Source organism: Eptesicus fuscus, chromosome 4, assembly GCF_027574615.1.
Source record: "Eptesicus fuscus isolate TK198812 chromosome 4, DD_ASM_mEF_20220401, whole genome shotgun sequence".
NCBI classification, from domain to species: Eukaryota; Metazoa; Chordata; class Mammalia; order Chiroptera; family Vespertilionidae; genus Eptesicus; species Eptesicus fuscus.
The window spans coordinates 41,938,543-42,515,258 of record NC_072476.1 but is presented as its reverse complement, the minus strand read 5'-3'; the positions used below and the strand labels follow the sequence as shown (position 1 = coordinate 42,515,258).

Here is a 576,716-nt window from a genome sequence, read left to right as displayed (position 1 = left end):
CCACTGAGGTTTCTACTGACAATCTAGGGGCGGACTATGCACAGCAAATAGGCCAGGGGGCAGAGCCAGCCCTGCAACAACCCACAACTCTCACTCACCTGAGCCACTGGAGGCTAATGCCATAGACTGTCACAGCTAATGGAAGCAGGCACAATGGAACCCACATACTTTTCAGGCAAATGTGTTACCCATTGGAGAGGCTGTGGAGTTAGCATAAGAATAGAAAGCAATGCCAAGGAAGTGGTATGGACTGAATGTTTAAGCCCCACCCCCAATTCATATGTTGAAGTCTAGTGCCCTATGTGATGATATTAGGAGTTGAGGCCTTGGGGTGATCAGATCATGAGAGAGGAGCCCCTTATAATGAACTGAAGAGACCAGAGTTGTGCCTTCTGCCCCGTGAGCACACAGCAGGAAGACAGCATCGATGAGCCAGGAAGCAGGTTCTCACCAGACACCAAATCTGCTGGCACATTGATGTGGGACAACTCAGCCTCCAGAACTGTGTGAAATAAATTTCTGTTCTTCATAAGCCATCCAGTCTAAGGTCACTTGTTATAGTAGCCCGAACTGATGAAGACAGGAGTACATCTTCAATGATGGAATTGTAGATCCTAGTGATCAGCAGAGAATCTAGTAACCTCAGTTAGTGTTTGTCAAATTACACCAGGTAGGTAACCAGCAAATAGGGCCTATGTGTAAGGCCAGAGCTGAATGAAAGATCCGGGGGGGAGGGGAGGGTGAAAGGGAGGGAGAAGCAGGCAAATCATATTAGAAGAAATCTGTCTTCCTGGACTTAGCATCCATCTTTTTGATATCCACACAGGGTCCTAGAACCAATTCCCCAGGGATACCAAGGGACAACTTACATTTTGGGGAAGTCAAAAATTATATGTGGATATTTGACTGCTCAAGGGTCAGCACTCCACCCCCTCCACTGTTCAAGTGTCAACCATACCTAATACAAGACCTGAATTTGGGGCATATGTCTTCATTTCATATAGCATCCCTGTGAAAAAATTAAGCAAGGAAATAAGTTTATATATTTAAGTTTTTAAAACAATAGACTAGTGAACATTTACTATATTGGTATTTCTAGTTCCACAGTGACACAGACCTTTTACCATACTCGTGGTAGCCATTTTAACTAAGAGCAACCTGACAGGAGAAAAAACTATGCACATAGATCAGTCAGCAAAGTTATTCCAACCAACATGTATAACCAGGAAAAATTAGGTGTCTAGGGGTACTAAACCAATGTTCTGACACGGTATTACAATGCTATCCCCTTGGTGAAAATTTCTTAGCTGGCTCAAAGCCTGTATCTATACATTTTTTAAAAACCTGAATAAGCAATGATAATAATTTTGCAGCCTGAGCATGTGGTCTTAAAATTCATTGAGAAGTGCAGTCCCTATGTGTAGCAGTCACTATTCTCCAATAGCAATTTCTCCTGTCCTCCTTAATAACAGAACCCTAGTGTTGTTCAGGCAGCTGTGTCCAGTCCCATGGGATGAGCAATGATCCATCTGAAATTAATCAGTGCAACCCCATTTCTCGAGACCAGTGATTGGCCTACAAATGAGCATGTACTTCTGATCAAACAGATATAAAGAAAGTATTTTTTCTTCTGTGATACAGGAAAAAAGCAAGGACAAAGACCTCTTGCCCCTGTCTTCCATTCCTGTTTTTGTGTGAGGATGTGCTGCCTAGAGCCATCTTGCACACATGAGGTAACAAGTCTGTGAAAGAACCAATACACTGAGGTTGGCAATGTAGACCGATGAAAAGCAACTATTTTAAACCTTTACCAACTCATTCCTCCCCATTAATGTGCAGCTCACTCTGCTTTACAAGACTCTCAATTTCTCAGAAATAATCACAGAGTCCCTGACATTCACTCTCATCATTTTCTTTATTTGTTGTAGTCATTGAGTTGTTCACCAAATACCCCAACTATCCACCTTTCTAGCATTTTTTACTCTCAATCTCTCTGATCCCCTAGTAATTGGAGAGTGGTTAATGAGTTCTTACCAATAATTCCTATGGAGACATGACATGTGTTTCTCTGGGGTCAGAGAATTTAATTGCAAATAGGAGACCTGCCAGAGATCTCTTCCCCTCAGCATACAAACCAACAATATCTGAGCTCCATCAAAGTTACTGTGATGAGCAAAGAAAAGTAGAAATGTGGTAGTGTGAGAATTAAGTTCTTTTTTAAAGAGACTAAGATTTTAGAGTTGTTTGTTATTGAAGCATATCCTAGTCAATTCTCACTGAAACATCTTTCCTCCTACATCACAAAATATGCTATCACTCCTGCCATTTCAGATGTATCCTTCCCTTTGCTCTCTCTCAGTAAACCTGTTCCATTGATCACCCTCTCTCTCTTTCTCTATTTTCAACCTTTCCTTCATTCCATTCAGGAAAAAAAATTCTAACAGTATTCCTATATTTTCAATTTTTTAAAAATTTTCCTTTATCAAGTTTTTATACTTCTTTAGCTTCCATTATTTCCTGCCTGAAATAATCTACATGTTGTGTTCATTTATATTCCTCCCATTCTACTGAAAGCATTCTTCCCAAAATGATATATGCAATTCAGTAGCTCAATTAAATAGATCCTGTGCTGGATGTGCTGGTCAATTTATTCTACTGCACAAACTTCTTCTGACTTAAAGTAGCCAATCCACACCCCTTCTAATTGAACCTGCTGTGCCACAGCCCACAGACTCTGTCAAGTAGACCTGGATATTCTCTCTACAATGAAGTTCACCCAGGCAACTCCCCAGACCAGTCACAACTGATTAAACAGAAGATATCTGATCTAAAGGCAGTCAACCCATAGAATGGCCAAAAATTTGTGATTTGTGTGTACAGGCTCAAAAAGGAGAGCTTGACATGAATTTGAACTAAGATCAAAGAAAAGTTGGCAGTTGGTGAGGAGGCAATGAATCTAGGAGGTCACTGTGGCCATATGCTAGTTTAAGAAACCACAGAGAAAGGTGTTGACTGGGAATAGATAACTAAGCAGCTGCTCTGAGGTGACCACTGGGAAAGGGACGAGAGTATAGCTTTGGCTCCAGGTGGCCTTTCAGATCTCAGCAGCCAGTCCTTTTGTTGTCCAGTTGTGTATGGATTTTATTCTTGGATTTATTTGAAACTCCATAAAGTACCCTTAAAATAAACCCCAATTACGGTCACTTGAGTGGACTTCTTCCTAGCAAAAGATCCTTTTCAAATCCTTATTATATTTTGCCTCCTTATAACATTTTACACTATTGACCACTTCCTGTGTTTTGAAAGTTTCTCCCTCCTAGCTTCTCTGACTGAATGGAGGTTCCCTCTGCTCTGTCTCCTACCTCTCATTTCTTCTCAGACTCCTTTGAGTGCTGCTCTCCTGCTGCCAATCCTTTAAATGTTAAGATGCCTCAGCCCATTCTCCCCAGGAGCATTCCTCACTCCCATGTCCTCAGCTCCACTCCAGCTGGAAACTCTCAGGGCTTTTATAATTCTGTCCAACTAGCCTGCCTTTTTGGAATATCACATTTGCATTTACTAACATAATCATTCAGTTACCAGTCATATGACTTTACATTTTTCATTTCGAAGGGTAGTTTATAACATTATAGGGAATGTTGTTGAACAAATTCTCAACACTAGTAATACATTAATGTGCAATGACAATTTTTCAACAAACATCAGATAAAGACACTTCAGTAGAAGAATCTAGAGCTTAATATAATATAACTTGGCTGAATCTTTTGTTTAAATTTGTTCAGAAAGCTTTGGTTATATGCCAGAATATTGGAATTTTAATTTTTATGAAGAAAATATTATAAATCAAGGCAATGACTGAAGTCAACAATAAGTTTGGAGGGGGGTCACTACATATACAGGGTGGAGCAAAAGTAGGTTTACAGTTGTTTGAGAAAATACATGCAGGTTATGAATATTAAAATAGCTTTATTAACTTCATGTTTCGTGTATTCACAACTGTAAACCTACTTTTGCCCTGCCCTGTATATAAGATCAACATGACAAGGAGTTTGTCAGGAATGGATTCGTACTAGAATTTTAAGGAAATTTAAGATCAAAATATCCCATTATCTCATTTTATAGATGAAGAACTAGAGAATTAGGCAGTCCCCTTGGCGATCCCCCATATCTGTCTCTTGCTTCAACAGTGTTTGAATGGAACAGACTCAGGGACACCCCTTCTTCCCACCTCCGACCACCCTCCAACCTCTTTTCTGGTCACCACCTTCAGAACCACCTTAGCCAGCCTCAGCCTCCCAAGACCAGCCAACACCAGGGGTGTGTGTGTGTGTGTGTGTGTGTGTGTGTGTGAGTGTGTGTGTGTGTGTTGTTGTTGTTGTTGTTGTTGTTTGTTTATTTGTTTTACCTTAGCTCGGTGGAGGCTGCCATCAGGTAACCTGCCTCTGCGGGCCTCCTCTCTCTGAGCTTTATTTCAACATGTGGCTCTGGAGGGTGTGGGGCACTTCTTCCTCCAGTTGGTTGAGAAGTGCAAGGGTGCTGAGTGTCTCTGAACGATACAAAACCAGCGCACTGGCCACATTCTCTTCCAGGACGTGCTGACACTTTCCCAAGGTGAGTGGGGCAAAACTCACAGAAGCTGCCATCACCTTGGAGAGGAACCCGAACCAGGCCCTTTTGGATCTGCATGCCCTAAGTTCTACCTCTGCAGACCCTCAGCTCTGTGACTTCCTGGAAAACCACATCCTGGATGAGGAGGTGAAACTCATTAAGAAGATGGGTCACACCTGACTCACCTCTGCAGCCTGTCTAGCCCCCAGGCAGGGCTGGATGACTATCTCCTGGAAAAGTTCATCCTCAAGAACAATGAGGAGCCTTTGGAGTCCAGAGCCTTTTAAGAGGCCCCTCTGCATTCCCCTGGTGTCTGGCTTTTGCAGCCTCTCCCTGAAAGTCTAGGCATCCTTTTAACCACCCTGGAGCCTCTCCCATGCATTGGACCAAATGAAAACAATACAGCTTTTTGCAGAAAAAAATAATAATAAAAGAACTGGAGAACATGATTTGCCCAAGTGACACAGTTAACTCATGGCAAAGTTGGACAGTCATTAAAATCATCTGACTCCTTGCCAGTACACTATGATTGATTAACTGCTCTCACACTTATCAAGAGAAAAATGGCAAGAAAAATATTGAGGACTGAAGAAGAGCTAGTCAGGAGGGCATTTATCCTCTCAATAAAATGACCCTCTATTACAGCACTTTCTTCCCTTTAGGCTACTGCATATGGAAGTGGGTGCTCTGAGAGATGGGGTGTGAGAAAGGCTAAATAGTGTCTTTTTGATGAGCTTGGGAGGACTCAAACTTCTCTCTCTGGAGTAGTTAAGACAGCTGCAGAGATGTAGCAAAGCTTCGATCCAAGAACTTGAGGTCCCAGCGTCATGAAATCACCCTACGAAGAGAAATAAGGTGAGCTTTAAATCAAGTTTGGTAATCTAGTCTGAGTATGAAATATATTAAAATTAGAAAATAGTGGTGATGGATAAAATGTAAGTGAAAAATACACCAAATTATTTCATCAGAAAAATGCTCTAAAGGACTGTATTAAAACTATATTGAGGCTATTTTTTTCAATGTTTCCTATGTTCAACTGTTTTTTTTAAAGGTATATAAGTGAATATGTATGCGTGTATATGTGAGAGTACATATGTATATCTCTATGTATTTATGTGTGCATATTCTATCTAATAAAGAGGGAATGTGCTAATTGACCCTCATGCTGTCACAAAGATGGCAGCATCCACAGCCAATAAGGAGGGAATATGCTAATTGACTGCCCTTCCCTAAAAGATGGTGGTGCCCACAGACACAAGATGGTGGCGCCCAGACCCCTCAGCCCCACCAGGGTGGCAGGCGCGTGGCAAGGCACGCCTGCCTCCGGAGTCCCCCAGTCCCCTCAGCCCCCCAGCCACTCAGGGTTGGCACAAGATGCAGGCAAGCCTTGGATTGCGGCTGCCCAGCCACCCAGGGCTGCCCAAGGCTCAGGTAACCAGGGCCGGCTGAGGCTTTCACTGCCAGCAGTGGCAGCAGCAGAGGTGTGATGGGGCGTCACCTTCCCCTGATCGCCTCCAGCTCCTGGGGGATCCCGGACTGTGAGAGGGGGCAGGCCGGGCTGAGGGACCCCCACATGCAGTGCATGAATTTTCATGCACTGGGCCTCTAGTTCTATATATAAATGTATTTACTAATTAAAAGAGAGAAAGAAGGGAAGCTACTGTTACAGCTTTAACAGAAAGCCTCATCTGAATTGGGAAAAAGTAAATCCAGGGGATTGATCCAACACCAGGCATCTGCCACTTAGTGATAGCATATCAGGATTGTGAGTTTAGCTTTTCTAAAGGGTAAAATGAATCTTTTAAAAGCACATGAGACTGGTCAGCATGGCTCAGTGGATAGAGCGTCAGCCTGCAGACTAAAGGGTCCCAGGTTCGATTCCTGGCACATGCCCAGATTACGTGCACATGATCCCAAGTGTGGGGCATGCAGGAGGCAGCCAATTGGTGATTCTCTCCCATCATTGATGTTTCTATCTCTCTTCCCCTCTCCCTTCCTCTTTGAAATCAATAAAAATATATATATATTTTTTAAAGGCACATGAAATGAGAACCAAGATGGTGATGTAGGCAAATGCCTGTACTTGCTGCCTCCCACAACATCAAAATTACAGCTGGAATACATAACAACCATCATCCAGAACCACCAGAAAGCTGGTGAATGGAAGTCCTACAACTAGAGAAGAAAACACACTGAGACTGATAGGAGGTGAATAGGCGGGGAACTGGCCACCCACATGTGCCACTTTTTTAATCAGGAGGGAGATATTCTCTGCAGTAGCTTCCCAGAGGAGCAAGGGATCCCAGCCCCATACCAGAGTCCCAGCCCAGGGTCCCAGAGCTGGGAAAAGAAGTCCTTGAAACTACAAGCTGTAAAAACCAGAAGGGATTGGGAGTCATGACACAGAGTCTGCTGGAGACCCAATTGTTCCTCTTAAAAGGCCGCACACAAACTGAACTTATAAGGTTCTGCTTCCTCTAAGCTCCAGCACCAGGGCAAGGCTCTGGGGAAAACTGGCACATATGTGGAGGAACTGGATTGTCTGGCATTGAAGCAGAAACTTGGGGCTGGCTTTCTCCCAGATGGAGGTGCTTGCAGGAGTCATTGTTCCTGTGCTGGGACCTCCCCAGTCACAGGGCTGACTGGCAGCCATTTATGTTTGCTCCACCCTGAGAATTCCCTGAGACCCCGCCTCATCTAATTTACAACCCCACCCAAGCTGTGTGCAGCAGCTTTTGCATATGAATGGCCTGTCCTTACTCAGGCTAAAATCTCTCAAACATGCTTCAGCTGGGTCAAGGAACCCCAAACCTATCAATAAAATGTTCAAGACCCGACACCAGCACCAGCCTGCCTTGCTTCACAGCTGGGCCTTGTCTGGGCACTTCCAAACCTGATACATAGAGGAGGAATCTTCAGATCTCTCTGTAGCTCCTACTGGGTGGCCCCAGGCTTTGGTTGACTTTACACCTCCCTGGAGACCTAAGAGCCAGTGTACCTAGTGGTTAACATCAGATCATAACAGATTACAACTCTACACATCCATAAGCAACACACTCAAGGGGCAGACTCAGTGAGCACCAAAGCCCCACTAAAGAAAGTTCTGCTCCATAAGGGTACCTCCTGCACAGCAGTTTTCCCACTGTAGTGGCAGCTGGTTCTCACAGCCAATTGCCTGGAGGTCAATTCCTCCAAGTGATACCAATAGCAATCAAGTTGCAACTACAACAAGACTGTGCACACAGCCCACGGTGCACCTAGAATTCCCAGCTCAGGTGACTGGGGAGGCTGAGCCATACAGCCTTTTAACACCTACTACACAAGGCCACTCTACCAACTCAAGGAGACATAGCAGCCCTACCTAATACATAAAAACAAACACAGGGAAGCAGCCAAAATGCAGAGACAAAGAAACATGTCACAAATGAAAGAAAGCAAACTACTGGATATAGAGTTCAAAACCACAGTTATAAGGTTCCTCAAGAATCTTCTAGAAACCTCCCCAGGACTTAATGAGCATTTCAAGGATCTTAGTGAGAATGCCAAAAAATGGTAAAGGGCCAGTCAGAAATTAAGCATACACTGACTGAAATAAAGAATAATATACAGAATTCAACAGTAGTTTAGAAGATCCCAAGAATCAAATCAATGATTTGAAATATGAGGAAGCAAAAAACACCCAACCAGAAGAGCAAAAAGAAAAAATAATCAAAAGATATGAAGATAGTGTAAGGAGCCTCTGGGACAACTTCAAGCATACCAACATTCACATTATGGGGGTGCCAGAAGAAGAGAGAGAGTGAGATATTGAAAACCTATTTGAAGATATAAAGACAGAAAACTTCCCCTAACTAGTGAAAGAAATAGAGTTACAAGTCCAGGAAGCACAGAGAACTCCAAACAAAAGGAACTGAAAGAGGACCACAGCAAGACACATCATAATTAAAATGCCAAGGGCTAAAGACAAAGAGAGAATCTTAAAAGCAGCAAGAGAAAAGCAGTTTATTACCTACAAGGGAGTGCCCATACAACTGTTAGCTGATTTCTCAAAAGAAATTATGCAGGCCAGAAGGGATTGGCAAGAAAAAGTAAAAGTGATGAATAGCATGGATCTAGAATCAAGATTACTCTACCCAACAAAGCTTTAGAATTGAAGGTCAGATAAAGAGCTTCACAGACAAGAAAAAGCTAAAGGAGTTCATCACCACTAAGCAGTATTATATGAAACATTGAAGGTTATTCTTTAAGATGAGGAAGAAGAAAAAGATCAAAATATGAACAAAATGGCAACAAATACATACCTATCAACAATTTAATATAAAAATCAAAGGAATAAGAAATGTAATGAACAGAATAAACTGTTGAATAAAATAGAATCGGGGCATGGAAATGTAACAGACTGATGATTCTCAGAGGGATGGGGAGTGGAGGGGCAGGAAGAGATTAAACTAAGATCTTATATGTATACTAGAGGTCTGGTGCATGAAATTCATGCACAGTTAGGGTCCCTAGGCCTGGCCGGTGATCAGGGCCAATCAGGTTCCCCTACCTCCCCACCTCCCTACCTCCTCTTACCCTCGCCACCTGTGCTCACCACCACCATGCAGTTCCCCGCCGCCCCCCCCCCCGACTCCCCACTTTCCCATCTCCCTGCCTCCTCCTTCCCTTGCTCCCTCAATGCCCCACTGCCACCGCTGGTTGCCTGCCATGTTCTGCGCTGCCCCTTGGTGGTCAGCACACGTCATAGCAAGTGTTCAAACTCCCATTCTCCCGGTCAAACTCCCGAGGGGACACTATGCATATTAGTCTTTTATATATATAGATATGCATTACCTATGGACACAGATAATAGGGTGGCCAAGGCCTGGGGCAGGGTGGGAACCAGGTAGAGGGGGGATATGGGGAGCAAAAAAATAAATAAAATAAAAAAATAGGGACATCTGTAATAATCTCAACAATAAAGATTAAAATATCCTATATAATATGCTAAGTGTCCAGTCGTCCAGTTGGCCGTTCAACCAATCAAAGCGTAATATGCTAATGATATGCTAAGGCCTCTCAACTGCTCACTATGATGTGCACTGACCACCAGGGGGCAGACAGTTGACCAGTCGACCAGTGGCTATGACGTGCATTGACCACCAGGGGGAAGACGCTCCGACCGGTAGGTTAGCTTGCTGCTGGGGTCCAGCCGATTGAAACTGAGTGAGACAGGCCGGACATGTCCTGGAGCCCTCCTGAGGTCCCTCTCCAGCTGGCCAATCTCCCGTTTCCCTCCCTGGCCTCGATTGTGCACTGGTGGGGTCCCTTGGCCTGACCTGCTCCCTCTCGCAATCTGGGCTGAGGGACACCCCTGAGTGCACAAATTTCATGCACCAGGCCTCTAGTATATATAAAATAACAATAAAAATAAAAGCACATGAAATATTTTGAGGTTATGAAACACTATATATTTTTACTAGATGCCCAGTGCACGAATTCATGCACCAGTGGCATCCTTCAGCCTGGCCTGTGGGATCGGGCTGAAACTAGCTCTCTGACATACCCCAAGGGGTCCCAGATTGCAAGACAGTGCATGCCAGGCCGAGGAGTCCCACCAGTGCATAATCGGAGCCAGGGAGGGACGCAGGAGGTTGACCAGCTGAGGAGGGACCACGGAAGGGCTCAAGGGCGTGTCCGGCCCATCTCACTCAGTCCCAATTGGCCAGACCCCAACAGCAAGCTAACCTACAGGTCAGAGCGCCTGCCCCTTGGTGGTCAGTGTACGTCATAGTGACTGGTCAACTGGTCAAATGTCTGCCCCCTGGTTGTCAGTGCATGTCATAGCAACTGGTCGACCAGTCGACTGTCTGCCCCCTGGTGGTCAGTGCATGTCATAGAGAGCAGTTGAGAGGCCTTAGCATATCATTAATGTATTATGCTTTGATTGGTTGAACAAACAACTGGACGACCAGACACTTGGCATATTAGGCTGTTGTTATATAGGATATATAGTTATATATAGAATTAAAACCTGGCAAGGCTACTCTAACACTGAAAAAAAGGATGATGCAGCAATGACATGCATGGACTCTGGCTTGCACATTTTGTGGTCAGCCCCGATTCTGACACTTCTAACTGTGTGACAAAGCCAATTACTTAACTTCTCTCTGCTTCAGTTTTTCCACCCATAAGATGGGGAAAATGGTGCTACTGCCTCAGAAGGATTATGTTATGTACTACTTTTTATAATCAGGGCAAAAAAATGTAGCTGCCCATACAACAGCAAGATGCCTTTCACCTGTATGAAAAGTATGGTCACTGGTGCTTACAGCGTCCCGGATTGCGAGAGGGATGTCCGACTGCCAGTTTAGGCCCAACATCCCCCGAGGAGTTCCAGATTGCGAGAGGGCGCAGGACAGGCTGAGGGACCCCTCCAGGCACAAATTTCATGCACTGGGCCTCTAGTATAGTTATACAAACACACATACATACACACAATGTGACAAAAACAAAATCTGTAGGTTCTAATTGAATTTTGCATATATTATGCCAAGAGAAAACATCCTGATTTCTCAGGGAAAGACAAAATAACCAAAAAAATGAGGGAGCTGTTTGCTGTAGCTTTGAGTCAATGGCTACGTTGAATCCAAAATTCTGGAAACATTTTGAACGCCTACTCTGTGCAATCAGTCTATGTCAGATCATTTATATCCGGAGATACCCACATCCAGGGTAAACTCAACACCTCTCTTTAGAACAGCAGTGCCACAGACGAACATGTCACATGCTTTAGCAGCTAATTTTTTTTACTGTTCAGGCATAGATTAAAATGCCCTTTTATGGCAATGTGCAGAGTCAGCCTGTAAACCTTAGACTCTCCTACATATTGTTAGTCCTCAAACTCAGCTCTCAGTCCCAAGGCAAAACGCCTTAACCCAGAGTCACCTCCTCCCAACCAATGGGAGATCCTCATTTCTAGCCTTTCTTGCTCCACAAATTCCTTGAACACTCTCCCTGACTTGGCCCTGTTCACCTCTGGACATATTAAATAATGGCTTTCCAGATCTCCCCTTTTTCAGCCCTCATTCCCTATTTTCCATTATCCAAAATGGCCAGGGACCCTAAACCTTGCCCTACATCTTAACACTTTTTGGTGATTTTATGTTTTCTTATAACACCTAATTGTCTACTCCTCAGGCCCCTCCCCTCAGAGCCACCTGCTGACACCAACACTCCAAATCCACCAGATCCATCTCCACAGGAGCTGCCAAGTCATCCTCGCTCTGAACAGTCACTGACCTACATTAAAGCCAATACACAGATAATCACTCTCAGCCTACCGGAGGGAAGTGTCCTCAGTCTGCACACATTTCAGGAAGTGTTCTGCAACAGAAAAAAAATTCAAAGGCCAACAGAAATGAATCTCTCTCCTTGGAGACTGTCACCAACCCCACATTCACCATGGTCCTTAGCCTCAGGAAAGTAAAAAATTCATTCACATGTTGCTATTTTAATGTCTTTACCTTTTGTCAGTGTGCTGCTCTGTTTATAAGCTGCTAAATGTTTAGGATCAGATATCCGCTCCTCAAATCTGCTACTTTTGGCACAGTTTTCGGTAATACCTAAGGGTACTGTTTTAGACAATTGCAGGAATTCTCTATGTAAGCTTACAAAGGGCCATTCTCTTTAAAGGCCCTGGATTGCACTCTCTCATTTGGTACATTGTCACAAGTACAGACAGATTCGCCTCTCTCTATGTTTAATGTAGCCACGAAACAAAAGTATGTTGTGTCCCTTCACGCTGAGACTCCTACTAAATCACTCTCTAGTATATTACACTTATTAATGGATTGTGTTTATTGTCTGTCCACCAGCTAGAAGGTAAGCACCAATGAGGGCAAGGATTTGTCTTTGCTCTCTGACTAATCCCAGTAGCCTGCAACAGTTCCTGGCACAAAGTATAAGTTCAACTTATTTATTAAATGTATTAATTAATTACTGTCCTGCTATAAAAGTTGGCATGCTGAAACAAGATATACATTTTCAGTGGAGGAATACCTTTTGGGCTTTGAGTGAAAATGAAAAGGAAATCACGAACATTCCATCCATTCATAATGGTATGAACTACCCCATGAGGGGTAAGAAACATAATATTTCTTTGTGTTCCAAAATGAATCAAATCTGACTCAATAATCCCTAAAAACAAGTTTTTGAGAAATCCAATAAAAGTCATCTTCTTGGATTACCTCTCCTTCCACTCTTTCAAACAAGAAATACAGAACCATGAGCTTCAGAAAAATGGGACAGGGGCTACACTTCTGTTTTAGTCACCCATGTTTTGAATCTATGGTAAAGAAAATGGCTCCACCCATAGATCTCTCTTTATCTCATGTTCAGCCATGGGGATCCTCACTGAAGCTCCCAAGACTTGTGCATTGTGCATCTAGTGCCCCGTCTACATCGGCACCCACACAACCATCTCCATGGCGGATTCCTGCATCCACAAAGGCATTGCTTGTCAGTGAGATCAGATCTCCACTACTAAATGAAACTATAAACCCCAGTTTATTTTCCAGCCCTCAAGTATCCATCCAAAATCCCAGAATTCCTTTCATTTTACCTTAAATCCTTCCCCTTCTCATCTATCTCTCATAATGTTGTTTCGTGGTTTATCCTTATAGATGGATAGACCCCAGGCCTTAGGAACACAGGAAAACCTGGTCTGTTGTTTTCAGGGAAGAAATAAAATTCAGGCTTTGGGACATTCCTAGAGTGGTGGAGTGGGGGGTTCAGCTAGGATTGTGACATAAACCCAAAACAACAAGGACCTTAAAAAGACAAAATTTTATTTTACCTCCCTTAAAAGAAGTTCTGAGATATCTCCCATAGATATGAAGGCTTCTACCCTAATACTTCACCAGCAATAGCATGCCATCCATGACCTAAGGTGACTGTCCATATTTAACCATGTGGGAGAGGGTAAATGGTGCATGTCAGATGTCTTTTAAGATTCCCCAGAGCTGCCATAATCTTTCATTGCATCTCATTGGCCAGTACATAGTCATACAGTCAGACTCATTATGCAAGAAGCTGGAAAATGTAGCCTTTATCCCATATGGCCAGATTGGATACAGAGAGGACAACCAGCAGTTTATGCTGCAGAGGGCGAGCATTCATTCTGCTCTTTCATGATGAACTGGCAGCAGTGAAAAACAGAGCTCAGAGTTTTCTCAATAGATCACCAAGCTTATTGAAATATTAATAAATAATTCCTTTATTCTTCAGGTTTAAGAGCCACTAAAGTCTCAACTGCCACTTGCCCCTCACTTTGAATCAAGGTTAAAGGGAAAGAGACAAAGTCATTTGTCATCAGAACCTTCTTCTCAGAACTTCTTTTGTGATTTGACTTGGTCTCAGATAAATGAATAGATAGTCACAAGATATGCAATACTGAAAGAAAGGGGTGCAAGACAAGCAAAATCTAAAATCAAGGCTAATTTCAATTCTATTAAGGTTAGAAATGAGGCATTAAAGTAATAAAGTAGGTGCTATTATCCAGTCCCCACCTCCAATCCCACCAAATTATAAATGTGAAGATTTAGCATTATTATTTTATAGTCCCAGAATCTTCTGTATAGCCAGCACTCAATGGATCTCTATTGCACTGAGTCGGAAATGGATACTGAACAACACATGCATCAGACCTTAGTGAAAAGAATCCCTGGCCATTTTGGCTCAGTGGTTAGAATGACAGAAAAGAGCACTGCACCTAAGGTCAGCAGGTCTAGGTTCTACAACCGTCTTCACTAGTTATTACTTATTTGACCTCTATCTCCCCATGTACAAAATGGGGAGTATAACTCTGCCCCTTCCCTCCTGCTCTGGGTTATAATAACAAATGAATATTAATTGCAAAATGCTGTCCATACTATCATTTTTTATATTGTTCTTACTACCAGTAAGTAATTCAGATCAAGAAATATCTGCAACTTGAGGAATAATAAAAACAAAAAGACATAAAGGATGAAGAGCCATATTCTAAGGCATTGGATGACCTCTCAGTAAAGCTTCCCATAGTAATAAAGATGACAACCAGAAGCAGAAACCACAAATCACCCAGGAAATGACCTTCGAGGAAGCATCTAGACTCCCTCTGCCTTCGCTCAGGGCCTCTGACTGGGTTCATGTCCTTCTCCTGCAACTCCAGTGATCTAGATAAAGACAATGAGCAGAAATGTGCTCAGACATCCTTGAAAGGCCCAGGAGTCATCAGGAAATAAGCACTCTGTCTTAAGAGGATGTTCCAACCACTGTTCAAACTGACCACACACATCCCCATGTTGAATGTTCTTTGGATTCTCAGTGTGGTTGGAATTAAAATTCAGATCCTATCACCTATTTCTTACCTTAGGAACTCAGTAAGTTCTATAACTTTTAAATCAATTGTTAGAAATGTTGTACTTAGTTTGTAGCACACTTATGACCAAGTATCTAGGTACTTTGGCATTTATGGCATATATTTGGGTAAAGCATTACCTTGATTTTATCTTCTTAATTTATTTTTCTCTTTTTTCCAATTTTCTCCTTTATTATCATATATTACTGGTTAGTATATTTTAGCCACTTTATTATTGTGGAGTGAGGAAAGATACAAATAATAAGTCAACAATAAAACCAAAGTATCATTGGGAGTTACTTTAATTTATTTACTTTTTCTAATTTGTTGTTGTTATTGTTGTTGTTAATCCTCACCTGAGGATATTTTTCCATTGATTTTTAGAGATGGTGGAAGGAAGAGAGAGAGACAGAAAGAGAGAATCATGAGAGAGAAACATCAATTGGTTGCCTCCCACAAGTCAAGGCCAGGTATTGAGCCTGACCGGAATCTAACCTGGGACCCTTCAGTCCACAGGCTGAAGCTCTATCCACTGAGCCAAACCAGTTAGGGAAGAAGTTACTTTAATCTAAAAATATAGCTTTCCATCTGGCCACAGCCATAGGTAAACTAAGATGGGCACTTACAGGTACATCCAGGACCTATGGAGGAAGAAGCAGTCAGATGTAATGCGCTTCCTTCTCAGGGTGCACTGCTGGGATACAAGGCCTAGCAAGGTTATGTCATATATTGGGTCTGTGTGTTGTTGAAGAGTGAGCTGGACACCACGGTGGGGCTCTGACAGTCCTGAATTCTTACTGGGTTGGTGAAGATTCCACGTATAAATTCTTTGAGATTATACTCATTGATCCTTTCCATAAGGCTATCACACAAAATCCTGAAACCCAATAGATCACCAAACCAGTCTACAAGCACAGGGAGATGTGAGGGCTGACATCTGGAGGCCACAAGAGCCGTGGCCCTGGGAAGGGCCACAAGTTCCACCACACTATTGGTGGTTCTTACCGTGCAGCTTGGAGAAGGCGCAATACTCTTCAGCTCCACCGTTAACCACTAATATAAGTAATGTTTGTAAAATTCTTACCTAATAAACAATCTAGGACAGTAAAAATAAAATAAATAAATAAAAATATAATGACTATTATAGATGTAGCTATGTTAGTCTTGTATAGAAATAGATATAGATACATACATACATAGATATAGATAGATAGATAGATAGATAGATAGATAGATAGATAATAGATAGATAGCAATGTTTGCAGACTATTATGAAGGAAACAAGGAATGTAAAACCTAGTTGAGTTTCTACTCTGATAAATAGGTAGTAAGAATTTAGCATTTGTAGAAAAGAAAGACATATTTACCTACTTATTGGTTTAAAGTTTTTCATAAAACTAAAATATTTTTATTCATTTCCTTTAAACTATAAGCAAGAAAAATTATATTCCAAGGTAATTTTGTAAAATGATGAATTTGAGGAAATAGAAAGAATTTTCATTTCTTACAGTAAGTTTGTCACTATTATTAAAACTAGGGGAAATATTTAAAATAGTCTCAAAACAACTACTTTTAGGAAAACAAGTACTTTTTTTAAGTTTATACTTTCCATCACCATTTATCCCCTCTATACGATTAGGAAAACAAGTACTTTAACTTAAGCTTCTTAAATGGCAAAAAGCATTTATTTTCCGTGTACTTCACACTAAATAATATCAGTGCTTTCTTGACTTTGATTTTAAAATACCTAAAAGAGTATAAAGATGGCATAATGATTAAGACTATAGACACAAATCTCTACTTAACCTTCTTCTGCCTGTGTGACCACATGAAAGACCCTAATCATGCTTTACCTCTAGGTTGTATGAGGATTCAATGAGTTACCATGTAGGAAATGCTTAGAACAGTGCATGGTATACAGAAAGCAGTAGTTGCTGCTTGCTATTATTATTGTTATTGTCATTTGTCATCATCTCCATCATCTGAAAGATGTATAAACTGTCTTTGCTGGTGTTTCTCCCAAGTGCCACCAGAAACTCAACATGCCCCAGGTAAATCATTTAGTTTAAGTGATAATGACTGAAGTGGAATAAAATAAAATAAAAATAAAATAAATAAAAATATAATGACTATTATAGATGTAGCTGTTAGTGAGTATAGAAATCAACATCCTATCTGCATTATCAAAGAGGCAAGGCATGCCTTCCTTTGTATTCAAAAGACTGAAGGACATATGTAAAACTTTAGGCAATAAAATAATAATAATAATAATAAATAAAACAAAAGGCTGAAGGAAAGAATTAATGATCCCAAGTTCATATGAAGGAGTCTGACTGGCCTATGAGCCAGGGTGCCCTTAGAAGCGGGAGAGAAACCCACTTCCTAACCTGTTTCACACTCTCAGCACCAGTGACACAAAAAGGCTTTTTGGCTAAGCCTTCCCTGACTACAGCTCAAGTCTCTGAGCACTAAGGTGGTTTTCAGGAACCTTCCATCCAACTTCTAAATGCCAAAGTCTTCTCTACAATGAAGCCCTGTCCAGCCCCTCGGGAATCATCCATCAGTCTTCGCTCCTTCTGGGCCTGTTGGCAATTCAAAATCAAAAAATAAACAAAAATCAGCATTAGACAAACCACAGTCCTCGACTCCTCAGTTCTGCCACTAGATAACCAACGGCTTTTTCGAGTTCCTCACACTTTCTTAGCCCATTTCCTTAGCTGAAAAGTGGAGGAGATTAATTGGAGACTTGTTCACACCTGTGCAGTGACAAAGCACCTGGGTTACCTCGCTCTGATGGTCCTGAGCAGAAATCTCCCACTTCACACTCTCTTCTGCTACAGGACCCCAATCGAACTGAAAATCCTTGTATATCACCCAGAATCCACATTTCACAATGACAGCCATGAATATATTCCCAGTATTATCAAGAGTCAAATGTTTCTGATGTCAATTCTCTTGCTGTTCCTTCCAGGAGTCTGAATTCCTTCAGCTCATAGCTTATAGGGGAATATAAGGAAAAAGCAGGTAATTTTCCCAACCTTCATTGTTGAGCATGAGTAATTTTTGAACTTGAATGGTACACCCTGATGAAATACAAGCTAACACATTTTATCTGTATATAGGAAGGCTAATTAGAACAGGCCATTATAAAGGATATAATTTATATATGAAAAAAATCTATTCACATAATGTCCTGGGAAAGGAAAGGGTAGACATCAGTAACAGAGGCAAAGATTACTAACTGTGCCATCGGCTTCCTTTCATCTCCATGGGTAATGTTACAATGGCTTGCTTTTCTGTTTCCTCTGCTGAATGTAAATGCAGTTTAATAAGCTCATTGAGTGTCTACTCTATGAAAGGCCATGGAAATTCAAAAACGGGTACGTTATGCTCTCAGCCTTCAAGGGGCTTCTGGTCCAGGTTAACAGATGTAATAAAAGGAATTTGATTTAGGATGACAGGAAAGTTCTTGAGTTGGATAGTGGTAGTGGCTGCACAACAGTGTGAATATAATTAATGTCACTGAACTGTACACTTAAAAATAGCTAAGATAGTTAATTTTATGGTATGTATATTTTACCACACACACACACACACACACACACACACACACACACACAAGAAAAGAAATAGAGATTCTCTCCTCCCCTTCTGGCAGAGGTAGAATAAATCAAAATAAATCCACTGGCACCAACACGATTGCTTGAGCAAGAGCAGAGCATGAAGTCGGTGTGCGGGGCTTTCCTCTTAAAAAGCTGTCAGGCCCAGGCAGTTGGCAAAGACTCAGATGTGTCGCAGCACCATCGTGGGTCTTGTGTTGTTCCTGGAGGGCAAAGTCAAAGTCATACCAGCAGGGAAATGTCCTTTCTGGGAGATGTACATGACTACATTATCTCAGGGAAAATTAGTGATTTTAAAAACTATGTTCCCTTTATAGGTGACCCAGCAAACAGCAGCTGTGCTCCTGCTCACTAGAAAAACAGGGCCCCGTCAAACAAGGCCCCCATGTGTGGTTGAGTGGTCTGTTATCACAATCTTGAAATTCTTTTTTTTTAATATTTATTGTTGGAAGTATTATAGATGTCCCCTTTTTCCTCAGTTGACCCCTTCTAGTCCACCCCACCCCCACCCCAGGCCTTCACCACCCTATTGTCTGTGTCCATGGGTTATGCATATATGCATACAAGTTCCAAGAGGTATCACTTATTCTAGGCTCAGGAAATGAGGCAGGTCACCAGTCATCCAGAGCCCGTGTGAAAGGCAGTAAAGAAGGGCAATGCTCAAGAACAGAGTCTAAGACATTTCTCACATTGTACCGAACTGTACAAAAGAAACCCAGGGAGAGAATTCGATCATGGAAAGGAGTACAGTCATCCTATCAGACTAAGAGACCCAACAATGGGGTTTCGTGAGAGTGTGTGTGTGTGTGTGTGTGTGTGTGTGTGTGTGTGTGTGTGGCACAGGTCATAAGCTTGAAATGCCTTCCCTTGAGGATTACAAGACAACTTCTGAGTTCACTAGAACTTTGACCTCTATAAAATCTTTCTTACACTACTCAAATAGAACTAGAGTCATAGAAGCATCAAACAGACTATCCAACCTATGAGGGAAGGCGGGGGAGAGGGGGAGAGTGGAGTGGGTAGAGACCCACCAAAGGACTTGTATGCATGCATATGAGCATAACCAATGGACACAGACAGTAGGGGGGTGAGGGCATGTGTTGGGGCGTGGGGGTGGCCAGGAGAGGTCAATGGGGGGAAAAAGAGACTTATGTAATACTTTAAACAATAATTTTTTTAAAAAAAGCTTATCTATTGATATTAGAGTGAGTCATGAGGGTCTAGTGGCAGCTGATGGGACAAGGACTGGAACAGGCAGCTTGGCTTTGTCCCTTTCATTCTGAGCGCCAGTGGAGAAAAGCATTGGTACCAAGCTCTCTATCACCTCTCACCCTGGGCTTGCAGGAGGCTTTCTGAAGTAACAGTCTCCCACAATGTAGGAAGCACCCAAGAAGCCCCAAACTTGACCCGTAAGAAAACCAAAGGGCCCAAAGACGCCCAGTGTTGTGTTGCAAAATAGATTACCATATTTTGTATGTCATTATGAGATAAATATTATCTCCTTCTCTACTGTTTGAAATTTTTATCATGGATATATAAAACTGACTTATTGAGGACTGTCAACTCATTAAAATATAAACCTGATATTTTTTGCCAGTAACTATTCCTAGATGTTTTATATAAGTAATGCTTTCCTTAATATCATCTTGACCCAATTCCATAAGCTTTCAGACATTCTGACTTATATAAACAATATCCTTTCATTTTCCAAGACTCAGCACCATTTATTTTAAAAACTTCAGTATTATATTTGATTCAAATCTCTTCTCTCTACCCTTCCCCACCCCAAGCACAGGTTACAGCTTTGACTGGACTGACCTGAAATGGAGGGGATGGGGCCATATGGTCTGATTTTTTGCTTCTCTCCTCTACCCTTCCTCTACCCACTGCTGCTTCCTTCCCTGTCAGGGTAGAACTAAATACCAGATACAAACAAAAAATACCAGTCACAGTCCTGCTTGTGGTAGGTGGTAATTGCTGTTCTTACACTCTGTATGGCTAGAGTGTACATATGGTGGCTCCAACACAATCCACTGGTAAAAAGTTCACTCCTGCCCTGGCCAGTGTGGCTCAGTTGATTGGAATGTCATCCCATACACCAAAAGGCCAGTCAGGGGATGTTATCTAAGTTGCAGGTTTGATCCCTGGTTGGGGTGTGTGTGGGAGGCAACCGATTGATGTTTCTCTCTCACATCAATGTTTCTCTCTTCTCTTCTTTTTCTCCCTCTCTCTCTCTTCCCCCCCTCCTCTCTCCCTCTCTCCCTTCCTCTCTCTCTAAAATCAATGAAAACATATCTTTGGGTGAGGATTTTAAAAATAAAAATAAAACAATTTTAAAAAGCTCACTTCCCCCATCTGATTATCCCCAGTTCTCTGGCAAAGCAACCAAAAATAAAAATGAAAATTACAGTAACCTGCCCTGGCCAGTGTGGCTCAGTTGGTTGAAATGTTGTCTCATGCACCAAAAGGTCACAAGTTCAATTCAATTCCCAGTCAGATCACATGCCCAGGTTGTGGGTTCGATCCTCAGTTAGATACAACTAATCAATGTTTCTCTCTCTCTCTCTCTCTCTCTCTCTCTCTCTCTCTCTCTCTCTCTCTCTCTCTTTCTCTCTCTCTCCCCTTCCCTCTCCCTTCCTCTTCCTCCAAAATATCAATAAAAACATCTTTTTAAAAAGTTTTTAAAATGACAGTCACCCTTTTCATAGGTTTATCTTTTTTTTCTAAACAGGAATTCTTTTGGGATCTCCACTTGGCCTTCAGCAAAGAAAGCATGTCCTCCACAGACACGTGATTGGGGGAAAGCCTTTCTTCTTGTGTTGACTGTGTGGAGGGAAGGTGGTTGGTGTAGAGCTTGTTTCAGAATTTGTTTCTATATTACACCTGAGGGGAGATAGCTGAACCACCTGTTGGCTTTGCTCTCAACCAATAATGTGGGATTTAGCATCCTCCTGAGACAATTTGGAGCTTGTGTCGCTGCCTATTGTATTACCTTTATTATAAATAAAATAATAATAATATATGACCTGTGCAGTAATATCAGAGTTATACAGAGATGACATTTTCTAACACGGGGGAGGGGCACTTCACCAAGCCCACAAGAGGAAGGGTCAAGGACAGTATGCTAGAGGAGAGAAGGTCTTACCTGGGTCATAACTGGAAAGCAGAAGTAATCCTGCTGGAAATCCTGATGGATCAAGATTTCTCAACCTTAGCAGGCCTGACATTTAGGCCAGATAATTCCTTGTTGTGGGAGGCTGTTCATGCATCCCTGGCCTCTACCAACTAGATGAAAGTAGCACCCCTCCCCAAAGTATGACAACCAAAAATATCTTTAGACATTGAAAACCATCTCTCCGAGAGGCACAATCACTTCTGGTTGAAAATCACTGAAGCAGACTCTTATAGGTAGAGGGGAAATCATGACCAAAAGGTCAAGGTATGAAAGAGCATGACATTTCTGAAAACTACAAGTAGTTCTATGTTACCGAAGTATAAAGAGCAATGCAGGGAGTGGTGGGCGGTGGGAATGGAGAAGCGTGGGAGCGGGAATGAGGACTGGTACAGCATGCAGAGGTAAAGGAATGTCACCTCTCTGGTAATGATGAATCTCAGAATGAGAATGACATATGGGATTTCAGTTCCAGACAGATGGTAAAAGGACAGAAGAAGAAGAAGACTTTAGGCAGTCGGATCACACAGGAGCTATGTCAGAAGTCAAGACATCAGATGATGAAAAGCACCTGTAGGAGGAGCAGCAGGGGGTTCAGGAACAGGTTGGAATGTATGCAGGAAGCCTGGATGGGTGGCAGTGCAGCAGATGATAAGAGCATACAGAAGGGTAGGCGATCACATTCCATGACTGAGAAGAACAAAGAAATTTTGCATGTGTTGAATTGTGGATTTCTTCTTTCTGCTCTTGTTGGTTAATTTAAGATCTTAGCCTATACCAGTGGTCAGCAAACTGCGGCTCTGTTGACTAATGAGTTTGCCGACCACTGGTATAGGGGCTTAATCACAAGGAACAACAACAGCCTGTAATTATTGGAATTGAGAGTCTAGGTCAGTGGTCGGCAAACTCATTAGTCAACAGAGCGGCAAACCGCAGCTCACAAGCCGCAGTTTGCCGACCACTGGCCTACACAAATCTATTTCATCTTGACAGTTTCCTGGTTTTTCCAAAGATGAAATGTTTGAGATGACAAGTAACTAGAATGCTTGTATTTTGATCCTTACATCTTAGGTAACTTGTCTAACACACAAAGCATCACAAACAACACAGTCATGCTTTGTCCATAGGTTAGATTACCTCATTTCAAATACCACTCTGACATGACTCCAACATTGAATCAATTAGCAGTGAAAAGTTGTCATGGTTTTGATATTATCTCTGGCAAACTACTAGAAAGAAAACATGAGAGAGGCCAAGGTACTATAAAGAGAAGAAGAGAGCTCCTAACAAAGAATTTGATTCAAATGACTTTGTCCCAGGTTGGTACTTTACCTTAGAAGTGACTATGCCTACAACTTTGATTGGATGCATTACGAGTGAACTCCAATGGAAACACTTCTGAAAAGAGAAAACTACGTAGTAACAGTATGTATGCAAAACCAAAGCAATGTTTGTTGTAGAATTGATGAACAAACATCATAAGCATCAGCATTGTTAATGTAATATATGAAGTGAATTTTTTAAATATATTTTTATTGATTTCAGAGGGGAAGGGAGAGAGAGAGAGATAGAAACATAAATGGTGAGAGAGAATCATTGATAGGCTGCCTTCTGTACACCCCCTACTGGGAATTGAGCCCAAAACACAGGCATGTGCCCTGACCGGGATTCGAACCTTGACCTCCTGATTCATAGGTCAATGCTCAACCACTGAGCCATGCCGGCCAGGCCTGAAGTCAATTTTTTAAAAAGATTTGGCTCCTAAATCAATTTTTCATGGTAAGCAACCTAGGAAGTTAAGATCCCCTTATTAGCCTCTTTTTTTGTTCTTCTCAGTGGCCCAGATCATTTAAACAGAAAAGCAGCAGCTGAACTACACAAAAAGCTCCTGAGAAGCAGTAGCTAAGGGAGGGCAGGAAACCAGGAAAATGCAGCTCTAGTGACATAAATCTTAAGGCAAATTCAAAGTCTGGCGTATGTGACTACAACAGTGCCCCCAAATGACACAGAAAGGCATTTGCCTGATCTCTTAAGTATATATTTTGCACATTATTGTTACAAGAATGTAAAAAGGATTCTATTTCCTGCTTGATATATTCTTTCCTAATGTCTTGCAGATTTGGAGCATCTCCAAAAAATACATAATAATGTGAGAGGAGGAAGGAGGAGGGGTGAAAGGGGAAGAAAGGTTAAGAGCAGTTTGCACCTCTCTATGCCCCACACTTGTTTAATGGGCTATAATCAGTACCACTACTGATTTGGTTTTAGCAATGGTGTCAATACTAGGACAGCTGATTTCTGGATGAATGTTATAAAGGGGAAGGATAAGGGTGTAATTTACTAGGCATCCCTTGGTTAATGGCATCTGAATTTCTTTCTTGGTTGCCCAATGCAGACTGCTTCACTTCTCTAAGTAGCATCATAGTCGTCATCAGTCCAGTGGGAATAACGCAGCCAGCACTATTCTGTGAGTAGAGGCTATATCTGATGCCTACTTTGACTGCTTTAGAAATACCTCGAGCATTGCCACTCAAAGATAGCCCACAGACCAGTAGCATCAACATCATCCAGAAGTCTGTAAAATGTTCTGAATGACAAACTCCACCCTAGATTTGCTGAATGAGTCAAAAACTGCATTTTAACAATGTATTCAAGTGAAGTGCATGGCTTCATGCCCTCTAAGTAGCACTGCCCTAAAACCATGCTGCTGATTTAACAACCTGCTAGTCCTAGTCAACTACTAGGTAAGTACAGACTTTGGCCATAAGCACTTAAAACTTTCATAGTCATTTGACATTGTACTCACATCTAAGCACACGAACAGTGAACACATGTCTTTCAAGAGCAGTGGACAAATGTGGGGGTTCAGCACTTGTGTGGGGAATGACATGTGGCACAAGCTTCTACCAGTCATGAGCAAGCGAGTCCCACATCATCCTCATGGGTTTTAAAAAAGAAAAGAAAGACTAGTACTTCGTCACAGAGTCTGAAAAGCACTACCCTAGAACAAGGGCCAGGAAACCTTTTCTGTTAAGATAGCTAATATCTGAAGCTATATAGGTCATAAAGTCTCTGTAGCAACTACCTGACTGTCATTATAAAGCAAAAGCAGCAAAGGTGATGTGTAAGCAAATGAGCATGCTGTGTTCCAATAAAACTTTGTTTACTTACAAAAACAGGGGATGGCCAGATTCGGCCCGCAGGCTGTCCTGTGCCAGCTCCTATTTTAAAGGATGACTATTGGCCAAATATGATGCCACCAGCAGATCATGCTGAATCCACTTGACCCAATACAACCCTCACTTCTGAAAATTGAAGAGGAGAAGAAACAAATGGCCTCTGTCTCCTACTTTTGTCAGTGATTTACCTACTTGCAGTGGCCACAGAAACAGAAACTGCTCCTGCCCTTTTGTTCCAATAACAGTGTGAAATCTGTGAGGGCAAGGCCAAACACATCTGGACAATCCTCAGCTACCTGCCTAGCAAAACAAGACATTCAAAAGGGAATGTCCACATCAGAAAGGGAAAAGCTAAGTCTCCTTCCTATAGTTCAGGGATCTCCAAACAGTGGCCCATTGGTGAATGGCATCTCCCAAATCCAGCCTGCCACCTGTTTTTGTAAATAAAGTTTTATTGGAATAAAGCCATGCCCACTCAATTACATATTGTCTATGCTGCTTTAAGCTACAACGGCAGAGTGGAGCAGCTGCAGCTGAGACCTTACAACCCACAAAGCCTAAAATATTTCCTATTTGGATCTTTACAGGAAAATCTGCAGCCTCTGCTGGAGTTGTTCCCATGACTGGCAGCCCCTTGCAGCAGGGATAAGAGGACAGGCTTCTACGTCGCCAGCAATAGGACTGATGTCAACTACTTTGTCTGGAAAAATCTTCCTCCGCTGAGCAAGTGCTCACAGTCAAGGAGGCTTCTTCCTGAGTTTCTCCCAAGTTTCTTGGTGGCTTTCAAGTTCCTTTTAAGTTAGTTCTTATACCATTAAAATATACAGACAGAGTTACTTATTCATGAGGCTGTCTATTGGTCATGTAAAGGCCGCATTAACTTGGTGCCTTTACTAAAGAGGATATTATGAGAAAAAATTTGACAGGATGGACAATAACAACCTTGCATCTAGATCCCCGGAACACTCCCTAAATGGGAAAACAGTTGCTAAACAAATGGGTTCTCTTAGTTCCCAGAGAATTGGGGACTGTTTTTGTCAAAACTTCAAAGAACAGAAAGCATCATAAATACATGGAGCAAACTTCAACAAACAAAACCTTCCGGCCTTTGAATTCACTGTAAGTAACTCCCCTAACACGGCAGGAAAGTGGGCTGCGGTGGTGTGGGTAAAAGCAGAAATGCACACAAAAGCCTCTGTGTAACTCGGTGTTAACAAAACACAGTTGTTTCACTTTTGGCCAGTTGGAAAGAGGCAAGTGCTGCAGCAGTTACCGAATGGTCTGCAGCCGCACTTTATAAATACTGCTAGTGCCACCCTCTGGTCATCTGTTTCCATTGCATGCCACTAGTCACATGCTGGCCTCATTTTTCCCAGGCAAGTGAATAATGCCTATTGTAGAATCTTGGACTCCTAAGGAAAGAGATTTGCAGAGGTCTCTACATGTCTTTACATATTACAAGATCCCAGACCAAGTTGCCTTTGGATTGACTTTTAATGCTGCAAATGCATCTTTGAGACCATAGTTTAGCCACATTGCAAAGACCAGGATCACCTCTAATACTACTTTTTGGCTCCAAAAGCTTGAGAATTATCTGTCAGCAAGAGGAATATGACTGTACTGCTAAGCTTCCACTCACAGCTCCCTCCATGCCCCAAAAATAGCCAGGCAAAGGGCTGTCGTTGGAGAAGACAAGAGGTACATTACTATTTTGAGTCACTTCCCCCGATAAAGAGGAAAGGAACTCTTAGGTTTGGGACCAGGCTTCTTTAGCCAGGCTGCCATGCTCCCCATGAGAGTATTTTAGGGGTCAAAAACTGATTGGAAAAGTAGTTGCTCTTCTGTTTTGTAAGTCTTGCTGCAGAAATTAAATTAAGTAAATAGGGAAAGCACACAGAACCTGCTGGGAAAAGCCCACCTACACAACCACGAGAATAGAACCGGCCCTGCTCCGCACAGACGGGAGCGCTCTGCCTTTCCGGCCTTCTTCCCCGTCACACTCTGGATACGGAACAGAGCAGGATCTGGCTTAGAGGCTTCTCGGAGGAGGGTCAGGAAAGGAAGGCTTAAAGCGTGACAGAGGGTAAGGCCCAGTGGGACAGGCACAAGGGCCTGCAGGGAAAGTCAGAGTTTTGCTGTCTCTCCCTTGACAGAGATATGGGCCTTGGCCTGCTTGTGCTAAATCCTTTGGCTTCTGATTTGAAAAACATTTGGCTTCCTGCAAAGTAAAAACTATTAGAGGCTTTTTCTTAATCCATCTTGCACATCCTCAGAGTTGACGTCAATAAGCCACAGAGGGAGTTTCTACCAGTCCTCCGTGGGCCGAGGAATGATGGCAAAGACACAGGGCCCATGCGCCCCAGCATCCTCAGGGGGGCGGGGGAGGAAGGATGTTCACAGGGATCTTCTGGGCACTGTCAGGAAGAGAGAGAAACACATCCCTCTGAGTAAAAAAGGCATTTGTCTCCAAGAAAAACGGTCCTGCTGGGGGGAAATGTCAAACTTAATGAAGCTAACCAATAGTAAAGGAAACAAGCTATCTCTTCAGAATGTTAGAAAAACAGTGTGTTTAGAAGATGTTATGATTTACAATTACAGCTGCCATTTATTGATGGACATTGTTCTTTAACCAGGCATTTATGCCCCTGTTTTACAGATGATGAAACCAAGGTTCAAGAAAGTTCAGTCACGTTACCCAGGTCAACAGGGAGTAGGTAGAAATAAACCCAGCTCTGTCTCCAAGCCTGTGTTCTGTGTACTCTGCCCCTGCTTCCATGATTCCAGACGTTGGTTTGCTCTCACGAAATACAGCCTGCACATGAGCACATTTCTGAAAACGAAGACCTGAGACATGGATTTCCACAATGGGGTCGACAATCTGCAAAAGCTTTCCTATGGAAAACTCAGCTGAAATGGACCAGGAGTTCCGGGCTGGCTTCCGCCATAGCTCTTCTGCAGCCAGAGCCACGGCAGCTGTTCCAACTCTTGCCAAGTCAGCAGCCTAAATGTACTGCCCATCTCAGTCCCACACAGTTCATTGCACTTATCATCTTTTGTCCCCTTTGAGGGTGAGAAATGGGGCTATGATTTATAGCAGGTAGATGTTTTATACTGAGCCCTGACTGGGAGTTTCACCAGCTACAGGCTCCTACAGCCAATACCAACAGGACACCAAAGGACCAGGAAAGATAAGGAACATCTCCACAGTAACCAGAGAAGAACCAGACAAGGACAGCTTCTCTACACCGACTTCCTGGAGGCCCCCTCGCTGATACCCACATGGCACCTTAGAGAGCAGGAAGTAGAAGGGCAAATCTTTGAAAGAGCAGAATTATCTCCTTTTGGGTAAGAAGTTCAAATCTTGAATTTGAATAAATATTTTGTCTGAAAGACACTGAGCTAACCTAGCAGAGACTATTTAAAAACAAAAGAGAACAATTTACCAAGAACTCTTGTAGATTTGGTTTTCTTGCTTCCAAGTGGAATATGGGATTGAGGACAAGATGAGATCACTTATGGAAAATAAAGCATACTATTTATTTTTCACATTTAAGGTGTAATGTATAAATATTGCTCCATGTGTGCTGTGTGTGTAAACTTTATATCAAATAGGCTGATTTTTTTTGACATGGTGAAGATGTGCGAGGATTTCAGGAAGGCATTTTTCACAAAGGCTCCACAGTATCCTTGCAGACAAGATAGAGAAATGTGGGCTGGATGATAAAACACTTATGTGAACTCTCATGCCGCCTATATTTTGTTCCTTTTGGGACACCAAATTTCCAAGGAGATATTGACAAAGTGAATTTTCCTTTAAGAAAATGACTAGAATGACAAATAATTTGGTAATCCTATCCTAGCAGGGATGGAATATTTTATTTTAGAAAAATGAAGACTCCAGGTGAAGCGGGGAGGGAGGGGGTCAGCGTCTGTGATTGAGTAGAGTGAGTACTCTTTTGGTGGCAACCAAAGTTCAAATCATGAATCTTCCTTTACTACAAAATGCCTTGTGTCACCCCCATGCACTTGCCATGCTCTGTACCATAACTCCATTGTTTGCAACAGTATCTACAGGGCAGGCGGGCAATGCAGGGCACCAGGAGACAGAGCCAGAGCTAGAGAGAAAGGGAGAGCAAAACTAGGAAGCCTGGGAGAAGAATCAGCAGCCCCAGGGAGGTGTTTACATTTACAAAGTAAGTCCATATTCTAGATATGGCATTTCTGGAGCAATTGCAGATGCAAGGCAACAGGGTTCTGTCACAAAGAAGCAGAGGGAATGTGGCTTCAGAATAGTCAAATGCGGTAGAGATGGCAGGAGGACCAAATCTGGGGTAGGGCTGTATCCAAGGAAAGCCCTTCCAATACTGGTGGGGAGCTTTGCAAATAGGGTGGAACCCTGGATGTGGAAAGCAATCCCCTCCCAGCCTGGGTATGAAGGAGAGTTTTTTATAAGCTCTACTGAAGGAGCAAGACATGGAGAAAACCCAGAAAGAATTTGTCTGCCCCAGAGGAGATACTGAAAGTCACCCCTTCTTAGACCTACTGGACCATAGCCTGAAATTCCACTTTAGGATGATCATTCCTTTAACTTAAATGTAAGTGGTCCTTAAGTGTTTCTTACCAAAATGCCAGCATCCTTGGGAGAAATAATATACTAAGCATTACATTACATCAATACTTTCATGAGGCTTAATTCCAGTAGTGGTACTCGTTTCCAGTAGTGGCAGCTAACTGGGACCCAGACTCCAAGATTAGGAATCTACTTTGTTTAGTTTAGATGATTTGGTTTTGAACCCTAAAGCAGGGCTGATGCACTGCCTGGGGCTGGAGGGCCTTGCCAGGCAGAGCAGGGAGGAACCCGACTGCCTGCCCATGGCCTGAGGGCCCTGCATATCTGGAGGTACAGCAGGTGGAGAATGAGGCTCAGAAATCAGGAGAAGGGCAACAAAGCGTCCCTGAGGCAAACCTCATCCACATCATAGTTCAGCTGAGGGCCAGGCCAACCTATGGCTGCTTTATTTCACATCTCTGCCAACAGCAAAGTAAGCATATGTTCATTCCATAAGTTTCTCCAATCATTTGAAAAAATTATTCTGAAAAGAATAGCTGAACGAAAACCACTTGTTCAAAAAGGATGACATCACCAAGATTAGATTGTCTGATCTAAGGTCCTTCAAACTAAAAATGAGACATTTGCCTTGTGAAATGCAAAGACCTCATCGCTCCTCACCTTTTCCTTGATGCCCAGAACCCAGAAAATAAGAGGGAGAGGAGAGACACCCAAGAAGTCAAATGGAACCCTCCACAGTCTGTGCTTTAAACACATTCATGTGGATGGTGTGCGAGCCATCTCAGTTGTCCTCATCTTAGAAACAGAAAGTAAGAGGGAAGGTGGGAAAACTCCTAAAAGCAGGTACACTGATTGTTGAAGAAGTGACAGTTACTAGAAATAGAGAAATAACATAAAACTAAGAAAGCTTAACAACCTGGGTCATCTGCACAGAGGGAAAGAGTACTAGTTGCCTTAAAATTTTGAGGACATTGGAATGTTAAACTTCACAATTAAGGCAGAGTTATTTAAAATAGGGGGAGGAGGAATGGAATTAAATGACTTTAGGAATGCTTACCTCCAATTAAGCTTCACAACCTTATTAGCTACATTCTACATTGGTGTCCTTCTAGTAACTAAAATTATTTAACACCTTAAGTACATCCCTAGGCATAACAGAGTTAATTAACATTGGAAAGGCACTAAATTCTCAAGTCTTGGACTGATGAGAGGCACGTAATTATTGGTAAGATGCTGTGCTGGGGGGGAAATGTGGAAAAGATTAGTATGTCACAAAAATTCAGATGTGAGTGGGACTCCAGTCTCTCTCAAAAACCTTGAAGACAGATAATTTATTATAGAAATAACATAATTTGTATTAGATTCCACATGGATTAGAGATTCACCAAGCTGACCTATTCCCACAGTCCCTCACTTCTGAAACCAGAGGTGGGAGTGAAAGTATGGAGGCTCCTAACTAAATCAGGTGGTCAGACCATCAGGTAAGAATCTTCTCATCCCAATTCACTTGCTTAACTCTCACTCTGACTTGGGTACATACCTATTGGTACTACTCCTATAGAGAGTAATCTACCATCCATTTAAAAAGAGCTCACCCACCCCACCCACTATGTTCACATCAAAAAGACACACTAGCTGATGGAGCGCCATTGTGAGAGGTTCACTGGGAATCCAAGATCTGAAAGGGGAGGAGGCAGAATATAAAGTGCATTTCCCACCTAGTCCACTCCATCTCAGCAAACCTTTTTAGAAAAGCTTATATGCAAAGAACATGAAATATTAGTTTCATATGAGTCAGCAGGGAAATTTGACAATCAAGTACTGAGAGCAGTACATTTTATGGACCCAGGTAGGGCTTTTAAAAAATATTATTTCTTTTTCTAATAAACTATTTAAGAAGACAAGAAAACTATGTTTTTAAGTAAGATAAATTTTGGTACGTGTGGTAGACATTTATCATTGCCTTTCCAGCTTCCAGTAAGCCTCCTTATGCCCTTAATCTTCATTTGAGACCTTGTCCCTTGCTCTCTCAATCCACTGGACGTTCAGGGTTCCACAGGCCCCAGGGGACGTCAATGACCCAGGCCTAAGCCAACCAGTGCATAGTATTTCCCTACCTCACAGTCAAGGTTCAGAGCAAGCATGGGGTCCAAATCAGTTCAATCAGAGTGAATCCCATAAGCTGTGTAGGACCGACTGGAAACGATGCTGAGGGTGATGAGCTGACCATGGAGGGAAGACAATCTAGAGGAGCAGAAACGAGAGATGGAAAGAAATGGAGTCTTGGTGATATCATCCTCAAACAGCCCTACTTACACCTTTCACTTTTGATATGCATTAAATTCTTTTCCTCTCGCATTTGTGTTGGTTTTCTGTTAGCTACCACTAAAATCAATGACTGTAATGATTTCAAATGAGATGCTACTATATGGAAACAAATATTTATATAGCCAATATAATTATGCGTCAGTTACTTTCCACTTTTATCTCTAGATCCTTTATGCTAAACCTCAGGAATTATGAATTCTTTCTGAACATATTGATTCTGTTAATAACCTGGTTATTATTTAACAGGAAAGGAGTAAGGGAAAACTAGATAATACACGCATGCCATTTATAGAGCTTTGCAAGGAAGCTGCAGTTTAACACTCTCCAAGTCTATTATTCCCCACAAATCAATGGGGTTAAGGTCTGGACAAAGGCAGTTTAGACACATGCCCAGTAACATCTGGGTAACGTGGAAAGGAGAGTACCTTTCAGTCACACTTGGAAGCAAGTCAGTGGCCAGAATAGGTGTGGCCACTGCAAGCTCGGGAAGATTTGATATTTCAACTCCTGAATGTGAGAGTTTCCTCTCTTGTGCCCTTGCCCTCTTGGCCCTCTTGCTCTCTTGGGACTCAGGACCCACACAATGGACTGATGGACTGAATCTAGCCTGATGCTCCATGGGACTCAACTCCACCATGGAAAGGAAACTCTGGACACTGGCCCGTACTACTTTGGGTTCTGCTGGAGCCCCAGCTACATATTTTCCAGGACTGGTTTAAGGACAATAGTAAAACTTTGCAACCCAAGGAATATAATTCCATGCTAATAAAAACCATTCATTCTCCTGTTCAAGTCTTAGAAAATTCCTTCTCTGAAGATATTGCAAGAGCCACCCCACTCCCACTAGCAACGGAGGAATCCCCCAACCCAACCCTCCAGCAACAAAATAACTCCTAGTTTTTGCAGCTATGATCTAAAGCATGTAGAAATATGTCTCCTTGACTTCTTATAACCCTAAAATCAGGATTCTTTTTTTCTCACTGAATTTTTCTTAAATTTTTTTCAGTAACATTTTTCTTAAATTTTCCTTAACTTTTTTTCACTGAGCTCTACTATAAAACATTCCCTCTAGATTAAAAAACTTTCCCTGAAAATTGCAATAACTAAAAACAGTGGGTTTGAAATAGTAGATTCATAAATTATTCTTAGGGATGTATCACAAGGGGAGTTGGCCTATATAACATTAAGTTGTGTATAAAATATATAAAGATAATTGAAAATGTGAGTAGGGCCCCAATTCAAAACAAGGAAAAAAAACCAAAAACCCGATTGAAACAGTCAAGTGAATTTCAGACATGTGAGTCTGAAAACAAAGGGTTACTCTAAATTGACCACGTATTAAGTTGCCAGCTTCAAACCCAAGTCATGCCGCATCAACCTCAGAGCCCGTGTGGACAATGGGCAAGGTTAGCCTAATTCCCCTTGGTTCAGCCCACGTTGGCTCTGTCTCTCAATACAGCAGTGTTTCGTTTTGTATGGTTCCTCATTGAGGTGCTGACCTCACACTCTGCTCCCCAGAGGTATGGACAGTAGCTGGAGCTGAGGAAATGTCATGCAGCAGTTTTGTGCAAAAGAAAATTAAGAAATTTGCACGATACATGTGGAGCCATTGTTCCTATCTAAGCTTATTAGCTGTTTTCCTGGGAGAGCACAAAAGAGTTCCCATCACGTGAGGGGAAACCTGAGGGGCCTCCTGGAGGACCCTTCACTGCAGGCCTCATTTCATTCCAAGGGAGTTCAGTGGAGGCCTATTGAAAGGAGGCCACAGGTATTGACCTTTCTTCCCTGTCTCTCAATTTGTTTTATAAAGAAGAGAACATGCCAATGCTCTCCTCATTCTTGAGCCCTCAATGCATTCATCCTGCAGATTTTTTTTATGGAAGGGTAGACTTTTATTTAAAACAACAAAAGAAAATGTTATTGGAATAGACTTAAGCTTTAGCCACAGATAAACTGATTTCTTACTTTAGGTACACTGGGTTACACCCACCCAGTCTTGTCATTTTAAAAAAATTTATTGGGGTGACACTGGTTAATAAAATGATATAGGTTTCAGGTGTATAATTCTAATACATCATCTGAATATTGTATTGTGTGCTCACCACCCGAAGGCAAGTCTCCGTCCATCACCATTTATCCCTAGTCTTATCATTTCTTACAAGTCAGAACAGAGTGGTGGTGGCATTCGTGGCCTAACATGTCCTTAAATATCACCCACGTCTAATAATACTGCAACAACATTCACATAAAGAATTGTATAAGGGGATACAATTTCCTCAGCTCCAGCTACTGTCCATACCTCTGGAGAGCAGAGTGTGAGGTCAGCACTTCAATGAGGAACTATACAAAACGAAACACTGCTGTATTGAGAGACAGAGAACATGGAATAATAGTTTACAAATGCCATTATTTGGTTATTAGGCTAATGTATGTAAAAGTAAGGTCTGAATAACCCAAAAGAGTAGATGTCTCAAAATTTATCTTGAAAATATGGTTAAATATGTATGGTAATTAACCTCAAATCATGTGTATGTTTTCATTCATAAATATTAATTAAATGCATATTTTATGCCAAGCACTGTGCTGGGTGCTAAGAGTACACATAAATGAAAAGGAATATCTGCCTTCAAAGGTTTCTCCCTATAGAAAGGAAAATAAGAAGATACACATGGTTCTATAAAGTTTAAATTATATAGAATATGAAGGAAAATGAACATATATTAAAGTGCAAGTGTGAACAGAATGGGTCACATGGCTAACTTCCAAGATGCTTCTCAGAACGGCCTGCCTTGGTAAATTTCCACTTACCTGGCCTGGTCTGCTCACTGAAGAACTAAGAAATCTGACTGTCAGCGTGTTGAGCATAAATCTGTCTCTGGGACATTAACATATATTAACTGAATTTACCAACACGAATGCATAATCAGGAATTTTAATTCTAATTAACTAGTTTAGAATGAAATTTTCATTATTTGCCTCCCAAAAAAAGTTTTTTTTTGTTTTTTTTTTTTTTATTTGTTATATAATAGGTTGTTTTTATTTTTTTTTATTTTAATGAATCTTTATTGTTTAGATTACAATTGTTTCTCCTTTTTCCTCACATATCTCCCCACCACCCAGTTCCTACCCCCCCTCTTCTCTTACCTCCCCCCGTGCTGTCCTTATCCATAGGTGTATGATTTTTGTCCAGTCTCTTCCCATACTCCCCACACAGACACCCCTTTCCCCCTGAGAATTATCAATCCACTCCCATTCTATGCCTCTGATTCTATTAAGTTCACCAGTTTATTCTGTTCCTCAGATTTTTAATTCACTTGACTTTTAGATTCACTTGTTGATATATATGTATTTGTTGTTCATAATTTCTATCTTTCTTCTTCTTTTTCCTCTTTTTAAAGAATACCTTTCAGCATTTCATATAATGCTGGTTTGGTGGTGATGAACTCCTTTAGCTTTTTCTTATCTGTGAAGCTCTTTATCTGCCCTCCAGACTGCTCCAAAACCGCCCAAGCAAAGGAGGAGAAAACTAGCCCTTGCTGTAGCTCCTGCTGGGGAACACACAGTACACAAGGGTACACCAAGAGTGTCCACCTCAAGTAACTGGGAGGCTGACCCGTTGAACCAATAGGACACCTAGTAGACAAAATTACCCTACCAACTCAGGGAAGCAGAGAATATGAGAAGGCAAGGAAACAGATCACAAACCAAAGAAATGGAGGAGAATAAGCGACTGGACATAGAGTTCAAAACCACGGTTATAAGGTTTTTCAAGAATTTCATGGAAAAGGCCGATAAATTCAATGAGACCCTTGAGGATATGAAAAAGGACCAACTAGAAATTAAACATACACTGACTGAGATAAAAAATATTATACAGAGACCCAAAAGCAGACTAGAGGATTGCAAGAATCAACTCAAAGATTTGGAATACAAAGAGGCCAAGGACACTCCTCCAGAGAAGCATGAAGAGAAGAGAATTCAGAAAGTTGAAGATAGTGTAAGAAGTCTCTGGGACAACTTCAAGCGAACCAACATCAGAATTATGGGGGTACCAGAAGAAGAGAGAGAGCAAGATGCTGAAAACCTATTTGAAGAAATAATGAACGAAAACTTCCCCCACCTGATGAAAGAAATAGACTTACGAGTCCAGGAAGCGCACAGAACCCCAAACAAAAGGGATCCAAAGAGGACCACACCAAGACACATCATAATTAAAATGCCAAGAGCAAAAGACAAAGAGAGAATCTTACGAGCAGCAAGAGAAAAACAGTTAGTTACCTACAAGGGAGCTCCCATACGATTATCAGCTAATTTCTCAACAGAAACCATGCAGGCCAGACGGGAGTGGCAAGAAATATTCAAAGTGATGAATAGCAAGAACCTACAACCAAGACTACTCTACCCAGCAAAAAAAGTTTATAAAAACAAACTCCTCCCTTGCTTCAGCTGTTAAAACCTACTTTGAAAAAGAAAAGAAACTTTCATTTCCTTGAGAATTATGGACAGAGGGCTTAAGATGACACAGCCAGCTCATTCTGCTTCCAAAGACAGATCTACATACACATTCTCAGTTATTCTCACAAGAATGTTTAGATGAGTATAGAGAACTTAGTTGAATGCAACACATTTGATGACTGCAGGCTGTGAAAGCACAAAGAATCTATCTCCACACTACTGAAACTGGCTGGGGATACCTGAATAGTTAAGGTAACAGTCACCCTACTCCTGGCCAAGCAATGGCATGCTTTCCCCGGTGATCAACCTACACTCATATTAACTCATCTTTTTAAAGTTTTAATGTATCTAATTTTAATGATGCACATATTTTTCTGACTGCAGACAAGTTAAGGACAAAATTAAAATTACCTGTAATCATCTCCTAGCTTTTAGAATGCATTTTCTCTCCACTCTTTACTACAGTTTCATAGATGGATAGATGGATGGATGGATGGATGGATGGATGGATGGATGGATGGATGGATGGATGGATAGATAATCATATACATATGTGTATATGTATCCTATGGTAAGCTGACATGTTTCATATCAGCATGGTGTCATACTCAAAGATATTTCAGTGCAGCATCTAGAATAATTGAAAAGTAATTTAACGTCTTCAATAGTCTTTTGCAAAAAAAAAAAAGACAAAGCAGAAATATATTAAACAATAATTCTTTTAAACCCTTTTATTTTATTTCATCTCTCAATGCTGCAAGTCTATAATTCTCTCCCACCTCCAAAAATTATTTACCTCCTTCAAAACTCACTCATTCTTTTGAAATGAGCAAGTTTTCTTGCTCTTTCCATTTTCTTCTTGGTCCTTTCCCAGTGTAAAGCTGACTCTCACCCCATCAGCATCAGCACTGTTCAGCTTCTATTTCCCCATTTATCTGTAAGCAGAATGAGCCCAGTGCCAAGCACACTGTGATATCTGAACACACAAACATATACACACTCATGAACATCTGTACATATAGGGTTTTATAAAATTGAATTAATCCTCAGCATAACTTTGGGTCACATTTTACATTGTAAACAATTTCCCAAGTCAATAATTTCTTCCTATAGACTACTTCTTTTCTCTCTCTCTCTCTCTCTCTCTCTCTCTCTCTCTCTCTCTCTTTCTCTCTCTCTTTATTAAGGTATTACATAAATGTCCTCATCCCCCCATTGCCCTCCCACTCATGACCTCACCTCTCTGGTGTCTGTGTCCCTTGGTTAGGCTTATATTCATGCATACAAGTCCTTTGGTTGATCTCTCCCCCTTACCCCCACCCTCCCCTACCTTCCCTCTGAGGTTTGATGGTCTGATTGATGCTTCTCTGTATAGACTACTTCTTATTGGTTGCATAATATTCCGTTACACAACTGTTCCATAATTTCATCATTTCCCAATTTGGATTTTTCCCTTTTCTCTACATAAATGAGGCATCAATAAACAACTTTGCACAAAATCATCTTTGATTATTCCCTTAGAATGATTTTCTAGAAGTGAAGTCACTGGAATTGACTGAATATGAACTTTTTAAAGTCTCAATACAGACTGCCGAATTGCTTTACAGAAAAACTACAATTTCAATGTCAATCCCACAGCATGTAAAAGCGGCCTTCTCCCTGAACCCTACTAGCACAGAGTATTGGGGATTTAGGACATTTATCTTTTCAAATTGGTATTTGAAAAAATTAATACCTTTAGTAAGGACTGACTTATGTATTAAGTCTTACAGGTTATACAGTTAGTGTTTCCAAGGTGATCCTATGTCCTCTATTTCAAAATTGATGCCTTATTTTTGGAACAAGGTGAAGTATAAATGAATACATTCTCCAAGTTCTGCCTGAGCATCTCACTGTTGATTCCAAGAGGGATAATTTGAGACTATCCCATGCGCAACAGAAATGCATAAGAAAGCTCTGAGGAGGACACTAAAGGCCTTTTAAATGGAGAAAAATGATCAAAAGGAGTTCTGAACAGAAGTTATTTACAGTTAGACAATGGAGGTAAGTATACATGCTAGATTATTACATTAGTGGCCCCCAATGAAGCATGGATCCTGGTATCCAGGCCCTCATATAGTCCTTTCCCACACTAACTCTGAGCTTGACATGACTTGCTTTGGCCAAGGGAATATTAGCAAATACGACACCATGGAGGCTTATAGCACCTGTCCATTAGGACTTGCCCACCAACATGTGAAGAAGCCCAGATGAAAGAGGACAAAGAGAGAATCGTCAATAATCCCTACGGTTCCAGTTGAGGCAACAAATACATGAGTAAGGCCAAATTTGACCCTTTATCTCAGTCAAACTGCAAGTCAGGAACAACCGTATGAGTGAGCTCAAGTGAGAACAAGGGGGAAAATGTGCAAATTTATGGTGCCTTCATCCATAAATCTAGAGAGTTTATGCAGCAATTGATAACTGATCCAACACATTCTAGGCATAAGAAATAACACTCATTCAACATTTATTGAGCATTCACAGTCCTGAAGGAATGACGCATGAGTGAATAAAAAATAACTATATAGTGTGACAAGGGCTGTAATATTTGATAGGTAGTGGCACAAAGGAAGGAGTTCTCTACTTTGCTTTTCACATATAAGTGAAATCATATGGTACATATTTTTCTTTCACAGGAAAGAAAAACACATGAACTTTGTCTTGAAAAATGTCCAGGCAGACTAAGAAGAAAGATTCTAATAGGTAGAAGAAACAATGAGATGCAGAGATGAGAAATAAAACAAGATGTTCAGGGACCTGCATATGGCTTTATCCAGTAGGAGTACAAGTAGTTGGTAGAGAGAAGCAAAAGATGTTCTTCAGACTCAGGTGAGTTTTTTGTTGTTGTTGTTCTTTTTCTAGTTCTATGTAATGCAAAGTTAGAGTGTTTATTTTAGATTTTTCTTGTTTCTTGAGGTAGGCCTGTAATGCTATTAATTTTAGGACTACTTTCACTGTGTCCCATAGATTTTTGGTTGTTGTGTTCTCATTTTCACCTGTTTCAAGGAATATTTGTATTTATTCCTTGATCTCATTGTTAACCCACTCATTGTTTGGTAACATGTTATTTAGCTTCCATGTCTTTGTTTTTCAGTGTCTTTTTTTCTTGTAATTGATTTCTAGTTTCATACCATTATAATCATGCTTGATATGATTTCATTTTTCTTAAGTTTATTGAGACTTGTCTTGTAACCTAACATGTGTTTTATCCTAGAAAAATGTTCTATGTGCACTTGAAAAGAATGTATATTCTGCCCTAGCTGGTTTGGCTCAGTGGATAGAGAGTTGGTCTGGGGACTGAAGGGTCCCGGGTTCGATTCTGGTCAAGGGTACATGCCTGGGTTGCAGGCTCCATCCCCAGTAGGGGGAGTGCAAGAGGCAGCCAATCAATGATTCTCTCTCATCATTGATGTTTCTCTCTATCCCTCTTCCTTCCTCTTTGAAATCAATAAAAATATATTTTAAAAAAAGAATGTATACTCTGCTTCTTTGGGGTGAAATGCTCTGAAGATATCAATTAAATCCATCTAATCTAGTGTGGCATGTAAGACTGCCAACAAAATCCCCACTGATATTCACAGCCAGAGATTATGTGGATACCTCTTCCCAGCTCTGGTGCTCTGTACTAGGGAGCCTGGTTTTTCAGGGGGAAGCTTTACAGCTGAGATATTTCTCCAGAATCTCAGCCATTGCCTGTGGGAGCCAGGCTAGTCCTTTTCCATCTTCCTACCAGTCTTGATGTGACTTCTTCTGTAAATCCTTGGTTGTAAGACTTCTCTTCAGCTAGTCTTCAGTTGGTTATTCAGGTTGACTGCTCTATGTTTTAGTTGTAATTTCAGTTTTGTCCTGGGAGGAAGTGCATATAACATCCACCTATTCTGCCACCATCTTGGATCTCTGTCACTAAGATTTTTGGTACAAAGAAACTGAGAGTAAAATAAAAGAGCATCAGCTAATCTTTGGCTGACAAAAGTAATTTATTTATTGAGTCTCAAACATGAAGGCAAAATTTTATACTAATAAGAATATGATGCAAAAAAATTTTTTTAAATAGCCCTGGCCAGTGTTGCTCAGTGGTTAGTGTCAGCCTATGCACTGAAGGGTTGCAAGTTTGCTTCCTGCACCCTGGTGGGGGGGGAGTTTGGGAGGCAGCCAATCTATGTGTCTCTCTTACCTCTCTCTCTCTCTCTCTCTTTCTCTCTCTCTCCCTCCCCCTCCTCCCCTCCCTTTCACTTTCTCAAAATCAATGGAAAAAAATAACCTCTGGTAAGGATTAACACCAAAAGAAAATTAAAGAGCCCTAGACGGTTTTAGGCCTGTGGACTGAAGGGTCCCAGGTTCGATTCCGGTCAAGAGCATATGCCAGAGTTGCAGGCTTGATCCCCAGTAGGGGGCATGCAGGAGGCAGCCAATCAATGATTCTCTCTCATTGATGTTTCTATCTCTCTCTCCCCTCCTTTCCTCTCTGAAATCAATAAAAATATATTTAAAAATAAATAAAAGGACTTAGAAAAAGTCCTTTATTCTCTTTAAAAAATTAGAGAATAAAGTAATGAAAAAATAAAATTTTAATTTGTAAATATCTACACTGGTGTTGGCTGTTCAACAATTTACTGTATGTGTAAAAGCTATAACTTATTTGTTCTTGGAAAATGTGCTAGGCACCAAGCTTTGCACATGGTCCTCCACACATACACACCCTAAGAACAATGGGCTCAGAATAGATGGAGCCCTTTTTAATCTCATCTGTTGTTGATATTTATAGAGGAGTCTCCCTCTTGCTCCAGATAAGGAATGACATACCATGCAACAAAATTAGTGAGGGTCAATAGAACAAGAGTCAGCAGTTAATTGATTGCAAAAGGAAAGCTTCAGTGAAAGGAGCCAGACCCCCTGTTTTCTCAGGATAATCAAATGCCTAACTCATGTAGACTCATAAAATTGACTTGTTTTTTTAAATTGATCTAGTTGACTGATGTTTGGATATTACATAAACCTTATGTGTCCTCAAGATAAGACTATACTGCACTATACTACTAAAGCCAGAAATCTAATTATTTCATTCCACATGAAAACAGCTCAGTGAAATGGATGGATATCTTTCCCACTAAGACAAGGCCTTGTTTTGAAAGGGTCAAGGAGCTGTGTAAGCCTACTGAGAAACACCTTCTGTAAGTCATGCCAGTGAGACAATTCTGCTATAAAAAGTAAAGAAGTTATAACTACAAACGCATGATATATGTAACTATTACTCTGAATTCTGTTTTGCTTATTCAAAACTGACTCGTGTAGTATTTTATACCTTTATATCACATTTTAAATCTATAGAATATTAGCCAGAGGCAGGACTTTAGAATTTTAGTAGCCTAATTAATCACCCAAAAGAGAAACCTCATGTACAATATCGCTAGAGATTAGACATAAATGTGTATAATGAAAGGAAAGGAGAAAAATAATTATTCAAGTAAAAATAAAATCTCAAAGTAGCACAATTCATTTTTGAGCAATTCTAAGAAAACGCTCCTATAAATTGGAGCTAAATAGGATTCTTGAAATTTCCACCCAATGTCACCTTCTGGAAATGCATGTGATTAATCTAGTACGTTTTGCTTTTGTGTGCATACAAAGCTATATAACTGAACTTTGTTAGATTTTGCTTTTGCAAAATTTTTAGTATTTATTATTTAATGAAACCTCAGTTTAACTTCCATATTTATATACAAATACTTTTCAAGATTTTAACTGTACATATGTAAAATGACTAGTTGCTAAATGTATTTTATCCAGTATCTCTATCAGTAAATATTTTAGTGCAACTTCAAATATATACGTATAAATTATATGCATGTTTTCTTTACTATTATATAAGTATAAGATATATCAATATAAATTTAATAAGATCATCTGCAAAAATAAAGAGTTCTATTCCACCCATTAAACATAGTGGATTATATATACACATTTACTACTACTCTCTTCGCAACCTGAAAAAAAAACTGACAGTAAAAGATTTACAGATGACAAAACTGACATCTTGCAAGTAATAGGGGTGAGGGTAGGGGACTGAGAGAAGTAAAGTGACTAGAAAGGTCCAACTCACAACACTGATTTCAGAAGGACTTGGAAACTAGAAACACTGTGTAGAAGTCTTAGTGGAAACATGAGGATTGGTTGAAAAAACCCATCTGCACTCTATTTGGTTAAATGACTCCCCTCACTCCAACCTATACATTCTAGCAGAAGACAGTAAGCTTACTTTAGAAAGCTTTATATGGTAGAGCAAAGCACTTTACTGAAGGTGAGACCTCCAGACGCCTTCCTTTATTCAGCAACCAGAATACTAGAAGTCAAGTTTACTCCATCCATGCATGAGACTGGAAATTCCTCTGAGGAAATGAAACTGCTAAAAGAATAGCTACACTATTTGGCTATTCCAGAGTTAAAAAGCATGTTCATTGTCTTACTACCCTATTCTGAAGCTCACCAACAGATAAGCCTCAAACCTACAAATGCAAATTTCATTAAGCTTTTTAGTGTCTCATTCTTTAACATAAACAAAGAGCTAAGGATAAACAGAAATTTGCAGCAGGGCGACATAAGAAAAAACAAACAAACAAACAAAAATAGAAACTAAAACTAACAGAGTAGAAATGGCACTCAGAAAAAAAAAAGAGCACAACTTTCAAAAATTAAAAAGGCAAACGAACTAAAAGAGCAATCTATAATCAGAGCTCTAAGAGAAGATATTATAACCATGAAACAAGAATAATGGGTTATAATCAAAGAAGAGTCGTAGAAAAAGGAAAACATGTTGGAAATAAAAATGTCAGCCAAAATTAAAATAGTTCAACACAAAGACTGGAAGATAAAGATAACAAAATACAACAGAAAGTAGAACTAAAAAATAATGATATAGAAAATAGGAAAGAAATCAGAAAACAAAAATTAATGTGGAAGTTCACATATATAATTAATGGGAGTTCCATAAAAAGAGAACAGAGAAAAGAAAGGGAACTAAAACAAATACAAGAAAAAAGTTTTCAAAACTGAAGGGGTATCCAGATTATAAGGAACCACCAAGTGTTCTGCACAATAAATGAAGACAGAGTAACAATAAGGCATAACAATAAGGCACATCATCCTAAAATTTAGGATCACTGGAGGAAAAATGAGCATTTATACAAGTTTCCAGAGAGAAACAAAGAATTAGGAATCAACATGGCATTAGATTTCTTGATAGCATCTCTGAAAGTTTAAAGTAGATGAAACAATGCATTATAAAGAAAAAAAATTGCCCTGGTTGGTTTGGCTCAGTGGATAGAGCATTGGCCTATGGACTGAAGGGTCCCGTGTTCCATTCAGGTCATGGACACACACCTTGGTTGCAGGCTCCTCCCTGACCCTGGTTGGAGCGTGTCAGGAGGCAACCAGTCAATGTGTCTCTCTCACATCGATGTTTCTCTGTCTCTCCCTCTCTTTTCCACTCTCTCTAAAAAGCAATAGAAAAATATCCTTGGGTGAGGATTTAAAAACTAATAATAATAAATATTTAAAAAAGAGAATAAATCTCATTTTAAAAAAATTAACTATAATACTATCCTCATCAAAACTATCAATCAAGGCATTTTCAGACATGCAAGTTCTTCCACAGCTTCTCTCCCACATGCCTTTTATCAGAAGCCATTGAGAATGGGATCCACCAAAGTGAGGGAGAAAAGCAAGAAAAAGGAAGACATTAAATACAACAAAGTAGGAAACGAACAAAGAAAAGAGGCAAAGAGAATTCTAAAATGGTGAAGAAAAGCCAGAGGAAAATAGCTACACCTCATATCTAGAAGGCAACCAGTCCACTGCCTTAATAATGTAAACACTGAATATTGAACAAAATTTTTATGTAATCATACTGAGACAATGGTATTAAGGCAAGAGTATGAGTATAAGTAGAATATAGAACACAATCCTTATCTTTCATAATAGAAGTAAACAGATAATGTCTATAATAGAATAATCAAATAGAAATATAGGGGTAAATGGCAAAGGCTGTAGCCTTTGGGGAAAAGAAATGAGGGTAGTAATGGGTATAACTGAAAAATACTATTTTTCTGTTATAAACTTTTTTTAATTTTTAAGCTTTGTAAATGTATTTCATTCTTACAGAGAAAAATTAATAGTTGTAATTTTTTCTTCCTGGAAGTGAGAAGATTGTGGATTCTGAGGATGCACATTCCATTTTGGAAACCATTTTATACAACAAAATCTTACTTCAATAGCAAGGCTTCCTAGTAACTACGTAAGTGAGGAGGGAGTCACAGGACAAAATGTAGAATTCAAAGAGAATGCTCTAGCCTTCTCAAATAATCCTTTAATGACATTTCATGTAGAACCCAGTAGTCTGCCCAGACTGTCAGTTCTAGGGATCCGGAAGCCCGGTTTCCTTTCCCTGTGCAAAGCAGAGATTCTGGTTTCACAATATTCATAAATACTCCACCTGGAGCACTAGTTAAAAATGTTGACTCTGTAGTCTGCACGACTATGGGTTTCTTTTTAGTGGAAAGTGTGGCATTGACACCCAGGAATCTGTATTTTCACAACTGCTACAGGTGATTTAATGTCATTGATGCCCAGATCTTTAGAAAGATCATCGGGCTGGCCAGTTGGCTCAGTGGTTGAGCGTCGACCTATGAACCAGGAGGTCACAGTTAGATTCCCAGTCAGGGCACTTGCCTGGATTTTGGGCTCAGTCCCCAGTGTGGGGCATGCAGGAGGCTATTGATCAATGATTCTCTGTCATCATTGATGTTTCTATCTCTCTACTCTCCCTCCCCCTTCCTTTCTAAAATCAGTAAAAATATATTATAAAAAAAAAAAAAAAAGATCACCAGTGTGTTCTTCTTAAGGGTAGGGTTTGGCAAAATTATTTTGTAAAGGGCCAAAGAGTTAATATTTTAGGCTCCACGAACCATACAGTCTCTATTGCAAATACTCGTTTCCATTATGTAGTGTGAAAGCAGCAATAGACAATCTTACCTAATAATAGACAAACATGTAAGTTGACTGTACCTCCGCTATGCCACCAGCCAATCAGGAGTGATATGCAAATTAACCCAACAAAATGGCGGTTAATTTGCATACACTGGCACCGAGTGACGGGGGCGGGTGGGACACTTGCATCATCGCCATGGTGACGACGTAGGCACTCAGTCCCACCCCTGGTCTCTCAGGGCCTCTGGGCAGCATGGGAAGGCAGGGCTGGAGCAGAAAGAGGCGGCTCTGGGGCCTGAGCAGAAAGGGGCTGGGCCAGAGTAGAAAGGTGGTGCCAGCAGCCAGGGAAAGGAAAGCCCATTCTAGCACGAATCTTCGTGCATCAGGCTTCTAGTATGTAAATAAATGAATGTGGCTATATGCCAATAAAAATGTAATTATGGAAACTGAAATTTTGATTTTATACAATTTTTATGTTACTACTCCTCTTTTGATTACTTCCACTTAAAAATGTAAAAATTGCCCTAACCGGTTTTGCTCAGTGGATAGAGCATTGGCCTGCAGACTGAAAGGTCCCAGGTTCGATTCCAGTCAAGGGCATGTACCTTGATTGCGGGCACATCCCCAGTAGGAGGTGTGCAGGAGGCAGCTGATCGATGTTTCTCTCTCATCGAGGTTTCTAACTCTCTATCCCTCTCCCTTCCTCTCTGTAAAAAATCAATAAAATATATATTTTTTAAATGTAAAAAATCATTCTTAATTGCAGGGTCTTGCAAAAATAAGTGGGAGGCCTGATTTGGCCCTCGACAGTAGTTTGCTGACCCTTGCTTTAGGGCATTGCACAACTACTGAATAAGCAGCAACCCCAAGAGGAGTGCATGGGGAGAAGGACGCTCCAGAAACCAGACTTAGAAGATATCTGTGATTTGACATACATCAGCCAAAGAAACTGAGCAAAATTGGTGCAGCAATTTAGGAGACTTGAACTCTTCCTCCTTTGAACTATCTTTATGCCCCTCTTCTCTCCTGCTCCCTCCAGTTTGTAAACCAGTGAACACTTTTGTTTTTTTCTCAGTTATGTATGTTTGGTCTGTGTATTTTATCAGGAGCTCCAAAGATACAGTAAGGAAAACCCCCACACCTAGAAAGGTGATCCTAATATAGATCACAGGATATATGATCCAGAGCACCCATTCTGCCCAGAGAGAATCAGCATGAGTCAGCCTGCTCCAGGCTCCATCCATAGGATTTCCTTTGTATGATATAATTGCTAATGTAACAGTCAAGTACCTCAAGTACTCTTAGGAGCTCCTCTTTGGCTAGTCCTGAGAGTTCCACTCTCTCAGTTTTGTTCAGATGGAGCTGACCGCAGTACTCTAATGCAATGACTAACCATTAGCTGTTCCATCTCCAGCACTCAGCTGGAGACAGTCACAATACAAAGTCAAGGGGAGTAGTTGAGGAGTGAACAGCAAGGCTTAAATTTAGGCATAAAACCCTTAACCAATAAATTTAGCCTTTCCTTCAAAAGGCAACATTTTAAAATTCCACATATTGCAGAGACCAACGTTTCTCTTTGATCTTCCTGATTTTTGAGCAAATCAGTCTGAGAGCAGAATACTTGGTATTATGGTATAGATTTTTCATTATTTTCCTACTTAAAAGGAGTGGGAAGATCATAACTGACATGTTTGAGTTGCTGCCACAGAATCTGTTGCAGAATTCCTATCAGAATTTTTAAATCTGGCAATCAGGAGCCTGGCTTCTAGTAAAATTTTCTGGATTATTTTTTCAAATGCAAGGGCAAATAAGTTGAAGGAGGAGCAAGAAGTTGATGCAAGAACCATATCTTGTAAAATACTGCGATTTTGCATGGCTGATTGTGGGATCCTAGCAATAATGCATAATGAGAATTTGATTTGTGAATTAGGAAACTCAGGTTTCAGATTTTGATCATCTGAGAAAATGTTTTGCAGAAAGAAGAGATTAGAGACCTATGAGCCATTTCTTACTTCACTTACTCTATGCAATCCTAAAATTTGGGGGTGGGGGGGGGATAGGTGGGAGGAGAGATTAACCAAAGAACTTATACGTATATATACATGACCCATGGACACAGACAATAGTGCAATGAAGGCCTGGGGAGAAGATGCAGGGTGGAGTGGGTCAATGGAGAACAAAAATAGAACATCTGTAATACATTCAACAATACATTTTTTTAAAAGAATATCTAAAAAAAGTAGTTGTCAAATATATGATGTTCATTAATAAACAATTATTTTAGGATTCTTCATACATCACTCAATTTTCTTTTCCATATTAAAAGGATATATCTGAGGCCTCTTTATTCTATAAATTAATTTCAGAAACGTTTATCTATGTGTTTCTTCATAGATATTTTTGGCTATGTCTGCTTATTCACAAATATCTAGATAATTAGTGAAAAAGATCTTACCATTAGCCTGAAAAATATGTTCACTTCCATTGGTATATGTTATATAGTTCTATACTTACAACCAGAAAGCAGTTTTTTCTTCCCTCATGTTTTGAGGAAACTCTGTATTCACCTCAAGTAATGCTGGTACAACTCCAGACAACAAGCACTCAAGCTCCTTCTGGCTCTATTTTGAAAGAGATCATTTTGACAGTTCTAATTGTGGCACACAGAAATGCCAGGCATGCAGCTGAACTTGCATTTCAAAGACTATCCTTCAGGACAGGATTTATTAAATATTAAATATGAGCATTAAGAATATCATACATTTTACATAGAATACTTTGGTCCCAACATTATTTCCTCACTGAAATCACTACTCAGTCCAATCCCTGGCCACTGTCTTACCTGAATTGTGGACTAGGCAAGGCATTTTCCTATAAAAATCAGCAAGTTAACTAGAGCAACCTCTCGGCAGGAAGGCACTGTCAACATATATTACAATCCTTTTTCTGAGTTATATTCAGATGATGATAAAGTGAAGTAGGTTAAGAAAGGAAAATTAATTTTCTTTATAAGAATCATCTAATGAAGCTTTTATTCACTTCTGACAGGGATTCACCACATGTTGAGAGCAACATCCTGGGCTCAAGAGGAAAAATCATATTCCATTCTTCATTCAAAAAAGAAGTGGATGTGACATGATTTCTAAAGTGGTAAATTAAGGAATTAGTGACTAGATCACAAGAATTGAGACAAATATTTTAATCAAACAAGTATATTTAAAATATCACTGTTGTATGCTTCCTTATAAAGATCCAGACAGGATTAAAGGATTTACTAAAGCCTACTGATGCCAACTCTGTGATTAAAAGTATCCTATTTTTTTTCTGGCAGACATTTAAACTACAAAAAGAGAATTAACTGAACAGTCAGGTTGTACAATTGGCTTTTTTTCCTTTAAGAACATGATGTTTTTAGGAACAAGTATTTATTTGAAAATATCCTAACACTATCAAATTTTCCTATCTAGAATCCAAAATGTTGGAAAATCCAAGTAGCTAGATTTTTTTTTTTTTACTTACTAAAGACAATACCTGACCCCTACTAGGTGATAAACTTATATTTATTTAATGAATAATAAATAAAAAGGATTAGAAAATGAAGAAAGTCAAGGTCTACATAGTATTTCTTTTTCCATCCTCTTCCTTTTAACCTTATCTTTATAGTATTTAAAATACCTGGTGCTGCCCTGGCTGGTGTGGCTCAGTTGGTTAGAGCATCATCCCATGCACCAAAAGGTTCAGTTCAATTCCTGGCCAGGACACATACCTAGAGTATGAGTTCAATCCCCGGTGGGGTCACATATGGGAGGAAACGGATTGATGTTTTTATTATATATCTATGTTTCTCTCTCTCCTCATCCTCTCTCTAAAATCAGTAAAACATATCCTTGGATTAGCTTTTAAAAAAAAAATGCCTGGTACTTCTTATAAAATGCAAGCAGTTGGGTCTTGCTTCACCCATCATCACTAATCATCAGGGAAATGCAGATCAAAACCACAAGATATTACCTCACACCTATCAGAATGGCTATCAAGAAGACAAGAGATTAAGTATTGTCAAGGATGTTCAGAAAAGGGAACCCTTATACACTGTAGGTGGAATTGTAAAATGGGACAGCCATTAAGAAAAACAGCATAGCAGTTCCTCGAAAAAAAATTCAAAATTGAAATACCATATGAGCCAGCAACCCCACTCCTGTGCATATATTTGAAAAAAAAAAAAAAGAGAAAGAAATCCGAATCTGGAAGAGATATCTGCACCTGCATGTTAATTGCAGTATTATTAACAATAGCCAAGATATGGAAACAACCTACATGTCCTTCAATTGATGGAATAAAGAAAATGTGGAAAATGTATACAATGGAATATTATTCAGCCATAAATAAGAAGTACTAGTAAATCCTGCCATTTGCAACAACATAAATGAATCCAAAGGGCATTTATGCTAAGTGAGCCAGAAAAAAGAAAGATAACTTATATGTGGAATCTAAAAAAAAACAAAAAAAACAAACAAAACAAAAAATGCCAATGTCAAAGAAACAAAATAGCGTGGTGGTTGCCAGGGATAGGAGTAGGGGGAAATAGGGTGATATAGATCAAAGGGCACAAATTATCAGTTACAAAAAGAGTTTCTACCAGTCCTCCCTGGGCCAACAAAGGAGGCAAGAATAAGCAACGTGTAAAAGGGCAGGCTCTTCAACAAATGATGCTGGGAAAACTGAAGAGCCACACAGAAAAGAATAAAACTGGACCACTATCTTACACCATATACAAAAATTAACTCAAAATGGATTAAAGACTTGAATGTAAGACCTGAGACCATAAAAATCCTAGAAGAAAACATCAGTCTTTACAATAATTTTTTTAATCTGACAACAAAAGCAAAATAAACAAGTAGGACTACATCAAACTAAGAAGTTTCTGCACAGCAAAGAAAACCATCGACAAAACGAAAGGCAACCTACTGAATGGGGAAAACATCTGCAAAGCATATATATTATTAGAAGCTAATATCTAAAATATATAGAGAATTAATATAACGCCATAGCAAAAATAAACAATTTGATTTACAAATGGGTAGAGCATCTGATTAGACATTTTCCCAAAGGAGACATACAGATGGACAACAGGTACATGAGAAGGTCCTCAACATCTCCAACCATCAGAGAAATTCAAATCAAAACTACCATAAGCCCGAGCTGGTTTGGCTCAGTGGACAGCAGACTGAAGGGTCCCGCCTGGTCAAGGGCATATGCCCTGGGTTGTGGGCTTGATCCCCAGTAGGGGGCGTGCAGGAGGCAGCCAATCAATGGTTCTCTCCTATCATTGATGTTTCTATCTCTCTCCCTCTCCCTTCCTCTCTAAAATCAATAAAAACATTTTTTAAAAAAAGAATGTTCCACTTTAAAAACAAAACAAAACATCATAAGATACACCTCACACCTGTCAGAATGGCTATTATTTAAAAGATAAGAAATAAGTGTTGGTGAGGAAAAGGGAATACTTGTGCACTCTTGGTGAGAATAAAATTGGTGCAGCCACTGTGGAAAACAGTGCAGAGGTTCCTCAAAGAATTATAAGTAGAACTACCATAGGATCCAATAATTCCACTTCTGGGTATTCATCTGAAGAAAATGAAAACAATAACTCAAAAAGATATATGCACCCCCATGTTTATCGGAGCATTATTTACAATAGCCAACATATGGAAACAAGTGTCCATCAATCTAACCTAATAATACCCAAACATGCAAACTGACCGCACCTTCGCTATGCCCACAGCCAATCAGAGCGAACAAGATGGCGGTTAATTTGCATATGCGGGTGCTGAGCAGCCTGAGTCCTGTAAACGTCCTCTGGACCCAGGCTGCTCAGAGCCTGTAGGCCTGCGCTTAGGTCCTGAGCGGCCTGGGTCCCATAAACATCCTCCGGACCCAGGCGGGATCGCTTGGGTCCTGAGCCGCGGGGACCCCAGAACGCCCCCTGGCCACTGGGAGCCTTGGTGGGCGGGAACATTCCCGCGTCGCCATAGCGACGCGGGAATGTTCCCGCCCCCAAACACTTGCAGCAGTCTGGGGTCTGGGACCTAAGTCACTCAGAGCCTGTAGGCCCGCGCTTAGGTCCTGAGTGGCAGGGGCCCCAGAAGCCCCCTGGCCACTGGGAGCCTTGGCTGGGCGGGAACATTCCCGTGTCGCTATGGCGACACAGGAATGTTCCCGCCCCCAAACACATGCAGCAGTCTGGGGTCTGGGAAACATCCTTCAGACCCAAGCCTCTCAGATCGTGTAGGCCTGCGCTTATGTCCTGAGCAGCCTGGGTCCCATAAACATCCTCGGGACCCAGGCCGATCAGAGCCTGTAGGCCTGCACTTAGGTCCTGAGGGGCAGGGTCCCAGAATGCCCCCTGGCCACTTGGAGCCTAAGGATGCAGGCGCCAAGGGGCTGGGTCCTGCAAACATCCTCAGGACCCAGGCCAGTCCGAGCCTGTAGGCCCCTTGCTTAGGTCCTGAGTGGCAGGGTTCCCAGAACGCCCCCTGGCCACTTTGAGCCTATAGGTGCAGGAGCCAAGGGGCGCGGGGCGGGGCGAGGTGGAAACATCCCCTGTCACCATAGTGCCCCCAGCCACTTGGGAATGCTCCAGCACCAAGAGGCAGTTTGGTTCCACGCCCCCAGCCTGGCGCACATGATGGGGGGCTGGCTGCTGGCCTCTGGGGTGTGTGGAGACCCTTGGGGGCCACCACTGTGTGCGGCCCAGGGGTCCCTGCATGCCCCCCCAGCCTGGCGCCCATGGTCAGGGCTCATACAGGAGGCAACCAATCAAAGTGTCCCTCTCACATTGATGTTTCTCTCTGTCTCTCCCTCCCTAAAGAAAGTTGTCATTGTTTCTTGGTGAAGGGACTGGAGTCCGTGTTGATGAAAACACCTTCGTGGCTGTGGTGACTGGTAGTGGCTGCAGCAGTGGGGTGATGGGGCTGGTGCCTTCCCCTGATCAGCCCGGTTGCCTCCCACAAAGGAGAGTGGGGAGCGGGCCTAAGCCATCAGTAGGACATCCCCTGAGGGCACCCAGTATGTGAGAGGGGGCAGGTTGGGCTGAGGGACCCCCCAACCCCAGTGCACGAATATCGTGCACCGGGCCCCTAGTAGATAGATAAAGAAAATACTATATATATCCAAATGGAATATTAATCAGCCATGAAAAGAATAAAATCTTGCCATTTGTGACATGGATAAGCCTTGAGGGCATTATGTTAAGTCAGATAAAGACAAATTCCACATGACATCATTCATATTTGGAATCATAAAACCAAGTTAATAGATACAGAGAATGGTAGTTGCCACAGATGAAGTTTTGTGGGTTTTTTTTGGGGGGGTGAGGGGGTTAGGGGCAAAATGGGTGAAGAGGATCAAAAGGTAAAAACGTCCAGTTAGAACATAAATAAGTCATGGGGATATAATGTCCAGTTTGATGATTTTCTATATATATAAAGAGCCAGGGTCCATAATGTCCAAAATGACCAAAGGCTCGACTGAACACCAGAAGTCAATCCTGCAGTCAGTGGTGGGTCACCATGGCTGCAGGACTGACTTCTGCCACACTGACCCAGCACTGACTGCCATGGGGACTGTGATCAGACCCTGCTTTTCTCTCCGGGCCTGATTGCAGCACCCTCGACAGTCAGTGCTGGTTTGCTGAGGTCGCCAGGACTAACTTCCGCCACGCTGACCTAGCACTGATCAGACCCTGCTTTTCTCTACGGGCCTCTGTTCAGGCCTGATCGCAGCCCCCTCTGCCGCACTGCAGGCGCCTCAGTGACCCAGCATTGACTGCCGGGGCTGCAATCAGGCCCGGACAGAGGCCGGGAGAGAAAAGCAGGGTCTGATCACAGCCCCTGTGGCAATCAGTGCTGGGTCGATGTGGCAGAAGTCAGTCCTGCAGTCAGTGAACATAAGGTCAATTAATATTAAGTGAACACAGGGTCAATTAATATCTCTTTGAGATGAGCTGAGAATATAAAGTACAGTGTAGAGCAATTACTTATATTATTTCACCTAAAACTCTTTTCAACTAAAATATTTTCCTTTATTTAAAATGTATCTTTATTGTTGAAAGTATTACAGATGTCCCTTTCTTTTAGTTTTTTTTTTTTTTCTTTCCCATTGATCTCCTCCACCCTGCATCCGCACCTTCCAGGCCTTCGCCAGACTATTGTCTGTGTCCATGGGCTATTCCTATCTAATACATAAAAATCTAGAAAGATTTAGAGAAAATAAAATAAAAGATATGCCAGGTAAATATTAACAGAAGAGCTGAAGTTGCTGCATGAATACTGGATACAGGCTTGAAGCCAAAACACAACTCATGAGATAGTTAGTCATTGTAACATAACAAAAGGTTCCTTTCACTAAAGAGATAAGGTGGTTCCCAATACTTATCCACATAATAGAACAGTGTGGGGGTTCAGAATGAGCCTCACCAAGATGTGTCTCAGTGGTATGCAGAGTTTTGAGCTAAGGGCAATTTTAGCTTCAGGCTCAAGTGAAAATTCTGCCCCTCCCTTTAACTACCTAAAAAAAATTGAATTAGAGGCCTTGCCCATAATAAGACATTATCCTATATAATAAAAGGCTAATATGCAAATCGACCAAACAGCAGAACAACTGGTCACTATGACATGCATTGACCACCAGGGGGCAGATGCTCAATGTAGGAGCTGTCCCCTGGTGGTCAGTGTGCTCCCACAGGGGGAGCACCGCTCAGCCAGAAGCCAGGCTCATGGCTGGCTAGCACAGCAGCAGTGGTGGAAGCCTCTCCCGCCTCCATGGGAGCACTAAGGATGTCTGACTGATGGCTCCTGGACTGCGAGAGGGTGCAGTCCAGGCTGAGGGACACCCCCCTCCGAGTGCACGAATTTCATGCACCAGGCCTCTAGTCTATATATATAAAAGCCTAATATGCAATGTGTCCCCTCGGGAATTCGATCACTTGCTGTGATGTGCACTAATCACCAGGGGTTGACACAGAACAAAGGAAGGCCCAGGCTGGCAGCCCGCAGCTGCTAGGGACCCTACCCGTGCATGAATTTCGTGCACTGGGCCTCTAGTAGTTAATAATACTGTACTGAATATTTCAAAACTGCGAAGAAAGTAAACCTTAGGCCCAGCCAGCATGGCTCAATAGTTGAGCATCGACCTGTGAACCAGGTGGTCATGGTTCAATTCCCAGTCAGGGCACATGCCCAGATTGCTGGCTTGATCCCAGTGTGGGGCATACAGGAGGCAGCTGATCATTGATTCCCTCTCATCACTGATGTTTCTAACTTTCTCTCCCTCTCCCTTCCTCTCTTAAATCAATTAAAATATATTTTTTTAAAAAAAGTAAGTAAACCTTAGTTCTTATCACAAGAAAAAACTTGTATGGTGATGAACATTAACAAGATGTATTGTAGTGACCATTTTACAATATACAAATATCAAATCATTATGTTATACTCCTAAAACTAGTATTATGTCAATTATACCATAATAAAAAAATTTATGGGCATTAATAGAACATTTAATCACATTAACTGAGTTCAAATTTAATCCCTAAAAATACTTAGTTTCCTTATTCTTTATACTATTATATGAAATAAATAAGTTCAATCTAAACTACTTGATTATCATTATTTTTGTTACTTATTTTAAACTATAAAGTCCATGTATACTATTGCAAATTGATGGAGGTGTCATCTATTACAGGTCTATACCTAATTATCTATAAAACAGTAATGGAAACATGACTATCCCAATCAGGTACAAGGATTTCCTTCCATTTTAAAAAAGTACTTCTAACCCAGCTTAACAACTAATCCCATTTCAATTATGGACTTGAAAAAATGTATTAGAGGCACATTTTTAAAAGCAAATACAGCATGGAATCTTGCTTTTTACTGAGTCAGTTTAATTTTGCTTCTTTATTTGCTTTCATGGCTATATGATTTATGTCCTTCTTCTGGACAACTTTAGTATGCAACCCTCATTCTTTAAACAACCAAAAAACCCCACAGACTTAAGTTGTATGAAAACTTAAGATGGCACAGACAACAGGGGGGTGGGGGCATGAATGGGAGGTGGGGGTAATAGGGGAATAAGGACACATATGTAATACCTTAATCAATAAAGAAATTTAAAAAAAAAAACTTAAGATGGTACTGTCAACTGAAGACACCATAAATAGCACCATAAGAACATTTGTGCTAAATTTTAACACTGTTCATTAACAGTTCCATCTTCCTGAGTTTGCGTTTGTTCTTTGGCATCGGCTTAGGATATAATCCATTTTTCAGAAGGTGTTCCTTGCTGAGGCGAATTTGAGCACCATGCTGAAGCTGGAAGGAACATAAAGCTCGAAGAGGGCGAAGCAAAGTCTGTTAAGATAAAAAAAAAAAATACTAAAAATGTGTCTGTGACAAGTTATGATATTCTATCTAGATTTTTCCTTCAGAAACAAGCATTATTATCTTAATTATCATTATTATTATTATTAGCTTTTAACTATGAAGAGCAACAAGTATTCTAATAAATATATGGGATTTCTAAACAAGTAATTTATTTAAATTCATACCTTACATACCACTAAGTAACTCCAGTAAAAAGACACAAATTGATTTTCCATATAGGTGATAAAGTTTGAATTTAGTTTTATACATTAAGATATTCAAACACCACAAAAGTGTTGCCATTATAATTTAATCTGTAACAAACAGACAACAAGAGACCTTTAGATAATAAAGATGAGTTGATTCATTTTCAATAACAGAAAGACACAAGCTTCCTGCTACCTAATAACAATTAGCTGATGGCAGTGATGGATAAGTGGTTGACTAAAGCACACTAATACATGGACCACATGCCAGTCAGACACCAGGTTTTGGTGCATTCGAAATAATCCTAACTGTATACATACCAGTCCAAATTTAAATACCTACAAGGCCAGCCATTTAACATATGCATGTGAATTGGGTGGATCCATTGGATAACAGAGAGTGGTGGAGGTTGTAAACAACTGGAGCATATACTTTTCCTAAAGTTATGCAAATTTTTAAAAATTTTAAGTAAAAACACTATACCAGTGCTTTATACCATCCAGAGATTTCAGTGTTTTAAACATATTTTGAGTCAGATTCTTTCCTTAAGCCTGAGATCCCTGATCTTATTCTTTTAAATAATAATAGCAACACTTGATTTGAGCAGTTAAAAAAAAAAGGAACAAAAAAAACTCACAGATTTAACTATAAAAATTTTAAAATGTCTGTGTGAAAAATTATTCCCTCACATATACAACACAAGTGGTAGAAAGGGCTTCTTAATAGCTTTAATGTACAAGGAACTCTTATAAATTTTAGCAGTCACTAGTAGTTGCTTCTTCATATCCATTCTTTTCTTCCTTATTAATCCTCTGTACACCATAAGCATCTATAGATGCTTTAAAAAATCATTTTTCGTGAAAATTTTCAACTGAAAATATTCAAGAATACCCGAATTGTGAGTAATATATTTATTTTTATAATATTCATTGAAAATTGATTTTTTTATTAAATTCAAAATATCGTGGACGCGTGGCAGTTAACTGGTTAAAAAAATTAAAAATTGTATTGAAGGTGGCAATGTGTACAGCTAGTGATATGACACTGGGTAATGACACAGTCTATCCAATAAGATGTAAGTGGAAGTCTCTGGGTGGGGCTCCCAGGGATTCTCTTTAAAACGGAACAGACCTAGCAGACAGAGGCTTTTGCTCTTTCTTCTGGACTGGAATATGATTGTTAGAGATGGAATAACCACCTTGTGACTACAGGGCAAAAAACATGAAGATTGAACCAAATATATATATATGATAATGAACAGAAAAGCAGAAAAAAAAAACCTGGGTCTCTGATGCATTGCCAGCCCTGGACTGCTCACCTCAGCATTTATTTAGAGGAGAAAAGAAATTGCTATATTGTTCAACCACTGCAGTAAGTGCTCCATAAGACAAACATCCTGGAAAAGCTCTGCATGACACTTGTAAATAGTCCCTTAGATTTGTATATGTATAAAATCCTAATATGCAAATAGACCGAATGGCAGAACAACTGACCAAGCGGTTGGTATAACATACACTGACCACCAGGGGGAGCACGCGAACCATGGCGGGTGTTGGCAGCAGGCAGTAGAGCAGGGAACATGGTGGGCGTCGGCCACGGCGGGATGGTGGAGCAGCTGAGCAGGGGCACCAGACCAAGGTGGAGTGCCAGTAACTCATTGGGGCAAGCCTCTGAAAATTCTTTGCTCCCGTGCGCCATGGGTGCGCCATGGTTTCGCCCTGCACTCGCACCCGCTGCCGGTGCCTGGCGCCAGCCCCAATCACTTGGCGCCATGAGCGGGTGTGAATGGCGGCTGCTGGCCCCGATCGCCCCTCAGGGCTTCTCCACCTCCCCTTGCTCCTGAGGGGCGATCGGGGCCAGCAGCCACCTCTTGCACCCGCTGTCAGTATTAGCCCCGCTAGCACCCACTGTCTGCGTCGGAGCTGCCGCTTGCACCCACTGCTGGCACAGGCCCTGCTTGTACCCACAGCCGGCGTTGGAGCCGCGACTTACACCCGCTGCTGGCACCCGGTGCCAGTCCCAATTGCTCGGCGATGTCAGCAGGTGTGAGTGGTGGCTGCCGACCCTGATTGCCCATGAGGGCTTCTCCACCTCCCCCTGCTCCTGAGGGGTGATCAGGGAAGCAGCCACTACTCGTATCTGCTGCTGGCGCCGACCCCAATCGCTCTGTGCTGTCAGTGGGTGAGAGCAGCGGGGCTGGTGCCGTCAGCGCGTGGGAGCAGCAGTGGTGGAAGCGCGTGGGAAAGGCAGTGGTGGAAGCAGGGCTGCTGGTAGAGAGGGGACCAGAGGCTGCAGCAGGAGGGGCCAGGCAGGGGCACGGAGGATGGGCCAAGACCCACCCCTGTGCCTTTCAAGGTGCACAAATTCATGCACTGGGCCCCTAGTGTTCTTATAATTTCTTTTAACATCTTCATTTCTTCAAACAAGACAGGAAATTTGGAGATGAATATATATATATTACTTTACAGAGTCAATACAGTGGACTGATTGGATTTTGCATCACTGTACTTAGGAAACATATCAAGGACTATGTACAGACTGAGACAACTGAAGGTTCTATTGCAATTTTATGGAATTTATTAAATTCTGCATAGACAGGAGAATACTATATTCCTCTGGTTAAGAGACTAACTTTTACCTCCTGAACATAAGCGTCTATTAATTTTCTGAGGTGATTAAGAGAATGAATTTTGGAGATAGAGAGACCTGAATTAGATCCCCACTCCATCTCTGTGCCAGTCACTAGAACTAGTCACAAATGTTCCAGTCCTCCCTGGTACATGATCAAACTGCATTTTCTAGTCCCCTTTGAAGTTAGGTGGCGACATAAGTTGCTTTGGTTAACAGAATGTGAGCACAAATAATGCATGCCACCTCTGGGCAAAAGCTTTAAAGGCAGTATATGATTGACCACCTCCCTTTATTCCTTCCTTGAAGAAAATAGAATGACATGTCTAGATAGTGCCTTCATCAGCCTGGTTCCCTAAGTGACTGCAATGAGCAGAGATCCCCTGGCAATCACAATGGATAGGCAGTGTGAGAGAGACATACACCGTTGTTGTATTATGCCATTCTAATATTGGGTTTTTAAGTTACTGGAGCCTAATTCAGCCTATTTTTTAATTGAATTTATTGGGGTGACATTAAATAATAAAATTATATGTTTCAGGTATAAAATTCTATAGTACATCATCTACATAATTTATTGTGTGTTCACCATCCCAAGTCAAATCTCCTTCCATCACCATTTATCCCCCTTATCTTCTTTTACCTCTCCCCCTACTATCCTTGCCTTTTGGTAATCACTATGTTTTTGTCTGTGTTTATGAGGTGTTGTTATTTTGTGGGGGCTTTTTGCTTAATCCCTTTTCCTTTTTCACCCAACCCTGCAACCTCGCTCCCCTCTAACAATTAACAGTCTGTTCTCTATCTTATGAGTCTGTTTCTATTTTGTTAGTTTATTTTGTTCATTAGATTCCATATATGAGAGAAATCATATGATACTTATCTTTCTCTGATTAGCTTACTTCACTTAGCACAATGCTCTCCAGGTCCACCAATGCTGTCAGAAAGGTAAGATTTCCTTTGTTTTTACAGCTGCATAGTATTCCATTGTGTAAATGTGTCACAGCTTTTTTATCCACTCATCTACTGATGGACACTTGGGCTGCTTTCAAATGTTGGCTATTGTAAATAATGTTGCAATAGACATAGGGGTGCATATACTCTTTCGAATCAGTGTTTCAGATTTCTTCAGATATACATTATATGCATTATATCTGAGGCACTCAGATATCAGGAACAAAGAAAATCTACTTATAAAATAAACAAGATAGTTTCTAAAAGGTTACTTGGGGGGAAATCAGTGTTTTGTAAATCCTTTTGTCTATAGGTACAACGTGAGTTTTCAAGGGGCCATTATTACCAACTGCTGCTGCTGAGTGTAGCTAAGGCACTTAGGCTACAGCACATAGCTTGGCCACATCTGGTTATAAAAGTTCATAAGGTCAAACTTCACAAGCAGAGGGGGTTCTATAATAAAAAAGATTCCCAAGCTCAAGATTTCCAATGTATGAAACCCTGGTAAATACTATTGCAGCTGATGAAAACCACTAACTTTTAGTTCAAATTTTTTGTCAATCCTATCAGAGGGACAAGGAAGGGCAAACGATTAATTATTTTGAGTGCCTGATGTCAGGCAATTACACTTTATCCCATTTAATTCTCACAACACTATGAGGTAACTAATGTTCTTATATTACAGATAAGAAAATAAGCATTAAGAGATTACATGAATTGCCCACTGGCAAAAAATGATGATAAACGATGAAGTTTTAATTCAAACCTGCTTCAAAGCTCCTATCATGCTAGACTTCCAAGTGTTTGAAAAACTACTCAAGAGTAAAGGATACGGATAAATCAACAGACTAAGAAAGCTATTATTTTGAGGAGCCCTACCTCTATAGAATGAAGCAGGCTGAAAAATTACTACTCTCCCCCATCATGTTAAGGTTCTATAACGATGCCATTAATTAAAGGTTATGAGTGGGGGGAAGGGTTGGCAAAGGAAAAAGAGAAAACACCTTTATGTTTCTCAGAAGAATGTACCAATTTTTTTATTATAGCTAGATCTGAACAGGCTGGACTTGGGGTGCCCCCACTAAGAAAGCTACATTTTTGCCATCTTCAGTAATAAGCAACTTGGGATGTTTCATTTTGCATTTCTTCTGCTCATACTTTAACCAACCATCTTATTAATACCTCCCAGATCACACGTCTGATTGTCAAACATCCTTTTCCTACTACTGCTGACAAAAGCAAAGAGAATGAGACTATTACTTTGGGATTTTATTTTCAATTTTATTCATAGATAACAATAACAAAAACTGAAGGATCATGTCATCATTCTATATCTTAAACTTTGTTGTTAAGATATTATACTCAGAACATAAGATAGGTTTCCTGCTCTCATGGTACATTAATTAATACCAGAATAATCTACCTTATAAAACCAGGAAAGGGGGCAGCAGTGGCAGCATTAGTAGTAGTACTAATATAAACCCCATCCTGAACCCCAGCCCTATTATTTTACAACTATTATTATTAAACCACCACCACTACCAACATTAAAGCTTCTGTTTGGGATTGCAGTGAAGATCAAATTCCAATTGTGAGAGTAAGAGATATACCTCCATAAAGGATTCTTTTTAGAACCCAAAAGAAGGAGAGGAAAGTAAGTTTTATTGTTTTTCATAATCTTCAGCCAAGGATATGTTTCTATTGATTTTAGAGAAAGGGAAGAGGTAGAGAGAAAGAGAAGGAGAGAGAGAGAGAGAGAGAGAGAGAGAGAGAGAGAGAGAGAGAGAGAGAGGAAGAAAGACAAAGGGAAAGACAGAAACATCAATGTGAGAGAGAAACATCATCAGTTGACTGGGGATCAAACCAACCTATGTGCCCTGACCTGGAATCAAATCAACACTCTTTTGGTATACGAGAAGATGCTCTGACCAACTGAGCCAGCTGGTCAGGGCAAAAAAAAAGAAAGTTTTAAATCTATACACAAAGAATATTATATTTTCCCTTCAAGATTTGAACTTTTAATGGGTCCTTGGTCTAATGGTGACTGATCCAACCAACTAAGCCACACTGGCCAGGGCCACAAACTTCTATCACAGATACATTCTACTTGTCACTTGAGCTACAAATTTAACAAGCTATGTATTTCTAACTTTTCTAGAAAAAATCTAATCAAACTCCTATTTTCAAAAACTATATAATCTTTCAAAGACATACCTACCTCTTGTATGTAATTATTTTTCTCTAAGATGGAAAGAGCAACAGCTGCACACTCCAGTGTAGACAGGCACCTATTAGTTGGTTGTGCCCGAATTACGTACTGACTAGAAATGCTAGTTTTTAACTGCACCTGAAACCAAAAACAGAATAGAATGTAATTTGTTTTAAATTTAAAACTATAAAGTCTGTGTTTTAAATACTAATTAATTTCCTTCTGAAATTGCCAGTTTAGAAAAATTAAATGTATCAGTATTATATATCCTATTTAATAAAAGAGTAACATGCAAATTAACCATCACTCCGCTACACCCACAAGCCACACCAAGCCACACCCACCAGCCAATCAGAGCGAGTATGCAAATTAACCCCAACCAAGATGACTGCAGCCACAGAGAGCAGGAGGGAGGCTTGGGTTTCCCTGGCAATGGAGGAAGCCAAGCTTTTCACACACCCTGGCAGGCCCAGGCCTCTACTCAAGGGTACAAAGTTTCAATTATAGAAGGTAAATAAATTCCAACAGAAATGGCGGCAGCCACGGAGCTGGAAAGAGCAGGAGGCTAGGGTTGCCCCCGGTGATGGAGGAAGACAAGCTTCTGCAGCCCTGGCTGGCCTAGGCCTCCACTCCAGGCTACAAAGTTTCAATTATAGAAGATACATAAATTCCAATGGAAATGGCTGCCGCCATGGAGCGAGCAGGAGGCCTGGCTCTGCTCCAGGCTACAAAGTTTCAATTGTAGAAGATAAATAAATTCCAGATACCAGGGCCTCCGTTTGGGTCACCAGGGGGCATGGCTGGCCTGCAAACCACCACAGGCCCCTCGCCCAGGCTGCTCCATGCCCCAAGGGAACCCCCACCCTGATCTGGGACACCCTTAAGGGCAAACCAGCTGGCCCCCACCCATGCACCAGGCCTCTATCCTGTCTAATAAAAGAGTAATATGCAGATTGACCATCACTCCAACACACAAGATGGCTGCCCCCAGGTGGTCAAAGATCCTGCCCCCATGTGGACACAAGATGGCCACCCCAAGATGGCCAGCAGGGGAGGGCAGTTGGGAGGCACCAGGCCTGCAAGGGAGGGCAGTTGAGAGGGACCAGGCCTGCAAGGGAGGGCAGTTGGGGGCGATCAACCCTGCAGGGGAGGGCAGTTAGGGGTGACCAGGCCGGCAGAGGAGGGAAGTTGGGGGCAAACAGGCTGGCAGGGGAGCAGTTAGACATCAATCAGGCTGGCATGGGAGTGGTTAGGGGGTGATCAGTCTGGCAGGCAGAAGTGGTTAGGGGCAATCAGGAAGGCAGGCAGGCAAGCAGTTGGGAGCCAGCAGTCCTGGATTGTGAGAGGGATGTCCAACTGCCCGTTTAGGGGATCGGGCCTAAACAGGCAGTTGGACGTCCCTCGAGGAATCACAGATTGGAGATAGTGCAGGCTGGGCTGAGGGACACCCCTCCCCCCCCCCCCGTGCATGAATTTCATGCACCGGGCCTCTAGTGTGTGTGTGTGTGTGTGTGTGTGTGTGTGTGTGTGTGTGTGTGTGTTTGTGTGTATGTGTATATATATATATATATATATACACACATATATATATATCCTTATGTTAGTTATTTTCAAATAGTATAAGAGGATACCAGAATACATATATACAAATTCCTACAAATCAAAAATAAGTAGACTAATAACCCCCTCTCAATGGGCAAAAAGTGCATAGATACTTCACAAAGAAGAAATAAGCATGGCAAATAGGTATGTGTAAAAGGGCTCAGCATGATTTAATGTAAATTAAGATCACAATGATATAACATTTCATACTTACCAGAACAGTTAAAATAAAAAAGACTAACAGCACCAGGGGAGGATATGGAGCAAATGAAACTCTCTAACACTGTAGTGGCACTGAAAATGGTGTAATCACTTTGGAGAATTTATTTCATGATTTATCCTCCCATTATTTCTTAATATAAACTGATAGATGTATGTCCATATGGGTGTGAAATGTGTATAAATATAGACATATACATATGTATGTATGTATCCTCTCTTTTTAGATAAAAGGTGACATACTATACATATTTTATCCATGAACATAATATTTTAACTGAGACCTAATGACTGAGACAGAATTAGATATAAAAAGGCAATAAAAATTTGAATGTCAACACATTTGGCCTTTAGATTCCTATTTTAATTAAATGAACAAATAATTTTACACTCACAAAGCCATATTCCTAGCCCACACTCTGATCAGAATCACATTTAAACATGTGTGGATAGATGAGAATTTCAGCTTTTACTCTTAAACTACGTAAGCATGGGGATTGAAGGTAGTGGTGTCTAAGTATTAATACAAAGCAACTTATTAAAATTAGGTGTTCTCTCTTATTTTCTTTTTTTAAATATATTTTTATTGATTTCAGAGAGGAAGGGAGAGGGAGAGAGAGAGAGAAACATTAATGAGAGAGAATAATTGATCAGCTGCCTCCTGCATGTCCCACACTACAGATTAAGCCTGCAACTTGGACATATGCCCTGACCGGGAATGAAACTGTGACCTCCTGGTTCATAGGCTGATGCTCAAACCACTGAGCCATGCCAGCTGGGCTCTCTTATTTTCTAATATCTCTAAAGTCCTATGAGTCTCTCATTACTTTACACCATTAAAACCCATCCATGGCATCTTGTCCCTCAATCCTTTTCCTCCTTTGTTTCTCATGCAGTCCCCCCATAATATAGTTCTATTAGAATTGCTTTTTGTTCAAAGAATTCTCTTTTACAACTTGTTTCCTTTCTTTCTTCAGAAAGAGGAAGAGAGGAGAAGAGGGGGAAAGAAGAAAGGAAGAGGGGAAGGGGAGGAGAGGGAGAGAGAAAGGAAAGGAAGGAGGGAGGAAAGCACAGTGGGTATCATCAAGATTCACTACATAATGTATTTGGTTTTGGGATACATCTTTTAAAGCTTATTTGTTTTAAAGCAATAATGTTTTAGATATGATCATAGTTAGATTATTTTACATTTCTACCAATAGACAAAATGAAAATTAGATGCAGGGAAGGAAAGAGATGGAGGAAAAAATTGAAAAACATATACAGTGATGAAAGAAAACCTATGATTAAATAACTGTAAGAATAATTCATGATGTTGATTAACTGTAATTACTAATGGCTTTAATATTTCATCAGGTCAAATAGTAGAACAGAGTACAGACAACTACTGTTTCAATACTCAATTTCAAGTCATCACTGAAGGAATTATAATAGACAGCTGATTATAACAAAATCTTTATGAAACATGCAAAATTCACAGTAAGTTTTGTTTATTGGAATGAATTTGATTTTTAAAAGACATTTCTCATTTCAGGGAAGTTTTTTTAATTTTTACTGTGACCCACATAGTTATATGAAAACTCAGAATTTGACATTTATCATGTGTTACACTTCAGAATATCCTACACTAATCATCTCTCCGGGAATTATCCAGTAACTGGATATATTAGAAGAGTATATAACTCAGATCTGTCATATTATTAATATGCACTAGATCTGTCATATTATTAATATGCACTAGATGCCCAATGCATGAAATTTGTGCAAGGGGCTCAGCCCTCGCAGCCTCGCCTGCCTCGGCTGGCCCTCACAGCCCTGACTGCCTCAGCTGGCCCTCGCAGCCCTGGCTTCATCCGGAAGGTCATCGGAAGGTCGTCCGGACGGTTGTTCTGCTGTTCGGTCTAATAAGCATATTAACTCTTTATTATATAGGATGTTATTAGAATATGCTAATATGACATTCTCCAAGCTCCTCTTTATTGTGCTATTTCACCTACATCACATATTTGATTCAATGAGTAAATAAGCAAGTGCAAAAAGAAACAATGTGGATCTATATTTTTGAGAAGTCAAAGGCATCATAACAAATAATTTGTCAAAGATTGTTTTATCTTCTTAAGTAAATGTACAAGAAAATTCAAGGCAAAATTATTCAAAGAAAAAAAATTAACATATGATAACATCTTGGAATATAGAAAGAGGATTTATTGAAAGACCAGGATTATTATATCAAACCTGACAATAATTAATCAATCTCAGTCAAGTCATTCAGTTTCTCAGTTCCTCCTCACCTATAAAAATCAGACCACTGACCTGCACTATAGTCACAGCTGGTCCCTGCAGCAGAATCAGCGTGTGGGTCAATCCCTCCCAGTGACCTGCCAACAGCAATCAAGGTTCAACTACAAGGGCGGCACACCTAGAGCACCCAGCTCAAGTGACTGGGTAGACTGTGATCCTACAGGACACCTACTACAGGAGGCTACTCTACCAAGTCCAGGAGACATAGCATCTCACCTAATACATAGAAACAAACACAGGGAAGCAGCCAGAATGAAGAGACCAAAAATGGGTCCCAAATGAAAGAACAGGACAAATTTCCAAAAAAGGAACTAAATGAAATGGAGACCCTTACTGAATTACATGTATATTCTTTCCATCTTTGTTGTGCAGCAAAGTGGAAAAAAAAAACTGCATATAGGCATACATGCAAACATAGTATTTGTCTATTATTTAAGGAACAATAATCAGCCAATATTTGACCCTGAATTTACTATCTTATCAGCCTAACAAAATGGCAGGGATATAAATAGCTGCTGATTGAAGAATACATCTTTAAACTCAAATATATAATAACCATTCTGTGTGAGAGCTGAAAAGGTAGTAAAGAGAAATATAACATGCATTATATTTTGTGGTGTTGTGGAATTTAATTTTATTGACAACTGTCCATTTAAGTGTAAGTCAACATATTGAGATGTTAGATAATACTTATATTTGTTCTGTTAACTACTTTCTTAGACTATTTAAGAGAGCTAGTGAAATCCAAAAAGTGAACTGATATTTTTTAAATGAATCCATTCAAGCACAACATAAAGTCCTGTGTAATCGCCATTAATGATATAATATGTTCCACTCAGAAGATAGTAAAATTCTGTCAACTTTTTAGACTGGAAACATGAATAAGTGTTTTTTGATAAATGAATGTTTTTAATGACACATTTAAAGCTGAATAATTACCACTCCCAAAAATGATGATGCACTAATAACTGCAATGAAGAATAAAAAGAATATGGGAAAAGAATATGAAATGAAGAATTCTTATCAAATGGCAGGGATTTCTTTTCTATTCAGGAGGAAAAATATTCTGATTTCAAATTAAAAGTGAATTTTCCCAAAGCTTATTCATCTTTGCAAGTGATTTAAATGAAAATTCTATTAAATTGTTAATCAAAACCAGTGACATGTTAATGCCACACTTCTTTGTGGAAAGGCATTAATTATAATAAAAGTATCGCTATTATAATATAAAATATTTAACAATTTGTGGTTTATTATTATATTGTTTTCACAAGCTGCTTAATGAAAGCTCCTCCTGTAGTTTTTAACTTACTATTATCTTATTAAGACTCTCATCACTTCAACCCATGAAAAGCTGTTTGTGTGTATTTAATTTATTGGCAATATCTAGAACCTAATTTCATCTATATTAATTAGTTCTCTTTCTACTAAACAAGGCCAACATTCTAAGCCAGAGACACAAGCAACCACACAAAATCTTTGAAACTACTATCATGAATTTTATCAATTTTTTTAAATTGATTTTTCAGTTACAGTTGATATAGCATAGCATTTATTTTTAAATAACTTTATCTCCAATGACAGTACTCAATTTCAAGTCACCATCATTTCTAGCCTGAATGTTTGCAAAGGCCTATCTGAATAATCTTGCTTCTGCTTGTCTTCTTATATCATTCTCGTTGTGTCACCCAAGTGATCCTTTAAAAAACAAACGAGTGTAACTATGAAATCTAACAAATAAATAATAAATAGGCAGTGTTTGGAACAAGAGGCATAAAACGCTGGTCTTCACTCAGAGGAAATATACAGGGCTTTGCAAGGATGGATTACAGGTTTCTAAATGTTGAGGGAAGCACTGTTTTATCAAGAAAGTAACCTGATATTTCCTCCTAATGTTCAATGGAATATATGGAATTAAAGGCTTTATAGGGCTGCATCATTATATTTGATCATAAAGGAAAAACTGAAGTCATAATAAAATATTTTAAAACACAAACTCTCTCTACTTTCCTGACAATTTTGCTGTGAACCTAAAATTGCTCTTTAAAACAACAACAAAAAAAAAAATAATTGAAATATTAAAAAATCCAAATAAATAAGTTTGTATGAAAAGAAACTTCAGTTTCTTATTCTACTGCCGCACTTTGTAAAATCTGGGGTATTTAAAAAATTAAATCCCAAGTAGAATAAATTTTGCTGTGAACCTAAAATTGCTCTTTAAAACAACAACAAAAACTGATCACATTATCACTCAGATTAAAATCCTTAGCTTGCCACTAAGCTAAATCCTGAACATGGTCTATAAATCTTCCACCTCATCAATACTACTCTCTCCATACTTCCATCACTATATATCAGCCAGACTATGTATGAAATTTTCTCTACCCTTCTCTTTTTGCTAACTACTACTTATCCTTTGGTTTTCAAATACTAGAGAGGTCTTTGTGAACCCCAACTTCAATCAAATCCCCATTTTAAGCACCCTTATAAAATTTACTTTAATTTATAATTATATACTGATCTAACTGGCTGTGTATTTCCCATGATGTAAGCTCCATTAGGACATGGACTGTCTGCCTGTTTTACTCACCACTGTATTCTGGTGTCAAGAACAGTGCCCAACACCCAGTGGCTGGTGTTCAATAATTATTGGTTAAGTTAATGAACACTGATCACAGCCATTAGAAAACAAGCTACAGTAGGTCCTTGGGTTACGTCGGAGATCCGTTCCTACTGCGCGACGTAACACAATTTTCACCGTAAGTTGGAACCCACCTACATCACTCACATGGAGCACATACACAGCAGTAATGAAGTGAAACAGTAAAAAAAAAATTTAAAAGAAAGATAACAATTCCTGACCTTCACTTGTAGTAAATAAATAATAAAAAACATAAAGCACATATGTACATGTTGAAATGACGGAACTTTTTTTTTAATAAATAAATGGGAGATGGCGACGTAACCACGTAACCACGAAACGACGTATGTCGAGTACGATGTAACCCGAGGACTGCCTATTTACCTATGAATTCAAACCCAGCAGTTAACACTTAAATTGAGGAGGGTGGGTGACTTTACTGGGGAAGCAGATGTAAAAATGAGAAGTGGACAAAGGATCTGTATAAAGAGGTTAGGGATTAGTGTCTAAATTTAAGCTTATGAAGCTGATAAAATACTACTTTAGTTGATTATCAATTTTACATTAAAAGGCTGGAATTGAGAAATATATACTAGTCATAATTTACCTCTTTTGAGGGACGTTAGTAAGTTTATATAGCAGGGAGAGCCCACTGATGGCACACAAATCCTACAAGAACTAGAAATTCAGCCAAAAATAGTACATCTGCATTTAAGCTAAGGCATCTATAAAAAGTACATAGACTTTATGAATCAAATACGAACTCCGCTTAATTATAAAATATGAAGTGTTTATCCTATCCTTTTCTAAGAATATTAAAAGGATTACTTTATTTTATTCTATGCAATGCTAACATTGTTCTCTACGATGCAAAATCTGAAAATCTTCTATCTAAATATTTTCAGCAATTTCTCTAGGGATACAAAAAAGAAATCAACTAGAGCAAAACTCAGCATGTTATTGAAATCTACATCAAGAACATAAATAAATTATCTTTTCCAGACATTATGCTTTAATTCAAAGTGACATTTTCAGAGCACTCATTTGGAGAAAAAAATTATAAAGGAATAAATATCATGCAATGTTTTAAACTGTACAGTCATATAAAGAAATTAAATGTCACAAAAACTTTTCAACAATAAAATAAAAATGTGTATATATATATACATAAAATAACATATTTTATGTATATATATACACACACATATACACACACACATTTTTATTTTACCATAAAAATGGAGATGCCAGAAAGTTTCTAAATTGTCAACCCAAGAAATATATATAAAGTTAGTATCATGGAAGGTAGTGTTTCAAGATCAATTATATCATTCATGTTTATAAAACATTTAATGTTCTATATAAAGTTAGAGTTTTTAAAAAGATTTTAAAATAATCAGAGACTGTCTTAATAACCACAGAATTTATATTTTGTTCTTTAAAATTAAAATATTTATCATTTTTACTCTTTCTTTTCATAATATATTAATATTTAGCTATAGGTTCTAAAAAATATCTAAAGATGTGAAGTATCATGAAGACAGAGGACACTTGCTGCACAACTTATAAAATAAACTTTTACTTAAAGTGTGTGGTTTTGGAATTAATAATACTGCATAGGAGAGGATAATTAAGTACTATTGCTGTAACAATATAGTATATATTAGTTACCTTTTGATCATTCAAAGGTCAACTTTGGTTTTAAATTTACCTATATATTATACCAGTGGAGAATTTGCTGACCCAAATTTGGACTTACTAAAATTCTGATGAAAGATAAAGAGGCTTATCTGGAAGTCTGAAATGAGAGTAAATACTGGGCCTAGTGATTTACAAAAACAAATATCTTTAGCATTAAGTCTGACATGACAACTTAATAAGATAGTGTATAACGCAAGGTTACCATCTGTGTTAGCAAAATAATTGAACAATTTTACATTTGTGCTTTTACTTCCTATATTCACCAGTGTCTTTTCTAGATATAATTTCATGTTAATTATAAAATACCTAAAAAATACAGAAATGAATAACATAAAAAGTAAAGTGACCTGTAATGTCACCACCCAGAGACAATGACTATTTACTAATGGTATTTATTCTTCTAATACTTTAGTTTTTAATATGTAATTATAAAAATATTTATATCTATAAAATAAAATATGTAATATTTGCGTTATGAAGTATAAGACTAACACTGACATCCCTGAATCTTCTAACTATTTAAGAAACAGAATATAACCAAAATGACTGACATCTCAGGCTACTCCCCACCCCCCCCAATGGCTCTATACACACACAAATATAAATAGATAGAGATAAGTATATAGATAGATCCATACATCCAATTTCACTTAAGAATGTCCTTAGTAAAACAGTAAAAGTTCTCCTAATAAACTTGACCTCCTCTAAAATAACCACTTAATATGTTCCATTTTAGAACAATCAGGCACACAAGTTATGAATCTAAAAACTATTCAATTGTCACTTGCCTTTTAAAAAAATCCCTCCCACTTAAAATTAATTATTTGTGTAACATCAGACAAGTTATTTAAACTTCCTGAGACTTAGTCTCCTTATATGAAAATATGTGACAGAACCAGCACCCTTAGTTATAAAATTTTACTATTCTTTAAAAAATAATAATCATCAAAAGCACCCAAGCCAAACTGTTTCTACAATGACAGCATAATAGTGATAACAAAAATTATATATAAACTATAGGCCCAATGCAAGAATTCGTGCATGGGTGGGGTTGGCTGATCAGTCTAATTTGCAGGGCCCCAGTCAGAAAAGTAAAAAGGGTTAAAGACAATATTATTTCAGCTATATTACAGTTGTATTGAAATTATAAGGTTTAAAAAGCTGAATGTTTCTCTGAAGTATTTCTTACAACTGTATGTGCATCCACAATTATTCTAAAATCAAAAGAAATGTACCCTTGAAACTTAAGTGATTTTATTAACCAATATTACCCCAATAAATAATAAATAAAATGTGTAATAACATTCAATCTTCTAAATATCTGTGTCAGAATATAAGGATGGAGCCTAATAAAGTTGATCCAAGGGCATATTAAAGTGAGTCACAGAGATTTCCAGTTAATTTGAGTCTTATTAACTGACACTCAGTTTAGCCATGTGCTTGGATCAGGTTTTGACAGTCTAGGAAGCCTAAGGGTGATCAATTAAGACTGTGTTCACATCTAATTGTACAGATCTATACTTTCACAGCTCAGATTGTTTAATGTGTTTACCCAGCCACAGGAGATGGTTTCCTGCACATATCCAGATCAATATACTACTTTAGCCTTATGTATATAAAAGATTGGGCCCGAGAGGAATGGCTAAACCTCTAGACATTTTAATGTGGCTCTTACTGACTTGACATTACCATCTGCAACTGTGCACATCCTAGCAATAATTTTTGAAGTCTGGATTTCATTGCCAATTACTCTAGCTATGTGGACTTTTGTCTGCTTCACTTAGATTATTTTTTAGTACTTTACTGAGGTAAAACTGATATAGAATAAACTGCACAGAATTAAAGCACATGTCATATGTATACATGTGTATATATCTGTGAAACCAACACCACAATCAAGATAAACATAACTAACACCCTGTAATCCTGTAATCTCTTCTCATCCCTCCCTTTCTCCCCACCCAATCCCATCCAGGCAAGCAAAAATCTTGTTTATGACAGTATAGATTAATCTGAATTTCCTAGAATTTTATGTAAATGGAATCATACAGTTATCTGGCTTCTTTCACCCAGCATAATTAATTTTGGATTCATCCGTGTTGTAGTGTGTATCAAGAGTTCATTGCTTTTTACTGCTCAGTAGTTTTCCATTATATGGATATACCACACATTTTTTTAACTATACCCCTATTTATAGACATTTTGGCTGTTCCTAGTTTGGTGCTATTACAAGTTTAACTGCTATAAACATTCACGTATAAGTTTTTGTATGGACATTAACTTTCATTTCCCTTTGGTAAATACCTAGTTGTGGAATGGCTGGATCCCATGTTAGACGTATGTTTAACTTCTTAAGAAACTGACAAACTATTTTCCAAGGTGGCTATCTCATTGTACATTGCCACTAGGAGTGTACTAGCATTTTCAGTCACTCTAGAGCAGGCGTCCTCAAACTACGGCCCGCGGGCCACATGCGGGTGTTTTTGCCGTTTTGTTTTTTTACTTCAAAATAAGATATGTGCAGTGTGCATAGGAATTTGTTCATAGTTTTTTTTAAACTATAGTCCGGCCCTCCAACAGTCTGAGGGACAGTGAACTGGCCCCCTGTTTAAAATGTTTAAGGACCCCTGCTCTAGAGCTTTGTCAATACATGTGTAGATAGTCTTTTTTAATTTTATCCATTCTAATAGGTGTGTAACAATATCACACTGTGTTTTTACTTTCATCTCTCTAATAATTTTAAGCATCTTTTCATATGCATATTTGACATTCACTTATCTTTGACAAAGTGTTCAAAACTTTTGACCATTTTAAAATTGAGATGGTTTTCTTATTTTTTTAATTCATTTTTTTATTGATTAAGGTATTACATATGTGTCCTTATCCCCCCACTTCCCCCACCCCATTCCCGTTCATGCCCTCACCCCCCCTGGTGTCTATGTCCATTGGTTATGCTTATACTAGAGGCCCGGTGCACGAAATTCGTGCGGGGGGGGGGGGTGTCCCTCAGCCTGGCCTGCATCCTCTCCAATCTGGGATCCCTCGAGGGATGTCCGACTGCCAGTTTAGGCACGATCCCACCCTTCGCAATCCAGGACTGCTGGCTCCTAACCACTCACCTGCCTGCATGCTTGATCACCCCTAACCATTCTGCCTGCCGGCCTGATTGCCCCCAACTGCACCTACCTGCTGGCCTGCTTGCCCCCAACTGCCCCCTCCACTGGCCTGCTCACCCCCAACAGCTCCCCCCCGCCAGCCTGCTTGCCCCCACCTGCCCCTCCGCCCCCCCCGCCAGCCTGATCACCCCTAACTGCCTCTGCCTCGGCCCTGCCACCATGGCTCTGTCCAGAAGGATGTCTGGAAGGTCTCATGGTCTAAGTAGCATATTACGCTTTTATTAGTATAGATAGGATATGACATACCGCTATAACTATAACATATCTACCAGTATTACTCTATGAGAATACGTACTTCATGCGATAGGAAGGCATCTAATACATTACATTGTATATGTTGTAAGTAGTAGGAAATACTGTATTCATAGCAATAATATACACCCTGTGACTTTCCTTCCTGATTTGGGAATGGTTCCCCAGTTCTTTGAACGTTTCCTGGCCCCTAATGTATTTTTATTTTGTCATTCAGTGTAACTTTATTTACTGTTTATTGCACATGATTTGAGGTCTATAATTTATAACCACCAAAGATTCAAAGGACTATTTTTTCCATGAAGTTTAACATTAACATTAGTAAATTCATGTATTCATGTGTTTTTATTGTAAATATCTGAATTATTCACATTGTCATAGATCCTGAACTCATAAGTATGGACCATGCACAGGCTGGCAGCAAGCCAGGAAGCCACTCTGCAAGCAAACAGATACTCTGCATAAGGAGAAAAGTCATAACACAACATTTAATGTCCAACCTGAGTCACCTCAGAATGTTACATATATTGACTTCTTAATTCATATAGTATCGGGAACTCAACTGCTTGGTTGGTGACGGGGTTGACCTAGTTTCGGGAGGATTATTCCTAAAATAATTAAGGAAAGGGGGGCTCAATCTTTCTTCTTGGTTGCTTGCTCCTCCCCAGCACCTTCATCTTTCTTCTCGTCCTCAGTTTCTTGGGCATCTTCTCCTTCACCTTTACTTCCTTCTTCCTCCTTTGCATCCTCAAATTCTTCCTTGGCACCTTCTTCCTCTTCCTCTCCTTCCTGTTCCTCTCCTTCCTGTTCCTCTCCTTCCTCTTCCTCAGCCTCTTCCTTCTCCTTCTCCTCCTCTTCAGCTTCTCCTTCAGAGGGGGGTTCATCCTTAGCTTCCTCAGCTTTTGCAGCCTCAATGGTCTCCTCCACCTCTATCTGCTCCTCCTGGACATGGCTGGTGTATTAAGAAGGGAAGGAGCTAGCAGACATCAAATAGGAGCTGGTCTGTAAACCACCGTAGGCAGATCGGCCAAAGACCTGGGAACTCTGGGAGTAGCCACTGGCTATGCTTCCCACGCTGGTGAAACTGAGCCGGGTCTCCTCACCTTCCAAGAGTTTCCTGTAATCTGCAATGTCAATGACCAAAGCCATCTTCACATTGAGGAGATCCTGGAATTCTTTCAAATATCATGCCATTTCACTCTTTGTAGATCTCAACTCATTTTCTAATTTGTTGATTGTGTCCTGCATAGCACTAACGTTGGCGTTCTGCTTATCCTCCAGCTCTTGCAGCTGCTTTCCCAGTGCTTCGTTCATGCCCCAGGCCTGCTTTGATCTCCAGGGTCTTGGCCTTGAGCAGGCGGCGGCCTTTCCGACCCTCGTCCTTGGCGCGCACACCGCATAGGTGTTCTTGGCAGTGCTCTCAGTCAGCACGGTGAAGCGGCTCTTGAACCATTCTTCGGCATTCTGCATGTTCTTGGCAGCCAGCTTCTCGTACTGGGCGCAGATGTCCTTGAGCATGGCGGAGAGGTCGGACTTGGAGAACACGTCCATCTCCACGGAGATCTGAGCTTACTGGATCTGCACCTTCAGCTCCGTGATCTCCTCTTTGTGCACCTTCTTCAGAAAGGCGATTTCCTCCATCAGGCTGTTGATGCGCTTTTCGAGCTCAGTGCCTCGTCTGCACCTTTGAACGCCTCCAGCAGCCGGCCCTCCGCGTCCTGGCGGTTCAGCACCTCTTCCTTGTAGCACGCCTGCAGGTTGTTACCAGCCCCTTCTGAGCCCCAATGCCTCCTAACGGGGTCCCAAGGCTGCACCCCCGATCCCACTGCCCTCTTCTCACCAGGGACAGGGTGCGGTGGGGCGGGGCACAGGCATCCCATTTTCATTAAAATGTTCAACCCGGACCTGCTCCAGCGGTGTCTGCAGGCGGCCTGGAGACAGACAGTGATCCCGGAGGTGCTGGCTGCCCCTGCCAGAGCTCAGCCACGATGGATGGTCCGGGGTGAGACAGCCCCGCCAGGCCTCGTGGCTGCGACTTGGACCCGCTTAACCAGGAACCTGGCGCTGGGCCAGCGGCAGCAATGCTTCCTCCCCAGCCTGTGCTGGAGCAGGTCCCTGAAGTTTCAGCACCGAACTCCGAGGGCCGGCCTCCAGGCAGCAGAGGCCCTGAGCCTACTGACTCTCCCTCGATCCCACCAAGGCTTGCTTCTCACACTTGCTTCTCACACTTGCTGAAAACCTTCTCTGTCCACTTGCCATAGTAATCAGTTTGGGCTGAAAGTACTGGGGACTCCAGCAGGCCTGAGAGGACTGGGCGCCGCCATCTTCTGGCTATGGGCACCGCCATTTTGTGTCGGAGTGATGGTTAATTTGCATATTACCCTTTTATTAGATAGGATGCATGCATACAAGTCCTTTGGTTGACCTCTACACCTAACCCCCACCCTCCCCTAACTTTTTGAAAAATTTTTATATATTCCAAACACAAGTCCTTTCTCAAATCTATTCTTTGCAAATACTTTCTCTCAGTCTGTGGCTTGCCTTTTCATTCTCTCAACAGTGTCTTTGAAGAGCAGAAGCTTCTAATTTTAATGAGAGTCCAAGTCAATTTATTCTTTTATGAATGATGCTCTTGGTAAAATCTAGACAAACCCAAGATTTAAAAAAAAAATTCCTCCCAGGGCTCTGATCCTTCCCTCACAAGTACCACCTACAAATAACAACAACAAAAAAACCCACCTCAAAGAAAGATGCGTAAACAAAAAAGGAAACCAGCACAGGATCCTACATAGCTATTACCAGAAAATTAAGGTGAAAAATGAACAGGAAAAACAAATGTGAAGGGAAGAATAATTTAACATCAAGCAATAAATTACAGTATATCCAGAAACAAAATACAAGGCAGCTAAAAATGAATGAGGAAGCTGTGTATATACAGATACAGAACAGGCCCTAAAATGCATTGTTAAATGAAATGCCAAGTGTCTATGCTATCTGCAAGGACTAAAGCAGGGCTGGCTCATTGTTTCACAAATTTTACATGGTGGAAGTACACTCCAATCTGGTAAAGAGACAAGGATGAGAGTAAAAAGATCAGAGATAGAGGTTTGTATTCATTACCACTCAGAGATTTAATCTCTAGATTTTTAAAATGGTGGGAAGATAGCATAGATACTTGTTAAATGAAACGAGCACAGTATCTACCATATATCTAAGGAAGAATATATATACATATTTAGTTGCATATAAATAAAATAAATCTGAAAAAATACAGAAAAATCTTGATACATTGGTCACCTCTTTGTACATGGGAATATAGGTAGTAGGAAAACTTTCCACTATATACTCTTGTATCTTTTGAATTTTCATCCACATGAACATATTACTTTTATAAAGTATTACATCCCAAACAATAAATGTTAATTATAGTCTTTTCAACAATTATTTAATTATTGTGATGCAAGAAAGTGATTAAATCATTGCTTTCTCAGATGCACCCTTTAAAAAAAATAATTCAGGAAAATATGAAGAACTTCACTCAATTTTCTATTAAAATTTAAAATACCCTAGCTTTAGAAATATATACTTCATTCTGTTACTCTTTGGTAATAATGTGATGCGAAATATAATCTATTAATAAAGAAAAAGCTAAAGTAAATAGCCAAGTCCCAGTTCAGTTACCCAACAAAAATAATTAAATACTGTTATACACATTATCAATAAATAATACTTGGTAGATACTCACTATAAGCCAGGATCTATGCTAACTGCTTTGCGATATATTATCTCATTTAAACCTCACAAGCACCTATTAAGTAAATGCTGTCATTATTTCCACATTCCCAATGAGGAATCTAAGAGCAGAAAGGTAACTTGCCATGTCAAATAGCCAGAAAGTTGTAGAGACAGATATAAAGCCAGCAGTCTCAGCTCAGGACCTGAGCTAAGACACATTTTGCCATACACCCTATCATGCACATTTCATTACACCAAGTACACTAAAGTTCTAAGCAGACAATCTTCTATATACTCCTCAGTAATTCACATTTATAAACTTACAGTTTTTAGACTTTGAATTATTTCATTTAAATTTCTATTTAGCATTGAAAACTGGTGGACCTTACTTTTAGACAGAATGCTATCCTAAGAATACAAATTAAAGCAAGTCACCCAAGTGTAAAAATCCTGATTTCACAAGCTTTCAATTTCACAAGCTAATTATATGAATTACTCTTTAATTCAGAAATCAAATACATACATAGGTAAAAAAATATTTTAAAAATGCATACAGCTCATTATTAAGCAGATAAAAATAGAGCAAAATGTGTAGAGGGCTAAATGTGAAATTTTGCAGGGTGAAAAACTCTTACATATTTATATAACAACTAGAGACCCGGTGCATGAAATTCGTGCAGAGGCCGAGGGGGGGGGGTGTCGCTCAGCCTAGCCTGAACCCTCTCGTAATCCAGGACCCCTCGGGTAGGGTCCCTAGGCCTGGCCAGCAATCTGGGCCTATCGGGGCTTTCCTTCCCCCAGCTGCCGGCAGCTGGCCCCGCCCCCGCCGCTGCCACTGCTTGGCATCTGTGTGGCGCTGCCCCCTCTCCACCGCCATTGGTCGCCTCCCTCTGTAGGTGACAGTCATAGGGTGCGATCGCTTGGCTGGCCTGGGTCTTCCTCTACAGAGCAATCGCTGGCTGGTCCCACACACCTGCCACAGCATTGCTGGTCAGTGGCCTGTACCTCCCTCTGGGGGGCGATTGATCACAGAGTCCCCCCCTGCCACATCGATCACCAATTGTGGGGCCATGGCTGGGCCCCCCGACCAATTGCATCACATCTGCCTCGGCTGGCCTGGCACCAGGGCGTGTCATAGCGTGGTCGTCTGGAAGGTCCTCCGGCTATTCGGTCGTTTGGTCGATTTGCATATTACGCTTTTATTATTATAGATTTTATCAATAATGAGATTTCATCAGTAACCTCTAGATGAAATAAAATGTTTTTAAATATGGCTTCTTTCTTCTGACTTTTCCATTTTTATTCAAGATGTTTTCTAAACTTATAAAAAATTATCCTAAATTTTAAAATTATTTTCATTATTAGTAAGCTATTGGAAAGTCAAGTATTTTCAGCCATCTGTTCCCACTCCACAATCCTTTGTAAACAGAGGCAGTTTTACCCACCAAGCCCTATACTTGAGACACATAATCATGCCAGTTGCCAAACTATACCAAGCATGCCTGCGATGCAAATAACCCGTCTTTCTCTGAAATAACTATGCCCACTGAGCTGAATTAATGTAGTACTTCTCCAGGATTACCTCTGCCAACTGACAGCTGTTGTAAGAAAGTTTATAGAGTAGTGGTTCTCAACCTTTCTAATGCCGTGACCCTTTAATACAGTTCCTCATGTTGTGGTGATTCCCAACCATAAAATTATTTTTGTTGCTACTTCATAACTGTAATTTTGCTACTGTTAATGAATTGTAATGTAAATATCTGTGTTTTCCGATGGTCGGAGGCTCTACAGCAGCGGTGCTCAACCTGTGGGTTGCGACCCACAGGTTAAGAACCGCTAGCAGGGTCGCCTAAGACCATCGGAAAACACAGATATTTACATTACAATTCATAACAGTAGCAAAATTACAGTTATGAAGTAGCAACGAAAATAATTTTATAGTTGGGGGTCACCACAACATGAGGAACTGTATTAAAGGGTCGCGGCATTAGAAAGGTTGAGAACCACTGTTATAGAGTATATACTGCCACTCACAGTATGTATGTACTCCCAATTGTGGCAATGCAAAATAGTTCTGAATAATGTACTCCTCTGAAAGAATGCAAGCAATTAGAGACAAAGACCATCAGTATCATAATACAGCTTACTAGAAGTTACAGTAATTAATATATACAAACACAAATTCATTTCATGTTAGTAGATGCTTGCACATATGACTACAACCCAGTAGAATTCATTGGATCAGGTATTAATATTTAATAAATAGTATGCATTATAAACCTGCCCTACCAGGTGGCTCAGTTGGTTGGAACATCGTCCTGTACACCAAAAGGTGGCTGGTTCGATTCCAGTCAGGGCCTGTACCTAGGTTGCTGGTTCGATCTGGGGCATATATGGGAGGCAACTGATCAATGTTTTTTTCTCTCTCTCTCTCTTGCTCTCACTTCCTCTCTCTCTAAAAATAAAAAACATATCCTCAGTTGAAGATTTAAAAAAATGTATTATAAGCTTTCTCACAGAGTTGTTGAAGTGACCAGGATAACCAAGAAATTACTAGTGATTGAATTAAAGACCAAACTACCCTTAACTAAAACTTCTCTTAACCTCAAGCATCCAGAAAATGCCCACAAACTTTTATGCAAGATAATACAATAATCTAGCTCAATACTGTCTAGTGAGAATATATTTCAACCTATATATGTAACAGTAAATGTTCTAATAGATACATTTTAAAAGTAAAACAAAAAAGGTGAAATTAATTTTAATATATCTTATTTAACCCAAAAGAGCCAAAATAAAAAATTATTGTATTACTATTAAAATAATAACTATTATTATAAAATCTATAATAATAAAAGCATAATATGCTAATTAGACCAGACAACCTTCCGGACAAAGCCAGGGCTGAGAGGGAAGCCCGGGTCCCAGAGGGAAGCCAGTGCCAGCAGCCGGGGGAAGGAAAGCCTATTCTTGCACGATTTTTGTGCATTGGGACTCTAGTTATTTTATAATAGTATAAAAATTATTGAGATTTTATATTCTTTTCTTAAAACTAAGTGTTTGAAAGCCATTGTGTATTTTATATATACAGAACATATATAAAATTTAGTTGGCTAAATTTTAATCATAAATACTTAATCGGTATTTAGATTTTATCAATAAGAGTTTAAAACATAGTTCACACATCTAAGTTGTTCCAACATACTTCAAAGTTTTCCAATAATACATTCATATATCACATAAATACATTCCTTCAATATTTACATTCACATTGACTAAATTGGTTCATCTTTTTAAAATCACTGCTTTAACTCAGAAGCAAAAGCATATCACTTTAAAATCCATGACTGTGTAGTAAGTAAATTCACTAAATCTTATGTCAACTCAGTTTTACTAATGTCAAATTCAAAGGGTTACTTCATAAATTGAAAAGTAATTTCAAATTTATCAATGTCAACAAAGCAATCCTCAAGTTTTTCTTGCAATTTCCTTTCCTGGAGCTTCAAATTCGCCTGCATAAACTACAATAATGGTGAAAAAATTTTAATCACAATGCCATTTTTGTTGTTGTTTTTGTTTGTTGAACATTTGGTAAACATTTTAACTTGGAGTTAACAATACATATATTTTTTTGTAAAATTCTTCTACTATGCAACCAACAAGAATTAGCATATAACAATTGATTAAGTTCACTGTCCTCTATTTCTTTCAATTGTTCCACCATTAGCCAGTCGTAAGTCATAGCATTTGTCCATACTATATACATAATTATTTTTTACAACTGAATACATGATACTTTTCAGAGACACTACTTTAGAAAACTAAGGTACAAATATATTCAATATGTAGTATATGCTTAAATGGAGCAATAAATAAAAATATTTCTTATGTGAAAATTCTAAAAATTCTGAATTTTTGAGTTACCATAGCTGGGATACTATCCACATGAAATAAATGAATTTTTTCATATGTAGCTGAAATTCTTTGAAGGATTTGAAAGAATCAAAAAATATCTATACCTTGAGTTCAATATTTTAGGTTACAAATTGACAACTTTTCTTTCTACATTTGAGCTTACCCAAAATATTTTTTCCCAAATTATTAATTGGGGCTGTATCTCTTTTATCACATGACATCTAAAGCTAAATAAAAGTATCTGCAATTTTTCTTAATTTGAATTAGCTGATCGTTGATATCCTAGGAAAGATTTTATAGTCTATGAGCAATTATAAGGCAGCTAAATTGAAAATCTTTCAACTTTTGTAAAATATCTTTTTCTAACAAAATTTCCACAACAGAAATAAATTATTTTACCATATCACCATTTAAAAATGACTTACATATGCCCATGTAGGTTTTTAAAAACTTAAAGAAATATATTTAATCCACAGGCAGCAAAATCTCAGACATATGCCGAAGCAATATCTTCACTGGTACAGCTTCTAGGGCAATGGAAACTAAAGAGAAAATAAACAAATGGGACTACAACAAAATAAAAAGCTTCTGCACAGCAAAAGAAACCATCAACAAAACAACAAGAAAGCCCACTGCATGAAAGAACATATTTGCCAATGTTATCAGCGATAAGGGTTTAATCTCCAACATTTACAGGGAACCATACTACTTAACAAAAGGAAGATAAACAATCCAATAAAAAAACAGGCAAGGGACCTAAATAGATACTTTTTGAAAGAGGACATAAGGAAGGCCAAGAGACATGAAAACATGCTCAAAGTCACTAATCACTCAAGAGATGCAAATCAAAATGACAATGCAGTACCAGCTCACACCTGACAGAATGGCGATCATCAACAAATCAACAAATGACAAGTGCTGGCGAGGATGCAGAGAAAAAGGAACCCTCGTGCACTGCTGGTGGGAATGCAGACTGGTGCAGCCACTGTGGAAAACAGTATGGTGTTTCCTCAAAAAACTAAAAATGGAACTCCCATTTGACCCAGTGATCCCACTTCTAGGAATATATCCCAAGAAATTAGAAACACCAATCAGAAAGGATATATGCACCCCTATGTTCATAGCAGCACAATTCACCATAGCTAAGATTTGGAACAGCCTAAGTGCCCATCAGCAGATGAGTGGATTAAAAAAATGTGGTACATCTATACTCTGGTTTCTCTTCAGATCGCATAGATCTTTCGCCTTTTACTAAAAAATGTGGTACATCTACACAATGGAATACTATGCTGCTGTTAAAAAGAAAGAATTCTTACCATTTGCAACAGCATGGGCGGAACTTGGAGAGCATTATGCTAAGTGAAATAAGCCAGTCAGAGAAAGATAAATATCACATGAGCTCACTCATCTGTGGAATATAATGAACAACATAAACTGATGAACAAAAACAGATCCAGAGACAGAGAAGCATCCATCAGACCATCAAACCTCAGAGGGAAGGTAGGGGAGGGTTGGGGTAAGGGGGAAGAGATCAACCAAAGGACTTGTATGCATGCATATAAGCCTAACCAATGGACACAGACACCAGGGGGATGAGGGCATGAATGGAGGGGTGGGGGAAATGGGGGGATAAGGACACATATGTAATACCTTAATCAATAAAGAAAAAAAGAACAAAAGAAAATGTACTGCAAATAATAAGTTAAGTTAGAAACATCTCTGGTCAATATACAAAATTGAATTGTATTTCTATATATTAGCCACAAACAATTAGAAATTTAAATCAACAAAATATGAATCATTATAATAGCATCAAAAATATTAAATACTCAGAGATAGATTTAACAACTTTGTTGAAAAAGCTGTTAAGAAAAAGCCACTCTCATACAGCACTGCCCCTTAAGCCATGCTGCTTGATTTCCAACATAGCACTCCACTAAAACACTATTACTAAAACCATCAATGAACATCATGTCACTAAAACTAATAGATGTTTTCCCGTCCTCGTTTTAATTGATCTCACAGGAGCATTCAACTCTAGTAACGCTCTCTTCTTCCTTTGTTCCCAAGATACCAGACTCCCCTAGTTATCCTTCTACCTAGCTAGCTTCATGTTCTCTGTCTCCTTTGTGGTTCTCCCCTGGCTATTAAATACTCAAGTTCTTCAAGGCCCAAACTTAAATACTCTTTTCTTTTTACTCTATATTTTCCTACTAGATAACATCATCCATAGCCTCATTTAACTTACCACCTACCTAGAAATGACCCACAAATGTATACCTTAGGCTCTGAACCATTCATGAAAATTGTTACTTTAAAAACATTCTGAATTCTTTTTTTTTTTTAATCCTCACCCGAGGATATTTTTCCATTAATTTTTAGAAAGAGTGGAAGTGAGAGGGATAAGACAAAGATAAATATCGATGTGAGAGAAACACATCGATTGGTTGCCTCCTGCACGAGCCCCAACCACATCCCCAGCCTGGGAGGAGCCTGCAACCAAGGTACATGACCTTGACAGGATCAATCCCGGGACCTTTCGGTACTCAGGCAGACGAGCCAAACTGGCTAGACACAGTCTGAATTCTTTTTTTTTTTTAATATATTTTTATTGATTTTTTACAGAGAGAAAGAGAGAGGGACAGAGAGCCAGAAACATCGATGAGAGAGAAACATTGATCAGCTGCCTCCTGCACACCCCCCACTGGGGATGCGCCCGCAACCAAGGCACATGCCCCTGACCGGAATCGAACCCGGGACCCTTGAGTCCGCAGGCCGACGCTCTATCCACTGAGCCAAACCGGCTTTGGCAGTCTGAATTCTTAATTTCATTTTAATTTCAAAGACATATATGAAAAAATGGTAAGTGAAAAGAATCTAAATCTAATTAACAGTTTAGGATTATTCTAAGGAAGAATGGAAGTCCTTACTATGGTTTCAATTTCAATATATGCTAATGAGGAAGGTGAGTATAAGTAAGCCCATACTGTAGGACTGCCCAAAAAAGAAGGTGACCAACAACCAAACTACCATGTTGTTAGTGGTACTGAAAAGGTGATAAATAGCCAGAAGAACTCCAACTAGTAAGTGAGACAAGGTCAGAAGAGTCAGGTGGGTGGTACCATCATGATCCTATCTTTGGGACAAGATTCCAGCCAGTAGGTGGAGCTTTTGTGATCCAATTTCTAAGAGCAAGAACTAGAAAAGTGTAGATTTAAGGCAGAGTTTAGTCCTACTGGGGGAAACAAAAAGTTAAATCAAAAATCAAGACTGAAATTCTAGGGCACTCTAAATGAGGAAAAGCAGAGGGGAGGCTCACGGTGACCATTAATGTTCAGGATTCACACTGAGTATCCAAACATCTAGCTTAGAACATCAAATTTCCAAAACCTGAGGCAAGTGGAGTGGCCAATATCCTGCTGGCCATATATATATAATACATACTAAATTATTTTCTACCATGCAATATCCCATAGAGAAGTCATTTATTGTTAATACTGAAAAATAATTATTGAATATAAATAAATTAGGATTGAATAACATTCACATGGGAGTTCTGAAGGAACTCAAATATGAAAATATCAAACTACAAGCTAAAAGATATAATAGCCACTGAGAGAATTCAATAATTTTTCAGTTATTCCTAAAAGAAGGCTCCAGGGGATCTCTAGGAACTATAAACCAGTGAGTAAACAAAAAGCATTTCTCATCACAGGTTGAAAAATTTTCCATATTAAAAAATAATTTCTAGTCATAAAATTTTATGCAAAGGGAATTCATGCTTCCATAGTTCTTCTGGAGAACAAACGTTATGGTGCATCTGAGCCTATCACACTGCATGTAGATCAGATTTTTTTCATTTTCAAAATGAAAATCTGGAAATGATTAAAGATAAAGACAACCAGAATAATCACTCTCTAAAAAGGATACAATAAAAACATTAACTATCTTCTTAGAAAAATAAAGCCAAGAGAAGATGTTACATGTTAATAAAATCATACATATGCAAATATAATTAAATTTATAATAAAGATTGTTAAAACTTCTAGTGCCAACAGTTTATATATTTTCTCCAGGACATTTTTCCTGTATTTTCTGGGTAGCCACAAACAATCAACAACTTATGATCTCCCTTTAAAATGCAAAATCAAAACACTGACAAAAGATGGGAGGATTCCAAATATGTAAGTAAATACCTTACACCATAAGTATGCTTGAAAACTTAATACTATCACATGTTAAAGTATGTTAAAGATAATCTATATATATAAAGAGGTAATATGCTAATTAGTCCTAATAGTGTCCCAGTCATGACCAGTCAACAGGCAGGAGCTGCTGGGCGGGGACAGGGGCGGGGACTTGCGCCACCAGGACATGAGGCTGCTGCCAGGGGTGGGCCCACTGGCGGAGCATGCGCAGGCACACAGCACGGCCTGGCCCGGAGGGGGACATCAGGACAGGCGGAGGAGGACACCCCCACCAGGAAGCGCTTGCAGGCCCGCGGTGCCACCCGGCCCAGAAGGGGGGCATCAGGACTGGGGCAGGGCCTCAGCAGAGAGCTCTCAGCACTCCTGCACCAGGCTCTGAAGGCACAGAGAGGAAGGGAGAGCCTATAGGCAGTTAGGGGGTTTAGGTCAAGAAGGGAGAGCAGTTAGGGCCATCAGGCTGGCAGGGGAGCAGTTAGGGGCCTCAAGCAGGCAGGCAGGTGACCACTTAGGAGCCAGTGGTTCTGGATTGCAAGAGGGATATCAGATTGGAGAGGGTGCAGGCCACCCCTCATGCACAAATTTCATGCACTGGGCCACTAATAAAACAATAAAAATAATGAAGCACGGGGGGAGGAGGTTGATGACAAATATGTGATACCTTAATCAATAAAGTAATTTAAAAAAATAATAATGAAGCAGCATTAAAACAATCAAATTTGGGGAAAACAATATCACAATCCTAAACAGTTCCATTTTTAATAATTTGATTTTTACTGAGAATCAAATTAAAACACAGAGTACAGAATGCCTCTGTTGATATTTTTTCTAAAGCTTACTATGTGGCCAAATTACACTTTAATGTAGTTGAAGAAAATGCTATATATTGGTGTACAATATATTGGGGTATACCATGTAAATTTTAACAAGGGAGATCTGTTGTATCTAGTTAAGTATTAAATAGGCTATAGGTGGTGTCTAAAACCTGTCAACATAATTTAGATAAGTTCTTTAAGTGTGTCCTAACTGTGCAAAAAGTAGATTATCAAACTTATGTCTGTATATCACATAATAACATCTTTTCTCACTTTATACTGTATCAATATATTATCACTCTGTCTAGTGATCCTCTGAGAAACAAAATAATTTATAAAAATATAATTATTTAACTTGATGAAGTACTGAATGATGGAGAGCTTCAAATGTGCCATTTGAAATATCAGTTATCAAATGCTTAAAGGCAAAAAAATACATATTTCCTTTGTGTTGAATAGTACCTAAAACATCTAGAGACCCAATAAATACTTATAGAATGAGTGAAATGTAGGCATGAACATCTGTGAGAATGTATAGCTAAAATTATAAAGCACATAAATATATAACAACTATAATCCATTATACTTAAAAATAGATCAAATACTATATCATACACTGGTAAGAGTACCCAGATTTCTATAAAACAAAAAATAGCATTTTGAGGCGGAATTGAGTATTTACAGTTAAATTTATAATTATATCCAAACATTTTTCATAATTTTTCCTTAACATAATTGTCTCAATGAATCGTATTCACACTTGAATATACAGTTTTAAAATGTTTCTGATCAAGGCAGAGGGTAAAAACAAGAATTACATTTTTGCAATCATAATCACCTTTGCAAGCACCCTTTTGGGAAGAGTAGATTTAATACCTACTATAACTCATAAATCTATAATATTTTTGAGCTATTTTCTATCGTGTTTACACAAATGACTGCCATATGGATCCTAAGATTAGAACTGAATGCAAAGTCATTAATGATATCAAAGGACCAGATGCTCTAAACTTATAAATCACTAAAAAGTTGACATCCTTTTATTCTACATAGATTTCTGTATTACTGTATGACCTCTCTATATATCTGAGATATCCTTTGGGTGTGTCTATACATTAAATCATATCATAAAACCAACCTAAGAGAAATCTTTAGGGCTTTATGTAAAGTGAAATAAATCAGACAAAGAAAGACAAATGCAATAAAATATCACTTATATTGGGAATCTAAAATCAAAACAAAACAAAAAAATGAGCTCACTGATACAGAAAACAGTTTGGTGGTTAAAAGAGGTGGGGAGTAGGAGGTAGGCAAAATGGATGAAGGTGGTAAAGGGACAAACTTTGCTTTAAGATAATTAAGTCCTAGGGATCTAAGAATGGTGATTATCAATATCCTATATAATAAAAGAGTAATATGCAAATTGATCCTAACAGCGAAACTATCAGGAACCACTGGTCACTATGATGCACACTGACCACCAAGGGGAAGATGCTCAACGCAGAAGCTGCCCCCTGGTGGTCAATGCACTTCCACAGTTGGAGCATCACTCAGCCAGAAGCCGGCTCATGGCTGGCAGGCGTAGTGGTGGTGGCGGGGAGCGAGCCTAAGACGTTTGAACATCCACTGAGGCTCCCGGGCTGCCAGAGGGATGTCTGACTGCCAGCTTAGGCCTGGTCCCCAGGAGAGCAGGCCTAAGCCAGCAGGTGACATCCCCTGAGGGGTCCCAGACTGCGAGAGAGTGCAGGCCAGGCTGAGGGACCCCTTTGAGTGCATGAATTTTTGTGCACCGGGCTTCTAGTATATCCTACCTAATAATAGACAAATATGCAAATTGACCGTACCTTCACTATGCCCACGATTGGCCAGGAAGCGCGGGGGGGGCGGGACTTGGGGTGGCAGGGGTGGCCGAATGGGCCGGCGGGACACTGAGCTCCCGTCGCCAGTGGCGGCTCGAGCTCAGCGTCTGTGCCATGGCTGTGCTGCGGCACAGAAGGGGCCTCTGGGGCAGCGAGCTCACATCCCACCGCGGACCATCAAAAGTGGGGGAGCTGGGTGCCTGTCCACTCAGGCACCAGGTCTTTCAGAAGCCTCCACCGAGCCGGAGGCTTCTGAAAGGCCTGGCGCACCAGCAGACAGGCACCCAGCTCCCCCGTGATCGAAAGCGAAAGCGTGTAGGGGACCCTACACGTGCATGATTCAATCATGCACTGGGCCTCTAGTATATATATAAAAGCCTAAGTGACCGTTCGAACAGTAGCTATGATGTACACTAACCACTAGGGGGCAGAAGCTCAACGAATAGGCATGGAAACATGAAACAGACTGATGAATCTCAGAGGAAAGGGAGGAGAGTGGGAAGACAATAAACCAAGATCTTATATGCATACTAGAGGACTGGTGCATGAAACCAGTGGTCCCTTGGCCTGGCCTGCACAGATCAGGCTAAAACTGGCCCAGTGCATGGATTCATGCACTGGTGGGGTCCCTTGGCCTGGCCTGGGGGATCAGGCATATTTTCTTACAATCCTTTGTATTTCTGTGGTGTCTGTGGTTACTTCTCCACTTTCATGTCTGATTTTATTTATTTGGGTCCTCTCTCTCTTTTTCTTGATGAGTCTGGCTAATGGTGTATCAATTTTGTTTATCCTTTCAAAGAATCAACTCTTGGTTTCATTGATTTTTTATATATTTTTTTAGTCTCTATGTTATTTATTTCTGCTCTAATCTTTATTATTTCCTTCCTTCTACTTACTCTGAACTTTTCTTGCTATTTCTTTCTAGTTCTTTAAGTTGTAGGGTTAAATAGTTTATTGCTGATTTTTCTTGTTTTTTGAGGTAGGCCTGTAGTGCTATGAACTTCCCTCTCAGGACTGCTATTGCTGTGTCCCAGAGATTTTGGGTTGTTGTGTATTCATTTTCATTTATTTCCAGGAAGTTTTTTATTTCTTTCTTGATCTCATTGGTAACCCATTCATTGTTTAATAACATGCTATTTAGCCTCCATGTATTTGAATGTTTTGGGGTGTTTTTACTGTAGTTGATTTCTTTCATTCCACTGTGATCTGAGAAGATGCTTAATAGGATTTCAACCTCCATGAATTTGTAGAGACTTGTTTTGTGTCCTCACATGTGGTCTATCTTTGTGAATGATCTATGTGCACTGGAGAAGAATGTATATTCTGCTGCGTTGGGGTGAAATGTTCTATAAATGTCAGTTAAATCCATCTGATCCAGTGTGTCCATTAGAGTCACTGTTTCCTTGTTAAGTTTTTGTCTGGAAGTTCTGTCCAGAGAAGTCAAGGGGTGTTAAAGTCCCCTACTATGACTGTATTGTTGTCAATCTCTCCACTAAAGTCCTCTAGAAGTTTTTCAATATATTTAGGTGCACCTATATTGGATGCATAAATGTTTACTGAGGTTATATCCTCTTGTTGGATGGTTCCCTTTAGTATTATGTAGTGACCTTTGTTGTTTCTTGTGATTGCCTTCATTTTGAAATCTATTTTGTTAGATATGAGTATTGCTACTCCAGCTTTTTTCTTTTCTATTTGCATGGAAAATTTTTTCCATCCCTTCACTTTCATTTGTGTGTGTCTTTTGTTTTGAGGTGGGTCTCTTGTAGACAGCATATATTTGGCTTGTTTTTGTATCCATTCAGCTACCCTACACCTTTTGATTGGAGCATTTAATCCATTTACACTTAGGGTTATTATTGAGAGGTACTTATTTATAGCCATTTTAATTCTGTATGGCTAGGTTTCTCTCTCTGTTTCTTCTTCTCAGCAATCCCTTAAAGAAACCCCTTTAGCATTTCTTGTAATGCTGGCTTGGTGGTGATGAACTCCTTTAGCCTTTTTTGTCTGGGAAGCTCTTTATTTGGCCATCTATTTTGAACTATAGCCTTGCTGGATATAGTAATCTTGGTCTCAGATCCTTGCTTTCCATTACCTTGAGTACTTCATGCAATTCCCTTCTGGCCTATAGAGTTTCTGATGAGAAATCAGGTGTCAGCCTTATGGAAACTCATTTGTAAGTAACAGTTTTCTTTTTTCTTGCTGCCTTTAAGATTCTCTTTGTCTTTAATTTTTGGCATTTTAATTATGATATGGGTCTGGACGTGGGTCTGTTTGGGCTCTTCTTGTTTGGGCTTCTCTGTGCCTCCTAAACTTGTGTAACGTTTTTCTTTAACAGGTTAGGGAAGTTTTCTACCATTATTTCTTCAAACATGTTCTCTATCCCTTCCTCCCTCTCTGCCTCTTCTGGCACACCTGCTATTCTAATATTGTTACATTTCACATTGTCCCACAGCTCCCTTAAGCTGTCCTCCTGTTTTTTAATTGTTTTCTTCTTTTTGTTCTAATTGAGTGATACTTTCAACTCTGTCTTCTGATTCACTGATTCAATCCACAGCTTCCCCTAATCTGCTGTGTACTTCTTCCAATGTGTTCTTTATTTGTGTTATGTCATTCTTTATCTCAGACTGCTTTTTTCATAGTTACTATATCTTTTTTCATAACGTTGAGCATTTTTAACATCATTACTCTGAACTCAGTTTCAGATAAATTCTTATCTCTGCTTCATTTCTCTCTTCTGGAGAATTCTCTAGTTCTTTCATTGGGGGTTGTTTCTTTGTTTCCTCATTTTGGTTGTCTGTTTGGGTTTGTGACAATGTATTAGGTAGATCCTCTACACCTCTGGATCTCTAGTGCAGGACAGTGTTAAAGGCTGTTTCTGACTAACTGGATCAGGCAAAAACTCAAAGCCTCCAGAGACCGCCTTTGTCTATAGACTCTGGGACTTGAATTACCCCAAGGCAATCATCCTCAGGTGTATGGAGAGTTTTTTCAACAGGGTGGGGCAGTTGCTTCTGCCTGGAGGGTAACTGTTACTTTTAATCTCTTCAGTGGCCTCAGGGCAAGGTATTTTCCTATATGGTGTGTCAACTGTTTTCCCCCCAGGCAAGGCAAATGTCTATGTGGGAAAGATGTCCTCCACTGCGTGAGGGAATGACTCAGCCCAGGAAACTTGGGGTGTCTGCCTTCTGAGCTCTATCCTCTGAGTCACCAGTCCTGGGTTCTGCTCTCACAACTTCAGTCCACTTCATCCTCCCTCTGCCAGTGCACAAGGTGGGTGGCTCCATAGGGAATTTTGTGTGTTGGCCCTTTAAGACTGTGCCGGAACTTTCAGCTGCCACTCCCTGGAGACAGCACCCCACTGCTTTTCACAGCTAGATGTTATGTGGGTACCCTCTTCAGTTTGGTGCTCTCTGCTGGGGAGCCCAGCTTTGGGATTAGATCCTAGAGTTCTCAGTGGCACCCCCCCACAGCTGAGATTATCTCTCTGGGACTTCAGTTGCCGTCTGTGGGTGCCTGGCCAGCCCTTTCGCACCTCTGCCCCTCCTACCAGTCCCTATTCGGTCTCCACCTTCAGTCCTTGGATAACAGGGTTCTCTCCTGTGAGTTTTCCATTGATTATTCAGGAAGGCTTTCTGTATTTCAGTTGTAATTCCAGCTTTTTCCTGGGAGCATGTCTGTGCAGCATCCACCTACTCTGCTGCCATTTTTAATCTTACTTTATTACATTTTTGAAAGTTTCTAAGAGAGTAGACAAAATTTCTCCATCACAAAAAAAATTATAACTATGTATGGTGATGAATGTTAAATAGACTTATTTTGGAGGTTATTTTGTAATACACACAAACATCGAATCATTATGCTATACACCTAAAACCAATATAATGTTATATGTCAATTATACCTCAATGAAAAGAATAAAAGGATGATAATTTTGAATTTTTCAATAAATTAGATATATAACTTAAACCAGTCTGTCATAGCTCTATGTAGACACAAGAAAAAGTTTTCATGAAAATCTCTTAGCCAGTGAGTGTTCCCAACAGTGTTCTGCTTTTGAAGTGAGAAATTAAGCTTTAGGGGAAGTTTTAAAGGCAGTAGAACAGGAAATACAAATATCATTGAAAACGAGTTTATGAAGAAAGCCAGGAGCCTCCACAAACATTTCCATATTCACTTTGGATTTATTCCTAGCAAATGTCAAGAGTCTCCTGTATAAAATTCCTCTGAGGGAAGAGATTCACTGCCAAATGATCTGGCTGTATTAGAAATCCAGATTAAATGGAGGCCAAGTTAATGGGTTTGCATTACAATTATTTCATTCCTTAATTAGGTAAGTATGAAGTTCACAAATAATTATGTATTTGGAAAAAAAAACCTATATATATTTTCTGTAAAGAAAGCAATATTTGGATTTTAACATGTTAAGCACCAGCCTGTTTTGTCTCCGGACAAAAAGTATAGTGTCAGTCACTGGAGACTGACATGGGGCTTAACGTGTTAATTCTTATTTGTGTTTTCTTTCTGCCATTTTCTCTCATGCATATGGAGCAAAATTTTTATACTACTACAGAAATTGAATAGATCAACTAAACTAAAAGTAACAGCTAAGGCAAATTTATACAAAAAGCAGGTATATGGATATATGTATATTGAGGGGGTAGTTAAAAATGACTAATTAAATTAAGAAATAAAACCTAGTTAACTTAAACTATATTATTTATAGATTTGGAAAACTTAGACAAGAACTGACCTAGATTTTCCTTTTATACTTTTACTTTTTACTTGGTGAACAAGACTATAAGAGAGAATTATTATAATATTTATATAGAACACTAAGTTTGAATGAACCAAGAGATGTATAAAACAAGCATGTTTTTACAAGTTAATAACTGATGTGTCATAGACGGTAGCTATCTGTGAAGTTTTTGGTCTGCCAATCCATGCTTTTAAGTCATCCTCTGACAACAGCAGCCCATGTCCTTTGAGGAATTTCTTCCTGATTCTTGTAGTCCTGCTGTCAATGAGACCACCATCTACCCAACCCCAACAAAAAGACCTTCAGGATTCTACCCTGAAAAGAAGAAATCATCTTTCTATTAAGTAAATAAAACCCAAAGTAGACTAATCTGCTGCTTCCCACAGATATCCTCCAATAGCAGGGAAGGAGTCCATTCATGATACAAGAAAATCAAACCAAACCTCAAAAACAGAAAGCTTCATAAGAACCAGATCCAGCCAAGCCCAAAACCATTCCTACCTATCCTGAACTTCTGTTACATGTCCTATATACTTATTTTTCTGAGTTAACTTGAGCTGGATTTCTGTCATTGTCCAGGAAAGAGGCATGTTACTTATAATTTATTTGTATCCATTTATTAAAGCAAAGAAAGTCTATTATATAATAAAATATATTTTCCAGAAAAGCTAAGGAATAGGGTTACTAATTAGCTAAAGATCATCACAAATAAGTGGGAAATTTTTCAATAATTCAAAACTATATTAAAAATAAGCAAACCTTTTTAGTTTTATAAAAGGTAGATCAGAACTTACTATACAAACATTATAATGATCAATTTCATTTTATAAATATCAAATGATATGTCTACAGTTACTTTTAAAAACCAATCCCTTTTTCAATTCAATTTACCTGTGTGTGTGTGTGTGTGTGTGTGTATCTTTTTAGAAAGAATAAATATACTTTTTTTTTTTTTTTGCAACAACTTCTAGAAACAAGCCATATTCACATATTTGGACTGAATATTATATGACACTCTAAAAAGCCATACATATTAACACTTCTAAGATGGCCCATATTTCCCACATATATTAAGATGAAACTGTCTCAAGATATATAACATGTTTTTTTATAAATTGTGTTGGGTTTTACATTACTATTTTCTTTGCTTCAGATAAAAAAAAAATATTTAGAAAAAGAGAGTCTTACTGGGATATAGCTAGCAAAATTTCAAGAAGTAAAATTTGGATATCTATTCCTTACTTTCAAAAGTTTCAGAAAAACATAATTATACAGAGAGAGAAAGGAGGGAGGGAGGGAAGAGGGGAGAAGGCAAATGTGGCATAATTAGAAGCCTGATGCACGAAAATTCGTGCAAGAGTAGGCAGGCCTTCCTTCCCCCTCTGCCAGCACCGGCTTCGCTCCAGCACCCGAGACCCGGGCTGGCTTCCCGCCAGCCCAGCTTCATCAGCAAGGACTTCCGGTCTTATTAGCATATTACCCTTTTATTATTATAGATGTTACCACTTGATGGTATTTGAGGAAATTTTGTATTATTCTTGAAACTTTTCTATAAGTTTTAAATTATTTCAACATAAACATTTATAACGTAGTATCTATTGTTATGTGATTATTAGGGTAAATTATGATTTTTATAGATACATTTATTTTCTATTTTGTGAACTTTTCTTCCTATCTACAGCCCATTTTTTAAAAATATTTTTTATTTATTTCAGAGAGGAAGGGAAAGGGAGAGAGAAATAGAAACATCAATGATGAGAGCAAATCATTGGCTGCCCCTGCACAACCCCCACTGGGGATTGAGCCTACAATCCGGGCATGTGCCCTGACTGGGAATCAAACCATGACTTCCTGGTTCATAGGTCGACACTCAATCACTGAGCACACTGGCTGGGCCATAGCCCATTTTTTAATTGAGATATTATCCTTACCTATTCATTTCTAAGAACACTGTCTAAGCTTCTGGTGTCTTTATCTGATTCATAGCAGTCCAGAAAGCCATTTGCTTTTGGCCTTTAATTTAGGGTGATATTTTCCCCCATGCAGTCATATCTACCTGATGTTTCTTTTTAAGTATTTTCTTTTATTTTATAGTTGTAAGATATCTGTTTTAAGGTTTTAAAATATCCATTTATATTTGGTTCTAACATAGAAAAACAAAAAGAGGAGAAGGTGATAAAAATGTATGGTATAGTAAGACTGGGGTAATTATTTAGTTTACCTTTTTCCTTTTCTGCTATTCAATTTAAAGAAGAAAAATTATTTTGGTAATTATATTTTTAAATAGCTTTTAATCTTTTTTTATGTGCTTCATTCCTGCAGTAGTCATATAGTCAACACAAAATGACAGAGATGCAGACGTGGCATATCCATTCAAAATAGAAAAAAATTTCAAATATTTGCACTAAAAATTTTTCTGATGTTAACACTTTCGTTAAACTTTCCTTGTATAGTGGGCAATAACTAAAAGCAATCCATAATAATAAAAGCATAATATGCTAATTAGACCGACATCCTTCCAGATGAAACCAGGGCTGCAAGAGAAGCCTGGGTCCCAGGTGCCAGAAGGAAGCCCGGGTCCTGGATGCCAGAGGGAAGCTGGTGCTGGCAGCCGGGGGAAGGAAGGCCAACTCTTCCATGAATTTCATGCATCGGGCCTCTACTGTGAACATAAAATTTTACCTGAAATGTACCATAATCTGACAGTATCCATGTCTTTTATGAATTGGTTCTTGTGCAACTGGGGGGATATTTTAGAAGTTAGATTAACCTATAGAAGCTACTATTCTATATAATAAATACCCAGCGACCGAAATGGCGGAACAACCAGAACGACCAACATGAGCAGAATGACCGCGGCCCCTCACCCCTGCCATCCCCACCCCCAGTGGGTCCCCCCAAACAGCATGCAGCCCCTCACCCCGGCCGGCCCCGCCCCCCCAGCAGTGACCCCCACCCTGATCGGGGGCCCCAATCAGAGCAGGCTGGCCGGCCCCCACCCAGGCACTGGGCCTCTATCCTATATAACAAAAGACTAATATGCAAATCAACCGAATGGCAGAACAACTGGTCACTATGATGTTCACTGACCACCAGGGGGCAGACGCTCAATGCAGGAGCTGCGCCCTGGTGGTCAATGCGCTCTCACAGGGAGAACGCTGCTCATCTAGAAGCCAGGCTCATGGCTGGCAAGTACAAAAGCAGTGGCAGGAGCCTCTCCTGCCTCTGCAGCAGCGCTAAGGATGTCCAACTGCCGGCTTAGGCCCACTCCCCGTGGGAAGCAGGCCTAAGCCGTCAGTCAGACATCCCCAAAGGGCTCCCAGACTATGAGAGGGAGCAGGCTGGGCTGAGGGGACCCCCCTCCTGAGTGCACAAATTTCATGCACCTGGCCTCTAGTCCTATATAATAAAAGCCTAATATGCTAAGTGTCCAGTCATCCGGTCGGTCATTCAAGCAATCAAAGCGTAACTTGCTAATGATATGCTAAGGCCACTCAACCACTTGCTATGACGTGCACTGACCACCAGGGGGTAGATGCTCTGACTGGTAGGACTGGAGTCCGGCCGATTGGGACTAAATGAGATGGGCTGGACATGCTCTGGAGCCCTCCCACGGTCCCTCCCTGGCTGGCCAACCTTCCGGGTTCTTCCCTGGCCCCAATCGTGCAACAGTGGGGCTCCTCGGCCTGGCCTGCGCCCTCTCACAATCCAGCTGAGAGCTTCCCCCCGCCCTGAGTGCACTAATTTTGTGCATTGGGCCTTTAGCATATAAATATCTTAGGTAGAAATTTTCCATTTTAGAAGCAGTATATCACTTTGGTTAAGATCACAGGCTTTGGATCTAAACTAGATAGGTTCAAATTGCAGTTCTGCTGTGAAATAGTTAAGCAAACTATTTAACATGTCTGTGCCTCAGTTTCCTCTAAGATGATGATAATACTTAACCTCATAGGGTTTGGAGAAAGTTAAAACAAGCTAATACAGGTAAAGTACTTGGAAGTGAGACTGGCCCATTCAAAGCACTCACCACATTAACTATTCTTGAGACTTAAAACTTATTGATACTCCATGGGTAGAAAGCAAAACAAATTACAAATTATATCAATGCTCTAAATATAAGAACACGTAAACCCAAAGTTGTAGGATACAATGAAAGTTATACTAAGAAGAAATATTGCAGCCTCCTTTCCCTTTATTATAAAGAAGAAACACAAACCTTAACAAAGAAATGTAGTACTCTTAGTACAAATCTTAACAATCAGAAAAAATAAGCTGAAAAGGGCAAAAGAAACTGATCAAGATACAAGCCCAAATTAATGAAATGAGAATAAAGTGTAACAGCTATTAAAACAATCTAAAGTCTAATACTTTTTAAAGTGCAATAAAACAGATAAACCTCTTTTGAGTCTGATCATGGAAAAAAATATGTGTATGTTGGTTTACATATGATTAGAAGGAAGAAAGGAATATTTTAAAGTTAATATAAGTAATAAAGAATATATAAAAAGCCCTAGCCAGTTTGGCTCCAATGAATAGAGCATCGGCCTGTGGAACGATGGGTCCTGGATTTGATTCTGGCCAAGGGCATGTACCTCTCTTGCAGGCTCCTCCCCAGCTCAGGCCCTGGTCGGGGCTTGTGTGAGAGGCAACCAATCGATGTGTTTCTCTCACATCGATATTTCTGTCTTTCCTTCTCTCTTCCACTCTCCCTAAAATTAATGGAAAAATATCCTTGTGTAAGGATTTTTTTTAAAAAAGTCATGATAAGCAAGTATCAACATAAAAAAATAAAATAAAGAATACATAAAGGCATATGGCAACCAATTTAACTCAAGGGAAAGAAATAATTCCCTAGAAAAGATAAAAGTGATTAAAAACTAACCAAATAGAATTAGAAAGCTTGAATAATACCTATAAAAGAGTTTGAGAGAATTTAAAACAGGACAAGGTTTTGTCAATGAGTTCTAACTAATTTTTATAGAGCAAGGAATTCTAATATTATTTAAACTATCCCAGACCACAGAAAAATACTAAAATCTCTCCTATTTATTTGGTGACGTTAACATCATCCTAGTATACTGACAATAAAAGTACAAAAAACACATAAATAATAATTCAATGTCATAAAATAAAACATAAGCTTCAGCAATATGTAAAAAGGATTACATAATATGACCAAGTAGAGTTCATTCCTGAAACACGACAATGGTTCAATAGTAGGATATGTATCATCATCATTAATTACATCAACAAATTGAAGGAAAAATCATATGCTTATAATAAATACAAAAAAGTCTTTCATAAAAATTCAGTCATTCCTAATAAGAACACAGTAACTTAGGTACCAAATAAAAGTATTTAAACATAATAATTCTTAGTAAAAACATTAATACATACAGAACTAATCCTTAGACTTTTCTAATTAAATGTCTGAGAAACGCTTAATATAGCTAAACTATGATAGTTAGGCAGTGAGAATTGAGAAAGAAAGACAAATTTGAAATTTTCTACACATATATCTCAAACCTATGCCCCTCCACACACACACACACACACACACACACACACACATAGAAGCATGCACATATTTATGTATACATTCACCTATACAAAAACCATAAAATTATATGTATCCCTTTACAAATAACATATATAACATACATAATAATACATTTGTCCTTATTCTATGTTTACCTGTTTGGGCAGTCGGAACAAGGAATTCTTATAGAAAATGTCCTTAGCCTGGCTCCATGTACCATCGATGATGATGATTGTGGAAGGATAAGTAGGAGAATCTAATATAAACTCTTCCAAATTATCAGCTTCAGCACCTGGATATAATATTAATGTACCAGACTTCCGACAAACAGCTGAAAGTTCAGGATCTCTAAAAAAAATGGTTTTTAATCTTTATTACCTTGTGGGGTAACATAAAGTTTTATTATTCTTATTGAACTTCATTCCAAAATATATATCAAAGCATTTTGGGACTGAAGATGTATAATAAGATAGCCTCCATCTACTCTACAGGAAACAAAACAAGCTTGAGGAGAAAGGAGACAAATTAAAGAGTCAATTAAAGACAATAAATGGCTGCCGAAACCGGTTTGGCTCAGTGGATAGAGCATCGGTCTGCGGACTGAAAGGTCCCAGGTTCGATTCGGTCAAGGGCACGTACATTGGTTGTGGGCACATCCCCAGTAGGGGATGTGCAGGAGGCAGCTGATCGAGGTTTCTCTCTCATCGATATTTCTAGCTCTCTATCCCTCTCCCTTCCTCTCTGTAAAAAATCAATAAAATATATTATAAAAAAAAAGAAGACAATAAATAGGCATCTACAAAAATGTATGGCCAATTTCAAGCCAGTAAAAGGCATCTACAAAAATGTATGGCCAATTTCATATTTGACAATGTTCTTTGAGATTGGGATCAAGGTAAAGATGTTGGCTTTCACCACTCCTAATAATGTTGTATTGAAGGTCCCAATTATTGCAATAAGGAAAGAAAAAAAAAAAGGCATAAAAAATTTGAAAGGAGTATAAACAACCTTATTTGCATATGCTAATTGCAACTTACACAGAAAGTCCTAGAGAATCTACAAAACAATTTCTACAACTAACAAATGAACTTACAAAGTCACTGGATATAGGGTTGATATGCAGAACCCAATTGTTTAAAAAAACACACAAAAGAAACCCCAAAAGTTTTCTTATACAATAGAGGCAAAAAGTTAAAAATACGTATTTTTAACTTCTATTTATAAAGGATACCAAAAGTAATGCCTCATAATCATTCCCCTATGCTTATATCACATACTCTAGGAAAAGTTTAAATTAATATTACTAGAGTAATATTAAATCAATAATCTTAATGAGCTTTAAAATCCATCAGTGAATAATAATTTACTGAGTAAGCACTATATTAGGCACCAGGGAAAGAACTGAACTACTTAATATAATGGGCTCAAAATGGGATAAGCTGTTTGTAAAAGTGTCAAGATTCTCATCCCCAAGCACATTCATAGAGGGGGTTATATAGCCAAAATGTCAGAGATGGCCCAAGTAGTTTCCATTTCTACCACCACAGGTGCTCATCACTTTTGCAATAAAATAACCTAGATCCAAGCTGAGAGATTATGTAGGACCCTATTCCACCTATATATCCACATCCACCCAAGAATTATAGAGGAACTATCATAAAGAGCCTCTGTGTGAAAGAAGTGTCACAGTGTAAATGATGTTGCTGCTCCCCATGTGATAAGCTCTGGATCTTGCTTCCATTCCCAGCAAAACGGCAAAATTCCCAATAGCAGCACCACGCACAGAGCAAATTTCTCCTCTGTGTGCAAGGCTATGCAAAAAATACAACACAAACTTCTATATGAGAAAAGTGTGCCTAACCAACAGTTTCAGAGAAAAGAAAAATATTATTATATAAAGTTCTATTATGATGTTATTTTCATTATATGAAGCTAAATTATAAAGGAAGCTAAAATAATAAAGGAAAAAGTTTGGCCAATTCCCTGGGCTTCATGCTAGTACAAGTCTTACTTAGCATTTTTCTAAGTGATCTGAAAATTAAATCTCCATATTTTCATGAGAAATTAAATTTTCCATCAAAAGATATATTTAATTGTGTAGACAGGATCAAAGTAATTTGAAGGCTTTGTGAATGGGCAGAAAAGCAACACAGATGATTCAAAGGTATAAAAAGACTTGTAGAAAATTTAAATATACTGTATATAGCATATAACATATATTTATAATGGTTTGTGTAATACAAAGTAAAATAAGATCCAAGAACATTATAGATCTGTCAATAAGATATCAACTAATGGTAGCTGCACATAAAAATATTGGGCCTCATCAAAAAGAACATTTTTTTAAATATATATATTTTTTTTATTTCAGAGAGGAAGGGAGAGGGATAAAGAGATAGAAACATCAATGAGAGAGAAACATCATCGATCAGCTATCTCCTGCACACCTTCTACTGGGGACTGAGCCCTCAACCCAAGCATGTGCCCTGACCAGGAATTGAACCATGATACCCTGGTTCATAGGTCGATGCTCAAACACTGATCAACATCTGCCAGGCAAAAAATAACAGTTTAAATATGACAGGAGATTGTGTTTTATACTTTAAAAAAAATAGATGATGTGCCTATAACTAGGATACTAAATATAGTTCTAGTCACTGTATGTTAGAAAAGCCTTAATGAGCTAGAAATGGATAAATATGTGTTTACTTATATAAATGTATCTCATATATAATGTAAAAAAATAAAAATATGGAACTAAATACAACTACCTTACCATCTAAACAAAAATGAAATAAACAGTAAATATATGTCTTTTGGCTCAATATATATTAGTATGCAATTTGGATAATGTTATCATTCCTTTGTTTATTCCACTTTGGTCTGCTTTAGGGAAGTGTTTTTGTTTATGTTTTGCTTTATATTGTATTATTTTGAGAGAAAAGGCAGAACTTAAATTTTTTTTCCACTTCCAATGTACCACATTCTGGGTCTAAAGGGTAAGTTTAAAGAAGTAATTTTTAAAGATCTATGGAGAAAAATCATTTTAAGTTGCCCTAAAAGTTAATTTACCTTTCTTCACTAAAACGACGACCAATCTTGACTTTACACTTGTCCTGGGGGAGGCATGCTGCTAGTAGAGGAACTGTCCGCAACACTTTGCTTTCCTTTAATTAAAAAATTAATTAAACTGTAGATTTTTACTTAGACAAACACACTTTTAAAACTTTATAATGAACATTTGATTCATAACATTATACAGAATTTTCACAAGTCTTTTACTGCAGACCACAGTTTAATAAAAAGAACTACCATTTTTCTGCTTTATCAGTAGAAAATCTACTACAAGTATACATTTTTATTCTACTTGGGTATATTTAAAGGTTTATTGATCAAAACAAGATAATATTAAATCATAGTTAAAATTATGAAAAATATAAATTTGTGTTTAACTAAATTGAATAATTTATTCTGACAAACTTTTTATTCCATTAGTAATTACCTAAAGATAACTGCCTATGCTCAGAAAGCAAGGAAGATTTCAAAAAACAAAACCACGGAGGATATCAATGACACATAGAAGCCAATCTTAAGAGCTCCCAATGGTCAAAATGGAACAGTATGAGCAAAATAAGTTAACATAGTATTTTCATTATAACCCAAAGTATAAAATAAGAGTCGAGATTTATATAAGTAAATAAATGGGAGAAAAGAAACAGGAGAATTCCAACTAATAATGTAAATACTTGTCACTGCAGGAGGTAGACCTTAATCTCTCCCTCCCACTTGAGTATGTGCTGAATTTATGGCCTTATTTCCAAAGAATAATGAGTATAGAAATGGAAGAAAAATATCTTTTAAAGTGGAAAAATCTGGTGACCATATTTGTAAATCCCATTAACTATCACAAGTGGTTTTTTTAATGTTCTAGCATCTCACACTAAAAAACCATTCTTGTTGTCACAGGAATTCTATCCTTAATCCCAGTAGAGCCAGGTGATTAGCTGTTCTGCATTAGCCTGCATTTATCTTGGTGATTTTGATCTATAGTGCTCAGTCATTCTCTGGCTCCTCAGGTCCAACTGGGAATGTCATGTTTGATCGAATATATAACAGAGCCCCTCTCTAATCAGTGTACCTACATACAACCCAATATTATCTTTATCAATTTACATAATCCTGCTTATATAAATTCTTGCGGTGAATAATTTGATTATTTTTGTGTATGTGAAATAATGAAATATTATTTATTTTACTCTGGGGATATCATTTACCTAGCAAATTAATACACAAAACAGTAATGTTACATATGAATTTACTAAAATAATTAAAAATAAATAAATTTATAATTATTTGTTAACACAAATAAAAAGTATTGTATTTCCCCTCACCCCCACTAGAGCTATGCTGGACCAGAGCTGCAGACACAAGCCTCTCTTCCGCAGGATGGGGTTTGTTAAAGTTGTCAAAAATAAGGCCTACTTCAAGAGATACCAAGTAATATTTAGAAGATGATGAGAGAGTAAAACTGATTCCTGGAAATACTCGGTAATCTAGGATAAAAATAAATACAACACACCCAAATACAGGATGACAGTTCGGGTAATGAACAGACATCACTTGTCAGACTGCTTATGCCCATCTGAAAGAAGATATGATAGTTGTGTAGCTTATGCTAATAAACTCCCAAAGTATGGGGTGCAGGTTGGCCTGACAAATTATGCTGCAGCACATTGTACAGGCCTGCTGCTGGCCCGCAGGCTTCCCATAGGTTTTGCCTGGACAGGATCTGTGAGGGCTAAATGCAGGTGTCAGAGACGAACACAATGTGGAAAGCACTGATGGTAAACCTGGTGCCTTCTCCTGCTATTTGAGTGCAGGGCTTGCCAGAACTACTACTAGAAATGAAGTTTTTGGGTCCCTAAAGGGAGCTGTGGAAGGAGACTGGTCTAGCCCTCACAGTTCCAAATGATTCCCTGGTTATGATTCAGAAAGCAAGGAATTCAATGCAGAAACACATCAGGAGCACATCATGGGTCAGAACATTGCAGAATATATGCATTACCTAATGGAAGAAGATGAAGATGCTTACAAGAAACAATTCTCTCAGTATATAAAAAAACAACATAACTCCAGACATGATGGAGGAGAAATATAAGAAAGCTCATGCTGCTATATGAGAGAAACCAGTCTATGAGAAGAAGCCTAAGAAAGAAGTTAAAAATAAGAAGTGGAACCGTCTCAAAATGTCTCTTGCCCAGAAGAAAGATCAGGTAGCTCAGAAGAAGGCAAGCTTCCTCAGAGCTCAGGAACGGGCTGCTGAGAGCTAATAAACCAAGTCATAATTTTCTATAAAGATTTTTCAGATACAGACAATAATATACTTATTGATTAAACAGCAAAACAAAAGTACTGTCGTAACAGTATTCACCATTCTTCACCACCACACACACACACACACACACACACACACACACACATATACCCATTAGGGACATTTTTGTGTGTACTTTCTCTCCTGGGTTCCTGAATTATTAAAATAATAATTAATTATTATTGAAAAATAAATTTAGAGATGCTGAGAGTAGCTAAATTCATCTACCTAATAAAAGGTAGGAAAAGAAAATAGGAGATTAAGTATTTGCTGGGATTTTTTCAAGAACATGTAGCAAGCTGGAGTTCTAAGGAAACATGAAAACAGCAATTTGGAGCAGTTAATAATATAAATGCAACTAAGAGGAGACAGGTGAGAGAGGGCATTTTAGGACATTTTACAGTGTTTCATACTGTTTTCTTACCTCTAGTCTAGACCATCACTAGGAGACTCTGACACACACTAAAATCACTTTTCAAACTTTTAACATATATGTCAAATTAAAAAGTGCCAAAAATTTATAATGTTCTCCAATTACTTCCCTATACCACTTCCAGAGGTAATCACTTTGTTTTAGTTATATCTTTTAGTATTGATCTCCATATTTCTAAATAATGCGTGTTTTGCTATGTTTTGCTTTGTCATATTAATAATTTATCAATTATCTACAAACTACCATTATCATCATAGTAGCTAACTTTAATGTACATAATTCAAAATGCATTTTATAAATATATTACTATTCACAATAAACCAGTAAAGAAGTATATCTTTTAACATAAGACCATTTTACTAATGACAAATGTGAAAAGAGGGAGGTTAATTAACTTGCCCAGGGTTACAGAGTTTACAGTTATGGATTTAAACTCAAACAATCTGGCTCCTGAGCCCTTACTCTTAACTACTTGCCCTTTATAACTACAGCATCTCATAACAAATGAGGATTCAGCTTTCTGACATCACCCCTTACCCTCACGTCTAATTTTTTTTTTTTAATCTTCACCCGAGGACATGTTTTGTTTTGTCTTATGCTCTTAATTGATTTTAGGAAAAGGAAGGGAAAGAGAAAGAGAGAAACATTGATGCAAGAGAGAAACATCCATCGGCTACTTCCCATATGTGCCCTCCCATATGTGCCCCGACAGGGGATTGAACCTGCAACCTGAGTATGTGCCCTGACCAATAATCGAGCCTGCCACCTTTCGGTGTAAGGATGACACTTCAACCAACTGAGCCACACTTTCCAGAGTTTCTAATATTTTTAGTTAAGTCAATAAACCGTGTTTATATCATTATGGCTACATATCCATTGTCACAAATGGCCAAGCAGTTTAACATTTCTTTCTTGGAAAGCTTTTTTGAGAGACTGTCTTGTTTTCATTCTTAAGTAATTTTCTACAATATATATACCTACTCTTTGAAATGCTCCATCATATCTCCTCCATATCATCCATGCCACTAAGTCTCCTTTTCCCAAAGCCACCTCCTAGCACGTATCCAAATGGTTTTCAATCACTTTTTAGAGGGAGTCATCAAATTGGTATATTCTTTTATTGAAAATAGTGTACTGAGATTGAGCACAAGCAGCTTAGTGTTATTGAGATAAATTAAGATTGGAAAATACCTCGGGCAATAAGGAAAACAATATGGATGTACTTATATACACATAAAATACATCTGGAGCACACAATTATGGACTGATTACCTAAATTGTGAATTAACAGTGAAAAGAAGAAAGGAAGGTAGGAAGAAGGGAGGGAAGGAGAGAGGATTTGAAAACATTAAAGTTGCCACAAATCAATGAAAACACCTACATTTTAAAAGCCATCTATGTCTGGAAGCACATAATGATAAAAAGATACCATACTGTGTATACTGTAAAATGATAATAGCATTCACCATCTAAAGTTAAGCTTTAGTCAAAACTGTTATGGTCAGTAAGCTATCATTTTATGTAAATTTGAGCTGCACACTGTTGTAAGTTTAAATGTAACAAAAAATGCTAGTGACCAAACTGTCATAGTCCTGAGCAAAATATGCTATTGCTAACACTGAAAAAAAGGTTGCCCAATAAATGGAATATTTAACAATTTGTAATTAAAGAATAAATGTTTCATCATTTGGAAAAGGAAAAAGACAGATTAATATCTTTTATATCTTTGTTAAAGTCTTCAATTGGTATAGGCTTAGGAAATTTTTTTAAAAATTAGTCCTTCAAAAGCCTGGTTCAATCTATGTTGTCCTGAGTTCCTAAATGCTGTAACAGTTTATACTGAACCCATCTGGTAACTTACAATGACTAGTTTTGTTTTAATATAATTTTTGGTTGTCTAGTACCGCCTTCCCTTCCCTCTTTGTTACTACAGTTAATCAAGAGTTACAAAAAAAAGTTACAAACACATAAACATGCGTACACTTTCTAATATAGGAGAGTATTAATTAGAAACTCTTTTTGTTTTGAAACATTGCAGAATATATGTATTACCTAATGGAATTACCTCTGAAACTCTTTTTGTTATATAAAATATACATATTTGTTCTATTCATTGAAAAACAAAAATATTATTTTATACATTCATTTTGTGACACTAAAATGCAGAGAATGGTCTCCAGTCAGGATGACAGAGTAGGTAAAGGCAGTACTCACCTCCTTTCACAACCACATCAAACTTACAACTACACTACAAAACAACTGACAAGAACCACCTGAACAGAAGTTCAATTACTAAGCTGAAGAGAAGTTCAATTACTAAGGATACACAGAAGAATCCACATTGAGACTAGTAGGAGGGGCAGACACAACCATGTGTAGTGGTTAAATATCAAGAGGCATATCTCAGCTGCAGAGGTCCCCTTGAGGAGTGAGGGGTCCCAGCCCCATATCAGCCCCAGCCCAGGGTTCCATTGCCAGGAAGAGAAGTCCCTATAACTTCTGTCTGTGAAAAAAAGCAGAGATTGTAGCTGAGTGAGATGGGGAGCTAAAGAAGTCTCAAATGTTCCTCTTAAAGGACCCTCATGGGAACTTACTGGCTGACAGATTCACCCTGAGCTCCAGTGCTGGGGCAGCATCTTGAAAGGTACCAGGGACATAGGAAAAGGAAATGAATTGTCTGAATTCAGGGTGAGGGCTGGAGGGGCAGCTTTCTCACAGACAGAAATGCTGCCATAAGCCATTGTTCCTTTGTTGAGCCCTACACCCACTCAGCCTGCAGATGCAGGTGGGCACCATATCTGAATCTCCTAACATAGTTCACCCCATCTCATCCAACCTGTGGGCCCAACCAAACCTCTTCCAGTGGTTTTTCCATATAGACAGCCTCTCCTGGCTCATGCTGTAGACTTTCCTAAAATATTTCAAAGGTTCACAAACCCAAAACAAGCAGCATGTGGCCACCCAGCCTCAGTTCACAGCTTAGCCTCTCCCAGGCACCTCCAAACCCAACACAAGTGGTAACCATCTGCAGATCACTTTGTATTTCATACCAGGTGGCCCTAGGCAGGGCACATGCAGTAGCTAACCTTGGACCACATGTCCCAAGAAAGTCCAGAACCAACACACTCCGTGGCCAGTTTCAGACTACACCAGAGCACCATCACAAATGACACACGCAAGTGGCAGACTCAGCAGGCACCAGAGCCTGGGTAAAGTGAATCCTGCTCTGTAGGGTCAGACCCTACAGAACAGCTCCTCCACTATAGTTACAGCCAATCCTCACAGCCAATCAATCTGAGGATCAATCACTACCATTGAGGTGCCAACACCATAAAGGCTCAATACAACAGAAGGGTACACACAACCCACACAAGGGACAAACCTAGAGCGCCTGGCTCAGGTAACCAGGGAGACTGTGCCACTGGGCTCCATGGGACATCTACTACATAAAGCCACTCTACCAAGCCTGGAAGACATAGCAGCTCTAGCTAAAACCTAGAAACAAACACAGGGAGGCTGCCAAAATGAGGAGACAAAGGAACATGTTCCAAGTGAAAGAACAGAACAAAACTCCAGGGGAAAAAAACCTAAACAAAATGAAGACAAACAATCTACCAAAGCAGAGTTTACAAAACTGGTTATAAAGATGCTCAATAATCTCAGTGAGAATTCAACAAAGACATAAGAACAAAAAAATGGATAAAGAAAACATAAAAAAGAACCAATCATAAATAAAGAGTAACTGAAATGAAGAATAAATTATTGGGAATCAAAAATAGAATAAATGAAGCAAAGGATCAAATCAGCAATTTGGAAGATAAGCAGAAAACACCCAATCAGAAGAGCAAAAAAACAAACAAACAAACCAATAATCCAAAAAAATAAGGATAGTTTAAGGGGTCTCTGGGACAACATCAAGCATACCAACATTAGCATCATAGGGGTACCAGAAGGAGAAGAGTGAGAGCAAGAAATTGAAAACCTATTGGAAGAGTTAATGACGAAAATCTTCCCTAACCTGGCAAAGGAAACAGACAAGCCCAGGAAGTGCAGAGAATATCAAACAACATGAACCCAAAGAGGTCCACATCAAGACACATTCTAATTAAAATGCCAAAGGTAAAAGACAAAGAGAGGCTCTTAAAAGCAGCAAAACAAAAGCAGTTAGTTACCTACAAGAGATTTCCCATAAGACTATCAGCTGATTTCTCAACAGAAACTTTGCAGGCCAGAAGGGATTGGCAAGAAAAATAAAAGTGATAAAAAGCAAGAACCTACACCCAAGATTACTCTATCCAGCAAAGCTATCATTTAGAATCCAAGAACAGTTAAAGAGCTTCCCAGACAAGAAAAAGCTAAAGGAATTCATCACCACCAAACCAATATTACATGAAATGTTAAACCAGTGGTCAGCAAACTGCGGCTCGCGAGCTACATGCAGCTCTTTGGCCCCTTGAGTGTGGCTCTTCCACAAAATACCACGGCCTGGGCGAGTCTATTCTGAAGAAGTGGCGTTAGAAGAAGTTTAACCTTTTGCACTCGGATGTCGAGATTAAAATTACTCTTTGAATGTATCAGTAATTTGAAATATAAAAAAATCCAAATAAATAAGTTTGTATGAAAAGAAACTCCAGTTTTTTATTCTACTGCTGCGCTTTGTAAAATCTGGGGTATTTAAAAAATTAAATCCCTAGTAGAATAAAGGAATCGAGAAAAAAGCAAGCGAGTGCAAAGGGATAAGTTTAAAATATTTGGCTCTCAAAAGAAATTTCAATCGTTGTACTGCTGATATTTGGCTCTGTTGATTAATGAGTTTGCCGACCACTGTGTTAAACGGTCTTCTTTAAGAAGTAAAAATATACTTAAAATATCCTATATAATAAAAGTGTAATATGCAAATTGACCGAAAGGCTGAACAACGGAATGACCATCCAGACGACCATCTGGATGACCATCCAGGACCACACTATGACATCACTGGTGCCGGGCCAGCCAAGGCAGGTACAATGCGATTGGTTGGGGGCCCGGCCATCGTGGGGCCTCCCTCTGCGAGAAAAGCCCAGGTCCTGGATGCCGGTGGCCAGAGGGAAGGAAGGCCTACTCTTGCATGAATTTCATGCATCGGGCCTCTAGTTAATAATAAAATGGCAATAACCACAACAATTACTTTAAATGTAAATGGATTAAATTCTTTAATCAAAAGACAATGGGCAGCTGAATGGATAAGAAAACAAAACCCCATATGGTGCCTCTAAGAGATTCACTTCAGATCAAATGACATACAAAGACTTAAAGTAAAGGGATGGAAAAAGATATTTCATGAAAATGGAAACAAACAAACAAAAAGAGCTGGGTAGCAATATTTATACCAGACAAATTAGACTTTAAAACAAAGACTAGCCCTGATCAGGTGGCTCAGTTGGTTGGAGTGTTGTCCCATACACCAAAAAGGGTTGTAGGTTTTGCCAGAAGCTAATTCCAGCAGGTCATAAATGCAAGAAGTTCATCAAAAGGTTGGTGGACCTTGAGCCTTCAGCAAGGGCTGGAAAATACATATTATTGCCTGTTGGAAATGGCTAAGGGCATTTCCCCAAACCTGAAAAGGATGCATAAATGATTGCTTGCTGCCAGACAGCTGAGGACATTTTAATCTACATGTTATTGCCTCCTACTGGCCAAACACCTGAACAGCCATAGGCAATTCCCCCAATCTGACAATGGATTCTGTATACCAAACCTTACCCTTTGATATGTATATCTACCTTGCTTTAGGACTATTTGTATTAATAAAAAGCAAGGGGTCCAGAGAGACAAGAGGACTTGGTTTCTTTAGCTAAGTCTCCTCTGGCCCCCCAAAATGCCTTCCAAATTTATGTTTCATCTCTAGACTCTTTAATAATTTACATGCAGCCCTTCTCCAGATTCCTGAACCCTTCTAGATGCTGGACAAGCCCCCCGGCAGGGTTTGATCCCCAGTCAGGGCACATACAAGAGGCAACTGATCAATGTTTCCCTCTAACATTGATGTTTCTCTCTCTCTCTCTTTCCCCCTCCTCTCTCAAAAATTAATAAACATATCACCAGGTGAGGATAAATAAATTTTTTTAAAGGCTATATAATAAGAGACAAAGAAGGACCCAGAAATTCTACTTCTAGGTATTTATCTGAAAAAAAAAAAAAAAGCACTAAATTGAAAAGACATATACATCTATATGTTTATTGTGGCATTACTTACAACAGCCAAGATATGGAAGCAACCTCAATGTCCATCAATAGATGAATAGATAAAGGAGATGTGGTTCATATACACAATGAATGGAATATGACTCAGCCATAAAAAAGGACTTCTTTCCCTGGCTGGTTACTCAGTGGTTAGAGTAACAGCCCATGGACCAAAGGGTCAGGGGCTCAATACCCGGTAAAGGGCATATTGGTTGCAGGTTTGATCATGCCCCAGGCATGTGGGAGGCAACCAATTATTATATCTCTCTCACTTCGATGTTTCTCTCTCTCTCCCTTTTTCTCTCCCTCTCTTTTGCTCCTTCCTCCCTTCCACTCTCTCTAAAAATCAACAGAAAAAATATCTTCGTGTGAGGGTTTAAAAAAAAAAGAACATCTTACCATCTGCAAAACACAGACGAACCTAGAGCAGGAGTAGGGAAGTCCTACCGCAGGCTATATAAGGCCCGCAAAATCATAAGGTCTGGTCCTGCCAAGGCATTAAGGGTGAGCTAATTCAATGTTTGACCAAATATTTTTAAGTTGATAATTTTGTATGGCCCGCAAATGATATTATGAATATTCAAATGGCACTTGGCAGGAAAAAGGTTCCCCACCCCTGACCCATAGGATATTGTGATGAGTGAAATTTCAGACAGAGAAAAACAAATGCCATATGATTCCACTTATATGTGGAATCTAAAAAACAAAATACACGAACAAACAAAACAAAAACAAACATAGATACAGAGAACATTTTGACGACTGCCAGATGGAGGGGGGTTAGGGAGATAGATGAAAAGGGGGAAGGGATTAAGAAGTACAAATTGGTAGTTACAAAATAGTCATGGGGATGTAAAGCATAGCATAGGGAATATGGCCAATAATATTGTAATAACTATGTATGGTGTCAGATGTTTACTAGGTTTATTGGGGTGATTACTTCATAAGTTAAATAAATGTCACTATATTGTATAAGTGAAACTAATATAAAATTGTATGTCGACTTTAACTGAAAAATCAAAATTAAGAAATAAAAACAAAAAATAAAATAATATGCTGAGAGGTACTTCTATTTTAACAAGACATCAATGAATATAAGCTATGATCAAAATTTAAATAGCAATGATTTTCCTAACTCTTTACTCACAAAAATCTCATTTTTTTCTTCACACAATATTGTTGAAGTTCTAAATTTCTATACTATTCAATGACACAGTTTTTATGAAATAACATTATTTTCTCCATCTCCAAAGCATACAACATCATACTACCATATAATATATAAAAGAAACTATTTTTTCCCAAAGAGAAAGCATTTATCATCGATTTATTTCCAGAAATGCTAAGCAGCTGGGAAGAATGAATATGTTCATCTGTGTGTTTCCTCTTGTATACTAATATTCTATTTGAAATTGTGCATTTTATGAAGTCTTACTCACCTCTGCCGGATGCTGAATTATGTACAAGTAGGTAGAGATGTGCAGAGGATGCACTGGTAGAAACGGACATAAACACACTTTCTGAGGCCGGCTAAAGGGCATAAAGAAAAAGAAAGCCTGTAAATGTTTAAAATAAAATATGACAATAACCTAAAACTTGAACATAATCCAACTTTTTTATTTTTTAATCCTCACTGGAGGATTTTTTTTTTTCATTGATTCTAGAGAGAGAGAGGGAAAGTGAGAGAGAGAGAGAGAAACATCAATGTGAGAGAGAAACACCCAACCAGGCATCAAACCCAAAACCTAGATATGTGCCCTGTCTGAAAATCTAACCCATAACAACTTAAATATCTGTACACAGGATGAGGCTCCAACCACTGAGCACACTGGCCAAGACTAAAGTTGCATTCTTTTAAAATGAAACACCAAGAATGAATTTAATCACTCAGACTTTACATATGAGAATTTGAAAAAAAGATTCTAGTAAATTCTTTACCATCTATATAGATCAAAGTTCCTCAAAAAAATCTTGTCTTAGATATCTATAGTTGAACAATACTCATAAATCAGCAGCATAGTCTTTTTATACATGAAGCAACACTTCTACTAACTTGCATTCCAAGTCAAGAAGATCTCATATCAAAGAGAAACTTGGCAACTTTTCTATATCACCTGGAAGTTGGAGGGAATAATGTGATGATAAAGTATTAGAACAGAATTACCACCTAAAAGAGAGTTCTAATCAAATTTAGACATCAATCAACACAGAGAGCTTAATAAATGTGAGAAACCCAAACAGCAGCCACCAATTATATTTGGCTAGAATTATATCCAAATATCATAGGCAGAGCGTCTGCCTATTTTCCCTTTTGTTGTTGTTTACTTTGTTGTTTTTGTTTTACTTACTTTTTAGTCTTTACTACTACTGTCTCAGTAACACTTATACTCATTACAAAATGCATAAGGAATAAAAAGGTACACTTCCGATCTGAGCCCTCTAACTTAGAGCGTTCTCTTCTCTAGGGGTATTCAATGACCAGTTATTTGTGTGTCCTTCCAAAGGAATTGTAGAAACATACATGGATATTTTACCATTAAACCCTACATTTGATATGTGTGTTTACCAGTATATCAGTGTATCATGAAAGTAAATTTTCACAACAAATCACTATTACAGGCAGGTGTTACATGCCATTACAATAGTGTACAAGTGAATGTGATATTAAAGGGAATTCCAACAGCATACTAACTACTACAAAACTAACCACTATCAACTCCTTCAGTAATCTTGCTTATGCAGAGGTACAGCCTGAGGTAAGAAATGTTTATGCCAATAAACATAGAGTGTGAGTAAATTGATTTAATTATATCTACCATCTCATTCTGCAAGAAACTGTCAAACCTATGCTCCTGCAGAAGAAATTATCTACATGATCATCTTAGGCAGAGTTATAAACATATTTTACAACATGACCCCACTCCCCTCTCCACCATCAAAACTAAAATGGATTATTAACCAAAGGAAAACCAATATACTTGCTTTCCAATGACATACAAAATGATTTGGTATGATTACTCTGCCCTACACTAGATTCTCTCCCAGGAATGTGAGATTTTAGGAATGGACTCATTCTGTGGTCACAAGAAGAGTAAACAAAAGTAAACACAGAAAGGAACAGAGAATGATTGAATAAACTAGGTATAGTGACAAACATATCAAGGGCGACAATTAGAAAGAATTCTCCATTCAGTAGAATAAAAAATTATGCACATTTCACTTCTAAAACTTTAAGCTTCTGACTTAATTTATTTATTATTTCTGTAATCCTCACCCAAGAATCTTATTGATTTTAGAGAGGAAGGGAGGGGGGGAGGGCATGGTGGGAGGGAAGGAAAGAGAGAGAGAGAAGCACCAATGTGAGAGAGAAACACCGATTAGTATGCTACCCAACCAGGGATGGAACCCACAGCCTAGCTATATGACCTGATGGGAAATCAAACCCACAATCATTCAGTGAACAGGACAATGCTCCAACCAACTGAGCCACCCAGCCAGGGCTAAGTATCTAACTCTTTTATATGTAACTCTGCATATGACTGAAATGCACAGATGTCAGTAACATAATTTTATAAAATGTAATTTCAGATCAGATGAAGCCATTTTAAAAATTCAGAATTTAATAACAATTTAAATATCTAAGAATACAAAAGAATGCTCCCCCCCCCCAAAAAAAATAAAATAAAAACAAACAGCACAACTGTCCTATGCAGGAAACATCCACGTATCAATAGAGCCAAAGAACTGCAAATTCCAATCAAGTAAACACGCTGGGAGGAAGCTGCAGATTTCTGTGAGAAGCAGAAAACTAGGTAAACATACCCTGAAAATAACATCTCTAGCTCATGATATATACAATGATTATAAAAGTCCTTAATATGACAGAATAGTGCAAAGACTGCCCTGATATTGGTAGCTCTTGGTTTCATGTCTGACCAAAAGCTCTGTTCAGAAGAGAGAAAAACAAAAACAAAAAACAACTCAGTTACTTGAGATGGTAATTTCCTTACTAGAAGTCATTTTGAACTTTAGGAATATTTGGAATTAAGTAGTTTGGAGAGTTCCACTTCTAGGTTGACAGGGAAAGTTGCTTCACAGACCCACTTGCCAGAGAAGCAAGCAAAAACTATTTTTAAAAACAACCATTTAAAGTCTAGAAATTGCCCTGAGAACATATTTGAATAAAGAAATATTATTCAAGAATATCTACTAAAATTTGGTAAAGGAGAAACCAGACTCGAAAGGGTTCTAGTTGCCCACCACTACCAGAGATGAGGTTGAATCTTTGTGGTGCGTTTATTAATCAGGTAGCTGGCAATCTGAGAGAGCAGCAGGTATAACACTCTGAAGAGACCACTCTGACCCTTCATTTCAAACAAGCTCATAGAGGGTTAGTGGATGGGAAAAAATCTAAGGTTAGTGAGTTCCTACCCTAGGGTCTGCCTTCTTTCATTGTCCTTGCAGAGTAGCCCCTGGAAAGCTGTCTCCCTTCAGATAGATTCTGTCCTTGATCTGAGCTCCTGGCTGTCTCATCCCCAGGGTCTGTTCTTCTTATAATAAGTCGCTCAGTTTCCCAGGGTCTGTAAGAAAATCTCTTCACAGTGAGTAGCTATTAAACAACTATGATTCTATTTCCATTTCATACCCCTCCCCTATCCCAGGGACAGTTTATAGCATCTGGGCCATAACCCATTTCCTACCTTGCCCCAGCTCAGGTTGGCAGAAGCTCCATTCCAAGAAGGTGTGGCCAAGAGAACAGAGCTCCCCCTCAGCTCTTAATCAAAGTTTACTGTATGTCACAGAAAAAGGCAGGTCATGGACTCCAAGTTAAAGAGGCTAAATTCCTGGGGAGGGTGGCTAAGAGCACAGAGGCTCCCTTTCTCCTCCCAGTCTCCAGCTGTGAAACAGAAGCTTTACCACAGTGCAGCAGGCTGAGATTGCTGTGGCCCCACTCCCCTCACACCCCGCTCCCCACTTTGCTCATCTGACACCTCAAGGAGCAAGCCAGAGGCTACTGCCCAGCCCTGTGCCCAGAACAGTGGCTCAGAGAGTTTGCCCTGGAGGACAGGCAGAATATAAGAGCTCTGAAGTTCTCCCAAGAGTAACTGACTTTATTTGAAACAGTGTGAGGAAATTCAAGCCTAAGGGTACCTTAAAAACATTAACTCCTCTAAACTAAGAGCAACAAGCTAAGTCATAGGCCATCTGGTTCATCAGGGGACTAAAAAAGAAACAACAGGAAAAGAGATCGCTAAGAAGAGCACAGCTGCAGTAGAACAAATCTCAAAGAGTAAGCACAAAAACTACCCCTACCAGAATTTAATGTCAGACTGCTGAGCAATTTATGCCCTAGGGCAGTGGTCTGCAAACTGCGGCTCTCGAGCCACATGCGGCTCTTTGGCCCCTTGAGTGTGGCTCTTCCACAAAATACCACGGCCTGGCGAGTCTATTTTGAAGAAGTGGCGTTAGAAGAAGTTTAAGTTAAAAATTTGGCTCTCAAAAGAAATTTCAATCGTTGTACTGTTGATATTTGGCTCTGTTGACTAATGAGTTTGCCGACCACTGCCCGGACTACATCAAAATGCAGAACAGTCAGCTGGTAATTAGTGAAGTCTAATGGGCAGGATTAATAGCAAAAGAAGGCAGCTTTCCCAGAGAAAGATCTGGAAAAGAGACACTGAAAGAGAACCCTGGAATAGTGATTCGCACAATTCAGCTAATAAAACAAAAACCTCCAAATTGTACATTTTAAAAGGATAAATATCATGGCATGTGAATCATCTATATATATAAAAAGCCAGTGTCCAGAGACCAGAACACCATGGCCCCTCGCCCATGCTGGCCCCACCCCCCGGGAGCGGTTAAGGGTGCCCCTAGGCAATGTGATAGGGTGAGGGTTTGATGGTGGAAAGTCAAACAGGGGGGAAGGTCTTAAGGGTCTGCGGGGTTGGGGTGGTCTGCCCGAGGTAGGTTTGCAGTGTGCTGGGGAAGGAAGAGGAAGATCCGATTGGAAAACGGCTCAGCACAGTACCTTTCTCATTGTGAACCAGGGCGGTGCCAGCAGGGGACTGAATGGGCGGTTGTTTCATGAGTGCGCTTGGGACCGACGTGCTCATGGCAGCAGCAGTGCTCCCAAAACTTCAATGATCCCAATGTCAAAGAACAGAAAAATCCTCTCCAACTAGAGGCCCTGGACGTTGCAATGCGACTGAAGGAAACACCACTTGAGGAGCTAGAAAAACTGGAAGTACGCGACCAAGGATTGTGGGATTGTGGAGGATGCCTGGGCGCCTACGGCTAGAACGTGAGGCTGTTACTGCACATGTACATAGTCAGCGCTATAGTCCTCAGTCTTGCAGGAAATTATTTGTTTGTTACCTTGGTTTGAAGTGGCGGACAAGAGCCACGAGTATGACCAGCTCTACAAGGAGTACACACGCACCTCCTCCCAAGAACTGCAGATGAAGCGCACCACAATCGAAGCCTTCAATGAAACCAGCAAGATCTTTGAAGAGCAGGGCCAGACTCAAGAGAAGTGCAGCAAGGAGTATCTGGAGCGCTTCCGGTGTGAGGGCAATGAAAAAGAGATGCAGAGGATCCTGCTGAACTCAGAATGGCTCAAGTCTCGCATCGCTGAGATCCACGAGAGCCACAGGAGCTGCAGACACAGGCCTTGGACAACCGAGATAAGCACATGAATAGCCTGAAGCCAGACCTCATGCAGCAAAGCCAGACCTCATTGCAGCTGCGCAAGATCCGAGACCAGTACCTGGTATGGCTCACCCAGAAAGGCGCCCGGCAGAAGAAAATCGATTGTTTGGGAATCAAAAATGAGCCTGAAGACCAGTATGCACTGATGGAGGATGAGGATGACCTCCCCCACCATGAGGAATGAACCTGGTATGTGGGCAAGATCAACCACATGCAGGCTGAGGAAATGCTGAACGGCCAGCGGGATGGCTCTTCCTCATCCGTGAGAGCAGCCAGCGGGGCTGCTATGGCTGCTCTGTGGTGGAGGACGGGCAATACCAAGCACTGTGTCATCTACCGCATGGCCACTGGCTTGGGTTTTGTGGAGCCCTACAACCTGTACGGGTCTCTGAAGGAGCTGGTGCTGCATTACCAGCACACCTCCCTCGTGCAACACAACGATGCACTTACCATCACACTGGCACATCCCGGCGAGCCGGGCCCCCCTTCCTCCTCCCCGCTCCCCCCCACAGCCAGCTGACTCATACAGAGCAGGACTCTGTCTCTGTGAATCTTTCTGTCTGTCTGTCTCTCTTTTGTGAATCTTTCTCTGTCTCAATCTCTCTTGCTTTCTCTGAGTCTCTCTCTTCCTGTCACTCTTTCTATCCCCATCTCTGTCCTGTCTCTCTTAGACTCTGTACCACTAAGTCTCTGTTAGAGGAGCATACCTCCTCCACCCCATGCCCCCTTTGCCCATGGGTACTGCCCTCCCCTGGCTTTGGCTGCCCCCACCAGTTCCTACAGTTCTCCCAAACTCCCCTGGCCTGTATCTGCCATGTTTACAAAGGCCCCTGGGGTGCTCAGCCCCAGCCTGGTGCCCTGATTTTTAAGCCACAGACCTAAGGTCAGGGCAGGAAGAAAGCAGGAAGGAACTTCGCTGGGCCACTTCCAAGAACCTCAGCTGTGACATTTGGGGCCGGGCGGTCCCGCCCCACAGACCCAACTTCCCCTCCAAACCCTGAAGTGAAACCCGTACCAGTTACCCCCACATGGAGCTGCTGCCCAGAAGCCCTCCTCCCCCAAAAGCAAAATTATTAAAAATAACCTCAAGAGCTGGGCCCTATCTGACCCCAGGCTTCCCAGGAGCCGAGGCTGCTGCAGGTCCTGCTGGGCCAACCGAGATGCACCGCTGCCCACAGCACCTCCGCTCGATGCAGTTTCAAGGCTTCTCCTTGATCATGTTGGGTTCTGATTTTGTTTCCTTGACTGTAAACCCATTTTCTCCTTTTTAGGGATAAGAACCCCGGTTTTAATATATCTTTTATTGATTTTTTACAGAGAAGAAGGGAGAGGGATAGAGAGTTAGAAACATCGATGAGAGAGAAACATTGATCAGCTGCCTCCTGCACACCTCCTACGGTGGATGCGCCTGCAACCAAGGTACATGCCCTTGACCGGAATTGAACCTGGGACCTTTCAGTCCACAGGCCGATGCTCTAGCCACTGAGCCAAACCGGTTAGGGCAACCTCGGTTTTCTGTGCTGCCATGGACCCCCCTCCTGCCTGCCCAGCTAGGTTGGCAGGTGGGTTTTGTATGGTATGTTGATACTGATGTGGATGTAAAACATTGAACTCAAAAAAAAGAAAGAAAGAAAGTAAGAAAGGAAAATGGGATAGTGACGAATAAGAAACTTTGGGGACAGTGAAGGGCAGTTTGTCCAGACTGTTGAGAGCTAAGAATTAGAGTTTAATTAGGATAGAAATCCTGCTGATAGCACCTAATGCCTGAAATCTGAGCACTCTACTTTTAGGTTTTCCAATTCAAGTTTTTGGAGACTGCCTATTAAAACATTCCTGGTTGGAAAGTGTTTGTATAGAAGCCCATAAGTATTAAATATTTGCTGTGTTTACCATGCTTAGCTCTCTGTAAGGAATATGGAATAATGTTAAATGCCTCATGTTCTCAAGAAGCTTAACTTTTAAAATAAAAAATAAAGAAGAAATATAAATATTAAAAATAAAAAAAGAAGAAGCTTGAGTTTTAGGGGCGATCAGGCAGGCAGGTGAGTGGTTAGGAGCCAGCGGTCCCAGACTGTGAGAGAGATCTCCCAGATTGCGAGAGGGTGCAGGCCAGGCAGACAGACCCTCCACCCCCGTGCATGAATTTCGTGCACCGGGCCTTTAGTCTATATATATATAAAAGCCAAGCAACTGAAACAATGGAACGACTAGAATGACTGATCACTATGACGTGCACTGCGGCAGCCAACCGGCCCAATCAGGGCCCCGATAGCACCCCCCCCCCAACCTCCTGCAGCCCCTCCCCCTTGTTGGCCTGGTCCTCGATCGGGCCCCCCACTCCAACTTGGGGCATGGCCAGCCAGCCAACCTCCTGTGGCTCCTCCCCCCAGCTGGCCCAGCCCCTTCCCCCAGCCAGCCCCCCACACCACAATCAGGGGCGGGGCTGAGCGGCCAATCTCCTGCACCCCTCCCCGGCTGGCTTCACCCTCAATCAGCCCCCTCATCCCGATCTGGGGCAGGGCTGGCCAACCTCCCATGCCCCCTCCCCCCAATCAGCCCAGCCCCAATGGGCCCCCATTGAGGGCAGGCCAGTAGGACCCCCACCCATGCACGAATTTGTGCACTAGGCCTCTGATATCTTAATAAAGCTGTTATTTTAAAAAACAAAAAATGCAATGGAAAAAGAATATTAACACATTAAGCACCCAGTCAGTCACCGGTGACTGCCACTATTCTTTCCATCCGGAAGACAAAACAGGCTGGGCGCTTAATGTGTTAAATGTACTTAGTAAGAAAGAGGCATTTTTATCACAATTTGGCATTATGTTATCTCAAGATGGGTTTCTTCCCTACATTGTAAGCTACATGAGAGCAAGAACTTGGTCTATTTTTTTCACTTTTATATCCCAGCCTCTAGCACAGTAAGCTATCATTAAATACATGCTGAATGCATGAAAGAATACCCGGATGCCTTTCTCCTCCTACATAATTTCTTCTCCTACCCCTTCATTTTCTTACATATCAAATATTGATCTCTCCTTCACTTCTTCTCTAGTACTTACACAATTAGTTTCTATTATAAATGAAATTCAGAGACTCAGATCTTCCTTTGTTATAATTTGTGATCATTCTAGTAAGTGAGAGCATAAGAGGAAAAAATATTTACTGAACAAAATAGCCTATATAATAAAAGCCTAATATGCTAAGTGTCCAGTCGTCCGGTCAGCCGTTCAACTAATCAAAGCGTAATATGCTAATGATATGCTAAGGCCACTCAACCGCTCATTATGATGTGCATTGACCACCAGGGGACAGACAGTCAACCGGTCGACCACTCGCTATGACGTGCACTGACCAACAGGGGGCAGACGCTCTGACCGGTAGGTTAGCTTGCTGCTGGGGTCTGACCGATCAGAACTGAGCAAGACGGGCCAGACACGCCCTGGAGCCCTCCCGTGGTCCCTCCCCATTAGGGGGCAAACGCAGCAAACTGAGCAGTAAGGAGCAGCGAGCAGGTGGACAGTAAGGAGCGAGGGATCCTGGACTGTGAGAGGGTTCAGGCCAGACTGAGGGACTCCCCCACATCTCCCCTGAGTGCAAGGATTTCATGCACCAGGCCTCTAGTTTACTAATAAACAAACAGCTAAACACTTTATGTGTAGACACTGTAACTGTGATTTAGGTTAAAACTACTTGTTTTTGGCTTATGCTATGACATGCTCATAAAATATCATCACCTATTTATTTTAAAGCATGTCTCCTTTGTTAACCTAAGTCTTGTTACCTTTACCTCAAATTTAAAAAAACTATAGCTCTTTTGAACATTTTGCATTATAATTGATCAACTTTATATCTTAGCAAGTTACTTTACAATATGAATTTGTGCTTATTTGTTTATACTTTAACAGCAATTTTCCTCATACTTTTCTCCTCCACAATAGTCTGCATACACTGTGCTGGTGATTAGCTGTCCGAATGTTAAACCACCTCTTGCCAAACTAGTGGATAAGTGTATAGTAATTGCTCTCCTCATTCTAAAATCTTTTCCCAAAGAACAAGAATTCTTCCTATATCCAAACTTAACTCTTAAAGATTTAAATATTTCAAATTGATACTAGATTAAAAAATTATAAATTCCAAAAAATTTTTATTCAAATATATACTGTTCACTTATGGGCCAGATATTAGGTACTTGTGGCAACAAAACAAAGATTCCTGCTCTCATGGAGCTTTTTTGTTTTCGATATGCCAGAAAATTCCTTCCTTCCTTTGAACTATTGTGGTTGACAGGAAAAAAAAAATACCAGAAAACTACACATCAAAACATTATTTACACATAATGAACATTCATTTTAAAATAAAAATCAAACTACTTCTAGAATCTGTACAGATATAAGAAAGAAAAATTAATATGTGAGGAAATATCAACTAGTCAATTGGGTATAGGTTATTAAGGGTATAGGGAATAACTTATTAAGATATGTCCCTGACAATGTCATTGTCTTGCTATGTGAGCTCGAGCATGTCACAGGTTTTCCAATTTCCTCCTTCATAAAGCTGGTAATAAAGTACCAGGAAAGTTCTGGGGAATAACTACTGAATGAATCATAAGCAAATGTTATAAAATTATAATCATTTACAAATATTAATTTTCAGCTAATGTATAACAGAATGACCAAAGTAAGGGCTGTTTTTCCCTCTTCCACATGTATTAATGCATTGCCAATGTATTATAAATACTGTTTTCCATCATTGTGGTTTATCTTCTTTAAATATATACAACCCACTTAATGTTAATTATATTCTTAAAATATAAGTAAAATTTTTGAATAATTTCCCTGAGGAAATTTTATAAAATCTGTGGGGGTTTTTTCTTTTCTCATTAAGGATTATGGGAATAAATATGTAGGACTCCTGTCAGTCTAAGATTGACTGGCTTCTGAAGTGAATGCTCTAATACAAGAGTAATCTGTCACTCTGGGCATGCTATCTCTGCCAGCCTGTAGGCAAATGAAATTGTAGTTGGCACATGACCAGAGATGCTAGAACCTATAAAAAACATTTTTCAAAAATTTAATTAAATGCCTTAGATAATATCCAACAAAACTACTTTTCTCCTAATTTTAAACAAGAAAATCTCACAGAGGAAAACACGTAAAGATTAGTGAATAGATTTACAAGAATTAATATTTTAAAAGGATTTCTTTTACCCATTTTTTTAAAAAAGCAAATGCAAAACACAGAAAAATAGTGCACCTCAGATTTCCCAATACTCAACAAGATTTTTATAGTCCCAAAAGAGTGAAAAAGCAAAGAACAAAGAGTTTCATAGCCTTCAATAGATTACTTGAATAGACACTATTACACATAAAAATGCCAACAACTTCGTAATTTTAAAACAAGCTTTGAAAAACTAAATACCACAGTGCCCTCTACTGTCATTTTAAAGGAATATAATCTGTATAATAAACTAGTTTTTAAATTTGTGAAACCAATTAAAAAAGAAACAGCTCTGCCCTGGCCAGTCAAGGACGCCTACCTCTGTTACAGGATCTATCCCTGGTCCCAGCCCCAGTCTGGGCACATTTGGGACACAATCAATTAATGTGTCTCTTTCATGTAGATGTTTCTTTCTTCCTCTCTCTCTCCCGCGCCCCCCACTCCTCTCCCTCCCTCACTCCTCCCTCCTTTTCACTATCTCTAAAAATCAATGGGAAAAATATCCTCAGGTGAGGATTAACAAAACAAAAAAAGAAAAAAATAATCCATTCTAAATAATAAAAAAAGAAACAGCTCTTCTTTATTAATATTATAGTAAACTTCTACCTCATAAAGAGAAAAAAAATAACTTGTATGTCGGATTGCTTCAAATATAAATAACAATAATATTCTCATACTCCCAAAAGTTGTTTTTATCACTATACTATTATTTTATAACTGCCTTCAGGAGTAGAGGAAGGATAAGCTTAAAAAATAAAATCATGTTATAGGAAAGGAAGCAACTCTATAAAGAGAATAAATATCTTTAAATGAGATTTCAGAGACCTGTGCTCCAGAGGTCTAAAGCACTCCCCAACCCCTCCCCTTTGACAAATTTGCCTTTCTGACTGAAAAGTGAGATGCCACTAATACAAATGAGAAGCTGACCATAGGCAGGTAAAGGATTCAAGAGATAAAAGCTCTATCTTAAAAAAAAAAAAAAAAAAGACAATTAAAATTGCTTCTCCCCCACTACCCCCTCAAAAATGTGCTCATCCCAAAGTAACTAAAAGTAGTCATAGACAAAGAAAAATGAAAAGAATTGATGGATTATAAGACAAACACTTCCCTCAAAGTATTTATTACATGCAACAAGGGAAAAAAGCAGCCATACTATTCATTTCAGTATAATTCATTATTATTTGGTATACTAATAAAAATATGAAAGCTAAAGCAGCTATACTCCTTAGTAGTCATCTGACCTTGAGAGTCTATAAAAAGGAATAACTATTTAATTCACAAAGTTGTCTTAAATACTGAATAAAAATATAGATGTAAAAGCACTTATAACCTATGAACTCTTTAAGTAATGACAAATTTTAGACTATACTATTTCTGAATATGTTTTCTCACTACTAAGTACTAACAGAACTATGAATTATTAATTTGGGGCAGATATACTTTAAAGAATTAATATGCTTTGATGTTTTTGAAGAAAACTTCTATCAGAGGTTAATAACTAACTCTTTATTTTTCTTGGGGAATATAAATCAAACATTTAGAAAGCTCTAATGTGATTTTTAAAATTGGTCACTCCTCTTTAGAGACTTAATTAAGATTATGAAAAAAAATTCCCTTTTGACATATATCATCTTTGCTCAACTTTGAACATATGATTAGCTTACAAAGCAATCTGTAAATCAGTTAGCTTTCCACATATATTACTAATGAACTACTTCAAAGAGTAAACATATTTTCTATACTAACAGAAAAGAGAACATTACCTTAATAATTTTCTCTTAGGAATATGATACTTTTGAAATGCACAAAAAATTAAACTTGCAGATTATCTAAGTTTTTACCCTAAAAATTATCATTAATAACCTAGTTGATTTTAATTTTTTAATCCTCACCTGAGGATATGTTTGTTTCTTTATTGACTTTAGAGAGAGAGGGAGAGAAAGGGGGAGAGTGAGAGAGAAACATGGAGTGATCACTTGCCTTCCATATGTGCCCCCAATTGGGGACTGAATTTGAAACCTGGCTTTGTGCCCTAACCAGGAATTAAAAACCATGACCTTCCAGTGTATGAGACAATGCTCCAAACAATTGTGCCCCACTGGCCAGAGCTAACCTAGTTGATTTTAAATTTACCAAAACAGTTTGTTTTCTAATTCTAATTAGATACCAATTCAACAATCTTTATTTCAAACTGCCTTGGGGGAGAGATTTAAAATGGCGGCAGAGTAAGTGGATGTTACACAGACATGCTCCCAGGACCAAACTGATATTACAACTAAAATATAGAAAAACTTCCTGAATAATCAACAAAAGATTTGCTAGAGAGAACCCTAATAACCAAGGACCGAAAGTGTAGACCACATAGAGATTGGCGGGGGGGGGGGGGGGGGGAACAAGGGGGGGCAGAGGTACAAAAGGGCTGGCTGGGCTCCAGCAGACAACAACTGAAGTTCCAGAGAGATATCTCAGCTGTGGGGGGTTGTCACTGAGAACTCTGGAGTCTAATCCCCAAGCTTCCTCCCCCACCCCCACGGCAGAAAGCACAAGAACTGAGAAGGGTACCCACATAACATCTGCTGTGAAAAGCAGCAAGGTTGCTGTCTGCCAGGGAAGATACAGTTGAAAATTGAGGCACCCTCTTCAAGGGCCAACACACAAAATTCCTTGTTGAGCCACCACCTTGTGCTCTGGCAGAGGGAGGGCAGAGTGGACTGGAGCTGTGTGAGCAGAAGCCACAACTGGGGGCTCTGGGATTAGAGCTCAGAAGACAGACACCCCGGTTTCCTATGCTGAGTCATTCCCTCATGCTGTGGAGGTCATCTTTCTCACACAAACATTTGCTATACAGGCGACCTTGCCTGGGGGGAAGACAGTTGATCCACCCTATCAGAATACATCTTGCCTCATGGTGTGGAGTTGCTCAGGCCCATTAAGAGACTGAGAATAACAATTAGCCTCCAAACAGAAGCAATTGTTCCACCCTGTTGAAAAAAAAAACCTCTTGAAAATCCTATCAGTCTGTAGACAAAGTCAGTCTCTGGAGACTTTGAGTCTTTGCCTAATCTAATTAGTCAGAAGCAACATTTGACACTGTCCTGCACTAGAGATTGAGAGGCATAGCAGATCTACCTAACACATAGTCACAAACCCAAACAGGCAGCCAAAATGAGGAGGCTAGGAAACAACCCCCAAATGAAAGAACAAGAGAATTCTCCAGAAGAAGATATAAATGGATAAAATAAATTTATCTGATACAGAGTTCAAAATAATGATGATAAAGATGCTCAACAACATGAGAAAGATATGAAAACAGAAATAAATAATGACATAGCACAAATAAAGAACACATTGGAAGGAATACACAGCAGATTAGGAGAAGCTAAGGATCGAATCAGTGAATTAGAAGACAGGGCTGAAAAAAAATCACTCAACCAGAGAATCAAAAAGAAAAAAAAAAACAGGAGGGAACTGTGGGAAAATGTGAAACATAACAATATTCAAATAGCAGGTGTGCCAGAAAGGGAGAAAGGGATAGAGAACATTTTTGAAGAAATAATGGCAGAAAACTTCCCTAACCTGGTAAAGGAAAAAGTCACACAAGTCCAGGAGGCACAGAGAACCCCAAGCAAGAAGAACCCAAACAGGCCCAGATCCAGACACGTCATAATTAAAATGCCAAAAATTAAAGACAAAGAGAGAATCTTAAAGGCAGCAAGAGAAAAGAAAACTGTTATCTACAAAGGAGCTCCAATAAATCTGACACCTGATTTCTCATCAGAAACTCTACAGGCCAGAAGATTTTCTGGCATAGCATGAAGTACACAAGGAATATCCATCAAGGTTATCATTCAGAACAGATGGTCAAATAAAGAGCTTCCCAGACAAAAAAGGCTAAAGGAGTACATTACCACCAAGCCAGCATTACAAGAAATGCTAAAGGGACTGCTATAAGGAGAAGAAGAAACAAAGAGAGAAACCTAGCCTTACAGAATTAAAATGGCTATAAATAAGTACCTATCAATAATAACCCTAAATGTAAACAGATTAAATGTTCCAATCAAAAGGCATGGGTATCTGAATGGATATAAAAATATGACCCTGCCGAAACCGGTTTGGCTCAGTGGATAGAGCGTCGGTCTGCGGACTGAAAGGTCCCAGGTTCGATTCCGGTCAAGGGCATGTACATTGGTTGCGGGCACATCCCCCGTGGGGGGTGTGCAGGAGGCAGCTGGTCGATGTTTCTCTCTCATCGATGTTTCTAACTCTCTATCCTTCTCCCTTCCTCTCTGTAAAAATCAATAAAATATATTAAAAATATGACCCAACTATATGCTGTCTACAAGAGACCCACCTCAAAACAAAAGACACACACTGGATGAAAGTGAAAGGATGGAAAAAATTTTTCTCTGCAAATGGAAAAGAAAAAAAACCTGGAGTAGCAATACTCATATCCCACAAAATAGACTTCAAAATGAAGGCCATCACAAGAGACAACAAAGGTCACTACATAATACTAAAGGGATCGATCCAACAAGAGGATATAACCCTGGTAAACATATATGCACCCAATATAGAAGCATGTAAATATATTTTAAAAAACACAAACTTCTAGAGGACTTTAAGGGAGAGACAGACATAGTACGAGACTTTAACACCCCGCTGACTTCACTCAATAGATCTTCCAGACAAAAAAAAACTTAACAAGGAAACAGTGACTCTAAAGGACACACTGGATCAGATGGATTTAATTGACATTTATAGAACATTTCACCCCAAAGCTGCAGAATATACATTCTTCTCAAGCACACTTGGATCATTCACAAAGATAGACCACGTGTTAGGACACAAAACAAGTCTCTACAAGTTCAAGAAAATTGAAATCCTATCAAGCATCTTCTTAGATCACAGTGGAATGAAAGAAATCAACTACAGTAAAGACACCCAAAAACATTCAAATACATGGAGGCTAGTTATTGTTTAGAGAAATAAATAATATTTTAAATATATGGCCAAAAAATTGTGACTTAGTGATCACTCAAATCTAAAAATGATTTTAGTTTTTAAAACTATTTTAAGCATAAATGTTCACACAGAAAACTAATAAAACCCTAACGGCCTAATAAAAAAAATATAAAGAGCCATCAATTAGTTTATATTATATTGATAACACCTAATAGTCTTCATATTTCTAGAACTGTATTCTAAACAATTAAAACAAACAAAATGTATAGCATACCAACAGGGAGAAGAGCTTTTAAAAGGTAGAAAAATTTGCCGAAACCGGTTTGGCTCAGTGGGTAGAGCATCGGCCTGCGGACTCAAGGGTCCCAGGTTCGATTCCGGTCAAGGGCATGTACCTTGGTTGCGGGCACATCCCCAGTAGGGAGTGTGCAAGAGGCAACTGATCGGTGTTTCTCTCTCATCGATGTTTCTAACTCTCTATCCCTCTCTCTTCCTCTCTGTAAAAAATCAATAAAATATATTTTAAAAAAAAAAAGGTAGAAAAATTTACTAGAAAAAGCTAAATGCAGAAATATTGGCATGAATCATGACCCAAAAATATTAACAAAATGTAACTGAAAACAAGCTAAAATCCAGCAAGTCATTTTTATTTTTCAAAAGCAGATCAGATTAGGGAGTATGAAAGATGAAAATGGAGAGTAAAGAGGATTTTTAGGGTATGAAAAGTTTGCACATATTTTAAGTTTGGACAAATTTTAATAATATATATCTACTATGATACTATAATAGTGGCTATATATTACTAAAATTTGTCCAAACTTAAAATATGCACAAAACCAAGAATAAACCTAATGTAAACTATAAACTTTGAGTGATAATGATGTGTCAATGTAGTTCATGAACAGTAAAAATGTGCCACTCTGGTGGGGAATTCTGATAATGAAGGAAATTATGCATGGGTGGGCAGGAGCAAGGGTTATATGGGATATCTCCATACCTTCCACTTCAATTTCTAAAAGTACTCTTTAAAAAATAAAGTCTATTGCCCTGGATGATATGGCTAGGTTGGTTAGGCCAGTGGTCGGCAAACTGCGGCTCGAGAGCCACATGTGGCTCACGAGCCACGGTTTGCCGTTCTGTTGACTAATGAGTTTGCCAACCACTGGTAGACTAAATGTTACCGTGTAGTTGGAAGCTATGAGGATTAGGCAATTGTGGCATATTGTGTGCAAAGAGGTAATGGGTAGTATATGACAGTGGTCGGCAAACTCATTAGTCAACAGAGCGTCAAACCAGTTTGCCGACCACTGGGGTAGGCCATCCCGTGCACCAAAAAGTTGCCTGTTCGATTCCCAGTCAGGGCACATGCCTGGATTGCAGACTTGATACCTGATAGGGAGCAGCAGGATGCAGCAAATCAATGTCTTGCTCTCACAAAGATGTTTCTCTCTCTCTCTCTCCCCCTCTCCCTTGCTCGCTCGCTCACTCTCTCTCTAAAAATCAATAAAAAAATATTTTTTTTAAAGTAAAGTCTATTAAAGGGGTAAGCAGATCAGAAAAGCTATAACCCTTTGCTAACAGAGACTATTTTTTTAAAGTATATACAGCACTTATAATTAGCAGTTTTAAATAGACTGAAAACTACATAATAAAGCTCACATGATACTTTAGCCCTGGATTTATATTTGAAACACTTTTCTTTTAGCATTTTTAAGTGTTATCACCTAACACCCTTAGACAGCTTGTTTAAATAAATTATATTCAAAACCCCTCCTGTTCATATAAATAGTGCCTTCTAGACACAAATTATCCATCCTCCTCAAAAGTCTATTAAGGTTCTACTGTACATAGTACACTTAGAAAATACAAAAAGTTCCTTACACTCAAGATCCCTTCTTCTGAGGTCTTTCAATCCAGTCCTGGTAAAAGAACAAAATATCCAAAGTAGGATACCCCAAGCATTCAAGTAGTTCAGATCTTCAGCCAGTCTGACCTATTCTCCTTTTAGGAATGCTTTTCTCCTGGCTGGATCCTTCTCATCTTTCAATTTTCAATATAAATGCTATCTCCTCAGAAATCTTAAGAGTGATGGGAAAGAAAGGCTTAATGGCAGTAATACTTGTAATTGTTAACACCTTTATGCCTAAGTTACAGTCATCTCACAAATAAAAACAAAACAAAATGAATTAGAGGACAGAAACAACCATCCCCCCTTCTATTTTTATCATAGCAACCTATTCCTTTTCTTCATTGCTGGGTGCTTTTCAAAACTGTAATTATATATTTGGTTTATTGTTTACTGGTTTATTATCTGTATCCAATACCAGACTTAACACTCCATATGGACACAGACTCCACTGTATTACCAGTGATCAGCAGAGCACTCAATAAACAATGGTTAAAGGAATGCATAGGTCTGGTATACAGGAGAAGGGTATGGGCTAGAGCCGTGGTCGGCAAACTGCGGCTCACAAGCCACATGCGGCTCTTTGGCCCCTTGAGTGTGGCTCTTCCACAAAATACCACTGCCTGGGCGAGTCTATTTTGAAGAAGTGGCGTTAGAAGTTTAAGTTTAAAATATTTGGCTCTCAAAAGAAATTTCAATCGTTGTACTGTTGATATTTGGCTCTGTTGACTAATGAGTTTGCCAACCACTGGGCTAGAGCAACAATTTTCAATCGGTGTGCCACAAGAATTTTTAAAACATGCAATACCTGACTGAGCTCCTTTCCCTGAGATGTTAAATTTAAAAAATGACAACAGCCCGGAGCCCACACTTGGCTGCGCAGCAGGGCTGCTGACTTCTCAGCGGTCTGAGGAGTTGGCTGCGGGCTAGCCGGACTCCTGGCCATGGTGCGGGACACAGCGGTCACCCTGAAGCTTTTGTCTTTCCGCAGCTCCGCTCGGTGCAGAGGAACGGGTCTAGGTTTCGAGAGGAGATGCCCAAGGATTCCACCCTGAATGAGAAACAGGAGCCTGGACATTCACTTCTGGACCACACTGAGTATTTACAGCAGATCATGGGTCTCAGAAGAAAAGTCCTATAGAAGGACAGAGGAGAAACCAAGATGGCAGTATAGGTAAACACCTGAACTTGCCGCCTCGCACAACACCTTCAAAACTACAACTAAAAGACAAAACGGACATCATCCAGAACCACAGGAAGGCTGGGTAAGTGGAAATTCTACAACTAGAAGGAAAGAGAAAAGCACACTGAGACTCAGAGGAGCTACGGAAGTAAAGTGCAGAGGTATGGACGCGCGCACGCAGAGAGGGCTGGCAACTGAGTAGGCGGCTGGCTTTTTCAATCCGCAGGGAGACACAAGCTCCCGACTGCTCTGAACTCCAGTTCCGGGCGAGACTCTGGGGACCCAGACTCATACGGGGAGAAAATGGACTGTCTGGAAGCAGGTGGAACTCGAGGGCGGCTTTCTCTCAGAGGTGCTTGCAGCGATTACTGCGGGACACTGAGACCCGGGGGCCTCTTAGGGCAGGGCTGACAGGAAGCCATTGCTGTTTTCTCTGCCCTGAGACTCAGCCCCACCCAAGCTGTGCGCAGAGGCTTTTGCATATGAATGGCCTGGTCCTTTGAAATCCAAACTTACCTACTGCAACTGAGTCAAAGAGACCCAGAACATCCAAAAGAAGGCCCAAGGCCCCACAGCAGCTTGCATTGCTTCACAGCTGGGCCTCACCTGGGCACCTCCAAAACCCAAACAAAGAAGAGGAATCTGCAGATCTCTCTGTAGCTCCTGTTGGGTGGCCTGAGGCAGAGGCTAAATTAGCACCTCCTTGGAGATCCAAGAGCCAGTGTACCCAGGGGTCAGAGTGGGACCATCTAGATTACAATTCCTCAGATCCATAAGGGACACACTCAGGGAGCAGACTCAGTGAGCACCGAAGTCCCACTGAAGCAAGTCTTGCCTCATAAGGGTGTCTCCAGCACAGAAGTTCTCCCATCGTAGACACAGCTGATCCACACAGCCAATTGGCCTGGAGGTCAATTCCTCACAGTGATACCAACAACAATCAAGGCTGAACTACAACAAGACTGTGCACACAGCCCACAAAGGGGTGCACCAAGAGTGTCCACCTCAGGTAACTGGGGAGGCTGAGCTATGGGGCCCTATAGGACACCTAGCATACAAAGCCACTCTATCAACTCAGGGAAGCAGCCAAAATGTGGAGACAAAGAAACAGGTCACAAATGAAAGAAATGGAGGAAAGCAAACTACTGGATATAGAGTTCAAAACGACAGTTATAAGGTTTTTCAAGAATTTTCTAGATAAAGCCAATAAATTTAGTGAGACCCTCGAGGATATGAAAAAGGACCAACTAGAAATTAAGCATACACTGACTGAAATAAAAAATACTATACAGAGATCCAACAGAAGACTAGAGGATCGCAAGAATCAAGTCAAAGATTTGAAATACAAAGAAGCAAAAACACCCAACTAGAAAAGCAAAAAGAAAAAAGAATCCAAAAATATGAAGATAGTGTAAGGAGCCTATGGGACAACTTCAAGCGTACCAACATCAGAATTATGGGTGTGCCAGAAAAAGAGAGAGAGCAAGATACTGAAAACCTATTTGAAGAAATAATGACAGAAAACTTCCCCCACCTGGTGAAAGAAATAGACTTACAAGTCCAGTAAGCACACAGAACCCCAAACAAAAGGAATACAAAGAGGACCACACCAAGACACATCATAATTAAAATGCCAAGGGCAAAAGACAAAGAGAGAATATTAAAAGCAGCAAGAGAAAAACAGTTACCCACAAGGGAGTACCCATACAACTGTCAGCTGATTTCTCAACAGAAACTATGCAGGCCACACAGGAGTGGCAAGAAATATTCAAAGTGATGAACAGCAAGAACCTACAACCAAGATTACTCCACCCAGCAAAGCTATCATTCAGAATTGAAGGTCAGATAAAGAGCTTCACAGGTAAGAAAAAGCTAAAGGAGTTCATCACCGCCAAACCAGTATTATATGAAATGCTAAAAGGTATTCTGTAAGAAGAGGAAAAAGAAGAAAAAGGTAAAGATAAAAATTATGAACAACAAATACATATCTATCAACAAGTGAATCTAAAAAAAAAGTGAATAAAAAATCTGATGAACAGAATAATCTGGTGAATATAATAGAATCAAGGGCATAGAAAGGGAGTGGACTGACAACCCTCGGGGGGGAAGGGGTGTGGGGGGTTGTGTGAAGAGACTGGACAAAAATCATACACCTATGGATGAGGACAGTGGGGGGTGGGGGGGGTAAGGGCATGGGGTGGGGTGGGGTGGGAACCGGATGGAGGGGAGCTATGGGGGCGGAAAAAGAGGAACAACTGTAATAATCTGAACAATAAAAATTTTAAAAAATAAAATAAAAAATAACAACAGCTAACACAATAGCTGCCCAGTGTGAATGAATCAAAATTATACCTATTTTTTTTTTCAGATGAGCAAAATATATAAAATCTTTTTTGGTGTGCTGCAGAATTTTAGTAATTAGTTGATGTGTGCCATGGGATCAAAAACGTTGAAAATTGCTGGGCTAGAGATATTGGAGTAGAGGTAATAACTTACCCATGAAAACTGGTCACATCACTTGTGGGAAGCGTGTGGTGTTTGAAGAGAATTTAGAATCATGACCTGAAGTGCAACATTTAGAGTTAAAGCAGAACAGGCAAAGAAGACTAGGGCAGAGAAGTCAGATAAACCAAAGGGAAGCCACAGAAAAAGTGTTCCAAGAAGTGAGTATTGCCCTAGTTGGTTTGGCTCATTGGCCTGTGGACCAAAGGGTCTCAGGTTCTACTCCAGTCAAGGGCATGTACCTTGGTTGCAGGCTCCTCCTGGCCTGGGCCCTGGTGTGTGCAGGAGGCAACCAATCGATGTGTTTCTCTCACATCAATATTGCTCTCTGTCTTTTATTCTCTCTTCCACTCTCTCAAAAAGTCAATGGAAAAATATCTTCAGGTGACGATTTAAAATAAATAAAAATAAAGTGACTGTACCATTTGAAAAAATAAAAAGTGGTACATTATTATTATTAAAAAAAAAGTGAGTATTCAACGGCAGAATGCTGCCAAAAAGTCTAGTAAAAAGTGAACAGAAAAGGATCCATGGGATTTCACCTCACGGATATTACTGGTGACTTTAGTGAGAGCCAGTTCAGGACAGTATACATCTGGTGACGAAGTGTAGTGTGATTCTAAGTGAGCAAGCAGAGGCACTATCTAATAGTTAAATTGTGAAGGGCGACAGTGAGATAGGTGATAGATGGAGACCTTCAGCAACCAAGGAAAATGATCCAGAACCTCCAGGACGTAAAGAGAATCGTGTATCTCGATAGCAAAAAGTTCAAACAAGCAGGGAAAGCAGTCCTCACAATCCTCCCGTTACCAGCACAATGGAGTACTCCTGAAAAGCACCTGAACAACTGCGCACGTTGTGAGCATTCAGTCATGTTAGCTGGTGGTGCTGCTGCTTGTTTAGTCAATAATCTCGTCATTGGGCTGTGAGAGACCACGTCTGTTTTATCCATGCCTGCATCCCCAGGACCTAGCACGGTGCCTGGCACACAGTGGGTGCTCAATAAATATTTCTGAGGGAATTTATAATTCTGAATATAATCTTAACGCCTCTAATAGCCACTTGGGTTGTTTCTGTCCTCCAATGCATTTTTTTCTCTTTTTTTTTAAATATATTTTATTGATTTTTTACAGAGGGGAAGGAAGAGGGATAGAGAGTTAGAAACATCAATGAGAGAGAAACACCGATCAGCTGCCTCTTGCACAACCCCTACTGGGGATGTGCCCGCAACCAAGGTACGTGCCCTTGACCGGAATCGAACCCGGGACCTTTCAGTCCGCAGGCCGATGCTCTATCCACTGAGCCAAACCGGTTAGGGCACCAATGCATTTTTTTGTTGTTTTTATGTGTGAGATGACTGTCACTTATGCATAAAGGTGTTCACGATTACAAGTATGACTGCCCTTAAGCCTTTCTTTCCCATCACTCTCTAAGTTTCTGGACAGCAGAACTGAAGTCTGCTTCTCACGTGACGCGCTCCGGGTCTTGCGGGAAGTAAGGCTACAGAATACCGAACCTGGATAAGCGGCTTCTTACTAAAGAGCAGTGACAAGGAGGCACCCAGATTGCGAGGTCAGCCGGCGGGCCCGCACCCTAAGAGCTGCGATGCCTGAGCCAGCGCTCCGCGCCCCTCGGGGAGCGCCCCGCAGCCTCCCGGGAAGCCGCCCCGCCCCGCCCCGCCTCCTCCCCGCTCCTCCCCGTCCCCCCGCCCGTCACCTGCACCGGCTGCACTCGGGCCTCCGCTCAGCCGGCTCCACCGGCAGCTCCCACAGCCCGTCCGCACTGGCGTCCACGTCCTCCTCGCCCAGGGCCGCCGCCGGCGCCTCGCCGCTCTCCCGCCGCTCCTCCTCCTTCGGCGTCTGGGACTGCGAGGCCGGCGGCTGCGCGCCCGGGTCCCGGGCTGTTCGCGCCTCTTTCTGCGGGTCCATGGCAGGGACGCAGCTCCGGCTGTCACACTGAGTCCCCGCTGCCGCCAGGGGGCGCCACACGCTAGAGAACCCGGCTCGCGCCGCGCGCCGCCACGCACGCACGCCACGTCCGGGGGCGGGCCTCCGAAGTTTACGCCCCCATGGTCCCGCCCCTCAGCGGAGAAGGAACGAGCCCATTGGTCAATGTCCAGTGCGACCTTTCACCTAGAACCAGACTGGGAAGGGTGGGGTGGCCTGGGGAGCTGTGAAGTTAGGTTAGCGTCGTCGCTGGGGCAGGTAAAGGAATGCCCTCTGAAAACACCGCAGGTAGCAAACCCCAGTGAACCGTCCTTAAGGTCACTTCTCTAAAAGTGAAAGTAAGATGGAATTCAGCCTTGTCCGCCTTAGCATGGCCCTTGAAGAATTTGCTGGGTGAGTGTTCACAGCAGTTGCAGCAGCTGATGCACGTGATAGCTAAAGGCCCACCCAGGAGATGTACTGACTGAAAATTGGATTCACTCTTGCCTGATTCATGCGAATTTCTTACTCTAGAAAGGCAGGGACCTGTGTCCTGTATCTTGTACTTGGTATTTCTCCCAGCATCAAGCGTACAGTAGACACCAAGTATTTGTTAAATGAGGTTTTAAATTTTCCAAGGCCCCTAAGATCAGGAGGCAATAGGAGGGTTGGGATTTTATGGATGAGAGAAGCGGGGAGGGCGAGGAGCCATAGAAAGAAAACTACCTTGCCCAAGTTTTTACAGCTCCTGGGTAACAGCAGTAGAGCCCGCAGTTGTTTAAAAGCCAAAATGAAGTCCACCTTAGACTGAAAGCGGAAATTCTACTTGCCCAAAATGATACTGCTTCTTTTTATTAATACTTTATGTTACTTCCACCAATAAAGTAGATTTACCACTAACAGTAATAGAGCAATATTGTATTTCTTAAAGTGTTTATTTCACTATTCGGTTTTCAGTAATATAAAGTCAAGTTTGTGAATAGAATTGAGGGCTGTTTTCAACTATCTTGTATTCTCTTCCCCTGCAAACAGCAGCCATCATTTCTTTTGGACTACGACTGTAAGGGAGGGATAAGAAAAGGCTGAAGCATGCACCGGTAATGGATGTAGGATAGGAGAAAGAACTGGCACTTATGCCAGCTGGAATTGGAAGATAATCAAAACCCAAAGACTGTAGAAAAGGAGATGAATCAAAAAAATAAATATTGGCTGTAGATTTAGGTTGGAGAACCAAGTCTTTAACTACTAAAATCAAATGCTTACATGTGACAACCTTTACACTCTCATTTCCAGTTTCAAGATGTGAAATGTTCCCTTAAGTCATTTATGGTTCCTTTGGATTCCCAATTATGAGGTGTGTGAAGGCAGGTGAGTCCTGACAAACCTACTTATACTTGACAAACCTACTTATGACTTAACAACCCATGTCAAATCACTGGTTCTACCCTTGAAAGTATTCAAAATGCAACCATTTATCACTTCTTCTGCGCTGGTTCAAGTCCCATCATCTCTTGCCTAGGATTTTACCATAGGATCATAAGTGCTCCCTTGGTCATCCTTGTTTCTGAATAACCTATTTCCCAGAGGTTGATCAGAATCAAAGAACCGAATTGGGAGAGAGAGAAAAAAAAGTTGTTTCCCCGTATGGAAAGCAAGAAATTCACCCAATATCCAGCTTTATGAAGCCTGACTGTAAAAGCCTGAGGAAATGTATTACCCATCCAGCTGGCTGCTACTTTATGTGAGATTACTAGCCTGAGACAGACCCTGGTATAAGAATAAAGACCATCATTGACCCAACCTCTGGGAAATGCCAAGATACCAAGATGGGGAGCAAAAGTCCTTTAAGGGATACAACCAATTTGTCAGTGCAGGAATGTGGTTATTTACTTGCTGGCTATCAACAGAGGGCTGTTCCCATCTTCTAGAGGGCACCCACGTTCCTTGACTTGTAGGGAAGGCAAACGGTTTTCTTTATTAAACCTCTTAGAGTTCCTTTTGGCTGGGTTTGAGATTTAAATTGACATAATACAAATCAACAGAAGAAAAGCATACGCATTTACTTAACAAGCTTTTCATGACTTAGGAGCTTTCATGAGGTACAAAGACCCAAAGAAATTGTGAAACCAATTCACTTTTATATTAGAACAAAGAGAAGCAATTGTGAAAAAGTGACTCAGCTATGTGGGCAGGCTTAAGGAAGATAAAAATTATTTTAACAAGGTCTGTTTATATAGAATTCTCTTTATCCCAACTTCCTGCCCTTGATTAGAGTGTATTTTTCTTATGGTATAGGGAGGGCATCTTTCATATAGGTATTTCATCCCCTGCTTTTAAAGAAAATTTAAGTATTTTTCTTATATTTGCTGTTTTTCAAGAGCCTTAAAGACAAAATAGTCAATATGCCAGAGCAACATATATTTGGGGTAGCATATTCTAAACTCCTTCTGGCTCATGATCCCCATGCTACATCATCAAAGCCAGTATCGGCAGGTTGAGTCCCTCTCATGATTCCAATCTCTTCTGCCTCTTCCTAATAGTCACATCTCTCTGACTTCCTTTTCTATTTCCATTTCCACCCAAGTAACCCAGCATAATCTCCCTATTTTGTTAACTGCTTAGCAACCTAATTCCATCTGCAATCTTAATTCCCTTTTGTTGTGTAAAGTAACACAGTCATAGACATAATACCAGGGCATGCAGATCATGAATGCCCAAATCTTGCCTTCCACTTTTGCACATCTAAAGTTAAGGTTGCAAATTCATATAAACTTCATATGAAAAAAATGTAAATATATATGCCAAAAATATTATTGATATTTATATCAAGGTGCTGGTATTGGAGGTCTCTCAGGGAGTGTGTTTTCCTTTATCTTACAAATGTTCTGCACAATGGCCATGTGAACCTCATTTTTAGAAGAAGAATGTGGAACATTAACAACTAGACATCAAAACCTAAAATGTTCTAAAATGTCAAGTAATATAAGGGGAAGGTGGCTTCCGTGGGCTACCTTTTCTTAAAAATATATTTCTGATCTTTTTTTTAAACATTTAAAAAAATATTTTGTCTTAGTAAGAGATATCATCCTGTATGCTATTGGTTTGTGAAACGCCTACTCTGAGCCTATTGATTTCAGAGAGGATGGGAGAGGGAGAGAGACAGAAACATCAATGGGTGAGAGAGAATCATTGATCGGCTGCCTCCTACACACCCCTTACTGGGGACTGAGCCTGCAATCAGGCATGTACCCTTGACCAGAATCGAACTTCGGACCCTTCAGTCCACAGGCCAACGCTCTATCCACTGAGCCAAACTGGCTAGGGCTTTCTGATCTTTTTAAAAATATATATATTTTATTGATATTTTACAGAGAGGAAGGGAGAAGGATAGAGAGTTAGAAATATCGATGAGAGGGAAACATCGATCAGCTGCCTCCTGCACACCCCCAACTGGGGATGTGCCTGCAACCAAGGTACATGCCCTTGACCGGAATCGAACCTGGGACCCTTCAGTCCACAGGTTGACGCGCTATCCACCAAGCCAAACCAGTCAGGGCTCTGATTTTTTTTTTTATGTAAATTGGTAGTGAGTCCAGGGAGCTTCATATGTATTGCATGTTCCTTAAGTACATCTATAATGGTTATTTTGACATAAATTGTTCTTAAATGACCTAATTGACGATGAAGATGTGATGGTGTCTTCCTCAACCCCTAAGGCCTGGACCTTTTGCTGCTCCCTCTAACTCCAGTGAAGAGGTTGAGATTCTTTTTCTCAGGGCAGGGCCTTCCTTCATAATTCATGCCTTTCACCCAGCTTCTCTCCCAGGTCACCTGCACCATCTCTCCATTTGTTATACCATTGGTTCAATGCCTTTTTTTTCCTTAAGTTTCCTGACACCAACTCTATATAAAAATGTCCTTAATTTTTCCTGCCTGGGTTTCCTCAGGGATCTATTCTAATTTTTGTATTTCCTGGCTGTGCAGTTTTGCTTTCATCTTTTCTTAAGTCTAGGTTTAATTAACTTGGAAATTTATTGTCCCTTATCTACACATAATTTTGAACTTCTGCTCACAGGCTTATTTTTTAAAGTTTCTTCTTTGCTTAGATTTGTTTGTTTTACAAGTTAGTATTGCAACAGGAGACATTTTTACATTTTGACGTGAATATCCTTACCGAGAGTTAAATAATGAAAATATAAAACTACAATTCAAACAACTGGCAAATGTTTAAATTTAACTATTTGAATGAAACAAAAATGTAACTCTATTATTAGAAACAACTAATTTTGGAGCAGGAAGGGAGCTTAAAGATCATCTGACACAGTACTTCTCCACCCTGGTTTACATTGGAATCACCTGATGGGCCCCACCGGCAGCCAATGTAAATAAGAGAAAAATCTTTCAGGTAGTCTTGTAAAAAAATAAAATAAAATAATAATAATAGATGGAGCCACTTTAAAATGGAGCCAGAGCTGCCATGCCAGAGTCGCTGCCCTGCACGTCTTATGCCTCAAATCTTTGAAAATGTTAAATTAGGGCAAAATCACCTTTGGACTGGGCCTGAAACAACATTGTGTCCCAAAGAAGTATTTGCAAAGATAATAAGAAAGCAGATGTTATGACTATAAGACTGATGACTCACAGACTGAAAATTGTTTAGAATTAGTATCACTATGTTAGCTTTTCTGTACTCATAGAAAGGCCTTCCTCTGCTGATGTAATTGTCCTTCTTCCCTTTCTCATAAACACCCCTTGCTTTTTTCTCTTTATCAGAACATTTTGTGGGCTTCTATCTAAATCAGTGCTTCCTGAATAGATATTCTTTTTGATCTCAAATAAATGCTTGTTGTCCCTTACTTTGAAATACATTTTATTTTTAGGTTAACAATCTCCAACAAAGCAATTTCTTTTTTTGTGCCTCCCAGATAACTATTCTCTGTTATTTTTAAAACAATTTAATAATGTTTATAGGCTCTATTTACTGGCCATAAATACAACTGTAATTTTGGCATTTATATAACACTAGAGGCCCAGTGCACGACATTCGTACACTGGGGGTAGGGAGGGTCCCTCAGCCAAGCCAGCACCCTCTCGCAGTCCGGGACCTTCAGGGGATGTCTGACTGCCGACTTAGGCCCAATCCCGGCAGTTGGACATCGCATGAGGGGTCCTTAGTGCTGCCACGGAGGTGAGAGTGGCTCCTGCCACCACCACTGCGCTTGCCAGCCATAAGCCTGGCTTCTGGCTGAGCAGCACTCCCCCTGTAGGAGTGCATTGACCACCAGGGGGCAGCTCCTGCGTTGAGCGTCTGCCCCCTGGTGGTCAGTACATGTCATAGTGACTGGTTGTCCCACCATTCAGTAGATTTGCATATTAGCCTTTTATTATATAGGAGGGGATGGATCAGTAACACATATTACATTCCTGATTCCTATAGGTACACACTACAATGAGAGACATTACTGTTGAGAAGGAGAAAAAGCTTTATTTCCTCAAATAGTATATAAATTTACGTTTTGTTTTGTTTTGTTTTGGGCATCAAAATTATGCTCAGAGATTGATTAGTCCTTGCCAGCAATTTATTTAGCAAAGGCTCATAGTAGGCGTTTCACAAACCAATAGCATACAGGATAATATCTCTTAGTAAGACAAATTAAAAAGCAACATTCTGCCCTAGCTGGTTTGGCTCAGTGGATAGAGCATCAGCCTGTGGACTGAAGGGTCCCAGGTTCGATTCTGGCCAAGGGCACATGCCCAGGGTTGCCAGCTTGATCCCCAGTAGGGGCATGCAGAAGGCAGCCCATCAATGATTCTCTTTCATCTATGATGTTTCTATCTCTCTCTCCCCTCTCCCTTCCTCTCTAAAATCAATAAAAATATATTTAAAAAACAACAACAACAACATTCCAAGCAAATGGCAAATTAACAACACTATTGTTCCAAGCAAGGGTCCCTTGTTTCAGTACCCTGCCTCTCCATGGAGGGTTCCCTGTCCCCCTGCCTTGCCCCCTCCATGTAGGGCCTTCTATTTCTCTGCCCTGTCCCCTCATTCATAGGCTTCTTGGAGGCCTGTGCTCGCATCTCCAGTCTTTATCTCTCCTTCCTCCAGGGAAGACAGGAGACCCTCCATGGAGAAGGAAGGGCAGGGGACACAGGATCCTCCATGGAAAAGGCAGGGTAGGGGACATGGGATCCTCCATGGAGGGGACAGGGTCCTCTCTCCCCCTGCCCTGCTCCCACCATGGATGGTCCCTTTTCCCCTCTGCCTTGCCCCTTCCATAGAGGTTCTTCTGCTCCTCTGCCCTGTCCCCACCTCTCCTCCCCCCCAGGCCTCTGCAGGGTGTGTGCTAGGGTCTTCATCTCTCCTGCCTTCAGGCTGTGTGCCCACTCTCTGTACCTGAAGCACATTCCTCACCCTCTTCATCTGTCTAAATCCTACCTGTGCTTTCAAGACCCATCTCAAGCCACAAGAAAAGATGAAATAAGGCAATATGCAACAACATGAGACTATTATGCTAAGAGAAATAAGTCAGTTGTAAAAAAGCTTAAGAATCACATGATTTCACTCATGTGTGTGATATAAAATTGAAACTCATAGACACAGAAAACAGTATGGTGGTTACCTGTGGGAAGGGGCGTAGATGGTAGTAAAGGATAAAGGAGCCAAATATATAATAACAGAAAGATTATTTGACTTTGGGTGGTAGGCACACAATAAAATATACAAATTATATATCATAGAAATTTACACTTGAAACCTATATTAACCAATGCCACCCCAATAAATTTAAGAAAAATAAAAATACACATCTCAAATATCATATCCAATGTAAAATTGCAGAGTCATCTTTAAAAAATGTAAATTCCCTTGCCGAAACCGGTTTGGCTCAGTGGATAGAGCGTCAACCTGTGGACTGAAGGGTCCCAGGTTCGATTCCGGTCAAGGGCATGTACCTTGGTTGCAGGCACATCCCCAGTAGGAGGTGTGCAGGAGGCAGCTGATCGATATTTCCCTCTCATCGATGTTTCTAACTCTCTATCCCTCTCTCTTCCTCTCTGTAAAAAATCAATAAAATATATTTAAAAATAAAACAAAAAACATTATTAAAAAATAAATAAATAAATAAATAAATAAATAAATAAAGTAAATTCCCATGTAATGTTACAGTAGGAAGACAGCTGTCTACAAGTAGAAAGCAGACCTTCACCAGACACTGGATCTGCCAATGCTTTTATCCTGGACTTCTCTATCTCCAGGACTGTGAAAAAACAAATATATATATATATATATATATATATATATATATATACTCACACACATATATATATCAGATCATGTCCTTCTCATGCCTAAAAGCCTTAATGGATCTAATAGCATTTTCAACCCACCCGAGGGCTCTTTATCTGCCCTCTGCCCTCCCCTGCACCCCAGCCAGCCTGGATCACCATGCCTTAGGGGAAAAAGGCTGGGGGAAGTGCTTCCTGGGCAGCCAATGAACATATATCTGATGGAACATCTGAATAGAACTACAGTTCTATTAGGAAAGAAATGGAGGGAGGCATCTGCTAGGGTCAGCCACACACAAAGGGACTAAACTTTCATGACACAGTGACAGGATTGCAGCTGCATGACCTAATCATGCTTTTGCTCCTCTGCCCAATCCGCGAAGACCCATGAATTGCCCACAGCAGGAAGCAGCTCCCAGGCCTCTGAAAACCCACGGACTCACTGTAGAGTCCTTGAGCTCACATGGCTGATCTCAGACTATGGGTTCCATGTACCTTAAGTCTAAAGATGTGGTCTGTTTCAACCATTTAATTCCACTCTTACAATGAAAGCCAGGTAGTGGGCATACAATGCAATATACAGATTATTGTACCCAGGAGTTAGAAATGTGAACAGGTGCAACTGCTATGGAAAGCAGGTTCCTCAAGAAAAAAAACAACAAAAACACAGAACTACCATGTGATCCAGCAATCCCATTTCTGGATATTTACTCAAAGAACTGAAGGCAGGGTCTTGAAGAGATATATGCACACCCATGTTCACATCAGTGTTATTCACAACAGCTAAACATTGAAGCAACTCAGGTATTCCAGTGATGGATGAATGAATAAACACAAGGTGGGTCCACCAATACAATATTATTTCTTTTTAAAAGGAAAGACATTGTTAGAGATCTAAGATGGTGGCCACCTTATCAAGAGTGGGAACCAAAGCAGATCTACCTAATAAATAAAAACAAAGAAACACCCACAATGGGAAGACAAAGAAACATGCTCCAAATGAAAGAACAGAAGAAATCACCAGGAAAAAAAAAAAAGTTAAATGAAGTAGAGGCAAGCAATCTGCCAGATGTAGAGATTAAAGCAGTGGATATATGGATGCTCAAGGAACTTAGAAAAAGAATGGATGAAATCAGTGAGAATGTAAACAAAGAGATAGCATGAAAAAGGATAGAAACTATAAAAAAGAACCAATCAGAAATTAACAATAAAATATCTGAAATGAAGAATACTCTAGAAGGAATAAACTGTTGATTGGATTAAGCAGAGGATCAAATAAGCAATTTCAAAGACAGAGTAGCAGAAAACACTCATTCAGTACAGAAAAAAAAAATTAAAAAATGAGGATAGTTTAAGGGGCCTTTGGAACATGAAGCATAACAACATCCACATCATAGAGGTAACAGAAGAAAAACAAATAGATCAAGGAATTGAGAACCTATTTGAAGAAATAATTGAAAATTTCCCTATCCTGGTGAAGGAAAAAGACACACCAGTCTGGGAAGCACAGAGTGCCCCAAAGCAGATGAACTCAAAGAGGCCCACACCAAGACACGTCATAATTAAAATGACAAAGGTTAAAAACAAAGAATCTTAAAATTGGCAAGAGAGAGTTACCTACCAGGGAGCACCTATAATTCTAATAGCTGATTTCTCAACAGAAACATTTCAGGAGAGAAGGGTTTAGAACAAATTATTCAAAGTGATAAAAAGCAATAAACTAAAACCAACACTACTCTACCCAGCAAGACCATCATTTAAAATTGAAAAAAAAAATAGCTTTCCAATCAATAAAAGACTAAAAATATTTGTCACCACCAAATCAGTAATACAGTGCCTGTTAAAGGATCTTCTTGAAGAAGAAGAAAAAACAACACAAACACAGTTAAAAGAATAAAATGGCAATAAATACTAACCTATCAATAATCACTTTAAATGCTCCAATCAAAAGACATAGGGTAGCTGAATGGATAAGGAAATAAGACCGATATGTATGCTGTCTACAAGAAACCCACATCAAAATAATAGATTCAGACTAAAAGGAAAGGGATAAAAAAAGATATTTTATGCAAATGGAAATAAAGAAAATGGCTGAGGTAGCAATATTTATATCTGACAAAACTCAAGGACATGTGATGATCAGAGGGAAGGTGGCACCATTGTAGGGAGGCTATACTTTTAAATGATCTGCAGATCACAACTGTAGAAATGATGCTTACGTTCTGTCAAAGGTAAGGGATGATTAATAATTTTTCTCTGTGTACTTGGCATAATGGTGCTCAAAATTTGATGATAATTGTACCTTATCTCTACATGCTCTCTTCTTCCAGAGATAGCTCTATTCTGCAGGAGGTTAAACCAAGATGAGAGACGAAAAGTGACTCATCAAAAGTCCAACATTTACTCAGAGGTTAAGCCCGGGAGATTCTAATTGCCCATCAAAGACTGTGTCTGTTAAGGTAATAATGTCAAGCTGTCATAATGGACTTGGCAATGTCTGAACCCAGTGAAGTCTATTTGTGTTCCATGTTGTGGGCCTGGGAACCACTGTGGCTCTTCCTCTCCACACAGTGACTCAGGGACCCTGGGCTTTCAGACAGGTGGCTTCACTAAGTGCCCTGGAGGCCTGTTGACCCTCCACATTCAGCTGACAATGAGCACAGAACAATGGCGTGCAGGACCAACAGACATATCAGGAAGGCAGAGGAGGAGCTATGCAAAGCTGGTCCCACCTACTGCCAATCCTGAGCCACAGGGCGAGAGAGGCTCACAAATGCAGAATAGTGTGAACACCATGCCTCTCAAAACCCAGGACTGCACACTCACCCTCTGTTCCCGTATGTGTGCCGCCAACTCCACCCATCTTTTTCAGGAAGAATACCCAGAGAGAAAAACAAAAAGTACCTCATACCAACCAACAGAGCACTTCAAAGGTCTATGAGAAAAGACACTGTTCATTTATTTCTGAAGGAAGTCTACTTGCTGTCCAGGCTCACTTTCTTCCTTCCCTTTCTTCTTAAAACACAAAAAACATAACACATCATTCTGGAGCCACCAAGGTGGAGCAGGTCCACAGCCAGCCATCCCCTCACTGATGATCACCACGACCTGGGGACAGAATAGAAAAGGCTGGAAACTGCGGACTCTGGAAAGGAAGCAGCCACAGGCAGACTGGGCAGGAAGTCAGAACCTGACGAATGCCCTAGCTGGTTGGGCTTAGCAGATAGAGCGTAGACCTGTGGGCTGGGGGAGGGGGGGTCTCCGATTCCATTCTGATCAGGGGCGCATGCCCAGGTTGCGGGCTCGATCCCCAGTGTGGGGAGTGCAGGAGGTAGCCGATCCATGATTCTCTCTCATCATTGATGTTTCAATCTCTCCCTCTCCCTTCCTCTCTGAATTCAGTAAAAATATATAGAACCTGACAAATGAGCAGCATAGAGGTGAGCTGATTGGTTTTCCTTCCTGATCACGGCAGGACTGGAATGACACAGAGAGGACTGGACAAAGGGCTGTCCAGAGCCAGACTGGGGTACTGCCCGGGAACATTCCCTCTTCTCCTCTCCTGGCCCTGTTCCTACCATGAAGCTGCAACTAGGACAGGGATTAAGCTCCTAAAATGTCACGGAAAACTGGTTTCTGGCGGGGGCCTGGGAAAATGGGCCCCTGTGGTCCACAATTTTGGGGGAATCCTGATTATTTTTTCTCTTTTTTTTTATTTCCACTTTGCCCTGACAATCACCCAGTTATGTGAAGCTTTAGCACAGTGCATGGTGAGGAGAGGAATCTCAAATTCTGAGAGAAACCAGAACTTCTAGCCGGAGGACCAGGGAAGGTGGCAGAGGCTCAGGAGAAGAGGCATCTATGGTGAGCTGGGCCTGCAGGGAGCACACCCTGGACTCCAGCGCAGGCTCTGTGCCACCTGGGCCGAAGTCACCCCCACAGACGCTGAGACAGAACTGCGGTCTGAACTTACTAGTAATGTTCTCACAGACTTAAACAGTGATCTCTCAACCTCAGCCTTTCAGTGCTGGGAAGACAGACTATGGAACCCGGTCCAGTAAAGGCAGCACATCTATCGCTAGCTTTATTCAAAGTTTGGAAGTATTTCTCCTTCCAAATTTGAACAGGCACAGAGGTCAAGTGGAAGAAGGCCAGAGATCCGGAGTGTCTGCAGACTGCCATGCTTTTAGTTCCAAGAACAAGTTTATTTCTGCAAATAAATCTATTATTATTTTGCATTTTCAGTTTTTCCTATGTTTTCTATGTTAAAGACTAAATTTCTTGTCTCAAATGTAAACATAAGCAAATGAAGATCAGCTCTCAGCCCTGGGTGTGGATGGAGGAAGGAGGTGCTAATTTAGCATGAGTTCCAGCAAGAGCATAGGCCCAGCCAGACCTCTGGCCTGGGGAAACCATGATAAAAAAACATTTTTAATAGTTATTATAATTGACTTGATTTCTCAAAATATGTTATTTGTTTCATTGAGAGATATAAATAAGCTAAATAATCACTAATTCTTCACCATTTATTAATTGTGTGGTACTAGGAAACTTATCTTAATTTCCCTGAACCTATTTTCTTCTGGTAAAAAGAGAATAATGATACATATAGAACTCACTTATTTTTAAGTATAACTATCAGTATTAATGACGGATATAGGTCATGAGAAATTTCATCAATGTCTATAAACATCTAGTACAGTGTGATTCTTTGGGCTAGTCTTAAACTGCACTCATGCCTCTTCTAAAATAAAAATAAATCATCCATCATATACCCATATAACAGCATTTTCACTAAATAGGGGCTTTGTGTAAAACATGTCTCCAAAATGTAAAATGTAAGATTTCCCAAGTGTGACTGCCACAATGCATCCACTCAAGCATTCTAACATCTGATATTCTAACATTTTTATATTTAGTTTTGTTTAACTTCCTCATTTTTTTTTTGGCAATAGTCACATCTGCTTCAGCAATTTTAAACTTCCTTCTGCAAAAGGTGTTTAAAAACATGCATGTTTCTTATATAATACAAACATTATCTCTTTGGAAACTTTAAAAAAATGCAGTAAATATGGTAAGAAATTGAATTATAACCATAAGAGAATTTATGTCAGGCATATTTTGCTCAGAGGTTTTGGCTCAAGGTACTTATGTAGCAAAAACAGTGACTTACAGTAATAAACATCTCTAGCTGAATCATCAGTGGAAACAGCAACTCAGGAAATATAAATTCTGATCTTAGCTCTTTCTAATATATACGTAATTTTATAATTTAATAATATCAAGGCATTCATTTTACTGTAAGTAAACTCAGTTTTGTACAATATGAAATTGGGGAAACAATAAATATCTACTTAACCATGTTGTAAAAAAACAAAAGGAAGAAGCTTTATGGTATCAGAGGAAGAGAACTAGCCCCGGAGTTAGAAGATCTAGCTTTTAAGCATAGCCTTGTCACTTAAAATAGTCATTTTAATTTAAACAAGCTACCTCATTTCCAGAGGCTGTCATTTTTCCTTATTCATCAAATAGAGATAATAATATGTATATTATTTACCTTGCAAGGCTGTGGGGAAGAACAAAATGGAATAATGTTGGTAAAAAGACTTTATAAATTGTAAAGTGCTATATACACGCGTTATAATTTTAGAAATAACACCAGGGCTTTGTTATATTTCTGGTACCAGAGGCTGCAGTTCTTCCACAGTGTCTTGGGAAAAGAATTTCAGGGACACTCATGTAAGAAGAGATTTAAACGATAGTGGCAGATTTGTTAGAACAAAGAGAGAGAGTACACTCTTGGAGGGACAGAGAGTGGGCGGCTTTATGGTACTGGCTGCAGGGACTCAAGAAAAGAGTGTTACAGAGGCAAAAGAGGAGTGCTCTGCCACTACTGCTGCACCTCAGGTTGCAAGTCTTGCAGGGACCCTTAGAGTTGAGGAGAAAATAAGGCAAAAAGTACCTGCCCAAGAGAAAGAAGGGCACAGATGTGCCCCAAGGAGGATGTGTGAACTGGGTTCCTGGCTTTTCCCAGGCTTCTGTTTGTGCCCTCCTCTCACCCTCATTTAATCTCTTTCCTAGCTTTCCCGAGGTCTTGTGCCATTCTCCAATCGGATCCTTTTCCCAGATTTTCCCAGGATAGTCTCTTCCCCCTTTATGGTCACCATTTTGGCTTCTGTGCATGCTTCATAGTTTTGTTTCATTATTTGGCTCCTACTGTATATGCACTTAGTAAAAAGAATCCCTCTGCTTCATCTTGGCTTCTACTATGCATGCACTTAGTGAAAGGAATTTCCCCTTGCCATTTTGTGACACCGTCCCCGCCCCCAAGCCTGTTACCCCTTGGAGTAAGCTGTAAGGCTGTCTTTCCTGCCTTATTGACTAGAGGGGATGTTGTCCAAAATGATGCTGGTTACTCCCCAGGGTGACTATGAAACTTTATTTCTTGACTTAATCAGGCATAACCAGATGTCTGCCTCCTTTCTCTTTTGTTAATAACTAACTGCCTACTCTGACAGTTCCATCTGGTTTGGCATGGAATCCGAATGTTGTTCTATTTTAAACTATTTGAAGGGTTATGTCAGTAACAAGGCTGCATATGTTTATCTTTACAGGAATTTTGAGGTAGGAATTATAATAAAATTAAAAGGATATTTATTTTGGAATTCTATTGCTGTTAAGTCACATATACGTGCTATTTCCTTTTATTAATTTATCTTTATTGTTGAAAATATTACAGATGACCCCCTTATATATGCTATTTCAATGAATTACATTTGTTTTGAGAAATATCACTTTTCTCTGTTTATATGTTCTCCACTAGAGGTCTGGTGCATGAATTCGTGCACCAGTGGGGTCCCTCAGCCTGGCCTGCGGGATCAGGCTGAAACCGGCTCTGTCATCCCCCAAGGGGTCCCAGATTACAAGAGGGCACAGGCCAGGCCAAGGGACCCCATTGGTGCATGATCAGGGCCAGGGAGGAATGCGGGAGGTTGGCCAGCCGGGAAGGCTCCAGGGCATGTCCAGACCGTCTTGCTCAGTCCTGATCGGCTGGACCCCAACAGCAAGCTAACCTACCGGTCGGAGCGTCTGCCCCCTGGTAGTCAGTGCACGTCATAGCGACTGGTAGACCGGTCGACTCTCTGTCCCCTGGTGGTCAGTGCATATCATAGCAAGCAGTTGAGTGGCCTTAGCATATCATTAGCATATTATGCTTTGATTGGTAGAATGGCTGACCAGCCAACCGGACACTTAGCATATTAGGCTTTTATTATATAGGATTCCTTTTACCACCAGTCATGTCACATGAACAATAAGCTAAAAACGGATATAGAAGCACCAATGGTCACCTTCATGTTCCAGACCTCTTGGAAGACTACAATACAATCAAATGAATTTGAAATGCATTCATGGAGCTAGCTGTAGTAAAAACTACACATAGCATAGTGATGGCGCATTTTATTTGCTGCCCCTTCTTAAATCAGGTAACCTCCAGGTATTTCTAGGGTACAATCAAATCTCTGTGTGTGTGTGTGTGTGTGTGTGTGTGTGTGTGTGTGTGTGTGTGTGTGTTTAATCAAAAGCACATCATCCTGGTCAATTTGGCTCAGTGGACAGAGTGTCAGTCTGCAGAACTAAGGGTCCTGGGTTCAATTATGGTCAAGGGCATGTATCTTGGTTGCAGATTCCTCACCGGCCTGGGCACTAGTAGGGGCTGGTGAAGGAGGCAACTAATTTATGTGTTCTCTCACATCAATATTTCTCTCTGTCTTTCCCTCTCTCTAAAAATCAATGGAAAGCCCTAGCTGGTTTGGCTCAGTGAATAGAGCGTCGGCCTGTGGATTGAAGGGTCCCAGGTTCAATTTCGGTCAAGGGCACATTGCCTGGGTTGCGGGCTTGATCTCCAGTAGGGGGCATGCAGAAGGCAGGCAGCCGATCAATGATTTTCTCTCATCATTGATGTTTCTATCTCTCTCTTCCTCTCCCTTCCTCTCTGAAATGTATATATATATCACCAATGGGAAAACATCCTCCAGTGAGAATTAAAAAATAATAGTAATAAATAAAATTTGTAAAAAGCCACTTAATATTACATTAATTTCAAATCTGTATTTCAATCCCTGTCTTCTCTTTAATATTTCAGATTCTTATAAGCAACCACCTACTTGATATCTCTACATAATTCCAATGTTGGTATTTGAAGTAGGGCATGGACAAAATAGAATTCTTGGCATGCTTTTGGTACTACTTTCTACCAAATATGTTCATCACCCCAGTCTTCCCTATCTCAATTAATCACTCAGTTAGTCCAACTAAAAAAATATGTACATGTCCCATGATTCTTTTTTGCATTAGCTATATGTCTAAACCATCAATCAATCTTTTGACTACTTTAAAATACATCATTAATCTGGGGCATTTCTTTTCATCTTTTTGTTATCATTCTAATTCAAGCCACTTTCCTCTCTCTCTCTCTCTCTCTCTCTCTCTCTCTCTCTCTCTCTCTCTCTCTCTCTCTCTTCCCTCCTCACACTTTTTGAACCATCTAAAAGTAAGCTACAGACATAATGTCTCATTACCCCTAAATACTTGTATATAATTCCCCAATACAGGGATATTTTCTAATACGACCACATACAACTTTTAACAGGGAAATTAACATAGATTTAATTCTATTATCTAAGCTATAGAACTTATTTAGATCTCCCCAACTGTCTAAATAAAAGATATCCACTTTTAACTGTTCTAAGTCTACAGAAGAAGCATGAGTAGTGTGCTCTGCCCAGCGTGGGATGATTGATCAATAGATAACACTATTATAGCCATACTTATCCTAATTATTTATAGTCTACCTTTAAGAAAAATAAATGAAAGGAAATAGGGAATTTGCTCTATCTAGCACTGCCTTGCTTTCAGATCTTTCATTAGCAACTTAATATGTCTGGTCCTCAGTTTCCTTAGCTATAAAATAAGAAGGTTATAGAAGATTGCTTCTGAGGAGCATAGTGGTTCTAGAATCCCATAATTTTATGACAATGGTTTCTGCTTCCATATTTTAGTATTAGGATGATTCTAGTGCCATTTTGAGGCTCCTTGTTAATAGATAAGTTCACTGTGTCAAGGATAGGCTACTGAAAGTCACCGTTTTTTTGAGCTCAAGGTCCTTGCAGGTTACTATAGGAGTTCACATGAAGGGTTGTTGCTTTGAGGGAAATAGATGAAAAAAATCTGTCCTCTCTCTGTGTTCAAGGATTTTGACTCTGTATACTCATTATGTAACTTCAACTTTAAAAAAAATTGCTTAACATTTACTTTTGCAATATTTTCTCTCACCTATATATTTAAGTATTGAAGAGCAAAAGATAGATGCTAGGATGCTTTTTAGCAAAGTTCATATATTCCCCTACATAGTACTTATATTCAAAACACAGATACATTTTAAAGGAGAGCCAGGGTAGGAGCATATGTCTTTTCATTTTTAGATAAAGTGAGGAATTGGCAACAGATGACATGTTAGACCAGCAATTTTCAAACAGTGTGCCAGCAAGAATTTTAAAAACATGCAAATATTTGACTATTTACTCAGGAGCACTGACCTCTTTTTCCTGAGATTGTCAAATTAAAAAATGACTATAGCCAACACAACAATAGCTGTCCAGTTTAAATGAATAAAAGTTATACTTACTTTTGGTCATATCAGCAAAAAAATATATATTTTTTGGTGTGCCACAGAATTTTAGAAATTAGTTTATGGGTGCCATGAAATGAAAAAGGTTGACAATCGCTGTGTTAAACCAAAATGCTGTCTGGGCCTCAAAGCTGGGGAAGTGTTTGTTCCTCAAAGAATTTCAAGGTTGAGATTTTTATCCCCTTAGATAGTTTAACATATGGGATGAAATCCATAGCCTAGACCAGAAAGTGCACCCAGTTCTATGCCCATGTCAATTAAGGATTCACTTCTGCATTCCATGCAGCATATTAGGAATTTGTGGGATTTGGGAAAGCATTTCATATTAGTTTGAGAAATAATTGGAGGGGGTAAGAGTCAGGATAGGTGAAACAAGGAAGGAGAAGTCAGGAAGGAAGAAGAAGCAAGCAAGCATCAGTGGAAGTAAGGAAGAAGGGAGAAAGGCCAGAAAAAATCAGGAAGGCAAATAAAAAATGTATTAAGCATGTACTAGGTACCAAAGGTACTCAATCTTGTTATAGACATAATCTTATTTAGTACTCACACACTCTCTTATTTTTTCTTTTAATCTTTATTGTTGAAAATATTACATAGGTCCTCCTTTTTCCCCCCTTACTCACGCGCTTCTTAAGTACAGAGAGTTAAGTTTTTACTAAAGGTCACAGGGGCACAAAGCAACAAAATCACAATGTAAAGCCAGATCTGTGATTTAAAAGTCACTCTCAAAGGTGATTTTCTTTTACACATATATATACTAGAGCCCAGTGCATGAAATTTGTGCATGGGGGGGGGGGGGGCGGCGGGAGGGTGGCCTCAGCCCAGCCTGCACCCTCTCCAATCCAGGACCCTCGGGGGATGTCCAACTGCCCCCCCCTCCGCCGGCCTGACAGCCCCTCACTGCCCCCCTGCCGGCCTGGTCGCCCCCAACTGCCCACCCTGCCAGCCTGGTCGCCCCATGCAGCCTGCTGTTCAGTTGTTTAGTCATCCCTCACTAACCCCCCTGCCGGCCTGGTCGCCCCATGCAGCCTGCTGTTTGGTCGTTACTGTTACTGTGACAGCATCCAGGACAATTTGCATATTCTTCTATTATTAGTATAGATATATATTTTATTGATTTCAGAGAGGAAGGGAGAGGGAGAGATAGAAACATCATTGATGAGAGGGAATCAAATCATTGATCGGCTGCCTCCTACTGGGGATTGAGCCTACAACCCGAGCTTGTGCCCTTGATTGGAACTGAACCTGGGACCCTTCTGATGTTCTATTCACTGAGCCAAACTGGCTAGGGCTCAAAGGAGATTTTTAATCTGTGCAGCAAAAGTGTACACATGAGAGCTAACTCAGTAGTGTTTCCTGCATGGGTTGAATGATTAGATAAATTTAACTTTCAAAATAGTCCTATGAGATAATTATTGTTTTTTCCTTTTTTCACAGATAAGGAAACAAAAGGTCAAAAAGTTAAATATCACACTGAAATCCAAGGGCTTTTGCAAACATCAGCAAATCCCTTGAGTGTATAGCACAGGCAAAAGGGTCCCCCATTCTCTGGGCATCTTGAAACGAGGTGAGCTCAGTAGGGTCAAGTGTGTGCACCTGGATGCATAACAGGGCAGTGCTTCAAGAGAGGGATCCTATGCCTTGTTGCTCTCTTTTTTATAGGTAAAGGACATAAAGTCTGGGCTTGGGCACTAAGTGGTCTGAGCTAGAGGCCAGTTATTTGTAAACAATAGTTGTTAGCTCCTGTGGGAAGTTGGTTTGGGGTGCAACTCTTCCCATTGAGGAGAAAGAAAATAAGTGGTGCCACACATTGTTTGAGACATAGCCTCTTCCACTGGTAAGGGGAGAGGGAGGAGTTCCCTGAAGCTAGTTCATCCAGGCAACCCAGAGAGAATTCCTAGAGTCATTCATTGAACAATCCATCTTTACTCATTCACGAAAAATAGTAGCAGAACCAGGACTTGAATTCATGTCTTTTGATTTCAAAACCCAGGTGGAAATTGGAAAGCTTTCTCTAATGAGTGAATACAACAGCCAAATCTAATGGTTATGGTAAACTCAGGTTTGTTTCACATGACTCATTTGGGATTTCAGGTGTTCAAATGGCAGGTTATAGTCAAATAGGCAAATGCCACCATCCTGGTTCCAGGTGATGGATCTACTCAGCATCCCAGACATAGCTAAGGACTTGAGAGAGAAGATGTCTCCAACTGAAAGAGAAAGGGTACCTCAGAGACTGACAAAGCAAGTCATAGGAAACCTTTTCCATTAAACTCATTGGTTGAATTAAAGGACACCTTCATAAATAATTGTACTCTCTGTCCTTCACCAAAAAGGCTCTTTATGAAGAAAATTTCTATACAAACAAATACAGAAGATCAAAGGGAATTTCTACTTTAAGAAGTTTGAATCTTTCCCACTAATTTATAGTATCATTTTTGTGCCTACAATGAAGTACATAGACTTTATGTAAAGAGTCCTACTGTGAATACTTTTGTGAATGACTACCCCATGATTTTAAAATTTTTTCAGTTCATTTTTAAACTATAACTAATTTTTAATACAGGTTTCCTTATGCTAGGCTTACCATTTTCTCCATTATGTTTTTGTGTTATCTTTATAGCAGATTTAAAGCAAAGACTTGCATTTTTCTTTATTCTCTAAAATGTTGAGAGATGTTTCCTTATGTGAAAAACCATTGTTATTAAACTGATTCTGATCTGAGAATGCTCCTGTTTTTATTTCTTTTTTTTTCATAAAACTGAACCAGAGATGACAAGCAAACAAGAGGCTTCCTTTCCTATATCAAACTTTTTTTTTTTTTTTCAAATCGCTCAGTTAATGAAATATTATCTCCTTTTTGCCTGAGATCAAAATCAGGACTGCATTGCTTATTTATTCCTACATTTGCTCCTTGGCAGCATGGAATTGTGGGTCAAATGACACATTGATAATGTACATGATTCATAAAGATCATTTACAGATAGAATATTCACCCTATAGATAGAGTTACTTTTTCTGTTTTCCTATGTTTTATTTCCTTCCTTCTTTGCTTTGCTTCCCTTTCCCCCTTCTTCCCTTTAGCTATACAGCTTATAATTTAACTCATAAATAAACCTAATGTTAATAGTAAAGTTCTATTTTATGATAAAAATGGGAGAATTGAATGTTAAAGTATAAATATGAGAAAGCAAACTGTTACTGAATTTGTATATATTTTACATTCTACATACAGCCTATTAGACTGTTAATGTAATGTTGTGCTTTGAACCTGTATATAGCTAGTTTTTGTAAGACGATTTCTTAGTACTTTGGATCAGTCGGGTAGGTGGGTCGGGTGTAACTTACATTAGTTTTCCCCAGAAGAAGATTCTGAGATAAAAAATTTGAGTGCAGATAGTTTACTTGGGAGATGAATCTCAGCAGAGGAATGGAAAAGTGAGACAAGAAAGGGAAAAAATAAAGTTAGCTTTTATAAAGCAGATTGTAGCTTCGGGCAACTGAGACTCAGTCCTGTTGGATAACCCTGGCAAGTAAGTAGAATTTCTCTTCCTTTTTGGACAATATCCTTCAGGAACTCTTATCTGCTCTAAACTGAACATATTTTGCATTTTTATTTAACGAGGAGGTTGCCTGAGAAGTCGCTTTCCCTTAGTTCAAGAAAGCAGGATAAAATAAGCTTTTCTTCACTTTTGTAAAATAAACATGAAACTAAATATGAAAACTCAATATTGAATAAATAAGAGGGTTGTGGTAATAGTAGGAGAAGCATTAAGTAAAAAAAAAAAAAGTAATCCTTCGTTTACAAAACAGAGTGAGGTCATCTGATTCAAATAGTGACAGATAAGATCATTTAACTGGACCTTTTCACTGAGGACAGCTATAACTCTTCAAGAAATACAAAAGGTTAGCAGCTCCCTCCCACTCCCAGTTAAAAAAAATGAATGAGAAAATGTATATAATGTACATAGATCTAGTAAGTTTTCAAATATTGGCAGTTATTATTGTTAATGAGCCATTCTGGATATCTGGATAACTGAATTTTTCTATTTTATGAACCTAGAATTCCTTAATATAATCTGATTTGACAAAAATATTTTCAATACATTTAAAATATCTGCTTTCAAACAGAAAATACAGAATAAAACTTAACATTTTATTGATGAATTGGGATCATCATTATGAATTATTTTAAGTTCAATAAATGGGGAAAGGAATTTACACTCAAATGGCTGTAGTTCTAGGCAATTTATATCCATCATAAGATTTAATCCTCATAATAGCTCTTAGAAGTAGACAATATTATCCCTATCTTATAAAAGAAGCTGAATTGCAGAGAAGTTAATTTCTCTAATGTTAAGTCACTGCTAATTGATGAGGCCTGTTTGATTTGAAAGCCCATGTTCTAATAACCACTCCAGACAACCACATGATAAATCTCTCAGAATGAATAATGTATGTGAGGCTATTTGCTCTTATATTAAATGGCCCAAACCATGTACTTTTTAGGTTTGTGTGTCTTGTTTTTCTCCTCTATAGACTTGGGTAGCAGTCACTATTGATTACCTAGGCTACTTTGCTCTGTAGTCATCTTTCTCTATAGCTCATTTGTTCCTTGCTAAGAGAACCCTGCTTGTTCGAGAACCCTGCTTGTTCAGATCTAGCGTAGCCCTGTGATTTAAGGGAGGTTAGATGTCCTCCTCAAGCCCCAGCAATATTGATTGGTGCCAGTTATTGCCATTCCACTCCCCTTGACAATAACTGGTTTATGTGTGGGCATGTGAAGCAATTTTGGCCAGACACATGACAAGCAGCCTACTAGGGGTTTTCCAGCAGAAGTTTCTCCTAGCTGATAATAATAGGCCCATGGGAGAAAATTACTCCTCTTCTTCAACTGGATGATATAGCATCTTATATCATCTTGTGGTCAGAAGGGACAAGCCTCAGAGCATGAACCAACATGCTGAAGATGACAGAATGAAAAACAGAAAAACCTCAGTCTTTAATGATACCATCAAAATTAATACATTGTGCATTCCTAGAAGGTATAGCCTGGGTCATGCAACTGGTGTTTCTGTTTTGTTTGTTTTGATCTCCTGTATGCCATGCAATGCGCTGAACATCATGTAATACCCCACATGCCTTCTTTCTAATAGGTGAAAAACATTTGAAAAATAAAACCCAAGTTAAGAAGTTAACAAAATGCTTAAAAGAGCCTTTCATCCTTTTCTTTGTTTTTGCTGTTATTTAGAAAATAGTCCTATCTCAGACTATTCTACTCTTTAAAAAAAAGTTGCCTGGCTGGCATGGCTCAGTGGTTGAGCATCAACCTACGAACCCAGTCATGGTTCCATTGCCGGTCAGGGCACATGCCCGGGTTGCAGGCTTGATGCCAAGTGTGGGGTGTGCAGGAGGCAGCCAATCAATGATTCTCATCACTGATGTTTCTATCTCTCTCTCCTCCTTTCTTCTCTGAAATCAATAAAAATATATTTTAATAAATAAATAAACAAATAAATAAATAAATAAATAAGTGTTAGGTCTGACTGCCTCATTATTATAGAAAAAACATCAAGGAATGAAATGAAGTGCCAGATTGGTGTTCATTATTATGCCAATTTTGTGAAATACTGAGAAACCATTCACTTATCCTTAAGAGTAAGTCACACAGGAGGCAGGTGGCAAAAATGTTCATCATGACTCAATCTCCCCTGCAGGTCTGCCTTTGTGGTACACCAGAGGTACCACTATGATCAAGTCTGATTGGCCAAGCTATCTTAAGCATTTTAGAAGCAGGATAATTACCACTGCTGATCATATTGCTTTTGTTATTTCCTCTTTTTCCACTTTTCTTGGAGGCTTAAAGGGTTCTTTTGTCTAAAAGTATATTAATATGAAACATTGTGAGAGCTTTCTTCCCGGGCTGTAATAGTTTGAGATCTGCCCATGGGTGAAGTAGAAGGACCTTCCCATTCTTTCAATCTATGCCTCCCTTATACATTGGCATAGGTACTCAATAAATTATGTATGAGTGAACAAATGGGTGTGCTGGTGTAAAATAAATGTAATCGCTTCTCAGCCTTTTGGCTATCTGAGGACATTATATTAAACTAGAGGCCCGATGCACGAAAGTCGTGCATGGATAGGGTCCCTAGGCCTGGCCAGCGATCAGGGCTGATCTGTGGGGCGACTGGCGGGGTGACTGGGGGGAGGGGGGCCCTGCTGGCACCCGCCTTGGCTGGCCTGGGGTCTGCGGGCTGGGGGCAGCTCCTGCGTTGAACGTCTGCCCCCTGGTGGTCAGTGCACATCGGTTGTTCCACCAGTCGTTCTGCCATCCTGTCATTTTGCATATTAGGGTTTTATTATATAGGATGTATTTTTGGAATAGGGAGATGGAATAGGAGCTTGCATCGTCCACTCCACGCATCAATCCGGTATTGTAGTACCTCCTGGAATAGTGCAGCAAAAAAAAAAAAAAAAAAAAAAGTAAATAATTTTTTTCAAAGTATATCTTTATTGATTTCAGAGAGGAAGGGAGAAGGAGAGAAAGAGACAGAAACCATCAATGATGAGAGTGAATCATTGATCAGCTGCCTCCTGCACTCTCCCTACTGGGGGTTGAACCTGCAACCTGGGCATGTGCCCTTGACCTGAATTGAACCCAGGGCCCTTCAGTCTGCATGCTGATGCTCTATCCACTGAGCCAAACCAGCTAGGGTGTAAATAAATTTTTGACTAATGTAGTCATTCATTCATTCTCCTTGCTGTTGAAAAGCTTATTATATAGTCACTAGAGGCCTGGTGCATGAAATTCATGTACTTGGGGGATCCCTCAGCCTGGCCTGCACCCTCTTGCAGTCCACGATCCCTCTCACAGTCTGGGGCTCTCACAGTCTGGGACCCCTCGCTCCTTACCACCCACCTGCAGCCATGAACCCAGCTTCTGGCTGAGCAGTGCTCCCCCTGTGGGAGAGCACTGACCACCAGGGGGCAGCTCCTGCGTTGAGCATCTGCCCCCTGGTGGTTAGTGTGCATCATAGCGACCAGTCGTTCTGCCAGCCATTCCGCTGTTCAGTCGATTTGCATATTAGGATTTTATTATATAGGATAACAGAGTAAATAAATCATTTCAAGGAGGAATTATAGGTATTATACTAGAAGTATACACAAGGTACTGTGGAAGCACAGAAGAATGACTTTTTGAAGCTGTGTATTTCAAGCACAGAGACCAGCATGTACATTGTCTATTGTGACTGGAATGGAGAGCTAATTAAGAGCTAATCTTCACACCTATCCTCTCCTTCCAGCATTATTCCCAGAACCACTATCTTGTTTATGTCGATCTTTGTGCCTTTCAATTTAGCTCTGGGAGCAAAATCAGAAAGGTCATGAAGTAGAAAGAGGACAGATAGGCAAATAATGAGCCTTGAGTGAGCTGAAATGTTGACTTAATTCATGGGGTAAAGAAAATATATGGGAATAAATGAGTAAAGAGTATGTGAACCAGTTGGCAATGGGAGGAGAAGCAAATAGACACCTTGAAACAGTTGCAAAGAAAATAAAGCATATTAAGAGATAGCCTATATTTATACTAGACTTGAATTCCTGTGCTATCACTATTTTCCTTATTGATAATTATCATCTTAAGAAAGTTGTTCTGAATGAATTTCTATTCTTTACAATTCAAAGACTTGTAATTAAAACCAATCCCTCCACTTGGCATTCTCTCTGTTACTGTTGAGTAGGATTCTTCATTTTCCCATGTCATTTTCATTTCTGTCTTTCATCTTTTATATAATTTACCTTAGATGAAATTTGTTTTCTTCTCTCCAATTAATTATTCAGCAGACATTTTGAACCCCAACAAAGGTTCCTGACACTTGGCTAGATGCTGGGGCTGCAGAGATAACTCACACACAGCCTTGTCTTCACTCACTCAGTTCTTTGAGGTCTTTACCCAAAAGGCACCTACCATCTCTAAAATTTCAATCCCTACCTCTGACATTTTATATACTCCTCCTTGCCTTTTGTTTTTCAGTTTCATCACCTTCTAATATATTCTCTAGTTCACTAATTTTTCTTGTTTATTTTCTATTTTTTTCTCTTAGGAGCTGAATTTTTGTATATTCACTGATAATATAAACTGAAATAAATGTTTAACAATGCTTTTCCTTACTAAGTGTGATTTACTCTGATATTTTCTGTTATTTCTTTTGTTAAAAATGCAGGTCTTGCCCTAACTGGTTTGTTTCAGTGGATAGAATGTTGGCCTGTGGCCTGAAGGGTCCCACATTGGATTCCGGCCAAGGACACATGCCCAGATTGCAAGCATGTGATTGCCAATAGGGAGCATGCGGGAGGCAGCCAATCAATGATTCTCCCTCATCATTGATGTTTCTATCTCTCCCTCTCCCTTCCTCTCCGATATATATGCTAGAGGCCCAGTGCATGAAATCGTGCATGGGGGGGGGGTGTCCCTCAGCCCAGCCTACACCCTCTCCAATACAGGATCATTCTTGCAATCCAGAACCACTGGCTCCTAACTGCTCACTTGCCTGCCTGCCTAATGCCCCTAACTGCTCCCCTGCTGGCCTGATGGCCCTAACTGCTCTCCCCTGCCGGCCTGATCCCCCTAACTGCCTAACTGCTCTCCCCTGCCGGCCTGATTGCCCTAACTGCCTAACTGCTCTCCCCTGCTGGCCTGATCCCACTACCTGCCTATCTGGCTCCCCTCCTGGCCTGATCCCCCTAACTGCCTATATGGCTCCCCTCCTGGCCTGATCCCCCTAACTGCCTATCTGCTCTCCCTTCCTCTCCACACCCTTCAGACCCCCAGCAAAGGCTTGCTGAGAGCTCTCGCCATGGCCCCGCCCACATCCTGATTGGTCATTACGTGACAGCGTCCCGGCCAATTTGCATATTCCTCTAGTGTGTATATGTGTGTGTGTGTGTGTGTGTGTGTGTGTGTGTGTGTGTGTGTATGCAGTTCTTAAGCCATACACTGATTTCATGACCTACTCGTGAATCATGATCCAGTTTATATAACACTGACTTCATGTGTATGTGTATGTTCTCACTGGACCTTGGATGTTTCAACTTAGAAGACCTGTTGTTTGTCTCATAGCATTCTCTCTCTAACTCTCTCTCCCTCCCTCCTTCTCTCCCCTGCCATACTGTGAGTCCCATGAGGGATCAGGGCCACCTTACTCACTGCTATACTTCTAGCACCTAGCATAGTAACAAGACAGGTTCAAGTCATGTGCAAGCAGAAGTTAAAAGGAGCAGAAACTGTAAGCAGAAGTTAGTCACCAGGCAGATAATGAGGAGAAATACAAAGGGAAGTAGAAACTATGACCCATGAGAGAAAGACAGAGCGATAGTTCCAGTTCTAATTTCAAAAGTATCTTTATAGCAATCTTCTTTACCTTCTTTCTTAATTAGGGTGAGTTTTTTATTTTTTTAAACTAATGTTACATAAATAGCATTTGAATGAAATCTTGATCAATCAGAGTAAACAATTCAAATACTTCAGTAAAACAAATATTTTTAAATAACTTCTAACTTTAAGATAGGTGTTGATGAATAAATGGAAAAATTACTTTAAGGCCTGGAGATGGGGAAGGCAGGAAAGTATGTTTGCTCCAATCAGCCCTCATATCCTTGAGGCACAGGGAATATCCTCGAAAGATTTGGGGCCTACATAAGAGAATTGCTGGAGAAAGGGCTCCTTCTAGCACACCCTCACAAATCAAATAGTATTGACACCCCAAATTCATTATTTTTTTTTCTATATATTTTATTGATTTTTTACAGAGAGGAAGGGAGAGGGATAGAGAGTTAGAAACATTGATCAGCTGCCTCCTGCACACCCCCCACTGGGGATGTGCCCGCAACCAAGGTACATGCCCTTAACCGGAATCGAACCTGGGGCCTTTCAGTCCGCAGGCCGATGCTCTATCCACTGAGCCAAACCGGTTTCGGCCCAAATTCATTATTTTTGAAAACTGCTTTATAAGGTGGAAAATTGATTAAAATGAATTTATTTTTTTATTTTATTGTTTAAGGTATTACAAATAGTAGTACATATATCTCTCCCCCCCCCCCCGCTCTGCCATTAACCTCCTCCGGACCTCCCCTATCCCCCAGCACTTGCCCTCATCCCCACCCCCTCCCCCCGTGTCTTGTGTCTATTGGTTGTGCTTATATGCATGTATACAAGTCCTTCGGTTGATCTCTTATCCCCCCAACCCTCCCCTGCCTTCCCGCTGTAGTTTGACATTCTCTTTGATGCTTCTTTATTTTTGATTCAGAGATAATTAGGACTAAGGAAAACTCTCTAAAACCTTAATCCTCTTTACTTTATAAAGATTTCTTAAAAGTAGACCATTTGCTTAAAGTCACATACCTAGGTAGTCACAAAACTAAGATTAACCACCAAGACAGGTAATTCTTGGCTCAATGTATTTTGTGGGACATCTTATTGCCTCTCCATTTCAGAAAATCAAAATCCATGTCTGTTAATTCTACTTCCCACTTAGAAATCAATTCCCTTTACCTGAGGAAAAACAATATCTTACTTCTTCTTAAGAGTGTTAAATTTGGCTAGTTGATGCTTTTACATGACATCTGATTTAGTTATGATAAAAGTGTAAAGAAAATACAAATTATTACTACAATTAAAATTTCCCAAAATTACACAAGAGAGAAAGTATTTTAAAATATTTAGCACTTACATAATATTTTTTACTTTAAAAATGTTTACAGTAAAAAATACTATGAGCATGTCTACTCCAACAAACTGGTCAACCTAGAAGAAATGGACATATTCCTAAAAAAATACAACCTTCCAAAACTCAGCCAGGAGGAATAAAAAAATCTGAATGGGCCGATAACTATGGAGGAAATTGAAGTAGTAACCAAAAATCTTCCTGGACCAGACGGCTTCACAGGGGAGTTTTATAAAACATTCAAAGAAGAAATAAAACCTATCTTCCTCAGATTATTCCAAAAAATTCAAGAGGAAGGAGCATTTCCAAGCTCTTTCTACGATGCTAGCATTACCCTAAAGACAATACAAAGAAAGAGAATTACAGGCCAATATCCAGTATTAAAATTATACTTACTATGTTTTAATCTTTATTTGATTGAGAAAATCTTGAGGTTCTTACCCACATCATTATCAATCTTAATTGTAATTATTGCAGCTATAAAATTTATAAAAACAAAATAGAATTCATACTGATCTCATGAAAATCTCTTATAATATAAAATGCAGGAAAAATAGTTATTTGGATCCTCTCTAACAGCTTGGAGATAAATAAGAGTTTATTATAATTGTCAATTCTCCTAATTAGCAAGAATTATAATTTTTATAAGCTGTCAGCTATGCCTGATGAGCTTGGAGCATCTTATAGTGCCAGAAACTAAGAAAATGCTAAACCAAACAAACAAGAAACAACAGTGTGGCATGTCAAAGTAGCATAGGAGTCAACGAAAGAACTCACAATGGTTAAAGATGGAACAATTTAAGCCATAAAATAAAGTAGTGTAAGATTATAAACCAACATGTAAAATACAAATCCATGTGTCCATGCGTTCACAATTGAGTAAATAAATAAATAAATAAATAAATAAATAAATAAATGGGGGAGAAGAGAGAAATCTCCCATGCAAAAGAATTAACAAATAATTTACATAGCTATTCCACCCTCAAGTAGAAGGAACATAACTCCTGACTTAGGAGTTATGGGAACTCTTTAAGTGTGGCCTGTGCATAGTGACTTATTTCCAAAGAGTGCAGTATAGAAAAGAGGGGGAAAGAATAACTTTGTAGTAGAGAAACCTGAGTAATACTACATCAGCCAGGAGATCAAGGTCAACATTAACAGTAATACATCAAGTAGATATAAATAACCTAATATGATGATGAAACTTGTACTTTATCTGTATGGTTATCTCCCAAAACTCCACAGCCCAGACTAATCATGAGGAAAAAAATAAATAAATAAAGCCCAACAAAGGAACATCTTACAAACTACTTGACTAGAATTCCTCAAACAGTCAGAGTCATCAAAACTAAGAAAGTATCTTAAGAGAGTGTCACAGCCAAGAGGAGTAGGGACATATAATGACTAAATACAATGTGGTATTTTACTGACATCCTGGGACAAAAACAAGACATTAGGTAAAATTATGAAGTCTGAGTAAATCATGGACTTTAGTTAATAATAATGTATCAAAAATAACAATAATAATGTATAAATATTCATTAATTAATTTTAACAATAGTAATGTAAGATATTAATAATAGGGGAAACTAGATGTTCAGTATATGGGAACTCTTTGAGCTATCGTCTCAGTTTTTCTGTAAATCTAAAACTGCTCTAAAAATAAAGTCTAATATTTAAAAAGTTGTCAGTTATTCAAAGAGAAGCATATTTTTTAATATATCACATCATGTTTCTGTTTAATAAAAGTAATTTTAGGAGACTGACATTTGTTAATCTTAAAAATATTATGCTGCAGACAGGTTTAATTCTACTTAACCAAAGTGGAATAAGCAACTAATTTAATTAACTTAATTTATGGTGGGATCTGGATATTGTGTGGATTTTTAAACTTAATTAGGAAAAAAATTTAAATTAAATCCAGTACTGAATGTTATTGTTTCTTTCGGTTTATTCTATTTAACCTAATGACCAGAAGCTATAAAACTTGTAAATGAGATATTTCATTTGGAGGGGAGTTAGGTTCCACCCTCCCCCACACACATAAATAAGTTACCTAGAATTGATCTACTAATGAACTAAAACATCTGCTTGAAGTTTTATAAAACCATATTTTAAAATAAGACTCTCTAACCTTGTAATTTTCTAGCACCTTTTATATGAGCATTCAAGCATTTCACAAGCACCTTATGGTACATTTAGAGTGACATTTCCTAAATGAAAGAAGCAGATGAGTCAAATGCTTACACCAGATTCTCCATGAGTCAGAGGTGCAACTGTTCCATTGAGTCATTAGCTGTCAGTCCTAAAGTAATTTTCAGAAGAATTATTTAAACATAAACCATTTGAAAACATAATGAGATGAGCGAGCCATTTTCCTATTTGTTTTCAACATTGGGTTATTTGAGATGAAATTTGGGGAGATTCAAATATCAAAATATACTGCTAAACTGAATACAAAGGTATTTTTCTCACCTTTTAAAATTATATATTAATATCTGTTGCATGTATGTTCACTTTAGGTGCAAATAGTAGCCTAAACCACTTAGAGCTTAAATCCTATTCCAAGGCCCTTTCTTTCTGTTATTCTGCCCATATATGAAGTATATTAGACAACTCAATAGCTCTCTGGTAATTCTGTCATTACTATCTCAATATCCTAGCTTCTAACATAAGCACCTTATAAATAATGTAACAACACTGTAGCAGAAAACATAATTGTGCAATTTTTGAATGCCATAAACCAAGAATTTATGACTTCAGAGTTTTAACTTCCCTTCCTATAGTGATAAAGTTTCTTATGAGAATACATACAACAAATAAAATGCCAATGTTTTGTATACAATTCTGAATTTTTATTAAAATTAGTTCTCACTAGCCCTAGCTGGTTTGGCTCAGTGGCTAGAACGTCAGTCTGCAGATTGAAGGGTCCCAGGTTTGATTCCAGTCAGGGGCACATATCTTGGTTGCAGGCTTAATGAGGAGGCAACCAATCGATGTGTCTCTCTCACATCAATGTTTCTCTGTCTCTCCCCCTCCCTTCTATTCTCTCTAAAAATTAATGGAAAAAATATCCTCAGGTGAGAACTAACAAAATAAAATTAGTTCTCATTTATACACAAACATAGTTTGGGCCTAGATAAGCTTGGTTTCAATCTATGATGTCTTGCCTATGCTAGTAAGAGACTATTTTAGGCAACCCATTTAAAGCAATATGGTTTTCTTTTATATACATACTAGAGGCACAATGCATGAAATTCATGCAAGAGTAGGTCTTCCTTCCCCCAGCTGCTGGCACCGGCTTCCCTCTGGCACCCGGGACCCAGGCTTCCCTCGCAGCCCTGGCTTTTTCCGGAAGGACGGAAGGACATCTGAAAGGACGTCCAGTCTAATTAGCATATTATACTTTTACTAGGGGCCCGGTGCACGAAATTCATGCACTGAGGAGGGGTCCCTCAGCCCAGCCTGCCCCCTGTCACATACTGGGATGAGAAAGAATCATTGATTGGTTGCCTCCTGCATGTCCCACACTGGGGATCGAGCCCGCAACCTAGGCATGTGCCCTGTCCAGGAGTCAAACCATGACCTCCTGGTTCATAGTTTGACACTCAACCATTGAGCCTCCCTGGCCGGGCTAAAGCAATATAGCTTTTTAAATTAATAGTAAGTAGAAAAGTACTTGATCTGAAGCACACTGGGGAAAATATCTTAACACAGATGATCCAATAATTCTTGAATTGCTTGACATTGTCACAGGAATCTCTAACCTTGTTGATGGAAGCCTGAGGGCAATGAGAATTGTTGTGTCAAGCAAACTGCAGATTCTAATCCAATTCCTGGTTGCCTAGTTACAGTACTTTATAATGAAAACACTGTTATTAGTATGAGTTTTGTTAGTCTAAATTAATAAAACTAATAAAATAAACGAATATACTAATAAACCCTGGGACCTTGCCCTAAGTATATAATGTAGTTTAGTATAAGGTAAGGCCTTTCAGAATCCTAGCGAAGTAGAATTAATGCTAAGAAATACCCAAAAGCCCTAATTAGAAAGTCATGTTATTGTGGATCCATAACGTGTACTCTGAGGATAATACCGTGCCTTATTTCTTCATTATAAACATCTTCAGCCAAAACCGGTTTGGCTCAGTGGATAGAGCGTCGGCCTGTGGACTCAAGGGTTTCAGGTTCGATTCTGGTCAAGGGCATGTACCTTGGTTGCGGGCACATCCCCAGTAGGGGGTGTGCAAGAGGCAGCTGATCGATGTTTCTCTCTCATCGATGTTTCTAACTCTCTATCCCTCTCTCTTCCTCTCTGTGGAAAATCAATACAAAAAAAAAAAAAAAAAAAAAAAAACATCCTTCAAGGGCCCTAAATTGAGGACTTCTTAGGGATGGAACCACACACCTTCATGGTCTCCTCATAAATAATTTTCTCTAGAGGAGTCTAAGACAGTCCTGCATCATCAAGAAAAGTTCAATTTCACTAAATATCTATTTAATTTAAGTCCCTGTTACCTGGCCCACCGCCCTTGCTCTGCTCATGTCTGTCTAACTGCCTACCACACTTCCTTCTAGCAGGACATTAGCCTAGGCAGGGGGGGTTCTAAGAACTATCTGACGGACAGATACAAAAATAACCAAACAAATCACATACAGCTAATAAATGATAAGTGCCATAAACAAAGAGCTACAGATATACACAGATGTGCAGATGTTGGTGTATTCTGACTTGACCACAACCTAGTGCCATGAGTCCCAGTGTTGCCACAGCAACGGAAGATAAAGTTTGGACTAAGGGCTGTGGTAAGGGAAAGGGAATTTAATAAACAACCTAGTGTACGTATATCAATGGGTAAACACAATTCTGCTTCCCCTTGGGAATTAATGGCATTTTTTTCTGCTAAAATATTTTGTTAATTTACTACAGTATTACAATTTTTAAAAGTGTTTATCTGTTTAAGTATTAAGGCAGTGCTTTGAATATTTGAGAGCAACTCATAATGTAAAACTACTATTTTGCTTTGGAATTCGTTTGAGCAAGAGTGGAGCTAAAGGTTTACCTTCCTTTTTACATTTTGTTTAGGCTAGTATTAATTTCAATTTATTAAAACAGTAATGAACTTTAAGCAGAGTAAATTGGATGAGGGAAAATGCCAACTAAAATTTTGCTAGATTTAGCCCACAGAGAAGGTAATCCAAACTCCAATATATGCAATACATTTAAATACAAAGAAATAATGTTATATTATTTTCCTATTACTCTTTAAAAATGTTTCCCCAAGCCCTTCATACTTTTTTAACTACTGCCAACTGGCCATGACTCCTTTTAGCTACTTCGAACAGATTCAGATCAAGACTGGGTTAGATACAGCAAGACCTTGTGATGACATAAACAACCTCCCTCAACTAAACTGACCTGAAATAGTAAGGTAAAACAAAGCACAAACTCTTAGAGACTGAGATGTAATGTCCTAGAGGAAAGGAAAAACATTCAATGTACTCACAGAAGCACTTATCTAACAGTGTCCCAGGCAGAGGCTTTTTCTAAAATTATTTATGTGTATCTAAATCTACAACGAGAAGCCCCAATTCTGGATACATTTAAATTGGGACATAGCTAAACCCAGGAATATTAGTGTCACTTATTTTCCTTGTTATTTTATTTAAAATAGCAATAACAGCCCTGGCCAGGTCATTCAGTTGGTTAGTGTTGTCCTGATATGCTAAGGCTGTGAGTTCGATCCCTGTCCAGGCACATACAAGAATCAACCAATGAGTGCATACATAAGTGGAACAACAAATTGATTTTTTTTTCTCTATCTCTCCGCCTTCCTCTCTTATCCCTCTAAAATTAAAAATAAATAAAATAGTAATAACAACCAGTAACATTTATTATTAATGGCATAATATTCTATTTGTCAGAAACCATACTAGTCACTTTCCTTGCATTATCTCATCTAAATCTCACAACTCTGTGAAGAAAGTACTATTTTTAACCATTTTACAGATGGGAAAACCAAGGTAGAGACATATAGCAAGTGTCATGATGGACATAAAAGCCCATGCACTTATTCTCCATGCAATACTAACTTTTGGAATTTTAGCACTGAGGAGAAAAGAATGGGTATTAGTTATGTGACTATGGCATCATTCACTTTGATAGCTTGATGGTAACTGCTCATATAAACTACTTCAATTTAAGACAATTTCCAATTTGCGGGTGGACCACATTCCAATTAGGCATACAGTTTTGGCTGTAGAACTAATAGTTACTATTAATTTAGCCTTAGTATGGTCCAAGTGCTGGCCTAATTCATGAGGTAGGTGCTATTTTTGTCATCCCTACTAAAGCCCTGAGTGGTTAAGGTTACACTGCTAGAGAGCACCAGGATTCAAACACAGGCAGACTGGCTCAAAGGCTCTAAGTCACTGCTCTATGCAGCTGTTCAACTAAAAGCCTAAAAAAACAATAATGAATCCTATGTCTTGGAAAGTGAGGGTCACAGCAGAATGCTTTAGAGGACCCAGGAGTTCCATCGCTTTTACAGCAAACATTTCCTCCTTTGCTGCTCTTTGCGGAAGCTACATTTTATGTCAGAATTAGGCATCGGAGGGGAGGGCAATGGCCATAGTTACTAGTGTTCAAGTGGCCTAGAGACCCACAATATAAGCTCCCACAGCAGAGCTGGGCATTAACCACCCACTTTCTAATGGAGCAGTTAGAAAATAAGGTTCACTGAAGGCTTACTATTTACTGTTTAGGAATAAACATAAAACTCTTCAGAGAAGATAAATTTTTTCTCTAATTGCCTGTCAGTTAAGAAGTATCTGTCCCTCCTATCTTACTGAATCTATAACCTTGGGTAGAGTCAGTATTCTGTGCTTTTTCATCTTTGAAATGTCTTATTAATGCCTGAGTGGAAGGCACATTATTAATACAAAATATTAATTATACTTATCTTCAGGATTATAAACTACTACAGATTTTAATGAGTGACCTATATTAACATTTATTTAGTGTCTCACAATTTTATTTACAAAGAGTTGCAATGTCATTTTCAGTCCTTAGTTGCAGAAACGGTTTGGCACAGTAACTTACTTAAAGTTACATAGCATTTTGGTAGTAGATATGACAAGTTTGGATTAGTCTTTATCCAAATTCAAAGTGCTTATGCCATTCATGATCTAATAATAGCAAAAATGTGTTGAGTACTTACTAAGCACTGTGCTAGGTGCATAACCCAATTCTCACAACAGCCTTACGAGGCAGCTGTTATTATTCCCATTTTACAGATGAGAAAATAGTCTCAGAGAGGTTAAGTCAGTTACCCAGATTGCATGCTCATTAAGTGGCAAAAAAATTAGGATCCAAACCCTGATCTCTCTGTCTTCTAGAATTTTGTTCCCATCTACACTCTGGAGAATGGGAGTATTCATGTAAAGTATTCAACTTACCTAAATTTTTTTAATGTGAGCGGGTGGGGGTAAAGGTTGCACAAATGATGGCAATGTGCTGTGAACAAGGAAGTGTTATTATTAGCTTAATTCTCTAAAGCTGAGGTCACAAAAGAAAAAAAGGAAACAAGGATAAGACATGTTTCTGTGTCTATCATTAGGGTCCACATTGCATATGTTCTAAATAAAAACCTCTTGGGTAAGGGCACTGAATTGTGCCTCAGCTGGTTTACTGTAATACTTCTCTCCATGTGCAAAGTTTACTAACAACAATGCTGCTTAACAATAATAATTAGGAAACCATTGGGTTTAGGTTATAAATGGATACTACAAAAATTGAAATGATACTTGTGAGTACACATATACAGATATAGGAATATACACAGACACATATATAAATGTATATTTGTTATTCAGATATAAGAATATTGTCCATGTCTATAAATGGCTTTGTACACTTGAGTATTTGAACATGACTGCTTTTACCAATTAAATAACATCTGGTTAATAGTAAACACATTTGCACAAATTTACGCTTATCCAGAATGAGATTTCAAAAATTTGTAGCAACTGGATTAGGGTAGGAGAAAGAGTATCAGTAGACTTGAATATGTGGCATAACTCTTTTCTCAAAGCTAAATCTTAGGGCAGTTAAAAAAAACAAGTAAGACTATCAGGATCAAGACATCTACAATAGTAAAAATAGAACCTTTTTGGGTAAAACACAATTAGTCAAGAATTATACTTTTACCAAATTGCCTTCTTTCCTCTAAATTGCTTTATTTGAAACAGGGATTAAGGTAGACACATTTTCCAATATAAATGTATCATCTCTTATTTGTCACCTAGCTACTCTAGCGACCCAAATTGTTTGCAAGTCCCTGGACTGGCCAAGCTCTTTCATAACCTTTCCTGGGGCTGCTTACTTTGCCTGGAGAGCACTTCTTTTCTCTTCTCACCCTGAGCTTCCACAGACTTACCTAAGGGGTACCTTCCTCTAAGAAACTGTTCCATATGCATTGCTATTCGCCATGGCTGTTTCAGCAGGGACCCATACCTCCGTGTTTCGCTTCTCTACATATTGCCTCGCAGTCTGAACGAAAAACTGTTCTTCTGTTTTTCTAAGTTTTTTGTTTGTTTGTTTGTGTGTTTTTGTTGTTGTTTGTTTTTTTTTTTACTTTTTTAGGGATCCAAGGCCTAAGAATTAGGTTACATTTTCCATAATATCAGCACTTTTCTTCATCCACTAGTATCATATTTAGATATGTAGTGTTTTACTTAAAACCTCTTTGAGAAGTATAGAGATGATAAATGTGACCCAATTCAAAATTAAGATAGAAAGAAAAATAAATACTATTATTAGGAGTGGTTGTTAGAAACATTCATCTAACTTGTTTGAGATGGAAACATCCAGGCTCTTGGCCCGCAGGCATCTACTCTGGAGGTGACACAGGAGAATTCCAGGAACAGCCAGTACTATAAGAAAATGATAGTCCTCCCAAAGTCAGTGGAATTCAAAACACAAAGCTATCTTAATCAGATTTATTTTCATAACATATTTTCATATGCTCATGTTTTGGTTTTTGAAGTTCTGTCTACTATTCAAGTATGCTATTTCTCCTCAAATTTTAGTCCTCAGCCCTAGCTGGTTTGGCTCAGTGCATAGAGTGTTGGCCTGCGAACCAAAGGGTCCTGGGTTCGAATCCCGTCAAGGGCACGTACCTGGGTTGAAGGCTCCTCCCTGGCCTAGGCCCTGGTCAGGGTATATGCAGGAGGCCACCAATTGATGTCTTTCTCTCACATCAATATTTCTCTCTGTCTTTCCCTCTCTCTTCCACTCTCTCTAAAAATTAATGGAAAAATATCCTCGAGTGAGAATTAAAAAAAAATTTAGTCCTCAGTTTTTAAGCCTTACCTTAGTTTAAATGAAATCTGCTCATATCAGAAGTTCCTCAAGCACATATTTTTGTTTTATTATACTTTTTCTGAGTGAATTATGTGGCAAACAATTACATAATTTCCAGTCCCCTCTTTTTTAAAAAAATATATTTTATTGATTTTTTTTACAGAGAGGAAGGGAGAAGGATAGAGAGTTAGAAACATCAATGAGAGAGAAACATCGATCAGCTGCCTCCTGCACACCCCCCACTGGGGACATGCCCGCAACCAAGGTACATGCCCTTGGCCAGAATCAAACCTGGGACCCCTCAGTCCACAAGCAGATGCTCCATCTACTGAGCCAAACCGGTTAGGGCCCCTCTTTTCTTGCACTTGTTCCTCTAAAGCTTTGTAAAGTCAGTTATTCATTTCCCCAGCCTCCCAGAAAGCTAGGGGTTTGCAATATGAACAATTTTAGACCATTGAGATATGATAGGAAGTTTGTTTGGTAGCTTTCTTGGAAGACTTTCCTTCTTAGTTTTTTTGTTTGTTTTTTTGTTGTTTGTTTGTTTGTTTGTTTGTTTTTTAAGTAGAAGGTGAGGAGAATGCCTTTTTCTTCCCCATCCTTCCTGTATGTTTTCTGGTGAGGAAATTTTTGGAGCTGCTATGTGTATGCTCTTGTGTGCCCATCAAGAGACAGTCCACATTTTGTTGCTGCAAACATCCTGGTACTATCTGTGTTGTATGATCAATTATATATCACCATTATTTAAGTCATTGCTAGTTGCATATAAATATCCTAAAAAAATCTTATATAAATATTATTTGTGCATTAGAATATTTTGTTTAGACATCATGTTTATTTGGAGATATATGGTTATGCTCCATTTGTTTCTTCCCTGCAATGACCACTATGAAGTTGAACAGATTCTAAGGAAATCTTTAGAAGAATCTAATAGCTCAATGAGAAAGGAAGAGAGGAACATATAGGCAATTGAATCACTCAATATAGAAATATCATTAAAAGGACCCATAACCAGGAACTGCCATGCTAATATAAATGTTATTTTTAATGTAACTTTTAAAGTCAATACTTCTCTTTCCCTTTTTTAAAAAATATTTTTTATTGACTTCACAGAGCGAGGCAGGAGAGAGAGCAATAGAAACATCAATGATGAGAATCATTGATCGGCTGCCTCCTGCAAGTCCCACACTGGGGATTGAGCCCGCAACCTGGACATGTGACCTTCTGGTTTATAGGTCCATACTCAACCACTGAGCTACGCCAGCTGGTCTAAAGTCAATACTTTTCTAATTTTATCCCATCTCCTTACCTGTGCTCCCTTTTTAAAACAGCTTTATTGAAACATAATGCACATACTATAAAATCCACACTCCTTTGACAAGGTTTTGTATCCTACTTTGCAGAGAGGGTAGATTATCAAGTTTAGCCTTTCTTACTCCACCTCCACCCCTTCTAGCCAAAGGTCTCAATTTCCAAGTCCAAACCCTCCACCCTTGATTCCTTATTCCTTGGTCTTAACTCTATCAAGAATATTTACTGTCTTTCCATTTGTGTAAGGAGCTAGCTCTTAGATGGGTGTTTCCAAAGGAGGAATAAGCAGTAGGGTGTGACACAATGGGGTTAGCTAAGCAGTGTGGTCAGACAGCAAGATTGCTGACTAGACTGAGGAAGCAGGGCTTGGCAAGTTTAGGAGACAATAGGCTTTAAAATCTCTGTTAAAGGTAGCAATCAAGGTCAGAGAAGCAAACTAATTAGACTCTTCAAGACAGTGGTCCAAAGTCATTGCTAGAAGGAACTTGTATTTGACTGAAGCTTAGGGGGTTGGTGTCCTTTTTATCTATTGTAGTCTAGGTAGTTCTAGTCAGCACCTCTCCCAGCCAGAGCCTTCTAGATATTAGGGAACTTGCAAAACTTCCTAACCCTTAAAAAAAGAGAGAGAGAGAGATTTTAAAGAAGAAGTATGGAAAGAGAAAGAAAGAAAGAAAGAAAGAAAGAAAGAAAGAAAGAAGGAAGGAAGGAAGGAAGGAAGGAAGGAAGGAAGGAAGGAAGGAAGGAAGGAAGGAAGGGAAGGAAGGAAGGAAGGAAGGAAGGAAGGAAGGAAGGAAGGAAGGAAGGAAGGAAGGAAGGAAGGAAGGAAGAAGATATTTGTGTTTATTCAAAAACTCTCAGGATCTAAGTCAGCTTTAAGGCTTGGCTGGAAGATTGAGTCCCTCATGGTGGACTAAGTCTTCAGAGCCTTGTAATTTTCTCCACAGTTATCCTCTTTTTAGGACCCAGCTTGAGAAAAGGACAATGAATAAGTACCAAGGCAAAGACAATGCTAGCTAATGCCTCCTTGTGCCCTTTTTATACATTCCTAAAAGTCACCAGTGACCTCCTAAATCCCTAATCCAATGCTCTCTTTCTCCTTGGACTTTAATTCTTTTTACCCTCTGAGCAGCATAGTTGTTTTCCCTACTCCCCCCAAGAAACATACTTTTTAAGGCCCCTCTATGGTTCCCCTGTTAATCAGCAGCCTGTGTCCTTTCCTACTTTCTATGAGAAACTTTCAAAATTTTATCTCCCTTCTTTTACAGGATAAAAACTTTCTAGAAAGAACAGTAAGCAAACAAACATATCATGTTAGACACCAAAACCTCATTATCTATAATAAAAAGTTATAAACATGTAAAAGTATCATCCAATACATTTTTTGTATTTCATTTTTGAAAACCACAAACAAGGATGAGGTTCATTTTTCTCAGAAATATGTACAACAGAAATGACCTTTTCATATGCAACAACAAAGGTTTTGATTTTTTAACTACCTCTAGTTCTGAAGATTCAGAAAACAAAAGACCCTATTTACTGAACATCTGTTAACGAAAAAACCATTGAAACCTGTAAAGAATTTTAGTGAGTTTATTTGAGCCAAAATGTCGACATATGCCGGGAAGCAGTACCTCAATGAATTGAGATAATGCTCCGAAGAAATGGTGGGTTCCATCTGTATTTATACATTGCCATCAGAGGAGGGACATAGGTGAGCTACATGAAATTCATTGGTGACGGATTAAGGAGGTGGGATAAAGTCAAACGGTGGGAAACCCCTGGGATTGGATAAAAAGTAAAATTATGGACACATACTTAGGTGGGTACAGGAACAATTAACATGATAATGAAGGAATTTGAAGTATCTGTCCTGGCGCCCACCACATTTGGTTGTGCCCCAGGGGCTCCAGCAAAAGAAGGAAGTTACAAGTTAACCAGACATCTCACAGACATCTCACAGATATGTTATCTTAGAGGCAAAAAGGCAAATGGGCTCAGGAAAGATCTAAGTTGATCTTTGTCAGGGAAGATATCGGACTAGGACATGACTACCCACTATAACCTGTTTGTAGTTAAATATTTAATTTTCAAACCATCCTTTGTGGTTATTTCAGGTCTCTGAGTTTGCAAGACTGCCACATAGGCCTCCCCTGAGCTTGTCAGGTTAGCATGTGGCTCCTTCCGTTCACACATCCATTATTGGTTCAAATAGATGCGTTTTAATAAAAGCACTATTTACAACCTGGAGCTCTCTCTCTATGGATGCTTTTGATCCAGGAACTACAATCAAAAGCCTCTGCACCAAGAGACTATGGCAGTGTTCTTCCAGAACACAGAGAACAGTATTGTGGCCACTTGAATTTCCAGCAATTTCAGCAACAGAAATAAGGGTTTTTAGAAAACCCTGCTTACTGAATTTCCTTCTTTAAAAGCTTCTCCTTTTCTTTCCTCTGTTATATGGAAAATAAAAAAATCAGCACGTGAAATCAGACTAATTCATCCAGTTCTCAACGTGCTTTCTTCTACTTGTTTAGACCCCTGTTTTCTGTGGAATTAATTTTCTACCTGGTGTCTCTACTTTTATTTTTAAAAACCATATTAGCAGCAATTTAGTCCAGTTAAGTCAAGTTATGCATAAAGCATTTTCCTTGCCTTTATCCCATATCTGATGCTGTTCTTTCTGCTAATTCATGTGCTTTTATTTTCCAGAGTCAGAAAAATTGGAATTCTCATGCTGGTTGGAGTATAAGTTACCATGTATTAATCTTGTGATCCAAAATGACAGAAACAATTAAAACTCAAACTAACTTAAGCTAAAGAAAAAGGAAATGGAGGAGAAGGGAAAGAGGAGAAGGAGGAAGAAATGCAAAAAGAAAATAAGCAGGAGGGGGAAGATTTGGGCTCATATAATTGAGTAGGATAGGCATTACACACATCTGGACCAAGGGTTCAAGTGAGGTTGTCATGGCATCCTCCTACTCATTATCAAAAATAAACTTAGCTTGCCCCACCGGTGGTGTGGCTCAGTGGTTGAGCATCAACCTATGAACCAGGAGGTCACCATTTGATTCCCAGTCAGGCACATGCCTGGGTTGCAGGTTTCATCCCCAGTAGGGGGCATGCAGGAGGCAGTCGATCAATGATTCTCTCTCATTATTGATGTTCCTATCTCTCTCCCTCTCCCTTCCTCTCTGAAATCAATAAAGGTATGTGTGTGTGTGTGTGTGTGTGTGTGTGTATATATATATATATATATATATATATATATATATATATATATATGGTATCATAATAATAAAAGGCCAAGAGGCATCACGACCGAATAACAGGTCACCATGAGGTGCATGGAGCACCTCTTGGGCCCTCCCCTACGGCCCACAGGCTCTGATGGCAGCAAGGCGGCCGGCGGGTGGGCAGGTGGGTGGGCATGGCTGTGAGCACAGCAGGCGGGTGGGCAGGGTGCGTGCGGGTGGGTGGGGCTGCACGATTTCATGCACTGGGCCTCTAGTATATATATATAATAAACTTAGCTCTATTTTACTCTCTTCATTTTTTCCTAAAACACAGAGATGGTGGTCCTTTCTTTCAAAAATGCAAAAGTTCACAGCACGTTACAGCAGAAATATCCCAGAGAAGAACTCTGATTGACCCAATCAGGGTCATCCCTGAGTCAAGTACTGTGGCCAGGGAACCTAAAGAGAAGCAGCATGGTCTAGCGGTTAAGAGCATGTACTCTGGTGGGATTTTGTAGATTACATGTGAGTTACCACTGTCATTCTCCTAAATTGGTATAGGGCCCTGGAGCCTAAACATTGACTAGTGAAGGGCAGCCCAACTGATGGTTGTTCATTTCTCTTCTCACCTACCACTCTCTAGCAGCCATTGCCATTCTTGTAGGCAAAGAGAGAGAGAAAAAAGGATATATTCTCAATCCACTTCTTTCTAAATTTGAGATTATTTGTGAGAATTCTTATGGTTAGTTTTTAACTTTTGAGGATTGCTTCTAGGAGATGCAAGTAGAGCTGTAGTAAACCTCAGCAGAGTCTTCTGCTTGGTAGTTGGCCATCACTTCCTTCAGTTTATCTCACAAGGTTGTGGTTCTTTCCTAATGTGGTCCTTACTATCAACATTTTGCTGTTTTTAAATATGTATATTTGTTATTTAGTTTTATGTTGGTGAACAAATGTGTGACTCACTTCATTCTCACATCTTTATGCTTCAGCTTATTTATGTTGCATAATTAAAGGAATCACTCAAGTAACTTACCTAGACATAGATTGCATCAAGGGCACTTGCTATTGTTTTCTAGGCAGAAAAGAGGTCAGCAGTTTATTTCAGTGGAAAATTTTATGTTCTGCCTCATTAGTTGTTCTGTAATATATTCATGAGAGAGTGCAAGCATAGTTCCTGATAAGCTTTGTTTATAATCGAATTGAGTAAAAAACTTCTTTCCCCCTGCTCACACCTTTTGTGTTATCTGCTTTCAGAATATACCAGTCTTTTGAAATTATTCCCCATGCTTGAGAAGCATTCTCAAGATTTCTGTAAATTAATTTACCTGCCCTATCTCTTCTGACCTTTTCAGCTAGAGGGAAGTGGTAAGTTCTGATGATTTCCCAAGCCAGACTTCCCCTCCCACTTTTTAAGATTCTATTTTTTTTTTTTTTTTTAAGTTTTAGGTTCACAGCAAAACTAAGAGGAAGGAACAGAGATTTCCAAAATGCCCCTGCCCTCACTCATGCATAGCCTCTCCATTACCAACATCCCTCACCCAAATGATACATGTGTTATGACGGATAAACCTACGACATATCTCAATCACCCAAAATGATTCTCTTGGTGCTGTACATTCTATAGGTTTGGACAAATGTATAATGGCATGTACCCATCTTTATAGTATTATACAGAGTATTTTCACTGCCATTTTAAAAGGCTCTATGCTTCACCTTTTTATCCATCACCCCCAATGCCTGACAATCAATGATCTTTTTACTGTCTCCATAGTTTTGCTTTTTTACAGAATGCCATGTAGTTAAAATCATACAGTGTATAGCCTTTTTAGATTAGCTTCTTTCACTTAGTATTATTCATTTAAGGTCTCTACATGACTCATCATGGCTTAATAGCTGATTTCTTTTAGCACTGAATAATAATCCATTGTCTAGATGTATCAGTTTATTTACCCATTCACCTATTGAAGGACATCTTGGTTGTTTCCAAGTTTTGGCAATTATAATAAAGCTGTTGTAAACATCTGTGTACAGTTTTTTGTGTGGATATTACCTTTATAGGGTTGTTGATATTTAAATAAGATAAAACACCAATTACAGTGTACAGTGGATATTTAATAAATAGTAGCTTTTATAAAAAAGGGCCCTTTAAATGCTTAAAGGTGGAGAACCCTCCAGCTGAGCAAGTGTGAGCCAAGAGTATTTAATGGCAATCTTCAAATTTCAGAGGTATTGGGATTAATTTTTCTATAGTAACATTTTAAATCATATCTAGGATCCTGAATAATTTCTGAAATATCTATTAAACCCTACAACATTCCTGATTGATTCTGCTGTATAGTAAGCTTGCTGTAGGCAGTATAGGCAGGTTTCTGAGGCAGTTAATGTCTTAGTTGCAGAGACCCTCATATTATTTTTATGAGATAACTTTGAAATACTGCCGGAAACCGAACATTGTCACTTGGTAGTTATGTGAAAAGGGAACCTGGGAAGGCTGGTCAACCTTGAAGCTAAAGGTCAGAGCAAACCACTCCCTATCTAATTGAGACAATGGTAACTGAGGCAACTTCCCCACCAAATAATCATGTAAATCCTTATTGATAAGATCATCTGTCTGTTACTGGAATTACCTGCCTAAGGGCAATGGGTGTATCTCAGAACTCTAATAAAAGGGATAGAGCAAAGGCCAGAGCTTGGCAGTCCTCCCACTAGAGGTGGGCTCCCGCCTGGCCCCACATTTTCCCAAATTGATTCTTTTCTAGCTTCTCTTCATTTTGATTTCGGCCTTCTCCAGAAACCGGACCCGAACGGGATCTCTGAAACACGCGGGACGTGACAAGGGATCCACACGAAATACTTGTGTGAAATTCCAGCAACACAGTCCCTTTGATTCAGCCTTAGTTATGGATTAGGGACTCTCTTTACTTCTAACCTCCCTCATTTATTGGATGTTGGCAACGGGGACTGAAGCTTCTATTGGTGGGTCCTGAAGAAGACGCCCTCGGAGGATAGGGTTTATATTGATGAGTTTAGGTGAGGGTGGCAGGGAGGAGGGTAATCACAAGGATGTCAGGAGATGAGAAAGAGGCATGATTACTTTTACATCTGAGCTGGCTTCAGATGGGCTTCTCTTTCCCCACTAGGATCTCAGAGTTTAGCCTGTTGCTTTCTTTTTACATTGTCACCACCCTTGAACCTTTAATAAAAGTCTCCCTTCCCCTTTAAGACTAGCACTGAAGAAAGCCTAACTTCTCTTTGGCCTGCCAGTCCCAGAAACTGCAGCACTTTGGTTTTCTAAGAGTTTTTGCGGCTAGTAATAATGCAAAATATACAGAATTTTACTTTTAAAGAAAGACTTCCTTTTTTTTTTTTTAAGCTACCCTTCCTCTTTCATTTCTTAGAAATAAAACTAAAGAAACTAAAAAAAAATCTAAAGGAAAAATCACATAGCCTTTGAGCATTCAAAGGAAAGAATGATAAAATTCAGTTACATACAGTTCAGGGAATAATTAGATTCAAGAATTCCCTGAGATTTTTGTGTGTGTTAAGGGATGGATTTGTGTCCCTGGGCAGAAAAGTACAGGGAGGGGGAGATAAAAGGCAGGCATGTACAATTTATCTTCTCTTCAATTTCCTTGCCTTACTAATTTTGCCACAAGGTCAAGTTGCATAAGAAGTCAGGATTGGATTTAGAATTGGATAGGCCCTTGTTAAGAAGAGGTGATCTATGAGGAGCAGCAGCTTGGAGGCAAAGGAATTATGGCCACCTCTCTGGGACAATTCTTTCAAGGAAATTTACATATACACTGAGTGGCCAGATTATTATGATCTCTGACCGCATATTAATCTGGCCACTCAATGTATATCCTATATATTAAAAGGCTAATATGCAAATTGTCCCCTTGACCAGGAGTTCGACCAGCAGGCAGGCCGGCCAACTGTGCATGTCCCCTCCCCCTGACCAGGCTGGCTGGATCCCACCCATGCATGAATTCATGCACCGGGCCTGTAATATATGCGCGCGCGTGTGCGTGCGCGCGCGCACACACACACACACACACACTAGAGGCCTGGTGCATGAAACTTGTGCACGGGGGGGCAGGAGGGTGGAGTGTCCCTCAGCCCAGCCTGCACCCTCTGCAATCTGGGATCCCTCTCACAATCCAGGACTGCTGGCTCCCAACTGCTCGCCTGCCTGCCTTCCTGATTGCCCCTAACCGTTTCTGCCTGCCAGCCTGATCACCCCCTAACCACTCCCCTGCCAGTCTGATTGATGTCTAACTGCTCCCCTGCCAGCCTATTTGCCCCCAACTTCCCTCCTCTGCAGGCCTGGTCACCCCTAACTGCCCTCCCCTGCAGGCTTGATCACCCCCAACTGCCCTCCCTTGCAGAACTGGTCCCTCCCAACTGCCCTCCCCTGCTGGCCATCTTGGGGTGGCCATCTTGTGTCCACATGGGGGCAGAATCTTTGACCACATGGGGGCAGCCATCTTGTGTGTTGGAGTGATAGTCAATTTGCATATTACTCTTTTATTAGATAGGATAGAGGCCTGGTACAGGGGTGGGGGCCAGCTGGTTTGCCCTGAAGGGTGTCCCGGATCAGGGTGGGGGTTCCCTTGGGGTGTGGGGCAGCCTGGGTGAGGGGCCTGTGGTGGTTTGCAGGCCGGCCATGCCCCCCCCCCCCCCCCCTGGCGACCCAAGTGGAGGCCCTGGTATCTGGGATTTATTTATCTTCTATAACTGAAACTTTGTAGCCTGGAGCGGAGCTAAGCCTTCTGCTCGCTTCGTGGTGGCAGCCATTTCTGTTGGGATTTATTTATGTTCTATAATTGAAACTTTGTAGCCTTAAGCGGAGGCCTGGGCCACCCATGATGTGCGGAAAGCTTGGCTTCCTCCATCGCCAGGGAAACCCAAGCCTCCCTCCTGCTCTCTCCATGGCTGCAGCCATCTTGGTTGGGTTAATTTGCATACTCACTCCTGATTGGCTTGGGCGTGGTTTGTGGGTGTAGCGGAGTGATGGTTAATTTGCATATTACTCTTTTATTAGATAGGATAGATATATACTGAGTGGCCAGATTATTATGCGTTCAGAGAGTATAATAATCTGGCCACTCAGTATATACTAGAGGCCAAGTGCACAAAATTCATGCACGGGGAGTGGGGGGAGGTCCCTCAGCCCGACCTGTACCCTCTGCAATATGGGAACCCTGTGGGATTAGGCCCAAACTGGGAGTTGGACATACCTCTCTTAATCCAGGACCTCTGGCTCCTAACTGCTCACCTGCCTGCCTCCCCTAACAACTCTGCCTGCCTGCCTGATCCCCCTAACTTCCCTCCCCTGCTGGCCTGGTCGCCCCTATTAACTTTTTTTTTAATCTTATCCCCTTCACACACAATTGTATTTGACTTCCTTATTGGCTTCTCCCTCTCACACAATTTTTCTCTCTCCTTTATGTAACACTTTTTCCTACTGATTCATCATTTATAAACTTTTCTTATTTCCTACTTCTGTTCCATCAGCCTTCTTCCCATTTTTGTCCTACCCTCCCTCTCTCCCCACATTCCTTCTTTCATCTTTACCCCTGCCCTCCCTCCCCTTTCCCTTCCTTCCCACCTTAATTTTTTTTCTTCACTTCCTCCCTCAGACCTGCTTTGCTCCCTTCCCCATTTCTTCCTTCTTCCCATTCTCCTTTTAAGCTCTACCAGCTCCCCTTTAAAACTTTTCTTCCCTCCCTCTTTCTTTCTTTTTCATACTCCCTTTCCCATACATTCTTCTCTACTTACTTCCACTGTTTTAATATCTATCTACCTGCCTAATTATTCACTATCATTTATCTTTTTTCTTTTCTGACTCCTACTTTTAAAATCTGTCCCCAGTACACAACTATACTTGATTTTCATTATAGCTCCTATAGTTCACTCATACATCCTCTTTCCTTCAACTCTGCTGTCTACTAACTCCTTTATAAAGTTCTTCCCTCCCTCTTTCTTTCTTCCCCATCCTCCCCCCTCCCCCCTCACTCTTCTACTCTTTTTACAGCCTAATTAAAAATTCTATGCTTTCGTTCTGTCTTAGTACTGACTTCTTTCCTCTCTGGGACCTGTAGCTGCCTCTGTTTGGGCACTAGGGCCCCTTTCGCACCAGCTTTGAGGGGCCAAGAGATGATGCAGCTGTGTCTTGCCTATGGTGGCCTGAACCTCCCCCCACCAATTGGGGGAGGGTCCATCGCGGGGACTGCTGCGTTACTTTTCTCCTATTGCATGCCAAAGGGGGGGGGGAGGGGATGCAGAGGCCTTTCCCATGCCCCTGCATGCCAGCTCTCACACCTCGAGCTGCTCTCCATTTGCTCCTGTCCTGAATTTGCAGGCTGGGTCGAGACCCAGCTTGTCCTTGGGGGACATTCTGCTCAGGATGCAAGCCCCTGTCCCGGTCGGACCAGGCAGATGAATGGATGAACGACTGGAGAAAGCCGCGGCGGCTTCCCTGTGGTGTGAGGGTCGCTTGTGGTCTCCATAGTGGCGGGGCTGGGTCCGTGCGGCAGGAGGAGGTTTCGAGGTTGTGCGCTTGGGAGGATTGACTGGCGTCCTGGGTATCATGGGGCCACCCTGAGTGTCTGTGGCGGTGGGATCCCTGCGTTGTTCACCCGGTGGCCCATCCAGGTCTGGTGCTTGTGTAATCATTAACATTAAATGTTTTTCTAATTAAGCTGTCATGCAGTAGAACAACAATACTGCATAGCAAAGACTTGCACTGCTCATAAAGCAGTAGAGGATCCTTCATACAGGTCAGGAATCAGCAAACTTTTCTTCAAAGGGCCAAAGAGTAAATACTTTTGGCTTTTCAGGCTATATGGTCTCTGTTGAAAATACTTGGTTCTGCTAATACAGTATGAAAGCAGCCATAGACACTATGCATGTCTGTGTTCCAATAAAATTTTATTAATAGACATGTGAATTTCATATACTTTTCATGTATCTTGAAATATTATTCTTCTATTAGAGGCCCGGTGCATGAAATTTGTGCATGGGGCAGGGGGGGTCCCTCAGCCTGGCATGCACCCTCTCCAATCTGGGACCGCTCAGGGGATGTCCCACTGCCAGTTTAGGCATGAACCCACAGGGATCGGGCCTAAACTGGCAGTGGGACATCCCTCTCACAATCCAGGACCTCTGGCTCCTAACCGCTTCTGCCTGCCGGCCCAATCACCCCCAACTGCCCTCCTCTGCCAGCCTGATCGCCCACAACTGTCCTCCCCTGCCACAACCTGCCTCCTCTGCTGGGCCCCCGCCTCTGCTGTGCGCATGGCCATCTTGTGATGACGTTGCACGTGAGGGTGTGACGCCACCTAGGCTTTTATTAGTATACATTGATATTTTTCAAACATTTAAAAATGTAAAAACCATTCTTAGCTCAAAGGCTGTATAAAACTAGACAGTAGGCTGGAGTTGCAGTGGAAGAAATAGATAAGTTATAGCATTTAGTTGTTTCATTGAAATAGTTAATTCTGCTATATATCAAAGATAGATGGTTTAATGGGCAATTTAATAAAGTAGTAGAGTATTTCTGATAAATAACAGGTGTCAAAATTCATGACAGAGACTTTAACTAAGACAAGAATCAGGAGGGCCTATGGAAAGAGTTCTCACACCCTTCATCCCTATGGAAAGCCCTGTGGGAAGAAACCAATGTTTACAACAGAGCTCTATGGTTACAACAGCCCCTCCCCTTAACTTCTTTTTCCTCTCTGTTAAGAACTTCCTTCTTAAACAACAAGAAGGCCTACTGCATGGGAGAACATATTTGCAAATGGCATCACTGATAAAGGTTTAATCTCCAACATCTACAGGCAGCTTATACAACTTAATAAAAGGAAGATAAATGATCCAATAAAAAAATGGCAGCAGACCTAAATAGAATCTTTTCAAAAGAAGACAGAAGGAAGGCCAAGAGACACATGAAAACATGCTCAACGTCATTAATTATCCGAGAGATGCAAATCAAAACAACAATGCGGTACCATCTCACACCTGTCAGAATGGCTATCATCAACAAATCAACAAACGACAAGTGTTGGCGAGGATGCGGAGAAAAAGGAACCCTCGTGCACTGCTGGTGGGAATGCAGACTGGTGCAGCCACTGTGGAGAACAGTATGGAGTTTCCTCAAAAAACTGAAAATGGAACTCCCATTTGACCTAGTAATCCCACTCCTGGGAATATATCCGAAGAAACTAGAAACACCAATCAGAAAGGATGTATGCACCCCTATGTTCATAGCAGCACAATTCACCATAGCTAAGATTTGGAAACAGCCTAGGTGCCCGTCAGCAGATGACTGGATCAGAAAACTGTGGTACATCTACACAATGGAATACTATGCTGCCATAAAAAAGAAGGAATTCTCATCATTTGCAGCAACCTGGATGGAATTGGAGAACATTATGTTAAGTGAAATAAGCCAGTCAATGAAAGAAAAATACCACATGATCTCACTCATTTGTGGATAATAAAGAACATTATAAACTTGAACAAAAAGGTAGATACAGAGACAGTAAAGCATCAAACAGACTGTCAAATTATAGGGGGAAAGTTAGGGAGAGGTGGGGGAGATAAGAGATCAATCAAAGGACTTGTATGCATGCATATAAGCATAACCAACGGATGCAAAACTCTGGGGGGTGAGGGCATATTTGGGAGTGGGGTGGGGGGTGGCAATGGTAAGATATGTACACATATAATACCTTAATAAAAAAAATTGGAAAAAAAAAAAAAGAACTTCCTTCTTGCTCTCTTCTGTGTGACCCACCAAGGCTGTATGTACTGGATTGTAATCCTTTCTTTTTCTTGAATAAATTATTTTTGCCAGTGGAATTTGTAGTCAACTCTTTGTTGACAGTAGACATAGGCAAAAGAATATTGCTTAAAAAAATGTCCTTGCTTTCCACTAGCTTTTGTAGTTTCATAATTTTAGGTACAGACTGGCATGGCCTCAAGAGCATTTGAGGCACTCTTAAACATCCCCAGAAAGTTTGATTCAGACTGGCATTTGACACTATTTGGAAACCTTAGAAAGAGTAAGTATATCTCAAAATGTTAGGTTTATATAAGAGTAATACTCATAAAGTAGCTAACATTCATTGACTTCTGACAATGTACTAAACACTGTTCTCATTTATTCCTCATAATTGTATTTTAAAAATTTACTACTATCTTCACTTTATAGATAAGTAAATCACAGAGAGATTAAATAATTTGTCTGAGTAGTTAGGCCAGGATTCAAAGTCAGGTACCCAATCTTGAGGCTAAAGGAATTTAATAAAAACTAACAGATGTACAGAGTGCAGGAGTGTAAAAGACAATCAAAATGTTGTTGATAATCAGGTTAAACTTGTTAATTTTACAGATAAGGAAAATGATTCTTAAAACTAACAAGACTTTCCAAGGTCACACAGAAAGATCAGAGGTAGATCTGAGATTTCCTAACTACTAGATCATGTAGTTTCTTTTATTCTGCTATATACTGCATGCCTTTCAAAGCCAAAAACTGGGCAGAATGGAATGAGTAAAAAGCTTCAGAGCCAGACACAAAATTTATGTAGGCCATAGAAAATTCTTGATTTAGGGACTAAAATAAATACAATTTGGTTCAATAATTAAAATACAAATTAAACTGTAAGCATGTTTGAACTCAATAGTTTTTCTTAAATGACAAATTAAGTTTTAAGTGCCTCATTTTTATGAAGAGACTGGGATAAATAATGGGATTCACTTACATCTTTCAAATTAAAAAAGGGAGATGGCTCTTAAACTTTTTTTTTTTAAGAGAGTGAAAGGGAAGAGGACAGACAGAGAGACACATTGGTTGCTTCCCACTTGAGCCCCAACTAGGGCTGGGGATTGAACCTGCAACCGAGGTATGTGCTCTTGACCTTCTTAGAATCAAAGGTGGGACCCTTCAATCTGCAGGCTGACGCTCTATCCACTGAACCAAACCGGCTAGGGCAGACTCGTTTTTTAAGTAACTTTTTACTTCAAAACAAAGTAAGTGTACATTGCGAAAAAGTTAAGGAAAGCAAAATGAAATAAAATTAGTAGTACTCCTTCCATCTAAGTATCAGTATTGTGTGTATTTTTCCACAACAACAGTGTATAAAACTAAATTGAGTAATTTTTAAAAACTACTCTTTAGGCGGAGAGTTCCTGTTCACATTCATTCATTTAACACTTACTGAACTGCAGTTTATAAACTGGAACTGGCACTGTGCTAGAAGATACTTGCGGATACTGAGGCAAGCAGGACACAGTCTGTCCCTAGGAGACTCACAGTATATGAGAGGAGACATATAAACAAATGTTTGTCAACAATAACACAAAACTTGTGTCAAAATACAAGGAGAGTTGGAATTTCACAGTTGTTAACTATGATACCAATCATTTTGGAATTCTTAGGTTTTTCCAAAACAAATGCTCACCGCAGGGCTGGCGCAGGATTATTACAGACGCATGTTTAAGGTGGACTTAGGTGAAAACATCCTAGTACTTGGCAAATGTTTAAACCTTTCACAATAATCCTGTTTGGCGAGTAGGAAATGCAGGCACTATTACGCTGCGACAGAGACGCTTCCAGAGTCACATTTAACTTGGGAGTTCTCAAGAGCCGCCCAGGGGAGCGGTGCTTCTTGGGACTCGTAGTCTCTATCGTGACCGAGGACTCTGCAACTCCATTTCTAATGCACTTCTCCCTTTTAAACTTTCTGGCGCAACAGTCAGACTAAGCCCTCAGCTAAAGAATAACTTGAAAACTGTCACTTCGTTCTAGGCTCGTTATATTTCTACCAGGCTCCTTAGGTTCCACACTCAAATGGGCCCAGTGACTCTCAAGCCTCCGAGAGATCGGCCGGTCCTCAGTGGTGGGCGGAGCCCTGGGTGTGTCCGCAGTGGTGGGCGGGGCCCTAGGTTGACTGGAGCTCGGGATTGGCCAGCATCTGACGAGAAGAGGCGTTTCCATATCCACTTGCTGATCTGTATACTGTACTGTGGTAAAGAAGTGAGTCCTTTACCGCTGTCCTCCGATACGCCGCGGGAAATCTCGCGACATTTCGACCTAGCGACGCAGAGTGAGCGGCCAAGGCCTACAGGGGTGGCGGACCCGGGAGCCGGGAAGGAACTGGTTAGGCAGGGAGGGCGAGCGGGTGCCGCCTACGCGACCACGCGAACCACCCACCCAGACCCCAGAAGTGTGTGGACAGGCGGCCTTCCTGGCCGCTGAGTCGCAGCCCCCGAGTCGACGAGCTTCACCTGGGCCCGAGCGGGCTGTGTGACAGGTGCGCGGACCAGCGCGGCGCTCCGCCCGCCCGCCCGCCCGGCCCGCCCCCTCTAGACCTCGCCCGCCGGGCTCGGAATGAGCTGCGGGCCCCAGCTGCGCGGCTCCAGCTCCGGGCGCCCGTCGCTGCCTCTGAGCGGCCGCCGCCCCTGAGGGAAGCAGGCAGGGAAGCCGCCGCTGACCCCGGGCATGAGCCGGCCGCGGTGTCCGTTGCTGGACTAAGGCTCCGACATGAACTTGCACCAGGTGCTGACCGGGGCTGTGAACCCCGGCGACCACTGCTTCTCCGTGGGCAGCGTCGGCGACCAGCGCTTCACGGTGAGTAAGGGAGGCGCCCGCGTCGCCCGCCGTGGGTCCGCGTCCCTGAGTCCGCCGGTCTCGGCCTGGAATGACGGGCAGAGCCGAGAACGCGCCTCCTACCCCCCCTCCGGGGGGTCCCCGGGTCCTCTCGGGGGGCCCCCGGCCCCAGGCCCGGGCGCACCTGGCCTTGAGAGGGAAGGAGGTAAAAACCTGTCTGTCGGTCCTTAGGTGCTTACTGTACAGAGCCTGCGCTCCGGAGGATGTTCTGTAGGGTATGTTAGGGGTTTAGTCTGAAGTCCTTGGGCTGGGGTGGTTTGGCAGAGTCGTTTAAACAAAAATTGTGTACTGTGTCTTGTGTGTGTGTGTGTGTGGGGGGGGCTTTTTATTATCCTACTCCATAGGCTTAACATGGTCCAGTTGAGAAATAGTTGGGATTGATTTCACTTCTTATTCTAAGTTAAGGCCAAGTAGCCTTGTAGTTAGAATGAGTGGGTGTCTTCAAATAGTGACTAATTGTTAACAGCTAGAGCTGGTTAAACATATAGTGAAAACAGTGCTTCTCACTTATTCTTCTGAAGTATCACTAGAAAGTAAAAAAATATTTTGTATAAATAATTTACTCCTGACGCCCTTTGAATTCCCGTATGTGACAGTTTAGCAATCCTGGGAAACTTACTTAGTTTAGATTGTTGACATTGATTGCCAAAGGTTGTATTCCTGTTTTTCAGTAAAACCCCTTTTTGCCGTGTAGCAGTAATCCAAGGTTAAGGTGTACTGAAAGTGATTTATTTGTCATTAGTCTTATCCAACTATTGGAAGTAAGAGGACTCCAGATTTTTGCCTACTTACTAGGAGTATAGTGGAAATTTCTGCCTTAATAATAGTTTTTGTAATAACTTCAAATTAAAAGTCAGTATTCACATGATACCCTATATCTAAACATATTTACAATGCTGATGATTTCTGCTACAACTTGTGTGACTATGACTTAGTTGTGATTAGAAGTAAAACTAAAGTTTACATAAATAAGTGAAACAAAGTAAAGAGTTGATAGATATCCATGATTTCTTCCTATCTACTTTTGACCTTTTTTTGTGGTCTTTGACAGTCAGAATAAATAATAGTCATTATTTTACATGGTGCAGGCATTTAATTCCTGAGTTGTGTTTTTACATCTGTGCCAACCAATACTTGGCTTTAAAATAGAGTCTGTACCTCCCCTGTAGAATAACACATGCACACCTTAGCTTGCACTTGACCCTAGCATTTTTAGAGATTCTAGTTCTAAATGTTAACCCAGAATACTCAGAAGAGTGAGCTCTGAGGGTTTCAGTGAGCAACTGTAGTTGGACATTGCTCTCTGCTCTTGCTATGTAGAGGGAGAGAATAAACAGCATTTACTCAAGGAGGTTTTCCTAGCAGGAGATTATAGGATAGTAACATTGCATTCTCTGCTATCTCCTAAAGTTATATGAGTGCTTCCTCCTATGAAAAGTCTAAGAACTTTTTCTAAGAAGGCATTAAGATTCTATGTAAGCACGCTTTAAGACTCTGTATAATCGCCGGGCTGGCGTGGCTCAGTGGTTAAGCGCCTACCTTAGGAACCAGGAGGTCACGGTTCGATTCCCAGTCAGAGCACATGCCCGGGTTGTGGGCTTGATTCCCAGTAGGGGACATGCAGGAGGCAACGAATCAATGATTCTCTCTCATCATTGATGTTTCTATCTCACTCCTTCTCCCTTCCTCTCTGAAATCAGTTATTTAAAAAAAAAAATCTATGTAATCTACTTCAAAGCATATACAATATGCTGGCTTATTTATATACCTAGATGATCCATCTAAAGTGTATATAAAACCTTGATGAATGCCCCCATGTTATTTTAAAGGAGAGGTAAGTGAGTGTGCCAAAGCTTATATAGTCATTCCACACCATCATGTAGCTTCTTGGTCCCGCCTGCTGCATTTTAAAGTCCATTTCAATAGAACAGGCTGTAATCTCCAGATCTCAGGAAACATTGCAATAAATACAGTAAAAATACTTTTTTTGTTTGTTTGTTTTTTTGTTTAGTGTAAAGAGACCCAGTTTTGGTGAAAGTTTAAGGATTACTAATCATATGTTTCCTTTGCAGCCAGTCTATCCCTGACTTTTTAACATTAAGTTGATTTGTTATAAACTAAATTTCTTGCCCTTGGTTTCCTGGATATTGTATATATCTTAAATTTACTTTTCTTGAAATCACTCATTTTTCTTTCATGTTAAAAGCAGAATCTATTTATTGTTTACTCCTTGAATTTTATTTTTAATCTCTTTTGATTTGGAATTTTTTTTTTTAAATAGGAAAATAGCAAACACTAATGGTTCATGGTATGTGCAGACTAAAAAAAATTCTCTAAATTCTAGTTTTATTTGAGTTAAGGACATGAGATTTCCTCTTGCAGGCCCCTGTGAAGAATTTCTATTCCTCTTGGTATGGTATGCTTTCTCTGAAGACAGTACTGTGTTTGTAATTCCCTACTTTGAATGTTTGCAGATAACTCACATGTTCTTGTTTCAAAAGATTACAGGAGATGAGATCCTATTTTCACAATAAAGTGTGACAGGTTTTACTTGGTAAATTGAAATGAAATTGAATGCATGTTTTCTTGGAGTTTCCTTTTTAAAATATGCCATTATTAAATATAGTTAGTATATCCAAGAATTAGATACTTTTTTACTACTTAAACTGGCAACAAACTATTTTGACTTTGCTCTTAGTATGAAAGCTTCTAGTAGGCAGTGACCATATCTCATACTTTCAAAGCATTTATTTGCACTTTCAGTGTATCATTAACCAGTGTTGCTTTGTGTATGTCTTCTATGGTTTCATTGTATCTAGAATAGGCATTGAAGTACTGATGAGACCTAATACTAGAGTCATTACCTGGATTTGACTTCCAGCCCAGTCTCTTATAGTTAGTTGTATATCCAGGGCAAGTTCTTTTACACTTTTTGAATTTCTCTCCCCGCTCCCCCCACCCCATTTTGTAGTTTATTCATACTTACTAGTAGTGTTGAAACTGTTTTGAATGAAATGGAAAGATAGAGGTAATTTCCAAGATTGTCTTAATACTTTACTTTCTGTGTCTAGTATGGAATTTATATACCTTAGTTCTGAAAGTAAACATGTTATATAGGTCCAGGCTCCCTGTTGGATGAGAAAAACCAGTGTTCCCAGCCAAGGGGACTCAGATTCGAAGTCAAGAAACTGACTGCAACTGTCTGGCTGTTGGTAGAGAATTGAGGCTTAATTAGCATTCTCCTTTCTCAACTTTCTGTCATAGTAAGCATCCTTTAGTTTAACTTTTTCTTTTGTTCACTCTAGAGCAGAGATTTTAAACCTATTTCATCTCAGGGCACACATAAACTAATCAGTAAAATTTGGCAACACACCAAAAAATATATTTTTTGCTGTCTAACAAAAAAAAAATAGATGTAATTTTGATTGCTTTACCAAAACAAAACAAAACAAATAATGCTAATTTTCTACCCATCTTCACCAAGGTGACTTTTTAAAGAACCAGGTGCCTATAATACTTGTATATAAGGATTTCTGGTACCAAGAATTAACCAATCAGACACAACCTTATTATGAGATGTGACCAATAAGATACAACTTTATTATATGACCTACGTAAAGTATCTATGATTCAAGACAGGCATTCACACCTGTCTCTTGTTGTTGTGTTGGCTGTCATTTTTTTAAAAAAATTCTTTATTGTTTAAAGTATTACATATGTCTCCTTTTCCCCCATTGACCTCTCCCCGGCCCTTCCCATCCCCCAGCACATGCCCTCACCCCCCTTGTATCTGTGTCCATTGGTTATGCTCATATGCATGCATATAAGTCCTTCGGTTGATCTCTTACTCCCCCCTCCCCCCACCTTCCTCTACCTTCCCTCTGAGGCTTGACGATCTGTTTGATGCTTCTCTGTCTCTGGATCTATTTTTGTTCATCTGTTTATGTTGTTCATTATATTCCACAAATGAGTGAGATCATGTGATATTTATCTTTCTCCGACTGGCTTATTTCGCTTAGCATAATGCTTTTCAGGTCCATCCATGCTGTTGCGAATGGTAAGAGTTCCTTCTTTTTTACAGCAGCGTAGTATTCCATTTTGTAGATGTACCACAGGTTTCTTAATCCACTCATCTGTTGATGGGCACTTAGGCTGTTCCCAAATCTTAGCTATTGTAAATTGTGCTGCTATGAACATAGGGGTGCATATATCCTTTCTGATTTCTTGGGATATATTTCTAGAAGTGGGATTACTGGGTCAAATGGGAGTTCCATTTTTAATTTTTTTCAGGAAACTCCATACTGTTTTCCACAGTGGCTGCACCAGTCTGCATTCCCACCTGATGTCATTTTTTTATTTGACAATCTAAGGAAAAGAGGTTTACGCAGCACACCAGTTTAAAATCACTGCTCTAGAGAATCCTTTAAGGTGGGAGAATGGAAAGATTCTTTTTTGGAGGGGCTATGTGAGTCTTTGTATGTGGAGAAGATACAGGAGGGGAAAGTTTGACATGTTTGCACCTGGAGAAAGAGATTTTTGTGGTACTCATGCCATTGTGAGTTCTAAATTAGACTTTGTTTTAAAAATTGGGCCTGTTTTCAAATACTGTGTTTCAAATAGTATTTAAGTGCCTTTAAGATTATTGAAATAATACTAATTCTTAACATTGTTTTTAAAAGCGAGAACAATGTTAATTACAACATACCAAAAGTAAGTCATTTAACCAGAAAATATACTAGGAAGAAATTCTTTGGGATTGTTTTGGTGAAAACAAAACAGTAAACACAGGAAATCTAAGTGTTTTACAGGATTTACAAGAATCACAGGATTTCCAAATTAAAATACCAATTGTTACAGCCTTGGATAATTTTTGAAATTTAGAATATTTAGAATATTATAGTAGGTTGTCTGCCAAAATTTAAAGTTAAAAGTCAGGTTTTAATTATATGCTTGATAGCAGACATGAACTCATGTGTGCTATTTTGTTTAGTCTCAAAGAGAGTAAACCTAATGTCATTTGTGCCTAATAAAAATTTTCATTTGTCAATTTAATTTTTATTTTAGTCATATATTGTTTTGATTACAATCAGAAACAGGTAGAGTACCAATTTAGTATATGCATATTAATTTTGAAGAGCAAGTAGCATGACAGTTTGTTTGATAAAGCAGTATTGCTTCTATGGTTTTGATAGCCTTTCAGAATATAATCAGGGCACTCTGAAATGAATTTTTGAGAATAATTTGTTAGAAAAATCTGTAAAACTCATTTTAAATTTTATTCTAGAAATATTATGTGTTGTGTTACATCTTAAGTTTTTATTTAAAATCAGGTAGATGGATTATTAAAGAATTTAGTGGCAGAGAACCAAGATAGCAGCATAGGTAAATGTTGGTGCTAGCGACCTCCCACATCCACATCAAAATTACAACTAAAATACAGAACAACCATCATTCAGAACCGCCTGAAGTCTGGCTGAATGGAAGTCAGACAATTATAGCAATAAAGAAGAAAGTACTTTGAAACTGGTAGGAGGGGCGGAGGTGAGGAACAGGCTTGTCCAACACCCACGTGTGGTGTTTGTTTTTTTAATTGAGAGGGATATTTCTGCTGTGGAGGTCTCCCCTGAGAAGCAGGGGTCCCAGCCCCACACCAGACCCCCAGCCTATGGTTCCAGAGCTTGGAAGAGAAGTCCCTGTAACTTTGGGCTATAAAAACCAGTGGGGATTTTGACTGAGTGGCATGGAGGCTGCTGGAGACCCAGGCATTTCCTCTTAAAGGGCCAGTGCATGAACATGGTCCTGCTTCCTCTGAGCTTCAACGCTGGGCACTGGGTGGCAGCTTTGGGGAATCCAGGAAGATATGGGGAGGAACTGGATTGTATGGCATCGGGATAGGAACTCAGGGACGGCTTTCTGCCAGATAGGAGTGCTCCCAGGGATCATCGTTCCTGTTCAGGGACCACCCCTGTCGCAGAGCTAACTGGCAGCCATATCTGAGTTTCCACCAGCATGGCCCTGGTCATTCCCTGAGACCTTGCTCTGTCCAATTTGCAGCCTCAATCTATTTGCAACAGCTTTTCCATAGGAATGTCCTGGCTCAGGCTTCAGACTTTCCTAAAATCTCTCAAACAAGCTACAGTCGGTGACAGCATACCCCAAACCTATCAACAAAAGGCCCAAGACCGGGCACTAGCACCAGCCTGCCTTGCTTCACAGCTGGGCCTCACCTGGGCACTTCCAAACCTAATACAAGTAGCAACCACCTGCAGATCTCTCTATAGCTTCTTCCAGGAGGCCCTAGAGCCAGTGCACCCAGTGGACAGTCTGGTATAAATACCAGACTGCAAACTCTACACATCCACAAGCGACACACTCAAGGGGAAGACTCAGTGAGCACCAAAGTCCCACTAAAGCAAGTCCTGGTCCATAGGGGTGTCTCCTGCACAGCAGCTCTTCCACTGAAGTTGTAGCTGGTCCTCACAGCCAATAGACCTGGAGGTCAATTCCTTCCAGTGGCACTAACAGCTAGCAAGGCTCAACTATAAGACTGCACACAGCCCACACAGGGGTGCACCTAGAGTACCCAGCTCAGGTGACTAGGGAGGCTGAGCTACTGGGCCCAACAGGACACCTACTACACAAGGCCACTCTTCCATTCCAGGAGACATAGCAGCTTTATCTAATACATATAAACAGACACAGTAAAGCAACCAAAATGTGGAGACAGAGAAGCATGTCACAAATGAAAGAAATGGAAGCAAGCAAACTACTGGATACAGAGTTCAAAACAATGGTTATAAGGTTGCTCAAGGATCTTAGTGAGAGCTTCAAGGGACTTAGTGAGACATTCAAGGATCTTAGTGAGAAAGTCAGACATGAAAAAGGACCAATCAGAAATTAAGCATACACTACCTGAAATAAAGAATAATTTATAGGGATTCAATAGTAGAGTAGAATATGCCAAGAATCTCTATATATAAAGAGGTAATATGCAAATTAGGCCAGGACACCGTAATGAGTCATGAACGGACAGGAGGAGGTTGCATTGCGTGCGCAGTTGAGGCCTGGAGCATAGACAGAGACAGAGACTAGGAGGTCTTCCCGAGCTGGCATGGTGGCTTGGGTGGCCCTTGAGTGGACACAGGCAGAGGGGCCGGGGGATGCTGCAAGTCAGGCGCGGGTCCTGGCCCCCCGCGGTGCTGGTCCGGCCTGACACCAGCGGCTGGTGCTGCACAAGTCAGGTGTGGGTCCCGGCCGCCTGTGGCACCTGTCCGGCCTGACTCCCTCAGCAGCTGGCACTGCACAAGTCAGGCCCAGGTCCTGGCCACCCGCGGCACCAGAGAAGCAGGGTTTCAGGTAAGGGGATGCAGCATTCCACTGCTATCTTGAGTTTGTGGTTTCCAAGGAAACAGCCAGAAGGGATGATAAACCCTCCGAAAACGGCCACCAGCTCAGCCGGCGCCTATCTAAGCAGGGGCTTCATTTAAATTGAGCCTTTCCCACAGTGAATGCCCCCAACCTCCCTGGATCAGGCAGGTTCCTGTGGAGTGCAATCTCCACGCAATACGGGGCCCCAGTTTTGTTCAGGCGATCTCATGCACATTAGCTTGGGGCAGCAGGGAAGGAAGGGAAAAGGCATCAATGGCATCACGACCACAACCGGTCACCAGGAGGTGTATGGAGCACCTCTCGGCCTGGTGCCCAGCGGGGTGCGTCCTCGCACGGTGGGAGGCAGGGTGCCTCCTTGTGTGATTTTAATTGCGTGCTGAGCCTCTAGTTAAATCAATAATTTGGAATATGAGGAAGCAAAAAATACCCAGTCAGAAGAGCAAAAAGAAAAAAGAATGAAAAAATATGAAGACAGTGTAAGGAGCCTCTGGGACAACTTCAAGCATACCAACATTCGCATTATGGTGGTTCCAGAAGGAGAAGAGAGAATGCAAGAAAAAAATGACAGAAAACTTCTCCTATCTGTTGAAAGAAATAGACTTACAAGTCCGGGAAGTGCAGAAAGTCCCAAACAAGAGGAACCCCGAAAGACCCACACCAAGACATATCATTATTAAAATGCCAAGGGTTCAAGACAAAGAGAGAATCTTAAGAGCTACAAGAGAAAAGCAATTATCTACAAGAGAGTGCCCATATGACTGTCAGCTGAGTTTTCAACAGAAACTTTGCAGGCCAGAATGAAGTGGCAAGAAATATTCAAAGTGATGAATAGCAAGAACATACAACCAAGATTACTCTACCAAGCAAAGCTATCATTTAGAATTGAAGGTCAGATAAAGAGCTTCATAGGTAGAAAAAGCTAAAGGAATTTACCATCACCAAACCAGTATTACATGAAATATTGAAGGGTATTCCTTAAGAAGAGTATGATGATGAAGAAGAAGATTAAGATAAAAAATTGAACAATAAGATAGCAATAAATACATATCTATCAACAATTGGCCTAACCTGCGTGGCTCAGTGGTTGAGCATCGACCTCTGAACCAGGAGGTTAGAGTTCAATTCCTGGTCAGGGCACATGCCCAAGTTGCAGGCTCGATCCCCAGTCTGGGACGTGCAGGAGGCAGCCGATCAGTGATTCTTTCTCATTGATGTTTCTATCTCTCCCTCTCCCTTCCTCTCTGAAGTCAATAAAGGTATACTAAAAAACAACCACAACAAAAAAACACACCAAAAAACAGTTGAATCTAAAAATCAAAATAAATGAACAAGAAATCTAATGAACAAAATAAACTGATGAATAAAATAGAACCAGAGGCATGGAAATGTGGAATAGACTGATGAATCTCAGAGGGAATAGGGGAGGGTGGTGGGAAGAGATGAACCAAAGATCTTATATGCATACTAGAGGCCTGGTGTATGAAATTCGTGCATGGGGGGAGGTGTCCCCTCAGCCCATCTTGCACCCTCCCCAATCTGGGACCCCTCGGGGGATATCCAGCTGCCGGTTTAGGCCCTATCCACAGGAATGGGCCTAAACCGGCAGTTGGACATCCCTCTCACAATCTGGGACCACTGGCTCCTAACTGCTCACTTGCCTGCCTGCCTGATCGCAACTAACTGCCCCCCTGACAGGCATAGTCACCCCCAACTGCCTCCACCCTGCCGGCCTGGTTGCCCTCAACTGCCCCCTCATCGGCCTGGTCGCCCCTTAGTGCCCCCCCTGCAATCCTGGTCGCCTTACTGCACCCCCTGCCGGCGTGGTCGCCCCTCACTGCTCCCCCCCCGCCGGTCTGGTTGCCCCCAACTGGGCCTGGTAGTCCCACACAGCCTGCTGCTTAGTTGTTTGGTCAACCCTCACTAACCCCCCCGCCGGCCTGGTCGCCCCACACGGCCTGTTAGGTTGTCCGTTTGGTTGTTTCAGATGTGATGGTCTCTTAGCCTTTTATATATATAGATATGCATTACCTATGGACACAGACAATAGAGTAGTAAAGGCCTGGAGTGGGGTGGGAACTGAGTGGAGGGGGCAGGGGGAAAAAGAAAGAGACATCTGTAATACTCCAACAATAAAGATTAAAAATAAAAGAATTTAGTGGGGGATAGGTAATCATGCACAGCCCATTTTAATTTATTTTTTTACTTTTTAAAAATATATTTTTTATTGACTTCAGAGAGGAAGGGAGAGGGAGAGAGAGAGAGAAACATCAATGGTGAGAGAGAATCATTGATTGGCTGCCTCCTGCACGCCCCCTACTGGGGATCGAGCCAGCAACTTGGCCATGTACCCTTGACTGGAATAGAACCCGGGACCCTTCAGTCCGCAGGCTGACACTCTATCCACTGAGCGAAACCGACTAGGGCCCCATTTTAAATTATAAGTTGTTTTCCCTATTGTGTATATGTGTACTTTTTTATTACCTCATCTTGTGGTATAAACTCTAGAGACTTAAATTAATTTTAATAATTATTAAGATATCTGTAGCAGGATATGTCCATTTCAAGTGATTTTTGGATGATACCTCCTCATTTGGATTATCTGTACAGATTCCTCTTGATTAGAATGAAGGTATGCATTCTTGGGCAAAATTATGTGTAAATGATGTTGCGTCCTTTTTTGAGTATCACATTTGGAGACACATGATATCTATCATTGGTGATATTAATTTTGATAACCCCTCAAGTAATTGCCCAATGTTCCCACTGCAAAACTGCCCCCCTCCCACATACATATACTTGCAATATATGCAGTGTGTGAACACTACTTTATGACTATAATCCTCAACCTCATCAAAATTTCCCCCTTGATTGAGCATCCATTAATGATGATTCTTACCTGGTCTTTTTTTTTTTTTTTAAAGTGCTATCTTTCTGGTATAACAAGGTATTCTGGGTTCTCATTATAGCTACCCTGCACCATCCCTATAATTAACCCCCCTCTCCCATTTTTTAGAGCCCTTGTATATTTTGTTTTTAAAAATATATATTTTTATTGATTTCAGAGGGGAAGGGAGAGGAAGAGAGAGATACACATCAATGATGAGAGAGAATCATTGATCGGCTGCCTCCTGCATGTCCTCATCTGGGGATTGAGCCCACAACCTGGGCATGTGCCCTTGACTGGAATTGAACCTGGGACCCTTCAGTCTGCAGGCCGATGCTCTATCCACTGAGCCAAACCGGCCGGGGCTGCTCTTTCTTATACAATGAGATTTGTGGCTCATTTCTATACTACATCTAAAATAGTTTTACTAGTAGAATCCATACCACTACAATTAAAATTTACAAAAAGTTCACAATTTGTTTGTATTTTTTCATCCTACCCTGCCTGAGAGTAATAGAATATACAGTATATTTGTATTGGTCTCTGTGCCGCCTCTATTTCTCTCCTCCTGTTTCTGGCACAGAGCTTCTAAATTAGGTGATAAGAACACTAGGAACATCTTTTGTTCTAATGAGGCAACTGGGTGGGCTCCTAGATGGTTACTGGATAGTGTCTGGTCCTCAGAAAGGCCAAATCATTATTAGAAGCTTGGGATTTTCAACTCTACCTAGAGAGGAGAGGGGGGCTGAAAATGCAGTTAATAAATGTTCATGCCTACATGAGGCAACCTCCATAAAATTCCAAAAGTATAGCATTCGGGGAGCTTTCCTTTTGGAGAAAACCTCCATGTACCAGGAGGGTGATGCACCCCAACTCCACAGGGACTGTGGAGCCCCTGCACTAGGGACCTTCCCAGACCACCCCCTGTGTTTCTCTTCATCTGGCTGTTCATCTGTACCTTATCGGCTAATAAACATAACTGTTTCTCTGAGTTCTGTGAACCGTTCTAGCAAATAATCAAATCCAAGGAGGAGGAGGTCATGGGAACCTCTGATTTGTAGCTAAATTGGACAGAAATTGTGGATAATCTGGGATCCTAGTACTTGTGATTAGCATCTGAAGTAGAGGGCGGTCTCATCCAAGACTGAGCCCTTCTTAACCTTTGGAATCTAATGTTATCTCTAGGTAGTGTCAGAATTGAATTAAACTGTAGGAATTGCTTGGTGTGTTCCTTCACACAATACTCAAAAGTTTGTGAATTTGGTAGTAGTCTGAGAGTAAAGAAGAAACACTGGAGGAAGACGAGGTTTTTTTTTTCCTTCTAGCTGCCCTAGACAAAATATACGGTGAAATTCTGTGTTCATAAGTTACTTAGTTTGTTCCTGCCTTTCTTTAGGTGTGGCTATAGTATTCACTTGAAATGCAGTTCATTTGTTTCACTTGCCTTCCCCCTCCCCCCATTCAGATTGAATTAAAATTTTAAGATGTATGACATTAATATATTCTCAAAAATCATAATTATATTGTGCAGAAGCATGGGACTTGGTTGGAAAGTCTGTAAGGAGGATTCTCCAAAAGGTCAGGGGCCTCTTAGGGGGACCTTGCCGAAGACGGAAGCCCCTGCCTTGACTTTTCCAAACAAATCCGAGCCCCCGGGTGTTTTGCTGGAATCTCTATGTTTAGTTTTTAGACCTGACCTTGTAGAAGCATGAGCTTCCTCAAGGATACTTACTCTGCTTATTGTATCTAGAGGTTAATTTTAGTTGAAGCTGTTGTTACAATAAAAGCCTAATGAGGCAGGCCATGGAGGCTGTTTTGGTGCCTCCTGCCAACCAGCCCCTTAGCCTCTCTTTCACAGAAACGTGTGTCAGAGTAATCTATTCAGCTGTAGCTCAGGGTCTGCTGGTCAGCCCCGGCACTATATAATAAGTTATACTACGAAGTGCCATTCTTTCCTGTATCCCTTCCACGCCATCCTTTCCCACCTACTTTTTTTGGTAACAAACTTTATTGTTTTCTACTTTTATCTTTCCTGTGTTTCTGTTCTTAATATCTGTTCTTAATAAACAGAAACATGTATGTTTTCTTTTTTTAACCTTTTTTTCTTTTTTATTATTTTTATTTATTTATTTTGGAAATATGTATGTTTTCTTATTTAACTTGTTTCTTACACAAAAAATAACATACTATATATGCTTTTTTGTACTTCAGTGTTTTTCCCCCAACTTAATACTGTACTAACCCCTAGAAAACACACCATTGTCAATTCATAGATACCTTCCTCATTCTTTTTACAACTGTATAATGTTCCAGTGTGAGTATATATCATAGTTTATTCAACCGGTATTTTGTGCATAGCAGGATTTTTTAGCAGACAGTTACAATTTTTTTGTGAGTGATTAAGAAATAGAACTAAATGCAAATATGGTTTGAGTTTTTTATTCATCCTACATCTAATTACAAATCAAATAAACTGTAAGCATTTAAATTCTGTAGTCAAGAAAACCAGAGAATCTTTATTATAAGCCTCAAGCATAATAATCAACTTGTGAAATGTGGAGTGCAGCTGGTTATATCCAGGTTTTTTTTTATTGCCAAGCGAGGACTGAGTGAGAGCTATTCTAGATGAAGATCAATAATTTTCATTGGATTTAAAGTTTATCAAAATTAGAGACAGCTTTGCATCTTGTGGTATTCTCACTAAGGAAAAGTCAAATGACAATATAAATGACAAAAGTCAAGTGATAATATAGCAGAGGCAAAAGAACAGGGCTAATCCAGAATGGAAAAATCTTAGAATGATTTAGGGTTAATGGTATTATAAGTTGGCATCTTCCTCTCTATAGGGCTAAGTATATTTATGAGATAATTTTATATTTTCCAAGTCTGCAAATGTTTAATATTTGTTATATTAAACAGTAATTTGGTGAGGTACTTCAGGATTAATGTAGACTTCTGGAAAATTTAGAATGATGATTATTGACAAAAATAGTTGCAACACAATTATCTGAAAGTAGATAATTTCAGGTATAACAAAAGGAAAGCAAAATTATGAAGACTTTTAATATGTAACAAGGAGGGAGTCTAAGTTGTAAACATTCAGAATTTGAAACAATTTTTTGGGAAACCAGGGACAATTAGTATTTTATCCAAATTTAATATTGAAAAATCAGTTTTTAAAATATTAAGTATTTAAAACATTATGAATGAAAATTTTTCCTGAAATAAGTTAGTTTTTGGAACTTACTCTTGCTAATAGTCTCATGACAAGCCTTATGATCCTATTGTGGATATTTGTATAGGTGAGCAGACTATCATGAGATTTTTTTGTTTGCTTACTGAGCTAATTTTTTCCACTATGTGACACTAGTGGAACCAGACTTGATTATCCCTAATTTCTTTTTGGAAAATTCCAGGCAAGCATGATTAACTAGGAAAGACCCTGTGTTGCCATGGAAATAACATAGATCAAGAATCAAGAGATCAGGGTTCTCAAATCCACTCTGCCACTAAGATGTTATGTTAACCTACTTAGGCATCCTTTTCTTGTCTGTAATCTGAGCAGATTTATTTGTATCTTCTCTCAAGTCCATTTTCTAATATTTTTTGTTAGCTTGTGAATAGGACCATTTTGGGTTTGGTAGGAATTAAAGTCATAAAGTAGTGTGTAATAGATATTTCATTGTCAGTGTTACACTGCATGCTGACTTTAAATATGTGAGTTTTAAATTTTAGGATGTGAAAATTTAATATTCAGATATTAAATTTTAGGATGGCCAAGTAATTAAAGAAACTACCGTGCTCTGGGAAGGTGTGGAAAAGACCACAAAAAGAATTCTGGTTGGAAAAGTTCTGCTTATTATAAAATTCAAAAAGAGCTATTTGCCAAACAAGCCTTAAATTAAACCCTTTTTATTTTGTTTGGTTATGGTGATTCTCTTTGTAAAATTAAGTACTTAATTTATTACATAGATTATTTATAAAGCAGGACCTTCAGTTAGAATTGGGTGTGATAAACTTGAACCCTACCTTTTTGTCTTGAAACTTAATGTCTAGTAATAGAAAGGAATAATAAGAAACATATTTACAAACTATGGTATATGCTACAAAGAAAAATAAATAATAATGTGATGGAAAGGAATGAGAGAGAAAGAGAGAAGGGTGGAAGAAAGGTGGGGAGCAGGTAGGTGAGGAACTGAGATCTGAACGTTGAAAAGAAGCTAGCTAGACAAAGACTAGGCAGATGAAAGGTAGATAAAACACTTTGAGATGGAAAAGATTGATATGCCTAAGGAACCGAAAGAAGGGCAATATAAGGCCAGGAGCTAATTGAGGTAAGGAAAGAACCTTGAGATGTAGAGAATTAGGGGGACAATCATTTAGGGTAGGTGTGGGGAACTGTTGGGTCCTAATCATTTGGTCTGGCCCTGCCAAGGCAACTGCAGGTGGGACTTGAAATTCAATATATCTCGGAGCTTTTTTCATAACAACATAATTTTTAGGTTGATAACTTTGTACGGCCCACGAATGATGTTATAATATCCAAAAGGTCCTTGGCAGAAAAAAGGTTCCCATCTCTGATTCAGTGTATTGACCATGGTAAGGAGTTAGGATTTTATTCCAAGAAAATATTGAAGGGGTTTAAGCAGGGAAAATTATTTGGTGTAAAAGATCACTTTTGTCTTTGTGTGGAAAGAAATTAGAGGGAAGCAAGAATGGAAGCAGTCAGACTATTAACAATAGTGCAGGAAAGAGATGGGCTTAGATAAGGGTGGTGGCATTCATTGGAGAAGATAGGACTGATTGAATTTGCTGATGGTACTGTATATGAGAGGAAAGGAAATATTCTTAAATAGTACAGATTTCTTAAAAAGAATTTAAAAGTAATCTGTTAAAATGTATTATTTAATACCAGTATTTTACTTGATAAATATTTTCTTGATAATTTTATTGTTTTTCTTTTCTTTCCTTTTTTTAGGCTTATGCATCTGGATGTGACATTGTTATACTGGGAAGTGATTTTGAAAGATTACAAATAATCCCAGGAGCTAAACATGGAAATATTCAAATAGGATGTGTAGACTGTTCAATGCAACAAGGCAAGGTTTGTAATCTTGTGATAATATGAAATTAGTTTTGAATATGGTTTATGCCAGGGTAGTCTGAAGTATATTTCCTATTGAATTAGAGACTTGCTTTGTTTCAAGTGCAATGTAGCTATAAATTTCTTTTGGCTGTCTAAGATGCACTGTAGAGAACAAAATCCCTGGCTCTCTCAAATGTATCTTTGAGATTTTCAAGAATTCCATTCTTATATAAATTTGAAATAAAGCATAATCTCTCTATGTTGACAAATTTATTTACTTATTTTTAATCCTCATTAGAGGATATTTTTCCATTGATTTTTAGAGAGAGTGGAAGAGAGGGGGAAAGACAGAAATATCGATGTGAGAGAAACACATCGGTTGGTTGCCTTCTGCATGTGCCCCGACCAGGGCCCTGGCCAGGCAGGAGCCTGCAACCTAGGTATGGCACGTGCCCTTGACCGGAATTGAACCTGGGACTCTTTGTCTGCAGGCTGACATTCTATCCACTGAGCCAAACCAGCTAGGGCGACAAAGAACTTTAATACTTATTACCTCTACTAGAGGCCCAGTGCATGATTGAATCATGCACGTGTAGGGTCCCCTACACGCTTTTGCTTTCGATCACGGGGGAGCTGGGTGCCTGACTGCTGGTGCCTGAGCGGACAGGCACCCAGCTCCCACGCTTTTGCTTTTGATCGCTGGTGTACCAGGCCTTTCAGAAGCCTCCAGCGCGGCGGAGGCTTCTGAAAGGCCTGGTGCCTGAGTGGACAGGCACCGAGCTCCCACGCTTTTGCTTTAGATTGCGGGGCAGCTGGGTGCCTGTCCGCTGGTGCACCAGGCCTTTCAGAAGCCTCCAGCGTGGCGGAGGCTTCTGAAAGGCCTGATGCCTGAGCGGACAGGCACCCAGCTCCCCCGATCTTGATGGTCCGCAGTGGGACATGAGCTCGCTGCCCCAGAGGCCCCGTCTGTGCCGCAGCACAGCCATGGCACAGACGCTGAGCTCGAGATGCCGCTGGCGACGCAAGCTCAGCGTCCCACCGGCCCAATCAGCCACCCCGAGTCCCGCCCCCCCGCGCCTCCTGGCCAATCGCGGGCATAGCGAAGGTACAGTCAATTTGCATATTTGTCTATTATTAGGTAGGATAACAGGTCTAAAACTTACTTGATTAAAAATTGATTGGATTGAGGCACAGGAATGACAATAATCTTCCAACTATTTACAAATAAACTACTGAAGAGAAATCATTTGTTAGATTCATACTTTGTCTGCAAACAGGTAGTTATCTTCTTGTACTAAAATTATGATAAACTCTTATAAAGTGTATAATTTTTTGTTTATTTATTGCAAGTCTATAAGAAAAATGAAATTTTTATTTTGCCTATGAAAAGTAAAAAGTAACTTTGAAAGTAAAACAGCAACAACAAAAGAAGAGGCATGTGATGCTATATTAGGTTAAATACAGTTCTATATAGTACCAGAATTTGAAGTCATAATTAATAGGCAGCATAGTATATAGCAGTGGTCGGCAAACTCATTAGTCAGCAGAGCCAAATATCAATAGTACAACGATTGAAATTTCTTTTGAGAGCCAAATTTTTTAAACTTAAACTTCTAACACCACTTCTTTAAAATAGACTCGCCCAGGCCGTGTATTTTGTGGAAGAGCCACAGTCAAGGGGCCAAAGAGCCGCATGTGTCTCCCGTGCCGCAGTTTGCCGACCACGGGTATATAGCATAATATATCACCATATAGGCATAGGTGGCCAGTCCTAGGTATGGTTGCCTCCTGGCTAGACTGGGATGAACTTTACAAATTTATTTATTTTTTGCTAGGTATTTAAATACTTTGTTTGAATATATGGTTCCACCAGAACATTTTGTGTGAGGAACCAAAGTGGACCCAGTCCTTTAAAACAATCAAATCATTTCTGATAGACCTGCCAGTCTGAAAAGTTACTTTTTGGGACCTAGTGTGAAGATACTCATGGTAAAGGAATTTCAACTCTTGCAATCTTTACCTATTTGTTAGACTACTCTTCTTGTTGTTAATCCTGTGTTTCCTTCCCTTCAGTATAGTTACAAGTGTCTCTCATCTTTCTTTTGTTCACTCCTTTTATTCTCATTGTACTACAAAAATGATCTTTATTATGGAATGCTAATATTTATTGAGATTTTTTCTTTTTTTTCTTCTTGTTTGTGTGATCTCCTAGCTCTGTCGTTCTGTAATCTTCGTTATTGTATAAAAACTGACTGATACCTAGATAAACATAGGGCTGATTAATATCAGAAATTAATTTTAATAACTTCCAATATGTGATAAGCTAGATTACATGATGGCTCAAGTTAGAATGAAGAGGTCATTTTGTTTTATAATGATTCTAAGTAAAGGCAATTTTTTTTACTAGTATCAATGTAATCAAATGATTACTTAAGCTATCAGGAAGAAAATTTTGTAGGTTCTAGTTTCTGGGGACCTCTGTTTGTCTTTAAGAAGGAAATGCTGCTTGATACCATAGGCACCAGTATTTTATCATTACTGTTTTTTCTTTGTAGTACTGCCAGATTAATTTTCCTGAGAAAATTCATCTGCATTTATCTTGTTATTCATTTGCTTAAAAACATTCTTAGCTTACCAGTACCTTGCGAAAGTTCTAAATGTTCACCTTGTCATGGGACCCTGTACAGCCGGCTTAAACCTGCCTTTTGGCTTCATGTTTGTTATTCTATTGTAAGGGACACTCTTCTAGCTTGGCTGGTGGTCAGTTACCTCCAAACATACATTGCTGCCTCTTTTGGTCTTTACACTTGTGTTCATATTATGACTTATTTATAGAAATTGAATATTTACTATCTTTTGAAGAGACACTACTCACACTTCAAAGGTCCAAACAAAATACTGCCTCTAAGACTGACTCAGTGCAGATGATTTCTCTATCAGAAGAACTCCTTAGAACACTTAGAAATATCCATTTACAGGTGTTTTTTCCCCCCATATATATGTTACATCTTCATACTTTCCCCCTTCACTAGATTATGTTTTCTTATTTTTATCCCTGATTCATTTTATATATCTATCTATTTCTTTTCTGATATTTCAGTGTTCTTCATTTGTGACTCACTCAAACTTTAGTAATAGTTACTTCCATAATATAAAATAGAGCCAGGAAGGGTTATGCTTTATTGACTTAAAGAGTAAATTTTAAATATACTCAAATAAAGTGGAATATTTGAAAAGTACCCTCTTCAGAGAGTTCACAAAGAAACATATTTAAGTTTTATTTTTTAAAATTTACATTCACAGAATTGTGAGCTTTGAGGATAGGTAACTTAAAAACTGATTTTTAAGTCACGTGAAATTTTATACTTCACAAGGAATACATCAATACATATTCTTCTGTTGAGGAAGGGAATTAATATTTACTATCCATTAGAAGCCTGGTGTATGGATTTGTGTACTGGTGGGGAGCGTGGCCTGCAGGAATCAGCCCGCTGTGGGAGCGCTGCTCATCCCCATCAGCCAAGCAGTGCTCCCACTGTGTGAGCACACTGACCACCAGGGGGCAGCTCCTGCATTGTTTTGTTCGATCAGTTTCTGGGCTTTTATATATATACTAGAGGTCTGTTGCATGAAATTCCTGCACGGGAGCGGGGGGGGGGGGTGGGTGTCCCTCAGCCCGGCCTGCACCCTCTCCAATCTGGGATGCCTTGGGGGATGCCTGACAGCTGTCCCACAGGGATCGGGCCTAAACCGACAGTCAGACATCCCTCTCACAATCCGGGACTGTTGGCTCCTAACTGCTCGCCTGCCTGCCTGCCTGATCGCCCCTAACCACCTCTGCCTGCCTGCCTGATCGCCCCTAACTGCCTCTGTCTGCTGACTTGATCACCCCCTAACCATTCCTCTGCCGGCCTGATCGCCGCCTAATTGCTCTCCTGCTGGCCCGATCGCCACCAACTGCCCTCCCCTGCCGGCCTGATCGCCCCCAACTGCCCTCCCCTGCCGGCCTGATCACCCCCTAACTGCTCTCCCCTGCCCCCCTATCACTCTCTAACTGCTTGCTCCTCTGCACTGGCCTGATCTTGCCCCTAGCTGCTTGCTCCCCTGCGCTGGCCTGATTGCCCCTAACTGCTTGCTCCCTTGATGGCCTGATCGACCCTAACTGCTTGCTCCCCTGACGGCCTGATCGCCCTTAACCGCCTCTGCCTTGGCCCTTGCCACCATGGCTTTGTCCGGAAGGAAGTCGGATGTCGGGAAGATGTCCGGTTGAACCGGTCTAATTAGCATATTACCCTTTTATTAGTATAGACTAGAGGCCCGATGCATGAAATTCATGCAAGAGTAGGCCTTCCTTCCTCCAGCTGCTGGCACCAGCTTCCCTCTGGCACCTGGGACCTGGGCTTCCCTTGCAGCCCCGGCTTTGTCTGGAAGGACGTCTGGTCTAATTAGCATATTATGCTTTTATTATTATAGATTATTATAGATAGATAGATACTAGATGTTTTACAAATGTTATTTCAGTCCTCAAAATACTTCTATTAGGAAGATAATATACATGTTATAAATATGGATAGAGAAACTAAGGTTAAGAGAGATTAACTTACTAGTTACACAGTAAGTGACAGTATGTAGTGGGATTCTGATCTAGATATGGTAGTCTCTAAAACTCACATTCTTAAGTATTGGTGCATGAAATTGCACATGTGGGTATATTTTAAGTTACATTATTCATTTCTTTTGTTCTTTTGATTCATAAGTAAGTGAACATATCCATAATTTATCTTTTCATTTTTCTTTTTAAAAGATTGCAGCATCCTATGGAAATGTTATCTCTGTTTTTGAACCAGTTATTCTACCGAAGCAAAAGAAAAATTTGGTCAGTAATTTATCATTTTCCTTTTAGGAATTGAAATGTCTTACGTATTAACCTTTTGCACTCGGATGTCGAGATTAAATGTATCAATAATATGAAATATAAAAAAAATCCAAATAAATAAGTTTGTATGAAAAGTAACTCTAGTTTTTTATTCTACTGCCGCACTTTGTAAAATCTGGGGTATTTAAAAAATTAAATCCTGAGTAGAATAAAGGAATCGAGAAAAAAGCAAGCGAGTGCAAAGGGTTAAAAGATGTTATTTTTAAGAGTACAAAATCAAATAAATCAGTATAAATTTATGCTATAATTAAATGCCACTTTCATGTTACAAAAATGTTTAAAACTTTCGTTGAAATAGAATTAAATTGTGCCAATGAATTGTCTTGACATATTTTTATTTTTTTCCTTTTGACATTTTTTATTCTGTTTTGAAGAGTCAATAGCTTAAAGTTTGGCAGTTAAAGTTATTGCTAGTGCAGACACTGTTGTCCAGTCATATGTGGCACTTTATTCTTTGCTTTTGTGATCTAATTTTGTGTAGTTTTTCTGCCTTATGTATTTTGTTCTTAAAGTTACATGTTTTTTTTTTGTGTATGTTTTTGTTATATATATATATTTTTTATTGTTTAAAGTATTACAAGTAGTAGTACATATGTTAAAGTTAAATGTTTTGTTTTTTTAAATATATTTTATTGATTTTTTACAGAGAGGAAGGGAGAGGGATAGAGAGTTAGAAACATCGATGAGAGAGAAACATTGATCAGCTGCCTCCTGCACACCCCCCACTGGGGATGTGCCCACAACCAAGGTACATGCCCTTGACTGGAATCGAACCCGGGACCCTTGAGTCCGCAGGCCGATGCTCTATCCACTGAGCCAAACCGGTTAGGGCATAAAGTTACATGTTTTAATTGCAGTCTTAACATACCTCCAGGACTTATTTTCTTGCACTTATTATATCATGTAACATAATTGTTAACAGGCCAGTGAATTTTTTAAATAAAGAAACTATATTAAGAAATAGTTCTGAAAGCTGGTTAAAATTATAGTTTATAAATATTGAGGTTATGTAGTAGATATCTTTAATGCTTTTAAATATGACAGACAAACCAGGTGATTTTACCCATCTCCACTGAAAATTAAACTAATGATTTAAACCATATGAAAGGAGATCAGGATAGTGTGGTCCAAAGAGCATTTATTAGGAGTCAGAGAAACTGTGGTTTCTTTGCTGCTTTTTAGCTATTAAATCCTAAGCAAGGAGCTTTATGAGACTCTTCACTCAATTCTGAAATTGATTACCATCCATTTTTCATGGGCTATTGTAAGGATGACATGATTTCAGAGATTGTGTAGAAATCTGTTAAATGTAAAGAATTAAACAGTATTTTAATAACAGACATACCTTTATATATCTTTTATTAGTTTTCATTTTCACTTTGCTCATTAGTATCTTGCATATTTCCTCTGACTTAGTTTTGTAGTTATCATTTCTTTCTTTATAAATAAGCAGCAGAGGCCCCAAAGAAATGTGACTTGACCAACGAAACATCTATTAAGCCACAGAACTAAGAGTAAAATCAGCTTTATTGATTCCTAGATGAGAGCATTCTTTTCTCTACCTTGTGTTAATAAAAAATATTTTCTCTGGATTGATACCCATTTTTAAATTCAATGGAAGGAGAGTCCACAATTCTCCCCTGATTTTTATTTGTGTTAATACATTAATGAAGCCAATATTAGAAGCTCTTATAGCCTTATGAATTAGTAATTGATAGTACTAAAAATAAATTTTAAAGGTGGTCACTCCACTCAGAACAATGTATTTCGAATAATACTCAATATATTTATTAAATGAAATAACTGACTTTTAACATTTGTATGTTATATTAAAAGTTCGATATTAGTAAGGGTAGAGTTGAGATTTTCAGTTTTTGCCCATTTTCTCTTGATATATGATTGTTTAATATAACAGTGTCAAAAACTCATTAAAAACAAGCTGATTTATTGGTAGGTAGCACTGACTTTCCAGAGAGGGTAAAGAAAGCTTGATGAATAAGGGGAAAACCGGATCAAATGGAAAAAAATCAAGACTTGGAAGGCACATAAAATCTGTTATTCCAGAATATAGTCTCAGAGAATGTTTAGATCCTCATAAAAAATATATTGTTTCCATTTCTTTATACATTCTGGAATATTCTTTTAAGATGTTAGTTTTTCATAAGAGGTACTCTTCAGAATCACTAGTTCTGATGTATCCAGACCCCACCCTGGGGATTTCTAAATTTGTAGGTGTGGGGTTGTGTCTAGGCATTTGTATGTCGAGTTCTAGAGAGGGTTCTCATGTATACCGTGATTGAGAACCATTCCTGCAAGGCAATGTTTTATAAAAGCATATTCTGCAGGCCACCTGTATCAAAATCTTCTGGGTTGTTCGTTTAAAGTGCAGATTCCTGTGCCCCGTCTTGGACTTTTTGATCGTGAACCTTTGGACATGGGTCTTGGAAATTTGAATTTTTAATAAGCATCCAGCCTATTCTTGTATTAAAGTTTGGAACTAATTCATTAAGAAAGTTTTTATAGGTCTCAAACTATTAGAGGTTAGTGAAGTCAACTTAGTAGGCCACAACCTGAATGTAAAAGAAGATTAAATGGAATAGAAAATGTTAGAGTGCATCACATGTAATAAAGGTAGATTACTTAAGATTGCATTTTTGTGTATGCTTTGTGTATTTTGGGTCACAGTGCAACATGTATTTCTTAGGTTTTCAGGTAAAAAAGTTGAAAACTATTTCTTTAAGGAATATAAAGACTTAAACTATACATTATAATGCAAGCGTTACATCTCTTATTCTGAATTTTTACGCATACCATATCGTCTCAGATGAGGATAAAACATTAAAAAACAAAGCCTCAAGTAGTAGAGACACAGACTTATTTAAAATTGAATCTTTGTAACAATATTAATAATTAAGTAATAATTATCATTTTAAAAGTCTGAGGTCAATAAGAATGTTGTCCAAAGTGGTATATATTCATTGGTTGTTTAAATATACTAAAGAAAGGCTTTTGAACCTCTAGGACTGGATATTCTCTCACTGATCTCCAACACATATTGTTTATTTTTCTTTTTAAAAATATTTCTTGATTTGAGAGGAAGGGAGAAATAGAAAATCAATGATCAGAATCATTGCTCAGCTGCCTCCTGCACGCCCCCTATTCGGGATCGACGAAAACTGGGCATGTGCCCTGACCAGAAATCAAAAGATGACCTCCTGGTTGATAGGTTGATGCTTCCTTATTTTTCTTGACAGAATTGAACATTTTGTTTTTAAAAATGACTGCATGTATTAGTAACAGTAATGATAATATATACTCTTGTCAGAGAAAAGATACCAATAATAATTGGATAAATGACTTTTTTTTATTTTAGGAATTATATAGTCAGTGGCAGAAAAATGGTCAGTTTTTTCTGGAATCAATAGCGCACAATATAACTTGGGATCCAGCAGGTAAGAACACAAATAGGATTAACTGAAATGAAATATCACTTGCCTACGCTATTGCTTTTATTATTTTCATGTATTTCATTTCTGCTTTGTGTGAGATTGCAGGGAACACAAAAATAATAAAACAGATTGCACTCTTTTAGAACTTATGATGAAATGAAGATGCCAGCTATAGGAGGAATACTTGTTTTGGGAAGGTGACATTAATTCTCTGTAAAGAGTCCAAGTTTGCTTGAAGAGGAGCCTTTTGACCTGAGAGTAGATAGATTTAACAATGAAGGTGGGGGTAGATTTAGGTGGGAAAAAGAAGTGAATTCTAAGAAGAGTTAATGTACAAATGTACTAGTTAAATATTTCTGTATTTAAAAACCATCCCAAATTCATTTTTACCAACCTACCACAATGAGCAAAGGCACAAAGAAAGATAGTGTAAGATAGATTCTAATAGTGGTTAGTACTTCATTGAGGCTGGCGTGAATCTGGAGATGAGATAAGATTGCAGCATATTATAGAAGGCCTTTAAAGTCATGGTAAGGGATTCAAATTTAATTCTTGTTAATTGTCTAAAAGGTATTATAGGTCTTTGAAAGTGGCTAGTGATAAGTGATTTGCAAGAGTTTCCTGGTAGCAGTGAGTTAGAAGGATTTAGAGACAAGAGGAATAGGAGGACAAATGTTATTTATAATTATCTTTGGAAAGTATGCCTTTATAGTAGTCTGAATGAGAAACAAGAACTTGTTTCAGTGCCTTTAACATAGTAGGTATCAATTAATATTCAATGAATAATGAAAGGAGTACATGGATATGAAATGCATTTAGGCAATATAGTTGACATTACTTGACAACTGGATTTCACATGCCTTTGAAGATATGACCACAAGAAGAAGAGTAATATGCAAGAGTTAGAGAGAATAGAATATAGGTTTTGTTTGGATATGTGGAATTTGAGATGCTTGCATGTCTTACATCAATATCTAATACAGTGGTTCTCAACCTTTCTCATGCCGTGACCCTTTAATACAGTTCCTCATGTTGTGGTGACCACCAACCATAAAATTATTTTCGTTGCTACTTCATAACTGTAATTTTGCTACTGTTATGAATCGTAATATAAGTATCTGTGTTTTCCGATGGCCTTAGGCGACCTTGCTAGCGGTTCTCAACCTGTGGGTCGTGACCCACAGGTTGAGAACCGCTGCTGTAGAGCCTCAGACCATCAGAAAATCGTAATGTAAATATCTGTGTTTTCCGACCCACAGGTTGAGAACCGCTAGCAGGGTCGCCTAAGACCATCGGAAAACACAGATATTTATATTACGATTCATTAACAGTAGCAAAATTACAGTTATGAAGTAGCAACGAAAATACCGTATTTTCCGGCGTATAAGACGACTTTTTAACCCAGGAAAATCTTCTATACGCCCAGTCAGCTTATACGCCGGAAAATACAGTAATTTTATGGTTGGGAGTCACCACAACATGAGGAACTGTATTAAAGGGTCGCGGCATTAGAAAGGTTGAGAACCATTGATCTAATAGATAGAAAGTTGAATCTAGAAAAAAGGTTTTCAACCGTTTTCATTTCATGGCACACATAAACTAATTACTAAAATTCTGTGGCACACCAAAAAAATATTTTTTGTCACTCTGACAAAAAATAGGTATAATTTTGATTCATTCACCGTAAGCGGCTTTTGTCGTGTTGGCTGTTGTCATTTTCTAATTTGACAATCTAAGGGAAAAGAGGTCAGTGCTCCTGACTAAATAGTCAGGTAGTGCATGTTTTAAACATTCATGCAGCACACTAGTGTGCCTTTTGTGGAACACTGGTTGAAAATTGAAAATCCCTGATCTAGAATATAAGAAAGAAGTTATCTTTGGAACATAGAAACAGAAGTAATCAGTTTAGATAGATAAAATAGTTTAATTTTAATATAGTAGATGAAATAGCTGAGAAAAAAAAGTTAATTTAGAACACAAGTTTCAGAACATTTGGAAATGATTTAGTAAGGGAAGAGGTTATCTTTGAGATTTTAAAAAAATCTTGGCCCCGCCCCTGCCCTCTGCCTGGGTTCAAACCTCCTTCTAGCAGGACTTTCTTTGTGAAGCCTCTGAGGGCAGCAAAGCTATGCCCTACAGACCAGGCACGCCCTCATGTTCAGGGTATGTCCTTGCGTACACTACTCTGTGGCCCCTCCTCTCTATTGGTGTTCACACTCATTCTGCTGACTTCACGTCTGTCCCTTGTGACCATGTCCCTGCTTTTAACTCTAGTAATTCCTGTGCCCGAGTTTACTCCTCCCGCAATCTCTGTGCTAGGCCAAGGCCACACACCTACCCACAGTGCCGGCACCTGTGCTCCTTCCCACGGTTCCAGGCTCTGCCCCTCTGATCCAAGTCCTGGAGTCCTGTCCCGCGTGGCCAGCATGCCATGGGACAGCCCCAAGTCCTGGAGTGCTGCCCTGATGCCCTGCCTCCGGGTAAGTGGGGCCACGGAAACCCTGGCAGAAGCCGAACGAAGTAGATGCCAGGACCCCTGTGGGGCCGCAGGAACCCCGGCAGAATCCCTGCGCCAGTAGCTCTCTATAGGGCCTGGCTGCTCCTCGCCCGCTGCCAGAGGCTCTCCGTGGCCCAGAGGCATTCCGCCAGGCCGCTCACACTGCCTGCTCTCAGCAGCTGTTACCCTCCCCTCCCCCCCCCCCCCCCCCCGGACTGGGAGACTCCAGCGGGGCTGAGAGGACTGGGCACTGCCACCTTGTGGTGATGGATGCCACCATCTTTGTGACGGAGTGATGGTTAATTTGCATATTACCCTTTTATTAGATAGGATGTATCTTCTCTCACAAATGTTCTATTTGGATGATAAATTATAGAGTTACTGTATATGGCACTATAGTCTATTGTATTTATTTGTTTGCATGGTTTATTGTTTTGATTAGACAAGGGATGAGATTCTATTTTAGTTAGTATTTATCTTTAAGGACCCATCATATATTAAGCTCTGAATACATGTTCACATATTTGACAAGGTTTGTGATCATAAACAGGTTATTTAGCAGATCGAGAAAGGTTTAACTAACTTGTAAATTAAGATAAAATTTATTTCACGAATAGGTTTCTTGTTTTTTTCTTTTTTTGTTTTGTTAATCCTCACCTGAGGCTATTTTTTCCATTGATTTTTAGAGAGTGGAAGGAAGAGGGAGAGACAGAGAGAGACACACACACTCATCAATTGGTTGCCTCCTGTACACCGACTGGGGCTGGGGATCAAACCTGCAACTGAGGTTTGTGCCCTTGACAGAAATTGAACTCTTGACCCTTCAGTCTGCTGGCCAATGTTCTAACCACTGAGAAGACTGGCCAGGGCTCACAAAATAGTTTTTTAATGATCACATATGGCAATATATATGAAAGTATTTGGTAAGTGATAAAGTCCTATAGAAATATTGTTAGCAAGTGAACTGTGTACTTACAGTATCAGATTAACTGCAATAAAAATATTTAAAATATATATACTTTTAGTAATGATGTATGAGTTGCTTGGAATTTTTGTGGCCATGGTCTGTTAGTACTAATGTTTTAGAGCAGTGGTTGGCAAACTCATTAGTCAACAGAGCCAAATATCAACAGTACAATGATTGAAATTTCTTTTGAGAGCCGAAAACTGACTTCTGTGCATGGGCCACAAAGTTTCAATCGCACTGTACGTGCGCACCCGCACATGGTATTTTGTGGAAGAGCCACACTCAAGGGGCCAAAGAGCCGCATGTGGCTCGCGAGCCACAGTTTGCTGACCACTGTTTTAGAGGATAGAGTTAATGTTAAATTCCTCTAAAATCATCATTACAGAGTAGTATTAATAGATGATGACTTATTTTTTAACATATCTCATAGTGACTTGACAGCAGCTCATGACCATTATCATTTTTAACTGTGATTGAGTTAAAATTTATATAAAAGTTTATTATTTTTCTTTTTACTATTAAAAACTTTAAAGTTTAGAATTTGGTTGAGAAATAGATTACAGCTATACTAAATATTTGGGAGCTGTTAGTATAATTATTACTTTTGCAAATGAACTTTGTAATTATTTATAAAATTATTTTTAATATTTTACGTGAAATACTAGTATTTTGGTTTTGTTCAGTATTTCTATATTTATGTACCAGGTATTTGGATCTAAAGAAAATTTTTTCAGTTGATGTTAGTAAATTGACTATAATGCTCTTGTGTTGTCTTGAAATCCACTATTGCACCTTGCTTAAATCATAAGATTTTCTGTCTTAGGCTTCTTATGTCTCCCCCCGCCCCAACCCCAATTTTAATATCCATACCTCTGCCCTTTATGTTTAAATCAATATATTTTATACCATACCTTACCTACTTTTATGTCATTCCATACTTAGGATTAATTATTTTGCATTCTTTATTAAATTCGTAATCCTTCATTGGGGATGTAATGTACAGCACTGACTATAGTTAATAATACTGTATTGTACTGTATTGTATATTTGTAAGTTGCAAAGAGAGTATATCTTTAAAGTTCTCATCATAAGGAAAAAAGTTGTAACCATGTGTGGTGGTGGGTATTAGCTAGATTTATTGTGGTGATCATTTTTCAACATAAGCAAATATTGAATCATGTTATACACTTGAAACTAATAATGTTATATGATAATTATTATATCTCCAAAAAAGAAAAGAAAACTTGTGTCTGTTATTAAGTTAAACAGTGGAATAGTAATCATATTTATTTATTTTCAAATATATTTTTATTGATTTCAGAGAGGAAGGGAGAGGGAGAGAGAGAGAGAAACATCAGTGATGAGAGAGAATCATTGACTGGCTGCCTGCTGCATGCCCCCTACTGGAGATCGAGCCCACAACCCGGGCATTTGCCCTTGACTAGAATTGAACCCAGGACCTTTCATTCCCCAGGCCGACGCTCTTATCTACAAAACCAAACCAGCTAGACTTCAGTGCCATATAGATCATATTTAAATGGATTGTCTCATTAGTACTTTCTGGACTGTTTTTATCTGCCTGTGAGACTTTCCCCCTAGTTGCTATTATTTATTGAGCTTTTTCTAAGTGCCTAGCCTATGCTAAATACATTATACATATTATAGCTAATCCTTACTATAACACTATACATATTTTTAATTTTATAGATGAGAAAATTGAGGCTCAAAAGCTTCCCAACTTGATCAAATTCACATGGTTAATTAAGTGCCTTAGTTGGGAATTAAGACACAAGGATTTCTAAAGTCTATGTGCCACAGACCTACTTTCCTTTCAAAATAAAATGCTGTTTCCAGAGAGACACCAATCTGTAGTTCCTAGTTGCTAAGGTGAATGCTTTATTTATTGTAAGCTTTTTTGCAAAAATTACATCACCTCCCCTATCTTTGTTTGGATTATGGCACAATCTTCTACTCAGTTATCCAAGTCATAAAGTTGAAATCTATCCCTGAAACCTATTGTATGTTCCTGTTTTTTATTGGTGTTAAGCCTTGAAAATTCTACTTTTGAAATGGCTTTCAAGTCCTTGTCTTTAATATTTGATTCAGGTCCTTGTGATTTCCCATCAGTATTATTACAGTATGTTAACCAGGTTTCTCTGTCCTATGTTTTCCCTAATCTTATCTATCACTAGAGTTATTTTGTAAAATGGATCTTTACCCTTCTTTGTGTACTGGAATCTTTGATAGTATGGTGGAAATTACTGATTATCTCTCTAGAAAAATGTACATACTATACATATAACTTGCATATCTCAATGAAGGGAGGTTCCCAGACCTTTTCAAGTCTCTCTGTTGATACCCCTTCCCCCAGTTGAGACCCATTGTTCTAAAATACAGATCCATTTATGTGAACTCCCTCCTCCCACTTAAAAATCTTTAACTTCCAAGATCTATAACAAACTCCAAACTCCTTATGAACATCAAAAATGTTTCATAACCCTAACCGGTTTGGCTCAGTGGATAGAGCGTCGGCCTGCGGACTCAAGAGTCTGAGGTTCAATTCCAGTCAAGGGCAATGTACCTTGGTTTCCGGCACATCCCCAGTAGGGGGTGTGCAGGAGGCAGCTGATTGATGTTTCTCTCTCATCGATGTTTCTAACTCTCTATCCCTCTCCCTTCCTCTCTGTAAGAAATCAATAAAATATATATTTTTTAAAAGTTTCATAATCTGACCTCAGATTTTTTTCCACCCTTATTTATTTTTACAGATTTACTATACAACTTATTTCTTATCCATCTCAGATTACAAGCCATTCTTGGGAATGTATTTGAATTTGAATGTCTTCATGCCTCTGTTCATATTTCTCTACTGGAATATAAACTCATTATAAAAAAGGATAGTATTATATGCTTAATGCCTGGCACAATGCCTAGTACAAAGAAGATGCTCATTAAATATTTGTTGAATGAGAGAGCATAAAAATCTTATTCCTAAGCTGCTTTAACAAAATGAAAATATAACTTTACTCCCCCTCCCCCAATCTCTTTTTGTTATTTGACTTTTTTTTTGAAGTTATTTTATCTTTATAGTGTTATATGAAACTGTTGAGTATGTAACTTAACTCACTAACTAAATACCTAAATAATAAATGCTGAATAATATATATATACATATATATATTATTATTTTTATTTATTTTTTTTTAGGCAATCGTCTTTTAACTGGTTCTAGCTGTTTACAACTCTGGTCCAATGCTATCTTGGAGAAGCCAACTGAAGATGAAAATCCAGATAAAACAGGTCTTAACTTGGGGGATTGGAGATGCATTTGGCATTACAAGTAAGCAATTAATTAGGGGATTAAACTGACAAACCTCTGCCATGTGGTTTTATTATAGATGCATTTTAGTTTGTGTAAAACCATACTAGCATAAAATGTATTGACTTTTTTTTTATTGTGACATGCTTTTTTTTTTATAAACAGAGGATTCACCATTTCCCATGTTCTACAGACTTTTTTTTTTAAACTTCTTGAATAAAACATTTATGAAAAGACCTAAGAAATGTGTAAGGCCTACATGAAGATCATTCAATAGAACTTGCTAAATTATACAAAAGGAGACAGAGATACTTTTAATGCTTTTGAATGAAAATTTTTCTGTTGTGAACAGGTATATTTTTTCCAAAGTAATCTATATATTGGACATAATTTTTGACAAAATCCCATTGGAATTTCTACTTTTGAGCATAGTGCTGAAGTTTATTTAAAAGGTCAAATATGGGAAAATTCTGAGAGAAAAAAAGAACAAAGATATTAGCATAGCAAAATGAATTCTAAAGCTACAACTGATCAAGCAGTTCTTTTTAAACCTCCATGTATAACTGGGCCTTATCCTGAACCCTAATCTGTCTGTTCTTATGACAAAGATATAAGAACAGACAGATTAGGGTTCAGGATTAGGCCCAGTTATACATTGATATAAGAACAGCAGATTAGGGTTCAGGATTAGGCCCAGTTATACATGGAGGTTTAATATTTAAGGTGGCATTTTACATAAGTGGGACAAACTTGTTAGCTTTATGGAAGAGAAATGAAGTTAGAGTCTGTTTCATATATGGCACCAAAATAAAGGTCAAAGGAAGAACAAATTGAATTTCTATACAATGAAACAAATATTAGAAGAAAACATAGGTGAATTTTTTTATATTTCAGAGCTACAATGTCCAGTATGTTAGCAACTAATCACATATCACTGTTGAGCACTTGAAATGTAGCTAGCCTGAAATGAGATGTGCTATAGATATAAAATACATACTAGATTTCAAAAACTTAGCACAAAGAAAAAAATTAAGTTATCCTATCGATTTTTATTGATTACATGGTGAAATAATAATATTTTTGATATACCATTTTAAATAAAATATAATTAATTTCACCTGTTTCTTTTTTAAATGTAGCTACTGGGAAATTTTATGTCACATATATGGCTAACATTTGTCATTTATGTTCTATTGCTATGGGATGAAAAGTGTTGCTCTAGAGTCAGGTAAAGACTTTCTAAGTATGATACCAAAACTTGAAACTGAAAGGAAAGGAAAGGAAAAGAAAGGAAAAAATTGATTGTTTTTACTGTAGCAATAAAATATTTCTGTAGCCCTGGCCAGTGGTGCTAAGTGGTTAGAGCGTTGCCAGTGAATATCTCAGGTTCGATTCCTGGTCAAGGGCACATACCTGGGTTGCAGGTTTGATCCTCAGCTAGGTTTGGGCATGTGTGAGATATCTCTCACATAAATTTTTTTCTCTCTCTCTCTTTCTCTCCTCCTCCCTTCCTTACTTCCACACTCTCTAAAAAAATCAATGGAAAAAATATCTTCGGATGAGGATTAAAAAAATTTTTTTTGTAAATAAGAAGGACCCTAAGGAAGAGAAATAAAAACTTGAGAGAGAAAATATTTGCAATTTTGGGTTAATCCTTTTTTTAAAATGAGGTCTTAAAAATTAATTAGAAAAGAACAGATATCTTAATAGTGAACAGAAATGGACAATGAGGAGAAAAATTTTAAACAGCAATACTTATGAGTAATAAACCTATTAATGGTTGATTGATCTCACTTGAAATCAAGAAATGTGAAATATCCATAAAGAGGATGAATAATAGCTATTACTAGTGGGTGTTTGGAGAAACAGCTACTTTTTTATACTGTTAAGAAGGGAGTGCAATTAGTATTATCTTTCTAGATAGCAATTTGGAAGTATGAATTAGCAGGCTTAATTTTTTTTCGTACATTTAATAGCAATTTAAAATTTTATTCATTAATTCAACAAATATTTGTTGAGTGCTTATCATGTTCCAGGAAGTGTAAAGTGCTTGGAATATAGCAGTGAACAGATCGGGGGAGATAGATAATAACCAGTAAACTGGTATGACAGGATGTTAAATGCCATTCTTCCTGAGTCACTTTTATTTGCAGCAATAATAAGATATATATGAGATACCAAAATGAGAGTAATGCAGACCTCCTATATATAGAATTTACCAAGGAGATTTCAAAGGAGCTGGTTCCATGTATTTTGTACCCTGCAGCTAGATCATGGGTATTAAAAATGCTTACCATGTGAAAGGGAATAGGATTTTGCAAAGAGAGTTCTTTGGAAAGAGCTATGGTGTTGTTTTGGGCTCTTTTCTTTAGAAAATTTGGAAGCGGGGAGCAGCAAAGTGTACTGTTGCCTTTATTGCAGATCTAGTAAGGGATTTCCATTGGGTTAAACTGAGAATGTATTATGTGCTTTATTTATTTGCGAGAGGGGAATAATTTTAAGTTAAATCAAGATTGTACAGTAATAACTTGGGCTAGACCAGTGGTCGGCAAACTCATTAGTCAACAGAGCCAAATATCAACAGTACAACGAATGAAATTTCTTTTGAGAGCCAGATTTTTAAAACTTAAACTTCTTCTAATGCCACTTCTTCAAAATAGACTCGCCCAGGCCGTGGTATTTTGTGGAAAAGCCACACTCAAGGGGCCAAAGAGCTGCATGTGGCTCGCGAGCCGCAGTTTGCAGACCACGGGGGTAGACATACTAATTTATTTGAGGTGGTTTATTAAGTAAGCAGAAAAACCATGAAACTAGAAACTGCAAGTTTTGATTACACTAACTATACTTAACTAATAGATCACCATAATTTACTAGATATAAGAAAAAAATTTAAAACATGCTACACATGTAGATGAAGATCAGTAAGTACGATAGAGAAAAAGTAAGTAGGGTAAGGGGAAGAGGAGTAGAGGTGACATTTGAGTATAGACCTGGAAGAAGTGAGGCAGTAAGCCATGTGGGCATATCTGTGGGAGAAGAATGTTGTAGGCAGAGGGAACATCCAGTGCAAAAACTGCTGCTTAGCTTGTGGCTGAAGTAAAGTAAACCAGGCGAAGAGTGATAGGGGAAATGATCAAAGTCAGGAGCCCATTTATAGGTTATTGTGAGGCTTTTGCCTTTTCTGAGTGAGTTGGGAGGCTGTTAGTGTTTTGAGCAGAGGGAGTGTTGAGATCTGATTCCCTTTTAAAAGACTGTTTTAGCTGCTCTTTTGAGAAAAGACTAGTGGAGACAAGGTCACAATCATGGATACCAGGCATTTTTAATAATTTGTCTTAAGGACATCCTTAGGGCTAACCAGATTCATAAAAAATGCATGTGCAAGAATGTTCATCACACCACTTTTTTTTTTTAAAGTAGCAAAATGAGAAAACAGCAGTGAATTGTCAAATTATTTAAAATCATTGCAGATATCTCACTTGGGAAGATTACAAATGGCGTCAGAGTAAGTGGATGCTGCATGGACACGCTCCCAGGACCAAACTGGAATTACAACTAAAATACAGAAAAATTTCCTGAGTAATCAACTGAAGACTTGCTAAAATCATTGCATATATGTGTAATAGAATACCATACCAGTAAATTAATGCAGATCTACACATATTGATACACAAAACTTTTCATAACATTTTAAAATAAATGTTGCAAATAAAATTGTAAATATGACCTCGGTTTTCATCCCCTCTTCTACATCCTCCTATAGGAAGTAGATAGGGAGAGTGGACAGAAGCATCTGGAATTCAGTGTATTAAAATGTTAAGAGTGGTTTTGCATGGAATCGGTGTTGTGGTATCTTTGAAACTATAGATGATTTCATTTTCTTATCCGTCTGTATCAATATTTTCTATTATGTATTTATTGCATTTAAAACGAGGAAAAAGTTATTTGTGCTGAGTTATGACAGAAGTCATCTTTAGCCTGCTTTACAAATAATTTTAGGATGAATTTATCTAAGCATGAACTTGGGTAAGAAAAGGAAAGTGAAGATTGTGAGAGGTGTCTTGAGATCAGCATATGTGGGTAGCCAGAAGGGAAGGCAATGAAGGGAAATGAGCCAAAGCTCCTTGGAGAAGAAAAACTAGTACTTACCAAGTATACAGGTGAAGCTGGCAGGCTGAGTTTATGATGGCCATTAACCCACACATAATCTTTAATTAGTCAAATGCTGCCTTTAGGCAGAATTCATCTTAAAATACTGATTTGTCCCTGAAAATGTATTGTGGAATATAGATTATCTGTGGCTCTGGATATTAGATTCCAGATTTAAAATAACATCATTCTTTCTCTCACATTCTGAGGTAATGAGAGCTATGACTCTGGTCTTAAGTTTTATTTATTTTTTAATACCCGAGGATATATTTATTGATTTTTTAATTTAATTTTTTTATTTTTTTTTTTTTTTAGAAAGAAGGGAAGGAGGAGAGAGAGAGAAACATTGATGTGAGAGAGAAACATTGATCCATGGCCTCCCATATGCTCCCCGACTGGGGATTGAACCCAAAACCTATGTATGTGCCCTGACCAAGAATTGAACCTGAAACTTTTTGGTGTACTGGACAATGCTCCAACCAACTGAACCACACTGGCCAGGGCTGGTCTTAAGTTTTAAAGAATGACAAGTCATTTCTTATATAATTCTTATGCATGGATATTTAGACATAAAAATAATCTTTATATTTAATGTAAAGTTTTATATTTTAAAATTTATTTTATATTTAAGAGTTATACTAAAAGTGAGTGTGTAACTTATGTTATTAGAAATTTTTATTATTTGAAGAAATTGCTGAGTATAGTTTAGTGGAGTAATACTGCATTATTTCTTATTTTTCCTTGAAAATTGTTCTTTATCTGTTTAATTTACAGAACTGCTTCTCAAATTCATTTAATGAAATTTTCACCAGATGGAGAATTTTTTGCCACCACTGGGAAGGTAATTTATAAAACTGCTATTGACAAATTATGTGTATGGTTTATTTTGAAACTTCATAAAAACATTAATCAGCTTTACTCTTATTTAAGTTGAAAATATTTTCTGTTTAAAATGTTAAATAGCAAAAATTGGCTCAATATTACTGTGTTAAAAGGTAGTATAGTATAATTGAAACAGCACAGACTTAAAGGTAATCTGGTTATAAATCTACCATTTACCAATTTTTTGATATTGAGTAATTAGTTAATCTCTGAGCCTTGGTTTTCTCATGTGTAAACTGAGGATAATAATACCTACTTCAGGTCATTCATCATAGGATTAATTTAGACAGTATATGTAAAGTGACTGGCATAGTGTCCTGCATGTAGTATACTGTCTATAAACTGTTGCTACTATTTATATTATCTTTAAGCTGACAGATATATAAGCTGTATTTAAGCTATAAGAATTTGCAGACTTTCTAGGACATTTGTAATCATTTTCTTTGTGATTATCTATTGATTTCAGAACAATGTATTTATTTGAAATGATTTTATTTTTAATTATTGGTTTACAGAGCAGTTAATGCACAATTGAAGTTATTGTTCTGAAGTTATTCTCATTGCTCAAAGCCTTCTGCAAATTAAGAATGTGAGATACTCGAAATCTTCCGTGGGTTTTAAAAAAATATGTTTTTATTGATTTCCAGAGAGATGAAGGGAGAGGGAGAGATGGAAACATCAATCGATTGGCTGCCTCCTGCACGCTTCCTACGGGGAATTGAGCCCACAACACCAGGCATGTGCCCTAACTGGGAATCTAACCGTGACCTCCTGGGTCATGGGTTGAGGCTCAACCACTGAGCCACATTGACTGGGCCTCAGTGAGGTTTTCTTAGAAGTGGAGCTGTTTATTCAGGTTGACATTACAGGTGGGAATGTAATTATAGCTTAAGAGTAAAACCTGGTACATTTTAATCTCCCTTGTTCTTCCCTTACATCCCAAGTTAGGAGATGCAATTTTGATTTTACTTAGATTATTTAATATAGTAGTGGTTGTTAACTACTTATTATCTTCAACATTTTCTTTGAACATTCATATGATAGTTCATGAAAACTGTCCTTTGTTTTCCGATATTATCAGTCTTTTTAAGTTTGCCAGTAGTAATGTTTTCTTATTTGATACTTGGCTAAATGGAAAAAGTACCCTTAACTTTATCTTTCAGTTTCCTGAATGACTCTGTTTTTCATAGTCTATAGTAACTAGAATTTTTCTTGAACCAACCCTTGCTAAATATACACATTCACACACCTTAATTCTCAAAGCAGTTAGGGAATGCTAATAGAAAAGTGTCAAAATCAGAGATTTTCTACTCAGTTCATCCATGTACAACCCTTTTCTCCATTCTTAAGTTGCTGTGATTGAGGAGAAAACCTTCTTATGCTATTTCACTTAATCTTTAATTCTGATGTGGATGTTTTTCTGTTTGTTTTTTCTCTTAGGATGACTGTCTTTTAAAGGTATGGTATAATGTAGAAAACTGGCGGACAACTGTTACGTCTCCAGATAAAAGTTCAGAAAAACAATCCCAAGGAGAAATTGACTTTTCTTTTGTATATCTGGCCCATCCTCGAGCTGTAAATGGATTTTCCTGGCGTAAAACAAGTAAATATATGCCTAGGTCAGTGGATTAGTAATATTTCCTATGTATTAAGAGAACATCATCTTTGTGATTTTGACTACTTTTCTTATTTTGAGAATCCATAGGTATAGGACTTTTACCTATGAAGATTCAAGTAATATTACATGGTCCCTGGCTTGTAGCCCTCTGGCCATGAGGCAGTTAAGAGGAGAGCCATGTGAAAGGATAATATACTTCCATATTAGATGTTTTTAAGTGACAGAGTTGTGCATCTTTTTCTTCTCTGTGTTATGTATCTAATTCTTTTATCCCATAATCATTCTTCATATTGTTTGCATGGAACTTTTCACATTTTACTCCCTTCTACTTTCTATGTGTATTTCCTCTGGTTAAAAAAAATAACCTCCCTCCCCCAGTTTTATTGAGAGGACATACCATGAGGCCTAAACCACTTCTTTCTTTTTTTTTTTTTTAATCCTCACCCAAGGATATTTTTCTATTGATTTTTAGAGAGAGTGGAAGAAAGAGGGAAAGACAGAGAGAAACATTGATGTGAGAGAAACACATTGATTGGCTGCCTCCTGCATGAGCCCCGATCAGGGCAGGGGGCAGGGAGGAGCCTGCAACTGAGTATGTGTTCTTGACCGGAATTGAACCCGGAACCCTTTGGTCCACCGGCTGAGGCTCTATCCACTGAGCCAAACCGGCTAGGGCTAAAATATTTCTTTAATTATGTCCAATGTCTTTGAGGAAAAGATAATGGATTATACATCATGATATCCTGAACTAGGTGTTAGTTTAACCTATACATGCATGCACAAGCCCATCTATTAGCACTTTCTTTCCTGTAGTACTTGCAGGACTTGATACCCCATTGCATTTTTGCCTTTCCTTAGTAAGTTATAGATACCTGTTACTTGAGTATAGGTAGAAATCCCCTTTTGTTCTACATGGCCATTTTCAATTTTGCCACACCGTGGAGTAGTACAGTTTTTCCCTTATCTTTTTGTCACTTGAGATATCCTTAGCTGATCTATGGTCCTGTGCCTGGATCATTTGTTGACTTCAGTTTTGTTCTACTGAGCCAGCAGAGTATACCTAGATTTAAAATAAAATTTATATTGAGACTATTTTTTTAGAGCAGTTTAAGGTTCACAGCAAAATTGTGGGGAAGGTATAGAGATTTCTCGTGTACCCTTTGCTCCCACACATAGCTTCCTTTGATGTCAACATCCTCCAAATTTGTTAGATTTATGAACCTATTTCAACACATTATTATCACCTAAATTCCATACTCTACATTACAGTTCACTCTTGGTGTTTTACATTTTATGAATTTGGAAAAATGTATAATAACATGTATTCATTAATGTTATACCTAGATTTTTGAGGTATTTTCTAATGTAATAGTTATTACTGTTTCTACCCCAGCCTTCCAATATAGGAATACATAAGAGTAGGACACTTTAGGAACAGTCATGGTTCTGTTGTTAGGAGGATGTGTCAGAGTCTTTGGGTTAAGGAAGAGTGCTGTAGACAACCTATATCATTAGCAAAAGCACCCTCATCTGAGCTTCACTTTGAGAACTATTGCTCTAGTACCTCTGAGACCATTGCCCACATATATAAAAATGTGTTTAGAATAGAATGAGCTGTGGCATATGTTAACTCTTCTTTTAAAATTTGTAAATGACCCCAGTAAAAATAGATATCATCGCAAACTGTGAACTTTTTTTTTAAATTTCAGAGTGAGGAAGGAAGAGGGAGAGAGGGATAGAAACATCAATGATGAGAGAGAATCATTAATTGGCTGCTTCCTGCAGCCCCCCCACTGGGGATTTAGCCTGTAACCTGGGCATATGCCCTGACTAGGAATTTAACCTTGACCTCCTGGTTCATGGGTCAACGCTCAATCACTGAATCATACCTTTTAGAAATATCTGAAGATTACATCATTTCAGAGGCTGAATTCTTCTGCTATATCCCAAATTTTCATTCACAGATCTTAGACTACCAGCGTACTGAAAAAGAGGTTTATGTAGTATGGTGTCTTTTAAGAGAAGACAGTCACATCTGCTCCTGAGCAAGTTCACTCAATGTTGGCAAAAATGATCACAGTGGAGACAGAGGCAGATGCCTTACACTGGGCCATTACAAATGCCTGATAATAGCAATAAGGCATACCAGTTTTTTTGTTTGTTTGTTTGTTTTAACTGCCTGGGTTCATTTTATCTCTTACCAACTAAATTTTGAAGCACAGGGAACTGTGATATGGAACTAGAATTTTGTTAGTTATGGCATCTTTTAGAGGTCTCCAGAATTTTACTTTTGGATCCATGTGATTTAAGAATCAGCTTATCTCCCTGCGCTCTCTCAGTTTTCACTTTTAAAAAAATTTTATTTTATTTTATTGTTTACAGTATTACAAATAGTAGTACGTATTTCTCCTTTTTTCCCCCATTGACCTCCCCCTGGCCTCCCTTCCCCTCCCGCCCCCTGTTCCCGCACATGCCTTCCCATCCCTAGTGTCTTGCGTCCATTGATTATGCTTATATGCATGCATACTTTGTTTTACCAATTGGCTACTGCCTGCAGGTATATAGTGGGAAGGCTGACCCTTTCACAGGAGAAACAGATTCCATCAAAGACCATTGTTTTTTTAATATGGCATCTTCACTGAGCAAGTGATATAGGTGGTTTGTTTTTCACATAAAATTAAGATGCTCAACCAGCCCTAGCCTGTTTCCCAGTGGTTAGAGCAACAGTCCGAAGGGTCAAGAGTTCTGCAGTTGCAGGTTTGATCCCCAGCCCTGGTCAGAGCGTATGTAGGAGGCAACTAATCGATGTGTCTCTCTCACATTGATATTTCTCTCTCTTTCTCTCTCTCTCCTCCCCACCCCCCCAAAAAAAAATCAATGGAAAAATACTGGGTGTGGATTAAATTAAGAAAAAGAGATGCTTGACCAAATGGTAATACATTATGCAAGGGACTGCTGGTTTGAGAAAGAATAATTGAGAAGTGTTTGAATACGCATCTTTACTAATTAAAAACTGATGAATGTAGGACAGGTTGGGAGATTTGTTTATATCCTCCAGAAACCTCCAAAAGTTTGTTTAGATGACAGTTTCAAACTATCTTAGTCTGTTCCTACATCAAAATAGGATGGGTGTCACAGACATTTACCCATCACATGGTTGCCTTCTATAAGGTTATACCTTTTTTTTAATCTTCAATGATATGCCATTGAAGAAAAATAAGATACCCAGATGAAGATGTGAGGAAGGAAGGTATTGCCAGAGAAATGCCTCAAGTAGATCAGAATATTTCTTACATGCCAGCTGTTTACACTGACTGTATGTAGGCCTAGTATCCTAAGGAAAGTCAGCTGGGACACCCACATTCCAGGGTCAAAGCCCTCTACATGCTTCTGAGTTGTGCACCTTTCTTTCTTACTTTGTTGCCCTTGCCTAAATTCTTATACTTCTTACTAGAGGCCCGGTGCACGAAATTCATGCACGGGTGGGGGGGGGTGTCCCTCAGCCCAGCCTGCACCCTCTCTAATCTGGGACCCCTCGAGGGAAGTCGGACATCCCTCTCACAATCCAAGACTACTGGCTCCCAACTGCTCACCTGCCTGCCTTCCTGATTGCCCCTAACTGCTTCTGCCTGCCAGCCTGATCACCCCCTAATCACTTCCCTGCCAGCTTGATTGATGCCTAACTGCTCCCCTGCCAGCCTGATTGCCCCTAACTGCCCTCCTCTGCAGGCCTGGTCACCCCTAACTGCCCTCCCCTGCAGGCCCAGTCGCCCCCAACTTCCCTCCTCTGCCAGCCTGGTCACCCCTAACTGCCCTCCCCTGCTGGCCTGATCGCCCACAACTGCCCTTCCTTGCAGGCCTGGTCCCTCCCAACTGCCCTCCCCTGCTGGCCATCTTGTGTCAGCCATCTTGTGTCCACATGGGGCAGCCATCTTGTGTGTTGGAGTGACAGTCAATTTGCATATTAGTCTTTTATTAGATAGGATAGAGGCCTGGTGCACAGGTGGGGGCTGGCTGGTTTGCCCTGAAGGGTGACCCAGATCAGGGTGGGGGTTCCCGTGGGGCGGCCTGGGCAAGGTGCCTGTGGTGGTTTGCTGGCTGGCCACACCCCCCGGCGACCCAAGCGGAGGTCCTGGTATCTGGATTTATTTATCTTCTATAATTGAAACTTTGTAGCCTTGAGCAAGGGCCAGGGCCGGCCAGGAAGCTTGTCTTCCTCCATCGCCAGGGGGCAACCCAAGCCTCCTGCTCTCTCCAGCTCTGTGGCTGCTGCCATTTTTGTTGTGATTTATTTATCTTCTATAATTGAAACTTTGTAGCCTTGAGCGGAGGCCAGGGCCGGCCAGGGCCGGAGGGATGCTTGGCTTCCTCCATTGCCGGGGAAACCCAAGCCTCCTGCTCGCTCCATGGCCACATCCATCTTGGTTGGGTTAATTTGCATACTTGCTCCTGAGTGGCTGGTGGGCGTAGTGGAGGTATGGTCGATTTGCATGTTTCTCTTTTATTAGTGTAGATGATTGTTGTCTATTCAGCCCTTTAGTCTTCTACCTTCTGCTCTTCCATGATAAGCCTTTCCATTCTGCCCTTTACTAATGGGCACTGTGAACCTTGAACTTCTATATATTTCCTTTTGATGTATTTTCTTCTGTTTCTGTTTTCTTACTTTTAGTTTCATTGCCACTGCCTGTGTGTGTGAATGTACTAGAGAAAACCAAGAGGGAAGGGGGAGTAGGAAAAGGGCAGAGTGGACTAGAGAAAAAGGAGGGAGAAAAAAATGGAGGAGGGAGAGGCATGAGGATAGAGAAAGGAGAAACAAACAGGGCTTGGAAAGGAAAGAGGGAAGGGCTCTAAGAAGCGGAGAGAAGTGAAGGGATAGGAGGAAGAGAGGGTAGCCTGGAGAGGAGGAGAGGCTGAGAATTGAGGGAGAGAAGCCCAGGGAGTAGCTGGATAAGGAAGAAAAGGGAGTAGACAAGGGAAGGAAGGGGGAGGAAGGAGAACAGTGAGAGAATAGAGGAGGAAAACTGAAGGAAAGAGCAATCAGAATAAAACATGCTGTCCTCCCTTTTCTTCCCCTTTGCTATTCTTTTTTTAATCAGGTTTAACAAAGTGACTGCAACAGACTATTTTTATTTCCTTTTTTAAAATTTGACTTAATGAATTACTTAATAGAAGCCTTCTACTGATTGCTCGTTTTACAATCAAATATATTTAAATATGTATTTTAATAAAACTATAATACTACAGGATATTGTGCCTTCTTTTTTTCTAAATTTGCTGAGTGTCCTGATAGGAGGTAGTCTTTGTGAATAGAATTTCAACTTGAACTCTTAATGCTTATGGATCTTATTAATATATGTGCAGTTGGTTTTGATTTTATTTTGTGGGGTGGCAAGATGGTCAGTTCACTGAAAATCACGAATGACTAAGGAAGTAGGTGGCTGTACTTATTATATCATGAATTTTCTATTCTTTCTATTCACTAATTTGGCATATGTGTTAGGCAAGGAGAGAATAAGTGTACTAGTTAATGTAGCCTGTTAGGGACCAGTGTACATGTGCCTGTACAGGAAGTAAAAGTGAAGCATTATGAAATAATTCAAGTAACCATCCACTGAATAAATCAGAAAATTTTAATAGATGTGGGTGTTTTGTGTGTTTTTTTTTTTAAATATTAACCGAGGGATTGTGGCATGATCTCAGTCTTTATTTTTCAGCAGTAAGAAAAATCTTAGATGACTGAGACAAGAACTACCTAATTCTAGGCAGAAAAGAAATAAGTTAGCAAGCATTTGATGCGGTGAAACCACAAAGCCACTCAATTGTATTGGTTTTGATGAAATGCATTGTATAAACGTATATTGACATTTTCTTCATCAGTACCTTAGTTCTGTGCATTATAGAAATACTGTAGAATGTGATACTATGTAAAATTTATATTTTTGTCTCTAATATGTTTTTATTCCTTAGGGCTTCTGTATGCAATGTACTGTTGACTTGCTGCAAAGATAATGTGTGTCGTCTTTGGGTAGAGACATTTTTACCAAATGACTGCTTACTTTATGGAGGTGACAGCAAGCATTGGACCGAGCCACTTAATTTAACAAATAAGTTCGAGAGAAATGCTTCCAGTAAAGAACGAGTTCAAAACACTTTAGATGTGAGTGTTTTTGTTAGATGTTATTTCCTACAAGTTTTAAAACTTTTTGCCTTTTTTATAACATTTATCCTAATTAATATTCTAAGTCACGTGGATAGTTATAAAAAATACATATGTCTTAAGACTATCTCAAAAGTTTTTAGTTTTATTTGGTTTAAAAAGTGTTCTTAAGGATTTTATCTAGAGCAAAAAATTACTTATAATTATGAAAGTAAATCTTAGGTTAACCGATAACAAAGGGATGCTTGCACTTGTCTTAGCTAAAATAACATAAATAAATTAAAATCTGAGAAAGCAAAGGTGGGATTATAAGAATGTTTTACTTATTATTTCTTTAGAGCTTGGGGTGTTTTGTCCTGTCTTAATTACAGGAATGATTAGAGGAGTTTGTCAGATTCTGTTCTACAGTTGTTATCTTTAGAACCCATCAGAACTTGGGAGTATTTATTTTACTAAGTGGTGTAGAAAGTAAAAGTCAATTTTTGATGTTTGTACTAATTGAACACTGACTAGTATTACAGATTCTTTTTATTATTTTCTTCATATTGAAAACAGGAAGTGATCTAAAAATGATTTATCTTTGAATGCTTTGTATGATTATGGAACAACTATTTTTCAAATTAGTATAGTATTCGAATGGCTCAGAATATTATGAAATATATAATTCATGGAGACTCAACAACTAAAAATCTGAAGATTCTTGTCTACTTTTAGACCTTGGGTTCTAGATAAACTATTTTATCATCTGAAAGATGAGAATAAAAATATTTTCAATGTCTGCCATATGGGTAAAATGAGATAATCTCTGAAAGTGCTTTGTAAATTATGAAATAAAACCCTAATTTATTATGGTGATATTACCTAATGCTTTCTGGTCATAGGGAGTAAGCTGTGGATACAAAGGAAACAGTGTACATAGAAACATCATTGTCTACAGACACATTATTGTAAACTTTTTCTTTTAAGTTCAGGAAAATACTTATCAGAAAATAAACCAAGTAAAAATTGCAATGTATTATGTAATAGTTAAGAGGCAATTTAAGCTCCAAGCTTCTTCAGGTTTCAAATTAGCTGTTCACATCTACTGAAAAATATTTATGTACAAATGTACATATAAACTCATCTGAAATAGAATATCTGTAATGTCTAACAGTCATTATGTAACCTAGACATATATCCTATGTCAATATGGACATTAGTTTTGCTTTGTTTATTCACACAGGTAAATCTGAGACATTTTCGTAGAGGTCGAAGGAGATCCCTTGCACTTGTAGCACATACCGGATACCTGCCACATCAGCAGGATCCTCATCACGTCCACAGGAACACTCCACTGCATGCCAATGCACTTTGCCACTTTCATATTGCAGCCAGCATCAACCCAGCCACGGGTAATAAAGCACTTTTCAAAATGTTTTTGGAATCGAGTATATTGATTTTGATAACAAATAAGTTATAATTTTAGTTATAATTAGGTAAAAAAATTGGAGGTGACTTTCTTAGTTAATTTTTCATTATAGCTAACTCACTGATTATACAAAATGAGATTTTTGTTAATGTGTTTTTCTCCTGAAGGCTATGATTTGGCTTGCCATTTAAGATCTTGATAAGCCATTGAGATTCTTTAGTAGTTTATTCAAATTTGAGATTTGAGTTAATACTTAACACAGAAGTAAACATCACAGAGTGGTATTTTATAATTATTTATAGTTGTTAAAATAAAACCAATGTGTTTAGTACTTGATCTTTGAAACCTGTTCAGCAATAGAGCAGAAATAGGTAGAAGATATAAATGGAAGAATTAAGAAACTTATTTCTATAATCAAATATTTACTATTGGATTGAAGATTAGAATATCTGGATCTGTCTATAAATTTGAAGAATTTAAGTGCTTATCATTTTTAAATGCAAGTTTAGAAACCAACTGATCACAGCTGGGGCATTTAAAGTAGAGCCTTAGAATACTACTGGGAAAAATTAAAAATAATATTTGCATATGATAAATACCATCTACAGAAAGTGAAAAGTGAAAGCCTTTTTTCACCTCTATTCAACCTAGTTTTTCTTCCTAGAAGATAACCACTATTGATAACTTTATATATTTTGGGATATTCTTAAGCATAAATTTAGCATCATCTGTTTTCATATAGCACACTGGATTTGCTGAATTGTATTCTTCAAAGAAACATAGCAGTAAATATTAGTTACTTGAATAAAAGTGAGAAGTGCTCTGATTAGAGAAGTTAACATATAGAGATACCAGCCCTAAAAGAATCCATGAACCAAGAAAATGTTAAGTGGAGAGTACTGAATTATTTTTATTTAAAAATTATATAGGCTTTGGAAATATCATTACCTCTATCATTGAGACATTTCTAAGGTCAGTAGAATCATTTTGAGTGTCTGCTGAGCAAAAGACAATATTTTGAAAATATACTGGCAGAAAGATTAAATTCTCACTTTAATGAAAAGGCTAAGAAATTACAGAAAAGGAAAACCTTAGTTCCCATGTAGCATCTCCTTGATGACTACCTTCCCATAAGGAAAGTTCTAAAACCTTTCTTAGATTGAACCAAAGGAAAATCCCTACATATAGAGCAAATCAAAGCAAAATAATATTATTAGCAGGGGGAATAGACCCTATGGGAAATTCCTTTCCTGAAATTTAATCTATTGGAATTAACCTTTCTGGATGCTTTATTTCTTATTTAAAGCCCCACTTTCAGATTTCGCTACACTTATTTGCCCATCAATAGAAATGGAAACAGGAGAGGAGCCCCTAAGAGCATGTTCTCTTCATTCTAGTACTTATATCCTTTCCATGAAGATTTCTTATAAAAATGACTTTAATCAAATTCTTTAAGTAAGGTCAGGAGACAAAAAAATGTGAGGTGGTTTTTGTTTTGTTTTGTGTTGTTTTTTTTTTTAGCCAGAATGCTTCTGCTAAAATTCAGTATTAGCCCCTCCTTGTGTACTTTAACAATCAGGCATGCAGTCTATTAGAGACATTGCTGGTTTCTTTTGATTTGATTGTAAGTCAAAAATCAGAAAATCTCACCCATTAGTATTCTTGGGGCATTTTCTTTATCCCTGGCATTAGTGCGTATCTACCTAGGAACAATAGAATTGGTAGTTCAGTCCCCCTAGGCTTTTATTGAGTGTTTAGTCTGTACCAGTATAGGAATTGAAGATAGTGGTAGGAACTGGCGAAACAAAACAGGTCTGATCCTTGCTCTCATGAAGCATAGAATCAGTTTACATTCCCTGAATCCATTTCATCCTTTACTCTTTATCAGCATGAGCAAGATTTAGATGTGATTTAATATGATAGACAAATTTTTCTTTACCTTTATTAATTAGGGATTATGATTTGTCATAACTTAGGTTGAATTTGTACTTCAATATACTTACTTTAGCAATTAAATAAAAAATAATACCAAGGAACAATTATTTTTTTAGCTGAATTAGTTTGTCTTGAAAGCCTTTTTTGAACATAAGAAGGGAACCTGAATTTCACTTTCCAACTTCAGTCCTGATGCTAATAAATAAGTACTGTCTATCTTAGAACTAGATGGGTGGGCCATTAAAATGTTAATATGTCTGTCTATTAAGTAAGAAAGAAAGTTGTTGCTATTCAGATAACTTATTAGTTCCTTTGACATCATGATGATGGCGTTTGCATGGTAGATCAGGTTAAAATGTTTCTTATCAAAGTGTATGTATAAATGAAGACATTCTTATTAAGATGTCTATAAATTATAGACATTTCTTGATGAGATTATTTTTAGAACTAAAGAAAATTATGCATATAAAAATAAAGTATGCTATATGACCTAGAATACATAATTTTACCTCCTTTATAATAGGTATATTAAATTTACCATTTGTCTGTTATCATCTTACCTAATAATAGACAAACATGTTAATTGACCATACCTCTGCTATGCCCATAGCCAATCAGGAGTGAGTATGCAAATTTACCCAATAAAGATGGTGGGTTAATTTGCATATGCAGGCCGCGGAGCGGCTGGGAGGGGCGGGACCCCTGCTATGAGGGGGAGAGGGGTGGCAGAGGGAGCTACAGGATCCGTGCTGCGGCAGGGAGCGAGGACTTGCAGGCTTCCGGGCAGCCAGGAGGGAAGCCAGGGGAAGGAATATCGTGTAGTGGGCCTCTAATTAATAATAATTGTGGTAAACATTATGTTAGGAGTCTTATTTATAGGTTAAATAAAATGTATTACAGTCAATAAAAAAATAGGAGACCTGGATGTTTGTATGCTAGAATGATAGAAATTTTAATTTTGTTGCTTTTGTTGCTCTTTACAGATATTCCACTTCTTCCTTCTATTACATCTCTAAGTCTAAGTGAAAATGAAGAGAAGAGTGGACCTTTTGTGGTACACTGGCTAAACAATAAAGAGTTACATTTTACTTTGTCCATGGAAGTCTTTCTACAGCAACTTAGAAAAAGTTTTGAACAACCATCTTCTGAGGCCAGTGTGGAAGACTCTAATCAAGCAGATGTAAAATCAGATGAAGGTAAAGCTTTAAAGAAGGATAAAAAATGTAAAGTTTTGTTCAAAATAGTAAAGATTTTTATATTAAGAAACACTAGCTACTGTCAGAAATAAACTTCAGAATTGCAATGACATAAATTTGGACTAGCTCATTTAATAATTTAGTGTAAATGTTCCTTTTCCACGTAGCTTTTTTCCACATGGTGATATAGGGACTCAGGATTCTCCATACTTAGGCAACGGTCAACTCTTAGGGCCTTGCCGCTTAATCCCGGGACTATCTGTGGACTAGCAGCATGGCCATTACCTGGGAGCTTCTTAGAAATGCACAATCTCAGATTCTACTAGAGCTACTAAACAAGAATCCATAGTTTTAACGAAATCCCCAAGTGATTTGTATATATATTAAAGTTTGGGAAGCATTACACTAGGGCCTTAAACTCTTCTGCATTTAGCCTAGTCAGGTAGGGAGAGAGGGAGAGGAAAAGGTAAAGCTGTTTCTCAACTTTGACTCAGAACTGGCACATATCACTTTCTCATTTCAGTGGAAAGCACTAGTCATGGGGTCCATGTAGCCATCCTATGTTAAGGACTAAAAAGCCCAATTTGTAGTGACCAGCTAGCTATCTGCTACAGTTTGTGGTTCATAAATATTTTTGTTTTTAAAAAGTTTTGTTTTAATTATAAGATTGTACATGCTCATTAGGGAAAAAAATAAAATGGTGTAGATAGGTATAAAGTTTACATATTGTTTAGTGAGTGTCCTTCTACATTTATTCTTTTCTATCTTCCTACATATTTACATAGGCAGTTTTTTTAAAAGTACTATGGAAGTTCATTTTTAAAGAAAATTAGTGTTTTGCAACTTGCTTTTTAAATTCAGTATGGGAACTTTTCCATCTCACTTTTTAAAAACATTTTCTGAGTATGCCATGTCAAGAGAAAACTTTAGCATTTCCTCTATTGATGGACATTTAAATTAATTTGAGTAGTTTTTCACTATACTGGTAAAGGTACAGTGACACATCTTTTCATCTTTGTGTGAATTTTTCTGTAACATAGATTCCTATATGTGGAATTGCTAGAGTGTAAACATTTTTACCAGTTTATACTCCCTCTAAGTATCTCCGTATATCTTTTTTTCACATCCTTGCCACCACTGGATCTTTTCATTATATTACTTTTGCCAGTCAATATGGGGAAAATAGTATATTGTATTACTTGGCATTTTCTTGAAGCAAATTGAACAGAATTATTTTGCTCTTCATGCCCTTTTCCTGATTTTCTATTGAATTATTTTTCTTTTTCTTAATGATTTGTATGTCTTGACCAGTTTTTAAAATCTGGCCAACAGTCTAACATTTTTGAGAGTCTCTTAAATGGAAATAGAGTCCGAGGTATTTGAAATAGAGGTCAGAATATACATATTTACCTAGATTAAGTTGGTATACCAGTTTATTTTTAATTACCTATGTGTTGAAGAAAATCTGGAAATTGGGTACTATAAATGTATTCCTTTAAAATAGTTTCTTTAAAATGTCATGCCAGTTTTAAGTGCATGCTCTTAGAGCAGCGGTCACCAACCGGTGGTCTGTGGACCACTAGTGGTCCATGAGGTCCAAAAGGTTGGCGACCGCTGACCTAGAGGATAGCTAGTATAGCAGACTCAGGTTTTGATAAATACAATATTATGAAAAGGTGCAAATTCCATTCTAATACTATATTTTAAAAATTTAGCCCAGAATTATAGCCCCAGTTCCAACTCCCTCATTTTACCATGAGCAAAACTAAAATCCAGAGAATTGGTGTGTCTCACTTCTGAGTAGTTAATTGTGGTATATCTGGGTTTAGAAACCAGTTTATCTATTTTCCAGTCCAATAATAGCCCTTCTACCAATAATCCAGTGATTTTTAAAGGAGAGCCCATTTCTTGTTTATGAAAACTATTATGTTTTTAATCTTGAATGCATTTTTAAAGATATCTTTTAGCCCTAGCCAGTTTGGCTCAGTGGATAGAGTGTCAGCCTGCGGACTAAAGGGTCCCAGGTTCGATATTGGCCATGGGCACATGCCCGGGTTGCGGGCTTGATCCTCAGTAGGGGGCGTGCAGGAGGCAGCCAATCAATGATTCTCTCATCATTGATATTTCTCTCTCTCCCTCTCCCTTCCTCTCTGAAATCAACAAAGAAATATATTTTTAAAAAGATACCTTTTAATTTATAGTAATAGCTTGATTGTATTTACTTGGTTCTTGAATTCTTCTGCTTATAGAAATGGATGATGGTGTTGATGATCTGAAAATAAATCATGAAAAAAAGGAATTGAGTAGTGATAAAATGGTACCAAACTCAGGTTTTGTACCATTACCATCAGCTGCCATTGATCATCAGATTGAAGTACTTCTGTCTGAGTGGAGTAAAAATGCAGATATGCTATTCAGTATTCATCCCATGGATGGCTCTTTGCTGGTTTGGCATGTGGATTGGCTGGATGAATACCAGCCTGGTATGTTTCGCCAAGTACAGGTACTATTTTTAAGATCTCTGGAAAGTTACTTGTTAAATGTAGATACAGTTTTGTAATACCTCTTTATATAATTCCATGCATTCTAATGATCACTTTCTTAATTCTAGGTGTCCTTTGTTTCCAGAATTCCTGTAGCTTTTCCCACAGGTGATGCGAACTCTCTCTGTAAAAGCATAGTGATGTACGCCTGTACCAAGAATATTGACTTGGCTCTTCAGCAAGGGAAACAAAAGCCTTCTAGTCTCACACGTTCCACATCAATGCTTATCTCTTCTGGTTACAGTAAATCAACTAATAATTTAAAATTAAGTATTTTTACCCCTAATGTTATGATGATTTCAAAGCATGCTGATGGCTCTCTGAATCAGTGGCTAGTCAGTTTTGCTGAGGAATCTGCTTTTTCTACAGTTCTCAGTATTTCACACAAATCTAGATATTGTGGTCATCGCTTTCATCTTAATGATTTAGCTTGCCATTCAGTATTACCATTATTGTTGACAACATCACACCATAATGCATTAAGGACACCAGATGTTGATAACCAAAAACAACCTCATGATCCTGTAAATACTGAAGATTTGGCACAACAGGATAAAAGCACCAGTGATGTGGCATTTCAGGATCCCAATGCAGTTTATAGTGAGCTAATTCTTTGGAGGGTCGATCCAGTTGGGCCATTGTCTTTTTCTGGAGGTGTTTCTGAGCTTGCCCGGATTAATTCTCTTCATGTTTCTGCATTTTCCAATGTGGCATGGCTGCCCACTCTGATACCCAGTTACTGTCTAGGTAAGCATTCTGATTTTTAATATATTTAGATTTTCTGACGTTATTGCTTAAGGATTAAATTTTAAATACTTTGTAGGTGCATACTGCAACTCTCCTAGTGCTTGCTTCGTAGCAAGTGATGGACAGTATCTGAGATTATATGAAGTAGTTGTTGATGCCAAGAAACTTCTCTGTGAGCTTTCGAATCCTGAAATTTCTGTAAGTAAATGGCTTTTAAAACTAAACATTTTTTTAGATACTTAATTTATACTTATTGGATATGTAAAGTCTAGTGTTCTACAATATGTGTTTCTGCAATACTTCTTACTCAGAGATAAATGGACACTAATGGAAGTTATGTTAGTATAATGTGGAAGTTATGTTGGTTCATATGCAATTATTTTCTAGGCAAGGTGAGCTGGAATAACGAGTGGAATTTTAATCTCAACCAACAAAGAAAATAGCTTTCAGCTTGGTTGCAGTACAGGATGGAGTCCTTTCAGCACCTTTGCAAAGCTTTTGTCTATGATAAACAGCACTTCTTCCTGTGCCCAATTAATAGCAACCCATCATCTGCATTATTTCAGCACCTCCAGCAAGCCAGTATTTTCATGTTTTTGCTTTTGAGATTTTAAAATATTCCCGACCCCTAGCTGGTTTGGCTCAGTGGATAGAGTGTTGGCCTATGGACTGAAAAGTCCCAGGTTCGATTCTGGTCAAGGGCACATGCTTGGGTTGCGGGCTTGATCCCCAATAGGGGGCGTACAGGAGGCAGTCAATCAGTGATTCTCTGTCATCATTAATGTTTCTATCTTTCCCTCTCCCTCTCTGAAATCAATAAAAATATATATAAAAAAAATATTCCCTGAGGTAATCTTCAGCTTTACTGAGATTCCTATTTAGGAGATTCAAGCTGTCTCCTCAACTGCCAATTAATGTTTTTGTTAATGCCCTGGTTACAGAATTGCATAGGTATCAGTGGTCTCCTCCAATCCTGTTTTTTTCCTAAGTTATTTTTATTTTTAATGCATGGTTTTGCAGAACAGAAGTTTTTTCAAGCCACATATATAGCATTATTGTAGAAACACATATTTATTGAGGGCCTTATATTTTTCAGGAATTGTTTTATATTTCCTTTTTATTGAATTTATAAATAATACACGTTTCAGGTGCACGATTCTGCAACACATCATCTGTACACTGTATTGTGTATTCACCATCCCAGGTCAAATTTCTGTCCATCACCATTTATCTCCCCTGTACCCTTCTCCTTCTTCCACTCCCTGCCCCTCGGCAATCACCACGCTTTTGTCAGTGTCTGTGAATTCTTTCTCTTTTCTTTTTCCTATTTTGCTCAGTCCCTCCACACCTCTCACACCCTACCCACAACTCCCCCCATCTCCCAGACAGCTGTCAGCCTATTCTCTATCTAGAGTTTGTCTCTGTTTTGCTTATTAGTTCATTTTGTTCATTAGATCCCCCATATAAGTGAAATCATAGGGTACTTGTCTTTCTCCAACTGGCTTATTTACATAGCATAATGCTCTTCAGGTCCATCCATGCTGTCACAAAGGGTAAAATTTCCTTCTTTTTTACTTTCAAGTAGTATTCTATAGTGTAGATGTACCACAGCTTTTTTTATCCACTGATGTACTGAAGGACGCTTGGGCTGCTTCCAAATCTTGGTTATTGAAAATAACACTGTAGTGAACATAAGGGTGCATATATGCTTTTGAATTAGTGCTTTGGATTTCTTCAGATAAATTCCCAGGGTAGAATTCCTGAGTCATAAGGCAGTTCCATTTTTAAATTTTTGAGGTAACTATACTTTCCACAGTGGTGCACCAATCTGCATACCCACCAACAGTGCACCAGGGTTCCCCTTTCTCCTCATTCTAGCCAGCACTTGTTCGTTGATCTATTGATGATAGCCATTCTGACAGGTGTGAGGTGATATCTCATTGTGGTTTTAATTTGCATTTCTCTAATGATTAGTGACTTCCTTGACAATCTTTTCATTATGTATGTCCTCTTTGGAGAGTCTCTATTTAGGTCCTCTGCCTATTTTTTTAATTGGATTATTTGTTTTTTTTGTATTGAGTTGTATAAATTCTTTATAAATTTTGGACATTTACCCCTTATCAGATGTGTCATTGACAAATATGTTCTCCCATTCAGTAGATTGTCTGTTCATTTTATTGGTGGTTTCCTTTGCTGTGCAGAACTTTCTAGTTTGATCTAGTCCTATTTATTTTTTCTTTTGTTTCCCTTGCCTTAGGAGATATATTAGGAAAAATATTGCTAGGAGAAATGTCCCAGATTTTATTACCTATGTTTTCTTCTAGGGTTTTATGGTTTTGAGTCTAACATTTAAGTCTTTAATCCATTTTGAGTTTATTCTTATCTATGGTGGTCTAGTTTAATTTTTTAAAGTATATTTTTATTGATTTCAGAGAGGAAGAGAGAGAGAAATCCAAACATTAGTAATGAGAAAGAATTATTGATGGGCTGCCTCCTGCGTCCCTACTGGGGATCTAGATCTAGCCCACAACTTGGGCATGTGCCCTGATCTGGAATCAAACCTGGGACGTCTTGGTCCCTGGAACTATGCTCAGTTCACTGAGCTATACTAGCCAGGATAGTTTAATATTTTTGTATGTATCTGTTCAACATTCCCCATACCATTTATTGAGTAGACTATCTTTACCCCATTGTATGTGTTTGCCTCCTTTGTCAAATATTAATTGACCTTAAGGGGTAGGTTTATTTCTGTTCCATTGATCTAGATGTCTGTTTTTATGACAGTACCATGCTGTTTTGATTACTGTGGCCTCATAGTAGAGTTTGATATCAAGTAATGTGATTCCTCCAACTTCGTTGTCTTTCTCAAGATTGCTGTTGCTATTCGGGGTCTTTTGTGGAATTATTTAAATTTTTGGAGTACGAGGTGTACCAGTCAATAATGCTGGATTTTTTTGTAATAAAAGAAAACACAATAATTTCAAGAGAAACATCGAAAGTGCTTTACTCAAAAGTAATTTCCATTGCTAGCTACACATTTCCCCATCTTTCAGGTAATTTGTGGATACCGTCCCGATAGAACTTGTCTTGTTTTGAGGCAAACCATTCAGAGACCCAATTTTCCACTTCTTCGTATGTTTTGAAGTGCTGCTCAGAAAGTGCATGTACCATCGATCAGAACAAGTGGTAATTTGAAGGAGCAAGGTCTGGTGAATACAGCGGGTGGGTTAATACTTCCCAGGCAAGATCTTTTAACGTGTCTTTAACTGGTTTTGAAGTGTGTGATGGTGCATCATCATGAAGCAAAATTACTTTGTCATGTCTTCTGGAACATTCTGGTCGTTTCACGATCAAAGCGTGGTTCAAATTGGTTATTTGTTGTCAGTAGCGAGCGATCAGTATTAACGGTTTCACCTGGTTTTAGAAGCTCATAATACACCACACCTTCCTGATCCCACCAAACGCAGAGCATTGTCTTCTTTCCTAAGAGATTTGGCCTTGCAGTCAATGTTGATGGTTGACCTGGATCAACCCATGATTTTGTGCGTTTGGGATTCTCAAAATAAATCCACTTTTCATCGCCAGTCTCATTTCGATGCGAAAAAGACTTTCTTTCATGCCATTGAAGCAACATTTTACTGATGACTTTTCGGTTTTCCATTTGTCTTTCATTCAGTTGATGTGGCACCCATTTTCCTTCCTTTAAAATTTTCCCCATTGCTTGTAAACAATCGGAAATTGTTTGCTGAGCAACGTTTAATCTTTCTGCAAGTTGTTTTTGAGTTTGACATGCATCTTCATCCAATAATGCTTGTAATTGTTGGTCTTCAAACTTTTTCAGTTGACCTGGATGTTCTTTGTCTTTCACATCGAAATCATCACTTCTAAAGCATTTAAACCAGCGTTCACAAGTATCTTGAATGGAGCATGTTCACCATAAGCTCCCCAAAGTATTCAGCAGCACTTTGTTTTCTTCAAAATAATGAATTAAAACTTCCTGCAAATGCTCTTTTTTTGGCACGAAATTCGACATTTTTAAGTGTAAAAATATCTATGATGTTAACACTTTCAGCAAATTTGACATATGAAGTTTTGAAGCTTGTTGTCAATACAACAAAATAGCATACGTATCAAATCGCATATATATCAACATATGTGTAACTCTATATATTGAAAAAAAAATCCGCATTATTAACCGGTACACCTAGTATTTGGTATTTAAAGGAGCAACAAGGATTTCACTGTGGCTGGAGCAGACCAGAGTAAATGAGGTGGCAGGTGAGTTGTCAAGGATGAGTCAGAAAGTTAGCCTGGCCATACCATTTGAGGCTTCATTGGTGATTGTGATAAGTTTGGCTTTTTCTCTGAATAATATAGAACCCATTGAAGAAAATGCCAGAGTGTGATATGATCTCAGGTTTTTTGTTACTTTAAATTCTCACCTGAGGATATTCTATCTCCTCTCCACCCTCCATTGCATTTTAGAGGGAATGGAAAGGAGGGAGGATGGGGGGAGAGAAAGAAGCGTCAATGTGAGAGAGACACATCAATTGGTTGCCTCCCTCATGAGCCCTAACCAGGGCTGGGGATCGAACCTGTAACCCAGGTACATGCCCTTGACAAGGAATTGAACCCATGACTTTTCGGTGTGCGCTGGCCGACACTCTAACCACTAAGAACACAGGCCAGGGCTGATCTTGGTTTTTTAAAGGATCATTGTGATTGCTACATAGATTAGAAAAGGGACACAGAAGTGAAATCAGACCTATTCAAGAAGGTAATCCAGGAGAGAGTCAAACGGCCTTAGAATGGTTGCAAGTGATAGTTATAAATACGATAAGAATTGGTTCAATCTGGATGTGTTTTGAACATCAAATAGCTAGGGTTGGAATGGACATGGCGTTTGTGTGAGAAAAAGAGAATGACTCCCAACCTTTGTGGCTAAGCATTAGTAAAAATAGAATTGCCTCAAGTTGAGTTGTGAAGAATGTATAAGTAGCAGATTTAAAAAAAAATAAATATAAAAATAAATATATATATATATTATTGATTTCAGAGAGGAAGGAAGAGGGAGAGAGAGAGAAACATCAATGATGAGAATCATTGATCAGGTGACTCCTGCATGACCCTACTGGGGATCAAGCCTTCAATGGCTTTGGACATGTTAATTTTGAGATGCCTGTTTGACATCTAAGAGATCCAGTAGGCTAGTCTCTGGAATTTAGATGAGAGGCTGGTCTGAAGAGATAAAATAGTAGTTGTTAGAATCTAAATTTAAAATTGTGGAGCTGAATAAGTCACTAAGGGAGAGAATAGAGTTGGAAATTAGAGTGATAGAAGGATTAAACCCTGGGGCAATCAATTGTTAGAAGTGGGATGGTATGAGTGCAGTGTATAATGGAAGGCAATTGGAGAAAATTACTTCAAGGTGGAGGGAGTGATCACCAGGATTAAATGCTGCTGATAAATCAAGTATGATGAAGATTGAATTGAACAATATGACTTTGACTATAGCAGTCAGGACATAAGTGGCTCGATAAACAATATGTCAACTTGTTTCTTTAGCTGCATTCTTTTTACCTCAAAATTAGTGCTTAAAAAGCATTGATTCTTAGAACAGTTCCATGAAATTGATGTCAGTCTTTCACATTTATAGATATAAAGTACTTTTTTCCCCTTACAATTACCAAGCTTTGCTTTCATTTGTCTAAGCACAGAGCTGTAATTCTTATTCATTCCTATGTAATTCCCTAGTAAGGTAAGAGTCCTAGGATGTTTATAATGAAAGCGACTTGTGAACTTATTTGGCCACACTTAAACGTATTTATTATTGATTATTATGCCTAAAATTTCATGTTTTTGCTATTAATTATTTTTAAGTGTTTAATAAAGGAGATATATATTTTTGTTTATTTCCATTTTTTAAAAAACAGAAATACGTTGGTGAAGTGTTTAACATCGTAAGTCAACAATCAACAGCCAGGCCAGGATGCATTATCGCATTAGATCCTATTACAAAACTTGTAAGTATGTTTTTTTGTGGCCATTTAGCATTAGGTAAATAACATACATGTCAACTTACATTACTATTTATTTACATTCAGCAAGGCCGGAAAACACAGCTGCTTCATGTTTTTCAAGAAGACTTCATTTTGAATAATCTTGAGAAGAAAAATATGGGAAAAGACAGAATATTATCTGATGAAGGTAAAGACCAATTTTTTATGTAATGAGAAATGTTCTATAGAGTATGTTAGGCAGTTAATAAAGATAAATTGATATCATATCTCATACTATTTGAAGTTAAAATTTTCTTGTGTAGGTTGTAGCATTATTTATCATAAATATCAGTATCTTTTTAATTTTAATCAGGAAATATAAACAAATTGAAAGGGTTTGTCAATTATGTTTTCTAAAAAGCATAATATAAATGTATTTTGTCATTAATGCATGAGTGCTCTTTAATAGGTCTGCTCCTACCCTAACAATTTGGATAATGTAGACACCTATAATTTTAAGCAATAGCTTAACACTTCAAGTTATAATTTAAAGACCAAATGTCTTGCCAAAACCGGTTTGGCTCAGTGGATAGAGCGTCGGTCTGCGGACTGAAAGGTCCCAGGTTCGACTCCGGTCAAGGGCATGTACCTTGGTTGTGGTCACATCCCCAGTGGGGGGTGTGCAGGAGGCAGCTAATCGATGTTTCTCTCTCATCGATGTTTCTAACTCTCTATCTCTCTCCCTTCCTCTCTGTTAAAAATCAATAAAATATATTTAAAAAAATAAAAAAAATAAAATAAAGACCAAATGTCTTAATTAAGACCCTTTAAATTAAATAGTTTTGAAAATTATTTAAACACCTCCACTCAATATTAACTGTTTATTTGCATAAAGGAAAACAGAGCAAAATAAAGCTAAAATCTCTTGGTCATCAGTTTCAATTTTCAGAGCCAAACCAAACACAAAAATGACCTTTCTTATAAAGCAACCATGCAGTGGGTACCTGCTGTTTTAAAAGTTAGTTATAAGCCTCAAGGAATATTAATGACTACATTTTTATTTGTTCCAGATTTTTTTTTTTACTTCTATTGTACTTGTTTCTTTATTCCACCTTTTTACCATTTTTCTTTGAGAAGTACTTCTTTGAGTTCTGTACTTTTATGTCTGACTAGAGGCCTGGTGCACGAATTCGTGCACAGTGGGGTCCCTTGGCCTGGCTGGCGACGATCGAGGCTATGGGGGCCATCCGGCTGGGGAGAGACCAAGGGTGGGCTCCAGGGCATATCTAGCCCATCTGGCCCGTCTGGTCCATCTTGCCCAGTCCTGATTGGCTGGACCCCAGCAGCAAGCTAACCTTCTGATTAGAGCGTCTGCCCCCTGATGGTCAGTGCGCATCATAGTGACTAGTGGAATGGTTGAATGAACGGTCCAATGAACGGTTGGACACTTAGCATATTACGCTTTTATTATATAGGATTTCTTATCACTGCTTTCATGAACTGTGCAAAAACACAGTGCTTTTGTAACCTCTAAATATAATGATGATAGGATGCTAAAAAATGAGAAATAAAGATGTCAGTTACAGGATAAAGGGTTATTTATTTTCAATAAAATGTTCTGTACTTTTTCTTTTTTATATTAAAGTATTAGTAAGAATGCTAATATTGTTAACAATTCCTCTCATTAAAACTTTCTTGTTAGTAAAATTTATCAGAAATAGATTTATTTCTGTTATTTTTTACTTTGTTATAATCCTGTATCCTTCCTTCCCTTTCTCTTAATTCTTGTAATTTAAATGCCCAACTCACCCAGAACACATTACCAAAGTTTCCTTTTCATTTAGTCTCTTAAGATATTATGGTTATCTTACTTTTCTGGTGTTCCTTTGTAACTTTTTTTCTATACAAATTTAAAAGGACAAAAGGGTTGTTTTCTGATATTTTTAATGCTCTATGATTTATATAGTTTCTGTAATGTAATTTTCTAGATATAATTTTGTGCACGATGAAAATAAGGAAAACTTGGGTTAAAATCTAGCATTTTTAAGTTTGTTCTTTTCAGGCAATAATAAATTACTGATTTTATGATATACTAGAGGCCCAGTGCATGTGTAGGGTCCCCTACACGCTTTCGCTTTCAATCACGGGGGAGCTGGGTGCCTGTCCGCTGGTGCACCAGGCCTTTCAGAAGCCTCCGGCATGGCAGAGGCTTCTGAAAGGCCTGGTGCCTGAGCTGACAGGCACCCAGCTCCCACGCTTTTGCTTTCGACCGCAGGGGAGCTGGGTATCTGTACGCTGGTGCACCAGGCCTTTCAGAAGCCTCTGGCGCGGCGGAGGCTTCTGAAAGGCCTGGTGCCTGAGCGGACAGGCACCCAGCTCCCACGCTTTTGCTTTCGATCGCGGGGGAGCTGGGTGCCTGTCTGCTGGTGCACCAGGCCTTTCAGAAGCCTCCGCCCCGCCGGAGGCTTCTGAAAGGCCTGGTGCCTGAGCGGACAGGCACCCAGCTTCCCTGCTTTTGATGGTCCACGGTGGGACATGAGCTTGCTGCCCCAGAGGCCCCTTCTGTGCCGCAGCACAGCCATGGCGCAGACGCTGAGCTCGAGCTGCCGCTGGCGACGCGAGCTCAGCGTCCTGCCGGCCCAATCAGCCACCCCGGCCACCCCGAGTCCACCCCCCCGCGCCTCCTGGCCAATCGTGGGCATAGTGAAGGTACGGTCAATTTGCATATTTGTCTATTATTAGGTAGGATTTTAGATAGGTGCATTTTTTAAGTTTATTTTAAGCAACTTATGTGCTGCTTAAATTATGCAGTTTTGACTAAGAAAAATTTTCCTGAATAATATGTTGGATAATGAATACTGATATATTGGTCCTTAGATAAACATCATTAACAGGTCATTTCATTATGGTCTTATTTCAAAATATATTTGACAACACAATTTTCATCATGATATGTTGACTTAAAGTACCTATCACATAGTTCTTATCTGCTCAGAAATTTCTTACTTAATATGGTCTAATCTGTGTGAACATTGTGTTGGTGATGACTGTATTATGTGATTTTTTAAAGACTGTCAGTTCAAAAATGAAACTTAAGTATAGTATACTTGTTAAAATTTTAAATTAATACAAATTCATGTGGTAAAGTTGATTCTGTTCTATAATTGCATTTTGTATTTGGAGCTGTAGATAAGAGTTTTGATTTTTAAAAAATCAGTTATTTTGCCTGGCAAGCATAGCTCCATGGTTGAGCACTGACCTATGAACCAGGAGGTCACAGGTTCGATTCCCAGACAGGGCACATGCCTGGGTTGTGGGCTCAATCCACAGTGTGTGTGATGTAGGAGGCAGCTAATCAGTGATTCTCTCTCATCATTGATGTTTCTGTCTCTATTTCCCTTTCCTTTCCTCTCTGAAATCAATAAAATATATTTCTTTAAAAAATCAGTTATTTTAAGTTAGTATATTTAATAAGTTATCTCACTTATCCATGTTGATATTGAAAAATATAATTAATATCCATAGGCAGCTCACCTAATGGATTTTCTGAAAAATTCTACCTAATTGTAATAGAGTGCACTCAAGACAACCGCTCATTGTTACACATGTGGAATTTACATTTAAAGTCCATTCCTGTCTCATTGGGTGAGTCTTTTTGTTTTAACTTTAAGTAGGCTTAAATTAACAAAGTACATATGGTTAGACAGTTCAGTGCATATTTTTAAAGCTGTTCTTATTGAATAGTGATAATATAGTTTATTCAGTTAATTAAAAATGCAAAATGATTTTCTTATTTTCTTGTTAATAAAGAATCATATTAATATGTTTATTACTTTGAAAGTCTTATAAGGCAGTTTTGGATTATGAAATGTAGCAATTTATAATATTTATAGGGTTTTTACACCCCTGGTTTTTACTTCTTTCCTTATGTTTTATAGATGAAAATATAGATACAAAAATACCTGAAGCAGTTTGGCAGCCAGAAGAACATTATTCATCTTCTCCAGAGAAAATCCTGTCTCCTTTTTCACAGAAGTATCAGGCTTGCAGAGCAAATCTCCAGAGTACCAGCAAATTGACTCTGTCTTCAGAAATGGTTTATAGCCAAGAGTTGCTTTTGCCACAAGGAGTTGAGATAATAAGTGTTAAGCCATCAGCAGGTTTGTAAATTTCGTGAAAAAAGACTATGTAAACTTTGTAATCCATGAGTGCTTATTAGGTAATTAAAAATATGTGCAACTACCACTTTTTAAATTTACATAGAAACATAAATGAAAAGATTGTCTATAAGTACCCTAAATTTGATAGCTTCAATTTCTCATTGTTTTCAGATTGCTTTGACAAATTTATTAGTCAGTTGTAGTCTTAAATATTGATTTCTAAAATAAATTCTTGTTATCCTTTTGTGAAGACAAAGTGAAAGTTTCTAGGGTAGAGATAGTAATGCCCCTTATTCACCAACGTTGATAATATTGGTAGTGCTGCCTGGAGCCATGTGCTGTGAAGGATTATGAGTATGTGGTTCCTGATTCATATTTAGTATCTTTATCTTAGGGCAGTGGTTCTCAAAAGGTGGTCCCCAGACTACCAGCATCACCATTACCAGGGAACTTATTGGAAATAAAAATTCTTGGGCTGTACCCTAGAATTATTGAATCACAAACTCTTGGGGTCTGTGTTAACCAGCCTTCTAGATAATTCTAATGCACACAAAAAATAAAGAACTGCTATTCTAGGGTATCAAGAAAACTAAGACAAAATTTATCTTCTTATCACTTAATTCTTTCATTTTCATAGTCATAGTGTGGATTTTGGTCTTTTCTACTTCCCTCTTTTTTTTTTTTGACTGATTACTTTGAATGCTTTTCAGTTGCCATGTTATCAGATACCTAATTTTTTTCTAATTTAAATTAGCAGATATAGGTATTAACAGTGTTCTGATAATATCTGCATTCTACTTCTTTGTATATTTTAATAAAAGAGGCATCAGTACAAGGAAAGTGAACTTTTGAAAAAGAATGACTCTTACATTGAAACTTTTAAGAGCTATTATCTTTAGTCAGTATGATCTTCACTACTGAATTCCAATTGAAATAATATGGCAAATGTAAGAGAAACTGAGGATATTTCTGAAAACAACCCTCTTATGTAACTTTGGTCCAAGTTGAGTTTGGAAGAAAAAAAGAAGTTCTAGGAAAAAAGAAGAAATTTATTTTGTTTGGCAAAACTAATGTATGGTACAGTAATAACCCTAGATACACTATGTTTGTTCCTATATGTGCATACTTTTTCACTGAAAGGAAGCACTTTACCACTTCTCTTTGGATTATTCAAATTGCCAGCATTACTACTATTAGACTTTTGGGACTATTATTTAGTAAAATAAGGGTTACCTGAACACAAGCACTGAGATACCGCAATAGTTGCTCTGATTACTAAGTGACCATCAGCCTGATAGCACAATGTAGATACATTAGACAAAGGGATGACTCATGTTTTAGGCAGGACAAAGCTGGGCAGTGCAAGATTTCATCAGACTACTCAGGATGGTGTTTAATTTAAAACTTACAAATTGTTTATTTCTGGAATTTTCAATTTAATATTTTCAGATCTCATTTGCTCGTTGGCATTTGAAACCACTGAAAGTGAACTGTAAATGAGGGGAGACTACTGTAAAAGTTTTTTTCCTAGCCTTAAGAATTTTTTTTAGTCAAGACTATTAGAAAACATAGTATATTCCTTGAGGACTTAAAAAAATTGCAGTTATGTTGAAATGGGCTTTTAAAATATGATAAATGTTCTAATTATAAGAAATGTTATATAGGACAGGGGTTGGCAAACTATGGGTCATCTACCTGTTTTGTAAATAAGTTTGAGTGGAACATAGCCACATTTATTTGTATATGGCTTTTGTTCTATAGTGGCACAGTTGAGTAGTTGCGGCAGAGACTTATGGCTAGCAAAGGCCAAAATAGTTATTACTATCTGTCCCTTTAAGAAAAAATTTGCTAAATCCTGGCTTAGGAAATTAAGAGTATATGATTACAGTAAACCAAAAAAAATGTTAGGTCCCACTTAGAAATCTTCTCAGCATTAGTTATATCAAATACTCTTTAATCGTTGAGTGCCCATTTAGTATTTAGTAAGCATGGCCCACTCCTCACAAAATGGAATTGAAAAATATCAGAGAGATGTGACCAATGAATGTTGACAAGTTTTTAAAACTGCATTGATATCTTTAAAATAAGATTTATAGCCCGGCCAGTGTAACTCAATGGTTGAATGTCGACCTATGAACTAGGAGGTCATGGTTCAATTTCTGGTCAGGATACATGCCTAGGTAGTAAGCTCAATCCCCAGTAGGGGGCATGCAGGTGGCAGCCCATCAATGATTTTTTCTCATTGATGTTTCTATCTCTCTCCCCTCTCCCTTCCTTTCTGAAATCAATAAAAAATATATTTTTAAAAATTATAAAATGAGATTTACAATAATATGTAAAACTAGTAAAGAGTTGTGAAAAGAATATTGGCTTGAGAACCAGGACTTAAATTCGGGTTTTCTAATTCTACCTTAATCTAGCTATTTGATTTACGCATAAGATACTTAACATATTTGGTCAAGGGTCTTTACCTATAAAATGCAGGAATTGAACTAAATTGTCTCAGAGTTCTTTCAGATTTGGTAATATTGTCCTTCTTGCATACTTTTTGTTGTCATTGAAGGCTTTTTACTGATTTTATTGACCCTTAAACTAAATATTGACTGTTATGTTGTTAACAATAGTTCATACAAAAGACTAAAACCTTTAGTACATGAAAATAGAATATTTAACCAAATTTGACATTTTGTTAATGGATTATTTTTATTTTAGGTCATCTGAGTTCTTCTTCCATATATCCCATATGCAGTGCTCCCTATTTATTGGCAACTTCATGCTCAGATGAGAAAGTAAGATTCTGGAGATGCAAAGTAACATATGGAGAAGCTGCCACATCAAATAATGGAAAAATGGATCTTGTATACACTTGGGAGGAATGGCCATTACTTATTGAAGATGGACTTCAGAGCAATAGTAGTATTACTGTACCTGGTAGGCCTGTAGAAGTGAGCTGTGCACACACAAATCGTTTAGCAGTAGCATATAAGCAGCCTGCATCAAATAGTAGACCTTCTCAGGACTTTGTTATGCATGTAAGCATTTTTGAATGTGAGTCTACAGGAGGTTCATGTTGGGTCCTTGAACAGACAATTCATTTAGATGAGTTAAATACGGTGTTGGATTCTGGCATTAGCATTGATAGCAATTTAGTGGCCTATAATAAGCAGGAGGTATATTTATCCAGTAAAGAGAGTATAACATCAAACATAAAGCATTTAGTTCACTTAGATTGGATATCTAGGGAAGATGGTTCTCATATCTTGACTGTAGGAATTGGATCAAAACTTTTTATGTATGGACTCCTGGATGGCAAGGTACAAGAACAGACTAGTAAGGAAAGCCTGGCACTTCCTCTCTGGGAGAGTACTAAAGTTGTGCCTCTTTCTAAGTTTGTACTGTTACGAAGTGTGGATTTGGTTTCTTCTGTAGAAGGCTCTCCACCTTTTCCTGTTTCTTTATCATGGGTCCGGGATGGCATCCTGGTGGTAGGAATGGATTGTGAGATGCATGTATATTCCCAGTGGCAGCCATCTTCTAAGCAAGAACCTGTTATAACAGATTCATACAATGGGAGCACTCCATCTATAATAAGTTTAATAAAACAGAGTAACTCATCAAGTTCTGGATTACATCCTCCAAAGAAAACTCTGACTCGATCTATGACCAGTCTTGCACAGAAAATCTGTGGAAAGAAAACTGCATTTGATCCTTCTGTGGACATGGAAGATTCAGGTCTTTTTGAAGCAGCTCATGTTCTTTCCCCAACTTTACCTCAGTACCATCCATTGCAGCTTTTGGAACTCATGGATCTGGGCAAAGTTCGAAGAGCAAAGGCCATCTTGTCACATCTTGTCAAGTGCATTGCTGGAGAAGTTGTGGCCCTGAATGAAACTGAATCTTGTCATGAGCGCCGCCTTAGGTCTCTCACCATCAGTGCCAGTGGAAGCACCACCAGAGACCCTCAGACATTCAACAAGAGTGAAAATACAGATTACACAGAAATAGATTCTGTTCCTCCACTTCCTTTATATGCCTTACTTGCGGCAGATGATGATAGCTGTTACTCATCTTTGGAGAAATCTAGTAATCAGAGTACCTTGAATAACTCAAACCAGTTATCAAAAGAAAATTATGATGAGCTTTTTCAGATTTCAGCTCTAATGACTGATAGTAATGTGTTAGAGACAGATGAAGAAAATACAAAGCCCAGGGTTATTGACCTTTCACAATATAGTCCAACTTACTTTGGTCCTGAGCATGCTCAGGTTCTTTCTGGCCACTTACTTTATTCTAGTTTACCAGGACTCAGCAGGATGGAGCAGATGTCTTTGATGGCGTTAGCAGATACAATTGCAACTACCAGCACTGATATTGGAGAAAGCAGAGACAGAAGCCAAGGTAAAACTAAATTGGGTACAGGATAAAAAGAAAAACTAGTGATATTTTTACCTAATTTCACAGAAAATCTAAAAAGTATTTTATAAAAATGATGCTCACAATGGTTTTTAATCATCAATGCTGACTTCACAATAGTTTTTACTTGAAAATATGCTATTTATCCCATAAATCGTGCTCTGAAATAGAATTTGAAATAGAAATTATAATACAAAAATTCGTTTTGTCAGTCATTTGAAATTTTTACCTAATAGTTTGCTTAATAATGTTAAAGACCCACCTGAATCCTTTGAGTTTAGGAAAAGTTAACATTCTTATTAAATAATTACTTTAGATAATGCAAATGTGATTTCTATTTTTTTTTCATGTTGTGATAATTTGCTATTATTTAGCTTTTAATATATTGAGGTTTCTTTAAAAATTTGCATTAATGTATACTCCTACCTAGAATAACAAAAATAAGCATAATAAAATTAGGTTTATTCCTCATCCAGAGATCTTTTTTTTTTCTTTTTAATTTCCTGAGTTACAAATCAATTTGAATGTAGAATTTCCATCAAATTTCAAAGATTGAAGTAAACCAGTGGTCGGCAAACTGCAGCTCGCGAGCCACATGCAGCTCTTTGGCCCCTTGAGTGTGGCTCTTCCACAAAATACCACGGCTTGGGCGAGTCTATTTTGAAGAAGTGGCTTTAGAAGAAGTTTAAGTTTAAAAAATTTGGCTCTCAAAAGCAATTTCAGTCGCTGTACTGTTGATATTTGGCTCTGTTGACTAATGAGTTTGCCGACCACTGAAGTAAACAAATGAAGCCAGGTGCACCAGATAGAGATCAGTAGGCTACACCCCTTGAACTCTCCTTGAAAGGGAAATATGGGATAAACTTAAGAAAATAATAATAATTAAAAGTTAAAGAAAAAATGTTGGCCATGAATCATGACACTTTTACTTTAAGAAGTATTGCTAGTAGATACTATTTTTAATATAAACATATTATAGGTATTTTATGTTTTTAATTATTTGATGTAAAAAGCAGGCCTTCCCACTGTATAACTATTTCAGTGTTAGCAGAACATTATTAGGGTGAGTGTATGACTTGAATCAATATGGGAAATATTGTAACATATACCACAGAGAAGGTTAAACTATTTTAAAATTTAGTTAAATTATAAGATTCAGATCAGAAGAGGTCTGATTATAAGAAATGTCACAGACCCTGAGTCAGTTTATTCTCTTATTATTTATTATAAGATTCAGATCAGAGGAGGTCTGATTATAAGAAATGTCACAGACCCTGAGTCAATTTATTCTCTTCTTTATTATTTTTCACAGTATTTAACTATCCTTCTTTCTGTAGTATATAATTGTATAGGAAAAAATAAATATTTAGACTGATAACTGTTTTCAGTTTCAGAATGTTTAATCTCTGTATTTAGTGCTGTGACATATGCTGCTTGTCAGAATTATTAGCATTTACTTGTGTTTTGCTGATGAAATGTTGTTTTACAAATAAAAATAAGTAAATGCTTTTTTCCTTTTTTATAGGTGGAGAAACTCTTGACGAATGTGGGTTAAAATTTCTTTTGGCTGTTCGACAACATACTTTTCTTACAACTTCCCTTCCAGCTTATCGAGCTCAACTCCTTCACCAAGGTGATTTTGGTAGTAATCTGTTAAAAGGAAGTAAGGCAAGAAGAGGAAAAGAAAGGCTTCAGAAATTTGCTTTTGCTCAGACATGATAATGCTGACAAATTTGACACATGCTAAGTTTTCTTAATTTATTTTAAAAATGTATATTTTCACTTAATTTCTTTACTTAAGGTACCGGAAATTTTCTTCCTTTTTTTTTCTTTTCTTTTTTCTTTTTTTGTTAATCCTCACCAGAGGATATTTTTTTCCATTGATTTTTAGAGAGAGTGGAAGGGAGGGAGAGAGGGGCAAAGAGAAAAACATTGGTGTGAGAAAGACACATAGATTAAGTGTCTCTCACATGCACCCCGTCCGGGGCCTAGGATCAAACCTATACATGCCCTTGTCCAAGAATCTAACTGGTGACTCTATGGTGTGTGGGCCAACACTTTAACCACTGAGACAGTATTGGAATATTTTTGGTAGGTGGAAAGAATTAATGAAGAAATAGAAACATGTAGCAATTGGGCAATTAGATATTCTGTGTTATGTTTTAAGCACATCATACATTAAAGGCCATTTAGCATTTCATTCTCTTTAATTTCTTTTCTAGATTATCTTTTTCTTCCTTTTGAAATTTTAGAGAAAAAAATTGAATAACATTTTTGTTACAGAAAAATATACATATTCAAATTTTAATTTTTTTTTTAAAAGAAGAGTACCCCCAAAATTACTGTTAACATCAATGTGTATTTTAGATATTAGTTTAAGAACATTTCAGATACTATTAATATACTATTAGTCAGGACTTTCAGAGTAACAATACTTTACTTAAGTTTAAGGTACCTTAAGCAAAACAGGATATTTATTAGCTCAGTGCCAAGGAAGTACAAGAGATAAAGCTGGCTTCCAGCATTATTGACAACAGGTTAGCCTCTGTTAATTGGTCTCTGTCTCTTGCTCTCTCTTTTCCTTTCTGTCCTTGTTTCTTTTTGCTTCCTTCTTCCCCATTTTTGGGGAAAGTAAAGCTTAAAATTCTAAGTCAAATTCTTTAATTATTTATGAAAAATTATTGAACTTGGTTGAGAGATAATAGAAATCCTATATAATAAAAGGTAATACGCAAATTGACCCTAAGGATGGAATGACTGGAATGACTGGTCGCTATGACGCCCACTGACCACCAGGGGACAGACGCTCAATGCAGGAGTCACTTCCACAGGGGGAGCACTGCTCAGCCAGAAATCCCCCGGGGAGCGGGCCTAAGCTGGCAGGTGGACATCCCCTGAAGGGTCCCAGACTGCAAGAGGGTGCAGGCCGGACTGAGGGGACCCTCCCCGAGTGCACAAATTTTCATGCAACAGACCTCTAGTGTAAAAATAATTTAGAATAATAGTCCATTCACAGTATAAGTATTGTTTTTTTTTTAATTTATATTTCTTTTCATTCCATAGACTTGGATATAATGAGAATTTTAAATTCTTTGGCACTGGATATTAGGTTAAACATTCCAGTGCATATATTTCAAAGCCACATCTTATAATTAATCATCTTCACCCAGTAATACTAAACAAAATGTACTGAGAAGAAGAAATAGAAACTGAACAATAAACACCCCATGTGGTGCAAATAAGTTGAGAGAATTGCTAATGTAAATGGTGCAGTATAAATATAAAAGTACCTTCCTAATATAGTGACATCTATAATAATAAAAGCGTAATATGCTAATTAGACCGGACATCATTCTGGACGACCTTCTGGACAAAGCTGAGGCTGCGAGGGAAGCCTCGTTCCCAGGTGCCTGCCTGCGGCCAGAGGGAAGCCTGGGTCCCGAGTGCCAGAGTGCAGCCGATGCTGGCAGCTGGGGGAAGGAAGGCCTACTCTTGCACGAATTTCATGCATTGGGCCCCTAGTGGGATAATAATAGTTATTATGTGCCAGGTATTATTCTAAATGCTTTAACATTATTAATTTAATCATCACAACAATGTATTATGGTAGGTTCCATGATTATTCACATTTTTAAATGAGAAAATTGAGGAATCAGGAGACCAAGAAACTTGCTCAAAGTTATGTAGCTAGTTAGGGATGGACTTGGAATTTAATGCATGCTTTCTGATTCCAGAGTCTTCATAATCTTTTTTTTTTTTTTAATCCTCATCCAAGGATATGTTTGCTTGTTTGTTTTTATTTTAGAGAGAAAGGGAGAGAGAGAGAGAGAGAGAGGGAAAGAGAGGGAGAGAAAGAGAGAGAGAAACATCATTGTGAGAAAGAAATATCAATCCATTGCCTCCTATACGTGCCCTGACCAGTAATCAAACCCAAAGCCTAGGTATGTGCCCTGACTGGGAATTGAACCCGCAACCCTTTGGTGCACAGGACAGTACTCCTACCAACTGAACCACCCAGCTAGGACTTTTCTTTTAAATGTCAAATAAAGTTTATTATGTATAATGTATAAGGGGCTGATAAAAACATAAAAAATCAGTACCTTTTTCTGGACAGATAAATAGCCAAAAATAGATAAATAACAAAAGAAATACAAAGAATAAAGACACGCTAGGGGAAATTCTCTATTTCACTAATAATGAAGGAAACTCAATTTAACACAATGATGAGGTAACAATTCACTGTACTATAAAAAGTAAAATTCAATGTAAGCATAATATGGGTAAACAAATACTTGAATATTGGTTATAGTACTGAAAATTAAGAAAACCTCTTAAAAAGCAACATGGGAATATATATGTTAATCCCACTTTGGGAAGAAAAAAAAGAAAGATTTTTAAAGCTCTTTTTTTTATATCTGTACTACCTATTGTGAAAAACTACATATAAGTCAAATGCCCCAAATAGAGAGAATAAGTCATTATGAAAACATTGCTATATTAATATGGTAAAATATTGAATTGCTAATAAAAATAACAACTTTATGAACAATGTGTATTAATGGGAAAAACACAAATTAAATAGTATGAAAACTTTTTGATAGGAGTCTTTACTGTCTTAAATTCTGTTCACCAGGATATAATGTTTATTTGATGCTTTTCCCCCCCATAGAATTAAATTCACAAAACAAATGTTGACCAAAGGAAAATGAGAATCAGCTTTGAAGAAGAATCATATCAGTATAGAAAAATACTTTGTGTTTCTCATTTTCTAAGAAAAAGTCATAGGGAATAGCTAGAGAACAAAAATACTCAGCACAGTGGCATTTGCCATAAGCATTTTTTCTTATCTTTTTAAAAACACGTATTTTAATTATAAAAAATATATGCTCATTATAGAAAATATAGAAGTGATAGAATTGTTTAGAGAAGCAAGAAAAAAAATAACTCATATTTTCTCTAGCCCTAAAACTTAATTGTAACTTTTTGAGTCTCATACAAAATTTAGACATTTTTATTGCAAATATGGAACACATTTCTGATAATCATTGTATAATTGTGTTTATATTTCTTACCAACATTGTTTTGAAATTTCTTTAGGCCTGTCTACTAGTCATTTTGCCTGGGCATTTCACTCAGTAGCAGAAGAAGAACTGCTGAACATGTTGCCAACAATGCAGAAAGACAATCCTACTTGGTCTGAACTGAGAGCTATGGGTGTGGGATGGTGGGTCCGGAATATTTGCATTTTACGCAAATGCATAGAAAAGGTAAGTATTTTATGTTGGTATGAAAATTATATTTTGGATGTTCTTTTAAATTACTCTGTATTTTTTTGAAGCAGTGAGATGATTTTACATAGTCTTTATATTTGAAAATACATTAATATAATATTTTAAAGTTTCTATTCTTATTCTTAAATTGCTAGTTGATACACTTGTTCAGTATATGTGTCAGATTTTTACAAAATACACATACTTTTTAGAAAAAATAAAATAGTACAGAAAAGATTGTAATGAAAAGTATAGTCCTGTTCTCATCTCTCTGTATCCTTGGAGGCCATCACCATAAATTATTTTTGTAATTGTTAAATACATATGTGTGTGTGTGTTTAAAAATCTGTTGAACATTTAAACAGGTTAATGTATATTAATGTATAATAATCTGTATATTAATCTTGTATATGAGGGAAACTGTTCACTTAAAAATGATTTCTGTGAAATATTGAACAATATATTCTAATTATAGGTAGCCAAAGCAGCCTTTTATAGAAAGAACGATCCTTTAGATGCTGCCATTTTCTACCTTGCAATGAAAAAGAAAGCAGTGATTTGGGGATTATATAGGTAGGTGAGAAAACTGTACCTTAAAATGAAAAACTGTTCACAAAGTAAATGTATGAAATAAAGATTTGTTGTTCTGGTTAGTGTGATTCATGTAGATTTTTAGTTATTTTTATAGTTAAGGAGAGATTTCATAGGGAAGAATCCCAGATGTTTTCCAGAGCAGATCTTTTTCTTTTTTTAAATATATTCTTATTGATTTCAGAGAGGAATGGAGAGGGGGAGAGAGAGAGAGAAACATCAATGATGAGAGAGAATCATTGATAGGCTGTCTCCTGCACTCCCACACTGGGTATTGAGCTGGCACCCGGGGCATGTGCCTTGACCAGGAATCGAACTGCGACCTCCTAGTTCATAAGTTTACGCTCAACCACTGAGCCAGGCTGTTTGGGCAGAACAGAAGAACTTGATAGGACACTTTAGTTTGTTTTTAGGTTTTATCAGGCCAGAAAAATATTTGCTTATTTTAAGAACTTCTTATGATATTCCTATAGAACAAAAAACTAAAGCTGGGAAGATAAATTGGTAGAATCTGGAACAAGCATCTACTCTGTGCTCTATAAGAGCCCATGGACCAGGCAATCCCTCTCAACTGCCCTCCTCTTGTGAGCCAGACCCCATAATTGAGTTTGGGTCACTTAGAATTTTTCTTTTATTTGTCCTCAGCAACACTTGGTGAACATGATCACCATTTGTTTTGGGTTCTGTTTAGCATAAACAATATGAACAGCAACCTTTGGGGAAAAATCATGGTACCAGTCAGTTTTGTAAGAGACTAGATCCTTTGGTATTGTTTTGAATCAGGACAGAGTCTTTAGGTTTTGATCCTCAAAGTAAAGGTGATTGATTGATGAGGTTTAAATGGTGAAGTAGCACAGAAGTTAATATAAATTATATATTTCACATAGATTTTAAAATAATTTCTCATTATGCTGCTAATGCAGTTTTTTAAAATCATTTGAAAGCATTTTTTCAATAATCTGAGATATTTTTGAGAAACTAAATGTTTATCATAAATGTTCTTTGCTCAGAAAAGAAGATGTATAGTTACTTTTAAATTGTCAAATGTTTCTTGCCAGTCTTAACTTTTAAGTGGCTAACTTTATAAAATCAATTCTGATGCTGAAACATTGTATTCCAAAATTTTTATACTTTTTTTCTCTTATAGATCCCAAAAAGATACCAAGATGACACAGTTTTTTGGACACAATTTTGAAGATGAGAGATGGCGTAAAGCAGCTTTAAAAAATGCTTTTTCTTTGTTAGGCAAACAGAGATTTGAACATTCTGCAGCATTTTTTCTTTTAGCTGGTTGCCTCAGAGATGCAATTGAGGTAATGAATGAAACCATTTTAAAAATAGCATTGTCATCTATAAGCTCTTTATCTAGGGCTAAAATTTTAATATTTTTATTTCAACTTAAGTCTAGTGGAAATAACACAAGGCTAAGTACCTAAAGTCATTGATAATGTTTTATAGTGACTTTTAAAATTTTGTCATTTAGCTTGAATAATGTTTATACGGAATTAAGATTAGCCAGGTCATGTTGGTTGGTAGAGATAGGTAGTTGATCTGACTCATAAGAATATTCATGAACAGGTTAAAAAAAAAGTTTCTTCTAACAATTAAAACATATTTTAACCTAAAACATATTTCGCTCTGTCTCAATTGATGAACCTTCGCAAATTTTTGACAGATTCTTTCTCAGTAAACCTTAAAAATTTATGAATACTTAAGATATAACATTTCTATCTTAAATTGCCCTTTTGCTCAGAGTTTCATACAAGGAAACAACTTTTTTTTTTTAATTTTGAAAACATTATAGTCTGCTAATGTGGATGGGGAACAGTAAAAGTTCAAGAATAAAACAAAATACATCATTTGATTTGATGTATTAAGAATTATTCAATATTTCCTTATTAGGCCAATTCTTTTTGCAAACATATTTAGTATTGGCAGATACTAAAATTTGTAAGCTATTAACATAAAAGTTGACAAGTAGACTTGCCAAAGCAAGCAGTATATTTTTTTTAATCATCCTTGTTCACCGATTTCAGATATTAATAAAGCCTTGTGTTCATCTAGTTAATAGTGAGTCAGTTGAGTTTATCTTAAGTGAAAGGTACTCCTGCTTATTTATAAACAATATTTCTTTTTTTTTTTTACAAGGTATGTCTTGAGAAACTGAATGATATTCAGTTGGCTCTTGTAATAGCAAGGCTATATGAGTCTGAATTTGATAAATCTGCAACATATAAGTCTATTTTGTGTAAAAAAATTTTGGGAATTCTTTCTCCTATCAATGAACTCAATTCATTGAACATCAATATGCATTATGATCCTTTTCTTCGGAGTATGGCATATTGGATTTTGGAAGATTATGGTAGTGCACTGGAAACATTAATAAAGCAACCTGTCAGAGAGGATGATGGTAAGCTGCACTTTTACGTTGTTAAGATTTAAGAGTTTTATTAGTATTTGCTGGATATAGAACACACTGTTAGATATTAATGGTAATACAAAGCAAGTTGAAGACATGGTCTAAGACTTTATGGTTCAGTTGGGGACACAGTTATGCATACTTTGGATTTTCTGTTTTTATGAAATCATTGTATTCAATATAAATGTATAAACATTTGAATGTAAATGTTTTGAAGAAAATACTGATATAAACTCAGTTTATCTGAGGTGGAAGTTAGCAAATTAATCAGTTTTATAATTTGTATAGTAGAACTGTATTTATTTTTTAAAAAAATTGAGCCCTGGTCGGTTTGACTCAGTGGATAGAGCATTGGCCTGTGGACTGAAGGGTCCCAGGTTCAATTCAGGCCAAGGGCACGTGCCTGGGTTGTGGGCTCAATCCCCAGTGGGGGGCATGCAGGAGGCAGCCTATCAATGATTCTCTCTCATCCTTGATGTTTCTATTTCTCTCTTCCTCTTTTTCTCTGAAATCAATAAAAGGCATATTGTTAAAAAGAAGTTGACGTACATGGTGTGATTAAAATTGCTAATTTTTTGACTGTCTTGTTCATAAGATGAGTGAGGTACATTTTTTTTAATGTTCCTTTTTGAATCTAATTCTGCCTTTTGTTTTAGAAATCCTTTCTGCTAAAACTTTTCTAGAGGTTAGTATAATGTGGAATTATTTATATAATTTTCTATAAAAATGATGGTATATGCTCTTCAAATATTTTTCCATAGTTAGAATTGAATTGTATATGATAGCTGGTATAATAGGTGTCATATCACTTGGAGTACTAATTGGAAAAGGTTCTAGTTCATAGCTTTTTGTATAGCATCATTTAATTACGAAATGTCATATGTCTTATTATGAAAAAGTCATATTAGTCTGTTGTTTCCAAACTGGCCTCTGTATAATGAAGGGTTAGAAATAAAAGGTCTTTTCCAGTCACCTATTTTATTTTATTTTTTTAAAATATATTTTTATTGATTTTAGAGAGGAAGGGAGAGGGGAGAGGGAGATAGAAAGAAACATCAATGATGAGAGAGAATGATTGATCAGCTGCCTCCTGCACGCCACCTACCGGGATTCGAGCCCACAGCCTGGGCATGTGCCCTTAACTGGAATTGAATCTGAGACCCTTCAGTCTGTAAGCTGAGGCTCTAGCCACTGAGCCAAACCAGCTAGGGCCAGTCACTTATTTTATACCTATACATATTCTTGTCAAAAATGTATTTTGATTTGGGATTAATATATGATCACATACTTTTAGCGCCAATTAAACCTGCATTCTAGGGGCAGGAGACAGGGGTGGGCTAGAAGGGGTCAATGCGGGGGAAAGGGTGACATATCTAATATTTTCAACAATAAAGATTTAAAAACACAAAAACCTGTGTTCTAGAAAAAAAAAAATTAAAGGATAATAGTGGCTTGGACCAAGATGGTAGGAGTGGAGGTGGAGAGAAGTGGTTGGATTTGGAAAATAATGTTAAGGTTGACTAGGAAGGACAGGATTTGCCATGGGATGTGAAGGGAATGAGAATCAAGGATAATTCCTAGGTTTTTAGCTTGAGCAATAGATAAATGATATGGAGAAGACTGGGAGCAGATTTTTGGGGAGTGTTGCTTTAGCTAGAGAAGACTTCTCTAATAAGATCAACTTTGAGCAGAGACCTAGTTGAAATGAGAGAGTAGATATCTAGGTAGGGTAGTTTAGACCAAAGCAAGCATGTCAAACTCAAAGGCTAACATGGGCCAAATAAGCAAGGTTTAAGTTTATGTGGGCCGCAAAAAACAAAAGGTTCAATTTTCATAGAAACATAGGTTTATTTCGATAGAGACATGCTGAATACAAAGGGCTGAAATAAATGAGTAATTTTAACATAAAATAATAGAACATTTTAATAAAAATTAATATTTTTTCTTGAACATTAACTTACCAGACACTGAATAACTGCACATATTAATAAGCGTAATGCAAATAAGTCTATTTTTCTTGTTCTCCGAAAGTGAAATATTTCCTGTTGCATACACCAAACAAGTCAATACAAGACTAATGACATGGCAGTTGGCTGCTAAAATATTCGCTGCTAGTATTAGTGGAGAGAAATGGTGTGCCTATGCGTAAGGTGCATAAGGGAAATGAATGCAATACGATTATAGCAGTCAGTCATTAGCAAACGTTATAGTTCATTACTAATAATTAGGTATAACAGGATATTGTAAAAATTAAGTTACAAAATTTTTATTAGAATGTTTCTTACATACCGTTATATTGGCTGGACCACAAAAATATTCGTTGTGGGTTGCCTGTGGCATGTGAGTTTGACATGCTTAGGCCAAAGGCTCACTAAAGGCCCTGAGGCAACAGTATATACATGGAAATGGAAATGTAATGTAGGCCTTTGGATATAATAGTCTATATTTACAGGGAGAATTTGGGACAAGTGATAGAGATGTGCAAGTTATTAGCATTTAGATAGTATTTAAAGCCATGTGACTATATGAGTTTACACAATGAGTGTAGATAGGAAAAAAGTCAAGCATCGAACTCTAGAATGCTCACAGGTAGAGAAAATGAGGAAGATCTAGCAAAGCAGACTGGAAAGGATTATCTAGGAAAGTATGAGAAAAAGAACTAGGTGTAAGTGGAAGTTTTAAATTACCTTAGATTGTTACCTAAAAGTATGTGAATTCAGTTTAACCTTTGTTTTTCTACCATGTTAGAACAAATTTGATTACAAATGTGTTCTTTTTAAAAAGTATATAGTTTTATTGATTTCAGAGAGGAAGAGAGAGTTAGAAACAACAGTGATGAGAGAGAATCATTGATCAGCTGCCTCCTGCATGCCCCACACTGGAGATTGAGCCCACAACCCAGGCATGTGCCATGACCATAGGTCAAGGCTTAACCACTGAGTCACGCTGGCTGGGATACAAATGTGTTTTTGTCTGTTCAATACTATGTATTAGTATGGTGTGTTAATAAAATTTTGTAAAAGGTAGATAAAGGGGCCATAGTAGAGAAAAATGCTACAATACAACTCTTGAAGAATTTTTCTTGGCTCATAAAATGAATTTACTTCCAGATCAAGTCACGATGTCAGCCTGTAATCCTGCAGTTTTTAACTTCTACAATTATCTAAGAACACATCCTCTTTTGTTGAGACGTCATTTTGGATCATCTGATGCATTTTCCACACATATGAATTTAACAGGAAAAAGTGGACTGGCAGGAACAATTAATTTAAGTGAAAGAAGATTATTTTTTACTACTGCCTGTGCTCATTTAAAAGCTGGCTGCCCCATGTTGGCTTTGGAAGTATTATCAAAGTTACCAAAAGTCATTAAGAAGAAAAAACCTTTTAGTAGAACATCTAATTTTATGGATACTAGTAAAGACTGTTCTCCAACTTCTCCATTAAAATTGGATGCCAGGGAAGATAAGTCTTCTGCTATTGATTGGTCACAGTCACTTATGAATGGTTTTGGATCTTCTTCAGAGGGTTCCTCAGAGAAGCAGTCAAACTCCACTCTTTCTTTTGATTGGAGCCAACCAAGTGTTGTATTTCAGGATGACTCTTTAGAATTAAAATGGGACAGTGATAATGATGAAGAAAATGAGGATCTCCCTATTTCAATGAAAGAACTAAAACCTTCAAAGGAAAAAATAGGAAAAAAAATAGATGAAACGAGTTCTAATTACACAGAATCTCTCAGCATGTTAGATGAAAATGACATTTTAAGTCCATCAGAAGATATAATAGCAGTTCAGTTAAAATTTAGAGCATGTTTAAAGATTCTCACAGGAGAACTTCGTACTTTATCTACTGGCTATGAAATAGATGGTGGAAAATTGCGTTACCAACTATATCATTGGCTTGAAAAGGAGATGATAGCTCTCCAGAAGACTTGTAACTATTGTTCAGATGATGAAGAATTACAGTCTGCATTTGGTGCAAATGGAGATGAATTGGAAATAAATGAAGATGCTGAAGATTTGCTTCATGAAAAAAAAGTGAAACAACTGAGAGAAAATTTTCAGGAAAAAAGACAATGGCTTTTGAAATATCAGTCACTGTTGAGAATGTTTCTTAGTTACTGCATACTTCATGGATCCCATGGTGGGGGTCTTGCTTCTGTGAGAATGGAATTGATTTTGCTTTTACAAGAATCTCAGCAGGTATGTAACTTATATGATAGCCAGTAAAATAGCACATGTATGAAAAAGTTTTTGATCATTGCTTTTAAATATTAAAATTGTTAATTTTCTTTATTATGGTAGCTTTAAGGAATGCTCATTTTTGCATGGTATTTCATTGTGAATTTGCGGACTTATGCATGTATTGCAGTTTAAAGACAATTTGATATTAGGTTCTATGATATGCTGAATTCAAATGCCACATTCTTATATGAATTCCCATATGAGGTGATGAATTTCTTATGAAAAGAGGGTATTGTTCCATCATTTTTCAGTATAATTGCTGGAATGATGACCTCCTCCAGTCCCTTCTAACTCTATAAAAAGTTTGTTAAACTTTTAAGTTTTAGTTGTTTTGAAGTTTTCCAAAGAAACCCCTGAATTACATAAATAATGGGTTATATCTATAAATGGTTGGTTAACCTTTCTTTCCTTTGTTTTTAAGGAAACATCAGAACCAATATTTCCTAGCTCTCTGTCAGAGCAAACTTCAGTACCTCTCCTCTTTGCTTGTACAGCCAGTGCCAAAACAGTAGTTGCCAATCCATTATTGCACCTTAGTAATCTAACACATGATATTCTACATGCCATAATAAACTTTGATTCACCACCCCATCCAGATATTCAAAGCAATAAAGTAAGTATGCTTGGTTTCAGTCTTTTAATTATACTACAATAAAACTAAAAGATAAGTGTTAGGGTTTTAAAAAACAATTTTAAACATCAGACTATACATAGTGATTATTTCATTACCAAGTTTATAAAAGAAAACTTCTGGTTGTAGGCCAGGTTCATCTTACTTGTGTTATTTATACCCACTAGAGTATTTTAATTTTTAATCCAATGCTAGTTACTAAGTCTTATTTAGCCATTTTATTAAGATAAGAGTAATTTGTATATATGCAGATATGTGAGTGATTTCTCTAGCAGTACACTTAGTCAAAAAGCTGATTGTTTTTTAGATATAGAGACTTAATATTATGGTGTGAAGTTACTAATATCTATGTAAAGGTTTTCTTTGTTAATATGAAAAGATTACGTATTTTCAGGACAATGTGAAGTATTTTGTCCCAGTCAATCCTCTAGGGTAGGCAGTGATTCATGATTTCAGCTATAGCAGTATCACCTGAGTGCTTGTTAAACGTTTGGATTGTTAAATTCACTCCAAACTTAACTGAATCAGTCTGTGAGAGTCTCAAGAATATGCAAAATTAATCATATAGTTATGTAAATCAGTCATATCTTCCAATCTACCACCCTTCATTTTATCTGCCATGAACATCACATTTCATCTTTATCCTCCAAATATAATGAAATCTTTTAAAGTGTGACCAAGTTTGACTATTTTTGTATCTGTCTCTTCCCCCCCCCCCCCCCCCCCCCTTCGTAGTCTGTCATTTGGTTCTCGGCCACCTCATAGGCTGTGATATCATACCAGTTCCATTTTCTGCTATGCCTTATGGTGGCTTCTCCTACAGTTTTACCCTCTTGGATAACCTTAACCCTTGTAATTTAATTTTACCACTTCTTTTCCTGTACTAGTCTGTAGTATAAATGTCGATATTGTGTACTGTGTAGTTAGGAATTTACTTCCCTTTAGATCATGCTCATTTTGACCAAACACCATTCTATATTTAACTTTAATAATAAGCTACTCCTGGTGTATCAGTTAACTTTGTCTGCTTAAGAATCCTGAAATAGCCTAAAATAACCATCATTTATTTTGCTCATGATTCTGTGGATTGACTCATCAATTCTTCTGGTTTGGGCCAGCTGGATTGATCTCTGGATACTTCAATTTGTCTTTGGTTAGCTGGTGGGTTGACTGGATTCTGGATGATCTAGGATGACTTCAGATTTCTGTTGGTAAGCAGAGTGTTTGCAGGGCTGACAGGAATCTGGGTCATATATTTCTCATCTTCCAACAGGCAAGCATAGCGCATTATTCTGGGTTCTCTAGATAAATAGGACCAATAAGGGGTGTGTGTGCGTGTGCAAAAAGTTTATTATAAGCAATTGGCTCATATGATTATGGAGGCTGATAAGTCCAAAGGTGTGCAATTGGCAAGCTGGAGACCCAGGATAGCTGATCATGTAGTTCCAGTCCTAGTCTGAAGTCCTGAGAACCAGGATAGCTGGTAATGTAAATTCCAGTTGAAAGCTACCAGGCTTGAGACCCTAGAAGAGCCAGCATTTCAGTTCTAATTCAAAGTCAAGGCCTGAGCCGGTTTGGCTCAGTGGATAGAGTGTTGGCCTGTGGACCGAAGGGTCCAGGTTTCAATTCTGGTCAAGGGCATGTACCTCGGTTGCAGGCTCCTGCTGGCCCAGGCCCTGGTAGGGACACGTGCAGAGGCAACCAATCGACGTGTTTCTCTCACATTGATATTTCTCTTTGTCTTTCCCTCTCCCACTCTCTCTAAAAATGGAAAAATATCCTAGGGTGAGGATTAAAATAATAATACTAAATAAATAAAATTAAAAAGTCAGGAAAGACTCAAGACTCACCTCAATGCAACCAGGCAGAATTCCCTTATTCTCCACATTTTTTTGTTCTATTCAGGGTTCCTCAAACTTTTTAAACAGGGGGCCAGTTCACTGTCCCTCAGACAGTTGGAGGGCCGGACTATAGTTTAAAAAAACTATAAACAAATTCCTATGCACACTGCACATATCTTATTTTGAAGTAAAAAAAAACAAAACGGCAAAAACACCCGCATGTGGCCTGCGGGCCGTAGTTTGAGGACGCCTGATTCAGGTCTTTCAGTTGATTGGATGAGGCCTTCCCATATCTGCTTTGCTTAGTGTTCCAATTCAAGTGATAATCTCCCCAAATCACCCTAACAGATGCACCTAGAATAATGTTTGACTAAATATCTGGGTACCTGAAGATCTGGTCATGTTCACATATAAAATTAATAATCACATCTAGGTTATTTCATATCATGGTAGCAGGAGTTCTTTGTTGTTGTTTTTTTCAAAGTATATTTTTTATTGATTTCAGACAGGAAGAGAGAGGGAGAGAGAGATAGAAACATCAATGATGAGAGAGGATCATTGATTGGCTGCCTCCTGCACGCCCCACACTGGGGATCGAGCCTGCAACCTGGGCATGTGCCCTGATGGGGAATTGAACCATGACCTCCTGGTTAATAAGTCAATGTTCAACCACTAGCCTTGACGGCTGGGCTGGTTGTAGGAGTTTTAAAAGCAGCAAGAATTTGCAAGGCCTTTTGAGGACTAGCTTCAGAATTCACACATGACTTCTGTTGTATCCTCTTGGTCCAAGCAAGTTAGAAGGCCTGTCCAGATTCAATAAGTGCGGAAATGGGCTCCATCTTTTGATTGGAGAAGCTGGAAAATATTCTATCATTTTCAGTGTTCCATACATGGTCTTTGCTGTCTTAATTTTATATGATGATATTCATGATTTTAATTCATACTATATGTCTTGCTGATAATTGAAGTAGAAATAGCAATGAGATTTTACTCTATCATTCCATTTTTTATCAACATAAAAGACTGTCATACCTTCTTAATTAGATCAAGAACTTAGTCTTTTAATAGCTGTCTAGTCTGTTTTCTTACCTAGGTTACACTTCTCCATCCTCAGATGTACTTCTGTTATTTCTCATCATGCCATGTTTAGAACCTCTTGCCCAATACAAATGTTTCCCTTTAATTACTGTGGTTCATACCTTCTTTCTCTTAAATTTCACTTTCTTTAAATTGTTTGCTTTCTGTAGTAACTAGAATATGTGGTAGCATATTCTTCAATGGCCTGTCCATAGGTAAACTGTCTTTTATCAGGCTCTGCTTTTTTATATTTTGATTGAGGAAGAAGCAGGTTGAACCCTAAAGGGTTTGCTTTTAATACGTGTTTCATGCACTACTGAATAGCTGGCATCTGTTCCCATTTGCTCTTAAAATAAAATATAGGTAGCAGGTATGTGTTTTATAATTTCTACCAAAGGCCTCAGTATTTTTTCTTTATCTGTAGTGAGGTCTCAGAAGGTAAAGATGAGTGTTTAGGAGAAAAAACAAATAAGTGCAGAAACGGGCTCCAAATAGTTTATAAGGGCAAAATCATTTTTTCATCTTTTAAAAAAGCTAATTATGTTAGGCCTTGAAAAAAGTTAGATTGCATACTTAAAGTAATTTTGGTGGTTTTTTTTTTTGCAGGTGTATGTAATGCATACTTTAGCAGCCTCACTTTCTGCTTGTATATATCAGTGCCTTTGTGGTAATCATAACTACAGGTAAATATCTTTGTGAAATTTTAAAATGTTTGCAGCAAACTGATGAGTTTTCAGAATATGTATGCTCTTGCTTTGAAAAAACTGTATACAGCAGTATACTTTAAATAATGCAAAAAGCATATGGTTGAAGTGTTGAGTCCTTTTTTTTTTCATCTTTGAAATTTTAACTTGTGCCTTTATGGCAAATGAATCTCAAGTAAACCCTTGTCAACATAACTTATTTTATAACCTTTTATTGATCAGTGCCTAATGCCAGACATCATATACACTGAAATAAGTTCTCCTTTCTTAAGGTTAATGTAGTTTGTTACTAATAAATGTGAACTAATAATGATATATAGTATGGCATAGTACTTAAATGATAAGTACTATAATATGATGGGTAGTACAGAGGAGGGAGTGACTGACTTGGAGTCAAGAAAAATTTTACAGAGGAATTGATGCTTATTTTGTTGATGATTTTTCCCTTTAAGTCCTAAGTTTTCACTATAATTCATCTAGGCTTTAAAAAAATATTGTTTAACACTCAGGGGTCTTTCTATATCTTTTTTTAGTTCTTCTTTTCCTTCCCTATTAGACAGATATTAGAATTTGTGGGTCCCTCTTATTTTTCTTTTATCTTTCATTTGTTTCTTACCTTTATTTCTTTTTGCTGCTTTTCAGGAGAAATCCTAGCTTCATTTTCTAGACACTAATTCATTCTTCAGCAACATCTTATCATTTATTAAGTCTAAGTGTTTCATGTTTAAGACCTCTGTTGATTTTAATAGCCACATTTTTGACTTATTGCCTTTATTTCATGATTTTTGTTTAACCTGTCTGAAGATAAAGCACTTTTCTTAATGTTCTGATAACTCTGCTTCCTCAGGTGCAGGTCTTCCACTGAGTTTTTTGTCTCTTTCATGATGTCAGCCTTCCTTGGTGCTGATATTTTATAGTCTGTTTATGTTATGTGAAAAATTATGTGAATTTTCCCATGGGTAATCTTAGCTTACTACTCTGGTTATGTATTTCTAGGTTTGCTTTAACTTGATTTTTTTTTTTTTACTCTGATCCTCCAAGAGTTCATTTTCTTGTTATTAAGTATAACTTTACTTTCACCAACATATTTTTATCTTTCTTATAACAATCTGCTGTAATGGGATTTTTTTGTTGTTACTCTGCCATCCTGCACTTTGAAATTAAAGCAAGAGAAACTATTTACAAATGCATCAAAATGCTATCATTAATAAGACTTACTAATCAGAATAGGTCTAAACTATTAAATGTTCTTCATAAATATCATATTTCTTTACTTAATGCACAATACAGATATTTGACAAGTTAGCAAAATTTTATGTATTTTAAAAAATCTTAAGTTTTCTGTTATATTTCATAGTCTGTGTCAAGTTTCAAGTTATTTTTTTCATTCATCTGTTTAGTTTAAAGTGCCATTTACTTGGGGAAGCTTACCCTGAATTCCCAAATTATGTGAAATTCTCATGTCTTTTGCTTTCATGGCACTGTATTGTATAGATTTTGTCTTTAAAAACATTGTGGTGAAATTATTTGTGTCTGATTTCCCCACTAGGCTATAAATTTCATAGGAGACACAGACCACGTTTTTTATTATATGCCTGGAACTTGGTGCATATACTTCATGTAATCTATCCTGATGTAGGATAGACTAGCTATTAAATATTAAATTAAACCTAAATTGACTTCGTTTTCAGCCACATAACCTTGTTTTAAAGTGTAATGTATAAGCTTGCTACTTGTGGTCAATAATAATTCAATTTTTTGATTTGTACATATTCTATGTCTTTCACTAAATAAATAAACTTACAACCTATCACATGTTTTAATTTAGAAAATTTGCATATTTATAATTAAAGGACACTTTAATATAGCACTTGACTATAGAATATAGTGTAGATGTAATAGTAGTATAACTGATAAACAAAAATTTGTATTTAAGGTACCCTAGAAGTTAGATCTAAAACATGGATTATTATATTTGAAATTCATTTTAGATCATTGTATATTATTTTATCATATTGTTTTTATTATTGTGGGTCATTGTAGAGTACTATTACTTAAATGTTTTCTTCTCTCAGCTCATTTCAAACAAATCAGTTTACTGGAATGGTGTATCAGACAGTACTGCTTCCCCATCGACATTCTTTGAAAACAGGAAGCTTAGATGAAGCAATAACCCCCACTACATCACCAGCTCAGTGGCCAGGTATAAATAATTTATATGTGTTTGAGTTTTTCTTAGCTTGAATTTAATCAGATGAGGAAAATGTAGGTTTGGTTGGGTTTTGCTATATGATAATCATTATTAAATATTGTTAGAATTGATACCAGTTCAGCATTCACCACTCATTACAAATTATGCAGTTACTTAATTTTAGTATTTACTTCATCATCATATTAAAGTAACTCAAATGATTTGTTATATTACTTTTTATAATTTTGCAGATAAATATTCATCATAGCAACTATATTTTATCAGATTTGTTTTTTTTATTTTCTAATATATTTTTATTGATTTCAGAGAGAAAGGGAGAGGGCGAGAGAGATAGAAACATCAATGATGAGAGAATCATTGATTGGCTGTCTCCTGCATGCCTTCTATTGGGGATCGAGCCCTCATACTGGGCATGTGCCCTGACTGGAAATCGAACCATGACCTCCAGGTTCATAGGTCGATGCTTAACCACTAAGCCACACCAACTGGACTGTTTTTTTGTTTTTTTCAGTCCTCACCCAAGGAGTGAGGTTATTTTTTCATTGACTTTTTTTAGAGAGATGGAAGGGATGGGAGAAGGGGAGAAAGAGAGGAGAGAGAGCAACATTGATGTGAGAGAGACACATCGATTGGTTGCCTCCTGCATGCACCCCTGGGTGGGAGGGGGTGTGTGGAATTGAACATGAAACCCAGTGTATGCCCTTGACCTGAGAATTGAACCTGAAAATCTAACCTGTGACCCTCCAGTGAGCAGGTCTACACTCTGACCACTGAGCTCTGCCAGCCAGTGCTTATCTATCATATTTGAATCAGATTACAGAGTTTCTCTAAATTGAACAAAAGTTCAGAATTATGCATTAACCCATAGTGACCTCTACTCATCTATGAATTTAGAGAAGAAAATATTTTAATCCTGATGTAATAAAGTTTTTTTAAAAATTAGAAAATGTAGTTAATTTCTTCTTATTAAAATTTATTGTCAGTTGTATGTGTTTGTTGTTTGTTCTAGGAATAACTTCTCTAATTCGACTTTTGAATTCTTCTGGTGAGGAAGCCCACTCAGGGCTTACAATTTTGCTCTGTGAAATTCTCACAGCAGTGTATCTTAGTCTCTTCATCCATGGCTTGGCAACACATTCTAGTAATGAACTATTTCGGATTGTGGCACATCCTCTAAATGAAAAAATGTGGTCTGCTGTATTTGGTGGAGGTGCACGTGTTTCCAGCAAAGAACAGACACACTCAAAAGCATTACCCGGTTAGTTTTTAATTTGTTTTATGTGTTGTTGTTCATTAAAAACTGAGGCTTCATTTATTTATCAGAATGGTAACTTTGTCAAATGTAAATACATTTCAATTTATTTATGGAAAGATTTTGATACAGACCATGTTCTTAAATTCTGACCCAAGAGTTATATGGTGAAAATGCAGTATGAAGTTACTGGTGAAATTTCAGACTTTAAGATACTCATGTACCAGTGATTAGGACTATCTAATGTAATTTTCTTTAATCTTTTACTATTGAAATTTTCATTTGTTGAAATAATACATAATGTTGGTTTTTGTTCTATTCCAAATACAGATTCTCTCTTCTTTCTTTGGCAGGAAGGCACTTTGCTATGCCTAGCCCCCACCAGGTAGTGGTATTCTCCATGGAATGTGTGGGCTTTTCCAAAGCTCTTTCAGCCATCAGTTCTCATAGCCCTCCCAGTCTTGCAGGCAAGATACTAGCTTTAGAAATAGGCTTTTACAGTCCAGCTTGCTTTGTGTTGTTTTGGAGGGGTTTGGGGTACAGTGGGCCAGTTTTGTTTTGTTTGGCACTTATTATAGAAAATTGAAAATTTATTTTAAGCAAGCCATATTTTTGATTTAAAAAATGATTAGTATATTAGACAATCATTTCTGCATTTTTATTCTTTTTCAAATTCTTTATTTTGATGTTTTGTATCCCTTCCACTTTAACATATATTTAAATGTGTAGAAATAAAGAAATGTCACCGCTAATCATGCCTAATCAAACTATGGCTTGAAATAATAGGAAAAAATTTCAAATGACGCTGCTTCATGTTTTGCATATTATGATTCTGGACATTATGGGTTTTGGATTTCTAAGTGTTCCATAATACCATGAAAAGTAAATATTTTAAACAATTGTTTCCTCTTTTCTAAACTTTCTAATATTGAAACTATATTTATTCAAAGATAGAAGCACTATGCTTTCTTGACCTGAAAAGAATCTTCATAATGCTTCTGCCTTTTTAAAAAGTTTTTTTTTTGGTAATTTATTAGCCCATATGTGATAATATTGCTTTTAAATTAAAAAATATTCTAATCTTCATAACTTCTCTTTTATAATTTTTAAAGAATAATTTCCCTGTTTTATTTTACTTTTTGATATGGATAAAAAAAGGAAAAGACTAACTTAAAAGTCTAACAGGGAGTAAAATTTATAGCTCTGTTGAGATTAGTATTAAATAAATAATTGGTAGATTAATTTTTGCACTGTTTTTAGTGTGTTGTAAGAGAAGAGCATTGTTAAGATTGATCTTATTAATGTGAAATGTTAAAAAGGGATAAATTTTTGCTATGGAATATCCATATACCTGTAAAAATTAAAAATGCATTCTTACTGGCTAGGTGTTAGGTCTCAGTTCCAACTATTTTTGCTGAACATAGATATATAAAAAACCTTTCTCATAGCCCAGGTCATTCTTTGTTTAGCTATTCAGATTTAATTGTTTCTAGACAGAAATATCATTCTATAAATTATCTTTCAAGTACACCCCATCATAAATACTGTCATAAGTTATATCCCACCACTGGCAGGCAAATAATATAGAATACTTAAAACATGGTTCACTTAGTGGTAGGGCTGGTTGTAGCCACATTTAGGCTATGTGATGCTCATCTGTTTTTGAGAACCCACAAACTATTCTGAATACAACAATAACTAAAGCAGCATTTACAGAAGACATGAATTATATGATTCATCAGTTTGCTAACCAGAAAATAGGGGTACTCACTGAATAGTGAAGCCAAGGCCTAATGGCTCCAAAGCTGATCTAGTTTGAGAAGGAGTGGGTAGAAAAAGAAAGAAAGAAGTAGAAAAACAGAGATAAAGGGGGAAGAAGTAAAAACAGTAGATAGTAATTAGAAGCAGCAGTCCAGTGAAGCAGATCAACTGACAGTAGGAGAGAGAAAATCTGAGAACAGAAATTCAACCAAAACAAGAAACAAGTATGAGTGGCTTTCAATATAAGGCAGAGTTCTGAAATCTCTGTTTTTGAAGGCAATATTATGTTGTTCTGAAAACTCACTAACTGAAGCAGCACAGCAGCCTGATACATTTTAGGTTGTAAGTAAGCAGTCATGCAGGTTTGAATTACTGTTAAACATAATTATAATGTCCCAAGTGTCTAATTGCACATACATTCAGTATACATTGTTGACCAAGCGTATAAAATAATGTGTTTTAGAAAAATTGTTCTGAGTGCAGCAAAAATTAATATATTTTTAAATTTTTACTATATAAATTTGGCGAAAGGAAAACTGACAAGTCTATGGAGTATTTCATTTTCCTGACAGCTTAATCAGTGTCAAAGTATGGTATATTCAAAATGAAATAAATGCTTGGAACCCCTAAAAATCTGTGTTTTAAAAAGTGTTTTCATAAACTTAGTACTATGACAGTAATTTAAAAGTCACAATTTTCTTGTTCTGGTATAAATCTTCATTTTAATTTTCTTTGAAATAATGGTCTCATAAACTAAATTATATTTCTCTCTACATGTTTATTATACAGTCAGTGTACTAATTCTTTTATTGACTTAAAAATTGAATTATGACTTAAACTTTGTAATATAAGAAAATGATAGATGACTTTTATTAGATGTTAGCTTGGCAGGCAAAATTCTTAACAAACATGTTAATGTATATCAGTAATGTATTTTTAAAATAAGTTTAATTTGCTTTGCAGACTTCAATTATATGTTAATGAAGTATTTATTATTTTCTAATTAATTAAAATTATAGTGCAGGTATATGTTCATGGTGTTCTGAATTATTTTGTTATTAAGGTTAATTTTCAAAGTAGACCATCAACTGAGCAATAGAAATTTTTAAAAATTAAGTTTTTTTCTGGTAACAGTTAGAAATCCATACTTTTGCTTTTCATTGCATATTTTATAGCAAATAAAAATATTTAAAGTTTTTTTGTATTTTGTTATAATATTTGCAATTATAAGAATTGTGAATTGTTTATCTCGATAAATTTACAGTAATGATTTTAATGTCTCAAAATTGAGAATGAAATATAAAATGAGTATTTGCAGTAAGCATGTTATTTTTTTCATTTTTACCACAAGACTGCTAATGATGTTCTGGATATTTTAAAGTATATTTTTGGCATTTGGTTATTTATATTAAATACAGATCAGAAAATATAGATGTTTTGCTTTTTCCCATTTTATTTGTATAAAATAAAAGTTGTGTATTCAGTATTTAATGTCTGTACATCAGTATATTTACAATCCTATCTAATAAAAAGGGAATATGCTAATTGACTGCCACACCCTCACAAAGATGGCGGCACCCAAAGCCAATGAGGAGGGAATATGCTAATTGACTGCCACACCCTCAAATATGGCAGAGCCCAGTCCCCTCAGCCCCACTGGGGCAGCAAGCACATGGCACGGCACGGCCCACCCTGTACGCCTGCCTCCGCAGTCCCCCAGTCCCCTCAGCCCCCCAGCTGCCCAGGGCCAGCCCAAGGTGCAGGCAAGCCTTGGATGGTGGCTGCCCAGCCGCCCAGGGCCACTCGAGGTTCAGGTAACCAGGGCCAGCCAAGGCTCGTGCTGCTGGCAGAGGCAGCAGCAGAGGTGTGGTGGGGGCGTTGCCTTTCCCTGATCACCAGGTTGTCTCCCGCCCTGTGGACTCCCGGACTGTGAGAGGGGGCAGGACAGCCTTAGGGACCCCCCTCCAGTGCATGAATTTTCATGCACCAGGCCTCTAGTATAAAATAAAATCAGCTATTGAAAACAGTTGAATATGCCAAACACTTGTAATTATCTGCTGCACTGCAAAATAACTAGTTTTACTGGAAAAGGGAATATATTTTTTGGTTAGAATCCTTGGACAGACTTTTCATTGAGGGTCATATGGTATAAATTTTAAAGTTTTTAAAGCATTAGATTTATTTCATAACTAATGGGAAAGGCAAATACTTAGATAATAAAGGTAGAGAAAACATAGAAGATTAAAAAAACACTAAGTCATGCACGTGTAAAATTTTTCAGATAAATATTTTTTTATGAAACATCTCAGCTCTTACCTAGACTCCCTCACTTTTACTGAGATTAAGCATGTGATCTCTATGTCTAATCCCATTTTCTAATATATTTCTGGCGGTCCTAAGTACTGCACCAAAATAGCTTTAATGTATTTTCTTTATTATAAACCTATAATGTGGTCAAAAACACATAAAATATACTATCTAAACTATTTGTGTACAGTTCAGTAGTAATAAGTACTTTCACATTGCTGTGAAACAAATCTCCAGAACTTTTTCATTTTACAAATTTGAAACTTTATACCCATTAAACAAAAACTTCCCCTTTTCCCTTTCACCATCCCCTGGTAACCACCACTCTACTTTCTGTTTCCATAAATTTGACTACTTTAGTTACTTCATATAGGGGAGTCTTATAATATTTGCCTTTTTGTGACTGTCTTTTTTCACTTAGCATAATGTCCTCAAGGTTCATCTGTGTTTTAACATGTGGCAGGATTTTCTTCTTTTGTACACCTGAATAATATTCCATTGTATAGACAGGGTGGTGCAAAAGTAGGTTTACATTTGTGAGTACATGAAACACAGAGTTTATTCTTGTTATGAATTATTATATTATTTTGCATACGAACAACTATAAACCTACTTTACCCCACCATGTATATACTCCATTCAAATTTTTAATAAGTCTGTTGAGTTTGAGCTGAAATCCTACAGACAGAACCATATTTTAGCCAGCAGGGTGATTGAAAAGGAGCACTTGAGGGCAGTTATCTCCAGATTTTTTAAATTGCATAACCCTCTCCTTGAAACATGCTTGAGCAAAACCCCAAGATATGTACATTATTTATCTATAAATAACATGTACTGTTGTCGATCCAGATATTAAACAGTGACAATTTTTATTTTCTTCTTCCCTTCTCTTGACTTCTGCCTGCCCTTTTCCTTCTTCCTTCCCCTTGTGCCTTCTTCTTTCCCTCAACTCCCTTCTCTTTCTTCTACACCACTCCTCTCTTCTTTTCTCTCTTCCCTTCTTACCCTTTTCTCTTCTTTGCTTTCTCCTTCCCCACTTGTACTTATTAAAAAAATAAACCTGAATATTTTCCTTCCACATTTCAATGAACCATTTTGACACCAACTGCATTGGAGACTACCTTGCTCTGTGGTTTGGAGACACAGATCACTGCTTTCTGTTAAGACATTCATCAGTTCATTTTTATGGACATTTATGAAGCAGGTTCAAGGTACTGTGTGAAGTATTGGTCCTAGGAAGATCTTGAGAGTCAATAGTCTTTGTAAAATCTGATAATATCACCTGCCAGACTTTATCTTATCATTAATTTTATTCTTTGAAGATTAAGAAGTACCTTAAATTCACTGCTTATTTAATCTCCTGATTTTGTCTTTTCCTTTTATGAACATTTGAAGTTTACTTGTAAAATCATGTTTTATATAGAATTTTGAGAATTTGTTTTATACTTAATTTATGTTCACATACATTTGTAGTACTCACACCCCAAATGATAAAGGAGAATGAATATATTCCTCTTAGGAGACCTCTTAGACTGAATTACCTTGCTGAAGGGAGGAAATATATTTTATTTTAAATTTATATGACTTTTATCTTCTCCATATCTGTTGCTTTCAACATAAAATGTTTTAAATCATCAACTAAGTTATTTAACTCCACCTCCCCTCCAAAAAATTAATTTGGAGCTAAATTTGAAGGTCCAGGATATATGCCTCCTGAAGCTTTATGCACACTCTGGCATACTCATGAATAGCCTTATGGATAGGGGTGCCTTAGATTGAGAAGTGGAGAATGATATGGTTCTGCTGGTTAATTTGAGGTCAGTTTTTGAAAGAAATAACATTTAAGTCTAGGTTCAGAATATTAATTTTGCTGTTTCTGATTTAATTTTTTTAATCCTCACCTGAGGATATTTTTCCATTGATTTTTAGAGAGAGGGAATGACAGAGAGAAATATCGATGTGAGAGAAACACATCAATTGGTTGCCTCTGCACGCATCCAACAAGGGTCCAGGCTGGGGAAGAGCCTGAAACCGAAGTATGTGCTCTTTTTTTTTCTTTATTGATTGAGGTATCACATATGTGTCCTTATTCCCCCATTGCCCTCCCATCCCCCCACTCATGCCCTCACCCTCCTGGTGTCTGTGTCCATTGGTTAGGTTTATATGCATGTGTACAAGGGGGAGATCAACCGAAGTATGTTCTCTTGACCGCAATCAAACCCAGGGCTCTTTAGTCCGCAGGCCAGTACTCTATCCACTAAGCCACACCGGCTAGAGCTGATTTTATTTAAAATAATAACCAGGAAAAGTGTTAACTTATTAGCCTTCCTTATGTTTTAATTTTGATGAAAGCAGTATAAGTATGTGGTAAAATTCAGCAGTACAGAAGAACTTAACAATAAAAAAACATTCTTTCTCACTTCTTTGTATCTCCCATGTCCATTCCTTATATGTAGCCTCAACCATTCTCCATTTTTGTTTCAAATTCTTTTGCATGTTACTTCCATAATTCTAAGGAAAACACTGCAGAATGTGTTAAGGATGAAGATAGGGCTTCTTGTATGTTCAGTCCAGTCTGGTCATGGAAGCCCACTTTTCAAAAGTACATTCTGTGAATCCAAAGCAACTAAGAAATTTATTTTTTGAATTCATAAGTTCTGTATCTAAAGTTCTTTTTTACTTCTCCCTAATACTAATTTTTTTCTTCTATTACTAGTAAAGTAGCCATTTACCCCGTTAATAATGGAACAATAGCATTAGTTTTTAAACAAGGAATGGCAGAAGTTTTTGATATTTATTTATTAGCATTTTCAAAAAGAAGCAGTGAATACTCAATAGCCAAATAGTTTCTATTGCTGCCCTTAAGTTTCATAACCACTCTAACCCAACGTGATTTAAATATAAAATTATTTTAGGTCCTGCTGCAAATTGAGGGTGAAGAGGGAGCATCTACCCTAATGACAAGTTATAGACCATTTGTTTGCTAGGAGGCATCATTCAGGTTATTTTTTTATAGCATTTCAGATAGTATAACATTCAGTAATGTGAACATGTTTGTCATGTTCCCCCCTATTGTCTTTGTTTATTAATAGTATTTTGATAAATAGTTCTATACTTCTGGGATTGAGTCTGTAATTTTAAATATTTCCCCCGAGTATGGTTAATCTCTTATTTTCATGTCATCTGTCTGGGTTCACAGACTATAACTTAAAATGTTTTCTCATTTTAAAAACCCTCTTATGTTTTGTTTTTTAAAAAATCTACATTTTTATGACGTTTATTAATTTAGCATTGTTTGAAAATTTTATTTTCCAGAGATCTCCAAAGCTTTTATGAAGCCATCTAATAATTTAAAAACAAAGGCAAAATAATAATGTTAAAGTTAAATTATAAATTTATGTTAAACCGTAGCAATTATTTGAAAAGTAAAAAAAATACGTTTATATCCTGAATATTTTACCTAATGAGAATTTGGATAAATCACTGTTTAAGTTTTAGAATATATGTAAATGTATGCAACAGGTATATTGGAAAGGTGATTGTTAATTATCAATTACTAATAAGAACAGAGAAAAATTATACATTTAATTTAATAGTTCCCTTTAAAGCCTTTTGAAAGATTATGTAATAATCATACCACTTTTTAGCCATGTCTTAGAATATTAATTTTATTTAACTTAATTTCCTTTTTCTAAAATAACTAAATTTTTCTGTTAAACTGAGCTTGGCTGTTGCTTGATATAATGCATGAGCATGCTGTTTATGCAAGCCAAGTAGCTTCAGACAATAAGACAAAATTTATTACAGCACAATTATTGCATTCATTTGGGAGGTAAATACATGCTCACTGGAACCATTGAAGGAGAATATTGAAGTGCCTTAATGTGGTGTGGTGTTTGCCTATCAGATCATGCCTGTGTCTAGGAGATCCTTGATTCTTCACTGGTGATTTGTATATGTGACTTAGTGTTCATTAAAGATTTGCATAACTTGCTTTTCTATGCTAATTCCCTTAATATTCTAAGGTAAAATACTAAAAGAATACTAACTGTTAAGTGTTTTGAAGTTAAAACAATAGAGATTACATATTCTACCTCTTTGTTATTTCATTGACTAGAAAATTACATTTCAAACCATTTCTAAACGTCTGAGTCAGTTTAATTAAATAGTTATGTGTTTGAATTTTTTAATTTTCATTGAAAATGTAGTTTTATATGTAGATAAAAGGCCAGTGATTACTGAAGAATCTCCTGAGTTGTTGCCTTTAATTAACATTGACATCCCATGATATTCTTTTTTGTTACCATGATGTTCTTAAAAAAAAACAAAACAACAATGTAGATAATTTCCTATCATGTGGGGCCTCATTTACAAGCAGATATTACATCCTACCACCTACATATACAATGCATGAGTCAACAGAGAGTGAGATAAATTCAAGGTAGTTTTTGTCTCACTTCCTCTATCAATTTTCTTACCTTACTATCATAATAAGAATCTCAGTTTTGTGTGTGTACTTATTTATAGTTAGCCTTAGGTCTTATACAATGAAAGTAATACTTACTTAATAATACTTTACTTTGTTCTTATTAGTTTCTTCTCTAGTGGAAGAAGGAGAGAAACAGAACACACGTTTTAGGCCATCAAAAGTGTCTGGCAGAGAATCTACCCCAGCAACCTCTTCCTCACCGCCAGTAAGTCAGGAGTCGTTGACAGTCAAAGAGAAGTTCATCCCACCTGAGCTCAGTATCTGGGACTATTTCATAGCCAAGGTAATAAAAGTGCTGTCCAGAACAATATTTGCGCAGTTAAGTGGAAATGAAAGTGTTTACAATAAGTGTAATTGTTGGTGCTTCCAAATGTTTTCCTACTGTGGTTTAGAAAATTTTCATTTTATCAGGCTACATTCCCCCCAGAAAACAAATATTTTCCAACCAGTTTTTAAGGCAGTTCCTTGCTAAGTTATGATTTTTTACATTTATATGAAGTTCTTATTAAGATGAAAAGATAAATTAGTTAACACCTTAATACCAATGTACTTGGTAGTAATTAAGGAATCAAGACCGTCAGAAGTTAAACTGCCATCCATATTCTCATTTTTTTTTCTATATTACAGGCAGTCCTGCATTGGTTGATATACACAAATTTTCATCTGTTTAATTAAATAACATTAGCCCTTCAACAACATGATTCAAGTTTAAGTTAACACAGTATATTAAATGTGAGTAATTACATCAAGTACAAAGTTCCCTGCTAGCTTTTCAGTTCACGAATTATAATGAAAATAACAGATGCACCTCATGATCAGTGACTAATCATAGCAGTTCTTTCAAAGTGTGCTGTTGATTGGTCATTTAGTATCTATTGTTCAGTTCATACACAGACAGGAAAAGGGGTTGTGTCCTGCCTCCTTGTCTCCCATTATAACCCCAAGTGACATTTTATAAAATTGGATAATTAGAAGAGGGAATTGGCTAACATTGATGAAAGGGCAACAAAAAGTATGAAAAGTGATAGTACTAGAAGTGAAAATTAAAATCAAATGTAAAGTTATATAAAAATTACTAGTTAACTTTGGAATTATTGACTTTACTGTTATTTATGAGACTCTAGATCTGCAGCTAGAGAAATCTAGTTAAGGCCAACTTAGCAACATAAATGAGGAAAATGTGACAAAAGGATGAAGATGTTCCAGAGATAGTGAAATGAGCAATAAACAAACAAACAAACAAAAAAAACACCTTCCTGTTAAAGGAACTCTGGGTAATATTTCACAACATTGAAAGCACAAAGCATAAAATGTTGGAAGCTGATACAGCCTTAGATAGGATTATGACAGTTTGTCAAGATTAGAAAAGATGCTTTATACTGTTAGAAGGCAAGTACTCAATAAATTTTTTTTCAAAAATATAAAGTACTTTAATTCTCAATGTTTCTAACACTTTGCAGTGTATAAAATAAATATTATTTTTAGTATTTTTTATTTTCCTAGCTGACCCTAAGAGTTTGTTTTGACAAATATTTTTAATAGTCACAGAATCTTGTAATTTTCCATTGATTATTGAGATTGCTTTGCATGGCTCCAGCTTGCTTAGACATTTTTACATTCCTGCAATACATGCCACGCAAGAACTGCCTGTATATATCTTCTGTGATCAGACAAATTCCTTATATCCTTAGCTTCTTCGTGTTCTCCTTATTTCCTTGTATTAATTGACATCTCGCTTATTTTCTCTTGACACCAGTCCCCCTGGCCTGTTAAGCAGCCATTTTTATTTTTCTCTTTTATGCTTCATTGTAAAGAAGGACATTTGCACAGTCAGTTATTCATTGAATGTCTTTGTTTCATCTTCATTTTTGAAGCATAGATTGCTGGATATAGGGTTCTTGATTAATATATTCTTCTTATACCTGGATCTTCTTGTTAAATTTCTGATTGGTCTACTCTTGCCCCAATCTGTATCACAGCCTCAGGGTAGATGAGATGTTAGCCTTCCCTAAATGTTTACTTCTGAGATATCTGTTGTTTTTGACAGTGCCACTGAGTATGGAATTTTTATTAAAGTCAGCCTCCCTTGGCCAAGAAGCAGAGCTCTTAGTCCTCACAGACTGCTCTTCTGGCCGTGATAGAACAATTGTACCACAGAGTGGCAGGGGTGGGGATGAGGGTAACCCCTGGCTAAAATGCCAGATTCTGACTGTTTTACCAGAGATTCAGTAGGTATTTCTTATATATTTTTGATGTGTTATATGCATTTGGTCACTTTCCAATATCTTTAAATGATTGTTTTTCACAATTTCATGCAATTTTATTATTGCTGTTTGGGAAGAGGATTTACCAAACCTCTTTACTCAGCTGTTCCAGAAGTTCTGTCCTCCCTGCTATGTTTCTTTATTAGGCTTCCCTAGACCCAAGATTGTATATCAAACATCTCACATCTCTTTCATTCTCATTCTTAATTGATGACCTCATCTCTTAAGTCTTTAAAAAATAGAATTAGACAAAACTTTTTTATCATCCTGTCATGAAGCTGTAACTGGATTTCCTTTCATCTTCTTTTTTCCTCCTGTTATTATGAAGAGTCCTTCCTATCAAAGACTCCATTTCTATTCTGAATCCCATGTTTGCTTTTTTTCTATACTCTTTGCCTTCAGTTCTCTCCTCTCTATTGCCTCCTTCCATCAGGGCAGAAATGTGCTCTCCTGTTTCCCATTCCAAATCCTGCTTTAATCCCCCAAATTTTTTAGCTATTCCATTTCTCTGCTTTCTATTTTTTTAAATATGCTTTTATTGATTTCAGAGAGGAAGGAACAGGCAGAAATAGAAAAACATCAGTGGTGAGAGAGAATTATTGATCGGCTGGGGATTGAGCCTGCAACCTGGGCATGTGCCCTGACTGGGAATAAAACTGTGACCTCCTGGTTCACAGGTTGACGCTCAACCACTGAGCCATACTGGCCAGACTCTGCTTTCTATTCTTATTCAACTTTTTCTAAACTGTATGCAGTAGTTGTCCTTATCTGTGGGGAATATGTTCCAAGACCCCAGTGGAAGGCTGAATCCAGAGAAGGTACCAGCCCCTTACTACACACACACATACACACACACAGTTGAAATTTTCACGCACAACTGTAGTCAGCCAGCTGCATACGTGAATTGCCAATCACGGATCAAAAATACAGTTGACCCTTGAACAACACAGGCTTGAACTATGTGAATCTAGTAAAAATCTGCGTGTAAGCAAATCCATGTTGTTCAAGGCGCAATTGTATATATTTTGTTATTTTCTACACATACATACCTAGGATAAAGATTAATTTATAAATTAGGCATTGTAAGAGATTAACAACAATAACTAATAATAAAATAGAACAATTATAATTACAATAAACTCTAATAGGAATGTAACTGTGGTACCTCTCTCAAAATATCTAATAACTGTACTCACCCTTCTTGTGATGATGTGAGATGATACAATGCTTACTTGATGGGATAATGTGAGATGAATTGTAGGCATTGTGACATAGTATTAGGCTACTATAAGGTAATTTGAACATAAGCACTGCCATACCACAATGTCTATCTGAAAACCAAAATGGCTACTTAGTGATATTGGGCAGGTAGCATTTATAGCATGGACACACTGAACAAAGGGTTGATACACATCTTGGGTGGTACAGAGCAGGGCAATGCAAGATTTCATCATGCTAGTCAGAACAGCACGCATTTTAAAACTTAGGAATTCTTTATTTTTTAAATTTTCTATTTCATATTTTCAAACTGAAGTTGATCACAGGTAATTGAAGCCACAGGAAGTGAAACCACTTGAAAGGAGGAGGCTACATTTTCTTTTTATTATCTTAGATCCCTTTCATATTTACCTATTGTATGATATCTGACACAACTACCCTGCTGAAACTGCTGTTCTTGAGATTCAGGTGGCACACATGTTGTCAAATATAACTGAAACTTCTTGATCATCATCTTATTTTACCTCATAGCAATATTCAGCACATCTGACCATTTCCTTCTTTTTGAAATACTTCACTCTTATTCTCTGATGCCGCTTTCTCCTATTTTCCCCCCCTAACCTTACTAATAATTCCTTCATAGTATCTTTTCTTGTCCTTTTTCTACCTGACCTGTGAATCTTGATCTTCAAGATTTGGGTTTTGTTATTTTCTCCAATACCACCTCTCTTAACAATCAAAGTCCTCTTGTTTTAGTAAGCAGCATCTTTATCTTTATAGTTGCTCAAGCCAGAAATCCTATTTTTCCTCTATTTCTCTTGCTCTCCAGATTTATTAGCAAATTTGTCAATGCTTTCCCCTAAATACACTATAAATCTGTTATTTCTCTTCATCTCCATCACTAACACTTGTGTGCAGACTGCCAGTCTTGCCTAAGTTACTGATGTGTCCATTTCTACTCTTGCCATTTGACTTTTCTTTCATGAGTGAGTGGTGTTGGTAATGTTATTAAGACATAAATCTTATTACCTGTCCTCTACTTAAAACTAATTGGTGACACTCCATTACACTCTATAAATGCAAGTTGTACTTAGCTTTCTACTATTTACCTATTTTTTTTCCATTAAATTATAAGCTCTGTGACAGCAATGATTATGTACATATCTTAAACATTTTTATATCAAGTACTAGAGGCCTGGTGCACAACATTCGTGCATTGGGTGTGGAGGTATCCCTCAGCCCGGCCTGTGCCCTCTAACAGTCTGGGACCCCTTGGGGGATGTCCTCCGAGGGGTCCTTAGCGCTGCAGTGGAGGCAGGAGAGGCTCTCGCCACCACCACTGCGCTCGCCAGCCATGAGCCCAGCTTCTGGCTGAGCGGTGCTCCCACTGTGGGAGTGCACTGACCACCAGGGGTTAGCTCCTGCGTTGAGTGTCTGCCCCCTGGTGGTCAGTGCATATCTTAGCGACTGGTTGTTCTGCTGTTCAGTCAATTTGCATATTAGCCTTTTATTGTATAGGATGCTTTTTTTTTAACACAGTAAGATACCTGATAAAATTTTGTTGAATGGATGAATAAGTAAGGAAATTGTGTAAAGTGATGTCAAAGGCATAGAATATCAAGCAAAAAGAAGCAGCTCTGGCTGGTTTTTCTCAATGGTTAGAGCATTGGCCATGGGTTCGATTCACAGTCAAGGGCAAGTACCTCAGTTGCAAATTCCCCAGCCCTGGTAGAGGCACATTCAGGAGACAACCAATCAATGTATCTCTCTCACATTGATTTCTCTCTCTCTCTCTCTCTCTCTCTCTCTCTCTCTCTCCCCCCCCCCCTTCTTCCTCCCTTCCACTCTCTAGAAATCAATGGAAAACATCAAATGCTGGTTTTACTTCTTATAACAAAATATCTGAAAATGGGATAAATTGCTAATATTGGACTATGTAATTCAAAGTATTAAATCAGATAGTTCATGGTCAATTCTGTAACTTTTTTATTTTAGCCTTTTTTACCCCCTTCCCTAAGTAGAGAATATGATTCAGAGGAGAGTGTGGACAGTGATGATGATGATGATTATGATGATGATAATGATGTTTCAGCTTCAGATTTTCATCTCCAAGAGCATTCTAATTCAAATTCATACAGGTATGGGATACTTAATGTTAAGCTTTTTAAAAAAAATGATGTCATATATGATATTTTTGAAAATAGTACATGTGAAACTAGTGGCTTAGGACTTACTAGGTGTACCAGTTAATAATGCGGATTTTATAATCAAAGAAAACATAATTTCAAGAGAAACATCAAAAGTGCTTTATTCAAAGTAACATCCATCACTAGCTATACATTTCCCCCATCTTTCAGGTAATTTGTGGGTACTGTCCCAATAGAACTTTTCTTGTTTTGAGGCAAACCATTCAGAGATCCAATTTTCCACTTCTTCGTATGTTTTTAAGTGCTGCTCAGACAGTGCATATGCCATCGATCGGAACAAGTGGTAATCGAAGGAGCAAGGTCTGGTGAATACGGCAGGTGGATTAATATTTCTCAGGCAAGATCTTTTAATGTGTCTTTAACTGGTTTTGAAGTGTGTGATGGTGAAAAATTACTTTGCCGTGTCTTCTGGAACATTCTGGTCGTTTCATGATCAAAGCATGGTTCAAATTGGTTATTTGTTGTCAGTAGTGATCGGTATTAACGGTTTCACCTGATTTTAGAAGCTCATAATATACCACATCTTCCTGATCCCACCAAACGCAGAGCATTGTCTTCTTTCCGAAGCGATTTGGCCTTGCAGTCGATGTTGATGGTTGACCTGGATCAACCCATGATTTTGTGCGTTTGGGATTCTCAAAATCCACTTTTCATTGCCAGTCACAATTCAATGCGAAAAAGACTTTCTTTCATGCCATTGAAGCAACATTTTACTGATGACTTTTCGGTTTTCCATTTGTCTTTTGTTCAGTTGATGTGGCACCCATTTTCCTTCCTTTAATATCTTTCCCATTGCTTGTAAATGATTGGAAATTGTTTACTGAGCAACATTTAATCTTTCTGCAAGTTGTTTTTGAGTTTGGCACACATCTTCATCCAATAATGCTTGTAATTGTTGGTCTTCAAACTTTTTCAGTTGACCTGGATGTTCTTTGTCTTTCACATCGAAATCATTACTTTTAAAGCGTTTAAACCAGCGTTCACAAGTATCTTGAGATGGAGCATATTCACATAAGCTTCCCGAAGTATACGATAACTTTTTCTTCAAAATAAAGTAATGAATTAAAACTTCCCGCAAATGCTGTTTTTTGGCACGAAATTCAACATTTTTAAGTGTAAAAATAACTATGATGTTAACACCTTCAGAAAATTGACATATGAAGTTTTGAAGCTTGTCAATACAACAAAATAACATACGTATCAAATCGCATATTTATCAACATGTGTAACTCCATCTATTGAAAAAAAATCTGCATTATTAACTGGTACACCTCGTATAACATTTAATTTAGATTTCTTTAATTGAAATTGGTAAATTCCTTCTCTTAATAATTCCATAGATGACCTATACTTTTATTTAGTCCTCAGAAATGTTGCTATCAGATTATTCTTTATCCTTTGTTCCCTAATATAAATAAATCCCACTGTTTTATCCTAGAAAATCTAATGTCTTTTAGTGAACACTAGTATGCTAACATGTCAGTGATCATTGTTTTAAAAATGATTTCCATATATGATAAGAATCATAAATGTTCAAAACATTCACCCTCAATGAGTATTATTCTTATATGTAGGAGTGCTGGTATACTTGTTATCTTGCTTTTATTTCCTGTTTATCTAATTTTTTAATATATGAAATATTAACATGGCTCAAAAATCAAATTGTGTAACTCAGCAACAAAAGCTCAACCCAATTAAAAATCAGCAAATGATTAGAATAGACATTTTCCCAAAAAAGTTATACAAATGACCAATGAAGTACTCCTTTATTGAAAAGCACATGAAAAAAATGCTCACTCTAGCTAATCAGTAGGGAAATGGAAGTCAAAATCACTATGAAAGATGATCTCACACCCACTGAGATGGCTACTATAGGAAAAAAACACATCCAGAAAATAAAAGTGTTTGCAAGGGTACATAGAAACTGGAATCCTATGCAATGTTGGTGGGAAAGTAAAATGGTGCAACCATCATGGAAAACAGTATGACAGTTCCTCAAAAATTAAAAATAGAATTATCATATGATCCATCAATTTGACTCCTGGGTATATACCCAAAAGAATACAAAGCAGGTTATTAAACAGGTATTTGTACACCCGTGTTCATAACAACATTATTCATAATAGCCAGTGGGGTAGAAGCAACCTGAGTATCTATCAACAGGTGAATGCATAAACAAAATGTGATATAGATGTACAATTGAATATTATTCAACCTTTAAAAGTACAGAAATTCTGATACATGTTACTATGACATGGATGTATCTCAACAACATTATGCTAAGCAAATTAAACCACAAAAAGAAAAATACTGTATAATTCCACTTATCTCATATGAAATATTAACATGGGTAATCAAATTCATAGACAGAAAATAGAATGGTGGTTCCAGGAGCTAGGAGAAGTTGGAAATGGAGAATTGTTGCTCAGTGGATATAGAGTTTCAGTTTTACAAGATGAGGAGGATTCTGGAAATAGATGGTTGCACAACAATATAAATAAGTATTTAATGCGACTGAACTGTATGCTTGATAATAGTTAAGATGATAAATTTATGATTTATTTTACCACAGCTTAAAGAAATAAAAAGCCATTACTCTAAGAAATAAATGTGTCACTTGAAATAAAAGAGTAGCTGAGCCGAAACCGGTTTGGCTCAGTGGATAGAGCGTCGGCCTGCGGACTCAAGGGTCCCGGGTTCGATTCCGGTCAAGGGCATGTACCTTGGTTGCGGGCACATCCCCAGTGGGGGGTGTGCAAGAGGCAGCTGATCGATGTTTCTCTCTCATCGATGTTTCTAACTCTCTATCCCTCTCTCCTCTCTGTAAAAAATCAATAAAATATATTTTAAAAAAAAAAGAGTAGCTGAAATATTTTTAAATAAAAACATAAAACTATAAAAATGTGAAATCAGAAGTCTCACCATTTCTCTCTTCCAGCTAATTTCTCTTCTACAACCTCCAGTTTCTGGCTTATTTTTTTGTTTGCAGAATTTAGCATGTGTGTGTACATGTGAAATCTTGTATTTCCCCTTTAGGTAGCATACTATATGTAGTGTTCTATAACTTTTTATTTGTCAATATATACTGGAGTTCACACCATATTAACACTTAGAGATCCTTCTTCATTCTTTAACACATTAAGGCCCTGTCAGTTACCAGTGACTGACACTATACTTTCCCTCTGGAAGACAAAACAGGCTGGGCACTTAACGTATTCAAAATGGCTACCCTAATATTCTGTTTTTCAAAACTTTAGATATTTAACCAGTACTCTCTTGATGGATAATTTGATTGTTTCTAGTCTTTTGCTATTGTAGATAATGCAGACTTGAGTACTACATGCATATGTGTTTTGTTTTTGTTTTTGTGGAAGTATATAATCAGGATAAATTACTAGTAGTGGAATTGTTGGGTCAGAGAGTGGTGTACTCTTCTAAATCCCTGAGTGAAAATTAACAGATCTATTGTTGCTTTATTTTTAGTTGGTCATTGATGCGCTTGGCAATGGTGCAATTGGTACTCAACAACTTGAAGACTTTCTATCCGTTTGCAGGTCATGATCTTGCAGGTAAAAAATATTTTATTTTATTTATTTGTTTTTTAAAATATGTTTTTATTCTTTTTTTAGAGAGAGGAAGAGAGAGAGAGAGAAACATTGATGAGAGATCAACATCGATTGGCTGCCTCCTGCATGCCCCCTTCTGGGGATCAAGCCTGCAACCTAAGCATGTGCCCTCACTGGAAATCAAACTGGTAACCTCTTGGTGCATGGTCTGACGCTCAACCACTGAGCCACACCAGCTGGGCTAAAAAATATTTTAACATGAATTAATATTGCCATTGCTTTTGATTTACTGTTTTGTATTTTTTCAAATAATGGAGAAAAAGTTAAATAACTTCCTATTGTAGAAGATAGGTTTCTGTTAACTAAACCAACCATATATAGATATGTCTGTCACCTTGTTAGTGCTCTTAGGAGTTCAGGAAAGCAGAGAATTTGAACCTGATGTGATTGACTTTATTGAGACTGTATTTATATCTGAGTGATTGACTTTATTGAGACTGTATTTATAGCATAGCTGAGATATTGGGAGATTTAATAGTGGTAGACACATAGAAAACTAAGTAAATGCGAAAAGTTAGTGATTAACTCCAAGTGAGGAAACGTAGTATAGGAAAGAAAGAGGCATGTTAGGATACCAAGTGGTTCATCTGTGATCTGTATTTAATCCTATCTAATAAAAGAGTAATATGTAAATTGACTGTACCTCCACTCTACCCACAAGCCACGCCCCAACCAATTAGGAGTGAATATGCAAATAAACCCAACCAAGATGGCTGCAGCCACAGATAGCAGCAGGGAGGTTTGGGTTTCCCCGGCAATGGAGGAAGCCAAGCTTTCCGCCTGCCCTTGCCAGCCTAGGCCTCCACTCAAGGCTGCAACGTTTCAATGATAGAAGATAAATAAATCCAAACATAGATGGCGGCAGCCATGGAGCTGGAAAGAGCAGGAGGCTAGGGTTGCCCCCAGCGATGGAGGAAGCCAAGCTTCTGAAGCTCTGGCCTGCCTTGGCCTCCGCTCCAGGCTACAAAGTTTCAATTATAGAAGATACATAAATCCCAACAGAAATGGCTGCTGCCACGGAGCAAGCAGGTGTCTTGGCTCCACTCCAGGCTACAAAGTTTCAATTGTAGAAGATAAATAAATCCCAGGCCTCCACTTGGGTTGCCGGGGAGCATGGCTGGCCTGCAAACCACCACAGGCCCCTTGCCCAGGCCGACCCACGCCCCAAGGGAACCCCCACCCTGATCTAGGACACCCTTCAGGGCAAACCAGCTGGCCCCCACCCATGCACCAGGCCTCTATCCTATATAATAAAAGAGTAATATGCAGATTGACCATCACTCCAACACATAATATGGCTGCCCCCATTTGATCAAAGATCCTGCCCCTATGTGGACACAAGATGGCCACCGCAAGATGGCCAGTAGGGGAGGGCAGTTGGGAGGGACCAGGCCTGCAAGGGAGGGCAGTTTGGGGCGATCAAACCTGCAGGGGAGGGCAGTTAGGGGTGACCAGGCCAGCTGAGGGGGGAAGTTGGGGGTGACCGGGCCTGCAGGGAAGGGCAGTTGCGGGGGGACCCAGGCCTGCAGTGGAGAGCAGTTGGGGGGGGACCCAGTCCTGCAGTGGGGAGCAGTTGGGGGGGACCAGGCCTGCAAGGGAGGGCAGTTAGTGGTGACCAGGCCTGCAGGGGAGGGCAGTTAGGGTTGACCAGGCCTGCAGGGGAGGGCAGTTAGGGGTGATCAGGCCTGCAGGGGAGGACAGTTAGGGGCAAACAGGCTGGCAGGGGAGCAGTTAGGCATCAATCAGGCTGGCAGGGAAGTGGTTAGGGGGTGATCAGGCTGGCAGGCAGAAGTGGTTAGGGGCAATCAGGAAGGCAGGCAGGCGAGCAGTTGGCAGCCAGCAGTCCTGGATTGTGAGAGGGATGTCGGACTGCCCGTTTAGGCCCGGTCCTACTGGGCCTAAATGGGCAGTCGGACATTCTGGATTGTGAGAGGGATGGGGCAATCAGGAAGGCAGGCAGGTGAGTAGTTTGGAGCCAGCAGTCCTGGATTTTGAGAGGGATGTCCGACTGCCCGTTTAGGCCCGATCCTACCAGGATCCCAGATTGGAGAGGCTGCAGGCTGGGCTGAGGGACACCCCCCTCCATGCACGAATTTCATGCACCGGACCTCTAGGTAGTTTTATAATATTCAGGTAAATTTTTTTATGTGAAATTAAAGTCAAAAGCAGTAATTGACATAGCAGTCATTTAAGTCACATCATAAATATTATTCCAAGTAGTAGTTGTAAATCTTTGATGTAATTTTGACTTAGATTGCCCATTTTTTGTTGTTGTCCTTGGCCACCTAATTATGTTGAAATGTTACACAGATTTATGATATCCTTTTTTAAAATACTTTTTTTTTATTGCTTTTAGAGAGGAAGGGAGAGGGAGAGAGAGATAGAAACATCAATGATGAAAATCATTGATCAGTTGCCTCTTGCATGCTCCCTAATAGGGATCAAGCCTGTAACCTGGGCATGTGTGCTGACCAGGAATCGAACGCTGGCCTTCCAGTTCAGAGATTGATGCTCAACCATTTAGCTACACCAGCCGAGTGGTACCCTTTTATTTATATTCTAGAATTCTATGCCCTCCTCTTTCACATCACCTCTGACAAAATGGGTGTTAATATCTCAGTCATTCTTACAGTTGAATATAGCATTTTACTACAGAAGATAAATGCGGGTCAATTTTATTTTCTCATTTTAGAGCTTCCTGTTAGTTCACCACTTTGTCACGCAGTTCTAAAAACTCTTCAATGTTGGGAGCAAGTTCTTCTCCGACGACTTGAAGTCCATGGTGGGCCCCCTCAAAACTATATTGCAAGTTATACTTCTGAAGAGAGTTTGTCTGCAGGTCCTGCAATTCTCCGCCACAAAGCTTTGCTGGAACCTACAAATACTCCTTTCAAGTAGGTTTTCCTATGGATATTGTTTTTAAGTATGAGTTTTACTAAATCAAGAGTGGTTTCAGGTAGTATTTGAAGAAAAAATATTTAAGTCCATTTATGTATAATATGCTCTTCTAGGGTCATCTCTGTGTCTCTGTGTGATGCATATTATAGTCCTGAGGTTAGCAAACTTTTCCTGCAAAGGTCCAAATAAGTAAACATTTTAGGCTTTGGGGACCTTACAGTTCTTATGGCAAATATTCAGTCTTGCCATTGTATAGTGAAAGCAACTATGAACTGTAAGTAGTAAGTGAATGGGCATGGCTGTTACATAATAAACTTTATTTTTAAAAATGGAAGGCAGGCTTGTAGTTTACTGGCACCCACTCTCGAGCAGTGCTATTTAAAATAGCCAGCAAACTGGATTGCTGTTTGTGAGGTGTAAAAGGTAAATCAGTGCACTGCTTGCTTCATCAAAGTCTTGCTATAGTGACTTAATGATAGTTCATTTACATTTTTTTCTTAAGCTCTTACCTCTTTGCACATCAGTAACAGACTTCATGGACTGGTATGTGTTCACAGACAACACTTTTAGTAGCTCTGCTTGTAGATCTCTTCTAGGTGAGGGGTCAGCAGTCTGCAGCCTATGGGCCAAATTCATCCTTCCTCCTGTATTGTAAATAAAGTTTTATTGGACCACAGCCACACCCTTTCATTTTAATATCATCTCTGCCTCTTTCCCACTTCATTGGCAGAGCTGAGTAATAGTATGAAAGACCATGTGGCCTACAGAGTCTAAAATATTTACCATCCAGTCCTTTAAGAAAAGACTACTAGTACTGATTGCAGCCCAAGATGATTTGGTCTGATTCTAGTTAATTATTATTATAAACACTTATATAACACTAAGTAGATATAGTCAAGTTAATCAGAATTTTAAGTGTATAATTAAATATATTGTTTCTCTGTAGATCCAAACACCACCTGGCACTGTCTGTGAAAAGACTTTGGCAGTACTTGGTGAAGCAAGAAGAAATTCAGGAAACCTTTATCAGAAATATATTTACAAAGAAAAGGTGCCTAAATGAGGTTCGTATTAGTTAAAACCTGCTTACTGTTTTATTGTGAAATCAATAAAATATATTAAATAATAAAATAAAACTAATTTTTATATCATAAAGATATCCTATGCAGTTAATGTATAGAAAGTAATTGAATAGGAAAGAGAGAGGGTCAGTATTTTCTTAAATCTGTTTTATTTAAAGTAACTAATTCAGATGTATTTGGGACTTTTCTCCCCAAAAGATATTGGTTAAGATTCTGTATCTTTGTTTCCTGTTTTAAGCTGTCATGATCACCATTAAGAGACAAAGTAGAAAGTTCCCGTGATTTTCATGTGACAGTTAAAAGAAGTTTATCTTAGAAGTTTAATTGAAATTAGGTTTATATACTGAAAACATTTCAAATATGTACGTTCAAATATGTTTTTTTTTACTCTGTTGATTACGCTTCTTAATGAAATTTTGCAAACTCTAATTTATAGGTTGATTATACCTCGATGTTATCATTATAACGATTCTTCTCAGTTCAGTGCTGGTAAAAACTTTCAATTTGTTGTTATGGGAAACTTGTACCTGAATGTAAATTAACATTTTGTTTCCTTCATTGAGACAATTTTGCTATTAAAAAATGTAGGGTAAATAAACAGTGGATTTAGTGATTTAGTTAATTCCTTATCTTCTTATGGACTGGTAAAGTGTTCAAGACTGGCAACTGGTCTGTGATCCACTGAACTAGTCAAAGCAAGTTTTTGAAGTGGAAGGAAAAAAGGATGATATTTCAGTTGGATAAATTAGGAAATAGAATGGCTTCTTAATAGACAAGCTAGCAAAAAGCAAGATGACATCTAACCTCATTGAAAAAAGGAAAATTATATATAATTCATTGTCTCTCAGTCTAAGCACTAATTTATTAGAGGCAATTGTACATCCTGTTAATTAGTATTTGCCTGTTTATGTAAATATATCTAAATTAGCCAGGCCAAGAAACAATATTTAGTGTTTTTGCTAATTTAGAAGACTTGACCTTAGTATAATATTGAAATCTGAGCAAATAATAAATCCAATAGATACAATACAAATGTAAGTATTTCTATATAACCTTAAGTAAGCTATATCTTAAATATTTAGCATATGAAGTACTATTAAAACAGTTTAAGCAAATTTTTGGATGAATAAAATTAAAAGTGGATTTACTAGATAAGAGTGTCAGACTAATTAGCGTATGTTTACAGATGAGGTAATGTTTCTTATTTTAAATATATGTTTGCCTAAAATAATTTATTACAACTTAAAGTATTCTAATAATAGTGTATAAAGCACTGTTGATTGCTCTGAATAAAAAGCATGTTTAATGTGCTTGTTACTTCTTCAGTTTCTCTGATGTACCTTGTTATATGAATATGCAAATTGGGCAAAATAACTTCAAGTACAAAATCGTTTTTTAAAAAACATTGTCATGTTTGATTACTATAACTGTAAAAATAAAAACATTTCTCTACCTCTGATACATTTAGTGTATTTGTGAAATAAAATAGTTCTCAAAACAAACAAAACAAATGACTATTGTACCACTAGATTGTCCAATAGAATCAGGGGATAGAACCATTAAGGAGATAGACTAACATAAGGAAGCCAGAGTGAGTAAGGAAAGATCGCAGATAAATAAATAAAGTTATTTTTGTATTATAACCATTTTAATCAAAAGCAGTAATATGAATGCTGGAATAAAAGCTTTATCTCTATCAGTAAGCTAAATATTTTCTATGTATTTTAATGTGTGTTTTTTTTTTTTAATCTGCAAAATGAGTATAATACCTTTCACTTTGCTGTGCTTTAACCAGTATATTTAACTTATTTAAAAACTTGGCATGATTAATGGTAGTTATTAGATGGCAGATAATGGAGAATATTTTGGAAGTGCTACTGTTCTTTATTCCTTTATGTTTTTGAAAATGAAATTTTCTTTACCTGATGTTAAAATTCTGTTGTATCCTCAGATCTTTCCTTTCCTATATAATGTAGTTTTTAGTGCTACATGCATTTTTAAAACAGAAGGTCTTCCCTATTTGTATTTATTTGGAAATTAAGTGCAGATAGCTACAAATAGACTACATCTAAATCATTCCTGACCCTCCCCCCAAAAAAAAAAAAAAAATTCTTGGCACCCTGATTCCTTTTTCTGTTTACTTTCGTTTTCTGAGAAAAACTAAAGGTCTTGAACCAGCTCTTTCTTTAACTAGTGTTAATATCCCCTTTTAAGGAGCATGTGTGCCTAAAACCTATATGATTTTGTTAACCACTGTCACCCCAATAAATTCAACTAAAGAAAATGAGAGAGAAAAAGAGACTCTACACCTTTAAATAACAACATTATTAGGATAGTATTAGTATGTTGTTGGATACACATATACTAAATTAATAAAAAGTAAGTATACTTTTATTATTTCACACAAAAATATCATGTATGCCTCTAAGCAGTTTGTTGAGTATTTCTGCCTCAATCAAGACAAAGTGAGAATTAGAGATCTAGAAATAAAAATTTTTTAATCGTGATGTTTTCCTGAAGAGTGAGGAGACAAGAAATAGTACTGTATAAGAGAACAATTTGACTTTAATTTTCAGTTGATAGTACTCTGGCGCCATTAGCTCTGAAATTTGTAATATAAAGTGCTTGGGCTATAATTTTGCTTTAATATCAACATTTCAAAGTTAAGTGAGTAAAAATTTCTCAGGAGGTTGAATAAAATTTATAGTGGTTGTTAATGAATTTTGAGGGATTAAGTTTTCCCTAACCCCTAATTCTGCACCCACACACATGCTTCTTTTAAGATAAATGAAATTTTAAAAATAATAACTCAGTCCAATATTACTAAATTTGGCGAAAAATATAATTAAAAAAATATCCCTAGTATTTTGCATGTTACATTGCATCTTACTCTTTGTCATGTGATTATTCTTTCTTGATGAAGTCATTAGAGGACAACTGTGAAACCATCAAAAATTCTATGATGGCGGAGCCAAACATCAATAAGGTACAAAGCATCATTCAACTGAAATTAGAAATTGCATTCTTTAACAAGAAAAACAAAATGTTTCCATTTAACTTTGGACTGGACTTTGTTTCCAGTGCAGTTAAATTACTGTTCCCTCCGTTTATTCTTTTATTTTAACAACTTAAATATTGCAATCATAACATTGTTTCTGTTTATTAATAAGAGAATGCAATTTTAAAGGGAGTTGAATGTATCCTGTTTTGGCTACAGATTTTTTCATAGTAAATACAATTAAAGTTCTTAATAAATTGTAATTAGCCATTATAGAAGTATAGTAGCATTGTTCTATTTTTGCAAATATCACTTTTTTAAGTTAAAATTCTTTCTTCTTATATTAATTTCTTAAAATATATCGGATACTATTATACATTATATCATTTATTTTACTGGTAATAATAGGATACAGCATATTTTATATATAATAAGAACTCAGTAATACTTGAGAACACGGCACAAATGCTGAGAATGTGTACAACCATAAAATAACTCCCAAATGTTCTGTGATCACACATTCAAATAGGACTTTTATTAGGTTGATATATGATTCATGTGTTTCATATTTTTATTTTAAGACCATGTCATCAGAGTAATTTTTAGGGAAAACATTTTTCAAAAGATTTTTTTAAGGCTGTGAATTCTTTCTCAAAGGAATCTTTTTGTAAAATAGAAATAATTCTATACAGTTAATAAGAAAGACTGATTTGATGTGAAGTGTATATTATAACTACAAACTTGGCAAAATAAATATATGCAGTACACACTTAACTTTGAGAATTTCTAATGGTCTTTTGGTGTTTTGAGAGATTATTATTCAAACTTTTAATCAGTTAACAATATTCCTTGCCTTGCAGTAATCATTAATTACTACAGTCTATACATTATCATGAATCCTTTTTTTTTTTTTTTAATCCTCACCCAAGGATATTTTTCGATTGATTTTTAGAGAGAACGGAAGTTAGAGGGAAAGACAGAAATATCGATGTGAGAGAAACACATCGATTGGTTGCCTTCTGTACGCGTCCCTACCAGGGTCTGGGCCGGGGAGGAGCCTGCAATTGTGTTATGTGCCCTTAACCGGAATCAAACCCGGGACCCTTTGCTCTGCAGACTGATGCTCTATCTATTGAGCCAAACAGGCTATGTCATGAATCCTTAGCCAAAGATTTTTTTTGACACTGTTTATAAAATGTTAATCAGAATGTTATATTACTATAGTTGTTACACTACATCAAAAGTCAGTCATTGTGTTTGTTTAACATCATAATTTTTTTGGCCAGTTTTTCAAGCCACATGGGACAGTTTTAACAGCTTTATTAGCTATACCTGACCTACAGTAACTACACATATTTATTAGAATGTGATGAATTTTTACATAAGTTTACATGGGTGAAGCCATTAGCACAATCAAGATAATAAATATATCCATTACCCCCCAAACTAATCTCTCCCTTGCTTTTCCCTCCCCTCTCTGCCCTTTTCCTCCCCAGGTAACTACTAATTTTCTTCCTGATATTGTAGACTAGAGCCCCAGTGCACGAAATTTGTGCACGGGGAGTGGGGGGCGGTCCCTCAGCCTGGCCTGCACCCTCTCCAATCCGGGATCCCTCTCACAATCTGGAACCACTGGCTCCTAACTGCTCACCTGCCTGCCTGCCTGCCTGATGCCCTTACTGCTCACCTGCTGGCCTGATCACCCTAACTGCCTAACTGCTCTCCCCTGCTGGCCTGATCCCCCTAACTGCCTATCTGCTCTCTGCTGCCGGCCTGAGACCCCTAACTGCCTATCTGCTCTCCCTTCCTCTCCATGCCCTTCGGACCCCTGGCACAGGCGTGCTGAGAGCTCTCTGCCGTGTCCCCACCACCATTCTGATTGGTAATTATGTGACAGCGTCCTGTCCAATTTGCATATTCCTCTATTATTAGTATAGACTAGAAGCCTGGTGCATGGATTTGTGCACCGGGGGGGTCCTTCAGCTTGGCCTGTGGATCAGGCTGAAACTGGCTCTCCAACATCCCCCAAGGGGTCCCGAATTGCAAGAGGGTGGTTCTTGGGTGATGCACCCCAGAATCGGGCTCCCTCCTCTCCAGTTCCGGGTGCATCACCTGAGGACCGCAGCTGCCAAGTCACCACAGCTCAGCAGCTCCTGCATTGAGTGTCTGCCCCTGGTGATCAGTGCATTTCATAGCTATTGGTCAGATAGTCTGCCCCCTGGTGGTCATTGCACATCATAGCCACCAGTCAGATGGTCGCTTAGACTTTTATATATATAGATTAGTTTGCATTTTCTGCAATTTTTGTAAATGTGATTGTACAATAAATCTTTTTTTTTTCTATGCGCTTTCTCAGCATATTTATTTTGAGATTCCTTCATATTGTGTATTTCAGTATTTTGTTTCTTTTTATTGTTGGTGCATTCATTGTATGGCTATCCCAAAATTTGTTTCTCCATTGACTTGTTGATGAACACTTAAGCCTTTTCCATTTTTGAGCTATTTCAAATAAGAGTGTTTAGAATATTCAAACAAAAGTCTCTTTGGTTGGAAATATTCTCTCATTTCTCTTGTGTAAATGCCTAAGAGTGGGGTGGCTAGACTATATTGTGGGCGTATGATTAACTTTTTGAGCAACTGCTCAAGTATTTTCCAAGGTGGTAGAAACATTTTACATTTCCAGCAGCAATGCATGAAATCCCAGTTGCTTCACATTCTTATCAACACTTGGTATGGTCAGCCTTTATTTTAGCCATTGTAGTAAGTGTGTAGTGGTAGTTCATTATAGTTTTAACTAGAGGCCTGGTGCATGGATTTGTGCACCAGTGGGGTCCCTTGGCATGGCCTGTGGAGATCAGGCCAAAACCGGCAGTCCAACATCCCCCACGGGATGTAGTAGTGCACAAAGTGGCAGGTGGCTGGGGAGGAGCCTGAGCCTGAGCCAGGCACTGTCCCGCTCCCCCTCATCCCAGCTCTGCTGCACTTGCTGCTGCTGCTCGGTAGGCTCGCTGCTGCTCTGCTGCGGTTGGCTCGCTGCCGCTCCACTCTGGTCTCTGCACATCCATGCTAAGGCGATACCAACTTGCCCATGACGGAGAAGTGGCCACAGGCTCATGCCCAGTCAGTCCTATGCTAGTACCGATGCTGGTCCCAATGGGGGAGAGGCCTGCAGGGGGAGTATCTACGGGAGAGGCTTGTGCCGCAGCAGCTGTGCTCGCCAGCTTGAGCCTGGTGTCTGGCGCCTGTCAGTCAGCTGAGTGGTGCTCCCACTGTGGGAGTGCACTGACCACCAGGGGTTAGCTCCTGCATTGAGCATCTGTCCCCTGGTGGTCAGTGCGCATCATAGCAAACGGTTGCTTAGACTTTTCTATATATAGATTTCCATTGAGAATCTAATCATGTGCTTAATTTCCACTTGTATAACTTTTGGGTTGAACATGTTAAAGGTGGATCGAGTCAGTTATGGGAGGTTACTAGGAAAAACACAGTAAAATAAGGATAAGGATATTATACAGATTTAAGTTTTTGTCTTCTGCATTGATAAGAGTTTCTAGAGACAAGGTCATTAACCTCTTTCTGGAACAGCTAGGGAGAAAGCCTTGCTAATGCAGATTTCCCTTACAAATATAAATGTCTTTTATAAAGGATAATTTCTACTTGTTTTCAGAGCTCCTCTGAAGTCGTCTGTTTTTTAATCAGCCTAAAATAATTTTTATGCCAGAGAGACATATTTTGAGATGGCAAGTTCTATTCCCCTATAGTTTCTAGGCAACCAGCCTGTGTAGCACATTACTATACTGCAGACTGTAGACAATTATAATGTACTAGAGGCCTGGTGCATGAAATTCATGCATGGGGGGGTGTCCCTCAGCCCAGCCTGCACCCTCTCCAATCTGGGACTCCTAGAGGGATGTCCGACTGCCTGTTTAGGCCCGATCCTACTGGCCTAAACAGGCAGTCGGACATCCCTCTCACAATCCAGGACTGCTGGCTCCCAACTGCTCGCCTGCCTGCCTTCCTGATTGCCCCTAACCGCTTCTGCCTGCCAGCCTGATCACCCCCTAACCACTTCCCTGCCAGCCTGATTGATGCCTAACTGCTCCCCTGCCAGCCTGTTTGCCCCTAACTGCCCTCCCCTGCAGGCCTGGTCCCCCCCCAACTGCTCTCCCCTGCAGGCCTGGTCCCCCCCAACTGCTCTCCTCTGCCAGCCTGGTCACCCCTAACTGCCCTCCCCTGCAGGCTTGATCATCCCCAACTGTCCTCCCTTGCAGGCCTGGTCCCTCCCAGCTGCCCTCCCCTGCAGGCCTGGTCCCCCCCGACTGCTCTCCTCTGCCAGCCTGGTCACCCCTAACTGCCCTTCCCTGCAGGCTTGATCGCCCCAAACTGCCCTCCTTTGCAGGCCTGGTCTCTCCCAGTTGCCCTCCCCTGCTGGCCTGATTGCCCACAATTGCCCTCCCTTGCAGGCCTGGTCCCTCCCAACTGCCCTCCCCTGCTGGCCATCTTGTGGTGGCCATTTTGTGTCCACATGGGGGCAGGATCTTTGACCACATAGGGGCAGCCATTTGTGTGTTGGAGTGACAGTCAATTTGTGTATTACTCTTTTATTAGATAGGAGGATAGAGGTGTGGTGCATGGGTGGGGCCAGCTGGTTTTCCCTGAAGGGTGTCCCAGATCAGGGTGGGGGTTCCCTTGGGGCATGGGGCAGCCTGGGCGAGGGGCCTGTGGTGGTTTGCAGGCCGGCCACGCCCCCTGGCGACTCAAGCGGAGGCCCTGGTATCTGGGATTTATTTATCTTCTATAATTGAAACTTTGTAGCCTGGAGTGGAGGCCAAGGCAGGCCAGGGCTGCAGAAGCTTGGCTTCTTCCATCGCCGGGGTCAACTCAAGCCTCCTGCTCTCTCCAGCTCCATGGCTGCCACCATTTTTGTTGGCATTTATTTATCTTCTATAATGGAAACTTTGTAGCCTTGAGTGGAGGCCTGGGCCCCGCCAGGGTGTGAGGAAAGCTTGGCTTCCTCCATTGCCGGGGGCAACTCAAGCCTCCTGCTCTCTCCAGCTAGGTGGCTGTCACCATTTTTGTTGGGATTTATTTTATCTTCCATAATTGAAACTTCGTAGTCTTGAGTGGAGGCCTGGGCCTGCCAGGGTTTGCGGAAAGCTTGGCTTTCTCCATTGCCGGGGAAACCCAAGCCTCCTGCTCGCTCTGTGGCCGCAGCCATCTTGGTTGGGGTTTATTTGCATACTTGCTCCTGATTGGCTGGTGGGCGTGTCTTGTGGGTGTAGTGGAGGTACAGTCAATTTGCATATTACTCTTTTATTAGATAGGATTGGCAGTGTTACAAGGGCTACAAAGTTGTAGGTGATAGGAATTTTTCAGCTCTATTATAATCATATTGGATCACAGTTGTATATGCTCTGTCCTTGACCAAACATTGTTATGTGGTGCATAATTGTGTTGAGATAATAAAATGACTTTCTTTTCTTTTTTTTAGTCTATTAATATGACTAAATAGATTGATGGATTTATTTGATTTTAAACCAACCTTGCATTCCTCGCGTAAGCCCCTATTTATGGTCATTAGGAGTTCTTTTTTACATATTGTTAGATTTGATTTGTTAAAAATTTTGTTCAGAATTTTTGCATCTGTGTTCATGAGGGATATTGCTTTGTAATTTTCTTACATTTTTTTTTTGGGGGGGTGTTCTTTGGTTTTGTTTCATTGGTTGGTTTTAAACTAATCCTAGCTTCATAGAGTTGAGAAGTCTCTCCTCTTTAATTTTTTGGAAGAGTTAGTGTTATTTGTTTCTTATGTGTTTGGTAGAATTCACCAGAGAAATCATCTGGGCCTGGAGTTTTTTTAGCTTCAAATTCAATTTCTTTAACAGATATAGGGCAGTTCAGATTATTTTTATTTATTTATTTTTAAAAATATATTTTATTGATTTTTTACAGAGAGGAAGGGAGAGGGTTAGAGAGTCAGAAACATTGATGAGAGAAAAACATCAGTCGGCCGCCTCCCTCACAACCCCACCAGGGATGTGCCCGTAACCAAGGTACATGCCCTTGACCGGAACCGAACCTAGGACCCTCCAGTCCACAGGCCGATGCTCTATCCACTGAGCCAAACCGGTCAGGGCAGATTTTTATTTTTTTAGTATACTTTGGTAGTATATGTACTTTAAGAAATTTGTCACATCACTTGTCAAATATATTGGTATAAAGTTATTAATATTTTATTATCCTTTAATATACAGTAGAATCTATGGTAAAGTCACTTCTTATTCCTCTGCTACTTCCCACACCTGAATTGTCCCATTTTTCCCCCATCCTTGAAGTGTTGGGCACCCCAGAACTTACTTTTTAACCTTCTCTGTCCCCTATCTTTATTTTCTCTTTGGGTTATCTAATGGCTTAAATATCATCCATAGTTTTGATGTCTTAAATCTCAGTAGCCCCATTTATTTCCTAAACTCCAGACTAGCATACATAATCTAATAGCTATCTCTCCCCGAATGTCAAAACAGAATTTTATGTCTGCCCCTAATCCCAACCCAAACCAACTCTTTCCTTCACTTTTGTCTCAGTAAATGGTACCTTCACTCACCCTGTTACCCAGTCTGAAAACAAGGAGTCATCCTTGCTTCATCATTTTTACTCATATTGCACTCTCAATATATTAACATTTATCCCAATTCCAACCACTTATCATAACACCATTCCTATTACCCTAATCAGATCCACCATTACCTCTTTTTTAAAAAAAAATTAAATTCTTTTATTGTTTATTACATAAGTCTCCTTTTCCTCCCATTGACCTCTCCCTGGCCACTCCCACCCCCCAGCACATGCCCTCACCCCCCTAACTGTTTGTGTCTATTGGTCCACCATTACTTCTTATTTAGTTACTGTAGCAGGCTCATAAGTGGTTTCCTGGGAACCGTTCAAACAACTTTATGTTTTGTCTCACAGCACCCAGAACTATGGCTTTCTAGTCTTAAAATAAAATCTGAATCTCTTATTATGGATTCTGAGGCCCTGTCCAAACTGAACCCTGCCTACTTCTCCAGTCTCATCTCCTGACATTTATAAGTGTTCTCAAAATTAAATATGCATAAGCTCTTGAGATGCTAAACATCATTCTTACACTGCTCCCCCGCCCCCCACCAGTTGACTTTCATTCAGGTCATCTTGCGTCCAGACTATTAAGAAACAATGTTTTAGTAAATCTAGATAATAAGAGGACAGGAGTGTATTCCTACATTGAAGAAGCTTTTTTGAATTTCATGCCTGCAAGATCTTTCATCCCCATATCTGTAAAATTTGAAGAAGCTCTGCAGGTGAAACTGTCATGTCCATCCCAACTACCTAACCATTATTAGCAAATAGTATATCCCTCTATTTAATGGAAATATAATTTTCTCTATTTTTAATTTCTTCAAAACCCAGTAGCAGACACTTAGTGTGTTTTAGATATCAGGCAGAGTGGTGGCTATGTTGGCATTTTATCATAAAACAAACAAAAAAAACTACCTTATTCTTGACATTCTTATTGGTTGCTGGGCTTCTTATAGCAAAGCTAAGTGTTTTCTTAGAAAAGAAGTTAGCCTTCAAAGAAACCAAAATGTTTAGCAAACACAAATTGTTTTATGTTTGTAATCAAATTGCATTTTAGATTAGAATATATTTCACATCTTTACATTCAGTGACATGAGTTGTTTGCATAGGGCTATTTTGATTTGGTTATTTATAATTCTCTTTCAACTTTGGAATTATATAGTCACCTCAGTAGCTATTTTAAAAAATACTGCTAACTACTCAGTTCTACGGACAATGGTTGGGTATTGGAGATGTCTTATCTAAATTTTTCAGAAAGTAAATTTGTTACATTATAATTTCAAATTAATAACTTCTGTGCTTCACAGTAAGTTGTGTAACATTTTATAGTAATTCATTTTAAAGATTGAAGGTTAGGGAGGTTAAAATAAAATAAAATTATCCTACATTATGCAACATTCCCAACTCTTAATAATTTCCTCCTTTTTACCCAGAGGTATTAAGATATATTTATGTAAATATTTTAGAATATGTTGATTTTATTTTATTAAATGACTAATTTTTTTTGTTTTCAATTTAAATCATTTAAAATTTTAAATTAACAGTTACCATACAATATTATATTAGTTTCAGGTGCATACCTGCGTGATTAGACATTATATAGCTTACTAAGTGATCATCCTGATAAATCTAGTCTCTACCCATCTAGCATCATAGTTATTACAATATTATTGACTATATTCCCTATGCTGTACTTTATAGATCCCCAGGACTATTCCATAACAACCAATTTGTGCTTATTAATCCCTTCACCTTTTCCACTCATCCTCCTAAACCCTCTCCCATCTGGCAACCGTCAGATAAATATGTATTTATTGCCATTTTATTGCTCACTTTTTAATCTTTTTTTTTTCTTCTTAAAGAAGACCCTTTAACATTTCATATAATACTGGTTTGATGATGAACTTCAGATTTCCTTTGTGAAGCTCTTTTTGTCCTTCCATTCTAAGTAATAGCTTTGCTGGGTAGAGTAATCTTGCTTGTAGGTCTTTGCTTTTTATCACTTTGAATATTTGTTGCCACTCCCTTCTAGCCTGCAAAGTTTCTGCTGAGAAATCAGCTGAGAGTCATATAGGAACTCCATTGTAGGTAACTAACTGCTTTTCTCTTGCTGCTTTTAAGATTCTCTGTTTGTTTTTAACCTTTTGCATTTTAATTATAATGTGTCTTTGGTGTGGGCTTCTTTGGGTTCATTTTGCTTGGGATTCTCCTTGCTTACTGATCTTATATGTCTATTTCCTTCCCCAAGTTAGGGAAGTTTTCTGTCATTAGTTTTCAAGTAAGTTTTCAATTTCTTGCTTTCTTCTTCTTCTGGCACCCCCATGATGCAAACGTTGATTTGCCCAATGTTACCCCACTATCCTCATTTTTTTTTATTCTTTTTTCTTTTTGCTGTTCTGATAGTGATTTTTTACTTCCTTATATTGCAAATCGCTGATTTTATTCTTGGCCTTACCTATCTACTGTTGATTTCCTATAAATTATTCTTGATTTCCGTTAGTGAATCCTTCATTTCTAGCTAGTCCTTTTTTATGATGTTGAGGTCCTTACTAAGTTCCTTGAACATCTTTATAAGTAGTGTTTTGAACTCTGCATCTGACAGATTGCTTATCTCCATTTTGGTTATTAGTTCTTTTCCTGGAGTTTTGTTCTGTTCTTTCATTTCGAATGTGTTTCTTTGTCTCCACATTTTGGCAGCCTCCTTGTGTTTGTTTCTTTGTATTAGGTAGAGCTGCTATGTCTCCCAGGCTTGGTAGAGTGGCCTATTGTAGTGGGTGTCCTGTAGGATCCAGTGGCACAGCCTCCCGGATCACCCGAGCTGTGTACTCCAGTTGTGCAAACCCTCCTTCTATGGGCTGTGTAGACCCTTCTCTTCTAATTGAGCATTGATTGCTGTTAGCACCTCAATGGGAGGGATTTCCTCCTTAGGCCAATCTGCTGCAAGGACTAGCTGCCATCACTGACCACTGTGGATGATCAGCTGTGCAGGGGCTCTCCCCACAGAGCAGGACTTATTTCAGCAAGGCTGTTGTACCCATGTAGTCTGCACCTTGAGTGTGTTGCTGTGGAGGTGGTTGGGTGATGTTTTGATGTGGTCTGAAGCTGTCCACCGGGTGCATTGCCTCTGAGTCCTCCTGGGAGATACAGGCCCGCACTTAGAAATCAGGCCAGAAGTTAGGCTGCTGCACCCCCACAGCCATTGAAGACAAACTTTATATGGCCAAGGTTGGTCTAGGACCAGCTCTGGCCCCCGCAGATAAGGTGGGACCAGAACCCCAACCCACTACAAATTAGCCCCAGCTGCATCCACCCAACTCCACAGGACTGTAACTGTTAATTTTATACAGTACTCTCTTCCAAGTTCCAAGGTGTTGTATATACTTCTGAGGTAAGTATTAGGTCAAATATATGTCTCTCATCTAAAGTACATTGAATTACGGTTTACTCAGCTACTAAAATGATTATTGACTTGGGCAAATTAACTGTGCCTTTCAGGGTTTCATGTTTTTCTTCCATAAATTAAATGTTATTTTAGACCAGCAGTCAGTAAACTATATTCAGCAGGCCATATCCAACTGGATCTTCTAAGAATGGCCTTTGTATTGTCATAAAGATGGTTTGAAAAAGAATATGCATTCCCTGATCAGCGAGGCTCAGTTGGTTGGAGGGTTGTCCCATTCACTGAAGGGTTGCTGGTTCCATTCCCAAATCAGGACAGGTGCCCAGATTTTGAATTTCCTGCTTGATCCCCTGTAGGGATTGTTCAAGAGGTAGCCAATCAATGTTTCACTCTCACTCTCTCCCTTTGCCTTCCTCTCTCACTAAAAAAATAAAAGTAAAAAATCAGAATATTTTAAAAAAATAAAAGAAGAATATGCAGAAGTGACACTTTGTGGTCCACAAAACCAAAACTATTTACCATCTGACTTTTATCAAAGGATTATAATACTAAGAAATGTGGTAAATAAATCTACTTTAATAATTAAAATGTCTTGATCCTTTAAAGTGAATTCATTATAGGTTGGGAGCATAAGCAGTTAACGAAGTTGTATGTTATATCAACTATTTTATATGTGAAAAAGCAAATTTGAAATAATTTAAATTCCCCTTGTCAAATAAATTTTGTTTTAGAGATAATGAGCATGGAAAATAGTACCTTTGTATTTGAAATATCTAAAGAGTTTCTGAAAATAATTTATGCAAATATTAAATGACATATTGGCATATATTCTTTCTATTACTAAACTTACTGTATTTTTATATTTTCTTTTTCTCCATTTAGATAGAAGCAGATTTGGGATATCCTGGAGGTAAAGCAAGAATTATTCATAAGGAATCTGATATCATTACTGCCTTTGCTGTTAATAAAGTAAGTACACAGATATTTTTCTTTCTTCAGGTACTAACTACTCATAGTTGGAGAATGTTTCCTGTTCTGATCATTTATTCAGTATCAGTATTTCTTTTTCCCAAAGTTACTTCCCACTCCTAAAATTGCAATCTCAGTAAATTTTTTTATTTTATAAAATGATTATATTGTTTGATAATTTACTTTTTTATTATGAATATATAGCAGATAAAATAATATTTTATTACTATGCAGAGGGAAGTATCAAGTATTTATGTATGTGATAACCTTTAGAATTTATACAACACATTATAAGGGTTAATCCAAATAAAAGGTCCTTATATGAATATGTTGAATGTGGTTCTTAGTATTATATCAAAGTTAAACTTATGTAACTCATAGAAATTTACGCTCTTTGACTTACAGCTGTAATAGCTGCCCAACTAGTGTGTTTTCTTTGTATTCTTCCGCCTTCTACTCAACATCTTCTTTTATGTACAGTGTTCAAAGTTGAAATTTGTCTTAATTATTTTCCCCTTCTGTCTTCTCTAATTGCTTTACTGCAGAGTTTATGGTGACTTCTAGATACTTTTATTTCCTTTTATTTTTCATTAACTTAAAGGATTTTTTTTCATGTATTTCTAATTTAAAAACAAATTTTAAATATTATTCAAATGTATATCCTATGGCATTCATTCAGTAATCATTTCACCAAAAAGTTCTCCATCTTCCTTTGCTATGTCTCTCTCTTCTTTGATTTCTCCTGTATAGTTCTTTTGTCATTCTGTCCTCATCTCTTCCTGTCCCTTTGTCTCATTTCCCTCATAGATATCTTTCTCTGAACAATGACTAGTTCTGTCAAGACAGGCAGGTTTGGAAGTAGCCCTTACTTACCCAGGCAGTTCTCATGATTATTGTCTATATCCAATAAGTACTAGTACCTTCCTTCCCCTGAAGAAAATAATGACTTTAAATGTTCTGTGCTATAAAACCAAGTAGCATTTGTGCTTTTGGGGGAGAGATTTATATAAGCAACTAGTAATGAGCAATCATCCACATATACAAAGTCTGCCATTTACTAGGTAAGAGTGTACTTGTTTAACATTTATTTCTCCAGATTTGTTAAATTAGTAACTGAGAAATAATACCTTTTGCTTTACATTGCATTATTTAAAAATGCCAGTGAGCCCTGGCTGGTATGGCTCAGTTGGTTGGAGTTTCATCCCATACAACAAAAAATGGCAGGTTGGATTGCTGGTCAGGGCACATACCCAGTTTGCGGGTTCAATCCCCAGTCAGGCTTGTACAGAAGGCAAGCAATTGATATTTCTCTCACACATCGATATTTTCCTCTCTTTAAAAATTAATAAAAAAATAAAATGAAAATGCTGACGAGATTGAACTTTTGCCATTTGTTTAGTTGTGAATTATCTGTGTCAAAGACTGAAAGATGAGATATTCTTCTGCATTTAAGCTAAAAGTTAGCTTTCACAATTTAATGGATTCTGTTAGAAGACATGACTCCTGGACCAGAGACAAATGACAGTTTATTTCTAGTAGCAAAAGCAGTAGCCAGAGTACCACTATCTTTATACTGGTTCCTGAACTATAATTGCAAAGCAACAGGGTGAGGGCCAGATGATACCTGCACACAAAGTGCTTTGCATTGCAGGAGAGGAACACTGAGTTTAAGGAACCCCAAATCTTTTCTAATATTAGTAAGTATACCTGCCCTTTGATCTGGCAGGAGAGATTGTAGCTATATAGAGATCCCAGAGATAATACTGTGGAACAAAGGGCAGTGACTCATAAGATATACAGAAGAAACTCAGGAAGAATGGTTTCCCAGCCATCTAGTTATATCCTTTTACCATTTATCTCTAGGGTCTCAGTTTTTTTCTAATTAGTTTGTATTTGCATTTTACATAATGATGGAAATATTAATCCTTCTTTCATTTTGTCATCAATATCTTTCCATTTTCTGCTTTGTAGGCGTACATTTTTAAATCATAGATGTTTAAAATTGTATATCATTTAATCTGATCAACTTTTCTTTATGATCTTTTTTTTTTTGCCATACTTCCCCCAGCCTTTCTCTACCCTTATACTTTTTCTTTATGATCCTTTTCCAAATTCCATTTTTTCCCCCCTAAGATTGAAAGGCTTTAGGTAAAGTGGTATTATCTTACTTGAATAATTCACCACTCTTTCTTTACTTTGGTGTTCCTTATCTTTCTCTACCTTACAGGGCTTCTATCTTCTTCATCATCTCCCTCCCAGTTTCTAAACTATGCAAACCTTAGGGAGATTGTATCATTGTTATAAACTGGCAAGATAGTGCTAGTAGAAGAAGTAAAGTAGAAAACATCCATTACCACTTATAGCTGGCTTTCTCTTGGATGCTCTTGAATTCTTAGAACATGAACATATCTCAAAACTCAAGCTGATGATTATTACACTCAAAATTTAATTATTAAAATTAATTTAAAATAGTCATTTGTGAGAATTCAGTATATTCTATATCTTAAAGTTATCATTTCTTGAGGCTATTTTGTAGTTTTCATGTTCAAAAGTAGCCCATATACATGTTGTACTTTATTATTGAAAAATTACCATATGATTTATTTTTCAGGCAAATAGAAACTGCGTAGCAATTGCTTCAAGCCATGATGTTCAAGAACTGGATGTTTCTGGAATTCTGGCTACACAGATCTATACTTGGGTGGATGATGATATAGAAATGGAAACCAAAGGGTACCCTTATACTTTGTTTTTATTCAGTAACATTGCAATTTGAATGATGATTCCACAGAACTATAATTTTCAAAAGATTTTTTAAAGGAATATTCCTAGATTATAAGTGGAAGCTGCTAAAGAGTAAAGACCATGTGTTAGGAGCTTAAAAGAAGGTAATTGAGGGTTAAAAGAGAATAAGTGAAGGGATTTGAAATTATTTACATATGAAGTTATTGCCTATTAGTAAGGAGTTAAAAGTTGAAGACAATTTATTTTAAAGGGAAACAAAGATGTCTGTTAGAGCTTTCAGGTATAAAAGAATAAACAAATGGGTTTCTTTCATCCTGGTTGATATTTCTTTGTAGGTCAGAAGATTTCTTGGTTATACGTGCTCATGATGATTTAACAACTGTGCAAGGTACAACCCCATATACACATAGCAATCCTGGCACTCCAATCAACATGCCATGGCTTGGTAGTACACAGACTGGCAGAGGAGCATCCGTGGTATGTAGAGTTAAAAATATTTGTATATAAATATCCTATTTTTTTTCTCTAGTTTGATAGATACAAGATCATTTAACCAATATGATCTAAAAATTCTCAACTTTTTAGTAAGTCATATTTGCTGCAAATTGTAAATTTTGGTTATGAAGAATATGTTTCATATTAAAAGATAAAATATATTTTAAATAAATAATTTAAAATACAAAGACTTTTTAAAAAAATATGTTTTTATTTATTTTAGAGAAGAAGGGAAAGGGAGAGAGAGGGGGAGAGAGAGAGAGAGAGAGAGAGAGAAAGAATCATATATATGAAAGTGAAACATTGATTGGCTACTTCCTGTGTGACCCCTACTGGAGATCAGGCCACAACCTGGGCATATGTCCTGATCAGGAATTGATGCCCAGCCAACTGAGCCACACCGACCAGGGCCAAAGAGCTGTATTTTATTTTATTTTATTATTACTTTAAAATATATTTTTATTGATTTCAGAGAGGAAGGGGGAGGGAGAGAGAGATAGAATCATCAATGATGAGAAAGAATCATTGATGGGCTACCCCCTGCACGCCCCACACTGGGGATCGAGCCTGCAACCCAGGCATGTGCCCTGACCGGGAATTGAACCATGACCTCCTGGTTCATAGGTAGATGCTCAACCACTGAGCCATGCCAGCCAGGAAAAGAGCTGTATTTTAAGTAATAATTATTTGGAACTTATTGGTCCAAATCAGCAAGGTGTGGTCTTTTCTACCCACCACCTGTTTTTGTACACTGAGAATGGTGTTTACATTTTTCAATGGTTGAAAAAAATCAAAAGAAAAATGGTATTTCATGACACATAAAATTATATGGAATTCAAATTTCAGTATCTATAAATAAAGTTTTATTGGAATATAGCCATAGTCATTTGTTCATATTTTGCCTGTGAATGCTTTCATGCTGTAATGGCAGAATTGAGTATCTGGGACAGAAACCATATGCCCATAAAACCCAAAACATTTATTATCTGGTCCTTTAGAAAAAAGTTTGCTAAACCCTAGTTTCATTTTTTTGCAACAGCTATGCCCGTATTAAGTATGACATTTTTTTAATGCTGAAGCAAATATATATTCTTTTTTTGAACAAATGATAACAATATAATTGTTTTAAATTTAAGCAAAGTATAAAATGCAGATGAACTGAAACAATTTTTTCTGTAGTAATGGAAGATCTTCTTGAGCCCTGATTACCAAAGATGTGGTCTGTGTTTAAACCTCCATGAGATTCCTTTATTGATAGTTAGGATATAGAAATTGATACACAGACTTGAAGAAAACCAGCCCCTTAGTTCTCTCAGTGGCTTTCTAGGTGGCAGAGTTTTTCAGTTTCCTATGTCCTGTAAAGTTCTTTGTCAAAAAAAATTGTTTTGCCGAAACCGGTTTGGCTCAGTGGATAGAGCGTCAGTCTTCGGACTGAAGGGTCCCAGGTTCGATTCTGGTCAAGGGCATGTACATTGGTTTCGGGCACATCCCCAGTAGGGGGTGTGCAGGAGGCAGTTGGTCGATGTTTCTCTCTCATCGATGTTTCTAGCTCTCTATCCCTCTCCCTTCCTCTCTGTAAAAATTCAATAAAATATATTTTTTAAAAATTGTTTTCACTAATTGGTAAAGGGTAATTATTTAAATAAAGGCTTAACCATCTTTAATAATACCTGAAAATATTTTATGTTTAATGCAGTTTCTTTATTGCTCATATCATCTTATTCTTTGAGATGTCTGTTGTAGCTGTTACAATTACGCCTACATATCATTCTTCAGATGATGCTTGATATCCACAAAGGTCAAATGATTTAATTCAGGTCACTGTGTCAAATTTTGTTTTGTTAATCCTCACCTGAGGATATTTTAGAGCGTGGGGGGAAGAGTAAGAGAGGAACATCTATGTGAGAGAGATACATCAATTGGTTGCCTCCTGTACGAGCCCCGACTTGCCCTGGGGATTGAACCTGAAACCCAAGTACGTGCCCTTCACCAGGAATTGAACCTGTAAGCCTTTGGTGCATGGGCCGATGCTCTAATCACTGAACTATACCGGCCAGGTCTCACTATCTCAAATCTGCGGTAGAGCTTGTATTAGAGCCCTCTGTTCCCCTTAGCTTATTGATTTCAGGTGGGAGCATTTTAAAATTAAGTTGAAGGGTTCCCTTTTCTCAGCATTCTCATCCTCGCCAGCACTTGTCATTTGTTGATTTGTTGATGAGTGCCATTCTGACTGGTGTGAGATGGTAGCTCATTGTCATTTTAATTTGCATCTCTCGGATGATTTGTGACCTTGAGCATGTTTTCATATGACTCTTGGCCTTCCTTATGTCCTCTTTCTATTTAGGTCCATTGCCCATTTTTTGATTGGGTTGTTTATCTTCCTTTTGTTAAGTAAGTTGTATGAGTTCCCTGTAAATGCTGGAGATTAAACCCTTATCAGAGATAACATTGGCAAATATGCTCTCCCATGTAGCAGCTTTCTTGTTGTTTTGCTGATGGTTTCTTTGCTGTGCAGAAGCTTTTAATTTTGATGTAGTCCCATTTGTTTATTTTCTCTTTAGTTTCCATTGCCCTAGGAGCTGTATCGGTGAAGATACTGCTTCGACATATGTCTGAGATTTTGCTGCCTTTGGATTCCTCTAAGATTTTTATGGTTTCCCATCTTACGTTTAAGTCCTTTATCCATTTTGAGTTTATTTTTGTGTATGGTGTAAGTTGGTGGTCTAGTTTCATTTTTTTGCATGTATCTGTCCAATTTTCCCAACACCATTTATTGAAGAGACTGTCATGACTCCATTGTATGCTCTGGCCTTCTTTGTCAAATATTAACTGAGCATAGTAGTTTGGGTCGATTTCTGGGTTCTCTATTCTGTTCCATTGGTCTATATCTGTTCTTGTGCCAGGCAGTTTTGAGAACAGTGGCTTTGTAATACAGCTTGATATCTGGTATTGAGATCCCTCCTACTTTGTTCTTTCTCAGGATTGCTGCAGCTATTCTGGGTCTTTTTTTATTCCAGATGAATTTTTGGAGAGTTTGTTCTAGATCTGTTAAATATGCTGTTGATATTTTAATGGGGAGTGCATTAAATCTATAGATTGCTTTGGGTAGTATGGACATTTTAATGATGTTGATTCTACCAATCCATGAACACAGTATGTTCTTCCATCTGTTTACGTCTTCCTCTATCTCTTTTTTCAGTGTCCTGTAGTTTTCTGAGTACAGGTCTTTTACCTCCTTAGTTAAGTTTATTCCTAGGTATCTTAATTATTTTGGTGCAATGGTAAATGGGATTGTTGTGTTTTTTTTTTAATCTCTCTTTCTGTAAGTTCACTACTGGTGTATAAAAATGCCATAGATTTCTTGGCATTAATTTTGTATCCTGCTACATTGCCGAATTCATTTATTAAATCTAATAATTTTTTATGGAGTCTTTTTGGCTTTCTATGTACAGTATCATGTCATCTGCAAATAATAACAGTTTTACTTCTTCTTTTCCAATTTGGATGCCTTTTATTTCTTCTTGTCTGATCGCTGTGGCTAGCACTCCCAGTACTATGTTGAGCAGGAGTGGTGAAAGCGGGCATCCCTGTCTTGTTCCTGTTCTTAGGGGAAATGGTTTTAGTTTTTGCCTATTGAGTATGATGTTGGCTGTAGGTTTGTCATATAAAGCTTTTATTATGTGAACCCTCGTGCGCTACTGGTGGGAATGCAGACTGGTGCAGCCACTGTGGAGAACAGTATGGAGTTTCATCAAAAAAAACTAAAAATGGAACTCCCATTTGACTCAGTGATCCCACTTCTAGGAATATATCCCAAGAAAGTAGATACACCAATCAGAAAGCATATATGCACCCCTATGTTCATAGCAGCACAATTTATAATAGCTAAGATTTGGAAACAGCCTAAGCGCCCATCAGCAGTTGAGTGCATTAAAAAACCGTGGTACATCTACACTATGGAATACTACGCTGCTGTAAAAAGGAAGGAACTCCTACCATTTGCAACAGCATGGATGGAGCTGGAAAGCATTATGCTAAGCGAAGTAAGTCAGTCAGTCAGAGAATTATATCACATAATCTCACTCATTTGTGGATTATAATGAACAACATAAACTGATGAACAAAAACAGATCCAGTGACAGAGAAGCATTGATCAGATGCTCAAACCTCAGAGGGAAGGTAGGGGAGGGTGGGGGTAAGGAGGAGAGATCAACCAAAGCACTTGTGTGTATGTATATAAGCCTAACCAATGGACACAGACACCAGGGGGGTGAGAGCATGAATGGGGGGCAGGCGGGGGCAATGGGAGGATAAGGACACATATATAATATCTTAATCAATAAAAAAAAATTAAATTGAAGAATTTGAAAAGCATTATAGTAATTATTGAAATGCATGGCTTGGTCATTAATAGTTATTTTTTTCCCAATTGATGGATATATTAAAATTCATTTATTAAATCTGATACTATCATCTCTTATAGGAGACCATAAAGGTAATATACAAAATATATGAAAAGAAGTAATAGGCACTTTTTTCCAACTCCAGTTTCAGAGAATATGCAATACAGTTCTTCCTGTAACAGCTTTCTGTGCTGATCCCTTTGCTTCCACATTGCTCCCTCTATTCTGTACACAGCAACCAGAGTTGCTGTTTTCTAAAGCATCATTCAGGTTGTCACTTCCCTGCTTAATACTTTCAGATTTTCCAGTAAAACTTGAAAAAGCAAAACAAAAAAACCCCCCACAAAAAACATGTCCTTATTAACATGGCCTCTAAGGCCCTATGTGATTTAACCCCTGCTGACCTCTGGCAGCCTCATCACCCTTCATTACACACCTGATTATCTTTGCTCCAGTTATAGTGGCCTTTTTTCTGTCACTGGAACACATTAAGCTCATTACCATTTCAGAGCCTGTGCCTTGCATTCTGCTTGAAATGCTCTTTCAGATCTTAACCCAAATTCCCATAGATTTCCCTTGCTTACCTCTTGAAGGCATCTGCCCCTCCCTACTTTACACCCCCAGTCGCTCTATGTCATATTATTTCATTTTATCATCCTTGTAGCTTTTATCAGTTTTGAACTTATCTGTTATTTGGATATTTTTTTTATACCCTCTAATCTCTTTGAGGGGTTACTTTATCCCTGCCTTATACATTGATGATCTCTAACTAAAATGGCATTTAATATATAGTAGGTGCTCAGAAAATATTTTATACTCCAAAGCATTATAATACATAATTTACCATTGTAATTCCTTATAGGACTTAATTTTCTTCCTATCTAAAGAAGGATATATTTTTAGTTGGGGTCATTGTGACTTGCAAACATAAATACGATTGTTCCACTCCATCCTAAAGAAAAAGACACTTATATAATGTTATTTTTTATATGGATCTTCTAAAATAATTAATGATGTTTTTTTCCCTTATAATGTTTTACATATGCTTTCTGAAACTTAAATCTGTGTTTGTATATTTTTTATACTTATTTTCCTTTGATATTTTCATCAGAAAATATCATGTAGTTAGAAAAAAAGGTAAATGAAGAACAGAAATCTTTAGGCATTTCTTTAATTAAGGGGAACATGAGATTTAAACATGAAGTTTACTAAACAAAAGTTTAACATTTATTGGGTTTTCATTTTTTGTGGGGAATTGATAAAATATTTTCTTAAGCCCATTACTTTATTGAATTATGAATACTAATGAAAAAGAACATTTGTTTTAACCAACTTCTGCTTTATTGAATTATCATCTGTATCTATATATACCTGTTAGTGTTTCTATCCCTCACCAGTTCTTCTGGATAATCTCTTCCCTCCCTATCAGATCCCCATATCCCTCACTACTTTAGGCTAATTGAACAATTTAAAATTCAGAACAACAAAAAGGCTACATGATAGTGATATACAAATTAGGGTAATATGTAACTGTAGTTATGGTGCTGTGTAAATAGGAAATGTTCTATAAATTAAAATTATCTCTAATTTTACATATATATTTTATTTTTATTTGACAGGCTTTGTAAATCATTCAAAACATGATTTACAAATGGGTTAGTAAACAGTTCCAAATTATCAATTAAAAATTTATATGATTTTCTGTTTACCTTTTTTTTCTTTCACATGCTTCTGCCTGTCTTTTTAACCTTATAACTATTCAGGATTATTCCAATAAGTTTAATGGGATCAGAAAAGAATTGACAAGAAAGGAGGTAAGACTAAATACTCAAGGTGACTTTGTTCCTAGAACCTAGTCAATGATGCAGAAAATGTATGTACACTGAAATGTAAGAGGGCTGAGCTATTAAACTCAATTTGTTACCATATTTAGTGTTTTTACCGCTAATCATAGCAATTATGGAATCACATATAAATAAATAAATAAATACATAAATAAATAAATTTTATTTGAAAATGTCCTGTCACAAGTAAAATTTTTAATGCTATTGTAACTAAAAAAAATTTTTTTCTTTATTAACAGATGATTAAGAAAGCCATTAATAATGTCAGAAGAATGACTTCTCACCCTACTCTTCCTTACTGTAAGTTGATAATAATTAGCGATTATTCTAAGGAATTAAAGTTTAAGTCAAAAGATAGTCAACATTTATTTTACTTTTTTTGTAAAGAATGTTTGCTAGCAAATAAGATCTTCATTTCAAAATTGGATAAAAACAGAAAACAATTTTTTTAATTAATAGGGAAGCCTAACTTAATATAGTAAATTTTTAGCATTTTGACTACATATTTTTAAGTTAGCACATTTTATTTTTTAATATTTTTGGACTCTTTACACAGTGTTAAGTTGTAGTTGATAAGTATTGTTTAAACAATAGGATTACTTCCATCTTTTCTTACATAAACCAGAAGCATATCGTGGTCATTTATTGCTCATCATAATCAGTTTGTATTTTAGTACTATTTGGTCAGTTTGTCTTTTATTGGACACACTAATAGTAAGTATAGGAAGTAGTTATTATAATATTCTTCTAAGGCAGGGTATGTTTATTTTGAGTTAATCTCTATGAATCTCAAAAGTTTTTCTTTAATGAAGAATTTTATTAATGGGGAATTTATTAGAAGTATTGTAGCAGAGAAAAATAATAGAGACAATTTTTAAATTAATTGGTGGGTTGGAATCAACATTCATATTGACATGTGAGTATTCCAAATTTTTTAAATACAATTTTTAAGTTGTCCTACCACACAGTAACAAAAATAGAGCATGTTATTAAGAGATGTTCATGTCCCTCCGATTTAATAACCTATAAAAATTCTACCTTCTTTTTTGAGATTTATTCTGATAAAATACAATTGATAAAACCAGTGTTCTTTTCAACTTAATTATCATAAGCATCTCTTATCAAAATCGTACACCAGAGTCCAATAAAAGGATTCAAGAGAACCATATATTTAAAATGAAGAGAGTACTTTCTGTTACTTAAGCTAGAGGAATATAATAATACTAGAGGCCCAGTGCATGAAATTTGTGCATGGGGGGAGGGTGTCCCTCAGCCCGCCCTGCACTCTCTCCAATCCAGGACCCCTCAGGGGATGTCCGACTGCTGGTTTAGGCCCGATCCCATAGATATCCCTCTTGCAATCCAGGACCACTGGCTCCTAACCACTCACCTGCCTGCCTGCCTAATGCCCCCAACTGCCCTCCCCTGCCAGCCTGGTTGCCCTCAATGGCCCTCCCCCGCCAGCCTGGTCGCCCCCAACTGCCCTTCCCTGCCAGCCTGGTCGCCCCCAACTGCCCTCCCCTGCAGGCCAGTTCGCCCCAACTGCCCTCCCCTGCTGGCCTGGTTGGCCCCAGCTGCCCTTCCCTGCCGGCCTGATCTCGCCCCTAACTGCTCTCCCCTGCTGGCCTGATTGCCCCTAACTGCCTCTACCTCGGCCCCCACCACTATGGTTTTGTCCGGAAAGAAGTCAGATGGCTGGAAGATAGCCAGTCAACCCATTCTAATTAGCATATTAACCTTTTATTAGTATAGATAAAAAATTAGTCTGTTTTTACTACCTTGAATTTATTCAACACTAGAAGTATGTTTTTTATCCACAAGTCTAATGTGAAGTGAAAACTAATAATCAGTAATGAAGCATAGAGAGCAACTAGTCAAATGTGTTATAAACAAAGCCTAAATAATATTACTCCCACAGCAAGAAACATTTGGGATTGCTTAAAAAATCTATCTTGATTCTGTACGGTAGGGTTTGGAAGTGTCCTGAAATATTGAAAGGACTTCATTTCTTCTCAATCTCCATAGTCATCTCTGTCCCAACAGATGACTAGTTTATAGGAAATATTCTTTACCTCAATCCCATAAATTTAAATAAAGAGATCCCTAGTTTCAAAGGCAGTTAATGGACTTATTTTCAAAGTCATTAGGTAACATTAGATCACTTCTGTCTTGGAATAAGAACTAACTTTCTTCAGAGAAGTACCATAACTGGCAGATAAAAGACCTGAAAATTTTAAAGCTCATTAAATTAATCACTGGATTTTTTTCAGTATATCTTTTCATGTCATGATCAAGTGCACAGGTAGTAATTTAGTTCAGCAATAAACACTATTTATGTAGTGAAAACGTTATGAGATAGGATTTTTCAAAATTTTACTCCAAATTTCAGATACCTCATAATAGCTTCTTGCCTTGGAGTAGATCTTGAAAAAATTTTAGTCACTAGAAACCAATATTTTTTTACTTCTACCCTAGAGAAATTTTTTAGAAGTAAGGCTAACAGATTTGAATAAAATAGAAATGAAAGTCTTAAGAGAACTTGCTTTTTAAAATTATGAACTTATTGAGGTTTTTACCACTGTAGTTAATCCATTTCTTACCTGTTTGATATAATACTATTCAATTGCTAATGAGGGATATTTACTCAGACAACTTGGTTATAGGAACCTTTAATCTTGCCCTTTAAAATCTTAGGCTAGAGACTAAAAAGGCAATTCCATTTACCATCACACCAAAAAAATTAAGATACCTAGGAATAAACTTAACTAAGGAGGTAAAAGACCTATACACGGAAAACTACAGGACACTGAAAAAAGAGATAGAGGAAGACGTAAACAGATGGAAGAACATACCATGTTCATGGATTGGTAGAATCAACATCATTAAAATGTCCATACTACCCAAAGCAATCTATAGATTCAATGCACTCCCCATTAAAATACCAATGGCATATTTCACAGACCTTAAAAGAACTCTCCAAAAATTCATCTGGAATAAAAAAAGACCCAGAATAGCCACAGCAATCCTGAGAAAGAAGAATAAAGTAGGAGGGATCTCAATACCAGATTTCAAGCTGTATTACAAAGCCACTGTTCTCAAAACAGCCTGGTACTGGCACAAGAACAGACATATAGATCAGTGGAACAGAATAGAGAATCCAGATATTGACCCAAACCACTATGCTCAATTAATATTTGACAAAGGAGGCATGAACATACAATGGAGTCAAGACAGTCTCTTCAATAAATGGTGTTGGGAAAATTGGACAGATACATGCAAAAAAATGAAGCTTGATCACCAACTTATGCCATACACAAAAATAAACTCAAAATGGATACAGGACTTAAACATAAGACGGGAAACCATAAAAATACTAGAGCAATCCACAGGCAGCAAAATCTCAGACATATGCCAAAAGAAATTCTTCACTGACACTGCCCCTAGGGCAATGGAAGCTAAAGAGAAAATTAACAAATGGGACTACATCAAAATAAAAAGCTTTTTCACAGCAAAAGAAACCATCAACAAAACAACAAGAAGGCCTACTGCATGGGAGAACATATTTGCAAATGGCATCACTGATAAAGGTTTGATCTCCAACATCTACAGGCAGCTTATACAACTTAATAAAAGGAAGATAAATGATCCAATAAAGAAATGGGCAACAGACCTAAATAGAAGCTTTTCAAAAGAAGACAGAAGGAAGGCCAAGAGACACATGAAAACATGCTCAACGTCACTAATTATCCGAGAGATGCAAATCAAAACAACAATGTGGTACCATCTCACACCTGTCAGAATGGCTATCATCAACAAATCAACAAACGACAAGTGTTGGCGAGGATGCGGAGAAAAAGGAACCCTCGTGCACTGCTGGTGGGAATGCAGACTGGTGCAGCCACTGTGGAGAACAGTATGGAGTTTCCTCAAAAAACTGAAAATGGAACTCCCATTTGACCCAGTAATCCCACTCCTGGGAATATATCCGAAGAAACTAGAAACACCAATCAGAAAGGATATATGCACCCCTATGTTCATAGCAGCACAATTCACCATAGCTAAGATTTGGAAACAGCCTAGGTGCCCGTCAGCAGATGACTGGATCAGAAAACTGTGGTACATCTACACAATGGAATACTATGCTGCCATAAAAAAGAAGGAATTCTCATCATTTGCAGCAACCTGGATGGAATTGGAGAACATTATATTAAGTGAAATAAGCCAGTCAATGAAAGAAAAATACCACATGATCTCACTCATTTATGGATAATGAAGAACATTATAAACTTGAACAAAAAGACAGATACAGAGACAGTAAAGCATCAAACAGACTGTCAAATTTCAGGGGGAAAGTTAGGGAGAGGTGGGGGAGATAGATCAATCAAGGACTTGTATGCATGCATATAAGCATAACCAACGGATGCAAAACTCTGGGGGGTGAGGGCATATATGGGAGTGGGGTGGGGGGTGGCAATGGTAAGATATGTACACATATAATACCTTAATAAAAAAAAATTGAAAAGAAAAATAAAATAAAATAAAAAATAAAATCTTAGGCTACAAAGGCTTTAAGAGACTATTTCATTTTATATGTCAGATACTAATAATGAAGGATTTTTCTCAAGTAAATAAAACCAGAAATAATAATAGGAAATTTTGAGTGGTTTTTAAACGCAAGTAGCCCAATTTATTTTTCTGAATAAGCTTAAGCAAGACTGTTAGGGTAGAGGGAAAATAACTTTTATCCCAATCTCAAGAATTCTCCCCACCCTTCCACCCCAGCCCAGTGTTAAAACATTTCAAAACAATTTAAGTCCATTTACTTTAAATACTTGGTAAGGAATAAGGAATCTTGACTAATATATGACTAGCAATGTGGTAGGTCTTTATTTACATTAATAAAATTTCTCATGACTTCTATTACCTCATTAACACTGATAATTATACTTAATATAAATTGACACCTATATGTATCATTATTCTCCTTTTATGGGAAGGAAATAGGCTCAGGGAGATTAAAATAAATTTCTTAGTCTCACAAAATTAGTAAGTGATGAAGAATTAGAAATTATTTAACTTATTCATATTTCTCAATGAAACAACATTTTGAGATATCAAGTAATTGGAATAACTACTAGAAATGTTTTTTATCATGACATTCAAGGCCTTCTACAATCTTCCCCCCCCCCCCCAGAGGAAAGTGTATAAACTTCTTAAAATATATATATATTTTTATTGATTTCAGAGAAGAAGGGAGTGGGAGTGAGAGATAGAAACATCGATGATGAGAGAAAATCATTGATCGACTGCCTCCTACATGCCCCCTACTGCGGGTCAAGCCCACAACCTGGGCATGTGCCCTTGACCGGAATTGAACCTGGAACCATTCAGTCCACAGGCCGATGCTCTATTACTGAGGCAAACCAGCTAGGGCAAAAATGTATAAACTTAAACATTAGTAGTGTTACTGTTAAGAATTGGCTCTTTAGTAATCCCAAGAATTTAAGTGGTTATAAAAGCTATTTATTAAAGGTATTAAAACATCATTGAGATCATTTCAAAAGGAAATAAAATTTTAGAGTTCTTTAATTGCTTCTGTTGTTTTGTATGAGCATATGTTTCTCAGTCAAAAGTACATCTTATTACTATCTGTTTTTAAGATGAAGTATTCAAGTGAAATTTCATACAAAGGTAAATTCATATAAATTGGCTATGCTTCATTTCTTAGGTGTTTCTTACATAAATATTTTCACATTGGATTAAAAAAATAAATTTTTCCAAAGATTCCTGAAATAAATTTGCAATTTGTGCCCTTTTATAATGCAGATCTGACAGGAGCTCAGGATGGAAGTGTCAGAATGTTTGAATGGGGCCATTCTCAACAGATAACCTGCTTTCGATCTGGCGGCAATTCAAGAGTTACAAGAATGAGATTTAACTACCAGGGAAATAAGGTAGTATATAAAAATACAAATGGGAAAATGGCTTGGTTATGTTGGAGGTTTATAAATATTACTAATTTGGGTTTCTGAAGAGTATAGCTCAGTGAGCTAATAGTAAAGCATTAACCTATATGAATTTTTTAAAAAAAAATCTCTCCAAGAATGCTTATATTTGGTTCTTCTTGGAAAGACATTGTATATATGTCTATTAAAATTCACTTAAATGATGCTCAAGGACCAAATGCTGCTAGGACCACCTTCTGTTACACATTTTTGATTAAACATTTGATTATATATTTTTGTTTATCCTCTGGAACCTACTTAAAGTGTGGTCAAGTACCAGGTAGCAAGTAACATCTGGGAACATCTTAGAGTGCAAATTATTGACTCTACTTCAGACCTACTGAATCACCATCTGCATTTTAACCACATACTCTGATGATATGTACACACATTGAAGTTTTGAGAAGCACTTCTCTAGAACAGGATATCGACAAACTATAGTCCAGTCACCTGTTTTGTAAATAAAGTTTTATTGGAACACAGATACTCCATTCATTATTTGTTTTCTATGATTACTTTTCTACTCTAACAGCAGAGTTCAAGAGAACAAAGACTTTATAGCTGGCAAGCCGAAAATAATTACTGTAGGGTCTTTAAAGAAAAGTTTGTTGCCCAGTCAGTGTTGCCCAGTGGTTGAGAGTCAACCCATGAACCAGAAGATTATGGTTCGATTCCCAGTCAGGGTACGTATCCGGGTTGCAGGCTCGATCCCCAGTAGAGGGTGTGCAGGAGGCAGCCGATCGATGTCTCTCATTGATGTTTTTATCTCTCTATCCCTCTCCCTTCCTCTCTCTCTAAAGATCATGAACCAGGAGGAAGGAAGGGCCTACCAAGTACTAGAAATATTGAGAAACAACACGTTCCTAGACACATCCTGATTATTTAATTTTTGTTTTATTATTAATTCAAGGATAAAGAGAGCTTCTAGGAAGGAAAAGAGGTAACAATAGTTACTTGGAGCCTCTCCACCACCCCCTCCAAAATTAATGGCATTGGCCCCCTTCAAAATAGAGGTTACAAATAAACAGTAGAACAATATTCACAGAATTCTGATGGACAAGTAATGAGAACTATGAGTTTAATGTCTATCCAAACTATTAATTCAGATTGGACAGCAAAATAAACACATTTTTAAGTATGCAGAGACTTGTTACTTTCTATATACCCTTTCTGAAAAACATACCTAAATCTACTCCAAAAAACTTAAGAGAAATAACAAAAAGGATAGCCCCTAGAAAAATATCTATAACAAATATAGTAAGAGTTGGTTTATATCTAATATTAGCCCTATCAATCAAATTTTTAGAAGATAATAGAGAGGTAGACAAAGGATATGTACAATCAATTTATTAAATTATGCATGGCCAATAACCCTTATTAATAATTGAAGTAATGCAGTGTTGACTAATGTGTAAGAAAAGTAGGAGTGTAAATTGGTATTATCTCTTATGATTTAATTTTGTCTTTACTTACGAATTTTAGATAATGTCCTTTGTCAAAGCTTTCCTGTTTCTAAATATCTATCCTACATAAATACTCAAAGGCATATGTACAAGAATGTTCAAAGTAACACTTTTTATGTGGGCAAAATTAGAAACTGTCCATAGGGAAAAGTTTTAAAAACTTATAACTATATAGTATAATGCTACACAGCACAAGAATAAGGTTGATTTATATATACCAACGTGGAAAGATGGTTATAAGTTAAAAACATAATTGTGGAATTGTGTACTTATTATGATCCTAACTTAAAAAAATTATGTATGTGTGAATATTTGAATATTTATAGAAGAAATCTCGAAGGGAACCCATAAAATTGTTGTTAATTGTTAGGCCTGGAAATGGGAGAGGGCAGTAATCCAAAGTAGACATTTGTTTTATTTTATATACTTTTTATAAATATGCATTATTTTTATAATATAAAGGAAAAATTGCCAGCAGCCTTACTCATCCTTCAAGATCTGTATCATATAATCCCTTTCTGGATTATTTGACATCTTCCCAGTCAAATTGCCCTGAGTTCCCATAGTGGAATTCTTTTACTGTGATAATCTTTTTTTCATTGTATTTTCTACTGTTATTTACATGTTTTCCTTATTGTATATTTCTGGAAGTTATCATTTTGTCTTTTTCAAAATGAAGTTTTCTACCTTATACATGCTAAAACTTTATCACATAGTTTAATGTATAAATCCAGCATCCTGTTTTTGGAGTACTTATAAAGAATATATAGACTATGCTGTTGGTTAGCATAATAAAATGGGTGTCTGATGTTTATTTTTTTAATGTCTAACCTTGAAATTTTTAAAACAGTACCTAAATGTTTTTCTGGATGCATAGGTGAAGTGAAAAGTTAAACAATTTTTAATCAAATGTTTAAGAGTCAAAATATGGGATTCAAAGTAAGGGTATGGGTAAATGTGTGCTTCTGTATTGTATTAAACACTTAAATATTTTTTCTCTAAGTTTGGAATAGTTGATGCTGATGGATATTTAAGTTTGTATCAAACAAACTGGAAATGTTGTCCAGTCACTGGAAGCATGCCTAAGCCATACCTGGTAAGCCAAATATTCCCAGCTTCAAAATTTTATGAATTTTTCTTTTAAAGACACCAAGAATATATATTTGAGGCAAGAAATATTAAAGCCAAAAAATAAAATCTGTCTAGTCCTATGTATTCAACAGTTTACTATAAGCTCCTGTCCTTGTATTATATGAAAATTACTCTATCAGGCATAAAAAGCTCTGGTAACTTGTAAAATTAACCTGTTTATAACCAACATGGCACCTCCAGAGACCAATGCAAACTGTGAGTTACTCAAACCCTTCTCTAGCCTCACTAAGCTACAGTGGGTATTACACCTAAAAAGAATGATCAAAAGCCCAGTGCAACTGGTTGCCTTTCTGCATTATTCCTCATGAACAAAGTAGAAAGTGTATTATATAGCTGGTACTATTATTTTCTTGCTCATCTCTTTAAAAAAAATTGATACATTTCAATTCAGGATCACACAGGCTTAATGAATTTTCTACATCTTCACAAGCACTGAATTTATATATAACATATTCTTTAGTGAAGCCCTTTATAGGACTAAGCAATATCTATCAAGAAAATATTAATAATATGGGTTAAGATTCTGATAATTCACCTAAGGTTAAATGCTCGAATATAGTACTAATCTAAATGAAAGCAAACAAAGGAGAGTTGATGAGATACCTTTATTTTTCCTCATATTTTTATTAAGCCAACAGATTCAAATATACAAGTTTATGTTCCTTAAGGAACTGTTTTTGTGTGATTTTTTTAATTTCTAAAGAGATAAATTGGATTAAAATGTTCATTATTGACTTTGGGGGAATAAAATAGATTTGTTCATTTTAAGGACATATCCTCTAGCCCAGCTCCAATAGTGATCAGGGGGGAATGGGGAAAAAAATCAGACTCAGAGGAAAAAAATCTTCATTTGATGATTTTGACATACTTTAAAAAATCATTTTTTAGCCCTGCCTGCGTAGCTGAGTGATTTGAGTGTCAACCTATGAACCAGGAGGTCACAGTTTGATTCCTGGTCAGGGCACATCCCCGGGTTGTGGGCTTTATTCCCAGTGTGGGGCATGCAGGAGGCAGCTGATCAATGATTTTCTCTCATCATTGATGTTTCTATTTCTCTCCCTTTCCCTTCCTCTCTGAAATCAATAAAAATATTTTTAAAGTCATTTTTTTATTGAAGAGAAACATCTGAACAAACATAACCTGGAAGTCTTTATAATTAACTAAAACTCTCATAATATTTTAAGTTATTATTTGAAGGAATATTGAAAGACACTGTAAATTTTTAAATTTTGTTAATATTAGTAATATGTTTTTGTTCATATACATGAAAAATTATTTAAAGCTTTAAATATTTCTGAAAATAAATAATTTTGCCTGAGAATCTAGTATCCTAGTTTCTGTCTTCTAAGACAAAAATGTTTTACAAATATTCCAAGGGAAATATTTAGAGTTTAAACTCCTTTTGTTTCCCTTTGAACTATTGGTTGAACAAAAGCAAAGGGCCTCATAAAGGGTCATGACATATCCAGCTTATTTAAATGGTTCAGGAATAGGTGTGTGTATGTGTGCATGGGTGTAAGTATATGAAAGAAGGAGAGGCAAAGCAAATGTGGTAAATGTTAAAAATTGGTGAATCTGGGTAAAGTGTGTATGAGGATTCTGTGTTTTACCCCTGAAACTTATCTAAAGCTCAGGGGTCAGGGCGGGAGGGGAGGGAATGCAGAGTTTAAGTAAGCCACAAATTACATGATCAGTTTTTGATTAATGCATCTACCAGGTTATGAAACTGTTAATAATATTAACATTTGCTGTTTATAACTATTACAGACTTGGCAGTGTCATAACAAAACAGCCAATGACTTTGTCTTCATTAGTTCCTCCTCTCTAATAGCTACAGCTGGTCTTTCAACTGACAATAGGTAAGAGATTATAACAGAAATTGAAGTGCATAGGAAATAGCTGAACTTTATTTCTAATTGCTTTATGTCTTACATCTCAAGAATATTTTTATAATCATGCTTTTAAATATATTTATTATAAAAATTCTTATTTTGGGCATTTTAATATTCTAGTTGTAAATTTAAGGGTATTCTGTTGCCATTAAAAACAAATCCAGGTAGCATAGCGTAAAGGGAGTCGAATACATGTTGATGAAAGGAGACTTCATTTTGGGTGGTGAATACACAAATCATAAAATTGTACACTTGAAACCTATATAATTTTAATAAGCAATGTTGCTTCAATATAATAAAATTCAAAAATTTTTTGAAAAAAATCTATTCCATTTGTATTGTTAATATTCTAATGTTAAGATTTGAGTGTAACAAGGTTTGGTTGTTGATGGAATTAATTTTTTTTCCATATGATTCCCTGTGTTAAGAAAGCTTGAGGCAAAAAAACCAAAAACACATTTAGTTATTGGCCATGCTATTTAGTTAATGCTCACTGTGGCTCTATTAGATAGATCAGTGATTTTCAACCTTTTTCATCTCATGGCATACATTAACTAAGTATTAAAATTCAGCAGCACACCTAAAATATATTAATTTTTGCCCAGCTGACAAAAAATAGGTATAATTTTGATTGACATAAAAATTATTATTATCTCCATATTTTCTCCAAAGTGACTTTTTAAAAAAATCAGGTGTCTACACTTGTATATAAGGATTTCTGATACCAAGAATTAATCAATCAGATGCAACCTTTTTATGCAACATGACCAATGAGATTCAGCTCTATTATATGACCTATCTATTTATGGTTCAAGACAGGGCATTCACACCAGATGGCTATTGTTGTGTTGGCTGTTGTCATTTTTTTTATTTGACAATCTAAGGCATTAGAGGTCAGTATCCCTGAATAAATAGTTGGGTATTTCATGTTTTAAAAATTCTTCCAACTGACCAGTTGAAATCACTGACTGTTTCACAAAAAGAAACTTAAGACTTGTTAATTGTACATTAGCTAATAAGTGATAGCCTGTCTCCATCCCCTCAAAAATCTTTAAATATGTCTTACCCTGCCTCCATCTCCACCCCCCACCCCACTTTTGACTTCCTTCATACAACTGAGTTATGAGATCAAGGCCAACTGAGGCTGCTGAGCTTTTATATTTAGGGGTATGGCCTCATTTTGCCCTAGAAATGGGACGGTAGGAATATGGAGTTTTTAACCCATCTTCCATAAAAATTCTTACATATATTGGTGCCTCCTTTGCAACTCATGGAAAGGCATAAAAGCTGCTCCCATTCATAGTAGAAATAAATTTTCTTTGTACTTCAGAAAATTCAGTGTATCCTATTTGTGAATGGCAGTCTGTTAGAGAATCAGTGAATATAAAAAGTAACTTCCCTATTCAGGCTTCATATAGTAGTATTTGTAAATACATGTTAATATGAAATTACTCAATTTTATGAGTTAATAGTTTTCAAATTTTGTTTAAAATTAATCATACATAAATATATTGGTTACTTGTATTTGATGTGTTTATAAATTTAAGAACTTTCTGAGAGATTAAGGTTTAAATGTTATGTTACTATATGAGACATACTTTTTATTCTGTCAACTTTGTCACTCAAGAGTTAATTTTTTTTTTTTCCAGAAACATATGTTTGTGGGATACTCTTGTAGCATCTGCCAATAGTTTAGTTCATGGTAAGTTTTGAAAGTATTTTATAAATATTGAAAGTCAAGAAATTCATAAACTAAAAATTATTTTTAAATGAATAAGGTTTTTTAAATAGCATATTTATTAGCCCATGAGGTTTATTTTGCCCTTGGTGACACAGTTTAAAAGCAGAAATAATGCAGTATGCATAATTAAACCTTCACTATACCTTGATGAGGGACAGTAGACAGATAATATAAAAATCATTTGTCTTTACTTTGGATCTCATGGTTATAAGTCATCATTGTGAACATCAATTACTGCATAACATTTTGTTCCCACTCACCATTCCTATTTAACTAACATTGTACTGGAAGTCCTAACTAATGCAGTAAGAGAAAAGCAAATAAAAGGTGTACAGATTGGAAGAGTAGAAAAAAAATGCTTTTATTCACAGATGGAACAATTATCTCTGTAGAAAATCCCTAAGAATCTACAGAAATTACTTCCAGGAACTAATGTGTGAGTATAGCAGAGTACAGAATACATGATCAATACTAAAGTCAGTTGCTTTCCTATATACCAACAATTGGCATTTGAAATTTTAAAAATACTACAATTTATAATATAATCCAAAATAATGAAATATTGAGGCATAAATCTAACAAAATATGTATAGCATCTATTGGAGAAAAATACATAAAAGATAAAAGAAATCAAAGCTCTAAGTAAATAGATATTCCATATCCACAGATTAGAATACTCGATATTAAGTTGTCAGTTCCAACGTCATAGATTCAATCCTATCTAATCAAAATCCCAGCAAGCCATTTTGCACATATCAACAAACTGGTTCTAAAGTTTGTAGAGAGAGGCAACAGATCTAGAATACTAAATACTAAAGAAAAACAAACTTGGAGGACTCACATTACCTGATTTTAGATCTTACTATAAAGCTACAGTAATTAAGATATTGTGATATTGGCTTAAGAATAGACATTTATCATAGAACAGGATACAGACATACCTCAGAGATGTTACAGGTTCAGTTTTGGACCCCCACAATAAAGTGAATATTGCAATATAGGCATACATCATTTTATTGCACTTCCCTTTTTTGCACTTCACAGATGTTGCATTTTTTTTACAAATTGAAGGCAAGATCTTCTACTAGCACAAAGATTACTACTTTATTGCTATATTATTTTTATTGCAGTGGTCTGGAACTCAACGGCAGTATCTCTGAGGTATGCCGGTAAAGCGAGTCATACAAGTTTTTTGGTTTCCCATTGCCTATAAAAGTTGTGATTACACTATACATACTGTAGTCTTTTAGTAACAATTGCTCTGGCATGTGATGCTGTTTGATAGCATTTTACCCACAGTTGAACCTGCTTCTGCTTAGTCAACTAAGTTTATGTAATATTCTAAATCCTTTGTTGTCATTTCAACAATCTTCACAGCATTTTCACCACGAGTAGATTCCATCTTTCTTTGCTTATCCATAAGAAGCAACTCATCATTTACCAAGTTTTAGCAATTTGGTCACATCTCCAAACTCCACTTCTAATTCTGGTTCTCTTGTTATTTCCGTCACTTCTGCAGTTACTTTCTTCACTGAACTCTTGAACCCCTCAAAGTCATCCAGAAGAGTTGGAATCAACATCTTCTAAACTCCTGTTAATGTTGATATTTTGACCTCTTCCCATAAATCTCAAATGTTCTTAATGGCATCTAGAATGGTGAATCCCTTCCAAAAGGTTTTCAATTTACTTTGCCCAGATCCTTATGGCATCTATAGCCTTAGGAAACATATTTCTTCTTTTTTTTTTAAATATGTTTTTGAGAGGAAAGGAGAGGCATAGAGAGGATGGAACATCGTCAATTATACGCCCCCTAATGGGGATCAACCCTGCAAGCTGAGCATGTTCCCTGATCAGGAATCAAACCCAAGACCTCTTGGTTTCTGGGTTGATGCTCAACTGCTGAGCCACACTGGCTGGGCAAAATGTATTTCTTTTTTTTTTTTTTTTTTTTTTAATTTCTTTATTGATTAAGGTGTCACATATTTGTCCTCATCCCCCCATTCCCATCCCACCCCTCTCCCCACACATGCCCCAATCCCCTGTTGAACTTAACCGTTGGATAGGCTTATATGCATGCATACAGGTCCTTTGGTTGAACTCTCCCCCTCCCCCCACCCTCCCCCTACCCTCCCCTATCCTCCCTCTGAGGCCCGATAGTCCGATCGATGCCTCCTTGCTTCTGGCAAAATGTATTTCTTAAACAATAAAAATTGAAATTACTTACTGACCCATGTTTTGTTAGCAGGCATGAAAATATTAATCTTGTACATCTCCATCAGAGCTCTTGGGTGACCACATGCATTGTTAATGAGCAGTAATAATTTAAAAATTTTTTTTTTTTCTGTGCAGTAGGTCTCAACAGTGTGCTTAAAATAGTCAGTAAAGCATGTTATAAACAGATATGCTGTCATCCGGGCTTTGTTGGTTCTTTTTTGTTGTTGTTAATCCTCGCCTGAGGATATTTTTCCATTGATTTTTAGAGAGTGAAAGGAAGGGGGAGATACAAAATGAGATAGAGAAACATCAGTGTGAGAGAGACCCATCAATTGGTTGCCTCCTGCATGTGCCCTGACCAGGGCCAGGGATCAAGCCAAGGTACATGCCCTTGATTGAAATCGAACTTGGGAACATTCTATCCATTGAGCCAAACTAGCTAGGGCATGTTGGTTTTTTATATAGAGCACAGGCAGAGTTGATTTAGCATAATACTTAAGGGCTCTAGGATTTTTGGAGTGTAAGTAAGCATTAGCTTCGACTTAAAAGTTCCCAGCTGCATTAGCCCCCAATAAAGAAAGTCAGCCCATCCTTTAACACTTTGAAGTCAAGCTTGACTTCTTTCTAGCTATGAAAGTCCTAGATGGTATCTTCTTCCAATATAAGGCTGTTTCATCTACACTGAAACTCTCACTTCATTATCTTAGTTGGATCTTCTAGATAACTTGCTGTAGCTTCTTCATCAGCACTTGCTGTTTAACCTTGCACATTTTAAGTTTTGGAGACAGATTCTTTCTTTAAACCTCATGAACCAAACTCTGTTAACTTCCAACTTGTCTTCTGTAGCTTCCTCACCTCTCTGCCTATAGAATTGAAGAGAGGTAGAGCCTTGCTCTGGCTTAGTCTTTGACTTAAGGAAATATTATGACTGGTTTGACCTATCTGGACCACTGAAACTTTCTCCATCCTATCTAATAATAGACAAATATGCAAATTGACCATACCTCCGACACACCCACAAGCCACGCCCACCATCCAATCAGAGAGAGTATGCCAATTAACCCAAACCAAGATGGCTACAACCACAGAGAGCAAGGTTTCCTAGGTAACAGAGGAAGCCAAGCTTTCGGCCAGCCGTTGCAGGCCTAAGCCTCCCCTCAAGCTACAAAGTTTCAATTATAGACGGTAAACAAATTCAAACAAATGGCAGCAGAATGGAGCTTGAGAGAGCAGGCCAGGGTTGCCGCTGGCAACAGGGGAAGCAAAGCTTTCCGCACACCCTGGCTGGGCCCACCCGCTTAAGGCAACAAAGTTTCAATTATAAACCCAACACAAATGGCTGCGGGCATCGGAGGGAGCCCCAGGCTTGGCTCTGCTCCAGGCTACAAAGTTTCAATTATAGAAAGAAAATAAATTCCAGATACCAGGGCCTCCGCTTGCGTTGCCAGGGGGCGTGGCCCGCCTGCAAACCACCACAGGCCCCTTGCTCAGGCCGCCCCACGCCCCAAGGGAACCCCACCCTGATCAGGGACACCCTTCAGGGCAAACCAGCTGGCCCCCACCCCTGTACCAGGCCTCTATCCTATCTAATAAAAGAGTACTATGCAGATTGATCATCACTGCAACACACAATATAGCTGCCCCCATGTGGTCAAAGATCCTGCCCCCATGTGGACACAAGATGGCCACCACAAGATGGCCAGCAGGAGAGGGCAGTTGGCAGGCACCCGGCCTGCAAGGGAGGGCAGTTGTGAGGGACCAGGCCTGCAAGGGAGGGCAGTTGAGAGGGACCAGGCTTGCAAGGGAGGGCAGTTGGAGGTGATCAACCCTGCAGGAGAGGGCAGTTAGGGGTAACCAGGCTGGCAGAGGAGGGAAGTTGGGGGCAAACAGGCTGGCAGCAGAGTGGTTAGGGGGTGATCAGGCTGGCAGGCAGAAGTGGTTAGGGGCAATCAGGAAGGCAGGCAGGCAAGCAGTTGGGAGCCAGCGGTCCTGGATTGTGAGAGGGATGTCCGACTGCCCGTTTAGGCCCGATCCCTGGGATCGGGCCTAAACGGGCAGTCGGACATCCCTTGAAGGGTCCCAGATTGGAGAGGGTACAGGCTGGGCTGAGGGACAACCCCCCTCCGTGCACGAATTTCGTGCACCGGGCCTCTAGTATCAGTAATAAAGCTGTTTTGCTTTCCTATCATTCATGTGTTCACTGGAGTAGCACTTTTAATTTTCTTCAAGAACTTTTCCTTTGCGTTCATATCTTGGCTCACTAGTGCAGGGAGTCTAGCTTTCTGCCTATCTCGGCTTTTGACATGCCTTTCTCACTAAGTTTAATCATTTCTAACTGTTGATTTAAAGTAAGATATGTGACACTCTTCCTTTCACTTGAACACTTAGAGGCCATTGTAGGGTTATTGATTGATCTTATTTCAATATTGCTGTGTCTCAGGAAATAGGGAGACCTGAGGAGAGGGAAACAGATGGGGAACAGCCAGTCAGAACACACTCAACATTTATTAAGTGTGCCATCTTATGGGCATGGTTCACAGCACCCCAAAAAAATTATAATAGTAACATCAAAAATCACTGACCACAGATCATCCTAACAAACATAATAATAATGAAAAAGTTTGAAATATTGAGAGAATTATCAAAATGTGACAGAGACGCAAAGTGAGCAAATGCTGTTAGAAAAACAGCGCTAACAGACTTGCTGTATACAGGGTTGCCACAAGTAATACAGTGTCTGTGAAGTACAAGAAAGTGAAACAATAAAGCAAGGTATGCTTGTAAGTAGCCCAGTAATAGACTCACATGTAAATAGTGGATTGATTGTTAATAAAGACACATAGACAATTAAATGGAGACAGATAGTTTTCCAACAAATAGTGCTATAATAATTGGATGCTGATATGCAGAAAAATTAACCTCACCCTTTTCATGAAAATTAACTCAAAATGGATCATAGAGTTATACATAAAATACAAGCTAAAAAATTCCTAGAACAAAATGTAGGAGAAAATCTAGGTGTTCTTGGGTTTGGTGATGACTTTTTAGATACAAAACCAAAAGTATAACCCATGAAAGGAATAATATATTCAAGATTTTTTAAATTATTCACTTATCAACATTTGAATAGCAAATAAGTATACGAAATGGTGTTCAGCATCAATAGTTATCAGGGAAATGCAAATTAAATTCACATAAGATACTACTCTATACACTGAAATGGCCAAAATTAAAGATTCTAGGATACCAAGTGTTGGTGAGGATATGGAAATGCCAGAACACTCATGATTTTGTTGATAGAGGTATGAAATGGCACAACCACTTTAGAAAACTGTTTGGTAGTTTCTAATAAAGTTAAACATACACTTAATATGACCCAGCAGTATATATACATACATACATACATACATATATATATATATATATATATATATCTTCACTAATAAAAGAGAAATATGCAAATCGACTGTACCTCCATGATGCCCATCAGCCAATCAGGAGTAAGTATGCAAATTAACCCAACAAAGATGGAGGGTTAATTTGCATACACAGATGCAGAGCAGCCGGGCAGGGTGGGATGCCTGCTATGAGGGGGTAGGCAGGGGGTGGAAGGAGCTACAGGAGCCGCATTCTGGCCGGGAGCGAGGACTTTCAGGCTTCCGGGCGGCCAGGAGCAAAGCCAGGGAAAGGAAGGCATATTCTTGCATGAATCTTCATGCAACGTGTGTCTAGTGTGTGTGTGTGTGTATGTATATATATATCTCCAAGAGAAATGAAAACACATCCACAAAAACACATGTTCTAACATTTCACCTTGGCCAAAAGCCATAAGTCTGTTTCTTATACTATTAAGTGATTTTTACTTTTTTTTTCTTTCAGCTTTTATTTGCCATGATAGTGGAGCCACTGTTTTAGCATATGCTCCAAAACATCAGCTACTAATATCATGTGGCAGAAAAGGATTTACATGTGTCTTTGACCTTCAGCAACGACAACAAAGGCAGCTTTTCCAGAGCCATGATTCTCCTGTTAAAGCTGTTGCTATTGATCCAACTGAAGAGTACTTTGTTACAGGATCTGCTGAAGGCAGCATAAAGGTAAACATAATAATGCTACATATCTACAAAAAGAAATCTTCAGAAACCTTAGGTGTTTAATCGTAATTGATGATGTTAGTCTCTTTAAATAATATACGTATATATTAACAATTCCTTTGTAGTCAACCACATTAACTGCTATTTAATAAATCTTTTAACAAATGAAGTAATGATTAACTTGAAAATTTTCTATTTTTCAGATATGCTTAATTAATGCATATAAAAGAACTAGATTTTTCCATGGATATAAATACATTTCAAATGTTAAAATTAGTCTTGACTGCATGTTAAGCATTACTGAATTCTATTTCAGGTACCACGAAGTATACTGACATTTCCTTATGCCATTTTTATTTATTTATTTATAGCTTTAGCATGCAACTACTCAGTGCCTGGCTCTGTAATTCTGAATGTACCTGGATAAGTCCTGCCTATAACAGTCCTTCTCAAACCCCACTGTGTTTAAAACCTAGAAGTTTTTTAAAATGTTAAGCAGCTTATTAAAATTGTACCCCACTCCAAAAATTCTATTGTTAGGTCCCACCCCAAAAATATTTAGTAAGTCCAGGGTTCAGGAATGTGAATTTTTATAACACATACCTAGTGATTTTGATGGAGAGTCTTCTGGCCACACTTGGAAACATCTGCAGAAATAAGTTAGTTTAGAGTAGTCCCTAAATTATTCTAATGGTCAGCAATCTACTGGGGGAGTTTGATTTCTTAGAATCCATTAATTTAAATGCTAGAGAATTTATTTAGTGCAAATAAATTGGACTACTTTGTTAGCACTGGCATATTATTTTAAAAATACTTAGCAAGAAAAAATTAATTATATTTGAATTGCCCTCAGCTTAGGCAGTTTATACTGTATTTTAGATTAGTTCTTTTGTTTGTACTCAGTTTTATTATTTAATTGAGTAAAAAAATAGATTTGAAAATAAACAATGTAGTATATTCAGTTTAACAAGTATGTCTAGAATGGTAGAAACTTATTTCTTAAAGAAAAGTAAGATTTTTATTAATGAGATCTAAAAATGAATAAATAAATAAATAAATAAATAAATAAATAAATAAATAAATAAATAAATAAATTGGTTTCCCTAAATTTAAAACAATGTCCTGAAAGTATTTAGGTTCCACATAAGTGAAGATGCTTATAAATTACTTTAGGGACAGACACATTTATTTGGAAAGGGATAAAAATAGGAAGTTTCTATTTAGTAAATTAATTATTCTGAAGTTATATTAATTAACCTTATCTTGCAGTTGGAACATAGATTTGCCTTATGTGAGGGCCTCTAGGTACCTAGTGCTTTTCAGTGGTTCTGATCCCCTGGGGGTATTTTACATTATAGAGACAAGATTACTTCACTATAGAACTACACAGCAAAAGCTTTGTTGAGAGATAGGAAATTTTGATGGTAGTCCTTACAATATTGCAAGTTTTTGTAGAATTGTACACTTAACATCCTTGTACCTAAGTTTTCTCATCTCCAATGCAAGGTTAAAAATACCTTCCTCTCTTACTGGATGGATTTTGAAGAATGTAATAATATCAAAGTGAGTTACTTCCTATTCAGAACTTAGGCCTACACAGGCTTTTCTCCATCATTGTTTTAGAAATTCCTTATTTGCACAGGAAGACAGGCTAAATATTATATTTATACTTTTTAGGTAATCATCAACCCCAAGTTTTATTTTGTTCTTAATATCTTTCAGATTTGGAATCTCTCTACCTTTAGTCTTCTTCACACTTTTATCAGTGAACATGCTCGGCAATCCATTTTCAGAAATATCGGAACGGGAGTGATGCAAATTGAGACAGGGCCAGCAAATCACATTTTTTCATGTGGAGCTGATGGAACAATGAAAATGAGGATACTGCCGGATCAGTTTAGCCCATTAAATGAAGTATTGAAACATGATGTGAAATTTATGTTGTAACATTTTGACAATAAGATCTATAATTTATTACCTATTCCATAGAAGTGGCCAACACATATAATGTACATTGATTACTCTCAATGCCACAAATAAGCTAATGCTTTCTTGTTTCCATATTTATTTTATGGAGCTTTGCCCTTGATGCACTGATGCCTTAAAAATTAACAAGGTCATTCAGAATTAGACTCTGTTGCCCAAACTAGAATGTATAAGTAATGCTGTAATATTACATATTTATAGTGTGTTATAGTGAGGATGTCACAGTGTCAAATGAGTTTTGTTTTCTTATGGTTGACAAAGTCTTCTGCAGATACCTCTGCATGAATTTCTTCCACAGTAAAATACCTTTTATATAAAGGCAGTTGCATATCCATCATCACTTAATTCACCATACTCTTAGTTCCTTTTTCAAACTTATACATCTCAAACTTTTCTTCTCTTAACTAATGATAGATTGATATTTGAGTAAGAATCAAAAAAATAATGTACATCTCCATTAAAACTATTATTGGGACTTAAGTGATAAATGAGCCAAGTGGCTCATTATGTAAATTTTCAAGTTTCCCTACTGGAGCCCAAGTGTGGGTATGTATGTATGTGTGTGCGTGTGTGTGCGTGCGTGCGCGTGTGTGTGTGTGTGTGTGTGTGTGTGTGTGTGTGGTTGTGTGTATATATGTAATATACCTTGCACATCTTATTTGAACTTACTTTGTGTATATATGAGAAAAATACAAGTCTTTTCATGTGTTTTTGCGCCATAATAACTACTACCACCAGAATAACAACTTTTTTTGCAGCTATTTGTTTTCATGTTCTTTTTAAAAAATTTTTTGAATTCCCATCGGATTTTCACATAAATTTCAGGAAGACTTCCTGGATTATTATTTTAAAGATTACATTAAGTCAAATATGTCTTAGCAGGCAATAATAATTCTGTGTTCATATGTATGAGACACTTAAAAGTAAGTTTATAAATTTATGAAAGGATTTTTTGAGCATCAAACATTTTAGTTAAATTTTATTTTTTAGGTGCTTTTAGTCTCAAAATTTCTGAAAACCTTATAGCAGTGTTTTTAAAAACAAATGTGAAAACAGTCAAATTAAATATATAGTATTTACAAGTGTAAAATACCTGCCAGATCTACCATTAATAGAAAATAAACTGAACCTTATATTTTATTATTTTTGCCAAAATATTATTTTATTATAAAATATGACCAAAATATTAAAAATGCAGTGCTTTTAACTTAGATGTGCTAACTCTATTTCTCTCTGTTTTGCTATAACTTTTCTGATTCAAAATTATAGAAAACTTGATAAATACTTGATTTTAACCAAGGAGAGAGGCAGGTGGAACTAAGTGTTTGAGGGACAATTATATGCTATTGAGCTTAAATATATTTTGTTAATAGGGACTATAAGAACATTTTTATGTAACAAAGTATGAACAGCTATTATCTTGGAAATTAAAGAGTGAAATAAAACAAAGAAATGAAGGGCTGGTAAAATGAATTTTGTAATATCCTCAGGATACTTTTATCTTAAAAGTATATTGTTAAAGATTTTGTAAATTGTATTCATAATTTTAAATGTGTTGAGCAAGTTGCAGTGAAAATACTGTCATTATGTAGAGAGTTTATGTGCACATAATAACCTGTACCATAAATTGTGCAGTAACAACACGTGACTGTTGCCATGGAGGAATCTGTGACAGCATTGCAAACAATACCATTGTTTGATGTAGTTAAGCTTAAATTATTTTTTAGTAATTTCTTCAAAAATCAAGACTCAAAAGGCTTTAAACACTTTTAATAAGAGAAAATTTATTATTATGCTTAGAAAAAAGGCATTGTGGGTGAACTATTATGCATTTTAATGGAGGGTTTATATGAATAATAAATTATGTAAGCCCATATGTAATTACATCCAGAGTCATAATATTTTAAATAAACAATCATGCAGTGACTTTTTTTTTTTTAGCATGCTATTGTTGTAAGTAATATTTATGAGACTTTAGTTGACTTAAAGTATATGTCACATTTTAAAATGGAGAATTTCTGTATTTGAATTTGGTTAATGTAGGAAGGATTGAATACTTTCCCCAGTATTCCTGTTCTTCCTTTTCTACATCCTTTTAACTTAATAGGTAAGCATTATTCAAAAAAGATGAGAATAAAAATAGTAGGAATGCATATCTAAGAATAAAGTGATGTACATATATGTAAAATTTCATTCACATTAATGAAGTGAATACATCAAAATACATTTTTTTAATTGTGCATTTTCTGAGAATGTGGCTTTATAATGATGGGATAATTCACAACATTTCAAGCCTCGTTTCTGAAATGTTGGTATTTTCTTATGTAGAATCATGGGACAGTCAATGCCATCCTCCTTTCTTGCTCTCTGTCTTGCCCAAATTCATTTCTTCTTTTTTTTATAATTACTTAAAAAAATAACATTATGGAAATTTCTCACACTAGTCTCAACAATCAGAACACAATACAAAGATACCCATTTAAAATCCTTATACAACCTTAGAGGTCTGATCTTACTAAACAAAACTTAAATCTCATATGGCAGAGAGCCACAGCCAAAGTTAAAAGAACAGGTGACTAGAAGAAATATTTGTGTAGTAACTGAAAAAATATTAATGTATCTGTATATAAAGAGAACTTTAAAATGATAGATTATTGGAGAAATTGGCAAATAACTTAGAGAATAGGACATTGAAAAAGCAAGCATGAAGTATGGTTAAAAAAATGTTTCTATCAGATTGGTTTAAAGTCAAAACAGTGATGTCAATATTGGTGAAGATGTAAGGAGATGGGCACACTAATACATTGCTGGCAGAATTAAACTGCTACAAAGTTACCTATACATATTGAGCAATCCTACTTTTGAGAATCTTATATAATATCCTATCTAATAAAGAGGTAATATGCAAATTGACTATCACTCCAACACACAAGATGGATGCCCCCATGTGGTCAAAGATGGCCAGCCCCATGTGGACACAAGATGGCCAGCCAAGGAGAGCAGTTGTGGGCGATCAGGCCAACAGGGGAGGGCAGTTGAGGGCAACCAGGCCAGCAGGGGAGGGCAGTTGGGAGAGACAAGGCCAGCAGGGGAGGGCAGTTGGGAGGGACCAGGCCTGCAGGGGAGGGCAGTTAGAGGCGATCAGGCCGGCAGGGGAGGGCAGTTAGGGGCGACCAGGCCAGCAAGGGAGGGCAGTTAGGGCAATCAGGTTGGCAGGGGAGCAGTTAGGCATTGATCAAGCTGGCAGGGGAGTGGTCAGGGGGTGATCAGGCTGGCAGGCCAAAGCGGTTAGAGACAATCAGGCAGGCAAGCGGTTGGGAGCCAGCAATCCTGGATTGTGAGAGGGATCTCAGATTGGAGAGGGTGCAGGCTGGGCTGAGGGACACACCTTCCCCCCACTCCCGTGCACGAATTTCATTTCGTGTACCGGGCCTCTAGTTATCCTATAAAGATAAAAGCTCCCTTGCAAAAAATTTTTGTACACAGTGTGTATTGAAATATCTGTTGGAGAAAAAAAAACTACAAATCTAAATGTTAATTAGTAAGTAAGTGCTTGAATAAATTGTGGCACATTCATACAATGGAATATTTTCTCAACACTAAAAGAATGTCAGATTTGTATCTGCTAATCTGAAAAGAGGTTGGTGAGAAAGATTGCAAAGTCAAAGATGTAATATCCCATATTTGGGGCAGTTTAATCCTGTATAGGTTTAGAGACAGAACTATGTATGAAAGAATATGCACAAAACAAAACTTTTAACATAGGAGTAGGGAAGAAGGAGGTAATATTTTTCCAAACTCCTTTAAACCCTACTCAGTAACATGATACCAAAGATTGTTGTGTTGGTAAAAGGAAGAAAAAAAAAAAAGCTGTAATTTTAATAGGACTAAACTGGAAGCTGCTCTGTTGAGTAGTCAGGAATCCTTTTTGTGAATTGCTGGGATATTTTTGATGCTTGGTGTTATTTATGTAAGAAAGGATACCATTTGGAGGGGAATATAGTTTAGAAAAAGTTTAACATAGGTTACTTAAATGTACCTGTCAGTCTTTTAGAAGTGTGTGTAGTTTTGCTACAGTAACTTTCAAAGTTAAACCTGTTCTTGAGTTTTTCATGATTTATCTCCTCCTTTGCTTGCTTAGTATTTTTCTGTATGTATATGGCCTGACATTCAGGGAGCTAATGCAGTTAGAGTGTCACATTGTTTCACAAGGCTTCTTGGAAGAAAAAATTTCTTTTGTTCTTCCACTGCAAATTCAGATGGGTGGTACAAACAACTGGTGTGACAACCTTTTTCTTTCCCCAGTGGAAATGCTTTACTCATATACAGCTGATTCTCTACTCCCTGTTGGTACAGGTATGACCTAGGTAATAGAATTTAAGCAGTGCGTGCATCGACCTGGGATATGTGTTAAATAAGCTTTTAAAACTATATTCTCCCCACATGCAAAACACTCCCCCAAACTCCAGTATTTTCATTCTAGTCCACCAAGGTCAGATTTGAGCCCCAGGTTTCCCTCATCTAAGTCAGGTTCAGGTGTGTATGTGGTACCTTGAATGAGATTCCTTAAGTATAGTCTAAAGTCCTCTAAACTAGTGGGAAGTTATGTGCCTTCCACACACCAAGCATACAGTGATGAGGCAGAGATACGGTAGCTCCCATTCCTAAAGAGGGAAAGTAAGAGTCACATAGTAGTCTCTGGTCTACAGAGTCGGACATTTAGCTGGGCACATGTCAGCAGTTCCTTGAGTAATCCATTTCCCTGGAAGTAATTCTACACAAGGGGTAGCTCTATCCACTGGGTTGTTTTTTCCTACCTCTGAGTCATCCTTCCTTTTCCATGTATTTAACTGAGTACTGTTCTCAGCCCATTTCCTCACCAGAGAAGTTGGAGGATTCTAAGGCCTCTACGTTTTGTGCTATCCCTACCCCTTACGGTTCAATCTAGAAAAATTGCTTTTAAAAACTGGGGGTTTCATATACATTAAATTTTAATCTGCTCATTAGACAAGCCTACACCCATATTTTTTTTTTTTCCTGAGACAGGCTCTTCTCTACCTTGGGCCACCTATGAGGTTGCTGTGGTGTACAGATTTTTAACATTTTTACTTTCTCACAAAAGGGGTCTGTCTACAGGTCACATCCTTAAATCTGAGATCTTAACAAAAGGATTTACAACCACAATCTTGCCTGTGTCTTGACTCTGAGACCATGGTTAAGCCACAGTATTGAATAAATTTTTTAAAAATTCACGAGGCCATTGTTAGGTAGAGAGACAGACCTATGTGTGCACACAGAAAACTATACATAGAAGTAGCACACCAACTCTTCTTTTTCTCTTTTTAAATATATTTTATTGATTTTTTTTACAGAGAGGAAGGGAGAGGGATAGAAAGAGAAACATCAACCAGCTGCCTCCTGCATACTCCCCACTGGGGATGTACCCGAAACCAAGGTACATGCCCTTGAACAGAATCGAACCTGGGACCCTTGAGTCCGCAGGCCGATGCTCTACCCACTGAGCCAAACCAGTTAGGGCACACACCAACTCTTTACTGTGAGTATTGGTAATTAGAGGGAAAGAAGTGAGGCTGTTGAAGGAGAACATGAGACTCCAAACCCAGTAGGTGAGAGTGATGTGCTCCCAGTGTTTCACGACTAAGGTGGAAGCCTCATTAAAAATCAAGAAAAGCGCCTGGCCTGCATGGCTCAGTGGTTGAGTGTCAACCTGTGTATGAATCAGGAGGTCGCGGTTGGATTGGTTGTGGACTCAATACCCACTGTGGGGTGTGCAGGAGGCAGCCAGTCAATGATTCTCATCATTGATGTTTCTCCCTCTTCCTCTCTGAAATAAAAAAATATATTTAAAGTCAAGTAAAGTGTTGCCAACTTGGACTAGTGTTTCATGGTGTAAATATACAAGAGACATCTATCAATAGAACTAAGAATGTAGGCCATATATACTTCATAGAAAAAGACTTTCACAGTAGAATTGTGCAGCCAAAGACAGAACAAAACTAGTCTTTGTAGTATTTGGGATAAAGCTCAAGTGAGATTTGAGACAGTTAAAAAAAAAGTTCAGGTAAGGAAGAACCCACATAGACAAGGACTCCAGTGGCGCAATCACAAAAATAACATAACAAAAGCATTCTCAATTTCTGTAAAGAAGGGCTGAAGGGGTGAACATCTAGAAACACGCAGAGAATTGTTTCCTGGGGAGGGTGGCTGATGGAAATGGCTAAGATTGAGCAAAAAGTCACCCTTTGCTATAGCATCCTATTTCCAGGAAGGTCCAGCACCCTTGCCCTTGAGAATAGTTACCCTGGGTTAGGGTCCTCAGCAGGAGGAAGGTCTAGATTCTGCCCCATCGGGGTGGGTAGCTGAGGCCAGACTGCCTTCCCATAAGCCCATGAGCTTTTAACTCAGAGAGGAAGCCCTGCAGCCTCCGCGAGTGGAACCACAAGCGCATCAGACATCACTGGATAGACTTGAAGCCAAAACAAACACACACGTGGGATTTCGGGGTTCATAAGGATAATAATGGCAACAGATGCTCACATTCACACTTGCTTTTATGTGCCAGGCACGGTGCAAAAAACACATGAGCTCATTTAAATATCTCAACACACTGGGAGGTTGGCATTTCATTTTTACAACTGAAGAAACTGATGCCCAGCCGGCATGACTCAGTGATTGAACATCAGCTTATGAACCAGGAGGGCATGGTTCCATTTCTGGTCAGGGCACATGCCTCCCTGGCAGGCTCAATCCCCAGTGTGGTTGTGCAGGAGGCAGCCAATCAATGATTCTCTCTCATCATTGATGCTCTGTCTCTCTGTCTCTCTGTCTCTCTCTGTTTCTCTGTCTCTCTGTCTCTCTCTGTCTCTCTCTCTCTGAAATCAATTTTTTTAAAATATATTTTTAAAAAACCACAGAAGCCAGTGCCTCCTAGCCCCTCCTCCCAACCTCCTAGCCCCTCCTTCCGGCTTCTTAGCCCCTCCGCCCCTCCTCCCGGCCTCCTAGCCCCTCCTCCCAACCCGCCTCACCCCCGCCGCTCAGCTCCCCCCTCCCCAACCCCCACCTCGCCCGCCCGCCCCATCCCGGCCCCGGACTTCTTTTCTCCCGCCAGCTCTGGCGTGCGCTGGTTGATCGGTCCGCGGGAGCCCGCGAGCATTCGAGCGACTAGGAACTCGGTCCGCGCCGTCAGCTCGCCCAGCTCCTCTCGGTCCAGGCGCCGCCGCGCCCCCTCTTCCGAGTAAGTGGCTCCCAGGCGCGCGGACCCCGCACGCACCCTCGTGAGGCTTTCCGGGCTGCGGGCTGCTACGGGGAGCGCGCTTTCCGCCCACCGAGAGTTTGGGGAGTGAGTGTGAGTGGGTACGTGTGAGCGAGTGTGTGTAGCTGTGTGTGCAGGCGCGCACAGCCTGGAAACTACCCGGAGTTTTAGCCAGGTCCTGCGTCGCAGGGACAGTCTGTGAGACTCGGGTAGGAGCCCCTCCAGACTCGGGCCGACCCTTAACTTCCACCCCCCACCCCCGCCCCCGTCCCGAGCCCACTCGCAATTCCTTCCTTCCTTCTGTAGACGCAGCCCCCGCTAGGTGTCACGCCCTCCTGGTAACAACTCTTGCTGTGGAAAGGGGCTGCCCGGGTTATCAGGGTGCCCCAGATTGCAGACCGAGATGCTGGCCCGAGATTGTAATCCAACCCTGCATTGTAAAACTGGCCCCGGGGACTGAGTTCTGCCTTGAGATCAAACGGTGGAGTCTTCCACTGAAGAAGAAAGTTGAGTGCGCGCGCACGTGTGGCGCTCCAGCGCTCAGCACCCGAAGCCAGAACACCTGATGAGAGCCCTGGGACTCGGGCGGTTGGCAGGCGTAAGACCAGGCTGGCCAGCCAGGTTTGGGCACCTGAAGGGTGTTTGTTGGTTCAGTGACACCGTCTCTCTAAAGCCATCTGATTTGCTGAAACACACGACTGTGTAGAAAGAGCTGCCCCTCCGCTGAGGGAATCATGGAAGCCTAGAAGACTGGTTGAATGCCCAGTGTTGAAACAGCAAAGTCCTTGGGGCACTTAAGGCTGATAATTCCATCCCTCCATAAATTATTCTGTGGGGGTCAAGATGAACTCAAATGTAGGGCATATTTCTGCATTTTAAAACAGTTAATCAATAGCTTTAATTGAGAGCAATGCTGTTCTTGAATCCGTCTATGGAATGATTCCTTGGTTGCTGAGGTCCCATCCACTTCTAATAGACGTTTAATTCTCCTAGCTCTCAATTTATTTTTACTTACTATGTTCCTTCGGTGAAAGTGGAGATACCCAGAAAATCTCCCCACTTCCTTGATAAAATCGCCCCACTTCCTTGATAAGAAATCATTCAAGAAATGACCTGTTGAATAGAAATTATTCATTGCGGTGTGAGGATAACAGAAACTCTGTGGCTGAAGAAAACGACCAGAACAGCCTTTAGTTGCCACTGTGTGTAGGCATATGGAGGTTAGAGTTGTTAGAGCACTTCAAGTGCTGCTTATCGCACCAGATATTTTTATCCTGGTTTGAATCCTGTGTTACCCAAAAGTGTTTCCACTGAGTTTAAGTAAGGAAACATTATGCTTTGAAATGTAAACATATGACTCCATCTCTTTAAGGAAAGAAATAATTATCACACTTAATTAAACACCTGGAAACATTTATTGCCACCTTCTAATTAGATCTGCCATGGGAAGTTAAGTCAGCAAGCTGTTGTTAATACTGTAGCTGGTAACACAGTTGCCTTTTCTGTAGATTTTCTGGATGCCTGTTCCTGTCCATACATGTTAATGCCTCCTCCACCCCTTGCCCACCTTTTGAGGCTTACCTGTAATTCAAATAAGTAAAATTTAGGCAAGTGGGTTACCACTTACCTCCCTGTAAAAGAAGAATATCTTAGATATTGGATGTTTTGTATTAAGCTTTTGCATTATGTTCATCTAGATTATGTGATAATTTAAGAATCATTAATAAATTGTTAATGTAAGAAGATTCCCCCCAAAATTAGTGATCCTCCACAAATGGGCCTTCACATTTTTTTCTTTAAGGGAGACTTCTATTGTGCTAGTTGATGTTCCAGTGTTTAAATTAGAAAAGGGGTGGTGTGAGCTGGGAAACCTTCTCATCTTTGTTGTCTCTTGATTTTCTGTTTCTGACCATATTGCCAGCTATACTCTTCATTTGTGTAGTGAGGTGTGGTGAGGACAGGCTGTTCTGGGATCCCAACAGAGTCGCAGAAACTGAGAGTGAACACCCACACCGCCAGGGCCAGGAACAGAGTATTTTACGAGGCCTGTTCTCGGTAATTCTCCATTCTTTTGAAATTGGAGGAAAGGGTTTGTGGAGAAAAACGATTGCATCCAAACAGTACTCATTAGGAAATGCCATGTGGGGGGAGGAGCAGATTTCTAGGTCGCTTATGCCTTGGGGAACTTCAAGTTGCTGATCCTTGCAGTTGAGTCGGCCACCGTGCTGGGCACTACAGAGGTCTCACAGTTAATGAATCCCGTTTATCCTGTTCTGCTTGGGACAGCCCCTTGGGGTAACTCGTTTCCTTCTTGGATGTGTCATTTGTACTCCATCAGAACTGAGCTTTGCTTCCACACCATGCAGGATAGGTCATTTCCCCACTCCCTCCGTTCTTGTCCAGGTACAGATTGAAAGGATTGAGCAGGGGGTAACCCCAGGAGGCAGGGGAAGGTCAGTGGTAACAATAAGGCCCCCCTGTTTTCTCTCAGAGGGAGAAGGAACGTTAATGCAACCCTAGTGCCAGGTGGTTATGCACCGGGGCCAACCTGGATAAAAAGCACACAGTTCGCCCCATTTTGGCATTCACAGAGAGAATCAGCTCTGACACAGAAGTTAAGGGAAGGCACTGTGTGGTGCCAGATTAACTTTTATCGCCTCACCCCTCCTCACCCTGCCCACATCCTGCATTTAATACCAAACACACACTGTAAGAACTCAACAAACACTGAAAGGAGAGGTTTACACCCCAACCTGTATGTCCCCTTCTCTGTTTTTTATGACTTTGGCCCTGGGGTCTGCGCTAACCACAGGTTCTAGACCTTTGTCTGTCGGTGGTGTCTCCCAGTAGCTGAAAATGAATGATTCATTCAGAGTTTAGAAAAAATAAAAAATCAGTGAACCTTGTTGCAAAATGTAAATGAGGTCAAACAGTATCCAGTGGAGGTTAGTTTGCAGTCTACATCTTGGTGGTGAAGAGGAAATGAGCTACAAGTAGAGGGCAGATAATTCTGGAATGTGAGAGGCAAGAGGCACTTTAGAAACCACCTGGCTTGTGAGTCTCAGACCATAACGTTTGCCATTTACAAGTTGGGAGGTGTGTCCCCTCCGTCTAGTTTGCAGGAGGTGAGCGCCATTCATTCATGCAGCAGGCATTTATTGGACTACGATGTGTGTGGTACGGCACAACCCTCTCATGGTCACAGGAAGGCATGGGGTCCCAGAGGACTGGTCACTTGCAGAAAGATGTTTGTTTGTAAGAATGGGTCCCTGCAAGTAAATTGGTAATGGCAAAAAGCGTTCAGAATTCTTCTGTGTTTCACCGCAGAAAGTAAAGGTGCTTGCTTCCTTAGGGCAGTAGAAGAACCAATTTTAAAAGATTTATTTTGCAATCATAAGAGACTGAAGGGAGCACATTTCTTCTTTCTAAAATGTTTTTATTGATTGATTATATATAGAGAGAGACATTGATTTGTTGTTCCATTTAGTTATGCATTCATTGGCTGATTCTTGTTGTGCCCTGACCAGGGATCGAACCCACAACTTGGCTTATCTGGACGATGCTTCAACCAACTGAGCTACCCAGCCAGGGCCAGCACGTTTCTTCCGATGTCTGTTTCAAATAACCAGTGTATAACAGCAATAAACCAAATTCCACAGGATTTTGCTTTCTTGTTTTTTTATGTCAAGCATAGAAGTTACCTGAGAAATGTGTGTGAAAATGTCACAGCTCCACAATAATCAGATAACACCCACCCACCCTTTTGGAGAGCGGTTGCTTTTTCTCTAAAAGCAAGTATTTATGGTTCAGAACCAGAGTTATCAAGTTTGTTTTCCCAGGGTTGTGCTTTTCAATGTCAGAGGGATCGCAGACCGACATGACTCTCTCTCCAGGTGACTGAGGGCTGGGCATACAGCACTCTGCCCCACGTGGAAGAAAAAGAAGAGTGAAAGGTCACAGGAATGGGCCTCCATGGGAGCGCCCCATGCTGAGGGTTTAGTTGCTTACAGACAATGGAATTAAGTCTGAAATTCCACTTGTGGTGGTTTCCTTGAACGTTGGGAATAAAGATGACTTTTAGTTTAGTCAAGTAGTGGTTGGTTCACATGAGTCTGCTGCAATCAGCTGTTCGTGGCTCAGCCTCCACTGGCTGTGCGACTTTGGACAATCTGCTTGAGTTCTCTGAGCGTGCTTCTTCCCCTGGAAACCGGGGGGAGTATTTACATCGGAGGATGGTTGTGTGGATTAAACCAGCATGTGCCCCTCCTGCTGTCCAGTGCGCAGAAGGCGCCCAGCAAATGGTAGGCTTTGTCGGATTGGTGTTTGTCGGCAGCCCTACTGGCGCAGAGAGGGAGAGCGGTATCTTGCTTTGTATGTGCTCTTAGCATGAACTTCCTTTTTTCCTTCCAAGGATGCCAGAGGAGCCCAAAGAATGTAGCATAGCCAGTGGTGGCTGAGCCATGAACAGCTGGGTGAATGTAGCACAGTTTCAGTGATTCCCAGCTGCACTCCCATGATTAGAGGGAAATCCTGCTGCTGCTGCTGCTGAAGAGAAATGAGCCAGAGCAGGGCACTGGGCTTTAGGTGTGTGGGCCTGAAGAAGAGCTTGGCATCCAGTAAGCCTCCCTGTGTATGAGCAAAGCTTGCAAAAGACCCATTACAGTTGTGTTGTGAGCAGTGGGTGGGCCTTTCACCACTAGAGGTCCTTGTTTAAGACAGGTAGCGGGTGAAACCAGGTTATCCAAGACAGGAAGACTTGTCTCAGCCACTCTGGGTGTCGCAAAGGCGCTTGGGCCAGCACGTCCTGGGGGGAGCGGGGGATTGTGAGAGTTCCGGGAGGCAGAGGGCAGGGATGCACCTAGGGTTACACGCTGGGGCAAGTCTTTCTGGGGACACGCCACTCTCAAGGGCACATGGTGCACATGAATGTTTGCAAGGAGCCAAAAAGTAAGAAATAACCCGCTGGGCCAATACCTTCTCTAAGCCTAGCTCATATTCCTTCAAACCACATTTGTTTAGTGCAGGCCTTCTCCACTCCTGGCTATTATTTATTTACATAAATGAGTTTCTTACATGACTGTCAACCAAAGTGGCAGAGGCGGAGTTTATGGCATGTGCTTGTGGAGACCTGCCTGTCCCCGAATTCCGCGGAAGTGCCACGGTGGTCTTCCGAGAAGAGCTGCAGGCACAGTGTGGGCAACAGATGGCAAGTTCAAAACAAACTCTGATGACTCAGACCTTTAAGAAGTAAGTCCAGTACTTGATCGCACAGCTCTGTGATCAGGAAGCAACTCTTATTTTTCCTTCTTCCCCTTTAAAAAGAGGTTATTTTCTGGGAAATGGCTGGTGTTTGCTTAAATACTGTCACTGCCCTAGCAGGACAAAGCGGTCTTGACTTAGCAATGGGCTTCCTTCTGCCTCGATGGAGACACAGTCCCCAGTGGCCCCGGAGTGAACTTGGAGAGGTGAGTGAGCTCAGACCTCCGGAGCATGCAGTGCTGGCCTCTGGGTTGCGCACACTGAGCCATTTCGTGCCTTTGCTTTTATGGCCTGGAGTGGCAGTGCCTGAAGGAACGGCTACTGGTACTTGCCAGGGCGAGAGGCCGCGTGTCAACAGGGCACCTCCCCAGGAAGCAGCGAGTCCCTGCCCTGTGTGCCCCTGAGGGGGCGGTTTGAGAACGTTTTTATCTGGACAGCCAAGAGGTGATATGACAAACGAAACTTTGAACTTGCCCAATAGGCTGCTGTATCTTAGGGCTCATCTGGGGCCATAGCTCCCAACTTGACCGCATGACAGAATCAGCTGGGAAGCTTGGTGCAAAAGGTGCAGATTCCCGGGTCCTGCCTCCTGCAGCATCCCAAAGGAGGGGCCTGGGCATCGGTATTTCTGCAAGGCCCCCCGGTGACTGATGTACAGGGAATTGAACACCCACAGCCTGGGAGACTAGTGTTAATGTCTTGTTGTACAAAGACGATTATTCAGGACCAGGTATCTATAGTTTTTTGTTTGTTTGTTTGTTTGTTTGTTTGTTTTTTGTTTTTTTTTTTTTTTTTTTTGCAGTGGAAAGGACAAATCTCTTGAAAATACAAACTATAGCTTTAAAGTTGAAAGCAGATTGAAACGAACACCTGTGTACCCATCCTGAGAAACACTAAAGTGGTTTGAATAGTAAAGGCATTAAATCATCTTCCATGAAGGTTAGGCGGCGTTGGTCCCATTCAAAGTTGAATCAGTGACTCAGACACTGTCATCAGGGACCAGGTTCTTTTTGTCCTTCTCTTCTCCCATCCTTAGCATGTCACCTTTTTCCTACAGACTAGCCATCTCGTGGGCAGAAAATGTTTTCCTCAGCAATGGATATCTTACACTCGCCAACCTCATGCGAAGGCAGGAAGTGTGTGTGGACGGGGGTGGGGGGTTGCGGGGGGAAAGGGCACAGAGAGGGCAGCAAGCAATCTGTTCTCCTGTAGTGTCTGTCTCTCTTCATCAGGGGATAGAATCCTTCCTGAAGCTCCCTCAGGCCTCATTGGCAGGAGCTGCGTCACAGCTGCAAGTGCACAGTGGGCGCTGAGGGGACCTCCACAGGAAGAGGGGTGCCAATAGGAAGAAGGGAGAGGGGCATGGTTATTGGGCAGACCAATAACATCTGCCCTAGACCCGGCTCCTGTGCCCTGGAAGCTGCCTATCGAGGGCCATTATTATTACTGATATAATAACCCCAGGTGTTATTGGAATGAGAACTGACTACCCATGATGAGTAGTTGGTAGAAAAACAAAACAAAGATGTGAAAGGTGTTGAATAGTACATATACTTAATTACAACGAGCAGTGACTTTCTAGTGACCAGGATCTGGGTTTATAAAAATAGCACAACTTCCTTTGGATGTCTTCATCCTGCCTTCGGACCCGGAAGATGTCCATCAAATAGAGTGCTCTTTATGTTTCTGGAAATATTCACAATCCCAATGACAGTCATCATGACAGACATTTATTGAGTACTTAAAATGGGCAAGTGCTCTGTACACATTATCTCATTTCACCTTCATAAGGGATCTGTGAGAAAGGTATCGTGGTTAATCCGAGTTTACAGAGGAGGATTGTGGTTTGGGGAGGTTAAATAACCGGCCGCAGGCGCCTGGCCGAGCTGGGATGCACACCCGGCAGCTCAGGCGTCTCACCTCCCATACTTGTGCTCTGAACTGCTGCCGAGTTTGACCCTCAATAAAATGCTACAAACTCCCTCATTTTCTGTGAACTCCCAAAGGCTGTTACCTCTCCAGCAGTCAGGGTCTTCTTCGTAGTTTGTGTCCCAATTTTATTTTTCACATCTTGTTATTGTCAGGAGTAGGAAGGTGAACCATGGGAGGGTGCACACACGCTCAACAAGTCACCAGTCACATGGCCCCACCCCGATGCAAGAGGGCTGAATTCTTCCTGTGTACGTACACCGAAGCCTCCTTACTTCTATAGGAAACTCTATATGCTGCCCATCAGTTCTCATATCAGTGTCTTGAGACATTTTGATTGAAGCTCTTCCTCTTTTTTTATTTAAAGTTTTACATGTCTCCTTTTTCCCTGATTGACACCGCCGCCCCCCCCCCCCAGTCATTTCCACCCCCGAGGGCAAGCCCCCACTGCCCCAGTGTCTGTGTCCATTGGTTATGGTAATATGCATGCATACAAGTCCTTGGGTTGATCTCTAACCCCTCCACCTCCCCTGCCATTTGTCTCTGGACCTATTTTTGTTCATCAGTTTATGTTGATCAGTATATCCCACATATGAGTGAGATCATGTGATATTTATCTTTCTCTGACTGGCTTATTTCGCTTAGCATGATGCTCTCCAGTTCCATCCATGTTGTTGCAAATGGTAAAAGTTCTTTCTTTTTTTGTAGAGGTGTAGTATTCCATTGTGCAGATGTACCACAGTTTTTTAATCCACTCAACTGCTGATGGGCACTTAGGCTGTTTCCAAATCTTAGCTATGGTAAATTGTGCTGCTATGAACATAGGGGTGCATATATCCTTTCTGATTTCTTGGGATATATTTCTAGAAGTGGGATTACTGGGTCAAATGGGAGTTCCATTTTTAATTTTTTGAGGAAACTCCATACTGTTCTCCACAGTGGCTGCACCAGTCTGCATTCCCACCAGCAGTGCACGAGGGTTCCTTTTTCTCTGCATCCTCGCCAGCACTTGTTTGTTGATTTGTTGATGACAGCCATTCTGACAGGTGTGAGATGGTACCTCGTTGTTGTTTTGATTTGCATCTCTCGGATGATTAGTGACTCTGAGCATGTTTTCATGTGTCTCTGGGTTGATTGAAGCTCTTTCTGCAGCAGATTCCTAGTGGGGCTCATTGGAACAATATTCCCCCGTTTTTTTGATAACACTTTGTGACCCTTTATTAGAGGTGAGTTTTGTTGGATATAACATCCTTGGCACACATTTTCTTTCCTTGAGAATCTTAAATATGTTACTCCATTTTCTTCTGACAAAGTGTTGTCAAAAAGTCTGATTATGATAATCTGATTTTCTTTCCCTCTGTATGACCTACTCTTCTAAGCATTTTGAGATCCTAATTATGTATCTGTTTCCTTCCATCTGCTATCTACCTAGCAGTCCGTACAGTGATTAGTGAGCTATTATGTTACCAAATGCAAGCTTATGGCTTGGCCAACCGCGGTGCCAAATAAGCTCGCGCTCCTGTGAACTCAGAATAAGACATTTACTCTCAGTACCTATAGCTTTTAATCTCTGCAGCCTCAGCTGTACCTTGAACAGTGAACAGCATTAGCACTAAAAATATACTTGTTTATGAAGTAAATGATGTGAAAGGATGTGGGTTTTGTCCTTCCCGTTTTAGCCTGTCGGGAACCGTCCTGCCCCGTTGACTCTTTCCCTCCAGTCAGGCGACTTTGCCTCAGACACAGCTGTGCCCACTGAGGCAGGCTCTCCCCTGAGCCGGAGGGGTGTGGGCGCTGCACCCATTGTCTCAGGTTGTTCCTGTGTGCACAGTGTCAGACTCAGACCATGTTCTCACGTTACTGGGTTTCCAGGACCAGCACATGGGAAACCCCGGCTCACAGAGTGTCTGGCTCTACATCGAATGCCACTGTGACCTCCGTGCCCGCTGCCCTACCTGTGGTGGGTTTTAGGTAGGGCTCATGGGAACAGTGACCGCTCATTGTGGGTTTTAAGGCCCAGGCCTCTCGGTGTGTGTGTGTGGTGGGGGGGGGGGGACGGGGGAAGGGATGGGGCACCACCCACTCTTTCCTTTCTTGGCTGACCTTTTCACTTTTCACTTCTTGTCTACCAGAACCCAGGAGTGGGAGCCCTAGGCCCAGATGTGATCCCTGATGCATTTTGTTTAGCATACACATTGTGTTTCATTTTTAAATTTTAAATGCCGGCTAGTGGTGCCTACCTGCCGGTTTGGCCCAAGCCTCTGCTGCTGGCCATTGCATTACCTCAGGCATTTATCTGCCTGCCTCCTATAGGCAGTGGGGTTTGTAGCAACGTCTGACACAAACTCACATTGCTCAGCACATCTGTTCCATGGGCAAGACCTTGGGCTGCCCGGCCTTTTGCCTGGCCCACGCTAGTCCAGCGGTGTCCTGCCCTGCTTCTCCTTGTTCAGTCCTGGTCTGTGGGCCATGTAGACAGTCTGTTCCCGTCCTCTTGACTATCTCAGTGCCATGTAATTAGCAGAAAAATAGAAAGGAAAAAAACAAAAACAACGTCATGAGACATGATTTTAAAAAACATTCACCGTACAAAAGCAATGGTGAGAATAATCCAGAGGTAACGGGATGGTGGCTCTTCCCCAGGAGGTTGAATGCTGAGGTGCTCTCTTATTTCAGATGTGAAGAAGTAGTGAAACATCATAGCCTTGACCACACAGGGACATCTCACAGGTAACAGAGTTGGTGATGGGGAAAAGCCACCCTGACGTGATGCTGATCCACTGTTCTGTTCTTGTCAGTGCCCCTGTGGTGAGGCTGTGGAGTCAGGCTCCCCACCCCTGTGGCTGGGCCCAGGGGAGGCCGATCATCAGCCTGACCCACCCTGGTGCGTTTTCCCCAGATCTAGCACTTCACATTTCAGTTAAAACAGTCCTGGGGATGACTCTTTGTTCCTAGGAATCTCCACAGAAAATATGGACTTGTGTAAAATATAACTATTTTCTATTCTGCTTTTATCAACTCAACAGAGATCATGCTAAAGACTTTGCCTTCTTTTCCTTATTCCAGCTGCCTTTTGCTTCTCATTGGCCCCGATGTGAGGTCCAGGGTGAGGCTCAACATTTTTTGAGCACTTAACTATGTGCCAGGTATTGTACTAAGATGTTTATATACATTGCCAATCCTAGGTTCCGTCATTATTATCCCCATTTCAAAGACGACGAAACAGACCATGAAAGTTTTAAGTCCTTACTCAAGGTCAAAAGCATAGCTGATAGTCACATCCATTGATTCTTGACCATATTGCTGTATACTTACTTCCTCATGCAGAAATGCAGACTTCACCAAGCCAGCTTGCAGGGGTTTTTCTACATCAGTAACTGAGCAGGGCTCCAGGGTGGAGCTGGCTACTTTCTGATGTTTAGATCTTAAACAGACTTGTCTCAGGTGCTATTCAAGATCCCTGATTTGGCCTCTGTAGCATGAGTGGGAGGGGGAGGGGGGGTCATGCAAATGTGGCTCAGAGAGACAGTCCCAGGATTGGAAATCCCCGTCGGGGCTGCAGACAACTGGACAGCTACAAGCCTTGCTGATAATAGGTCAGCAGTAGTAGCTAACACCTCAACAAGAACGTAAGAAGGGAGGTGAACTTATATGTGTCAGTTTTGAAATTTGTTAGAAACTCCAGTAGTGAATTTCATGGAGAAAGAAGTTAAAAATATTTAAAATAAGGTTTTTGAATGTCTTACTGTCTATGCTGTCTGTCTCTACATATGTCCTCAGATGGTCTTTTTATTTTGTTTTAAGCATCATTATTTCTACTCAGTGGAATATTAGAGAAAAATTTTGCTTACACGGTCTTTTTGAAGTAATTAAGCAAAGGATGCTGATGTTATGTGGTTATATGGAACTGGAAAAGCTCTGGCGGGCATGGGAAAGGTGGGCTGCGGTGACTGGCTGTGTGATCTCCCTGAGATATTCAACCTTCTAGGTCATAATTGCCAAATCTAAGAAATGTAAGGTGTAGGCTAGATCTCTCATCTCTCCCAGCTCTGAAATCCTGCAGTTCTGACTGTTATCACCTGCATGTTTCATTGTCATTTTGAGCATGGAAACTAGGGGAGGCCAAGCCACTGACAGCAAATACGGGAATGCCTGCGGCCCTCGGAAGGCATGCTGTCTGCTGCGGTGGGACGGGGAATTTGCACCAGCAGCTCAGGGTGGGAAGCCCTGAGTCTTTCCAGGAGGCCCCAGGGCTATAACAGGAGATAAAACTCATGAGTAAATTTATTTTTAGACTATCTTTGTGTTCCCCGTCATTGCTAAGATAAGTGTTGTTAACTATAGTAACGTGAGGAAATTTGCTCTCTTATTACACCAGAGAGCCCATCTGTGACTCTCTAAGAGGCGGATACAAATGATCACAAGTGAATTCAATTTGGGATAAAAAGAGTTCCTTACAGTGCTCTTTTTAAGAATGAACAAAACAAAAACTCTAAGACAACTGAAATAGGCAAGGGCACCTTACAGACTTCATGGTACTTCCTGGAGGTGAAACATTGTGCAGCTTTAGAACAAGGTGGCTCTCTGTGCACTGATATGGAAAGGTCTCCAAGAGAGATTAAATAAAAAAGCAAAATAATGATCTCATTATGTTTAAGAATAGGCATATTATATACTTATGAGTGCATAAGCATTTTTTAGAAGTCTGAACAACATACTATTAATAATGGAATTATTGGTTGGAAGAGGGGGGAAAAAGTTAACTTTTCATTTTATACCTTCTGTGGTGGTGGAATTTCAAAATCAAAGTACATTTGGTAAAGGAGAAGTTTAAATTTCAGTTGAGTTTTGAGGCATTCTAATACTTCCTTAGAAAAATGTGTATGAACAAAGCATGCTAAGCAAAGCAAGATGTTGTCTGTAAACATTAGGTAACTCCCCATTCCATCTCCCAGCCTTTACTATACTTCTTTTAAAAAATTTTTTATTGATTGATGAGAGGGAGAGAGAGAGAGAGGAAGGGAGGGAAAGAGGGAAACACCAATTTGTTGTTCCGCTTGTTATGGATTCATTGGTTGATTCTTATATGTGCCCTGACTGGGATCAAACCTGCAACCTTGGTACTGGGGTGATGCTCTAACCAACTGAGATACTCGGCCAGGGCTACTGTATTCTTCTTAACCCACAGCTGCTCAGTTGCCAGTGGCTCCCAATATCTATCAAAAACAAGTCCAGCAGAGCAATATGGTGGGGCAGCAGAGCATGGCCTGTTGGTTTGTCACCCAGGCATTCAGACATTACTTTGTAGACCTGTTGAGCACCAGGCACAGTGCTACCTTGGGGATGTGTAGGTGAGTGGCATGCTTCTAAGAGACTCTGACTTCTCACTTGTAAAACAAGTTTTCAGACTCAATACAACAGCAAATGCAAGGCTCCTTGCCCAGGCCCCAAAGGATAATATTTGCTCACTTGCCCCACCCTTTTCTACGAGGTCAAGGCAAGGCCTGATCCCCATTACTCTTCCGCATGTTTCCTCTGGGTTCTCATTCCTACACTGTACATTGTTCTAGAACACAATCCACTCCTCCCTGATTTCCCCCTTGCTAGATAAAGCCCCTATCCTGCCATGCCCATCATTTCTCTTTCCTTCAGGATCCAGTTCAGATGTGCCTCCACCATGCAACCTTTCCTGACACTCGTCTTTACCAGGAAAAAAAATGACCAGAAGTAATCTCTTCCTCTTTAGAATTTGAATAGCTCCTCTGGTCTCCCTGTTTTTATGTTGAATTGATCACTTATGGCATTTTTACCTTAGTTTGCAGCTCTCTGTGCCCTTGGCCCGACTAGAGTATCTTCCCGAGGGCAGTACCTATGTTTTATTCATCTCTAGAACTCATCTCTTTACCCATGTTATCAGAAATATGTATGAATGAATACTCCATTTTATTGATTTGCCCAAATATCCTTTTAACTTTTATTAATAGGATTATTGTAGTTTGAAGCAAATTTTTTTAAAAATGAAGATTTTTTAAAAATCCACTGTCATTGGCAGGTTAAGCAGAGTTTCTTCCAGGGGAAAGAAACTTGGAAATTGTGGAATTGCTATCCTTAAGGAACTTTTAGGAAGAGACATACAGGCATCTATCTAGGGTGGTCACCGCCCTTTATATGAGGAACTGGCTCATAAGTTTTTGTCTGATGAAGTAAGATCTTATCCTAATAATTTAAAATAGCCTTGGCCGGTTTTGCTCAGTGGTTGGAGTGCTGGCCTATGGAGGGTCCCGGGTTTGATTCCCCATCAAGGGCCTACCTTGGTTCCTTGGCAAGTTCCCTGGCCCCAGTAAGGGGGGGGAGTGGGGCGCACATGTGGGGGGCAACCAATCAATGTGTCTCTCTCATGTGATGTTTCTTTCTCACTGTACTCTGTCCCTCCCTTCACTCTCTCTAGAAAGCAATGGGAAAAATATCCTTGGGTGAAGATAAAAAAAAAAAAAGGCAAACAAACTACACTAGAAGTAAGTAAATTAAGGTAACCACAGGAGAAGTAAATGAAATTTAGAAAGACTAAACATTAAGTTATATATATCTGTGAGAAAACAACTTCATTTTTCATATTACTTTCCATCCTTATCTGTAGTTATATATTACTAGTGGCCCAGTGCACAAATTTGTGCACATTGAATGGAAATTAATTAGAAGAAATATTTTAATATCGCTATTTGCCCTTTCTCTATAACAGAAGTGTCAACCAAATTCATGATCGATGATGACAGATCGAAACACACATGTGCGATTGGCGCCAGCAAGAGCTTTATATATATATAGATAAACTTGCTTAATTAGACCTGCTTTCTGATTTAGCTAAACTTTTTCCAGCCCAGTGAAGCACCCCAACTTTTCTTTCAGGTAATTGTCAGCACCACAGCAGTAAATATCAATGTGAAGCAGATTATTATTGTAGATCACGCAGGGAAAACAAAGGGTAAAGTATTTAACTGCAGCAGTGTTTGACTATATTCTGCGCAGTGAGAAAACCTTAAGTCATTTTCAAGGTCCACCATTTCTTCTTTTCAGTCGAGTCAAGTTTCTAATCTTTCTAAATCTCCATTTTCTGGCTAATGAAAAGAAAATAGGATTCCACCAAGTCTCCTATCTACCTACTCCAGGACTTCTGTGAGGATCAAATGAGATGAGGCATGAGAAAACACTTCACAGACATTTGGTTAAAGTGTAAAATGTTTGCACCTGGCTATAAAGCAAGTTGTGTTCCTGGGCTGAAGAAACTCCAAGGAGGCTAGTTGCTAGGGAAAGGAAGCTAATCGTTACTACATGACTTCATTATCCTGTGCCCACAGTGACTGTTTCCTGGCTGGGCTGAGTTCTGGGCCACATTTTGCACAATGGGGTCTTGGCAGCATTGGCTGCGATTTGGTGGTGTGTCGCTCCGGGGTGGTGGGGCCTGTGTCTCACTTGGGGGAAGCTGAGTGTTGCTTTGTGGGCGCCAGATATGTAGTGCCGTTTCTCTGTAAATAACGCAGTGCGCATCACGGCAGCTCCTGTGTTGAGTGTCTGCCCCCTGGTGGTCAATGCGCATCATAGCAACCAGTTGGATGGTCAGACACTTAGCATATTAGCCTTTTATATATATAGAAGATAATATATCTGTGACCATAATATATATACACAGTTTAGTGTTCTGCTTTTTTCTTAACATTATTTTCTACATATTTCCCCATGTTTTATGAGCATTTGATTCTGTTTCTCACTGAATTGTTTGGGGTTCAGTTGAATGTTGCCTTTCTTGAGCAAGTAATGAAAATAACCAAGCAAAGATGTAGCCTGAGGGAGTGTCAGCCTTGTATATTTTTAAAAGACATGATCTTATTTTGATGTTGCTGAGATGTACTGGAGCAAAATATTAACCTGATTGAATTTTGCAGCACAATAAATGAGATTAAGATCATGAGCCACTTTAAAATGTTTTCTTGAATGAAATATGCGTCTTTAAGAGACTGGACAGTGTTTGCCCAGGCAATGGCTCTTTTATTTACAGAGGCTTGCAGGGAACAGCTGGACGGCAGCTTTCCCTATCAGCAGGCTTGTATAACTAGTCCCACGTTGTTTGCTAATGACTTCAGGTCTCCAGCACTAATGGGATGGAATAATTTTACATAGAAGAATCAATCTCTAGTCTCCTTTTTCAGAAGAAACGAATCTGACCCGTGCCTATAGCAATGAGGTGTGTTTAACATATGGAAATCATTAGGCTCAAAACCAGAATCTCTTTGAATATAGTCTACAAAGAGAGGTGGGCTGTGCAAGGGGTGGGGGGGCATTTAAAACGAAATGTCACAGAATTCTAACAAGCACTATATGCCCATTCTTGGAACTCAGTCTTCTTGCTTTGGCCCTAGGCTAAATTGATTAGATTTGTACTCCCTTTATTGATTTAAAGCCACATTCACTCCTTTTTACAATGAGAACCAACTGTCTACTAACATGTTTTGTAGCTTTCCTTTATAGAGGTTCTTGATTATTTTACTACTTCTATCATCAGTCAGACTCATTAATACAAATGTTGAGTCAAGGTAAATTTACCTTCTGGGCTAGGTTACCTGTTAGAAATGAGTATATGTTATAATTATCTTGCTCTGCTCTGCTTAATGTGTATAATCTCATATAATTCAACATAGGGATGATGACCAGATTTCTCTGAATTTCCCAGAGTGGTGACTGCATCTTTGTGTGGTACCTATGGTTTGGCCTATAAAAAAGACCCTTGAAAGATGGGTCTTGTTTTGTTCTGTTTTTATCTGTGGCCTAAAGAGAGGTACTCAGTTTTATTGTTTGTCCAGCCCAGCTACAGTGAGTTCCAAGAAGACCTATGAGAAGGATTCTGTCAAGACCATGTCTACATAAGAAACATCCAAACCTGTACAAAATTTTGAAGAAACATCCAAATTGATGACATGCCAGGGAGCAAGATCTCAGATGCTGCCAAGAATAACAGTTTTGCAGGTTCTTTTACTGATGCGTTTGGAATTGAAGCAACAGAAAGAAGATTACATGGAGGTGGGAGAAAGCATGTGCTCTCTTGAGGGTGGTTTTGGCTTATTTCAAAGGTGTGTTACCCTAGATGCAGAGAAGCAATGCACAGGGCTTGCTCAAGGCAAAAAAAAACCTTTTACTAAAAAGATATATGCCTGGGGTGTGACTACCCACCATGACCTGCCCAGGTAGGAATTTATGATCAGATCACTCTGTGAGGTTATTTTCCATAGAATCCCCATCATTTGTGTATAACAATAACATTCCTGAATTCAAGAGGGGAGCTGCATTGGGCTTTAATTTTCTTTAAAATATTGGAGGATTCAGAAGAAAGGTTGATTAGAAACCTATGAAATGCCTTCAGTTCCTGGGACTGGGGCCAGAGCACCTAGAGTAGGGATTCTGCCAGGTGAAGGCTGCTTAGACATGGTTGATGGACAGCAAGCCCTTGCTGTTTCTTACTGCCAGTATTTTCCCTCATTGTCATCCCTGACTCCTGCCCTGTCCCACTGCCTATTCACCACCTGTGACACTGCTAAGTGAGGTAAGTTAGGAATGTCAGGGTGGGAGGCAGGTCCTGAGGCAGCGGTCAGACAGGTCTCTCTGTATTCCTTGCAGTAATTCCTAAAAGCCAGGGATGGGATCAGAATCCAAACTATCAGCTGCTCCTCCTGTTACTACACTACCCAGTCCTTGAAGTCAAAAAACAAAAAGTAAAAAATAAAAATAAAAAAATTAAATGACAGAATCATCCAAAACGTATAAGAACTCTGCCCAAGGCACAACTTCACCGATAGTTTCATTTAGTTTTTCTTTTCTTTTATCATTCAGTCAATCAACCAGTGGTTACTAAGTGTCTTACTACAGCATGCAGAGAATTGAAAAATGGCAAAGAAGGTCCCTGTTCCCTGGGGAATGTAGATCTAGTTCTAAGAAAAAAGTTAGGATGCAGCCTGGCCGGTGTTGCTCAGTGGTTGAGCATCGAACCATGAACCAGGAGGTCACTGGTTCGATTCCCAGTCAGGGCACATGCCCTGGTTGTGGGCTCGTTCCTCAGTAGGGGGTGTGCAGGAGGCACCAATAGATGATTCTCTCATCCTTGATGTTTCTATCTCACTCTTACTCTCCCTTCCTTCCTCTGAAAATCAATAAAAACTTATTTTTTAAAAAGTTAGGATGCAGATAATCAGGTGGGTATTTGTTTCTATTGCTGCATAACCAAGTGCCCTAAAACTTAGTAGCTGGAAACAAGAATGAGCATCTATTACACACAATTTCTGTGGGTCAGGAATTTGGGAGCAGTTTAGCTGGGTGATTCTAACTTGGGTTCTCTCGTGATGTTAGAGTCAGGGAGTTGGCCAGCTCCACAAACATCTGAAGGTTTTTCTGGAGCTTTTTCTGTTTCTTCCCTGAGGATCCAATTCCAAGCTGGTTCACTGACAGAGTTGGCAAGTCTGTGCTGGTTCAGAGAAGGAAGCCTCAGTCTCTCACCATGTAGATTTCTCCACAGGTTTACTGGAGTGTCCTCATGACATGGTGGGTGGCTTTCCATAGAGTAACTGATCCATCACGTCCACAGTATCCCATTGGTGACACAGGTTGTCCCTATTCCATGTGGGAGGAGACCACACAAGGGAGTGAATGCCAGGAAGTGAGAATCATTGGAGAGCATCTTGAAGACTGGGTATCTCCAGAGGCAAAGAGCTTGTGTAGTAATGAAAAAGAAAAAACAGTGTTGGGGTGCTTCCAAGAAGGGTGTTGTGGAAAAGGGTGTTGAGAAGGATAGGGCATCAGGAGCAAAGAGGGTTGACAGTGACAAGGTATGTCTGGGTGGAGCAAAACCTGGCAAGGTGATTGGGGCAAGGGCTGTGAGGTCTTGGAGGCCAAGCTGGGGAGTTTGGACTTCCTTCGATTGTTCATGATGAGGCATTGAAGACAATTGAGCAGGACAGTGACATAATCCTTGGCCTGTTTTAGCTTTGGTCTGTGTGTGAGCTTTAGGGTTTCGGTGGCCTTAAACCCTTCCTCCTCCCTTTTTTCCTCAGTATTATCCGGGTTGTCAACTCTTAATTTCTAAAATTTTATAACACTTCCGGCCATGCCCCTTGACCACATACTACTTTATACTGTTTAACTTTTCATGTTTTTGTCTTATCACAAGTAGATTACAAGGGCCATAAGGGCCATATCTTTATCCATTTCTATTTCCCCTGCTGTACCTGGCTCACAGGGTGTTCAATAAATATTTGCTGATTGGATAATAGCAGCCAATTATTATATGTGTGCTTAACCTACCGTTTCCGGGCTACAGTACATAATTTACAGTTGAACATTTTTCAAAAGACAGAGCAATTACAATTGATGTGATTTATGTAGTGGGGGGAGGGGGGCAGGAGTTGTTCATTATCAGTTTTGTGTGCTAGGCATTTGCCAAAATATTTATAGGAAACTTGGAATAATAATTTTATTTTTAAAAAACCCATGCATTATTTTCAGTTTCAAAGAGAGTTCTTATTTTGTATAAATTAAGCAAATGGAGTAATAATCAAATGTAGTGAAGTAAGGGCTGCTTACCTCTCTGAATAGTGAGAGGCAGCCTCTTCCATGCACATATAAGACATTTATGGAATAAAATTCGTGTTTAGGGTTTGGGGCAGGGTTTCTTAGTTTGAAATGATCATTGTCCATGTATTTTCATTGGCCAAGTATTCCATCATAATCTTATGAAAGTTGGAGACTTCTGGTTTTAAGCTAGCAAAGGTAGTTTCTGCAAATTCCCCTCAAACAACTGAAAAAAAAGCAAAAACCAGGAATGCAGACTATATCCTCAGCCCCTGTTGGAGTTTGTGTGGGAGGCAACCAATTGATGTGTCTCTTTCACATTGATGTTTCTCTCTCTCTGTCTCTCTCCCTCCCTTCCACTCTCTCTAAAAATTAATGGAGAAAACATCCTTGGGTGAAGATTAACAAAACAAAAAAAGAAAGGAAAAAAGAAAGAAGGAGAGAGAGAGAGAGAGAGAGAGAGAGAGAGAGAGAAAGAAAGGAAGGAAGGAAGGAAGGAAGGAAGGAAGGAAGGAAGGAAGAAAGGAAGGAAGAAAGGAAGGAAGGAAGGAAGGAAGGAAGGAAGGAAGGAAGGAAGGAAGGAAGGAAGGAAGAGAGAAAGAAAGAGAAAGAGAGAGAAGAAATGGGAACTGACCTAGAAGTATTAAGGCATCCTATGTAATAAAAGGGTAATATGCAAATTGACCAAACAGTGGAACAACTGGTCGCTATGACTCACACTGACCACCAGGGGGCAGAAGCTCAATGCAGGAGCTGTCCCCTGGTGGTCAGTGTGCTCCCACAGAGGGGCCGGGGGGAGCACTGCTCAGCCACAAGCTGGGCTGGCTGGCGAGCACAGTGGAAGTGGCAGTGCCAGTGCTAAGGATGTCCAACAGCACTAAGGGTGTCCAACTGATGGCTTAAGCCCTGGGAGTGGGCCTAAGCCATCAGTCAGACATCCCCCGAGGGCTCCCGGACTGCTAAAGGGCACAGGCCGGGCTGAGGGGACCCCTCCCACCCCGAGTGCACGAATGTCATGCCCTGGGTCTCTAGTATATTCATAATGAACCAGAAATATAGTCTAATGTCTTATGGTCACAAAAGCTCATCTAATTGTTTTGTGTTGGGGGTGGTATAGGGAAACGAGAGTCCAGGAACTGGGGAGGCCTGAGGTAGCTGTTCCTAGGAATTTTCCAGTTGATCTTTAGGAAAGAAGACACCACTTAGATTACATAATGTTTAAGGTCCCATCCAGCTCTGAAATACTTTTGGTGTTTCAGTCCCCTTTTTTAGCAAGTAAGAGAAAGGAAGGATTGGTTATTCACTTACTAGATATAGAACCAAAATCACAGGACCTATTTGGGGTCAGACTGGCCAGTGCATTGAACTGGAGCTTTGATCCAACTATTGTATGATCGGGTCATTTAGTTCTAATGTATAGCTTTTCTGTAAATGTTTACTGGTATTTTGTGGACTCGAAGATCCTTGTACTCTCGGAGACAAACTCAAAAGGCTTGCATTCCAAAGGAGATATTCCAGAAATACTGTCATTCTTTTATTAGAGAAAATAATTTCTAGAGTACACTGAATAGTTATTTCCTCTTCTACTTCTAGTATGTTTCCTGCTGGTCACTGGGCGAATGCTAAAAATACAGAAATTCACCTTCCTTGGGGAAGGACGGGCTGAAAAGGACTTCTGTTTCTGTGGAGAACTGGGTCTGCAGAACTGTCGCATTCTTCACCTGTATCAAGTGGGACAGCTGCTGCTTTCCCATCGCCTCCCCTCCTTCCCGCTAGTCTTTTTTTTTTTTTTTTTTAATTAATTTTTTACAGAGAGGAAGGGAGAGAGATAGAGAGTCAGAAACATCGATGAGAGAGAAACATCGATCAGCTGCCTCCTGCACACCCCCCACTGGGGATGTACCCGCAACCAAGGTACATGCCCTTGACCGGAATCGAACCTGGGACCTTTCAGTCCGCAGGCCGACGCTCTATCCACTGAGCCAAACCGGTTTCGGCCCCGCTAGTCTTTTAATGGGCGTTTTATGAGCTCATCTCGGGGGTGTTGCTCAGCTGACGATCTTCACTTCAGGGTGAGCTGAATCAATGCATGGATTCCCATTCTTAACACTGAAAGCATATGATCTAAGTGGGTTCACCTACAGAAACAAAAACTCAAAACAGCAAAACAAAGCAACTCTCCTGTCAAATGCAGAGGAGAAAAGGGGGAAAAGTGAAAATACCCCTTGAGTTCCTTCCTGCCCTAATTTTGCCTCAGCGTTGAAGGAGAGATCCCTCCTAATTGGGATTTCCCACTTCTGGGTGGAGATTTGATATTGTAAATTGTTAGACTTTGTAAATTGTTTTAGAACTTTACCTGGAAAGACCCACCTGTCACGTCTGCTCTTCTCTCCTCTGCTTCTCTCTTCTGAGAAAGACCAACTGTTCCTGGGCCGCAGAGCCCACAGAGCAGAAACCACAAACTAGGAAACCGGGGAGCTGGGGCCTGGTTTCCCAGCGGATTCCTTCAGGGGAACAGCTCTGAGGCCAGAATAAACATTCCAATTCGGTTAGAGATAACTGCCTGGTTTTCCATTACCCACACCAGTGAGATCATTAAGAATACACTCACTTTAATGAGTATTGTGTTTTGTTTAAATTTATTGATTTCAGAAAGGAAGGGAGAGGGAGAGAGAGATAGAAACACCAATGATGAGAGAGAATCATTGATTGGCTGCCTCCTGGAATCAAACCCTGACCTGCTGGTTCATAGGTTGACACTCAACCACTAAGCCACGCCAGCCGGGCTGTTCAAAGTGTGTGTTGTCTGGTAGAAAATGCTCAGAGTTTGGAAGCTAGAGGATTGCTTGGGTCCCAGTTAGTGTTTTGCTGCTGAGGATGAGTTAGGCAGAAAACACTGCCTCCTTCCTCCCCGCTCTGCTCTCCCTGCCATAGTGAGGGCTCCGCGGTGTGCTCCCAGCTGGGCTAACTTGCGCCTCTTGTGGGTCACTACAACTGGGCTTCTTGACTTGAGTCTCAGAGCCCTCACACATTGGAGACAGGCTTTCCCCTTCTGCCATCACAGGGTGCCATAGGGTGAAGTAACACTAAAGTGTTATGCCCGGCCAGTGTGGCTCAACGCTGAGGTAGTGTTGACCCAGGAACCAAGAGGTCACCGTTCGATTCCTGATCCCCAGGGTGGAGCGTGCAGGAGGCAGCCTATCCATGATGTTCCTTTCTCACCAATGTTTTTATCTTTCTATCCCCCCCCCTTCCTCTCTCTCTCTCTAAAAACCAATAAAAACATAGAAAAAAATGTAAAGTGTTGTGTGATGGCCTAGACACCAGAAGGATGGAAGGCTCGTATCAGACAAACAAGACAGAAAGGGAAAACAGGTTGAGTTCAAGCACAAGTTTCATGCAGTGTGTGCTGAGGAATAGGAGTCATCAGGCAGCAACAGAGACCGATGGGGAGGACGAAGGGTGAGCCTGTGGCACGCACATTCATGAGACGGTCACCCTTTGCGCAAGTTCTCGCCCATCCCCTGAAGTGAACCCTGTAGTGAGAGTAAACGCAGAACAGCCTCACTAAGCTCGGGCACCTTGTGCAGTACTTTCCCACCATTGCTAGGGGTGAACTGTTTCCCCTAAATGTACCAGGTACGCGGTTTCCAAAGGTCAACATTTCAACCAGTTTGAATGGAAGGTTTCCTACCCCCTTCCTTTCTGTCTTCTGAGTATAAGTGGCAAGACTGCTTCAGTGGGTCTCCCTCCCTAAGGGCTCGAGTGATCCTTCCAGGAGACAGAGATCACCCTGTCATCCCTCAGCTTGGAATTCTCTAAGGGGCTCCCCCGGCTTTCAGGATCAAGTTCACTCTAACGCCTTCACCTAACACAGTGGTCGGCAAACCGCGGCTCGCGAGCCACATGCGGCTCTTTGGCCCCTTGAGTGTGGCTCTTCCACAAAATACCACTGCCTGGGCGAGTCTATTTCGAAGAAGTGGCGTTAGAAGAAGTTTAAGTTTAAAAAAATTGGCTCTCAAAAGAAATTTCAATCGTTGTACTGTTGATATTTGGCTCTGCTGACTAATGAGGTTGCCGACCACTGACCTAACATATTAAAGGCCTCCTTATCTGGTTCCAGCCCAACATTCCAGCCTAATTTCCTTCCCCTCTCCCAGAGGCCTCCGGCGTCAGCTGTTCTGAACTACTTGTAGTTAGTTCAGTCTAAACTGGTACCCATATTGCTCCTTCTGCTTGGAGCGCCTAACCTTCTTCATCTGGCTGATTCCTCTGGACTCTCGCTTTGAGACGTTCCCAAGGGCGCCCTCATCCCCTGCAGCCCCTGGTGCATATCCGATGCTGCTCTATGGATTCCTCCAGGGCATCTCTCCAGGACTTACTATACTGAACTGTAACTGCAGGGCTACTGGTCTGCCTCCCCCTCTAACAATAATCATAATAGCTAGCACTTGTCGAGCACTTACCAAATACTCGCCCCTTTACGAAGGGTGCTATTTATATGAACTCATTTAATCACAGCCACACTTAACCATAGATGATATTATTAGCTCCATTTTAAAGTGTGGATGAGTAAACTGAATCATGGGACATGGTACAACTCACCGAGGGTTTTGCTGCTCCTAATTGGTAGAAGTAGGATTTGATCCCAGGCGTGTTGGCTCCACAACCTGAGTGATTCGTTACTGTCGGCAGGGGCTGGACCCCGTGAGGGCACACAGTGGGGACGCCGGGTTTAAGGGGACACGTGAATGCGTGAATACAGGGAGGTACCAGGAGCTTCCTGAGGCCGGCGGGTCTGAAACAAGGGATGTACCAGACTGGCATTTAAAAGACCACTTCCTCCTAGCTGGTTGTCAGTTTTTTATGTGCTCCCTACTAATCTTACCTCGGTCAGTAAGAAAAATCCTGAGCGTCTTCTTGTTTAAACACAGAGTGACCTGCTTAGGGAAAAGAGCTTGTGGGGGTGGGGGAAGAGTGTTTACTGCAGAAGGCAGTGATGACCTTCTGGAAACTTCCGGTCCTCAGTGACCCACAGGGAAACCTGACCTCTTTCCCTGCGGTGGCTCATGGTGCAATCCTAGGCACAGTCCTGAAAGCCTGCCCTTCAGTTACATACTGCAGATCTTGTTACTGTCTTGTTAGGAATGTGCAATCCAAGACGGTGATTACATGAACTCACTTCTATCAGATGGAAGTACCATAACTATCCCTGTTCCCCCGCCACACACCTCCCCAGAGCATAATTTCCTTTTAATAAACTGATACTGTCCTTTCAGGAATTATTTTAAATGATCTATGTAAACCTTGTACACACGTTTCCCTTTTGGGTGCATCAGGAAGCAAATGGAAACATCTGTTTAATACAAATTGATTTAAGTGGTAGATTTTGCTAAATTCTAACCCTGTGTTTGGAGCTGCACTGCACCAGAATAGACAAGTCCTGCGGGAATGCGAGGTGGAAATTATCTTTGAGAGGGCATATAATTAAGTCATGTATAAGTAAGTCAGTATAATACGTCTCTATCATGATGTAAAGAGGAAAATAATATCACAGCGCTTAGAGAGAGGAGTGAAATGAGCTTAAATCTTTAAACTCCAAACAGCAGAAGAGCAAGTTTCAGTGCTGTGAGCTCCCAGGTACAGCCTCACCCAATGAGCAGAATTCAAATAAAGAAGCTGGCGTGCAAAAGAAATTCGAGGTCTGAGAAAATGCAGGTTATTTAAAAACACCTTTTTGATAGTTTTAGAGGTTCCTCCCCTAAGAAATGAACTGATTTTTCTTTTCTTTTTTTTCATTCAGAACTGTCAAGTTTATTAGGCTCATATACTCTGAAAGAGAATAGACCATTACAAAATTTTCGAAGTTGCTTCTCTAAATAGAGCAAAGAGAATAATAAAATAAAGTTTTTGTGAGATATATTAGATACTCAGTGAACAGATTTGTTAAAGTGACCATTTTATTAAATCTGTGGGGAGAGAGGGATACTGTCTAGTTGTCAAGAAGGAGATGAAATTTCTAAGTTTTTGTTTCAGTTTATAAAGACTATTAAAATATAAAGGTTTTAATCTCAGAAGATCTAGGTCCTTTCTGTTTGAATGGTAGTATCAATTCTAATTTTAAGTCGTTTGGAACAAAATGTATTAAACTTTTAAATCTACTTTTTACATTTTATAAAGGTTGCCCACTTTATGTAACAAATACAAATATCCAAATCACCATAGCTCAGGTTTGGACAGTTTGTGGAAATGACTTTGCCTCAGACCTGGGTGGGCAGAGAAATCTGCATTTTAACAAGCTCGCCTGTGGCTTCTGATGATGGAGGACCACAAAGTGAGAAACACTGCCCTGACTCTTCACCTTCGGAGGGTTCCTCAGGCCCCGCTGACCTGCCCTCAGGACCTGGCTTGTCCTCTGGCTGCCATCCGGTTCTGGGCAGGGCTGGCCTTGGCCTCCCACTGTCTCCTTCCTCCCACTTTGTCCCTCGGAGAAAGAGGACACTGGCTGTGCTTTGTGGCTCCATCCTCCCAGAGGACGGGGCTTCTGTGAATTCCCGACTCTCTTCCTCCCCAGCGTGGAGACAGGCTGTAGCCTTTGGCCAGACTGGCCTGAATGATCAGGAAACAAGCAGGAAGCAAAACTCTGCTAGGTGCTCAGGATCTCTTAGGGAACGTACCCTTTCTTTGGCCCTTGCTCTTCTTTTTTTATAAAATAAAACATATCATAGGGGTGGGTTTCCCAAAACAGGTAGCCTGTCCCAATAGTTGTCCAAGCCACTACCTTTAGGAACCTGGAATTACTTACACGGTCTGTTGTTGTTTTTTAATGGAAGTAATACGTGTTCAATGAAACACCTCCAAACTTAAAGAACATGGGGTTAAGTAAAGTAAAACAATTAAAACACTTTTCTTTCCCTACTTTACAGTTAGAAGTAGTTTTCTAGAAATTTTCTATGCCTATTGAATATGTGAGATATATATATATATATATATATATATATATATATATATATATATACACACACACACATATATATATAATATGGCATGTATACACACAAATACGATCATATTACTGTATTTCTTGGACTCTAAAATTGATACACACCAATTTCACATGTGAAGTTATGAAATGTAAATTCGTAGTTGATAAAATGTAAAATGTTACTCTTTTAGAGCTCACTTTTCCCCCCCACACATTCATTATTTTGAACATCAGTCCATATTATCAGAGAGAGAGAGAGAGATATATACTTTATTCTTTTCACTTCATTGTATTCCATATTCTAAATCTGTTTTCAAATACATGTTCATATTCCAAATTCATGAGTGTATCATGATTTGTTTAAGACTTCCCTTAATTGTTGAACATTCATGACGTTTACAGGTTTTTGTATTTCAAATAATGCTGCAGTAAACGTTCTTTTTTGCATGTCACTGTATATAAGCAATTATATGTATAAGGTAGGTTTCTAGAATTGGAATTGCTGGGTCACAAATTGTGCACACAGTACTTTTTTGTTGTTGTTAATCCTCATCTGAGGATATATTTTCCATTGATTTTTAGAGAGTGGAAGGGAGCGGGGAGAGAGAGAGAAACATCGATGTGAGAAACCCACATTGATTGGTTGCCTCTTGCACACACCCCCAGCGGAGCGGAGGATCAAACCTGCACCCCAGGTACCTGCCTTTGATCGGGAATCGAACCAGAGACTCTAACCACTGAACAACACCAGCCAAGGCACACAGTACGTTTTTTGAGTGCACGTTCTATAAGCCTCTTACTAGCTTCTGTGTTTTCAGTGTTAGGAAGGAACCAAGCACACAGATGAGTGGCTTCTTCCAGGATCCCTAGCAGAGGAAGTTTCTGGGAAGGTAGACAGATACATCTAGTTAAGCCTCTATTCTTACCCATTCATACCTCAGTCTTTTGATTCTAAGATGCATAGTTTTCATTTTTTTTAAAGAATTCTCACTTGGGGATGTAGTCAGATAGCCCTCCCCTGAAATACTTGCTATAAAATTGTGTATCTTATGATCGATGGCATTTTGGAATTGAGGAAATACAAAATACAGTGTATTTTAGCAAGTGTGTGTATAAGTCTTTCCAAGACTTATCTGGAAAGCATCCTTACCTAATTTAATGATGAAAATATAGTTCTAGTTATTTTCCCATCAAAGCAGTCTTGGAAACCAGCCAGGGTTTTGCAGACCGAGTTTATCAGCAGCTACTACTCAGCGTTAGAGTCTGCACGTGTCATTTGAAAGCAAACCTCCATTTACTCAAGAGCCCCGTTGCACGGAAAAACCAAGTCCCAAGCAGCAGCCTGAGAAATACTAAAGCCTTGTCCCTTAGAATGGCAGAATTTAGAAGCTGGTTCCACCCCCCTTCACTTACAGAGAAGGAAACGTCTTATGGCTCAACACATGGGATTTTGTGCTACTTGCCCAACTGAGAATTGATGTAAAAGAACATTATGAAGTGAATATTGCAGAGCTGGAGGCACGCGGGGGTCAGGAAGGGACAGCCTTGCTGCCGAGGGCGCATCCCCGTCCCACTGACGTCCCCGGTCTTCCACCTGTGACCGCGCGGAGGGCCATCTGCGTCATTTCCCGGGGGGCTGGTGTCGGCAGGTCTGCGCCCTCACATCTGCTTCTCCTGTTTAATTAGGTTGGAAATTAAACCACTTTTCTTTTTCGGTGTCCCAGCTGGTGTGCAGGGCTTCACGCAGGCTGTGCTCTCCTGCCTCTTGGCACCAAAAGGCTTCCATTACATCAGGGACGGCCTTGGGAGTAGGTCTGAAACAGTCGGCACTTAATAAATAGTCTTGGCCGTCTTAGCTTTCTTGGTCTTTCTCCAGACGGTTCTAATAGCGCGCTGGCGGGGTGTCTGAGCCAGGGTGCCCCTCCGTGCCCCAGGGAAGTCGACTCCTTTTCTCTTCCGTTATCATCTGTCATGTCCCAATCCCGTGTGCAGAAAAGCAAAAGCAGCGTGCACGTGTGTGATAAAATTGTTCAACTGTTCTTGTTAACTGTCAACTGGTATCGACGGAGACAGTTATTTTACATTTTCAGTTGCTTTTTGTGAAATACAAAGATCAAAGCCCTTTTCTGCACTTTCCTCCCCTGCTCAAACCACAGCTTCCTTCCTCTGCATTAAAAGCCTCTGCAACATGCATTACTGTTCGACTTCCTCGCCCTGGGTGGCAAGTAGTCATTTCATTGGCCCAACAGGAAATGCACCCACTTCATGTGCGGGTGCCTCTGAGTCTCTGAACGGACACCCATGCAAGACACTCAGAGGGCTATATTTAGAAGCATATTTTGTTTTTCATCTCTTAAATGAAAAAATACTTTCTGGAAGAGTCCTCAGTAGTTCTCAGCTTCTTTTGGTTTTGGACCGTCCTGAGAATCTGATGCAAGCTCGGGGACAGGGACGGGGGTGGAGGGGGTGGTGAGACTTGGTAACCAAGGACAGCTGTGGTTCACTCCAACACGGGCTCAGAAAACGGTTCCCTTCAGCAGTTGTTTAAACGGTACGTTAACAAGATGGTTCTAAGACTAATGAAAAGGCAGGGAGGGTGGAGGGAAGGGGAGAGAGAGGGCAACCAAAGCACTTGTATGCATGCATATAAGCCTAACCGATGGACACAGACACCAGGGGGGTGAGGGCATGAGTGGGGAGGTGGCGAGGGCAATGGGGGGATAAGGATACATATGTAATACCTTAATCAATAAAGATAAATAAATAAATACATACATACATAAGACTAACGAAAAGACAACAGCACAGGAAGTAGGTAAGAGCTGGTTTCACAGGAGCCTGCAGCATGGTGTCAGGCCGGGAGAAGCACAGTGGGGGTGCAGGGGGCACCACACCCAGTCTCAGCACTTGCTGACAGCCTGAAGCCCACCCGGGCAGCTGGGGGTGTGGGCCTCACTGAGGAAAGTTCTGTCCTCAGCGTGGCGGGAGCTGTGTGCGGGCCCAAGGAGCCCAGGGCTCACATTGCCTGGATTTCAGCTCTAATGCTTCCCGAGTGCGAGGCCTCGGCCAGTCAAGTGACTTCGTTTCTTTTAAGCTGAAGTCATTTCTGCGTGTTCCCAGGGACAGTGGGAAGGACTAGAAGCAGGCACCCAGGACTGTGGGAGCCTCCGTGGGATGTCCTGAACGAAACACCTGGCACAGAGTGGGGTTTCAGCTAAGCGGCTGTCCTTTTCCTCTGTGAGCCCGTGATTTCTTCTGTGGGAGAGGTTTTCTTTCCTAAGAAGATGGAGTTTAGAGCAACAGGAATCACTAACTGCCCTGAGGGAGATTGTATGTCTCAGAACTCAGATGCCTTTGCAGAGGTAGGAAATAGGCGTTCCTTCCAGTGCCACCCACACATAAGACGCCGCTGGGGGGCAGCGGGACTGGCACTGTCTCTGGTGGGCACTGTAGGGACACGGGGACGTCTGTGGAGCCATCCTGGAAGGGTCCAGAGGTGAGGAACCTCCCCCAGGACAGTCCCTCCAGCAGGGACACTGCCCAAGGCTGTAGGCCCAGCACTTAGTCGCCCCCTAGAGGATTACCTGAGGACTGCTCTCTCCAGTGGAGGGAGGGAAGGTCTCGGAAAGCTTGGAGAGGGGAGAGAGCCAAACCTGGTCAGGGCCCATGCCTAGTCTTTAAGGCGGATGAAAACGCTTTGAAAATGGGAGTTCCCCTTCCCTTCCTTCTCCTTTTTCTCCCCTTCTCTGTTCTCCAAAATCCACGTAAGAGTTTTTATTAATCCTCACTGGAGGATATTTTTTCCCTTGATTGTGTTTTTTTTTAGAGCGTGAAAGGGAGGAGGAGAAGGAAAGAGAGGAGAGAGAAACATCAATGTGAGAGAGCCACATCAATTGGTTGCCTCTCACACACACCCTAAATGGGGCAGGGAACCTGCAACCCAGGTACATGCCCTTGACCAGAATTGAACCCACGACCCTTCGGTTCGAGGGCCAACACTCTAACCACTGAACCACACCAACCAGGGCATGTAAGAGATTTTTTTTTTTTTTTTTAAGCAAACATGATATTCCAAAAGCTTTATTTGGTGTTCATTTTAAAGGGGACAGAAGGGGGAAATGGCAACATGAATTTTGAAAGGTAAAATGAAAATAAGGAACCTGATGAATGAACCCTTTTACTAGTACATTAATGGCATGGGGAAATCAGCTGATTAGCAAAGTGGATTAAAATTAGTATGACGTGCTGATAAAGAGCCCTTGTGGGTGTTCCCTCAGGAAGGAGGGGCAGAGCTCGGTGTGTGGGGTTTGGGTGTGAAGCAGAGGAATGGAATCTCCACAGACCTCAGTGGTCCTCCTGGGTTCAGCAAGATGTCACTGCTGTTGTTTCTCCAGGTTGTTGCAAAGTCCGGAACTGGCTTCCTCAAGCCAAAGTGTTTCTCCATCGGTTTCCACTCTCCTCCTCAAGAGCCACCCCTCCCCTCTTTGAATTCTCTCTCTTCTGCATCCTTTCTATTTCACCTTTTTTTCCGGGTTCTTGGTGTTGTGCAAAATAGATTTAGTGTCATGATATGGACTATTGAACATAGCACTAGCTAATAACCTTGTACCCGTAATTATAACTCAGAATCAGTGTACATGGAATTCGTATCTAGAACATTTTCGGTGGGAACCCAGGCATTACGTTTAGTAGAGGGAAAATGTTAGGTAACTACAGGGCTGTACCAGGTCTGTGTGCTATGAGGGGATATCATTTTTCATGCCTATTATCTGATAGGCAGTTTGATAAGGCCCAGGGTTGGAGGGAAATGGGCAAACAGAGGCATTCTCGGTCTCAAACACTACTGATAAGATTGCAAACTGGCAACTTATGTATCAAAATATAAAACCTGTGTATCTTTTGACCCAGACATTCCACTTCTAGGAATTTATTCTTAGGTAATAATTGGACACATGCAAGAATGCATATGCTCAGATGTATTCTTAGGATAAGCATTGCAATATTATATGTGATAGAAAAAAACTGGAAACAGCCTAAATGGTCATCAATCTTAAGCAAACCTAGTGCTAAATTGTATGGCATTGACTGATTGATTTATTCAACAAATATTTGAGTGCTTACTATGTGCTAAGCACTTATGTGTGACATCTGGGATTAAATTCGAGAACAAAATTAAGCTCGTTTTTCCTCACTGTAGACAGAGTAATTTCTTCACATGCAGTTAACATACAATATACTGGTATAGAGACAAGGTAGCATAGTGATTAAGAATCCTGGATCTGTTTTGTTCACCATGACTCTCCAGCCAGTGGGACAGGGTCTGTCTGACAGAACCATTTAGCAATAGCTGTGGACTGAATAAATGCTTATAAAAATAGCCATGTGCTCTGGGAATTTTCAAACCACTGGTAAAATCAACTTTTCCCATCATCTATAGGATGTTTCTGTGTCTCCCTCATAAGTACAAACAAGTTACTTGGACAAATGCTAGGTTGTCAGGTACAGCGGCACTGTGTACTGTAGGACTTCTCATTTTGATTCAAGAGGGGTGCTGGGTATGGCACGTAGCACTTACCAAACTCATTTGAAATGAATATGTACGAGTCAACGTTTATTTTTAAATTGCCAGTGCTCATTGTATGTACCGGCCGGTCAGTCAGTTGGACGGTTGGATGGACATACAGTCGATCACTTAGCCATATATATATATATATAGATATATAGAGAGATAGAGAGAGAGATTGAATGCTGCAATAAAGGATTCAAAGTGATGTGGGTCTTGGTTCAGACATGGAGGTATCAGAGCCTGGTCACAGAGGTTGGTGTGAGCAGAGTGTTTGTGGAAGATAGTGAAAAATTAGTGAGACTAGAATTTTGAGCGTTTATAGTGGAAAATAGTAAGGAGAGCACTACATGGTTAGTATAGGATCTGAGTAAAAGGAGTCTTCAGAATTGTGCAGAAGATTTTGGGCCATCAGAAACAGGGAACTTGCACATTTTTTAGCAGAGGAGGCACAACTTGAAAATGGCATTGAAAGATTTGACATCTGTGTGCAAGATAGGTTACAATTAAGTGAGCTGGACTGAGCCTGCTTAGAGGCACTTAGAAATCCAAGAGTGAGAAATGAGAGTTCAAGCAAGGAAAAGGGCACGAGGAGGAGACTTGAAAGAAGAGTCAGTAAAGCATAGTGAGTATGAGGAGTCAAATCTGAACTCTAGGATTAAAATAAGGCAGATTCTGAGTGCTCTGTGGTCTTCATGGTGGCGTCTGGATAAAATTTGCATATAATACATTCTCTCTGTGTCTGGGAAATTTCCTCCCAACCTAGCATCCCGAACCCAAATCAGTGAGAATTTGAAACATTCACAGTTGGTGGAGTTCAAGTCACTGATCTGGATTCTTGCAGAACCAGGGAGGCCACATTGCATGATGGTTAAGAGCATTGACTTTGGTGCCAGAGAGAAATGGGTCCAAGTTCTGGTTTTGCCTTGGATAGGATTCTTAAAGTGCCTAAGCCTCAGTAACCTTGTCTTTCCAATGGAGACAGTAATGCATCTCCTGCGCTGTGCTGCCAGGAGCCAGCGAAAGAATGCATGCATGGCGCTTAGCAAAACACTGCATCGGACAACTCAGTACAAGTTGCTGACTGTAATTGTTCCTGAACTAGCAGAAGCACCTCCTGTGTGAATGCATGTGTGTCTACTTGCTTTTATCCTAATTAAAGAAGCAGCCATCAATCTGTTAGCATAACCAGTAGGCTGGCATGTGGTTGACGGGGAAGCCATAGCCGGTGACTAGCACTTAGGGGAGCGGTGCCCTTGGGGACAGTGCCAGGTCATTCTCGGCAAAAGTTGGAAGTAGGCAGGCCCTGTGTTGCTGAACAGACTGAGGAAGCTGGAAGGGGACACTGATGTGTAAAGGGCTGGCAGGAAGAGTATCAGCTGCTCATGGCCATGAGCTTGGGTACAGGTATCAAGCTTTGCTGTCCAGGTAGGTCCCTGGTGATGTCATCTACAGCGAGGATGCACCCCCCCCCCCCCAAGAAGGGCTTGATTTCCGTTCCCACGTGGGTCTCTGGGTGTCCTCCCTGCCCACGGATGGTTTGTTGGTTTGTAGTTTGTAATGAGCTCAGCATTTGTCCAAGGCCAATTTCGTGGCGCTCAGTAGAAACAGCGCCTCCAAAGTTGTCTTCATGGTAGAGCTGGCATTCTCACCCTGTGAGGGAAGAGTTCTGTGTTTCCTCTCGGGGAAGCTTGGTTTCTAAATATCCCAAACCACACAGCGGTAAGATTCAAGCAAATCTTTCCTGGGCAGCCAAAAGGGGGGGAAAAAGTTTGCAGGTCAGAGCTGCAGTTCACCTTTATCTGCGGCCTCTGCTTTTTTCCTGTTCACGGTAATCATGTAGATTCCGGAGCTAAGATAAGGAATATTCTACTTTGGGGGAATGCAGCATGTTTGTGTTGTGTTCTCTTGATTCAATGACTCATTTGATATCACCGATATACTCTAGGGGAGAGGCTCTCACACTTGCTGCACGTTAGAATCTTCTGGCTTAAAAAACCTAGCCCAAAAGAATGAAATCAAAACCTCTAGGGGTGAGACTCGGAATCAATATTTTAAGAAAGTCCTCGGGGCACCAGTGTTCTTGAACAGTAGCTTTCAACCTGTGGCAATTTGGTCCCGGGGACATTTGGCAATATCTGGAGACATTTTTGGTCGTCACAACTAGGTGAGTGGTGTGCTACTGGCATCTAGTGGGTAGAAGCCAGAGATGTTGAACAACCGTCTGTGCACAGGCCAGCTTCACCGTAACATACTTATGGGGCTCAAAAGGTCAACAGTTCTAGGTTGAGAAATAATGCTCTAGAATAATCAGGCTTAAGAAATGAGGTGTGCCAGAGCGGCAAGGTATGCCCACTGTGAGGAAAGCATAGCATGCAGAGGTTTACATTTTTGGCCTCCCAGCAAGATGAGAGGGAAGTGGCTCAGCAAATGCCTCTACCCTTTGAGTCTTCTCTCTCCTGCCCTCACGGTGGTCCTGGTCTGTCTTGTAGCTGGTGCACCTCCTGGCTCTGATTCTTGGGGGCAGGATCTCTTCCTGTGGGTCCACAAGTTTACTGCACTCGAATGGCTTGGAAGACGACTAAAGTTCGGAAAATTAAACCCATAGAAATTAGCCAAGTTAAATAATTTAAAATCAGGCTTTCGAGTTGCTTATTTTCTTATATAAAGTTTCCTAAAATTAGGGACTACATTTAAAAGTGTTTTACATGTGCTATAAGAAATCTGATTTTGTGTGCTGTAGGGAGTTCTTTCTCTTCTTTCCTTTTGACTGGATAAGAGGAGACGAGGAAAGACATTTTTAATTTTGCGTGGCACAGTTTAATTTTGAGACATTCAGAAATACTTTTATGGCAGGTAAACTGGAATCTATATTTATTATATTGTATAATTTATGTTATGAACTTTATCTCCCCCCACCCAGTTTTCTAGTGTGACACACATAAAAGATCTTTGCCATAAATAACTTGTCTTTTTCCCAGGTACACTGTCAAATTTAAGGTTTTTAATCAAGGTGGCAAATTGTAATATTAAATATAAATATAATGTAACATATTAGATATACTACAAAATGATTTTGTTTCCAAAAACTGATGAAAGTGGGTAGTTATAGATTTTGAAGTTGCTCTGATTCATTGATCTTATGCAGGTGGTTGATTGCCAATTCTGTTTTTTAAAAAAATTTGTCTCTTTAAAGGGTTTGAAATAGATTTCAAGTGGTACTTTTAATGCTCTACATCAAACTTTGTACTATAATTAAATTCGTGTATATGAATCTGGGGTTATGCCTATAACAGTTTTTTCCTTCCTCCCCCCGCGCCCCCCCTCCCGCCCCCTATTACATGAGTTCTTTGACTCCAATGTAATGGAGTTTATTTATTTAGTATATATTTCAGGGCCTACTATGCGCATTTTGCATTAATTGCTATAATAGTTTTAAAAACTATTTTAGCCTGTTTTAGTGTGGTTTGAGGCACTAAGCCAATACTCTTGCATGCTGGGTGCCTTTTTACACCTAGTGGTTGGAATGTTTTAAATTAAGACTAGACGAATAACAGCTCATGTGATATTTGGCATGAATACTCCAAACTTCTGTGTTGGAATAACATATCCTATTTCTTCATTGAATTTTAGTAATGACTCCATAATCCAAGGGATAATTTAATTTTCATCTAAGCCTGGGTTTTGTAGCTGTGCTTTTAATTTAATTTATAATTACATTCAAAATAATTTTCTTCCAATGGGGAAACAGTCAGGTTTTGCTTCCAACTTTGGAGTTTTGTTGCCTGAAGTTTGCAGAAAAGTAATCCAAGTTTATGGTGTAGAGGCTCTTTCCTAAAATTTTAATTGTCATGAGAACCATTACAAGGTGTGCTTAATAATAAATGGTCAAATATTCTCCTTGCAGTCTGAGTGTGAACATATGGTGTGTGTGTGTGTGTGTGTGTGTGTGTGTGTTGGGGGGGGGTTGTTCTCTGTTGGGACTGGGGGACAGGATGAGGAGAAAATAATTAAATCAAGCCTCAACTTTGAAGTAGAAATAACCAGGAACCATTATGGTTTCTTGGAAGGGCAGCGTTTGGGGAGTTCACCAATATACATATTGGTGTAACTTTATTCCAGAACGTTTGTCTACACCTTCATTATACTAAAGAACAGCTGGGTGAATTGGTAGCCCCTGTGTAGATATTTCCTAGGATCGGAACCTGTTTGTCCATACATGTAAAAAGAACTTGTTTGGTTTGGGGAGTACTGGAATAACAGGGTGGGGCAAGAGTTAATTGTTTTCCAAATGTTTGAAAGACATGAAAGAGGGATTAGATACATTCTGTGTATCCTGTAGGCACAGAACCAGCGAAATACAGGAAAACAGGTTCTGGTTCAGTTCAAGGAATGTTTCTTTGAACTGAGACACACCTTGAACTAAGGGTGGGGGGAAAGGTGGAGGGAGTGAAGAGGTGTAGGAATTCCTTTCCAATGTAGGTTGTCAGTAAGACCACAAATGGGATTGGACATGCGATTCCCACACTGGATTGGAAGTAGACATTGGATTAGATTAGTGATTTTCAACTGACGTGACTCAAGAATTTTTAAAACATGCAATATCTGACTATTTAATCAGGGGCACTGACCTCTTTCCCCTTAGATTGTCAAATTTAAAAATAACAGCAACACAATGGCCATCTGGTGTGAACGAATCAAAATTATACCTATTTTTTGTCAGATGGCAAAATATATAATACTAGAGGGGGTCCCTCAGCCCAGCCTGTGCCCTCTGACAGTCCGGGAGCCCCTACCTCTGACAGCCCAAAGAGGTAGGCCCCGCCCACCCACTGCAGTGCATCCATGGGATAGCCTGGGCCTCCCTCTTTGGGGTGATCATGGAGCCCCCTGACTGATTGATCACCCCACTGGGCAGTGGCCTGGGCCTCCCTCTGCAGGATGATCATGGGGCGATGGCTGGGCCCCTGACCAATCTCATTGCATCCGCTGTGGCTGGCCTGGAGCCTGTGGGTGTCATAGCGTGGTTGTCTGGAAGGTCGTCCAGACGGTTGTTCCGCTGTTCGGTCATTTGGTCGATTTGCATATTACGCTTTTATTATTATAGATATTTTTTGGTGTGCTGCAGAGTTTTAGTAATTAGCTTATGTATGCCATGAGATATAAAAAGGTTGAAAATACTAGATTATATGGACATTAGACATTGGACTAAGTTGCATGCCAGTCTAGCCATTCTGTGATGTTTAGGACATATTACATCCCCTGAAAAATGAAAAATGAAGATACCTGGCATTTGAAGAGGAATTTTGGATTCATTAGTTCAATATCCCTAATGGCTTTTCCTTTCCAGCTTCTGCATGTCCGCCTGCAATTATATCCCCTCTATTACCACATTTGGGTCTTTCTCCAGATAGGAACGTACTCTTCAGCATCAAAACATGCCTTTTTATTACCCATCTTAAAAAGCAACCGGGTAACAAAATTCTACAATCCAAATAAGGCGTCCAGCTCTGGCCCTGCTTCTCTCCTCAAACGGGTTGTCCCTGCCGTGGTCTCCCCTGCTGGCTGCCCTTGCTCATCCCTCTCCTCCTCCAAAATTGTTTCTGTTCAAGCTGCAGAGACCTCCAGTTTAACAGATGTGAAGTCTCCTCCATCCTCATCTTACTCAGACTCAGCAATATTCCGCAGGTTCCATCCTGCCCTCCTCCTCACACACTTTCTTGACTTGGCTTCCAGGCATCATACCCACTTTTCCCACATCCATAACTCCCTCATCTCTACTACTGAGGTGCCCAGGGCCCACTCCTGACCTTCCTTCTCCAGTCTCTGAGCGGTGGATCTTCGCCTGCCTTGGGCTCTTAAAAGAAGGGCTAAGTTTTAATTTGAGTTTAATTAATTCAGAATCGCTGTAGTTCCATGGGCATCTGTTTTTAAAATGTTGTTTGGGTTGTTTTCTGTTATCTGGGTACACTACTAATGTGCAGCCAGGACTGACAATCCAGGTGAATTCATCTAGGCCCGTGGAAAAAATACTAGCGAATGACTCCCAAATAAAAGTGTGTAACACATCTTTTCCAGGCTCCTGACTTGACTGTTCTGTTGTCTGTTTTACATTTCCTATAGGAATAGGCACCTCAGTTTCCACCGCGCCCTCCCAGCCTACTCCTCCCCGGGCCTGCTTTTCTCATCCTACCCTTTGTACATACATCTCTCAGGCTCAAAGCCTAGGCGGCATCTTGAGTTCTATTCCCTGGGCACTCCCACAGCTAATCCAACTGCAAGTCTTCTCCCTTGTCCTCCCAAATATGTGCACCTCACACCTCACCACTCCTACTGCCACCATTTCTCTTCTCAACAACCATCGACTTCCCCGGTGCTCGTGCCTCTGTCCCTCATCACCTCTTATGCCAGTCCCTTGCTTCAAACCCTCCCGTGCCTTCCCATCACAATAAATAAAGTCTGCCTTTCTTACCATGAGCTAAGGACCCCTTGCCCAGCTCTCCAACTTCATCTCTTACACCTCCAGCTTCCCCCACTCCTATTAAACCACACCGATGAGCTGTTCCTGAAACTTCCCAACCTTGTTCCTACCCAGAGCCTTCGCACCCACCCTTCCCTCTGCCCGGAAGGCCCTTGCCCTAGCATGCTCTTTGGCTGTCTCCCTCACTCTTTTCAGCTCTCTGCTCAGATGTCACCCCCGGAGAAGGCCCCTCCAAAACACTCCTTTTTCTCCTGGTGTATCCCTTTTCTTCTGGTTGATTCCCTCGCACTCTCCCATGGCCTTTATCTCTGTTGGACATCCTGTTTTCCTGGCTGCTTTACTAGAACTTTGTCCCTGCTCTGTCCCTTGCACTGTAAACAAGCCATCCATCATAGATGACCAATAAATACTTTTGACTGAGTGACAGAGGGCCTGATCCCAGAACCTGCGTTGTGTCACCTCTGTGGCCCTTGGTCCCTTTTTCAGCCCCCGAGCAGACCATGCTGCCGTAGCCAGGATCTGCTGCTAAGCTGATCTCAGAACCTAGTCTCTTCCTCTGCTGCCTCCAGTTGGCCCTGCCTGTGCACAGATGACTCTGTAGAGGATGGGGAAGAAGTAGGGCAGCATCCAGCATTTTAGTGGTCGCTGGATGGACACCTGCCAGTCCTCTCTGGCCTGCTCAGTGCCAGTCTGCACTGCTCCAATTTCTATATACAGATGCTTCTCCTGATTTTCTCCTTCCTCTTCTCTCTGCTCCTTCTCAATCACTTTCCTCTTCTTTGTCCCTCTCTTAAATGTTGGTATTTCCTAGGACTCTGGGTTCTCCCCTCTTCTCTCTCCCTTGGTGATCCTGTCCATTCCTAGGGCTTCGCATTGTCACATGGCTATGAGCTCCACATTTATGTTTCCAGTCTGACCTGGTGTCTAAGTTCCAGCCCTGGCTGTCCAGCTGTAAAGTATTCATCGGTACCTGGATATCTCACAGGCAACTCAAACTCAATATGCAGGAAGCTGAGCTCACCTTCTCTTCCTGTCTTCCCCTCAGTAAATGAAACCTGGAAGGCTTCTTCCTCGACCTCTCCCCTGTGCCCAATCAATTGCCAGTATTATCAGTTTGCCCAGGAAATGGCTGTAGCACCTGTGTTCCGCTTGTCACAGTTTACTGCCAGCAACTAAGACCAGGACACCACCGTCATTTCTTACCTAGATGACTCCACGGACAGTTCACATGCCACATGCCCCCTATTCCCACCCCGCAGCAGCCTGACTCTGTGCTGCTGTTGGTCTTTATATCTACCTGACAGTCATCCCCTGGTTAAGATGCCTTGTGGGAGTTTTGATAAGGTCTAACATTTAAACAGGGCTTGTAATGTTTTTAATAACCTGTTCTCAAACTGACTGTACTTGTTGGAGTTTCTTGGAACTGTCTGCCTCCCTCATTTCATACTCCAACCCTGCTGTCCCAGTACATCACATACCTCCTCCGGCCCCCTGGTTTATGAGTCCTAGGGACCACCGTTGGGCATAGTAAGGCCTCAGTAGATACGTGTTGAATGAGTGTGGGAAGGCAGTGGACCTGGATTGTAATCGCCGGTGTCCTCAAATTCTGACTTCAATTGTCTTAAAAATTTAAAGGCTTCCACAGTCAAAAATTTCTGTTTTGTTGTGTAGTCCTGTGTATATGTTTTTCTGAGCTCTGTAGTTTCCAGGGGGTTGTTAAAAACAGAACTAAAAGAAGTGTGTGGGATTCTGCTAGCAAATCACTTTCAATCTGTGCTCTTTGAAGGGCCTTTGAGTTCTGAGCTTAGGAGTCTGCCAAACAGGACTTGGAACCAAACCGCCTTGGTGACCCGGTGGAGCAGGGCGGCGAGGCGGCTGAATGGGCCTCTGCAGAGAGCTTTTTCAACGTGGGCATGTGTAAGCCAGGATCCAAATGTCTGAGACCTGTTGTGACTCGTCTGAACAGTTTATGAAATTCGCAAACCTGTTTGGGAAGAACGCTTGAACACAAAAGCGTGTTTGGGTCTTGAGCAGCAAATCTTATTTAAAAGAAATAGACAAGAACTTAAGTTAATAGAAGTGGGACTGTTGGTCTCTTTTGTAAAGAGTCTAAAGAAGAATAGGGAAAGGTTTTTTTCCCTAGAAGATCCAAGTCAGAATTTCAACCCCCGCCCCTCCCCTTGGGCTGGGAGATTCTGGGTGAGGTGTCCGAGTCTCCCTCCTCCCAGAGCTCCTATCTCTAACTCCCTCAGAACAGGGATCAGAGGGGCTTAACAGTCAGCGCTGAGTCAGAAGGATAAGCAAGCAAGGAATGACACACTTCCTGCCCCGAGTTCCAGGGAGTTTTTATAGCTTGTTTTTCTGTTTTGCTTTGAACATCCCCTAACAAGACAGGAGATTGCCCTGCCATCTCCTGATTGGCAGCCTCGATTTGTTTTTGTGACCTCATGGGATATACACACTGCCATATATTCTTGTGACTCTAAGAGTTTCTAAAACCTTTTTTTTCTTGTTACAGAAGTATATATAGTATATTTATGAACTACACTTTGACACAAAAAAAAAAATGGGGAAAAAAGGTATTCCTTAATTTCACCATGCAGAAAAAAACAAACATTGTGAATATGTCACAGCAGGCTTTTAGCTGCATGCCTGTAGTTTTTCCTCTATAAAAATTATATACTACTTAGTATAATTCCTTTGCTTTTATATATTGCTTTGTGGCCTTTGTGAAGCGTTCTCATGTTATTAATTACCCCACAAGATCATTTTAAAAGGCTGTATTACATGCCACTAGATAGATGTACCATAATTCACTTAGCCAACCCCCCATCTGGATAGTTGTCTTGTTCCCACCGCTGGCATAACAACACACAGCTCCCTTGAACTAGAGCTGTCCACACTTGCCTCTGTTTCACTGGCTGTATTCCTGGAAGTGGTTCAAAGAGCATGTGGAGTTTTAAGGTTTTGATCTTTATGGCCACTTTGCCTTTCAGACACTTTTACCTATTTTACGTTCCCACCGTATAATGTAAAGTTCTGACCATGTCCTAGATGGCCCTTACCTCTTCCGGTCTTTGCCTAACTCCCAACTCCTCCTCACACCCTTCTTCCCCGTGCTTCCAACACTGCAGCCACACGGCCTTCTTCCACGCCTTTCCCCGGAGCGTGTCAAGCCTGTGCTGTCTCGGGCTGGACACCTCCGGCTCTGGCGCTCACCTCCATGCACCTCTGCCCCTGTGCTCTCCGTCACAGCCCCCTGTTCCTTCCCATCCTGGCAGCTCTCACGATCTGTCGGGGATTTATTGGTGTTGGCTTGTCTGCCATCTTTTTCGCCCTGAATGTCAGTTTTGTGCGACAGGTGTTTTATTTCCCACCGTGTCCTGCGTCTGTGCTCACATGCGGTGGATACTGGGGAAATGTAGGCTGATTTTGTGGAGCGAGGGGAGAACTCGCCCATCACCTAGGACTGTGCAGTATAATGGGGATAGCGAGATGTGTATAGCGATCGCTGTCCCCTGGAGCAAAACATGCTAGATGCTGTACGAAGGCTTCCAAGTGACAGAGGGAGCCCAGGAGTGGGAGCTGACGTCTGGCCACAGGGTCACGGAAGGCCTCGGGTGAGCTGCGCCTTGGGAGACGGGCGGTGTTTTGTAGCTGGTGGTGGTGGGAAGGACCTAGGAGGACCAGGCAAGCGGGTGAGCAGAGGCCCGGAGGTGGGCGGGCAGGTTGATTCCGACCTCGAGCAGGCAGTGCAGACTCTGGCCATGAGTAGTCCGAAGCATTGCACCTTCCTCATCAGAGCGACCCGGTGAAGGGAGGGCCGGAAAACACGTGTCAAACTCAGTTCTAGGCGCAGGTGGTGATATGCTTTGGGAAGATGTGCATGAGCACACCTAAGAGGGAGGAGCCAGAGGGACAGGCCAGAGGAGGGGCTGGACAGGGGAAGGCAGGCAGGGCATGCAGAGGTGGGGAAACATGGAACGGGCAGGTGTGCTAGTTTAATCTAGAAAAGGCTCACCAATGCAGCAAAGGGGCAGGCTGAAACTAAATGCATACCCTTCCTTGCCCCCAAACAGCCCCTCTTCTGGGCTCAACATCTCACCTTCCATCAGTCTCAGACCTGACCCCTCAGTGTCATCATGAACCTCACTCTTTCCACTAACTCCCCCCTCCACCTGCCCTCCTTTGTCCTGAAGGCCTCGGGTGACGAGTAGATAGAGGGAGACGGAAACTTACCCAAGACAGGAGACTCTGGGCTCCCGTGGCCCCTCCTCTGTAGGAGCAGGACGGCTTAGTGGGAGGGAATAGTGGGCGCTGACGCCTCTCCAGGGACCAGAGGCGAGAGGCTGTTCGCTGGCAGCGCCTGTTCCCCGTCATATGTGGAAGGAGCTTGTTTGATGTCAGCTTGTCTTGGGGTGAAGTTGTTCAGTTGTCAGGCTGAGGAGGGTGGGGTGGAGGACGGGTGCTGATTGTTAGGTACAGGAGCGAGGGGGCTCTGGGTACAAAGGGGAGAAGACGCAGACGGGGTGGCACATTGTCCTTCCCTGCCAATGGTCAGAACTGCTGTGTGTTTGTCCTGGGGGCGGGGAGGGGGGCAGAGAGAACCTTTTCTCAAGACACAGTGTCCCTTTTTTATCGCTCTTGAAATTTAAAAGTTTCTGGAAGCTAGTTTTTAAGATTCTAGTTTGGGAATAACCTTGTGGGTCAAACGACACAATGGCAAAGCTCTCTGCCCTCTGCAGAGGGGACGGAGTGCAGACCTGCTTTGCGGGCGTTCTCTGGAAAGTCGTCTTTCACAAACCGCCTTCTGCTACCTGCAAAGCGAGGGCTTGACAGAATCCAATGGGCGTGAGAACTGGAGGAGCACAGACAAGACAGCAGAGCCTGGGGAATGAGTGGCCATCCAGACCAAGAGGAGGATTCGTGATGACAGGCTGGCAGGTGGGGATGGGATCCAGAGAGGTCAACACAGGGAAGAATGAGCAGGTTTGGCGATGGAGGGCGGGAGAGGAATTCGGCCTGGGAAATATCAAACGCTGCGTATTAACTAGAAATTCTAGAAATTTATAGAGACCTTGACTCTGAATTGGAGAGTTTTTCTTGGCAAATTGAGAGTTTAATTAATTGGATATTTTATTACTAGGGATCATGTTCAATTTCACATGAAGGTTTGCAGTGGAAGAATGCTATAAAGTGTCAAGACGCTGTTTATACTCAGGTCAGGAGAAAATGAGCCACAGTCCAGCGCCAGCGTATTTATTGCAGCAGAGGCCCAGTGTTTCTCTGCTCCGTATGCTGATGTAGTGTTTTCGTTGGTGGGGTAAGTGTGAAGAGAGATGTGAGCCTGCATCGCGGGAGACAGACGTGAATGTTCACTCTGGAGTCCTGACACCGGCTCCCCCCGCAGCCGCACGCCACGCAGCCAGCGGTGTGATTTCTGCGCCCGCCTTCAGCCTCTCGGGGCTGCCTCATTCTCTCGCTTGTGAAATGAGGTTGGATATCAGAGGTCTTGCCAATACTGAGGTTAGGTGATTCTAGGAGAGAAAAGAGAAGGACAGGACTTTTGTTTGTTTCTGATAACATTTCATAAAATTTATACTTAAAACATAGAAACACATTCTGTATGGTAGCAAGGTCTGCCTTCCCACACGTATTTTCCGTGCAGCCCGTTTGGGGGAGGCCGTGGATGACAGCTGAAATGATGACAGGCTTGAGAAGTCTCACCCCAGCCCTGTCTTCGCTGCCAGCGCTGGCCCCCTGCAGCTCTGTTCACACGGTTTAATTCTCGGCCTGGCTCCGAAAGGTGGGTTGCCAGGTGTCCTTTTCATATTCCAGACAGCTCCATATTTGTGCTTTCTGTCTGGTTAAACCAAGGTCACTGTCATGATATGATAGGAAGAGAAAAACAGCCAACAGGTTTGGAGTAAGACACACCTGGCATGGGCCTGAAGGGCTATATTGAATTTATGGAGCTCCGTTTCCTCACCTGCAACCAGAGGGCAGTGGAGCCCACCTCCCAGGGTTCTGACGAGGACTGAGTGACCCCAGGGAGAGCGTCATGCACGCTGCCCAGCACCCAGCAGGGGCTCAGCCAATGGGACTTCCCTCGTGGAGGCATGAGCCATGCACTTTTCTGCCCGTGCGAGGCCTCCTTCGGTGAGAGAGGGTGTGTCTGACTCTCTGCCATCTCTGTGAGAATATCTGTAAAACGCTCCTGGAGCACCTTGCCACTCTCAGGCGGTCCCCCCCCCCCCCCCCCCTTCCTTCCTGCTTCACCAACGACTGCTTATTCCTTGAAGAAGAGGAGAGGGACAAAGAGAAATTGAATCTAGGAGACTCTGGTGCGGCCACAGTTACAGGGAGGCCCATAAAAGAGTGCAGGTGACTGAGCATGCAGAAGAGGAGGGTCCAGAGAGAATGATGGGGAATGGGGGAGCGGTTGGAGCTCAAACATAAAGAAAACACCACTACTCTTGGCAGCCCCTTATCATACCTTGCACTAGGGACTAGAGAGCGCCTTGGGAATGCCCAAGCAGGAAGGTCAAGGTGTTTCGTAGACGTTTCCAGTTTTGTCTCCGACGCTATAGAGTCGAATGAAATAAACAAACCAAGATATCTTTTTCATGCAGGCACATTTCATTATTCTTGTGGTGATTTTGTTGACTGTGCTGCCGATAAGGATGTAGGTGGCTATAGAGGAAGTATTTTTCTTGGGGCATGTAATAAGCAGTCCATGAAACTGGGCCAGAGAGAGAGAGAGTGTGTGCTGTGGAGGTTGCTCTGGGAAGGGAGGGCCTACCTCGCACGGCTTCTCTTCCCAGCCCTGCCTCATCTTGCAGAGCCCTGTGGAATATGCTGCTTAACCTCCCTCTCTCTCTGCCAGTCTCTGGAAATTGGAATTGCCACCAACTCTCACTGGGTGTGGGGACAGCGAAATGATTTAAGCCAGTGGTCGGCAAACTGCGGCTCTCGAGCCACATGCGGCTCTTTGGCCCCTTGAGTTTTTAGCAAAGGCCAGCTTAGGAGTACCCTAATTAACTTAATAACAATGTACCTACCTAAGTTTAAAAAATTTGGCTCTCAAAAGAAAGTTCAGTCGTTGTACTGTTGATATTTGGCTCTGTTGACTAATGAGTTTGCCCACCACTGATTTAAGCGATAGTGCCCTGCTCGGAGGAGATGCCTAGATGATGCATAGATAGCACATGCCCCCGGAAGAGGAGGATCTGGTTTTCTCTTAGCTGCCGTCAGTCACGTGGTTGCAGATAGGTGGAAAAGATATCAGATAAAGTGGACCCAGACTTCCCTAATGAAGGCTCCCACGGTATCACCGTGAGGCTCTGGGTGCCTCTGTCACCGGCAATGCCAGTTGTACTCCCAGGGCTGGGGTCTGCGGGCTCCCTGCTCCAGCTGCAGAGCTCTGCTCCTCAGAAAAAGATGGAGAGCCACGTGTGTTCCTGAGCATCAGTTCCCCTAACAGAGCTGGATCTGGGCAGATGTCTGGTCACTGGGCCACCGGGCAGGGTTTCTAGGGCTGGCAGTCCTGCTGCCTCCTCTCCCCTCCCGGCCTCAGGTGCGGGGGATGCCTCTGCCGTGGCCACCACAACTGTTGATCCTTGAATCTACTGAGACTGTTCCAATTTGCAAGTCCTAGGGAAGCATAGGAGAGCTGTATTCATATTTACAAAGGCAACCGAAGAAAGTTAGGTATTTTTTCCATAAGGCTAATCTGTGAATTTTGACTGTTTCACAAATCTCCCTGATCTTTAGCCCTGATCTATGATTCTTCTTTCTTCCCACATAAAGTAGGATGACCAGACAGAATATATAATGACAACTGCCGGGGTAGCTTAAAACAGCAAACTTTAAATAGATCTGAGCATGTAAGACCCGGGCATTCTGGTCTCAAGGACAAGAAGAGGGAGGGATTTCTTAAGGAAATGATCCCCTGCCTGATTTGTAGCCCATCCAGATGTACTGATGGGTAGTTGTTTTTATGGGATGCTGTACCACTCTTCCTCCAGCCGCCCCTCCCACAGCTGCACTCTGCTGCTCCTTCCTCTCCCATTGGTGGTGGACCGAGTGGTTCCTGGTAGCCACTTAGCCATGCAGCTACCTCCGGGGACACATTTTAAGGAACTGTGAGAGGCCAGTCCATCTGTTCATTTCTGCTCTTTGCACATTGTAACTTACCCTTGGACTTGCAACTGAATCGGGGTTTGGGAAGTCCTTGTGCTTTGGAAACTTGCACTTCCAGGGGGAGTATTCTCTTGGCATCTTCTTTGACCCTTAGTCCCTGATGAAATCCTAGCATTAAGGAGCCCATCAGAATTTGGGATGATAACACAAAGACACGTAAAAGGGTGGTTTCTAAGGTGTAAAATTCAAACCATTATGAGTTAGTCACATGATAATGCAGGCTAAAGAAAATAAAAAAGGTATAGTATGTTTGTAAATTGATGTTGATTTGATATCTTTTTCAGCCTTCTCTCCAAATTAGTAGTAGACATTAATCTTTTGCACTCGGATGTCGAGTGTGACTCGACACGGTTAGCATTAGAATAAAGGAATCGAGAAAAAAGCAAGCGAGTGCAAAGGGTTAATGAACTGAGCCCACTAGATCCAGTGCACTTACTATTGCTCTTCACTTGGTATCTTTTCTGCTGAGTCCCTGGTAGGCTCAAGGAAAAGTGTTATTGCTTCAGCGGATAAAAATAAAATCAAGAAACTGACAGGTAGTAGAGGTAAGATAGATAAGTCACCGTCGTAATATAAGGACAATGGTGAGTAGGTACCCAGAAAGTGTTATCAGAATGCTCCAGGGAGCTGCCATGGGGTTGAAGGAGGACCCTGAAATCCTACATAGTTGGAGGGGATACTCAGAAAAAGGCTTCAGGGAGGTGGGGCCCTTGAAGCACATCAGGTAGGACTGGCAGGGTCTTACGTGGTGGGGTTGGGAAAGGGAAGGATTTGTGGGTGGTGATGACTATCAAAGCGCCGGTAAGTACATAAGCTCCTAAAGTTCTCTTCAATAGTGTCTGTGCATATATCTGGGTGTCTGTGTGTATATATTGTGTGTGTCTAGGTACAGTCATATGTACATTTTATTTTTATAAATATATATTTTATTGATTTTAGAGAGGAAGGGAGAGGGAGAAAGAGAGAGAAACATCAATGATTAGAGAGAATCACTGATCGGCTGCCTCTTGTACACCCAACACTGGGGATCAAGCCCACAACCTGGGCATGTGCCCTGAATGGGAATCGGATGGTGACCTCCTGGTTCATAGGTTAGCGCTCCACCACTGAGCCACACCAGCTTGGATTTAAAAAAAATAAAAACCTTATATTCTCTTCAAAAATGAAAGACCAAAGATTTTAAGTAGAAGCATTGCCCAAACTCCATTCTCTACTTCTCCTGAGAACGAGAATACCTCCGAGCAGTACTTCCTATTAATAGACATTCATGTTTATACTGGTCAGGTAGGAATGAGGTGTTTTTTGATTTTCTTTTGTCCAAGCATCTATGATTGGGGCTACTCCCTTTTTTAAAAAGTATGTTGAAACGTTAGACTTCCTGTTTCTGTTTGATTTTGAAAATACCTCCTGCTCGCCTATCACAGGTAATCTCTGTGTTCTTGTGTAGCCGTGGTTTACAGGTAGCAAGTGCAGGCAGCAACCAGTCCCTCCTCACTGGGATGTGGAGATCTATCTGGAGTCACAATTAAAGGCTACCGAATGCATTCCACTACAGGTGACGAAACCCAGCTCCCAGAATAACAAGCAGGACAACTTTTAAAGTGACTGTTGTTGACCAGTGTCTTCTGTGCGTTTGCTTGGTAAGCTCATGGTGGACTTTTCTAAAGGACGGTATAGATTTTTCTGAATTATTCTCGGGGAGGACGGACTCTTCCTGAAGGTGAGACAGATGCCATAGGATACAACAGGGTGGCTGTGTGCGTTCCTCCCGTTGGTGTGACTCTGCCAGGACTCTGTGAGGCTGTCCTGATTGACAGGGAGAAAATGCTGAAACTAGGTGAGTTAAAACTGCCCTCACACTAACTGGGATTTAATGTGCATGACGGAACCTGGTGGAGAGTTCAGATGACTAAGTAACCTGGTGTTGTCTGCGAGGGAATGACTTTTTGTGGCAGCTTTAAGGTGGTTGTGTTCAACAAATCACGGCTTTTCTTTTGCTGTGACTCTGGGTGTGGAGGACTGTTGTTAAGCTGAGGGAGGTTTGACTACAGTGGGTGGAAAAAATGGCATCCATAATTTGCATGTAGACAGTTTCATTTGTAGATAAATGAAGGCTTGAGATGTTTCAGAGATGGGGCTCTGAAAAGATTGGATAGCTTTTTCACTTAAGGTTTCTTCTTTTTTTTTTTTTATATAATTTCCACAAGTTTATTAACTCTAAGGCATCTCCGGTTGCCAGTGGTGTCTGGTAGTGGCAGTAACGCCATGTGATGGCCTGCAAACTCAAGGATATTTATTTCTGTTCTCCCATTGTGTAGATGTTTGTCAGAAGATTCCTGCTACCATTTCCTCTAACAGCCAGTAAGCAATTTTATCCTATACATAAGCCCTTCTTGTACTTTTAAAATCCACCTTAGGCTTGTTTTCAGCCATATTGAATGCTTCTACGAGTGTACTTAATTTTTTAAGGCAAATTTGGAATTTTTTGAGGATTGAAATAAAGAGAGCATTTATACAATTTTTTTCAAGTTTACGTATAATATTTATTGAAGTTTATCTAGAATTTTCCTGCTCAAAAAAACTTTCTGGAGCTTAAATTGAATGTTAGAAAGGAACTAAAAGTGTGAAGACGTAGGTGGGTGTTAATATATCTAGATTCTTGACTCATTAATTGAATGCTTGTCAGCTAAGGCTATTATTTCCTAGACCCATGACTTCTTCTGTGATACAGAATGTGGTCACCGGCACATCCTGTGTGTTAAATGTTCATTTGCCTACCAGGTGCCTGGAGCTGTGCACATGATTCTCTGTCAGCCTTCTTTCTCTATGCATATAGGCACATTCTATCCGATCTATAAAAATGGTTATGTGCCTGTGACTGTATATCATGGCACATAGGCAGTGGGGATTAGAGCCAAGTTTGGCTGGGAAGGTTTTATGGAAGAAGGGGCTTGGGGTAGAGTTCCAGAGGGAGGAGGAGTTATATACTTTGGCAGAAAGAAGAAGCATACATAAAGCTTCCAAGGCTGGAGTGAGTAAGTCAAACACATTCGGGAATAAGCACGAACCATTTCAGAGCAAGTGATATATTACTGGTTGAAGATAGCCAGGCTGAATGTGAAGAGGCAAGGGGAGGAGTGTGGGAGAGAACAGGGGGGACTGTGGGAGCTTCTCTAGTCTATGTTGCTGGTAAATGTCACCCTTGGATGCCAGCACCCTGGCCATGTTGCCACCTAGTGGAACTGGCCAAGATGCACACGGAAGCATCACCCACCTCTTCTCACTTCAGGTCAAATTAATAGTGTGGTATTGGTGGTAGGGAAGCTTACTGCTCTTTTCTCCTAGGGTATTTTAGACGAAGAATTAGACAAAGGAGGTGGATGTAACCATGTTCTCCAAAATTATATTAATTTTGCCTTAGGGGAAAAAATTGAGCTGAATGCCAATAAATATATTTAAACATATAGAATGCATTTATCAAATATAAAGAATTTCCCATAGATAACAATTGCTGAGAGTGCGGGACATACATGGCCCTTTGGCTCAGCGCATGGAGCGTGTGGAACCCAGCATTGGAGACATTCTGCAGCGGAGTGAAGGCACAGCCCATCTGGCTCTGGGTTGGCTTGTTATTTCATGTGGTTGTAGAGTCCATCCTGGTACAGTGGTGAAAGAGGAGAGCCCTTGACATGGATCCCACAGCCCACAGACCCCAGAGCTGGAAGACACTGTAACGAGCTGTGCTTAGCCTGGCCGGTGTGGCTCAGCAGTTGAGCATCGACCCAGGAACTGGGAGGTTGTGGGTTTAATTCCTAGTCAGGGCACATGCCCGGGTTGCGGGCTCAATCCCCAGTGAGGGACATGCAAGAGGCAGCCAATTGATGATGTTCCTCTCTCATCGATGTTTCTATCTCTCTATCGCTCTCCCTTCCTCTCTCTCTGAAAATCAACTTTAAAAAACAAACAAATAAAAAGAGCTGTACCTGCCCTCCCTTTCACCCATCCTTGCATGTGTCCATTCACCAAAACTTACTGAATTCCTGTTACGTACCAGGCACTCTTCTAGGTACTGGGGAAATGCCAGTGAACAAAGCAGATAGAAGTCCCTGCCCTTGGAGGGACAACCTTCTGGATAATAAGCAAACAAATAAGTAGACCATTCAGAGGTAGAGCAGGGGAAGCTAGATCAAAGGAAAACTAAGCTAAGATTTATGTTAGCTACAGCTTTTAAAACAAGGTAATAAGGCTTTTACTATGGCATACTTTTCTAGCTACCGCTGGCCTTTGGCACCTGTATCCTTAATTTTTCTTTTTTTACTAGAGGCCCAGTGCACGAAGTTCTTGCATGGGAGGGGGGTCCCTCGTGGGAGGCCTGTACTGTCTCACAATCTGGGACCCCTTGGGGGATGTCTGACTGCCAGTTTAGGCAGTCAAACATCCCTCTCGCAATCCAGGACTCTAAACTGGCAGTCGAATATCCCTAAACTAGCAGTCAAACATCCCTCTCGCAATCCAGGACCACTGGCTCCTAACCACTCACCTGCCTGCCTGCCTGATTGCCCCTAACCTCTCTGCCTGCCTGCCTGATCACCCCTAACCACTCTGCCTGATCACCCCTAACCACTTGCCTGCCCTCCTGATCGCCCCTAATCACCTCTGCCTTGGCCCCCACTGCTGCGGCTTCGTCTGGAAGGACATCTGGAATGACATTCGGAAGGTCATTCAGCTGTCTGGTTTAATTAGCATATTACACTTTTATTATTATAGATACGTTCTGTATTTTTAAAAATACATGAATATATGGTGGGATACTGTTAACTGATAAGCTGAAAGGGGGATAAGGATTGTTTTGTGTGTGGGGACGGGGGGAGAAGGATTTGCTATTGTGTGTCCTCACTGAGAATGTGCTATTAGACTCATCTGAAAGATGTGAGGAAGCCAGGCCTGTGAGTATCCTGGGGAAGAACATTCTGGGCAGAGGGAGAACAGATGCAAAGGCCCTGAGGTGGGAATGGGTGTGGTATTCCAGGAAAGGCCAAGGGGCTAATACGAGGAGGGGAGATGAGCCAGATAGGTGGTGAGAAACCAGAATAGGTGGCACCTTGTGGACACTTAAAATGATTTGACTTTTACTGGGCAGGAGATGGTCTAGTGTAATCTACTAATTTTATAAATGAAATTTAGGACAAAGAAGTCAAATCAAGTGTCCATGGTTATTCAGTGTCCTAGTGCCAGAGCTGGGATAAGTACCTGCCTCTGACCTCAGCATTCTTCCCACCACCCTGCTGCTTGGTGGGATGTGGGCCACACACCGGCCCAGACTTCCAAGTGTAGTGACTCCTCCAGCAGCTGTCTCAGCGGTTCATTTTGGTTATTCCCCATTGTGTCCTGCCCACCTACAGAGGACCCGCTGCAAACACAAGAAAGGGTCAGACCTCTCATCCCCAAGGAGTCCCTTTTGAAATGTTGCCTTTCTTTGTTTTCATCTGGAGATAAATCCTTCTGGTTTTATAAATACTATAATCTCATAAACCAGAATCTACAATCTCCTAAAGCCTCCCTACATTCATTGCTAAGTTACTTGGATACAGTTAACACAAGATAAGAGTGACTGATTGTTATCAAATGCAGTTTGACCTGGACAACTTTCGCTCAACATTCTTTGTCTTCTTGCTTTACTTTGAGTCAGTTCAAGCCTTTGTTTTTCCTTCCATTCCTTTAGATCTTATGACTGTTGTCCTCTGGACACAGTCCAAATCTTCTAATTTCACTTTCTGTCGAAGGTCGGACTAGTGCTAAGTATAGAGAAAAATAACTCTCTGCTGTCACCTGTGTCATCCGCTCTCCTCTAGTCACCCATGACCTGTATTCTGTGGACGGAGTAACATGAGGTATTTGTGTAAGGTTGTCCCATCTTGTGGAGAGAGCTAAGTCATCCCTGACTCTCTTGCCTCTTCTTTCCCTTCTTCCCATCATGGATACCTCGAGATTTACATTAGCATCTTAATTTGCATTTAGAATTGTATAGCACTTTTTCTGTGTGTTTTTTAATGTTCACTTGTGTACATTGTTTATAAATGAGCTGTCGAATCCTGGGGTTAACACTGATTGGCATCCTTTGGTATCAGTACTTCCAGTAGTCAGTTCTTCATCTACCCCTAGAGCATGAGGGCGAAGACCCCCACAGTCCTTTGCTTGTGGTCTTTGGGAGAGTGGTCCTCGCTGGCTTGGGGAGAGCCTGAGGAGGAGTGCTTGCTGGGGAAAATCAGTGATCAAAACTCAAGACAACAAAGCAAATGCGGAAATGCGGGTATTTACCTGGGGGTTGCTACCAGCAGCAAGGAGGCCTTAAGAAAACGTGACAAGAAGCATTTCTTCATTTCCAGCTTTTGAACAAGTGTTTGCTGCATGTGGGTGGTGGATCCCAAGAGTGTTCAGTTACAGGTGCCTGCAAAGACCGCCTAATTAAAATGCCGACCGATTCCCCCAGCTTCCAGCTTCCAGAAAGTCATTCTGTTGGAATTCAATGTTTCGGCCGTAAGACTGCTGAGTGGAAGTGCAGGAATGCAGTGAGCTGTGCGCTCGGTGCCTTCCTCAAAGCAGCCGCAGGTGGACTTTAGCATATCCTAAGGCAAAAAGCTGGCCTGACCCTAATAGCCCAGTGCTGCCTGTTCCTGCTTAATAAGTTCCTACCCTTCACAAATGTGTCCCTGAGCTCCTTACCACACCCTTGGTTCCTGGGACAAATCCCAGGGCAGGCCTGACCTGGCTCCTGGCTCCTGGTTCATTAGTCTGGAGCTTTTGCACACCTTTGCCTACCTTACAAGTCTTGGCCCTGCCTCCTGTCAGGAAGGTGGCCACCAGTGATCAAAACTCAAGACAACAAAGCAAATGCGGAAATGCGGGTATTTACCTGGGGGTTGCTACCAGCAGCAAGGAGGCGTTAAGAAAACTTGACAAGAAGTATTTCTTCATTTCCAGCTGGCAAAGATGTCCTCACACAGGGCCCATCGGGTAGCCCATCGGCGATGGTGGGCAGTTTCATGCTGGGAGTGGAGGAGGAAGCCCAGGGAGTCTGGGCCTGTCTCTCAGGCTCTCCTCCCCGCCTGTGCCGCTGAGATTTCTCAGCAAACCGCCCCTGGGGGCATGGCTGTCAGTTACCTTTGCCATCGGACAGGCTAGCCTTGGCCTTGCAAGAGAGGGGCCTCCAGACTGTGCTCTGGCCTTTGTTAGGCAGCGAGCTTGAGGAAATGGAGAAGAATGGGCTGGTCATGTGGTGAAGCCGGCAGCAATATTAGAAGTCCTCATTAGCTGCACAGGATGTTATATCAGTTAGGGCTCTTATGCAAGAGAGAGAAACCCAGTGTAGACTGGCTCGTACGAAAGAGAATTGTTTATTAGCTTACGTAACTAGAATGAGTTTTGATTTAGCAGTTCAGTGATGGCAAGAACCCATTTTCTTTCCAGGCTGTCCTCTGGTTGAATTTCATCCTCAGCTTGCTTTCTGTCATGGTGGTTAGATGTCTGCAGCAATTCTAACTTCATATCTGCAACACTCTGTCCAGAGGGAGAGAGAACTGACTTCCGGTGGCACTATTACAGGAGTGAGTGACCTTTTCTAGAAGTCCCAGAAAATTTCCGGTGTCTCATTGACTCACATTGGGCCTTGTGCCCAGTCTTAAGCCAGTTTACTGACTATAGAATGTGCTGTGTTGATTGGCTTAGTCTGGATTGCCTAAACCAATCGCTATATGGTTAAGGGGATGGGAATACTATATCTGAATTAAAATGGTCAGGGCTGCCCGGCCGGTGTGGCTCAGTGGTTGAGTATCGACCTATGAACCAGGAGGTCTCGGTTCAATTCCCAGTCAGGGCACATGCCTGGGTTGTGGGCTTGATCCCCAGTAGGGGGTAAGCAGGAGGCAGCTGATGGTTGATTCTCTCTCATCATTGATGCTTCTATCCTTCTCTCCCCCTCCCTTCTCTCTGAAATCAATAAAAGCATTAAAAAATTAAAAAATAAAATGGTCAGGGCTGAACCTGAGAGCTAGGGGTGGGAATAGTTTCCCCCTCAAACATTACAATGCAGAGGAGGGAGGATGGAAGTGATGGCTGGTCAGCTACCGTGTCTGCCACAGGCTTCCGTTCACTGTGTTTTTTCTGTTGCTTCTGGTGACTGGCTATGATATAACACTGTGAGCGGAGCCCTGCATATTGGATTCCACCCCTCACCCCCAAGACAATGACACAGATGCTATCAGAGAGACCAGGGACACATACTCCAGGAACTGCGGATCAGGAAGGGAAATTCTCAAAAGCTGATAAAGCATCCCCAAGGTACCTTAGATCTGGTCTGGTAAACATTGAACAATGAGAATAAGAACTAGATAAAATTATTACAGGCAACCTTTAACGTATGGTAATTATAAGTCCCCACAAAACACTGAAGTCCAATACCATTTTTCTTTTAAATCAGTGTAATACGGCCATCTGTCCCTGTAAAGAATACCCCTACCTTGTATAGATATGAGCCTAATTGCCATAGTTGATTATTTTACCTATTTTAATTGATATTACTGGGCTCTGCATAATATAAAGATTTTGAAGCTGCACACTAATAAAACAAAACAGGGCAGTCAGTCCTATAGGGCTTGATCTCATTTACCCCAGATGGGACTCCTAGGAGACTGCTGTCTAGGGCAGGGAAGGACTGGGACAAGTTCAGAGGGCTCTTGGAGAGGGAGAAGCATGGTGATAAAAAGGAAACCACCACTTTTGTCCTGAGTAAGTTGGAGCAGAAAAGCAAGCAGTTTATCTTTGCAGATGAAATTCATGCGTGGGCTACAGGATTACAAACTCAGAGCCTGTCTCCAGCCAGGCAATATTCCCTGCTGTGCCCCTGCGGGAAATACGTGCACAGAGGGCCAACCAGGGTAGAGGAGCCCTTCATTATGGATGGGCTTTGACTGAAATCCTAACGATGACCTTGAGTGAGCTGGACTGTCTGTGTGCCAGAAATCAAATCCAGGAATACTGGGCTGGGCTGCAAAAGGTCATTGGTGCCTAAACGCATGCTGTGTCCCAGGGTGGCTGGCTGCAGAGAGGACACCTCCACGGTGGAGGTCTTGGACATCTAGTTCTAGTCCCTGTGAAGACACTTGTAGGACAAACTTTTGAGCATGTCCTATCAACTTGCTCAGCCTAATTTCTCATTTATGAACAAGTGTGAAGAATAAAGAAATAGAATGAGAGGATCTCAAAAGCTTCTTTGAGCACCAGCTTTCTGATTCTCATATGTATATATATATAAGTCTTTATTGTTGAAAGTATTACATATGTCCCCCTTTGTCCTCCATTGATCCCCTCCAGCCCGCCCCCGCCCCCTGTCCTGGGCCTTCACCACCCTATTGTCTGTATCTAGCTTTCTGATTCTTGGGTTCTGTGCAGGGCGTGATAGGAAGTGTCCTAAGGAACTGAGATGAGGTTGAAGTAGAGACTTAAATCCTCTGTGCCAGGACAGACAGACAGATGATGGCACAGTGTATTGCATGCTGCAGATGTCTTAAATAGCCACCAAGTGGCTGAATGGCTGGTTGCCCCAAGTTGAGTGTCATTTTTTAGACGCTACAGATACTGCAGTACAGCCACAGCTCCCTGAATAGCAGGGTTGTTTCCCTTGCCAAGCCCGGCTTGGATTGGATTTTGGCTGCCAGGCTTGTGTTCTGTGACATCCAGATGTCAGGGATCTTGTGGGATCAGTGTACATGAGGCGAGATCAGAGAGACACTCTGGCAGATCCTTCTGTTAAAACGTGGTTTCAAAGCCATGGTCACATGGCTGATTCTGAGGCTGATGAGCCCCACCGGTGTTTTTGGTTTCCTCTTTTGCTAAGAGTCTGATTGCCAGTGGTGTTGCACGCTGTTGTGGTTTATTGTTTTTCAGCCACCCTATTGCTCAATAATCCACTCTGAAACGGTTAACACCGGAGCTCCACCTGAGTAGGAGAGAAGTTATTTGTTTGTTCTTAATATCAGTTTATATAAGCCAGTGGTCCCAAACTCAAATGTCTGCAGGAACCAGGCAAGAAATACGACTGTGTAAATGGTGCTTTGTATGATCAGGGGCCTGTAGCCAACTTGCAGAGAATGGGTCCCATCTAAAGGCATTAAAGTTCAGGTGGAAAACAAAACGTATCTGGCCCAAGAAAACCCTGTGAGCTGGATTCAGACCTAAGGCTACCAATTTGTGATTCCTGGGCTATCTAATCTGACTAATCAGCTATCGTTGTTATGTTTGCTCAACTTCAGAGATGCCAGATTTTATGAATGTGAGCCTTTTGTAATTTTGTTTTTATAACACATTTCAGCTTTTTACCTTAGATTAAAAGACTGACTATTATTGGGATAAGTGGTAAAAACAATAATTTTTACCCACAGATTGGAAATACTTCAAAAGAAATAATGTCCTCATGAAAATCATTTCTTTGGTGCATGGCCATTGGAGGTTGAATCAATTTGGAGAAGCAGAGATAGAAATCTCAATCAAAACAGTTCTGAGTGTTTTACAACATTTTAAAAATTGCATCACTAAAGATAAGGAATCCCAACCATTTGAAACATATACTTCGGCCCTGGGAGTTGCCTGCTGAGTATATACACTCCTTTTTGCCTTTTCTTACTGTTAGCCGGGGTGGGGTTAGTGACCAGGGTGCAATTGGAAGTGGGGCAATCTTGTTTTCTCAAACTTCCAACCCACCCTACACTTCTACCATTAGTGCCAGGAATGAACAAAGAAACCAGGGAATTCATTTATTCTTAGATGTTAGTCACCCGTGGGACTTTCTGCCAAGGGATGCTTGTATTTTTAAAAGAATCTGATGGTGGAACAGAAAATAGGGCTTAGGCCAAAGTACCACGACTCCAACCAGAGTACTTCCTGTCGTGCCGAGAGGATGATTGGAGGGTTGGGAGCCTCCCAGGTAAGCCCTTACGTTGCCTGGCTTCAGGTAAGGCCTGCTGGACTAGCACGAGCCACTGAGCATGGAGTGGGGTTTAGCTTCATTCTGTTTTGTTTGCATAATTCGAACTCGCATCAGAGTCCATGCAAATTATTGCAAATGTGTTTCTGTAAGGGACAGATGGCACACCTTCCCTGTGTCTGGTGCTGGCTAGTGGGAGAGTTCTGGGAATTTAAATATTCCTTCAGCAAGGAGACTCAAAGCTGTGCTAAAGTTGTGTTCTTTTGACAGTGCTTTCTCTTCAGAGTGCTCTCAACTTGTTTCTTTCCGTGAGACTTTATCAGCCAATAGTCCACCAGTCCTTTCTGCAACTCCTTGCAATTTGGCTTCTGCCACCAGTCATGTTACTAAATTGTCTTCCTCAAAGCTCCCCAGTGACCACCTGGTCATCATATCCATTGGCCTTTATTAGCCTTTCTTTCTGACTGGTGATTCTTCCACCCATGGACTATTACGCATGCTGCTAACTCTACCTGGAACCATTCTTTCTTCTTTTCTCCCTCACCTCCTCTTCCTTGGCTAATTCCTGATCCTCAATTCTTAGCTTGGGCATCACTTCTTTCAGGAAGCTTTTCATGATCACTCCCTTCCCCAGGTTTGGTTTATGAACTTGTCCTATGAGCTTTCATAGCACTCCATACTTTTCTGCTGTTGTACTTATCATACTATATTTTATCATGCTCTATTTTAATTAGTGTCCTCCCTTCTTCTCCACTGTATGATAGACTCTGTGAGGACAGGTACCATGGTGGTTTTATCTACACCATGTGCCTTGTGCCTATACATGGCAGATGCTCAATAAATATTTGCAGAATGAACTACCTAACTGATGATGACATCTGAACAGCGACGTCTACATTTCCCGTAGAGCCGACAATGAAGCCCTGGTTTCCTCCATCAACATTTGGTTCTTCCTAGGACCTCCAGTTAGAAGATGTAGACGTGTTGTTGAATATTGTCAATATCTGCCCCTGAGGAAGAAGGCGGCTTTCAGGAAACCCAGGCCATTCACCTTTAGCCACTTCATGACCAGGGAGCAACTCTGTGCATTGCTTAGGTTAAACAGTGATGGCTACCTGTCGATGCAACCAAAGGAGAGATGAGTTTTAAGGATTCTAACTACTAACAGAGTGGGTAACACATCGTTCGGGAGACCAGGCTAATGGGTGATAATGATTTTGCCATCATTGTGGAGAAAGAATCTGAATATAACTGGTTGGCAACGGTAGGGAAACATATACTAAGAGTTAGAGGGAATGATAAGTGCTGTGTAGCTATAAAACTGTGTAGACATTACTGTACTTTCTGGACCATTTAAGGAATTTCCAAAGTAATTTTAACGATGTGCAGTTTCACTTTAATGATCTTAGAACCTAATATCCCTCCTCTCACCTCTGAGAACATGATTCTGCTATATGATGGTGTGACATCTGTAGATCTATGTATGGGAACAGGCTTTCTAGAGCATTTAAGAGGAATGTGAAATCCTGATTGTATGCATCTTCTTGTCTCTTGAAATTGGATAGACATTGTTGATTGGGTGTAATAACAATAAAAAAGAACAACTTTATTAGACAAGGTTTAGTGAGCAAAAAGTAGGTTCATATCTAAATTACAGAATAGTGTGATTAACAATAGTAATTTGTAAAAAAAAAAAAAAAAAAGTATGATCCATAGCCTTTGTTTAGTGAAGATTGCTATGCAATCTACTTTAGAAATATTTTCATCAAAAACTGTGCAGCACTTTCTTGAAGATCCCAGATTATATAGAAACTAGTCTGATAGAAGAGGCTCAACCATGTACCCACACTGGTTATCCTGCTCAGACCTCAGACTCAGGTGTGTGAAATGGAACTCCTCTCCTTCCCTCCTGCCACAGCCATTGCTCCTCTGGACTTTCCCTTTTCTATGAATATCTAGCTCCGTCTTTCTCCAAATCACTCAGGTTCACAGCCATTGTGCACTCTGACCTCTTACTGCTCTGTATCCCTCTCAGAGCATATGGCATATTTGCTTTGAAATAGCATTATTTGCCGAAACCGGTTTGGCTCAGTGGATAGAGCATCGGCCTGTGGACTGAAAGGTCCCAGGTTCGATTCCAGTCAAGGGCATGTACCTTAGTTGCGGGCACATCCCCAGTGGGGGGTGTGCAGGAGGCATCTGATCGATGTTTCTCTCTCATCGATGTTTCTGACTCTCTATCCTTCTCCCTTCCTCTCTGTAAAAAATCAATAAAATATATTTTTAAAAAAAGAAATAGCATTATTTGTGCTCTGCTCAATCAGAGATACCATAGTATAGAGAAAAATAGCAAGGAATGAGGTCAAAAGACCCACATCCTAGTCTCAGTTCACACTTAGTCTGATCTAAGTAACCTTGGGCCAGTCCCTTAATTTCTTGGAGGATCTGTACCCGCACCAGAAGCAAAGGAGCCAATAATACCCCAGATTCCTTCCTTGCGGGTTTGCTATGAGGGTTCGTAGCCACATATACAATAGCACATATCAAGCTAGAATGTACCATCTTGCTTAGATGTAATAAGAGTAGAGATATGTTCTGTAATGTATCTTGCATAATACCTAGCGCATAGTAGGTACTTGATAAGTTATACTTATTGATGGCAGTATTAAGAGATAGCTTAATTTAAACACATAATTGTTTGGTTCTAAGCTGGTTGCTGGTTCAGAGTTTGCCGCTGTGTACTTTTTTCTTCCTCTGGTCCAGATCGCAGGATATCTGGGACAACCGAGGTGCTGGCTTTGTACATTCACAGGTTATTTTCGTCCATTAGCAAAACATACGACAACATTAATTACATATTATGCAATGATGGATCCCAACGTGGCTTTAAAACACAGCACGTTGTAAACCCAAACAGCCCGCGAGGGGAAGCTGGCTCCTGAGAGCCTTGCTTAATAGAATGTTTCCCACCTGAGAGAAGTTCATGCCTTGAGCAAGGAGGTGTCTGGAATTCCCATCTGGGATTTATCAGTGTATCGATTCAGGTGGCCAGTGCCGGATGTTCATTCCTAACATAAAGAAAACAGAGCTCCCATTCCGAGGACGGGAGGTTGCTGCTCTTTTAAAGTGGGCAGCTGCTGCTGGTACCTTGCTGGCGCTGGAAATTCCAAAAACTACAATGGAATTTTGTTCCATCTGTTTTATGAATGGTTCCTAGGACAACTGGTGGGTTTGGTAAGTGCTGGTAAGGTTGCCTCCATGAAGATCAGTACAATCCATCAGTGAAGCCTGGACTCGAGTGGCTTTGACTGCGGGTGTTTGCATTTGCTCAGCACTCTCTGTTTATGAAGATGTTAAAGGAAGTGCATCCATTCTGTGCGTGTTGTAAAACAGAAGGGTTGCAGCTGTCAGAACTATTTTCTTCTTGGCTCTTTTTCTGATAGATTTTTTTTTGTAAACCTGGTAGATTTATGAATTGGTGCAGATTATCAGCCTCAGTTCTGCGGATGCAATGCAAATTTCCTTTTGCTGTTTTTTTTCTTTGAAGATAACATATTTATGTATGCAGGTCCTTGTACTTTTTGCGTACGGGGATATTAAGCTTGTTCTTATGTTGTCATAATTCAATATTATGAAACGATTAAATAATTAGTTATTTAGTTATGCCATGCCTTCAAAGTGTCCAGCATGTGTTCTACCCTAAAAAGAAAAAGGGGGAACCCCACAAGTCATAATCTTGTGTTTTAAATTACTTACAAATCTGCCTTGAGTGGCTACTCAAAGAGTTCTGATTCATCATAAAGTTTGTTTCAAGTAATTTCCAGGTAATGAAGACAAGTATCAATGTTTCTGAGTGATCATCTACTTTCAAATCATTCACATCTACGTGGAGGGGTGCACATTCATGATTTTGCCTCTAGTTGAGTCATTCACACCACTTGCATTGCCATTGCTTTTTGGGGAGAGAAAGGTCAGTGTTTCAGTGGGCATCTGGGTGCCTCGCCCACAGCCCAATGATCTCTGCTGCCTACATGGGGGTAGGGACTGGGGCAGCCAGCAGTGGTGCCAGGTATGAATGATGATATTTCTAGCTTTTGTGGGCACTTGAATTTCAACCCATGGTCTCATGTAAAGGAATGTGTGTATGTGTCAGTCTGTTCCTTCAAGGATAAAGATACTTCTAGACAGCATGAGTCTAAGGAGCCATTCAAGCATTCTTAGTGGTAGCTGAAATATGTATACTGGGGCAAACATTCTTCACTCATGCCTCTGTTGTTTTTTCATGTCATTTCTAGGATAAAACAAATGCCTGACAGTTTCATTTATGAACTGCTTAGGTCCAAATAACTTAGTAACTAATTATGTACCAACACTAGTAAATTTGTAGACATGTGAAAAAATACACACAAATTGAAAGCTAGAAATGAATGCTTTTACGTCATTCTTCACCAGAGTTACTTACTAATGGCATGTGTGCACCTGTTGGGCCTTGCACGTTTCAGTCAGGGTCCCATCAGGAGACAAACTACCCGGTACGTTTAATAAAAAAAAAAAGGTTTACTAACAAAACAGGGTAGTGCCTCCTCAAAAAAGTAAAAATAGCATCACTCTATGATCTAGCAGTTCCACTCCTGGGAATATACCCCAAAGTAACTGAAAGCAGAGATGTGGGCAGGTTTCTGTGCACCCATGTTCACAGCTGCTTTATTTATTAATTAATTTATTACTTATTTAATTTATTTTTTGTTAATCCTCACATGAGGATATTTTTCCATTGATCTTTTAGAGAGAGTAGAAGAGAGAGGGAAAGACAGAGAGAAACATCGATGAGAGAGAAACACATTGATTGGTTGACTCCTGCACGCACCCCGACCAGGCCCGGGGAGGAGCCTGCAACAGAGGTATGTGTCCTTAACCGGAATCGAATCTGGGCCCTTCGGTCCACGGGCTGACGCTCTATCCACTGAGCAAAACTGGCTAGGGTGCACAGCTGACATTATTTACAATAGCCAAAAGGTAGAAGCAACCCAGGTGTCCATTGACAGATGAATGGACAAGCAAAATGTGATACATACATACAATGGAATGGCTTTCTGCCTTAAAAATTTAGGCAGGAAATTCTTGAGGGCATTGTGTTAAGTGAAATAAGTCAGCCACACATGCAAAAAAAAACAAAAAAAACTCTACACTTCCACTTACCTGAGGTACCTATAGTTCTCAAATTCAGAGACAGAAAGTAGAATGGTGGTTGCCAGGGACTGAGGGGAGAGGAGAATGGAGAGTTGGCATTTAATGGGTACAGAGTTTTGGATTTGCAGAATTAAAAGGGTTGTGGAAATGGATGGTGGCGAGAGTTGCACAGCAATGCAAATATACATATTACTACTGAACTCTTGAAAATGATTACGATGGTAAATTGTATGTGATTTTTTTACTATTAAAAATTATAATGAAGAAAGCGAACTATTTTTAAAAAAGAAAATATTAATTGATGAGGACTGGCTATTAGGAAGTAAAGAGGATTCTCAAGAAGAGAGGAGTAGCCGATGTAAGGAGCAGTCATTTTCCCGGGTTTGAGACAGAGCGTCAAGCATGAGCTTCCCTCACTTCCACTCTAGACCTTGTTGGAGAGGGGAGGGCTGGCTCCTTGGATGGCAGAGAGGTCACATGATGCTGTGCTGGTAGAACTTGCTGGAAATCCACCCTCTGGGACGCTGAGGGTATCTGCTCATAGGGAGTTTTCTCACTGGAGGCACTCTGCTACATAAAACCGCCTGGGGGTGGGGTGTCAGGTGCTGCTGGGGGCTGGGTGCTATGACCACCCGGAGAGGCAGTTGCTGGAGAAGGTGCCCAGGTGCCAGGGGTGCCACGCGTGCCTGTAGGAGTTTGCAGCAAGACCACACCAGAACCAGGGAGGAAAAGTTCTCCCTGTAATGTCCCTACACTTTGTTTCACTGCCAAAGCTTAGAATTGTCCCAGCTGGCCAAAGAAACAAAGTATTTCAAGTCCCATCTTTACTTTCTCACAGCCGGTAATGAAGGATGAATTTGGAAAATGGATCACCGACCACCTCACAACTTCTCAAACCTTCAAGTCAGATCCGATCCCACCACCCTGATTTGCTCTCCCACATTACTTTTCACTTGCTTTTTATCACAGCAACCACCAGCAACCTAGCTTTGCAAAGAAATGATGTCATCCAAAGAAATGTAGCACATTCTAATGTTACACCATGAGCTAGCTTGGATCAGTAGTTCCTGCAGTGTCTGAGACGGGCTGAGTTTCCCTCCAAATTTAAAATATCCTGCTACAACCCCTGGGAGTTTGCTATAGTGCCCTGCGGCACCAGGACACACAATTTGGGGATCTTAGGTCTAATGTCATGCATCTCTTTCAGCAATCCTGACCACACCACTCTAAGATGTGAGAATCTAAGATGCTGATTTGGTTAAGAGTACAGAAGAGTCAGATGTAAAGTGAAAATTGTGTGGGGTCAACATTATTTTTGAAAATCTCTTGGGGAATTACCAGATTGGAGAATAACATACATCTTCCAGTATATAGAAGACTGACTGTATCAATGTTTCCTTTAGCATTGGGACAGCTTGCTGTTTCTTTGGGACCAGATGAAAGAGTTGGTTTATCTTTGCAGGCACAGTGATTTGAAAAAAAATACATAGTCTTAAACACAGCATTTAGCACCAGTGCCTGAGATGCTTATAGTGTGAGAGGCAACGAGACGAGAGTCAGGGAGGGACCAGCAAATTCCCAGCTCCGTCTCGTGCTTACTCTGGGGCATGAAATCATTACAAGGGGATGGTGGCTGATGCACCATTTAGATTGTTATTTTTTCTCTCTGTGTTTGGGGCTGATTGTACATAGCTGAAACTGAGAAAGTTATATGGCATGTGATGGGACGTTGCTCTTGAAATAGAGTTTAGATTAAGAAATCAGTGATTTTTAGCCATCTTCTGTTTCTACTAGGAAATGAATGGGCTTCCTAAGACATTTTTTTTTAGGTAAGTAGGCAGGCACACTGTTCATGTTAGCAGTTTCCCAGAAAATACATTCATTTTGGTGATGTCTACTTTGTGAGTCATAATTATTACCTATTTCTGTAGCTCTTCTATAAGGAGAAGCTGAATAATTTAAGTTTTATCATCTGACCTATTCAAATGGGAAAATTCTGACCTATGCCTTTCTGGGTTACCTGAAGAACAGCCCACCCCCACCCCCATTTGGGTAAGTTCTGCTTTGGTTCACAGATTCACCACCTGCTGAGTTTGTCTGTTGAGTTTCAGCCTTGGCTGCTGCCACCGGGCAAGCCTATCCAGCCTGCCCCTTCGCCTCCCAGCCTCTCCTGCCTCTTAAACAGTGACTAGCTGGCACAAAGGTTAACTTCATGGAGAGCCTACCCAAGTCAGAAACTCAATGTGAAAATCAGATTTTGACAACTTGGAGCGCATTACACTTTCAAACAGATCTCAGACCAGGAGTCTATGGTCCAAATTCCACATAAGGGACACCACTTTGTTTTCTTTGAACAAAATTTCAAATTTCGTTCAGAAACATGATTAAAGCTCTTAACTGCTCAGATGCAGTCAAGTAGGGCTCGCTGCCCAACCTGTCTTGGCATCGTTTCCTACCCCCTCAGAGTGGGCACACGGAAGGGAAAAGCGATTGTCACTGCCGCCGCCTCGCCCGGAGCTGCTCGCTTCTGAATTCTTCACAATAATCGATGACAGATGTGCGGCTGGCGCTGCAGAGTTGCACCACTGTCTCACATTGCATTCGACTGCAACCCGCTAGCCAATGGGAGGGGGTCTCCTCTAGGTTAGTGAAAAAGAAGATTCAGTTAAAAATGTATGTTTATCTCGTCACAAAATTATTTCAATGCTGTAAGGAGTGAAGATAGCAGTTAGAGTGGAAATAATTTGATAATCACCGCCCTTAAACTTGAATTTCAGTTCATTATGAGGAGGAACATTCCGATGATTAGAAAGTAAACGGGTCTGTCTCTGAAAGGAGTGAGTCTTTGTGAATAGAAGTAATGGAGGAGATTTGGATGGATGATTATTGCCTGGGATGTGTTTAGGAGATTGCTTTACCAGCCGCGGAGAAGATTAGAGTAAATGCCCTCTTAGGTACTTTCCACGCCTGAGTTTCTGTGACTGATTGTTGATCACTTTTTCCTCCTGCTGCTTTTCTAAAAGAAAGCCAGGGATATATAGGTCAGAAGGGACCCGTCTGGCCTGGCTGGTGTGGTTCAGTGGTTGAGTGTCAACCTATGAACCAGGAGGTCACGGTTTGATTCCCAGTCAGGACACATGCTTGACTTGTGGGCTCCATCCCCAATGTGGGCATGCAGGAGGCAACCAATCAATGATTCTCTCTCATCATTGATGTTTTTTTTTCTCTCTCTCTCTCTCTCTCCCTTCTTCTCTGAAATCAATAAATAATATAATATATATATATATATATATTTTAAAAGTGATCCGTCTGGCCCTAACTGGTTTGGCTCAGTGGATAGAGCATAGGCCTGCGGACTCAAGGGTCCCAGGTTTGATTCCGGTCAAGGGCATGTACCTTTGTTTTGGGCACATCCCCAGTAGGGGGTGTGCAGGAGGCAGCTGATTGAAGTTTCTCTCTCATTGATGTTTCTAACTCTCTCTCCCTCTCCCTTCCTCTGTAAAAAATCAATAAAATATATTTAAAAAACATTTTTTTTAAAGTGACCCATCTGGACCCATCTCAGCCCTGCCTGTCTTCTTACTGGTGAATCCTTTCTGTAGCCCCTCTCACGTTACTCCCATGTTGACCTCATGAACCTGGGGACAGTAAAGAAGTTCAGTCCTTTAATTTTCACTTCGGGCCACACATATGAAATTGCCACACCTACTTCGTATAGTATCTGTAAAGTCAGCATTTAGGACTTCTAAATAGATGCTGCACAATCTAAAACAATCTGGCCTTATTCACAGAAAGTATTTGGAAAAGAGACAAAGGGGACTTCATAATTTTCAGTGCTTCATCACATTCTTGACTCATTCCATTATAGCTACTACCCTCCTAATTAGATGGCATTAACCCCATTTTACAGGTGTGCAAACAGAAACTCAGAAAGGCTAAATGACTTGCCTGCTTTTAGAAGGAGAATGAGAAGAATAGGGAAAACACATCCTAATGCAAATGAGGTAGTACTGACTGGGCTATGGCGATCAGGCCCAGGTCAGCCAAACTGAGCAGTGTTCTTCTGCAGGCTCCTGACGGCTTTGGATCAGAAGGGTTAGTTAGAATCCTGACCAAACTTTTAATTAAAAAAAATAAAATAAAAAGTTTGTAGCCCTGGCCAGTGTTTTTCAGTGGTTAGAGCATCAGCCCTGGAACCAAAGGTTTGATTCCCGGTCAAGGGCATGTACCTTGGTGGAGGGTTCAGTCCCTGGCCCTGGTTGGGGCGCAAGCGGGAAGCAACCAACTGATGTGTGTCTCTCTCACATCGATATTTCTCTGTCTCTCCCTGGCCCTCTCCTCACTCCCTCAAAATCAATGGAAAAAATATCCTTGGGTGAGGATTAAAAAAAAAAAAAAGGTTTGTAGTTTCATGTACCTGAATAAATAGAAGCTGTTGAACTTACAGTTTAAAGCATTGAATATCAGCAGTGGAATAACTTTAATTTGAAGCTGTGATCTAAGCATTTGAACAGAGCGATTTGAGCCGCTTATGCTAGAACTGTGGCCAGCTCAAACTCTGGAAATCTCCCAATGTAGCTAGCACCCTGAGTTATTCTTCTGCACAATGAAGGACTTGAATTTTACATGAGTAGTTTAATAGAGTGAGAAAGTCTGGATATCGGAGACAGGAGGCCGAGACCGCATTTGCTGTCGTCTAAAGAACATTATTACTTAGTCTTGTGACATTGAACAAATCCTATAACCTCCCTTTCTTTAATTACATGTCTGCAAAATGGGTATGATGACCCAAGGGAGCTAATTGGAATGTCTGAATGAAACCTACACAGGCATCATTGCTAAGTATTATAAAAGAAAAATCATAAGTCATACTTATGATTATTTAGATAGTAATTTCAGACCAGGTTTTGAGAGTGTGTGTGCTTAATTTATTAAAAACTTTTTAGCAAGGAAGATTTCTTAGAGAAATAAGAGGAAATAATGAAAGTCTCGGAGACAACTGCATCCCAGGTGCATTGTTGCCCTGTGTGTGGGCTCACCTTAGGTGTCATCACTTCTTCTGTTCCCTCAGAATCCTCTACTCACACCCGAGCACTAGGGAGCCAGGAGGATATGTTGAAGATGTCACTAAGGAGAGGGTTTACCCATAACAAACTGCAAACTCCCAGGCAGGGCCCGGCAGCAGCTTTCTCCCCTCTTCCATCTCCACACTCACTCTCATGTCCTTCCTTGATTCGGAGCAGTTCTGTCCCATTCCCCCGACCCTCCAAAGACCCCAACCTAATCCTAGTACCCAGCAATGCATAAGCTGAAGACCTCTTGAGGCACAGGGCGTGGCCTCCTGAGAAGGTGCTTAAGTGACCTCCACTGTCATTGGCGGCCCCCAGGGGCTGTGGAGAGATAGATACCCATTGAGTCCCTCCTCTCTTTTGGAAGGTTAAATGCAACAGAGTGTCCGAGGAGGGTGAGAAGGATGCAGACCCTGCCGCCCCAACCATGTGAGACTGAAAACACCGATCTTTCACATGTAAAGAGAGAGACTGAAAACCAGCTTTACATACAGGTCATGGAAGTCTTCAAAGCCGTTCAAAGGTATACACATAATACAAGATAAGTTGAGGGAAGCCTCAAAGTCAAATAGAAGAAAGCTACTTTTGATACCAAGTATAAACAACCCCCCCCCACCCTGACCTATAATCTTATATGTACAGATTCAGTCCTATCAGCAGGATAGAAATAAAAACATTGATGAAATGACTGTTTTTGTGACCTGGGGTTCTTATGACCTAGAAGCTGTAGGTATATAACTAATTTCCAGAGCTGCTTAGTACTTTTCACTGCAGAGATCGTACAGCATTCTTGATGTGAGCAGAGTATATGATTCCTCCTAAATAAACTGCACCTTCTCTCAGGCTTGCTGGCTTTCTCATTTGTCTAACAACTTGCTGACCTCCCCCATTCTTTTTTTTTTTCCAAATCCTCCCCTGAGGATATGTTTATTGATTTGAGAGAGAGAGAGAGAGAGAGGAGAGAGAAAGAGAGAGACATCCATGTGAAAAAGAAACATCGATCAGTTGCCTCCCATAAGCACCCTGATCCCCTGTTCTTAATAGACATCTGGGCAGCTATGAGCAAAAGGCCCAAAAGCCCAGACTTTAAAAAAACAAAAATTAACAGCTTTTTGAGGTATAATTTAAGAGGAGATTTTTCTGCTGCTTTGTGCTAAAGTTCAGTTTAAATGTGGTGTGAATAAACCTTCCTTAGAACCAAGGTGACATGGAAGATTGAGTTCTTTAGTTCTGTGGTCAAAATTATAGCAGTAAGGTCCGTATCAGTGGGGCCCCTTTTCCTGTGACACATGTAAATATTTTATCATGACTGACTGAAAAAACCATCAGAATCTTAGCCAGCATTTTAACTCTCCCATCTTGACACAGAAGGTGGGAGATTCATGATTAGACATGGGTAGGAGTTCAACATAGTATTTAAATGCAGTTTGGTATTCAGTGAGAAGTGTTGCTAACTTGGTTGTTATTTTTTTAATCAGGTTGTCTATAATGTCTGTATGACTTGCAAGCACTTTCCAAGCCACACAAAGTGATGTTGGAGTATTTCTTAAACATACAAGAGTGAACAGGCTCCACCTACAGGAGATAACACATCATTGTGATATTCTAAAGCATTATTCACTAGGGCTGCAAAGGAGCTGATCCCCTTTTGAATAAATGCAGAGCAAGCCCTAGCCAGTTTGGCTCAGTGGATAGAGCATCAGCCTGTGGATTGAAGGGTCCCGGGTTTGATTCCTGGCCAAGGGCACACACCTCGGTTGCAGGTTTGATCCCCGGCCCTGGTCGGGACATATGCGGGAGGTAACCAGTCAATGTGCATCTCTCACATCGATGTTTCTCTCTCTGTGTCTCTTCCTCTCCCTTCCACTCTCTCTAAAAAAAAAAAAAAAAAAAAAAAAAAAAAATCAATGGAAAAATATCCTCAGGTGAGAATTAATAACAACAACAAAACAAACAAACAAACAAAAAAAATGCAGAGCAAAATCAAGAGGAAGTGACTGACCTAGTGTGTATGTGGAAGTCCCAGAGAACCAGTGGCCTTTTGTCATCATTTTGCAGGGTGGGGCCGTGGGGCAATGTAGTGTCCAGGGAACATAGAGGGCTTTGAGGTTGTACAGGTGAATGAGGAGCATCCTTGTTCACATACTTTTACTAGTGGAAAAAAAAATAAGCTGAGCATTCCTTGCACATCAGCTAGATCAGGACATTAAGTTCCTCTCCAGGTTTCCTGAGGATCATGGTGAATGTCCAAAGATCACCCGAGCTGCTGAAATGACTCTAAATTGAATTTCAAGGCTGACTTGGCAGCGTTTGAACTGTTCACTCAGCAGTTGTTCTCCTTGGCTAATCTGAGCTGGGCTGAAGGTCTTTTTGGGAACCCCATGGAAAAACAAGTAGGACATTAAGGACATGTATTTTGACACACCTTAAGTGCTTTGTATATCATTAGACTTGCAAAATGACATTTAGCAAACAGTTCTTACGGGGGGCACTTGCTGAAAGAAGAGGTTGAAAGTGAGTACTGCCTGAGGTGGATGGGGCCTGGAATTTGGGTTGCCTGACTTTGCATAATCATCACCTTGAAAAGGTGTTGCGCCTTCCTCCAATTATAGATGACCGGAGCTATCTTTCCTGTGCACTGTGCAGTCCTGATGAGATCCTGCAGGGCTGGGGCGGGGGGGGTGGAAGGGGGACATCTGGGCTGCTGTGGGGGAGGGCAAAGACAGATGGTGGTGGTGGGCTCCCAGAATGTCCTTTCCTCGGGACAGGCAAGGTCGCTTCCGACTAGTGAGGGAGCATTTCTTTGGATTCAGAATGATCCTCTTGTCTCTTCCATGTCTGAGGTTGCTGGGTGGAGGACCCACCTGAGCCGCTCCTGCCGCAGGCTGTAGCAGAGGGACCGCGCCGTGAGCTGCGACTTTCCGACTTTCCGGGGGTGCAGCTTGTTACCCTTTTGGCGGTGAGGTCCGTTTCCGGGAGGCTCTGCAGTACTGATATTTTCCAGATGTTTCTCCTCTTCTCTCCTCTCTGACTGGCGATGTCTTCCTCTCATCAGCCTTCCCTGACAGTGATATTGAGATAAAATTCTGCTTGGGTCTTAAGCATGTTAGAATCACTCAGCAGTTGGAAGTGATTTCATATCTAGGCCTTATATTAACATTTATAATAGCCCTCGCTGCTTGTGAATAGCACAAATACTTCTTTTCTGTTCAAACCCAATATTGAAATAAAACCCAAGAGCATCTTTTACAAAAATTTACTTTTCATGGTGTGATAATTTGTAATAATCTGCGTGGTACTTTGTGGTTTTCAAAATCATTTGTTTGTATTACCTTATTCAACACCAAACACAAATCTGTGAAGTAAATAATACTATTTTTATCCTCATTTTCCAGATGAGAAAAGGCTCAGAGTGGTTCATTAATATGATCAAAGTCATACAAATAATAAATGGCAGAACTAAATTTTAATTCAGGCTCTTTAAATCCATCTATTTTGTATATTGTTTTTATTAAGTTTATCATAGTGCCTTTCCTCTTGTCCCCCCCCCCGCCCCCCATATAAAAATGGGAAATGAGGGAGGAAAGCAGCTGGAAATAAATTTATTAAAAGAATATAACTTCTCTCACATTGTTCTAATTGCTCTGTAAATCTTTCCATAAGACACATGTATCGATGGCAGGCCTTGTCCCCACTTCTCCGGAGTAAAAACCAAGGCTTGACTAAGCCAAAATGCCTTCCTCTCAGCCAATTGTAGGAGCCTGTGGACCAGACCAGGGGGCAGAATTGCGATTCTTCTCGGGGAAGGGGTGGGGAGGGGGGCCCGAGCCTCTTTATTCTAACAGCATTTCAAAGGCTTGGATACACCCCTCACCCCCTACCCCTACCCCCCACTCCCGACCTCCGACCCCCGACCCCCGACCCGCCTTGGGCATTTTGAAGGAAGTTCTCCAGGATTGTTCTGAGAAGCTGGGGAGGGAAAGGCGCGCGCTCTGAGGGTGGCCCTTGGGTGCCTGCAGAGCACTCAGCGCATCCGGGCTGGGCTGGGAGTACCGTGCTGCCCCGTCACACCGAGTGAGCTGCTGGGTCTGCTTTCCCCGTGCAAGGGAAGGGGTGGAGGCCGGCCGGCCCCTCTCTCTTCCAAAGTCCCTCCTCTTAGGCTTGTGAAGCAGGTCCTTCCAGTCACATGGACCCGTATCCACGTTACTTTCCTGCAAAAGTAACGTGCCAAACCCAGCAGCTCTAAAATCCCCAATTTGAGGGCGTATGAGACCCCCAAACAAGGAAAGCTAAATGGGCATCGAAAAAAATGTCACCCAAAGATTCAGAAACTTTCCCCGTACTGCTAATGCATTTACTACGTTGCAGCGCGCCTTTTTCTTTTCTTTTTTTTAAACTTTACTGAGCATGTATTAAGCTGGCCTAGCCTGTCTCAGTTTCCTTCGCCGGCCGCACCCCTCTGCCCCGCCTCTCAGGGAGCCGGGCTGGGGTCTGGCCCGCTCCCCACCTGCCTGCGCCCCGAGCCCTGCGCCCCTGCCCGCCAGGTCGCCTCCGCCCCGGGACGGGCTGGGGCGAGCGCCCGGGGGGCGGACTCCTGCCGCCCAGCTGAGCCGCGATTCGTCGCTCGTACAGAACTTTCCCCCTTAAAATCCCCGCTCCGCAACCAGCCCTCCCTCCCCGGGGGAGGTTTTGATTTTAGTGGCTTTCCTTCCTTTTATTTTGCGTCGCGTTTGGGCTTGGCACCGAAGCGGACTTGTGGCCGGCCCGAGTGCCGTTTCAGAGGTGGCCGCCCTGCAGCGGGTGACCCGGACACCATGCACTCCGAAGCCGAGGAATCCAAGGAAGGTATGATTTTGATTTCTCTGGGGGGGCCCGGCCGGGTTTGGCGGAGGAATGTGGAGGAAGGGCGCAGTAGGGGAGCAGATGGGAGTGTTCCAGGGAGCGGTGGGTACTTTGTTCCTTTCCCTGCGCCCCCCCAGCCCCGTTCGAGCTGCGTGTGCCTAACTCGGTGCCCTCCCCGTCCAGCGGCCCTTCAGAGCCCATGGGGGGGAAGAGCTGGACCCAGCTCCCGGGCAGCCCACTGAAGGCTGCGCTGTAGATTTCTCTGGAAACGGCCCGGCCCGGGGATTGCCTCCCAAGAATGCAAACTGTGCTTGGAAGAGCGCCGCCTGCATCGGGACAGCCCGGAGCCCGACCCCCGGGAGGAGTCCTCAGAGTCGGGGGTCCCTGGAAAAGGGTTTCAGAGATTAGAACCGCCCTGTGTTCGAGGCTAAAAGGGGAAGCTGAGGGAGGGGGAGAAGTGAAAGCTCTTTATTCGGGGAATCGGGTGGGTTTTTTTTTTTCTCCCCTTGCTGGCTTTTCAGCAGCGAGTTCATTCTGTCGGGGGCCGGAGGGGCCGAGCGATATGACTGGAGCCTTGTGCAGCTGGAAACTGAGGAGAGTGTGTCTGTTTCTCACTTTGCCGAAGCCAAGGGTTTCATTTACTCCTAACAGAGAACGGGCGACAAGGCTGGAGAAGCGCCAACCAAAACACAATTATACGCTCGTGTTAGTTCGGGGGGTTTATTTGTGTGTGAGTGTTTGGATGCTTTGTTTCCTGAAACTTTGCGTCTACAAAAGTCCTCTTGTACGCGGGGGTGGGAGTGGGGATGGATGGCTGGGGGGAGATCAGAGTCAGGGCGCCGAGTGTTCAAGGTTGTGAAATCCCTTTGCTTTGCAAGTAGCCTCTTGGCCAACTGGTCCATTTTAAGTCCATCGCAGCAGCCCCGGGAGCCTCAGAAGCCAGAGGAGAGCCCTTGGAAGTTGTCCTCTCCGGTCTCTTACTGGTTCCACCAAAGTAAAAGCTCCGTGTTTCGTAATGCCGTCTCTGCGGGCTGACGTTTTACCTTCTTATGCCATGGGACGGAAGCAGTCAATTGGAAAGAGGCTCGTTTAATAGAAACGCGGGGCTGGTGCGAATGACAGTGACAGCCAGGAGCACTGCTTCTGGGCTTGATGGGGAGCTTGGGGGATTACCGTTTCCTGGCTGTGACCTCCGTCCTGGCGGAGCTGTGTGCTGATGGATACTTCTCTTTTCTGTCTCATTAGCAGCAACCTCTAAGTCAAAAGCAGTTGAAGGAAGGCGAAGAGGAAGTGGGCTGAGAGGATCCAATGGTGAACTTTTGTCTCACTGACAAGTAGCATTTAAGTCGGTCATTTCTCCCAGGCATGTTTTTCCTTTCTCTTGGGTACAGAGGGAGAGGGGAGAAAGTAGATAGACAGTATCCTGAAGTGCATCATATAGTTCTCTGGCAGCGCCCACATCCTTTCCTCCTGCCCAGCTCTCTGGCTGTAACCCTGAAAATGAGTGTAAAGAGGTCCGGGAATGGTCCCCCTCCTCACCTCACCTCCACGTGTCATCATTTTCATTCCACAGATCTGCAGCAAATTATCTGGCCTCCCATGCTACTTACAGAAAGCCCAGAATGTTTCTTGTAAAAGAATATGAGGTGCTAGAGTTTCAAATTGATGGCAAGTAGGGTAGAATATGGAATAACTCTTGAGAGAGATTGGCCACATACTTTATTAACAGATGGAATTAGTGCAGCTTGTGCCAGGAGGTAAAGGGTGAGTGAGTGTGAGTGTGTGTGTGTGTGTGTGTGAGAGAGAGAGAGAGAGAGAGAGAATGAGTGTGAGTGTGTGTGTGTGTGTGAGAGAGAGTGAGTGTGAGTGTGTGTGTGTGTGTGTGAGAGTGTGAGTGTGAGTGTGTGTGTGTGTGTGAGAGAGTGAGTGTGAGTGTGAGTGTGTGTGTGTGTGTGTGTGTGTGTGTGTGCTTTCATGTGTCCCGGGCAGCTCTTGCAAGGCTGGTTATTGGCTGGAATCTAGACCCACCACTGAGATGTCTATGAAAGGAGCTATGCTGTGTAGATAACATCTCACTTCTCTATCTTTATTACTCCTTTCCCTTCTCCTTAGCTTCCCGTCCCCCCCCCCCGCCCCGCCCCTGCCTGTGGATTTCTGTACCCCATGCAGTGTGACATCACCATAAGCTCTTCACAATGTCTTCATTGCAAGAAGATTGTCTTCAGATGCTTCATGCCTTCATGCTGTAATGGGAGATACTTTTAAGTCATTATTCTGAACCGAGGGGCAAAACTAGTATACTTTGTTTGGGGATGAATCTGAAAAAAATATCAAGTCAGATTCAGAGGTCCATGGAGGCCAAGATATTTGTGAATGTAGTAGCAATGACTGGGGATATTGTTAAGCCATCATAGCTTAGAATGTACTTCATCCCATGCCAGGAGTGGTGAACTTTCATCCTGAGTCTATAGCCACCTCCTAAAGAATTGATTTAATTTTGCCTGCTTACAAATAATTATGTAATTGTGCTTGAGTATTAAACAGAGAAAAGTAATTCAGGCCTCACTTTAGTAAAAGCTGAATACATTTAACATATTCAGGCATACAATGATAAGAAAGCAAGAGATGTGAAGGAAAACCCCACTTTATTAAAAAGGGGAAGCCATTGAAAGGAAAGATATAAACAGTATCCATCCAACAGATGAGGGCTTCCTGAGGAGCGGGGTTGATGGCCACGTTTTTGGCATTTAGTTGCTTTCTGCTGAGTAAATTACTTAATTAGATAGTAGGAAAAATGAAGGGCAGTTAAGATCTCTGAGTGTCTTTCTAGTGCTAAGCATCCAGGGATCCAGGGCTCCTTCGCCCTGGTTTTGAAGCTTTGGTACCAGAAAGTGAGGACGCCGTAGTTAAGGAGGGTTGCCTTGAGAGGACTTGGAAAAGCCTAAGAGTTGCTCTGTGAGTGAGTTCGGCTCCTCCTCCATTGCCCATAATTGCATTTCCCGCCACCACCTCACGCAGTCATGCATGCCTCACCAGGCCTGCTATTTCACAAAGAAAACAGTAGCCATTAGACAACTCCCTCAACTTCCTGCTTCCAGACCCACAGGCTCACCTCCACCCACACCCACCCGCCTGGTGTCTGGAACAGGTGTGTGTCGTTCTCACTGCAGAAGGCCACTCCTTCCACCTCGGGCTCCTCACCGCACCAGTCTGCTGCATGTCTTCCCCCGCTCCTTCACGTCTGTGTGTAGATGTGCTCAACCTCCCTACTTCAGGGTGTCAGCGCTTGCTGTTCTTTTTGCCTGAAATATCCTTCTCCCCACCTGACCCCTTTTCCTGATCATTCCCTGGTTGGAGGCTTTTCCTGAATCTCCAACCTAAATTAGGATCCCTTCTTGTCCTTTCTCAAAGCACCTATTCTTTTCCTCAGTGCCACTCACCACATTGTTTAGCATCTCTTCTCTAAACCATAAGCCCTTATGGGCAAAACCATGTCTGTTTTATTCTTCATTGTATATCCAAGACATATCCAGTAAGAGGTGATCACTATATATACATAGAGCTAATATGCTAAGTGTCCGACCGTCCAAGTAATGTCATCACGTAGCAATGCCTGGCTTCCTTTCCCTAGTGACTAGCCTCCTTGTAGTTTCTTCAGCCCAGGAACATGGCTTGCTTTATAGCCAGGTGGAAACATTTCACACTGTAACCAAATGTCTGTGAAGTGTTTTCCTGTGCCTCATCTCATTTGATCCTCACAGAAGTCCTGGAGTAGGTAGATAGGAGACTTGGTGGAATCCTATTTTCTTTTAATTAGCCGGAAAATGGAGATTTAGAAACTAGACCCAACTGAAAGAAGTAAGAAATGGTGGACCTTGAAAATGACTTCAGGTGTTCTCACTGCACAGAATATAGTCAAACACTGCTGCAGTTAAATATTTTACCCTTTGTTCTCCCTGCATGATCTACAATAATAATCTGCATCATGTTGATATTTACTGCTGTGTTGCTGACAAATTACCTGAAAGAGAAGTTGGGGTGCTTCACTGGGCTGGAAAAAGTTTAGCTACATCAGAAAGCAGGTCTAATTAAGCAAGTTTATTCTATATCTATACAAGGCTAAGTTGACTCGTGCATCTGCGATACATATAAAGCTCTCATGGCACCAATTGCACGTGTGTGTTTCAATCTGTCATTATTGAGCGTGAATTTATTTGACACTTCTATTACAGAGAAAGGGCAAAAAGTGATATTAAAATATTTCTTCTAATTAATTTCCTTTCAATGTGCATGAATTTGTGCACTGGGCCACTAGTATTTTATAAAATGAATGAATGATCTCCATTTAAAAAAGTAATTCTCAATATTTTGTTCAATTTTAGATATTCCTTTCTCCTTTAAAATGAACCCTTTAAAAAGAAAAAAGCTTTTGCATGTTGCCTACTTTCTCACCCATTGAAGTCTGTCTTTTTTCTACCACTCCACTGAAATTGCCAAAATCACCAGTGACTTCCCAGGGGCTAAAATCACCAATGATCAGCATTCACATTTCTGTCCTGGTCTTACTTGATCTTTTTTTGCAGCATTGGACACTAGGAGGCCAATGTCTCTGCAACCCTCAACTCCTTCCTTGGTTCCTATGACACAACACTCTCCCGATTTCCCTTCCCCTTTCCAGCTGTTGATTTCTAATCTGATCGCTCTCCAGCCTGGGCTCTTCCCAGAGCCCCCTGTACACCCAGCAGTTGGTAAACACGATGCTTTGAATGTCATGTAGTCACCTCAAATTCAGTAAACTGAGCCCATCATTTCCTACTCTCCATAAATCTGGTCCTCCCTTTGTATTTTCACTGATCATTGCTCTCTTTGGCTTCCAGATTACAAATCTGCAAGTTGTCCTTGACACTGCCCTTTATCCTCAGATTCTACCTGACACTTCAACCTCCTCATTATTTGTTGAATGTATCTCCCCCATCTCTGCTTTGTGCCCTCAGCATTTGTACCCTAATGGTGATAATAACCACCTCTGTCATCAGGATTCTTGGATACAAGTTGATTCCTGCTATCATAAGCAGGAGAGGTTTATTGAGAGTGTATTGGGTAGTTCACACCTCCACGGAAAGGTCGTTCACACCTCCTCTGAAAATGCATCAGGAGGTGCAGTGAGGACATACCCTAGAATTGCCTGGTAAGGAACTCACCATGGCCTTTTCCTCCTCTGTATTTTTCAGTTCTGTCACTGCTGGGACTTCTGATGTGGCCGAATATTTGGTCATCCTGAACATTCAAAAATCCCAGACATAAACCACCTGATTCATCAATGCTAGATTGTGTATCTACCCCTTGCTGCCCGTGGGAGAGGGAACTTCTGGTTCCAGCTTTTGTAGTGGGAGAGAGGCCAACTCCTACCAACACTTGCAAAATGAGGGTTTCTCAGAAAAGGAAGGGAGTCCAACGTGGATCATCCAAACAACAACAAATATCGACCACACCACCGGACTGCTCCGTCCAACCCTAGTGTTGCCCTTTTACTTACTTCCTTGTTCCCTCAACAAATGCTGTTTCCTTTGTTGGGATCACTCTCTTGCCTCTTCTCAGGGGGGTTGTTTGGAGTAGATGCTCTTTCAGAGAGTTCCCCTAACCCCCTGTACTCCCCTCAGTTGCACCACGTTTCGTGTGTTACGATTATTAGTTTTCTTTACCTTTGCCTCCATTTCATTATGAGCTTTTTGACAGCAAGATTTATATTATTTTTTCCAAATCTCTGGTGCTTGACCTTGGGCCTCTCGTATAGGAGGGCCTAATAAAGCATTATCAAATTAATTTATTTATTTAAAAGATCATAAGATCTGATGAAACTTTTAGAGTAAGAAGTCATCTAACCTCACTTTATAAGAATAGTGCCCTTCAGACCTAGAGGACAAACCCATTTAGGGTGTCCCCACTATAATACATTTAATGGCAGAGACAAAACAAGCATGCGCCTTTGATCTCTGGGGTCAAGGGCCAGAGTGGCTTGCTGGCATCTCCAATTGCCTTGAAGGCTGAAGAAACAATTGTGAAACTAAAATGTATTAAGCTCTTCCATCTGCCAGACATGGTGCTAAGGATATGATTGTGTATATTATCTCATTTAATACTTACATAATAACGCTTTGTGTTAATTACACATAACAATTAAGGAAACTGAGGTTCAGAGAGGTTAAAAATGGGGCCTAAAACTACAAAGCTATGAAAGTGGAATCAGGAGTAGAGCAAAGGCCGACTGAACATAAAGCCTGAGGTGCTTCTGTGATGTCCAGAAGCCGCCCTCCCCTCCGCAGGTAGCTTGGCACTCAGGAGGGTGCTCTCTGTGGCCCTGTGGCCCAGTTTGAGAAGCCAGGAGTGGAGAGACCAGGTATCTTGGAGGGGAAAGAGAATAGCCAGGACCCTGCCTCTTTCTCTACTGCTCAGGGCACAGACAGGGAGTCTGGAGTGCACCCTTCAGACCAAGGAGCCCAGCAGGACTGGCTAGGAGGTGCCTGGAGCCTGCTGCAGAGAGGGACCGGAGCACCTGTGGGACAAGAGGGACCTCACTTCCTGGGGCAGTGGCCAGCTTGAGACAGAGAGTGTAGACTTCCCTGGTCACTGGCGTGAAACAAGGTTCAATTAATGTGTGTGTTACTTTATCACAACTGGGTGACTTTGCAGCATCCACGGAGTTTCAAGTTTCTTTAGAATCTGGAAGGTGTATACATACACCAGTGCATGATTCTCAGCACAGTTGTGTTCCACTCAGTTGATTCATCCTATCTCCTAATAATACACTAATTGGTGGGAACTATGGACAGGCATTTGCACTCTCAATTGTAGCCCCACTCAGTTTCACCATCTTTTAGCAGGCTGCTATGTTCTCAGTGCTTCTGCAGAAGTTTCTCTGGGCTCCTGGTTACCTTGAGTCCGTCTCACCAGAGTCTGCCGTAACTGGGTCCCCAATTCCCTCGTGGGTTTTCCGGAAGCCCGTTTTGATCAATCAGCTTGCCATTCAAATGATTAAGGTCAGTCAAGTGCCAGGAAAGAGGTATGCCTGAAGGTTACCCCCCCACCCAAGCCCATTGTGCCAACAGGCTGGCTTGCAGAACCTTCCAGGGACCTCATGTTCAGCATCCCCCAACCTGCTAGGGCTTATGGCTCTCCAAGGGGCACAGAAAGTAGAGACTTCCACTAGAAAGAGTGGGACCAATACAAGGCAGGATATAGAGAAGTTCAGTTGTTCCATGGTGGTGACTTAGGGATGTCCTCTTCGGTCATCAAACACCCCAGTGGTATTATAGAAGCTGCCACACCATGTGGTGTCCTCACTGTTTTAACCTCACATGGGGTGGCAGCTTCTATAATAGCACCGCTGCTAAGCATCACTGTACGTCTTCTCTCCTTCCCCACCCCTTGTATTGCAGAGGGAATGGAGAGGACAGCGGGTGATGTGGTGGTTCGGCTCTGATGAAATGCATGGCACTTGGCGCTGCTGACCTTGATGTCATGTATACTATAAAGCAGGCGTCCTCAAACTACGGCCCGCGGGCCACATGCAGGTGTTTTTGCCGTTTTGTTTTTTTACTTCAAAATAAGATATGTGCAGTGTGCATAGGAATTTGTTCATAGTTTTTTTTTTAAACTATAGTCCGGCCCTCCAACGGTCTGAGGGACAGTGAACTGGCCCCCTGTTTAAAAAGCTTGAGAACCCCTGCTATCAAGGGTGCAGCCTAGCTCAAAACACTGGACTTCGATGTGATTATGTTTCCTTTTATGTGGACATTAGGCTTGGAGTGAGGTGTGCTGACAGGGGCTAAAAGTGGACAATCCAGTTAGAGATGTGTGCCCTGCTGTCTCCTCAACAGTGGGTGTCACGAGTAACCTGGTACTGCCTGACACCCCCGCTCTGTAAGCTTATGTATATTTGGGCCTTCTCTTCCTCACTTCTGAAGTTTTCATCAGATTGACTATGCATCACACCTTCTTGGCCCCTAATTAGGATGCCAGGGAACAGTCAGGATCATGTGGATGATTAAATTCCCTGCTCCTGGCTGTTTACCAGGAAGTAGCCAAAAAGTGGGCAGGTGAAAGAGGGCCAGAAAACCTCAGGACCCAGTGAGTTCATTTCAGAATAATGCGGGGTCGCTGGGTTTGCTACAACCCGTTTGTCAACATTTCTGTCTGTGTGGAAAAGATGGCAACCACGTCAGAAACAGTGAGATCGGCATGGTGTACACCTCTCCTCATTTAGTGGAGTGTGCCTACAACATAGCATTGACTGAATTATTTTTAAAAAATCAAATCAGTGTATATATCTGTAAGATTTAAGGAAGATCTGCAGTGAGAAGACTTTTATAATAAAAATGACTCTCTAACAACACAAGTAGAATCACCATGTTTAGAGTTCAAAGCAATGTTGCAGGTCCTTTGTCTCACCTCTTCACTTTAGAGAAAAGGAGCTGAGGCCCAGAGAAGTGGTGTCTAGGCCCTTTCTAACCCCCTTGTGCCTGTTGGGCAAACAAGAAATTTTGCAAATGTAGGTCTTGGCATCCTGGATTTTTGCGTGAGGTCTTGAAGCAGGACAGATCTGCTTGTATAGGCATCTCTCACTACCTTTTGGGGGAACTTTAATGGAATGGTCGACACTTGAAGATTTCCCATTTCACTTCTCCTGCGTGTACCCGAGGAGAGGAAAAGATGAAGCCTTGTGAAATCAACCTCAGCTCTGCACACAGTGCCTATGAGATCCCTGGTTTTGAAAGTGGTAGACCGAGTGAGAGGCAATTACACAGTGAGCTCACTTGTTTTCATTCCTTTGGGAGCATCATTCAGGAAAATTAGCCTTTGAGGGTGCTGGCTGGGCAGGGGCTGTCTTGCTGGGTGAGAAGGTGTGCGTGTGTGTGGGTGGGAAGGGAGTCAGCATTCAGACACCGGACATGCCGTTGCAGGAGCAGATGGGTGTCACACACACACACACACACACACACACACACACGCACACATGCAGCACCTCAGGCCTGGTGTGTTCTGGGAATCAAATTGCATTCTCTTTCAGGAAATGGCTGTGGGGCTGCAGCCCACTGCTCCCCCAGCCGCAGACCAAGATATTTGAAACAGTAAAAACAATTGCTTAAAACTTGTTTAAAAGGCTGAAGAACCCTAAAGCAAAGTGAGAGCTGGAGTGAGTGCTGAGCAGGCAGTCAATGGCTGAGGGCGTGCTGGTCTGGGACTGGGTACGACTGCGAAGCCTGTGCTCCTAGGCTGGTACCTCGTGGTATTTATGGTTTTAAAGTTGTACGGGCATTTGTGTTTGTGTAAGTGGTGGTACTGTGGACTCACATTGCAGTGCACTTTTAGTGACAAATAAGATTTAATTTTATAAATAACGATGAGCAAAGTTGCTTCCAAGGAAATGGTGAGGCAAAGAGGCCACGAAACACAATGCCCCCAAGGACCACAATAGCTTTCGGCTCCTGAAGCCTTAAGGCCTTTTTTGCCTAAGTCAGGGTTGACTCCCCAAAAGAGAATAAACAACTCATGACTTTACCTTCCAAGTTGACAGGCCATCTGTGCTTGCTGCCAGCTCACCTGGCCCAGGTGTGTGTTATCACATGGCCCACTCAGCTAGGCTGAGCCGGGGACCAGAGGCTTCCCCAGAAATGCAGGCTGTTCTGCTTGCGGTGGACAGGTCAGTGTTTACTTCCAGGGGGCAGCCTCTTGCCCTAAATCACTGCCACCTTCCCTGAGCCGCAGATACTCACAGCAACAAAAGACTGAGCTTGGGGAAGCAGAGGTGTGTGTGTGTGTGTGTGTGTGTGTGTGTGTGTGTGTGTATGGAGGGCCTTGCCCTCCAAGAACTTATGGTTCAGGCCATCACATACCGCACATGGGCATTCATAGGACAGAATACACGATGGGGAGCTCAGGATGAGAACAGCACAGAGGATGGGGCAGCAGACCCTGTGAGAATCTAGGGGAGGGAGTGTTCATCAAAAGTCATGATGGGCAGTATTGAGGGGTTAGAGGGGCTAGCGGGCTTCAGCTTGGCCCTGTAGGCAAGGGGAGAGTGAAGGAAGGACGCTTAGAGCATTGTGGAGTGGGGGGTTCATAGAGGGCACTGGTGAGCCACATTGCAGTGGTCCATGGGGCCAGACTCGGCTGCCCACAGGGACACTGCGGGTAAGAGACCGGCACTGGGGGTCAGGCGAGCTGGCCTCCTTGGTTGTCTGTGCAACCTTCAGTGGCTGATTAGTCTCTATGAGCTTCAGGTTTCTGGTTAGAAAAATGCAGGCTTTCATATTAGACTACAGCATGCCTCAGATGCCTTCTAGGAGGGACGCAGGTGCTGAGCTGGAAGAGGGCAGATGCAAAGCAGTGTTTTCGGGATACCAAGCCCCCAAGGGCCCTCGGTTGGTCTGGAAGAAAAGACTGAGCCTGGGTCAAAGGAGCCTGGGCAGTCAAGTGTGGGAATATCCAGTCATCATGGGGGAGGTGATTCTCCTTATGTGATCTCCGAGGGAGTGACCGACGAGAGAGAAGGAGTTAGCCTCTGAGAACACCCACTTCTACAAGGGAAAGAGGTATAGGGAACAGAAATGGGGGAGCTCAAGCGGTAGGAAGAAAACCAGAAGGAACAGGGGCTTTGGAAGCCAGGAGGAGGAGAGCCCCGGGGAGGCGTGGTCAGCCACGTCTAAAGAGAGGTTCCCTGGAAGATTGCTTCTCTTAGGGCCTCAGTAGAAGCTGAGAGCCTGGGTTTGAAGAGCTCGTCTGCTAAGAGCTGAGAACACATCTCAAGTATTCAGTCAATGTTTAGTGGGAACGAGGGAGGCCTGTGGGGCCCTGGAGATGACTGCCCCGCTGTGAGCACCTGCCCCATCTCCTGAGGGAGGGAGACCTTCGTGTCTCCACTGGCCTTCATGTCCCAGTTGCCAGCAGATTCCTTTCTGATCTCCCCTGTCATCTCCAACCCCTCCCTGTGGCATCACACAAAATCAGCTCTGTGCCTGAGGGTGACAAGCTGAGGTAGGAGAAAATTTAATCCAGCTCTTCATCCTGCGAAGCTTTGGCCCGCCTGAGAAATAGAGAATTTTTCTCCCCTCCCTTTCGCCTTCACTTTCTCTCCCCCATGTTTTTCCTAGCTGTGACAGGAACACCTGTTTAGGAAAACCGCTGATGCTTCAGCCAGGAATGTCCTAGATTTGACACACCGTGGACTGCAAGGGCTTTACTCTTCTATGTGTTAAATAGGACTTGGGCCACGCCCAAATTGAGCCATTAAGTTGAGCCATTCTGAGGTGCTAAGCAATTGTCACGCCAATGGAAATATGCTAGGTGGCTCCTCCCTTGTGAGAACCAATGAGATAATGCTTGTGTCAGTGATTAGAGAGCTTCACTCAACACTGTATAAAGAAGGAGGTTTATCATCACACCCAAGATCAAACCCACCCGTGGCCTGCCTACGATATTTACCCAATTAAGAGGTACTTATTTCACCCTGACTGGTATGGCTCAGTGGATAGAGCCTCGGCCTGCAGACTGAAGGGTCCTGGGTTCGATTCTGGCCAAGGGCATATGCCTGAGTTGTGGGCATATGAGGGTCGTGCAGGTCTGTGTGGTTCCCAGAGTAGGACACAGACTTGGAGCTGTGAACTAGTGCTGTGTGCAGGGCAGGGGAGCACTCCAATTCTCAGGCGGGTTCATGCAGACCCATAAACAAGGACGTGACACCCAGGAATGCCGCTGCTGAATTTCCAACTCTCAGTTGGGGCCAGTCAGAAGCCAGGGCTGTGTGGTGTTGGCTTGGATTTCTAGTGACTGTCCTACTGGGTTATAAAAATGATTTCCTCAAATAGCTTGCAAACCGATGATGCATTAGAAAAGCAGTAATGCCAGCCTGCGGCTGTCATTTCAAAGCCTTCAGCTGGGTCGTGCCATCCATTTTCCGGAAGGCCGGTGGAACTTTCAGTGAATGGCTCTTGAAGGAGTAGAGAGCCCTCACCCCCTCCTGTGAAGCTGAACCTCACTTCTCGGGGGTTCACTCATTAACAAGCCTGACGGTAAGCAGGCTCACTGAAGAAATGCAGGCTGAGGCCTTTTATGGGGAGGGCTGGTTTAAATTAGTTGGCTCACTCGACCCTACCTCTGACTTGATGATCAAGCTGATAACCTTAGAGAACGGGAGCGATTACTGGTTGTTGCTATCTATCCCAGCATGCTTTGAGGTCGCCCTCTGTGCATGTGGTTAAGTCATGGGGAGGGGAGGTGTTCTTGTTGCTCTCAGCAGTGGAAGTCAGCTGGCTTGTTTGAACACGTATAAGGGTTAATCAGGTAAATTATAATGCTCTTGGGAGAGGCGGCGGGGCTGAAGCCTGACACAGCCCTCAGGGTTTCTCAGGAAAGGGTCATTCTTAAAATCCTTAATTGAGTTCCTTTCTTTCCAAAGATGGATTCTTATGGTGTTAGACCAGTTGATTAGACCAGGTAATAAAGTTTACATTCCTGATGTATATTTTAATCCTCTGCATATTTGTTTCTTTTAAACTCTCAGAAGGCCCTTCCTTTAAAATATAATTGGACCAAGTGAAAAGAAAAGAGGAGTAAGTTGATTTTGTTGACATTCTACAGTCTTCAGGCCCTTTTGTAAATGAAGATATGGAATGTCAATTGGACTATCTAATTGTGGAGGGTGGGAATGAGAGAGCTGTTATATTTGGTAGTGGTGTTCTAGAATATCACAGAGAATACCAGCAAATTGTCTCTTAAAGTAACATTGTCTGTTGTTTTCTAAACCACCCCCCACTATCCATCTGTATTCCATGAAATAGTCAAACCTGTTTTCATTGTATATCTTAAGTTAGCCAGATTTTTTTTTTCAATGTTTGATGCTGTTTTTTAGTCCATGAATGACTCAATTGATTAAATGTAGGCAGCTACTAAACTTGGCAGTTTGTTGCCTTCATCATGCCTCTGGACAGGAAGTGTTCAGTATAGATATGACTAACCAGTTTCCAGGCTTAAAAATAAAGTAAGTGGGGGATTTCTGGACAGAATAGGTCTTTGTCACTCACTTCAACATGTCTGATAAGTGTGAAGCTCAAAGCCAACCACTTTGGTTTCTCATTTTTTCCAGGCCATCACTTCACCTGAAATTTTCTGTTATACAAATTGAAACTTATTTTATGCTGTTGTTTTTTTTAATGGAATAATAGGGTATTTTGAATAGTCATGAGAGTCAGCTAGAGTCAGTATTCTCTCCTTATTGCCTCTTTTATGCTTAGCTCCATTTATTTGTTTTTATTATTATTTATTTATTTAATTTTTTTTTTTTGCTCCTTTTAAATCATCTCCCTCCTGAGGTAGATAAAGGGGAAATAATCTTCCCTTGCCTGTGTAGCACCTTAAACATGTACTGTGTGACTTGACTTCTTAAATCTAAGCTCCACTAGAAGTAGCATTTCCCACCCACCCCCAAAAGTTAGTTCCAGTCAATCTAGTGATTCTTAGATAATTTTTTGTCAGGTAGCCCTTTACCAACCCAGGAAGAATTATATGATTTTGACAGATACCAAATGTTTTCGGCATCTTGTTGCCTGTAGCTATTGTTTCTGGATGATAAAGATAATTTCATATTTTCTTGCCTGCTTCCTAAAAAGTGTAATTTTCTCTGCCTTAGTAAAAATGTTCTTCCCCCTGTCTTTCTTATTCTAAGCAGCTTTTTTTATGTGTGGGGGGGAGGGTCTTAGGGATTTAAGAAGTCTTAACACCACATTTTGTGGAAGTGCTAAAGTTGACACAGCATTTATTAGATGAGAATATCTCTAACAACAGTAAAAAAGGGTTTCCCTTTCTAAATCTTAAACTCTGTGCAAGTGTTAGTCTCTGAGCTTTTATTTTATTTTTTCAAATGTGGAATTGTGCCATGGGATGATAATTTAAAATACAAAATGCATGCAAATATTTTTAGTTTGGGTTAGGGTAAAGTTATTACTGATTTTTTGGAACAACTAGACTTCCTTTGCCAAATTTATAAAGAACAGGATTGGTTGCTATACTTGGTTTGAACGTGACCTTGGCTCTGAAATGCTTGTTCTTCTGTGCTGCTCATGGTCCCCTCCTGTTTTCAAGACCCAGGCAGAACAGAATAGAATAGGCTCTGCAGTGCATTGGGTTAGAGCTTGATAAAAATCTGGTCTTTTGAAAATACAGGAATCCTGTGCCCCGAATACCCTCTGCCTGTTCCAGCAGGATGCTGCCATGGGAAAGAGAGAACTGCTTAAACAAGCCAGATTTTCGTGAATGAAACGATTCCCTGATCTAAAATGTTAATCTCCTCTACCTTTGCAGTGATCAAGACTCTTGTAGGTTTTATGATGATGGGCACATTGTAGGGAAACAGAAAATGCTTCATAGCCAACGAAGTGTGAGGATAGACATATGATCTAGAGGGTTAAATATTTTATAGAATTCAAGTCTTTGCTGTTTTCATGAGATTCGTGGATCATCCAAAGATTGATTGATGATGATCCATCATCTGGCCTGGCTGTCTGTTTTTTAGGTACAGGAGGGCAGTGTACACACTAGGTGGTTGTACCATCCATGGTGCCAGCAGTCAGCTAAAACTAAAATCATGATGGACATTCAGAATATACTGTGCATATGGGGGGCATTTCAGAAGGCCCAGTAGGACCTTCTTGCTCATTCCTTTGGAGGCCGTCTGGGTGATATTCAATCTCCTAGCCAGTGTTGTTGTTGTTTTTTTAATATATTTTTATTGATTTCAGAAAGGAAGGGAGAGGAAGAGAGAGATAGAAACATCCATGATGAGAGAGAATCATTGATTGGTTGCCTTCTGCATGCCCTACATTGGAGATTGAGCCCACAATGTGGGCATGTGCCCTGACGGTCGAACCATGACCTCCTGGTTCATAGGTTGATGCTCAACCACTGAGCCACGCTGGCTAGGCTCCTAGCCAGTGTTTTGAATCACAGTAGTTAGGCCTAAGCTCAGCATAGACCCATGGAAAGGTTTTAACCAGACCAGGTCTGTCCATGGAGAGCTGTCTTTTAAATTTGGGTCAGACTGGCTTTATTATGAAAACACTTCTAGTACATCTTGTGGAGCAATGGGAAAAGGAGTGTTTTAGGTGTGACCCTTGTGTTTGAAATACTTGCTTTTTTCTCTACTAGTTTTTTTGTTTGTTTTCCCACAAAAGCATCTCTCTGTTTCAATTCATTGGAATTGTACATCTTCCTGGGTTCGAGCCATTGGGGCATGGATCAACCCAAAGAAGTTAATTGCCATTAAGTCTAGTTTAAAATAAAAAGCAATTTTTAGGAGTAAGATTAGAGAAAAGAAAGCTGTTACTTGATTTGGAGACAGAGATACAGTGGATAAATTCAAATCTAAAACTCTTTAGGCTGAGTAAAGGAGGCCTATACACCCCATGTAATGCTTTTAACAACTAAAATCCCAGCATTCATTTGTTAGTTTATACCTAGAAGATGAGAAATGGTCTTTATCGGACTTCGACAGCAAAATGAAGGCCTCAACCCTCTTTAACCACGAACATACATGCCCTGAAGTTCAATCAAATATTGGGTGACAACGTCAGCTCCTGGTCAAAATGATCTCAACTGTGAAAAGAAAATCTTGCCTCTAAGACCAGAAGGGCCCAGTGTGTTGGCCTTTCTCAGCTTGGGCCACCGTTTTGCATGGAGCCCAGAGACAAAGGAATAGCTGTTACTAAGACCTCTGCTGACCCAACACCAGCCTCCAGCCAGAGTTCTAGGCATCTTTTCAGCTATCCCTAACGATTCAAAAATATATATGTTAAAATGTCTCGGATTCTTCACCCTCCATCAGAATGCAATGAGCCATAAGTCAGCTCAAGAAAAGATGACCCAACTCCTGACCCCTTGATACTTTATTAGATGCCATTAAAACCTTGGAGAGCTGGGATATTGTTAAGGCCTACATTTGGAAGCTGGTCTCTTAATCCAAGAATTCTTCAGTTTCCTTTTTTGTGTGCCTGTATCTAAGATTGTGCTATTTTGTGATAATACCAACGTAATGGAAGAAAAATGATGTGAGACATTTGCTATTCAAGAATTTAATTCCTTTTGATGTTGGCTAGGGTCTCAACATTCATTTCAACACAGTTTCTAAATTTTGGCTGGGGTAGTATGGTATAAGTATGGTATATGGTTTTATTTAATTCTGTAGGATGTAGTGAAAAAAGATTCCATTTTTATTCATCAACAGGGGAAATATGGCAGAATTCTTTCTGGGTATTTGCTGTTGACTGTGCCCTGCATTGGAATGTGGGTGGAGTTCCGGCATTTGTGTATTTGTATGTTTCAGGGAAATGAAGGTACAGAGAAGCACTTGTCCGTTGCCTATATAAAGACTAACTGTACAGCTGACAGCTTAAAAATACTGTATGAGACGACATTTCATGTCCAACAGTAGCATCTGTTTCCTTCATTCCAGCATCAGCAAATGGCATTAATGATGGATCATGCTGAAAATGGAAGAGGATAAACCCTTCTTTTTGGCACATCCATTAACTCCTCTCACCATCCTTTTCAAAGCAGAAGTAGACTGAATGGCATAAATAGAAAATTAACAAGAGTTTAGTTCAAGGGGAGGGGGGACTGTTCCTTTAGGGTAGATTTAATTTTCAGATTTAGAAACTGACTCAAATCATACGTTCTAAAAACTTGATTTTTCTTAAGCGTGTATTACTTATACATTGGTTTGCATTTTAGAGAGAAATTCCATACTCTTTTTCTAAGGTATCTTCTGCCTTTTGCAGCAATGAGAACATTCAAAATCATATGAAGAAGAAAATTTCAATAAAGTGGGTTGTCTTTATCCTAGAAATATTGTTTTAACCGAGGTTCTATTATTTAGCAAGAACTTAATATAAAATGTCCACTACAGGTCATTAGTAATATTTCTCAGGAACAAAGATATGTCCATAAATCGTACTAATCATTTGACTCAGTAAAATTATATTCATGGCCTTATGAAATGAGCATCATAGAACCGTGTATTTAGATCTTATAAGGCCACCAGTCTTTCAGAAAATGAGTCTAGATACTTTAAAAGGACCATCATAAATCACCTCCTAATCTGTATATATAAACACATAATATGCAAATTAGCCAGGCATCACGATAGCTCAGGAGGAGCTGCATGCGCAGGTGGGTGGAAGGGGACTTCGTGCTGCCCCCAGCCCCAGCAGAAACACACCAGGGGTGTGGGCGCAGCTCAAAGCACACCCCCGATGGGTGGCGGCAGCAGCTGGAGTGAAGCTGCCCCTGTCCCAGATGCCTGGCGGCTGCTGGAGCAAAGCAGCCCAGGTCCTGGGTGCTGGAGGGAAGCCGGTGCCGGCAGCCAGGGGAAGGAAGGCCTATTCTTGCACGAATCTTCATGCATAGGGCCTCTAGTGTTTTATAAAAATGTTAATTAATACTGTTCTTATTCACTTACGGAGATCTGTGTCCTATGTCTCTTGACCAAATTGACCCTGATAGTATGAACTGATTCTTCCTAGGCATAATGACATTTGGATTTATCATAGAAAGTACTCAGATCCTCTGTCCACCCCAGAAACAGAACCCAGACACTGTGACACACACCACCCCCCCCCCCTTCCCAGCCTGCTAGGCACACTTACTTCCCTTTAAAACAAAAACTGTCCTAAACAGGGTAGCTCTTACTTAGCACACCAAGGATGACTCCCCAGTAGTAATTATTGTTGCTGTTATATCCATTGCTGTATAATACCCCCAAATCTAAGAAAGAGCAAAGAGATTCAGATACTTATCCCTGTGCCTTTTACCATATTGATCACTGTATCTACTATTCAAGAACTACTAGGACATGTTTCAGTTCGTTTAGAAACTGGTTTGGAATTTTTAAAAGTCGCTTCAAAACTCCTCACCAGGGAAATCAAGACAGGTGTGCACCCGGAATCTGAGCAGGTGTAAGGTAGTGTGGAGCCTCCACCCGAGAAGGGCGTGCAGTGTGGAGACCCGGCTCTGCCCTTGCGGAGTTCTCATTCTGGAGGAGATGGCAGACAAGAAAGTAAGGACGGACATGCAAGGGGAGCGCCGCATGGCTTAGAGAGGTTCAGGAAGGGCTGTGGCGGAGATACTGGAGGTAAAACTGTTGAGATGGATGGCACTGGCAGGAAGCTTTGGAAAGCAGGGGTATGCGGTACGTGGGGCATGTACCATTGGTGGTGGTACAGTAAACAATTCTAGGAGGCCCCGGGCCTAATGTTAAATCACCTGAAATCACATAACTAGATTAGTCCCTTTTTGGTTCCTTTGGAATGCTTTGTATCATTCGCAAAGAATGCCTGTGTTTGCGGCTGAATGGCTTTCGCCACCTTATTCAGACTGACTCACCGTTTGTGCCATGCAGGTAGACGTGGGGCAAGGCCTTTGGCAGGCAACAATATCTGACTAGAAAGAAATAGTATTGGGCATTTTTTTTTTCTCATTGAATTGATTTTAATCATTTAAAAAATTTTTAATGATTTTTATTATGATATAGTTAGGGGAGTAGTATCAGTTTCCATTCACATACAGTATCTAGTTTCCTTTTAAAATGAACTTATTTTTTAATAAAAATATATTAAGTGAACATAGGAAAATAAAATATAGGTAGTGAGTAGACAACAAAGGCAAGTAAGTCATGAGAGTGGTACAGAAAGGACAAGGAATTAGGATGTTGCTCAGGTAGATAGAGGGTGGCTTTTTGGGTAGAGAGAGATTTCAGCAAAGATCCCGGGGTAGAAAATGCAAAGCATTTTGAGGGAAAGGTAAATTAAGAAGTTGGCTCAGTAGTTGAGCATCGACCTATGAACTAGGAGGTCACGGTTCAATTCCCAGGTTTCGGGCTTGATCCCCAGTGAGGAGCATGCAGGAGGCAGCTGATCAGTGATTCTCTCGAATCATTGATGTTTCAATCTCTCTTCCCCTTTCCCTTCCTTTCTGAAATTAATAAAAATATATTTTTTAAAAATAGAAGAAGTAGAAGTTGGCAGAAGCCAAGAGATCTGCTGGAGAGTCAGAGGTGGGAAGCGGTCTGGCTTGCCTTGATCGGCAGCCAGGGGAACAGAGGGAGGGCCTTAGCCTATGGAGTCACACCCAAGGCTCTCTGAGAAGTGATTCAGAATGTTCGAGCCCCTGATCTCTGATCGCGTAAGGCAAGGGTGGCTAACGCATATGCCTTGGGTAGTTTTCTGGCCGCTATAGGCATGTTGCCAGGTGGTATATTGGGAGGGCCATCTCTCCCCGCCATCCCCTCCAGTGTTGCCAGGTCATTTTTCTAGAAAAGCTGGAAATGTGAATTTTTATCTCACCGCTCCCAACTTTTACACACACACACACACACACACACACACACACAAGTATTATGAGGCTCCCTTTTTGAGGTGATAAGAATGTTCTGAAGTTCGATGGTGGTGATGCATGACATTGTGCATATAATACAAATTATTGAAGTGTACACTTTTTAAATGGTTACAATGGTGAATACTATGTTATATGAATTTTATCTAAATTTAAAACAGAAAAAACGTTACTGAGGCCCAACAAAACGCATTACCAGCCAAAAGTTCGTCAGCTCTGTTTTAGGTGGAGGAAGTACTGCTTGTAATTTTGATAATCCCAACATAAAGCACCTTTCACAGGGGAGCCGGGGACCCGGGGGAGTAAATGGGGGTCACATTGTGACCCTGAATTAACCTTTGGGCCTCTGTGGTCCGCATGGCTTCTTCCATCTCCAAAAGTAGGACTGGTGATAGAAATGCTGAGAGGTGGAATGGTGGCTTTAATTCATTCTGGAATGCTGAATGAGTGGGTGAAAATACAAAGCTACTAAAAGGTGGGGGCTGCCACAGTGGTTTAGAGAAGTGATTTATTTTGTTGCTATTTGGCAACTAGTCGTTAAATTGATCCGTTATGTTATTTGCCAAAGTTTACTTTACCCAAATATCTACCATTAGGGAAGTAATCCGTCTCCAAGACAGCAAGTTAATATATTTAGGGAGACGTTTTTTAGTTCTTACAAGAGAATGACTATAATGGTCTTTTTAGTTATTTTCTTTAACTGAAAAATGAGTTTAATATATCATGTATGTGTCATCAACACCAAAGGGTTACAATTATTTTAACAAACTATTTGTCTTTATGGTTCTTGGAGACGTCCTTATTTTTTTATTCTAAATTTAATTTGTTAGCCAATTTCAATGACTTTTACATTATATCCCAACTTAATCTTTAACTTTTTCTTTCTTAACAAGCTAGCAAAGAAAGGCAGAATTTATGCCTTTTTAAGTTTCCAATTTTTATTAATTAATTCTTTAAAATATGCCCTTTTTTGCCCTGGACATTAGGTCAGTTGGTTAGAGAGCATCATCCTGATACACCAAGGTTGCAGGTTTAATCCCTGTTGTGGGCACATACAGGAATCAACCAGTGAATGCATAAATAAGTGAAACAGCAAATTGATGTTTCACTCTCTCTCCCTCTCTCCCACTCTCCCCATTCTTCTCTCTCACAAATCAATTAAAAAAAAATAAACATGCCCTTTTTAATCTTAAAAAAGCAACATCTATTTTAGGAACAAAATTATCTTATTATTTCTTCAGAGTATGGGTTATACAGTAATTCTTCCCAATTCCAAATGTTATCAAGATAAGATTTTTTTGATGCCTATCTTTAGTTATGAATTGACTCATTTAGAATATACATTTTCCAAAGGATTACATTGGAATATTCATAGCTTAGGTAAGAGTATTTGAGATACGATAATTAATAGTAATGTAGTTTATAGTATCTTATTTTGCTTGTGTTTTATAAAAATTATAACTCATTCCCCATGCCTCTACCCCCTTATCTTTCTGCATCCTCAAAAGGACCTGTGAATATTTTTAAACCAGCGGATAAAGATTAATTGAACATTCATTATGGAAAGAAAGAAAGAATAAATTGTAATCTGTCCCAAGGAGTTTACTTTCAGGGAAAATGGAAACAAATAAATATGTTATCAAGCAGTTTGCAGTAAGAGTTAGAGAGAGGACAAAACATTTCTGACTGATTAGTCAATAAAGGCTTCACTGAAGGACTATGAGGGAATGGGTAGGATTTCACCCAACATGGCTCTCCCTTTTCCCCTTAACATCCCTGCTGAAATGTCTTCTTTTCAGAAAGGCCTTCCTCCCCTACTCTGGATAAAATAGCAAAGCCCCGCCCCTGCCATCCTCTTTTACTCTTACACACACACACACACACACACACACACACACACACACACACACACACACACACACACCTAATTTTTTTTTTTTTTTAGCTCCTACCACTACTTGACTTTTTTTTTTTTTACATGTTTGTTTATGTTTTAGATCTTCCTCTGCTAGAATCTGGGTTTCTTGAGAGCAGGCACTTTGTCTGGCATCCAGTAGGTGCTCAGTAAAAATGTGTCGAGTGAATGAATTAATGACTGGGGAAGGCGTGTCTGCTAAAAGTCTGTTTACTGGGTAGAACTCCCACTGGTATGGGAAAACCAAGTTCAGCTTTCTCCCAGGATCTTTATAAAATGGGCACATGTAGAAATAAGGTGCCCAAATGTAGCTTCCTGAACTCTGTGGCCTAATAACAAGTGGTATAAAAACAAATCATTATTACTCTTAACCTTCCCACCGCTTACCCCAACAAAAACCCTCCTCAGAATCTCCCTGGCTAAACAATTTAAATTATTTCTAAAATTTGTAGGACTCACACATGTCCTTGGTTTTCCGAAATACAGCTACACTGATGGGCGGAATTGCTAATTCCTAACTAGCCAGTAGGAGCTCTGTAGATCGGCTCTGAAATATAGCCCCACTTAATTTCTGTAAGGAAGGAGCTGCCCACACCAATGCCTGCAGAGCCAGGAAAGGAACATCCATGTGTGAAGATGGCAGGGAGGGCTTGTGGTGAACTGCAGAGGGCAGGCTCCCTCTAACGGGGGCAGCCACAGTGTACCTCGAGGCAGTCATTGCCGTGTGGCAATGGAGGACCATTTGGCCAGATATTGGAATGTTTCAAAGAAAATCAGAAACACAGATGTTGAGGTTCAATTTCCCAATTTTCTATCAACAACCACTAATTCTAAGAACAGTGTAACGCTGGGCAGGCCAAATAATGCGGTGTCCTGGTCACAACCTCTGCAAGGTAACCCGATCTTAACAAAACAGAGCTACCTGAGCATTAGGGGCCAGGAGGAAAGGCTAGAAAGGCGCAGAAGCCACTTCACAGAGAAGGGCCTCGTTGGGAGTACCCAGCGGGGAGAGGCACTGCTCCAGTGGCGCCGAGGCGTTTTCCAGGACGTAGCCTAAAGTTTCAGAGATTCTGTGTATTGTGATACTTGGACTGAGATTGTTCACTTTAAAGCCCAGCGGATCCCATTAACCATTCCCTTACCTTTAAGGGGACCTGGTCTCTAGGACGTTGACATGGCTCTAAAAATGCATGACTAGCTTAACATGTGAATACAGTTGTTGGGGAAAGGTTTTGACAAGAATGTTGGGAGGCTGTGCCAAGATGCATATTTGAGAAATGCCCAAACTGAGGCCAAGAGGCTACTGCTCCCAAAATATTCAAACAGATGGGTTTGGGATATTTGCATGGGTGATTCCAGAAGACTCGCAGTAGCGATGGAGTTAGCTAAATATGGTCAATTCTCCACACAAAAGTGGCTGGTTATTCTGTATGTTTTGCCAAAGGGCAGGGGAGAAGCAGTAGACAAAAAAGGAAAAGGCATGTCTTTTATCTAACTTACGCTCCTTTAAAACAAAGAGTATTTTACATCCCACATGTAAGGCTATACTTTTGTTCATGGAATAGAAGTTCATTTGTTAAGCTCTAGATATATGGAATTGAATTGACTTCCCGGCACAATCTTCATGAATTGCTGTAAAAAAAATATCGCGGAGAACATATATGCACAACCCACAGATACAGACAACAGGGTGGTGGTGGCCAGAGAGAAGGGGCGTGGGACCTGGGTGGAGGTGGCAAGAGGCGGGGTGGGGAATGGGGACATTTGTAATAGTGTCAACAATAAAAATAAAGTTAAAAATACATTGTGATGGGTTTCATGGAGGCAAATTAGAGAACGGGGATTTATTCACTCCAGGCTAGCTGGAGTACATGTTAAACACTTTGAAGAATACAGAGCTGAATGGACATGGTACCTTAGTTGTCAAAAATCATAATCAAGTAAGATACAATAGGAATTTAACTCTCCCACATGGCAGAAAAGGCATCTTAAAAGGAGAGATTTATTCCTCTTTGGATCTGGAGAAATCATTCAGCCATGGGTTTGGAAAAGCATCTTGGAAAAGGTGGCATTTAAACTGAACCTTACAGGATGAGCAGGCCTTTCTCAGGCAGATGGAGGAAGAGGGAGAGGGTAGGAACACAGCTTATCTTTAGTGTCTGTTCTGTGATGTGTGAGACCTGTGAGCCTTCTTTTTTGGGTTCAAGGAGTTGCTTTATCTTGGGGAGCAGACAGACTCTAAGAAGTGGGATTCTGCAGCCGGCTGAGCAGCATTGTGGCATTGGATAGAAAATTCATGAACAGTGAACACTGTCTTCATCTCACTTTCCTTACTGAGCGGCCATGTAGGCAGCAATGGCCTTAGCTCTGCCGCTAATTCCATGCCCTCGACAAGGCACTTGATTCCTGAGCCTCAGGTCTCTCACCTGGCTCCCACAGGGTTAGGTAATAAGAGGACCAAACTAGAATGAACACTTTCACACAAGTGAAAATATTTTGCAAACTGTAGAGTTCTACACAAATGTCAGCTGTAATTTTGTTGTCTGGTTGCCCTTGTTCTGTGGCCGGTAGCCACCTGATGAGACCAGAAAGGGTATGTTGACTGCCCAGGCCACTTTTAGGGGCTGGCTCAGTAACCAAACTGCCCTTCAGCTGGGTTTTAAAATCTGTTATTGGTTTTCTAAACACCACGTGGGTATAAATATTCATCAGAGGCTAGGGCCTCTGGCAGGCCTGGGGAACCGAGGAGCGGAGAAACAGAAATCATGGAGTGTGTGTAGAGGATTTTCACCTTCATTCTGGGATAAGATTGGATCCTATCAGCAGTGAAGAGTCTGCATGTCCTCGAGAAAATATGTGCGTAAACACAGCTTAGTTGAAAAGTCTTTAAGGAAATCATAACATATTGGAACAGCATAATTAGTAAGGAAGGGTTCACTTAATTAAAAAAAGAAAAAGCATAGTTTACTGAAGTCAGTTTTGTATAACCGCTTATAGGATATTTTTATTTAATTTGAAGCCTAGCAATAGTTTAAACTTTGTTAAAGTAGCATGTAAAAGAGACTAACTTTTCTATTCTCTTGGATACATTATTAAAATTCTTGGAGGCTTTAGTATAATAAGTTATGTTCTGAAAGCATTTTCTCTGGATTCTGTGCAGAAGCTCGCATCTATTATTTTAGTGAAAAAATTTTGAGAGGGAATCAAATCTGTTCCTAGTCTACTCACAGCATGCCTTCATGACCAAAGTGTACTCAAAAGCATAGTCTATTTGAAAATTTAAAGTACAGTCTTCTAAAAGTACACCTCAGAGCTGGGGTCCTCCAGCTTCATTATACAACTGAACCACATAGGTCGCTTCTTACAAATGCAGCTTCTTAAGCTGCAGTCTTGGGGATTCTGATTCAGTGGGTCTGGCAACCTGTGTTTCTAGGAGGCCTCCAGGCCCTTCTGATGCAGGTGGCCCATGTCACCAGAATGCCACTCCAGATACCTGTTCTGTCCGTCCTCTCCCTACAAATACCCTCAGGAAAATCAAGTGCCTTTGTAATGAATTTTCATGGGCCTTGATAACCTTATACATAATTTATGAGTTTTTCTAAAAGCCATAGGACCCACATGCATCCTTGGGTACGTGCCACACAGATACACGGCTGAACAGAATTCTTAGTCCCTAACCAGCCAGGAAGAATTCTATAGGTCAGCTCTGAAATGCAATCTCATTTATTTCTAAGGCAGAATCTTTTTTTCCTTCAAGGTAGATCTCTTGGGTCAATCTCCTTTTGTCAAATCTTGCCTCCCTGTATCACTCCATGTAGCAAATTAATGTTCCCTCTCTTTGCTACCATTGCATCTTGCGTTCTGCATGGCTATGTGCCCCCCACTCCCTCCCTGTGTTACACAGATGTCTGGAGATAAGGGATAGTGTTATTTATCTTTGAAACTACAGTACCTGATACATACTCAGCAGAAGTTTTGTTGAATGATTCATGTCTTTAGGTTAATGTACTCTCTAATCCCCTCACTCCTATTCCACAAGACATGACCACAAGACTGTGTCATCCCAAAGCAGCAGAACTTCTACAATATCTACCTTAATGATGACAGCAGTATTAATGACAATAATAATAGTTTCTAAAAATCGACCCAGTTATTTTTAAATCTGGCACTATCCTAAGCACTGCATATGAATTATTTTAATTTAATTCTCATGAAAACCTTAGGTATCTCCATTTGCACATGAGGAAACTGAGGCACAGAGAAGTTAGGTAGTTTGCCACAGGGATACGGGCACTTAGTGGGAGAGCTGAGCTTCTGACCCTAACAGTGTGACTCTAGATAGCCTGGGTTCACAATGCCCCTTTGCCTAGCTTTGCCCGACTGCCTGTCTTGCCCTCCCCTGTGTGCATGAGATGGTTGTGAATCCATTCCAGAGGAATAGCAAGGGCCTAAGTCAGTTGGTTACTGATCTTATTCCAGAAATTTGGTGCATGGGTCCTCGGTGGAAAACTTGGGTAAGTAAAGTTAAAATGTTTCTTTACTGCCCGGTACTTAAGACCTTTAATATTATTAGTGCATTTTGTCCACCTCAAAGGGGACCTTAGTATATATACACTGTTTCCCAAACTTATGTAACTAGAGAGAATCCCCCCCACCCTCCACCATAACCTCTTAACTTCCTTTAAAAAACAACAACAGAAACTCAACTTCTTGAAGAACTAGTTTTTGTTGTTAATGTTGGGGGAAATGCTAGCTAGTGCTCCTGTGGGGTTCCCAAGAAATTTCTCAGGTCCTAAAAATTTGGGTAATACTTTTGACCCTTTCTTATTTAGCCTGAGTGTCTTTAGTGCTTAAGTACTTAAGTAGAGTCCTTAGTAACTACATACATTTACCTGGGATAGTTACAGATCTGCTGTCACCGTCTAATTGCTAATAGTGCTCTTTTCAAAGGTACCCCATTTAAAGGATAAGCTCTATGATTGCCCTAATCATAGCACTTATATCCACCCCCCACACACACACATTAAATAAAGACCTGTGTTTCACACTCACTTCCTTCTCATCGCTTGTTGAAGGACTGCCATTGCTATTGCACGGGTGGGAACAAAGATAATATAGCCAGGTGCCTCTAGCAATCATCACTTTATGTTGGAGTCATGCATGGAATTATGGACACTTCCAGTTTATAGTCTCTCATCAATCAAAGTTGTATTTTTTTAAGAACTGCAAGCCTTTAATACTTACTGCTCAGTACCTATTCATAGTTACCCTTATCAATGCACAGAAAAAAAACAGACTCTGAAAGGGTACCAAAATTCTAAGAACAGTGTTGCCCCCTGGAAGCAGGGGTTGGGGTCAGAACTATACAGTGGGTGGTAAGGCTGAAACAGAGACTTTTCGCTTTATATATTTACATTCTGCCCTTTGAATAACATATGCATATTTTTGTATTTTAAATTATATTTTAAAATGTTTTAAAACTGCTCTGGAAAAACAGACTATTTCAAGCCCAGCTGGGTTGATTTACCTTATGGAATCCATTTCCTCCTCAGGGAGATGTGATTTCTGGCTTTTCTTTTCTTTTATTTCACTTGACTTAGTTGAATATTATTGTCTTCCTATACCGTCAAGAGGAAGCTGCTTTCTTAAGCTTGTGTAGTATAATGAAATTCTTTTTTTAAAATTTATTTTAGAGAGAGATGAGAGAAAAACTTCGATTGGTTGTTTCACTTTGTTATGCATCCATTGGTTACTTTTTGTATGTGCCCTAACCGGGGATCGAACCCACAACCTGGAGTATCAGGACAACACTCTAACGAACAGAGCTACCTATTCAGGGCAATATAATGAAATTCTTAAGAGAAAAGCTTGCAGTTGGACATATCAGAGTTCAAGTTCATCTCATCTACTTAATGACCTTTGGCCTTGAGAAATAACTTAATTTCTCAGGGCATCAGTTACCTTATATATAAAATGAGGATAATAATAACTTCTCGGTTGGGGTGATTATGAAGCTCCAATAAGATAACTACAAATTCTGGGCAGTTCTGGGGATAATGTAGTAAAAGTTCAAAATATGTTATCTAGCCATGGGCTCTCATGACTGAACATCTCCCATTCTGACTTTGGGTAGCCACAGAATTCATTTCTATTCTTGTAACCTCTGTCCTAATATTTCCCAGACTGACCTTCCCTGGGGTCCAACAATACCACTTCATATCACCAATTTTTTTCCAATCCTGTTATTAGTGAACCTGGAGGCAGCAGGGATTTCTTGTGAGAGCTTATGCCATGCAGAAAGCAATCAAAGCATCATAAGATTTCTAGAGCACTGACAGAAAAGGAGAAGAGATGGGGTCTATTATGAAGTCAAAGGAATTGAGACTCAGAAAGTGACATTTTTCAATTTCAAATCATTCCAAAACTAAGCCATTGGAATAAGAGACACAAAGTCATGGAGAAATTCTAGAATTAAAGCAACAAAAGTAGTCTGAGATTACTCAGGGAGAGGCTTCATAGTGTTTTCTTTAGGGCATAATTTCTCTTGTCCACAAATTTGAAAAATAGGGAATAAACGGAGAAATGAGTCAAAAGAACACAGTGTGTGCAAGTATTTGGTGTGAGTCCCTGCTCCTCCATTGCAAGTGATAGTAAGGGAGCAAAACCCATGTGCATTGGCCATGAGCCTAGCACATTGCTGGATGCTTTCAGATTTGCACCTCATTAAATCTCACTTAAGCTGAAATGATGCTCCACTTAGCAGATGAGAAAACTGAGATTCAAAGAAATTAAATTGCACCCAAGTTTGCAACCCAGGACCTCTGACCTTAAGCCTTGTATTTCCATCCTCGCTGTTCTCTCTTGGCTTCCTGCCCTGCATTTGGGTTCCCGGGAGGCTTCAGAAACGCTGGGTGAGATAATGTGACTGGAGTGATCTTGTTGGCTGCTGTGGATTTTCACTTCAACTTTATCTTTGGCTCATTTCCTTTACATCTTGCTTCTGTTGTGCAGTTTTGCATGGATGTTGACACTGTTTCTCCTCCTGTCTTTTGTGTAGTAGCCTTTAGTTCTGTTCTCCAATTTTCTCTGGACAAAATAACCTTACACTACCTATCACAGTCCCTGTACTACTGACTCTATTACTAACAAGAGATTCAACACCTTTAAAAAAGGGAAATTTCCTGATAGTTTTAATATGTATTAGATTTTTTTAATGTCATCATGGAAGAGGAAATACAGCTCCTTGATAACTGAACTAACTGAACTGTGTGAGGTCTCTTTTCACACAGCCATCTGGCATTTTGCATTTCCCAGCTCCATATTACTTCCAGAAGGAGTTGAATAATTTTGACCAAATGTGATTCAGTACAAAAGACCATCAGGATATGTTTGAAGTTGACTGTGTTGAGTTATTTTATTTATTTATTTTTTTATTGATTGATTTGATAGGAAGGGAGAGAGCGAGAGAGAAACATTGATTTGTTGTTTCACTTATTTATGCATTCATTGGTTGTTTCTTGTATGTGCCCTGACTGGGGATTGAACCTACAGCCTTGACATATCAGGACAATGCTCTAACCAATTGAGCTACCAGTCCAGGGACTAATTTGTTGAGTTCTTTAAACAGATCTGTGGAGAAGATTTTGTGCCAGGCATTGTGTGAGACATGTCCTATATGGTCCATGCCTATTTATCTTTGGAACAATTCCAAGAATTGGAGATCATTATTCTCATATTAGAGATGGGGAAACAGAGTCTCAGTGATATCCCTGAGCAGTATGGCAGTATGAGGAACCATTAGATACAGGATATTTGGACTTTTATAAGTAAACTCTTCTTTTCCAGGGACCTGGGGGAATTAGTTGCCACAGGAAATGTGTACTAGAAGACAAGCTTATACTGTACTTGTTTTTCTTTAAAGTTAATATGTGTTAACGGGTATGTTTTTAAGAAGGTAAACTCATGACTCTTATACAATAAAAAATGTGCATGTCAAGGGTATTACTTGCCTCATTAATTAATGATGAATCAGTCAACTCTTATGGTAGGTTCAAAGGAGAAGTCCAATTGCAACACAGACAAACAAGAAAAGGAGAAATCAGTTGCCCCTCTGCTGGGGTTCTTGTTCCGGCATTAAGAAGGGTTCAGCAATCTGGAGAAAGGCTGTGTCTAACTTAAGTAAGAGTCTAGAGACGAAAGATAATTTTGAAGGGCATTGGGGGTCAGAGGAGCCTGGCTGAAGAAAACAAGTTTTTTTTTCATCTCAGGACCCCTTGCTTTTTATTAACACAAATTGTCCTAAGGCAAGGTGGAGACATACACTTCAAAAGGTAGGGTTTGTACAGAAGCATTGTCAGATTGGGGAATAGCCTACAGCTGTTCAGGTGTTTGTCCAGTAGGAGGCAATAACATGTAGATTAAGATGCCCTGAGCTGTCTAGCAGCAAACAATCAATTTAATGCATTCTTTTCAGGTTTGGGGAAAAGCCTTTAGCCATTCCCAACAGGCGATAACATATGTGACTCAGCCCTTGTTGAGTCCCCAAGTTCCAACAACCTTTGGATGAAAGTCTTGCAATTATGACATACTGAAACTGGCTTCCAGCACCCCTCCACTAGACATGTGTGTCTCTATGGACAAGAGGCATTTGCAATACTATCAGTTTTCTGCAACTCAAAGTTGTCAAATAACAAAATAAAGAACAATAAAAAGACTCTGGAAGGGGGTGCATTACAAGTTCTAATATCCCATTGAAAAGCCACCCAGTGATTTTTTTTTCTTTATTGGCCCATTTTAAAGTCACCACTTTCCCCTTATATTTGTCATTTTTTTTAAAAGTTTTTATTGATTTCAGAGAGGAAGGGAGAGAGAGAGAGAGAGATAGAAACACCAATGATGAGAGAGAATCATTGACTGGCTATCTCCTGCAGGCCCCACACTGGGGATCAAGCCTGCCACCTGAGCATGTGCCCTGACCAGGAATCGAACCGTGACCTCCTAGTTCATAGGTCAACGCTCAACCACAGAGCCACACCAGCCGGACTATATTTGTCTTTTTAATTATGTTGCCTTTTTAAGTGAGCATGTACTTTTTGGAAGTGGTAGGTAACACACAGAGTGAATGACAGAACTTGTCACTGTAATGATGCATACCATTGGTTTTTAACCACGTGGGGTCAGGAAAATTCATACACACCAAAATGTGTGTTCAATATCAGGTTAAGGATCCCAGATGTATTAATTATTTCAAGACCATGTTCTTTTGTGTTAGGGCCTCATCTGTGTGACCTAAGGCCAGCTGTCTTTTCTCTCTGGCTAAGGTTGCCTCCAGCTGGCTGCCTTGGTCGGAGATCTGACCCTTCCAGGGGCAGCCTCCTCACAGTTGGAATCTCTGCTGCTTATGCTGAGTGTGGTCCTCCACCCCCACCCCTGCACTCTCCTTCTCTCTTTGTTTGCTGTTTCTTCTCTGTCCTGTTGAATTTCCACTTTGGGATTTGTTGGTGTGAAGGCTCTCCAGCCATTCCGACTATCCCTTACTTCTCCGGAGCATTTCCAAATCCCAGTGTAGGCAGGTCAACTCTCAGCCTGTTGACTTCTTGTGACAGTGTTTACGGGTGCTTATGGCCACTTGCTGCTCCCCAAACTGTCTTTTTTGTTAAGCCCCATTTAGATTTGGAGTTACTCAGAGGCAAGAGAAATAAGATTTTAGGTATCTGTTTAAAGAACTTTTATTAACAGACTACAACAGCCAGACACGCTCTCTAACTTCTTCATCCTTTCTAATGCTGGGCCCACTTGATCAAAGTTTAACGAGGCAAGAATTAGCAGTGGCATAAATGTGTATCTGTCATCACTATTTAAAAACTCCAGGTATAACAAGTTTGATGGGTGAAGAAATTATGTATTTGCTGGTGAGGTTGTAAAGAAGTGACTTGAGTGCCTCACTGTATTAGCAATTTCTGAGTTGGGGTAAGGTTATGGGGAATTTTTGTTAATTTCATAAAACTAATTTCTCATTAGTTAATGCTGTGAAAATGTGTGTTGTTTTTTTTTTAAACTTCTGAGTACTTTGTAAAATATATACAGGGGTCAGTATATTTTTACCATTAATGTTTATCTCCAGATTTATAACTGTTGATGTTGAAGCCAGGATTCCCTGAATATCAATTTGCTTTTCAGCAAACTTTGCTAAAATGGACTAAATGATTAAGCCAAGAAAGGAGCTACCAAGGATGGGGGAGGGGCAGTAAGATAAGTAGGTGCAAAATAGCACTTACAGTTGTTTCTGTAAAATACTCTTAAGTAGTTTTAACATAGTAATAATCCTTTGTTTACCTTTAACATATGACTTCATTTTTCATTAGTCAACAATGTACATGTATATTTTAAAGCACAAGTGAGTTCATCCTAATAGGTAAAGCATTGAGTCAATACTTCCAGCACTTTCTCCTTGAGAACATCTATCCACATCTTGGTCGCGCCCCAGGGCATACCTTTTGTCCATCCCCCTCTGTTACATGCTTAATCACAGATCCAATCAGAAGTAGAACTTTCCTCTACTGTATCTCCGTCAGAACCACTGAGTATTTGAATTGTTGTCCTCTGCTGTGTAACAAATCTTCCCTCTTGAAGAGAGCTGATTGATGACTATAAGAGAAACCACCCTCTGGTCTGCTCTTAAGGGGAAGGAAACCACATTGTTAGCTAGATAAAACAAATATCTGTTTCATTACCCTTTAAAGCAAACAAACAAAAACTCCCAGTATATATTTAAAACTCTAATTTTGCAGCTCAGCATGTTTTCATGGAGAAGTATTTAAGTATAGTGAAGAGGGGAGAAATGGCTTCTGCTTCTTTCAGCAGCGCCACGTACCAGGCGCCCTTTTAGGCCCCGGGATGACACAGTGAGCAAGACACAGTCTCTGCTCTCAAAAAGCTTAGATTCTGCCCTGGCCAGTTTTGCTCAGTGGTTAGTGTTGGCCCGCAGACCAAAGAGCCATGGGCTTCCTGGTCAAGGGCACATATCTCAGTTGTGGGTTCGATCCCCAGCCCCCGGCAAGAGGCAACCAGTCGATGGTGTGTATCTCTCATGTTGATGTTTCTCCCTTCCACTCTCTCTACAAATCAATGGAAAAATATCCCTGGGTGAGGATTTTAAAAAATACTTAAATTCTGGTAAGGAGAGGCAGACATTAAAAATTTAGGCAAATGAGAATTTCAGGAACAAGAAAGTGTGATGGTTAGCAAATAATTTAAGGGAAGCATCATTTTCTAATTTACATTTTTAAAAACCCTGGCTACTTTGTGGGAAGAGATTGGAAAGGGGCATAAACTAGACTAATCTGTGTGGAGATGGTGGGAAGTGGATAGAATTTAGAGAATCGAGGCAGGTAGCATAGAAAGAACTTGATAATGGACTGGGTAGGGAACGGATAGTATGGTGGGTGACTCCCAGGACTTTGACTTGAGCAAATGGATGGAAGGGATGCTATTAATTAGGATGGTAATAGAGTGGAGGAGTACTTTGGGGGCAGGAGGAAACCAAGGATTCGGTTTGGGACATGGTACATTTGAGATGCCTGCCAAATAGCCAAGGAAAGGAAAAACCTTGAATGCATTTGCAAAATGAATTCAGAAAAGAGGTCAGGGCTGAGTTATGACTGTGGGTGTCATTGGCACATGGAAGCATCTGAAGCCACGGGAGTGGATGAGGTCACACAGGAGTGAGGGTAGAGCGAAGCAGAAAAACGGTCCAGGACTAGCCCTGAGATACACCAGGCCTTTATAGGACCTGGTGGAGGATGTGGAACTGACAAATGAGCCTGAGCAGGAATGGCTAAAGGCGGTTAATTTTCTAGGAAAAGAAAATCACATTTCATGATCACAGACCACACAATCCTGGCCAAGAACTCCCAGCCACAACCCCCAGTTGGCTCCAAAGAAGCCTCCACTAACGGGAGAAAATAAATGAGCTGCAGGCGCGTCTTCCCTGAAAAGGGGGAGAAAGAGCTTCGTTCTCATTTTGAAAGGTGACTGCAGAACAAAACCAATGTGAAGCTACTGCCGTGTTTCTAGAGCAGGGTTTGAAGTTCCTGAGATAAGCGTGAGAGCCACAAAGATCACCTTTTCTGTCCTGGTTCGGACGTGGTTACGAGTAAGTGAGGACCCACCTTGCTTAACTGGCAGTAGCCTTGCCTTTTATGCTTTCTCTTGTGGGAAGTGAAAGTGCTGCACCACAGAGTTTCTGTTTGGTCTCTGTGTTTGAAATTAAATGGGATATTTAGATTTGATAAGAAAAGTAGCCTAGACGAGGGGCAGACTTGCAGTCCAGCCTTGCAAAAAGGAGCACAGAGGAATCCAGGACCACACTCCGCCAGCCTCAGTTATTTTACCGTGTATGACAGTACCCCATCTCATAGGCATTACAGTGAATCCCAGATGGGATGTTTGTGACTGTGCTGTGTTTGAATAGGTTAAAAGCAGAATAACCTTTCAACTTTATATAAAACTATAGGCCTGGTGCACAAAATTTGTGCATGGGGTGGGGGGGTTGTCCCTCAGCCCAGGCTGCACTCTCTCCAATCTGGGACTCCTTGAGAGATGTCCAACCACCCGTTTAGGCCCACCGGGATCGGGCCAGGACTGCTGGCTCCCAACCGCTCACCTGCCTCTGCCTGATTTCCCCTAACTGCTTCTACCTGCCAGCCTGATCACCCCCTAACTATTCCCCTGCCAGCCTGATTGACACCTAACTGCTCCCCTGCTGGCCCAATTGTCCCTAACTGCCCTCCCTGCTGGCCTGATTGCCCCCAACTGCCCTCCCCTGCAAGCCTGGTCCCACCCAACTGCCCTACCCCGCTGGCCTGGTCTCCCCCAACTGCTCTCCTCTGCTGGCCTGGTCACCCCTAACTGCCCACAACTGCCCTCCCATGCAGGTCATCTTGTGGCGGCCATCTTGTGTCCACATGGGGGCAGCCATCTTTGACCACATGGGGGTGGCCATCTTGTGTCTTGGAGTGATGGTCAATTTGCATATTACTCTTTTATTAGATAGGATAAATACCTGAAATCCTAAGTTACTTACTGTGTATTTGAAAATTTGGGTGTATCCCTTTCTGTATAAATCAGGTTTATTTACTTGTTGAGGTTCATATCATAAGTTCAGTAATGGAAGATAGTCCCTGGTCTTAAGATGGTAATATTAACTTCTAAGCAAAGTATTGACAACATAGCTGAAGGTATAAAATGCTTGAATTGCCGCCCTGGCCAGCATGGTTCAGTTGGTTGGGTGTCATCCCATGCACTAAAAGACTGCTAATTCCATTTCCATTTTGTTAGCTATCAGTTCTTAGGTGTGAGTTAACCCATATGCTCTTTTGCAAAACCATCGAAGCATAGGAATAGAAATTGACTACTTGCTTAAATGATGAAAGCATTAAAAAGCTTGGAAACCTTCACAAAGTTGCCTGTTTCTCATGCTTTTTCACTTTCCTTTTCTTTCTCAAAATATATTTCATTTCTTCTTCTGCAGTTTCAGTTCAGTTTTCAGAAGTTTAAATGTCAACATTTGTTTGAGGGTACTAGTTCTAATCCAGTCAAGCTGCTCTTTCACAGTGTATGGCCCTGCATATTTAGGAATGATGTTCTGGTCGCAGGGAGCCACTTTGCAGCTGCCTGTACTATATACCATGAGCTACTTTGGCCCACATTTCAAATCCAACATGGCAGTTCCACATTGAGGAAGTCATTCCTGATACGTGCTCCCAGCCTGGATTCGCAAGCAGCAGTTTTCTAATGTTGCTGGCCTGTCCAAACTAGAAATAATTGTATATCATTGATGCCCTGACTCATTCTTCATAATGTGTCTTTTTAAGCCTTTTATCTTTCATTCCTGGATGAGTGCTTTCCAACACCCAGACCTAGACCTGTACACGGGCATATGTGGAGAGAACAGCTGCTCCTGGACCCAAAGGTGGAGCAGAGACACTGAGCTCTACAGCTCTGAGGACCAAGGCAGAGGGAGGAAGCACAGCTGTAGTGGAGCTGCATGCACAGAGGGGGGGTGGGGGGGGATGGGAATTGGAGAAAAACTGAACTTGGTTTGAAATAAACATTGATTGAGCATTGGCTGTAAACATTGAGCATTGGCTGTAACCATTCACTGATTGGCTGTAAGCTAGGAACATCACTAGTGTCTCATTAATATTTAACACATACAACTATTATAATATGTACCTTAAACCTCAGTCAAATTAAGTTAAGATAATTTGAGAGGTAAACTCTAAGCCTCAGCTTTTTCAGAGTAAATTGTTCATGTAGCACATATTATTGGCTCATACATTATGGTTATTTTCTGAAAACATATAAAGGTGTAAAGGGAGTAGTGGCCGTTCATCAGAAATAGAAGTGACAATAAGCTCTCCAATGAATTTTTTTCCAATACTCAGCTTCTGGGAGTTGAAATTCAGGGTGGTTAGGATGGCCAAACTGGTAGGTATTGACCAGTGTCTTGGGAAATTTGACTTTTTACAAGTGGGTTGTAAAGCTGGGCTCTCCTTTGGATTTGCTTCCGTGATTTTGCCATTTTACTCAATATCATAGCTTTGTCATCTGTCCCTCTTACATTTAAATGAGTTTCTTTAAATTATCCTTGGTAACTGTTTCCCAGAGGACACTTGTGGAGTTTATTTTATATTTTTGATGTCTTTCTTATCAAATTAAGCTAGAGAAAAATTGCACAAAACCTTACTCCCTCCTGAGACATACTCTTTTTATAATTAGAAAATGTTATTTTTAAGAAAGTTGAACTTCTAAGCAAAGTATTGACGACATAGCAGAAGGTATAAAATACTTGAATTGCCGCCCTGGCCAGTGTGGCTCAGTTGGTTGGGTGTCGTCCCATGCACCATAAGATTGCTGATTCCATTCCCAGTTAGGGCACCTGCCCAGGTTTCAGACTCTATCCCAGGTGGGGCCTGTAGGAAGCAGCTGATCGATGTTACCCTATCACATTGATGTTTCTCTCTCTCCCTCTCCTTCTAAAAATCAATATTAAAAAAATACTTGAATTGCCAAAGACTTTAAATATTATGCACAACAGATTGGAACATAATGCCCAGAAATGTAGGAAATTTTTTTAGCTCTTTTCTAAACAGAAACTAATATTAGTAGATGGGAGGCATATCTTACATATAGTGGGAAAATGCACCATAGTATCTGTTTTTCATTTGCTCTGTCACTGATACTGATCTGTTATTCCCCACTCTTTGTTTTTAGTGGCCACAGATGTCTTTAATTCCAAAAACCTGGCCGTTCAGGCACAAAAGAAGATCTTGGGTAAAATGGTATCCAAATCCATCGCTACCACCTTAATCGATGACACGAGCAGCGAAGTGCTAGATGAGCTGTACCGGGTGACCAGGGAGTACACCCAGAACAAGAAGGAGGCTGAGAAGATCATCAAAAACCTCATCAAAACAGTCCTCAAGTTGGCCATTCTGTACAGGAATAATCAGTTCAATCAAGATGAGCTCGCGCTGATGGAGAAATTTAAGAAGAAAGTTCACCAGCTTGCTATGACCGTGGTCAGTTTCCATCAGGTGGACTACACCTTTGACCGGAACGTGCTGTCCAGGCTGCTGAACGAATGCAGAGAGTTGCTGCACCAGATCATTCAGCGCCACCTCACCGCAAAGTCACACGGACGGATTAATAATGTCTTTGATCACTTTTCAGATTGTGATTTTCTGGCTGCCTTGTATAATCCCTTTGGGAATTTCAAACCCCACTTAAAAAAACTTTGTGATGGCGTCAACAAAATGTTGGATGAAGAGAACATATGAGCATCTGAATTAAGATGGTGACTGCTCCTGATTTACCTGAAGATGGAGCACTATTGATTTATGAAGGAAAGAAGTGTTTTTTTGAAGAGTAAACATATTTCAGAAAGACTTTGCCCAATCCAAGCATCAGACATTGATGATAATGTTTTGTGAAGCTCGTTTTATTTGAAGAAAAGCATATTGCCAAAAGTTGTTAAATGCTTCTAAGGGTTAACAGAACCTGGGAAAGATGTGTTATGCAAACGCAAATATCGAGTTATACAGAGAAAAATATGTGTGGCTCCAAACCTCGAGACATCTTTTTTAGGACAGTTGTTGTGTTGGCAGCACATTGACTATTTCTAACATGTACAGAATTATGTGTTTTGATTCACTTTTATTCCTTACTATGTACATATACCTCTTTTAAAAAGCCAAGAACTTTCCCTTGCTGTCGTTTCTCCATTTGAAACCATTCCATTTTCAACTCTACCTTTGTTGAAGATTCTTTTGCTAAATGTTTTTGTCATTGACATTCAAGAATTGTCTTTATTTAGACATTAAAGAATTAAGGCAGTCAAATTGGAACCCTCAGAGAAATAGAAAACTGCTTCTCTATTGTAGAAAACAACTGTATTTGAGGTTATTAATAATGTCTAATATCAGATATGCTTCTGTAGGTGAGTCCTGCTTTTTAGTACCAACTGTGACACTTCCCCAAACATGATAAGTCCCCAGAACCGAATGGCATGCCATTGCCTTGAAATGCTTGCTGAGGGCTTAACTTTCATGTTACCTTGAAAATGTGCTGATGGCATCTCCATTTTTAATATTCATTTCAAAGGTAAGAGACAAAGAAAAATCTAGATTGTTCTTGATATTAGGGCAATAAAAAGTACATGGTATTAAGAAAATTAAAACAATCTTTCTTTTAGAGATGAGCCCATCAAAATAATTTAGGGGAATGAGAGGCAAAAGGGAAGAAAGGATGTTACTACAGAACATGAGAATGAAAATGAATGCATTTCAATGCTTAGTAAGGTTTGGTAGGTAAATAAAGAATTCCACTTTTTTATTTAACTGAAAAGGTTTTTGCTATTTTTTTTTATTTGCTATTGTGATGAGTAAACCAGAGTATTTGCATTTTGAGCAGTTTGTATGTTGTTTCTATATATTTTATATGGGTGAATGATAAAGTAAACATTTGCTTATTTTGTAAAAAAGAAAGGAAACCTGTGGGCCAACGGTATCACCTGGGAAATAACAGACAGCCACCAGCACTAAACATTTGCATTGTCACCATGTCTGTGATTTAGTGTACTCCTGCCTTGAATTTGACTGCCTCTTAGAATAGTGACATTCAAATAATAGTTCTCCAGGAAAGGGCCTACAACTAAAACTTCCAGAGATTGGGATCTGCTTTAACCCACTACCACCTAGAGAAGGTAGTCAGTTTCCCTGGGACCCTCATGTGCTTGTCTAAGACAAGCAGCAGAGGCAAAGAGTATCTCCCTGTTTGATACTAAATCCTGACATAAATATTTGAACTTAAATTACTATCTTTAGTGCTAGTAGGTGACCCCTATATGTTATAGAAATAGCATAGTGACTGCAGAAATGACCACTCTAGCTTCATATTCTGTAGAGTCGCTCATAAATTTAGTTCAGCAGCCTTCCTTGACCAGCTCTTCTTTCCTCGCATGAGAAAGCTGAGTGTGATCTGTGGGAGCTCCTGATTGGTGCATCTGTTCTCTAAGAACTCCCTCAGCAAGTGGGAAAATGGAGTGCCCAGACAGATGGTGTGTGCTTCTTGCTCATCACTAGATACAGACAGGACCACCAGAGAGAGAGGACCTAGGGATACATTTAGATTAGTCTGGACACATCCGATCTTAGAGTTGTGCCTGCAGGCTAGCAATGAAATGTACATGCAGGAGGTGTAGAGCTACTCCTAATCTCACACAGAAGGAAGGTAGTGAGGAGTATCCTGAAGAAGGGAAAACTGTTTGTTGTTATCTCTCAGCTTCATCTTCTGGAAGGAACTCATCTCCTTACCAACCCTGTGCCTGGGAGGCATGCCCTAAGGATCAGTTACAAAGTCTTGATCAGCAAGTTCATCTTTGATGCAACAGGACTCTTTGTGCATGAGTTTAGTTGTGGGGTGGGGAGGAGGGTGGAGTGGGGGTGGTTAAAGCTAGAAAGAATCCAAATGTACTTAGGATAGATAATTCTGAGCCAAGCAATAGTCATTTTGGGGATCTTATGAAAGTTTTTTAAAGATTGAGTCTTTTTACATTTTGGAAAAAACTTATGAATTGTGTTGTAATTGCTTTTTAAATTTTAGTGCTAATGGCTTCTCTGCAAAATGATGAGTTAATCTAGTAGATGAGTGATAATATTAATATTTTTTTAAATATATTTTTATAGATTTCAGAGAGGAAGAGAGAGATAGAAACATCAATGATGAGAAAGAATCAGTTATTGGCTGCCTCCCAATGGGGATCGAGCCCACACCCAGGCATGTGCCCTGCCCGGGAATGAAACCATGACCTCCTGGTTCATAAGTCAATGTTCAACTACTGAGCCACGCCAGTCAGGGATTATACTAGTTTTAACAATTGACATTAACTCATTTAATCCCTGCCACAACCTTACAGATGAGGACCCTAGGGCAAGAGAAGTTAAGGAATTTGCCGAAGGTCACATAGCTATTAAGTGTCAAAACCACAATATCAATAAAACTGTATTTTCCTTTAAAGATAGAATGGATAAAGGCAATTCTAGAAACACTGTTGATTCAGAGAAGAGTGGGCAGCGTGCTTCTAAGGTGGTTTTTCACATAATGACATTTCAGATGATATTTAAATTCCACAGGGCTGCCCTAGTCTCAGGTCTGGGTATAATTTATACAAAGACATTTTATGAAGTTTTCAACATGGCTCCTCACTTGGGGGCATCTCATGGCTCAGATTTCTGTCCCTTCTGGAACTCAAACTCAAGGTGCTCACAATGAACGATGACTTTGAGCGTTGACACATGAGGTACAGTGCACCCCAGCCCCAGGTGGATTTCAGTGGACACACTGCTCTGTGTGCACACACCCAGGATGGAAGCAACAGCTCACCATTTTGTCCCCAGAAAAGGTGTGATGCCAATTTGCAACTTCATGAGTTTCCAGGTTTCCAGTTTAGAAATATCTGAACAAGTAAGTTTAAAGATAACCTGTGTTTTTCTGATTAGTAGACCTTTCACATACAACTCAAAATTAATTTTAAAAAAAGCAAATGTCAGGAGCTTTAACACAGAAATAATGTATTATATGGCAGTATCTCATTCATAATTATCTGGAAAGTTTTTTTCTCCCACCATATAAATAAATACTTACAAAAACATAAAGCTTAAACTTAATGATGGATTTTTTTTCCTCCGCAAGCATTTTTTGGGTCTACATTTCAAGTCAATTGAATTTTTACTGAAAATTTAAATTTATCCTCAAGATACTTGATGAGAGCACATTAAGCTAAGTTATAACTCAGCATATCAATCTTGACAGATAATAAATAAAAGATGAATGTGTCTATCCATATGATGAAATATGTGTTGTAAAAAATTAAGTGCTATTTAATTGCTAGGAAATTAAAATATTCTAATAAAACAAACTTAGCAAGTTAATAGGATTTATAATATTTTTAGCCAATCTTGCATTTCCAAACTTGTATTATCTAAATTAGTTGAAACTTTCAGTGTTTGAAAAATTACTGCTTTACTTGATATATTGTATTCCTGAGCATAAAGCTTCCGTGTAATTTGTTAAGCTCAAAGCAGGTTTTAACACTCAGTGCTGTTTATGACAGGTAAAATTTTATCCTAGCTCTGAAATAATTTTCTTACTATGATTCACATAAAGTCTTTTAGAAACACCTAATGAAAACACTGAGGCACTAACCAGAAGAAAATGAGTCAACTTTTTGTTTCTAAAGTGGAACAGAAAAATCTTCAGGAGCTTATAATCACATATCACTAGTATGGCAAAACTATTGAAAATCCATTTTCTCTTTTATTGAGGTGTCCTCATGGTTAGTTATATAGGCCCAGAGCCAGAAAGACACTTTTATTTTGGGGAATTTCCCAAAATGGAAACATTTTCCCGTAGTATTGATTTATGTCTGTCTAGCCAAAGATGTGTTTTCCATCCAGCAATGAACATGGGTCCCAAGTTACAGGGGACAAGTCACTCCGGATCGGCCCGTCGGCTGAGCACTGAAAAAGGATATGTACAAGCCAGCCAGCATTCACAGTTAAGAGAAAAACATCTGTGCTTTGGAAAACGTCCTGCAAGCACCGAGAACGGGGCTCTGTGTCCACCAGATTTCCAGTGGATCTTCCTAAGATGAGCCAGCCAATGGATAAGGCCCCTCCTCTTCCTGCATGGGTGGCTGAGGAAATTCCCTGCCCTCCCCACCGGCAGCTGCGTGACTGCATTTCTGCCTCCTGGGGGTTGTCCTTAACACAAGAAAAGAATATTTTATTTTAAGAAGTATGTGTTTTGGTTTGCAGAAGGATCCAAGACAACATGCTTCTCTGTACTTCAGTTTTTCCATTTGAAAGCTTACAGATAGATTAAGTAGTTTAAAACTGCCTGATCCGAGATATAAATATAAGGCATGGAAGTGAAAACTCTGAGCATACGTACCTAGATTGTCACCATTATCTGAGATGATCGGTGTTTTATAAGAAGTCAAGGATACATTTTCCTGGAAATGGACTCTTATCAGCCCAGCAGGAGCCACTAGGCACCCATCTGCAGTGACTGTCAGCATCTTTTGCTGCTAAAACCAATTGTTTTCACTAAAGGAGAAATACTTGCCAAGCAGATTATACATTTTTTTAAAAGGTATGAGATGTCCTGGAAGAGGACTTGCTGATAATTAGATAAAAGTGCCAGCATTATTGCTGTTCCCTTGTCACAGCGATTTTCAACCTTTTTCATCCCATGGCACACAGAATCTAATTACCAAAATTCTCCAGCACACCGAAAAATGTATTTTTTGCCAATCTGACAGAAAAAATAGGAATAACTTGAATTCATTCACACGGGACAGCTATTGTGTTGGCTGTTGTCATTTTTTAGTGGACAATCCAAGAGAAAAGAGATCCATGCCCCTGACTACTAGTAAACAGTCAGGTGTTGCATGTTTTGAAAGTTCTTAGGGCACACCGCTTGAGCAGTGCTGCCATATCTTACGGGCTTTGTGTTCCCATAACGGAGGAGACCCACTCTCGGCTTGCTGAAATAGTCGCCGGAGAACATGCAGTGAAACCCACGAGTGGAAACATTCCATAGTATTTTCAAACACCAAGTGCAGGGGTTTGTGATCTCTTCCTCCTGGGGACTCCCTGGAGGGTGGCCAGGTAGAGCCCAGCAGGGTGCACCCGGCATGTGCTCTGGCCTTTTCCAAAGTTTCTGGCTCCTTGTCTGCCTGGGAGCCTTCTCACCTTAACTCTAAACTTAGGATAAAATCATTGACTTCACATTCTCATTTTTCGGATAAGTTAAGCAAAACACGGAGGGCTTTGCAACCTCCTGAAGACTATTCCCATGTGAGGTATTGTTTACTAAGCAAAGAAAGTAAGTCTAAAACAAACAACAGATTTCCGCAGCCTGAGAGAATTTGATTAAATCCCAGTCTCCTTAAAAAATTGTTTTTTGCTTTCAATTTATAATGAACACCTATTATGTGTCCAACACCAGGCTGGGCCTTGGAACTGCACAGCAACACCTCGTTCCTGTCCTTGAGGAGTTTACTCACGTGGGGACAGACTAGGCCACAGGTAAGTTAGTATTAAATTGGGATTCCCTGGATGAGGAGGGTCCTAAGAAAGGCTATGTTAGTCTCGAATACACTTTCTGGCTTTAACATTTTCACAGTTTTTTGAGTTTTCAACTCATGCTTTAAAAGCAATGAGCTCAAAGTAGTGGCAGATTTCTTTTCAAAATCAATGGCAAGGATGTGTGTGTGTGTGTGTGTGTGTGTGTGTGTGTGTGTGTGTGTGTTGTGCCAGTGCAGGTAAAAGAAAAATGTTTACAGGCCTTTTTTTTTTCATTCAAAATAAAAATGTTTGTGAATAAGCCTATGGCATGAAATAGATTATAAACTGTACTGAGTAGAAGAATCTGAGTGAAAACAAAGAAGGAACATTTTAATTAACAATTAATATTTTAATTCTTGGGGATATTTGAGAAATAGGAACAGCAAACAATTAAGAAATAGATTGTGGCCCCATTTGTGAAGCTGGATACACTGGCTTCAAGTCCTTGTCCTCAGGGAGGTAAATCTGTGTCCCCTGAGCCACCAGGCCAGGACTCAGAAGCACATGATTGAACTGGCCCTTCCATGTTTCTTGCCAGCCATGCCTCTGGCTGGTTTGGTTCTCTCTGCTCCCTTGTCACATGTTTATCACTGCCTGGAGCTTCCTGCATTGTGAAAAAGAAAAATTAACAAGCCCTGGCTGGTGTGGCTCAGTTGATTGGAACATGGGCCTGTATACCCAAAGATTCCACCTTCGATCCCAGGTGGGGCGCATGCAGGAAGCAACCGATCAATATTTCTCATATTGATGTTTCTCTCTCTCTCTCTCTCAAAATCAATAAAAACATATCCTCAGATTAAAAATCCTATTTAATAAAAGAGTAATATGCAAATTAACCATCACTCCACTACATCCACAAGCCATGCCCACCAGCCAATCAGGAACGAGTATGCAAATTAACCCCAACCAAGATGGCTGCAGCCACTGAGCAAGCAGGAGGGAGGCTTGGGTTTCCCCGGCGATGGAGGAAGCCAAGCTTTCCGCACAGCCTGGCCGGCCAAGGCCTCCACTCCAGGCTACAAAGTTTCAATTATAGAAGATAAATAAATTCCAACACAAATGGCTGCCACCACGGAGCAAGCAGGAGGCTTGGCTTCGCTCCAGGCTACAAAGTTTCAATGGTAGAAGATAAATAAATCCCAGATACCAGGGCCTCCGCTTGGGTCATCAGGGGGCATGGCCAGCCTGCAAACCACCACAGGCCCCTCGCCCAGGCTGCCCCATGCCCCAAGGGAACCCCCACCCTGATATGGGACACCCTTCAGGGCAAACCAGCTGGCCCCCACCGATGCACCAGGCCTCTAACCTATCTAATAAAAGAGTAATATGCAAATTGACCATCACTCCAACACACAAGATGGCTGCCCCCATGTGGACACAAGATGACCAGCAGGGGAGGGCAGTTGGGAGAGATCAGGCCTGCAAGGGAGGGCAGTTTTGGGCAATCAGGCCAGCAGCTGAAGCCAGTTGGGAGGGACCAGGCCTGCAAGGGAGGGCAGTTGGGGGCAATCAAGCCTGCAGGGGAGGGCAGTTAGGGGTGACCAGGCAGGCAGAGGAGGGAAGTTGGGGGTGACCAGACCTGCAGGGAAGGGAAGTTAGGGGGGACCCAGGCTGCAGGGGAGAGCAGTTGGGGGGACCAGGCCTGCAGGGAAGGGCAGTTAGGGGTGACCAGGCCTGCAGGGGAGGGCAGTTAGGGGCAAACAGGCTGGCAGGGGAACAGTTAGGCATCAATCAGGCTGGCAGGGGAGTGGTTAGGGGGTGATCAGGCTGGCAGGCAGAAGCAGTTAGGGGCAATCAGGAAGGCAGGCAGGCGAGCAGTTGGGAGCCAGCAGTCCTGGATTGTGAGAGGGATGTCCAACTGCCCATGCTATGTATACGGTATGTAAACGGGCAGTCGGACATCCCCTCGAGGGGTCCCAGATCGGAGAGGGTGCAGGCTGGACTGAGGGACACCCCGCCCCTCCCATGCATGAATTTCGTGCACCGGGCCTCTAGTAAGTAAATAAAGGGGAAAAAGTTAAACAGCATGTCCTCTTGCTGGCAAAGGATTGGAAATCAGGCCCAGGAATGTAGCCTGAGGTTTAGACCCTTAATGTATTTCATCCCCAGTGGCTTTTCCTGTGGCTCTAGCCAGGACAGGGATCTTTTCCTTTTCATTGGGTTATGTCTAGAGAGTTGGTGTGCAAAGTTCTTTTTGGACACATCACAGCAGTTCCTGATACCTGCTTTAACTCATGACAGGAATTTTTATTTTTCCTGATTACATAAAGATGGGCTTTTGAAGTTTTAGTTTCAGTTTGTTTTATCTGTCTCTTGATGAACCACATAATTTCAATCAAGGACAGTAATAATAACAGGGCTGATTGTGTGAAAACCTACCCTGTGTGCTGAACCAGTTTTGCATTTATCAACAGGCCAAGAAAGATGTCTGCTCTAATCTGCATTCACATGGCTGTTGCCACACTCCTTTCTCCCAGACATTTAAAGAAGCAATCCCCTGATAGGACATTGGCTCCCACTCCCTTTAGCCACTTTGGGAAGAGTCTCTGACTTCCTGGCTGCTGTCAGCACAACTCGAGTTTGGAATTTGATAGCCTCAATTTGTTCATCCTTTTCCAATGCTAATTTCAATGCAGATGGTCTCCCTAAGTAGCTTACCTTTAATTCTTCTGTTTAGTTCTCATAATATTTAAGAAAATCTTTCTACATATACATGAAGATTCCACTTTTAGGAAAAGAGTCTTAAATTCTAAGTTGATGTGAAACCCACTATACAAATCACACGAGCCCAAGGAGCAAGAGAGATGAACCAGTGAGCCTCAGACGCTTGGTGGTCTTCCCCTCACCATGTATTATCAGTAGATGCACTTGCTTAACAGTAAGACTGGGGTAGCAACCCTGCCTAGGGAGGCAGCAGAAGCAAACGTGTATGGGGCTAATCAAAACTGGAGAGGGTTAAAGATTCTTCTGTTATTTAAAAAAGCTTTCATTAAAAAACAATTGGAGACTCATAAAGATAGCAGAGCGTCCTGCGTAACCTTCATCCAGTTTTCTCTGAAGGTGACCTGTTACACAGGTGTGGCACAATATCAAAACCCAGAATTGATATTGGTATGTTGTTACTAGACCACAGACCTTATTTAGTTTTTACTATACAGGGTTCATTTTTCTAACGTGCATGTCTGTGTGTGTGCATAGTTTCATGTCATTGTATCCAATTGTACCTCCATAATCAAGATACAGAACTGTTCCATCACCACAGAAGACCTCTCTCCTGCCACCTACCTCTCTGTGCTCACACCACCTCCCACTCCATCCCCCTCCCATCCCTAGTAACCAGTCATCTTCTATCTATCTCTACAGTGCTATCATTTTGAGAATGTTACATAAATGGAATCATAAAGTATATAAACTTTGACAATTAACTCTTTTCACTAAGCATGACATCCTTGAGGTCTATCCAGGTTGTTGTGTGTATCAGTAATTCATCCCTTTTTATTGCTGAGTAGTATTCCATTATATGGATGTACTAGAGTTTGTTCAACCATTCATACACTGAAGGATATTTGGGTCATTTCCAGTATTTTTCTACTATGAATAAAGTTGTTATTAATATTTGTGTATAGATTCTTTGTGAAATAATTTTTTATTTTTCTGGAATAAATGCCCTAGCATGTGATTGTTGAACCATATGGTAAATGCTGCACAAAACATGTTCCAGAATGGCTATACCACTTTACATGAACACCAAACTAGTTTTTCCAAATCCTCACCAGCATTTGTCAGTATCACCATTGGTAAGTTTTAGCTGTTCTAATTGGTGTGTCATTATAGCTCCTTGTGATTTTCCCTAATGAAACATCTTTTTAGGCTCTTGTTATTTTATTTTTTTGTTTGTTTTAAATTTCAATTCATTTCCTTTTGGTCTTTCTTTTGTTTTTCCCCTACCCTCCTCTTCCTTCTCTCACTAAACTTATTGACGTATAACATACATATAGAAAATCATAAGGTTTCAGTTCTAGAAATTTCTCACAAAGTGAATACACCTGTTAACCAGCACTCTGATTAAGAAAAGTATTTCTATCACCCAGAAGTTCCTCACCCAATTTATCTACTGTTCTGACTTCTATCTAGTGCTAGAGATCAGTTTTGCCTGTTTTTGAGCTTCATTTAAGTGGAATCATTCAATATTTACTCTTTTGTGTCTGGCTTCTTTGCTCATGCGATTCTTCAAATATTCTTTTGAACCAGCTCTAAAAGTGACTGCCAACTTTAGGCAATGAATCTCATGAGGATACTCTCCACGGTGTGTTATGCAGTTAAATATAAGGATGGGTACAGGGGGGTAAATGGTGATGGAAGAAGTCTTGACTCAGAGTGATAAACACACAATACAATATACAGATGATGTATTATAGAATTGTACCCCTAAAACCTATGTAATTTTATTAACCAATGTCACCCCGATAAATTCAATAAAAAGTAAATGGGAGTGTATTTAGAAGACTTGCTTAATCCTTAGGGCATTTTATATTAGCAGTTGATATTTGAGGAAGATTCAGATTTAGAGTTAAATGTTCATCCTCATTTTGAAAGCACTCACTAGCTATCATGCGGTGCCTTTCTTTTACGTTTGGAACATAATAACATATTCAACCAAAGGCACCAGAACTCTGCTAGCAGTTTCATCCATCTAAACCAAATTCCGTCTTGCCAATCTGTGGCTCCCTCCAACAATGACCCCTCTCATTCCCCACTGCCTGGCTGAGATCCTGTTCGCAGCGGATTCCAGCTCTGGGAAAAGTGATTGGTGGGCTCCTTCTGCATCACCCTTGTCTCTGGCTGAGGATTTGACATAAGCGCTATGTATATGGTATGTAAACCATATGGACCCCATCTGAGAAGAGCCTTTCTCCTCTGTTAGCACTTAAGGATAAGCTGAAAACTTCTAAGCCTGCTTGCCTCTGGCTCCTTTATTCTCTATTAGGACTTCCTTGTTTTAAATCCTAGAATTTCCAAGGTCATGACAAAGTGAGTGTGGATGAAAAGGGATGATTGGCACTTGTTATGTTGCTCTGGATTTGAAGGTTTTGCCTTTGGCCTAACTTAATTGTTGAGTAAGAGTTGCTTTATATTAACTGATTACTAGTAAATCTATACTTTGCCAGAACATACTGCCCATGTGTTGTCAGTAGTTGTCTGGCCTGGATTTTAGGAATTGTCCTGATTTCTAATGTTATGTCTTATTGTCATTACATGTGCCTGGAGTCTAGTTAAGAACATGTATAGTCGCTACTTACCTGGCAGGAGAGAGATCAGGATCATGAAGGTGGTTTTCCCAGGGTGAGTCTCACCCATTGCATTCCAGGTGTGCTGACCCCTGCGATTTCCCCAAATGCGGGACACTCGACTGCATAATTTGTGGTAGTGGAGGACTGCATTTACCTTTGCCCCTGGTTAAAAAAAAAAAAGTAATATATATAGTTGAGTACCTAGGCTCATAGGGAATTAGGACCTATAATGACTTAAGTTTTATCATTTACATTTGCAGCTAGACACGCATTCTCTTTCAATTGTTAACAACATTCTGGTTTTTCTTTAGGACTAGCACCTGTCCCCATCTCTCTATCCAGGTGCTACTGTCACTTCTGGTGCCAGTTGGGCACATGACCTGGGTCTGGCCAATCAGAGCATTTTACCCCCTTTGAGTCAGTGACTGGTTCCAGGATGAATACAGAATGCAGCCACATAATCAGGCTCAACTAAATAGATCATCCTATGACTGCTGCTTGAGACACAGGCAAAGAACCATTCTCTCCTCCCACTGAATGTGAAACTATGAGGCTGTGCGCCTGGAGCTGCTGGCAGCCAATGTGCCTCCATGAGGAGAGAGCCAGTCCAAGAAAGAAGCAAACCTGGAAAGCGGAGTCAAGAGGTGGAGAGAAAGTGAGTCCTGGTGTATCATATAAGGCAGTGCTTTCCGCCACGCCTGCAGTCAGCCTTGCCTTGGATTTCTTCAGTGTCAAGAGCCAATACATGTTTCTGTTCTTATAATGGAGAGAGTTCTGATTGCTAGAAGATGCTAGGTTGGTTTTGCATTTCCTGTAAAAAATTCTTGCTCTTTTAGAGAAGGGAGCGGGAACCCAAGGAACCTCTATTCCCAGGAATCTTTGCCAAGAAACAGACTAGTGAGCACCTGGCCTGGTCAGTGGAGAAAAAACTGCTAGAATTCAGAATTAAAGTCTGTCCTGAGAATGTATTGGTTCAAATTAAGGTTTATTATTTTTAAGCATTTGTGATCATTTATTTAAACTACTTTGGAAGGCTGCAAAGCGGGTTAAGAAATAAGCTTTGTAGTTGAAGCTTGGGAAAGTGATTTCATTTCATTGAGCCTCAGTTTCCTCATCTATAAAATGGGCACATCCAGAGTGCCCATCTCAAATAATCATTAAAGGCACATATAGCACTCAGAACAGGATATCAATAAATAGAAGCTATCACTATTAATAATGCTCTGAATTTTTCTTTTTTTTGGATTGTGTGATGAGTCATATTATATCCTTGGGCCAGAGTTAAAAGTCAAAATAATTTGAAATAGAAGCACAAACTCAAGAAAACACACACACATTAGGTGTATTAAACATTCTGTATGCTGCTTAAGATTTGTTTGCTAGCCCTTCCAAGTGGTAGGTAAAGGGAAATCTAAACCTGGTGCTTTCCTATTTCCAGGGAAGAACGAAGTTATCCAATGGTGGCCGCCTTTCTCAGTTCAAGGCTGTTTTAAGTTGTCAATGACAGCCCTTCTCCTGATGGAAGTAAGAGTTTGTGCTGAGCTTTACCTCCTGAGCACTTAAACATAAACCAAAATAAAGAGCAACAACAGTACAACACAAATCAAAAAGCGTAATTCAAACGGATGTTTATTTAGTAGCACATGCCTGGCTCTATGCTAACTCTCTTTGTGGACCACCTGTGTCTATCACAACTCTGGAAGCTAGGAACTCCTCACCATTTCATAGATGAGAAAAACACAGGCCCCGAAGGAGAGGGCTGTTGGAGGACTCACAGGGGTCAGGGGCGGCTGGGATGATAAGCCAGGCTGACGGCCTCCAGAGCCGCCCGTTAGTCACCATGCGCTGCCCTTCTGCCTGTGTCCTCTCAAGCCTAGCAAGGTGGGAGTCCTTGCCCTCCAGCTCCTGAGCCCACACTGTTCATTGTAGGCCTGAGAGAACCAGGAGACCTAGTTGCCACGAGGCAATACCCCCAGGATCCCCCAAAAGGCTGATGGTGGGATTTTCCAGTGGCCAGCTCAGACTGTGGGCAGAACTGAATCACACTGAGGAAAACGGTTGTCTTTCGGGAAAAATGGTTCTATTCTCATCACATATGCTTCTTGCTCTGAAAAGCTGGAGAAGATGTCTCACTGTGGAAGTGCAATCACTCCTTCCTAATGAACCACTCAAGAATTTATTTGATTACATGTGATTACTCTGGGAACCAGATGTGGATAAAAAGTGTCCACTCTTTTTTGTTTGTTTATTTTTGAAATACCGTGCTCAAAGGGAGAGATTGAGAAGTTTACTTGAAAGAATGATTTGTTTTATGTGAATTTTGTATTGATAGCATGCCATGTTCTGAGGTCAATTTGAAAATGGTAATAAACGCCTTCCGCCACCCTGACCATCCTTGACGTTTCCCTGTCACCATGATGGTTATCTCAGGTCTTCGTGGTTGTTGTCAGATGTTGCCATTAGCTTGGCTTGGCTCCCTGTGGTGTGTGTGTGTGTGTGTGTGTGTGTGTGTGACTTGGGGCAACAGAAATTAATGAAAGATATGAGCAGAGACTGAAACAGTATAGTCATGTGCCACATAATAATGTTTCTGTAAAGAATGGACCACATATTTGATGATGGTCCCGTAAGGTTATAATGGAGCAGAAAATTCCCTATTGCCTAGTGACATCGTAGCTGTTGTAATGTCACAGAGAGGAATGTTCATGGTGCGTTACCTAGTGGCATCGTCATCACAGGAGATGACAGTTCCATGCCTTGTTGCCTCTGGAGACCTTCCAGTGGGGCAAGATGTGGAGGTGGAAGGAGGTGCTATCGATGATGCTGACCCTGTGTAGGCTTAGGCTAAAGTTGGTGTTTGTGACTCAGTTTTTAACAACAACAACAAAACAAAAAAACTTTAAGAAGTAAAAGAGAAAAATTAATAGAAAAAGGCTTATAGAATAGGTAAATAAAGAAAACATTTTTGTGTAGCTGTGCAATGTATGTATTTTAATCTGCTATTTTAAAAGTCTAAAATTTTTTAAAATTAGAAAGCGTGTGAAGTAAAAAATGTCACAGTAAGCTAAGTTTAATTCATTATTGAAGAAAGAAAAAAGTTAAATACATGTAGTGTAGCCCAAGTGCGCAGTGTCTATAAAGTCTACGGTAGTGCAGTCATGTCCTGGGCCTTCCCAGTCACTCCCCACTCACTCCCTGGCTCACCCAGAGCCACTCCAGTCCTACAAGCTCCATTCATGGTAAGGGCCCTTTCCTGGTGTAGCATTTTTATCTCTTATGCCATATTTCACTATACCTTTTCTGTGTTTAGGTATGCTTAGATACACAAATGCTTCCCACTGTGTTATAGTTGCCTACAGCATTCAGTACCGCAGCATGCCATACCGGTTTGTAGCCTAGGAGCAGTAAGCTCTACTGTGTGGTCTAGGTGTGACGTAAGCTTGTGTAAGTGCACTCTATGGTTTTAGCACAATGACAAAGTCGCCTAATGATGCATTTCTTAGACCGTATTCCTGTCATTAGGTGACACATGACTGTACTAAGGAAATGAATATTAATGATCCTCATCATACAGCAATGACCAGGGTGTGGTTGCTGATAGTCAGGGCCAACACAGTGTACGACACCAAGGGCTTTATTTGCACTGTATTCAGACATCCAAGTGGAAGGCAAAGGAGGTTGTGTTAGGAAACTATGGAGAGGGAAGGGCCGAAAAGTAGTTGAGGTGGACATGTGTTGCTTCTTGGCTGCCCAGAATTCACTTAACTCTATTTCTAATAGTCCCACATTCACTGGGAATCTCCTCTTCTAGTTCTCTCAGCGCAGGTGGAGCTAACTTCACCCCAGCTCTACAGGTGGCATGTGACCCAGGTCTGCACAACCACAGCTTCATAGCCCCCTGACTGCAGAAAGGGATAATGACAAGCCACTGGACTCCACGCTTCTTTGCTGAGACTTCTGAGATAGACCTTGATGTAGTGACTTCTCAGCCTGGGGACAAGGCTGACCTGCTTCTGAGAAGTTCCTGAGATTTGGGGGCTTGAGAGTAAAATCATATTGACTCGAGCAGACATACAGCCAGGAACGAATGCTGATCCAATGGCAGAAGTACAAGTTTGTGATGCATCGGAGGCCAATATTTTTCCATAATAAATAAGCATTGTATAAGAGGGACCAGTGTTAACAGCAGGAGGGCATTAGGGAGAGGAGTTCAGGGAATTGTATCATGAGATGTTCTGGATCTAAATCTGCTCCAGGATTCCAAGGTTTAGGACACGATGTGTCTCCCGAGTTGCAATAAGCTTCCTGTAGTGCAGGACTTTATTTGTATGCTAATTCCTTTTGCCATCTGGGTTTTCACAACCAAAGATGGAGCCGTCGCTCTTTCTCCAGTCATCTGAAGTCATCTCCAGTCTTTAAGGCATCTTGGTTATTGTTTTCTCCACCTCCCTCCCATCTTTTCTCCCACTGCCATGACTAGCCTCTGACAGTGTTGAAAAGACATTTGCATTCCATTCAGTACAACACTTGGAACTCTTTGGAGAAAGGTTGTAGAAATCTAATCCTATATAATAAAAGGCTAATATGCAAATCGACTGAACTGCGGAACAACCAAACAATTGGTCACTATAACGTGCACTGACCACCAGGGGACACACACAGAACATGGTGGGCGTCAGCAGCAGGCAGCAGAGCACAGAACATGGCAGGCGTCGGCCAAGGCCAGATGGTGGAGCAGGTGAGCAGGGGCGCCAGACCAAGGTGGGGCACCAGTCGCTGTCATCTGAGCAAGCCTCTGATGGTTATGAAAATTCTTTGCCCTCGCACGCCATGGTCCTGCCTGGCACTCGCACCCACTGCCAGCGCCGGAGCCGCTGCTCACACCCACTGCTGGCACCTGGCGCCAGCCCCAATCGCCCAGCACAGTCAGCAGGTGCGAGCAGCGGCTGCCGGCCCCAATCGTTCCTGAGGGCTTCTCCACCTCCCCCTGCTCCTAGGAATGATTGGGGCAGCAGCCCCCACTTGCACCTGCTGCTGGCGCTGCCGGCCCCAATCATTCTGCGCCATCAGCGGGTGTGAGTGGGGCCGGCGCTGTCAGCACTGGGGGTCGCAGCAGGAGAGGCTGAGACCCGTCCCTGTGCCCACTGCACCTCGCGGCCCAAGGTTCCTTTCAAGGTGCATGAATTCATGCACTGGGCCCCTAGTAGAGGAATAAGCTCTTGTGGCAGACATTTGGTAATTTATTATCAAATTTTTCATCGTTGATATTTCAATCCGTCTTTCCCTCTCCCTTCCTCTCTGAAATCAATAAAAATATATTTTAAAAGATACATTTTGTATATTATATGTATTATGTGCTATATTTTTTGTTGTTAATCCTCACCTGAGGATATTTTTTCCATTGATTTTTAGAGAGAGCGGAAGGGAGAGGGAGAGACACAGAGAAAGAGAGAAACATCGATGTGAGAGAGATACATGGATTGGTTGCCTCCTCGTGTGCCTTGACCAGTGTCAGGGATCCAGCCTACAAATGAGTTATGTGTCCTTGACCTGAATCAGACCCGAGACCCTTCAGTCCAAGGGCTGACCCTCTAACCACTGAGCAAAACTCGCTAGGGCATGTACTGTATTCTTAAAGTAAACTAGAGAAAAGAAAATGCTAAGAAAACCAGCCTTGACTGGGTATCTTAGTTGGTTAGAACATCCTCCCAATACAACAAGGTTGCAGGTTCAACCCCCAGTCAGGACACATACAGGAATGGACCAATGAATGCATAAAAACCAAATAGAGCAACAGGTTGATGTTTTTCTCTCTCTGAAAAAAAAAAACCGTAAGGAAAATATGTTTACAGTATTTATAGAAAAAAATCCACATATAAGTGGACCTACGCAGTTCAAATCTTGGTGCTCAAGGGTCAACTGTACTCAACCTCTGGTGGCAAATCAGAAACCAGAGACAGGCACTGCAGGGTGCCTTCAGCAATGAGACAGGAACCAACTTCTTTGTGAATCAGTCCTGGGGTGTTTCCCTTGGAGGAGTCACTCTAGATTATTCAAAGGGGGAAAGGGATGGGGAAGATAGAAACAGCACAAGTTTTGTTTTCTCCAGAATAGCTGAATGTAGCTTTAAAAACATTAAATGGAATACTTCTGTGGCTCTCTACTCCCTCTTGTGGTGATGGGTGTCACTGTTTTCTAACTATTGTAACAACTTTCAGTTTCTGCATAAGGCACAATCACCAAGTTGTTTAACACGAGAACATATTTAGATTGGATATAACAATCCAATAAGGCAAAGATGCATTGAGGAGCTATGCATAAATTTGACATATCTTTCGGAGAATTAATAATGAATCCACCTGAGAAAAGCTGTATATAAGCACATTAATCCACTGTTCTCACCAAGGGACGGGTTCACAAACACTTTCCCCACCAAATATTGGACTAATATGGAGATTTTATGATCTGAGGAGGAAAGAAGACACTGGGTTTTCACCTGTCCATTACAGCTGAGGGAAAATAATAGGAATTTCCTCTAAAAAATAAAAAAATGTAGAATCTGTATGTTATATTTTACTATATATGACATATGCAATAACACTGAAATTATTTTATTTATTAGGTATTTTATTCTCTATGATATACTCCTCTCTGCAGAGAAGTGGAACAAATTACATAGCGTAACTGGGATGTCCCTTTAATAAGAACTTGAATGGGATGGGCAGATGTCCAAGACAATTTGCTAGAAATAGATTCTGTTTTTCTAGAAAAATTAGTTGGCAGCAAATTTTAAAGTGCTGTGCATTGACTTAGGATTGTTCTCATGAGGGTCAAGTGCACCCATTTTGCTGCTCAGCAGTTTTTAGAACTTTGGTTAGTTATATTACATCAAATAAGAGTGGATTCTTTTCAGGCATAGGCTTATAAAGGGTATTCTTTAACTGGCTGGCTGCTTGGGCATGGTCAAGGTAGCTGTAAACATTTGCCTCCCCTGCTGTGGTAGGCAACTTCTATGACAGCCTTCTCCCAGGGTATTCCCAGGGAGTACCAAGGGGGTATTCATGCCCTCATGTAATCTCTCCCTTTTGAGTGTGGGTGGACTTTTTGACTTGCTTACAATGAATTGAATGCAGCAGGAGGAATGGGAAGTTACTTCCAAGATTAGGTTACAAAAAGACTATGGCTTGCCAAAACTTGGAAGCAACTGAGATGTCCTTCAGTAAGTAAATGGATATACAAACTCTGCTACATCCAGACAATGGAATATTATTTAGTGCTAAAAAGAAGTGAGCTATCAAGCCATGAAAAGATAGGGAGAAAACTTAAATGTGTACTATTAGGTGAAAGAAGCCAATTTGTAAAAGTTTACATACTGGATGATTTCTACTATATGACATGCTGGAAAATACAAAACTATGGAGACAGTAAAAAGACCAATGGTTGCTAGGTGTCAATGGGAGGAAGAGGATTTTTAAGGCAGTAAAGTTATTTGGTACTAGAGACCTGGTTCATGAATATATGGGTCCCTCAGCCTAGCCTGCGGGATCAGGCCAACATCCCCTGAGGGGTCCCAGATTGTGAGAGGGCACCAACCAGGCTGAGGGACCCCAGCAGTGCACGATTGGGGCTGGGGAAGGACGCAGGAGGTTGGCCAGCCGGGGAGGGTCTGTGGGAGGGCTCCAGGGCATGTCTCACCCATCTTGCTCAGTCCCCATCCACCAGACCCCAGCAGCAAGCTAACCTACCAGTCGGAGCATCTTCCCCCTGGTGGTCAGTACACGTCTTGGTGAGCAGTTGAGCGGTCTTAGCATATCTTTAGCATATTACACTTTGATTGGTTGAATGGATAACTGACAACCAGACACTTAGCATATTAGATTTTTATTATATAGGAAGATACTACAATAGTGGATAGAAGTTATTATACAATTGTCAAAAACCAGAGAATGTAGAATACCAAGAGTGAATCCTAATGTAAACTATGGCCTTTGAGTGATAATGATATGTTAATGTAGGTTTATCAATTGTAATAAATGACCACTCTGGATGAGGGCATGTTAGTGATGTGGAAGGTTGTTTATGTGTGGGGGCAAAATATATATGAGAACTCTGTTTTCTGCTTAATTTTGCTATAAACCTAAAACTGCTCTTAAATATATATATATATATATTTTAAAAGACTATGGCTTTTATCTTAGGTGCTTTATTTTGCTCTCCCATTTGTCATGTTGTGAGTAGCTTTATGGAGAGGCCCATGTGGTACCCATGATGTCTGCAGCCAGCAGCTGGCTAAGACCAGAGGTCTCCAATGGCCACAGGAGTGAGCGCAGAGTGGATACTCCCCAAATGAACCTGCAGCCACAATGGACACCTTGATCACAATCTCGTAAGACACATCTCAAGAGACTCTGAGCTTAAGGAACTAAGATAAATCATGCCCAGATTTCCACCCCACAGAAACTGAGGTGATAAATGTTTGTGATTGAAAACTGTCTAGGAAGGAGAAGCGGCTGGTGAGACAGTTTGCAGCTGGGAAGGGCAGAAATCTCCTGGAAAAAGGTAAAACAAGGTTCTGTGCATTAGAATCTGCCGGATCTCTAAACCCAGAAGGTCAGGGGAAAACTACACAGCGCCAAGCCGCGTCCCTGAGGACAGGCAAAGTGTCTGAACTTGAGAAAAAGGGTCCACGGGATTGCGGGAGGTAGTAGATTTTAGACCTTGGAGTCTGATTTGAGATCTGAGCTCAGAGGCAGCCCTGAAGAGCTAACTGCCCGACCGCGCAGTGCCGGCAAGAGAGGAGATTGCAAAGACACGGTCCCGCTTCGCGCCGGGGCCTGCGTCTTTCTCCACTGAACCTAGGTCGTAGGACCTTTAGGATACAGACACCTACCCGTGCTGAGGTGCAGGAGAAGGGGAGGAGTGGTGGAACCTGGGGAGAGTGGGCAGAGGTGGAAGCGTGTCTGGGGCTGAGTCACAACGGATCCCCGGTCGCCATTTTCTCCTAAGAGATAACCCCTCCCTCCAGTCTCCAGGCAACCATTATAGCCACACCCAGATACCACTCTGATTAACACTATAGGATTTGAATACTCCCTGAGGCCATAGGTACCGCCCAAAAAGAAAAACCTTTAGTATCTATTAAGCAGTTATACTACCAGAGCTCCTCAGAGTGCTTCAGTGTGCCTCGCTGGCAAACTTACCGAGGGTACTCCTCTGAGCTGCCACTGGGAGTAAGCGCCGATCCACCACAGGTACAGCATTAAAAACTGAGTCTGCCCACCCCACAACTACAGAACTCTGGGCAGCACAGTCACGCCTTTCCAGAGTGCAGCCCCCCCCCTCCCCCCCGCTAGCCACATCACCCCGACAGATGGTTCCTTGGAGCCACTGTGAGTCCCCACTGGGCAAGTGTAACTTCAATTTAGGGTGCAAGACAGAAAAATTGGAATACTACCCTCCACGACTGCTGACCTCTAGACACTGCAGTTGTGCCTCTCAAACTCGCAGGCCTACATCAAGAGAACCCAAATAGTTCAAGTAGGGAACTACATTTGATTACCAAGCCCAGGAAAACTGAGAGATTATACCAATAGCACCATCACCAAAAGATCCTGGGTAGCAAAGCAATTGGAACTACAATCAAAACATTACAGGAAAACATGGGGAGACAGAAAGGAAATTCTCAAAGGAAGGAACAGGAAGAATCACCAGAAAGGGAGTTAAATGAACTTGAGGCTAGCAGCTTAACAGAAAAAGAATTCAGAGTATTCGTTATAAGGATGTTTAAACGGATGGATGACAAATACACACAACTCAATGAGAACTATAAGGAGCTGAATGAAAATGTCACCAACATGAAAAGAAACCAAGAGGAGATGAAGAACGACATAGCTGCAATAAAGAACACAATGGAAGGCTTAAAGAGAAGAGTAGAAGAGGCTGAGGACCGAATCAGCGAATTAGAGGACAAGGTAGGAAAAAACACACAAACTCAGCAGCAACTGGAAAGAAGACTTAAAAAGCAAGAGGAGAGCCTAAGGGAGCTTTGGGACGACAAAAAACGAAACAATATTCGAATAATGGGGATAAAAGAAGGAGAGGAAGAGAAGCAAGGACTAGAAAACCTGTTGGAAGAAATAATGACAGAAAATTTCCCTGATATTGACAAGAAAAAAACTATCCAAGTCCAAGAAGCATTCAGAGTCCCAAACAAGTTGAACCCCAAAAGACCGACATCAAGACACATCATAATTAAATTGACGAACACCAACAACAAAGCAAGAATCTTAAAGGCTGCAAGAGAGAGACAGAAAGTTACCTACAAGGGATCTCCTATCAGAATATCAACTGATTTCTCAACAGAAAACTGTCTAGGTTTGGTAGTAATTTGTTATGTAACAATAGATAGCTTAGATACCTGTTAAGCACCTCTCATAATACAAATTTTAAAGAGATTCTTTAATAATAACAACTAGCCCTGGCTGGCTTGGCTCAGTGGATAGAGTGACAGCCTGAAGACTGAAGGGTCTCAGGTTCGATTCCGGCCGAGGGCACATGCCTGGGTTGTGGGCTTAATCCCCAGTAGGGGGTGTGCAGGAGGCAGCCGATCAATGATTCTCTCTCTTCATTGATGTTTCTATCTCTTTCTCCTTCTGTCTTCCTCTCTGAAATCAATAAAGAAATATAAAAAAATAATAACTAGATGATAAGTGCTTACACCTACTGTTCATACTAGAAATTCTATGAACAGTTAAGCTTAAATATATCCAACCATCTATGAGGATACAGTCATAATCACTGTTCTGTTCTAGAGTAAACTATCAATTCTTCCTCATAAAATGAAGAAAATTAATGTACTAAGCACTTTCTATTTATTAAGCACTTAATATGATATTTTTAAAGAGGCGATTAGAGTAGTTAAATAATTCATGCAAATCTGCATAGATAGAAAGGGAATGAGAAGGGATTAAAACTGAGGTGTCACTTTAATGACAGAGGTAGAAGTAATTTATATGACTTTCTAGAACTTTTCCTGGTACTAATCTGTGTTGAATAATTAGGCCTTTCTCTACAGACCACAATCAAGTGGGATATTTCATATATATTTATCTCAGTAGCTGATAGGACAAACAGACAAAATATCAGTAAGGATATATGTAGGGAGCTGTTATAGGGTTAAGCCTCGGACTGACCTGCTGGCAAAGTCACAAACAAGTCCCAGCTTGGAGGGCACAGTCCTCTAAGCATAATTAAGCTTGATCTTGTAAATGCTCCCTAGATCAGTGATGGCGAACCTAAGACACGCGTGTCAGCACTGACATGCGTAGCCATTTCTGATGACATGCGGCCGCATGCCGAGGATGAAACATTTGCTGCTCCTGAGGATGAAACATTTGCGACTAGAGTCTTGGAGTTAGTTTTTTCCTCAAAGTGACACACTAACCGAGTTATGCTCAGTTTTTTGGCGAAGTTTGACACACCAAGCTCAAAAGGTTGCCCATCACTGCCCTAGATCTTTCCTGGGTAGCTAGTGGGCTGTGGGAGGGGCAGCAAGTGCTGCCAAAACAAGTGAAACTTACAACATTGTAGATTACCTTGTTTGTCCCTGATTATAAATAAAGCACCAGCTTTGCAGTCTGGATCTGTTCTGTGGCCTCAGCCAGGCACAGAAGATCCACCTAGACCCAGCTTTTTCTCTTTGTCTATCATTTCTCCATCCTTCATCGCCCCTGCTCAGGCTCCCCGAACCCTTGGCTGTGCTGGCGTGGCACAAGTGGCACCTAACGCGGTGCTGAGTTCAGCCCAAGTGGCACTCAATGCGGACCTGAGTGTGAGGGAACTTCAATTGTCAGTCGAAAGGAGCCCCTAAGGCGTGTGCATGCAGTAAGTAAGGAAGGGGTACTGTACTAGACTAGGTGTAAAACATGGGAAATTCAGGATCGCAGGGAAAGAATGTATGCATATTCATGCTTAAGGCTATGCTCCAAGCAAAGGGCTGTTCTGTGAGGTATGAACAGCTTTTCGATTTTTTGGAAAACCTGCCCATGGTTTTAAATATAGAGGCATGGGAGAAGGTAGGAAAACAACTTTGCAATCATTATATAGCTGAAGGTCCAGAGGAAATGCCTGCCTCTGCTTTCAGTCTGTGGTCCCTGATTTGGGACTGCCTACAGCCCACTCCAGAAGGGGAGTGGAGGAATGTGGCAGAGAAATGCAAATCTTGGCTAAATTGGGTGATTAGTTATTACTTTGGAAAGTGAAAAAAAAATTATGTATATATATATAATTTTATATATATACATATATAAAATATGTATATATATCTGTTGCTGAAACTTCCCCAAAGTAAGCAGGATGTGGGGGAAGGGAAATACGTGGCTATCCAATATGGAAGCCCTCTCAGTATGCTAATTTAAAATTTCCTTTTTCGCCATGAAAAAGTCTTAAAAATTTAGAAATGTGTCTGGAATTTCTGTGCTGGTGGGGAGAGAACCTAGCTGTAAGAGAGAATGCGCGCATAGTCCGATTTTGGACATTTAGATTGTCTTAAGCTGGAATCTCTCTGCAAGAGTTATAGAAAATGAAAAACCCAGAACTGTTTTCTTTTTCTTTCCTAAGAAAAACAGCGAAAAAGTCTTCTCCAAAGAAATTCAAACTAATTCCAGCAACAGTATTCGCATTTCCATAATAAAGAGTAATTTTCAAAATGCTAATGAACCTTGTTAAAAAGTTAACTTTTAAGGCCTTCAAGAAAACCAGTAAATTCTCTGTTATAGAATTTATCCAAAGTAAATGCCTTAAAATAATTGGAATTGGATTTGAGTCTTCAAACCTGGTTTTCTAGAGCCACTGGCAAATAAAAAGTAAAGTTTAAATTTGCCTCATAAAAAACCTAGAGGACAGAATTGAATCTATGTCTTATATTTTTCTTAAAAATGTAAAGTGTTATTCATCTAGGAAATGCTAAATATATTTGACTTGCCAGCTTTAAAAGTTCAAAGTGCAAATTAAATTGGGAGAAATTATATAGTTGTGGTAAATGTCTAAAGTATAAGAATTTATTTTGAGAAAGTAAAATGTTGTGTTTTCTCTAATAATTAGGAATTCAAAATAAGTTGCTTATTATTGGTCTAATTAAAAAGGAGGATTAATTCTGTGATCCCAACCAAAATTTTTCTATGCAAAAACTAGTTTAAAATCTAATTAATATCTTAATATAGTTATAAAAGGTATTATAATATTTAAATCATATACAGATATTTGTTTGATGGTTTTTTTCCATGTTAAAATTTCAAGGTCTTAACAGAGATGATTCTTGGAAAGCTCCAAGAGCGCCTGGAGTAATACAAGAAATTTATTCTCTTTTCTTAAAGGAAATCCTTTTAAATTTAACAGATCTAATATACTTGAAAATGCATGGAAAGCCTTATCAAACAAAAATTAATAAATATATTTTAAATGTTATGAAAGTTTTTTCCTCTAAGAAGGGAAAAATGAAGTAACTAAATATCTCTTATAATGCAGGATTCTCTGCATTGTGCTGGATTATGCATAGCACCTGAAAAAGTTCAAAGGACATTTCTTTTTTCTTATCTTGGCAGCATTATTGAGGGAAAAACAATAAAACCTCAGAAAATTCAAATTCGGACTGACACTTTACTTACATTAAATGACTTCCAAAAATTATTAGAGATATTAACTGGGTTTGACCTGCTTTAAAATTAACTACTGCTGACTTAAGCCCTTATCTGATATACTAGTAAAAGAGTTGAATAATACGATCTGCAAATTTAACTTAATGGCCATATAACACTGAGCCCCCAAATGCAAATTACACATTCTTTTTTCTTTTTTTAAATATATTTTATTGATTTTTTTACAGAGAGGAAGGGAGAAGTATAGAGAGTTAGAAACATCAATCAGCTGCCTCCTGCACACCTCCTACTGGGGATGTGCCCGCAACCAAGGTACATGCCCTTGACCGGAATCGAACCTGGGACCTTTCAGTCCACAGGCCGACGCTCTATCCACTGAGCCAAACCGGTTAGGGCAAATTACACATTCTTTTTAAGTATACTTGTATTCTTAGCTAAAATTGATTATAAATCTCAATATATTGAAAAAGAATTAAAATCAAAATATGTTCTCTTATAATAAATCATTAAGCTCAAAATCAAGAACAGGTTATTAGGAAATCCCTTTATGTTAGGTATTAAGAAATATACCCATCCATGGCTGGGTGTCTCGGTTGGAGTGTCATCCTGTACACTAAAAGGTTTTGGTTAGATTCCCTGTCAGACTACAACACAGATCAATGTTTTTCTCTCACATCAATGTCTCTCTCTCTCTCTCCCCCTTCCTCTCTCTAATTACACACACACATACACATATATATATATATATATATATAATTGTTAATTATACATATATAATTAAAAGTATATATTACTTTTTTTTTTTTCTGCATAAGGTCCAACTTGGGCCATCTATCCAAGGCTAAGAAACAAAGGAGGAAAAGTTTAGTAAAAAATTAACTAGCTTTCTACCTACTAAGCTGAGCTTGAGAAAAAGCCAAGACGAAAGTGCTCCATTCTAGAGGTGCTAATAATGGGTCTGAAGTTCATGCTAAGTACAAGCTGCCTTTGCAGTATAGGGCCCCTAGAGAGCTTTTGTGACCCCTGGAAAGAAATGTCTATCTCCATCCAAGACCTGATCCTGCCATGCTGTATGAGGCCCTGGAAGATCTGTGTTGATTTCCAAAGGAATCTGTGCTTTGTTTTGTTTTGTTTGTTTGTTTGTTTTATTAAACTTGGCTTCTGTGGTTTACTAGTGCTAAATCAGCCCTAGATGCAGCTGCAATCTCCAGTCAGCTGCAGCTCAGTGACAGCAGACAGAACTTTCAGGACGTGAGGTTCAGAGCCGCTGCGGTCAGGAACCATGCCCAATCATGCCCCAGGCGGTCTGATGAGGATACCATTATCCTTGCAGCTGGACACTGGATGCTGCGATTCGCGCCTCTGACACTACTGCCATTGAATGTTGCCCACTCCCACTAGAGCTGATGCTATTGTTGCTTCCATTTATCACCAGAGTGGATTTGGTATAGTTGGTCATTCCACCCCAATTCAATGCCTTGGGAGAAGCATCTGACTGATAGAACTTAGGTCATGTGCTATGCCTAGATGCAAGGGAGGCAGAAAGGTATCTGGCGTTTCAGCCTCCGAGGTTAAGATAGAGGTGCTGTGTTCCTTGGGTTCAGAGACTGAGAACCAAAAAAAGAGAAGAATATTGTTTCACTGTAATATCCCTTCATGTTTTTCCAGCATCAGGGCTAAGCCATAAAGCTTGGTTTCTCCCTTAGAAGCATGACCCCTTAGAAAAGAAACATCCATAAGGTCAAAGCAGAGAAGACAAACTTAGGAGGAGTTCTAACCAGCAGGAAAGATTAAACAGAATTCTTACTGGGAAGGCAATAGAAAGGGTTAGGAGGGTAGATAATAGGGGCTATGGTTGGCCTGCATTCTTTAGGGCCCCAACACCCCTTGTCCTCTTCCTGGTCTGGGCTTGAAGAGATGGATCAGTGAAAAGGACAGAAGCACCAGATAGATTTGGACTCAGAAGACATTGCTAAGCAAGTGACCTTGAATCATCATAGGGTGACCATAGCAGAATGGCAATAGCCTTGTTGTTAGTCTATGTCCGTGGTTGGCAAACTGCGGCTCGCGAGCCACATGCGGCTCTTTGGCCCCTTGAGTGTGGCTCTTCCACAAAATACCACGGCCTGGGCGAGTCTATTTTGAAGAAGTGGCGTTAGAAGAAGTTTAAGTTTAAAAAATTTGGCTCTCAAAAGAAATTTCAATCGTTGTACTGTTGATATTTGGCTCTGTTGACTAATGAGTTTGCCGACCACTGGTCTATATGATGAGCAAGCTGAAGGTCCTATGCCTGTCTCCCTTGGCTCCTGGCTGGCATAATTTTTCTTTATTTTATTTGAATAAATTTTTATTTTGAAATATGTTTACACTTACATAGAAATTGCTAAAATAGTTTACAGGGTAAGATATAATGCACAACAGATTCTTGGAATAACTAAACCCACACACTGATATAAATATGATTCAGAGGCTAGATAGATTTGAGTTGGGCCCCAGTACAGGTGGGTTGAGGAGCATGAGACCCCTTTATGATGCTGAGAAAATAAACCACACATTTTATCTGCCACATACTTTGTCAGTAGGTGGGGGGAGAAGCAGAGGCCAGCATGGACCACACCTACCTTTGCCAAACCCTTCCTTTATGTTAAGGTAACATATAGGCTAGGAGAGGGAGGAGTAGAAATTCTGAAAGATAGTATTTACCCCAAACAGACCAAATTATTTTTAACTGACAAGTTTAACTTTCCTTCTCTGCCTCCCCTCCCACAAGAATAAGAACTTGAGAGCAAGGTGAGAACTTTAGAAAAAATAATCTATACTTCTACTGTATAGGAACACTTTCTGTAGTGTTTTAAATTACATTCCTCACTGTACTTCCATGACCTAAATCTGTACTGCCTCTCATTCATACTTAAGGCATATTTATTTGGGCACTTACCAGGCACTTGTTGGCTTTGGTCTGGGATTAGCCAGGGCCCCGATGTGAGTCTGAGAAGTGGAGTATTGGCTCCCAGCAATGGCTAATGAAGCCTTAATTCTCACTCCCCTTGTAGGTCTGTGGCGGGACACCTCTCTGTAGGTTACAACTGGGTTGATCCTGAAAATATGGATACACACTGCTCCCCACCTCTTTTGTTTTCTTTTTTTTTAAAATATAAATATATAGTTTTATTAAAACAAAAACTGACAGTGTTGTATGAAGTTTACATTTAAACAAAGTTTTCACAGAAATCTAACACATGCCTAAAAGGATTTTACATTGAAGTTCTAGATGTAGGTCTGGATGATGTCAAGAACTGATGGATTTTATGAGTCAAGATAGCATTTTGGGTATTAGTTAATTCTTGGGATTAAAAAAAAAAAGTTTGCTTTGTGTCTTAAAGTGAACCACTGACCCAGTATAAAAGTGAAAGATTAATCTTCTCCTGAGACCAGGGCTTTTGAAATAATCCAACTCTTGAAGTGATTCAATGAACTTGTGCTGTCAGTGATTGAACCCTGCCACCAATGGTTTCAGGGTTCAAAGTTCAAAAAACAGAGAGGCTCCAAGAGTTTTTCCATCCTAAAAACATGGACCCCTCTCTTTACTCTCACACCTCCTATACCATCCTCTTCACCTCCTCCCAAATACCTCAGCCAGGAGCTTGGATGGACAAGCTAATATCTATAGCTTCATAATTAGAAAAGAAAGGGTCTTGTCAATTTCAAGGGTTAGCACCTCTAAGACAGAATGATCTGCCTATATATATGCTCCAATAAAAGACTTTCCCTTCTCAACTAATTTCCATCCCCCCAATCCCTGCCCCACTTGGCAGCTTTGGTAACTTATCAACTGGCTTAGTCTTTTGTTGGGAACAGAATTAATCTCAGGCAGGGAACACCTTGCCCTGTAAATTTCAGGCACTCACAGCTTTTAAACAGTCTCTCAGAGTCCTCAATTAGATTGCCAATTACATTTTTTAAAAAGAAAATATTCTGGACACAAAACCAAATCATTAGTAGTTTCTTCTTTTCATTGTTTCACCATTTCCCCAACCAGGTCCCAAATTTTAATAAAAACAATCCTACTCATCTCCCTTCCTAGCCCATCCCTCCAACCCCCAAATAATACAGCAGTAATAGCCAAAAACTACGCACATGCTACGCTGTAAAAATGCAGTTAACACGATTGGGAAGAAGGCTGTGAGTTGTGGAGATGCTCTTTGAAGATCTACAGTATCTTTTTGCTCTCACTCATATCCATTCTGCAAGTTTTGTCCTTTAAAGAAGGTCCTTCGCTTTTCTCAGCAAAGTGCAGAATGAATTGCCTTGAAACACTTATCCTCCTTCCCCTCCACATGGATGGATGTGCAAACTATTCAGCATGGAATGGCTTTAAAGCACTTGGGCTGCTGTAGGGCACAGAAACTATACTGGCTCTTCAATGGACATTTCTCAAGCCACTTCTATGGTATCAAGACAAGTAGACCCCTGACTGGTTTGGCTCAGTGGATAGAACGTTGGCCTGCGGACTGAAGGGTTCCGGGTTCGATTCTGGTCAAGGGCATGTACCTTGGTTGCGGGCACATCCCCAGTAGGAGGTGTGCAGGAGGCAGCTGATCGATGTTTCTCTCTCGTCGATGTTTCTAACTCTCTATCCCTCTCCCTTCCTCTCTGTAAAAAAATCAATAAAATATATTAAAAAAAAAAAAAAATAAGACAAGTAGAACTCCTTTCCCTCTCCACTTGAAACCCACAGTCAGATGTGGCAGGGGCTGGTACTCAAAAGAGTTCATTCTTGTCATCTTTTTTGTCATCATCCTCTCAGGGATAGGAATGCCACGCCAGCCTTTCCTCATAGAAGGATATGACAACCTGGGGGCACTTGACATTGGCTTCCTTGGCTGGGACCAGGTCAGCCTCATCAGAGTTTTTCCATTTCATCAGGAACATGGGCTCCCTACTGGAGTCTGTAGCTCCAAACCTCGAGGCTTTTCTGGCTCTCCTGCTTTGGTTTGCTCTCCTCTCCCTTATCTTCAGAATCAGAGTCAGCTTTGCGCTAGCCTCCTTCTGACTTATCTGTCTCATGTGCTGTTTTCTGTGGCTGTGAACACTCAGCAATGAGGTCGGGGCAATCCAAGTTCCCTTCTGGCTCCCACGTGTTGTCCTCATCTGAGAACCCCTTCCACTTGAGGAGGTACTCCACTTTGCCCTTTACCACTCGACGGTCGAGAACTTTTTCCACCTCATATTCCTCTTCCTCCTCTTCTAGCACCTCCTCCACTTTCTTCTTGTTTTACTGAAGTACATCTTCTGACTTACTTCTGACCTCCCATAGTGCCCGCCAGTTTTCTGGGATAAAGGGTGACATTGCAGATACTGAAGAACTGCACAAATTAATAAGCGTAACACAAATAAACCTATTTTTCTGTTGTTCTCAGAAAGCGAAATATTTCCTGTTGCTCACACCAAACAAGTCAGTCCAAGACTAATCCCCCCTTTTGTTTTCTAATTACTTTTTTTAAACATAAGAACAGGATTATTGGGTTAAAGAGGAAACATTACAACACAAAATCAAAACAGATACCCGACAAGGATATCTGGGCACTTGCACCAGGTGGGGCTTGGAGGAAGGGCCTAGTGCACAGTTCACTAGGGCATCTCCTGGGATCTACTTTGTGGAAATTCGGCTCTGCTGCATTGCCCGGCTGCTTCAGCTTTCTCTGCAGGAATTAGGGGTGTGGAGGCCAAAGTCTAAAAAGCTGTCACACAGGCTTACCTTTGAACCTAGGATTCCCACATGGCCGTGCCGAAGGCTCACTTTTGCATCTTGATTCAAGCCTGGATTCGTAATGCCCGTGGACTGGATCTCCGGGCCTTCCTCGTGGCCAGTCTGCAAAGAAGGTAGTCACTGGTCTGAACCAAGGGTAGACTCGTCTTTGCACAGGGCAACCTGTGCGGTGGCGGCAGAGCTGTGCCAGCATGGGGCTGAGAGGAGGGCTCCATCTCCAGGGCTCCGTCTCCAGGCAACCCACCCCACTGGTTGGAGGAGGCACTGGGACAGGGCGAGGTCTTGGACCAAAGCTTTAGGAGTCACCTCTTTCATATCACAAGGGCTTTCTTATCTTTGGGCCCAGTGCCCTCAGGGTTAGCCTCCTGGGGTTCCCATGAGCACTGGAATTCAGGGGTCAAATGTCAGAAGGCAGATGTGCACAAATGGTTAAGAGAGCAAGTTGCTGCTTTAGGGCCAGCTTTCAGCCAAAGGACTGCTCTTTGGAGAGTTAGTCTTGAGTTACAGGGAGACTTCCCTTGCTGTGCCTGAACACTGACATCAAACTCTCAGAGCCCCGCTGGTGTGGCTCATTGGTTGAGCATCCACCTATGAACCAGGAGGTCATGGTTTGATTCCCAGTCAGGGGGCATGCAGGCACCAATCCATGATTCTCTCTCATCATTGATATTTCTATCTCTCCCTCTCCCTTCCTTTCTGAAATCAATAAAATTATATTAAAACAACAACAACAAAATCTCTGAACTCTAAAAACCACAGATGTCTGCTAGGCATCTGCAGCCATAGCTTCCCTTCACTTCCCAAATGCAGTTTGTCCCAAGTTGCAGGCATGTTCCCTCTAAAAGCTGATCTTCTCCCACTATTCCTTTTCTGATGACTGCCACCATAACCTAGATTCTCAAGCCAGAAATATGGGGGTTGTTTCAGTTGTTCCTCCCTCACATCCACATCCAATTAATCACAAAGACTTCACTCCATATCCAAAAATATCTTAACATTTTCCCTCTTCAACATTTCCTCTGACTTCCTTCTGACCTCCATAATTTTTCCGAGTGGGTTTCTTCTATCAGTTCTCCTTGTCAACCTCCAATCAATCCTTAGTAATAGTGCAAAGCGATGTTTCCACGATATAAATGTGTTCTCCGGAGTAATGCTGCTTAAAGTCATTCTTAGCACTAAATTAAATCATCTAAATGTGATCTGACAGACTGTGCTTACTTCTGCGGCCTTACCCTCTCCCTTTCCCCCCAATCTAGCTAGTATTTTCATTGCCTGTAATGTCCTCTGTTTTTTTTTTTTTTTCTTCTTTTTTTTTGCATAGTCACCTCCTTTGGCAAGTTTTCCCCTTTCTCCCCAACAGGGATAGGGTCCGTTTATTTTGGCACCATTAGCTAACTTGTACACATTTGCCACAAGTCTTACACTGTTATTAAAGGTTTATATTTGACATTGGGTAACTCCGGATTACCTTACTGTTCATCTGTAAATTTGTGCTTAATAAATGTTGACTGAATTACATCATAGGACTGTTATCAACATACAAAACCAAAAATCATTTAGGGGCACTTGTTAACTTTTTTTTTTTTTTTTTGGTCCCGAGATTCTATTTTGGGGGATCAGCGTGGGGGTCCACGACGATGCATTTTTGACAGTTCCCAGATGAACTTCATGCAGGAGGTTCAGAGATTACATTCTGAGACATCTTTACTCATCGGTAAGGGTGCCATTCCTTCTTAGAGGCTATTTTGAAAGCTACTTAAGGATAGGGGCCGCGTCCTATATCTCTAGGCTAGCTCCTAAATCCAGAAAACGTTTGTGGAGTGTACGACAAAACAACGGGTGAAAGAATAAACTCAAGGTGCCACGCCAGCTATTTTACCACAAAAGTTCCAGCAGCTTCTATTACTAACTGGTGGAACAGAAATGGGCTTTCAACTAAGCCTCTGGGGCGGGCTCTCCCCGCCACCTCCCTGCTGGAGGCACGCTGGACTACATTTCCCAGAGGGCCCAGGATCTCCGCGCAGGCGCACTTGGAAAACTACGGCGTCCGTCTCCTTCCCCGAAACTGTCAGGTCACTCGCGCCCGCCCCCTCTTTGCCGGGTCTCCTCCCTGTCCCGCAGTCCGAGCTCCAGAGGTTCAGCTAGTGTCTGTGTGTGTCTTGCAGGACTCATGGCCTCGACGCTGAGATTCGACGGGCAGGTGGTTCTGGTCACCGGCGCAGGGGGAGGTGAGCACGCGAAGGCTGGAGGGCACGCACTCCCTGGGGGTCGCGGCGTGGGAGCAGCTGCGGTCCGGTCTCAGTCGGAGGGCTGCGGGCGGCGGTGTGGGGTCGGGGAAGAAGCGGCGTGGGGAGCGGCGTGGGGAGCGAGGGGCTGGACGCGGTGGGATGGGGTGTGAGGACGTAGAACTGCTGTTGTCGGGACACCGAGTCTGTTGTGGAGGGAGAGGTGGGGCTGGCGGCCGTGCGTGGGGAGCCACGAACACCTACCCACACGGTCGGGTGCAGCCCTCTTCCCCGTCCCTCCCGGTGCAGCCGCCCGTGGGCCCGAGTGTGGCGCGGGCGGGGGGCGGGGGGCGGGGCTGGGCTGCGGGCTGCAGGACGAGGTGAAAGTCCTAACTGAGCGCCTCTCTGCGCATCAGGGGCGACTCCTCCTGCCTCCGGACTCTAGGCCTCACTCAAGTCTTTTAAAGTTGCGGGCAAGCGGCTGGGGGCTGCCGCCACCCCGGGGAGGAGCTGTCAGTTCCTTGCCTCTGAAAAGTCCCTCATTTAGCGTTTCTTTTCCTCTGTCCGATGGCTTTCGGCTCTGATTTTTATTCTGGAGAGGGCCTTCTTTTAACGAGGCATCTGAGAGTCCTCTCGTTAAGTTTGCATACTTATCCAGCCAAGCACTCTGCACTAGTCCCCAGTTAACCTGTGACTTCAGTTACCGTTGACCCAAAAAATTGTTAAGTGGAAAGTTCTAGAGATAAACGTCAGGAGTTTTAAATTGTGCACTGTTCTGAGTAGCGTGATGAAATCTTGAGCAGTCCCGCTCTGTCCAGCTCTGGATGCGAGCACTAATTGTCAGCCTCTCATATCTTTCTTCCCCGAGATATTCTATGCCTGTAAAACTTATATAGGTTTTGTATTCATTTTTGGATGTGTACATTTATACCTTATATCTTTGAGTTGGAATTAAACATTTAATTACTACTTAATTGAGAATTAATTGTGTGTTTGGTGATTGTGTCTAATTAAAGTCCAGTGCAGTCTATAAGAATCGCTAGATATTTGGAGCAGGAAAGGATTTAACTTAGCCGTTTGTATTTTAGGCAGTTCCTCTTGGAATGACTTGTGGAACAATACAGAGCAGGGCCATTAGGGGCCACAACCTGAGAGGCTGCCCTTTGAACTGCTGCAGCCTCCTTGGATACCAGGGATGTAGAACATGGAAGCTACCATCCAGAATTAGGGAGCTAGATTAAGAAGTTGCCGCTACATCCATGGTTTCTTAATACCTAGGAAGCTTCAAGAAGTCAGCTCCTTAACCAACAGCAACAGCTAGAAGTCACAGTAAGGTGGCTTCTGCCTCATTTCCACTTTCCAGATTTCATGCAAATGCATTTAATGGTGGCATCCAGTTCCCATCTGGCATCCTAGCAGCTAGGTAGACTGATAGGAAATGATGGGTAGAAAATACAGTTTTAAGCTTTTTAACCTCTGCAAGTAGAAGAGGGTGAAGTACAGGTTGAGAGTACTAATGAAGACATTGTAATATAATTAATTGCTCACTGGTTATTTTAAAATAGGGATTGAGTTGAGTGGACCAAAACTTACCCTAACATTTGCTCAACTTTTTGATTATTTTGTTTTTCATTAGGACTGGGCAGAGCCTATGCTCTGGCTTTTGCAGAAAGAGGTGCATCAGTTGTTGGTAAGTTGACATTTTTTTTCTTTTTAATCAGTAGCTGGTAGTTAAAGTACGACAGTCTTCACAAGCCAGCCACGTCTGTCTTTATATCACTAATGTGTCAAGGTCAAATTTATTACTGATTTTTTTCTTCTGCCAGCAAAAATCCCCCCCTCCCTCTTGAGGCTGACTTTATAACTTACATTTTAAAGTAAACTGCTTTCACAGAATTTGCAGCTTAACAGAATTGATAAGGATGGGACGCCATTCATGATATAAAAGGAATTTATTGCATTTGGTATATTATGGGCTATCATTTTTTAAAATATATTTTATTGAATTTTTACAGAGAGGAAGGGAGAGAGATAGAGAGTTAGAAACATCAGTGAGAGAGAAGCATCAATCAGTTGCCTCCTGCACATACTGGGGATGTGCCTGCAACCAAGGTACGTGCCCTTGACCGGAATTGAACCCGGGACCCTTCAGTCTGTAGGCTGATGCTCTATCCACTGAGCCAAACCGGTTAGGGCTGGGCTATCATTTTTTGATATAGAAGGTTCATGCAAGATAAATCTCTAAGTGTAAATACATTGCTAGGAGTAAGAAATAAATGCATTTGGGAAACTAGAAGTTTAGAATTAGGGAATCCAAAGTATGTTGTTCTTTTTAAACATATCTTTAATCAAAAATTTTCACCAGGATGCTTTTTACATCAGGTTATTAAATTTTTTATTGTAGGGGTAGTTAGCTTGAGATTTATTATGAGGGGTAAGTTGGAAGGTGCTGCATTGAAGAATCTCAAAAGGTGGGAGGTTTTTGTAATATAAATGGTGTTAACTGGCCTGATGTACTTAAGTGACCATAAGTAGACCAAAAGGTAAGGTCTACTTTTGGTCTACTTATGGTCATGGTGTGAACACAGGAGCAGGTTTGTCTACATCCAAGTCTTTGTGGGGAATAACTGACTAAGTGCTCAGTGCAGGGTAGGTGGGTAGGGCAAATGTTATGGCCCAATATTTAATAGTATCTTTTTTGGAATAAAATTGTTGGCTTCCCAATACCAGTTTTCCTATATCTTAGGTGGAGATAAATTTCCCCTCATTTGTTTATAAAGACATAACCAAAGAGTAAGCAACAACCAGATTTTCTAAACAAAGAAAAGCTAAGCAGGGCATTAAATATATTATTTTCCCTCACTGGGGATGTGTAACCAATGTTTATGGAAAGGACACAGACACCTTGGGTTTTCTTGTTTAAGGTCATAGCCCATGTCTGTTAATCCAATCTGCTTCTTATGGCAAGGACACATTTTGACACTGTATTTGGTTAGTTGGTGTATAGTTTAGATCCTCTTTGCCAGATTTTCCTCACTATATTTCATGTCATGGCATAATGACAGATATTGTTACAGTTTTTTCTTTTTTTTATATTGCAGTTTATTTCTTGATATTTTTACCGTATAACTTCTTATTTTCACCTGTTCCACTCAATTCTGTAAGTGCAAGGACTTCGTTTTATCTTCTGTATCTTCTAAAGGATCTAGAATATTGCTTTGGGCAAAGAAGGTACTTTTTCATTAGTTCTCTTATTGTTTGACAGAGGCTTTTTTTTGGGGGGGGGCTGGGGAGGGGGGGCAGGGGCTGGTGTGTCTTTGAGATTGGTTGAATAAATTTATATTTTCTTTTTTTGTTGTGACCGAGATAACATTTTTAGGTTATAAACTTGTTTTATGAAAAGTTTACAGCAGTGTGTTTTTGTGGGGGATTAGTTTCTCTATATTTGTGACCTTTGTTAAATTTTGATTAGGAGTTTTTAAGTTCTAAAAAGTAAACAGGGACAGTGTGTCTATTTATTTGGTCATTGCCTTAGGGATGGTATTGCAGCAGATGCTGGTGAAAGTCTAAGAAGGTAGAAAATGTGTGTCTTGGAAAAATATTTGCCAATCTTGGCTGAGAGAACCAGATTTAGTTTGGTTTAGGGGAGAAGTCAATCTGTGTGAAACTTTTGGTTGTTGATTTCTTCCACTTCTAAGTCTGTGACTTACCTGTGAACTCTCTAGGCACGAATGGGTTGTGCTCTTTCCTGACCAACACTACACTCTACTCTAGCTTTTTAAAACACAGATACCCTGCTTCTAGATTGTATCACATGTGCGGACATGTCTCCTGTAAATTTTTTTCTTCTCAGCATTTTTTTAAAACCTGAGTAAGCAAAATATATTAAAGAGGAATAAGCAAACCTAGGATATTATGACACCAGAGAATCTTGTTTTCAGAAAAATCTATGACTAGCTCTGAGGCCAGTAAGAAGCAAGACCTTAAGAAATAGAGTAGCTTGTTTACCCTTTAAGTCAACTTTTGCTGATTTATGCTGGATTAACAAACACATTTAAATGGCTTACAATCACAGGATTATTTCATGCTTACGTGACCTTTCACCTTCTGGTCAGCTGTGTCTTGTGGGTTGGGTCACTTTTGATTTAACATATAGCTCTCCCAATTGTGTAGGCAGAGAAAGCCTTATCTTGTAGGCCCCCCCCCCCCCCCCAGCTACTCAGGTAAGGTCTACTTTTGGTCACTTTAATTGTTCAGGCCAGAGATACCCCTGTCTGTCCTCAGTTTATGGCTGTCTTCATTGCTTAGGCCGGATGTATTTCTATTTGCCTGTGGCATTTCTCTATCTTCTATACAAGATATATATCCTGGTGCCTTCAAGTCTCATTCCTTCCCATGGACCATTTTCATTCCTAAAACTTCCTAAACCTGTCTACTTTACCCCTAAAACTCCTTTCATCTGGATGACTCAGTCTCTCATTTACAGTTTCTTCTCCCTTTGAGAATAACTTTGATGCCTTCTTGTTATTGTGAAAAAGAAAATCAATTAAAAGGACCTAATTTAAGACACTGCTGTCTAAACTACTGACACATTTTGGAGTCCTTCAAGTATTTATGGCCATTCTGGAAAAGATTTTTCATGAACTAGGGTGATTGTATTTTTCTACCTAAAGTGGAAAAGATTTTGCAACTCTGTGTTTCCCTTGTCTGTCAATAAGCTTCAGGGTAAACCTGACACGGTCTTCAACTAGAGTAGCTACCATTAGCCTATGCTTTCAGTAGGCTTGTATTTCCCTGACATAACATGCCGGAGTTCTTGTCCCAGCATTAAGAAGGGTTCAGCAATCTGGAGAAAGGCTGTGCATAGATTAAGTAAGAGTCCAGAGATGAAAGATAATTTTGAAAGGCATTGGGGGTCAGAGGAGCTTCAGCTAAAGGAGCTAAAAGTCTCCCTTGCTTTTTATTAACACAATTTGTCCTAAGGCAAGGTGGAGATAATACACTTCAAAGGGTAGGGTTCACAGAAGCATTGTCAGATTGGGGAATAGCCTACAGCTGTTCAGGTGTTTGGACAACAGGAGGCAATAACATGTAGATTAAGATGCCCTGAGCTGTCTGGCAGCAAACAACCATCCTGTTGAGGTTTGGGGGAAGTGCCCTTCAGCCAGTCCAACAGGTGATTACACATGTGACTCAGCCCTTGTTGAGCCCCCAAGTTTCAATTAACCTTTTGATGAAACTCTTGCAATTATGACATGCTGGAATTTGCTCCCGTCATTAACATTTTGTTAATTTTCTGTTCTTTAATAGTCCTTGCACATGTATTTTATATTTAAGTCACTTTTGGTAGCAGACAGGACAAAAACAGAATACAGGAAGAAATCCCCATTGGGCCCACAGTTGTAAAATCAATGAAGTTAGCCCTATCCGGTTTGGCTCAATGGATAGATCATCGGCCTGTGGACTGAAGGGTCCCAGGTTTGATTCAGTCAAGGGCACATGCCTAAGTTGCAGGCTCGATCCCCAGTAGGAGGCAGCCAATCAATGATTCTCATTATTGATATTTCTTTCTCTCCCTTTCCCTTCCTCTTAAATCAATAAAAATATATTTAAAATCAATTAAATTATTCTTTTTAATTAAAAAATTTAAAAAATTTTGTTTTAGTAATTTTAGAGTGAGAGGGAGGGAGGGAAGAAGGCATGGAGAGAGAGAAGAAAAAAAATTAACTTATTAATACACTTATTTATGAATTCATTGGTTGATTCTTGTATGTGCCCTAACCAGGAATCGAACCCTTGACCTTGGTATATTTGGATGATGCTCTAACCAACTGAGCTACACAACCAGGACCTATGAAATTATTCTTAACCCTTTGCACTTGCTTGCTTTTTTCTCGATTCCTTTATTCTAATGCTAACCGTGTCGAGTCACACTCAACATCCGAGTGCAAAAGGTTAATGTTATTGTTTGCTAAAGGAAACTTTTTCAAAATGGGGAAAAATCACCCTGGCTGGTGTCGCTCAGTTGGTTGGAGTGTTGTCCTGTGCACCAAAAGGTTGCTGGTTCGATTCCCAGTCAAGGCACATGCCCAGGTTGTGAACTCTGTCCCTGGTCAGGGTGCGTGTGGGAGGCAGCCAATTGATGCCTCTCTCTCACATCAATGTTTCTCTCTCACATTGATGTTTCTCTTTATCCTCCTCCCTTCCTCTCTCTCTAAAAATTAATAAAAACATACTTTAAAAAGTGGGAAAATGTCCTCAAACAGAAATGTCTAGAACAGTGGTCGGCAAACTCATTAATCAACAGAGCCAAATATCAACAGTACAACAATTGAAATTTTTTTTGAAAGCCAATTTTTTTAAACTTTAATGCCACTTCTTCAAAATAGACTCATCCAGGCTGTGGTATTTTGTGGAAGAGCCACACTCAAGGGGCCAAAGAGCCGCATGTGGCTCGCGAGCCACAGTTTGCTGACCACTGGTCTAGAAGGACATCCAAGGAACAGCCTAATGCAGTTATCTGTGGGAGAGGATAGAGGATGTGTAAAAAGGGACTTTTTGAGTTTGCATTTCTTTAAAAAACAAAGTAATAGCCTCTGCTTTGCATACTCACAATTGTAAACCTACTTTTGTTCACCCCTGTATACAATGGAATATTAGTTGGCCATAAAAAGAACAAAATCTTATCGTTTTATGACAACATTGATGGACCTAGAGGGTATTAATGCTAGGTGAAATCAGACTGAAAATGACAAATACCATATGGTTTCACTTATTTGTGAAATCCAAAGAAAATAAATGAACAAACAAAACATACTCATAGAACAGAGAACAGTTGGCAGAGGGGAAGGGGGTTGAGGGGCTGGGCCAAAAAAAAAAAAAAAAAGTAAATAACTTCTCCAAAAAAAACCCTATTTATAATATAACTAGAGGCCCGGTGCACGAAATTCGTGCACTGGGTGGGGGGAGGTGTGTCCCTCAGCCCAACCTGCACCTTCTCCAATCTGGGACCCCTTGGGAGATGTCTGACTGCCTGTTTAGGCCCGATAGATCGGGCCTAAACAGGCAGTCGGACATCCCTTTTATAATTCGGGACTGCTGGCTTCCAACTGCTTGCCTGACTGCCTGATCGCCCCTAACCACTCCCCTGCCAGCCTGATTGATGCCTAACTGTTCCCCTGCCGGCCCGATCATCCCCAACTGCCCTCCTCTGACAGCCCGGTCATCCCCAAATGCCCTCTCCTGCATATTCCCTCTTTTATTAGATAGGGTTTTTTTCTTTAACATATTGGACAGTGTACCTGCTATGGTCTTGACAAACCAGTAAAAATGTAAACCCAAACTAAAGGTGTCATAAAATAAACTCCTTAAACAGGAATTTCATGAGACCTTGGAAAGGTGATATCATGTGGTTGTTGGGCATATATTTGAATAAGTAGAAGGTTTATAGGTGATTTCACACTTTTTCATATTTTCTAAAAGTTTCCTTTTCTTTTATAAACAATAGACATGTAATCAACTGTCCATCTTTCCCTCCAAAAATTATTTTGAAAGGGCAAAGTCAATTGGAGCCAAGTCTGTTAAGTAATGTAGGTGTCAAGATGGAAGGCTTTTTCACATAGAGGTCTACTAACACTGTACTTATCCATTTTCCTGCAAACTTTTGGCCCATTTTTTCCCTTCTGCTAGAAATACTCCTTCCAAGATGCCTTTCTCCTCTTAATAATCTCAATCCTCTCTACCTATGAAAGTTCTACTGGGCCCTTTGAGGGTTGGCCAAGTCTCTGTGGCCCTCTCCCCATCCTTGCAGCCAGATCTGCTTGCTCCTTCCTCAGTGTTCCCACAGTGCCGTGGACACAGCTCCAGCACAGTCCACACATGCAACCTGTTGTCACCATTTCCTGGGAACATCCTGTCCTATTCTCTTCCCTTTATAGGGGAATCAAGCTGGAGTTTTGCAGGTTGGGAAGAAGCTGGCAGCGGCTGAAAGCAGAATGTGCCTAGAGGGGCGCAGATGCCTCCCAGCCAACAGTCCTAATGCCTGGGTCATGGCTGGGAGCGGATTGCACAGGAGAGGTGCGCCCACAGCCCTGGCCACAGCTGGAAGCCGAACACGCTGAGAGGGGTGCAGGTGTCTCCCAGCCGACAGACCTATGGCCAGGGCCACGTCTGGGAGTGGATCGCACGGGAGAGGCACGGCTGCCTCCCAGGCCCACAGTCCTGGCCTCGGCTGGAAGCAAAACACGCTGAAAAGGGGCATGGGCGCCTCCCAGCTGACAGGCCTACAGCCCTGGCCAGGGCTGGGAGTGGATCGTGCTGAGAGGGGTGCAGGCGCCTCCCAGCCGACAGGCCAACGACCTGGGTCACTGTTGGGAGTGGATCGCGGCGGAGGGCGTGGCCGCCTCACAGGCCCACGGGCGGGGCTGGAAGCCGATTGCGGGAGGGGAGTTGGGGGGGCGCGGGAGCCTTCCAGGTGGATGGCCAGGGCTGTGCCAGGGATGCATGGGCTGAGGCTAGTGGCAGATCGTGCGGGGGGCACGGCCACCTCCCAGGCCTACAGCCTGGGCCGTGCTGCCGGCTCTCATTGGCAGCCCTCCCTGGGACTGGGGGCCTCCGGTGGGCCTGAGAAGACTGGGCGCTGCCATCTTATGTCTATGGGCTCCGCCATTTTGTTGCGGAGTGATGGTTAATTTGCATATTACTCTATTATTAGATAGGATATTGCCTTTATTATCTTTTTATACACTTCTTGGATTACCTAGTACAAAGGCTGTCTTACATATCAATACATATAAAAGTTATTCCAATTTCTAGAATTGGAAGCATCATTTTACTTTGGAAATAAAAATAGTTTATAGATATGCTATTTGTAATAGATATGACTCATTTGGTGACAAACCCTTGAATTGAATAAATACATGAACGTGAATATGTGTAAAGATAGTTATAAAGCACTTTTTCAAATATAAAGCATTACAATATTACTAGAGGCCCGGTGCATGAAATTCGTGCACGGAGGGGGGGGTGTCCCTCAGCCCAGCCTACATCCTCTCCAATCTGGGACCCCTCGAGAGATGTCTGACTGCCTGTTTGGATTGATGGTCAATCTGCATATTACTCTTTTATGATGACATCCCTCTCACAATTCAGGACTGCTGGCTCCCAACTGCTCACCTGCCTGCCTTCCTGATTGCCCTAAATCGCTTCTGCCTGCCAGCCTGATCACCCCCTAACCACTCCTATGCCAGCCTGATTGATGTCTAACTGCTCCCCTGCCAGCTTGTTTGCCCCCAACTTCCCTCCTCTGCCGGCCTAGTCACCCCTAACTGCCCTCCCCTGCAGGCTTGATTGCCTCCAACTGCCCTCCCTTGCAGGCCTGGTGCCTCCCAACTGCCCTCCCCTGCTGGCCATCTTGTGGTGGCCATCTTGTGTCCACATGGGGGCAGGATCTTTGACCACATGGGGGCAGCCATATTGTGTGTTGGATTGATGGTCAATCTGCATAGTACTCTTTTATTAGATAGGATAGAGGCCTAGTACAGGGGTGGGGGCCAGCTGGTTTGCCTTGAAGGGTGTTCTGGATCAGGGTGGGGTTCCCTTGGGGCGTGGAGAGGCCTGATCAAGGGGCCTGTGGTGGTTTGCAGGCCAGCCAAGCTGCTGGTGACTCAAGCAGAGGCCCTGGTATCTGGAATTTATTTACCTTCTACAATTGAAACTTTGTAGCCTGGAGTGGAGCCAAGCCTCCTGCTGGATCCGTGGCTGCTGCTTAAATTTGTTTACCTTCTATAATTGAAACTTTGTATCCTTGAGTGGAAGCCTGGGCCGCCAGAGTGTGTGGAAAGCTTAGCTTCTTCTGTTGCCAGGGAAATCCAATGGTAGCCATCTTAGCTGGGGTTAATTTGCATACTTTCCCTGATTGGCTGGTGGGCGTGGCGTGGTGGGTGTGGCGTATGTAGTGGAGTGATGGTTAATTTGCATATTATCCTTTTATTAGAGAGGATTCCTCTCGATAATGTAGTGGGGAAGTTGGAAATTGAATGACCAATTTCCCGTATTGAGCTACAGCAAAAAGAAGGAGCTACCTATAATAAATTGAAACAGTAAAGTGAAGCCATAAAGTAATATGAATGTTCAGATATTATCTCTCTTTCTCAACATTTTAATAAAGTAATTTATGATTTGGAACACATATGACATGTAATTAAAATATTTTATAAAGTACACTTAAAAATCTGTAAGAAGGATAAACACTCCAAAAAATGTGACTTAAACAAGCAAAACAGTAAGAAATATAAATGAAAATTTATAAATATATCACATTTTGGGATATTTTGATGGTTTCAATTGAAAAGACTGTCTTTAACTATCATCATCTTATCATTTTTTTTTTATTTTTTTTTTTTTTTCTTATATATTTTATTGATTTTCTACAGAGAGGAAGAGAGAGGGACAGAGAGTTAGAAACATCGATGAGAGAGAAACATCTATCAGCTGCCTCCTGCACACCCCCCACTGGGGATATGCCCGCAACCAAGGTACATGCCCTTGACCGGAATCGAACCCGGGACCCTTGAGTCCGCAGGCCGACACTCTATCCACTGAGCCAAACCGGCCTCGGCTCATCTTATCATTTTTACTACCTATTTTAAAGCTCTTTGAGTGAGGTGGCTGATTTAGCATTTCCTCTATAGCTTCCCCAACAAATATGATTTTTTTTTTTTTTAGTGGAAATAATTACCTTCTTTTCAGGATAAAGGAAACTTGCTTACAGTATTAGAGGAGCAGAGTGGCATTGTAGTAGGTCAGAGTTCTGGTCTGGATATTGCTATTTCATGAAGCCTTGGAGCCTGGGTCAAGTTGCCTAACCTTTCCTGAACTTTCCTCACCATGAAAGGAGGAACAGCTCTTCGTGCTAACCTCCTAAAAAGCTGTGTGGAGATCAAATGCAGCAGTTTACATAATGGTTCTTTGAAAATGCCAAGTAGACACATACCAGTATAAGGTGGTAATGGTATTTAAAAAATCATTATTATTATTACAATTTTAGCCATTAAATTATTATAATAATTTTAGCCATTTAAGTGGTAACAGTGTCACACAGTATAGATAGATTTCTCTTGTGTACAGTTGCACACAAAAAAAATCTTAATATTGTTTCTATCCAAACTCTTCAGCATGTAACCAGCTTTTCTAGTTAGGGTTGTAATCCCTGTAATTTAGCTCTGGTGATAGTGGGATGACTGAAAGAGGTCAGTGCTAATTTAATGCTCTCAAATATAGAGACTTATCTTGAATAAATCTGTTCTGATACTGTTTCACTGCACATTATTGGTCTCAGTGCTTACCTGTGTGGTTGCACTTTGACCAGTTTCCACTTGGGGGTGGTGTTTCATTGCACAATTGAACAATTCTTTATTTAAATATTGCATTTGCCAATTTGCATTTGAACTTTCCCTTGTTTAGTTAAAAAGGCTCTTAAAAGACTGTTAGCTTCATGTCTTAAAATATTGATATTTTTTGCGGTTGTTTTCTGTCATTTGCATAGAATGAACAATTAATAGAAATTTAGTGTTAAAACTTAATACTGCTTTTTAAAAAATCTCTTGAGGGATAATGTAAGCCTCTTTTTTATTATTTTGTGTTTGTGGTTTTATTATTTTTTACATGCAGTAAGAATGATAAGTCTATATTGTTAGAAAAAATATGTCCGAGTCCACATTTTGAAAAACATATTCCCTTAAAAAAAAGTTAATTAAAAACACATTGATTTATCTAATTTTAAGTGTGGATAGGCATTTGATTTTTCTCTGTATTATCTTTACCACCCAACCCTACTTGCCACCCTCATTCCAATCTACAAAAAACAAACAAAACAAAGCCATTCTTCAGAAGAAAAAATATTTTCTTTTTTTCCAGATGTGGTAATCATCAACTAATATTAAAATACTTTAAAATTTAGTATATGCCATCATGCCATTTATTATTTAACCATTTGTATGCCATAGCATCTATAGATGCAAGCGGCGGACCTTTTTAAATTAAATTCAAAATATTGTGGCAGTTAACTGGTTAATATTTTTTATTATATTCCTAAGAAATCTTACAGATCATTTTGCAATGTACGTTAATTCTTTTGTCCCAAGTATTTTTCTTAAATTCTGTTTTTTTACTATTTGGCATTGATCTGTGTATCTTTTCGTTAGTTTTTGCATGTAATTTCATAAAGTTTATCTTAAATTATTGTGTAAATTAACTTTATCTGGCCTTATTATTTAGTTATGTTGGCCTTTACTTACTTTATGCTAAAATTTATTGTGTATTATGGTATTCATAGATTATAAATGCTTTAAGATGTACCATTCTTATTCATCTCTTGTTCTTCTGTAGATTTCCTTGCAAATAATAAATGCTCAATTAACATTTATATCTATGTAATTGGATATAGGCAGATGTTATGTGGTAAGTGTGGTCAGTTAAAGATATAAAGACGGAGTCATGGTATAAATTAGTGACTGAACATAGTATAAATTAGTTCTGTATGTAATTTTGATTTTCAAATAGTTTTATTTGCTTCATTGTAGATTATGGCATAGTATGTATATGAAAACTTATTAAGTTGCCTCTCTAATAGTTTAATATCATATTTATTCTTTATCACCATTCCTGTAAACAAAGGCTTTCTTCACATAGAGAAGGTATTTCACAATGTATTTTTAACCTTTCTTTTTAAACTATGGTAAGAACACTTGATGTGAGGTATACCTGCTTAACAAAATTTTAAGGGTACATCGGTTCCCCCTTTTTCATGGTTTTACTTCCCACAGTTTCAGTTACATGCTGTCAAACACCTTCCGAAACTATTAAATGGAAAATCCCAGAAATAGACAAATGTCATCGTGTGTTTAATCTAAAAGTGATCTTTAGTTTTTTTCTATTCTTTCTTTTTTGCTAAAAGTGGGTTAAATCATGTTCTTTTTCTTTTTTAAAAAACAAAAGCATTGTACAATTAAAATTTTATGACAAACCTGTTTAAATATTTTTATTGTTTTTTCATGTCTGTATTTACAAACAAAAAGAGAATCATGTTTTGAATATACATACCTCATAGTATGTTCGGTAAGATGGGGGTGAGAAAGGACATAATTGGGCAGATGACTAAAGAAATATACTGATAATTTAATACTGATACTTCAATACTTTGAAGGTCTAGAAATGATTGCATGTTTGTTTATTTTTGCATTGCAGTGAATGATTTAGGAGTGGACTTCAAGGGAGCTGGTAAAGGCTCCTCAGCTGCTGATAAGGTTGTTGAAGAAATAAGAAGGAAAGGCGGAAAGGCAGTGGCCAACTATGGTATGGTATTTGAGAGAATTAGGCTATTTTAAAAATGTTTCCTTCAGCTAATGCTATAGCACACATTGATAATCATTGAGCAAACATCTCTTCATTCCAGTGTAATTATGAAATTAGATTTTATCTAAGTCAGACAAAGTTATTTGGCTACATATTTTCTATCATATGTGAGAATTTTTAACGCTTTTGATGTAGATTACTTCATGTCTACCTTTTATTCTATTGCTTAGTTAATTTTTTTATTAATGAGCACATGATATAATCAATAAATTGTTGTAGATGTGTATATGAATATGTTCTTATTCTTAAAAGACCTGTTTAGCTAAAAGGTCTCATGTATTTCTATAGATATCATTAAATTTTTCTTTTGAAATTGTTTAAAAATTTAAAAACAGTAATATCATGTAAGAAGTGAAATGCCCCCTTTCTGTACTCAACCTCTATATTTTATTATTCACAAGTAATCTTGCTATATGTAACTTCTTATCTTTATAAATACTTGTGTTAAAGTTAGGCATTAAAATGAAGCCACAAGAAAAACAGCAAATACAACCTTTACATTTGATGTATTGAGTCTAATAGTATTTGTAAGGAACCTTCTTGAATAGATTTACTTTAAAAAGCTAGCACTTACTAATTTTTCTGCAAATTAAATTGCTTTTATGAGCCAGGGATTAAATTCGATTACCAGTGACTTCATTTGGAAATTTTAGAGGAAAGGAAATAGGATATGATTTATTTTGAGTGTTTAAAGGAATAATGGAACAGACATTTTAGTATCTTCTTTCCACATTAAGGATCCAGAAAACTGTCTTCACCATTTTTTTTTTAAATTTTGGTGTTTTAAAAACCTAGTTTTTATAAAGATAAAAATTCCAGACCCTCCCCCATTCCTGCCCTAGTTTTGATATGCAACCTCTGTCAATCAGGGTTCAGTCAGAAAAACAGAAGCCCCTCTAGGCTTTCCAGGTGTGAGGGTTTCAATACAGAGAAATAGAGGCTTTCATAGCCATTGGAAGGGTTGAGGAAGTGCATGTCAGGGAAACTGTCCATGACCATCTCAGCCTGCAGCAGTGGTAGATGTGCTGTTGGTTTCACATCTCCTCACATGACTGCCTGTATTTGCAGGCTTCTACTTTTCCATGCTTTAGATGATTATCTCTTTTTGACATATCTAACTCAGGACTATATGTGACCTAGGGAAGGGACTCTATTTCCTGGGTCCGCCCCTGTGATTGCAGAGGATATAGAAAGAGGCAGTGGTGACGCTGAGTTGACAGCTGACCGTTTGACACACAACTTGGGGATATGAGCCCTTCCCCTCAGCTGATTAGCAGAAAACAATGAAACTACTATTTTTGCCAAGCTTTATTTCTTGTGTTTAGTATTACAAAAACAGGTTTATTTTCCATATGTAGTTATATAGTGTTGAACTTTCTTTTTCAATTTAAATATGCACCTTCTTTTCTCCCTTCCTTCTTCCTCCTCCCTCTCCCCTCTCCCCCTTTCTTTTCTCTCTCTAAAATAAATAAAAATTAAAAAAAAAGAATTTAGAAATCATTTTGAGAGATACTACTGAAGTTTTGTACTAATTTCCCTTTCCTCAGATTCAGTGGAAGCAGGAGAGAAGGTTGTGAAGACAGCACTGGATACTTTTGGAAGAATAGGTGATGTTTCTTTGCTTTTATGGGACTAACAATGCATGGGGCTTAGCAGTTTTATAGGTTAAGGGCAGTCCTGATGCCTGACTGCATTTGAACAAAATAGTAGAGTTAGCTATCCCTTCCTGCCTCAAATCGTGGTGCTCTTTTCCTTACTAATAAATGTCATTTGTGGCATTTACTTTTTCCAGAATAGAGCACTTTCATTTGCATTAAAAACCTGTTCAGGCAGATATCCTTTCTTTTCAGCGATTTTCTTACTTGTGTCTGGAAACTTGTCTGCTGCCTGTTGGTCGGCAGAAGCTGCTTTCCATATTATCTTGACATTTTTAAGCCAAACCTCTTTCTAAAATGTTCAGACCACCCTTTGCCATTAAATTCTTGATCTTTATTTAGGTCCTTCATCATCCTTTTGTTTTAAGTTGTCATATAATGAGTTTGCTTTTTCTCAAGTCACTTCTTTAGTGTCTGTAGCCTTGCCTTTCTCACAGCAATCCTGCACCCATAAAAGCTGCATTTCAATACTAGATAAGAAGGTATTTCACAAAAAGCACAAAGTTTTCATGACTACTGGTGTAGCTGCAGTGATGGCTTCATGAATATTTTTTTGTTGTTTACAATGGTCTTTATGCTGGATTCATTTATCTAGAAATGCAGGCAACCGCAGTTAGAGCTCTCACTCTATGATACATGTTAAGTAATTCAACTTTTTTTTTTTTTAATTTGAGACAAGGAATACTTTTTTCAAACCCATCAGAGAAATGGACAGGTTGGGACTGCAACAAAGCTTCGTGTTCGAAAGCCTAGGCCAGTTATTGTATATGAGAGTATGCACCGCTACATCCAACAACTGAACAGACCATAACTTTTCTAAGTTTAAAATTCTAGAGAGAAACGTTATTGCAAACTAGCCCAATATGTTTACAGTCTGGAAAACAGTCATTTTTATTTTTTTTAATTTGAACGTATTCCTTCGTTTTTACTGTTAAGCATATTTGTTTTTCTAGTCATGTTTGGTTGAGCTCATAAGAGATGTGTTCACATATAGTGACAGAGGGATCGATACCACAAAGGTGGGAAGTCATAGGTGAAAATAGTTACATGATGGTGGTTCACCTTAAAATATATAATTTCTTTTTTTTTTTTTTTTAAATTTCTTTATTGATTAAGGTGTCACATATTTGTCCTCATCCCCCCATTCCCATCCCATCCCTCTCCCCACGCATGCCCCAATCCCCTGTTGAACTTAACCGTTGGATAGGCTTATATGCATGCATACAGGTCCTTTGGTTGAACTCTCCCCCTCCCCCCACCCTCTCCCTACCCTCCCCTATCCTCCCTCTGAGGCCCGATAGTCCGATCGATGCCTCCTTGATTCTGGTTCTGTTCTTGTTCCTCAGTCTATGTTGTTCATCATTTCCTCTAGATGAATGAGATCAAATGTCACTAGATATATACTAATAAGAACTGAATGTGAGACGAGCAATAATATTTATGCTGACAGGCAAATGAATCAATCTGTAGCGAGCTTCCCCCTGGACCAACAGTTCTTTTGAGACCCAATTTCGATGTCCAGTAGTTCCTTATGTGTACATGTCAGCACTGACCCCTCAGCTCTGGATGGTGGACAAATGGTGGTAATGGAGGTCCGACTCCCTCTGGTTTGGTCTCGGCCGAACCCAGGGGCACGGCGTCACCTGGACAAAGGGGCACGTGGCCTCACCCATACCCAAGGGGCGCGTGGTCTCACCCGGGCCTGGGACCCAGCCTCACCCGGATGGATCCAGGGGCGCACGGCCTCACCCGGACCCAGGATCTGGCTTCACCCGTACCCAGGGATGCTTGGCCTCTCCCAGACCCAGGGGCACGTGGCCTCACCCGGGCTTAGTTGCACAAGGCCTCACCTGGATCCAGGGACACATGGTCTCACCCAGACCCAGGAACGTTTGGCCACTCCCAGACCCAGGGCCACTTGGGCTCATCCGGGCCTAGGTGCACGAGGCCTCATCCGGATCCAGGGACGCATGGTCTCACCCGGACCCAGGTACGCTTGGCCTCTCCCAGACCCAGGGCCACTTGGGCTCACCCGGGCCTAGGTGCACGAGGCCTCACCCGGATCCAGGGACACATGGTCTCACGCGGACCCAGGGACGCTTGGCCTCTCCCCGACCCAGGGCCACTTGGGCTCACCCGGGCCTAGGTGCACGAGGCCTCACCCGGATCCAGGGACACATGGTCTCACCCGGACCCAGGGACGCTTGGCCTCTCCCAGACCCAGGGCCACTTGGGCTCACCCGGGCCTAGGTGCACGAGGCCTCACCCGGATCCAGGGACACATGGTCTCACCCGGACCCAGGGACGCTTGGCCTCTCCCAGACCCAGGGCCACTTGGGCTCACCCGGGCCTAGGTGCACGAGGCCTCACCCGGATCCAGGGACACATGGTCTCACCCGGACCCAGGGACGCTTGGCCTCTCCCCGACCCAGGGCCACTTGGGCTCACCCGGGCCTAGGTGCACGAGGCCTCACCCGGATCCAGGGACACATGGTCTCACCCGGACCCAGGGACGCTTGGCCTCTCCCAGACCCAGGGCCACTTGGGCTCACCCGGGCCTAGGTGCACGAGGCCTCACCCGGATCCAGGGACACATGGTCTCACCCGGACCCAGGGACGCTTGGCCTCTCCCCGACCCAGGGCCACTTGGGCTCACCCGGGCCTAGGTGCACGAGGCCTCACCCGGATCCAGGGACACATGGTCTCACCCGGACCCAGGGACGCTTGGCCTCTCCCAGACCCAGGGCCACTTGGGCTCACCCGGGCCTAGGTGCACGAGGCCTCACCCGGATCCAGGGACACATGGTCTCACCCGGACCCAGGGACGCTTGGCCTCTCCCCGACCCAGGGCCACTTGGGCTCACCCGGGCCTAGGTGCACGAGGCCTCACCCGGATCCAGGGACACATGGTCTCACCCGGACCCAGGGACGCTTGGCCTCTCCCCGACCCAGGGCCACTTGGGCTCACCCGGGCCTAGGTGCACGAGGCCTCACCCGGATCCAGGGACACATGGTCTCACCCGGACCCAGGGACGCTTGGCCTCTCCCAGACCCAGGGCCACTTGGGCTCACCCGGGCCTAGGTGCACGAGGCCTCACCCGGATCCAGGGACACATGGTCTCACCCGGACCCAGGGACGCTTGGCCTCTCCCCGACCCAGGGCCACTTGGGCTCACCCGGGCCTAGGTGCACGAGGCCTCACCCGGATCCAGGGACACATGGTCTCACCCGGACCCAGGGACGCTTGGCCTCTCCCAGACCCAGGGCCACTTGGGCTCACCCGGGCCTAGGTGCACGAGGCCTCACCCGGATCCAGGGACACATGGTCTCACCCGGACCCAGGGACGCTTAGCCTCTCCCCGACCCAGGGCCACTTGGGCTCACCCGGGCCTAGGTGCACGAGGCCTCATCCGGATCCAGGGTCGCATGGTCTCGCCCGGACCCAGGGACGCTTGGCCTCTCCCAGACCCAGGGCCACTTGGGCTCACCCGGGCCTAGGTGCCCGAGGCCTCACCCGGATCCAGGGACACATGGTCTCACCCGGACCCAGGGACGCTTGGCCTCTCCCAGACCCAGGGCCACTTGGGCTCACCCGGGCCTAGGTGCACGCGGCCTCACCCGGATCCAGGGACACATGGTCTCACCCGGACCCAGGGACGCTTGGCCTCTCCCAGACCCAGGGCCACTTGGGCTCACCCGGGCCTAGGTGCACGAGGCCTCACCCGGATCCAGGGACACATGGTCTCACCCGGACCCAGGGACGCTTGGCCTCTCCCCGACCCAGGGCCACTTGGGCTCACCCGGGCCTAGGTGCACGAGGCCTCACCCGGATCCAGGGACACATGGTCTCACCCGGACCCAGGGACGCTTGGCCTCTCCCAGACCCAGGGCCACTTGGGCTCACCCGGGCCTAGGTGCACGAGGCCTCACCCGGATCCAGGGACACATGGTCTCACCCGGACCCAGGGACGCTTGGCCTCTCCCAGACCCAGGGCCACTTGGGCTCACCCGGGCCTAGGTGCACGAGGCCTCACCCGGATCCAGGGACACATGGTCTCACCCGGACCCAGGGACGCTTGGCCTCTCCCCGACCCAGGGCCACTTGGGCTCACCCGGGCCTAGGTGCACGAGGCCTCACCCGGATCCAGGGACACATGGTCTCACCCGGACCCAGGGACGCTTGGCCTCTCCCAGACCCAGGGCCACTTGGGCTCACCCGGGCCTAGGTGCACGAGGCCTCACCCGGATCCAGGGACACATGGTCTCACCCGGACCCAGGGACGCTTGGCCTCTCCCCGACCCAGGGCCACTTGGGCTCACCCGGGCCTAGGTGCACGAGGCCTCACCCGGATCCAGGGACACATGGTCTCACCCGGACCCAGGGACGCTTGGCCTCTCCCAGACCCAGGGCCACTTGGGCTCACCCGGGCCTAGGTGCACGAGGCCTCACCCGGATCCAGGGACACATGGTCTCACCCGGACCCAGGGACGCTTGGCCTCTCCCCGACCCAGGGCCACTTGGGCTCACCCGGGCCTAGGTGCACGAGGCCTCATCCGGATCCAGGGTCGCATGGTCTCGCCCGGACCCAGGGACGCTTGGCCTCTCCCAGACCCAGGGGCACGTGGCCTCACCCGGGCCTAGGTGCCCGAGGCCTCACCCGGATCCAGGGACACATGGTCTCACCCGGACCCAGGGACGCTTGGCCTCTCCCCGACCCAGGGCCACTTGGGCTCACCCGGGCCTAGGTGCACGCGGCCTCACCCGGATCCAGGGACACATGGTCTCGCCTGGACCCAGGGGTGTGTGGGCTCTCCCTGACCCAGGGGCGCTTGGCCTCGCCCGGGCACGGGATCCAGCGTCATCCGGGTCCAGGGGCACTTGGCCTCACCCGGACCCGGAGTCCGGCCTCACCTGGACCCAGGGACATGTGGCCTCACCTAGACCCAGGGACGTGAGGCCTCACTTATACCCAGAGGCGTGTGACCACACCCGAGCCCAGAGGCGCGCAACCCCGCCCGCACCCGGGTCTCAGTGGGGCCCCGTCTTCCCGATCCCAATTCCTGCCGGTCAATCCCCCCTCAGCAATTCCCCTGGCCATCCTTCCGGAGTTCCAGTATGGCTGCTGCAGAACTCGTTGGGCGGCGGCTCGGCGAAGCTCCGGTGCACCCGGTGCATGGCGGTGGGCTAGTCTGGCGTCGCTGTGTCGGCCCTTGGGTCTGCATCGGTGGCCGGTCGCCGAGCATGCGCACCTGGCCGCTTCCGGGGCGTTGAGATTCTTGACGGACTCAGAGGTCAGCAAGCGCGGAGTCTCCCACCCCATGTCTCATAGGGGCTCGTCTGTCCGTGCTTGGCTGCCAGTGGAGCCGTCCCCTCAGCCGGAGACCGCCGGGGGAACTGCGCCGAGCACATTCCAGGCCGCTGTTGTATCGCCTGAGCCATAGTTCTTTTGTGTCGCCTGAGCTGTAGTTCTTAAAGTGTGGTCTTTGGGTCACCGGCATCAGCATCATCCCACATCCCCCTCTTTTATTCTAGTTGTAGAGCATCTACTCAGCCAGCCCTATGGTGGTCTTGGATGGTGTCTGCTCTGCTCTCTTGTCGTAGTCTCAAAGTTGTTGTGGTAGGCAACAATCAGGCTTCCGCCCTATGCCTCCATCTTGGTCCTCCTTTGTATAGTTAAGTCTTGATTGGTGTTGGTGTCACTGGGGGGGCTCTCTTTGTCTATAAAGGAAGAGTTGCTGTGCAGGAGACACGTTTATGGGCCGGGTCTTGGTGCAGCAAAGCTTTGGCGCTCACTGAATATTCCCGTTGAATGTGTCCCTTATGCACGTGGTTGAAATCTGGTGTCATCTCCCACAGACCACTAGATGCCCTCGTTTCTGGGTCTCCAATGGGGTGTAGATCAGCTACTGCCTTAGGCACTCAGCAAGGATTACAGCAAAAACTGTAGTTTCTTCCTCCTGTCTGAGTGGCCCTGGAGCAGTCCGACTAGAACAGCAGATCATCTGGTCCGCTGCCAGAGGGCAGTCCACCCACATGCATAAGCCGTTGCTTGGGGCGCAGGTATGCCTGCAAGACTTGCGGGGCAGGTCTTCAAGACGTGCGGGGCGGGTCCCAGGGCGGGGCGGGGTCTTAGGGCGCCAACAGGCCATGGTGCGGCGAGCCTCGATGGCTGTGAGTCTGGTCCTTCTGCCTTCCATGTATCTAAGTCCCCTCGTTCCGCACTCCAGCGCAGCAAACACTGATTGCTGGGCGCACCTCTGCAAGAGTCCCGCCTCTCCCCGCAGGCATCTGGGTCTCCCGGGGTTCGCCAGAAGATGGGTTTCAGGGTGATGGAGAGCTAATCTCCCTTAGGTTTGGAACAAAAGCCCCTTTCCCCCGCCACCAGCCAGACCCACGCACCTCCACACCTCATCCCCTCCGATTTCGCTGGGTGCGAGGCAACAGAACAGCCTTTAACCTCCGCCGCCATCTTTTTCAAACTTCTCAATTTGTACTTCTTAATCCCTTCATTTCAGTCAACTTTACTGAAGTCTAGAGCCGCCGGGAGGTGCACGGAAAGGGCGCCCGGGCCTCCGTCTGGTGTGCGGGGCACGCGGCCCGCGGCACCAGGTGCGCGGGGGTTGCGCGGCGGGGACGGGTGCTGGGCGGCCGCCGAGCTCCAGGCACCGCCATCGCCGTGTTCCGGACGTCGCCGCCGCGGCGTCCCCCCAATTTATACTTCTTAATCCCTTGAATTAAGTCAACTCTACTGAAGTCTAGCGCCGCCGGGAGGTGCACGGAGAGGGCGCCCGGGCCTCCGTCTGGTGTGCGGGGCACGCGGCCCGCGGCACCAGGTGCGCGGGGGCTGCGCGGCGGGGACGGGTGCTGGGAGGCCGCTGGGCTCCGGGCGCCGCCGCTGCGGCGGTGTCCCCAGCGTCCCGGGCCGGGCGGCCTGCGGGGGCGGCGGAGTTGCGAAAGTGAGTGAGTTTCCCAGGGTTTCGCCCGGAATGGGGTTCAGTGCAATCGGAGCCGGTGCTCAGCGCACTCCGGAGCCTTTATCTCCTTCCTGCCAGTGAACTCCGGCCAGGTCATCAGCCGCCCCCTCCTCTCCGGTTCCATCCTCCCCGCAGGCGCATGTGCTCGTGTCTCCGCCCGTTTCTCCATACCTCAGGCTTTTACGGCTTCCCCGACTGTCCCCGTGGCCTTCTCCTTCCCCCCAGCTGTGGGCATTTCAGTCCGCCAGCTCTCCTGTGGTTCTGGACGATGTCCGTTCTGACCTCTAGTTGTATTTTTGAAATTGTTGTGCCCGGCTGCAGGTTAGGTGTTTAACCTATGCCGCCATCTTGGTTTTTCTAAAATATATAATTTCTTAAGAGGAATACAATTATGTGTTAAGACATCAGTTTCTTTTTTAAAAAAAAATTCTTTATTGTTTAAAAGTATTGGTTTTCTTTCTGGGGTTTTGATTTTTGAGTGGCAAGGAAAAAATCTTTTAAGTTTTTAACTAAGTGAATTTTGAGGTTAAATGAGGAATGGCATGTGGTCACCCCTGAATCCTAAGAACCTAAGAGTTGTGCAATAGCTAATTATATACTGTACAAGATGATAGAATTTTAGCAGACTGTAGAGGTGGAAAAATTTAGATATGTAAGTTTGAGAGCAAAGCCTTGATATAATGTGATACTTGCTGTGGTTTTGTGAATAGATTTTTTTTTTTTTTGCTTTAGGTATAAAATTTTGTTCTGATAGCACTCTTTACCAATTAATATGCTTGCTTATATAGTTGTGACCTGTATCTTTTTATATTGCAGATATTGTGGTTAACAATGCTGGGTGAGTATTTCTTTTTTTTTCATTTTTAGTAAAGTAATGTACATACAAAGTTTTTTTATTTTTAACTATATACTCCCTCCTCCCTCTAACCAATATAATATCAATTTTTTAGAATTCTGAGGGACCGTTCCTTTAATAGAATAAGTGATGAAGACTGGGGTAAGTTGTTTTTCATATATGTCTCTGGAATATACCTGTCTATTTAGTCTTTTAATATTTGATAAATTTCTATATTTAAGAAAAAACTTGCTTTTATCTACTTCTGCTAATGTAAGTAATGCAAAAGCTTTATAATTGAAAATGATGAACACTTGGAAATAACTGATTTTTTAAAAACATTTGAGAAAATTTAAAAAATTTCAATCAGTTGTCAAGTTATTCCAAAGGATTTTGTGCCTTTCGATTTGTTTTTCCCTTGAGAGGTTGTCAGCATTTCCTAGCAGTATTAACTCTTTCTAACAACCTGCAGCATGCTTCTCTGGCTGTGTGATCCTTATTTCAAGAGCAAGAGCAGAATATGGAAGGGAGCCTGGGGCACTAAAAATGATGGAAATCTTAGTAATGGGTGGGAAAACCTAGATGTAATTTTGAAGCTTCTAATAAGTAGGAAAATTTTCCATTAGGAATGCCACATTGGAAAGATTGAGTTTGGATAATGAACAGATCACAGTTATGAAAAAGTGTTTTTTCTGTTCGCTCTTCTTTGCCCTTGCTTTCATTGGCCATCAGAACTAAAACAAGCAATGGTGGCTGAGACAGTGGCAGGCATGATAACCGAGGTGAATTCTCTCATCGTTTATAGTGTGTGCTCCTGAGGAATATGGCCACAAGTTCTGTTGGAAGAATCAAAATATCTTTGTGACTTAGACTTAAGAAGGTCTTTTGGTTTCCTCTTCGCTTGTAGGAATTGGAGTAAAAAAGAAGCTAAGATAAGATCTGTTGGCAAAGGGGGTTTATGTTGGCACTTCCTTTTCAGCTCTAGTTGGACTGGGATGTTTCCTCCTCTGGTTTCATCCTCAGCTCACCACCCCTAACTAGTACCTCCCTACCCCCTTTAAGTTTCTTTTTTCACTCTTACATTATTCTTCTAACATATACATGAAAACATTTGATGAGACCCCAGATTGAAACAGAAATAAATAAGAATGGTTAAAAACTTAATAATTAAGATATCAAATTAAATCCAAATAAATTGAGTTAAAAAATTAAATCTACAAGGTTTTTGTCTATCTGAATCATTCTCCAGGTTGTCTATTCATTAGATTAGCATTCTTTCTTACTTCCTCCACCCTCCCCGCTTCTCTCATTTTCTACCCCCCAAACTCCCAATTCTCTCTAACTCATTTATAAACCCTGGGAAAAATAGGGATATACTGAGCATTTTGTAAACTTTTCTTGATGATGAACTGTGTGGTTTGTGATTATGCTTTAACTAATGTTTGTGTCGAGTCCCAACTATATATGTAAAATTAGTGATTTTTTTAATATAAAGTAGGCATAAATTGAAGATGCCATTGTACCATACTTATCTGTCATGGAAAATACCGGGTTCACAAAGGTGTTTTTCCCCTGGGGAGGCTTATCCATTGCACTCTGGATATGCTGACCCCTGCGATTTCCCTAAATGTGCGAAATTCGACTGCATAATTTGTGGTAGTGGAGGACTGTGTTCTCGCTTACCTCTGGGAAAAAAAGATGTCATTGTATTTAGTTATGTACAGGGTTTCAATAATTTTATCATAAATGATAGGCAAACAGGTATGATTGGTTTTTCCTAATTGGAACAAAGGCAAAAATATTTACTCAGTTGATTTTGAATGCTAGGTTTATAATGAACGTCTGTTTATAAGTAAATCATTGCTTATGTTGATTCTGAGACATGTCTATTGGAATTTTTGACAAAATATATAATAAAAATAATTTATTGTTTTAGATATCATCCATAAAGTTCATTTGCGGGGCTCATTCCAAGTGACCCGGGCAGCATGGGATCACATGAAGAAACAGAAATTTGGAAGGTAGAGTTGCATATGGCTTTCCAGGGGGATTAGAAATGTGTGTGGGTTCTTGTGTAGAGGGAATGATAACTGCTTTGATATTGAGGAAAACATCATATATGTGTGGGCTTTTTAGGTATAGTTTTGGCACATAACCTCTCATTAAATTGGTCATTTAGTTATAGATTAGCTGAGCTGGACAGCTTTATGTATTTTTTTCACCTCGTACTTTTCATTATTAATGATTTTTCTCCTGTGCTGATATTTTAGCCATGTAAACATGGAGGACTTAGCTGTACTTTATTCTCTAACCAAAATGTCGTTTTGTGTATCCAGTGACTAATTCAGGAGAGCTGAGTGGCTGTTTCCTGTTAGTTGGTACTTGTGACACATGAGATAGTCTTTGTAAACTGTTTAGGAACTGTATAGAACTCTCATAGTTGCATCTCTGTGAGATCTCAGAACGTGGTAGAGCTAGTAAATATGTCAGATTGGGTGAGATGGCATTGTTTTAATATGAGGTATTTAATGTTATCCAGAAAGGGAGAGGGTCAAAGTGGTGAGGACTGAAGAATTAGAACTGCTTTATCTAATATTTCTTACTAAAATTTTAACGTATGTATTGTCAGTTTATTTTATATTTGTAAATATTATTGTTGTTTTCAATAGATAATGAACATTCTTATACTTGAATTTATTTGGTTCTAAACAGGAATCCTTTTTAAAACAGTTAAATCTTATAGTTGAAGTTTGAGAGATTACTTGTTTATTATTATTATCATTTATTTTTAATTTTTATTTATTGATTTTAGAGAGTGAGAGGGAAGGAAGGAAGAAGAGAGAGAGTGAGAGGAAGAGAGAGAGAGAGAGAGAGAGAGAGAGAGAGCGAGCGAGAGAAAGAGAGAGAGAGAGAAACATTGTTTTGCTGTTGACTTGTTTATGCATTCGTGGGTTGTTTCTTATATGTGTCCTGACTGGGGCAACCTTAGCATATTAGTATGGTGCTCTAACAAACTGAGCTACCTGTTCAGGGCTGAGATTAATTTTATTATTAATATTATTTTAGATATATGAATCATGACTGTAAGAATATAATGGCAATATACAGAGTTGTTTTTGACAGGTGTAATAGTACTGAAAAGAACAAAAGACGTACAGTTGCAGCATTATCAAATCATAGCAAATATGATATTGGGGGACTGATTTTCCTTTTAGGATAATTATGACTTCATCAGCTTCAGGAATATATGGCAACTTTGGCCAGGCAAATTATAGTGCCGCAAAGCTGGGTCTTCTGGGCCTTGCAAATACTCTTGCAATTGAAGGCCAGAAAAACAACATTCATTGTAATACCATTGCCCCTGTTGCTGGATCACGGTTGACCAAGACTGTCTTGCCTGAAGGTAAGTAGCTTCAATTTTTCAGTACTGTTACCCACAAATCTGTGTGAAGTGAGCTTTGCAAAAGTATTTAATTTTCTGAATAGTTAAAAAATTATTTTCTTACAGTTTAAAATAGCATTATGTACAATGTGTGTTCATTATAAAAAATTTTAGAAAAGCACAAGGGAAAGATTAAAAAATGAGCCATAATTCTACCACACTGAAATACACTTTCATTCTTTTTCTCTGCATAGGTACATATACATAAATATATTTTTTACAGAATGTGGTAATAGGATTCTTACTGTTTTATAATAATAATTAAAAAATAATTAATAGACTGTTGAACCATTGGTTGTTTAGTAGCATGTTGTTTAGTCTCCATGTGTTTGTATTTTTTCTAGATTTTTCTTGTAATTGAGTTCTAGTTTCATGCTGTTGTCAGAAAAGGCACTTTGATATGATTTCAGTATTCTTTAATTTATTAAGACTTGTTTTGTGGCCAAATGTGACGTATCCTGGAGAATGTTCCATTTGCATTTGAAAAGACTGTATTCTGCAGTATCTGGATAAAAGGTTCTGTAATACCTATTAAGGCCATCTGATATGTCGTTTAAGGACAGTGCTTCCTTATTGGTTTAGTGGGTGATGAACTTCTGTAGTTTTAGCTTCTCTGGGAAACTCTCCTCCAATTCTGATTGGTAACCTTGCCCCATAGCATATTCTGGCATGTAAGTTTTTCTTTGTCATCATTTTAAATATATCCCTTCTGGCCTGCAGAGTTTCTACTGAAAAATCATCTGATAGTCTTATGGGGGTTCCCTTGAATGTGACAAGTCAGTTTTCTCTTGCTACCTCTAAAATTCTCTCTCTCTCTCTTTTAACTTTTACCATCTTTATTATAAACTAGAGGCCCGGTGCACAAAATTTGTGCATGGGGAGAGGGTGTCCCTCAGACCAGGCTGCACCCTCTCCAATCTGGGACCTCTTGAGGGATGTCCAACTGCCCGTTTAGGCCCGATCCCACTGGGCAGTCGGGCATTTCTCTCACAATCCAGGTCTGCTGGCTCCCAACCGCTCGCCTGCCTGCCTTCCTGATTGCCCCTAACTGCTTCTGCCTGCCAGCCTGATCACCACCTAACCACTCACCTGCCAGCCTGATTGATGTCTAACTGCTCCCCTGCCAGCCTGTTTGCCCCCATCTTCCCTCCTCTGCTGGCCTGGTCACCCCTAACTGCCCTCCCCTGCAGGGTTTATCGCCCCCAACTACCCTCCCTTGCAGGCCTGGTCCCTCCCAACTGCTCTCCCCTGCTGGCCATCTTGTGGTGGCCATCTTGTGTCCACAGTGGGGGCAGGATCTTTGACTACATGGGGGCAGCCATCTTGTGTGTTGGAGTGATGGTCAATCTGCATATTCTTCTTTTATTAGATAGGATTAGCTAGGATAGAGGCCTGGTGCATGGGTGGGGGCCAGCTGGTTTGCCCTGAAGGGTATCCTGGATCAGGGTGGGGGTTCCCTTGGAGCGTGGGGCGGCCTGGGCGAGGGGCCTGTGGTGGTTTGCAGGCCAGCCACGCCCCCTGGAGACCCAATCGGAGGCCCTGGTATCTGGAATTTATTTATCTTCTACAATTGAAACTTTGTAGCCTGGAGCGGAGCCAAGCCTCCTGCTCACTCCGTGGCAGCAGCCATTTCTGTTGGAATTTATGTATCTTCTACAATTGAAACTTTGTAGCCTGGAGTGAAGGCCTGAGCCGGCCAGGGCTGCAGAAGCTTGGCTTCCTCCATCGCCTGGGGCAACCCTAGCCTCCTGCTCTTCCAGCTCAGTGGCTGCCGCCATTTCTGTTGGAATTTATTTACCTTCTATAATTGAAACTTTGTACCCTTGAGTGGAGGCCTCGGCTGGCCAGGGTGTGTGGAAAGCTTGGCTTCCTCCATTGCCAGGGAAACCCCAGCCTCCCTCCTGCTCTCTTGGTTGGGGTTAATTTGCATACTTGCTCTGATTGGCTGGTGGGCATGGCTGGTGGGTATAGCAGAGTGATGGTTAATTTGCATATTACTCTTTTATTAGATAGGATGTCTTGGAATAGATTTCATTAGGTCAGTGATGGGCAACCTTTTGAGCTTGGTGTGTCAAACTTCGCCAAAAAACTGAGCATAACTCGGGTAATGTGTCCCTTTGAGGAAAAAACATTATTTTGCAATATTTATCGTTTAAATAACATAAATGTTTCATCCTCGGCATGTGGCCGCCTCAACGGCCGCGTGTCATCAGAAATGGCACTGACACGCGTGTCAGAGGTTCGCCATCACTGCATTAGGTTCATGTTGTTTAGGACTCTCTGTGTTTCCTGAATCTGGATGTCTGTTTTCTTCTCCAGATTAGGGAAGTTTTCAAGGACTCTTTCTTCAAATGAGTTTTCTACCCCTTTCTTTCTCTTGCCCACTTCTGGGATCCCTATAATGTGAGTGTTAGTATGCTTGATGTTGTTCTAGAGGTCCCTTAAACTATCTTTATTAATTTTTTTTCTTCTTTTTGCTGCTCTGATGGAATGATTTCCACTGTTATGTCTTTCAGATTGCTGATCTGTTCTTCGTATCAAACAATCTGTTAATTCCTTCTAGTTTTTTTTTTAATTTCAGTTACATTCTTCATCTCTGATTGCTTTTTTCTTGTGTTTTTTTTTTTTTCTTTTTTCCTTTGTTGAAGTTTTACCTGTGTTCTTTCATTCTTCTCCTGAGTACAGTGAATATCTTTATGACTATTACTTTGAACTTTTTATCAGGTAAATTACGTATGTTTGTTTAATTAGTGTTTCAGTTTTATTTTGTTCTTTTGTTTAGAGTGTATTTCTATATCTTCCCATTTTGTTTGACTTTCTGTATTTGTTTCTATGAATTAGGCAACACCGCTACTTCTTCCAGTCTTGAAGAAGCAGTCTTGCATAGGAATGTATTGATTGTGTGTGCCAGGTGGTTTGGGCAGGTTGGCTAGAACTGGAACGGGCGTAGTTCTGGGGAGTCCCAGGATGCACTCTGTCAAGGCCATTTTGGTGGAGTGGCTAGAGCTGGAGCAGGTGTGGGTTGGGGTGTCTTAGGGGACTGCCATGCTGCGGCTGCCTTGGTGGGATGGCTGGAGCTGCAGTTGGTGTGGGCCTGGAGGTCCTGGAGGGCACTGTGTTTTGGTTGTCTTGGCAGAATGGCTGGAGCTGGGTTGTGTACTTCTGGTGCTGTCTGGTGGGACAGCTAGATATGGAGGAGGCATGGGCTGGGGGTGACCTAGGGTATACTCACCAGTTCTACCCTGGCAGGGCAGTTGGATTGCATGCAGGTTGCGGGGGGGGCGGGTCCTGGGACACTCTTCACTGGAGCCACCTTTGGGGGATGGTTGGTGCTGGTGTGAGCCAGGGACTCAGGGAAATGGAATGGCTGTGGCAGGCCAGCTAGAGTGCCTGCACTGTGCTCCAACCTCTGCTATTAAGGTGGAGGGGGTAACATAAAAATGATGCTTTTTGCTATCTCTGAACCTGGAGAGAGTTCCAGCAGTTCTCCACCCAGGTGGCAGGCACTCTAGGGTTAAATGGATTTCCTCACATATAGGCTAGGTGCCCTTTAGACTGCTGTTTTCTCACTGTGCCCCAGGGCAGGTGGTCTGCATGCGGGCCCCTCAGTGATATTCCTAATGCAGGCCACTGTGTGGGGATGGATCCCCTCATTACCATATCTCCATATCGCCCACCCTTCTCTGTCTGGTCCCTATGTCATTTGTTGTGCAGAAGCTGCTCAGTCAGCCCCAAGTTTCTCTTCAGGAGAAATTTCTCTATATGTAGGGTATATTTGGTGTATTAGTGGGAGGAAGTGATTTAGGATCTTTCTGTGTCATTATCTTGCAACCCTATTTTTGTTTTTATTACCTTTTTTAATAGTTTAGAAAAAGCTGAAAATTAATTTTGCACAGATATTTCTTCTCTCCCTCTGAAATATCCACTTACAGGCTATTATAAGAATTATTTGTTAAAAAACAAGATGTTATGAGTAATGTGTGGAGACATTTGCAGTTTCTTTTTTCTATTTAAAATATATTTGATAAATGGAAAGAAATGTATGTTTCTTACATGAAATAAAACATAACTTATATGTTTCTTACATGAAATAAAACATAATCCTAGAATGAATAGCCATGAACCAACTTCCCAAGTTATATTAGTTATTTACTGTTCTGTGATAAATTATTCCAAACTTTAGTGGACTCAAACAACAAACATTTATTATCTCACACAGTTTCTGGGATCAGGAGTTTTCAGTGGGTTGGCTGGGAAGTTTTGGGGTTTAATGAAGATGTTTTCTGTAATGAGATTTAATGAAGATAGTTTCTGGGACTCTGGTCATTTGAAATCTTGTCTGGGTCAGAGGATCTGCTTCCAAGCTCATACATGCACATAACAGTTAGCAGGAGGCCTCCATTCTCTCCTAGCTGTGTGTGGAGACCTCCGCTTCTCATAATCTGGTTTCTCCATAGGACTGCAGCTGACTTCCCCCAGAGCTAATAATTTGAAAAAGAGAAACAGGCAGCAGACAGAAGTTGCAGTATCTTTTCATTTCTGAAGTGTCCAAATTCTAGTGGTCATAGAGAGCAATCCTGGTACATTGTGGGAAGGGACTACAAAAAGGGGTGAATAAGAGGAGATGGGGAATCACTGGGGCCATTTTGAAGACTAGCTGTCATGCAACCTCCAAATCGGGGCATTACCAATAACTTAAATCTATCTTTGTTATTCTTTCATCCCAACCCTCTTGCTTCCTCAAGATATAATCACTGAAAGAAAATGATTGGCTTTCATTTCTGTACAATTTCTCCTTAAAAAATACTAAACCATTTAAATGTTAATTAAATTTAAAAAATAAGTACATGGCTAAAAACTCTTTATTTGATTTGCTTGTTTTGATATCCATAAAATTGTAGTATACTGTGTTTTTTTTTAGGGGGGGTTGCTCTGGTTTTTTTGCACAATGTTATATTTCTAAGATTAATTTATATTATTTATAGCTGTAGTTCACTCAATTTTATAATAGTTCTGTAATAGTCTATTATGAGAACTTATCTAATTCTTATTAGTAGACATCTGGGTTTGTTTCCAGTTTCCATTATTGTTCATGTATCCAGAGTTACACAGCAAGGATATTTCTAGGTTGTGTACTTAAAAGTAAAATGGCTGAATTATGGAATATACTAATGCTAAACTTTACATAATGCTAAGTAATTTTCAAATGGGTTAAGCCAATATAACATTCATCAGTGGTTACAGAGTTCTTACTGACCTATGGTTGGGTTGGGGTTTTCCAGTATCAGCCCAGGCTCCATAATTCTCTAGATGAATTCACTGAACTCAGCAGAGCTGTTATGCTCATGGTTGTGATTTTTTATAGTGAAATATACAAATTAAGATCAACTAGGGCAGTGGTTGGCAAACTCATTAGTCAACAGAGCCAAATATCAACAGTACAACGATTGAAATTTCTTTTGAGAGACAAATTTTTTAAACTTAAACTTCTTCTAATGCCACTTCTTAAAAATAGACTCGCCCAGGGCGTGGTATTTTGTGGAAGAGCCACACTCAAGGGGCCAACGAGCTGCATGTGGCTCGCAAGCCGCAGTTTGCCAACCACGGAACTAGGGGGAAAGGCATACTGGGTAAAATTCATGAGAAACCAGGATGGATGCTGTAAAATGTTGCCAGCCAGGGAAGCCCTCCTGAGCCTTGGTGTCTAGGTTTTTTTTGGAAGTCAGTCATGTAAGCAAGCAACTCCTGTGTGCTTTACCTCAGCCACTCAGACTCCATCCCCTCAGAGCAAAAAGACTTCTCTGTAAGTCACATCCTTAGCACAAACCATCTGACCAAACTGGTTCAGCATGGCCCAGGGACTCAGGCATACAGAAGCACTCCGACTAGGCCGCCTATTCCAAAGCTCAGAGCTCACCCCTCAGGAGCTGGCCAGGCTCCAGTCCTGAAGACAGACCTTTCTTAGGATTGTGCAAAGTTTAAGCAACCCTGGCCTGCTGAGTTAACCCTTTTCTATGCCTGGTCCTTCCCAAAACTTGGCATTGTTTGTACGTGTCAATCTAGTGAGTATAAAATTGTATCTCATTGTGATATTCTCAGGAATTTCACTTACCTCCTTCATCCTATTTTTTGTTCATAAAATTGGGCTTAAGATGCTAGCTAATGTTGGAGTTTGGAATGTATTTTGAGTACTGGAAAGCAAGAATATTTACTTACATTATTAGTGACAATATGTGAAATAAAATGCAAGTCAGAAGTATTCTTCCTATGTGACGTTCTTTTCTCCTTTTTTATCACCTAAGATAATAGATGGTGAGTTGGATTTCATTGATGTATTAATTGTTGCATTCAATACTATAAAGTTAGTCAACTCAAACATATATATAAGTTAAGAATTTGTTTTGTCATGTCATTTAAGATAGTTGGATTCTCCCTTTGGTTTTCTCCTCGTGCTTATAACAGAGAGTGGAGAATAGTGTACAATTGGATTTTTTGCGTACTTGAGAACTTTTAGAGGCTATGAAATGAAAAGGTTTTGGAGCTGCTCTTTAATTTATAGGGACTGTAAATGTCATCTTTGTTACTTTAGCATATTAATATAAAATTATATTTCATAATTTCACAATTAAAATATGCAATTATTTTATTCTTTTTTTAAAATTTCCTTATTGATTAAGTTATTACATATGTGTCCTCATGCCCCCATTAGCCCCTCCCATCCCCCCTACTCATGCCCTCACCCCCCTCTTGTCTGTGTCCATTGGTTAGGCCTATATGCATGCATACAAGTCCTTTGGTTGATCTCTCCCCCTTACCCCCACCCTCCCCTACCTTCCCTCTGAGGTTTGACGGTGTGATCGATGTTTTTCTATCTCTGGATCTGTTTTTGTTCACCAGTTTGTATTGCTTATTCTTTAAAGACTATAAAGTATATTAACAGATTGTATCTCATTTGAGCCTTGGAACAGCTTGATGGAATAGGCAGGGAAGCACTTTACTTACCATCTTATTGAGAAGACATGTCCAGGGAAGTTGAGTGATGTGTTCACAGTCCTAAATTGCCTGCTTGGCGGGGCTAGCAGTAAAATCCAGGTCTTTGTACTCCTTGTGTGGTACCTTTCTGCTTGGTTACATTGCTCACAGAAAGGATGCAATGGGAAAATATTTCTTACACTTTGTTACTCATCAGTAATGGTTGCAAGGTTCATTTAACATCATCATCTTATGCAGTTGCAAGGTTCATTTCACATCATTATCTTACATGGTTGCAAGGTTCATCTCACATCATTATCTCACTGACATTACAATTGTCAAGGCAGGCTGTTTTTATTTATTTATTTTATTTATTTTTTTTAGTTTTCTAGCTTCTGGTTAAATGGCTGGGAGAGCAAAATAGTTCTGGGAACGAATGGTAGCTAAGTTCCTTATGTCATACATAGCTCTGCTCACCAGTGTTTGCCTAGGCAGCTCTAACTGACTTCTCCTGAATAGTGTGTTATCCATCTTGGAAAAGGTATGTCTGATGTATTTAATATTCAAAGCTTGAGGGAACTTTAAGAATATCTCTATTGGGATGGAAAAAGTTCTTTGAAAAGCCTTGAGTGTTAGTCTAGTTATGTACATCTAAATTTGTTCTTGTTATTTGAATTGTCTCTGAATTGCCTATCATTTTAAAAGTAAGAAATTTTCAGAAAGTAAAATGATTGCTTAAATGTGTACATATTTTTATTTATAACCTTTTTTGGGGGGGTATTTATTTCAGATATTGTGGAAGCACTGAAGCCAGATTACGTGGCACCCCTGGTCCTTTGGCTGTGCCATGAGAGTTGTGAGGAAAATGGTGGCTTGTTTGAGGTATTCTGTACCTTCCTGCTTTCTTTCAAAGCAATATTGTACAGTTAGATATAAAAAATGATTTAAAAATTAGTATTTTCCAGTTGCTCACATTTTTAAAACTCAGCATCAGTTGATTTTTTAAAAATCTTAAGGTTATTTTATAATTAAATAACTTTTTGAGAAAGTAACTGCAACTTCATAAATTCTCTTTTTACTTTGTTCTTCATTTCTGATATTCTTACCAAATGAAAATGGGCTGGTTTGGGGTGTATAGTTAAATATAGAAAGTCTCATTGAGTTTGAGAAGTTCAGTGGTAAAGTGGAAGAATGAGCTTAGGGCTTAGAGTCAGCCAGGTCAGATTTTTAGTTCTTATTTTGGCAGTTACTAGCTTGCTGGATTTTTGTACAAATTAACCTCCCTGAAATTTAGTTTTTTTGTGGCAACCAGAAATCATACTTTTAAACTCTTAGTATAGAACCTAGTACATAGTACATAGCAGTCACCCCTCAATCCTCCTATCTAATAAAAGAGTAATATGCAAATTAACCGCCACTCTGCTACACCCACAAGCCACGCCCACAAGCCAATTAGGAGCGAGTATGCAAATTAACCCAACCAAGATGGCTACAGCAACGGAGAGAGCAGGAGGCTTGGGTTTCCCTGGCAATGGAGGAAGCCAAGCTTTCTGTACACCCTGGCCGGCCCAGGCCTCCCACTCAAGGCTACGAAGTTTCAATGATAGAAGATAAATAAATCCCAACAAAAATGGCAGCAGCCACAGAGCTGGAGAGAGCAGGAGGCTTGAGTTGCCCCCGGAGATGGAGAAAGCCAAGCTTCCACAGCCCTGGCCTGCCTTGGCCTCCGCTCAAGGCTACAAAGTTTCAATTATAGAAGATAAATAAATCCCAGATACCAGGGCCTCCACTTGGGTCGCCGGGGTGTGTGGCTAGCCTGCAAACCACCACAGACCCCTTGCCCAGGCTGCCCCACGCCCCAAGAGAAACCCCATCCTGATCCGGGACACCCTTCAGGGCAAACCAGCTGGCCCCCACCTGTGCACCAGGCCTCTATCCTATCTAATAAAAGAATAATATGCAGATTGACCATCACTCCAACACACAAGATGGCTGCCCCCATGTGGTCAAAGATGGCTGCCCCCATGTAGACACAAGATGGCCACCACAAGATGGCCTGCAGGGGAGGGCAGTTGTGGGCAATCAGGCCAGCAGGGGAGGGCAGTTGGGAGGGACCAGGACTGCAAGGGAGGGCAGTTGGGGGCGATCAAGGCTGCAGGGGAGGGCAGTTAGGGGTGACCAGGATGGCAGAGGAGGGATGTTGGGGGTGACCGGGCCTGCAGGGAAGGGCAGTTTGGGGGAACCCAGGCCTGCAGGGGAGAGCAGTTGTGGGGGACCAGGCCTGCAGGGGAGGGCAGTTAAGGGTGACCAGGCCTGCAGGGGAGGGCAGTTAGGGGTGACCAGGCCATCAAGGGAGGGCAATTAGGGGCAAACAGGCTGGCAGGGGAGCAGTTAGGCATCAATCAGGCTGGCAGGGGAGTGGTTAGGGGGTGATCAGGCTGGCAGGTAGAAGCGGTTAGGGGCAATCAGGAAGGCAGGCAGGTGAGCAGTTGGGAGCCAGCAGTCCTGGATTGTAAGAGGGATGTCCGACTGCCCGTTTAGGCCCGATCCTACCGAGATTGGGCCTTAACGGGCAGTTGGACATTCCTGGAGGGGTCCTAGATTTTAGAGGGTGCAGGCTGGGCTGAGGGGCACACCCCCCGTGCACGAATTTCATGCACCAGGCCTCTAGTTTAAATATATCAGTATAGCAGGAATTTAGTCTGGGTGTGATGGATCAGTAAACACAACTTACTATTTATCTTAACTTTTAAAATAAACTCTTCCCTGTTTCCTTGTTGCAAAGCTTTAAATGTTTATTGTAAAATTAAAAAACACACACATATAATTCCACCATCCATTGAGACCCATAGTCAAAATCCATTTAGATCTCTTTATGCCACTTTATGCATTTTTTTTCTCATTTGAGTTTGATCTCTTTTTACCTTTCTAGCATGAACTGTTGATATATTTTATGACCCCCCTCCTTCTCTAGTAATAATGAGCCTGTTGTGTGAGGAATACAATGATATTAAAAAATATTTCTTAGTAGCAAAATAACCTGACTCAGTTTGAAGTGAATAGTATTTTAGCCTGATTCATTTGAACAAAAAGCTGATAAGTAAATAAAAACAGTGTATACATGTTTAAGTGGAGATATGTGCCTCTATTTTCTTAATCACAATCATTGGTTGTGAATTGTGGACAATTAGAGGGGGAAAGAACTTTACCACGCTAAATTTACAGAGGAGGAAAATTTAATAACATCAAGCTCAAAATTTTGTCTGCCTGTTTTTTTTTTGTTGTTGTTGTTTATCTTATTAGGGAATTAAAAAAATCTTTTTACCTTTTACAGTTATTTAATTTCTGGTAACAAAAATAATATGTGCTTTTTGTAGACAACTTCAAATATACAGGAAAGTATTTAGAAGAAAAAAATCACCCACATTACTCATTACTACTATTTAGAGATAACTACTATTAATATTCTTATGTATTCTCTTCTAGTCTTTTATTAGATGTGCATTTTATACTAGTAGTCTTTTTTAGATATGCATTTTACACACATAAATATACACAGTTAGGATCCTGGGTAGATGAAATTTTATGTGTTGTTTTCTTTTATGATATTGTGCACATTTTTAGTGAGGAACATTTGGTATGTATGATTGATAAAATAAAGTAAGGTATGGGGGAGGAAGGGTAAAAAAAAATAAAGATATGTGTGTGTGATATCCTGCTTACACCTTGAAAGTAAATTGCCACTTTATTTGCAAAGTTCTAATAGATAACTGGGATGGCAGGTACAATTCCTTTGGCTCAGTTGAAGCTGTTGTTTCTAGCACCTGAGAGGAGCTTGTAGTTTGTTGCTTCACTTCCAAAATATGATAAAAGATGGTATCTCTTTTGACTATTGTCAAAACCACTGCTGATTTATCTACTTTGACAGCATCAGGACTGATTGGTCTATTATAAAAAGCATGATCATCTACACTAATAAAAGAGTAACATGCAAATTGACTGTACCTTTGCAACGCCCACCAGCCAATCAGGAGTGAGTATGCAAATTAACCCAACAAAGCTAGTGGGTTAATTTGCATACGCAGCTGCTCTGGGCCTCTGGGCAGTGTGGGAAGGCGGAAAGGCGGCTCTGGGCTGGAGTTACGGCGGTGCCGGCAGCCAGGGGAAGGAAGGCCCATTCTTGCATGAATATTGTGCATGGAGCCTCTATTGTTAATATAAAGCAAAGGGTAATTAGAAAGTCAGACCTTTGAAAAAGATGGGGAAAAAATGTCATACCTTTGAGCCTATAGCCACTAAGATGTGTACTGTCTCCTGGTAAGTTTTCTTCTTTCCATACGTGTGTGGAATTCTGGTGATGAGTTCTGGCACACTGAGTGATATTTGAAGACATGGCAAACAGGTTTTATTTACGTCCAACATTTTCTTTTGACAATATCTTTGAATGTCCTCTAGAAAAAATTTATCTTATGTGTGGCAGTTAATATATTTTGTCATTTGCTTTACCTTTACATAAAGATGTTTTATTAAAATGACTACACTTAGTTCATTAACTCAAATCCTGGTTTTATTTTTCTTTGCTTTTAATATTTTTACCCACTAGGTTTTTCAAGAGGGACATGTATTTCAAGTCTGTGATGTGTTAGGCAATTTTATAATTTATATTTTTAACCTTCATGATAACCTCACGAAGAGTGTATTATTATTCTTATTTTACCTAAGTGGAAACTTGGCTTTAGGGAAGTCAAATAATTTGACCAGGGTCACATAACTAGTCAGTAAGAAGAACTGGTATTAAACCTTGATTTCTGACATCAGAGTCTTTTTTCTGCTACATGATTTCTACTGCATTGTGCTGCTTTATATTTCTACTGCAATAACATGAACAGTGCAGTCACGAGGGCCAGTGGATATTTGTAGAGCTGTATTATTTTTATCCTTTGTCATCTAGTATTCTAATATTCTTAGTAAGATAGTTGCCTATTTTTTACATTTTAAAAATTTTATTAGTGATTTCACATTAGATGGTATAACTTTTTTTCCCTCTTCTTGGTAGGTTGGAGCAGGATGGATTGGAAAATGTAAGTCTCTTTTGCTATACATTATTTCCATATCTTTTAACCTTCATATCTAATTAGAGCTGGATAAAGATCTTGTCAAATGCCTAACCATTGGATCTAGTGCACACACACTCAACTTCAAACATAGTTATACCACCAGGTATTCTAAAACCTGGATGTTGTCCTGCGGACTTGTAGCATTTTCAAGAATCTGTTTTATTTTCTTCTTGTTGGCAGTCCTTATTGAGGATTTGCCTCTTCTTATTCAGAACTGGCTTTTCCTTCAGACAGCACAGTCTCTATATTGATGTCCTCCCGCATCTCTCACATGCCAAGTGCTTGTTCTTACTGTTTCAGCAGGAGAGTGGGAGGGAGGGGGAGCTGTTTTTTAAAAGATGGGTAGAGCCACAGCAGGCAAGTTCTCCAGTTCTCTCATTTAGTTCTTTTTTTCCTTGGAGCATGAGACATCAAGAGACAGTCACATGGACAATTTTGTGGGACAGAAATTGCAACTGATCTGTGGTAATTATTTACCTTCAGTCCACTAGTAAATTCATTTGGCTTCAACCCTCTCTTATACCTTGTGAGCTCCAGCATGGATTATTGCTTTTCTAAGGCAATTTTTAAAAATTGTAAAAATTCCTGTATCCCAATTATGTTTTCAGTTGGCTATTGGTATAAAAATTAATTGAATTATTTAAAAGGTTACCATTACTGGAGAGCATTGTAGATTATCAATATTTTCATCTCTTCTCTCCAGTTATTAAAGTAAATTATATTAGTCAATTAAGTGTCTTAGGACATCAATTTTAAAAAGGAAGATCGATTGTTACAATAAGAGCTGTATCTGAGACTTTATTAATAGGAAAGCTCTGGAAGCAGTCATTTCTGTCATTCCTCAACATAGATCTTCAGTTTAATAATCATCTGAATCTGACCATTATGTTTAAATAAGTTACTAGTGGTTATTTATCCCTGTCTTTTGAAAAGAAAACAATGTTAATTCTTATGGAAATTATGCAGTAGTAACGATTTTTGTGAATCTGTGAATGCTAGTTGACTTCCTGTGGAAAAAGGAGGAAGAACAAAGGGAGGAAAAGGGAGAATTATTTTGATATAGTATTTGCTGTCTGTACTTTTTGATCTGTTATCACTTTTTGATCTACTAGTCCTCGGTGTACTATCCAACAAAGCTCTGTTCTGTTAGCTTGAAGAATATTCCCCGATGACCTGTGGTCATGAAGTGAGTTTTTTGGCATGATAATATGTATTTAACTCTTTCTGATTCAGCATTTCATTATGCTTTTAGTAGTGTTTGGTATAGTAAGAAGAAACGTTTTTCCCTTCAGTTTCAAATATTTTCTTAAAAAATTGACATTATCTTAATGGATTTGTTATTTTAGAAAAATCAACTTTAAGGCATGTAGGAAAACTCTTTAGAAGTTAGAATCCTTTTTCTGAATTTCCTTTTTTTAAAGTTAAAAAAATTCAAGGGACGCTTATGAATTTTACTTAAACTATGTGTTCAGTATCTTATTTTTGTTTCTATAACCAGTGCGCTGGGAGCGGAGCCTTGGAGCAATTGTAAGACAGAGGAATCAGCCAATGACTCCTGAGGCAGTGAAGGCTAACTGGAGAAAGATCTGTGACTTTGAAAATGCCATCAAGCCCCAGAGAATTGAAGGTAAAGAGTCCCACTCAGTCCAGTCCTGGCTGGGGAACCAGAGGCAATTTATTTTTTTTATGGAATTGCTTTCTATTTTAACTGTGATGACTTAGACACATAAATCACTTAGAGTACATTTTTTACTCTAGTATGTATTAGATCTCTTCACATTTAAGATATGTATGTCATTCCCACTGTCAGTTTTTCAGGTTTTTTTTTTTTTTTTATAGTCCCCCCCCCCCCCTTTTTTTTTCTTGGTGTATGAGGTAAGGTTATCCATTTGTATGAGGTAAGTTATCCATTTGTATGAGGTAAGGTTATCCATTTGTATGAGGTAAGTTATCCATTTGTGCTTAATGCATCTACTTCTCATCTGATGGTTAGTTTCACAGTCTTCATTATCCAACCATTTGCTCCTTACCTGACCTGATTTTTCATTATATCAAAAAGGTTTATTTAAGCCTATTTTATTTAGGGTTAGCTCTGTTCTGTTTGGTACATAGATTTGCTGTTCTAGCACTTTGTCTTTGCCACTGTTTCTCTGTCTTTCTAAAATGCCTCTTCTTCCTCTTATTAGGACTTCTTTAGAAAAACTAAAGCCCTAGATGTTCAACAAAACCTCCCCAGTTATTCTGGGCTACTCTGATCTCTCTTGTAGCTGAATTGTTAAGGTGTACCAATTAATAATGCAGATTTTGTAATCAAAGAAAACACAATAATTTCAAGAGAAACATAAAAAGTGCTTTATTCAAAATAATGTCCATCGCTAGCTACACATTTCCCCCATCTTTCAGGTAATTTGTGGATACTGTCCCAATAGAACTTTTCTTGTTTTGAGGCAAACCATTCAGAGACCCCATTTTCCACTTCTTCGTATGTTTTGAAGTGCTGCTCAGAAAGTGAGTATGCCATCGATCAGAACAAGTGGTAATCTGAAGAAGCAAGGTCTGGTGAATACAGCGGTGGGTTAATACTTCCCAGGCAAGATCTTTTAACATGTTTTTAACTGGTTTTAAAGTGTGTGATGAAGCAAAATTATTTTGCCATGTCTTCTGGCCCATTTTGATCATTTCACGATCAAAGCATGATTCAAATTGATTATTTGTTGTTGGTAGCGATCAGTATTAATGGTTTCACCTGGTTTTAGAAGCTCATAATACACCCCACCTTTCTGATACCACCAAACTCAGAGCATTGTCTTCTTTCTGAAGCGATTTGGCCTTGCAGTCAATGTTGATGGTTGACCTGGATCAACCCACTTTTCATCACTAGTAATAATTTGATGAAAAAGACTTTCTTTTGTACCATTGAAGCAACATTTTACTGATGACTTTGCGGTTTTCCGTTTGTCTTTTGTTCAGTTGATGTAGCACCCATTTTCCTTCCTTTAAAATCATTTCCATTGCTTGTAAATGATCGGAAATTGTTTGCTGAGCAATGTTTAATCTTTCTGCAAGTTGATTTTGAGTTTGACACACATCTTCATCCAATAATGCTTGTAATTGTTGGTCTTCAAACTTTTTCGGTTGACTGGGACGTTCTTTGTCTTTCACATCGAAATCATCACTTTTAAAGCATTTAAACCAGCGTTCACAAGTATCTTGAGATGGAGCACGTTCACCATAAGCTTCCCGAAGTATACGATAACTTTCAGCAGCACTTTTCTTCAAAATAAAGTAATGAATTAAAAGTTCCCGCAAATGCTATTTTTTTATACGAAATTCGACATTTTTAAGTGTAAAAATATCTATGATGTTAACACCTTCAGCAAATTTGACATATGAAGTTTTGAATCTTGCTATCAATACAACAAAACAGCATACATATCAAATCATATCAAATCAACATATGTGGAACTCCATCTATTGAAAAAAATCTGCATTATTAACTAGTGCACGTATACAACTAGAGCATCTAATTGTTACTGCTTCTCACTGCTCTTGTTTCATAATTAGTGTGGTTTCTTAATTGCATAGTAAGTTTCTTTAAAAGCAGAGACTATATCTTGTATGTAATTCTTTAGTAGTTGGTGTTAGCATAGCACAGAAGTCATAGAAAGGGTTTAGTAATGCTTGTTACCTTGAATTATTGAATCATCTATAATATGCCACAGAAGTAGATAACCAATAAAAGTCACATTATTTTTTCTACTATAACTCACATGTGCATATAATATATAAAATTTAAAGGACCATTTTGGGAAAGATCATGAATTAGGGTTATTTTACAAAGAACGCTTTTTTCCCTCTTAGTAATTTTATATTTAATGTTTGATAGAATAATATATCAGAAAAATGACTATTCTGATTTTTTTTTTAATAACACTTTGCTGCCTGCAGGTAAATACACTGAAATTTTATTGTGCTTTCCCTCAATCAGATGATAGCATAATTGTTATGTCATTAATGGTAGCATTTTCTATATTCTGTATTTTGATATTTGAGATAAATTTAGTCTATCAATAGCAGTTGCCTATCAATGAAAATGAATGAAGGAAAAAGGAAGAAGTATATTAAAAAGGAAGAAGTATATATTTCTCTGATGTCAAAGTTCCACTTTATTGACTTAAAAGTATTGGACTAATATAAAGAAAAGGCTAAGTGAATTATGTTATTATAAACTAGAGGCCTGGTGCATGAAATTGGTGCATTGGTAGGGTTCCTAGGCCTGGCCAGTGATCAGAGCCAATAGGGGCCTTCTGGCTGCTGGCTGGGGCCTTCCTTCATTCTGCACCACCCCATGGTGGTCAGCACACGTCATAGCAAGCAATCCCGGTCTCCTGGTTGAACTCCTGGGGGAGACTTTAAATTGAGACTGTGTAGAGCAGTGATTGCCAACCGGTGGTCTGTGGGCCACTGGTGGCCCATGAGGTCTGAAAGTTTGGCGACCGCTGATCTAGAGCACCTACCTATACCACTTCTCATTTTATAGATGATGAACTAAATCCCAGAAAAACTACATATATATTCCAAGCTTTCTCAGTGTTTGAGCCAAAAGTTAACTCAGGTTGTCTTACTCTGAGTGTGGTACTTCCAGCCTGCATTAAGGTGACTTTCAGTTAAATAGCCCCCCTCTAGGCAGCCATCTGACTAGGGAGGAAAGGATAGAACTAGTAGGAAAAATCCTCTCCATTAGTATCACCAGGAGGGGCAGATGACCCCAGTCCTCTCACGTTGTGTAGTTTGGTTTTTGTTTTTCTCTGAGTTTAGAAGGAGGCCCACAACTCTAAGGTTTGTTAGAAAGGTCCCAGAGCCTTTGGAATTATATGGCATATGTGGTTGCTCCATGATTCTTCATTAACCTTTAGACCCTAGAACAGCAGTTTCCAAAACCTGTCTGGAGTCACTGATCAGAATGATGGTTTCTCTAGAAGAATTTTTAGTACTATCTTCAGAGCTACTACTTGAACAGGGACCTAGGAGTAATCTTGGCATTGTTCCATCCTGGAGAAGGGGTGATGGTGGTTAGAGAAGGGAAATTAGTTGTCCCTCCACCAAACAGAAATTGCATGTCTGTGGATTCCACTTTACAGAGTAGTAAAATTGCTCGAAGACATTGCAAAGCTCAGAGCCTCCTTGGGGTCATAACCTGTGAAGAGCATGTTGGACAGTGTCTTGTTTTCCGTTGAAAACACCCAGTTACCTGTAGTCTATTTCAAAGTCTTTCACAACTTTTTCGCATAATAGCCTGACATTACACATTCAGTTCATGAGTGCCAATCTAGAGTCTGCAGCAGGCTTGCTGAATGCTATAGAAAAATTATCTAGCACAGTGGTTTTCAACCAGTGTGCCACAGCAGGCACACTGGTGTTCCTCAAGAATTTTTAAAACATTGACCTCTTTTCCCTTAGACTTTCAAAAAAAATAACAACCACCAGCACAATAGCCATTCGATGTGAATGAATCAAAATTATACCCATTTTTTGTTAGATTGACAAAAAATATATTTCTGGTGTGCCGCGGAATTTTAGTAATGAGATTTTGTGTGCCATGAGATGAAAAAGTTTGAAAGTTGCTGATGTAGCACATTGTAGCTTTCTTTAGTCACATCTTTAACAAAGGCATTATTATTGTTGTTGTTATTTTTTAGAATCAACTGGCAATATGATCGAAGTTCTAAGTAAAATAGATTCAGATGGAGGAGTTTCAGCAAATCATACCAGCCATGCGGCATCATCAAAAGCCACATCAGGATCTGTAAGTAGGGAGAAAGCTGTGCCTTCTTGGGACACCTTTTCCTGCCCTTTTTTCTTTTGTTTCATATAAAACATTATTTTCCAAGCTATTAATCTGTTGTTTAATAGGAAAGATAAGTGACCACAAAACTTTTCATAAAATATTTATTAAATATTTATAAAATTTGAACACAAGGCTAAAATATTAAATGTAACCCGTACTTTCTCTTCTTCAGTATAATTAGGTGTCTTTTTTTCCCCCCAGAAGCATTGATAATCCTACGTTAGTCACTATTTTTCTAACTTATTAGAAAAGGCTAATTTATATAGTGCCTCTTCTGAGTCATTTCTTATAAGGGAAAGCACTGATAGAATGTATGTCAGAAATTCTAATAGAATTGTGATTATAGCCTGTGAAGTTGGCAGATTTACAATCTCTTGTACTTATCCTTTTAAAAAAAAACTTGTGCATAAATAGTAAGAAGTAAATAGTTTGACACATGTGATTTTGGTATTTTGTGACTCAGGACAGACATAGTGATAAAATTAACCATCTAATTTTAACCCTGAGAATGTGATCAGTTTATAAGTGTGATTTTACTTCAGGATAGGAGTTGGCAAACTTCTTTGGTAAAGGGCAAGATAATAAATATTTTAGGCTTCCTGGACCAAATACTATTTCTGACACACTTCTTCTTGATTTTCTTTTTTTTAACTACTTAAAAATGTAAAAACCATTTTTAGCTCTTAGCATTGTTTGGCGACTCCTGCTTTAGAATAAGTGATTGAAAGTTGGGCATCATTCTTTTATAATCTCATATATGCTTTACATATTAGATAGGCATATCATCACTAAATAGAAAAATACAACATCCATTTAGATAAGGTACATTCCTAGGAAGGAACTTTAGTTAAAATCTCATTTTATGTAAAGCCATTGTAAGGCATTCTGATTTACAAGCATTAAGCAGTGTTTTGCTCATCTGTTTACGGTGAATTTTTATGTAATAAATATTATAGGGCAATTCACTATTCCTACTTACAATAAATATGTGGTTTTTTTAATTTAAATTTTTATTTTTGGGTAGCTAATAGTTGCTGAGTTAACAGGGCTTTCCAGCTTCAAAGACACAGGAAAGTTTAAAATGAGACATACTACCTGTTAGCAAGCAATAAAAAAAGTAATTACCTATAAATGCAGTCATTTCCACACGTTATCTAATTGGTTTCTATTTTAAAAAATCAAATATAATGAAATAATTAAAATACTCCATTAAATTCACTAAAATAATATTTTAATCACATCTTTTCAAAAACAAAAGTAGGTATCTACCATAAGCAGTGAGTAGTTCTGAAAAATTGGAGTTTTAACAATGAGTACAAAAATCATTTCCTACTATTGCCCCCTAGGGTGAAGCTGTTGGCCACACACTTCCTTCATTTTCTGCTGCTTACACGGAACTGGAAACTATTATGTATGCTCTTGGAGTGGGAGCATCGGTCAAGCAACCAAAGGATCTGAAGTTTATTTATGAAGGACATTCTGACTTCTCCTGTTTGCCTACCTTTGGAGTTGTAATAGCTCAGAAATCTATAATGGGAGGAGAATTATTAGAGATTCCTGGGCTTTCAATTGACTTAGCAAAGGTATGCATAATAAGAAACCTTTATTTTGCTTTTTTTCTGTTTCTTTAAATATGGTTGATAAGTATCACATCTTATTAGTAAAACAGTTTATAATGGTTGATTCAGGAATAAAAAGTTAGCATAGCCCTAGCCGGTTTGGCTCAGTGGATAGAGCGTCGGCCTGCGGACTGAAGGGTCCCAGGTTCGATTCCGGCCAAGGGCACATGCCTGGTTGTGGGCTCGATCCCCAATAGGGGGCGTGCAGGAGGCAGCCTATCAATGATTCTCTCTCATCATTGATGTTTCTATCTCTCTATCCCTCTCCCTTCCTCTCTGAAATCAATAAAGAAATATATATTTTTTTAAAAAAAGTTAGCATATCCTTTGGTATTCCTTTTTAAGAATAACAGAGAAAAGGGTTAGTTGAAAAGGCACACAAAAAGAAGAAGCAATCATGTTCAGTCTCATAACCTTGACATAATGTTATTAATTCTCTCTGTACTATTTACTTGCTGTCTGACCAAGGGTAAATAACTTCTCTAAGCTTGTTTTCTTATCTGTAAAGTGGATATGATCATCATTACCTGATGATATTGGGGAAGGAGCAAGCCAGGCAATTAATTATCCTGTGGAAGAGTATTTGAACCAGAAAAAACAAATGTAAAAGGCCTTGAGGCAGGTGCATACTTGGCTTGTTTTTGGAACAGCAAAAGGGTCAGTATAGCTGTAGAGTGAGCAAGGGGGCCAGTATCACTGTAGAATGAGAAGGGGCAGTGGTGGGAGAAGAGAGCCTTGTAGTCATTGTAAGGATTTCAGTTTATACTCTGAGTAATGAGTAGGGACATCAGTAACACTTTGAACTGAGGGGTGATATGAGCTGGCTGTGTTCACTCACAGGCTCATTTTTGCTACTGTGTGAAGAATAAGTTATATGGGAGCCAAGCATGGAAGCATGGAAACCAGTTAGGAGCCTACTATAATAATTCAAGCAAAAGGCTGGATAAAAGTGGGGAAAAAAGAAGTCAAGGATAAAGGTTTATAGTCTGGACAACTGGGATGATATATACAGGGTGGGGCAAAAGTAGGTATACAGTTGTTCATATGAAAAATAATACAATAATTAGTAAATAACAATATCAGAATAAACTATTTCATTTACAACTGTACACCTGCTTTTGCCCCACCCCGCATACATAACAATATATTATTTATAATTAATGATATACAACACTAGAGACTGGTGCACGAAATTCATGCATGGGTAGGGTACCTAGACCTGACTGGCAATCAGGGCCAATGGGGGCCTTCCTTTCGGCTTTTGGCTGGACTTCCTTTCCCTGGCTGCCAGCTGCCAGCCAGGGCCTCTTTCATTCCACGCTGCCACCTGGTGGTCAGCGCACGTCATAGCGAGCGATAGAACTGGTCTCCCTGTTGAACTCCTGGTCTCCCTGTCAAATTCCTGCAGGGACACTTTGCATATTAGCCTTTTATATATATGGATATTTAATATGTATATTAATAATATATGACATTACTGTTTCTAATAAAATAGATATATGTAGTTACTTTAAGGTGGAGATAATTAGTTGTTTTCCGACAGATTTGAGATGCCTATCATACAAACAGGTGGAGTTAAAAAGTGGACAGTTGAACATATGAATCTAGAGTTTGGGGGTAATTATACAAACCTATAATTGGGGTTTGTAGCATTTAAGTGATATTTGAAGACATGAAATTACCTAATGTGTGAGTATATGTAGAGAAGATCTTGAGTTTAGGGACCCTGCAGTGTTTAGTGGTTGAAAAGATGAGAAATTAGTGAGAGAGACTGCAAAGGAATGGCTGGTAAGGTATGAGTTATGAGGAATATCAAGAGAATATGGTATTTGGAAAGCAAAATGAATAAATTGTTTCAAGAAGGAAGGAGTGAACAACTGTGAGAAAGCTTTTGAGGTGGGGTTTATTTAATTTTTGGAGTAAGGTTTAGAATGAGTCTAGTGATAATTGTTGAATCATAGAGCTATGAGACCATTTCTGCAACCCTTGATTGGAGAACCCATTTACTGTAGGTTCCATTATCCCATTGCTGTATTGAACTTAGGAGAATACTCGTATTTTATTAAGAGTATTTCATGAAGTTGGGAGGGAGTTGAGAAATTTGTGCCAAGCAGTTTGTTGTTTTAGTCACTCTCCCATGGTAATTGCTACAAACAGTTCTTCTGTTTGCTTAATGTAAGAGCAAACAAAACAGTTGTTTCAGAATTGTCCCTCAGAGTTGAAAGGAATTGGAAATCAGAAATGGTGTTCAGAACCTATGGCCCGGAATGATAGCTGTCTTGGCATTTTATTTTTATTTTTATTTTTTTGGTATTCCTTCCCAGAGCTATTTTTCCATTGATTTTTAGAGAGAGTGGAAGAGAGAGAGAAAGACAGAGAGAAACATTGATGTGAAAGAAGCACATCAGTTGGTTTCTCTCCTTCACATGCCCTGACCAGGGCCCAGGCCGAGGAGAAGCCTGCAACTGAGATACGTGCCCTTGACCGGAATTGAACCTGGGACCCTTCGGTCCGCACACCGACGCTCTGTCCACTGAGCCAAACCAGCTAGGCTGTCTTGGCATTTGAATCCCAGTCTTCCCAGCCTTGAGTTTCTAGGCCTTATGATACAGGAGGCATCCTTCATTTGTCCTCCCAGCACTGCCAACCGCCTAACCCTTTTTCCTCTTCTGGGTTCTGAGGAAGACTGGGAACTAAGCTGTCCCATGGCAGTGGAGTGTGGTCTTTTGAATATGTGGGCCACGTTTTGTTTTTCCTGTCCTATTGTTTTCCTACATATATTTGGGTATTCTTGCTTTGATACATGGAGGTTAAGTCGCTATGAAGTTACAGTGTCCTCAGTGTCTACTCTTTGTAGATAATTTATAAGATATTATACTAAGGAAATATTGGCATTGGTAGTACTTTTATTTTGAACACTAGAGGCCGGATGCACAAAATTCGTGCAAGACTAGGCCTTCCTTCTTCCAGCTGCCGGCACCGGCTTCCCTCTGGCACCCAGGACCTGGGCTTCCATCGCAGCCCCGGCTTCGTCCAGAAGGTTGTCCGGAAGGATGTCCAGTATAATTAGCATGTTATGCTTTTATTATTATAGATAGATAGTTTTGAAGGTTTATGTGTGTGTTTTGGTTGAGTTGTTTGTATTTGTTTGGTATGTGTGACCTGAAATTACTAGAGGTTACCAATTCATTTTCATTCAATAGATATGTGTTGGAGACCCACTATGTTCCAGGCACTGGAAGTACAGCTTAGTTTAGTGTCTCCATTGGCAAATAATCCATAGTCATCAGTCAACAGGGATTTGTGAATGTCAAGAAAACACAAATATAAGATATCTTCTCTGTTCCAAAAAACAGTTTTTAGATTGGGGGACTGATTATTTCTAAATCATGTGATTAAGAAGTAGAAGCCAAACTGAGACAATTAATTTGGGGGAAGTAGTGATGTGAGCATGTGGACAGTGAAATGTCATTTTGATTAGTAATATCCACAGACAGAACCCGTGGAAAAAAGAAAGTCTGCTAATAAAACTTTACTTATCCTAACATAGATGCTTCATGGGGAGCAGTACTTGGAGTTGTATAAACCATTTCCCAGAACAGGTGAGTTCTTGATATACTGAATCCAGTAACCACACCATAATTTTATTTTTTTACTAACCTTCCAAATTGTGTCAGTATGTTAAATTGGCATAGAGAGACTTAAATAAAGCATATCACAAGTTATTTATGCACTTGTCAGCCATGAGACTAGGTTACTATTAACTAGTACCTATTTTGATTATCTTAAACTTTGTCCTTTAATAATTTCCTTTAAAAATTACTTCAAAATGCTAATAATTTATTTATATTGATATGTGTGTTATTAACAAATGAAAGGAGCATTTTTGTACATATGTTCTAAACTTGGTGATTGTGTACAATCAGTTATGATTCCTGTTAACATGGTTCTTCATTCTTTTCTCAGGTATTTATATTGGTGCTGAGTTTCATAAAGTAAACCATGTTAAAATATACAGAATTTTTTGTATCTTTAATCATCTATTTTTCTCAATAATATCTTAGTTGTTCATTTCACATTATATAATGTAGAGGTCAGCAAGTAGCTAGAAACCTACTTTAACTCGTTCCTCAATCTTCTTATTTTCCTAAGAAATTGTGAGATTCTTATTGCTTAAGGCTGAGTAGCTTTGTTTCATTGTTAGTGTTACAGCCTAAGTTTCACACAGTCCTTTTTATTGGTTATAAAGCACAGTGTGTGGTGACTGTGTTCATCAAATATCTGCTGGATACCTGCCACTTGTAAGATGCAGTATTTGGTTTTAGATAATTTTGTAATCTGACTGCATATCAAAATCACCTGTTATTACATTATATTACATTACCTGTAACTACTTGTGATAAACATTATAGGTAAAAGATACATGATAGCATTAGAACTTAAAATAGAAGGATTGGACATTATTGGTTTGGTAATGAAAGTGTTCTCTAAGGAACTGATATGAAGAGAGATTTTAAAGAAAGATTTCAGGTAGGTATGAAGTGAGGCAAAGAAGGAAAGAAAGAGCATTCCAGACACCCAAGGGCCTGTGTAAAGGCTCTTGAAATACGAGAAGCATAGATAAGGAGGAGCAAAGGAAGGCCAGGGTGGCTGGAGAGCCTGGTAGTGGTGGCAGGGAATAGTATCACATAGATCATGTTAGGGAATTTTGTATTTATCGCAAATTTTATATTTATGGGACTGGTGGGGAGAGATAGTGGTGGTGTTGGGAAAAGCACTTTATTACATTGTCAGATTTGACTTTGGGAAAAAATCACCTCAGACATATATGGAGCATGTTCTAAAGTTGGTCAGAGTGGATGTGCAGGCATCTAGTTAAAAGTCTGTAGTGGTACTTCAGATGAAATGATGGTAGCTTGCACTAAGGTGGTAGAAGGATGGAAACAAGTGGGTGGATCAGAGAGATTTAGAAAAGTGAGAAATCTGGATATCACCCTTGGCGTCTCTTTTACCGTCTCTCATATCCAGACATTTACCAAGTTCGTTGGTTCTCTCCCTTTGGTACATCTGAATCCTATTTCTGTCCACCTCCACTTCTTCTTCTTTGTTTAGTCTACCATCTTCTCTTGCTCTCTTAAGTATTCTCTCTGTCTCCATTCTTGTTCCCTTGAGGTTTATTCACCTCATTGCAGACATAATGTTATTTCTGAAATGCAAATGTGTTTGTCACTTTCCTATTGAAACCCCAGACTTAAGGATGAAGTAAAACACCTTGGTAGAATCCATCTTCTACCATTCTCCGCATACTCAAGTGTAGACACTACTTAGACTCTGTGAGTCGAGTGATGCTCAAGTTTCTGGCTTGAGCAGCTCGGTGGGTAATACCATTCATTTACGTAGGGAACAAAAGAGAAAAGCAGGTTTGAGAAAAACATGAGTTCACCCCCAGACAATGATGATCCATCAAGACATCACCAGTTAAATGATGGAAGGAAGAGTCTGTAAAAGTACAGAGTGATTAGAGAGAAACAGTGTCTCATGGAAGCCAGTAAAGTAGAGATTTGAGAAGGAATGGTGTAAATGGCACTGGTCATATCCTTAACAAATGTTTGTTGAATGATTGAAAAGTATTATTTCTTAAAACCTAATTTATCAGAATTACTGATTCAAGTTTAGTGACTCAGGTGTTCTGACTGCCTCTAATGTCGAATTATTTAGCATTATAATGAAAATTATTTAAATCATACTTTTTAGTTTTGCTGAACTTATCGTGGAAATTATGTTAAATTCTCTCATGTCTTAATATAATAACTTACTATTTTTAACACAGCCTGTTTATTTACTTATGATCTTTAAAACAGTCTATTTATTTATTTATTTTACTTTTCATTTTAGGAACATTAAGGAATGAAGCAATTGTTGCCGATGTCCTAGATAAAGGATCTGGTTTAGTAATTATTATCGATGGTAACTAATTTCCAATTCTTATAATAATATTGTTAGATTGATGGGTTTTATATGTAACAGTACTTCACCATAGAAGTGATTAGTAAGTTTGTATTTTTCAGTTTGTGGGAAAGCAAGATACGCACTCTAAATATTTATAAGCTGTTTTAGAAAATAAGGAAGGAGGGTAAGAAGGAGTAGATTAGGATAAGGGTAGGGAGAGTGGGCCACTTCAGGGGATTTGAGACCATACAAACAAAGCACAGAAGAATTGTGGCTGGTTTGGAGAACATAAGGAGAATTGTACTTGCTGAGTTAGTTTTGGACAGGAAGGAACACATAGACAGCCCTCTGTTGGTAATTAGGCAGTATTGTAGAAATTGTTTTCTGTGTTAGCTCTTTGGAACTTGGAACATATTTGACCCCTGAATTATTCTTCTAAATGGTAGTTAGGTTCCTAAACTTGTACCTTCAGGCCTATTGAACTCATAATGTGATTTAAACATTATAGCCACATTTTATTTGCAGTAGAAAAAAAGATTATAGTAGTTTAATAAATGTTGAAATACTAGTAATTAAACATAAGCTACAGATAACACTGCTTAAAATTTTTAAAGTTTAAGAACAAAAGAAATAAATATTTATTATCAAAAATTTTTAGAAATAAAGGACAGTGGAAAGTTTAATAATATCTGATATTTGGAATATAGGCATTATCCTTTTTGTTCTAAACACGTAGGAGTTTATACTGTATTTGCTGTTTTGGACTTGCCTTGTTTTTACTTAATAATATATTGAGAACATTTTGATGCTCTTAAATATTCTACTACATTGTTTTTGATAACTCAGTATTTCATCATATGTTGGTTATCTCTTCCTTTCCCCTTCCCTCTCTTTCTTGTCTTCCTCTACTTCTCTTTTTTAGATTTTCATACTTTATTGTCATCCCAGATGTTGGCCAGTATTTGGCTGTAATTCTTTTAGTCTTCTCGCCATCCTACCAAATATAACATACCACAAAAATTCTGCAGTAACCTTAGCTTTAATTTTTACTATTGTCTCTTGATCAACTCCATTTATTTCACTTTAGCTTGGTAATTTATACTAATAAAAGCCTAGGTGGCCCTCCTATATGATGTTGTCACAAGATGGCCACCACAAGATGGCCGCCACAGATGGCCATGCGCACAGCAGAGGTGGGGCCCAGTGGCCACTCTGCGTGGTGAGGCCTGGGGGGTCCCATGGCTCCGTGCGGCGCCGAGGCCCGTCTCAGCATCTCCACTGCCTCACACAGAGGAGGCAGGTTCCAGTGGAGGAGGCGGGTTGTGGCAGGGGAGGGCAGTTGTGGGCAATCAGGCTGGCAGGGGAGGGCAGTTGGGGACAATCAGGCCATCAGGGGAGGGCAATTGTGGGTGATCAGGCCAGCAAGGGAGGGCAGTTGGGGTGATCAGGCTAGCAGGGGAGCAGTTAGGTGTCAATCAGGCCGGCAGGGGAGTGGTTAGAGGGCTATTAGGCTGGCAGGCAGAAGCGGTTAGGGGCAATCAGGCAGGCAGGCAGGTGAGTGGTTAGGAGCCCGCGGTCCTGGGTTGTGAGAGGGATGTCTGACTGCCGGTTTAGGCCGGCAATCAGACATCCCCTGAGGGGTCCCAGATTGGAGAGGATGCAGGCTTGGTTGAGGGACAACCCCCTCCACCCCCAATGTACGATTTTATGCACCGGACCTCTAATATGTAATAATTTATTAGAATTTGTAGATAAAGTATAAATGAAATAGAATATCCAGTTTCTTATTTAATAAATACAAAATTTTTATTTTAAATACAAATTACTATGACCTTTTTTACTTTTTGTTATAATTGGATTTTTTTCTCTAATGCAGTTCAAAATCATGTTCCTAGTTTTCTAGAGCTGGAAACACAGATAATACTTAAACTCTCAATAGGAAACCAGTCAGTAGAAAGAGGAACAGCTGTCTTACATTCATTTATTACTTGCTTACCTGTTTACTAACTTGCTAACTTGTCATTTAGTCATTGATTCGTTAATTAATTTAATACACATTATCAGGTGCCTTTTTTGGTCCTAGGTACTATTCTAATTGCTGGGAATATGATGATGAGCAAAATAGCCATGATCCCTCCCTCCTGAAGCTTATACTTGCATTCTCACCTATTTCTTCTTTTATATTCCAGGCTCTTTTTGAGTGCTTTAGCGGAATGTTTGAAAGTTTGAGTGTGAGGTTACCTGTGCTTTATAGTGGGATTGCTTGAAATGTTTGATTTGGAGAGAATTAAAATATGAAAGTTGGGGAGGTTTAAAAAGAGGGGAGTGAACCTGCAATTTCATAGTCAACTAAGGGTTAGTGAACATCCTCTTCTGTCTGCCTTCCAGGAACTGGTGAATTAAAATGAATGGCTCATAACCAGACTTAGACATATTTAAATCATAAAACCTTTCAGTAATTGGATTTTGTTTTTTTAACTTTTAAAGGAATTGTTGATCATATATTGGTTAATTAGTTATGTCTTTTGACAACTTAAAACATATTTTTCATTTACTTTTCAGTCTCTTCTTATTCTGGGAAGGAACTTATATGTTATAATCAGTTCTCCCTATTCCTTATTGGCTCTGGAGGCATTGGTGGAAAACGGACTTCTGATAAAGTCAAGGTAGGCTATGGCTTTATAAGTAAAGTATATATGTAGCTAAGGATCCTGATCTGTATCTTAAATTTACTATTTTACCACATGTGTAATTTCATGCAGTAGAGGCTCAGTAATCCACACTTCTTTGAATCAGAATATGTTCCTTGGATTTGAAATGCTGTTTATGTTTGTATAGTTTAATATATAATATACGTTACATATAGCAGTCTGGCTGAGATAAGTATAATGTACCTGAGATAATTATGGGTATGCTTTTACTTTCTTATACAAACTTTGTAGCACCCAAAAGTCTTTATAAAAGCTTAACACATACAAGTGACTCTTGTGGAAATGAAAATCTTCATTCATTAAATGGCTTTAGAACTTCTGTTATGTAAGACAATTCCAGTTATTCTTTAGTTCTCAAATTCTATGTAAAAACATATTTATTCTAAAAATATTTTAGAACTTGTATTTCACACTAATTTAACCTGGCCTTTACTTCTAATTTATGTGAGGTATTAAAGTTATTCTGTAATAAATATTCTTCTGGAATAAATAAAGTATTATTAAAGCAACATTGCTTCCGGAATGATGGTGTACGAGTTCCTTTGACCCTTTCCCCAGAGAAACAATCATAACTGGTAAAAATTATGAGAAATAGAAAGTTTGAAGTTTCTGGGAATTGTTTTAAGGGAATTAGCAAGTGAAGAAATATCTATTCAAAATCTATATCTTGGCAAGAACAGTGAGAATCTGGCATTTGAGCCATGATTCTCTCCTTCCTTTCTCTCCCTGGTTCAGTGTGGTAGAAGCTTCACTTCAGGCAGGTGCAGCCAAACCCAGATCCCTCTGCCCAAGTGGAAGAGTACTAGAGAGAACCACAGATTGAGACAGTTAAGTGGAATCCTCATGGGTTCATAACACATCTCTAAGACTAGCCCCAAAGACTAACTACCCCTAATTGAATCAGACCTTGGAGCAATTTATGCCCCAAAGCATTGTTGAAAATAATAGAGCAGTCATCTGGCAGCTAGTGGAGCCCATCAGCTGAGTGTGATTCCAAAAGAGGCAGACAGTTTAACATAGAGAGCCCTAATAAAACCACAGGGCAGGCTACACCCTCTGAGAAGCAACATCAGGGCTGCACACTGTGGGAGAAATAGACTTAATTAAAATAGTTTAGTCAAATCATTAAATAAATTAACATGTTAATAACAACAAGCCGTGAAGGGAAGGGTGATTAGTATCCAAAGTTACTACAATATGTTATCTAAAAATGTCCAGTTATCAGCAGAAAAATAGGACATGAATGGAACAGGAGAGTGTGACCCATGGATAAGAAAAACAGAACAAAATAAAACTGGCAACAGAAATCACCTATGAGCGGATCTAATAACAGATAGAGACTTCAGAGCAGCTATTACTTATTTAAAGAAGGAAAGTAAACCCTGCTTATAGAAGTAATATATGATGACATGACTCATCAAGTAGAGAAAAGTCAATAAATAGAAAATATAAAAAAAAGAACCAAATAGAAGTTCAGCAGCTGAAAGTACAATAATTGCAATGAAGAATTTATTAGAGGGACTCAACAGTAGATTTGAACTGGCAAAAGAAAGAATAAAAAAGGTTGAAGATATATCTATTCCACCTATCTATGAGTATGTGTCTGAAGAATAGAAAAAAGGTGAAGGAAAAAAAAAAAGAATGAAAAGCCTCAGAGAAACATGGGATACCTTCAAGTAACGGGAGGAGCAGAGTGAGAGCCGAGAAAGAAGTAGAAAAATATAATTGAAGGAATAATGCCTTTGATGAAAAACAATCTACACATCCAAGAAGTTCAACCAACTCCAAATAGGCTATAAATGCAGAGAGATCTATACTCTTAGTAAAGTGCATTTAAAGATTAAATCAATTTAGATGTGAATTGTTTAATTTTTATATCTGTCCTCATCTTTTGCATTTGGAAAACAATCTTTACCTTTTTCTTCTCTGTGATCTAGAGAATGGATCTGGTTATATAACTCCTTTCATTAAATAGGGAAATCATAATGTAGAGGAAGCTAGCAGTTATGAAATTTTCAACATTATCTCCTGAACATAAAGTATTTAAAAAAACTTGTTATCCAACTTGCAGATTTTATTATATTAAAACATAGTTGGTTATCAAATACCAGTTTGGGTAAAGAGAATAAAAGTTACTTTGTTGGTATTTAACATACAATATTTTTTTATTTCAGGAAGCTGTAGCCATACCTAATAGACATCCTGATGCTGTACTTACAGACACCACCTCACTTAATCAGGTAAGATTCTATATTTTATTTTTTATTATTATTATTTAAATTTTTATTGCGTTTTTTACAGAGTGGAAGAGAGAGGGATAGAGAGTTAGAAACATCAATGAGAGAGAAACAGATCAGCTGCCTCTTGCACACCCCCTACTGGGGATGTGCCTGCAACCAAGGTACATGCCCTTGACCGGAATCGAACCTGGGACCTTTCAATCCACAGGCCGATGCTCTATCCACTGAGCCAAACCGGTTAGGGCAGATTGTATATTTTAAACGTGATAAATCCACCTGACTGCTGACACTTTTTAATTTATAACTCTTTGACACCTTATAATTTTCTAAGTCTAAAAGTAGTGCTTGTGTCCTTCAACATAATAAAATATATATATATATATATATAATACTTGTGTCGTTGGAATTCATTCTTTCTAAATTTTTACTTATCAATTTTTTCTTCACTAGGTATCAAAAGATAATATAAAATGGTTTTTCAATAGTCTCTTCAAAGAGCATCGTGCTTTGCTGGTGATGGAACGCTTGCCTTAGGGAGACTGCCATGCTTGCTAGTGAAGAAATTCATAAGAGCTTTAGAGGGCAGGATAGAAAGAATAAAAAGGCAAATTTTAGTCATCCCTTTCTCTTTTGGGAAGGAAAGCTGAGCTGCATTGGTTGGAATCAGATTATATTATGCTAACTTTAGCAGACAGGCAAAATAAAGCATCTTAGAAAGGGTAGATGATTTAATCTCTTTTGTTTGACATAAATAATTTGCTCTCTGATGGAGGATATAAAATGCCCTATCGGGTAACAAATTCTATGAGCATGTAAAGACTTATTTAAGAAACAAAGAGTAGCCACAAAGAGGAGAAAAACAACTTTGTTTTTGGGAAACCTGAAGATTCTTCTCTGAAGTGGCCAGGAGACAACCATGCAGAGATAGAATAGAATAGGCAGAGCTCTGAAGTTGTGCTGTGAGTGAGCATGTAATGACAGCAAATTATTTATAAAGTTCACTACTTTTTTATGCTAATTTTGATATACTGGATATGAGAACTTCTGCAGGATTTATGTTTTCTGGCAAATATAAATATACTAGTAATTTCATGAGCCAGAAACAATTAAGGTTGGTACATATTGTATTTTTTTTTTCCTGCACTATATAATTGGATGATGGAGAGAACAATATTTTTTTTGTTCAGATTAGTTTTTGCCTTTAAATGTTTTTGCAATGTCTGTTTCTTATCAATTTCTTAAGAATGCACGTGTGTGTGTGTGTGTGTGTGTGTGTGTGTGTTCAATTAAAGCTTCATAGTGAAATCAATTTTTTTAGGGCACTAAACAGAAAAGGTTTCAAGGTTTCACAGTGCCAAAAAAACACCAATACTCTTTTATTATTTGTGGGTTACTGAAATAATAAATAAGAAAAACTTACTGAAATAATAAATAAGAAAAGCTGCTATAGATAAGAAAAACTAAATAGTTTCCAAAGCTTGAATTTCTACACACAGTAGAGGAATTTTTCTTCTTTTACTTTTTCAGACGAATAGAACTTTTTGTTAGCTTTTAGCAGCGTTGTCTATTTTGCTGCACGACAAATATTAAGTTAACAAATATTTTTTTGTATAAATAATGACCTTTCATCATTTGACAGAGATTCCTGACCATTTTGTATATGATTTAAAACACTCTATTTAGAAAGTTTGCATACATTTTGCTTGGTTAGAAAAGGCTGTAAACATTTACATTATCTCTATTGTATTTTAATGGGAGTAGGTTGATGGATTTCTTTTTGTGAATTTCTTCTTAAGTAGTGGTAACCAGTGTTATAGATATAGTTCTTGACACCCCTTCTTATTATTTGACAATCCTTCTCAACTATTTCAATGTCAGGTGTTATAAAAATTTGTTTTACAGTTAATTTTTTAAAATATATTTTTATTGATTTCAGAGAGGAAGGGAGAGGGAGAGAGTGATAGAAACATCAATGATGAGAGAGAATCATTGATTAGCTGCCTCCTGTACTCCCCCTGCTGGGGATCCAGCCCGTAACCTGGGCATGTGTCCTTGAACGGAATCGAACCTGGGCCCTTCAGTTTATAGGCCAATGCTCTATCCACTGAGCCAAACCAGCTTGGGCTAGAAATAGTTATTTTTTAATCAAAGCTGCAATTGGATATATTATAATGCATTTCAGATACAATAACCAGCCCTATTTCCTGTTTTTCTTTTAATGTATTCTAAGAAAGCACTGGATACTAGTTACATTTATAATTCTTCTCTGCACAGGCTGCTCTGTACCGCCTCAGTGGTGACTGGAATCCATTACATATTGATCCTAACTTTGCTAGTTTAGCAGGTGAGTTGCTAAAATACATGCCAATGAAAAAATATTAGCTCAGTTATCTAAATAAGACTTAAAGACATTGCTACTTATGACTTGTAGTTTAAGTAACATTTTAAAAATAGCTCTTTCATAATACATTTATGCAAAGGATATTGAAAGGTAGGAAGTAACGTTCCGAAAATGGTGTACTTGAAATTGAGATTATGGTGGAAGGAAGCTCCTGCTAGTGCAAGGTCTAGGTTAGGATCATGTGGGTCAGTGTCTGAGTTATCATGTAGGTCAAGGTCATTGGAGGAGAGAGCAAGAAACTGAAAGGTCAAGGGAAGATTATCCATATACATGGATATTGAAATCATCATGGATGATTTTGTGGTTATAACCAAGCTAAACAAAGCAATGCTTTGTGTTCCCATATCTCTAACATTCCTTTCTTATTTTTTTCTTTATTTCATAATTTTCATCCAGGAGGTATTATTTATAGAATATTTTCCATATTGCTTAAAATAGAAGCTATAATTAATTTTAATGTAGTTTGAAGATTATATTTCTGAAATCTTAAATTATTCTTGGTTTTTAAACATGAAATGTGTCCATATCTAGCTAAACTCTCTTTTTAGGTTTCAACAAGCCCATATTACATGGATTATGTACATTTGGATTTTCTGCCAGGCATGTTTTGCAGCAGTTTGCAGACAGTGACGTGTCAAGATTTAAGGCAATTAAGGTACACACATATTATTGCATAATTTGAACATTTAGAGAAAAAAACAAGCTTTAGGGACTTTTTAAAAAGTAAGTACTATACTGAAGTAATAAACATTTTTATTACATTGACTTGGCAATTAACACGTTTTCTTTTTGTAGCTAAAACTACCTCTATTACACATTTTTCATGTAAGGGTATCATATGCAGTTATAATTTTAACATATTAATTAGATTGTTTTATAAAATATGTGCTTTAACAAAAACTTGAGATTCACCTTAAATTTTTTTTTCACTGTTTTGTAATTTGACATTAATTTAATTGAAAATGTTAAATGGCTACATTTGAACTCTAAAAACATACACCTACATCAACATGATGGTAGCATTTGGTTTTTTACTTTTAAGTGATTTCAAGTTTTCATCCATTATAAATTACAAAGAAAACTATCTCTGAACAATATCTTTGCATAAGCGTAAGTAAAAAGATACAATCTTAAAAAAGTGTAGTACAGTATCAAATAGCTTCCAAAGCTTTTATCAGTTTGTGTTCCATGTAGCAGTGAAAATGCGTTTTTTTTTTGATACCTTGCCTTTGATAGCACTGGTTATTCTCATGCTTTTGATTTTATTTTAACTGTTTTGGTGGTAGTACTACTTAATATAATTATGTTTCTGTTTCTTGGTTTGCCAGGATTAAACACTATTGACTCTGTACTTTGAAACACAAAGAATTGGCTCATATTAACTATATTCTTTATTTATTTTATCATATTATTTTTATTGCTTTATAAATTTAACTATATTTAAACCTGTCTTTTCTTCCTTGTATGCTCTTTGACTTCCCTCACAATTTTTTTTTCACAAGTAGAAAAGTTGCATTTTGAAACATTTTCAACCCCAAAACTCATTTTTTTGAAGGCTCGTTTTGCAAAACCAGTATATCCAGGACAAACTCTAAAAACTGAGATGTGGAAGGAAGGAAATAGAATCCATTTCCAAACCAAGGTATGAATATTGTTTTCTTACCCACTTCACTATGTCCTATAATTTTGTTCCATAAAACAAAAAAAAACCCACAAAAAAACCTGTAAAATCTTTGTATAATCAGTGGTAACTTTTATTTAGAAATAAAATGCCTATGTACCTTGTTTTTTATTTTGTTTTATTTTCAACAAGAGGCCCGGTGCATGAATTTGTGCATGGGTGGGTTCTGGCCAGCTAGCCCCAATGGGGGCCCATCGGGCTGGGCTGATGGGGTGGAGGGGCTGCGGGCAGTTGGCTTGCTGGCCCCGCCCCCAGTCGGGGTTTTGGGGGCCAATTGGGGCCCAGATCAGGCTGGTTGGCTGCTACAGTGCGCGTCATAGCCACCTGTTCTGGTTGTTCCACCCTTCCGGTCACTGGGCTTTTATATATATACTAGAGGCCTGTTGCACAAAGATTCATGCAATAGGCCTTCCTTCCCCTGGCTGCCAGCACTGGTTTTCCTCTGGCATCTGGGACCCAGGTCTTTGCTCTGGCTGCTGCCTTCAGTCTTCGCTCTGGCTGGAGCCTTCAGTCTTTGCTCCAGCTGGAGCGCTGCTCCTATAGCTCCCTCCACTCTTCACCCTCCCCCTCATAGCAGGCATCCTGCCCCGTCCGGACTCTCAGCGCCTGCATGCGTGCTGCCCAGAGGCCCCGAGAAGCTGGGGGGCAGGGCCGCCACCATCTTTGTCAGGTTAATTTGAATACTCACTCCTGATTGGCTGGTGGGCATCATGAGGTGATGGTCAATTTGCATGTTTCTCTTTTATTAGTGTAGATAGATAACTGGTTCCTGTATGTGTAGCAGTGACAGAGCTGTTCTGAAAACATAACCAACCCTATCTTTTTGGCTCAAGCAGTTAGGTTGTTGTCAAAATATAATCTTCAAAAAATTAAAGACATGGCTCTTAGAGAGATTTAAATGAAAACATGACATAAATGTATTTAATTACTTAGTGAGGGAACTAACAAGTAAGATGATAAAACTAGTTCAAAACAGAATTAGAACAAAAGTGTTTTGTCCAATAGGAAATGCATTCTAAAATAATTTTACTGATATAGAGACAAAACTAGTGAATGTACTAAAGGATAATCCCCTATAATAATAAAAGTGTAATATGCTAATTAGACTGGACATCCTTCCAGACATCCTTCCGGGAGAAGCCGGGGCTGTGAGGGAAGCCCGGGTCCCAGGTGCCTGCCAGCGGCCGGTGGGAAGCCCAGGTCCTTGGTACCTGTCAGCGGCTGGATGGAAGCCCAGGTCCTGGGTGCTGGAGGGAAGCCGGTGCCAGCAGGCAGGAGAAGGAAGGCCTACTCTTGCAGGAATTTCATGCATTGGGTCTCTAGTCTATGCTATTAAAAGGGTAATATGCTAATTAGACCAGGAGACCTTCTGGGATATTTTCTGGACACCCTTCCGGACAAAACCATGGTGGAGCCGAGGCAGAGGCAGTTAGGAGCAATCAGGCCCGGAGGGGAGGGCAGTTGGGGGTGATCAGGCTGGTGGGGGGGCAGTTGGGGGCGAGCAGGCCAGCAGTGGGGGGCAGTTGAGGGCCATAATGCCTGCAGGGGGGGGCAGTTGGGAGCGAGCAGGCTGGCGGTGGGGCAGTTGGGGGCAATTAGGCCAGCATGCAGAGTGGTTAGGGGCGATCAGGCAGGTGAGTGGTTAGGAGCCAGCGGTCCCGGATTGTGAGAGGGATGTCTGATCGGCAGTCAGACATCCCCTGAGGGGTCCCAGATTGGAGAGGGTGCAGGCTGGGCTGAGGGACACCCTCCCCTCCGTGTGTGAATTTCATGCACCGGGCCATTGGTATATAATAAAAGGGTAGTATGCAAATTGACAGAATGGTGGAACAACTGGTTGTTATGATGTGCACTGACCACCAGGGGCAGATGCTCAATGCAGGAGCTGCCCCCTGGTGGTCAGTGTGCTCCCACAGGGAGAGCACTGCTCAGCTACAAGCCAGGCTGCAGTGCTAAGGATGTCCAACTGATGGCTTAGGCCTGCTCCCCGTGGGGAGAGGGTCTAAGCCATCAGTTGGACATCCCCCAAGGGCTCCTGGACTGCTAAAGGGTGCAGACTGGGCTGAGGAAATCCCCTCTTCCAAATGCATGGATGTCGTGCACCAGGCCTCTAGTAAAACCATATCCTTTATGGTTTTGGTTTCTACTGGACAGAAAACACGTGTATCTTAATTACACAAAAATCAACAAATTAACATTTTATTTCACAAGTTTGAGATTAATTATAAATAACAAGACAAAATGTATTTCCCTTTAGAGTTAAGTAATATTGGAGTGAGGCTGTTAAGCAGTGCCCCAATAAAATACTAAAAGGACATACAGCCATCCATTTACTTGTAAGTTTTTTAAAGGTCATTTTTGTTAACACAGTTGACCGGCTGATATTGTTTGGCCTGATCATGTACCAATAGTGCATAGATGGTTTGTGTTGAGTAGTTTAAACACCTCCACTAATAATAATAACAACTTCCAGTTATTGAGTTCCTATAAGCAGGCTATACCATTATCTCTAATATGCAGTGATTAGATGTGCTCTTTTTCTACTAGTTCTATCTAATAAAAGCGTAATATGCAAATTGACTGTATCTCCACTACACCCACAAGCCATGCCCACCAGCCAATCAGGAGTGAATATGCAAATAAACCCAACCAAGATGGCTGCGGCCACAGAGAGCAGGATGGAGGCTTGGCTTGGGTTTCCCTGGCAATGGAGGAAGCCAAGCTTTCCGCCTGTCCTTGCTGGCTCAGGTCTCCATTCAATGCTACAAAGTTTCAATGATAGAAGATAAATAAATCCCAACAAAAATGACGGCAGCCACAGAGCTGGAGAGAGCAGGAGGCTTGAATTGCACCCGGAGATGGAGAAAGCCAAGCTTTCCACCTGCCCTGGCTGGCCTAGGCCTCCATTTAAGGCTCAAAGTTTTAATTATAGAAGATAAATAAATCCCAGCAAAAATGGCTGCCGCCACAAGCAAGCAGAAGGCTTAACTCTGCTCCAGGCTACAAAGTTTCAATTGTAGAAGATAAATAAACCAGGGCCTCCGCTTGGGTCACCAGGGGCATGGCAAGCCTGCAAACCAACACAGGCCCCTCGCCCAGGCTGCCCCACACCCCAAGGGAACCCCCACCCTATTCCGGGACACACTTCAGGGCATACCAGCCGGCCCCCACCTGTGCACCAGGCCTCTATCCTATCTAATAAAAGAGTAATATGCAGATTGACCATCACTCCAACACACAAGATGGCTGCCCCCATGTGGACACAAGATGGCCACCACAAGAAGGCCAGCAGGGGAGGGCAGTTGGGAGGGACCAGGCCTGCAAGGGAGGGCAGTTGGGGGCGATCAAGCCTGAAGGGGAGGGCAGTTAGGGGTGACCAGGCCGGTAGAGGAGGGAAGGTGGGGGTGACCAGGCCTGCAGGGTAGGGCAGTTGGGGGGGACTCAGGCCTGCAGGGGAGAGCAGTTGGGGGGGGGAACCAGGCCTGCAGGGGAGGGCAGTTAGGGGCAAACAGGCTGGTAGGGGAGCAATTAGACATCAATCAGACTGGCAGGGGAGTGGTTAGGGGGTGATCAGGCTGGCAGGCAGAAGCGGTTAGGGGCAATCAGGAAGGCAGGCAGGCGAGCAGTTGGGAGCCAGCAGTCCTGGATTGTGAGAGGGATTTCCGACTTCCCATTTAGGCCCTATCCTACCAGGATTGTGCCTAAATGGGCAGTTGAACATCCCTCAAGGGGTCCCAGATTGTAGAGGGTGCAGGCTGGGCTGAGTGACACCCCCCCTTCATCCCCCCAACATGCACAAATTTCATGCATCGGGCCTCTAGTTACATATAAGAATCATCTCTCCCTCCTTTCCTCCCTCATTCCCTCCCTCTCTCCCTTTTTTCTTTCCTTCCTATTATATTTTAAGAAACATCTTAAACTAATGTTCCAAATGATATGCTTGGCTTGGTTACAAGAAAGTAATTTATTAAAGTGTATTTTGTTTATAAATTGTCTTTTTCCATACCTTTTACTGATATAATTTGAAATAAAATGAACAAATTTGCAAGTTCTTTTTATCTGAACTATGATATGAAGTAGTCAAAGGATAATGATCTTGATAGTTAAAAATCAGTTTTGATAAATGCTTCCTTAATTTTTAGATACGTTCCTGTACATTTGTAGCAGTGCCATAATTTTTTGAAAGAATAGCCATTGAAATAATTTTAGATAAATTAAGAATTAGAATTTGAGTTTCTGTAATGAATGAACTTTTATTTTGATAAAGGGCTATTTAAGCATTTAGTTTATGCTGTGTACACTTCCTATTTGAAATAAGAACTAGAATTAATACTTTAAAAAGATGAGTATTAGCAGAAATAAACTTTGATTACCACTACCTCATGTGGATATTGGGCCATGCCCTCTACCTTTCAACAATTCAGTAATTCTCATTTTGGTTCCCATTAGACACACAGTTGTGTATTTTTTAAAGTCCACCAAATACCAGTGCCCAGGCTGCACCTCAGATTATTTAAATTGGAACTTTTGGAGATGGGACCTACTCAAACATATTTTTAAAAGGGTTCCAGTTGATTTTACGGTTAGGTTAATAACAGTAGTATTAAATCACTAAGGCTTCATATTTATTCATCTTGACATTTAATTTATTAACTTTTCATTTAATTTGGATTATTTTCTTTTTTATATGAGGGGGAAAAAGTAAATTTTCTTTAAATAACTTTATACTATTTCACATGAAGTGTTTGCTTTGGAATTATCAGAGTGAATTGGTTTATTTTTCCTTTTTGTACCCCTTATAAGACCCAAGAAACTGGAAACATCGTCATTTCAAATGCATATGTGGATCTTGTGCCAACATCTGATGTTTTAGCCAAGACACCTTCTGAGGTAGGTTATAAAAACTGGTATTCAAGCCACCTCCTAATTTCTGAATGAATTTCTGTTAGAATTACTTTAAGAATGTTCAGCCTACTTTTGAAAATTAAGAGCTGTGAAAGATTCTTAATTCTTGAATTAAAAGACATCGATTCAAAACTGCTTAGAATAAAAAGAATATTTTGACAACATATACATTTAAAAAAATTCTTTGGAGGCAATACTGGGGTATCTTTCAAGATAAAATAATTAATTTTCTAGTTTTAGAGTACCTAAATCAATTGTTTAATGAGAAATGTCAAGTAAACAATATTTTGGAGAAAAATAACTGAAAAAATTAAATATCTTAAAACTTTTCTTGATTTAAATGTTTGTATAAAGCTTTGTATACAAATATAAAAACAATAGTATTATTTATTAAAACATTTTTTATGTGAGAGAGAAACATTGAATGGTTACCTACCATACGTGCCCTGACTGCGGATTGAACCTGCAGCCTAGGCTCGTGCCTGGAATCAAACCTTCAGTCTTTCGTGTACAGAATGACACTCTAAGCAACCGAGCCACACCAGCCAGGGAAAAACATTTTTGTTATTCTCTGTTAGCATGCTGAGACTTAATAAAAACGTTTATGTTCTCTGTCTCCAAAATACTAATTTTGCAATGTCGAGGTTTTCATATCTTTACCTTATGATCTTAAATAACTGACGATTAATAGCTCTCAAGAAGTCTCTAAGATAAAAAAATTTATGAAGTTTTAGAGCTAGAAATTCAGTTTTCATATAATTTAATTGCATTTTACAAATAAAGAAATAAGACCACAGAAGTTGATTGATTTGTCCTGTATTTTCCTGTTGAAGTTAGTTAGGATATAGGTTGTCTATTTCCTAATTTACTTTTAAACTATTATTTCTGAATTCTGATAAAAGTAAAAACCTCTTATTAAGAGGGCTGAATTTCTGGTTGAAATGAACGAATTTAAGAAAAGTGTGAAAGAAGTCTGGAGTAAAAAGAAAAAACATACTAGTTTGCCTTATTTAGGTGTAGATTTTAGAAAAATCACCTTTATGCACATATATTTTGTAATGCTTTTTCTCCTTGACTCATTTTTACGTAACTTTTAAAATTAAATTTTCTTTTTTCCAGGGTGGGGAGCTTCAGAGTGCTTTGGTATTTGAGGAAATAGGTCGTCGTCTTAAGGATGTTGGGCACGAGGTGGTGAAGAAAGTAAATGCTGTATTTGAGTGGCATATCACTAAAGGTGGCAGTGTTGCAGCTAAGTGGAGTAAGTTATATCCCTGACTTTAAAATATTTTAAAGTAATGCTTAGTAAATAGAGATAAAAATCCTTGTTATAGTTAAAGCCTGTCTCTTTGAAAGTAGGTAAATCCTACCTTCTTAGGTCAGTTATTTTTAATGGGAACACTAGGCTTCATGTTATCCAAAGACATGTGTTATTTGGAGATGTAGGGAATAAATTAAAATGAAAATATATGTTTCAAATATTCTATTGTAACACCTGAATTATTACTTTTAAACAGTCATCTTAGCAGTATGCTTCTCTAACTAATCTTCAAATTTCTCTTAAACATATAAAGCAAGTTTGTCAGGTCAAATGAGATATTTCTGTCATTATATTTTGACAATTTTAAAGTTGTTTTCTTCATCCCAAAGCATTAGTAATTTGGATTATTACCTAATTATCAGACTTTTATTTAAGGGTGCCTATTTAAGTGCCTTGAAAATCAGATTATTTCTCATTACAACTGAAGATCACTATAAATGCTCATTTAGACCAAAAAATTAAAGTGCATCTCTAAATCAACTGTAACTTTTGAAATAATCTATTACATATTCCTAAAAATCATTTTGAACTTTTATTCAATTAATTTTGATTCATTATAAACACATTTCTTTTTAATGTAACAGTTGCTGTTTCTTTTAGGCAGAGTATGTTCATTGTATAATATTTGATATAGAAAGGTTTAAAGAAGAAAATGATGTGTACTTTTACTATCCACAGTTAACATTTTGATGATTGTTCTTCTGGAAGACATTTGTACTTAGAGGCCGTTAATCCAGAAGGGGTATAAAGGAAGCCAAAAATGTAATATGTTCTTGGTCCCCCAAATTTCAGAGTATCTAATATTTTTCTAAATAACGCCATAGATTAACACTGTAAATGTAGGTGTCATCACTTTCCTTTCTTTCGTCTTTCTGTCCTTCCCTTTTTCTTTCTATGTATCCATGATGGAATTCAATTTTATCCCAATGGATGACAGTATATTGGAAGTTGGGTAATAAATATAAAGCACAGGACTTTTGAAGATATTGGTGAAGAAGAGAAATGAGGTCTATGAGTGAGAAAAGGTGCTGGAACTGTCTGTCTCACTGTTGGCAGAACTCTGAAGGGATTTATAAAGTATATAAGTGACTCACTCTTGGCAGACAGTTTCAATTACCAACTAAGATTTCCCCCTTATCTTGGTGACAATTTCCTTGTAGGCAATATTAGAAAATGTGCTTACATAGAAAAATTACCTTGAATTAACCTAAGGGATTTTTCCTTATATTTCCACTGGAAAAAATGGGAATATTGGAATCTTGTTAATAAGTACTTATTATTGATGCCTTGTGGCTTATGTTGGTCTTATCATCTCTTCTTCAAGTTAACAGTGAAATTGGATCTTAAAGCTTTCTCTGAAAGGATTCACCATTTTCTTTGGTTATCTGCTTCCTGTTATTTGATTAGATTCTCAGCTGTGCAAGTATTTTTAGTTCTTTTTATTGTTTTCTCAAAGTCTTTATGTCACCGAATTAAGTAGCAATAGCTGGCAGCAGAAGAAACTATCTCGGTCTTTTGGCTTATGGTTTCTTAGAAGGTGATTCCATTTGGCACCTCTGTTTTGCATCTTGACACCTAATGACATGAAATAAATGATTGAATGATTTGATTTAGGGAACACCTAAGGTACTTCCCCCCCCACCCCTAAAAAGCAGTTTTTAAAATGTTTTACTAAATACTTTATTATCAAATATTTTTATATGTTAAATTGCTGCTAGTTGTCCCAGCCTTCACATGTTGGCAGACTGGAACCTAGTTATAGAGAACAGGGCTAAGCTACTCAGTGTACCTTGGCTGGCCTCAAGTGTCACTGGAGCTGCATGAGTGACTGATCTTGAGCAAGTCAAGGAACAAGGGTTTGGGCTCAGTGGACTGGAAGGCACATTCCAACCCAAAGATCCTGCATCATGCCCATTTTCCCTGTTAACTCCCTCACCCAGCATCCAGACAACTCCAACAACAAATCTCCAGGCTGAATGTATGTGGGGGGCGAATCTTTGCAAACCCAATTAGTCTGAATATGGAGTTAGTAAGGTTCTGTGTCAGTACTGGGTTAGGGGTGGTTTTGGCTGTGGAGGAGGAAAAGTCATAAACTGTGTCTTTGGAGTTAGGCCTCCCTGAGGCCCGTTCTGGTCATCTAGGAGCCGGGTGAAAGTCAGTGGCCTCTGTGTCACTGAGATGACCTGAGAGAGGTTGGAGAGCCCTTCCTTTTTTTTCTGCGGGCCAAGAGTATGTGTCATGGAGAAATGCAGGCCCTGATCTACATGAGAAACCAGATGGCCTCAGTGAGGTATTTTGGGGAAGGAAGCTGTATCTTGCAATACTCACTTGCAGCTTCTTATTTCTAACTCTGGAGACAATGTTTGATTATGGAGTATTATTTTAGAAGTCTTAAAACATTATGGTCCATAGATAGTGTTTCTTTAAGTAGATAAGGTCAAGATTGAAGCCTGTCTTACTTATTTCACTGTTAATACTTATTATAATATCAGGAATACAGTGATTTTTGTCTCTCTTTTTTTTTTACTCCAAAATGTAATTCACTGCCTGTACATGTCTGAACACTTTTTTTTAGATAGCCTATATACCTTCAGTTGTTTTACACTTTTAAATAAAGGCTGTCCTTTGGCTTTTTATTTTTCTAGAGATCCTTGGATTAGCTTGGAAAGGTAAAAGATACCAGCCCAGACAATGTGGCTCAGGGGTTGAGCATCAACTTATGAACCAGGAGATCAGGGTTTAATTCCCAGTCAGGGCACATGTCTGGCTTGCAGCCTCGATCCCCAGTGTGGGGTGTGCAGAAGGCAACCAATCAATGATTCTCTCTCATCATTGATGTTTTTAATCTCTCTCTCCCTCTCCCTTCTTCTCTGAATCTATATATATATATATCTATATATATATATATCTATATATATATATATATTTTTTTTTAAAATAGATATCAGGTGGAGAAACAATCTCTGAATTCTCTTTGAACAGAGCCTGTTGTTCACCACAGTTATCTTACTGTGTTATGGTCATTTCTAATTCTGTATCTCCTCCCACTTGACCTTGGGTTGAACACTGAGAAAGAGCTCTGGATCAGTTTATTTCTAACTTCAAGTATGATCTATAACCCATTGTAGCCTGACTCCATAAGTGTTGAATAAGTGCTAAAAGCCATGTAAAATGCACAGCTTTGGATGGAATCAGATGCCTGCCTTTTAAAGAAAGTGCTGAAATTGGTGCCTTTTCTTCTTTTAAAACAATAAGTTTATTGTATGGAGAGTAATATGTATTTTCTGTTTAGTATGAGGGAAATATTCAGAAATAATATATAATTGAAACATTTTATAAGTAAGTAGTATATTTTATGATTTTATTACTATTAATTGAATCCAGCCTAAAGTTGTCCTTGTAAACACTTTGGGTCCCTAAGCAACAGTAAAAATTCAGAGGAAATGAAAGATGACAGGAAGGCATAAAGAAGATGAAAAAATCAGAGGCTTTATATGGCCTATAGAATAGTCTGCTCCTGAAAATTAGAACACAGTTACTTTTTTATCTGCAATTCGAGAAACTGAAAGCTCTAAAAATGGAGAGTTTTTTTTTCTCATAACTCATTGGTGGCAACACCTGACTAGAACTTAACAATGCCGCTGATTGTCCTTATCTCATCTGGTTAGTCAAATATAGAAACCACATATTTGTTTATAGTGTTGGAGGTCTTACATAATATGTAATACATGTTTTAAGAACCATATTTTCTTCCTAAAATCTGAAAAATTCTGAATTCTTAAACACATCTGGCCCAAAGGAGTTTAAATAGGGAATTGGGACCTATTCATATATACAAATTATTCTGGTAGAGCAGAAGTGATCAGAGACATGGGAAAGGTGTTGTTGGCTTTTACAGATGGGAGGATTGGTTCATTCAACAAATATTTGAGTATTTACTATGTGCCAAGTTCTCTGCTAGGTTGTGGATTACAAATGTGAAAAGACAGATGTGTTTTTTGGTCTACAGAAACCAGGAAAGTTTAAAATACTGGAGTTAAGGAAACAATGCAGATAAAAAGGAAGAAAGACCTCTATTAAGGTGATGGCAATAATGGAGAGGAAAGGGCCTTTGTGGATCTATTGCTGAGATAGAATTGACTGCTAGGGCTACTAATAATGTCAGAAAAACAAGAAGAATGAGAAAGAGACAGCTAATGCAGAAGTGCTGAGCTGCATGACTGAAGATTTTGATTGTGTTACTAGGAGGTGAAACTATGAGAGAGCAGTTTATGAGAAAAGATGGAAAGCTGTGGTACCCAAGCTGTAGCAGCCCGAGATCTGGCCTAGGTTGTGGGAACTATTCACAACGAGAGACAGAACTGGAAACCATGTTCATGGAACTATTAGTTAGAACTCAGAGCATTAGCTTTGCTACTCTGCTTTGTGGCACACAGGAGGGAATAGAAGGAAGTCTTTGTTGGTCCTACAAGGTTATTTGCTGTTCATGGTTTATAGAATAACTAGAGGCCCGGTGCATGAAATTGGTGCATGGGGGGGGGGGGGGATGTGTCCCTCAGCCCAGCCTGCACCCTCTTGAATCTTGGACCCCTAGAGGGATGTCCAACTGCCTGTTTAATTAACAATCCAGGACTGCTGGCTTCCAACCACTCGCCTGCTTGCCTGCCTGATTGCCCCTAACTGCTTCTGCCTGCCAGCCTGATCACCCCCTAACCACTCCCCTGCCAGCCTGATTGATGCCTAACTGCTCCCCTGCTGGCCTGGTTACACCTAACTGCCCTCCCTTGCCAGTCTGGTCACCCCTAACTGCCTTCCCCTGCAGGCCTGGTTGCCCACAACTGACCTCCCCTGCTGGCCTGGTAACCCCTAACTGCCCTCCCCTGCAGGCCTGGTCATCCCTAACTGCCCTCCACTGCAGGCCTGATCACCCCAAACTCCCCTCCCCTGCAGGCCTCGTCCCCCCCAACTGCCCTTCCCTGCAGGCCTGGTTGCCCCCAAATGCCCTCCTCTGCCAGCCTGGTCACACCTAACTGCCCTCCCTTGCAGGCCTGATCCCCCCCAACTGCCCTCCCCTGTAGGCCTGAGTCCTCCCAACTGTCCTCCCCTTCAGGCCAGGTCACCCCCAACTGCCCTCCTCTGCCAGCCATCATGTGGCGGCCATCTTGTGTCCACATGGGGGCGGCCATCTTTGACCATATGGGGGTGGCCATCTTGTGTGTTGGAGTGACAGTCAATTTGCACATTACTCTTTTATTAGATAGGATGGCTCCAGTATTTCCATTTTTCTCTAAATAAAGTGAGCATCTTAGAATTTGACCAACAATTTTTATTTATTTACTTATTTTTAATTTAATAAATCTTTATTGTTCAGATTATTACAATTGTTTCTCCTTTTTCCCCCCATAGCTCCCCTCCACCCAGTTCCCATCCCACCCTCTGCCCTTACCCCCACTCCACTGTCCTCATCCATAGGTGTACTGTTTTTGTCCAGTCTCTTCCCGTATCCCCCACACCCCTTTCCCCCCGAGAATTGTCAGTCCACTCCCTTTCTTTGCCCCTGATTCTATTATATTCACCAGTTTATTCTGTTCATCAGGTTTTTTTATTCACTTGCTTTTTAGATTCACTTGTTGATAGATATGTATTTGTTGTTCTTAATTTTTATCTTTACCTTTTTATTCTTCTTCCTCTTCTTAAAGAATACTTTCAGCATTTCATATAATACTGGTTTGGTGGTGATGAACTCCTTTAGCTTTTTCTTATCTGTGAAGCTCTTTATCTGACCTTCAATTCTGAATGATAGCTTTGCTGGGTAGAGTAATCTTGGTTGTAGGTTCTTGCTATTCATCACTTTGAATATTTCTTGCCACTCCCTTCTGGCCTGCATAGTTTCTGTTGAGAAATCAGCTGACAGTTGTATGGGTGCTCCCTTGTAGGTAACTAACTATTTTTCTCTTGCTGCTTTTAAGATTCTCTCTTTGTCTTTTGCTCTTGGCATTTTAATTATGATGTGTCTTGGTGTGGTCCTCTTTGGATTCCTTTTGTTTGGGGTTCTCTGTGCTTCCTGGACTTGTAAGTCTATTTCTTTCACCAGGTAGGGGAAGTTTTCAGTCATTATTTCTTCAAATAGGTTTTCAGTATCTTGCTCTCTCTCTTCTTCTGGCACCCCCATAATTCGGATGTTGGTATGCTTGAAGTTGTCCCAGAGCTCCTTACATTATCTTCATATTTTTTTATTCTTTTTGCTTTTCTGGTTGAGTGTTTTTTGCTTCTTTGTATTTCAAATCTTTGACTTGATTCTTGCGATCCTCTAGTCTGCTATTAGATCTCTGTATAATATTTTTTATTTCAGTCAGTTTATGCTTAATTTCTAGTTGGTCATTTTTCATATCCTTGAGGGTCTCGCTAAATTTATCAGCCTTTTCTAGAAAATTCTTGAAAAACCTTTTAACCATGGTTTTGACTCTATATCCAGTAGTTTGCTTTCCTCCATTTCTTTCATTTGTGATCTGTTTCTTTGTCTCCACATTTTGGTTGCTTCCCTGAGTTGATAGAGTGGCTTTGTGTGCGAGGTGTCCTATAGGGCCCAGTGGCTCAGCCTCCCCAGTTACCTGAGGTGGACACTCTTGGTGCACCCCTTTATGGGCTGTGTGCACGGTCTTGTTGTAGTTAAGCCTTGATTGTTGTTGGTATCCCTGGGAGGAATTGACCTCCAGGCCAATTGGCTGTGAGGATCAGCTGTGTCTATGCTGGGAGAACTTCTGTGCTGGAGACACCTTTATGAGACAACACTTGCAAAAGCCTCTGTGCTCAGCTTGGATGGGGTGGAGTCTCAGGGCGGAGCAGACAGCATTGGTTTCCCATCAGCCCTGCCCTAATAGGCCCCTGTGTCTCAGTGTCCCGTGATAATCACTGCAAGCACCTCTGAGAGAAAGCCGCCCTCGAGTTCTGCCTGCTGCCAGTCAGTCCAGTTTCTCCTCGAATGAGTCTGGGTCCCCAGATTCTTTCCCGGAACTGGAGTGCTGCGCAGTCAGGAGCTTTTTTCTCCCTCCCGCTTGAGAAAGCCAGCTGCGTACTCAGTTGCCAGCCCTCTCCACGCACACGCGCCTTGGGACCTCTGCCTCCTGCAGCTCCTGTGAGTCTCAGTGTGCTTTTCTATTTCCTTCTAGTTGTAGAATTTCCACTTAGCCAGCCTTCCTGTGGTTCTGGATGATGTCCGTTTTGTCTTTTAGTTGTAGTTTTGAAATTGTTGTGTGAGGCAGCAGTTTAGGTGTTTACCTATGTCGCCATCTTGGTTTCTCTGACGAACAATTTTTAAATATACAATTTGTTATAACTCTAGACATGAATGTTGCCCTGTGTTCCCAAATAAGATTTGTTTATTGTTTGATTATATCTAATAGCTGTAAAGTAGTTATAAAACTGAAACTTTTGACAAAGACAGATTTATTTTCATGTAATAATGATACACTGTTACTGATTAAAAAATATATTTGTGTTCCTTAGGATGATAGGTTTAAACTGGTTGGCATTGAGCAATTTGGTTGTTTTTCTCCTAAAGAAAATTTGGTTTCCTTTTACATATTTGTAATCTTTTCCATTATAGGAACATAATTGGATTTTACATTTATATAGCAAGATTATAGAAATACTATGCATTATTGCTTAAATAATGTTAGCTGCATAATAAAGTGAGTTGGCTTTTTTAAAATGTGTACTGTAACTAATGGTGTAGTGCTAAGTCTACCTATTTGGCCTAAATCCAGGCATCCATTATGCACTGTGTGACAATGAATGGATGTTAGAGGTGTTTTATTTTGCATGTTAGAAGTCATCTGTTTTGGATCTTGGAAATTTGCCAGAATGTGGTAGAATATGTACAGTTTGGGCAACTGCCATTCTTTTAAGATCAGAATACATTCATGCTTGAGGATACCGTTAGCTCTTGGGTTGCTGCTCATGTTGTAGTGGTTGAAACAGAAACCCCTGTAGGGTTTCTCAGCGTGGATATAAATGAAATCTTAAGGGTGTTGGTCCCATATTTAGGGTTGGGATCCAAATGAGCATCTCATGTATTTATAGACAAGATTTGAAAGATGATCTTTGGAAAGAAGATGCTGTCCAGTCTAGGATGGGGACCTACTTGTTTGAGAGGTGTCTGCTTCAGGTTATTCTTTCCCTTAGCAACAGTTGCTGCTTCCCCTCTTACCATCACAGCCCCTTACTGTTTGCCATGTGCATTTACACACAGATTACTTAAAACTATTATGGCTTTTCATTTTTCTGTGTGTGTAATTCATTTTAATAATATCTTTTCATAGTTTTTTTTTAATTTTGAAATAATTTCAGGCTTACAGAAAAATTGCAGGAATAATACAGAGAATGTATAGCTGTCCTTCACCCGGTTTCTTCAAATTAACATTTTATTCCATTTTCTTATTTATTGTACATTTTGTTGTTTTTTTGAAGCATTTGAAAGTAACTTGTAGACACAATGTCTCTTTATCCCAGATAATGTGGTAGCATCCCCTAAGAATGCTTTCTTATATGTATGCATAGAATAATTATCAATATCAGGAAATTAACATAATACAGTATTATTTAATCTACAGACCTTATTAATATTTCACAAATTTCCTCAGTAATGTCCTTTATAGCAAAGGAATAACAATAGTAATAAGAATAACAAAATAGAAATGAAGAAAGAAAAAGTAAGAACTGCTCGGGTCCAATGTCGGATCATATATTGCATTTAGTTGTCAGGTCTCTAGTCTCTGTTAACGTGGATGAATTCCTCAGTCTGTTTTTATTTTCTAGGACATTGACATATTTGAAGAGTAGAGGCCACTTATGTTGTAGAATGTTCCTCAGTTTATATTTATTTGATGTTTCTTCATGATTATTAGAATTTATTAACTTTTGGCAGGAATAGCAAAAAAGTGTTGTGTCCTTCTTAGTGTGATTTAAAAAAAAATCTTTACTTTTATCCTAAGTTTTTGTTTGTTGTCATTATTTTTATAGAGATGCTTCCTCCAGGTGCTTTTTAATCAGCCATTTAACAGATAGTTACTAAGTACTTTCTATTCAAGGAATCATAAGTGGGTATAAAAACTAGATGCTCTTGTTTCAGCAAAGAATTTATAATCTTAAGGGGAGAAGGTATCCACAAAACAACTTCTTTCTCCCAGGGTATCCCTTTGTGATTTGTAAGGTCCATATCCTAAGACCTTCGAAGATCTCCAAGTTTCCAAATGCCGTGTGCTCATCTAACACCTTTCCCTCCCCCGTTTAATGCTGTAATGTATAACTGAACTTTTTATGGACTCTTTTAGAGCCATAATGACTATATAAATACAAAGCTAAAGTCATTTTATAAAGCATTTAAAATAAACTGTACCACTGAGATAAAATATATACAATCTGTTTCTTCATGTTAATTTAAGATTAGCTGTTACCTTACAGGTGTCTGTAAACTCAGAGTGATGGTGGCAGATGATGATTCTCCCCAAGAGGCAAGTTGTAGACTGTGACCTGAGCCACTGCAGAACTTTGTGTATCATGCTAAGAACTTTCCCCATCTTAGCGCTCTTTTATTTTATCAATATTAGTTTCTAGATTTCCACCGAAGACAGTTTTATTGCTTTACAAAGGTCATGGCTATGAAGTAGCACGTAAAACCAGGTGAGTGAGAGGGCAGGCAGACAGCTAAGAACCTTCATTAGCTAAGAGGCTTGCTACCACTCTTTAGTAGTGAGATGAGTGTGGTACAGTTTTATTCCTGAGCAAGACTAGTATGTACAGTGGGCCTTAGAAATACTAGTGAATAATTAAACCATGAATGTTGTTTTTGAATGCTAGAGGTTTGCTTCCCTTTAGAGTCCTTCCTTTCTCCCTTCTTCATTCCCCATTCTCCCTTCCTGTCTTCTTCCCTCTTTTCCTCCCTTTCTTTCCTTTTCACTATAGTACAAATAATACATGAAAACACATTCATAATATGTAAATTTCAATAAGAACAGTCTATGCTTTTCATGCCTCACTTGTAGTACCTTGCCTATTGTCTGACACCCACACTAGAAGCAATGAAGTGAGCGAATGAAGTATACAAAGAAGAGAGGTTCCCTTCCCTTAGCCCTTTCCCCTCCCCAAGATAACCATTACTATCAAATTATATTTTTAGTTTAGTTGATAGCATTCTCTTTTGTGGAAAGTTAGAGTGATTTGATTTTCTCTTTGGAGCAAGGCTTGGTTAAGCAGAACGTAGTTAAGCACTGTGGGTTTTTCTTACGTATGTGTAGCTTTTCCTTGACCCTAAATTGGGAGTGTACCTTATACACCTTAGGGAGAGTGATGTGACTGCAGCTCCTTCACTGTAGCAAGAGAAATCACCTTCAGGAGGCTGAAGCTGGAGTAGAATCGGGTTGCTGGCTGACTGGTATCACTCATATATATGATAATTAAAACTTTTTCAAGTGGAACTATGGCATGAAGCTCTATACATGTGATACAGGGAGCAGTGAAGGTAAAGGTCTAATAGTCTTTCTAGTTACCCAGCCTGGGGCACTTAATTCTTCTGTCAGAAACATTTAATGGAAAAGGAGTAAATTTTAATGTTTACTCACAATAATTAAGGCAATAAATATTTTATAAAATCAAAACAAAACTAATTAGAATATTTTTAAAACATTTATGTTGACTATTTTGATGAATTCAGGTATTTGAAAGGAAATTATAGTATGTATTCCCTTCCCCCAACATTCAACTCTTTTAAAATTGAGCTTCCTCCTTTGTTGAGTATTTGAACCTAAAGGCTGTAACCATATAAACTTCACCAACTTAATTTCCTTATATTATTCCACATTAAAATGTTTCTGTTGTGTAAACTTCTTCACTGAGGAAAAATACTGTTTTGACTTTTTTGGAGAACTTCTTTATAAAAAGGCCACCTCAAAAAATAAAGGATTAAAAACATTTTTTTCCAAATGGCAAGTGATATCTAATTTAGAATAAATAGGCAGCACTTTAACTTGGAAACTGTAAAAATGTCTGTATTTTAGTTGGTTTATTTTACTCTATATTGTGAAGAAAATATGACCCACATTGTTTTTTTACTATTTTCCCTAGCTGTTGACCTAAAAAATGGTACTGGAAAAGTATATCAAGGCCCTGCAAAAGGCTCTGCTGATGTAACAATCACACTTTCAGATGATGATTTCATTGGTGTAGTCCTTGGCAAGCTTGACCCTCAAAAGGTAATATTCGTAAAATGTTCATTTTTCTCTTTATTATTGCTTTCTGTTTGACAATTGCAGTTTTTAGCTGACTTCCAAATTCTGATTTATAAGGCAGAGTCATAGAACTCTGAAGAAGACACAGTTGATACCAATATCTGAGTTGACAGATCATGAATTTTTCTGGTAGAGTTTCAACTGACACATTTTAAAACTGAACTTTTGGTGGAATTCTTTAGCATATCAACAATATAAAACCCACATCTACACTTTGTATTATATTAGGTCATTAATTCAAAGGTGAAAAACCCTATGATATTAGGTATTTCATAAAATTAGGCATTCATTCCTGATATATGATTAAGAATTTGTCTTAATCATCATTGAAAATTGGAAATAGAAGGATAGAGTATAACAGCTAGTGTCTTATTTTTTTAATATATATTTTTATTGATTTTAAAGAAAGGAAGGGAAAAGGATAGAGAGATAGAAACATCTGTGAGATTGAATCATTGATTGACTGCCTCCTGCACACCCTCTCCTGGGAACCAAGCCTGCAACCCAGGCATGTGCCCTGACTGGGAATTGAACCATGACCTCCTGGTTCATGGGCCAATGCTCAACCACTGAGCCACACTGGCCGGGCACTAGTGTCTTATTGAAGGTGAAACATTTAGAGTCCGACATTATAGTGGATTAAGACAAGAGTGCCATTAACCATGATTAAGACAAGAGTGCCATTTCTGACTATGATGAGTTAGTATTGTTTTGAAACTTTTGGCCCAATCTACAAACACACAAAATTAAAGTAACTGATGTAGCAGTTAGAATGGAGTAGAATAGAAAAATTTGTTATTTTCAAATCATGATTATGTAGCTAGAAATCTCAAGAGAGTCAACTAGTTGGTTCTTAGAATAGAGGAGTTCAAAGAAGTGGTTAAATGCACAATAACTATTTAAAGTAGTTTTCACATAGCAGCAAAACCAGCTAAAGATATAATTTTTAAAAATTAGTTTATAATTACAACCTAAACTAAGAAACACGAATGACCACCCTAATAAGAAAAGTGCAGTGCTTATTTGAAGAAAACTATAGAACCTTACAAGGAACAGAGCAATTTGAATAAATGGAAAATGTTCGTTTTTTCTGGATAGAAAGACTAATTTAAAAAGAATTGTAAAATAATTTGAAAAGAATTGTCAGGTAGTACAGTAAAGTATATGTTGTTTTTCATCAGATATATCTGAGTTTAAATCTTAGCCCTGCCACTTACTCTCTAAACTTGAATTTCCTTATTGGTAAAATGAATGATTATAATCCCAAAGCGTTGTGATGATAACTAAATCCAATAGTATATGTGAAGAGCTTAGTAAGTCCTTGGTACTGAATGAGTTCTCAGATTATTCCTTCCCAGGAATTTATTTAGTACCTACTCATATTCGAGTTCTAGGGGTGGCTAGATAAGATAGTGCCCCAACTGTGCGGAGCTTAGTTCTAGAGGTGAGTGGAAAAGAAATATAATTTCAGGTATGAAGAAAATTAAGTCAGAGTAATGGATTAGGGTGATGGTTGGCAAACTTTCTGTATAGGGTCCCAATGTAAATATTTTAGGCTTTGCAGGCCAGATGGTCTCTGTTTTACCCACTCAGTTCTGCCATTGTAGCATTAACATAGCCATAGATCATATGTGAACAAATGGATGTGGCTGTATTCCAGTGTAACTTTACTTACAAAACAGACAGCAGAGTAGTATTGGCCCACAGGCTCTAGTTTGCCAACCCTGGATTACAGTGTGACAGGATAGAGGAACTATTTTAGATAAGGTTGTCCAAAACAGCCTGAACAAAGTGAGGGCTGAGCTGTAAGGTTAAGGAAACAGCCAGTGCAGAGGCTTGAGGCAGGAGTAGGATTACGTATTAAGTGTATGTAACTGTGAGGAGGCCAGTGATAGTAAATGAGCAGTGGGGAGAGTGGGAGGATGTGAGATGGGAGAATAGGCCAAGGCTGGATCACACAGGACTCTATAGAGTTTGGTAAGGAGTTCAGGTCTTATGTGTGAATGGAAGCCACTGAGCTGTGGAATGACAGCATCTGCTGAGTGGAAATTGCCTTTGGGGGAGAGAATAGGTAATTAAAAGTTATTTTTTAGATATATTATATATACTTGAGATGTCTGTATATAAAGATTAAATGTAGGATTAAGGAAACATTTATATAATTGCTAGGAATAACAGACCTTTGGGGGGAAATGGATTATTCAGTGAATGATACTGGGCAGCTGCTTAGGAAATGGTAGTGCTTTATGTTATTCCATATATCTAAGTCAATACCATACTGAATGGAATTGTGTAAAAAATAAAAGCAGAAGCAAAAACTTGATGAAAACCTAGGTATTTCTTATTCTTAACCCTTTGCACTCGCTTGCTTTTTTCTTGATTCCTTTATTCTACTCGGGATTTAATTTTTTAAATACCCCAGATTTTACAAAGCGCGGCAGTAGAATAAAAAACTGGAGTTTCTTTTCATACAAACTTATTTATTTGGATTTTTTTATATTTCAAATACATACGAGCTGCTACTGATGCTAACCGTGTCGAGTCACACTCAACATCTGAGTGCAAAAGGTTAATGATAATCCTTAGAAAAATGCTAATTAGTATCAGGGGTTTTCTAAACTCATTTGGTTCTATTACCTTCTCTCCAACCTCAATGCTATTTATCATCATTATAAATGTACAGTTGGCCCTCTATCCCCAGGTTTCACACCCATGGTAGCGGAGGCCTGACTATAAATTTATTGGAAAAAACCTGGTTATATAAGGTTATATAAGTCCACCTGCACAGTTAAAACCCATGCTGTTCAAGGACTAATGTATTTTATTTAACTCAGTACATTCAAGTATTTCAACATGGAATCAATATTAAAAATAATGATGGAATATTTTATATCCTTTTTTAAAATACTAACTCTTTGAAATCCTGTGTGTATTTTATCCTCATAGTACATCTCAGCCAGGACTAATGATATGTCAAGTGCTCACTAGCCACATGTGCTAGTGGCTACTTTATTGTACAGCACAGGTTTAAACATTCTGTTTTGACTTTGTTCTTCTGCCCTTTCTTATCTGACTTCTGCATCTGATACTGTTGTTGTGAAGGTCACTGATGACCACTGTTTTACTAATTCCAATGAATATTTCTCTATGTCTTACTCAACTTTCCAGGAACATTCAACTCATTTGATCATCAGTTTCTTGAAATAATTTATTTCATCCCTTGAATTTCATGACACCATATTCTCCTGTTTTGCTTCCTTCACCTTTAGCTATTCCTGACCTTCTTTGATACCTTCTACCCCATCCATTAAATTTTGGTGTTTCTCAGGGTTCATTTCACAGCTCTTTTTTAAAGAACACTCTCCTTAAATAGTCCATGCATCCTATAGTATTTAAATCTGTCTATAAGTTGACAACTCACAGATTTAATTTTTTTTTTTATTGATTTCAGAGAGGAAGGGAGAGAGAAAGATAGAAACATCAATGATGAGAGAGAATCATTGATTGGCTGCCTACTGGGGATTGAGCCCACACACAGGCATGTGCCCTTGACCAGAATTGAACCTGGGACCCTTCAGTCCACAGGCCAATGCTCTATCCATTGAGCCAAACCAGCTAGGGTGACAACTCACAGATTTAAATGTCTCACTCAGTTGTCTTCTCTGAGTTCCATAGTGATAGAATCAGCTCCCTACTTGACCTCTTGAATGGGAAATCTTACTGGCATCTCAAACTTACTATGTCTGTGTCCAGTGTAGAACTCAATGATTTAATTTTCTCCATAGTCTTTTCCTTTTCAGGAAATGCCGGTTCTCTCTACCCAAATTTATATGCTCAGTAATATAAGAATTGTCTTGGCTTCCTTCTATACCTCTGTATCCTTTCTGTACTTAATTCTGCCTGATCTTTCTCTCAAAAATATACCTTAAATTCATCTTCTCTTCACCACCAGGGATATCACCAGGATCCAAACATCCATCATCTCACCTGGCTTACTAAAGAGCTTCCTAACTGGTCTTACTGCTCCCAGTCTTAAAGTCTGTGCTTACATTTTATTTTTTGATTCCCCTACTATAATATGCACTCCATTAAGAACAGGGAGATTGTCTATGTTGAAGCCTAGAATATTGCCTAGTATACTGTAGTCATTCAGTTAATACTTGAGTAGGCGAAGGCAAAGATAGAAATAAGGAACAAAACTCAATAGCAGTAGTTTAGACTGTGTAGAAATTAAAAGCTTCTGCATGTCAGACTTCATAAGGTATTCCCTTTAACCTAGGAAAAAATAAAGATGATGATACACAGTATGTTGGTATCTATAACCTATAAAAATTTCTGGAAAGCTGTAAGACCTCAATAGAAAAAAATGGGCAAAAGATGTGAACCAGTAATTAATGAAAGAAATAGAAATGATTAATATACATAAGAGAAACTATTGATTTTTCCAAGCATCTAAAAATGCAAATTAAAGCATGTTATTTTGCTTTGGATTTTCAAAAATTAAGAAAATAGTATTGTTAAGGTTGGGGTAAGAGAATTCCCATGTAGCTGGAAAGAGTTTTAATTTGGTGTTGTCTTTCTCAGAGGTGCTTCCTTTATGGCGACTCATTGTCTCAGTGCTTCTTGCATGGCACTCCTAGGCCAAAAGAAATGCCTAATGATTCAGTTTATTAAGAAGTTAAGTCCAAACAAGAGTAGTTTTTCATGTTGTAGTTTTTTTTATATTTGACCAATTTTTAAATACTCCTTAGTGTCCCTGTGGGTTTGCTGAGATGCTCTGGGGTCCCTCAGTGTATAGTTTGGAAACTGTGGCAATATGGAGGTGTGGTTAAGAACCTTATGTAAGAAATGTCATGATTTAGTAATTCTTCTAGGAATCTATTATAAGAAAATAAATAAGAACAAAGATTTATGTACACATTTTTTCCACTCAGTAAGAACCGCCAAATATTGGTGTTTTTATTTCAAAAAACTAGGTGTTCTTATTTTGGGCTGTAAGTCCTCTCAGATGTTAGTGCCTGTAAACAGGCCTCAGGACTGACTCCTCCTCTGCAGGCACGCAGACTGTCGTTCCTGTAACTGGACAGGGAAGCAGTCGTAGTTTAGAAGTTCCAGTCTCCAGTTTGAATAGCCAGCACTTAATCCTGATTGAACGAGTTCTCCCTGACTTTTTCTGGGATAAAAAGTTTAAGTAGTTTTAGCTTTTCCTCCAGCTGATGAGGGTTTGCTTCTGACATTAATAAGCAGGAGACATTGTTGAGCAAAGAACACCTGAGTTCAAGAGTCGGCCTTCCTTCTTGTTGGCTTGTGGCCTCGAGCAGGTTATCTAAGCTGTCTGAGCCTCAGTTTCTTATCTGTCACCCGGGGCTGAGAATTGCTGTTATGCCCATTTTAAGCTGATGGATGTGCTTGTGAAGTAAGATTATATTTGTAGGGCTGCTTTGTAATGTTAAGTGTACATAATGTTAAGTGTATTTTATAATGTAGTTAAAAATCTAAGGACTTCTTTTTATTTCCCATTCTGTGTTATTTTCTCAATAAGCGATAAAAACTGATTTATTATTTTTATTTTACTCATAAGGAACTTGACATTGAGGAGAAACTTAAGCACTTGCACAACTTCCTCTGTCAGGTCAGATACAGAGGTGACAGGAGTTCTTAGTGTTTGAACACGACTGCCTTTCTCTTGATAATAATGGGCTTGCTGTGCTCTTACTACATGTCAAACTCTCAGCTAGGCACTTTGCACACTATTTCATTTAACTCACACAACAAGGCTGCATAATTTAGGTACTGCTGTCCTGCCCATATAGATGAGGAGGCTGGAGCTCAGAGAGGTTATGGAATCTCCCCAAGCTCAGCTTTCTAGTAAGTGGCAGAGCCTAGATTTTAACCCAGGCATTCTAATGCTAGAGCCCAGGATCTACTCACTACTGTTATGTACCTTCTTTTATCATTATACTAGAGGCCTGGTGCATGAAATTCGTGCACGGAGGGGGGTTGTCCCTCAGCCCAGCCTGTACCCTCTCCAATATGGGACCCCTCAAGGGATGTCCGACTGCCCGTTTAGGCCCGATCCCTGGGATCGGGCCTAAACGGGCAGTCGGACATCCCTCTCACAATCCAGGACTGCTGGCTCCCAACTGCTTGCCTGCCTGCCTTCCTGATTGCCCCTAACCGCTTCTGCCTGCCAGCCTTATCACCCCCTAACCACTCTGCTGCCAGCCTGTTTGCCCCCAACTTCCCTCCTCTGCCAGCCTGGTTACCCCTAACTGCCCTCTCCTGCATGGTTGATCACCTCCAACAGCCCTCCCTTGCAGGGTTGATCACCTCCAACAGCCCTCCCTTGCAGGCCGGGTGCCTCCCAACTGCCCTCCCCTGTTGGCCATCTTGTGGTGGCCATCTTGTTGTCCACATGGGGGCAGGATCTTTGACCACATGGGGGCAGCTATATTGTGTGTTGCAATGATGATCAATCTGCATAGTACTCTTTTATTAGATAGGATAGAGGCCTGGTATAGGGGTGGGGGCCAGCTGGTTTGCCCTGAATGGTGTCCCTGATCAGGATGGGGTTCCCTTGGGGCGTGGGGCGGCCTGAGCGAGGGGCCTGTGGTGGTTTGCAGGCTGGCCACGCCCCCTGGCAACACAAGTGGAGGCCCTGGTATCTGGAATTTATTTTCCTTCTACAATTGAAACTTTGTAGCCTGGAGCAGAGCCAAGCCTGGGGCTCCCTCCGAGGCCCGCAGCCATTTGTGTTGGGGTTCTAATTGAAACTTTGTTGCCTTAAGCGGGTGGGCCCGGCCAGGGTGTGCGGAAAGCTTTGCTTCCCCTGTTGCCGGCGGCAACCCTGGCCTGCTCTCTCAAGCTCCATTCTGCCACCATTTGTTTGAATTTGTTTACCTTCTATAATTGAAACTTTGTAGCTTGAGTGGAGTCTTAGGCCTGCAATGGCTGGCAGAGAGCTTGGCTTCCTCTGTTACCTAGGAAACCTTGCTCTCTGTGGCTGTAGCCATCTTGGTTTGGGTTAATTTGCATACTCACTCTGATTGGATGGTGGGCATGGCTTGTGGGTGTGTCAGAGGTATGGTCAATTTGCATATTTGTCTATTATTAGATAGGACTAGCTTTCCCGTTGCAGGAAAAATCCTGCAATAGGATTTCCTGCTGCACTCTACCCCGCCTCCGTTCCTCCCTTGTTCACCCGCCTCACCTTCTCCTCCAGCCCACCCACGTTTCCCTTCGCCCCCGGCCCCACCTCCGCTCCGCCCGCCCCGCCTTCTCCTCCAGCCCACCCGCGTTTCCCTTAGCCCCCGGCCCCACCTCTGCTCCGTCCGCCCCGCCTTCTCCTCCAGCCCGCCCGCGTTTCCCTTCGCCCCCGGCCCCGCCTCCGCTCCACCTTTATCACCCGCCTCGCCTTCTCCTCCAGCCCGCCTGCGTTTCCCTTTGCCCCCGGCCCCGCCTCCGCCCCGCCCGCCCGCCTTCTCCTCCAGCCCGCCTGCGTTTCCCTTCACCCCGGCCCCGCCTCCGCCCCGCCCTTCTCCTCCCCCCGCCCCGCCTCCGCCACGCCCTTCTCCTCCCCCCCGGCCCCGCCTCCGCCCCGCCCTTCTCCTCCCCCCCCCCCCCCCGCTCCCGCTTGCTTGCTTCTTCGAAGCTTTACTCCCTTCTGCAGCTGTTGGCTTCTTTGGACGCTGTCTTGATATGCAAATTAGCCGCCATCTTTGTTGGGGCAATTTGCATGCTCATCCTGATTGGTTGGTGGGCATGGCTTGGCTGGTGGGCGTGGCTTAGTTGTAGCGAAGGTGCGGTCATTTTGCATATTTGTCTATTATTAGATTAGATGGCTTTCTAGTTCATGAAGACGTAATACATATTTTTAATCTGCTTTTAAAAGTTCTGAATTTAATATTTTAATTGTTAGGAACACAGTAAAGCCTTTTTTATTTACATATTCTCAAATTCATGTTTAAGAGCATAGATTAAAGCTAGAAGCATAGTTTGAAGCAGAACTCCCAGATCTGTCAGTTCAAATAAATTAGTCTGTGGTTTTCTAAAATACACAGGAGTCTATTTTTTTCTTATCTGTCTAAAACTATAATCATTAAACTATCATTGCTAGGTAAAAGTTGCCTTTGTTGCCAAGAGTTAATTCAATTGTATTCAGCCTCAACAATGACCTTTTTTTTTTTTTACAGTGATCTTTTAAAAATACAAATAAAATGTAATATGGTAAAGTTTGGTACTCTTTTCCCTCTTCTTTCCAGGCATTCTTCAGTGGCAAACTGAAGGCCAGAGGGAACATCATGCTGAGCCAGAAGCTTCAGACGATTTTTAAAGACTATGCCAAGCTCTGAAGGACATGCTCCATTGTTAACAAAAGTAGAAGAAAACTCTCTTCACCCTAATACACAAAACTGATTCAGCAAAAGTGATAAAAACTAAGATGCAGAAGAAATTGCTTAACATTTTCAGATTTCAGATAACTTTTCAGATTTTCATTTTCTACTAATTTTTCATGTTATCATTATTTTTACAAGGGACTATAAAATAGCACATAATTATCCTTCCTAGATCTTATCTTCATAATAAAAAATTTTCATTAAAGTCTAGTATCCTTAGAATTGTTAATAGCTTTATACGTTGAAAAGAAAATTATATGAGTAAAGGCCACATTGATGCCTTTTGCACTTTTTGTTACTTTCTGTTCTGTAATTAATTGAAACCCTGGTTTTAATATGAATTTTCATACATGTACTCATTTTTCATACTTTGCTATAGTAGATAGTATTCTGCTTTAAGGCAAGAGAAAGGTCTTTTGTGTTCTCAAATAGTTTTCTTTCTTCCTCTCCCCCTTTAGCTGTAAAGTCTTTACTGTCATCTAATGCTTGTAAGTCTACCAAATATATAGCTTTCTTGCTTAATTGTTAAACTTAAATTGTAAGATATTCACTAGCAAGTACTGT

General features: G+C 40.1%; 4 protein-coding genes, 1 long non-coding RNA gene, 2 other non-coding genes and 3 pseudogenes across 19 annotated transcripts; 7 read left to right on the top strand and 3 right to left on the bottom strand.

The window, feature by feature from the left end:
- Positions 1-55,040: 55,040 nt before the first annotated feature.
- On the bottom strand, positions 55,041-134,934 carry DTWD2 (DTW domain containing 2). Of its 2 annotated transcripts, XM_054714278.1 has the most exons (6): positions 134,693-134,934; positions 111,932-112,022; positions 101,536-101,630; positions 98,619-98,811; positions 61,757-61,885; positions 55,041-55,740 (listed from the first exon to the last, which is right to left on the bottom strand). In XM_054714278.1, the coding sequence occupies exons 1-6, from the start codon at positions 134,902-134,904 to the stop codon at positions 55,570-55,572; spliced, it is 891 nt and encodes a 296-aa protein (XP_054570253.1). In that variant the 5' UTR covers positions 134,905-134,934; the 3' UTR covers positions 55,041-55,569. The 2 variants fall into 2 exon arrangements, with proteins under 2 accessions (XP_054570253.1, XP_054570254.1); XM_054714279.1 differs by lacking the exon at positions 61,757-61,885.
- Positions 74,273-75,519, bottom strand: LOC129148655 (neurofilament light polypeptide-like; annotated as a pseudogene).
- On the top strand, positions 102,904-103,793 carry LOC103288698 (60S ribosomal protein L5-like; annotated as a pseudogene).
- Positions 134,935-136,193: 1,259 nt separating the features above from the next.
- On the top strand, positions 136,194-146,094 carry LOC114232580 (uncharacterized). Its single transcript, XR_008555670.1, has 3 exons — positions 136,194-136,269; positions 144,519-144,647; positions 145,932-146,094. It is a non-coding gene; the product is annotated as an uncharacterized LOC114232580 (long non-coding RNA).
- Positions 146,095-187,575: 41,481 nt separating this feature from the next.
- DMXL1 (Dmx like 1) lies at positions 187,576-341,950 on the top strand. Of its 2 annotated transcripts, XM_054714972.1 has the most exons (44): positions 187,576-188,143; positions 203,434-203,559; positions 208,346-208,417; positions 211,851-211,929; positions 218,598-218,730; positions 223,630-223,696; positions 225,178-225,356; positions 231,323-231,512; positions 232,735-232,903; positions 235,839-236,051; positions 238,301-238,554; positions 238,663-239,341; positions 239,418-239,539; positions 245,275-245,364; positions 245,446-245,548; positions 248,866-248,985; positions 249,279-249,500; positions 252,213-253,898; positions 255,439-255,546; positions 259,011-259,180; positions 259,659-259,756; positions 260,922-261,087; positions 261,923-262,184; positions 265,304-266,397; positions 266,861-267,052; positions 270,595-270,671; positions 272,768-272,895; positions 273,914-274,162; positions 282,818-282,996; positions 288,191-288,333; positions 291,886-291,971; positions 294,721-294,922; positions 295,873-295,990; positions 298,932-298,994; positions 309,904-309,990; positions 312,602-312,723; positions 313,071-313,212; positions 319,717-319,777; positions 325,304-325,431; positions 327,949-328,041; positions 329,865-329,956; positions 331,639-331,691; positions 337,824-338,041; positions 339,761-341,950. In XM_054714972.1, exons 1-44 carry the CDS (start codon positions 188,057-188,059, stop codon positions 339,983-339,985), a joined length of 9,147 nt encoding a protein of 3,048 aa, XP_054570947.1. In that variant the 5' UTR covers positions 187,576-188,056; the 3' UTR covers positions 339,986-341,950. The 2 variants fall into 2 exon arrangements, with proteins under 2 accessions (XP_054570947.1, XP_054570948.1); XM_054714973.1 differs by lacking the exon at positions 298,932-298,994.
- Positions 341,951-347,120: 5,170 nt separating this feature from the next.
- TNFAIP8 (TNF alpha induced protein 8) lies at positions 347,121-457,727 on the top strand. Of its 11 annotated transcripts, none has more exons than XR_008555811.1 (3): positions 394,726-395,163; positions 414,931-415,086; positions 417,407-417,481. XR_008555811.1 is itself a non-coding variant. In XM_054714970.1 (3 exons), exons 2-3 carry the CDS (start codon positions 395,645-395,647, stop codon positions 456,597-456,599), a joined length of 609 nt encoding a protein of 202 aa, XP_054570945.1. In that variant the 5' UTR covers positions 394,726-395,163; the 3' UTR covers positions 456,600-457,727. The 11 variants fall into 11 exon arrangements, 5 of the variants coding, with proteins under 5 accessions (XP_028005499.1, XP_054570945.1, XP_028005497.1 ...); XR_008555812.1 differs by lacking the exon at positions 417,407-417,481 and adding an exon at positions 416,042-416,436; XR_008555813.1 differs by lacking the exon at positions 417,407-417,481 and adding an exon at positions 403,763-403,974 and having other exon boundaries at positions 414,931-415,251.
- A 10,014-nt stretch (positions 457,728-467,741) lies between these two features.
- Positions 467,742-467,905, top strand: LOC114232634 (U1 spliceosomal RNA). Its single transcript, XR_003618711.2, has one exon. It is a non-coding gene; the product is annotated as a U1 spliceosomal RNA (small nuclear RNA).
- Positions 467,906-486,156: 18,251 nt separating this feature from the next.
- On the bottom strand, positions 486,157-488,867 carry LOC103288776 (chromobox protein homolog 1-like; annotated as a pseudogene).
- Positions 488,868-489,265: 398 nt separating this feature from the next.
- On the top strand, positions 489,266-576,357 carry HSD17B4 (hydroxysteroid 17-beta dehydrogenase 4). The gene is made up of 24 exons (XM_028149692.2): positions 489,266-489,393; positions 491,027-491,080; positions 502,636-502,743; positions 504,351-504,410; positions 512,250-512,271; positions 512,384-512,430; positions 514,205-514,289; positions 515,484-515,671; positions 523,473-523,564; positions 527,739-527,763; positions 529,298-529,426; positions 533,499-533,605; positions 534,994-535,230; positions 538,817-538,868; positions 541,162-541,233; positions 543,778-543,881; positions 546,101-546,166; positions 548,441-548,510; positions 549,116-549,222; positions 550,123-550,209; positions 555,052-555,138; positions 556,273-556,411; positions 567,593-567,720; positions 576,018-576,357. The coding sequence occupies exons 1-24, from the start codon at positions 489,336-489,338 to the stop codon at positions 576,105-576,107; spliced, it is 2,214 nt and encodes a 737-aa protein (XP_028005493.2). The 5' UTR covers positions 489,266-489,335; the 3' UTR covers positions 576,108-576,357.
- On the top strand, positions 513,793-513,956 carry LOC114232635 (U1 spliceosomal RNA). The gene has a single exon (XR_003618712.2). It is a non-coding gene; the product is annotated as a U1 spliceosomal RNA (small nuclear RNA).
- Positions 576,358-576,716: the final 359 nt, after the last annotated feature.

Bases quoted from the DNA above. Each gene is read 5' to 3' on its own strand.
- HSD17B4 (XM_028149692.2), top strand. From the start codon at position 489,336: ATGGCCTCGACGCTGAGATTCGACGGGCAGGTGGTTCTGGTCACCGGC. The intron at 512,272-512,383 runs GTGAGTATTTCT...TCAATTTTTTAG, and splicing joins ATTGTGGTTAACAATGCTGG to AATTCTGAGGGACCGTTCCT. The intron at 533,606-534,993 runs GTAAGTAGGGAG...ATTGCCCCCTAG, and splicing joins CAAAAGCCACATCAGGATCT to GGTGAAGCTGTTGGCCACAC.
- DTWD2 (XM_054714278.1), bottom strand. From the start codon at position 134,904: ATGGACCCGCAGAAAGAGGCGCGAACAGCCCGGGACCCGGGCGCGCAG. The intron at 101,631-111,931 runs GTGAGTAAGACT...TTTTAATTAAAG, and splicing joins TAATTCAGCATCCGGCAGAG to GAAAGCAAAGTGTTGCGGAC. The intron at 98,812-101,535 runs GTAAATTAACTT...CATTTTTTTTAG, and splicing joins CGTCGTTTTAGTGAAGAAAG to AGATCCTGAACTTTCAGCTG.
- DMXL1 (XM_054714972.1), top strand. From the start codon at position 188,057: ATGAACTTGCACCAGGTGCTGACCGGGGCTGTGAACCCCGGCGACCAC. The intron at 232,904-235,838 runs GTAATAAAGCAC...TGCTCTTTACAG, and splicing joins CAGCATCAACCCAGCCACGG to ATATTCCACTTCTTCCTTCT. The intron at 312,724-313,070 runs GTACCCTTATAC...ATTTCTTTGTAG, and splicing joins ATAGAAATGGAAACCAAAGG to GTCAGAAGATTTCTTGGTTA.
- TNFAIP8 (XM_054714970.1), top strand. From the start codon at position 395,645: ATGTTTGTCAGAAGATTCCTGCTACCATTTCCTCTAACAGCCA. The intron at 395,688-456,033 runs GTAAGCAATTTT...CTTTGTTTTTAG, and splicing joins ACCATTTCCTCTAACAGCCA to TGGCCACAGATGTCTTTAAT.